Here is a 487,587-nt window from a genome sequence, read left to right on the forward strand (position 1 = left end):
GGGAGGCTCGGAACGGGAGAGCGCGATTCAGCCACTCTCACAGGTTTGGCCTTGTTTTTTTCACACAGCAGAAACTGCTTCGTCAGCTCCTCTGTGCAATCACTGGTGGAGGAGCCCTGCCCCAGGCCTCTCCCTCCCCCTCTGCCCTCTGTCCTGATGCAGGAACACAGACCTGCCTGCTCCCAGCACAGGCTTGGGACCCGGCCCTCAGCCTGTCCTCTCCCAGCTGGGCCATCCAGGTGCACTGGGCAGCCAGCGCAGACCCCAGAGCCCCCCGGGCCCAGGCCCAGCCACCGGGAGGGGGCAGGGAGAACACACAGCCTGCCCCTGGGGAAACAGTGGGGCTGGGGAGTCAGGAGTCCCAGGCTGTAGTCCTAGCTCTGGGTCTCAGTTCCCTAAACTCTGCAGTGAGGAGCTGAACTCGATAATATCCAAGGACACTCCCAGCTTCGAAAGTTCTAGGATCAACAGGAAGAGACACTCCCTTCCTTCACTGTGCCCACAAGGGGACCAAACCCAACCCAGGGGCTGCCTCCAGGCCCGGGCTCTGCCTCCACTATGCCTCTAACCCCTCTGTTGAACCCACTTGCCAAAGGGTCCTGGCAGAGGGGCTGTTGCAAGAGTCAAATGAGATAATGCTTGAAAACTGCTCTGGGAACAGTCAGTGCTCTCATCTTTCATCTCCAGAGAGAAATTCCAAGATGGTACGTCCAACACACACAGGATGAGCGGCATGGGAAGATACAACACACACCGCCCCTAGGGCTGGGGAGAGCATGGCCAGGGCTAGGCTGGGGGCTTTCGGGGAAGGTCAGCTCCTCAAGGGAGGCGCTGGTTGAGAGCTGAAGATGGAGAGCATTACAGACCAGAGACAGGTCTAAAGAAGGGCTGCCTGCTTCCTCCGGCTATCTTCACCAGACCCCCCTGCTGGAAGTAAACAGGCTGAGCCAGGCTGCCTCACCTGGAGAACTGGCCAGAACTGCCCTGGAACCTCAGCATCCTTGGGACAGAGAAGGGTCACCCAGTGAAGGCTCCTGGCCTTGGGGAAGGGGGCCAGGCCTGGGTGGGTGTAGTCTTGGCTTGTTAAGTGTCTGTAAGTGAAGGGACATTCCATGGGGCTGAAGATCCTCAGGGAAATTCACAGCCCCTAGCCCACCACTCTAAAAGTGAGGACGAGGAAACTGAGGCTTGGGAAGGAGGGGCCACTTAGCCAGGGTCACACAGCTGACTCTCTGAGTCCCGACTGCCTCGTCTGCCTCCCAGGTGGGGCAGGCCAGGCCTCCCCAGCAGCAGGTCTCGGGCAGGAGCCAGGGTCTCCCTGGGGGCTGGGGAGCATTGTAGGGTTCAGGGCCGGACTGGGGTATCACTGACACCAGCTTCTTCCTGAGAAGGGTGGGGAGGCCTGGAGGCAGGGAGGTAGCCTGGCCTCCACCTGGCAGACAGCATTTGTTACCTTATAAGGTGCTTTCTCTTCTCCCTCAAACAGCTTCTGACAGAACCAGGTAGGGCTGTGGGTGGAGGGGTGGAGCCACACCTACCCACTCGCTCAAGTGCACTCTCTGAGCCTCGGGGTCCAAAGCAGCCCCCTGGCCTGTCAGAGAAAGGCGACCAACATGCAGGCCTGTCTGAGGCCCCAAGCCTGGCCTGGGAACCAGGACCCCCGAGCTCCCACCCTCATCACCTGCCCTTAACCTGCACTGCTTCCCCCACAGCCCTGGTTTACAGCCAATCTGGCTCTCCTGCCCCTCACACCCGGACATGCACACAGCAGAGCCTGGGGGTCAGAGGCGGTGGGACAGGGGAGCACAGTGTTGGCAGCGGGGAGGCTGGTTCGTGTAGAGACTGCACTTTCTGTCCCTTCCTGGGGACAGTGAGGCCTGGTTCCCCAAGGGGGGAGCTGCCTCTCACGGTCTCAGGGCCTCCTGCCTCTTGCCCAGAGAAAGCAGTCTGGGCACTGCCCACGAGCCCGGCAGGGCTGTGTCTGTCTCCGTCCTCGGAGGCATGGAGGGGCCTAGGACCCAGGCCTAGTGGCTGGGAGAGGCAACAGGGCTGCTCACTCACCACCCGCCGCTGTGGGACCCCTGCCTGACTCTGAGTGAGGAGTGGAGTCCAAGGGGCCCCAGTGAAGGGCAGCACTGACGCTCAGGGTGGGGCCAGGCCACCATCACTGATGCCCCCCACACCTCACACGGGGCAGGCACGGTGATCATCCGATGAGGGGCTTTAAGGCCCGCTGGCCGCCCTCTAGCTGTGTGACTTTGGGCAGCTGTGAGCCTCCCTCAGCCCTGGTTTCCTCTCTGTAAACTGGGAGTGATAGTTTCTTCCTCCTGAGGTTGTTTCCACTGGCTGACAGTTTGGATATGCTCTTGCTAAGTCGCTTCAGTCGTGTCCAACTCTTTGCAACCCCGTGGACTGTAGCCCACCAGGCTTCTCTATCCATGGGATTCTCCAGGCAAATACTTGAGTGGGTTGCCATGCCTTCCTCCCACGTCTTGTTGCACATAATAGCCTGCAAACAGGTTTTATTGGGCAGCTGGGGAAGGGTTAGGGTGCTCCCCAGGATTTCTGGCTGTGCTATGGGCGCTAAACCCCATTTCAGCTCCTCCAGGCCCTAACTGGAGGGAGTGCAGAAGCACAGGGCCCTTGGTCACTGAGGAACATCAAGGGAGGGGCTCACAGCACCACCAAGGCAAAGGCACTGAGGCAAGCCCCATGCTGGGCAGGCCCCTTTGCCCCCAGGTCGCCCGTGTCCGGGCCCCAGTGCCATCTGCGCACAAAGCTGTGTGTGTGTGTCTCCAAAGTGCCACCTGGCCCACTGGGCCACACCCTGGTGACTCAGGGCTACGGCATGTACCCTGCCAGCCAGTAGAACAAAGCCACCAACTCAGGGCCTCGGCATCCAGGCTGAGTCACAGGCAAACACACCCAGGCAGGTGCCCCTCTGCCTCCCAGGCCTGTCCCACCCCAAGGGATCTGCCGTGGAGAGCAGGGGAGCCCCTCACACTGACAAGGCGGGGAGGGGGTGAGGGTTAGGGGTTGCTTTCACTGCAAGGAGGAGCCCCAAACCCCAGGCCAGCCCAGTGTGACATGGAGCCCCTGCTTTAGCTGATACCCAGGCCCCAGAAAGCCTGAGGCTCAGCTGCAGAATGCCACCACCTTGGGTCCCCACCTGGGTGCAGACGTTGGAGGGGCCCTGCCTGAGGACCCTGTCTCCAGCCAAGGTCTCAGCTGAGAGCAAGCCACCAGGAAGGAGAGGACAGACCCAGGGGGACACCACAGGGCAGAAAACCAGATCCCCCAAACCCTCAACCAGTTGCAACCATACCTGCCCCTAACATGGAAACTCTGATCCCCAATCCAATCCAACCTAACCCCAAACTGTGCATAACACTAACCTGGGCCTGTCCTCCGACCTTAGACCCAAGGCCGGATCTGACACTACACAAACCCGAACCCTAAGTCCAAGTCTGAACCATACCCCAACTCTACCCTGAATCAACTTCACTCCAAACCTGGGTGCTTCTCTATGCCCAAACCTACCCCATCCTCAAAACCCAGCCCTAAAGCCATCCCATCTGCAGCCGCAGCTCTGACCTGCACCCACTCTCAGACTTTTGCCCGAAATGCCAACGTCAGCCCAATTGCTGCTCCAAATCCATAACATTCCTCCAAACTCTGCCTTCCCAGGCTCTCCCCTAACCCCAAACCCTATTCCACATCTCAGCAGCACCCCACACCCTGTGTCTACTCTTACCCCCAGCTCCCCAAGCTCCCCAAGTCACAAGCTCCCCCAAAACCCACGTCTAACCCAACTGCTCCCATTGAGCCCACTCTGTGTCCACTGTCTGACAATCAGAGACCTCTGCTGGGAATGGGGGCATCAGGAGGGGCATAGATCCACAGTGGTGGGTCAGAGCCCATTTGCTGAAGCTTGGAGGTGAGGTAAGAGGGCAGGGGCCGGAGACAGGATGCGCCCCCAGTTAAGAACAGCAAGCCCTCTGCCAGCACCGTGAGTCCCTGCACCCAGTGGCCCCATGTTAGAACTTGCATGGGGATGGGGGATCATTCAGACTCTGGGCCAGCCCTTGCCTGCCTGTCCTCCCATCTAGGGTGGTGGTTGGCCCACCCAGCTCAGGAACCCACTGTAGTACAGCCCCCAGACCACTACTCTACCCCAGATTGTGGGGTACCCGGACCTCAGAGGAGGGAGTCAAACCCAGGGCCCTGGGGCCTGTGCCAATGCCCCCTAGAGAGCCCAAACACCCGCTCCCACCTTCTACGCCCTGTCCATGGTCTACATGCCCAGTAGGCCAAGTTTGAGGCCCTCCCTCTGCAGTCTGCGGCGGATGGAGCAAGGCTGGCCGGCTGGTATCAGCCCCCACCGCCTTCCCCCAGGCCCAGGCTGCATTCCCAGCACGCCAGGACCTGCCTCTTGGGTAAACAAGCCGAGATCAGCACCCTCCTCAGCACCCTCCTCCGCTGTCCTCCCAGACTCCCGGGTGGCTGCTGTGGTTTGAGAAGGTCTCTCCCTCAGCTCTAGCCTCAAGGCCTCATGCTGCAGACTCCCGAGGACCCCTCTGAGGCAGGCCTGCACCCCAAAGGCTCTGCACCCACCGCAGCCAAACGATCCTGAATGTGTCCTTTCCTTAACCTGCCTCTCCCTGTCTGAAGACCCGGCCCCTACAGGGACTGTCAGGAGCTGCGGCCCCACGCCTCCCCCCACCACAGTGTGCAGAGGAGACCCTGAGAGGTCGTTAACTCATCACATACCGCCTAATAGGGTTAGGGCTGAAATGGCCTTGCCCCATCTCAGACCTCAGCCAGTCCAGGGCTATCCCAGAAACCTGGATAAGCATATGGGGCATGTGGAGGCAATGGGGACCAGGAGAGGTGGGGCAGGGTTCAGGTACGGGTAAGGGAGGACCAGGCCTCTAGGCCAGGGCTCCCCCAGACGTCTGCCCTGGAAATTCTCGCAGTCACCCTACCTGATACCCTTCAACGCCATCCAAGGGGAGAAGGAGCTTTTTCTCCTTTCCATCTCACCCTGATGCTGGGCAAGATCGAGGGCAGGAGGAGAAGGTGGCAACAGGATGAGATGGTTGGATGGCATCACAGACTTAATGGATCTAAGACTGAGCAAACTCCAGGAGATAGTGAAGGACAGGGAAGCCTGGAGTGCTGCAAGTCCGTGGGATCGCAGTGTCGGACACGACCTGAACAGCTGAACACCAGCAACAATCCCTCCAGGAGCCAGCCAGGTCCCCACCCAGGCACCTCTACCCTACTCCTGCTGCTCTCCCGGGTTCTGAGCCCACCCTCGCCTCCAGGGGTCCGAGCTGCCCAGAGTCTTCCCAAAGCTCCCCTGCTGGCTGTGGAATTCACAGCCAGACTCCCACAAAGTGCCAACCCACCCACCCCAACAACTGGACGCCTGCTGCACTCCACCTGCCCTTCCTTGGGCCACGCTGGCCCCTGATGCCCTGCAGTTTCAGCCTCCTGGCTTTGCCCTCCCCTCCACTTCCAGTCTAGAAGCAAATCCTATCTATCTCCCTCAGGCATGGGTACAACAGGAGCCCCCACTCCTCCAAAGCAGTCCCCTGCTCAGAAGCCCAGACCGTGGTGCCTTCTGATGGCAGGCCCACCTCCTGACCGGCAGTTTAGTGATGGGCCTTTACCACCCTCCACCTTCAGCTTGCTGAGAGCACAGACTATCTGACACAACTTTCCATCCCTGGGGCTCAGGGTGGTCTTGTCTGACACCTCCCCACCTCCCCAGCCAGGCCACCAGGCAGCGGCAGTGGGGAGCTAGTGTTTCCCACCTGGAGCTCCAGTTCTCACCACAGTCTGTGAAGCGGGTGTTCTCGTCCCCATTTTACTAACTGGGCTGCCTGAGGGTGATTGCCCAAGTGGCAGAGCGCGTCAAAGTCAAAGTGAAGTCGCTCAGTCGTGTCCAGCTCTTTGCGACCCTATGGACTGTAGCCTACCAGGCTCCTCTGTCCATGGGATTTTCCAGGCAAGAATACTGGAGTGGGTTGCCATTTTCTTCTCCAGGGGATCTTCCCAACCCAGGGATTGAACCCAGGTCTCCCGCAATGCAAGCAGACGCTTTACCCTCTGAGCCAGGCAGAGCGCATATTAAATCTCAAAGCCCAGCCTCCAAAAAACAGAAATTGCCAAGTGGCTGTGGATGTGGACATGGAGACCCCTGGGGAATGGTCAGGAGAGTGGCAGGGCCAAGACCAGACTTTCACCTAAGTCCTTGAAACCCTACAGCAAGGTCCCGGGGACTGGGGGAGCAGCCAGTACGCCCGGGCACCTCCACAGCCAACCAAGCCCTGCGATCAGACCGCACCTCACAGACATTCCAAGTGCGTGTGCAAACCCAGCACCGCAGCCCCTCCGCCGCAGAACGCACCGACGCGCCTCACACCCACCCCCACTTCCGCCCCCGCCGTCCACACCCAGACCAGCCAGACCGGCTGGGCCGGCCAGGCAGCTGAGCGAGGCTCCAGAGGCTCCCCGCCCCCACTGTGAGCCTGAGTGAAGGGATTCCGTGGCGCAGGAGCGCCCCCAGCTGACCAGTGTGGGACCGGCAGGGCACAAGGACCCATCCAGACCCCAGGCCAGAAAGAGGAGTCCTGCGAGGCTCCCCTATTCCATGACCTTCTTGAGTGTCCAGGACCAAGTCAGAGCGGCTGAGTCAGGAGCAGAGGAGAGGAAAAGGGCAGGTCTGGGGGCCACATTAGCACAAACATGGAGGGGAAGAACAGCAGAGCCGGAGGCCAATGGGTGGCTGGAGCGTGTGTTCCCGCCTTGAACTTGGTGATGGAGCAGGCCCTGGCTGGAGTAAGGAAAACTGAAGGTCCGCTCAGATTTCTGCCACCGGCTGGATGAAGATCAGAGCTACAGGTCTGGGACAGCGACAAAAGGACTTGTCTTGGTCGTGCAGGCCTTGAGGGACCCGAGCAACTTCCAGCAGAGACCAGCAGGAGGTGGTCTGGAGAGTCCATGAGCATGGCAGGGAGGCAGGGACAGCATTACAGCGTGGGTCCCCCCTCACTGGCTTCTGACTCATCCCTGGGCAAGTCTCTTCTCACAATGGGATTAGTGTGAGTTAGCTTCTCCTAGGGTCCCTTCCTGCCCTTGTACTTTTCATTAGCCACCCCGCCTCCCTGTGTCGGGCCTCAGACCCCTGCAGAGCCCTCCTAAGAATACACTGAGGGCACAGAGCTAACTCCCATTTATTGAGCACATACTAAGCACCAGACACTGGGCTGGTGGCCTTACCAGCCGGCGGCGGGGGGGTGGGGGGGGGTGGGGGGAGACTGGCCACTTCGACATCAGTGCCAAGTCACAGGGGCTCTTGGGCCCCACCTGTGTGGCTCCCAAGGTACTTCCAGGGTCTCCCAGGGATACTGCCTTGCCAGACAGGAGCACATAAAGACGCCCTACCTCAGTGGCCAGCGTCATCCATGAGCTCTCTGCCCACGGCCTACTGAGCCTTCCCGGGTCCACGGCAGGGTCTTGAGGGGGTGGAATTGGGGTGGCGTAGAGCAGCGCTTCCCTCTCTAACCACCATCTTCCCAGTCCTCGAGGTCACACTGCTTTGGCCCAGAATCTCAGCGGTTTTCAAAACCCAAGCCTCCTTCATCCCCTGGTGCTGCGCCTCTGAATGTCTCTCTCTGCAGGGCCTCACGGCAGCCCTCCAGGTGGGGGATGGGCACCAAGTCTGCTCCATCCACTCTGGCATCCCCCCTCTCTCCCCAGACACCTTGTGCACAGACCAGCCCCCGTCCTCCTGCCAGCCCGGACACCAAATACACCCTATACCATCACTGTTTGTGTGTGCTCCATCATGTCCAACTCTTTGCGACCCCATGGACTGCAGCCCACCAGGCTCCTCTGTCCATGGAACTTTCCAGGCAAGAGTACTGGAGTGAGTTGCCATTTCCTTCTCCAGGGGATCTTCCCAACCCGGGGATCAAACCCGAGTCTCCTTGGCAGGCAGATTCTTTACCACTGAGCCCCCAGGGAAGCCCCTACTATGTTCTATTCACTACAGCACCACCGTGGTCAAGCCTGAGCCTTCCCGTCATGGAGGTTACATTTCATTTGGGGGGAAAGGACAGTAAACAAATATGTACAGCATTATTGGGGGCCACTTCATGGGTGTGACACCCACGCAGTTGCCCAGGGCCCTGCAGTTGGTTTAACACACCACTGTCACTAACTTGGAATTCTCAATCATTTTTTTAACAAGGTGCCCACATGTTCATGCTGCATTGAGCCTGCAAATAACGTAGCCAGTCCTAAACATAGTATGTTAGATGGTCGTTGCCGTGGAGAAAAATGAAACAGGAAAAGGGAATGGGGGCGGCAAGGAGGGGAGATGATAAATTTAAATAAGGCTTCATCCATGGGCGATGTTAGTGAAGACTGAATGAAGCGAGGGAGCCAGTCCAGCGGCTGTCTGGCTGAAGACAAGGTGAGTGCAGAGAGGAGATATGGCTGATTTGTGAGGAGAGGCAGGGCGCCAGGGTGGCCAGAGAGGGGTGATAGAGAGAAGGAGGTGAGGCTCAAGAGGCCCGTGGGACAGTCACTCAGGACTTGGCTTTACCGTGAGACAGGAAGATACGGAGACTGGAGACCAGAGCGCTGACATGATCTGACTCGAGGACGTGCCAAGAGCCTCCTCCCGCCGCACTGAGGAAAGCCTGCAGGGCCACAGCAGAAGCGGGGAGCCCACCTGACGCTGGGTGGGGCTCCCCACACTTTTCTGTCTCCCCAGTAGACCTGGTGGGCTGAGGGTTGGGAGGGACGGTAGAGGCCACAGGAGTGAGGCCCACGCGTCTGGTCTGGGCAACCAGGTGGGCAGAGGAGCCATCCCACAAACCGAGACAGGGACCATCACAAGAGGGCAGAGCGGGTAGGGAAAAGAGGGGCCATGGACGCAGGCCGAGTCAGGCCAGGGGCCCACCCACAGATACCCCACCCCACCCACCCTCGAGCTTGTCCATTCCTAGACGCTGCTGCACGAGCTTCAAGGCCTGCCCTTCCCCTCCTCTCCCTGCTCCCTGACCCTTCCCACCCTCAACGAGGGAGCTTCTCCTGCACCCCTCAAACCTCCCCAGCCCTTCTCACAACCGCAGGACGGCAAAGGCTCTAGCAATGGTTAAGCTGCTTTTCACTTAGAAACACGACCCCCAGGCAGGGCCACCCAGTCCAGCCGTCAGCCAGGGTCCCCTCTGCAGCCTTCTGTGCACCTCCGGGACCCAGGAGCCCAATCTCTCACCAGGAAGCCCTCCAGCCTATGCTTGGACTGCTCAACCAGCCACCTCAACCTTGGTCCCAGCCTGGTCTTCTCTGAAGCCACATGGTAGACAGCAGCTCCTTCCTCCGTGAGACGGGAGCAGGTGAAGACAGAATGAGCTAACTGATCACCCACCTGGCACTTGGGATGCAGAGGTGAGAAGCAAGCTGGGGTCCCTGCCCTCAGGGCCTATGACAAATTGAAAAGGAAAAGAACAGCGAGTTTCATCGAGCATTTACTGTGTCAGACACTGTGTCTGAACACACTTTATGTGTAATAAAATCATTTTGTTATCCCCAAAGTCCTCAAAACTGGGCTCTGTTCTTATCTCCACCTATGCATTGGCCCAAAGTCCTGCATGCACTACGGTCAACCAGAGTTCATGCTGAGAAGAGCAAGCTGCGGGAGTTAGCAACTCGCTGCCTGTTTTAAGTGTCGGCTAGTGTTTCGCTCCTCAGTTGTGAAAGTGTTCTCTGGTTTCTGTCTTCAGTCATCTCCCCCAAACGGTTCGCACAGGTGGGAAGGGGTACGGTCCTGTGGCGCCATCTAGGGGCAGAAATATGCACTTCAGCGGTTTAAGCATACGCACTCCGCCCCACCCCGCCCCCCACCCCACCTCCCACCCTCCTCACCCCCAACCCCCACCCCCGCCGCCTTGTAGGGATTCAGAGGGATGGCACCCCACTCCAGTACTCTTGCCTGGAAAATCCTATGGACGGAGGAGCCTGGTAGGCTGCAATCCATGGGGTCGCTAAGAGTCGGATACGACTGAGCGACTTCACTTTCACTTTTCACTTTCATGCATTGGAGAAGGAAATGGCAACCCACTCCAGTGTTCTTGCCTGGAGAATCCCAGGGACGGGGGAGCCTGGCGGGCTTCCGTCCATGGGGACGCACAGAGTCGGACACGAATGAAGCGACTTAGCAGCAGCAGCAGCCTATTAGAATGTCAAGCGTCAAGCACGAACCACCTCCCACCACGCAGGTGTCACTCAGTACTGCAGTATGACTGCACACCTTCATCTAGTTGCCAACCAGAACACGTCTCCCTGTAGAACTGTGTCCCTAAAATGTTGTTGCTTCTTCTTTATGTGAACACAGGTGACTTTAAGAGTTTTGAAATCTGATGCTCCGCCAGACAGCTTCATACAGTCCCTGAACACTGTTGAATTGTCCCTACCGCTGGAGTTCGGTAGCCTTGAAACAGACCTTGTTGAGGGATGCACGGAAGGGTGGATCACTCACAATATCGGCAACATTCTTTTCCTTAGGATGGCCATAGGGACGTGGCTGTTCAATTTATTCTCTGTTAAACTTTGTATATAATTTTTATAGATATGAAATATTTTCTTTAAAATATATTACTTCTTTTTGACAAACTTCACAATGTTTGAGACCTACTCTGTCAGCACTCAGGTGTACCCACAAGGAACCACCAACAGCCTGGATACAGGCCCACAGGGAAATCTAGGTTTGAGGCCACACACCAGCCACCCAGAGAATAGAACTAAGCCCCAAGGTCAAGAAGCTGCAGGCAGTTCTGTCCTGAAAACTCTGGCCATTGAATTACCAAAGTTTAATGTGAAAATCTACAATGGATATTTCCCACATTTGGAAAATAGTAAGAGGGCTTCCTGGTGGCTCAGTAGTAAAGAATCTGCCTGCAATGCAGGAGACGCAGGTTTGATTCCTGGGTCGGGAAAAATCTCCTGGAGGATGAAATGGCAACCCGCTCCAGTATTCTTGTCTGGAAAATCCCATTGTCAGAGGAGCCTGGAAGGATACATTCCACGGGGTCACAAAAGAGCCCACCCTGACTTTGAGACTAAACAGCAACAAAAGCACTTACTACTCGCTCAGCGCTGTGTGGGCGCTGGGGATCCAAAAGTGAGGCGTGGCTCCTTCCAGCAGAGAGGGGACTCTGTGGGGAATGAGTCCTGACAGTAAACAACAAGACAAGAAGGAGAGTGGGAGGTGTCACAAGAGGGAAGGAAGGAGACAAAGTGATTGCTTCTATCTTGGAAAAGCTGGGAAAGTGGCCAGGAGGCAGAGGCATAGAGCTGGGCCTTTAAGAGCGCTAGAGGTTGACTGCTAGAAGGAAGAGACTCATTCCAGGAGGAGGGAGCAGGGTCAGGAAAAGCACAGAGGCTTGGGGAACAGCAAGAATGAGATGAAATTTTACAAAGGAATCCTGGGGGCTTCCCTGGTGGCTCGGTGGTAAAGAAACCTCCTGTCAATGCAGGAGACGCAAGTTCGATCCCTGAGTCCGAAAGATCCCCTGGAGGAGGAAATGGCAACCCACTCCAGTATTCTTGCCTGGAAAATCCCATGGACAGAGGAGCCTGGCAATCCATAGGGGCTGAAAAAGAGTCGGTCATGACTAAGAGAATGAACAAAAAGGAATCCTGGATTCTCAGGCTGGACAAGTAGCTTGGTCCACCATGGTGGCAGGCCTGGAGTGGGTTTAGATTTGACTCAGGAGGAGCCAGGGCAGATGTTTGAGCAGGAGATTGCCCCATCAAAGTGGTCGCTGTGTGCTAGGTGCTAGGAACAGGGAGAGCACTGAGGTTGGCCAGTGAGTCGGCCGCATAGGCCTGTGCTGGGAGGGGTGAGGAGAGGGAGAAAGGAGTGCCCCTTGAGTTTGTCTCTGCTGTGAGTCATGTGGCCAACCCTCCCCTTGCCAAAGGAGGTGGGAGTTAATCAGTCCAGAGTGGTGTGTACAGAGCACCCCCTGGGCCCTGAGGGGCCACAAGAGACCCAGGACAAGAAGCCCAATCTCCACCCATAGGAGCTTGTATCTCCACACGCCGGCAGCGGCTCCATGGAAAGCTACCTCGACGAGGTGGAGGTTTTAGGAGCCCACTCCTCCCACCAGAAGAAAACCCCCACACATCTCCTGTCTAAGGACTGGTCTCACCCTAAGAGATGCATTGCTCAGATCCAAACTTTAGTCCTTGTAGTGGATTGAATGGTAGCCCCCAAAAGGTATGCCCACATCCCAGAATCTATGAATCTGACCATATTTGGCTAAAGTGTCTCTGCACATACAATTACGTTAAAGATCGTAAAGTTGAGATCATCCTGGATTATCTAGGTGGACCCTAAATTTAACGACAAGTGTCCTGACCAGATACAGAAGAGGAGGCACGGACGTATAGAAAAGGAGAGGGTAACGTGAAGAAGGCAGAAGCAGAGATCAAAGCGATGAAACCAGAAGCCATTGTTATTACTATACCGATGCACAGAGAAGTTAAGTGATTCACTCAGGGTCACACAGCTGCTGCGTGATGGAGCTGAGATCAGTGGCCACGCCCGGAATCGTTGCAGGGGCCGCTGAGGGCTCCCTGCTTTGCCTCTCTCCCAACCCTGCTGTTTCCTTCTTTCTGAGGACGGCCTGGTAACCACCCCTTTTCTGTCCCAGCTGCTGGGAAACTGGCGTCAACACCGACTCTCAGGCACAGCGATAGGACTAGCCTTCCGAACCACCAGTTTTATTTTCTTCCCAATTAAGGGGCCCTAGCGTTCTGTTTCATCACTAATGAGAGCCTGCTTCTTTCTAGAGAGAATGTGGGAGGCAACAAGCACTAAAGACGAAACAGTAAGACCAACACAGAGAACTAAAATGCTGGGCCCACAGGAAAGAGAGATTGTACAAGGCTAACTGAGTGGCCACAGATGCTGTGATTAAGCCTCGGGGCAGCCAGGGCGGAAGGGGAAGTCTGATGTGTTACCATCTGCAGGAAGCAGGCTCTTTTCTCAGTGGGAACCGTTTTCCTTTATAATGAACTCTAGTGAAAGTTGCTCACATGGTCCTTGGTATTGGGAACACTGAGTGATGTGGTTCACTGACTATGTCCTGAAAAACTGTTTTTGCAGAAAAGGAAAGTATTTTATGCAATTGTTGGTCAGGGTCAAGGGCACCGCACTGAGCCACACTCAGGGAGGGAGCATGCTCCAGGGGAGAGACCAGCGTGTTTCAGGAACAGACTGGCCAGAACTCAGAGACCCAGGCCTGGATGGACAACAGAGCCCTTCAAAGCCGTGCCCTAAACATCCTCCACCAGCTTCGGTTTGTGAAAAACCGTGTTCCCTGAAGCAGGGTCTAGTCTTTTTGTATCTACAACGCTGCTCCTGGCTCAAAGCCCTCAACAGCCGAGTTGGTTGGAAAGCTGGTTAGAAGGATGGCTGGGGCCGGGCCCTGTGCCCCCATGCCCAGTACAGTAGACACTTTCTTTGTTCCGCCCTCATGCCTGCTCTCCTCTTCTGTAGAAGCAGTGGAGCCCTGATCTGTCGCTGGGCACATGGGTGCCCTTGTGCTTCCTGCACCCCAGGCACCCGGCTATTGCCACGTGCCTGAGTACAGCCAACAGGAGGTGAGTGGAGGTCGTGAGTCCGGCCTCCATGTTGGGGGACACCCTCTCTCCACCACGTCCCCTTCCGCTGGCTGGAAGCCAGACATGGAAGTCAGGATGGATGGCTCTTGCCAGAGGCTGTGGAGCAACAGGAAAAGCCTGAGACCCAGTTCTGTGTAGCTGCTCCACCAGTCCTGGAATGTTCCTGCCAGACGATATAGGACAGAAAATCACATTTCATCTGTTTAAGTCACTGTTATTTTGATTCTCTGATGCATGGCGAATGGATAACCCGACTAATACCCCAGGGAACCCAGGAACTCGGGGGAAAAGCCATTGCCTTTTGTCCCTGGGCACCGGGTTCAACCAAGCGGTCTCCCCTGAGGCTAGTTCCCACGCAGAAGGATGGCTGTTCCCACCGCAGCTTTCACACATTACCTCACCCTCACAGCCACTCCGCAAGGGACCACACAATTGACAGATGGGGAAACTGAGGCTTGGAGACGTGGCCAAATCTGCACAAGGGCTCAGAGGCAGCAGAGACGGAGCCAGTCTCAAATCCAGGTCTGCCTGCTCCTCCTACAAAAATGAGAATTACTCACCACTGACCCCAATGCAGACAAGCTGTTCCCTTGGTGGGAGAGACCCCGTCTGCAGGAAATGTCTTGATAAGTCTGCCAGGAGTCCGAGCCCAGATGCCCCAGGTCAGAGTGACGGGTTGTGACAATCTTCAGGGCTCACAAAGTGCAGTTGAACTTTGTGATTCTATCGAGGCCTGGTTCCCCAACAGCCCACCGAGTGTGGGACATGGAGGGGGTCCCCACAGAAGAAGGGCATTTATGAGGGCAGTGACCCCAGGCTGCAGGCAGCTGCCACACATTTCCAACACCTTCCAGGTCAGTAGCATAAGCATCTTCTGGTTTATTGTATTCAGAGAATCTGTGGGTCAGGGGGTTGGGACAGGGCGTGTGGCGAGGTGGAAGCTGGGGCTCGGATGGATGGCTGGGGCTGGAGTCATCATCACTCCAGCTTCTTTCCTCATGTGTCTGGACCAGATGATTCAAAAGCGGAACTGGGCTGGCCCCCTCAACTGGAGGATCTTCTCAAGCCTCTCCAGGTGGCTGCTTACAGATGACAACTGGGTCCCAAGAGGAAGCATCCACAGAGAGATGGCAGAAAAGCAGTGTTCCCAGAGATCTAGCTAGTGCTACCTGAACTTTATGACCTAACCTTAAAGATCACAAGGGCTCAGGTGGTGAAGAATCCATCTGCAATGCAGGAGACCCAGGTTCGATCCCTGGGTCAGGAAGATCCCCTGCAGAAGGGAATGGCTACCCACTCCAGTATTCTTGCCTGGAGAAGTCCATGGACAGAGGAGCAGGCAGGCTACATGGGGCTACAAAGAGTCAGACACAACTGAGCGACTAACACTTTACAGGTCACATGGTATTGTGTCCACCGTGTCTATTGGTGAAGTGGTCTCAAGCCCATCCAGTTTTAAGGAGGGAACGAACGTAAATCCCATTTCAACGGGAAGAGTGTCAAAGAATTGGAGGCCATATCTTTAGCTGTCAAGCCCCATAATACCTGAGGGTATCTCTTCAGTTGACTTATCTCTGATTCCAGAGTGTTTGAATGTCAAAAAACAACTCCCCTTCCAATACAGATGCCCAAATTTCCCTGAAGAGCTTTAGTCTTTGATCTTTCTATTTTTTAAGATTTTTTTTTGACATGGACCATTCTTAACGTCTTTATTGAATTTGCTACAATATTGTTTCTGTTTTATGTTTTGGATTTTTGGGCCATGAGGCATGTAGAATCTTAGTTCCCCGAATGGGGATCAAACCCACACCCCCTGCGTTGGAAGGCAAAATCCCAACCAGTGGGCAGCCAGAGAAGTTCCAGGTCTTTAACCTTGAAGAGACTTTATTCTAAAACAGGCCCCCCTGGCCCCAGCTGCCCTCCAAACTGTGCTGTTGGCCTGACCCTTCTTATACCCTGGTGTCAGCAGGTGAGCCCACCAGATCTTTCCAGAGAGCAGCAGTGGCTGAGAAGCAGAGGGAATGCCTGGACAGTGACAGTGAGTTTTGGTTTCACCAAAACTCCATCCTGACTGGATGCCCAGAAAGAGGAAGGGGAGTAAAGAAGGCGGGCATCTGAGGTCCAGGGGTAAACTTGGCAAGGTCACCATTTGGCTGTCCTCTCCCAAGCTTCTGCCTCACCTACACCTGTATCCACTAACCCCTCATCCCCCTGGGCTCAGAGAAACAGGACTCCTGTCCAACCCTGTCCCTCTGAGGGTCCCCCACCTCCTCTCCTCCAATCTAGTGTGTCCCTCTCTCTCTCAGACCCAAAGATCTCTGTTAGAAACAGATTCAGCACTCTGTTTTCCATTCAAACCAGCTTCTTCTGTATACTTACTGTACCAGCAGAATAGGAAACAAGCCAATCTAGGTCTTAAAAAGGAGGAGTGGGATTCAGGGAATTAGGTGCTTATAAAATCCTGGGTGGAGGCAGCAGCTAGCAGGTGGACAAGTAGGGAGCTGGAGGCTTCTGATGGAACTGTTGAGTTCAAGGACACACACATACCATCGCGTCTCCATCCACAGATCAGGAATTGCTGCAGCAACGGGCTCACTGCACTTTCAAATCCTGTACAAGTGCATCTGATTGGCCACACCTGATGCACTCTGTGGGCTTCCCAGGTGGCTCAGTGGTAAAGAATCCAAATGCAATGCAGGAAACACAGGAGATAGGCTTTGATCCCTGGGTTGTCAGAAAGATCCCCTGGAGGAGAAAACAGCAACCCACTCCAGTATTCTTGCCTGGAAAATCCCATGGACAGAGGAGCCTAGCGGGCTACAGTTCATGGGGTCGCTAAGAGTCAGACACGAACGACTAAGCCTGTGTGTGTGTGAGCACGTGGGCGCCCACACACACAGTACACTCTAGCTGCAAGGAAGTCTGAGGAGGGTGATTTCTGGCTTTCTGGCCTCAGCAGTGCAAAGGGCATGTTGAAGGAGGAGGGAGAAGATGTTGAGATTCAGGGCACCAGACCCAGCATTGATGAAAAGGCAGGCGTTTGCTGGAGGCATCCCCTTCTCTCAGGGAACCATCAGAAGGTGGGGTCTCTCATCTCCCCAACACATATCCTCTGGCTTATTTTTCCTGCTATCGCTGTGTCATCTTTGGAGCCATCATCACCCTGGGGACTTCCTGGAAGGAGAGGAGGTGACACCAGCTCCCTTTGCCACCATGTTCCTTAAATCTCTCCCAAAGGCACATTTACTCCATATGCAAATTTCTTTTTTGAAGTGTTTGCGTAAAAGGGAATTAACTTCTCTGAGACAAAACCGTTAACTCTCCAACCGACTTGGACTTTCCCTTGTGGATCACTAAGGAATGCACCTAACAACCCGGCCTTTCCAAGGAAGGGACTTCCCCAAAGAGTTCCCCCTCCCACTGCCCCCTCCCTCTCCTTTCGTCCCCTTCCTCTTCCTCCCTGTCCTTCCCTCTCCTTAAGGGTATCCACTCCTTCCCTCAGGATCCTCCCTACACACTCACCCCACTACCCCTGTGCCTTCCTTCCTAGGGCCTCAGGTCTGGGTTCTGCAGCCCTGAAAAGCGCCCTCAGCTTCAGTGGGGGCAGGGAGAGGAGGCAATGCAAGGCTGCCCTTGGGGAGGGAGCTGGAGGAGCTGGGGCACCGTCCCACCTGATGGCGACAGCAATCCTCTCATTCCGTTCCTTTTCAGAACCCCCACTAGAGGGAGCTAGACATCTACTAATGCCGTCGCTAGTGGTTCCAGCCCAGAAGAATTGAAGCCGCTCCCTGGGACAAGTTTACACAAATGAAATTCAGAGGAAGAGCACGTCCACATTTGCCAAGTTTGGGGGCTTAGACGGGGGAGATCAAGCTGAGACAGATGGCCCTCCCTCTCTTCCACCACTGCATGCGTAAAGGGGGCACGGGGGTCGGGGGAACATGGTAAGGGGAACGTGGGACGAGGACACTTGTGCCGGGCTCCTTGGAAAGTGGCTTCCTCGCCCTTCTAGGAAAGCCTCCCAAACCATCCTCTCTCTCGCATGACCTGGATGTGGAAGCCACAGCCTAGGAGGAGGCTGTTGTGCCCTCTTAGGCCACCCCGGGGCGCCAGCCTCAGGTGGATGCTGCACCACGTCTGCCTGGAGAGAGACTGACTCCCCAGGTCTTGACAAGCTGAACCTGCATCAAACCAGCCCTGGGGCACATCCTTCCTCCACACTGACCAGTTGGTTGAGCTGATAATCCCTCTTTATTGCTTATCCCACTGAGAGTAAGGTGTGTCCTTGCAGGCAAAGCCTCCTGTTAATTCCAGGTGCTTCTCAGGATGGTGTTCCCCCGTCTCTTCTGATCCCACCCCTAATCACCACTCCTGAGCTAGACACGGCAGTGCTGACAGGAAGGAAGCACAGCCGGACTCACAAAGAGACAGACAAACGGTGATGCAGGCAGGTGTGGGGCCCTGGGGTGGGCGATACAAACAGGAGTGGGGTTTGTGCTGAACCCGGGTTTACGCATGTAAACAAGGGGCTCCAGGCTGCAGGACCAAAGGTGGCCAGGCATGAAGGCTGGGGTGTCCACACAGTGTGGCTCCACAGGAAGGGAGAAGATTGAGAGTCAGGGAGCACCAGTTAAGTGGCTATGGAAGTGGTCCAGGTGAGAGAGGGTAAGCACCCAAAGACAGTGGCAAGGAAATGGAGAGGAGGGTACAGATGCTAGAGATGGATGTTAAGAGGCTTCCCAGGGTGACCTGGGTGATGGGAGGCTTACTGTATCATCAGTGAGCTCAGGGACCCAGGAAGAAGAGGCATGGAGGAGATGACAAGGTCAACTTTGGACGATGGGAAACTGAGATGCCTTGGGACATCCAGGCGTACGGACATGTGTTAGGCAGTTCTGTATGTGGCTGCAGCGCTCAGGAAAGAATTAGCGCTGGGGACAGAGATTTGTCAGTCACCACTGGTCACTGACTGGTAGCCCACAGGCCAGCTTAGACCACAGGTGGAAGTGGGATTGATTCACACCACTTCTTTAATGGAACCTCCATTTTAAAATCAGTAGAATTTATAGAAAAAGCTGGATTTCAGACTTCCCTGGCAGTCCAGCAGTTAAGACTCCACACTTCCAATGCAGGGGGCATGGGTTTGCTCACTGGTCAGGAAAGATGCCACATGGCACAGCCAAAAAATACCCCCAAAATCTGGATTTCCATCTCCTCTTGAACAATCGGAAGATCTGACACCATCAGGCCTGAATTCCTCATGCAACAGTCATCTCAGGTCACTTGGAGGGGCACCCTAGTTTTCCTGCCTAGCCCTCTTGGTATTATATTTGATCCCCCAATAGTATATTTGGTAGTTACAATAGATTGTTTCAAAAGAAACTCACAACAATCCTGCGATCCCACAGGCTCCTTTACAACCTGACTTTGCCACACCTTTCATTCAGAATCTCTTCACTTCCATTATTTTAGCCCAGCCACAGAGCCAACATGACAACCGCCAGACATAACCACAGCAGCCAGAGTTACAACTCAGAAATTTATGTTCAGAACGTATAACATGGTGAAAAGATGTAGCCGGGTAAGCTCAGATTCATCCCACGAAACATTACCAATCTCTCAACCAGGGCAGCCAACTTCCCCCATGGAACCTGCCCATCAGGCCTTCAAAGCTCCTGAGCCTTGCCCTCCACCCCTGCATCCCCAATCCTCAGACAACAGCCCAGGCCGCTGACCCCAGTCTCTGAGTCAATCTGTTTTAGGCAACAAGGTAGCTGACCAGCAGGACAGAATGATCAAACCAAAGCAGACAAAGCAGCTCTTCAAGGAATGGTCTTCCTTCATGACAATCATGTTGAAGGGAAACCAGCCAAGATCTATCATGTCACAAGAACCACAAAGCATGGTGAATTTTGGGTAAAATAGCTGCGGCAAATTGAAATTCCGACATCACATTTTCATCCTGTACAAAATTCTTGTACATATTTGGCCATTGCTCCATGCAGAGATTTGTTTCACATAAGTAGTAGTTCCGAAATGTTTTTTAAAACTCTCTTTGGAAAAAAAAATGTGAATTTAAATTTAGTAATGTGGCATTACAGTCCTTGGAAATAAAATTAATTTTATACTGTTGTTCTGACAAAGTAAGAGAAATGCACGATCCAAAGTGGCATGATCTACAGTTTTTTCCAAAGTTTTTCCTTTCTTCCAAAAGGAAGGTTTTCAGTGTTTCCCTGGAGCTTTGTTGGCTGGAATGGTGATCTCATGGGAGGCTTCTTCAAAAAAAAAAAAAAAGAGGAGGAGGGGGAAAAATCAATTCTTTGGTCAAATCTGCTGGGAAGTGCTCTGCGCTTCTCTTACATTCATCATAATATTGGCATAGCAATGCCTCTTACGAGAACTGCAATAAAGAACTCTCTTTAATTTGCCTAACACAATAATCCCCAAATTTATTAGACCACAGAACCCTGTTTTCAAGCAACACCAATTAAAGTCCCTTGCAGCTGGAAAACCATGGCACCCACTTTAAGACACACCGCCTTAGCCACTGGGGGGAAGGGAACTGGGGCGTCAGTCCCCGGTTCCCACCAAATGGTTTTGAAATATTCATAATTTCTCTCGAATGACAAAAGGATAAACTATTGTTTCTACTTTTAATTCATTTCTCCTACAATTCTTGTAACATTTGGTGCTTGATCAAGACATTTTAAACGAAAAGATACTTTCAGATTTGGGACCTGACTGGCAGCATGATGTTCCTATTCATTGCCACCTGTGCCTTTGAAATGGTGGGTTCTGCTCCCGCTGTATCCACAGCCTCTGGACCGAGCTTCCAGGTACTGGAACATGCTGCTCCCATCTTCAACCAGTCACACAGCCCTGCCTTCTCCAGCCTGCTTGCACACAGGGGAAGAAACGCTCTTCTCTCTCTCTCTCTTTTTTTTTTTTGCAAACCCACAAACAGTGAAGTCTAAAGAACAAACAGCATTGAAAGCATTTTGGAGTTATTGGATTTCCTCACAAAACCTCACTGCTGCTAAATCCAAAAGATGAACATGACAATAGCTGAAAGTCTGCCCACTATCCCCCTTAAACTTTGCTGTCATTTCTCTAAAGCTCCTGTACGTGCCAGAAGCACATCACAGGATCCAGCTCCCAGGTGCCTCAGCTGAGTTCTAGCACATTGCTGGGAACTAACACATCTTCCACTTGAGAAAACTAAGGGGCCAGGATCCATTTATAGTTTTTCCCTCCTCCCCACCCCGTGATCAAAGAAAAAATTTAAGGACGATGCCTTTCGTTCAAACTCTATTTCCTCGTAGCCTTCTGTGTGCAGTGAACGAAACAGCAAAAATCCCTATGCTACTGGAGCTGACATTTGAGCAGATGGCTCGGGCAGAGAACTTTCCGGCGGAGAGGGTGGCTCTTGTCATGAAAGCCAGTCCAGGAAGGAGGTAAATCTACCTTTAGCTAGGTTGTTGCTTGGCAAGGAAGAGGTTCAAAGCCATGAAAATAGGAGGGTTCACATGGGCTGTTAACTGTGGGTGAAGAGCCTCTGTCTTAGGGTTGAGGGTTCCAGGTTGCTGAGGAGAAAGACGCTAGCACAGCCTTGGGGTCTCCCCCGCCCCCTGTGGAGGCTACAGAGGCCCGGGCTGCAAACACCTCCATGACAGCGCCCTGGAGCCAGAGGAGCAGATCTGCAGAAGACGAGGTGATTGGAGAAGAACGCAGAGGGCACACAGTGAGGCAAGAACATCAGGGACCCTCATGCTGTAGCGTTGAGGGAGTTACGTTACCCCCTCAGCTTGGAACCCTAATGGCATGCTTTGCTAAAAGATATCTTCAAGGGCTTCCCTGGTGGCTCAGTGGTAAAGAATCCACCTGCCAATGCAGGAGACATGGGTTCGATCCCTGATCAGGGAAGATCCCACATGCCACGAAGCAACTAAACCCGTGCACCGCAACTACTGAGCCTGCGCTCTAGAGCCGGGGAGCCACAGCTGCTGAAGCCTGCTTGCCCTTGAGCCCACGCTCTGCAACAAAAGAAGCCACCACAAGGAGAAGCCCGTGCCCCACAGCTAGAGAGTAGCCCCCGCTTGGCGCAACTAGAGAAAAGCCCACGCAGCAACAAATACACAGCACAGCCATAAATAAATAAAATTATAAAAAATAGAGGTATCTTCGGCCTCCAGCAAAGTTCAGTGTGATCTGGGCCAGGGGAGGGTGGCAGCCAGGGACACGGACAGTATTCCAGAAGAGGCTGTGTGACTTGCTGGCCATCTCGGATGAGAAGAGCATCAGTCAACAGATGCTTGGGCCTGAGAGCTCAGGAGCCCAGTCCCCCAGGCATCCCTGTCTCCCTGAACACCGCTGGGGGGACTCTCCTTCCTTCACCCCTGCATTATCATTTTCCGGTTGCTCTCTGGTTGAGTAGGGCATGTTCTTTGGGGATTTCCTGAGAAAGCGTCCTAGGTCTCTGTGGAAGGCCTGGCCAGCCTGTCACTCACCCCCACCTCGTCTAGCCCTGACCTCGGTCCTCACCACGGCCCTGCTCCCTGGGCCTCCCCGCTGTCTGTTCCTCAGCCACTCAGGGCCGGGGGTGGGGGGCTCCTTCCTCAGGCTGCCAGCTCCTGCTACTCTGCCGCCCAGAGGCCTTTCCCCACTTAGCTCTATCGCTCTTTCTCACTCCGGTCTTCTTCGTTCAAACGTCACCTTCCCCATGACCTCACTGATTATTTCCACCCTGCCCCCACCCTCTCCGTGCACCCTCCCTGCTTCGTTATTACCACTTGTTATAAACCGTATCCCCCCCAAAAAGAGATGTGCTGAAGTCCTAAGCCACAGTACCTGGATCGTGACCCAATTTACACTGCAGAGGTAATTTGTCAAATTAAAGTGAGACCACACTGGACTAGGGAGGGCCCCTATTCCAATGTGACTGGTGTCTTTCTAAGAAGAAGGACACTTGGAGCCAGACACACAGGTGTCCCGTGGCAAACGGCACAAGACACTGAAGACAGAAGTTGGGGTTATGTGGGTACCAGCCAAGAAATACCAAAGGGTGCCAGAAAGCCACGTGAGCTCGGTAGAGTCAAGGGAAGGTTCCTGGAAAATCACGGAGGGAGTAGGGCCCTCCAACACCTCAGTTTTGGATGCCTGGCCTGTAGACCTGAGCAACTTGGTTATGGAAGCTCTAGGAACCAATACACATCCAGGATTCTATTTTATGTCTATTTGATATTACATGTAGTGTTCATCATCTGCCTCGCTTCACAAGAAGGCCAGCAGCAAGGAGCAGGGACTTTTGTCTGCTTTGCTCACTGCTGCGTGCTCAGGGTCTAGAGCAGTGCCTGGCATGGGGTAAGTCCTTAGAGCAGCAGCCCCCTACCTTTTTGACACCAAGGATGGGTTTCATGAAAGACAATTCTTCCACGAGCTAGGTGGGGAGGACGCTGGCTTCAGGATGACTCTCATAAGGAACACGCAACCTAGATCTCTCGCAGGCGCAATTCGCAGTAGGATTCGAGCTCCCATGAGAAACCAATGTTGCTGCTGATCTGACAGGAGGCAGGACTCAGGCAGTAATGCTAGCAGTGGGGAACGGCTGTACATACAGATGAGGCTTCCCTCACTCGCCTGCCACTCACCTCCTACTGTGTGATCCAGTTCCTAACAGGCCACGGGACTGGTCACCAGCCCACAGCCCAGGGGTTGGGGATCACTGCTTTATGACCTTAGTGGAATGAACGAGTTAATGGCTGAATGAAACCTTTGGTTTCTGTACCCACTGAAGACTGGGTGGGTGGCTGCCTCTCCCTCTCCACCCCTGGGTACCTTCTGTGAAGCATGGATGAGCCTCCAACACACTTTCCTTTAATGAAACTCCAGTCACCTGCCATGCACCCTACCCGAGCAACCTGAGCCCACCCTGGAACTTTGTATCACCTGGAATTGCCCCATCTGGGTCAGCATCGGGGCTAGACCCAGGGTCTGGCTGTCTCGGGTGCAGACGACTCCCAGAGAAGCTACTGTAATCTGAGAAGTGAGAACGAATGAGTTAAGAAGGAGCCCAGGCCTGGGGCAGGGGAGCAGCCTCCTTCACCTGCAGGTCAAAGGGCCAAGCGGGTGGAATAGAACAGGAGCAGGCAGGGAATCGGAGCTGGAGGGGGTCGGGGCCGACGGCTAAGACAGAGGCGGAGAGAATGTCAGGTGGGCAGGGCTCACGCTGCTGGGTGAGGCTGAGGTGCCTGTGTGGGTGCACGGGTGGGTAGGCAGCTTCGAGGGCTGGATGGGCCAGGGAGAAGCCCCATCCTCTCCTCCCACGGCCTCTCTGTAGAACTCAACCTTTCATTCATTCGACACATATTGACTGAGCACCTACTATGTGCCAAGCACCACAACTGCACTGGAAAGGCAGCAGGGAATGAATAGTCAGGCTTTTTCTTGCAGCGCTTACCTGACAAGGGGACACGGGACGTGTAACTGAACACTTGGGGGAAGACTATCAGGGGTGAGCCTGGAGCTGTGGGACTGCTGGACAGGAAGCCCCGGGCCTGAAGGAGGGGAAGGGGCCAGCTGGGCAATGGGAGGAAGGTGGTCAGAGGCCCAGAGGACACGATGGAATGTGAACAGAGACAATGAGGAGAGGGGGTAGAGACTCAAGAGGGCAACAGCTTGCGGACCACATTTTGGACTCCAGCCTGGCAGGCAATAGCTTGACAGGCTACCCTTTATAAAAGAACCACTCTGGTGCCTGTGGACAAGGGGGAGCCACGAAGGACCGATGGACATGGGGGCTGGGTGAGAGGTAAGGCCAGCAACCAGAGACGGAGCAAAGCTTTCTAAGGGGTAGAATGGACCACATTTGTGGTTGGGCTGTGCAGAGGAAGGAGGGGGGTGGTTTGAGGACACCTGCTGGGGAGGAGGTGGTCCCAAGCCAGGAGTCAGGCCAGGAGCAAGGATGGTACACCCAGAGCACAGGCCTTCTTCCCCGACTGCTTCATTAAGCTCCCACCACACCAGCCTCCTTTCGGTCCCTCAGACAGGCCCATCTCATTCCCACAGCAGGACTCTTTGACCCATGGTCCCTTTGGCATGAACACTGGGCCCCAGCCCTTGGCCTGGCTGCATCCTCCTCCTGGCCAGGTCTTGACCCAGATGCCACCTCCTTGGAGAGGCTTGCCCTGACCATCTGCACCTAAAGTCAGCACACAGGTCTCCTCCCCATTGCCCTGTTGTATTACCATCTGCAGTGACCTCATGCATGTATTTGCTCACAGGTCCATCAAACATCCCCTCCCACCAGAATGTAGGCTCTGTGGCAGGGGCCCCTCTGTCTCATTTACGACATGTTCTCCAGGGGCTGCCAGAGTTAGCTACTGAGGAAATCACTGCAGAATGGATCAAGGCATTAATGCGACTTTCAGCACCCAGGTTCAGCTGGGGCTGCTGCTTTCAGAGCCGTTTATATATGGCAATTTAAGTGCCAGGAAAGGGTATGGAGCACCCAGAGCAAGAGGGCAGGGAAAGAGGAAGCTCTCAGACCATTCTGAAACACTCAGCATGCATGCCTTGGGCAAAGAGAGAGGAGGTGCTGGCACAGGACCACCAGAGAGAGCTGAGGCAGGGACAGGGCCAAGCGAGACCTCCCTAAAGGCATGCAGCTGGGAGCTGGGGAGCCTGGATTCAACCCAGAAAGGTGCTCCAGGGCCCTGGGCCCACCCTCTGAAATCTACTTCATCTCAGGAGTTTCCAAAAGTGAGTGTTATCCACTTCACTGACGAGGGACAGGGTTTCAGTTACCCAGTGAGTGGCAGACCCAGGGTGTGGACCCAGTTTTGTCCTGGAGCCCACCGTCTCAGCCTCTCCTCTGCACGTCACCAAGCTTCTCTCTGAGCTTCTTCCAGAGCTGTCAGAGAAGCCACCGGAACGCTGCGAGGAGGAGGGAGCAGTCAGCAGCAGGATGAATGACCAGGAGAGCAGCTGAGAAAAGAACGGACAAGCAGGCTCAAGCAACCATCCAGGGGTTGCTCTTGACCAGGCAGCGCCAGTATAGACTAAGCCAGGTGGGAGAGGGTTAAAGGAGGCAGGGGGAGGGAAGCGGGTACAGCCAGTGTGGATAACTTTGGAGAAGGTTGGCTATAAATATGAAGCAAGACACGGGGTAGTTACTGGAGGTGCACACACCAGGCGCAGAGAAGGGCTATTTTAAGGTGGAAGAAACCTGAGTGTTTTGAAGCTGGAGCCAGCAAGGAAGGAGGGGATAAAGGAGCATTAAAGAAACTAAAGTGAAGGGGGTGCGGTGCAGAGGTGGAGACAGCATCCAGTGTGTGTGTGGTATGGTGGGTTGGGAGGGTGGTCCTCTCCTGGCGACACATGGAAAGCCCCTGGCTCCAGAGGAGGTCTGGGGACAGAGAGGAGGGAGTCATGTCTGAAGGCACCTCCTTTTTGTGAGCAGCAAGAGGTGAGGGCATCTGAGCAGAGTATGGGAGATGGGAGGCAGGGCGTGGAGACAGAGTTGAAAGTGGTTGTGGCTTGCGGTTAGTAGCAGTTAGTACGTGAGGAGAGAGAGAGCAACCAGACAAAGAAAAGGGTCCTGTGGGGTCTGGTAAACAGAGGAACCATGGGCATGGAGGACGTGGCTGCAAACTCTGCCTGCCCAGCAGGATGCAGCAAGTGCAGAAGTCCCTGCACTTGGAAGGGAGTCACAGGAGCCGTGGAGTCGGATGAGCTCATTTGTGTAGGCTTTGTGTTGTTTTGTTTGGCCTAGGTGAGCCGTGTGTGCGTGTGTGTGTGTGTGTGTGTGTGTGTGTGTGTGTGTTAGAGCATTCACACATACAGAGCAGTAAACTAAAGAAAAGAAACCCACCTCTCTCCCTACAGTGGGTCTGCCAGCCCAGAGGGACCATGTTCCCACTTTCTTCTCTATGGGGGCTCCTCCCACCCCTCCCCATCACCCAGGTTTAAGGCAGTGGGAGTTGGGGTGGGTAGCTCAGGGAAGCCAGGTGGTCCAGAAAGAAGCCTTCTGACTCCAGAATTGTGGGGAGCGTGGACACTCCCCAGTTCCGAAATCCTTTGTTCCCTGACTCCCAAGAGAACTGGCTCCCCGTGCTCCCACCTGCCTCTCGGGACCCTGCCCCACCTCTGAGTGGTGGTCTGCTCGCCTCCTCTCTTCTCAGCCCTACCTGGGCCCTTCCCACAGCTCCATTTTCTGCCTCTAGCAACACCCTGGCCTGGAAGTCTCTCTGGTGAGCCCCAGACCCATACACTAATTGTACACCTTGGATGACCTTGCTGCCGTGCTTCAGACTCAACACACCCAAACTGGACTCATCCGCCACCCCTCTGCCCACGGCCCCCCATGAGCCAGTTTACAGACACCCAGCCTCTGTTCACCCCAGAACTAAAACAGGCTTAGATCTGGTGAGGAGACATCCTTATCCTTTGGGCCCTGTGGTCTGGGATGTCTGAGCAGAGCATGTGACCTAGGCCTAGAACATTCTATACTAGCAACACAGGACCCCAGGGTTAGCACACAGTCACAACTGCTGCAGGGTTTGGCCTGAGAGACCTGGGAGATGACCTGTCCTTCCCTGATTTGAACTTGAGATGCCTCCTGCCTCAGGTGGAGGCTGAGGCTGATAACAGGCACTCTTACTGGGCCAGGCTCTCTACATGTACGCCCTGCTTCTCACTCTAAAGAGGAGAGATTTGAACTGCAAGGGATTAAGCACCTTGCCCAGGTCACATAGCCAGAAAATGTGGGGCCAGCTTTCAAGTCCAGCCATGAGATTTCAAGCCCTTGCCCCAACCACTAGACCACCCTGCCAGAGGCTGACAGAGGCTGCAGACCAAGGCATGGAAGGCAGAGAGGCCAGGGCTGCTTTCACAGTCAGACCTGAGTCACAGCCGGCCTGAGGCCAGAACTGCCCCTGGGCTCTGCAGTTATGTGGGCCAATTAATTACTCTCTGCTCAAGCCAAATATCTTTAGGGTTTCCTGTAAACTCAGACCAAAAATATCCTAACCGATAACATAGCCCCTCGATCGTCACCACCCCCTGCGTAATTAATTCCAGGAGCTGGGGCTTCGTCCTCCACCCCACTTCATTCCACACCCAGCTAGTGACCAAAGCCTGAATCCCAAACATCACTTGGATCTGTCCCCTTTTCTTTCCACTTTAGTCCAGGCCATCATCATTTTTGCCAGGTTGTGGCCACAGCCTCCTCGCTGTCTCTCTACGTCCAGCCTGCTCCCACCCACAGACTTACCCCAATTCCCTAAGATCTAGATCTTACCATGTCATTTCCAGCTTAAAACCCTCTAGGCCCCTCCAGACCCCTCGCTGCCTCCAAGATAAACTCTCTCATCCAGGCTGCCACCCCTCTGGTCTCATGCCCCTTCACATCCTACTCTACCTACCTGCCTCTAGGCCACCTCCAGTCCTACGCCCCTCTGTGTCTCTGCCCAGAATTTTCTTCCTCCCCTTCTTTGCCAGGTGAATGTTCAGTCAGTACCCCTTCCTCTAAGAGCCGAGCCAGTCACTCTCTGCTCTTGGCTTTGTCCACACTCGACACTTCCTACTGTCTACTTCAGTCTTGTGAGCAGTGCTCTTACTGGACTGCGTGCTCCTTGAAGGCAGGGCCTCTGTCTCATTCATCTCGTCCCCAGCCCCAGAGCAGGCCTGGCACAGAGCAGTCATTCAATAAACACTCATGCGACTACCTTGTCAATTACCAGGGAACCTGGAGACACACTTTAGCCAGGGGCCCTGTTTTCAAGAAACACCAGTTTGGTATTTGGTGGAACATGTTAACATTGAGCCTGCAATGTAACTGCTTATTAAAAAAAAAAAAGCCAAAAAGAGGAAAATATAAATAAATAAACACTCATGGCCTCAGCCATACATATACATGTATCCATTCTTCCTCAAATTCCCCTCCCATCCAGGCTGCCACATAACATTGAGCAAAGTTCCCTGTGCTATACAGTAGGTCCTTGTTGGTTTTCCATTTTAAATATAGCAGTGTGTACATACCCATCCCAAACTCCCGGACTATCCCTTCCCCCATCCCTTCCCCCAGCAACCATAAGTTCATTCTCTAAGTCTGTGAGTCTCTTTCTGTTTTGTAAGTAAGTTCATCTGTATCATTTCTTTTTAGTTTGTACATATAAGTGATGTTATAGATAGTGATGTCATATATCTTCTTCTCTGTCTTCACTGTTCACCTGAAACTATCAGAACACTGTTAATCAGCTATACCTGAATACAAAATAAAAAGTTAAAAAAAAAAAAACACTCATGGGAAAGACAAATGACATGTTCCCAGAAACAGGGTGGGTGGCTCTACACCTTCTCTCTGGAGATGGTCAGGTTTGGAGAAAAAAACAACATCACACGATAATCACAGTGTAGAAAGCCTTTTATCTACGGACAAGCACACTATATAATTGATCCTTGTGACATTGTTGCCTCCATTTTAGGGATGAAGAGATTGAGATTCACGAAGGTTTATAATACAGAATTCCATGCATATGCTCACAAAATTCACTCTCACGTTGAGGCACAAGCTCTGGCCAAACTGTGATCAGACCCCTAACTGTTGTTGTTCAGTCACTCAGTCATGCCTGACTCTTTGCAACCTGATGGAGTGCAGCACACCAGGCTTCCCTGTCCTTCACTAATTCCCAGAGTTTGCTCAAACTCATGTCCATTGAATCAGTGATGCCATCCAACCATCTCATCCTGTGTCATCCCCTTCTCCACCTGCCTTCAGTCTTTCCCAGCATCAGGGTCTTTTCAAAGAGCTGGCTCTTCGCCTCAGGTGGCCAAAGGACTGGAGCTTCAGCTTTAGCATCAGTCCTTCCAATGAATAGTCAGGTTTGAGTTCCTTTAGACTCTCAAGAGTCTACTCCAGCACCACAGTTCAAAAGCATTAATGCTTTGGTGCTCAGCCTTCTTTCTGGTCCAAATCTCACATCCATACATGACTACTGGAAAAACCATAGCTTTGACTAGACAGACCTTTGTTGGCAAAGTAATGTCTCTGTTTTTTAGTACACTGTCCAGATTGGTCACTGCTTTTCTTTCAAGGAGCAAGCGACTTTTAATTTCATGGCTGCAGTCATCATCCGCAGTGATTTTGGAGCCCAAGAAAATAATGTCTGTAACTGTTTCCATTGTTTCCCCATCTATTTGCCATGAAGCAATGGGACCAAAAGCCATGATCTTAGTTTTTTGAAAGTTGAGTTTTAAGCGAGCTTTTTCACTCTCCTCTTTCACCTTATCAAGAGGCTCTTTAGTTCCTCTTCACTTTTTGCCGTTAGGGTTGCTGATATTTCTCCCGGCAATCTTGCCCACACTGACCACAGGGAGGCAGAAGAGTGTCGGTGTGAGAGTCACTGCCCTGCCTCCTACCTACCAGGAGATGTGGATCTGGGTGTGGAGAGGGAAAAGCTAGCTGAGAAGAGACCAAGGGAGAGGGGCTGTGACTGGGGTTGCTATTTCAGGATCTGCCTGCCAGAAACAGTCCAAACTGGAGCAGACCCAACATGCTGCGTGCTAAGTCGCTTCAGTCACGTCCAACACTTTGCAACTGTATGGAGTCCACCAGACTTCTCTGTCCATGGGATTCTCCAGGCAAGAACACTGGAATGGGTTGCCATGTCCTCCTCCAGGGGATCTTTCCGACCCAGAGATCCAACCTGCATCTCTTATATCTCCTGCACTGGCAGGCAGGTTCTTTACCACTGGCCCAGGGTTACCACTAATTCCAAGAGCCAGGAGCTGGAAACACTGACTGTATATGCCAACTTTACATTACCAGCATATTTAATAACAAGCCACAGGAAGTGATGGGGCAGTGATGAGGCATTGCTGGGGCACCCAAGACCTTCACATTTGGGACACTGGCCTACCGCCCTCAGCAAGGACAAGTCACTAGCCTGTCAGACCACAGCCACCCAGCACCAGAGATGGGACCAGGCCCAGCAGGCACGAGTCTGTCAGCGTCTGCAGCACTGAGCATCCTGAGGGTGTGGCCACTTCAGTGCCCAGGACGCAACACAGTTGCCAGGAGGCCCATTCTTTCCTGGGGGGCTGACCACCCAGGCCCACATCATGAGCACTTCAGGAGGTTGGATGGAGCAGGTCAGAGGAAGCAGCTGTGTGCAGGAATCCCAGGTTGAGGTCTCACCACAGTCCAGGTTTTTCCCAGGCTGTCATCTGTACTGTATGCGGATCAAAGGTTCCTTGTGTGGCCGGTAGGACTGGAGGAAAGTGCTCTGGGAGACACACCATGCGAGGTTCGGGAATCTGTAATAGATAGCCGCCCCCGTCCTTGCTGGAAAGGGAGCCAAGGAATGACAGTCCTTTCCACCTCAGGGTGAGACTCGGGGTTTAGAGGAAGAGTAAGCCAACCACGCATGTGTGGACCCAGCCTTTCCATCAAGGACAGCACAGGCTAATGGAGCTTGTTGGGATCCAAATGCCTGGCCTCACTCCATGGCACACCAACCTGCAGTCATCATCCCTGCCACTCCCAAGCCGAGCCTGACAGATGGCGTGACAACAACACCCATTTCCCAATTTTCTGAATTCTTTCCCTCCCCATTCAGTCTGACAGCCTTGACCAGGGTCAGAGTTTCTTAGCAAACGTCTCAGGCTCTTCCTCCAGGAACACTGAGGTCCTCCACAGCACACACCATGGGCCAGCTTCCCAGGCACTGAGCTGAAGGGACAGCGAAGACAGGAAGTTGGATGAAGAAAGTCTTTGCCTACCCCCTCTTCTTCACCCCACTGCACCGTCCCCAGCCCTGCCTGGGTGTGAGCTGATACCACGACGCTGGGGGACACAGCCTTTCCTGCCATCAAATCTTCCTACACCCCTAACACCACCCAGACTTGAACCCAAAGGCCAATCCAAGTCATCATCTTGACCTCTGGCCCCTCTGCCCTGTCCACTTGGATTTCCTTAGATGTATATTCCAGCTGACCCTCTGAGCTCATCCCACCCTCATGCTCAGGCCAGAAAAGCTGAGCCCAGCTACCTGGGAGTTGTTGTGGCACCTGGGTGGCCATTCGCAGCACCAAGAAGGTATCCAGCAAGGCTGCGGGGGAGCAGGGATGGGAGAGAGGACACCAAGGCGGGGGGCGGAGTTGGGGTGCCAGTCCCAGAAACCATATGCCATATGTGTGGTGTGAAGGTTCATTCTTTTGGGGAGAGAGGCCATATTTTGCATCAGCATCTCAAAGAGTGGTGAGAAATCAGGGCAAGAGAGAACAGAGCAAAAGGGGCAACCCAAAGCTCAGGGATACCACTCCCCGCCAGAGCTCAAAATCAATCAGGAGCCCCAGGGTCCAGTTTGAGCTCTGGCATTCACTCGAGCAGGTCACTTTCTTCCCTCTGAGCTTTCCCATTTGTAAAATGAAGGCCTCACAGCAGACATGGAGACTCTGGCCCAGCTGGAGAAGGAGGAAAGTGCACAGGCTGGAGATGGGAGACAGGACGGAAATACGCAGAATGTTGTGAGCAAGGGGGCAGGTAAACTGGATACCGTAAAGAGAAGGAGTTCCAGCCCCTCCCCCAGGACACAGCAAAGGGCAGTGGGGAATGTCCCTGCGCCCAGCCCCGCTGCCCTTGGGCCAGGAGCAGTCACACACACCCCTCACTGCCCTGGCCAGCCGTCTCTCCAAGGGGGTGGGGGCGGTGTGCCTGAGGTGAGAAGTCCACAGCTCAGCAAGTCCAGTGCAGCACAGCTGCCCGGGATTAACACCAAATCCTGGGCTCCTCTGCAGAGGGATCACACGTCGTCGCCTTCACAGCTGCTTAGCTGCACGTTGCCCACTCAGGCCCCTCACCCCCACCGGCCCCTCCTCACACACCCAGCCCTCCCCTCTCAGGGGCCAGCCAGGACCCTGCCTCTGCCTTGGCAGACAGGAGCGGGGCTCTACAGTGGAAGGGGCAAGAAAGATCAGAGGTACCTCCAGTGAACAGGCACACCCACAAAAACCTCCCAGGAACCCCTAGGTGCGATGCTAAATAGAGAAGGGCAGAAAAGGGTTCCCTCACTGGCCCCTGTGGCTCGGCCTGAGACAGCCTTGGCCTAGAATTACCTTGTCTTTAGGCCACCCAGGCCCTTCCCTCCAGATGGTTCCTGTCCTTGGGGAGAGAGAGGCAGGAGGGCCAGATGGAGCCCCTGCAGCTGGGAACCCTCAGCTCCAGCCTCCTGGAGCAACATGCTTCTGAGGCCTCCCAGCTGTTAGGAACCTTGACACCTACCCCCACAAGCACACCCCAAAGCTGCTTGCTCTGGGCCACGTGCATTCACCCCAACCTGAGGGGGAGGGGGCAGCACACCTCTCCATCCCCCAGGGTCATCCAGGCCCCTGGTTCTGCCCTAAAACTCAACCCACACCCCCATCCCTGCCTCGAGAGGGAGGCCACAGTGAGGAATCTTACTCGAATCGCCTCTCGGGGGGGAAAGGCTTCCGGAAGGAGAGGAGGGGAGAAAGAAGAAGCCAGGGGCCTGGGATGGCTGCGTCTCTGTCACCTGTGCGCACTCTCACCTGTGCGAGCGCACCAGCATCGCGGCAGGGTTCCCCACTGCAGACTTCGGGTGCTGGGGGGCCGCTCCCTCAAAGTCTGGCATGGAGTCCACGGACCGCCGGGAGGTCGCGACCCCCGAACGCAGCCGGGCGCCTAGGAGTCGTCGTCATCGACGCTGGCGCCACCGGGCTCGCCCTCCCGGGACGAGCGCAGCTCTCGGGCCAACAGCGCTGTTAAACCCTGGGCGCGGAGCAGGAGGCCGGCGCCCAGGAAGAGGACCCCGCAGAGCACGAGCAGCGACAGCACGCCCAGCACCGCCGCCTGCACGGCGCGCGGCCCCTCGGGGGGCTCCGGCGGCACCCCCGACTGGTTGCAGCAGGAGCTCTGCCAGGCGCCCCGGGCTGTGGCGCCCGCCTGCGAGCTGTTCATGCTTCGGCGCCGGCTGCCCAGATGCGCTGAGAACCGCCAGATGTGCGGGAGCCCAAGGCCGGCGGGTGGGCGGTGGCTGCGTCGGGGAGGGGCCCAAGGGGCGGATCCCAGGCGCCGTGCGCCCTCACCCCTCGCGGCGAGCGAGGAGCCTCTTTCTAGACAAGGGGCTGGTAGCTACCGCCCAGAATCCCGGGGAGGCCGGTGTACTTCTCAACCCAAAGGCCCACACAGCCACTCATGTGAACCGGCCCATGCACCCAACCAGACAAAGCCAGGAGTCCTGTCCTCAGGGCTTACCCTCCCCCTTAGAAAAGGTCAGGAGATAGCCCTCTCAGAACCCTTAAACCATTCTAGACCACATTCCAGGTGCTGGCCACGGTGCTGCCCCCACTGAGCAAGACACAGGACAAGCAAGGGCCATCCCTGCTCCTAGGCTTTCTGTCCCTGGGCCAAAGTTAAATGCTGCTTGGGCTTCCCTGGTGGCTCAGTGGAAAAGAATTTGTCTACCAGTGCAGGAGATGTGGGTTTGATCCCTAGGTCAGAAGATCCCCCGGAAAAGGAACTGGCTACCCACTGCAATATTCTTGCCTGGGAAATCCCATGGACAGAGGAACCTGGCGGGCTACAGTCCATGGGGTCACAAGAGTCAGATACAACTTAGCTACTAAAAACAACCTAGGTGCCACTGGGACAGGAGGCAAATGTGCAGTATCTAGAACCTTAGTGATACATAGCCTTCATCATCCCCTTGGGAGCCTCCTGGGTCTGGCTAAGTGGGCCAGCACCCCCCTGGTCCCAGGTGTGATGGAGGGGAGGAGGAATTTAAGGCCTGCCCCCATTCCTCTGCTCAGGCCTGAGGTCAAGGAGAGTTACAGATCAAGAGGAAAGATCTGAGTCACCAGGGCTCCTGTCCTGACCTTGAATAAACCAGTCCCCTACCCCTAGGAAGTCACAGTGCCAAAGTGGATAGAGATGCTATTGAACGGCCCACTAAAGGGAGCCTGCTGCCAACTGGGTGTTCCACATCCAAGCCAGGGTGAAAGTCTGGAGCAGAGCCTGGCTGCAGAAAAGCATGAAGTCTGGGGAAGCTGGGATGGAGGAAAGACCCTCCTGCCCAGGTCTCCTGAGAACTCCTGTAGCAAACAAAGTCACTGTTAGTGAACAGCTGAATCAGCCAACTCCTCAGAGGAAATGAGCTGGTCTAAGGGATGGGGGAGCCTGGTGGGCTGCCGTCTATGGGGTTGCACAGAGTCGGACACGACTGAAGCGACTTAGCAGCAGTAGCAGCAGCAAGGAGAAAAAGGCCACCCAGACTGCAGCAAGCCAGGTAGGATCACATCTCATTAAGGACTTGCTGACAATGGGCCTTCCCCATCTCCAAACCCCTGAAAACCTCCTGAGTTCTCCAATTCACCAGGGCCCCAGAGGCCAAGGGTATGACATCACAAAACTCCTCATGAAATAACACATGGCCAAAAAGTGGCCTGAAATGAGAGAAATGTGCAAACACTTCCTGGCCATCCTGGCACCTATCTGCTCCAGGACCATGGACAAGACCCCAGACCCTGGCCATTTCTCCTTTAGCACTGCTGCTTGCTTACACACTGTTCATTTAGTTTGGTTAGAGCTTGCCCCCGTGTAACAAAAAGCATTGTAAAATATGGAAGAATAAATCAATGAAAAGCACACTGATCTTGACAATGTTTCCCTAGAAATGGATGTGAGATACCAAAGTGAAACTGTTGGTTGCTCTGTCATGTCTGACTCTTTTCGACTCCATGGACTGTAGCCCACCAGGCTCCTCTGTCCATGGACTTCTCCAGGCAAGAATGCTGGAATGGGTTGCCATTCCTTCTCCAGGGGATCTTCCCAACCCAGGGATTGAACCCAGGTCTCCTGCATTGCAGGCTGATTTTTTACTGTCTGAGCCACCACAGAAGCCCATGTCAGCCCAAACCAGAAGTGTCACGGGACACCAGTCTCAAGGTGGCCAATCTCTCTCCAGAGGGAGAAGACACCAAGTCAAATGAGCTTTCTGTGCAAGTTGGGGCCTGTGTGTGCTCTATGGAGACAGAGGAGATATTCTTTGGGGTCATCTGATAATATAAAAGGCAGGTCATGGCTTCCTTAGGAAGGGAGGAGAAATAGCACAGCCATATCCAAAAGCAGCAGATCCTGATCTGTGTCATCATTTATGGGACTGACCGTGGTCACACCTGCTTATGTGAATGTCCAACAAAGTACAAGATTGATCTTTAATCTATCTTCAATCCCATCATGCACCCCCATCTTGGAATAATGCCTTCAACATATTCATGTGTTCCTCGAAGTTCTGCCAGAAAGTGCTAAAATGTTTCAGGGCGTAACACCAGTCAAGGGAGAGACAGCTCAACCCAAACTCACATTCTCAGCTTTATTCACCATCCTAGTGATGGGTCCTCTGTACAGTGTAGGAAAGGGGAACCCCGCCCGCCCCGAAACCAGGAGTATGGAGAGACAGTGCAGGCCAGACTTGACCGTCAGTAAAGGTGACAAGGATGACCAGAGACTGGCAACCACACCACGAGGAAGCCAGGGCGGCCCTTCCAAGTCTCATCAAGGACCGGGAGCGGGTTCCAGAGCCCCAGGGGCCTAACAGTACGATCCCCAGAAGCCAAGGTCCGTAAGCCATCAAGGAGCACCGAGGCCCTGGAGAGACCTAGAGGGCCAGGGTGTCTTTGATGAGCCTGCGCATGGTGGTGGTGACGGAGGAGCCCAGGGCATCGGTGATCTGGAAGGAAATCTTATAGAGGTAGGGCTGCACGTCCCGCAAGCCCGTGTCAAATACGTTGTCCACCTCTGACTGCGTGGGCATCTTGGGCAGGTACTCGTGCCGGTTCATCACCTCCACGATGTTGATGATCTTCTCGCAGAGCTTCTCCCCCACCTTCTCCCGGCAGATCTGCCGCTCCTGCTCCGTGGCCAGGGCCACCACATGCACCTTGACCGTCCACACTTCCCAGGGGATGCACTCGTCGGAGAACGGCCAGCGAGACTTCTTCTTCTGGTAGAACTCCAGGGACATCTGCCCCAGCCCGTCGCCCCCGGAGTTGCGCAGAGCATCCTGGGGAAGGAGGAGCAAGAGTGAGCAGGCCAAGGCCTCCACTGGGTTCTCACCTGCGAGGGCCAGCTTCCTATGCCCCAGAGAATCGCTCTCTTTATCAGACCTCCAGGGAGGGCAGGGAACGAGACCCAGACAGTAAAGGATTTGTGTAAAGTGACACAAATGGCTCCTCTTAAGCAGAATCCTCCTTCATTCCCTCGAAGACAACCTAAACTCAGTTTCTCAAGAAAAGCCCGGTGATCCTTGAATAGAGAGACAGAAGCGAATGGGGCCACCTGGTCTAATAAATCTGCCTGTCCCCCCATGGGGTGCGATGGCCCACTCTTCCTCCCAGTGTAGCCAAGACCCCAAAGCCCCTTTCTACCTTTCTCTCTGAGTTAGGGTCAACCCAAAGATAAGGATGCCTCCCTCAACTCCTTAACAGCTCATCAGGAAGTGAGTCTCTCGTTTATTGACAAACCAAGCTCCCATTCCCTCTGCTGACAGTAACAACAGCTACCGCTTCTACAGTGTCTCCTGCGTGACGGCTCTCCAGCACTTGACATATTTGACTCCCTTAATCCTCGTGGTGCATACACCCTATGAGATGGGTACAGCTTTCATTCCAAATTTACATATAGTGAAACTGCAGTCCAGAGGAGCAGAGTCACTTGCCAAGATCACACACTTGTGGGTGGTAGAGTCCATGCCCTTAAGAGTCCACTGTGTTTCGTGTGCCTCTCATAGGCATCTGGAGGACAGGAGTCTGAACACCCCTGCCTCCCCCGAAGGGGGACAGAGAAACTCATGAACGTGCCCTTTCTAGGCTTGGAGCGATGGGAGGGTGGGGAGTACCCTGTGGCTGGTAGAGTCTACCCCCTATGAGGATCACACGTGTATGGAATGGAAGCCAGACAGACAACCCTCCTCCTCCAATCTCAGGAAGGGCACCTTAAGAGAAATTCCCTTGGTTACTTTAAATTGTAAAAATATGCACTCGCTGAAAGAGTGAAACACTGCAACCCTGAATGAAGACACAATTAAAAATCACACCTCCATTCCCACCCCGAGATGACCAACGTGAGCAGCCTGGTGTGTCCCTTCCACCTTTCTCCTAGCCCCTACAGGCCCACACAGACATCTGCCATACCGCCCACAGGACCCTTCTCTGGGACAGCCACTGCCTGAGCCCAGCAGCCCTCCCTCTCAGGGAATCTCATATGAGAAAGGCCCGAAGCAGAAGCAGAGAGGTGTCAGTAGAGAGGCCAAGAGTGCAGAGGCGATGCTCAGCCAAGGGTCCTGGGCCGCCAGTGCTCCAAGGGCTTCCGGCTCTCCTTGCTGGTATTTTCACAAGGCCCCCTCATCTACCCCCCTACCAAGCACTCCCCACCCAGAGGAGCTCTGAACACGCCTGTTCCTGAGAACCTGAAAGAACCTGAAATGCACACCTAGGAAGGGTGAGCTGGTCCAACAGCAAGCAGGTGACGACACTCAGCAGCCACCTGCTGCCCACTGCGCCCCACCTTACCCTGAACTCCCCGACGACCTTGCGCAGAGCGCGGTCCAGCTCCTCCGAGGAGACACGCACATAGGTGAAGTCGATGAAGTCGCAGTCCACGTCCTGGGTGCCCACGGTGCCGATGGAGTAGGTGCCCTCCTTCTTGTAGTGGAACTTGCCAGTGCTGCGGTGCAGGAGCACCGTGTGCAGCACGGCCAGCATGGCCTCCTCCACCTGCCGCCCCTCAACCGACACCTCCAGCACCTCCGATCGACAGTTCATCTTGCAGTCGGTGGCCCACGCTGAGGTCAGGACCAGAGGAAAGATGGTGGAGCTTCACCCCACCCAGGGGCCACCCTGCAAGAGGAGCCAGGTCAGAATGTGGACACATTCTGCTGATTGGCGTGTCACCTGTTCACATCCTTCGGGGCCCAGCCCTGTCCCCTGCCATCACGGCCCTTCTCTGCTCTGTAGCCGCACGTGCTGGCAGAGGACCACAGACTCTTGGGATGGGAGACGGGGAGAGCCTCAAAGCTACCAATCCAAACACCCAGCTCCAGCCTGAATTCCGTGACGGCATCCAGTGTGGTTTACAGCACATGCTCACTGTAAACCCCTGCCAGCCCCAGCCCTGGAGAAGCTGCCAGGATGGAGGACAGACAGGCAGGTAAACTTCACCAGAGTACTGAGACGCCATGATGGGAGTGAGAAGAAAAGGAAGACTGGAATCTGATCTCCTGGGACCCTGAATGACCAGGCATCTGGACTCTGTCCCGAGGGCGGTGAAGAGTCCACGCATCACTGTCCAACACTGAATCTGCGCATCAGAAAGTTAGCTCCAGCCAACAGATGAAGAATGGCTCGTCACTATTTGAGGGGTCACAGACTGCTCTGAGAAGTCAGTGAAAGCTAAGAAGACTGAACTTGAAAACCTGACTGACACATACACACCAAATCTCACAGACTGCGGTAAAAACTTGCCAATTTAAGGGACTCTCCTGGTGGTCCAGTGGCTAAGACTCTGAGCCCCCAGTGCAGGGGGTCCGGGTTGGATCCCTGGTCAAGGAACTAGATTCCATATGCCCCAGCAAAGATCGAAGAACCTGCATGCCACAACCAAGACCCGGTGCAGCCAAATAAATAAACATCAAAAAAAAAAGCTTGTCAATTTAAGGCAGAAAGGGTTGGGCAAGGAGTCCAGTTAGAGGCCACCACAGTCGTGCCATTTCCAGACAGTGCAATGGGATGCGGCAGCGTGATGTGCAGAGTGTGGGGTTTCCACATCCAATGGCCCAGGGTCCGAATCCCAGGTCTCCAGTAACTTGCTCTCTGACCTTAAGCCAATCACTCAACCTCTGAGTCTACTTTCTTATCTGTAAATATGGAATAAAATAACACATGTAAAACACAGCAGGCTGGTGGTTAAGAGCAGGGACTCTAAAGCCAGACTGCCTGGGCTGGAACCCCAGCTGTCTCATCAGCTCACTGTGTGATCAAGGGCATGTTGCCTCACCCCTAAGTGCCTCAGGTTCCCCAATCCATAAAAAAGGGATATTCACAATAGCTACCTTGAAGGTGTCCTCTCCAGAATAGGGTGAGTGAGCATCTGTGAAGCACTTGAAGCAGTTCCTGGCAAGCACTAAACACTCAGTATGACCTGCTCTAATTACTACGTTATTATTGCTGAGAGATGACGAAAGGCTAGGACAGGACTGGTGGAGGGCGTGGGAAGGGAAGAACAGGCTCGAGGACCAGAACTTCATCAGTATGATGAGCTGAGAATATGAGCTGAGAAGGAGAGGGAACAGTCAACTTTCTTAGCTGAGAAGGTTCAGCTTACACACCTCCCCTGACAGGGAATTCACCACCTCTCCCAGCAGGTCATTCCAGTCTTTTCAAAGTTCTACTCAGAGACTCCCTCTATGGAAGGACTTTGTCTCTTAGTGCCTTAAACTGCTAATCTTAATTCTGATATCAAGAGTCACACACAGAATAAGTCCCACCCCTTTCCCACAAAGGAGCCTTTCAGATATTCAAAGGCAACTCTGCCATCACCCCCTTACTCCTTCTACAGGTTAAAGGTCTCCAGTCCCCATAAACATTCCAGCTTCACATCACATCTTAATTCCTCAGGGGCGGGCAACTCTCTTCAAAGTGTACTGGTTTGTCTCTTTGCCCCTGAAGTCAGGGAGGCAGTCCACAGACCACTCGGAGATCAAGCTGGCTCTGCCTCTCACTGGCAATCAGCCCAAGACTGCCTGCTGCTGCTGCTGCTGCTACGTCGCTTCAGTCGTGTCCGACTCTGTGCGACCCCATAGACGGCAGCCCACCAGGTCCCACCGTCCCTGGGATTCTCTAGGCAAGAACACTGGAGTGGGTTGCCATTTCCTCCTCCAATGCATGAAAGTGTAAAGTGAAAGTGAAGTCACCCAGTCGTGTCCGACTCTTAGCGACCCCATGGACTGCAGCCTACCGGGCTCCTCCATCCATGGGATTTTCCAGGCAAGAGTACTGGAGTGGGTTGCCATTGCCTTCTCCGAAGACTACCTGTATCTTATCTTTTCACAGGTGTTAATCTTGTCTGGTCTCTCCTACTAGCAGACGATTCCTTAATGGCAGGGGCTGTATCCTATTCATCAGTGGAATCTCAGTATACCTGGTTCCGAGTACACAGCAACTGCTCAATTCATCCTGAAAGGACTGCTGGACTGATTTATCCCATATATACTCTTAGGATGAGCAGGGCTTCTTGCTCATTTCTGCCCTCTAGTCTAATTCCATCCAGCAGTTTCCCATCGGAAAACTCCCAGCTCTGGTCCAACTCTCTTTTCTTCCACAAACCCCTTTTGGTATCCCCCACAAACTGTCAAATAGGCCACCCCTCTTTTCACTTTTGCCCCAAATCCAGGTTCTTCCCTCATTCTCAGTGCTATTCAAGATTCCACTTCTTCAGGAAGTCAACACGAACCAACCCCAGCCTCCTTCCCAACGCGGCCACCTTTGCTCTGCGATGGGCTTGTCTGCTCCCTCACCCTCGACCCCCCGTGAGCAGGGGACTTTGCCAGGGCAGTGCCTGGGAAGTCTCGTCGCTTCGGTTCCCCCAAGGCCCAGGTCTGCAGAGTACCGGGGCAGACGCTGATCGATGCCTCCTCTGGGTCAGGCCGGAGCACAGGGTTTCCCCCAGCCTCACCTTACGCGGAGAGGCTGGCACGCGGGTCACTCAGGATGGATCTTGCCCTTTCTCCTCCTCACGCACAGGTACGTACGTCCTCCGCAGGTACGATCTCCGCAGGTACGCCGAAACCTCCCCGCGCGCCACGAGCCGCAAGAGACAGGCTGAACGCAAAAACACAAAGTTATTCGGCTCCGCATCGAGAGACCCTGTCGGACGCAGGAAGGACTTCCCGTCCGGGTTAAGTTTCTCCCGCCGCCAATGCCGGCGAACCTCCACGGTCCAGGGACGCGGGAGGAGCGGAGCCCCGCGCCCAGCCTGGCCAGGCCCGGGAGTTCGAGGCGCGCCCGCGCTCGCACAGAACAAGGGCCACACGGCTAGAACTGTCTCCCACCTCCCAGAACCCCGTCTGGGACCCGCGGGGCAAGAAGCGGCCCTCCCGGAGGAGACCAGATCACCTCGGCAAGAGGCGGTGCCGGCGCCGGAAAGGCCCGCCCCTGCGAGCCCGGCCGGTCCCACCTGCTCCATCGGCCTCCGGCGGGGGCGCGAGCACAGCTGGCCGAGCCCTGACACCAGTGCAGCTGCCCGGACCGTTCCACCTCCACACCGGCGGACAAAGACCACCTCATGGTGCTCTATATTTTGAATATTGCTTTCTTCTGGATTATGTCTCGGATTTTAAAATTTGATGGTAAGAAGTATCCCCCTCGTTTGGACGAGTCCATTTAACCCCACCACCGAGGATGTTGTTGTGTTTCGGCTGGAACAACTCACTTCCGCCATAGAGATGAGAGGGAAGGAGGGACCTGACGAGCTCTGTGCTGCCTCCCTAGACGGAGAAGAGTCATCGGCAGAGGCCACCCCTGGGACCGAGACGTGGTCCCCAATTCTGGTCTCAGAGGACTGGAAGAGGTACCAATCCCCTAAGATGAGGGACATGGCATTTGGAGAGGTGCCCTGGAGATGAACTTGGGCCAGTGTTCTGAGTGGGAAAACTTTAGTTGGTTCAGTGTGCATAATGGAAGATACCAGGCAAAGGGGGCTTAACCTTACTCGGTTATCTTCACACAGGAGCACTTCTTGGTGCTCTGCCATGACCAGTCTGGTGACTGTTCTTGTAAAGCTTGTAATTCTGCCATTGCCTCTGTATGGGCCTCTTGATGTCATTCATCCTTTCTGATTTCCTCCTTTATAAACGGGGCCTGGGGAAGGAGAAAGTAGCCGGCCTGACAGGCCAACATCCTCCTCTAGAGCCTGGACTTAACCGGAAGGGAATCAGGATGAACTACTGAGAGGGGAGGATCTGTGAGAAGGCAAAGGAGGGACAAACAGGGCAATTAGAACCAGCCCTGGGGAGGGGGAAGAAAGAGCCTAGGGACTTCTCTGGTGGTCCAGTGGTAGAGACTCCGCTCTTCTGCTGCAGGGGACGCTGATTCGATCCCTGGTCAGGGAACTAAGATCCCATATGCTATGCGGCATGGCCAGGAAAATAGAAAAACAGCCTAACTTCCACCGACTGCCGGAGACTGTGGGGAGTGACTGGAGGCACTCTGTGCCCTGACACACTCATCTCAGGAGCTTTCACTGCCACTGTCCTGACATCACCATCGTCAGAATTACCTGTCACTGAGCTTTACAAGGAGAAGGCAATGGCACCCCACTCCAGTACTCTTGCCTGGAAAATCCCATGGACGGAGGAGCCTGGTAGGCTGCAGTCCATGGGGTCGCTAAGAGTCGGACACGACTGGGTGACTTCACTTTCACTTTTCACGTTCAAGGACATGGCAACCCATTCCAGTGTTCTTGCCTGGAGAATCCCAGGGACGGGGAAGCCTGGTGAGCTGCCGTCTATGGGGTCGCACAGAGTCGGACACGACTGAAGCAACTTAGCAGCAGCAGAGCTTTACAAGGCACCACACTAGCACTTCACATGCACTAGTGTGTTGATTTCTCCAACTGCCTTGGAAATTAAGTACAATTTCTCCCCAGTTTACAGATAATGAAACTGAGGCCCAGTGATACAGAGTGACAAGCTATGATGGGATATTTTATGCGTCAACTTGACTGTGCCACAGAGTGCCCAGACATCTGGTTAAATATTATTCTGAGTGTGTTCATGAGGGTGTTTCTGGAAGAAAAACATTTGAATCACAGACAGTGTGGCTTCCCTGGTGGCTCAGTGGTAAAAAATCTGCCTACCAATGCAGGAGATGCAAGAGGCATGGGTTCAGTTCCTGGGTGGAGAAGATCCCCTAGAGAAGGAAATGACAACCCGCTCCAGGATTCTTGCCTGGGAAATCTCGTGGACAGAGGAGCCTAGCAGACTATAATCCATGGGGTCACAAAAGAGTTGGACACAACTTAGGGACCAAACAACAACAAAGCAGATTGCCTTCCCTACTGAGGGTAATAGTGTTAGCAGCTCGGTCGTGTCTGACTCTTTGCGACCCCATGGACTGTGGCCCACCAGGCTCCTCTGTCTGTGGAATTCTCCAGGCAAGAATACTGGAGTGGGTTGCCATTTCTTTCTCCAGGGAATCTTCCTGACCCAGGGATTGAACCTGGGTTTCCTGCATTGCAGGCAGATTCTTTACAGTCGGAGCCACCAGGGAAGACTCTATGTGTGGATGGGCCCCAACCAGTCAGTTGAAGCCCTGAATGGAATAAAAGGTTCTCACCCTCCCCGATTACTTTCAAGTTGGGACATCAGTTTTTTTTCCCCCTACCTTCAGACTTGAACCAAACTATCAGCTCCTCTTGGGTCTCGAGCCTGCCAACATTCAGAATCACACCATCAGCTCTCCTGGATCTCCAGCTTGCTGACTGCAAATCTTGGGACCTGTCAGCTTCCATAATCACATGAGCCAATTCCTCATAATAAATCTCTTTCTATATATACACATCCTATTGGTTCTGTTTCTCTGGAGAATCCTGACTAATACATTTGCCAAGGCCACACAGCTACTCTTTCCTCATTCTGCCAGTCTTTTTTCTTTTTCTTTTTATCTTTTGGCTATGTCACACAGCATGTGGGATCTTAGTTCCCGACCAGAGACTGAACCTGTGCCCCCTACACTGGAAGTGTGGAGTCCTAACTACTGAACCACCAGAGAAGCCCCCTGCCTGTCTTTTTTCCCACTCTCCTCCCTCCACACCTCACCCCGTCCGTCCCTGGAGCCTTTCCTGCCTGAGGATGAGGTTGAGACATCTCACCTCTCCTGTCTCAGGCCCAGATCCTGGCCAATCCTTGCCTCCTCATACTTCCCTGAATCCTTAAAGGGCTATTCTTACTGTAACTCTGATCCTGAGTCCTACACCCATCTGGGTGGTCCTGTCAGGAACATGGGGGGTGGGGTCTCAGCCCCTCAAAATGAGGCTGTGTGGAATGAATTCTCCCATCCTCTGCCAGCACTCCTGCTGACCCAGATGGAATCATGCAATCATGCTGCACCTGTGAAACTTTCCCCATGCCAGGCCCGTGCGCTGCCTACCAAGGGGGACGAGTTGCAATCCTGGCCCTCCGGGAAGGCCTCAGAGTCTCACAGAGGAGATGGACCAGGAGTTGCACCTGGGTGGGAAGACACAGCAAAGGGTATGAAAAAATGACAGCAGGTTCTGCAGGGGCCAGAGGGGGCCAGAATTGAAGCCACTGCTGTAATCCCAGAAAGATGCCTGTGGCCTGGAATAGAAAGTGACACAGTCAGAGTGAAAAGGAGTCCCAGGCCCTGCTCTCAGCAAGCTGGGAGGTGACTGGGCACCAGCAGAAAACCAGGACAACAGCAACCAGAGGAGATGGACAAGAAGGGGGGTTGGCAATTCCGGGAAGAAGTGGGGCCACATGGAATTATGCTGGGGAGGCTTCCTGAAGAAAGAGAAAGAAAAGAGCTAGAGGGAGAGGTCTCAGCGAGGCTGGAAACCGAGCATTCTGAGGCAGGACGGGCCAGCACAGGGGGAGCTGACTTCTCAGTCAGAGTCACGGCCAGCCGGGCAGACAGGCGACTGGCGAAGGCCCTCTGAGGCACGTCTGCGGCGAAAGCTTGCGGAGGGACCTTGAAGGCCAACCCAAGACCTTGGGAGTAGGCAGCTGGCTTCGCAAGGCGACTGTGGCCTCAGATGGCCCCACCCCATCCCAGTGCACCCAGGGGAGAGCTAAGCCCTGAAGCCACCCCCAGCCGCTCCAGAGCTGACCCCCGTGCGTCACAGGGAGTGACTCAAGCCTCAGCAGCAACAATGAGTGGGACTGACGTCAGGCTGGGGGCTCCTGACAGTGGCCAGCTTGGCTGGGCAGCCGGCACCCTGCCTCCCGACCCTCTAGTCCGAGCCAGGACGCGGGGGCGATGAGGACCAGCTGTCCACTTCTGACATCTGCCCCCTGGGATCCTGGGCAGGGGCTACTCCACTTCCCACTCTTTCTGGGCTGTCACTCCCAGCCCCCACCCCTTAAGGCAAAGGAAATGGCTGGGCGGACGAGAGAGTGACAGAGAGCGTGAGAAAGAGGGGCCTCCCAGCCCAGCCTCGTCAGGAGCCTCAAGACCTGGGCAGGGCAGGAGGTGGCACTGGCTGCCCTTTGCCCCGGGATGCGTGGGGCTCTGGCCTTTGGTGTTGGGGAAGACTGGTGTGTCTCTGTCTCGCAGAAGATCTTTGTGTTTATCTCTCTGGCCAACTGGGGTGGGGCTTTGTTTCTGCGTCTGTCCCCCAGAGGGAAGGGGTCAAGCTATCCTTCCTGCAAAGTCTGTGCCTCTGTTCCTCTGGGAGGTGTGTGCATGACTGTTGTTCTTTGGGGCAGAGGATTCTGTGAGACTATCCATGCAAGAAAAGAGGCCTGTTTACCCACCCTTCGTAAGGGAGTGTCTCCATCTACTCCTGGGGGGGCTGCTTTTCTCTCCCAGGTTTCCTGTTGGGCTGTATCTGTCCTCAAGGTACCCCAGTTACCTGGGATAGGTCCAGGTCTTCCGCTTGGGCAACCCTGATGCTAGACTCCCTGGATGGGGGCCCTGTTTCTCTGCTGTGCCTGGATGAGGGCAGCAACAGTCAGCACCCGCCTGCCTAGCTCGCAGCTGGGCACTGCTCCCTGCTAACGCAGCATGTACCAAGAAGGGCCCCCCCGCGCTCCCCTCCCAGCCCAGCTGCCACCCCCAGCCCTCACAGCCGTGCCGGCATGATTTATGGTCCTGAGCCAGCACCTGTGTGAGACCTTGAGGAGACCTCAAGTGGCCCCCCCCTGGTCTGGCAGGGTCAGGGCCCAGCAGGAAACAAAGGGGAGCAGGGGTGGTGGGCAGGATGGTCAGAACATGGGCCTAGGGGTGGGGGGCAGGAGACAGATGCCAAGGCCCCAGGGCCTTCAGGCAGCTCTGAGTCCAGCTGGGGACCCTGAAATGTGCCCCCTGCCCTCAGAATGTTCCCAGCTGTGTGGCAAAGGAGATATTGAGGGGGTGGAAAGGGGTTTCTTCAGTCTTGTGCTCCTTCCTGCCCTTCCCACAGCAGACTGGAAGCTTCGAAGTCCCACTGGATGGCCTAGGCCTTACCCAACAGCCCCCAGCCTGGGACCAGGGCAGGGCTGGCAGCGGCCTGAGCCTGAAGCAGGGAGGAGAAGAGGTTTGGGGCTCCAGGTAACACAGAGCAGCTGCTGGCTGAGCTGTAGGGCTTTAAGACCGGGCCTGGACAGGGCCGCAAGCAGATGGACAGAGGCTCACCCCTTTAGCCTCATGTTCTGAGAAGGCCCAGCAGCCCTGGGGTCACTGCTAAAGTCAGGGGCTTAGTGAAGCTGGGGCTCATCTAGATTTAAGCTAAAACACCCTGGGAATCCCCAGGCCCAGCTCTTACCTGAGGCAACCCAGCACTGCCCTCAACCAGAACAGGCCCAACATAGTTCCTCATTAGCCATGGAAGGCATCACTAGACCTGCAGACTGTCCCCAGCTGCCTACCTCTGAGAAATTCTCATACGCTTCTCTCCTCAGCCACAGGGCCATCTACCATCCAGCCCAGCGCCCTGGACATTCAGAGCAACCGTGAGGTACCCTACAGCTCAAGTACCAAGTGGTTGCCTGTGAGGGTCAGAAGCTTCTGTGCCTCCTTGAGGCCGAGCCTCGTCACCTCCCTCCATAACCACGGCAGCTTCTTCCATCCCAGGCCCTAGTGAAGGGCTGTCTCCCCCTACTCACTCAGACCTTAGACCTCAGAACCATAGCCCCTTCACTGTGGCACCTCCGGACTGGGGGCCTCTGGGCTCGGGGCCCAGCGTGGGTGAGGCTGGGGACAGAGGGAGGCAGGCTTCCTGGGTCTCCTGTGAGGACAAACAGAAAGCTTTGAGGCCTCGGAAAATCCCGCCTGGGATTCCAGGCCCTGCCGGCGTCACTGCCTTTTGACTATTGTCCCCAACGGAAATGACCCAGCCCCCAGGCTGCAGGGACAGAGCGGCCATTGTGAGGCCCCACCAGGCTCAATGCCCCCTTGTTCGTCCTCCCAGCCCCTAGCAAGACTCCGAGGCCAGTTCTTCCAGTTGCTAGTTGGAAAGAAAGGGCCTGCCTTCAGGCACCAGGCCTTGGGTGGGGCAGGGCGGGGCTGGAGAAATCAGCCCCCCTACCCTGTACCCCTATCGCCCAAGTCCTGGAAACAGCCACTGTCCATGGTGTTTCTGCAACTCACACGGCCCTGTACAGGGAGACCTAGTGATTAAGTACAGTAGTTAGACCCACCCAGCTCAGCCACTTAGAAGTCAAGTGACCTTGGGAAAGTCATTTCCTTTTCTCTGAAATGAATTCTCTTCTTTGGCGAAAACAATAGCTATTATTTATTGGTGCTTGCTAAATGGCAGGCACTGCTGGAAACAACTTTGTATACATTCACCTTGTAATCATTATAGCAACTTTGTGAAATAGATACTATTTTCCCCACTTATAGATGCTCAAGCTAAAGCTCCAATCTTTTGACCACGGATATGAAAAGCTAACTCATTGGAAAAGACCTTGATGCTGGGAAAGGTTGAAGGCAAAAGGAGAAAGGGGCAGAGGAGATGGTTAGATAGCATCACGAACTCAATGGACATGAATTTGAGCAAACTCTTGGAAAAGGCAATGACAACCCACTCTAGTACTCTTGCCTGGAGAATCCCATGGACGGAGGAGGCTGGTGGGCTGCAGTCCATGGGGTCACGAAGAGTCGGACACGACTGAGCGACTTCACTTTCACTTTTCACTTTCACTTTTCACTTTCATGCATTGGAGAAGGAAATGGCAACCCACTCCAGTATTCTTGCCTGGAGACTCCCAAGGACGGGGAAGCCTGGTGGGCTGCCGTCTATGGGGTCCCACAGAGTCAGATACGACTGAGGCAACTTAGCAGCAGCTGCAGCAGCAGCAGCAGCTGGGAGATAGGGGAAGACAGAGGAGCCTGGAGTGCTGCAGTCCAGGAGGTCACCAAGAGTCAGACACAAATTAGCGACTGAACGACAACATAGACGAAAACACTGAGAAGTGACTTGCCCCAAATTCCACAGCTAGGAAAAGACTTTTTAGAAAGCCAGGTAGTCCGGTTCTGGAGTCCTTGCTCTCTTCACTTTCCTCTGTTGCAGGCTTTCCTCATAGGGTGGTGTCGAGGACTAGAAATAGCAAATATATGAACTCAGTGGATGATGAAGCAGGTGTGGTAGCTGCTGTCCTCACCGTGGTGCCTAGATACCTGTAGGGACCAAAACTCTCCACTGCCCTGCCTGCTTCCTGACCCTGGGAAGCATCTTCTCAAGCACCTTTGCTTTCCCCGGGGGCCTGCCGTGTGCTCTACATCTGTCTGTGCCAAAGGGTGACCCAAAGGGAGAGAAACTCAATCCAGCTACAGCTGGTGGGAGATTTCCCAGCAAACTCTGCTCCTAACCAGAGTACTGCCACCAGACTCACCTCCACACGGAACAGACAGGAAACCAAGGCTCAGTGAGGGAGCGGGGCTTCTCAGAAAGCAGCATGGAGTTGGAGCCAGGGCTGAGAAACGAGGCAGATCTCCTGACCACCCCACCCCCTTCCCCTGCCTCACCAGGGCTGTGACAACTCAGGGGCTCTGGCGGGGCAGCCAAGGACATGTGCTTGGATGCTCACACACTGTGGGGGGTGGCGGTCATCATGCACAGGGCCCAGGACTCCCCAGCCTACCCCCACGTGGACCCTTCAGAAGACCTGGGGCTCAGCCATCATCCCAAAACCTGAGTGAGGGCAGGTGGTGGGGGACTCTCTGGGGAACCTGTAGGTGGGGGCTGGAGCACCAGGGAAGGCCCTTGATTCTGTTCTATTGAAGAGCAGAGCCCTATTTTGTCGAGCTTCCATCAGGCAGGGGCTGCCCTCATCCAGCCAGTTCCTAGGGGTTGTGGGCGTGGAGGTTCAGGGGTCCTGGGTCAAGGGTCCTCCTGCACAAAGCACAGGGTAGGGGGCCGGGCCCTGTGTGGCAGCCAGCTACCTTGGACTTTGGTATAGGGTCAGTTCTACATTTGTGTTTCTCCAGAGTGGCTCCCAGACCTCTAGCCTCACAGGCACCTGGGTGCTGGGTGAAAGTTGAGCTCCATGGGCCCCGCCCCTCGTCAAATCCCAGTCTCTGGGGTAGAGCCAAGGAATTTGCATTTTAAGCCAGCTAAGCATCTGATGGGCTTGGGAGTTGGAGAACCTATTTGGGGCATTTGGGCACAAGCAGGGAACTCAGAACAGTCTTCCTGCCAAGAAGGTCAGAGTTACCATAACCTGGGTTCTGCTGCTGGTGCACTAGGCTTGTGGGAGGGATACTCAAAGTGGGGACGGGGAAAGACTTCTACTGAGGAAGGACAGTGGCTACCACCATCCTGGGCTGCCCTGGACCCAGCCCTACACTGAGCACCCCACCCAAACTCCCAGGGGACATGTGAGCTGGGGTTCAGGTTAGGAACTTCCAGACAAAGCTGATGGACGAATTGGCCCCCAGCACAAGCCCCATCCACAAGCCTGGCCTGTTCACCAGAGGCTTTCTCCATGCCAGAAACTAGTCTGAGTGCTTTGCCTAACAACCCCGTGAAGCAGGTGTCGTTACTTTCACCTTTTATAAATGAGTAAACTGAGGCCTGTTAGCCAAGTTGGTAACATGCAAGATTTATGGGAGCTAGGGACTTACTTCGCTGGTGGTGCAGTGGTTAGGACTCTGCACTTCCACTACAGGTGGTGTGGATTCGATTCCTGGTTGGGGAACTAAGCTCCCATATGCCACCTGGCATGGGTTGCCCAAAAATAAATAAAGACTTACAGGAGCCACCTGTGTCTCTATTATGCCATTTTGGGGGTGGGTGGTATGGGTAGAGGGTGCCAGAGATAAGATCTCAGCTTCAGCTACATGTCTATTTTTTATTCAATATATTAAATATATTAATCAGAAAAGTCACATACTATAAATCCAGGAAAATACACAAATATAAATGTCAGAATCTGTCATTTGTCTTCCTCCTAGAGTGAGTCTATGTACACGTGGAAGGAGGGCAGGAAGAGAGCAAGTAGGAGGCGGCTGCTGGGGGCCCATTCCTCCCTCCCAACCCCACTCCCACCTCAACCTCTTCCTTCCTGTATTTACAGCAGCATTCGGCTTATTTACAGCATGGCGGTGTGTGTGTGTTAAAAACGGTTTATCTTACAAAAACATGACGACTAGGGCTGGGCTGGGGGGGTAAGACAAATAGTAAGGGTCACCCCTGTGAATGCATCCCTCTCCCCCAGGCCATGAGCTCCCTGCTGACCTCCCACAGAACAGGGGGAGGGGCAGCCAGTCTGCAGCTCAGGCCCAGGCCGGGGTGATGCTCTGGGGGTCCGTGGGCCATAGGCTAAAGGCACGTGGGGTGGCATTATGAGCGTGCACACCAAGTGCACGCATGTTCCCGGGCCAGGGTCAGAAGGGCAGTGTGTCCATAAAGATCTTGTCGACGATGGGTGGAGGGGGCACCAAGTCCTCCAGCTTGAGGTAGAAGATGCGCTGCAAGCCCTGGGTGCACAGGGTCCGCAGCTCGGGCAGCTTGCCCAGCAGGCGCGACAGGCAGCTGGCCGGCTGGGGCTCACCCGCCTCGGCCGAGACGTGCTCCTTCAGGCAGCTGGCAATGCGGTTCTGCAGCTCCTCTACCCGGCGAGGCTCCTGCAGCCCATGTCGGTCTGCGGTGGAGGGGGGACAAGGTGTGGGATTAGACGCACTGCCCAGAACCAGACACCCCTCTCCCCTGCAGAGTTGGCTGCCCCCAGGTCTCTGGAGCTACTGCTACTGACCATCTCCCATGCCCCCCTGCACTCCACACAAGCACTGGAGCCCCACCAGAAGCCCAGCAAGGCAGCAATGCTCGTCATCCTCATCTTCCAAGGGACAAAGTGAGGCCCATAGAGGTCCCAAGACTTGCCTAAGGTCACAAAAAGGAAATAAAACCTTAAGCAGGTTTCTGACTAGCCCAGTATTGTTTTTTTGGTTTCTGGTTGTCCCCACCCCAGATGGTAAAGAATCTGCCTGCAATGCAGGAGACCGAAGTTTGATCCCTGTGTCAGGAAGATCCCCTGGAGAAGGGAATGGCTACCCATTCTAGAATTCTTGCCTGTAGAAGTCCATGGACAGAGGAGCTTGGCAGGCTACAGTCCATGGGGTTGCAAAGAGCTGGACATGACTGAGCAACTAACACCCCAGACTATTGTGAGAAACCTTGGCTTTGTGTAGCAGCATTACAGATGTCACCTCCAGAGAAAGCAGGCCTCAAAACCTAGTGCTCTCTCTGCAGCCAAAAGTACCTTGGATTCTGTCCTACAGTTTTTTTGGTACTACGTAGCCTTGTGAAACTTAAAAAATTAACTGAAAAGGGGCAGGGGAAGTCCCCTACCAGGGACTTAAGTGGTGCAGTGGTTAAGAATCCGCCTTGCAACACAGGGGACAGGGGTTTGCTCCCTGGTGGGGGAACCAAGATCCCACATGCCTCAACTATCAAGGCCCATGTGCTCTGTGGCTCACGTACCATAACTAGAGAGTCCTTGCGCCACGACAAAAGATCCCGTGTGCCACAACTAAGACCTTACGCAGTCAAATAAATGAGTAAATATTTTTTTAAAAGAGAGAGAGAGATGGGGCAGATTCTGGTGCTTTAACAAATAAAGACCTGAAAACCTCCACATTTAATGCCAAAAACTCGTATCTTGCACAATTACGTTTACATATTTACATGAAGTACACAACCAGCAAAGCTAATCAGTGCTATAAGCAGTCAAGGTGGCAGCTACCCTTCAGGCAACTAATGACTAAAAAGCGGGCACAAGGAAGGGTTCTGGGGTACTGGTCATGGCTATTTCTTTTTTAAAGTATAATTTTAGTTATTTATTTATATTTGGCTGTGCTGGGTCTCTGTTGCTCCGTGGGCTTTCTCCAGTTGCAACAAGCAGGGGCTATTCTCTAGTTACGGTGCACAGGTTTCTCATTGTAGGGCTTGTCGTATTGCGGAGTACAGGCTCTGGAGCAGGAGAGTTTCAACAGCTGCAGCTCATGGGCTTCAATAGTTGTGATTCCTGGGCTCTAAAGCACAGGCTCAGTAGTTAAGGCACACGCGCTTAGGTGCTCCACAGCATGAGGGACTCTCCCAGATCAGGGATTGAACCTGTGTCTCCTGCGTTGGCAGGCGGATTCTCTACCACTGAGGCACCAGGGAAGCCCTGTGTCTGTTTCTTGATCTATTTGTTGTTTATGTGCATACACTTTGTGAAAATTTCCATGCAACATGATTCAGTAAGATTAAAAAAAAAAAAACCCAAACTTTAGGCCACACATGACACCTACACAGTTAGGATCTTGAGTAGTCTGGGCTACGTCAGGGGCTGAGGGTTTGCCGTCAGCCACAGCTAGGCCTGAAACCCGGCCCTGCCAACCACCAACTGCATTGCCCTGAGCCACACCTGCCCTCTCTGCACCTCGTCACCCTCACCCCACAATGCAGGAGGCCCAGGAAACACCAGATGCTGGTACATCCAGAGCCAGGCCCTCAGGCCTTCCCCATCTCCCTGGGTCTGGGGACCGGCCTCCCACCTGTGATGAGGACAAGCGCGGAGAGGCAGGCGAAGGCAGGGATGTCGACCACCAAGCTGTGCAGGGAGCGAGAGAAGGCCAAGATGCTGTCGATCCAGTCCCCGAAGCCACGGGCACATTGCAGGCGGTGCAGCACCAGGCCTGAGCAGAAGATGAGCTTCCCCTCGGCTGGTTTAGACCTGGCAGGTGGGGTGCAGACAGCTGTTAGGGGGGCTGGAGGGCAGGGCGCCAGCTGAGGGCTGAGCACACAGTGGGACGCTCACCGGTAGGCCAGACGGAGGATAAAGAGCTCCAGAAAGGCGGACTCCAGCAGCAGGTCCTGGTCTCCGGGAGACAGTTCAGCAAAGCCGGGGATCTTCTCGGCCCACTTGCGAATCACCTCCAGGGAACCCGAGAGCAGGTCGTAGAACTGCTGCACGTCCCCAGCATCCTCTTTCCCGAAGTGGGGCAGCGCCAGCTCCTGGAACTGGCAGGTGGCCCAACGAGGTCAGACCCCAGAAAGAGCCCCACACCTAGGCGGCCGTGTACAACTGTGTCATACCCTGGGATGCCAGATCCCAAGGGTGAGAATGGAGCCGAGATCCCGCCCACGCTTGCTTGCCAACTCTCGCCTATTAACCCAGAGCCGAGGCTGCTGGAAGGAGCGCATTTTTTTTTTTTTTTTAATTGGCCACCGCCCAGAGGGGTACATTTTTCCATCTGGTCAGCCTAGAGGGGCCAACCCTCTTTTCGATCTGTGGAACTAGGGGCTGGCGGGTGGCTTTTCTCATGTGTAGGAAGTGCCAAATGTGGGCTGGGCAGGGCCTCACCTTGGAGTAGTCCAGTTTAGAAGTGCTGGGCCCCGAGTCCAGGTGCGCCCGGACCAGGGAGGTGAGTAGGTGGGCTGGGGAGGTTTCTGGGGGCTGCTTGGGCTTTGAAGGGAGCCGACCCCGCCGTCCTTTCAGGCTGTCTGTCCGGACAACTGCAGAGAAAAGGGCTGGAGTGAGGCAGGGAGAAAGGGGCCCAGGGAAAGGACTCCCAGCCCAAGCTGTGCACCCCGGTACTAAAAGCATGCCGAAGTATGAGGAGCTAGAGCCCCCGAGAACCCAGGGGACCCTACAGCGATCTCCACTCCCACAAGGCAGGCAGGTGGACTGGAGGCAGGGGAGGACAGAAGGCCCAGGCACGCCCTCCCTTGCGGCCCACCAGGACAGATGTCCGGGGGGGGCGGTCTGCGGGCCCCACCCCACTCCAGCCCATCTCTGTCCCTCGGGGCTTGTCCCAACCACCCACCTTCCTTCACCATGCCCACGGCCAGGCACTTCTGGAAGCGGCAGAACTGGCAGCGGTTTCGCCGCCTCTTGTCCACAGGGCAGTCCTTGTTAGCCAGGCAGATGTACTTGGCATTTTTCTGCACTGTGCGCTGGAGGGGGCCAACACGGAACAGGCTGTCAGAGTGTGGGGTGGGGGTGGGGGAGAGCCAGGGGAGGGGACTGTCCAGATCCTACTGCCATTGCAGACAAAAGCGCTCTCTGTTCACAACTATTTTTCTAACATTTGGGTGGCAGGGGAGGATAAGATGGATGGGTTGGGGGAGGAAGAAAAAAAGTCTTGGGGACACTGGGGGAGGGTTTGGCCTTACCCTCAGGACGCAGGATGAGGGGCGAAGGGCTCCCCAGCAGCCCAGACACTGACACTTCTTAACGTGCCTGTGTCCGCCTGCCCCTTCCCTGAGGCAGACACGAGAGGCTGAGGAGGGGCCAGGGCTGGGGCCGGGCAGGGAGGCAGGCACCCAGCGCTGGGACAAACACGCAGCCTGTTCCCAAGTCCACCCCCAGCCCTCCAGCACCAAGCCCTCTCCTCGCATCCTTTCATCTCATGCCAAGAACACGAGTGCCTGGGCCCCCCCTTCCCACCAGGACCTTGAGTAGGGGGAGGCCAGACAGAGGAAAACCAGAGGCTGGCCACAGAAACTCCCCCTCCAGGGTAACCCCACAGCCTCACCCTCTGCCCCACTGTCGCCCCTCCCTCCATCTCTCCACCACCCCAGGGTCAGCATGAAAGGTCCCAGGTCCCTGTTCCTAGGATGGCAGCCCACCGGGCCAAGCCTGCCCTCTTCCTAAAGAGCAGACTTGTTGGAAGGAGAGCCCAAGCGAAGCCACCACAAAGCCTGCTGGGGTGAGAGACCAGCCTGCCCCACTTCTCATAAAAAGCTACACCCAGGGCAGCCCAGTACCTTGAAGAAGCCTTTGCAGCCCTCACAGGTGCGGACCCCATAATGCTGGCAGGAAGCATTGTCCCCACACACAGCACAGCGGCCCTCGCTTCCACCCGGAGCCCCACTCCGGGCCTTGGCAGAGGTCACAGGCGCGTCCAGCCTCCCTGAGCCATCAAGGTGGGGAGAAGTGGGCACCAGGCCTGGGAACGCTGTTTGCATGGAATAGCTCTCTCCCTCCCCCAGCTGGTGGGCGGCCTGCGAGGGGAACAGCTTCAGGGGGCTTGGGGCCAGGCTGGGACTGGGGCCGGGGGGAGGGCTGAAGGAAAAGAAGGCCGGCGGCTGGGGGGGCCCAGAAGCCTTGGGCAGCTGCTCTGTCCATGCCCGCAGGCCTTCGTAAGTCTGGCTGGGCGAGAAGGGGCCAAAGGAGCCATCCCAGGGAGAGAGCTGAGGAGGCTGGAAGCTGGGCGTGGATGGTGACGGTGCAGAGCAGGGACTGCCATAGTAGTCAGAGCCGCTGGAGGACAGGGTCTCGTCCAGAGGGCCACTCAGCGTGCCAGGGTAGCAGCCGTACACCTGGAAGTCCTCGAACTTGAAGGAAGCAGAGGCTGGGGAGGTGGCTGACGATGAGGACGTGGAGGAGGCCGAGGAGGAGGCAGAGGAGCACGGCTGGGCTGTGCCTGACAGTTGGTAGAGGAAGGTGTCAAACTCCCCTGTGTAGCCGTCCATGAAGGTGCTGAAGCTGGGCAAGGCGGTAGGGACAGCGGGGGCTGCCTCGGGGCTGGCCAGGTCCATGGTGGGCTTGCTGAGCTCAGGGGTCAGGAGGTCGCCTGCCAGGTGGTCACGGGGTCCTGGGCTTGGTGCTGGTGTCCCATACTGGGCTTGGATACAGGGCATCTCTGGAGAGGGAAGAGACCAAAGTGGGGGGAGAGGGAAGTCAGTAAGAGAGGCCTGAAGCCTGACCTCTAAGTATAGGTCCTTGAGCGGCCAGGAGGCAGGACTCCCAGCCAGACATGGGACACTGAGGCGTTAAGGCCATGGCCCACCACAGAACCCAGGAATCCTTGGTACCTGGTCAGAGCACCACCTCAATGTCCATGTCACAAAGCCCCTAGGCAAGGTCCCAGCAAGGGTGGGCTCAAGTCGGAAGGCCAACCACACCCCGGGCAGCCTGGGAACCCTAGGGAGGGCATGTAGCCAGCATTTCTCTGCTGGAACAGGGGAAAGCTGTGTTCGTCCAGCCCCCTGCCTCTCCCTAACTGGGTAAGGCACGGGTGGGGGCTGGGAGAAGGGTGGGTGGGAGAGGCAGCCAGGCAAAGCCAGAGCCCAGTCCTGGGAGCAGATACGCCGTTCCTCCAACCTGGCACTTCTGGGAATATTCCCAGGCATGGCTCAGCCTCTGCAAAACCCCCTCCTGTCCTCCCCCAACAGTGCCTGAGCTGAAGAACAACATCCTGCAAATGGAAGAGGAGCTGAGAGTGAAGGCCCAGTTGCCTATGAAAGCAGCCAAGACAGCAATTAGCCTCTCCCTACCCCCATCCCCAACCCCACCCTCACCCTACATACTGAGCAAAGGCTGTAGATCCCACGCGCACCCCGGTCCTGCCATCTGGGGATGGGCACCCACTCTACATTGCCTGGGATGCTCTCAGAAGGAAAGAGCAAAGGAGCCCGACCTCCTTCCCCAGTACCCCAAGGGATCAGGTAACTGGGATCCAGACCTTTAAAAGGCCATATGCTGGAGGGCGGAGTGTGGCGGGGAGAGCAGCCCCTGGACTTCGAGTCCTGAAAAGGAACTTCTCTGCTTTCCCGCAGCATCTCCCCCTATTATTTTTACGAGAGCACTGAGTCCAGCAGACTGAGGTGGCTGTGTAGGGCAGAGGAGAAGTCTGCTGGGGGTGATGGAAGTCTGGGTCCCTCCACTAAGCAGTTCTGTGCCCTGAAGAACCCAGGAGCTCAGACAAAGGGGGCTTACACCCCCTCAAATCTGGAGGAATCTGAAGGAGCAGAGAGAATCATTCAGGGGGGATCTTTAAGTTCACAGACAAGTCAAAAGCTAACACAGAGAGGAGGTTCTCATCCTACCTCCTTGCCTTGTCTCCGTGACTCTAGCCTCATCAGTCAGGGAGGGAGGCTGGGGAAGAAAGCAAGCTGAAACAGGGCGTGCCATGACCAAGGGGGACAGCAGGAGGGGGCAAAAGCTGGCATTACCTCCTGGCCAAGAGCCTGGGGAGTTCTCCCGTAATAGGCTTTCTCCTGCCTCCTTGGGCCCTGGACAGGGCAGCTCCACCCCCGTCCTGACACTCCCACAACCAATCCAGACAACAGAGCCCCTAGAAACTTTGGCCCCACCAACCAGTGGCGCCCATCCATAGGCATAAAGTACCTGCAAGCGATAAGGCTGGCCCCGTCTGTCTGCGCTAAGACAGCCTGGCAGGGAAGGCTTTGGGGTGGAGTAAAAGAGGCAGCAGCTACGCAGGACTGGGCTGGGCATTCCAGCCTTATTCAAATCCCGTTTCTCCACTTGGAAGTCCCACATCCGGATCAACCCCCACCAAACTACCCCCACTCCTGCCTTCATGCAGGTACTTAATGACACAAGATATGGACCTCCATCCAGCCTCTGGGAGGGACACACGGAGAAGGAAGAGGCGGGGTTGAAGGAAGGAGCAAGGAGAATCCGGCTACAGGCAGGTCTTGGCAACAATGTGGTTTGCACCTGTTGTGCTAAACAAGCCTCAGGCTGCACCCTACCTGTCTGATCCGACAGAGACTGGGGAAGGGGATTCTCTAGGTGGTACCCCACCAGAAACTCCATCAGCAACTTCAATCAAGGATCCCCAAGGACGAAGCTTTCCACCTCTCTCTCTCTCTCTCACACACACACAGATTCAAGCTACATTAAAAAACAATCTTCCCTACGCTTCCAGAGACTGTGCTCTGCCCTAAGAAGCCTCTTTTATTCCAACACGCACCAGCACCCCCTCCACAGTTCAGTCACCAATGTTAAGCCATTTGCTCGGACAATCCAGACCTCTCCTAAGATAGTTCAGGCAGAAACTTCCAACTGGGGAACCCTAGAAACTAACCCACAGCATTAAGAATGAGTGTTAAGAAAACAACTAGGGGTATAGGAGTGAGCTGACAAGCTGAGGAGGAGACCCTTTTGGAAATCCAATCCTGGAAGGAGTCGGATCCCAGCAGCCCAAAACTCTGTGCACCTTTCCCCGCACTGCACTGAGACCCCCATCAGCAACTAACTCCTGGGAGCCCTGTGCCAACTAAGGGAGCCTGGGAGACTGAACTCTAGACAGCCTCCTACTGAACAAGTCCCCACTGCAGGCGCCAACTGAACTCTGTGGCTTCCACCTTGCACAGACCCCCGCCTCCCCAACACACACACACAACACCCAGCAGACTCCAGTCCCATCTGGGTCTTCATCCCGTTCCAACCCCTAACCCCCCAGCCAGAGTTGCAGCCTATACTCGCCCTCCTTCATGCTAACCCCAAAACATTCTTTCGGTCCTCGCAAACACTTATCTCCTTCATGCAACACCCCCCGCCCCTCCCTGCCACAAAACCAAAACGGAGAGCCCCGCTGAGATGCACGCTTTCCAGGGGGCACCTACCCGGCTGGCTTCTGCTCCCCCTGCCCGGGACCGGCGCCCCAAGTCGCAGCCTGGTCCCGCGTACGCTCCCGCTGTCTTGCACACTCCCCCAACTTTCGCAGCCTCCACCACTGGGACTCCCGGCCGCGCCGGACCCTGCTCTTAAGCGCTCCGTGACGCACGGGGAGGGGCGGAGGCGCCACTGACGCACGCGGCCCGGCGAGCTTTGGCCATACAAGGGCGCGGGGGGCGGCGCGGTTCCGGCGGGAGGCGGCCAGGGGGAGGCGCGGGGCCGGGGAGCCCGAGGGGGCGGGGCGAGAGGGGGGGCCTGGAATGTCTGCGCGCGTGACGCACGCGGGGTTCCATTGACGCAGGGAGCGCGGATTGTTTGATCTATAAATAGTCCCCTCGCGCCCGCCGCGCCAGCTAAAAATAGCAGCTCGCAGACTCGCAAGGCTCCGCTGGCCGGACCCAGGAACACAGGCCCCCGGGGCAGAAAACAGGCCCGAGGGCCAGAACCCGAGAAGAGGGCGCTCTAGCTCCGAGGCCGCGGGGCTTCCCCGGACGAGGATCTCCTCACCCTCCGGGTGCTCCTGGGAGCCACGACTGCGCCTGGCTCCGCCTCTGCACCTTCCCCAGCCTTCCCTGCTGGCTTGGGGTGCCACTGCCCGGCTGGGCGGCGCGGGCAGGCCTTGGGCTGGGCAACTCAGGGACGCGTCCCGGGGAACCAGCGGGGTCTCGAGTTGAGAGGTTGGCCAGGGACGTCAGACACCACAGTACCCACCACACAGACACACACTTACTCCCTACTTCCTCTCCCCAATTTCTTATGCAAAGTACCTTCTAGAGGGTAGGGATTCGCCAGGCCAGAGACAGGCCAATGCTGTGCTTCACAGCTGAACTAGATTTCTCACCACTATCCTCCCCGGTCCCTGACAGGGTGAGAGCACTCTAATTGGGAAATTACCGAATTTCAGAACCGGGTGGAGCCTGAGAAATCTTATCGAATTTGTGCCGACTCTTCCCCATTTTATAAATAAACGGGCTCAGAGAAATAATGACACTTGCTCAAGGTCACAGAGCAAGGTGGTGGCACACTGGGGTGGAACCTGACTACATCTCTAGGGGATCCCTTCACCCCCCCCCCCCCCCCGCCCTCCGCTGCCCACGATCCCTCCCTCCCACCTCACTTCCAGCACCTGCAGGCAGTTGTCTTTCACGTGCACGAGGGCACAGGCCAGGCTGCAGCCACCTGCAGCCTTTCCTAGATAGGGCTGTCACCCCTTGCCTCCCTAGGGTGCCCCAAGTCTGGAAAGCCAACACCTTTGATAAGACAGGAAGGAAAAAAGGCTAATATTTAAGAGAAGAGAGCCCCTCCCCTCCCCCTGTCCACACTGAGCCTGTGACCAAGGACGCCACTCTCGCTTCCCCTGGTCACCCAACAGCACTTCCCTCTACCCTGGAGGCACTTCCTGCTCCTCACTTCCATTCTCACCTCCCTCTCAGGTTTCCCACACTCTGCTCTCCAGCCCTCAGTTCTGCCCACTCAAAGGTCCCACCAGCACTTCCAACATCACCCATTCTCCACCATCTGCTGTCTCTGCACTCCTTGCCCACCACCAATCTCTGCTTTTGAAGCCTCACACGCTACTTTTCACTTTCTTCTGAAATCATACTTTGATACTGCAGCCATGGCCCGTGCCTCACTGGCACCCGAAGGCAGCAGAGCATCTGAGTGAAGCCAGTGACTTGCCCTTTTCCCTGCCCACACCCACTAAGAAACTGCCCGTTCACCAATTGTCTCCTCTTCACACCCTACAGTCCACGACGGACGGAGCAGGCTCCGTGTAGTAACATCAGTATCTTTCAGTCAGAACCTAGCATAGCGCCCCCATCGCAGCATACGCTCTCAACACAGACCAGTGTTTGGAGAGCTCTGGCCTTTGTTAAACCGTCTTCCAAAGACCCTTCAAGGCCACCTTCATGAAGGTGAAGTGTGGATAGGATGATCTTTAACCAAAGTTTTGTTTTTCTTTGTCTTAGGCTTTTGCATTGAGATATTACTTGGGAAAAACACAAATTCCACAGCTTAAACCTGCTTTGAAACCACTAATATAATTCATGTCTTCCCATTTTGCAGATTAGGACCCAAGGGCACCCAGAAGAGCTGCACCTTGCTCAGAAGCACAGGCAAGTCTGGGCTGGTAAAACTAATCCAGTCACGTCACAGGCTGGTTTCCCCACCTAGCCCCCCTCCCCACCCACCCCAGCAGAGCCTTCCTCAGAAAAGAAAACAATTCTAGTATGGTAGCAAAAGTTGATTATTCAGGTCAATGTTCTTCCCTCCAAACCTCACCACCAAAACACAAAACAAAAACAGGTGTATTAGCTGCAGCCTTAACGGCTCTTTGAAAGCTGAATCAGCAGCCTTGAGCCCTAGCACCTCCTATATACCCCACCACTTTCCATTTGTAAAAAGCAACACAGACATTCCCTACTTTGTCTACCCAGAAGCCTCATGGAACTCAAGTGTGGTAAGGAGCAGTCCAGGTTCCCAGCCTACATCTCCACATCTAAGCATCTAGCCTCCAGAGCTGTGCTGGCAGCCCAGGGCCCACCTGGGCGGGAGATGGCAGGTTTGGAGGCAGTAGTCTTGCTGTCCCAAAGGCAGAGGGTGGGAGAGGCAAGAGCAGCTGCCACCTGGCCATACTTGTGGAGGTGGGGGATGCTAGGGTCTCAGAACACATTACGCTCTGAAAATAAGTAAGGAGAAAAGGGCAGAGTCCTATGGGAACATAGCCAGGAGCACCTAGCCTAAGACAGAAGGGAGAGGGACTGGGGGTCCTTAAGCTTCATCCCTGCCAGCCAGATGCCCTCCAGGGAGGGCGGCCTTGGGCTCCAAATCCAGAGAATCTTAGTAGAATCCAACTAAGGTGGAACTCTTGAAAACGCATAACAGATGCAAACTTTGGGAGGCCTAGAGCATAAACTGGTCCAAGGGCAGATGGAGACTCCAAGGGACCTCACTAAGTCCAACCCTTAAGATAAGCAAGGTCAGAGTGAACAGCTCATTGTAGGGGAGATAAGGGGTGGAAAGTGACAGGTAATAACCATGGGAGGAGAGGTATCCAAAACTTTTGAGGTGAGGACCAGAATGTAAGGCAGGGCCAGGATAACTTGGGAAGGGCAGGGGAAGATGTCATGCTGGAGACAAGAGAGAGCTGCCCAAGGTCAGGCTCCCACAGCACGGCACAAGTGCTGTGCCAGCAGCACCGGGCTCCCCACTGTCCCAGTACAAAGAACTTGGGCTTCAACCTTCCCACCACCCACTGGGCACATTGTTCCTCTTCCTTCTACTCTAATCCCACTCACCTTCTAAGACTTCAGCTCATGCCACCCTCCTGGACCAGCCTGACTTGTAATAATAAGTACCTTCTCACCAGAAGATTTGGGGGTGTGAGGAGTAGGGAATACCAGTGAAGGATCAGACCTCGGCTTAGGACACTGCATGGATTCTTCCATTTCACCCTCTCCCTAATCTTCTAGGAATTACCACCTGCATTTTATAAATGAGGAGATGGAGGCTTAGGGGCCAGGAATCAGAACCCCCCACCCCCACCCCTGCTAACTCCCAGCTCTATGCTGGACCCACTGCCCTCAACTCTGAACTCCAGAGCTCTGGCTTCTGACCCCGTGAGCTATGAGTCTCATAAGTATAACCACAGAGCCAAGTACACACATGTCCTGCAAACTGAAAACAGCAGTGCCTACGAGGAGGTCTCTGCGGGAACTGGAAGCATCCCAGTTCCTAGTCTGAATGATGGTCACCTGGGTGACCTATGAAAAAGTCATCAAACTATACACTCTCAAGATTTCACATCTATGGTTTGTATGCTTTTTTGAATGTATGTTATACTCTCAGAAATAAAATGTTTATTTACAAAATGTGCTCAGTCGTGTCTGACTCTTTGTGACCCCATGGACTGTAGCCTGCCAAGCTCCTCTGTCCATAGAATTCTCCAGGCAAGAATACTGGAGTGGGTTGCCATGCCCTCCTCCACGGGATCTTCCCAACCTAGGGATGGAACCCAGGTCTCCTATGTTGCAGGCATATTCTTTACCGTCTGATCCACCAGGGAAGCCCAAATAATCATGTCTAAATGGGAGAGAGACATCAATTCAAATGGATGCAGATGCCGCTGGCATTTACTGAAATCAGAAACGGAGGTTGTTTCTCACGTATTTGTTCTATCAACACAGATTCAGCATAGCTACGGTTAGGAGAGCCCGCAGTATCTACACGAGAAAGGTCTCCTCTCCCAGTGTTTTCTGAATCGCTCAGCTAGGCCCTGGTCCCTGCCTGTCAAATCCTTTGCGGCCCACAGACTTATGTCCTCAGACCATCCCTCCCAGCAACCAATGTGTGAACGTGAAAGCAAGGCCCTGTCTCCCCTACCTTGGCAGGAGGCATCCTCAAACAGTACGTAGCCCAGGGCAGCCCCCAAATGGGCAGCCAGAGTGCACCATCATCCCCCAGGCAAGACGGTGGGTGAATAGGAGATGGAGGAAGTGGAACTGCACTGCCCCTTTCCCACACTGCCCCCACCCCCACCCCACAGTCAGGCTGGCCCCCGCCCCTGCTGAGCAAAGGGCAGGAACTTGCCCTACTTTCACCAAGACCATCCCCACCCATGGGCCTCCACACCCTTCCCGGGGGGTGGGCAGAGGGACTGAGCTCTGCCTCCTCCCCTACCGCCCCCCGGAGCTTCCCCTCCTGAGCCCCAGGACCCACCACCAGGCCTGACCGGCCACTTCCTCTTCCTGCCCCGGCATCGCATTGAGCAGGGGGATTTGCGCTGTGGGCAGGGAAGCGCTGCCTACTGCCCCAAGGGGCTGCCACATAAGGCTTTGGGAACTGGGGATGTGGGGTCAGGCCCAGGCCTGATCTCCTGGCCCTGGCCCAGGCCCTGCCATGACCAGGCGTGTTGTTCCCTCTGGGAAAACTGGCTCCCAAGGACACACAGGTCAGCCACTGCTATCCACGTCTCGCCCAGCCCCCAACAGGGCAAAAGATACAGGAACTCTCAGATGCATCTTTGACCAGGAGCCAGCAAGCCTGGTGTGTGACCCGGGCCAGTCCCTTGCCCTCTCCCAGAGCGTTTCCTCATCTGCCCAATGCTGACAACATCACAAGTCCCTGTGCTGTGAGAATTCCCTGACAGAAGGCAGAGGCTCCACAGTGAAACGGGAGCATTGTCTGGGGACCTGGGCTCTAGAGCAGGATCCTGTGGCAAGCACAGAAAGGAGACACCAGGGCCGTCAGCTCGACTAGGGGGCCCCACACCCTCCTCCTCCAAGAATCGGGAGACAAATAGTACCCCTGCCCCGCCTCTCCCCTCCAGGGCTGAGTAAAAGGAAATGAGAGTGTGTCCAGAGATGGGGCTCCACCCAGCACCAGGAAAATTCCAGACTGCACGCAGCAAGTACTCAATTGATACTCTGAAGATGGCTGGTTGATTAAGGAGATCAGACCTCTCGCCACAGAGGTCATTTTCAGTCGAGTAATTTCTCCACCCCCAGCCCCGTCTCGGGCCAGAAGGAATCAACATACAGCATTAAAGAACAAGACCAGCCTTCAGGAAGAACATCCAGACAGAACTGAAAAGCACAGACAAGATCACGGAGTTCCTGGGGAAAAGCTGGCCCACGCCTCATTTGCACCCTCCGCAGCTCTCCTTCCGTCCCCCCAGGTTGCTCAGATCCTGGCCAGCTCCTCTCTCCCCCACCCTTGGAGGGTCTCCCACCATCTTGCGGAACATCAACAACCCACCAAGTTCTCCTGCCTCTGCCCAAGGTCTCCACCCAGCCTCCTTGGGCAAAATTTCAAATTCCAAAATAAAAACCCTCTGATAACGAGTCCCAGCCGGAAAGACTGATGCATTTTCCTATTGTTAAAGTATTTTTAGTCACAGCCTCTGGATTCGTTTAGAGACTCACGTTCAGAAAGGGAAAAAAAAATTTTTTTTTTTTTCGAGAACCAAGGAGGAGAACACGGAGCCTCCCACGTAAGAAGCTCCGCTTGTTCCACGCCGGCCCAGGCTCCTGGCCTGGCTCCCGGGGAGCGTGTTTGTGGCAAGCTGGTTGGCGGCTCCTCCAAGCCTCGCTCCGGCCCTGCTTCTCAGGCACCCAAGCAGCCGGGAAGCCAGGCTAGGAGGGCAGGGCAAGGGCCGAGGGCTCAGAGACATCAGTCTATGGGTTCAGATCCCAAGTCCCAACCAGCGAGGGGCCCGGGGGCCTTACCCAGGGGCCAGTGCTGAGGGACCTGCCTGATAACCAGCTCTCCTCAGCGTCCCTCCCCAGCCTGAGCAGACCAGTGCCTTATCCAGGCCGGGCCAACAGGAGAGGAGGATTGAAGAGCCTGTTGCAGATCTCTGAGGAAGGAGACTTCCACGTCTCCTGGTTCTCAACCACAATGTGGTCCAAGTCCCACCATCCCAGGGCTGTCAAGCTTTCACTCTCATTCCTTGAGAGGATTGACCACCCTTGTTTCCCCCTCCATCCCTCCTCTTGAGGCCGAAGAAACCACAACTCAGACAGTCATGACGAAAAGAGATCCAAATGGCCCAGCCCCAGTGCCTTGGTTTCGCCATTCCTAAGACTCACCAGCTTCCTCCACACGACCTGCTTTGATTCTCAGAGGTCCTGGACAGCTGCACCAAGGGAGACTCCCAGGGCTGGTCGGGGCCTCTTCCTGGTGGCCTTGAGGAGCCCTGCGGGAAGAGACGTGACCGCCCAGTCAGCCTGTCCTGCCGGCCGCGGCTGTGCACCAGCTGAGTGGGCTCAGGACGCGAAGCGGCCTCCACAGCAGCGTGTCCTCCTCTGTTTATATAGCTGAAACCAGAGCCGGCCTCTGGGGACGGGGGAGCTGCCTTGGAGCCCTCTTGGCTGAGGCCTGACTTTGGCCTGGGTCAGCGAGAGCCCAAAATAGTCAGCTGACGGGAGCCCCGGCGTGAGCATGACCCTGGGCCCATGCCCGGGCCTGGCAGACAGGTGCCCACGTCACAAGACCAGCAGCTCTAGCGCTCATGGGGCCCCCTTGGCAGCCCCTCAGGGTGCCCCTGGCGGCATATCTGGCATGGGAATTCCACCCAATCACCTCCCTCATCCAGACAACAGACTGAATGCGAGGAATTCTGCCCACAGGAGCCACTGTGTACCCAGAGGGAAGGCCCGGCACTCAGGAGGCCGAGTCAGAGCTGAGAGCGGAGGTAGGGGCTGAGCAGAGGGAAAGTCACCCAGCCCGCTGCTGTCATCTTCACTCACGTGCTTCCTGCATCCAGACCTCCGGCTGACCAGGAACACCTGCCTCATCCACTTACAGTAACTCCTCTCCCCGCCCCGGTCCGCCCAAGTTGATGGCCCAGCGCCTGCTGCTATCAGGAGGCCAGGTGCATGCCCAGCCCAGCCCCCAGCACAGGAGGCCCTGCTTCCCAGGGCTGTCCCTCCTTCTCTGCAGGATTGGGGGGCTAGACACCCTGTCCTCTGCACCCCAGCCACCTTTCTGGACTCTCTGGCCCCTGAACACCAACGCCACATGAGGCAACAGTGTTTGGGGTTCCGGCGGGGATACTGAGCCAGCTCCCACTTCACCTGGTGGGGGGGTCTCTCAGAGATGGCTGAGAGGGGGCTGCTGCTTAGAGATGGCCCTCAGTTCTGGGGAAGGAAAAAGAATCACAGGGTCCCTGTCCAGGACACCAAGCTGAACTCCAGCTCTCTTGGGTAAAGATGTAATCAGGACTCTGGTACCCTTAGCCTCACCCCATCAACTTCCTGGAACCAGGCACATGCTGCCCTGGCAGCCATCACTCCCCACAACCCCATGACACCCAGGCCCAGAGGCCCCCCAAGCCTGTCCTGCTAAGAAAGTCAGGCTTCCCCCTTCCCCACCCCCGTACCACCCCCACTACCAAAGAAATCAGATCTCCCCGTGCCTAGCAGCGCCGCCTGCTACTTCTGCAGGGCTTCCCCCTCCATCCCCCAAACCACATCCGCTTCAAGCAGCTCCCACACCCACCTTGGCCCCCAACCACCTACTCAGGAGGCCCCAGGGGCATACAAAGGGCAACAGCAGGGCACTTACCAGTCTGGGTGGACCGACAGACTTTAGACAACAGTTGACCATCCCTAGGACCTTCGGGGCCTGGCAGAAGGAACCAACACCGGGGAGGAGCTGGGGCTGGCCTCTGTCCATGGTGGAGGCCTACAGAGGGAGTTGTGTGAGAGAGGAGAAATCAGCCGGCACGGCCATTCCCTGGAGACAGTACAGCCAGAAACAGACATGGGAACAGAGGCAGGACCCAGGCCATGACGGGGGACAGGCCAGCCCAAGGTGCCCCCTGAGCTGGGCATCAGAGGTTGGGGCCCACACCCCAAGCGAACAGCACTTGGGAACGTGGAGTGTGGCCAGGAGCTGCAACAGTGTCTGGAGCATCTCCAGGCCCTGGAGACACAGCCCCTCAACCTTATACCCTACTCCTGGGTGCAGTGACAGGTGGTACCTCAACCCAGCTTTCAGCTCCTTGATGTACACAAAAGGACAGCTGGAGGTAGAGAAAAGGGAGCCACCACGAGGACAGAGCAGAACACCCCTCTCTCCTTATTGGGCTCCAACTTGGTCCCCAAAGCCTCACAGGCCCCCACAAGGCAAGAGGTCCATGCTTCTAGCTCTAGGAGGCCCAGCCTTCTCATCTGAGCAATGGGGACTCTCAGGAAATCTTCTGTGAGGGGATTCTAGTCACAAAATAGGAAGATCCAGCTTGGGGAAGAGTGGTGAAGAGCACGGATGCCAGATCTCTGTTGCCTGGGTTCAAATCCTGGCTCCTTCACTTGTAAACTTGGGTGAGTTACATAACTTCTCTGCTCCTCATCTGTGAAAATGACTATCTGTAATTGATGTTTCTAAAATTAACAACCATAAGGTAATCAGCAGGTTTACAATGATTTCGCATGCAAAGGACTTAGTGCTGGACACACATAGGTGCTACTGTTATTAGGAGGAACTGAATGAAAACACATAAAAGCCAACTCCAGACCCTGGTCCCTATTCCAAGCCCCTTGTGTGCACCTGGGCTCTACTTCCAACACCGCATGTGAGTGCCATCCCTCCAAATTCTTCAAGTTCTTCCCTGATCCTGCTGGTGCCAGAGCCTTCAGCCAGGGCAACCCAGACCCCACTTCTCACCTACCCTTTTCCTCCCTTTACCCAGCCCTCTCCTTTCCTGACTGGGCCCCAAGGTGAGGGCAGGACCAGTCAAGGTGGGATCTTCCCTAGTTATCAGGTTGCCCTTCAGGCTGAGATGAGGTCTAGGAAAAGAGAAGTAGATGCTCCCAGGGTAGGTGGTAGAGGGAATGAGGAGGAAGTCCCAGAGGGTAAGTGACGGGCCCCTTCACTCTTCTAACTTCTGTCCCAGGGTCCACAGGCTAAGGGGCATTCCTCTGGCCCAAAGCACCCAGACTCTCCTCTTACAGAGCTACCAGCACTTCCAATGACCCTAGGCATACAATGGGGAGCAGGGCATGAAGAAGGGGAAGGCAGTTTGAATGAGTCAGAGGGCTTCCAACCCCAAACAGAAGGCAAAGTTCAGTTCAGTTCAGTCACTCAGCTGTGTCCGACTCTTTGCAACCCCATGAACTGCACCACGCCAGGCCTCCCAGTCCATCGCCAACTCCTGCAGTTTACTCAAACTCATGTCTGTTGAGTCAGTGATGGCATCCAACCATCTCATCCTCTGTTGTCCCCTTCTCCTCCTGCCTTCAATCTTGCCCAGCATCAGGGTCTTTTCCAATGAGTCAGTTCCTTGCATCAGGTGGCCAAAGTATTGGAGTTTCAGCTTCAACATCAGTCCTTCCAATGAATATTCAGGACTGATTTCCTTTAGGATGGACTGGTTGGATATCCTTGCAGTCCAAGGGACTCTCAAGAGTCTTCTCCAACACCACAGTTCAAAAGCATCAATTCTTCAGTGCTCGGCTTTCTTTATAGTCCAACTCTCATATCCATACATGACTACTGGAAAAACCATAGCCTTGACTAGAGGGACCTTTGTTGGCAAAGTAATGTCTCTGCTTTTTAATATGCTATCTAGGTTGGTCATAATTCTTCTTCCAGGGAATAAGCGTCTTTTAATTTCATGGCTGCAATCACCACCTTCAGTGATTTTGGAGCCCAAAAAATAGTCTGTCACTATTTCTACTGTTTCCCCATCTATTTGCCATGAAGTGATGGGACCAGATGCCATGATCTTAGTCTTCTGAATGTTAAGCTTTAAGCCAACTTTTTCACTCTCCACTTTCACTTTCATCAAGAGGCTCTTTAGTTCCTCTTCACTTTCTGCCATAAGGGTGGTGCATCTGCATATCTGAGGTTATTGATATTTCTCCTGGCAATCTTGATTCCAGCTTGTGCTTCATCCAGCCCAGCGTTTCTCACGATGTACTCTGTCTGCATATAAGTTAAATAAGCAGGGTGACAATATACAACCCTGACGTACTCCTTTTCCTATTTGGAACCAATCTGTTGTTTCATGTCCAGTTCTAACTGTTGCTTCCTGACCTGCATACAGATTTCTCAAGAGGCAGGTCAAGTGGTCTGATATTCCCATCTCTTTCAGAATTTTCCACAGTTTATTGTGATCCACACAGTCAAAGGCTTTGGCATAGTCAATAAAGCAGAAATAAATGTTTTTCTGAAACTTTCTTGCTTTTTAGATGATCCAACAGATGTTGGCAATTTGATCTCTGGTTCCTCCACCTTTTCTAAAACCAGCTTGAACATCTGGAAGTTCATGGTTCGTGTACTATTGAAGCCTGGCTTGAAGAATTTTGAGCATTTCTTTGCTAGAGTGTGAGATGAGTGCAATTGTGTGGTAGTGTGAACATTCTTTGGCATTGCCTTTCTTTGGGATTGGGATGAAAACTGACCTTTTCCAGTCTTGTGGCCACTGCGGAGTTTTCCAAATTTGCTGGCATATTGAGTACAACACTTTCACAGCATCATCTTTTAGGATTTGAAATAACTCAACTGGAATTCCATCACCTCCACTAGCTTTGTTCGTAGTGATGCTTCCTAAGACCCACTTGACTTCGCATTCCAGGATGTCTGGCTCTAGGTGAGTGATCACACCATTGTGATTATCTGGGTCATGAAGATTTTTTTGTATAGTTCTTCTGTGTATTCTTGCCACCTCTTCTTAATATCTTCTGCTTCTGTTAGGTCCATACCATATCTGTCCTTTATTGAGCCCATCTTTGCATGAAATGTTCCCTTGGTATCTCTAATTTTCTTGAAGAGATCTCTAGTCTTTCCCGTTCTATTGTTTTCCTCTATTTCTTTGCACTGATCACTGAGGAAGGCTTTCTTATCTCTCCTTGGAATTCTGCATTCAAATGGGTATATCTTTCCTTTTCTCCTTTGCTTTTAGCTTCTCTTCTTTTCACAGCTATTTGTAAGGCCTCCTCAGACAGCCATTTTGCTTTTTTGCATTTCTTTTTCTTGGGGATGGTCTTGATCCCTGTCTCCTGTACAATGTCACGAACCTCCGTCCATAGTTCATCAGGCACTCTGTCTATCAGATCTAATCCCTTGAGTCTATTTCTCACTTCCACTGTATAATCATAAGGGCAAAAGCAAAAGAGAAGGCAAAAGCAGGCTGCAAACCTGGCCCAGCCAGGTGTAGGAAGCCTACACCTGCCTCCCAGAGTGACACTGTCATCTTCCCACGCACCAGAAACAGTCTGCGGTCAGGCCCTAGCCCCCTGGCTCCCACCAACTTTCCCTTTTCTCCCTTCCAGCCCACTGCTGAGGAGTAAAGGAGGCCAAACACCTTCTATCACAGTCAGGCCCAACCTGAGTGCCAGGGTCTTCCCCACTTGTATCTGAGAACAGGGGCCAGAGTCAGGGATCCAGTTGGTGCCCCAGAAAGTGATTCAAAACATCTTAGAGCAGGTATCTGATCTCATCTCCAGTCCCACATTCGCAGTCCCTCCACAAGCATTTACTGAGGGCCTACTGTGAACGAGATAGTGAACCACGAACACTGGGAGACCCAAGGAGCAAACTGAGATCTGTGGGCCCCAGGAGGTTACAGTGGGGGAATGAATCAAGGTCAGTCACAATCAGCACAGTGCAGAGGACAAACTGGGGGCTGAGTGGGCTTAGAAGAGGAAAAAGTGACTCCGTCCCAAGAGAAATGCGACCATCAGCCCGGACTTCAGTCCCCAGTTCCAGCTCCCCCTCCTCCCTGTGCTCCAGCCTCATGGGCTCTTTCCCCACTCAGAGCCTCTGAACTGGCTGTTTCCTCTGCCAGGAAAGTCACTGCCTATGATGTCTGTATGGCCAGTTCCTTCTCATCAATCAGGTTGGCGAACCCATTTCACCTCCACTCCCACCCTGCAGCGTTAATCTGTTTTTATCATCTCCATAGGACTAACAGGTGCTCAGTAAGTACTGGTGGAATGTGGGAGAGGGGGACTCAATACATGCCTGCAACAGAACTGGGCTGGGAGGAAGGTTGACACTGCAGTTAAGGAGGTGTCCCTTCTATCTGGGGGCATACTCAAAGTCTGAGGGTTTTTCCTTATGTTGAGTCACAGTTAAGTCCAACCCCCAGTCCTGGATCCCAGTCCTGCATAGCTATGCCCATCTGGTAACTCCTCCTCCCTCCTATGGCATATTTGAGACTTTTCTTATCTAAACTCCTTGCAACAGGACATGAATGACAGATCCTTTGCAGCCCTGGTGGCTTCCTGATAGCATAAACTCTGCATTGGCTAATGTCCCCACCCAGAAGTGGGTATATTATACTTATCAACAATAACAACAGCAGCTCATATTTGTTGAACACCAAGAAACTTCCCTGGTGGCTCAGACAGTAAAGAATCTGCCTGCAATGCAGGAGACCGCGGTTAATCCCAGGATCAGGAAGATCCCCTGGAGAAGGGAATGGCAACTCACTCCAGTATTCTTGCTTTGAGAATTTCATGGACAAAGAAGTCTGGTGGGCTTCCATGGGATTGCAAAGAGTCGGAGGCACTGAGCATTAGTTGCTTTCACTTTCACTTTTTTTGATGTGCTAAACACATCACTAAGCACTTTACACCCATGTACTCTTTTAACCTCACAACACTATGAGGAAGCGATTATTATTATAAACATTTTAACAAGGAAGAAACTAAGGCACAGAAATGTTAAGCAACCTGCCCAAGGTCACACAGCTGGTTAAGTGACAAAGCCAGAATTAGAATCTGGGCATCCCCCTTCCCTCCTTGGACCTGTTTGGTGGGCACAGAGCAGTTTGATAGCCAACACCAGAGAGCAAGTGGGAAGCTCTGGGGCCTGGGTTGCTAGGCTAAACTTCTCAGCTAATTTTCTAAACTCCAGCACAGGCCTCAAAATTAACAATCAGTCACATTCATCCTGTTGGGCTTGATCCATCCCCACTTGTATCTGAGAACTGGGGCCTGTCTCTAACCCTGTCTGCCATCGCTTGGAATCTTGGCTTTATTGTACTATACACTTGTCATTGTTCCACTCAGCTCTCGGTCAATACAAAGAGTTGGCTCGCTTCCCTTTCAAGTCTTCATCCAAGTCACTTGGAGCAAGAGGGTCTAGGACCATGTATGAAGCCACCACTGAAACCTCCCACCAGGCTCTTATCAACCCCCTACTCCACCAGCACCCTTTGGGCATAAATGTTGTGAACCCACCTACCTCTTCCTTCCCAGCCTTCCTTTTCCCAGCACACCCCCCAACCCAAATTTATACTTCCTTGGAAACCACCGTAAATGCCACTTCTGCAGCATTTCTAATCCCAGGTCCGCTCCTGACTCCACGAGACCCTCACCAGGCTGTTCCTCTGTTGTGGCCCACAATGGGTTGCAGTGGGGAACTCGGGTCCCTCCCGGCTCGGCGTCCTGGCAGCCGAGCTCTCGGACTGAACTCCTGGAACCCGTTCCCTGAAGCCAACGGGTAAATGGAAGGAATTTCTCCGGCCTGGCCACCTCCAGCACCCCTCGCGGGCCAAACCCCACCCTTGGCGGGCTGGTGTGAGAAAGCGCTGGCCGCCTCAATCGGGGGCTGACTCGGAGCTAGCTGGTTCCTCCGGGAATCCAGTCCCTGACCCCCACCACCCCCATCATCCTGGTCTCCAAGCGGGACTCCCGGCGCGGCCCCGGCCACCCGACGCGCACCCTTGCAGACCCATCTCTTCCCGGGCCTCTCCCGGGACCCCCGTGCCCCCTCCCCGGCCCCCTCACCTGGCCCGGCTCGCCCGGCTGGCCTCTCCACCCCGCCTTCCGGGGTCGCGCCCCCACCAGCGGGGAGCGGCTCAGCAGCGCGGGGGCGCCCATGGCCCGGGCGGCAGGGGGTCGCGGGCACGGCGCGCGGGCCCCCACGGTGCCGCCGCCGCCTAGCGCTCCTGCCGCCGCGCCGCCGCGGCCCAGTGCCCCCAGCCCTCGGGCAGCCCCCCGCCCCGCAGTTCCGGCCGCAGCCGCGCCCCCCGCCCCCGCAGCCCGCGGCCGCCCGCGCCGCCGTCCCAGCCCTGGGCGCGCCTCCCCCGACGGGCGGGCAGGCGGGGGACCGTGACGCGCGCCCATTGACGTCTCCGGAATCCCGGCGGCGCGGCCGACGCAGCCTCATCAATGGGGCTAAAAATAGCGGCGCCCGGAATAGCCGCGAGCGCCCCGCCCCGCGGGCCCCCCTCCCCAACCCTCGCTGCACACCCCGTTACATAATCCGCCCGGCTGTGGCCGGGGTTGGGGAGCTGTTTTTCAGGTGAAGCGTCTGTGGCCTTGCTAACACCTTCCGACCGAGGCTGCAAACCTAGAGCTGACTTCTAAGTAAATTTACCCGGGGCTTCCCCAAGGAAGAGGTGGAAAAAATGAGGCCCAGAGAGGCTCGGCAGTGGTCCAAAGTCACACAGCAATTAGACTACTTCGAGAGGACAGGACCCCGGCCCTCTGAACCGCGGACACCCCCCTCAGCCTTGCTTGGCCTACATGCCACCACAAGGGCAAGGGGCCCGGCCAGCAAGGTGTCCAGCATTCACACAAGAAGGCGGCTTACAGAAAGAGCACTTGCTGGAAAAGTGAGATTTCTGAGAGAAGCATTTCCGGAGGCAGTTCCTCCCATACTGCTGTGTGACCTAGGGCAAGTTACTTCATCTCTCAGCCTGTTTCTTTACCTATAAAATGAGGATGATGCTATAATCATCCTCTTCTGGGTATCAGGAGTCAGGAGGACTGAACAACTGTGGAACTGTCTTGTACACAGCAGGTTCTCATAGTGACTTTCTCCTTGCTTTCCTCTAGGAACTTGACTTTCCCATTCCACAGAATTGCTTAGTGCAAGAGGTGCTTAGCGCAAGAGATACCTATGCAGAGGCCCCTGCACTGGCCAGGAGGCCCTGAGTGGCCCACTCTCTTCTGCCCAGTAAGACCCTTCCTGGGGATGAGAGTCTTGGAAGGTTTCTCTTTCCCACGAGACTGGTACACTCTTTGGAAATGGGAGAACTATACTTGTGTTGAGCAAATCAATCCTTGTCTCCCAACAGCAGCACACTTCAGAGGGGCTGGTTCAGGGAGACAGGCCAAGGCCAATGCAGTGGGGCTGGGGTTATGGTGTCTGCTCCAGTTCTGCTAGGCAGGCAAGGCACTCATAAGGCAGAACCAGTCCTGTGCTGTGGTCACAGCCACCAGCCCGTACTCATGTTTGGAGCCAACTTAAATTATCAGCATGCTAATCAACCCAGCATCCAGGCCGGCCCCACGCAGCAAAGAATCTCTTCTGCATTCAAAACTCTTCAGAAGAGGCCCCACGCGCACCCCCCTCCCCAGCCCTCATTCCGGGGCCACATTCCTCTCCCCACCTCCTGCCCACCCCCAGAAATCCTTTCCTGGACCTGTCCTAAACTCCTGCTGCAATTCACAAGTCTCTTTCTCTCCTTTTGAAAATGATCCCAAGGATCTCTGGTTTGTCGCAAAATCACTTTCTCAGAACCTCTATATTTCTTTCCCAGATTCAAATATTAGGCCAAGATGGAGATAAAGAAACCAATTCTTCAAAAATGCAAGGTGGGGGTGAGGGGGCTATCAGTCTGTTTTTTTCCTTCCCCCTTCCACCCTCCTCTCCTTCCTACCCCAGGAGTTCCTTCCAAATGGGCTTTTTAAAGAAGCCACTACCCCCCCACCTCCTCTTTTTCTTTTTCCAGAATTCTAACTTTTGAAATACATTTTAAAAATATTTGCCTGTGTAGGAGAAATACATTTATTTGGACAGGAAGAATAAAATTTTTTAAAAGTCTGAGTTACCACTTTTTCCATGAAGAATTCCAGCCCACAGAGGTCTCTCCCTTCTATAAATACTTTAGCACAACTTGGCTTTATTATATACTCTCCTGTTTTATAATGAAATAAAAATATATTAAAATATGTAATGCTAAAACACACATGCCCATGTCGCTTGTGGTGGCTGACTGAGGTGGCCAAAGGAACATAGTTTCGAGAGGCCTGGGACTGACTCTGGTCTCCACTATTACCAACTATGTGACTTCAGGGCAATTATTTACCTTCTCTGGCCTTCAGTTTCTTCATTGGAAACACACGGATGACAACATACCGATCTCACAGAGTTGTCATGAAGAGTGCATCTTTAATAGTACAGATAGAAGAGTGCAGCAACAAGTCTGGGACTCAGTAGCAAACCTGCCATTTCCACACAAAAGGACTTGGGTTAAGGCAGGGCTGGGGACTTCATCTTCAAGCTGCACATCCAAAGTACTCACCCTGGCTTTTCCAGATAGTATGTTTATCTGGAGGCTTGAGCTGCACAGATGAGGGTGATGTCACCTCATGATGTCATGACAGATGTCCAGCAAATTTCAATCCTCTTGTCTCGACCCAGTTAGTCAGTGGCCAAGCCAGGGCGACAGCCCCCATTTTCCGTCTCCCACACCAGTACTCGAATTTGTATGCACCATCTTGTTCCTTTTCTTCGTAACTTAGCCTCTCCTCTCTCTACACAAGGTTCGGCAACTACCACAGAGCACACACTGCAGACGGGAAAACTGAGGGGAGAGAAGGGCAACTCCTTGCACGGCTCAGGAGATAGGACTAGAGGGGAAAACAGACCCCATTCAGCGCTATCCCACATTCTGGGAAATTCCTAAGGGAGAAGGACAAGCTCTTGCCACAGAAAGCTGGGGAGGCAGGACACAAGACACCTCCCTGCAAGAAGAGAATATGGGCACAGCGTGAAGGGATAGACAGGACCAGGTAAGGCAGAAGGAAGAGTATTCCACGGAGGACAAAGATTGACCTCAAAGTTCACAGATATGGGGTGGGGATAGGGTAGAGATACTGGGGACACAAAGCCCCAGGACTCAGGACAGTCAAACCCTTAGTGGTGTTCCCCATTCGCCCTTCCATCTCAAAGTAGCAGAACCTGGTAACCCAACTCCACCCAGTCAGGGAGACACCATTCCACCTTACCTCCACCCTAACCCACTGGGGGCAGGGGTAAAAGGATGTCCAGGGGGTGCCCCAGACAATTTGGGCCCTGAAGGGGCTCCCCTGTCCAGGTCCCAGCCCTCAATGAGGAGAGGGGCTGTGGAGGGGATTCCCTTCGTGGTTCCCTTCCTCACTCTGAGGATGGAGAAATACCAGGCTGGGGTCCCCCCACCCCTTCCCCAGGTTTAGGAGCAATTAAAGGGCAAAAAATGGGGGCACAAAGACCAGGCCTTTCAGGGGCTGTCCCAGGGATCATGGCTTTCCACGGGTGACCTAGATGGGAGTACATGCTCTGAATGGCATAAGGAGGAGGAGGAGGTGCCCTGCTGGGTGCTTTTAAAAGTGTCTCCACATTTGCTGTTCCCTAGTTGCCATGGAAGGCCGTCAGGGCCAACAGGAAACAGTGGCCAAATTCACCAGGCTGGAAGTGACAGAGCTGGAATTAATACCAAGATTTCCCCTAAATCCAAGCCAGCCTCTTTATTATTAAAAACAAACAGAAATCCTCTGTAACTTATTTTTTAAATTACAAAATCAAACAAGCTCGTTGTAAACAAATGCAAAACGTTACAGAACTGCGTGATGATTTACTAAGTGAGAGACCGGTAATCTATTCCCAGAGGAGTCGAGTTTGGTAATCCTCTGCTGTCTGCTTCCAGATTTCTCTCCACGTTGCCAGAGATCAGATCTGGCCCAGCGGGCCCTCCCAGAGGGGCCGGGACCGGAACGCCGGGCCCGGACCGGAACGCCAGGCCGGAAGGAATAGGGCCGGGCCCCGCTGCAGCGCTGCGGCCTCGTCTGTGCCCCACGCCGTGTTCCCGGGGGTGGCCGTAATGCCCCCGCGCCAGGCCGGGTTGGGTCGGGTGGGGCCCGGGGAAGCCGCTACGTCACCAAGCGGACCGGAGGGAGTCCACGCCGGGTCCAGCCAGGCTTCCATTACATCACCCGGCGGCGCGGACCCGCCGCTGGGTAAACACCGCTGCAAACCATTGGCTACCGTGCCGCCCTTCCAACCAATAGCACGAGCCCATGCAAATCAGCCATTGGGCGTTCACTGCCTTTGGGTCTGATGTATGCAAATAGACTTCTTTGCCAGGATTGCGCGGGGCGGCGGAGAGGAGGGGTGCCTCCAGGCTGAGAAAAGAGAGTGGCCCCGAAATCTGAAATCCGTAGCGGAACCGGTTGGGGACTTTCCATCTCAAATATGGTCCGGCCATTCCTGTGGGGACTAGAGAGTAATTAAGGATAAACCCCTATAATTCTTGAGCTATCTTTCCAGTTAGTCCGTGCTTCTTGGAGATCAGTGAACCTAAGAAATGATGCAAATATTAGTTAGGTCAAGTTGGAAAGAGAGGGAAGAAATAAATACAGAGGTACACAGAAAGCTGAACCGTTCTTTGGAGAACATCGGGGACAACTCTCCCGCTGGGGACACAAAGCAAAGAACAAAACAGATACATTCCCTGTCTCTGTGCCTTCTTACAACCCAGACTGCCATTAAAGCATCTTGCAAATAAGTAATAAGCGCCCTAAAGAGAAAACGAGTTGCAGGATGTCAATGACACATTTAATGAAGAGCTGCAATTTAGAAGTGGGATGGTGGATAAGGAAAGTAATTTTTCTCCTTCCTCAGGAAGTTAAGTTTTCAGCTGAGGAATATTTATGAGGTGGAGAGTCAGGGGAAGGGCCAAGAGTTCCAGGGAGAGGAAACAGTAAGTGGTAAAGCTCGGAGGTGAGCAAAAGCATTGTGGAGGGCCACGTGCCAGACACTGTGCCAAGCACTTTCCTTGTTTTGTCTCTTCCTGCCGTTCAACAGCACTCTTAGGTGGGTCCTGTTTAGTATTGCGGGAACTGAGGCTCCAGGAAGCTAAATAACGTGCCTAACGGCACACAGCTGAGAAATCACAGAGCATGGTTTGTATCCAGGTTGGTGTGGCCTCAGGTTTCTGCAGTGAACAGCTGGTTGTGGCCTCCTGGTTTAGACTCTGAAAATTCAGGGAGGTGAAGTGATTTGCTCTGCACTTCATGGCTGGCAACACAGCTAGGATCCCCAGGGAGGTCTGCAGATTTTTCACTGTGCTGTGAAGGAAGATGGGGTTCCAGAATGAGGAGTTGGGTGGGAAGGAGGGAGGGTGGGTAGAGAAGGGTCTTCCCTGCCCAGACCTTGGCCTAGAACTTGGGGTTGCTGAAGTGGAAATAGGTAGAAGTTTTAAAGCATCTTCCCCTGCAGGGGAGGGGAACAGGGTCTGCTGCTAGCCAGCAGGCAGCTGCCCTGGAGATGGAGGGGCTTGCCAGAGCAGCCCAGATTAGCTGGATCTTGTGTGCTCTCCAGGTTGCCAAGCGACGCTGCTCCTCCAGCTCTCACCAGATGATCCAGCTCTGGTTACCAGTGACAACTCCCGGGGGAGGGCCTGGAGACACAGGGAGGCCACAGAACAGTGGAGGCCAAGCCTTCCCTACACAGGTTTACCTGGCAGTGGGGTGGGTGTCCCTTAGCTCTCTGGTGGTCTTTGGGCCTGTCTCCCATATTCCTCTGCCATGAGCTCAGAGATCCAGGCACACAGGAGGGGAGCAGAGGCAGGGGCAGTGCCTCGGTACAGCAGGCCCTTCTATAGCGTGCTGACATAGGAGTTTGGGGAGGGGGTCCTGGCCCCACGCCTGAGCACTGAGAAGAGCAGTTCTGTGTGTGTGTGTGTGTGTGTGTGTGTGTGTGTCTGATCACTGAGCAGGGAATCTGTCATCAAGAAGGTAAAGCAACTCACCAGCCCTCCATTGCTCTTTTGTAAAATTTCCCACCCTTCTCCAGTCGGAGGGTTCCTATCCGTCAGAAGGGCTTCTCTGGTGGCTCAGAAGGTAAAGAATCTGCCTGTAATGCAGGAGACCGGGGTTTGATCCCTGGGTTGGGAAGATCCCCTGGAGAAGGGAATGGCTACCCACCCCAGTATTCTTGCCTGGAGAGTTCCATAGAGAGAGGAGCCTGGTGGGCTTACAGTCCATGGGGTCGCACTAACACTTTCACTTTTCATTCTCTGTCAGGAAGTTCTGAGATCATGGAATAAAGAAGTCCTAATTCCCTAAGAGTGCCTGTTCCACTGAAGGATTTGGGTGGGGGGGAGAATAATTAGGTGATTTAACTGTTAGGTAATTTAAAGCATCCTATCTTTAGGGAGAGGATTTTGTTTTTAGAGGAGTGGGTGTCTTAAAGGCACAGAATTGGAATAGCCACATAAATAAGTCTTACCCCATGATCACCCTTCCCTGGGAGAACACCCTGGGGGATCTTCAAAATTCTACCCAAGGTGCTCTGAGGAGTAGGAGCGTATGTGCCTTGTCTCTGGAGGGGGCATGTGACTCTGTCCTTTCTCTCGGGCACCAGAGTGTATGGACATCTCCTTGGGCCCAGGGGCCATGAGTGTGGTGACAGAGTGAGCTGTGACATAGAGGTGTGGGGATGGGAGTGAAGCAAAGCCCTGGAACAATGGAGCCTGCAGCCACAGCATCCTCTTTCCCACCTCCAATTTCTCTGACTCCTCTTGCTCTCCTCTCGGGGCCCTGAGCGGAGGACCCCGAGGGGCAGAGATCCCAGCCCTCCTTGCAGTTGGCGGCAGAGATCCCCAAACACTTTCTCAGGGCGAGGCTCTGGCCCCCAACACCCAGGGAGGCCCCAGTGGGCGCGGTGTAGCTGTGAGCTGCCTCAGCCACTCAGGCTTCAGAGTGGGAAGATCCCTCAGACGCACCATAAATGTCCAGACACGGAGTCACGGAGGACAGGCAGGGCCTCCTCTAGGGAGGGCTGGGTAACCTGAGCCACCCACAGTCCCTCAGGTCACTTCAGGAGAGGTCAGCTGATGTTCCTGAAGACCATTCATCATGCCCCCAGCCCAGCCTGGGCCCTGCCATGGCTATTTCCAGCCCCTGGGTATGTAGCAGCTTATGTAACAGGTTGGAAGCCAGGGGCTGGGCTGGGGGCACTTGTGGCAAGGGGTGGGGCTGCTCCCTCCTCCCACAGCCGGGCCAGCCCCTCAGAGCCCCTGTTCCCTGTGTGGATGTGTGTGGCGAGGCTCACAGGCCCGGGTGGAATCGCTGTGGATAGCCTGATGGCTTCTAGCACACTTTCACTTCCTCCCAACCTGGCCCAGAAACTGACCCAGCCTCCTTCCTCCCATGGACTTGAGGCCACTGAGCTGCCTCTCCTCCAGCTCTCTGCCCTGCACAACCTCTGTTCTCTGACCCTCCCTGATGCTCAGAGCAAGAGCCAGGTGTGTCTGCTGCTGGCCCCTCTAACAGAAGTCTGTACCCATCCCTGAAGCCCCTTCCCTGACTCCGGTGGGGACTGGGAAATATCCATTGGAGGTTAAGCAGGGTTCAAATACACGTATTCACATCATGACTTTGGGCAGGCTCTGTCAGCTTTCTGAGCCTCAGCTTCCTGTATGGGCAATGCAACGATCTTATCTCCTTTTCCGTTTGGTTGGGACCATGAGGATTTAAGAACCCATTCTGCCAGGAGGCAGATTGTTCAGGTTTGAATCCTACTTTGTCTGTGTGACCTTGGGCAGTTTACTTAAGCTCTCCATGCCTCCGTGTCCTCTTGTAGAGTGTGACACGACCCAGCTCCCTGAATTGTAAAGATCTCAGGAGTTTCTACGCATAAAGCATTTAGTGCCTGGCACAGGGTAGCCCTATCTAAGTGTTGGCTATAATTAGACAATGTTTGGAGATCACTTTCCTAAGACTTGGCTCCTAATAAGCTCTTGGTGAAAGGTAGTTGTTATTTTTAACTTCTTTCTCCTTCACTATTTTAATCCCCTTCATAAACCCACCTTCACTTAGCCTTGCAAGTGCCCTCTAATCTCTCCTCTTTTGTTGCTAATTTGCTGCCACTACCAATAAAGGCGTGTGTAAATTACATTCCCCTGGTGTTTACATTCACAAAACATTTCACACACATTCCTGTCTGGTCTTCACAGCAAAGCCAGGAGCCAGCCGCCCAACTCCTGTCATTGCCCTCATTTTGCAGAGCTTGGGACAGGGTGTGATCTGTCCCGAAGCCTCAGCTGCTAAGAGGTGTGTCCAGGACAGCGGTCAAGTCAGGGTATTCCGACCTCGGGCACCGGAGCCCGCCGGATGAAGCGGCCAGTGCATGCCAGCTCCCCGCTGCCAGGGTAGATTAGCACAGGGGGCCCTCCTGCTTCCGGTTCCAGCCCGACTGAGCGGCCCACAGAGTGGGAGGAGAGAGACTTTGAGGCTTTATAAATATCTCCATTCCTAGCACCAACTCCTAGAGACCCCAAAATACTATGTAGTGGTGCCCTCTACTGGACAGAAGTGGCTTCTACTGGATTGCTGCCTCCGAAGGGAAGGCAAGTGGTAGATTTATTCATATTCACACAAATCTGTCCAGGGCCTACTATGTGCCAGACAGTTTCCTAGGAGCCACAGAGGTGGAGGAAAAGCTCAAAAAGTCCCTATGTTCCAAGGAGATACATTGAGTGGGGAGATACAGATAAAATACATACGCAAACTTACAAGCTTTTACACAGCAGCTGCTGCTGCTGCTGCTAAGTCACTTCAATCGTGTCCGACTCTGTGCGACCCCATAGATGGCAGCCCACCAGGCTCCCCCGTCCCTGGGATTCTCCAGGCAAGAACACTGGAATGGGTCGCCATTTCCTTCTCCAATACATGAAAGTGAAAAGTGAAAGTGAAGTCACTCAGAGGAAACCATAAACAAAACAAAAAGAAAACCTACAGAATGGGGGGGGGGGGGAATATTTGCAAATGATACAACCAACAAGGGGTTAATTTCCAAAAGTATACAAACATCTCATATAACTCAATAGCAAAAAAGCAAACAACCCATTTGAAAAATGGGCAGAAGACATAAACAGACATTTCTCCAAAGAAGACCTACCGAGGGACAACAGACACATGGAAAGATGCTCAACATCAGTAATTATTAGAGAAACTCAAATTAAAGCTACAGTGAGGGACCACCTCACACCAGTCGGAATGGCCATCATGAAGAAGTCTACAAATAGAGCAATTATCCTTCAATTAAAAATAAAAAATTTTTTTTCCAAGTCTACAAATAACAAATGCTGGAAAGGCTGTGGAGAGAAGGGACCGTTACTACACAGTTGGTGGGAATGTAAATTGGTTCAGCCATTATGAAGGACAGTATGGAGGTTCCTTAAAAAGCTAAAAATAGAGTTTCCATATAATCCAGCACTTCTAGGAATATATCCAGGCAAAAGTATAATTCAAAAAGATACATGAACTCCTATGTTCATGGCAGCACTATTCACAATAGCCAAGATGTGAAAGCAACCTTAATGTCCATCAACAGACGAGTGGATAAAGAAGATGTGATGGATACATACGACGGGATACTACTCAGCCATAAAAATGAAGTATTGCCATTTGCAGCAACATGGATGGACCTAGAGATTATCATACTAAGTGAAGGAGATCAAAAAGAGAAAGACAAACACTGCATGACATCACTTATACATGGAATCTAAATTATGACGCAAGTGAACTTATCTATGAAACAGACTCACATACACAGGGATCAGACTTATGGTTGCCAGGGAGAGGAGATGTGGAGGGATGCAATGGGAGTTTGGCATTAGCAGATGCTATTACTAAGCTTCTCCTCCAGATGCTATTATATGTAGAATGGATAAACAACAATAGAATGGGAAAGACTAGAGATCTCTTCAAGAAAATTAGAGATACCAAGGGAACATTTTAGGCAAAGATGGGCTCAATAAAGGACAGAAATGGTAAGGACCTAATAGAAGCAGAAGATATTAAGAAGAGGTGGCAAGAATACACAGAACTGTACAAAAAAAGATCTTCACGACCCAGATAGTCACGATGCTGTGATCACTCACGTAGAGCCAGACATCCTGGAATGTGAAGTCAAGTGGGCCTTAGGAAGCATCACTACGAACAAAGCTAGTGGAATTCCAGTTGAGCTCTTTCAAATCCTGAAAGATGATGCTGTGAAAGTTCTGCACTCAATATGCCAGCAAATTTGGAAAACTCACCAGTGGCCACAGGACTGGAAAAGGTCAGTTTTCATCCCAATCCCAAAGAAAGGCAATGCCAAAGAATGCTCAAACTACCTCACAATTGCACTCATTTCACACCTTAGTAAAGTAATGCTCAAAATTCTCCAAGCCACGCTTCAGCAATACGTGAATCGTGAACTTCCAGATGTTCAAGCTGGTTTTAGAAAAGGCAGAGGAACCAGAGATCAAATTGCCAACATCCGCTGGATCATTGAGAAAACAAGAGAGTTTCAGAAAAACATCTATTTCTGCTTTATTGACTATGCCAAAGCCTTTGACTGTGTGGATCACAATAAACTGTGGAGAATTCTGAAAGAGATGGGAATACCAGACCACCTGACCCGCCTCTTGAGAAACCTATATGCAGGTCAGGAAGCAACAGTTAGAACTGGACATGGAACAACAGACTGGTTCCAAATAGGAAAAGGAGTACGTCAAGGCTGTATATTGTCACCCTGCTTATTTAACTTATATGCAGAGTACATCATGAGAAACGCTGGACTGGATGAAGCACAAGCTGGAATCAAGATTGCTGGGAGAAATATCAATAACCTCAGATATGCAGTTGACACCACCCTTACAACAGAAAATGAAGAACTAAAGAGCCTCTTGATGAAAGTGAAAGAGGAGGGTGAAAAAGTTGGCTTAAAGCTCAACATTCAGAAAACTAAGATTGTAGCATCCACTCCCATCACTTCAAGGCAAATAAATGGGGAAACAGTGGCTGACTTTATTTTTCTGGGCTCCAAAATCACAACAGATGGTGATTGCAGCCATGAAATTAAGAGACGCTTACTCCTTGGAAGGAAAGTTATGACCAACCTGGATAGCATATTCAAAAGCAGAGACATTACTTTGCCGACAAAGGTCCGTCTAGTCAAGGCTATGGTTTTTCCAGTGGTCATGTATGGATGTGAGATTTGGACTGTGAAGAAAGCTGAGCACCGAAGAATTGATGGTTTTGAACTGTGGTGTTGGAGAAGACTCTTGAGAATCCCTTGGACTGCAAGGATATCCAACCAGTCCATCCTAAAGGAGATCAGTCCTGGGTGTTCATTGGAAGGACTGATGTTGAAGCTGAAACTCCAATACTTTGGCCACCTGATGCGAAGAGCTGACTCATTGGAAAAGACCCTGATGCTGGGAAAGATTGAGGGCAGGAGAAGAAGGGAATGACAGGGGATGAGATGGTTGGATGTCATCACTGACTCAATGGACATGGGTTTGGGTGAACTCTGGGAGTTGGTGATGGACAGGGAGGCCTGGTGCGCTGTGGTTCATGGGGTCGCAGAGTTGGACATGACTGAGCGACTGAACTGAACTGATATAGCACAGGAAACAATATTCAATATTCTGTGATAAATCATAATGGAAAAGAACATGAAAAATAATGTATATATATGTATATATATATACATGAATATATATATACATGTATATATATATATGTATAACTTAATTCCTTTCCTGTATAGCAGAAATCAGTTATGTATACATTCTTTTTCATGTATGGGCTTCCATACAGGGGCTTCCCTGATAGCTCAGTTGGTAAAGAATCTGCCTGCAATGAAGGAAACCCCGGTTCCATTCCTGGGTCAGGAAGATCCCCGGGAGAAGGGAAAGGCTACCCACTCCAATATTCTGGCCTAGAGAATTCCATGGACTGTATAGTCCATGGGGTTGCAAAGAGGCAGACACGACTGAGCGACTTTCACTTTCATGGCAAAAACTAACCCAGCACTGAAACTCAACTATACTTAAATAAATTTTAAAAAATAAATCATGTCCAACTCTTTGTGACCCCATAGAGAGTAGCCTGCCAGGCTCCTCTGTCCATGGGATTTTTCAGGCAAGAATACTGGAGTGGGTTGCCATGCCTTCCTCCAGGGGATCTTCCCCACTTCCCCACCCAGTGATTGAACCCACATCTCCTGCATCTCCTGCATTGCAGGCAGATTCCTTACCACTGAGCCACTGGGGAAACCCATATAACATAATGTCATGTAATAAGTGCTATGAAGAAAAATAGAGCAGGTACGTAGTTAGAGAATGACTGAGGTGGTGATGAAGAAACAGATAGGCTTCTCTGAGGAAGCAGCAAGGTAGCCGGAACCCTAGGGAAGTGAGGGTGGAGCCCTTTCCTGGAGAAAAAGCTAACAAGGCCGAGGATGACTTGGAGGGCACTAGAAGGAGCATTTCTGGAAAAATAATAAGACCCATGTGGCCAAGAGTGGTGTTGGGGTTCAGCAAGTTCACAGATGGAGAGTTCTCCTTTTCTTAGGGTTATGCCACATGTACAAGGGAGACATCAGACCTGTGCTCCAAGAATCAGACCGTTGGGGAAGAGTCCTTCGCAAAACACAGTAACACCAGCTAACAAGTTCTGAGCTCTCTGTGACCAGGGCTTTACCTCAAGCCTGTGAAGTGGATATTCCCGACATTATCACCATTTTGCATAGGAGGAAAATGAGGCTGAGAAAAAATAAAGGTTATGTGGTTTGCCTGAGGATGGAAATACAAAGTCACTGAGAAAGGACATGAATCAGGTTTGTCTGACTCCAGAAGCCAGGCTTTTACAATGATTTGTGCACTTGGGGAGAAGAAGGTGGGACATAAAACAGTGTGCAGAGTATGGCTACACTTGCATTGCACTCATCTCACACGCTAGTAAAGTGATGCTCAAAATGCTCCAAGCCAGGCTTCAGCAATACGTGAACCATGAACTTCCAGATGTTCAAGCTGGTTTTAGAAAAGGCAGAGGAACCAGAGATCAAATTGCCAACATCCACTGGATCATTGAAAAAGCAAGAGAGTTCCAGAAAAACATCTATTTCTGCTTTATTGACTATGCCAAAGCCTTTGACTGTGTGGATCACAATAAACTGTGGAAAATTCTGAAAGAGATGGGAATACCAGACCACCTGACCCGCCTCTTGAGAAACCTATATGCAGGTCAGGAAGCAACAGTTAGAACTGGACATGGAACAACAGACTGGTTCCAAATAGGAAAAGGAGTACGTCAAGGCTGTATATTGTCACCCTACTTATTTAACTTATATGCAGAGTACATCATGAGAAATGCTGGGCTGGATGAAGCACAAGCTGGAATCAAGATTGCCAGGAGAAATATCAATTACTTCAGATATGCAGATGACATCACCTTTATGGCAGAAAGTGAAGAGGAACTAAAAAGCCTCTTGATGAAAGTGAAAGAGGAGAGTGAAAAAGTTGGCTTAAAGCTCAATATACAGAAAACTAAGATCATGGCATCTGGTCCCATCACTTCATGGGAAATAGATGGGGAAACAGTGGAAACAGTGTCAGACTTTATTTTTAGGGGCTCCAAAATCACTGCAGATGGTGATTGCAGCCATGAAATTAAAAGACGCTTACTCCTTGGAAGAAAAGTTATGACCAACCTAGATTGCATATTGAAAAGCAGAGACATTACTTTGCCAACAAAGGTCCGTCTAGTCAAGGCTATGGTTTTTCCTGTCGTTATGTATGGATATGAGAGTTGGACTGTGAAGAAAGCTGAGGATAGAAGAATTGATGCTTTTGAACTGTGATGTTGGAGAAGACTCTTGAGAGTCCCTTGGACTGCAAGGAGCTCCAACCAGTCCATCCTAAAGGAGATCAGTCCTGGGTGTTCATTGGATGGACTGATGTTGAAGCTGAAACTCCAATACTTTGGCCACCTCATGCGAAGAGTTGACTCATTGGAAAAGACTCTGATGCTGGGAGGGATTGGAGGCAGGAGGAGAAGGGGACGACAGAGGATGAGATGGGTGGATTGCATTGCCAACTCGATGGACATGAGTTTGGGTAAACTCCGGGAGTTGGTGATGGACAGAGAGGCCTGGCGTGCTGCGATTCATGTGGTCGCAAAGAGTCGGACACGACTGAGTGACTGAACTGAACTGAACTGAACTGATATGTTTATTATATAAATATACAGTATGCGTGCATGCATGCTAAGTCACTTCAGTCATGTTTGACTCTTTGTGACCCTATGGACTGCAGCCCTCCAGGCTCCTCTGTCCATGGAATTTTCCAGGCAAGAATACTGGAGTGGGTTGCCATGACTTGCTCCAGGGAATCTTCCCCACCCAGAGATCCAACCTGCATCTCCTGTGGGTACTTCATTGCAGACGGATTCTTTCCCCCTGAGCCACCAGGGAAGCCCAAAATATACTATATATAATAAATATATTTAATGCAAATGTGACCATATATATATATCATTTTTTAAAAAGACTGAAAAGCAATGCATCAAAATGTGGTGATCCCAAGGGATGAACTAAGCCCCTCCTTCCAGAAGGCGGGAGAGGACGGCCTTAGCTTTAACAACAACCACACTTCATCTTCAGATGCTCGCTTTCAGTTTACAAAGTGTCTTCTTTCACAGTCCCACGTTTGGACTTCATGACTGCTATTTCACAGGGAAGGAAGCCAAGTCCCAGGGAGGCTATGACTCTGCCTCGGACAAAATGTAACAGAGCTGGATCCAGGACCGACATCTGCATAGTCGGAGTCCTGCAAGGGTCAGGTCAAGGAAAGGAGAGAGATGGCAGAGAAGTCAAGGAAGGTCCAAAAACAGGTGGGATAACGGGCAGTGGAAGGACGCGGCGACAGAGGCGAAGCAATTCCCGGATCTGCCCAGCAGAGGGCAACGCCGCCCCCAACTCCGCAAACCTGCCGGGCCACGCCCCACTCCCGGACAGCCCCTCCCCAGATCCAGAGAGCCCGGAGGTGCGCATGGGGCGCCTTCCCTCGATTCTAAAGGGTCTGTGGGCCTTAGGGTTGGAGAGGCAGCGGGTGCCAGTGGGGCAAGGAATATGGGGAGGACACGCAGGAGAGGTTGTCGGGGAGAGGGCGATGGTGTGGGCGTCCGCGATGAGGTCAAAGGTGCTGGGGAGCCACGCGCCGCGGCGGAGCGAGGGTGGGCGTGGGCGGGGGACAGGGTGCAGCACGTCTGTGGGACTTCCTGAGGCGGCAAGATTTGCTGCTCCGGGGAGGCGGTTACTCACTCGGGCTGTGCCACCTGCTTCCCTCTCAGCTCCCAGCCAAACGCAAACCAGAATCCCCATCTCCACCCCCATTTCAGCTAATGGCGGCTGCACCCCCAAGGCTGGGACCTGCTTCCGCAACTCAGCCCTCAGCCTCTCAGCTTCAGGGTGGAAGTGCCCAACTGACTCCAGTTCGTCACCAAAAGTGGCACTCCAGCCCTCACCCATTGCAACCAAGCCCAGAACTTGAAGGTCGGCTTCCGACAGCTCATGGGGCTGTTCTCCCCAGCACCGCCACTTCTCACCTCCCGCTCCTGACCCCGAATTCTGGTCTAGACATGAACCCCAGCTCGGTCCCCCATCTCCTGTCCGCTCCCCTCCCCCCTGAGCGTTGGCTACACCCAGTCAGCCAGCAGGTCCTGGATACCTGTGTTGTGTCCCTATGCCCCACTCCAGCCAAGGTGGGGACATAGATGTGTCCAGTGGGTTCCCCTTGCTCTCCAAGCGCTTCCAGTTTGTGGGGAGCAGCTACCTTACGCCCCCAAACTTACACCATGAAGTGGAAGGTGGGAGGCCCAGGTCCTCAGCTCCCGGAGGATGACACAGATGACAGGACCTCAGGGGGGCCTGGAGTGCCCTGCAGAGAGGGTAAATTGGTTGAAATCAGTGGAGTTGGATGACTTATAGATTCTGAATTCACCGTTCATTCGTTCAGACCTGCCTGCCTCCAGTGTTGTTTGAATGCCTGCTCAGTGCCAGGCCCAGCAAGGGTGTCGAAGAGCTTCAGATGGTTTGTGAGGTTCAAAGAGGGTCCACTTTGTAAGAGCATGAGAGCAGGCCTGAGCAGGTGGGCTCTAAGGTGGAGAGCTGCCTTCAGGGCATCTTGACTGTGGGGAGAACCCTACCTCTGCCCCATTGCCTTTGGGGAGTTCTGGGCTGAGAGGTGCAGTGTTCTGAGATCACCACCAGGGGTCAGGCACACCTGCTCTGTTCTCCAGCATCTGTTTCATCTATTTTATTCTAGGAGGAACCTTCCTGGCCCCTTTCTTTTCTTTCTCACTTCTCTCGATCCATCACTCCCTCCTTTAGGTCATCCCCTCCAGCCTTCAGTGCAGGATCAGGCAGCCTCCCAGCGTGACAGCCTGACATTTTTCCTGACACTCGAAGAGTCCCACAACCTTTCTCACTTCCCCAGGTTCATGAGTGAGTAATGAACTGGTGAGAAGTGTCATCTACTGTCTCACCTTTCCCCTCCTGCTCAAGTTCAGCTCAAGTTCTCTGGTTTTGTCTCCAGAGAAAACAGGAGTGTTTATGGGTGCCCTCCTTCTGACAATTTTTCTTATGTCTGTCCACAAAACTCTACTCTAAGCCCCAGTTCCTTTTGTGACTCCTAGAACCCAGTCCCTAGAGCCCCTCTGCCCCCCTTACTCTAGGACAGCACCCAAATCCATGGAACCTTGATCCCTGGTCCTGATGTCCTCCTCCCTTTGCTGTCTGGCACACCTCAGCTCCTGCTCTCTCAGATTCCACCTTTCATTTACCCTCCATGCTCCCACCTTGCTCCCCATAAGTGAATCCCACAGCTCTGGAGGTTCAATTCCTCAAAAGGGTTCCTTGCCACCTTGACCCCGTCCTCACACTCCTTCCTCCAGAAAACATCCCTCTCCCCAGTCTAGGCTCAAGAGATAGATGGATCTGAGAGAATGCAGGCTCAGGCAGGTACCAGCTGGGCTACGTTATCCTCTCTAATCCTCAGTTTTCTTTATCTGGAGAATGGGCTGTCACATATGCTGTGAGGCCTGAGTAAGGTGATGGATGTGGACATGCTTAGCACAATGCTGGTTCCTAGGTGATGCTCTGGGAGACAGACTCCTGTCCTTTCCTTCAGGACTGCTGACACCCTCACTGTCCCCCAGCTGCAGCCTTGTAGGGCAGGGACCTGCCCTTGTCTCTATGCGCTGGATGCTTCTGCCCCCCCTACCACCCCTGGGCAGAGCTCTGGCCTGGGAAGAGGGGGATGAACCAGGGGACTCGGGGGCACACAGCCCCCATACTGAGGGGATCGGGCAGATGAGAGCTCTGTGAGGACCTCAGATCTGAACTCCATCTGCAAGGCTGTGTCCTCAGGCTACCATCCAGGAGGCCTGGAGTGGCATCCACTCCCTTCCTCCTTGGAATTATTAGGGGCCCCTCCTGGCCTGGGGAGGAGGGGCTCCTGCAGAGTCCCCTGAGGCTTTGAGAGGACCAGAAGGCTGGTGGGAGGTAAAGGAGGGGAGGCAGGGCAGGGGGGATACCGGCCACACAGTATTCCTAGCCTCTTCTTTCCCATCCACCCCCACCCCTCCACCAAACACGATCCCTGGGTTAATTTTTAGCATTGCAGCTCGCACATTAGTCACTCCCTGTCACCCACCTACACGGCAGGAGGCTGCTGTGCTGGCGCCGTCATGCCATCAGCTGAGAGGTGGGATCCAGCCCCGCCCTGGGCACCTCCTCAGCCTCCTCGGGGTGCACACAGCCAGCCAGGAGCCCCCTTCGGCCTGGGTGAGGGGGACTGACATCACTGCCAACGCTAGCTGCCGAGGGGGAGCAGGCTGGTAGGAGAGGGGCTGGGAATCTGTTCTGGGAGGAGAAAGTCAGGGAGGCCCTGGCAGCCCCCCAACACCAGGAAGGTGCTAGGCGATGCCCAGGCAGCTGGGCTCCTGGCAGCCTGGGGCTCTGGGAACAAAGGTGTGAGAGGGCCCCTCCCCTAGACCTGAGCCCTGGGAGCGGCTGTTTGTCATCACAGCAGAGCAGCTGTTCAAACAGGGAGCTTGGGGAAGCTCCATTTTCTTAATCAAATGTCCTCCCTCCCCAGGACCAGGGAGGGCAGGGTGGCCAGGAGCAGGTGCCCCTGGCTGGAGCCAACACCCAGCCCCAAAGGGATTTGGTGAAAGGGGTCCAGAGATGCCAGCTACAGATGGAGCAGGGGAGGGGCCTCCCCACCCCACTCTCCAGGACTGAAAGGTGCGGAGGTGGTGGTCACCCCTGTGCAGGGTTGGTCCCGAGGGGACGTTCTCGTGTATTGAGCAGCTGCTGTGTGCCAGGCTGTGTTAGACCCTGAAGGTACAGTGTAACAGTTGAGTTTTCCTGCCTTAAAAAGGCAAAAGGCAGATACAATGGATGTCAGTATAATTACCAATTGAGAGTAAGTGCTATAAAGAAAAAAAAAATAGAGGTCTCAAGATAAATAATAATGGGGACAGGGAACTACTTTCAATCAGATCAGGGAAATCTCTTCTCCTCAAGGAGGTGATATTTAAGAGATCTGAGGTTGGAGGCATCAATCTTGCAAAGACTCTTCCAGGCAGAGGGAACAGTATGGGCAAAGGCCAGAGGCAGGAAAGAGCTTGGCATATTTGAGAATAGAACCAGAAAGAGCAGTGTGGCTTAAATATGATAAGTGACATAGAGGGAGAAACAATTTGAGCTTGAAAAGGACCCAGTTCCAAGACAGCCTCATGCAGGGCATCCCAGTACAGTTGCAGAGGTTGTGCACTGCACAGAGGCTCACAGTTGCCAAACTGTTGGCCTGTGTGGCTGCTGTCAACCCACAGGAAGGGATGCCTTTTCCTAATTTGTCTTCCCAGAGGGACAACATGTTATGGAGTTTGAGTTTTGGACAACATGATAAAGAGTTTGGATTTTTTTTTTTTTTAACTCCAGGGAAAGCCCTAATGGGTTTTAAGCAGAGAAGGGTTGTGACCCAATTTCCTTTTTGGAAAGATCGCCCCAACTGCTGTGTAAAGGGATGGTCCAAGGGTAAGAGAGGAAGCAGGGAGCGCCTTCAGGAAGCAAGTGCCACGGGGCGGGAAGGAGAGTACAGGAGGTGGCCTGCCTGGGGGAGGGTGCTACTTAGACCTCTCAAGGGCACCCCTGTATGACGGTTACTGCCAGGGAGGAACACTAGCACAGGAGCCTCGAGCCTTGGGCCCTACTCTGCCACTTACTTGTGACCCTAGACAGCTCACTTGCCCTGGGTCACCTCAAAGAAGATGGTGATCACCTCTTGTAGACGCTTTGAGCACACACTGTGTTTATTGAGGTTCTATTATGTGTTCATGTTGGGCATGAAATAAAGCAGTGAATAAGACAGGAGAGGCCCGAGTCTGCTCTCAAAGAGTGTTCATCCTGTGGGGAAGGGAGCCAGGCAAAAACCCAAACCCATCCAAGTCAAGACAGTTTCAGATGGGGATGAGTAATATGATGCAAATAAAACAAGGCTCGGCCATATTTTAGACCAAATGGGAGGGCCCTGGGGAGGCCATGCTGAATACCAAAGGAGCCAACTGTGGACAGAGCAAGTGCAGAGACACTGAGGGCGGGACGCCTGAAGTGCCACATGGGCAAGGTGGCCAGAGCAGGGAGCGAGAGGGGAGGAAGAAGACGAGGCAGGCAGGGGTCAGATGCGCCTGCGTAGGGATTAGACTCTTATCCTGGGAGTGACGGGACACCTTTGAGGAGTTGTAGAACGAGTGACCCGTGATTTGGCCTGTCACAGGCTGGGGGGATGATGGCTAGGGACTCCTATGCAGGAGGCCCCAGATTCCTAGGAGAGAGCACGCCAAACAGCTGTTTACGCAAGGCTAGGTTTAGAGGAACCTCTACTCCAGCTGCTGTGGTATTTGGGGAGGGGGGGTTCTAGATGCATTAAACAAGAGGCCCAAGTTCTGAAGCAGTGTGGGGCCTCTAGTTCAGGCCCATACATGTAAGTCAGAATCCCCTAGTCTATTTCCCTGGCTGCAGGCTCCAAGCAAATAAGATGTAAAATATAGTGTGCGTGTCTGTGTGTGTGTTGAAGGGCGGAGTGGTGGAGTCAGAGCTTGCCGGAGCCCAATCCTCCCCCTCAGGCAGTTACCACACTGACACAGATGCAAAAAACCGTCCATTTTATACAGTTTGTGGTTCAGAAGCAACAATATGCAAATGGTGGAACAGTCTGTACTGCCCTCACCCACCCGGATGTGCCCATTCCTATCTCCCAAGGGCAGAGGACCCAGGACCCCTGCCCAGTAGGACCCCACTTAGTTACAGGCCCCTAGGGGGGCCAAGCCCTTAAGGGTCAAGGCTGAGAGGGAGGGAGACCAGCACCTTGGGCCCCCTCAAGTGCCCACTGGATAACTGGAACTGTGTCTGTGTGGGGTGGGTAGGGGAACGACCGGGCGGAGGCCATTTCTCCCCGTGGCCAAGGGTGGGGAGCAAGTAAAGCTGAGGAGAGGGCTTCGTGGGACAGGGTCCCCCTACCTGGAGGAGGAGTTTTCCTGGACACCCCACAAGGCACTACTGACCCAGATGTAGGATGGCACGTCCCATTTTTGGCCCCCGAACCTCTCCCAACCCCGAACTCTCTGGTTCTCCTGTGCCCACCTCCCACTGTAGTTTGGGGGAGGACAACTAAAGAGGCCTGGGGCTGGGTTCACCACTCTGCAGAGACTTGCCAGGACCAGCTGGGGTTGCCAAGGACCCTCTCCGGCTACTCTGGGCTCTTGGAGTCCCCGTGGCGGCCAAACGACCGCCCCCGCCCCCTTTTTGCACTGGCTGGAAAGAATAAATAAATAAATACGTTCCCCCGCCCGCCCCCGCCCCTACAGCTGGCTCTCCTCCTCCTCCAGGGAGCGATTGAGTCCGGGGATGAACTTGAGCAGCCGCCGGCGGAAGCTGCGGTACTTGGTTTTGCGCAGGCCGGGGCCACACAGGGCCTGCTCGCGAGCCTCAGTCCAGAGCGCGCTGGGCGCGCCGCCGCCGCCGCCCCCGGGGCCCGCGCACCGCACGCTGGCGCTGCGGCTCAGCATCGCCCGGGACCCCGGGGCCGAAGCGTCCGCCGCGCCCGGTCCCGGCAGGCGCGCGAGGGGCGGCGGCGGCGGCGGGGGGGGCGCAGGCGGCTCAGCGCCCCCGAAGAAGCACGTGTGATAGACTGCATCGTCTGAGTCGCCCCCGGTCCGCCGCGCTCCCCCGCGGGAGCCTCCCGGGGCGGCCAGCAGAGGCCCGAAGGGCAGCGAGCCCGGGAGCAGGCCCGCGCCGTACAGGCAGGAGCGCACCGACTCCAGCGTGTCATAGATGCTCGGGTCCTTCACCACGAGACCTGGGGGCAGAAGACACGGGGCGGGGGGGGGGCGGGGGGCAGACGTCAGAGGACACGGGTAGGGGACCTTCACCCCTTCCTGATGACCATCAGTGTGGCCCTTGGGCAAGTCAAAACTTTGAACCCTACTTCCCCGGTCTGTAAAACACGAATTATACACTCAGATCCTTATGAGGGTCGCGTGCTGCAATTCATGGGGTCGCAAAGAGTTGGACACGACTGAGCGACTGAACGGAACTGAACTGTGACACAAGAGTCAGGAAAGGGGCCTGAAACAAGCTTTTGGAGCCTTGGTGTTCCCACCTGTAAAATGGAGATGGTTCTGTGTAGTAATTTCCTTCTGGGCACTATTGTGAGAATGAAAATATGTGGGCATCAGCCCAGGGCAGCATTGTACCCAGAGTAGTAGTTCAGCAAAACTTGGAAGGGGAAGTAACGGACTAGTTCCTAGGGGGAAGCAGGTATGGGGGTAGAGATGGGGGCACAAGTGACCCTTCCCAACACTGATCTACTCACCATGCACCAGCCGCTGCTCCTGCACCATCAGGGACCTGTATTCTCCCCACTTCTCATACAGGGTTTGCTGCAAGAGACACACCCACCTGTCAGGAGTCAGCAAGAAACTAACCAGGGTGGCTACAGACTGAGGGATCGGGGAGTACAGAAGAAACCTTAAGGTTAAAAGGAGGTCAGGCAGATAAACGACCCCCCAAAAAGAGTAGGAGGATTCCTCTGGTGGTTCAGTGATTAAGACTCTGTGTTCCCAGAGAGGGAACTAAGCCTCCCATGCCATAACTAAAGATCCTGCGTGCCACAGTGAATATCCCACATGCCACAACTAAGACCCAGCACAACCAGGAAAAAAAAAAAAACAAACAGTGGGGCCTGCAGGGGCAGGGGCTTGGGAAGAGGAACCTGGCGGCTGGATGGTTTCCAGGCTGCTTTACCTTCAGGTACTGCAGACGAGCCTCCAGTTCCGCCTTCCTAATTGATGTCCCGTACAGAGTTTCCAGTCTGAGGAGACAGGGGAATCAAAGGATGAGTGGGCCCACAGGGTGGGGAAGAAAGGCTGCGCTCAGGAATCCCCTAGAGACCACAACACCTGGATGTACCTGAGAACGTTGCCAGATGCCTTAATGATGTCGACAATCTCCCGATGTCGGATGCCTTCCACATTCAGGCCGTTGACGCTGGCAATGGTATCCCCTGCCAAGCAGAGAGGGGATCAGCATTTGCTCCACGGGGCGTGTGGAAGAATTTCAGTCCCCTATCTTCACCACAAAGGGTAGGGGTAATAACCCCACAGAACTCTCCTGAGCTTCCTACCCCCACTCATGGTTCTGGGGCGATCTTGTGCAGACCTGGCACCCTAGCATAGGGGCCAGGACCCTCAAACATCCACATCCTCATCCTCATCTCACTCTCAGGAAGCTCTGTCCCCAAAGGCTGAGCCCTCCCAGCAAGCCTGGGCTTCCCCCAGAGCTGGTTATTTCGGTCCAGCCCACAGGCTGTCACCAGAGAAACCCAGCTGAGACAGGAAGGCAGGAGGGTGAGGAGCACCACGCCGGGAACGTTAACACTGGCTCCCAAGCTTGAGGCCTCAACCTCTGACACCCTAGGCTGCTGCAGAGCCTCCCGACCTCCAGCAGAGCAGACCACCCTCTCTTAGGACCCACTGCCCAATTGGAAAAGGAGGGGTGGACCCCTGTGGTGGCTACCAAGGGGATGAGAAACCATCTTGCAAAGCTGCAGTATACCACTTAGCTACCAGAGGCTGCTGGTGAATGGGCAAGGAGATGAAGGCTTCCAGAAAGAAAATGGGTATAGAATTGGAGGGGGGGTGGCGAGGGTGCTCAGTTCGTGCAGTCTCAGGCTGCCCCTTCCGGGACTTGGGGCTCTAGATTTGGCCAGTCCCAAAGGTCTCCTACTGGCAGCACCATGTCCTTGTTAGAGGAAGTATCATAAGTACCCCAGTACTGGGCCAGGTTGGAAACACGATGGACTTGCTCTCTCGATGACTCCTGCCCATGCTGGGTTGCCAGATCGCCAGGAGGAGGCAGAATAGCTGTGGCAATATCTGCCATTTCCCAGGCAGGCCCTGGCTTTGTGCCCAGGAAAGCCCCTCACCACACTGATATGAGGACATGTTACTGCCTCCAGTGTTGGGAATATTCAAGATCATACAGTAAATGGTAAATCTACCAACTCATTCTTCTTTCTGGCCTTCTCGAAATAGGAGGAGGAAGGAGAACTGATTGGATTTCTTGCCCCATCTGCTTGGGAATAAGGTCATACTCCCTTCCCAGAGCCCCGTGTCCTGGGCTCAGGCCCCACCTGGTGTGAGCCCTGCCAGCTGGGCAGGGCTGGACTCATGAACCCGGCAGACAAAGGTCACCATCTCCACACGCTGCTCCTCTCGATGGTGAAGGCCATACGTCTGTAACAGGCAAGGGGACCCTCAGCCCAGGGGTGGAGCAGGATCCACCCGTCCCTCAGACTGCCTCCCAACCCTTCCCTCCCTCTGCACCCAGCTTCTCTCCCACCTGGATCTCAAAGCCAAAGGTCTGGTTCTCCTCCTTCTCCAAAGTCAGCACTTTCCTGCAGGAGACACAGGGGCCATCTCATCAAGTCTGTCAGGATTAAAGAGGAGCCTGGCAGGCCAATAGTGTGGCCCTCCCCTGATGCCAGAGTCTGCTCTGGAACATCAAGGCAGGGCTTACTGTCTCCAGTGACAAGCCACACTCATCCCCAGCTGTTGGAATGTCCTTCCCCATACTGAAATCAGCTTCATCGAGCCACACAAAATCAATCCCCTCGAGTGGGGGACACACTGCAATGGCTAGCCCCCAGAGCCAGTTGAACTAGTTGAGTTTTTCGGCCACACTCCCAGCTTCCTAGTGAGCCCCAGAATACTACTGACTGACTAGCTGAGGCCCCCAATTCGGCCCCAGCCTGGAGCGCTGTCTGCTCCAGAGCCTTGGGGAGAGGGCTGGCCCCACCCCCAGAGGCCGGTCACGAGGCTCAGCCCGGACCCCAGCTGCCCCTCCCAGCTGCGGTGAGGCCAGCCCACCAGATGTGAGGGCTGGGGGGAGGGGAGACTCGAGGCCGCCCCTTCCCGCACTGAAGGCCTGCCCACTGGACACAATGGTCTGGAGCTGCTCCAGATCTTCGTCTGCTGGGGGAGCCCAGAGTTTCCTCTGCCCACTCCCACCCCCTTCCTTCCCGCCCCGCCAGAAGCCGAGCTGAAGCAGCCTCCAAAGTCTCCTTCAAGGCTCTCGGCCTCAGCAAGGCCCTGGAGACCCAGGCCTCTCAGTGCCCAGCCTGACCCACATACCCGCCCCCCAAAAGCTGATCGGCAACTCCCTACCCCAGCGCGAGCTCCTCCCTGCATTGCAGGCAGGCCTTTTCCTCTCTGTGTGTATTTGGGCCGGGGTGGGGGTGGGGGCAGGGTGACTGTGTCTACTCCAGTGCTCCCTGGTTTTCTAAAAGGGTTGGCAAAGTTTTCCTGCAAAGGGTCAGACGGTAAATATTTCAGCTTTTCTTTTCGAGACCTGAATTATTTGACAGCCTCTGTCTTATATTGTTCTTTGTCTTTATTTTTACAACCCTTGAGAAATATCAAAACAACTCTCAGCTCAAGGCCAATCTGGCCAGCAGGCCACAGTCTGCTGATCCATTTTAGAAACCAGGCTCACATCAGGATGGGACACAGGCAGAGTAGGGCTAGTCCTTCTGCCCTCACCCCAGGCCCTTCCTTAGAGGCCACCACCGATGGGACTAGCAGAGCACTGAGGTTTTGGGTGCAGGGCTAGACAGTCGAGCAGCTGGATGCAGCTTGCCATGGTGTGGGCCTTCAGGGTTTGTTGGGCTGGGAAGGCCCAGGGGAGCCCCCCAAACTCCTCCTGCTTCCCTCTTCCCAGATCCAGATTTCTCCAGGGAGGGGTGACTGGCAGGGACTGGGGGTGGTTTAAGGAGCACCTGATGACTCAAAAGTCCCTCCCTCCTTCCTCTGCCACCCCCTTCACACAGCCCACACCCCCACCTGCCCCTCATTCCTGGTGAGGGCACCGTGCTGAAAGGGTGGGAGCACGACTCCCCCTGGGTGGGCTGAGATGCTGTGTCGTGCTGCCCCCTCCCCAGCACTTCATCCTTTGGACCAGGGCAGAGGTGGGGGTACTGGTGACTCACCGCTGCTGTTCAGGACTCTGGCTGAGGTTCTTCCAGCGGAATCCTGAGCCCTGGGTGGGAAGGAGAGTCAGGAAGAAGCAGGTGAGAGGGAGGTGTCCTGGAGCAGATGCTGAGAGCCCTCCTTTGTGGGGTTCCTCGCCTGGGCTCAAGTCCTAGACCCAGCATCTCACTTCCTGTTGCCTATCTGTCCTGTTCCAGCTCCACACCTGCTCTTCTGATGCTGGAGTAACTAACCCTAGAGTGCCACCATCAATATCACTCCACAGCTTTCTCCCTAAGCTTTATCCCCACAACTGGGACCTCGGGAACACAACAATCTCCTGGGCTCCAGATGCATGAACCTCTAAGTCCTGTCCTGGTTCCTAGTCTGGAAGGGGTGGGGGTTTTCATGACTCTAGGTAGAATAGCCTCTGCCCCCAGGGTGCATGTCTGCAGGGGCTCGGCACCCTAGACCCCAAAAGGTGAAGCAGGGGCTCTTCCTAGATATTATTCAGAGAAGGGCAGGGGCCCCTGGGCTTGCCTATCAAGACATTTCAGAGCCACCAAGGCCAGTCAGATCTCTTCTAATTTCTCAGTCACAGAGAGTGGCTTGCAGGAGCTGGGGTCAGGGGCCCTGGTCTAGAGGGCTGGAATCTCAGCTTAAGCATGGTAAGGCAGGGGATAGAGGGGCCAAGCCCCCTCCCTCAAACTATGGAGTCCAGCTGCAGGTGGCCAGCTGTGCCCAGCTCCACCTGGGTCCCTCAGCATTGTGATACATGTTGTTGCTTTCTGGGACAAAACAAAAACTTTGATCTCAGACTTGTTAAGTCTCACTACACTCAAGGAGAGAGATGGGAAGGTTTTGTTATTGTTGTTTGGTTGGTTTCATTTGCTTTTTGGTAGGAGGGACGACAGAGCTGAGGGACTCCCTACCTCTTTTGGGTCCTTGAGAAACTAAAGCAGTGTCTTTCCCTCCCTAAATGACTGATGCTTGGAAGAAGCTCGGTTCCAGATCAGCCCTTGCCCCGCGAGCCCCAAACAATCCAGGAGCTTCCTGGTCAGTGCGCTAGTTAACTCTCCCCCCAGGCTACCCCGAGGCCAGGAAGAGAAGGAAGCCCTCCTTCTCTAGAACCTTACAGACGGGCCTCAAGGGTGGGGACAGTTCCCAAACGGGCCAGGGAGGAAGGACTGGGCAGCATAGAGAGACCCCTTTGTCTTTCCACCCGATTTTCATAAAATGCAAATTCTCAACAAGCTGTTCATTGTGTTGGGGGGGGAGCCAGGGGCCAGAGGAAGAGGAGGGGGGGCTGAGCTGGGAAAGGCCACCAGTCCCCTCTCCTTAACCTGGGTCTTGAGTTTCCTTTCTGAGCGCTCGGGTCCCCGTCGGGCCAGAGGAAAAGCCCGGCGGAGGGGGAGACTTCGAGGGCGGGCGCGGCCCGCATCCTTCCTGCCCAGCGGGCGCCCTGCGAACCCTCCCACCGCGTCCGGTCGCCGCTGACGTCCAGGGAGCCGTGGCCTCGCGCCCCGCACCTCAGACGCAGGGTGAGGCGGCCGAGCCCAGGAATTCCGGCGCCCCCTCGGAAGGGTGAGCTTTCGGAGTCGGCGGCCCCGCAGGCACTTCCTTGGCGAGAGTCCCACCCCGGGCCCGCCGACTCTCAACTTGAATCGACTAGCGGCCGGACCCCAGCTCGAGGCCTCTTGCTCCCACGGGAGAAGCCGGGGCGGGGGGATCCTGGGGACCTCAATACTCCTGGACGCGGGGAGGCGGGGCTGGGGCGGGGTGGCGATGGCCGGTTGGGGCGAGGGGAAGGCAACTTGAGGAAGCAGCAGGAAGGAGAGCAGCGAGACGGGGCAGCGGCGCGTGGGGAGTGGAGAGCCGCCCAGCTCGCGAGCGGCGTGGAGCCGGGGATGGGGGAGTTTGCGCCTTCTGAGCAGAGGGGTCGAGGGGACCCAGCAGGATCTGAAGGTGTCCGTGGGGATCAGAGGCCGGGGGAGGAACTGGGGGACTCGGGGACCCCAGGAGTATGGTGTGGGTGGGGATCCTCAGGCGTCCATGGGGACCGGGGGCCGAGGGGGTCCGCGGGAGTTGGGGAGGTACGCACCTTTCGGCGGGGCAGGGTGCCCCCGGACACCGCGAGCGCGCGATACAGCTCGGCGGGGTGGTAGTCCTCCAGCGCTGCGTACAGCTCGTCCCCGGGGGTCCCAGGGCCGGCGGCTGCAGCAGGGGGGCCCGAGGCCGGGGTCGGGGTCGGAGCGGCGGGAGCGGCTTCCGAGTCAGGAGCCCGAGCGGAGGGGTCTGGGGCGGCCGCCGCCTCCTCTTTCTGCTGCAGCTTCCTGAGTCGGCGAAGGGTCATGGCTCCGGCGCCCCTCTCTGGTGGCGCTTTCTCCGCGCGGCGGGGCTGGCGGTGGCTCTAGGATGCCAGCCTGGAGAGTGGTGGGTCGCCTCCCTTTATAGGCTCGGGGAGCGGGGCGGGCTGAAGGGGCGGGCGGGGAGCGGCCTCACGGGGCCTCGCCCCCTACGCGGTTGGCTCCGCCTTCGGGGCGGAGCCCGCTGCTCCGGAGCCCCGCCCACTACTCCTGAGCCTTGCCTAGACCAGGGAAACCCTTGGGGACCTCGAGCTCCCGGCCCTAGGGGGAAAAGCTAGCAGCTGAAAGGAGCGGGGGCGGGGCGGGGGGCGTTGCAGGGCATCCCGGGGCGGACTATGGGTCTCTATGATACCTGAGAGACGGGGAGCCTGTGAAGCGGCTTGTGCACGAGATTTGGCAGTGGAGTGACAGTAAGGAGTCTTTAGAAGGAGGTTTGGAGGCCCAGAGTAAGATTTGAGGAGACCCAGGGGGCTGCAGGAGACTTTAGGCTAGGAGAAGGAGGGGTGAGGTCTCTGGTGGGGAGGAAAAAGATGGCCCTGAAGTAACTGTGTGGAAGCCACTGGGGGATGTAAGGGTCGAGGGTCTCCTCTTTACATAGCTCCCAGAACAGTTGAAAAGAGCTGCCTCTCCTCCCCAGGTCAAGGGAAAAGGAAAGAGAGGGAAACCCAGAGAGTAGTGGACTTAATTCTGGCTCGTCAGCCTCACCTCCTGATGTTGGGGCTCAGGTAATGTTTCTCCAGCAGACAGATGCTTACTGTGGGGCTGACTCATGGCAGGGCATAAGGTGCGCTGAGGGGGTGCTCAGGATTGGGGGTTGGTGCTCAACAATTCTCTGACCCTTCTTGGGGACTACCGCCCCCCCACCCTCGGCTGTGTTGTCTGTGGCGGCCAGCCTACGAGAGTGGTGGGAATAGCCCAGCCGAAGTCTCTGTCGTCAGTGGTACCTGAATCAGAAGTGAGAGGAGGAAGTGGTAGGTCAGGCCTGGCGTCTGAAGAGTGGCCAGCCACCACAGGGCGTCAGCACCGCGAGCTGAGGGCTCCACATCTCGTCTGCCACTAAATAGAAGCCAGGAATGCACTGTCCTCATCTGTCCCCTCCTCCAGTGTTCCCGAGTCTGTGTTATGCCTTTATATTAATAGCTGACATTTATGAGGCATTTACCATGTGCTCTGCACACTGTTCTGTGTGTTACATCCATGAATGAACTTGTTTGGTCTTCATAACAACCCTATGAAACAGATACCATTATCATCTCTTACGGAGAAGAAACTGAGGCCCGGAGAGGTTAAGTAACTTGCTCTAGGCCACTCTGTGGCAGAGCTGATTCAAACCTGGGCAGCCTGCAGAGCCTGCAATCTACCCACTGTGTGATGCAGTCTTCTGCTGTTCTTCATTCACCTTGGGTTGAAGCCCTGCTCCGGGCCAGGCTACAGAGGCTCTTGGTCAGGTAGGGAGTCATGCACCCGCCAGTGCTGTGTTAGATGCATGGCATGCGGAGCACAGAGGGGCTAGGGACCCAGCAACCCGGGAAGGTTAGGAAAGGCTTCTGTCTCCTGTGTCTCTCAGTCCATGGGTCTGTCTCTGTCTTCTTGCTTCCTAGTCTCCTGACTCCGTCTGTCTCCCCCACCCCCAGGCCCCTGGGGCCCCAGCCCCTATAGGAGGTGTGGGTGGGAGGGGGTGTTTCTCCACCCTGCAGTGATTACACAAGTCCAGATGGCAGGATGCTTGTTGGGTGGGGGGCAGGGGTGTATTGGGGACGGCTAGGAGCCAAGTACCAGCTCCCTTAGAGCCTTCCTCTGCCTCCTCCCGCCTTCCCCCTTGGCACCACCAAGTGGCCATCAGCTGAGGGGCCGAGGGGGCGTTGGTGGGGAAACACGGGACTCTATTGTGAAGCAGTAGCACAGATGGACCCCTGGCCCGTCTGCTGCCTCTCCTGACAGACAGCATCTGTGGTGGGGGTGGGGATGGGGAGGCGAGCGAAGGCAGGAGAGGCAATGGTTTCTATTCTCTGCACTCCTTGCCTATCCCTGAAGGGACTCTCAAAAGGGCGTCTTATGAGTGCTTCTGTACTACCACCCCACCTACCCCACAGTGGTACCTAAGGGACACTTCCTTGCCTAAAACCTGGGGGAGCAGATGCCATGGGTGTCACAGCATCGGTGTCTGCAAGCCCTGTTGAGACAGTCCTTCTTCAGACTGACGTGGAGACAGAGCCTTCCCGTCAGCATCCAGGCCAGTTTGCCTCTCCGCGTCCAAGCGAGAGAACAGCCCCGGAGAAGTGAAACTCAAGTTTCTGCCTCTTTCCAGGCAGGGCACTCTGGAGAATCCCAGAGTAAAGGTGGGCCCAGAAGATGCAATTTCTGTCACATTCATTGCATGATTTCCTCAAATCCCAGAAGTTCAGAGCCAAAAAGGGTCTTGTGGTCCTGAGTGGACACCAAGTGAACCAAGCCCTCGTTCAATGGAGGTGGCAAACTGAAGCAGGGAGGGAAAGATGGTGGCAGAACAAGCATTAGAACTCACAAGAGCCCAGCCTCCCTGGCTCTGGAGACTGTTTAATTCAGCTGCTGGTAGCTCCGCCTGAGAGTTCAGAGATCCATGCCTGCTTCCTCCTCCCAATATTCCCAGTTCCTCCAGGGAGGCAATGGGGAGCCCCGGGATGCATACTGTGGGGTAGAGGTGCCCTCTGCTGGCCATGAATCTCTTGGAAAATCTTCAAATCAATCTGGGAAGGGCTGTCCGGCAGGCGCTAGAGCCCCACTTTAAGGACCCCGGCCCAGAGCTCCTCTTCCACCTGAGAAGGACTGTGTTCAGCTGAGACGCCAAGCTCTGCTTTGGTCACCAAGTTCTGGAGTTTCACACCTGTTAGGAAGCTGTATTTGTTATCTAAGCCTGGCTGCAGGTGACATTCCTCAGGGAGAAGGCAGACAGCCGGTGGGCTGCTTCTGTGCAGGAACCTGCACGCGCCAGACAGTACACCGGGCGCACAAAACTTTGCCTTTTCCAATCCTCCACCACTTCCTCCTGAGCCTGAGTCTCTAGTGTAGCATCTGCTCCCCTCATCCCATCTTCGGCGGCTCCTTAAGGCTGGGGATGGGGGTGGGGGACACGCTGCATTCTGTCTGCAGCCTCATACTACGACACCTCCCCACCCCATTCTCCTCCCCAAGGAAGCCTCCTGGTAAAAGCAAAGCCCTGTTGCTCTGGCTCCGCAGACATCTGCACTCAATCTGTACCTTATTCCTGAGCAAGTCCCAGGCTTTCAGAAGAATTTCCCAGGCTTTGCATCCTTTCGGTCCAGCTGTCCTGGCTCCTAGCTCTCAGGGTACACAGGGCTTGGTCTGTGGTGGGGGAGCACAGATGTGGGGGCTTGGCCAATGGACGAGGCCTAGGTGAGACCCCTTCTTTGAGGCAAGCCCTTTCCCAGACACCTAACCGTCAACGGTCCCGAGTCCTGTCCTCACCCACCTGCTCAAGCTCTTGGCTGCCATCAAGAGATCCAGGTACTCAGGGCAAAAGCTGCAGAAGCCCAGGCCCCTCTGGTGTCCGAGTCAATGTCAGGGCTCTCCCATGGTCATTTCATCCCAGGACTGGGGCCCCTTTCTGGGTGTTGCCACTGCTTCTGAGTGGGAGGTGGGAGGGCGAGGGCTGGGGACTCAGCTGGCTGTCTGGGAAGGAATGGGGCTGGGCCCCGGGTGCAGGACGCTGAGGGAGGCCTGGGCAGCTGGTGGGCAGCTGACTGGGCAGGGAGCGGTTGTTTTCCTTAATGGCTCCTATTTCCCAACTGTTTCCACAGGCTAGTGTCTGTGTGTGGCACTGGGGTCCAGGGAGGCCCAGCAGCAGGGGCGGGGGGTGAGGGGCAGGTCTGCGAACTGGAGCAAGGCGGATATGGCAGTTTGTTTGTGTTGGATACAGTGGCCTCTGAGTCTAGTCCCAGTCAGAGGCCAGGGACTATCTTGCCTCCTAGGTGGGATGGCAAGATATTAGTATCTCAGGCTTGGACAGGTTAGACTGGCAGAAAAGAGAAAGGGTCAGCTCTCTAGTTTTCCTTACAGCATCCACTTACCACTTTTAGGACAGAGGGCATGTATTATTTTATCCCGCCTCATTTCAGACAGGTACAGATAGCTAGGAAAGAAAACGACACCTTTCAGGGCCCCGGACTTCCCACATCTCCTCCCTCTTGGCAAACACAGCTGCTCTGGTGGTCCACCCCGGCTCCTCCCAGGACAGCTCTGTGCACAAGGCTAAGATTCTCCTGTAGACTCGAACCGAAGTTGGCTCCTCCTCGCTGTCCGCGTCTGACCATGCTTCCAGCCCGTGCGTCCTACCCACTGTCTCTCCCTGTCCTCCAGTGTTTCTTGCTCTACCACTCCAGTAACTGCCTTCTCAAGTCAGTGCTGTGTTCTTCCGCAAACACATCACGTGACTCCGCTGCTCAGAACCCACCGAGGGCTTGGTCCTACATGCGGAACGACAAAGAGGTGTTCACTTATGGGACAACTCCACATAAACATGCTACTGAGAAGAATTTGGAGACCCTGTCGGGACTCAGGAGGGAAAGTGATGGAGATTAGCAGTCTGAGGTGGCTGTCACAGGGAGGTGGTGGCATTGGTGGCCCTAGGGATGCAGTCCTGACTTCTTAGCATATGACAGCTCTAAGAGATTTCCTCTTTGCAGCCTGGCTCCCTTGCTCTAGGATTTTGAACATTTATGGGTGTTTTTTTTTTTTTTTTTAATTAATTACTTTTGGCTGGCTGGGTCTTCCTTGCTGTGCCTGGGCTTTCTCTAGTTGCAGCCAGCAGGGGTTACTCTTGCTTGTGTGCGGGCTTCTCTTAGTGGGCTTTGCTGCAGAGCACAGGTGCTAGGGCAGGGGTTCAGTAGTTGTGGCACACAGGCTCAGGTGCCCCATGGCATGTGGAATCTTCTTGGACTAGGGATCGAACCTGTGTCCCCTGGACTGGCAGGCGGATTCTTAACCACTGGACCAGGGAGGTCCCACCTATAGTTCTTGAATAGCGACACACTCTTTTTGACCAAATCTCCTGTCCCCAGTCAGTAGGCCAATGCCAAACCCCAAACAGACGAGACATCACCTCTCTTGACCCCATCTTCCTGTGTTCCCAGAGTATTATGTGTCTTCCCTTATCATAGCACTTACTTCGCTCCATTGTAATTACCTATTAACTAGTCCATTCCATCTGGTGGGGAGCCCCTGGAGAGCTGGCTTTCGTAGGCACCTCACCTGTGCTCATGACACGCTACACATGGCTCTGTAGTGGGACTTGCTAAAACCTGCCCTCCTGTTCTCTGTATAGATTCTCTCCATCTCGAAGGGCAGGGGCCACAGATTGTTCATCCTTCTGTTCTGCCTACTGCTTTACACACTAAGGTTGTTGAACAAATGCTTCTTACTTAATAATAATGAATTTAGAGCCCAGTCCATCCTGTTGTTCCTTAAACTTTCCTATCCCATTATCCTCCATCCTTGACCTCCAAGGACCATTCCCAGGCGGATCCAGAGCTATCTGCCTTATTCCTTAAATCTGATCCTATCTGGCCGTGGGATGCCCAACTCCTCTTGGGATGTGGTGCCAGGAGTTTGGTCAAAGACCAGTCTGGATGTTACCAAGAAGTTATGTTCTTAGGTGTGATTAACATTTAAGTCAATAGACTTGCAGTAAAGCAGGTAACCCTGCATAGGGTGGATGGGCTTCACCTAATCAGTTGAAGGGCTTAAAAGATTGCAGTCCCTTGACGAAGAAATTTTGCCTCCAGACTGTCTTCTTTCCTGGCTCTCTAGCCTGTCACCCTGCCCTGTAGATTTCAGACTTGCCAGCCCCACAGTTGTGTGAATCAATTCCTTTAAGTATCTATCCATCTATGCTATTAGTTTCATTTCTTGGTGAACCCTAATAAACCATTCCTGTCTTGATCCAAAGCTTTCCCCAGGCCCTCATTACATGTCCCTCCCATGTCCCTGTGTGTCTCTTAAACTTCTGCTATTCTACATCTCATCTTGTTTTGGTTGTATTTAGCAAGCATTTTCTTCAGACTCTAGATCAGAAGACATGGTCTGGTGGGAGGATGGCAGGGACAGACATTTTAAATGTGGACAACAAAACCCCGAGTCGTATACCATTCAAATGAATTCAGGTCTCCTGTGTCGTGGGCCTTACAAAGGTGAAATGTTAGTGACCTTCAAGGGCACATAAGAGGTCCCAGTGTGGTTGCCTTTCTGATTTTCAAAATGATGGAAGTTGAACCTGCAGTTCTTAGCCTAGTGGATTTGGGGTCCACAGTTGGCAAGATGACTCACTACTAATTAGGTTTTGAACTGGGATGAGGTCCACTACAAGCCACTTCACCTTTCCTCTCGACAAACACAAGAATACCTTGCTATTTCTGCAAGGTGCTTGTGCCTTTGCTGTTATTTTGTCCATTAAAGAATTCTGGCCAGGATGCAAGGGAGACTTAATTAGCGGCTAATTTGGGACGTACGCCAAACTTAAAAGCCAACTTCTAGGGGAAAGTTGCTTGATTTTCTCCAGCCCCACGGTCTCAGATGACAGGACAATAGAAAACTCTGGGTAACAAGTCAGAATTTTAAAATATTGAGAGGCTGGAGCTATGGGCAAGTTCTATGGTAAAATTTATGGGGTGTACACATAACATCCTGCACTTGAGTTCAAAAATACCGATTTCTTACATACAGGATGGAGGAAGGGGGCTGGATTTTACTCAACCCACGACATGAGGTGCAGTCCTGGCACGTGACCTGAAGGTGTCAGGCAGTCTGGGATTCTCGTCCTAGTCTGTGCTGTCACGTCAATGTCCGGGTGGAGCGCTACGTGCCCTCCGCGGCCCCAGGCTCCAGCCAGGTCCTCGGCGAGCAGCCAGCGTGGGGGAAGGACATGGCGTCACGGAGACAGGATGCGCTGAGGCCGAGGGGCTACAGCCTCTGGCCAGACACCGTGGACCCAAGGTCTTCTCCACCCCCGTGAGCTACGTACGTGGGCAATTTGTCTTCTCTAACCGTCAGTTTCCGAATCCACAGAGGATAATAATGGCCACCTCATGTTGTCTTGAGGATGAAAGCAGTTCATGTATGTATGGCCCATTTTGGCACACTGCCTAGCACACAGTAACTTTTAAATACGTATTTGCTAAATATTAATGGGAGAAGCGCTAAGCTCTGCAAGATTCATGATAACATAACAGCTGCCTTCCAGTATTTTAAGGGACCTTAAATGGAAAAGAGAATTAGTGCTCTGAACCATATGTGGAGAGAACTCACAGGGAGGCTGCCCAGTCCTATGTAAGGAAGAGCTGTCCACTGAGCAGATGGCCGGCAGGTGGAGGCTGTGGTCCTGAGTGTCACGGCATGAGGCTATGGCCACTTGGCGGGGATGCTGTGGGGGAGTCAAGCACGTGATGGGTGGCGGACCTCTGGAGTCCCGTCTAAACTTGAGATTCTATGATTCTAGACTTTTTCTCTTGGGTTCCTTGGCCTAGAGATTTTTAAAGACATTCACAGCCACCCACCCACTGAATATCCCAGAGTAACCACTGTACACTCCCATTTCAAAGTTCCCTAACCCATCCCCAAATTCAGATTTCTATTCCAAGTCACGAGTGGGGAAGCGAAAACTGAGGGCCTAGGCTGCTGTTGAGACTAGGTGGCTGGTGACTTACCAGGATCAAGACCCTCTTTTATATAAACAGAAAACTGCTAAAAGACAAATACAGACAAAGCCCAAGAGAAGGTGTTGAGTTTGTCCTCCACTCCCTCTCCAGGCCAGGCCCTTCCTCTATGAAATGCAGAGGAACAGCCTCAGGAAGACCCCCTGATGCTCCAATCAGGTCCTCTTCAGACGTGAGCTGCTGTAGCAGATGTTAATGAACATCATACCCTGGCAAGTGGGAGGGGAAAGACACTGCCTGAGAGCATCTGCCCAACTCCCCTGACAAAGGCTGGGCAGCCAGTTGGTCTACAGCTGTAAAACAGATGGCACCAGAGAGGCTCTGTGAATAAAACTTTAATAATGTACAGCAGAAATTGGACAGGCTCATTCTTATATTAAAACAAAAGATTTCCTATATTACAACTTATTTACATTTGCATACTGAAGAGGTAAAGTGTCTAAGTGGCTATTTTACAGTCCATTCTAATAAAATGTACAAAAACAAACAGAAGTACCGAGAATGCCGTTCGGGGGCCTTGATGGCGACGTAAGAACGGGCTTGGACTTGGTCTGTGAATCCAAAATCCAGAGGTGCAGGTAGCCCTATGGATCAGGGTTAGCCTCAGGGAGCCAAAACCACAGCTTTAGTTTCTCCCCAACTCTCTAACTCCTAACTCTTGGGTTAAGAGTGGCGGCAGTGGGGCTGGGAGCGTCCCCCCAAAACTGCTCAGTCTTCCCCGGAGGTGGAGGAGGAGTGTGTGGTGAGGACAGCTGGGCCACCTGGGGAGTGGGCTAGTGGCTTGGTAGTCCCTGGGTCGAGGAGTGTCGGCAGATCCCAGAGGCTGGTTGAGGCAGGGAGTGAGGAGTCTGAGTTCCATCAGCTCCCATAACCCGCCAAGCTCTGCCAGAGGGCAGACAACAAGGGGGAAGTGCGTCAGCAGGGGTAGGGAGAGAAGACCCCCTAATGACACAATTGGTATTTAAGGGAAATTAGTCAGTAGCCAGTAAATTGGCCCAAAGGGTGAGGGGAAGATCTCCTTTAACGCAAGGAAAGCACTACACTGGGAAAATAAATAGGAAGGCCAGGGCACTGGGGAGACGGATGGAAGTGGGGGGAGGGCTCCCCCCCTCCTCCACAAGCTTTGGCAGAGAATCGCTGGGCTAGAGGCAGGGATGCGCTGAGGCTGCACACACACTGTGCCTCCCCTGGGGGGCAGGAAGGGGGCTCTGGATGAACGCAGTGATGGGAGGTTTCACTGCCTACCACCGGCCTCTTTGGTGGGGGACAGGGGGACATCCTCGCCTCCTTAGTGGTCTTGTATAAGAGCAATCGCTCCAGGCTCAAAAGGCTCAGATCCAACTATGAAAACTTCTGGTCTCAAGATAGGCACCCCCTGACTTGACTGAGTCCCACTGTCAGTGCTCCAAGAGCAGGACCCAAGCCTATCTTGTTCACAGATGCATTTCCCAGCACCCAGCATGGGGCCTGACACCCAGCTGGCACTCAGCGAGTGTTTGCTGAGTGAGTGCCTGGATGAGAAGGTGCAACTTGTGGGTGACGCACAAAAAGCTAGGGCCCCAGTGCAAAACCCACTTTGGGTGGGACTGGGCAGGGAGGCAGGACGCCAGTGAGACCAACCCCCAGGGCAGAGGAACTCTCACAGCTGAGTCGGGGGGCGGGGGGGAGCAGGCTCAGGTACAAGGACAGATATTTCCAGTGTGATTGAGCTGTGTGCGTCTGATTGAAGCATTTTTTGTGTGTGTGGTTGTTTTTATAGGGATTTCCTTAAAAACAAATGGATTGAGAGGTAATTATCACATAGAGATGGTTTTCCTTTTATAAAAACTTAACAGTATTTAAAAAAAGTTAAAATCCAGACCCTCCCAATAAAATTAAAAAAAAAAAAAAAGAAAAAAAAGAAAGAAAACCAAACCACTCCAGTTAAGTTATGGCTTCAAAGTTATTATATACCTAAGATACGCTGACCGAACCACCACCCACAACCGTGCTTCTAGACGTCGTTAAATACTACACTCAGGTTAAATAACAGGTTCAGCTCAGGCTGTTCCCTTTAGTAAAGCCCCTGAAGTGGATGCAAGTCTCACATCTTCCCTCCACCGTGATCGGATAACCCAGTAAAAGACCCATGCAGATGCCTCCCCCCACCCCAGCCTCCCTCCCCAGTCCTCCTCCCCGCTTCCCTTCCCCGCCCTAAACCCACCACCACCGAAAACACACACTGCTGTCTCCAGAATCTGGGATATGAAAGACAGATGTGACATTCCAGTCTGAGTCTCCCCAGGTCTGGGCTGCAAATTCCTCGGCCCCTCCTTGACGCCGCGGAGGATGATGCCCTTAGGCTGGCTCATTTCCCACGGTGGCCGCTGACCACAACACCCCAGGTTTCCGCCGAGATTCTTGCCCTGCCCATCCCACCCTCTTCCCTCACATTTGGACCCAAAAGCCTCGCCTGCCACGGACAACTGGGCCAGCTTTGGTTCCACAGTCTGAAGTGGAGAAGGAGGGCCAGGCGGCATAGCCTGCTGGGGAGGGGGTACCACTGTGGAGTGGGGGCTCTGGAAGGAGGGGTGGGGAAGGAGCCCACCGGGAGGGGCACCAGGGAAACGAGACGCGGCTCACTACTGAACAGAGGCACCGGCACGCAGACACGGCATGACGACCACAGCCCCGACCTGCACATGCACGAGAAGCTCAAGCAGGAAAGTGCGCACCCACAGACACACACGTACACACACACGTGTAAGGGCGTGGCACAGACCAGGCACAACAGGGGACGCACCTCGGCACATGCACACACGGCGGGACAGACAGGCACCAGCAGTCCCTCCAGGGGGCCTCGCGGGCGGAGAGGAGCCGGAGACCTGGAGCTGCCAGGAGGGGCCATCCTTCTGGTTCCCGGGGCCGCTCGCTGCACTGGGGTTGGTCCCGGGGTAAAGCCCTCAGTGCTGCTCCGCACAGGCCACACTCAGCTCCTCCCGGGCCGCTTGTCGCCACACCAGGCTCCTCGCCGGGGGCACCGGGCTTTGTGGGACATCCCACGACAGCCGGTCCGGGTCACGGCATTGAGTTCTCCATGCCATTCGCTCTCAGAGGCTCCATGCCACTAGGAGGTAAATATCAAAGGTGTCTGTGTCTCAAACCCATCGTGGGAGTGAGCGAGTCTCCCGGGCTCTGTCCCTCTGTGGGCCAAACTCCTGGCCACAGAGGGCTGGGCAGAAACGAGAGGTAGGCCTCCATCTGATGCTCAACACGGCCGCTCGGCTGTAGGTCCCGCGGCCTGGCGGCTGTGGGAGGGGCAGCTAGATCTTCACGTCCTCCTGCACACTGAGCTGGGAGAGGGTCTTCTTGATGCGCAGCGCAGTCAGGCGGGCTGCGCCGTTGGCGTACCAGCACTCCCGCATCATCTTCCCCATCACCCGCAGCGCCTGCACAGAAACGGTGTCACTGGAGCCTGCCCCGCTGTTGCCTGCCTGATCCCCCACCTGCCCTCCTTCTGACCCTGGGGAAATGCCCGCAAGCCCCACTCCCCCTAGGGCTCACCAGTCCTTAAGGGACAGTCTGGGGAGGGGCCTTTTCCGCAAGCACGGTCTGCCATTCTCCCAAGTCTGGGTGATCTTGCGGGCAAGACCTGCCACAGCCTGTGATCTGAAAACCACTTCTGGAAAGTCCGAGCATCCACACTTATGACTGTTTACTGATGGCTTTCTCAAAGTAGCAAGTGAACCAGGCACAGCAGGGACACCCCCAGCAGGCGCACGCACGCAGCGGTGACCCCACGATCACCCACAGAGACACAGCAGAGGAGGAAGGGGAGGAGGCAGCCCCCAAAAGAAGGTCTTGACTGTCAGAGGCAGCAGTTTGCAGCCAGGGCCTGGATAACACAGGCGGCCACGCGGACAGGCGAGTGGTGGATCTGGAGAGTCACCGGTGGAGGCTACAGAGCTCCCTGACTGCTGCCCCAGGCCAGTGTTTTCGATTCCTTTCAGCAGTGGGACCTGTTTTGCCAAGCGGAGTCCCAACCCACGAAGAGTCCTGACTGAAGACGGAGTGTGGGGGGCAGCTAGAGACTGGCTCTCTGCTTCCCTCACCCTCTGAAGTAAACAGGCCCTGAGGTTCCAAGGAATACTTTGGAAAATGCTGCTCTGTCATGCTCGTCCTTAATGCAGAGCTGCCCTCTAGTGGTGACACGCCTTAAAGCAGAGCCACCAGTGAAAAGAGGGCCCAGGAGCACTAGCTAAGCAAATCCCACGCCCCCAAAGACTCTAGACCCCACAACTCCAGGTTTATTAGGAATCTAGATCATAAATTTGTCCTCGCATCTATTATTTCCACTGAATGTCGTCCCCTTCCCACTTCATCCACCACTAACCCCAAATCCAAACCCTCTGCACCCTCCTCGCTTTCAAGTTTTCAGAAAGCCACCTCCCTCAGACCTGTTTTCTCACTGGGTCCACCTCTCATTTGCTGACCCTCTGTGGATGATGCTTCTGAACTCTTCCATAGAGCTCAGCTCACCCACTATGGCTCCAAAACCATTTTTCTAGTTGGACAGGTCTAACAGCCCCACTCAAGACTTTTTGTCTCTGATCTGTGTCTTGGGACCAAGGCTTTCTTCTTCTAGGTTCCAAAGAGGACCCTACAGTGTCCAAGACAATGGCTTAGTATATAAAGCATGTAATAGTAATATAATAACTTATTACACAGGTAGTAGCCCTGGGGTTGGCCCCAATTTTGGGAAACCCTTCTCTAAGGTAGAGAAATAGGGCAGATAGAAAAGCACAGGAGACAGGGCAGCTTCCTACCTCGTAACTCTGCCACCAGTTGGGGATGTTGGGACGGAGCTTCTGGTCACATACAACCTTCCGCATCTCCTCGATGGAAGGGTCAGAGGGCACTAGGTCATAATATGGCAGCTGATATTCTTCATGGACCCCTAGGAGAAAAGAAAATATCCACCAGAGTTATCAAAAGAAGGAAGGGATTACTCAAAAGCCAGTGACAATACTCATGTCATGATCAGTAAACCCGGCCTCCCACTAAGAGGAACTGGGAACCCTTGGAGAGCTTGGTCAGTGCTAGGTATGGGACAAAAGATACACAGGATTAGCCAGGAACATCTTTTCCATAACAAAAAGCAAGGAAACTATCAAAGACTACTAAGGTCATGTCAGAAAGTACCACCTTGAAAAGCTCCCAACTGGCCAAAGGTGAGAAGATTTAAGCAATAGGAAGACTTATAACATCAATGGAAACAAATATTTTAGATCATCAGTTCATGATGACACTAAGAAGAAACAAACCAAAACTTCAGTCACCTTTGTAGGATGATAGAGAATAAACTCATTATTTTGAAAAATGGTAAATAAATGGAAAGAATCAAGTGTTTTTCCTGCCTTTCCTTTTCAAATTAAACATCTCTGTAACCAAAGAGACAATAAGGGGAAGTTTCTCCTTAATTAAAAATGTAGCTAATATGAGAAGTTTGACAGAATTGTAATGCTGGCACTTTTCAACCTCTGATAAATCTGAATTTGGACAATGATCAACGATGGCTGTTATCACAAAAAGAGAAATAACCACCATTATATGTGCCTTTAACGGAAGGATTTTTGGGGAAAAATGATTCTAGTCTTTAGATGTAATTCCCATAGGAAATTCACAGAAATGGCAGAATGTATAAACTCCATAAAGAAGCAATCAGGAAAATCTACATAGGAAAATCTTACAGGACAAAGGACCTGGATTCTCCAACTTTAAAAACTGCAGAAGAAAAAAAAAAATGGAGTGGTAAGCTGTACATCATAAGAGACTTAAGAGGTATACCAATCAACTGCAGTGGATAGACATTTATCAAGCTGCTTTTAAAAAAATTAGGAGACAACTGAGGAAATCTCAATACTAACTAATGTTAAATGATATTAAGAACAACTGGGACCTCCCCTGTGGTCCAGTGGTTAAGAATCTGTCCTGCAATGTAGGGGACTTGGGTTCGATCCCTGGTGGGGGAACTAAGATCCCAGATGCCTCGAAGTAACTAAGCGTGTGAGCCACAATTAGAGCCTGAGCACTGCAAGGAAAGATCCCACATGACACAGTGAAGACCCTGGGTGCCACGACTAAGACCTGACACAGCCCAATTAACTAACTAACTAAAAGAGAAACAGCCAGTAAACGCACCAAAATAGCTAAACAATTTAAAAAAAAGAATTACTGTTGGTTTTTACAGTGTAATAACAGTTTTGAAGTCTTTTACCTTCTACAGCTACAAATGGAAATATTTTCCATAATAAAAAGTTATTAGTATTTAAAAAAATCAAATGTAACTTTCTCATGCCTTTTTTCCAGAAAAATTCTACTGTCCTGAGCTGATGGGACAGATTTTTAAATGGAGTCTGACTTGGTAATTAGCTAAGATGCAGTTAGCGTCATCTCTGGCCTCAGTCTGCAAGGTCTGGATCCTAGTTTATTAGCAGTGTGACTCTGGACAAATCACCTAACCTGTGACTCATCTTCTTCATCTACAAAATGGTGACAATGAACAGTACCCACTTCATAGGTTTGCAGTAAAGATTAAGTGAGTTTATACATAGCAAGTGGTGAATAAATCTTAGTACAATTATTATATACTTAACCCCAATTTCTGGATGGTATGGAAAAAGAAAAATTTAACTTGTTCACAGTTTAAAATCTGTGTGGCTAGATATATCTTGATCTGTTTTATTTGTATAGCATGATCAAAATTTAAGATGTACAATACCTAGATGCCTCCCTATGATTCGGACCTTACCAAACATGTCATAGAAGGAAAAAGGCAGTACAACACAGAAAGGGCTCTGCTGGCACACCCACCAGTTCTTTTTCATTAATTTAATTCACTTCCACTGATCTGGAATCTCTTACATCAAAGATAAATGGCTGAGGACAGGGTTCTACTGACTCTTGAACTTGATCTTGTGACAGAATACTTGGAACTCACTGTAAAATTCTAATGTACTAAGCTGATAATAAACAGTGTTTTCTGCCAAATCCGATACTGCTTTTCACTGGGTTCTGACATGGTTAGGCAGTTGCAAATGCCAAAGATTTAAGAAAATATTACAGAAGAAAATTTCTATGTGCTAGTAAGCTTTCTCCTATGAATTGAGAAATCACCATTGTCAATAAAACCCCACGTTCCCCAGGTACGTGGCTTGAGAGCCAGTGTGTCAGAATGCCCTGCCTTCTGTGTGAAGGAGAGCCCTGCATTAGTCCTGTGCTATTCCTGCCCAGGGCTTTCCCAACCTCAACAGACCACTAAAGACAGTGTGTTTAAAAAAAAAAAAAAGCCAAATGAGCCTCTGGAATGGTCACCACAACATAAAACAAGAGTAAACACACTCTTAGCAACTGCTGCTCCTAGGTCCCCTCCCTCCTCTTGGATGAGAATCCTACATGTGACGCGTGCTAGCATGAGGCATCTGACAAGCTGTGTAAAGAAAGGAGGCTGCAGTCAAAACCCAGGCTCTCAGGTGGCCTGGCACTCTGGACTGGGAGGAAGGAGCAGGGAAGGCAGGAAGAAAGGTACCTCCAGAGTTGCATCTTCGAGCAATCTCCCAGTACACAAGACCGAGGGCATAGATATCAGCACATTTAAAGGAGTCGAAGTGCTTCATGTTGATGGTTTCATCGAGCACTTCGGGGGCCATGTATCTGCAACAGCAAAGGAAATGTGGTCATGGGTGGAAAACAATGACTTCTCTCCTGACTCAAAGCACTGGTTCAAGGGCCCCCTGAATGTGGGAAAGCCGTCACCAAAGACTGCCCCTTCGGGGGGAGGAAGTGACGGATTCTTCTCACTGCGAACTCCCATGTTTTGCATTCATTCATTTCTTTTTTTAAATTTTTTGCCAAGCCACACAGCATGTGGGGTCTTAGTTCCCCGATCAGCGATCAAACCTGTGCCACCTGCAATGAAGGGCAGATTCCTAATCACTGGACCAGTAGGGGAGTCCCTGTCCCTTAGTTCTTTTCCTAAGTATTTAGTTACTTATTAGGCTATGCCGGGTCTTGCTGAGGTGCACAGGATCTCTGATCTTTGTGTGGCACGCGCTCTTAGTTGCAGCATGTGGGATCTAGCTCCCCGACCAGGGATCAAACCTGGGCCCCCTGCATGGAACGTGGAGTCTTAGCCCGGGACCACCAGGGAAGTCCTGGTCCCTTATTTCTTACTTTCCTTTTCCATGAAGCAGGAGGGAGGCCCCACAGTCCTGAAGGGGGCCCCTTACTTTCTACACTGGAGCACCTCTGCTCTTGCTAGGTGAAACTGCTCTCTACACCCCAAGCAAAACATGCGCTCTGCCTCCTCCGGGGTCCTGCACAGGCCACCCCTTCAGACTGCACTCTCCCTTCCCGCTAGCCAAGCCTGGCGCCCGTTCCCCTTCCAAACCTTGCTCCAAGCTCCCTTTCTCTGCTGCCTCACCTGCCCAATGCGCCTGTGCCTGTGGGCATACGGGGCTATGGAGGTATGCTGCTGGCACTTGGATCTGCTCCATGCAACCATGTGGCTCTCCAGTGTGGGGGCAGGACTTCAGTGCAACCACCAGCTGTCTGAGACCACACTCCTCCCGCGCACACGGACAAGGGCACACATGGGCTACTCAGTACAAGTGTCGGGCAAGGGCACAGGCCCTGGGCCTTCCTACCGTTTAGTTCCCACCCTCTGGTTAGGGGCAATGTCAATGGTGTCTGTGACCGCATCGTGACGGACAGCCAAACCCAGGTCTGCGATGGCGCACATGCCATTTTTCTTCACCAGGATGTTCTTTGACTTTAAGTCTCGATGAGCAATTCCAGGTTTCCCTGGTGAAGGAGAAAAACAGGGATCTTTAGAGAAAGACAGCATAAGCGTTTAAAGCATAGTCTCTGCAGCCGGATATGTGGGTTTCAGTTCTGGTTTTGCCCCCCACTAACCCAGTAACCCTGTAAATGCAACTTAATCTGTCTATACATTGGCCACCTCATCCATAAAATCAGAGTAAACACCAGTGTGTGCGTGCGTGCCGAGTGGCTTCAGTCGCGTCCGACTCTTTGGGACACTACGGACTGCAGCCCACCAGGCTCCTCTGTCCCTGGGGTTCTCCAGGCGAGCATTCTGGAGTGGGCTGCCACGCCTTCCTCCAGGGGATCCTGCCGACCCGGGGACTGAACCCACGTCTCTGATGTCTCCTGCGTTGGCAGGCAGGCTCTTTACCACGAGCACCACCGGGGAAGCCCAAACACCAGTACTTGATGGGAATGCTGTGAAAGTTACACATATTAATGTAGGTGAGCCAAGCGCTTAGAAAGGCATGCGGATTAGCTACTATTACTTTATGAATGCTATTCCTGTTCACCTTCCCTGAACTCATATACTCCTGTACAGCATAGTCGAGGACTTGAGAAAAAGCTGCTGCACTGGCTAGGTTCTCAGAACCAAACAGGGGAGGTAAGAACCACCACTTTCTCTGCAGAGTCTAGGGATAGTGTCAAACTCTCATGGCTGGTTTTTGATCACACACAGAAAGAGCTCCTGCCCCACTGACCATGCACCAGGAAGCAACGTACCACCTGCCAAGACCTGGGAGCTCGAGAAAGGCTGAGTCAGTCAACAAGCAGGGACTCCCGAGGGAGTGTTCCTCCAGGAGAACCCTGCCAGATAGTAGACCCAGTGTCTAACCATCCAGGTGACCCAACGATGAGTGCGTGTGCTCACTAAACTGAATCTCGGCACAGTGGTTCAATCCATCTTCTCAGTCCCTTCATTTTCCTGTGAACTGTGGGCATCTGAGACGATCTCTCAGTTAACACCAGCTTCCCAACCACCAACCACGCCAGGACATGGGGAACAAACAATCAACATTTCCCACAGAAGTCCCTCAGTTCAGTTCAGTTCAGTTCAGTCGCTCAGTCGTGTCCGACTCTTTGTGACCCCATGAATCACTCTAAAGGCAGAGGCACCTCTCGTTCTTGCTCAAGTGAAGCTCAAACCCCTCTCCCTTAGACCAGACCCCCATTCCTAAGGCCCAGCTCCGGCTCGCTCAGTGCACAGGAGCTCCTCGACGGGGACAGGACGCTTGCTCAGCAGCCCCACTCACCTTGGGTGCCCACGATCTCCATGTGCAGGTGTGCTAGCCCGCTGGCGGCAGACAAGGCCAGCTTGATCATCCCCTCGATGGTCACCGTGTACCGGTTCAGATAGTCAAACAGGGAGCCGTGCTCGTGATAGTCCGACACGAGCCACAGCTGTGTCCAGGTGCCGTTATCTGCGGAGGACCACAGAGGAGTTCCCGAAAAGGCACAACTACCATCATAAAGGGCAAGGTCAGCGAGGAAGAGTGTATGTGCCACGCAAACCCCCGTGACCCCCGAGTCCCTGCGCCTCGCCCCACACCTCCTGTGGCCCCTCGGTGTCCTTGTCATCTATGGCCGTCCACAGCTTTGGGCTCCAGGAAGATAAGAAGAACAGCTTGTCTTGGTTAGACCTGCTCCCTTCCGGCAGGGGGCTGTAGGATTCTGAACCATGCCTCCCCTATTCCAAATGTGAAATGTGAGGCCTTCAGAAGAGGGAGCACGTGCTCAGGGGAAGTAACAGGGGCATCTGTTTCTTTTGCTTCTGATCCTGACAAGACCTGCTCATCAAAACCGTGACTGGCTGTGTCCTCCCCATCAAGGAGGAAGGCTTCGCAGGCCCTCCTCTGTGCTCCAAGACCCTTCGAGCACAGCCCAATCCCAGCACCAGGCCCATCTGTAGCGCTTCTCTGAAGTCCACTGCTCTTACCAGGCTATGAGCTCTCCGTGAGAGGAGGAAAGAGTTCCTTTGTGCATTACTGTGTTCCGGGCCAAAAATGCTTTTCGATACATGAAGAGGACACTTTCCAAGGATTCCAGAGAGGAATCTTATCTTATCATCTTAGCCTCGGAAGAGCAATGGGAGGCAGTGAGCACACACTTTCATCCAAGGGGCGGGGGGTGTGCAGTGTACAGGGGGAAGGAGGGAGGGAGGGAGAGAAAGGAAAACCAAAGCTGGTAATCTAATGAGCTTGTGCTACTGTCAATATGAAGACTGGAAATTGGATTGAGATCTCCCAAATTCCAGGCTGGCCCTAGTTCTAGGGCCCTACACTATACATATCATGCTAAAAAGACAAGAACAAAGGAGTCTGCTCTTTCTCCTCCCCTGGCCCTGATGTGGGTTTCAACAGCCAGATCCTACTCACACAAGCTGCCAAAATCAATACAGGGAGTGGTTCCTGGGAAAGCACCAACCTTTGCTTCTTTGATTACGAGCAAGGGGTCCATCAAACACACCCCTGAGGTCCAGAGGACCCTGCGTGTAAGTTAAAAGGGAAGATGTCTTTTTGAGCCTTTAAAATACATGTCAGATTTAAACTAATCATCAAAAGGTAAATCTGTTTTAAAAAGCACCAAGCTTACTCAGAAGGAGCAAGGAATTCTCTCCTCCCTTGCGTGAGAGGTCAAGGCTCTCCAGTCTGGGGGCAGCTGAGGCTTCTACAACCCCCACAGCAATGTGAGAAACAAGCAGCCTGCTGATTCAGGATAGAAAAACAAACACTTAGCATCTTCCGTAGCCTCTGCCAGCAGTGACTTCTAAAAGTGCTGGACCACGGAGCGAACTGTGTCCTGACTGCCAGAGACACTCTTCTAAAATGCAAATAGCACCACCCATGGTCTTTCTGTCTTAAGTGCGCTGCCTGCCCAGGTGCCGGCTGTCCTCCCCTCCTAGGCACAGGCAGGAACTGTGCCTTGGTCTTATGTGTGATGACCCCAGGACCAGACAGTAGCCAATGAATATTACTGAATCGACGAATGAAATGTCAATTACTACCCACTCTCTAAAATAAAATACAATCCCCTCAAAATGGCTCCCCATAACCTGGCCTCCGCCACCTTTCCACCCATGTCTTTGGCTGGAATGTTCTGAGTCACCTGCAGCTTCCCAAAGACATTACCCCTCTGCACATGTTTGGACTTCTCTTTTCATTGGTTTTTCTTTCTGACCAGCTCCCTGCCACCTGTGTCTCACCCAAGCCCAGGTATGATCTCCGTGACCCCCATCTCACCCCCATTTTGCGCTCACCAGAATACCTGTTGTTTGATTACTTCCTATAATCAAACATTATTTTACTTTTCTCTTTTGCTAGTCAGTGAGGCTCTTAAAAATGAGTACATGCCTGGGCACATGAGAGAGACTCAAAAAACTAGAGCAAACCCAGCGGAGGAGAGAGGAGGCAACAAGGACCCTCAGATATAAGTGGATCAAAAGCTGAGCTTGAAGGCCGCGGCGGGGCAGCGGGGGAGGCAGGCTGTGGCTCTGGTGCACCCGCTCCACCGCTGCTGTGCCAAGGGGTGTGCGCCACAGGCCTTCCTGGGGCTGTTCTTTCCTTGCAGGGGTTGAAGCTTCCCTTCTTCCTTCCAGTTGTTTTCAACATAAGTTTACTGAAGCTCCTCTAGGGACTACCCTGGAGGTGGGTTTGGGGTATCACAGAAGGGAGAGTGAGCAGGTAGCATGAGGGCTTATTTACCTGTTTAATAACTGCTTGTTTACTTGCTTAATAACCTGGATTTCAGTACAAGCTTTTCGTAGAGGCAAAGTTTGAAAACCACTGCCTTACTCTTGCTCTCGTTCTACGGGGAGCAACTGAGAAGGCAACACAACCGTGCCGTCTCGTGGCTGTTCGGGCCTGGCCGTCCCTCCAGCGAGCCTGGGGTGGGCTCCGGGATGCCTTGTCTGTGAGCCCAGCCCTTTACCTTTATTGTCAGCGGCGATGAACCCGAGGATGTTCTCATGGCGAAGCATGACTGTCTGGTATATCTCTGCTTCCCGGAACCAAGACCGTTCCTCCCGAGAAGAGAATATTTTCACAGCCACATCACCGCCCCGCCAGCGGCCGCGCCACACTTCTCCAAACCGGCCCTTGCCAATAATTTCCTGTAGAACGATGGTCCGGGCCACTGTGCGCTGGACAAAAAGGGGTAACCCTGGGGACCAAAGAAGGGAAAGAAAGCCGACATTGTATACATTTGCTGAACTTTGCAACTCCCACTCTCACGGCCACACTGGAGAAGCCTTTCCTTCCCACAGTGCCTCCATGCTACGGTGGTCCACTGACCACAGAGAGCTCGGGAGCCCAGACGGGGAAATGCATGTGATTAGCTGCTCCTCATCTACGCGGGTTCTCTTTCCAGCTAGTATGGACGACAGATCTGAATATAACTGTCTAACCGGATTTACTAACTCTTCAGCCAGCCTCCCGTGGGCCAAGCCACCCACAGCCGCTTTATGTGGAAGAGCAAAGTCAAGGGGTTGAGTGAGCGGAGCGCCTCTGGCTGCTCTGCTCAGTGGCCACTAGAGGGCAGTGCTGCGTGACCCATGAAAGCCAACCCGAGCTCAGGGCACACCAAGTTCCCACCGCTCTCCAAAGGGATCACGGTTCTGCTCACAAGAGCTCCAGATGCAGCAGGACTGGGGGTGGGGGGACGACTGTCCAGGCTGGTTCTCAGATTAATTTCACTGTCTTTATAGGACTCATTTATCACCTCATTTGATCCATGCAAGGAGTGTCTCCCTCCCTCTCCAGTCAGCTCCACCATCGTGACTGACTTACTCTCTCCCTCTCCTCGACTGAACAAATCAGTGTTATCAACCCCCAAGCTGTTTACTGCATGTTTACTATGCATGAGGCACTTGCATAAATGACCTCATTTCCTCACAACCACCCATAAGGTAGGTATTATTATTGTGCCCATTTTACAAATGAGAAAACTAAGCCTCAAAGGGGAAGGTTAAGTTATTTACTGGAATTCACACAAGCTGTAAATGGCAAAGCACGTAAGACTGACTCCAAAGTCTATGCCTGTAACTCCCACAGCACAGAGCCGCCAAATGCTTCTCAATCTGGCCCCCTCCTCTCCCGGCCTTCCTGACCTGTTCTGACCGCCTCTGGAAGACTTCCATGGGTCTCTCTGCCTCCCCTCTGACATGGCTTGCCCCACACTCCCCGCATAGCCAGCCTCACCCTGCCCTCCCTAACAGGGGGCTGCAAGATGGATGAATTCACCCTCCACACCACTGCCAGAGTTCTTTCCGCAGGAAAACATGAGCACACACTTTCTCACACGACAGCCTTCGGTGGCTGCCTCTCCCCTCACCAGACAAAGCACAGCCCAAGCGTTTTCCCACCAGGGCCTGGACAACAAGCCGGCCTCTGGATCATTCCCTGAACACTCAGTAAACATTTGTGTCTTTTTGTCCTCTCGCTTGAGGGTTTTCCAGTGGCCTGGAACGTGTCCTGCCCTCTTCCCACTCTCAAAACTTCCAACGCAGGACCCCTTCAAACACAACCTCCTCTGTGAGATCCTTCCCCACAATCTCTTCTGTCCAGTCCCGGCTCGGCCTCTTGCTCATCTTGTTTACCCTGTATCACCCACAGGATGCTCAACACACACTTGTTAGTGTGAACTGAAAGTTACACCAGCAGCAAGGACGTATTACTTTAAGGCCACAGGATTAAAACCCCAGCACCTTGGGAGCTTTGCATATTCTGAATTAAGAGTGGACTAAACCAACCCGAGAGAAACAGTTACTCATCATTTCACTGCAGATGACAGAGTAACCACCCCGGACCTGCCCTAGACTTGGCTAATCCCGATCTTAAAAAAAGACTCCAGAAAACCTGAGCGACCCTCCTCCAGCAGCAAATCAAGTCACAGAGCCAGTCAGTCCTAACCACTGCCCTACCCTCTTTCAGCAAAGAACAAGCCATATATTTTCTCTCTTCCTAAAAATATGCAGCTTTTAAATATATCCATCATCTTGGCACTTTCTACTGCAGAGCTTAATAAAGGCAAAACCACGGAAATTCAGAACATGTCAGAGCTCAAAGTATTCCTGTGCTCAAGAAGGGATGTCTGGCCATGACTGATGGCGTAATTTCCCCACAGAAGAGTCTGTCATGGGCTGAAAAAACATATACCAACACACGTGGGACTCTCACGGACGCGAGCCTGTAAGTCTGAGTTAGAATGGCAACAGCGGCCTTTGTATCCACATTCTCCCCCATAGGGACAGAATACCACTGTCACTAAAATAATTATTTATCTTCCTAAAAAGACTGCTATGTACTCACAGCCACATCTACTAGCTAGCTCAGCTCTACCCTGAGACCGGAACCACCCAACGGCCCTTACCCTAAGTTCTAGCCTCACGTCGAGGTCCACCTAAGAAAGGCTCGGTCACCGACAGGCAGCTCCGGAAGTGGTGCTGACGCCACGCTGGAAGCCCTGGCTGCTTTTCTTTCAACTGCCACATAAACCCTTGGGCAACTGGTACGAGTCAATGATTTACCCAACTCCAGCTCTCTGGCCTTACTCGGTGTCCTCAAACTCCCCTTGCGGTTGCTCACAGATCAATGATTAGCTGCCACCACCTCACAGGAACCCGGCACACTCCAGTTTCTCCAAAGGGGCCCTGACATTGAGCACTCGGCTGCTCAGGTGGAACTAGGTGAATTTTAATAGCTGCATGGTTACAAGACTTGAAGAGAGGCAGGGACTCTGGAAGGGAGAGTTTTGCAGCTCATCCCTGGAATTTCAGAGAATGAGAGATTTTCTGGGAACCCCATCATCTTATTACGTGTCAAGACTCCCAAAGAAAGGGGATTCTGAAAGCACATGGCCAGCCTTCTTCCTGAATGTTCCATCGTGCTGGGAGGCAGCAAGGAAGGCTAACGGCCGGTACGAGGCCTGAAGAGGCGGTACCTGAGCCAGACCCTGACGTGGAGAGGTCATAGACCAGGTCCTGGAGCGTCTTGTCCTTGGAGAGACACATCTCACACGAGGGGTCCTCCATGTCCAGCCTCTGGCGGTTGTGATAGACACGCTGATGATAGTTAATGACGAGGAAAACAATGATGATGATGAGAAAGAGGAGGAACACTGGGCCGGCAATAATGCCCACCAGCTCCACAGGCCCCCACATGGAGGGGTGCTCAGGCTCCTTGAGGTGACCTGGGGCAGGTGAGAGAGGAGAGGGCAAGAAGAGAGTGAGAACGTGGGACCGCCAAGGCTGCCCTCTCCCGGCTCCTCCATCCAGGTGGAGATGCCCCCTTCCTCTCCCCGCTCTTTAGCCTCACTGGGCTGGTGGATCTGTCTGGACGCTCTCACATGCCAGCCTCTCTAGTTATGGTACCCGCTGCAGCCTGCTTGGTCATTTCACAGCGTTTCATGGTGTCTTCCCACCCCCATGCCCCAGGCACACACCAGGTTCTGCTCCTCCATTGTGACATCCTCTTAAAGCTCAACTCGGTCTCTCCCCGCCTCCTCAGATCTCCCCAGTCACACCTCTTTAAGTGGCGGACCCGTGAAGGCTGGTGTCTACCACTCCCCAGCTTAGAGCGCCATCCTTCCCGCCTCGAGTCCCTCTCCCCATTTTGCCATCACCATCACATGGCTTATGGGCTGCCTCCTCCAGGATCACCCCAGACCCTCCCATGGGGATCTCTGGCTGGCTCTCCCACTCCCCACCAGCTGCTAATGGCTCCTCAGCCAGGACCTAAAACGTGGCTTTCCCCTCTGTGGCACACTCGACAAGTCTCTCCCCCTTTCCTGGGATCTACAGACCAGAATTGGGAGGAACGCCCTCCCACGTCACCTCAGGGAGCATCCAAAAGGCGCCTTCACCTAGCCTCCAACAAAGGGGCAGGGGCATAGTAGAGAAGGGTGAAATGACAGGGGTGCCCTACCTCCACGACGAGCCAATAGTCCAACAAGGGTGTCCACTCACCGCTGGGCACCCTCAGGTCGATCTTGTTGCAGAAGTCAGTGTAGCAGCAGTGTGTGTTGCGCAAGTCCTCGGAGCTCAGGCAGTAGAAGGGCTTCCCGGCCGGGACCAGCTCCACTTTGGGGATGCAGGTGCGCACGTGGTGCTCCATCCCGTCCAGGTTGAAAATGGAGACCATGCAGGCCCCATCCGTCTCACACGTGTAGTTGGCTTGGAGGCAGCTGGTGCACGCACACAACAGAGCTGTGGGGGATTTGGAAGTGGACACTGACGTCAGTGTGAGGTCTTAGCCTAGGTCCTCCTCTGGAGTTAGAATACAATCCCCTAGCACACTCGTGGTTCCAAAACAAGGTGCTTTTTACAGGGATGGGGCCAGAGATGACGTCGTCAGGGGAAGCCCAACCTTTTCACCTGTCTATGCAGATCACAGACAAGGCTTTTTGCTCCGCCACACCCCATCCCCCCCGTTTTCCTCTAATTTCTCTAGTTTATGTCTTCAAGAAACAAAGAAACTACCTTTTTGACTCTGCTTTAGACTGTTGTATGTTGTTGTTGTTTAGTAGCTAGGTTGTGTCTGACTTTGTGACCCCATGGACTGTAGTCTGCCAGACTCCTCTCTCTGGGATTTCCCAGGCAAGAATACTGGAGTGGGTTGCCATTTCCTTCTCCAGGGAATCTTCCTGACCCAGGGATTGAACCCGTGTCTCTTTCATCGTCAGGTGGATTCTTTACCATTGACCACTGGGAGGAGGAGGGCTGCTTTAGACTTAGACTTACTTTAAAAAACTGTCTTGTGGCTAGGAAAAGGGTTTTCCTTTGAATTTCGATGCCTAAAGATAAGAGCAAAGCATGGTCCCCTGGGAGACAAGAGGGCCCCTCCCCCACACACTCCTTCCAGCACCACCGCTTCCTCGAGCCATCTTCAACCCCATCTCCCTGCTCTGCACCAGAAACGCCTACAGCTTCCTGAATGCAGTGTGCGTGCTCTCTCACACAGGGTTTTGCTGCAATCGTTTCTTCCTGGCTAATTCTTACAAGTTCTTTAAAATTCAGCTTAAACGTCACTTCCTTTGATAAGCTTCCCCTGACTGGTCCAACAACCTCCTCCTCCCTTTCGTTCCCAGCAGGTACCCCTTTCAAGAGGGGCAAAAAGAACACCCTCCAAAGAGGGTAATATTAGTGCCTACTTCACACAGTCACTGTGAGGATTAAATAAGGTAATGCACAGAATGGATGCATGCTATGTCACTTTAGCAGTGTGTGACTCTTTGCAACCCTGTGGACTGTAGCCCGCCAGGCTCCCCTGTCCATGGGATTTCTCAGGCAAGAATACTGGAGTGGGTTGCCATGCCCTTTTCCAGATCTTCCCAATCCAGGGACTGAACCCGCATTTCTTATGTCTCCTGTGCTGGCAAGCAGGTTCTTTACCACTAGTGCCACCTGGGAAGCCAACGTATACAAAGTACTCAATAAATCTAACCCACTCTGAAAGGGCCTTGGGTATCATCACTTAAAAAGTGATATATATATATATATATGTATCCCCCCCCCCCCCAAATAGATAGTATACGCAATCACCTCTGGGACTAACAAGTTTGGCTGGGTGTGTATTATCCCTAAGTGTGCACTGTTGACAGGAAACTACTGTAAATGAATTTGGTGCCTCTGAAAGTCAGTTCAGCAGTCCTGGAATCTGAAATCCTTTATTTATCCATCTAACAGGAATAGCACAGACAGCAGCAGCTGGTTCTCCCCAGCACTGCCTCCCAGGAGCCTAACCCAGCCCTGACCTCTGGGGATGGATAGAAGAGTGGCTCGACCCACCAGGGTCCCGAGGCTGGGGCTCACGGGGCTGCACACAGCACTCACCCATCAGGGATGCAAGTGGAAGGGGGACCCGAGTCCCGGGCTGGACACTACACGCATACTATCTGGATACCAAGAGGGAACATATTCAAACCCTGGAGAAGAGTCATTTATGACCAGTCCCGTGAAAAACTATCCTGTTGTAACTCACCCCTTTCGGCTGTAAACAGTCTATCTTTGTCTCTTCTTCTAAAACACTGAAAGGCATCTCCTGGCCTTTCAAATCCAAAGACAGAATAGAAATATCTCTGGGTCCAACTCCCCACTCCCGCAGGCTTTCTGTAAACGACACGCTCCTCACCATCCCCACCAAGGAAATAAAGGAGAGCAACCTCGGACAGGTTCTCGGACAGCGTGGATCTTCACCTCACGGCCTGCGGGATTTTTTTTCCCCCCACAGCGTTTGATCAGAGCCCTTTCTTCTGGGAGAAATTCCAAGACACGCAGCTCTCTGCTGAAGGGCTTGGGGAGTGTTGTATTTTAAAGGCAGGAAGTTTAAAGCAGGTACCCTTTAGACTAGGATCCCAAACACAAAAGGAATTTTAAAAGTAAATTCCTTCTAAATGTCATTCTTCTTGCTGACTGAAATTTACTTCTGCAACTCTCAGAACACTCAGCCCAAACCCCTTTGACTCACGCTGGAGTCCTGCCTACTCATCAGCGAGCGCGAACGCCCATTCCTCTCTCTGTCAATGGGGACATTCAGGCACAAAAGGGGTCCCCATGGCATGCACACCTCTCAACACACGCGCCCCAACGGCCGGCTGGGGATGAGCACAGTCTCGGGGCTATTTTCGGAAGCCAGAAGGGAAAGTGAACGACTCCCAGAGGGCTATTCTGAGCACAGTGGGACACGCAGGCCAGACCCGCGGCCGCCTCTGGAAAAGCAGCTCCCTTCGGAATCTGTCAATTAGCAGCCGGGGAAGCAGAGCCCCTGCTCCCAGACATGCGCTCCCCTTTCCCTGGTTCACGGCCTCTTTCACAGTGATTCATCCTGGAGGACGAGCACACCCACACGTGGCTCATTATTTTTGGGAAGTACTTAAACAATCTTGGTGTAAGACAGGAAAGAACAAAAGTGGTGAAATCTATGCTAGACGGGACGAAGAACGGAACTGGGAGCGGGGCCATGCGGCTTTGTGATAAGGGATTGGGCAAGTCCCTGACTCTATCTGGGCCTCGGCAACCCAGCCAGAAAATACCATATATGTGACAGAGACGGTTTGAAGATCAGCCCACATCTGCCGAGTGCTGTTGGTCCTCTGAGAAGGCTGCCTACATCTGTGTACAGGTCTACTTTATACCAAGGGAGTGAGAAGTCTGAAAAGGGTATTTTTGAGATAGCCATCACCACTGCCCACGCCCCTGTGAGGTTTCTGTTACTCTCTCCAGAGCCACAGCAGGGGAACATGGCAGGAGCAGGTCACACAGACCCAGGGCTTAAACACCAGCTCTATCAGTCACATGACCTTGAACGAGTCAGTAACCTTTCTGCACCCCAGCTGCCTAATCTGAAAAGTGGGGCTGTTAATTACCTCACAGGACTATGTAAGAATTACATGAAATAAGAGATTTACGAGCCAACTCAGTGGAAAAGATCCTGAGGCTGGGAAAGATTGAGTGCAGGAGGAGAAGGGGGTGACAGAGGATGAGATGGTTGGATGGCTTCACCGACTCAATGGACATGAGTGTGAGCAAACTTTGGGAGATGGTGAAGGACAGGGATGCTGCAGTTCACGGGGGTTGCAAAGAGTAGGACATAGCAACTGAACAATAATGAGACTTAAAAAATGCGAAGCAAATAGATATTCAATAAATTTTAATCACTCCCTTCAGTGTAAAACTCAAGTAAACACATTCATGTACGACATGTCTCTCTAACCACTAATTAGGAAGTGCCAGGTTACAGCAAGACCACAGCAAGGAACTGCTGTTTGAGTCTCAGCTCTGCCAGTAACTAGTTGCGTGGTTTTGGGCAACTCATTTTAACCTTCCTGAACATCATTTTCCTCATCACTAACCAGAAAGAAGGGGCTGAACCAGATAAGCTCCAAAATCCTCCAGCTGAAATCTGAATCTAGTTTGTTTTTAAATTCACATTGCTTGGATCACTGATTCAACACTGGGAAGTTCTGCTTTAATCCCACATACCTTTTCCTGAACTTTAAAGAAAGACTAGTCTTAACCATTTTTTTTAACATTTTTTTATTTACTGGTGGGCTTAGTTGCCCCGTGGCATGTGCCATCTTAGTTCCCCAACCAGGGATCGAACCCACATCCCCTGTATTGCAAGGCAGACTCTTAACCACTGGACCATCAGGGAAGACCCAAGAAAGACTGGTCTCTAAATCGTCTTCTGTTAATATTCATTTTTCATTGAAACGAAGTGATCATAAAAGTATAAAAACATCTGAATTATGAGATTCTCTGGCAATCCAGTGGCTAGGACTCTGCACTTCACTGCCATGGGCCCAGGTTTAATCCCTGGTCAGGGAACTAAGCTCCAGCAAGCCACGTGGCATGGCCAAAAAAAAAAAAATCTGAATTTACTAAAACTTTTCTAGTACACTAAATCACAAATTTAGCTTTTGATTTCTTTGAAAAACTCAATCTGGACTACTGATAACAGCCATTTATAATGTTTCACAGTGACTCATCAGGTGAAATCAGCCTACACACATGTACACAAACAGCACATACCTAACACACTCCGTGTTCCTGACCAAAGCGTCAGAAATAACACAATTAGGAAACCCAGTCACAGAGGAGGCACAAAAGCAGGTGAAAAGTGGTCAGAGTGAAACTCTCACTAGCATAGCATTTTGATATGAACAAGCTAGTCAAACCTGAACGAAAGACATTATGGCAGGATTTGAACATGTTTTCAAAGTATGATGAGAAGGTGGTCTGTGGTAGAATATCAAAGCAAATTTAATTTGGGAGCAAGGCTGTGTTTGGAGGAAGGCTGACAAGTCCTGACTTGGGCAGACTCTGTCTCACTGCATATTATGGAGCCACTAAAACGCTGGGTCTGAGCAAAGACAGCCCCACGCAGAACCCTCTCTCCTGCCCATGGCATACTCTGGAGGACACTCAGTCAAGGCTGTTGTCCCAACAACTAGAAATTCCCAAGAACCAAGTGGCTAAACTCACTGCCCTTCAGCCCACATCACCAGCAGAGAGGGTGTAGGGGGGCAAGGTGGAGGCACCAAGCTCAGAAGGTAAGAGGCAGCCACAGAACACCCACATTCGTCCTGGTACATGAAGGTTCGTGATATTTTAAAGCTACAGCATCTATGATTTTTGGCTTATACGTGTGTGTGTGTGTGTGTGTACACACATACACATATACTCCTTGGGGATGGTAAGTTTCATCAGTTTAGGGTGGCACATTGTCCTGTTTAGGGATACTAAACCTGCCTCTTCCAAACTTCACTGGGCAACCTTCTAGTTTCACAAGAGTTAAGATTTGGTGCCCAAATCAGCCTGTGCCCCCTCCCCCCTTACTCTTCATGACTTCACAACTTGATCGTAGCTGCGTCTGAGCCCTCCTCTTTCCAGATGACAGCATCCATCACACAGCCCAAACTGATGAGAACAGCCTATTACAACCTGTGATCTTTTTAATTATTCTTCCTTGGACCATATCCAAACTCCCTACAGCTTTCTTGGGATAGAACAAAGACCACAATTCTACACAACTCTGTGACCCTGAAAAGCCAAGATGATCTTGGGAGAGGGAAAACAAAGAGAACAAAGTTGAAGGACTCACACTACCTAATTCAAACTTACTACAAAGCTACAGCTATCAAAACAGTATGAAACTGGCCTAAGTGCAGACTATAAATCAATGAAACAGAAATGAGAGTCCAGAAACAGATCTATATATCATCAACTGATTTTCCACAAGACTGTCTAAAACATTTTGGGGGTGGGAAGACTAGTCTTCAACAAACAGAAATCCACATGCAAAAGAATGAAGTCAGACCCTTCACACCACACACCAAGATTAATTAATATAAGTTATTACATAATGTAAGTAATGTAATTAATTCAATGGAAGTCAAAGACCAAAATATAAGAGCTAAAGTTTATATTCCAAAATTTTTTAAATGAAAGTAAGGGTAAATCTTCATGACCTTGGATTTGGCAATGGGCTCCTAGATATGACAGCTAAAACACAAGCAACAAAAGAAAAACAGATGAACTGGCCTTCACCAAATTAAAAAACTTTTGTGTCTCAAAGGATAATATCAAGACAGTGTGAAGAGAACCTACAGAATGAGAGAAAATATTCAAAAATCATGCATCTAATAATGGTCTTGTATCCAGAATGTGTAAAGAACTCACTCTTAAAACTTGATGACAAAAAATAATTTTAAAATGAGCAAATGATTTGAATGGACGTTTCTCCAAAAAAGATATACAAATGACCAAAATGTACATGAAAAGATGGTCAACATGATATCAAATGCAAATGAATGTCAAATCCAAATGTAAACTAAAACCACATATAACCAAATGTGGTATTTTAGTGACTTTCTGATAAGGTACAGTTTTTTGGTGAATTTATATTTCTTTCTATATTTTTAGGACCAATCTCATTTTTAATAAGGTAAAAAAAGAGGGGGGGAAAAAAACTAGAGAAAAAGCTTCTGTTTTTGCCATGTGATGTCCCAAGAGTGCATCTGTAGAAAAGTGCTTGTCAGCTAAATAAAAATCACATTTGATAGAAAAACAAAAACAAACAGAAACCAAACCACAATGAGATACCACTTTACACCCACTAGGAAGGCCATAAGAAAATGCTGGTGCAGATTCAGAGGGAACTGGAGCTCTACACACTGATAGTGGCATCGCATACGGGTACAGCTCCTGTATGGGGAAAACAGCCTGGGGGCTCCTCAGTAGGTTAAACACTGAATCACCATACAACCTGGCAATTCCACGCCCAGTGCAATATATCCACAAGAATGAAAGCAAGCGTTTACACAAAAACTTATACACAAATGTTCCTAACAGCACCATTCACAACCATCAAAAGGTGGAAACCCAAATGTCCACTGAACAAAGAGTGGATAAACAAAATGTGGTACCCTCATCAGATGGAGTATTAGTCAGCTATAAAAAGGAATAAACTACTGATATTTACTACAGCGTGGATGAACTTTGAAAACATTATGTTAATTGAAAGAAGCCACATATTGTACGAGTCCATTTATATTAAACATCCAGAAAGCATATTAGTGGTTATTAGGGGCTGCAGAGGGGAGAAGATGGGGAATGCTGGCTTTATGGGTTACTAGGTTGGTTTCCTTCAAGGTAAAGAAAAAGTTCCGGAACTAGAGAGGTGATGGTTTGCCTAACATCATGAAGGTACTTCATTGACTTATACACTTTAAAATGCTTAAAAATTGTTATATGTGTTTTACCACAGCTTTAAAAATACCATAAATCTCTAAAAAGCAGTATGTATAATACACTCTCAACTACAGAACAAAACCAACAAAAACCCAACACATGCGGACCCCCCAAAACGAAGGTACAGTGTTGTTCTGTGTCCTTCCCAAGTCTGTAGGCTCTCACATGTCCCAGGAACCCGTGAACTCCTAGAGCGGGGAACCAGAGTCCTTCTTGTCTTCATTTTCTCCCTGGTATCCAGCACAGTGCCCACACACAGCACTGTGCTTAATAATCTCATTCAGCAGCTCTCAGCCTAGCCATCTTAGAGGGCAGGGGGCTCTGCCAGAGAGGACATGCTTTTATCTGTTTTATATGTGTTTCCACATTTTCATTTTTGAAAGGTTTTTACTGCTTTAAGAAGACAGAAAAAAGAAAAAGTTTTTCAGTAACTACTGATCTAGACAACTGTCAAAATGTTTACGAAAATCCTGAATTGGGCTTAAAAATGGAGGTGTCTGGCACTACACTATACAAAGTAGAGGTAATGTCTGTTTCTCCAGAAAGGCTGGGGAGCCGACAACAGCACCAGGAAGGAAAGCCCTGCTACACTGAAATAAAGTAATTGGGTGCTATTGGTAACAGAGATTCGAGGTGCATTTTCAGTTTTCACAATCATCAAAATTAGACTGTAAAAATACACTAAAATAAAACAAAAACTCTCAAGTACCAAAGAGCCATACTAAAGTCCAATTTTACATGTGTAGCTGGTGGTACCCAAAGAGTGTACTGGTAAAAAGCACTTCCAGCTGACTTAATAAAGGAAGCTATTTGTATGAAAGGAAAAAAAAAAAGCACAGATTTAACAATAAGACATTTGATAAGCTTGGTATTTAATTTCAATCTGGGAAAAGGTCTCAGAGTGGGGTTTGCATAAGAGAAAGGTGTTTGAAAAGCCAGCTCCACACTGTATCTATTCTACAAACTGCCTTTCTGACATTCTACTTGGAGACAAACCCAACCCCAGAGAGCTGTTTAAACAAGTTCACCCTTAAGCCTCAGGTCTAGAGAATGAAAGCTTTGTTCTCACTCAAAAGAGACGTTTGATGTTTATGCTAAGGAGACCTGTCATTGCGACTTAATTTATGGCTGGCTGTAAATGCCTGAGCATCCAGCAAGGGCCCACCTGCTGCCCAAGGGAATGTCAAGGTAAAGCTGGAAGGAGAGGCATCACTATGGCAGAGCATGTCCCGTGTTCCTGGGACCTAAGTGTACAAACGCAGCCATCACATTCACTGTCTGCTAGCCACTTGGTATTTCTCCTCTACCCACAAGTTTATGTTGACATGTACAACCTTCTGTTTTCTTTCTTTGTTGTACTTAAACAGACACACTCCTGGCTCATTAGAGCAGGGGAGAGTATTTATCAGTGGTGTTTTGTATTTGCTTCCTGACCTACTTACTACACTATGATGTGTGGAGAGGTGACAGTGCACGTCAGTTCTGAGAAGAGGGATAGGAATGGTTGTTTCAGACAACTAGGACAATGAAGGGAAAAAAATCAGCAAGGATGGAGAATAAAACTAACGAGGTTGAGGACTTCCCTGGTGGTCTGGTGGTCAAGATGCCACGCTTCCAGTGCCTCTACTGCAGGGGGCACGGGTTTGATCCCTGGCTGGGGAACTAAAATCCCACGTGCTGCGCGTGGCACAGCTGAAAGAAAAAAAAAAAAAAAACACCAAAAACACCAAAAAACACCTAATGAGGTTGAGATCAAATTTATCTCAAGTAAAATGGGCAGGCAGTGGATTCAACAGAGATGAAGAGGTGAGGTAGAGATTATGACGTTCCCAGTAACGCACAAATGTCTGGCACTTTTGAGCGACTAGGATGAAAACTGTATATATAGGAGATAGTGAAATTACAGCAGGACAGAACTGGAATCATTTACCTAGGATTTTGCTGAGAGGATGGAAAAAAATGAATGAATTCAATTCAATTATTAAGTACCTAAAACACACAAGGCTCTGTGATAGAACAAAGACATATAAAGAAAATCTAAGACAGTTCCTAGGATCAACTTTCAGGGCGTAGAGGGTGGGAGAGTGGGAGAAGCAGAAAACTCTAAGCCAGTGTGAACCTGTGTTACTGAACACGGACCAAAAGGAAAGGCAGAGAGGATGGAGTTACTGGCTGGGGGACAGGACGAAGACAGAGCGGGTCCCACACTTGGAGGACGCTGGATTTGGCTGAGAAGGCCAAGACCAAGAAAAGCACAAGGCGTGTGAGGTCTAAAGTAAATGGGCAACAGGATGACAATGCCAGGGTTCTAGCCAGAGATAAGGGCAATGAGTGAGACTAGACCAGACTGCATGGATCGTGATGGCGGGCGAAGAGGTCTGGAGTCAATCCTGGAGGCTGCATGAAGGTGACAGAGGCCGCGCTCTTTCCATGGCTGAATCCAGTGGCAGGATGGAAAGGTGGGGACGGGTGGAAAGCTACTTTAATAGTCACCACAGCACACAGCAGAGTGCAGGATTTTGAGCACAGGCTGTGGAGTCAGACTTTAGGCCCGCTGCTTAACCTCCATGCCCCCGTTTTCTCACCTGTAAAATGGGGATGAGAGTGGCTCACAGAAGGGCTGTACAGAGTAAGCAATGCAGCACAAATGCCCAGTATTACCCTTGAGTAGATGGTACACACTCAGGAAATCTGATGGTTTTATTATTGCTGTCATCCTAGTGAATGAGAAGGGGCTGTGCTCTGGGTGGTTTTATGGTTGCTCTAACAAGCGTAAGTCAATCTGTATGCAAACTTCTTAATGGCAAGGACAGACAGATTCTTTCCTCGGTATCCCCCTCAACACTGAGCTTGAGGAGCTGGAGAAGTGCTCCCTAACACCTAGGGAGATGTTAAGAAAGAATACTGATTGAATCTGAATTTATCTACTGCAAGTGTAGAAAGTAATGTGCAAATGTACACCAAGACAATACATGACGATCTGGGGACAGAGGCGCTCAACACAAAGAATACTTTTTTAAAAAATAAAAATCCCTCAAATCACAAATTCCTCAACATATCAAAATCATTTAAAGCATCCACAATCTTCTCTCTTCTCCAAACCTCACAATGTCTAGGAAAAGGTTAACAGGCAGCAGCTGAAAGCCACATGTGGTCTCAGGACTTCTTTCCACATGTAAGTCCATCCACGGGATGGCAGGGTGACCCAGTCTCAAGGAGCCTCAAGCCTATCTCGGGGAGTGCACTTATCCCTCAATCCTGTTTTCCTTCTCCTCATATAACCATCTGACTCACCCCACATGCATTTTAAAAACAATACCTATTTACTATTTCAGTTTCTGTAGGTCAGAAGTCCAGGCATAGAATGACTGATATTGGCTGGGGCTTTCTCATCTAGGGCTGGGACCTCTTTCAATCTCACTCATTGCTGGCAAACTTCAATGACCTGTGGATGAAGGACTATAAGGGCCCCCCAACTGCCCTACTTGCTGATGGCCAGGGACCACTCCGATCCTAAAGCTGGCCTGCAATTCCTGGTCACGTGGCTCCCATGGGCAGTTCACACTTGAATGTTTACTTTCTCCCAAGCTAGCTGGGGCATCACTGCCTTCCTCTTCTGCAATCAGCTAGAAAATGCTCTGCATTCAAAGGGCCAGCTTGATTAGGTCAGGTCCACCATAACAGCGTGCCCATCTGAAGGTCAACTGATTTAAACCCTTCACAATACAGCTGACCCTTGAACAACTCAGGGGTTAGGGGAACTGACCGCTACAGAGTCAAAAACCCACGGATAACTCAACAATCACCCCACTAGATCTGCAGTTCCGCATTCGTGAATTCTGCCAACCGTGTACTGCATAGTACTGCACTCTAGTATTTACTGAAAAAAAAAAAAAAACAAACCCACCCATGTGTAAGTGGACCCATACAGTTCAAACCGCGTTGCTCAAGGGTCAACTGTACCACCTTCATTCATGTCTGAGTAACTGAGAACCAGTGTGTGTATACCTAAGGCTGGAAATCATGGGCAGAAGGGAGCAGTGGGGAGGACTGTGGTGGACATAATCAGCTCGTACTTTGTTTCTTTATTATCTATTTCACCTGCCAGAAGGTGAGCTTCATGAGGGTAAGCATTTCGTCTCATTTTGCTTACTGGTGTATCTCTGCACCTACAACAGCGCCCGTGTTACAGGAACCTTTAGATCACCACAGCAGTTCTCAATATATGTATATATATACCTGTTTATTCACAGGCTAGAAACAGGACTTATAACTGTATACATTACACTGGTACAGTGAAACCATCTAGGAGTCCTGGGAATTCCACAGGAATGATTCTCTCTGCCACAATCATCGCACTGCTTGAACAAAATACAGTCAATTTTCATTATTCATGGATCCGTATTTGTGAATCTGTCCACTTGCTAAAATTTATTTGTAACCCCAAAATCAATACACTCAGTGTTCATGGTCACTCACAGGTGAGCACAGAGGGGTGACAAATTTGAGTCACCCAACACACACGTTCCCACAGAGGTTGAGTAAGAACGCTCTGGCTTGTTTCAGCCCTCATACTGTTAACACGCGTTCTTCTCATGGTATGTTCAGTGCCAAGCTTTCTGTCTTTCTGTGGTTTATGCTGGTGGCCCCAAGAGCAGTGTGGAGACGCTGTCTAGTGTCCCCAGGTTCGAGAAGACAGTGACACACCTTAGAGAAAATCCATACACTGAACAAGCTTCATTCAGGCAGGCATTATAGTGCTGTTGGCCCTGAGCTCAACTTTAATGAATCAACCATATATATTAAATAATTTGTCTTTAAACAGAAACACAAACAACGTAAGGTGATGTGCTGACCAGCTGATGAAAGCACAGCAACCAGCAGCAGCAGCGGTCCAGGATTTGCTAACCCAGTGTTCAACTGGGCTTCACAGAACAGTTACCAAAAATAAGGCCACCTGACTGCGTTAGCCCCATTTTACAGATCGAACAATGACGTGGACAGGGCTGTGCCGTGGCAGCCCCTGGCGCACTCCGGCACACCATCCTGTTTTATTTCCTTCACAGCACTCATGACTGATAACCGTGTTTACTCATTTATTTTCAGTCTGAGCCTCTGCAATCATAAGTTCCATGAGGAGTTAGGGATTTTTGTCCCTCTTGTTCCCTGTGGCCTCCTCGTGCCAAGAAGCATTCCAGGCACACACCCAACTAAATGAATAAAGAAACCTCCTATATGTAATTGTGTAAATATTAGAGTGATTGATACTTTAAAGGGAAAGGCAGTTACTTTCATTATGTTAAATTCAAAATATTTAGCAAGACAAATGAGGCTTCAGACTAAATGCAGAGAGAAAAAAGCCAAAAAGAACACCACAGCTGCCTGAGGTGGCACCGTGTGAGATGCCCTACAAGCAGGTAAGACTGCCAGGGAGGCTGGTGGACCAAGACTACAGAGGAAGAAGAAAGCTACGCTAGGAATGGTATTTACCCACAATGGAGAAGCTGGAGGGCAGAGAGAACAGGCGAGACCAGAGATGCTGCCTCCAGGCCCAGCTGCAGGCTGAACCATGCATGTATGAGGCAGAGAAGCTGAGGAGAGCAAACCCAAGAGGCGGGACAGGGGACTCCAGCGGGCCATGAGGCCCCCTGCAGAGTGACAGCCTGCAGGGGACTGCCTGCTCGGATCTTTCAAAGGTCTGGGCACTCCCAGGCCAGGTGGAACTGATGGGCTCCAGAGGCCCTCAGCACTTCCAGCATCGGAGGGGGCTGATGAGCAAGAGGACTCCAGGATTTTCTCCTCGTGAACACACAGAGGAAAATGAGGTAAGACCCTCTTACATCAACTCCTGCTGTAACAGACAAATAGCACAAGGGCTCGAGACAAAGAGGCGGGATTCCAGAATTAATGTTCACCGCGGCTCTGAGCAAAGACTGAACCGTAAACAATACGGATTTCAAAATTAAAACAAAAGAGCCACTTCAGTATTCTAATTTAACCTTCAAAAATAAAGACGATTTCAAGCACCGCGGCCTGAGAATTCCATTCCACCTCAACACCCTGTGCTCCTGAGTTATTATGAGAACAGGCTGAGGCTGCAACGCAATTCAACTCCTGTTCCAAAATGCAACAAGCAGCTTCAACAGGCCACGCTGGAAGAAGCAGCGCGCCTCCTCGTCTCCTTGTCTCCTGATTCATATTTTGGTAGCAAGGTTACAATTAGCTCACCGGTGGCGAATAAACCTATTTATAACACAGCAGTCCACCTGAAAGACACAATCATCTCAAAAGGTTTTTAGAGGAAAACCAAGTGCAGCTTCTTCTTTTACTGACTGCAGATTTCCAAGGTCCTTTCGGATGAAGTCCTCAGTCTAACCTTCCTGTGTTCACAGGCACCATTCCGGCCACCTCTCTGCCTCCATGTTCTTATGTAACACTTACATGGTGCCATAAACATACCCAGAGTTGCGTAAGAATGAAAACGTTGCCAAACCAATAAAGCCTAAAGCAGGTCACTCCCTCCAGACTGTCTTTGATTAGCACAGGTATGCTGCCAGGTCTAGGATGTGAGGGCTTGTCAAGAGACAGAAATTAACTTGAGGAAATCTGAAAGGGGTCCACAAAAAAATGCAACAGAGAACAAATTAACCACAGTGTGACATGTGTTGCTTCTCTCAATCCCAGGAGCTACTCTCTGCCCCATAAGATAAAAAGTAACCCAACATTGCCTGTTCACTGAAGTCAGAAACTGTGTCTAAAAATACCACCCAGCCAACTGGCTGTCAGTAAGACAGTCTCACAAATGTCCCAATAAGAGAGACACAGACCAGTTCCTGACTTCATGGAGGCAAAACTGAGGCAGTCACAGAAAGGTGAAGTGCCTTACTCAAGGACAACCTGTCAGGGAGCAAAGTTCTGGGGCTGGAGAGCGGCCTCCTCCCCCCACCTGGCTCTAACCTTTAACCAGAGTAGCCATTTTATTGTGTTAATCACATCTGTTCCAGGAGCTCTTAACAAAACTCATCCGAGATTCTCTTTTTCTCTACAAGAGTTCACTTCTGCTGTATTTCAAACTCATGTCCACTCAACAAAAGTATAAGACTTGGCCTGAGATTAAATTTTGGGTTAATCACAGAAATTCAAAATATTCCCATCAGAACCTCAAATGTCTCCCTTGCAGCTTTTGTCTTAAGAAAATGAATGTCATGTTCTCCTGCTACTAATTCAGCTTTACATTTTTAAATACTGAAGTGACAATGCCAAAGGTAGGCCTTAGAATGTGGTCCACCTATTAAATGGATGCAGTTTATAACCTGGAACTCGCGCTCTGTACCACTGGCCTTTTACTAAGTCGCTGCTAGTTCACTATTTAACACAGACACCTATCCCTTCCTGTCCTCACATCCTGTCTTCACAGGCATCAGGGTTGCCTGGCCCTGCTGCTCCTCCCGGCCCACCTAGGGGAGCACGACAGAGGAAGCGTGGGGAGGACAGCAATCAACTTCTAGTTATCTCACAGCCTCTATGTTCCCAGAACTGATGCTTCACTTTAAGCCTTTTGCAACAGTGGTCTCTGTAGCATGCACTATTGGCAACGAGATGTGTCCCGGAAAAAACCGTAGTGTCTGGCCAAGTCTGAAGGCCTTCGAGAATGTTTGCTGGATACACAACCTAATTTCCAATTAACCAAAAAAAGAAACCAACTCCCTACTATGCCCACCCATCCTCACCCCAACAAACATCCATTTCAGGAAGGTTACAAAAAAAAAATGAACCTGCCCCATTCAGAACCAGTTGGATCATCAATTAAACATTCTTAACTAGCTCATGACAACAAGAAATATCCCACCAGACATTACACCAAACCAACAGGGAAATGGCTGTTAAGAATCTCAGATATATTAGCAACAGGATAAAAATTCCTAAGGAAGGAATTTACAGATTTAGTCATACACATGTAAAATGACAAACCTGAAGGCTGAATCTCCTTATTTGCTACCCTTCTAGAGAAATAACATCATGATACACACTCCAAAAACATGGCCCCAAAATAAGGCCCAGCATACATTATTCATGAAAACCATTAACTTACCACGAATGTCAGGCTGTGTTCACATACCTTCACCACATCTATCAGACCCCACAGCGCGTTACCTCTGCCACAGAGCAGTGAGATCCAGGAACACACACGACAGCCTTAGCAGAAGCATTACCCAGTGAACAAAGACCCCACCACACAGGCTGCACCACTGGAAACAAACATCAAGGCTGGAGGGGATGAACTTGTTTGTGAGACGCCAAAGTGGGATCATGTCTTTGGTTGATTGTCTCATTTCTAAAAGAAGCCTGAACCCACCTGAGAACCATTATTTTTTGGTGGAGAGAAGAGAGCCACAGAACACAACTTGATCTCCCACTGCTAGAAGGTTAGGGGCTGCCGAGAAGTCAGAGCAGCAGGCTTTGTACATCGGGAGCAAACACAGTCCTGACGGTCTCTCCCGTATCCAACTGTGGGTCAATAATCACTCCAATATAAAGGCCAAATATAACCTTCATCTGCTACCCCAATGCCAGCACAGGGTTGAGACGACTCCCTTAAATATTTTAGGGTTTCATCTGCATTCCTCAAGCCCGTAAAGCCTCACAAACGAGACACCCAACTGAATGTCCCACAGAAAGGTACCACTTTGGGAGTGAGAAGGATGGAGGTGCTACCAGGGAGCAGAAGGCTGTGGGAGTTGGAAGGTGAGGGGTGTGCAAGGGTGGGGGAGGACGTAGGGGGAAGGGCTGGGAAGAGGGCTGTGTGGGAAGGTAAATAAATCCTGACCAAGGGCCAAGAGCTGGTCTGGTGGTGGGGTCTTTAAATACTCTTGGGGGTGGGAGGCACGTTCAAGGATGTCACCTGAAAGGCATCCACAAAGTGACCAACAGAATGGACCCCCTGAGGTGGGGTGGGAGTGGCGAGGGAGAAAGCAAATACACCTAGATGCAGGTTAACCGTTCTGGAACTAGGTTTCCCAGCGTTAGAGAGATTCCAAAGCCAAGCTCCAGATAGGGGCCTGTTCGTCCCATTTCCTCCACCGAGCTTCCCCGGGGCATGTGGACTGGAGGTGGGGGTTTGGCCCCACTGAACTCAAGGGACTGCCCGAGGGGGAAATGTGACTCGCTTTCCCAGAACGAAAGGGAGGAAGGAGAGGGAGGGGAAGACGCACCCCAACTGCAGGAGGGAGCAGAAGGAAAGGCTGAAAACCCCCTTCCCCTTTTATCTATGGTGCGCAAGGGCTCTCAACGTCAGGATACCTCGGAGAAGCAAAGACCCCATTGCCGAAGCCCCATAATCTTGGCGGGAGAAAAGGCGCCCCCCCTCCACACTCCCCGCTGGAGCATCTGGAGGGAAGGAATGAAGACCCCCGCCCCTGGACATGCTGAGCGGCAGAAACGTGGATCTCCAAACCTCGGGGAAGGAAGCCTGCACTCCCTTCTATGGAACATGGGGGTGAAGGGAGTGCGACCCTCGAGAGCTCCCCGAATCCAGTCCCTCCTGGGAAAGGGCTCGGGTCCCCAGGGGCCCGGCGTGAGCCCGGTCCCGGCGGGGTGGCCGCGCCTCGGGGATCGGGGTAAGCCGACCCAGGTTGGGGGTCACCGCGACTCCCCCGCGCCCCCCGCCCGGCCATATTGTGCGCGTGGGGAGGGGGCGCGCTGTAGCCAGGGGCCGCGGCGCGAGGCCTCGCCCTCGCCTGGCCCGCTCCATCCCGGCCCCCGCCCCCGCCCCGGGACTCACCCTGGATCCCCCGGGGCCCGGACCCGCCGCTGCCGGCAAGCAGGAGGACAACAAGGGGGAAGAAGGAGGAGGCTCCGGCCGACTCCGCCATAGTAACCGCCGCCGCCGCCGCCGCCGCCGCCGCCGCAGCCCAGCAGCGCCCAGCGCGCGCGCGCGCGCCCCCGGCGCCTCCCCTCCTCCCGCGGCCCGGCTCCCGCCTCCCTCTCCTCCACCCGGCGCCGGCACGTGCGCTCCCGGCGGAGCCGGCGCCGCGGCCGCCGCGCGCGCCCCCGAAGGGCGGGGCCGGGCGCGCGCGGGCGCCCGCCTTAAAGGGGAGTGTCCCCGTTAAAGGGGTGGGAGGGGCTCGCGCCTCGGCCAACCTCACCCGTGAGTGCCAAGCACGGCGTGGAGGCCGAGCCCCACACTCGCGGCCTCCGCCCAGTTCTGCACCCCCCGCAGCGCGGCGTGATCTTATCAGCACCGACCGCCATCCCTTGCATAGAACGTTCTACGAGTCCCATGCGCTTGTTCCCTTTTCCTTCATGCCTACTGCTTAGCCTCAAGCACCCATCACATCCCACTGGGATCGTCGCAACTATCTCCTAATTAGTCTCCCAGCCCCAGTGGCCCCCTGCGATCCGCAGGACGCACAGCCACCTGTGTGATCGAATCATGGATGCCCCCTTCTTAGAACGTACAGGGCTTTTTAACGACAGTATTCAGTCTTGGTGAGGGTGCTGCGTGAAGCACTCGCACGCTGTTGGTAGGTAGAAACCTTTTGGTAAACAACTTGGCATTATGTATCAAATGTCTTAAAATGTTCATACCCCAGCCTCCCATCTTCAAGCAATAATAGAGATGAGGACAGGTATTTGTGAGAAATCTTAACTATGGCTTGTTTATCCCTGTAAAAGCTGGAAAAACATAGTATAGAAAACAAATTATGCCCCGTCCATACGATGAAACATTATTTACTAATTAAAAATTATGTTTGTAAAAATCATGACATGAGGAGATGTTCATGAGATAATGCTAAATGAGAAAGCAAAATACAAAACTACTTATAGTATTGTTCTGATTTTGTTGATACTATATAACTGCAAGGAAAAAAGACTGATAGGAACTTAGTCAATATTATCTGTAGTTATCACCAGAATAATTTTTTTTTACTTTTTCTTTAAACATTTCAGTATTTTCTAAATATTTTGCAAATAAGCTACTGTTACTTTCAAATTTAGGGGAAAATGCTTATTAACAGTAAACTGAGTTGCTCCTATCTTTTTGAAAATATTCACTTTTCTTATCTTGAAAAAGAGCTTGAAATCATGAAAAGGACAGGGTTTTAGACCCAGAGTTCTGGATTTGAATTCTCATTTTCTTACTAACTAGCATGAAAACTTGGGCAGACTTTTTAACCCCCATAAGCAGAGTCTCATCAAATGAGATTTAGAGGTGGAGAGGATGACCAAAGGTGGGAGTGGGAGGGTGGAGCTTCTCAAATGGAATCCTCATCTTCAAAGCTGTTACCAACCTGAAGAATACCCCTCCTAATATAAAGAAAAAACTAGACTGCAGACACCCCAGACACCACTCACACACAAACACACACATGTGAAGTTTTACAGAGGCGCTGTCTACACATTGGTCAGTAACTGAATGATCAAACACCTTTTCATAGTGCTCTGCCTCTATGTATTCTTATAAGTGCTCATCCCCCAAAATGAGCATCCTCTCCCCTCTATTTTGTCTCACTGATCTCCCAAACTCTGTTCCACCTGCCCTTTAGGATTCCCAGCTGTGGTGGGCACAGTGTACCATGCTCACATGCTCGCATGCTCATCACCCAGTCATGTGGGACTCTTTGCAAACCCATGGACTGCAGTCCACCAGCCTCCTGTGTCCATGGAATTTTCCAGGCAAGAATATTGGGGAAGTTTTCCATTTCCTCCTGCAGAGGATCTTCCCAATCCAGGAATTGAACCTGCATCTCCTGCATTGGCAGGTGGATTCTTTACCACTATGCTACCTGGGAAGCCCTAGAGTGTAAGGTTAGTTTCTAGGACTGTCTCAAAGTATTATACCATGAACTGAGTGGCTTAAAGAACAGAAACTTATTCTTTCAGTACTGGAAGCTTGACATCTGAAACCAAGGTGTCAGAACCCTATCCTCTCTCTGAAGGCTCTAGAAAAAAGTCCGTTCTTGTCTCTAATTTCTGGTAGTTCCCTGAATTCTTAGTGTTCCCTGGATTGGGGAAGCGTAGCTTCAATCTCTGCTTCCATCTTCACATAGCTGTCTTCCCTCTGGGTCTGCATCTGTGTCCAAATTTCTCTCTTATAAAGACACCAGTTAATCCAGTATGAGTTAAGATCATTGTAACTTGATTGCATCTGCGAAAGTTCCTATTTTCAAATAAGATCACATTCACGGGTTCTGAGTAGACATGAAACATGGGGACACACTACACCACAGGACATTCACCAACCCTTGTGGTTGGGAAGGAAAAGCTGACCCCCTCAGGAGCACATCACCAGGCCAAGGGGGGAGGAACTGTCCTCCCCTATACCTTGCTAAGTGCTGTCTTGTGGCTGCAAGACCAGGAGTCCCAGAGGGGACCTGTGGTTGCTTTACCCTGGTTTACAAGGATGGTCCACAGCTGAAGGCACAGCCCAGGGAATCATAAGACTGGGTCCACGGACCAAATGCTAGCTCACTTGAGAGAATTTAACTTGAGCAAGATATTTTACCTCCCTAAACCTTGATTCCCTCATCTGTAAAATGGAGCTGGAGAATCCCAGGGATGGAGGAGCCTGGTGGGCTGCCGTCTGTGGGGTCGCACAGAGTCGGACACGACTGAAGCGACTTAGCAGCAGCAGCAGCAGCATAGAGATATTGTGAGGATAGATGAAGATACTATCTATAAGCACTTGGCACAGTCTCTGACACATAGGAAATGATATAAAAAGAACAGGTATTGTGATGATGGTGATTTGACCTTGACTATAATCCTGTGAAGTGGTTGAGGCATGTCAGGGTGTGTGCAATTTACCAGTGAAGCAACTGAGACCTAGGGAAGGTAAGCCACTTGCCCAGGCTCACGTCTAATTAAGTGTTGAACTCTAGCTTACTGATCCTGTGCTTCTTCAACATCACAGCATCTCATGCTTTTCCAGGGACTAGTCTTGATGGGAAATTAGACTTGATGAGGATGGGGAGCAGTGAGTGATAATCTTCACACCCTATTCTTGAAAGTTTGCAGCATCTCAAGTCAAAACTTTACCGGAAGATGCATATACTTTCCCTTTTACATCCCAGGCTGTATAGAGACAGACCGCCAATTCTCCCCATGCTCCCTCCCACAGCTTGGTTCTGCTCCCATCCCTGAAGGCCTCAGCAAAGTGTCCATTTCTGTAAGCCTCCTGAATCCTAGGACTGGACCCACATCACATTCTGTGAACTACTCATCTGCCTTGCTCTGTCCCTTTGTCATGGAATTCCCCAGCGCTCCCAGGATTTACTTCTCTAGAAAAAAGTCTTACTCCCCAGGCTCCACTGATTAGACCACCCAGTGTCACAGCTGCTGACTTGGTCACGGCACACCAAGACGCTCCACCTCCTAGGGGATTCAGCACAGTTTGCCTTGGTGAGCAGCAGGGTCATTCATTCCAAGAAGGCAATAGCTCATCTTCAACCATTCTGCAAATGCGTATTGAGCACCTACCGTATATTTGACCTAACTTATAAACATGGATAAGTTATAGTCCTTGTCCTCATGAACTTTACAGTCTAATAAAAGATGAGCATGAGGGAAAAGGTACAACGTGCTATATGTGCTGCTGTACCACACACACGTGAAGGTTCAGCAGGGGTGCTCCAGAGGGCTTGAATGGTGCAGCTCTGCAGGGTTAAGGAGGTGGGAAAGATCTCACAAAGAGACCATGCTCCAGCTCACCCCTAGAAGATCTAAGGGTGTTCCTTGGCTAGTCAGGCCTATGTGGGGCAGAGGGAGGCAGAAATTATCCCTGGCAGAGGAAGCAGTATGAGTAAGACACCGAGGTGAAATTGCTTGATATTTAGGCACGGCAGCACACCAGAGGGTGCAGGGTGAAGGGGGGCTGGTGGTGGAGCTGAAAGGTAGTGTGGGAGAGAGAGACAGATGTAGAAGTCCACTTGGAAGTGTCCCCCTTTCTCTGGTACTCCTGGAAGGGTTCTAAGCAGGGGTGGGGTAAATCGATCATATGTGTGTTATAGGAAGACCACTTTGTTGAAGTAGATGAACTTAAACTTTGTGCAGATGATTGGAGGAAGGCAAGACTGGAGGTGAGGAAACCAAAGAGGAGGCGATTCCAGTAGCTCAGACAGGAAGAGGAGGAGGACCTAACCCTAGGCAGCGGCAATGGAGATGGGGAAGAAATAAATTCAAGACATTTTAAAGAGGTAGAAGCTACAAGATTGATTGGATGTGAGAAGTGGGGAAGAAATGGAGGTGCCCATCATGTTTCCAGCATAATCTGACTTGGGTGACGGGCTACTTGGTGAGTTCATTCAGCAGATTAGCAAGAGCAAGCTTGGAAGAAAGATAATGAATTCATCGTTGGACACACTGAGTTTGCTTTCTGTTTATTTATGTGGCTGTGTCAGGTCTTGGTTTGGGTCTTAGCTGCAGCACTTGTGATCTTTTGTTGCAGCGCATGGACTCTCTAGCTGCGGTTTGCAGGCTTAGTTGCTCCAAGGCATGTGGGATCTTAGTTCCCTGACCAGGAATCGAGCCAGTGTTCCTTGCATTGCAAGGTGGATTCTTAACCCACTGGACCACCAGGCAAGTCCCTGGCCCTGAGCTTGAAGGGCCTCCTATAGGTAGGAGCAATGGCGACATGGATTAGAAATCAGCAGAATGTCATAGTTGTTCAAACAGCTCAAGGGTATGCAATAATTCTGAAAGTACAGCAACACAGACAGGAAAGAGGAGACAGAAAAGTAAGAGTCAGAGAAATGGGAAAAGATGTGGGGAAAAAGCAGGATCATGGAAACCAAGGCAGGAGAGGGTTTCAAGAGTCAGTAGTTTCCAGTGTTGAGAAGGAATCAATTGACTTGAGGACCAAAGAATATCTAGGATTTGATAACTTGAAGTCCTGCTGTGCCGTTTACTTGAACAGGTTCAGTGGAAGGTGGAGTGAAGGCCTAACTTCAGGAGGCTACAGGTGACCGGGCAGTGAAAGCTTAGAAAGACCGAGTGTCATCTGTTTTTTAAAATAACTTGGCAGTTATGGAAGAAAGAGATTTGAATTTCCTTCAGAATTATAGACCAGGTTCCCTAAGCAAAACTTCTGCTAAAGAAACAACTCAAAATGCTCAGTAAACTAGCAAGAAAGTGAAACATAAAGCGGAAAACTAAGGAACAAAGTGAGGAAAGCAGAGAACCAAAGCTGGCTTTCACCTTGAGAGAACTGGTATGCTAGGTGAATTCGAATTTTCGTGTTCTGAAGGTGAGCAGGATTCAGGAGACAGAAAACATAGCCCAGGCCTGCCCAAGGTGGAAGAGTCTAACAAATCGCCCTCTGCTTAAATCTGAGACACACAGGGATAATAACACACTTGGTCAAGGAATAAACTAGATATTATTCACTCCCCTAGAAGGCTGCCAGGAAAATTGCCTGACTTGAACCTTGGCTCTGAATGAGAAAGGGGACAAATTTTTCCTGGGAATTCAGAACCACAGGTTGGCCTGAATGATTTAATTTCATTCCAAATTAACCCTACCTGGGTGGTCTGAAAAACTATACACTGTTTAGATTCCAGTGGGGCTGGGCTGGTAGGAACCCTTGGTAGTACCTGGAAGAAAAAAGAGCAAATAATCTCTAGAGGAATCCATATTTAACTCAGGTTGCAAGGAATTCTCACAGACAAAATTCCAAGAAATATAATCTATGTAGTAAAAAATCAAAAAATAACTAAATAGGGTCGAGGGAAAAATAACAACCTAGAATTACATACTCATAGAAAATATCAAAAAAAAAAAAAAGAAAATATCTTCCAAAAATGAGGGTTAAATTTTTTAAATGTGTGAGTTATATATGAATTCATGCCTACTTTGTTAATTGTCAGACGTTCACTAATAGAAAAGAAACAGACGATATAACTTCCAGGTTAAGAGAAGGAAAAAAACAGAATAAAAAAGTATAAGCAATCCAAAAGGAGACAAGAAAAGGGCGGGGAGGAGGGTTAGTATTAAGGTGAGATAAATAGAAAACACAAAATAAGATGGTGAAAGTAAATTCAAATACATCTGTGATTATAATAAATATGAATGGGCTAAATAATCCAAACTAAAAATACAGATTTCTGGACTAGAGAAGAGAAGGAGAGAAAAAGGAATTTCCAGAGGATATACGAGGTCAAGGAGTGTTTGCTGTCTGTCTTGCTGCTTTAGGAAGAAGGGAGAGATTGCAACTTAGAGTACAATAATGGAGCCAGGAAGAGTTCAAAGATACAGGAAGAAGAAAAAGTGATGTAGCTGGAAGTTGGAGGAAGGGTGTGAAACAAAGTTAATAGGCCTGAGAAGGTCACCTAGATGTCCTCAGTCAATGTGACAGGAGGCAGGACAGCATACGATGGACGACATGCTTGAAAAGCGTAGTAAGAATTTGCAAAGATTTTGCAAAATTCCCCACTAACTGTGGGGAATAGGATGGTGTCCAGACACATAGACAGCAGAAGATAATCGCCAGAGGAGCAGTGGGGCCCAGCAAGAGCTGCCAAACATCATGCTGAGGCCATAACGAGCCTCTGTGATGCTACAGTTTCCTCTAGAAATGCTCAGCATCCTAGGATGGAAGCCAGAGTGGGAATGTTGGGAGGCTGAAGGGGTGGAGGGAGCGATATAGGGTCTAGTGGGAGAATGGGTTGGCCAGGGAGTTGAGGGAAGCAGAGGAAGGGCAGCTAAGGCAGTGGAAGGCACTTGAGTGTGATGTGGCTGACATCTGAGGATGAGAGGCTGGCTAGAGGCACTGCTGTGGGCCTGAGGATTCCGAAGGTCCCAGTTAGTGTTTAGGACCTGATAGAGCCAGTGGCTGCAGTCTGTGCTCAGGGGGCCCCCATGGGATGCGGCTGAACTCCGCTGTTCTTGAAGAAAACCCTCCCAGGATTTCCCCCCTCAATTTCTGCTCCAGAGGCATTGCATGATTGTAGATTACTATAAGCCTCACATTGATCTCGTTCCACCCCAGTGCCTCCTGGGTAAACAGGCCCAGGGCCCTCGGCCTTGATGACTCATACTTCGGTTCTATCTGGGCATGCCCAGTGGGCAAGCAGGATGGCTCTCCCGGTCATTCCTTTGCCGCGGACCTCTGAGCCTTTGTCTATTTGAGCCCTCTTCTCCATGCCCCAATTAAGGCCCATGCAGAGCTTCATATCACACACTCTGCTACTCCTGTAGCCTCCCCGCCTCCTGGTCACCCTTCCTGCAGTCACCAGGCATCCCGTGCAAACCTGTGTTCCCTCTCACTTTGCATGTGCCTTACCGAGAACACATAGGCTCCCTATTGTCCATAACACCAAGCCAAAACCATGGCATGCTAGATCTGGAGGGAATTTTTAGAAATTATTTAGTGTGACCCCCATTGTTGTACAGATGGAAAAACTGAGGTCCATTTATCTCAATGACTTGTCCAGGACAAAACCAGAACTGGCAGTCAAGACCTCTACATGCCAAGCACTTAATATTCATCCAGACTTACTTCCCCTACACAGAAAAAGAGTTTACGGAGACTGACCATGTACTCTCCTAAGACCTCTTTGTGAATTATTTATCATCACAAACTCAGTGGACGTGGTGCTACTGTTTACCCTATTGCAGAGATAGGAAACTGAGGTACAGAGAGATCAGATAATTTGCCCAAGATCACCCAGTTCTGACAGCTCCCCTCTCATCCTGGCTCCTGCCCCTCCTCAATCCCCCCCCCCCCCCCCCCCCGCTTACACACTTTCAGGCACACCTGCCAAGTCCTAACTCATTGTCCTCCCGCTGCTCACACAGCCCCTGCCCTCTTTTTCTCCACCTGGATCTCAAGGGTGTATCACTCTCACCTGCCTACACCACCGTCTCCTGGATGAGTACACGGTCTGCTGTCTGGCCACCGATGATTGCATCAGTGTTGGACATCTGAACCAAGAGAAAGTGGTAAATAGACTGGCTGAGCTGTTTAGCTGTTCTTTCCTGAGCATTTGAACCAAGGAGGCATAGAGACTGAGTTACTTGGATGGTGGCAGAAGCTGCAGAGTAGTACTTAGAAGCCGTGTGGTATCAAGATGTACTGGGAGGAGAGTGGAGTGGAGCCGAGGCAGGGAGAAGGAGGGGGTGGTCAGCAAGGTGTGCTCGTGCGCAGCCACTCCCAATAGTCAAGCTGTCCTCCGCACATACTCAGTCACATCCCATGAGATCTGGCCATATTTCCCATTCCAGTTTCTCTGAGATTCCCACGTATCTTTCCAGGAAATCCTCTTTTCTCACTTCCACTGGTTTGAGTGTGTTGGTTCTCTTAGCCTAGGAGCCCTGGCTAGAACACCAGCTCAAGGAATTCTACCCATCCTTCAGACAGAGCTCAAAGCCCTCCTCCTCCAGGAAGCCTTTCCCCTTCCTGGGTGTGCTGTCCCTGCTTCCCCAGACAGACCATAAACCCTGCCTCTTCCACTGCCCTCCTCATGTTCAGAATGTACTAACTTTGGGACACCCAGCTCTGATTTTGCCATCTGAAGCTGGATTATCTTTATTCCTATCATTTTATATTCTGGCAAATCCATGGGTCCAGCCATCATTTATTCATCCTGGAACATATTTTGAATGTGTTTGTGCCAGGAACCAGGCTAGACTTTGGGAATGGTTCAGATGCAGTTCTTAGTTCTTTGCCCAACCAGAGTTCAAAGGCCAGGAGGGAAGTCCATGTTCTCCTTGCCAAACTAGTCACACCAACACTGCCTCCGGTTTCATGATTCCAGACACACACACACACACACACACATTCCCCAAACAAGACTATGAGACTGTCAGGTTGTCACACACAAACCCAGACCTGGGCTCTGTCTTGTGTTCTCCCTCTGGTTCATCCATTCCCTTCCTCAGGCCGAGTGCCCACCCTTCCAGGGCCTGAGCTCACACTTGCCATGCTCTCTGCTCAGGAAGATGCCCTGGAGTTTCCACTCCTCTCTCCCCCAATTTTGATCACTCTGTGGTATGGGAATTGACACTATAGTCTGAGTGTGTGTGTGCCTTCCTGCTATTTTAAGACCCCAGCACTTTTCAGAAACCTGGTGGAGATTATAGCCAAAGCTAGAGGTGGGGGAGGGGAGGATAAGCAACCTGAGCCCCAGGCGGCTGGGTGTCTGTGAGCCCGGTTAGCCTGGAGCCAGCTGCAGAGGCTCCGCTGTGGACTGCTGGCTGCCTGGCCCGATCTGGCCCAGCCCGACCCGTCCTCCACCTTCTCTTTGTTATGTCGAGTCCTCATCCATCCCCAGGAGTTGCTTTGGAGTTTGCACACCAGGCAGCATGTAAAATTGTTTGTGCTTCTGGAAACACACTCACACACACACACACAGGCACGCACGCGCAGAGAAGCCTTGAAATTCTTCTTGGAACAATTCCAGGGATTTATTTATGAAATTCCCAGGGGGTGGGAGAGACAGAAGTCTGGACTTTGCAGACTGAGTGCTGTGCCTGTCATCTCATCAACATAACCAGCGGCTCTGGTGTGCTCTTACTAAGAGCCCGCTGCGAGCCTGGGCCAGGCTGGGTGGGGGCAGGGAGCATGCACAGGTGCCCTGTTCTCAAGGCAGCAGGGATGCCCTGCCCACCATTCCCTCAAGAGGGAAAAACAAGCATGATATTGACATATTTTGGCCGTGGTCCCTGCCTCTGCTCTCTCTTCCACCACCCCGTTTCCTCACTTTCTGGCTCTCTTTCTCCCTGAGCCTGCAGCTTCTCTCCCACTTGTGCACTTCCCTATGGAGTCCCTCTGCCCTGTGGTTGGATATCTGAGTCCTCTAAAGACAGGCTTCGTGGCTGGTTTCTCCACAGGTGAGAAGCTGGGAGCTGCCTGTCGAGTGTTCCCATCCCCACATCATTCTTCTCTGATCCCTGGCAGTTTGGCAGGGTCTAGGCACAGGCATGGCAGGGTCTGCCAGCTTCTGGAGAAAACTGGGGTGTCCAGGCCTCCTAGGATGGCTTCCAAGTTGTTCCCCCTGGACATGCCATGGGAGTTTCAGAGAGAAACTGGATGGAGGCAGATGGTCAGGCTGATAAGAGTTGGGGAGAGAGCCTTAATTCTGCTTCTAGTAGAAAAGGCTGTAGAAGCTTCCTGCTCCAGACAGGCTTCAGTAGGTCTTCCAGCCCCAGTCAAACCTTCTGATGACTGAAGCCCCAGTCAGTATTATAGCTGCAATCTCATGAAAAACCCTGGGCTGGAACCACCAGTAAGCCACTCCCAAATTCTAGAGCCACAGACATTATGTGAGATATGTGTTTATTACTGTTGAAAGCTGCTACAGTGTGGGGTAAACAGCAATTGATAACTAGTATATGACTTACAAGTTTGCATGATATATACCCCTCCTTTGACCCTTAGACCACATCTGCTACAACTCTCTCCCTTGTTCATTCAGCGCCAGCCACAATTTTTACCTAGTTGGTTTTACCAAGTGATCTCTAAAATCACTTATAAGCCTGAGGGTTTAGAATACAGATGATAGAGAATAAACTAAGAAAAGAAATCATCTGTGTTTAAGAAATAGACTCACAGACAAAGAAAACAAACTTAAGGTATAGTTTGTTTGTATCATATATATTAAAACACTGTACAGTGCAGGGAGCTATATTTAATATCCTGTAATAAGTCATGAAATTAAAAGACGCTTACTCCTTGGAAGGAAAGTTATGACCAACCTAGATAGCATATTCAAAAGCAGAGACATTACTTTGTCAACAAAGGTCCGTCTAGTCAAGGCTATGGTTTTTCCAGTGGTCATGTATGGATGTGAGAGTTGGACTGTGAAGAAAGCTGAACGCCGAAGAATTGATGCTTTTAAACTGTGGTGTTGGAGAAGACTCTTGAGAGTCCCTTGGACTGCAAGGAGATTCAACCAGTCCATTCTGAAGAAGATCAGCCCTGGGATTTCTTTGGAAGGAATGATGCTAAAGCTGAAACTCCAATACTTTGGCCACCTCATGCGAAGAGTTGACTCATTGGAAAAGACTGATGCTGGAAGGGATTGGGGGCAGGAGGAGAAGGGGACGACAGAGGATGAGATGGCTGGATGGCATCACTGACTCGATGGACGTGAGTCTGTGTGAACTCCGGGAGTTGGTGATGGACAGGGAGGCCTGGCGTGCTGCGATTCATGGGGTTGCAAAGAGTCAGACATGACTGAGCGACTGAACTGAACTGACCTGAATAACTTTTAATGGAAAAGAACCTGAAAAGGAAAATGTATAATTGAATCACTTTGCCATACACCTGAAACATAAATCAATGATACTTCAATTTTAAATGTTTTTCTAATAATAAAAAAAGATAGGTTTGAAGTCTCTGCCATTCGGCTGGCCCACCACCTGAGAGGAACCTGACAGAGTGTGATGTTCTCTTGCCACCCACCCTTAACTCTGTAGAGGTGGGAACAGGTGGGTCTAAATGTGTCTTTAGTTTTTGGTGCAAACTCTGCCTTTCGGGGGAAAGTTATAGGATCAATATCTGTGCAATGACTGATCTAATGCAAATGTTGTGGTTTTACTTCAAGACCTTAAAGGTAATCTCCCAGGTAAAACTATGGGATGGTCTGACAGAGATGAGACAGAAGGACACACAGAAGGCCACCACACTTACTGCAGGGATTGCAGGACTTTTAAAAATCAAAGACCACTACCCAGAAAATAATTAAATGAGGGGAGAAATAATTAAATATATTAAGTAAAAAAGGGACACCGGAAGAACAACAGGAATGATGTCCTTTAGGAATAACAGAACCTCCCCTTCTTTAAGGAGCCCAGACTCCGAGCTCTGAAGTTTAGGCTCCCCACTCTCTTTAAGAGAAAAAAAAAAATCCCCAAAAGTCCCAGCAGCCTCACAGACTTCCGGAAGTTTCTCCCTCCATTGGGAAGTCCCAGCCTGGTTATGCAGCATGAGCTGGGGTGGAGAGACGTGCCTTCCAGCAGCCTCTCCCAGCTGAGGCAAGCAGGTGTGGGCAGGCTCACTCCTGGGAAGACTCTTGTGAGTGGGCGGGCCCACTCCTGGCTGGGAGGAGGGCAGCGTCATCAGCCTGCCAGGGCCTGTGTGCCTGTGTGTATATGTGTGTATGCGTGTGTGTGTTGACACAGTGCTAAAGGCACAGAAACACACCCCCCACGCATGCCAACCACACACACCCCTAAAGCTATAGTAAGCAACCATAACCTGTCTCTCCAGGCTTATGGACAAATGGACCCAGGTGAAGATGTGAAGGTCCAGATTGATTTCCTTAAAAGTAAAAAGGGCCATGGGCTCTGGGTTCAGACAGATCTGAGTTCAAATCCCAGCTCTGCTATTTACTAGATGTGTGATTTGGGGCCCATCATTTAACCTCTCTGACCTTTGGGTTCCTCATCTGTATTATGGGAATAATGAGTTTTATCTTAAAAATTTTGGTGAGGATAGAATGAAGCCATCCTTTATCACCTGCCAAAGGCTGAAGACAGGAGAGTTATGACTTCCAAGAGGTCTTTGATGCAGACACTGAAGTCAGACTGCCAGTTTTTAAACCTCACCATGCTAGTCTCTTAAAAGACGGGCTTGTTCCTTGGAAGAAAAGCTACGACAAACCTAGACAGCATATTAAAAAGCAGAGACATTACTTTGCCATTTGCCAACAAAGGTCTGTCTACTCAAAGCTATGGTCTTTCTAGTAATGTACGAATTTGAGAGTTGGACCAGAAAGGAGGCTGAGTACCAAAGAACTGATGCTTTTGAAATGTGGTGTTGGAGAAGACTCTTGAGAGCCCCTTGGACTGCAAGGAGATCAAACCAGTCAATCCTAAAGGAAATCAACCCTGAATATTCATTGGAAGGACTGATGCTGAAGCTGAAGCTCCAATACTTTGGCCACCTGATGTGAAGAACCAACTCATTAGAAAAGACCCTGATATTGGGAAAGATTGAAGGCAGGAGGAGAAGGGGACAACAGAGGATGAGATGGTTGGATAGCATCACCAACTCAATGGACATGAGTTTGAGCAAGCTCTGGGAGATAATGGAGGGCAGGGAAGCCTGGCGTGCTGCAGTTCATGAGGTTGCAAAGAGTCAGACACGACTGAGTGACTGAACAACAACAATGCTGGTCTCCTCACCTGTAAAACAGGTAAAAGAAGGGCCCTACCCTGCAGGTTTGTCCTGAGGATCAGACAGGTCAATACATATACAGCAGCACATTTAATGGTGTCCAGCCACGAGAAGTCCTCCATACATGTCAGATATTGTTCCATAGATTGCCTAGCACTGAACCTGTGCTCACACCTCACCACAGAGCCCCTGTCCCAGCTTGCCTTGCCTGTGGCTTCTGATCAGTTTTTCTTACAGTAAAATCTGGTTTTTCCTCAAACTGGTCCTTCCCAGGCGTGCCGTTGTCATGGGAACCTACAGGGGCCGCCTGGGTTTGGGGGAGGAAAGGGTTGTGGATGAAAGCCAAAGAATCCCACCGCTGCTGTTGCAGCCACTACAGCAGTAGGCTGGCCACCATTCTAGCCCCCCAAAAAAGATCCTGACAGTGCCAGAGGGTAAGGTTTATAGGGGCTTACTTCCGCCCTGACTTGCCACAGGTCACATGGGTGAAATCCCATGATTCAACATGCTCCACCATCACATCTCCATCCCATTGTCCGGAGTGGATTCTGATACTAAACACAAGTGTTTCTTTCTGAGGCTGAACAAAGGCACAGCTTAGAATAGGGATTTATAATTGATATATTACTACTCCGCCTTCAAGACAAACTACAGGACTCCAGAGTAGGTATAATTAACATCTGTAGATCTGTAGATCTTGGAGCTTCTGTAGATCTGTAATTACTTTACAGATGGGATAACTGGTGAGTCCTCAGAACACCTAAGTAATTTGCCTGAATCATTTAGCCAGTAAAAATTTGGAACTCGCACCTGGAACCCAAGTCTTTTGAGCTTTGCTGTTGCCCAGAAGTGACTGGGACTGGAGGGGAGTTTGCCCCAGAGAGCAGGGGAGGAGGGAGGAGGACCAAGAGCTGGTCCCACAGCCCAGTGCTTGCCGCCTGCCTCTCCTCTGGGAGGTGATTCAGAGAGGACAAAAACCCTCTCTCCTATCCCACTAAAATTCCACTCAACAATTAAGACAGCCTTTTTTTTTTTTTTGTCCTAAGAATTTCTATATTTGGACCTCATAATTCCACTCCTGGGAATTATCCCAAGCATATCCATATATTTCTTGACCCTACAATTCCATTTGTAGGAATTTATCCTAAAGAAATATTGTATTCAGATACCTGCATAATGATTTGAAAATTAGGAATGTCATCACAGCTTCAGCTGAAATAGTAAAATATTGGTAACAAATGAAAGCTATGACAAACCCAGATAGCTCATCAATAAGCATGGCTTTGCCAACAAAGGACCCTATAGTCAGAGCTATGGTTTTTCCAGCAGTCATGTACAGATGTAAGAGTTGGGCCATAAAGAAGGCTGAGTGCTGAAAAATTAATGCTTTCAAACTGTAGTGCTGGAGAAGATGCTTGAGAGTCCCTTGGACTGCAAGAAGATCAAACCAGTCAATCCTAAAGGAAATCAACCCTGAATATTCATTGGAAGGACTGTTTTTGAAGCTGAAGCTCCAATACTTTGGCCACCTGATGTAAAGAGCTGACTCATTGGAAAAGACCCTGAGGCTGGGAAAGACTGAGGGCAAAAGGAGAAGACGGGAGTGGAAGATGAGATAGTTAGATAGCATCACCTACTCAATGGACATGAATTTGAGCAAACTTCAGGAGATAGTGGATGACAAAGGAGCCTGGCGTGCTACAATCTATGAGGTTGCAAAGAGTCAGACATGACTTAGTGACTGAACAGCAACAATAATAAATGTTCAAAAAGAATTGTTTGTGTAAGGTACATCTGTATAAAGGATTGCAGAAAATTTAAAGATGTTTATGATCTACAGTTAAAATGGGGAAAAGAAGGTTATAAAATATGCAGTATAGTATAATCTAATATTACTTTTTAATTATTATAAAAAAGATCTGGAACGATATTTAGCAAAATGTTTACAAGAGTTATCTCTGGGTGGTTAAAATACAAATATTTTCCTCTTGACTATACTATCAACACGTTCAAAGATGACTATATATTATTTTTATAACTAAAACAATCATTTTATAACTTTAAATGGAATAAAACCTATAAAAATATCAAATCACTATGTTGTACACCTAAAATTAGTATAACATGGTAAATCAATTATGCTTCAACTAAAAAAAATCAATGTAAGCTGATGTGAAGTAGCAGTTCCACAAAGATACATATTGCAGCATGATTTGCGACAGAAAAAAACAGGAAATATATATATTTTTGGAATGCCTTAATAACTACATTATTTTGGAATGGCTTAATAAATTAATGGCTTAATAAATTACTTAAGACCATCACTGTTCTTATAGAAATAACTTACTTAATAAAGTAGCATTTCCACAAAGATACATATTGCAGCATGATTTACGACAGACAAAAACAGAAAATATATATATTTTTGGAATTAAAATGATTATGAATTCTATATAGAATTATTTAAATGTTTACGATAAAAGTAAATAATACTGGCCACAAAATAGAATATGCCTCACGATTATAATCATTTAAAGTATGTATGCAAATATTTGCTTCAGTTTGGTAGGATGAGATAAAGTGTAATTTTTTTCCTTTCTTTCAGGAATACAAAAATACGATACTTTGCCTTTTCAATTAAAAAGAAAATACCCATGGGATGATATGGTGCTAAGCACTAGGCCCTATTTCTGAGACTGTTCTAGAGAAATGGTTGCAGAGAGTTCTGACATCCCTTCCTCAGTCATTTATCCTTTGAATGTAAAAATAATATTATCATCATTATTTCTTGATTACCTACCATATGTGTACATACCTCATTTCTAACTTTCACAATAACTCTGTAAGATAGATATATTACTTCGGACTTCGTTGATTCTAAATAATAGAAATTCAAGCTATTTAAGAAAAAAGAATTTTTTTCCTTTAGTTTCTCCCAGACTCAGTGCAGCTGGCCTCAAGCTGTGCCTGGAAGCAGGAGTCAAATGGACAAGACTCTCCATTTCCACCCTCTTCCCCTCCCTCTTTTGCTTCATCTGTGCCTGTGGTTCCATCTTCCTTGATGTAGACCACCGTTCTTTGTGTCCCATTCACAAGGAACATATGACTTCAAGAGAAGTCATCAGGTCTATATTCTCAGGGGAGATTCTGGTATGATGCTGTATGGGTCCCAACGCCTCATTCAGGAGGTAGGGACTGATGATCCAGGTTGGGTCAGGTGTCAACCTCTGGTCCAAAAATCTGTGGGGAGGGGATTTGGTCATGTTGTACAAACCTGGCTGCAAGGGACGACCACTGTTCTTATAGAAATGGGGAAGAAAGTGTGGTACCTGAAAAAGTGGGTGAGGAGAGGTGGAGTGAGCCAGGTAGTTGAAAAGAAAAATCTGTATATGCTAGGTATCCTTCTTCTTTATACAGATGAGGACACATAGGCTCAGAGAGGTTAGTTGACATGCTCAAGGTCATACATAAAGATTGAAAACAACAGAGCTGGAATTTGAAACCCAGGTCTGCCTCTCTCTGCAGTCCACTTCATCACACCACCATACCCATTTGCTGACAAATGCAAGTAGTCAGACCAAGAGTGTCTTAGACGGAGGGGAGAGCATGTGCAAAGGCCCACAGACAAAGGAAACTATGGGTCTAAGGAGTTGAAGTCCAGTGTTACTGGAAGGTGAAGTTGGAGGAAAGCTATGGAAAGAGACATGGCCAGAATTGTGTGCTGGGTCAGATCGAGCAATAGGGGCCTGTTAATAAGGAGCTTAGACTTTAACCTGAGGGCAGCGACATTCAGCAGAGAGCATTATGGAGTGTCCATTTGTATTTTAGAGAAAGTTCTCCAGTTTCGGTGTAAAGTATGAGCTGGAGGGGCTAGATGGATGCAGGAGAGCAGGTGGATGACCCATTAAACTAGAGGAGAAAAGGGGACAGAAAGAGGTGGATGGAATTGGTAAGATAATTGGGAGGTAGGATGGACAAGAATTTGTGTTTCATTGATGGGAAGGGTGGTAGGGAGATGATGGTGGTGATGGGAGAAGGTGGTCATGAGTGAATCTGTTTGCTTGGATTGTAATACCATTTTCTGAACATTAGGGGCAGAGCAGGTTTGGGGTGACAGATAAGGAGTTATGTTTTGAACATGATGAATTTGAGACGTCTGGGAGACATCCAAGGAGCTGTTCGAAAACAGCTGGATCTTGAGGTCTAGAGCACAGGGTGGAGGTGGGGGCTGGAGACACAGATTTGAAAGTCATCACTGGAGAGCCTTAGAGGTGTCATGAGCTCATACAGGGGGCATGTGTTCACGAAGAAGAGGATCTCAGACAGAATGCCGGGAACACCAGCATTTCCAAGAGAGATAAAGAGACGTCTTCAAAGACATCTGAAAAGGAGCCACCAGAGAAGCTGGAGAGAGATCAGCAACTTGTGGCAGGAAAAGCCAAGAGGTGGGAGCAGTCAGTGGTCAAATGTTGCTGAGAGGTCGAGTTAAAAAAGGAAAGACTGATAAGGGTGCACTGGATTTTGCAACAAGGAGGCCAGTGGTGACCTCCAGGAGCAGAGCCAGAAGGTGGTGGGCTGAGGAATGAGTGGGAGCTGTGGAAGCAGAGACTTCACCTACAAATGTGACCATGAAGGGAAGGGAGAGAGATTGGGGTGGTTGGAAGGGAGGTGAAGGTGAGAGTACTTTATTTGCAGCAAGTTCACACCCCGGTGGGAAGGACTCCATAGAGAAGGGCAAGTCAAGGATTCATTTTGAAAAGTAAGGGTGAGGACCTGAGAGGGGACCTAAGGAGGGAGATATTCGGATGCAACAAGTTTATGGGTTTGGTGTCTGCAGTTGAGAGCATCCTGGTGCTTCCATTTTCTATGAAAGAAAAGGCAAAATCGATGGAGATCTGAGAGTTGCAACCCTCTCATTTACACAACTGTGATATGTCCATTTTTGTGTTTTCACCTCAATACCATGGAATCAAATTCTCAAATTAAAAAAAAAATCAAAATTTTATTGAAATGGGAGGAAAGTGCAAATCCAGTAGAATTGTGGAAAGGCCAGTTTGAATGAGTGAATATTGGCTTAAAAAAAAAGAAAGAATTTTATTCATTTCAGGTACATACAGTAACACAAAATATTGCCTAGTAGTTGGGAAAGAATCATTTGCAATTAGCATAGAAATTGTTTGGAATGTAAATTAGTTTTTCTGAAGTACTTGACTGTGCTTAAAAACAGTACTTTAGTATTTTAAGAATTCCCCTTGTGGGGTGAAACCACTTTATATCTATTTTAAAACCTTGTTAAGTCTGCTTAAATGTAGTTAATTTTTTTTTCTGGAAAAGATACCAGCTACATCGGAAAACAGTTTCTGGCAAAGGTAAGATTGTGCAACTGTGCACCGCACAGCACTTTCCAAAGGCCATTTCCACCAGAGAGCAGATCTGATTGCCGGAGATTGTTACTAAGGGAACGGTGGGCGTGAATATAAATTTCATTTCACAAAAGACCTAACCAAAGTATTGATCCAAAAGGAGCAGCCAGTAAGTACAGGATGAAGAATCTTTTTCTCATTGAAATAAGTACACATAAATATCCACACACATGTACCTATATATGTATATGGCTTATACATGTGTACACATATATCTGCAATCACATTTCAAATCTCCCTGGAAATCTCTCCTCTTAAGCTGTTTCCCACATGAGGAGGCTGGGGAGATTTGAGAGCCCGCCAGGGCCTGGGGAGAGGGACTGCCTTTGATCTTAGTTCTCTGACTAGGGATTGATCCCATGCCCCCTGCAATGGAAGCAAGGAGTCCTAACCACTGGACCACCAGGGGAGTCCCAGCAAGAGGTATTGACCCCAAGCTAGCCTGTAGCTCTGCAGAGCCAAAGCTGTGAACACTGCTGGTAAGGGCAGAGCACTCTCAATGCTATTATTATTAATTATTGAACAGCAGTTTTGGCCAGGCCCCTTATCCAACATGATCACGATTCCTCAAGAGTATTTCCATTTCAAGATGAGGAAACCTAGTATTATGTGCTGTTTCATGTCCAAGTCACGAACTCCTGAACTGCTGAGTCAAGACTCAGACTCTGTGGTTTTGTCTTCTCCCCGTGTATGTGTGGGCCTCAGGTTAATCACACAGTAGCTTGTTATTATCACTGGCCTGTGCAAGGCAGCAAGTCTTCTCTCAGATTGTATCTTCCACCTCTTTTTCCAATCCCCTTTTCAATCTCTGTCCACCTTGCTCCCTCTCCGCACAAGCATTCTAGTGAGCTTGTGTCCTTAAGTACATGCATATCCTTGTTAAGAACGCAGTACTGTTTTGAATATGTATGAATTCTATTATTATTGTGTGTGTGTGTTAAGAACACTTGACATAAGCTCTCCCCTCTGAGTGTATTTTTAAGATTACAATACTGTATTGTTAACCAGAGGCTCTCTGCTGTACAGTAGATCTCTAGGTCTTGTTCTTTTTGCGTAAATGAAACGTACCCTTCTAATGACTGCCACCCCATTTCTACCTCAGCCATTCTACATGCCTATTTTGTTTTCATTTTGCTGCGCTGGGTCTTAGTTGCGGCATGTGGGATCTTTAGTTGTGACATGTGGGATCTAGTTCCCTAACCAGGAATTGAACCCTGGCCCCCTGCATAGGGAGCCCAGAGTCTTAGCCACTGGACCACCAGGGAAGTCCTGAGTCTAACTATTTTAGGGCCCTCATATAAGCGGTGTTCTGTAGTATTTGTCCTTCTGTGTCTGGCTTATTTCACTTAGCATGCGGTCCTCTGTGTTCACCTACATTGTTGCACATGGCAGGATTTCCTTCTTTTTAAATATTAATATTAAAATGAATTAATGGCTGGATAATATTCCTTTGTATGTATATACTACGTTTTCTTTGTTCATTTATCTGTCAACGGACATTTAGTTTGCTTCATGCCTTGGCTATTGTGAGTAATGCTGCAATGAACACGGAAGTGCAGAGGTCTCTTTGGAATTCTGATTTCAATTCCTTTGGATACATACCTAGAAGTGAGATTGCAGGATCACAGGATAGTTCTATTATGCATTCTAAATTTATATAAAAGGCACTGTGATTTGGCCCTCATTGTCTTCCGCCAATCAGTTCTATATTTTAAAGATCTATCCATATTGCTGTATGTTATGTATATCTGGTTCCATCTGATGAATGACATAATACCCTGAACTATTTGATCCCTGCATCGGGAAGATCCCCTGGAGGAGCGCATGACAACCCACTCCAGTATTCTTGCCTGGAGAATCCCATGGACAGAGGAGCCTGGCGGGCTACAGTCCATAGGGTTGCACAGAGTTGGACACGACTGAAGCGACTTAGCATGCACGCATTCATCCACAACATTTTACTTATCTGTTCCTCCAAGAATGGACACCGAGGTTGGCTCCAGCTCCCCGCTATCATAAGCACCACAGTGTTAAACATCCTTGTGCATGTCCCCTGTGGGCTTGTATGAGAATTTCTCTGAGATATGGACCCAAAGATGGTATCTCGAGATCAAATCACATGGACACACCCACTTTCATTAAGCAATGCTGAAAAGGCTACACCAGTTTAGACTTCTCCAAGAAGTGAATAAGAATTCTTATTTCCCCATCTCCTTGCTAATACTTGACATTACTCACTTTTCTAATTTTGCCATTTTGGTAGATATTAATTTTATGTCATTTGAATATGCATTTCTCTGACCACTAGTGAGTTTTAGCATATTTTTTTTAATTTTGGGTTTCCTTTTCTGTGAATAAACTCTCCATGTATTTTGCCCATTTTTTAAATTGACTTTTGTTGATTTGCAGGAGTTTCTCATATACTGTAGATATCATTCTCATATCTTGTAGAGTTTTTCAAGTAAATATCTCTTTTGGTCTGCCATTTATTTATTAGTTCTATTAATTCACTGATGTTAAATTGATGGTGTATCTCTGAAAATGTACTGATGTCATCGTATCTGTATAGTTCTTCATTTTGTAGTTTGTCTTTTAAGAGTCTTGTTTAAATCTTTCCCCATACCTGGGTCACAGGGATGTCCTCTTACATTTTCTTTTATTAGCCTCATGGTTTTGCCTTTCACATTTGGCCCTTAATCCATTTGGAGTCCATCTTTGTCTTCACTAATATTTCAACAGCTTTATTGAGATATAACTCATATACCATACAATTCACCCATTTAAAGTGGCTTTTAGTATATTCACAGAATTGCGTAACAGTTATCATAATTAATTTAGAAGATTTTCATCACTCCCCCTGGGAAAAAACCCAGTATACCCTTTAGTTATCATCTTCACCAAATTTTGATGACATCTTTATCACATATCAGTTCTCAAGTGTATATGGATCTTTTCTGAGCCCTTAATTATGTTCCACTTGTCCATTTGTCTGTGTCTGTCCATCGTCTGGTACTATACTATTTCTATTACTATGGCTTGTCATGTTTTATTTTCTGCTACGGCAAGTCTCCACTCTTCACACTATTTTAAAACTGGCTTGGCCAAATTCATATATTGTTTGACCTAGGCACTTCACTTTTTAGAATTTATCCTATGGGTATGTTTGAATGAAGCAAAATGATACACAAACAAATTTAGTCATTGCGGCTTTGTTTGCTGTAGCCCTAAACTGGAAACAACCAAAACTTCCAATATGGGGGACTGGTTTAATTATGGCACATTCAAACAGCAGAATACTATGCTGTTTTTAAAAACCAGAAGATGAAGGAGAAGAGGAAAAAGAAGGAGAAGAAGGAGAAAAATGAAGAAAGAATCTTAAAGCTCTCTGCTGGATATGGAAAGATCTCCAAGGCATATTATTAAGTGAAAAAAAAACAAGGCGTTGCATAGTGTATATAATGTTACTTTTGTATAAAGATGGGAAAGGACAAGGATCCATATTCAAATTCACTTAAATCCATATAAAGAAACTTTGGAGAGACAGAAGCATAAGAAACTAAAACCAGTCATTTCTTTGGGGTTCAAGGAACTTGGGCAGATGGGCAACAAGGATGAGAAGGAGACACTTCACTGTCTGCCTTTTGACACTTTTGTTTCCTAACAATGTGAATATATAACCTATGCAAAAAGTAACCTAAAATAAGGGGATACTGACTTAGCTCTTCATGAGTTTATATTCTTCCATATACAATTTAGAATACATTTATTGAATTACTAAAAAAAAAAATTCCAACTAGAATCTGGACTTGGATAAAACCCTTGGCACCACACTGCTCCTCCCCTCACGGGTCAGAATTATACTGACAGCTTTCAGGGCCTGAAGCCAAGAGAAAGCCCTGGTCAGGTGTAAGCAGGACTGGAAACAATTCCGAATTCAGGAGAAAGACCTCAAGTTGTAGATGGCTGTTGGTTTTCTTTTAAACACTGGCCATTTAGAGATATATTTCACCCCTTTACTTTGGCCTAACTGTTGTATCAATAAATGCTCTCTCTAGGGGAAAAGGAAGAAGTATGGAGTACAAATCTTTAAAACACCCTTGTCTGTGATCCATGACTACTTGCGTTAGTGAGGACAAAGCCTCATCAACCGCCTGGTGGCAGGTCATCTTAACTGCAGGCTGAGCACTTGAGAAAAGGGCCTTTGTTGAGCTGAGCTTACAAAGCCAAGCCCAGGAAGGGCAGTCGGACCCACTTTGCAAACTTGTTTGTTTTTTTTTCTAAACATCAGTCCAGCTTCTTGTCCCGAAGGATCATAGATTCCAAATTAGTAGAGTCAAAATTAATGAGATTTTCCAGTAATGAGCCCGAGACTAAAATGATGGAAAATCCACTAATTATAGACTAAGCGGCCACCTAAGCACGACTTGGATCCAGGCCTCTGGGGGGAGGAGGAGAAGGGAAGAGTGAAGGTCGTAGATGCAACCTGATCCTGACAGTCCTTCCTTCCTGCTGCCACTGCCCTTTCCCCTGGACTTGGGGGCCTTGCAGCACCCAGAGCTTCCTGCCTCTGAGCTCCTACCGCCTCCCCGCAATCCACGCCCCCCAGGTCAAACGAGGCCCTGCTTCTAAGGGCTCTGTGAGGCGAAATTCCTGGAAACTGCAAATCAGGGCCCATAGTGGAGGTGGGGGGCCTGTTTTCGCCTCAGTTCTGGGAAGCAGTGGGGGAGGAGTGCTGGAAGAAGGAGGAAGGGTAGAAAAGGCAGACAAAAATGCCCATTATACCCAGGCCCTGTCAATTTCCTTTTCTCATCTCTTTATCAGTGTTTGTTGACTGAGCTTCTTATCAACAGGAAACGCCTGCCTAAGGGGACGAGGCAGGTCCAGGGGGACTGGGCGCCAGGGGTCAGGAACTCTGGGTGGTATGGTGTTGCTGTCCAGCCTGCCTGACGGAGCGACCTCATGACTCCCAGGACCCAGCAAGTCTCCCAGGCTCCTTGCCTTGGCATCTGGTGAATCCTTAGGTGTCCACAGTAAGACAGTACAGCAGACAGGCCCTGATCACAGCCTAGGTGGGGCTTCAGCCCTAGCCCTCTGTGACATGAGAATTGCCCTTGTACTTAAAACCCACCAACCCCCCTCTTTCCTAGCTGAGAGGCCAAGGGACCTGCCAAGGTCAATAGTCAAGGTCTTAGTAAGTCACCCCAACTGGCCCTTCTATTCTGTTTGCCTTGCGCCTGTTCTGGGCATCTAGGCCCGGGACAATTAGGTGCTTGGCAGAGACTTCTAGAGGAAGGAGAGGAAGGGGGACTCTGGCACTGAGTGACCTCCTACTACGTGCCAGATGTTTTATAAACACTGATCATCAGACTAGCTTACTGGTCTCCCAGATGGGGTTCCCAGGAGAGGGACAGAAAGAGGGTCAGATTTCACAGGAGGCTAAGATCAAACCTTACTGCTGAAAATAAATGCCCAAGAGGGATAGCTGGGCCAAGCCAAGCTTTATGGTGGCTGAGAGGAACAGGTTTACCTAGATGTCTTCCTTCAAACTGGCAGAAGACTAAATCGAGGGTATGGGAACTGGCTGTTCTGGTAGAAGAGGCGGGAGCAGTTTGTGCAGAACAGAGCATGAGCCAGCCACCTTGCTTCCCGTTCCTTGCCTCTGCCTGTCGGCTGCCCTTGAACAGCTCCACATTGCTTTGGGTGGTGGTGGTAACAAAGGAAATGCCAGTGTGCCTTTTGCCCTGCCCCCGTGTCTCCCCGGACAACCCCAGTCTGCCCCCCACCCTGCCGCTGGCTCCTGCAGTTGGGGATCTAGGTCAGTAAGAGTGGGTGGGTGAGAAAGAACAGAGAAGAGACTCATCCAGACGTGACACCCCGCAGGGCAGCAGTGACAACACTTTAACCTGAAAGCTGCCTGAAAATAGACTGTGTGTCTATGACATTATGCAAATCGTATGCAAAGTCAAGAAGCCCTCTGTCTCTATTTCTAGCAAACTGAATGTGGTCCTGGTGGAAGCAGCTCGTTCCAAGAGTCGCCCACCCACAGTGACGACTGCATAGTCAGCATCCGTCCCCTCTCTGGACCTGCACCCCTCCACGCCACCCCCAGGGCTGAATAGACATGGAGATTTGCTACCTCTTGGTCTGTTAATCTTGATGTGAGTGAAGCTCTGGAGGAAGACGAGCCAGCCTCTGTGAGGGCAGATGTAGGCAGGGCTGAGGGAGAATGGGGACTTCGAGAGTAGGGAGAACTGGGTACCACAAGGGCTTGGCAAAGGAAGTCGTGGTCATCAAAGCACATGCTCCAGGAAACAAGCAAGCTTCACTCTCATTTGGGCATGTGATAGACACTCATCACCCCTGAGGGAGCATCCTTACCACTTAGATGATCCCATCTCTCTTTATATAGGTAAGGAAATTAGAGCCTGGGGTTCCCCCAGGAAAGCAAGACAAAACAGAAAAAGTTGATGGATTTTCTTCTTTCAAAGGCAGGCAGATTCCCTGAGGCTCTACATGGAGGCAGTGGCTTGGATGCCATGACCTTCTAACCCTGGAGGGCAATGGGCCAGTTCTTCTTTCCCAGATCGCAGCCTGTCTTGTGATTTCTTTTCCGCAGTGTACTCACTGCATTTCTGCCCATAGTCAACGTTATGCGGACATCACGTGGGATGTAAGGATCAGGGTCTGGCAGAGACAGGAGGGGAAAAGAACACTCATTTTCTCCTTTTCCCAAAGCTGGTTTAAAAGGTCCTCTGGGAAAGAGGGCACTGTCTTTTGTGGGGGGTCCATGGACAAAGGCTTCTGGAGTCAGTAGCAGGCTCCAGGCATGAGCCACCTTGCAGGCTGCTAGGAGGAGGGGAAGTCCTCCGTGGTAAAAGGGAGGTCATCCTTGGTAAGGGTACCCCAGTTCTGTGATTCCCTAAGGGAGCCTCTACTGCAAAGGCACAGATTTCCTAGGATGGGCAGTCAAATGTAAGAGTCACCTCTTGGCTTCTTCCAGTACCTGCCTCCCCTATGGCATGTCCCCACCCTCAATTTCGGGGGTGGGGGTAGGTGCTGTCTGAAGCCTCCCTGGACGCCAAGGTAGGTCCGGAGGATGGCGGTCACTTTCCCATCCTGGGGATGAGGAGTGACTCCTGGCAAGGTAGGGGTGGGCATTTAAAGAGGGAATTGAGAACAACGGATTCAGGCGGGCGTGTCCAAGCTGCCTCTGAGTGAGGACGCAGCTCCTTTCTAGATGTGGCTTTCGGGGGACAGTCCCTACAGAACAGAAGCATGGGTAAGCGCACGCACACTGCCGCCTGGGAGCGGCCTAAGAAGATCCCAGGCAGGGAAGGGCTCGCGGCGCTAAGCGCGGGGTGGGGCGGGAGGCGGCTGCTGGGTCGCCCTTTGGCCAGCAGAGGGCGTGCGGAGGCGCCGCGAGAGGGCTTCTCCCAGCCGGCGGTGGGAATTGAGATTTGGGCGGCAGCTTGACGTCCAAGCAGCCTCCTCCACCAACTGTGACTTCTCTCTGAAGGGCAGAGCCCACGCAGGATACTCTGGGACCATCTCCTTCTGCATCCCCTGTTGTTCCCTCGGCGAACCAGAGGGAACCAGAGGCACCGACCTGGGAAGACTTAGCCAGAGCTCTGGACTCAACCATGCTTTATTGAGGACCTACTATGTGCTAAGCGGCTTCCCTGATAGCTCACTTGGTAAAGAATCTGCCTCCAATGCAGGAGACCCCAGTTCGGTTCCTGGGTCGGGAAGATCTGCTGGAGAAGGGACAGGCTACCCACTCCAGTATTCTTGGGCTTCTTGGGCTGGTAAAGAATCCGCCTGCAATGCGGGAGACCTGGTTCCTTTCCTGGGATGGTAAAATCTTCCTGGAGAAGGGAATGGCTACCCACTCCAGTATTCTGGCCTGGAGAATTCCATGGACTGCAGAGTCCATGGGGTCGCAAACAGTAGGACATGACTGAGTGACTTTCACTCACTCATGTGCTAAGCAGGAGTTAAGCACTCCCACAAACAGTACCTCCAGGCTAAGAGACCAATATTGGGCCTGGAACACCATCCTGAACTCAGCAGCCTTATGCAGACTTCTTTCACCAATGTCTCCTACTCTGGCCATAGCTGTTCTCCCAACTCTGGCCCCTTCTCTCAACCCTCCCCCATCACTTGGCCTCCTGCCTCAGACTTTCTCTTCTTAGGGATTTTCCACCCTTTGGGGAGCTGCTGCCTTCAGTCTCTGGCTTGGAGCCTAAGGAGACTTTTTGCCCCCCAAATCCAGTACAGATAAAATCCTTCAGGGGGATTCCTGGTCTAGGTGGGTTCCAGTGACCCAGAAGACATGACTCTGCCAGGAAGCAAAGTATCCTGCGATGTTGTGGGAACCTGGCAGGTTCATGCAGCTTTCTGTTTCACCCAGTTTCACTTCCTGCTTCTCCTCTGGGCCTTGCACAATGCTGGGAGGCAGCCTGGGAAAGTGCTGCTCTGATGGTGGAAGGAACGCTCGAGAAGCTGACCAGGGAGGCTGTGCTGGGGCATTTCCAGTAGGAGGGGAGGAGGCTGTTTCCTTCACCTCCTGTAGAGAACTGAGGGTCCTTCTCCATGCCATCCCAGGGCCGAGGGATGCAAGACCAGGTCTTTCCAAGTTTGGGGCTGTCGTGTTCCCTAACCTGAGCCCCGCGCCTCACCTCCCAACCCTTAGGCCCTACCTCCAACCCAACTGCCCTCCAGCCCATCCACCCACTGAGGGCTCGGGTAACCTCCTCAGCGCATGGACATACGCCCTGGAACATCAAAAATTTGATATTTCCAAATGGTGAACTTTCCATGTGTTTCTCTACAGCCATCAGGTTCTTCCTAGACACATATACTCTGGGGTCTGGCCAAACATGTGGGACTAGGAAGGCCACACAGGGGCCCGTGGGGGAAGAATCTGGGTGCTGGAGGCTTGTTGGTTAGAGCCAGATTTCTTCTGAGCCTTGGACGCCCTGCAGGAAGCTCCCTCGGACCCTCTCAGCCCTGGGGAGAGAAGGTGAAGCCACAGTGCAGGTGAGTGGCTGATTCGCCTGCCAGACGACCCAGGGTTGTCTGAGCCCAAGGATGGCCAGAGGCATCGGTTAAGACAGGAACTGGAGCTTGCAGAATTAGACTAGGAAACATTTCAGATACTCTTGGCCTCAAATAAAGTTATTTTCAAATTTCCATCTTGCAAATTGCCAGGGGCTGGGGCATAAGGAGTACAAGACACTGATGAACAGAGTTCTGACACAGGCTGAAATTTCAAAGAACTTTAGAGCTGAAAAAACTTCTAAGGACATCAGGACAAAACCTTTCGATATAGAGATGAAGAAACAAAGGTCCTGGTTCAGGGAGGGCCTCCTTTTTGTCGCATAGAGCAAGCACCCGGACCAGACTCTGGGTCTTCTGACTCCCAGATGGGCCTTTCCCCAGCCATGCTTGGCCCCAACATCCTCTCGTTTATTCTGGAAGTCCTGGGCCTTGCCCATCTGCCCTGCCACTTCTCCACTGGCCACACCCACAGCAAGACTCCTTGGGTTTCATGTCACAATAAGTCAGCTAGGAAGGGGTGGGGGAGGGGCTGAGGATCAGGCTCCACCTCTGCGGGGCGGAGGCTGCGGGGGCTGGGGGGGTGGGTCATGTCTAGAAGACAGGGGCCCAAGGTGGCCTAGAGCTGAAATACAAACCCACAAAGAAAAGCTGATGGGCCCTGGGTGTCTGGGGCTTGGGCCAGAGGCTGAAGCCTGGCAGGGCAGGGTGTCTGCTGAAGGCTGGACAGGGCTCTGAGCCACGCTGGCAGCTCCAGTGGGGCAGTGGGGTTGATGGAGGGCAGGGGGTAAAGTGCAGGTCCAGGCTCTGGGCCCAGGAGGGTTCCCTGGATTGACCACTGTGGCTCTGGGATCTCTTGCATCCTGTCCTGAGGGTGGTAGGGGGTGCGTCCAGGGCATGTCAGGTAGGGAGGGAGCCAGGCGGCAGAGAGCCTGCTGCCTGGAGCAGGCCAGACGGTGGGGGATCGGGTTTCAGCCCAGCTGTATTTTTGGCTGGATGGGCTGGGGGCCGAGTCGGACAGGCACAGCTGCCCATAGAGGGGCACCCCCCTCCCCAGCATACACACTCACAGAACGGCTACCCAGGCAGGCTGCCATCCACCAGCCACCCCACAAACACTGCAGGCAGAGGGGAGTCAGGCTTCAGCCCCATGGCTAGGGAATAACTTTGGGCTTCTGGAGACCATTGCTGAGTTTCTGTAGTGTCTTCTTGATCCGCAGCGCAGTGAGGCGGGCAGAGGGGTTGGGGTACCAGCACTCCCGCATCATCTGAGCCAGGCCTGAGAGGACCTGGGTGGGGGGAGAGTGAAGGAGAGGAGAGGAAGCAGAGACATGGGTCAGGGACCGTGGAAAGGAAGAGACAAGGAGGATGCCCAAGTGAACAGAAAAGTCGAGAAGAGGGAAACGAGAGTGTCGAAAAGGAGAGGAGAGACAGCAGTGGTGAAAGGGAGATAGTGGGAACAGGGCAAGGATGAGAAAAGAAAGACAAAAATGGAAGAGAAAGGGAGTGGAGTGAGAAGGGGATAGAGAAAGGTAGGCAGGACGGAAAGAGAGATGTAACTCAGGCTGTCACGGACACCCTCTGGTGAGTACCCCCACCCTCGCTCCACCAAGACTCAAGAGAGGGGAGAGCTCAGGCCTTGGGACTCTCACATCCCCACTCTGAGGCCAGACCTCACTGCAGAAGGCAGTGGCTCCCAGCACCTCCACCAACCCTGGCCTGCTCCGGTGGACACTGGGAGATTGGGTGGTGGGTGCTGCCCTCAAAATGCCTGTGTCCAGGAAGCTCAGTGGTCGCAGAGTGAGCCAGCCTCACCTCTGCCTTGGAACTCAAGCCAGTTCCTGGCAGGGACTGTATGTGTGTGTGCATAGGAGTGGCTTTTTGTGGCTCTGTAATGTTGTGCAGAAATGTACATGGCTCTGTGTATATATACATGTATACACATATCAGTGTTCAGTCATTCATTCCATAAACATTGCTTGAGTACCTAGTGCGTGCCAGGCACTGTGACAGGGAACAAGGAGAAAAGTGCCAAGAGAGACAAAAGGTCTTTTTCTCTGTCATCATGGGGCCAACATGCACGTGTGTGTACTTGTGAGTGTGTGCATGTGTGTGTACCTGTGAGTGTGTGCATGTGCGTGTACCTATGAGTGTGTGCATGTGCGTGTACCTATGAGCGTGTGCGTGTGTGTGCATGTGCGTGTCCCTGTATGTACATGTGTGTGTGTTTGTACAGAAGTGTGTATATGCCTATATTTGCCTATATATACGTATGTGTGCATTCTATATAAAGTATGTGGAGTGCTTTGAGAAAAAAGAACAACAACAGTAACTTCACAGCAAAAAATAGCAGAGAACCTCTGTCTTTGCAGGCAAGGTGAAATGTTCTAAAAAAATCCCAGAATAACCAGAGGGTCTCTGGAGGTCCACAGGCAAGAATGTGGGAGGGAGTACCCAGAGAGGTCCCCTGGGATCTGTCCCCTAGAGCCTACCCAGGGGAAGCAGAGGCCAGACACGAGTTCCTCAGCCCAGAAACCCCAGTGCTGAGCCACCACCGCACACCATCCCAGCACCCCCAGGGGCCTCACCGGGTCTGCAGCCAGCCGGTTGGGGATGGTGGGGGTCTGCTGGTCAACACACACCACCTTCTTCATGTCCTCAAAGCTGGGGTCATTGGGCACCACATCATAGAAGGGTGGCCGGTAGTCCTCCACAATGCCTGGGGATGAAGGACAACGGGACAGTCACTTGGGACCGCAAACAGGTCCCATACCACCCAGAAGTGAGCTTTGCCTACACTCAGTCCCAGGGTCCAGGAAGCCAGCTGCCTGCCCATGCTACCTCTGAGAGGGACACCATAATATAATAAATATATTTATAAACAATAATTACTGCCATTTATCTTACACTTACCAAATATGCCAGGCATTGTGCTATAAACACTTTACATGCATTATCCTGTTAGTCTTCACAGCAACCCGACGACCCATTTTACAGATGAAGAAACTGATGCTCAGAGAAGTTAAGCCCAAGGTTACACAGCTTGTAATGGCAGAGTTGAGAATTAAACACATTGCATTCGTAGGACAGACCTTGTTCCAGTCTTTCCACAGCTGCCTCTAACCCAGGGTCTGGGTACTGCTTCCAGGCCCCAACTATCAGAGATGCCCCAAAATATCTAATGTTTACCAAGCAATTACTATGTGGCAGGCACTGTCCTAACCGCATGGCATTAGATCCTCACAAAACAACCCTATCAGATGAGGAAGACTATTAGCTCCACTTTATAAGCAATGAAGGGGCTCCCAAGTCACACTAGTGGTAAAGAACACATCTGCCAATGCAGGAGACATTAAGAGACTTGGGTTCGATCCCTGGGTCAGGATGATCTCCTGGAGAAGGGCACGGCAACCCATTCCAGTATTCTTGCCTGGAGAATCCCATGGACAGAGGAGCCTGGCGGGCTACAGTCCATGGAGTTGCAAAGAGTCGGACAGGACTGAAGCGACTTAGCACACACACACACAATGAAATTCAGGCCAGATTCAGGCCCGAGAGGTTAAGAAGCTTGTCTAAAATCACACAGATAGTAAGTGACAGAGCTAGGAGTTAAGCCTAGGAAGTCTTACCAAAGCCCATGCTCTTGACCTCCAAGCTACACTTAAGGGAGGGAGGCAGACTGCTGGGTGAGGATGTAGAATGAGGAGAAGGGGAAGAAAACACATCTTCTAAGGGAAGGAGATTTACCCAGGTCCAGATCACATCCACCCAGTCTCAGGGGTGGCACAGGCCTCTGCTGACCCTCCCAGCCAGCAGCACCCCTCCCCTCATCATCCCAAGTGTGCCATCCTGAGCAGGATCTTTCTGAAGATGATGCTGGTGGAGCGGCAGTCACTGGGCCAGAAGAGGCCAGACCCCAGAAAAGCACCTTAGGCCCCACCCTTCTTCCAGCCCGAGGCTGGGGGCTGCAGCCGCACAGAACAGCCACAGCCTCGGGAGAGCCCGAGCCAGCTGTGCTCCCCGTGGCGGGCGTCCAGGCCGGCCCCTGTGCTGCTTGAGCCCTAATCAGTGCTGCACAGAGGCCTGAGCGTGTCTAATGGGCCTTTAATCAGCGCCGGGGCTGACACCAGATTACAGTGTTTATAATGCGCCGCGAATCTGTGTGGAGCTGACAGAGCTTCCCTCCTCCCCAGGAGTCTGCAATCAGCCTCCTCTTCAGCCCAGGCTGCTCCAGCCTTCCTTTCCTGCCTGTGGCTGGCTCCAAGGGGCCTCAGTTGCTTCCAGGTGCCCCCTTTACCAGCCCCAACCTCTGGAGTTTGTGTCTGAAGCTGAGCCCAGCAAGAGGGTGGTCCCCAACCTGTCAAGACTCCTGGCAGCCCCTCTCCGTGGACAGCCTCCACAAAGACTGACCAGCCTCCCTACCTGGTCCCATCCACCCCAGGACTGGGAGGGCACCAGCCACAGGGCAGGCCCTCTATATGGGACCATGAAGAATGAGGTCCCTGTGCCTGCTCCCCTCCAAATTTCAGTTCTCTGTAGCACCCATGGTAATAATGAGGCAATAGGGACTTCCTTGGCGGTCCAATGGTTAAGACTCCACTCCCAGGGCAGGGGGCACTGGTTTGATCTCTGGTCAGGGAACTAAGATACTGCATGCCGCACAGTACAGCCAATAATAATAATAGCAGTAAGGCATCAATAAGCAGGAAGTGCAGGCACTATCACATCCCTCATTTCTGTGGAAACAAGGACCAACGGGTGGAAGTAGCACAGTAATAAAGAGCACTGGTCCTGAGAGTCAAATTGCCTGGTTTCAGACCCCCATGCTGCCTCTAGCCAGTTGTAATTCTGTGCCTCAATCCCCTCATCTGTAAAATGGGGGTGTTGCTGTGTCAAGTATTTGTCATTACAACAACAATTGCCACCAATATTTACTGAACTCCACAACAGTTCCAGATACTGCCCTGATTACCTTATTTGGATTATCTCAACAACTGGAAATTATTTTTCTTCTCATTTTACAAATGAGGAAACTGAGGCACAGAAAAGTAAAGTACTCTGCACATGGCAAAAATCAGGAACTGAGTCTGATTTCCCACCCTTGCTCTTAACCACTAAAGCATACCACCTCCCTGCCCACACAGGACAATTCAATAAGATAATACATGTATACAGCATGGCATCTGGCACGTACTGAAACTCAATAAACGTTAGCTGCTATTAATACTTCTGTTATTATCAATTACCCAAGATTTCACAGCCAGAATCAGACTCAGATGAACCTGAAAAGGTCACTCAGCTGAACCAGCTGGTGAGTGACAGTAAAGGGAATTTGGAAGGTCTGACCACAAGCCCCTCAGGCCACGGGCACCAGCTGGTGGCAGGAAGCCCCGTCTCCCACCTGTCTGCCTGGGTATCCACCTGCCCTGTTCCCCTGCTCCACCCTGTGCAGTGGGGTGCCGGAGGCTCACCATTGACAATGGTCCGGCGGGTGATCTCCCACAGCACCAGGCCAAAGGCCCAGATGTCCGTCCACTTGTAGGATTCGAAGCAGTCGGTTCGGATCTGCTCTTCCAGCACCTCAGGGGCCATGTACCGCTTGGTGCCCACTCGCGGGTTGTTGCCAATGTCCAGGTAATCGCTACTCTGAGAGTGCATCACAGCCAGGCCTGTGGGCACCAGGCCTGTCACTGCTGCTGCTCACCCAGGCCCACAGATAGGGCGGCCCTGGGGAGGCTGGAATCCCAGCGTGAGGTGAGAGGGCGACAGACGGCAGGACACAGAGGGGCTGGCACATGGAGCCCGCCCTGAGCTGGGCTGGGAGCCAGCAGCCACGGGAGAATAACTGTCCCTGTCATACTTGGCCTGCGTGGTGCTCTCTAGGCGTAGGAATCCGGTGAGATGCGAGTAGGCAAGGCAGGCATATATTTCAGAACTGAACCCCAACGCACGGTGACAGCGAGCGCTGTGGTCAGCAAAGCCGGGATGAGAACCGAGGTTGCTGGCTCCCTGCCCCTTTCTCCCCACACCTGGAGCCTGGCTGAAGTGGTGGAAGGAGTCTGGGCTTGAAAATAGTGTTCAAGCCGCTGGTGGGGTGTGGGGTTCTTGTGGAGGTGAGACGAGAACACACACACACACGTCTGCAAGTTTTAAAATGCCAATCAGTGTACACACACACACACACACACACACACACAGGAGGTGAGATGAGAACATACACACGTCTGTAAGTTTTAAAGCGCCAGTGTGTAGACACACCCCCCCACACCTCCACACACACCCACCCACACCCCTGTGAGTTTTAACGCGCCAATCAGGCCACTGAAGCCAGGCATCCAAACAGGCGAAGGCAGAACCGCGTGGAGAGGAAGGGCGCACGGACTCCACCCCCTGCCAAGGGCTCGCCCCTCCGCGCTCACCCAGGTCGGCGATGCAGCACTGCAGGTTGCTCTTGACCAGCACGTTGCGGCTCTTGAGGTCGCGGTGGGCGATGGCCGGTTTGCCCTGCGTGCCGAAGATCTCCACGTGCAGGTGCGCCAGGCCGCAGGCCGCGGACACGGCTAGCTTCAGGGCCAGCTGAGGCTCCAGCGTCTGCCTCTGCAGAAAGTCGTAGAGCGAGCCGTGCTCGTGGTAGTGCGTGATGAGCCACAGCTGCGTGCTCGAGTTGCGGGAAGTCATGTCCGAGGCGATAAAGCCTGTGGGCGGAGGATCAGGTGGCTCACCGCCGGGCTAGGGATGAAGGAGGCTGGACCAGTCAGGGTCGGGGCTGGGGAGACAGGCTGGAGAGGTCAGGGCAAAGCTGGGAATGGGGTGGAGGCTGGTCTGGCTTAGGGCAGAGAGGAAGCTGGAGTCAGAAGCTGGGGCCGAGCCCCGCTGGGAGCCCTTCAAGGTTAGGTCAGTGTTCAGAGGCGGGGTCGTGGGGCAAGGCGATGAGAACCCCGGGTCTGGCCCAGCGCTCCCTGCCCCATCCCCGCTTGCCTAGGATGTTGTCGTGTCTGAGCAGCACTGTGTTGTAGATCTCAGTCTCCCGGAACCAGGACTGTTCATCTCTGGAGGAGAAGATCTTGACGGCTACGCTCTCACCATGCCACAGGCCCCGCCACACCTCACCATAGCGGCCCTTTCCTGATCCAGCAACCAGGGAGGAGGGAGGGGGGATCACATACTGGACACACAGAGCCCTTGGGCACAGTCACCCTCAGAAGAGGCCCCCCTCACATTGCTGCCCTGGCTCCGACTGCAGAACCTCTGAAGATTCTGTTTAACTGAATTCTGACCCACACACCTCTGGCAGGCCACCTCCATTTGCCTCTTGCTCCACCCCAGCTCCTGGCCAAGGATCAGGCACTGCCTCATCTCCAACCCCCTCCCTGACTGGCAGAATTCCTGTTCTGACCCAGGCCTGGCCCCACCTGTGACTCCCTCACCCCTCTAAGCTCACTGGGAGCACTTGGTCCCCATCCCCTGAGCTCACCCACTGCTCACCCACACACTCCACCAGGGCGACCTGTCGAGCCACTGTCCTCTGCACCAGGAACGGGAGCCCTGAGCCACTGCCCGTGGTACAGTCACTGTCCAGGAGGTCCTGGGAGTACCGAGAGGCCGCTGAGGGGCAGCCCCCACCCACCAAACCCGTTTCTCCCTCCTCAACCTGGGCCCCACTGCCTCATCTCACCACACTTCTCACTCACAAACCCCTCCCGCCCAGTGCCCCGCCAAATCTCTGAGTGCCCGCCACGTGCCTTTCTCAGCCACCTGCCACTCTGTGCCCCCTCTGACTCTGTGGCTCCTGTCTACCCCCCACCACCCGGTGTCCCAGGTCCCCCAGGCCCGCACCCCCAACATGCTGTCCCCCTGCTCAGATGGCTTCAGGATGAGGCTGGACTCGCCCAGCTCACTGTTCGCGCCCCGCTGCTTCTCCTTCCTCCGCCGGACATGCCACAGGCCCAGGGCACCCAGGGCCACAAGCACTAGAAAGGCCAGCACGGGGCCCAGGATCAAAGGCAGCTGGCCATCTCCTTGAGGCTGCTCCGGAGCAGTCTGGGTGGCTGGCGGAAGAGGGATACTGAGGCCCAGCTTCCACCAGGCCAGATGCCCCCCACCTTGCTGCTCTGCCAGTCAGACCCCGGGGGCCCTGCCTCCCCCACCCTCCAGACCAGAGCATGAGAGGCAAGCAGGGCAGGGAGGGCAGAGTCAGAGAAGCCGGGGAGGGGTTTCCGGGGCAGCCAGACATACCTTCTAGCGTCAGGGACACGTTGTGGTTGCATAGGGGGCTGTAGCAGCAGTAGTGGTTGACGAACTCCGTGGGGCGCGCCCTACAGACCTCTGGGTGCATGTTCCCGCAGCCCCGGTATTCCCGGAGGTGTCCATCCTCCCACACCAGCACGACTGTACACCAGGACCCCTGGCAGGTAGGCCCCTTGCAGTGTGGGTTCTCACACGTGCAGGTCACCAGCGGGCCCCGAGAGGGTTTCAAGGGGTCACCTGAGGGACACACTGGAAGCTCAGCCACTCTGGGCCCAGCTCTCCAAGAGGAGCCTAACCCCAAAGTCTGCCCAACCGCCCCCTCCCTTCTGAGCTCTCAAACCAGCCCTTTGAGGTCCCAGTCCTTTAGTTCCATCCTCAGCCTTCCCTCCAGTGACTTATCTCCACCAGGGGCAGCTGCGACCTTGAGAACCAGGCTTCTCTCCCCTCCCTGATCCTTGGACCTCCCCTCCCAGTTCCAGGCCCAGCAGGGCCCCCAGCCCCAGTGCTAAGAGCTCTCCCAGGCCTCCTCTGCCAACAGCCCCACTGTCTGAATCCCCATACACATGTTCCCACCCTGGAGTCTGAAAGAGCTCCAGCCTGTTGGTTTGGATCAAGAGGCTAGTACAAGAGGGTTGGCGTAGCTGAGAGCTCAGTCTCACTGAGCCCTGTCTCCCCAGTCCCTCTCCTCCCAGCTCCTCAGACTCAGCCCAACAAGAGCTGAGCCCAGACAACCCTTTCTTTATCCCCTCAGGCCTCTGTTTCCTACCTGCTTCCCCAGTACTCACCCTGGGTCAGGCCCAAGGCTATCAGTAGCATCAGAAGCCTTCTCCTGGGAAGGTTCAAGGTCATGATCCCTGGAGAGGAGAAGGGGTGCAATAACATCTATGAAATGTGATTCCCCTCAGTGTTTTCAGCCACTGACTGTGGGTCCCTCCCACCCAGAGGAAATTGCTGGGAGTTTTTTTTTTTTTTTGTAGGGGGGGAGGCAGGGAGGCCTCCTCCCTGCGTCTGGCTTTGGGGCGGGGCCTGCAGGGGAAGTCCTGGTTCACTTCCCCATGGAAACCATCCTGTTAGGGGTAAAGGGTGGGGAGCCATGTTTAAGTGACCGAGAGCTTGGGGGACTCCCAGCTGTCCTGCCGCTGAGTGCAGACTGGAGGGCGCAGAGGGCATGGGGCTGGGGTAGAAGGAGCATCTCTTCAGCAGTCCCCCACCCCTGTCTGTCCCTGTCCCTTGCCCACCCCTTCCCAGCCTCCACCCCTGTCCACCCCTTTCCCAGTGCCCCCCCGACTCAGGCCTGGCTGCCTCAAACATAAACAGGCTCCTGTCTTCACTTCCTGCCATTCAGGGTCCCGCCAAGCTGGGAACAGGAATCAAGATTGTTTAGATTGGGGTCTGGATAGAACAGGCAGGAGTCACGCACATCAGGGAGCTCAGGACATGGTCTCAGGGCAGGCTGGAGTCGCTACAGGGTCTGCAGGAGCCACCTGGGGCTGGAACACCCCCGTGACGGAATCCTCGTACACCCTGTGAATCACAGAGCCCAGTTCCTTATTTCAGAGAAGATGGGGATCAAGGCTCAGCCAGGAGAGCAGGCTTGTCCAAGGTCAAATGGGGTTCAGTGGCAGTGCTAGGAGTACAACCCAGGTGTCCAGACTCCCAGTCCAGTGCTGCTTCTACTCCATATCCCAATCTGGGGTGACAGCCCATGTCTGAGCTTGTGGGGTTCTATCAGCCATACCAAGCCTGGACAGTGCCAGGCCGCACTGTCTCTAAGGAACCTCCCTGCACCCTCATTAGACTATAAGATGTCCTCTCTGAGCCACTCCCCTGCTTCTCTCTGTCCTTGAGGTCCTGGGAAAGAGTGGGGGTAGGGCCAGTGATGTGGAAGGGAAGTGAAACATACTTAGACATTGAATGTTTGACCTTCTGTGGTTGGTTAAGATTGAATTTTTTCAAAAGTTTGGTGGGGATTATTAGGGGAGTAATTCTGGTCTATGATAGTCCCATCTCAAGTCCCAGACCAGCTAGTGCTTCAGAAGTGACCCCCATCTTCATCTCTCAAAGGCTTAGAATGAAAAGATTAGGGCTGAGGCTGCAGAAAGAAGGACCGAGGTCAGACAGCAAGAAGAACTTTCTGAATGGTGGCAAGTAGCAGGTGTGTGCCTGGGGAATGCCCAGGTAGGGGCAGCAGACATGAGGGAAGAGAACTGTCTTCTGGCGTAACATGGTAAGGCTGGAGGGCTGGGCATAGGGCCATATAGGCTGCAGAAGGCCCCTAGTCTAAGAATGATGCCAAATGAAGATCCATGATGCTGAGACTCTGAGGGCAGGATGACTGGGGGGTGGGGGGTGCCTCATGGGCCTCACTGACTGGTGGCAGCTCTGGTCTTCCTGCCTGGGCTTCCTCTGCCCCAGAGGCCCAGGGCTGGGGGAGGAAACGGAGCCCTGGTCTGCTGCAGCTGTGTCCCCAGCCTCTGCCTGACCTCCTGTCTCATGCCCCTCCCGCAATACAGTGGGGACTCTGGCAAGCACTCTGCAGTGGGGCTGGTGGCTGGAGAAGGAACCCCAGACAAGCTGGCTTTGCCCACTGGGGTAAGGGCGGGAATCCATCCTTGGCAGTCTTTGCTCAGAAAGCAGCTAAAGGAGAGGGGATGAAGCAAGAAGGAAAACGTGGGTAACAATAAGGATGATAGCCAGCATCCTTCTAGAATCCTCTCCCCATGCTTTCCCTTCTCTGTGCTCCGGTGCACCCTCTCACTACACTATTAAGCAGCAGAATCATCTCAAGTGCTTCATTAGAAATGCACTCTCTTTGGTCTCACTCCTGCTCCAGATTCTGGTTCAGTCCATTGGGACCAGTAAGAAATATGCATTTAAAAAAATTTCCCCAGGGAATTCAGATCAGTTTGTGTGGGTACCACACTTTGAACTGGGTCCTATTCAACTCCATGCTGGAGTGGAGTACAGAGGGCAGGGATTCTAATTCCCATTCAGGGACCTCTCCCCCACCTGCTTCTACTGGGGAAGGGACAGAAAAGGCTAAACGCTGGAGCCGAGGACTTGGAGATGCTGCAGAGAGAGGGTGAGGTATAGGCTTTGTTCAGGCCATCTCCAGCCTCTGGGGCCCAAGAACAGTGCAGGGAAGGCTTGGCAGCATTTGCAGAATCTGCCTCTGGTCTAAAACTGGGAATGCAGTGAAGGAAAGCTGTGACTGTCCAATTTTTTACTGGGCTCAGAGTAAGATTCAGTACAGGAGGATGCTGATCATCAGTCCCAACTCAGAGCTGACCCGGCATAATGCGCCCTGACACCTGACTCCAGAACAGACAGACTCCTGGGGGCTGGAAGACTCCTTTCCCACCTAACAAAACTTCTTGAATGATCTCCTGCTGACAGAAGCATCACAGTCTTTAGCCAGAAATCACAAATGCTAGACTAATTTAAAACATTAACTTAACCACTGTGAAATTCTTAGTAATGAGTTAGCCTTCTCTGAGTACTGCTTATGTGCTAAGTACTGAACTTTGACGGATGATCTCATTTAATCCTCACGACAATCTAATAGGGAAACGGAAGCTGGGGGATGTTAGGTTTCTTGCCCAGAATCACCATGTGCGTCTTGATCAACTTAAATTGCTGGTAATACATCCTCACTTGGTCATTTAATTTCTGCAGTTGTTTGGTGTTAGATAGGTCCCTCAAGGAGGAAAAAGAGCAAGTGGGGGTTGCATTAACCGACTGCAGTTGTCATCACCTGGCACCCAATATGCGTTTGTCTAGAAATCATCTATGTGCTATAGCCTTAGTCTTAGGTGGGGAGAACCAGAGTAGGGGTGTGCTCAGAAAGTGGAGGTCAGTTTCCTTCTCCCCAGCACACCCGGGGGATTGATTTAATGAGCTCCCATGAGTAGCAGTTTCTCAGCACAGCAGTACTGTCCTGGGGCTGCAAGTGCCTTGCTCTGTGTACATCAACAGGTCTTATCCACACAGCAGAGACCAGACTGAACTGCTCATTCTGGGTGGCCCCTTACCATCACAAAGCACTTTCCTCTGCATCACTTCATTAACCCTTCACAGTACTGGACTGGGATGTAGCATCAAGTAGGGAGTTTAGGATCTCAGACAGAATGCAACGGCAACACAGTGTAGCACAGGGGTCAGGTTGTCGTCTCTGGATCATATAGACCCAGGTTCAAATCCTGCTTCTACCACTTAGGGCTATGAGAGTGAGGGCAAGTTCCTTAACCTTTCCGAAGCTTCAGATCCCCTAGAAAATATGAGAATAATAACAGTGCTCATTTCAAGACTTTCCTGGTGGTCCGGCGGCTAAGGATCTGCCTTGCAATGGAGGGGACACAGATTCAATCCCTGGTCCGGGAACTAAGATCCCACACGCCTCTGAACAACTAAGTCCACTCACCACAACTACTGGGCCCACGGGCTCTAGAGCCCACCACAACGAGTTCACGTGCCTCAACGAAAAGATCCCATGTGCCACAATTAAGACCCAACATAGGCAAATAAATAATAAAAAATTATAATAGTGCTCATTTCATAGGTATAAGTGTACTAAGTGGTACGCCATGAGCACTTAACAAAAGTTACTAAAAACCCAACCATCCACGGAGCTTTGGACAAATGACTCACATCTGAATCTCTTTCCTCTTCTATAGGATGGACATAATAACACCTCTTGTTCTAGGTTGCGGCCAGGATTACTTGACAAAAATGTATTATACCTAAGTGTCCACATAGTAAGTACTCAATAAATAGAGGCTGTTTTTTAACTACCTGATGGGATGAAAAGACAAATAAACAGTCAGGGGTCAGGAATGTCAGACAGACGCTGACTTAGCCAGAAGCTGCCCGTATAGAGAGGGTGAGAGCTATTGTCCACTATCTCCCTGTCCTTAGAAAAGAAAAGAGAGGGTGGGTGACCAGTTCAGAGATGGTCATAACAGCACTGGCCTCCAGGGCAGACTGAGAATCTGGGGTCCCAGACTGGAGGAAGAGTGGGATCACCTTTGACCTGGATCCTGAAAGAAGTCCATGGCATGGGGGCTATGCGACCATACAGGGTTGGAGCTGAGGTTTGGGGGAAGGGGCCAGAGTGTCAGATTCCTGTAGCAAGACCTGCAAGGGCTGCTCTGGGAAAGATGGGCTTCAAGGAGAGGCTCAACAGCGCTGGAAGTGGACACCCACCCCCAGGTCAAGCCAGGAGCCTGGAAGGACATGTGACCCCCTTCTCCCTAAGTGAAGCAGGGTGGGTATCTTTCTGCCCATTTTATGGATGAGGATAGGAAAACAGCGAAGCTAAGTGGCCCCAGGAACAAAGTTTTCTGAATCCCAGTTCAGGTTCGATCCAATCCGCTGCAGTCTTAGGTGGGGTGATGGGCAGATGTTCGCGGAGGGCGAGGGGCAGCTAGCCCTACGAGGAGCTGGGCCTGACCCTACGGCCACCTCTCTGAGGGTCTCTCTGGGATCTGCCGTGGCAAAGGGCCCATTGGGGTAGGGGTCAGCTGCCCCCCTCACTGGACTTCGACTCACCTCTGGGCCTGCCTTGCGGTCGGCGGGGCGCGGACGTGCAGCGGGCGGCCTCCTCCCCTCCCCGGCGGCGGCCGCGGTCACACGACGGGCGCTGGACAGCGGGCCGGGGTCCGAGGTCCGGGCGCGGCCCCAGGCGGGGCTGGGGCCGGGGAGGGGCTCGCTCCGCGCGGCTGGCGCTGCGGCCTCCGGGGACTGGGAAAGGGGCCGGAGCAAAAATGTTTCTTATTCCAGCGTCTTCCTGCCTGGCCCGGCTCCACCACTCCCTCCTAATAAACCGTTTCCTATTGCCCAGCTAGCCGACGGCCGCCGGCTCGCCCCTATCCAGGGCTCAGGGCCGGACCCTCCCTTGCGCGCAGCGGCAGACCCCCTAGGGCGGCCTCCCCCTCGGCTGCCCCTGCCCCAGGATCAAGGCCGCGCCCCCGCCTCCAGCCTCCCACATCCGCCTCCCCGAGGGGGCGGGCCTTGGCCTTGGGCTGCAGGGGGTCTCGTGGGGTCCAGGCCCAGAGCCATCGGGGCCACAGCCGGGATGCGAGGCACCCTCCGTCGACCGGCCGGGGGAGGGGTGGAGGTGGAGGCTCCTCTCCCACCCGGAGCCGCTGAGGGATGCCGGGGAACCCCTGACGAGAAGCGGGCACCGAGGGAAGGACATGCGGGGTGGGCAGATGGAGAGAAGTTACCTGTCTTCCCACCCACAACTCCGGATCCTCCGCCTGCCTACGAGGCTCAGCAGCAAGGGCAGACGTTGGGGCTAGCAGCCTGAAATATTTTGGCTCCGCCCTCTGCCCCCCTCCCTCTGAGATTCCCTACATCGTCCAACTCCTTCAGCCTCCTCCCGGGGGCCCCTTCACCCCCTCTTGTTCCCTCCCCTCTTCCGCAGCCTCTATCTGCGCAGCGCTCAGTGCAGGGCAAACAGGCCCAGAAGCAGCAGCTGTGGGTCAGTGGTGACGGGTCTGAGTCCTTTTGGCAGCGCAGCTCAGTGACAGGGCCGCTTCTTCCCACCATGGGCGGCCAGAATGGAGTGAGAGGCCTTGGACTGCCCCCTTCGAGGCTGGCCCTTCACCCCACCAAATGGACCTCTAGATGTGGGGAGCCCCAGCTCCCTGGGGACATTGCTGGGACAAGGTGGAAAAGATGCGTTGGGGAGGGGAGTAGAATGGTTTCTCCCAGAGAGAGAAGCAAACCCTTCCTCCTAATGGCCTTCCCAGGGATCAGAGCAGTGACACTGTTGTCTTGCTTTGCTCCAACCACTGTGAGCACCTTGAAGGCAGCACTCCGCTTTAGCCCTGTGCTATGCTTAGTTGCTCAGTCATGTCTGATTCTTTGCCACCCCCTAGACTGCAGCCCACCAGCCTCCTCTGTCCATGGGGATTCTCCAGGCAAAGAATAATGGAGTGGGCTGCATGCCCTCCTCCAGGGAATCTTCCCAACCCAGGGATGGAACCCAGGTCTCCAGTATTGCCGGCAGATTTTTTAGTGTCTGAGCTACCAGGGAAGCCCACTTTATCCCTAGCCTCTAGATTATCCACAAAGACTCTGAAATCTGAATCCGGACTAGTTGTGTAACCCTAGACAAGTGACACCTCTCCTAATTCTAACCCTCAGTCTCCCATCTGCTAAATGGGCATAATAAACAGTTCTGGTCTCATAGGGTGGCTGGGAGAATGAAGGGACATGATGCTTATCTTGGCTCATAGCAAAGACACTAGCTGACTGAGACTGACACAGGCTGGCTAAGCCCTCCATCAGAGAGTATAATTAAGATAATGAATGAAAAGGCTGGGGAGAAGATGGCCTCAGAGCTAGGTGGAAAGACATGGGTGTTAGAAGCAGAACAGACTTCTAAGGTGTCTTGCTCTAATATGGGGATTCTGTAAGATGGGCCAGGACATCTCCTCCAGCCACCCCCTCCACACACACACCCTTTGACAGGAATAGAGGCTGGGGGAGACAATGACTAAAGGCTCAGACAGGCATCAATTGTTGACTGACCTCACTTCCTCTGCTGAAACCCTCCCCAGCCCCCACCCACAGCAGCTTCACAGCTTGTGAGCATTGTGAATTCCAGAACCAAGGCACACCCAGACTTCAGTGTCAGGGCAGAACTGTGTCCTGCAGCCAATAGGAAGTACTATGGGATTACAGTATCTACTCTTTCAGATTATAGTAGCTGCTTCGGCACTCTATTAGCTAGAGAACTGGGAGTGTGGCTGGTGTCCATCCTTCATACCCACTCTCACCCATGCCTTGCTATGGCTTCTGGTAAACCCTTTTCAATCCCAACCCAGAGATATCTGTCCTGGGAGATAGAAGTGGGGGCTCCCCCAAGGAAAACATTCAGTCTGAAACACACACTGAGAACAGAAACATGGAGATGAACAAGAACTGAGCACCGCTGGGGAGAGTCGGGGGGGTGGGGCGCTTTATCTAGGAAGAGCTCATGAGACAGATAAAAGGAGAGTAGGGTTTGGAGGAGGAAGTCAGGGTCCGATGGGGGGTGGGGGGAATGGCTGTTCCTCAGTGCTGGAGTCTCCCTGCCTCTTCAGAGCATGGAGCCTTCTGGACTTTGTGTTCTGTGGGGCTTCTGGGGGACTCTGTGCTTCCCCTCCCTGGGGAATACATCAGAGGAGGGATGCAGAGTTGGAAAAAGCGCTGGAGACTCAACCCAATGAGGAAAGGGAAAAGGAATTACAGACTGTGTCCAAGTCTACAAGAATTAATTACTCAAAAGGACCAGCTGTTCCTTATATTCAGTGAGGACAGAACAAAAGGAAACAGGCCTGAAGGGCTAAGACTTATATTTAGACATTTAGAAGGATTTCCCAGCAGTGTGTAAAGCTGAGGCCCGGAGATCCTAGGAAGGGTAGGTGGGGGTGACCTCTCAAGGAGATTCTCACCTATGGAAGGCAGGAGATGTGGGCCTGGCATGAAGGCAGGGGATTGAACAGCCTGAACTTTCAGGATCAGCTGAGTACTGAGTTCAAGCATTGCTTCTGACACTAGGGCAGGGCCAACTTTGTGGGTGTCTAACCTTTGCATCAAAGATGGGCTCAATAAAGGACAGAAATGGTAGGGACCTAATAGAAGCAGAAGATATTAAGAAGAGGTGGCAGGAATACACAGAAGAACTATACAAAAAAGATCTTCACAACCCAGATAATCACAATGGTGTGATCACTCACCTAGAGCCAGACATCCTGGAATGTGAAGTCAAGTGGGCCTTAGGAAGCATCACTACGAACAAAGCTAGTGGAGGTGATGGAATTCCAGCTGAGCTATTTCAAATCCTGAAAGATGATGCTGTGAAAGTGCTGCACTCAATATGCCAGCAAATTTGGAAAACTCAGCAGTGGCCACAGGACTGGAAAAGGTCAGTTTTCATTCCAATCCCAAAGAAAGGCAATGCCAAAGAAGGCTCAAACTACCGCACAATTGCACTCATCTCCCATGCTAGTAAAGTAATGCTCAAAATTCTCCAAGCCAGGCTTCAGCAATACATGAACCGTGAACTTCCAGATGTTCAAGCTGGTTTTAGAAAAGGCAGAGGAACCAGAGACCAAATTGCCAACATCCACTGGATCATCAAAAAAGCAAGAGAGTTCCAGAAAAACATCTATTTCTGCTTTATTGACTATGCCAAAGCCTTTGACTGTGGATCACAATAAACTGTGGAAAATTCTGAAAGAGATGGGAATACCAGGCCACCTGACCTGCCTCTTGAGAAATCTGTATGCAGGTCAGGAAGCAACAGTTAGAACTGGACATGGAACAACAGACTGGTTCCAAATAGGAAAAGGAGTATGTCAAGGCTGCATATTGTCACCCTATTTATTTAACTTCTATGCAGAGTACATCATGAGAAACGCTGGGCTGGAAGAAACACAAGCTGGAAACAAGATTGCCGGGAGAAATATCAATAACCTCAGATATGCAGATGACACCACCCTTATGGCAGAAAGTGAAGAGGAACTAAAAAGCCTCTTGATGAAAGTGAAAGAGGAGAGTGAAAAAGTTGGCTTAAAGCTCAACATTCAGAAAACGAAGATCATGGCATCTGGTCCCATCACTTCATGGGAAATAGATGGGGAAACAGTGGAAAGAGTGTCAGACTTTATTTTTGGGGGCTCCAAAATCACTGCAGATGGTGACTGCAGCCATGAAATGAAAAGATGCTTACTCCTTGGAAGAAAAGTTATGACCAACCTAGATAGCATATTCAAAAGCAGAGACATTACTTTGCCAACTAAGGTCCGTCTAGTCAAGGCTATGGTTTTTCCTGTGGTCATGTATGGATGTGAGAGTTGGACTGTGATGAAGGCTGAGTGCTGAAGAATTGATGCTTTTGAACTGTGGTGTTGGAGAAGACTCCTGAGAGTCCCTTGGACTGCAAGGAGATTCAACCAGTCTATTCTGGAGATCAGCCCTGGGATTTCTTTGGAAGGAATGATGCTAAAGCTGAAACTCCAGTACTTTGGCCACCTCATGCGAAGAGTTGACTCATTGGAAGACACTCTGATGCTGGGAGGGATTGGGGGCAGGAGGAGAAGGGGACGACAGAGGATGAGATGGCTGGATGGCATCACTGACTCGATGGACGTGAGTCTATGTGAACTCCGGGAGTTGGTGATGGACAGGGAGGCCTGGCATGCTGCGATTCACAGAGTCGCAGAGTCGGACACGACTGAGCGACTGAACTGAACTGAACTGAACCTGTGCAGACCCACAGCGCCCTACACTGGGTTTAATGCGCTGCTGTTGCCATCTTAGAATTCTTACTCATGTTTGAATAGAAAGCCTAGAATTTTCATTTTGTACTGGGCCCTACAAAGTATGTAGCCAGTTCTGCACCAGGATGAGTAGGAAAGAAAAGCCAGGCGTAGGAGGTAGGGGTGGGTGGGTGAGTGGGGGGTTAGCAAAGGGTAAGGTGGGTTTGGTTTCATTTTAATTGTAGAGTGGGAAATTAAAGTCAGACAACCTAAGGATTTTTCAAATGTGAGAGACATGGAAACATTAGAACAGGGTACCAGAGAAGGAAGAACTGTGGGTCTCTTCACAGAAGTGGGGTGATCCCTGTGGATTCCATTTATCCACCTGCTCAGCACATAGGAGAGAGTCTCAGCTCTGTGGGCTTCAGGGAGAGGATGTTCCTCTTTGGGTCTCCTCCGCTGAGGCCAGAGGCACCATGGAGTCCTGGCAAGAGCGGTAACCCTGGGGGAGTGGGGCCTCAGTGCCAGCCTGACTTGGACTGGATACCCCCAAAGGCTTTTCCCAGCTGTGTGCTGTTTTCTTTGATTCTAAGTTTCAGAAAACCGCCCGCTCCCGGGATCTGACACCACAGCTCAGGTGAAAAGGCAGTTTGGCCAGTGCTAAGTTTGATGAGGGTGGGGCGGCCAGAGCTCTGCCCAGCACCTCAGGAAGAGGCTGGCAGACAGGGACCACAGTTTGTCACTGAGTCACCTTCCTCTTCCTCTCCAGCTCCTCCAGGATGTCCTCAGGATGGCTTTGTCCACCCATTGCCCACCCAGAGCCAGAACCCGAAAGATGACTCATCTCAGGAGAGAATCTCTTAAGAAACGAGAGCACATCAGGGCAGGAGTTTGTGACAAGATGGTGCCCGCACAATGCTAGAGGGACTGGGCTCTGTTAAGAGGCTGCCCCCGCACCATCTCTTGACAGTCCAGCCACCTGTGGATTGCCCCTTCCCATGAGCCTCCTTGAGGATGACTCTCCTCCACCCAACTGCCCATGTTGGAGGACAGCATCCAGCCTCAGAGTTGGAGGCCCTGTGTGTGAGCCTCAGGTTCCATATCTGTATGAAGGGGATGCAAACTTTGTCTCTACCACATTCTCCAAATAAAAGCAAAAGACCCAGGACTTCCCTGGTGGTCCAGTGGCTAAGACTCCATTCTCCCAATGAAAGAGGCCTAGGTTCAATCCTTGGTCAGGGAACTAGATCCCACGTGGTGCAACTAAGATCCAGGGCAGGCAAATTAATTAATTAAAAAAAAAAAAAAAAGGCCTGTAAGCTTCATTTTCCAGATGTAAAACCCTCACAGACACCTAGTTTTGAGAGAGAGGAGCTGAGCTGTGGGGCAAGATAAACAGCATGAACAGAGAATCAGGAGGGTGGAGGCTTGGCTGTGTGGCGGGGAGGTGAATTTCCTTACCTGTTCAAATACCAGGGCTAAAAGTTGCCTCTTCTATGAATAGCACTCTGAGGAGTTGTTGTATAGATGAGTGTAGAGCCACTGCACAGGACTTTGAGGGATGAGGCAGCCATTCTGAAAGTAACTCAGGAAATCCCAAATAAGCACCAAGTAAATATGTTTTCTTTTTTAATTCTGCAGAAGAGTTTACCATGAGAAGCGACTCTCATCCCCAGGCTCTCCTGCTGGGGCCAAACCCTTCCCAAAGCTGTGTAGTTCTCTGACATTTACTTCGATCACTCTAAATAATATGCATACACTTTGTATCTCTAGATTTTTTTTCAAGTTTATTGAGGTATAACTGACAAATACAGTTGTAAGATATTTAAAGTATAAACACTGTAAATCAACTATACTTCAATGTTTTAAAAGATGCAAGATTTTTTAAAAGATATTTAAAGTGTACATCATGATGATTTGATATACATACTCATTGTGAAAGGATTCTTCCCATCTATTTAATCAACACATCCATCACCTCACATATTTATCTTTTATTTATTTCTTTTTTTGGTGAGAAGTTTTTTAGGTAAGTAAAATTTAAGTTCTATTCTCTCGGCTAATTTCAATTATCCAACACAGTATTAGGAACTACAGTTGTCACTGAGGGAAGGGTTCCTGTGCCCACTGTGCAGAAAACCCAACTCTGACAGTGGGAGTTTGCAGAAAAGTAAGGAATTATTGCAAGGCACCAAGCGAGGGACTGGAAGACAAGCCTCCCACTTGGTCTTTGAGTTAGGGGTTTTTTAAGGGGAAGAACAAAGAGGCTGGGATTAATCATCGTCTTGTGCCAGTTCTGTGACATTTCTTAATCGTAGTATTGAGATTCAGCATATCTCTGGTTTATGATTCTCTGGCCAGGTGGTTCATGGCTTTGGGGTTTGTTAGTTCATCTTGCCCTGTAGAAACAACCTGAGTTTGTACATTAATGATGGTATTTATATTAGCAGTTTTAGTCATGAACGATGTTATCAGCAACAGCAATTTTAGTCATCTGACTGGTTGATTGGTGTTCAGTTATCACAGGATTGTGGTCAGAGGGGACAAGAAAGGGAGCATTTTGGATAAAGAGATTGATCATAAACTTGGTAAGGGAACTCTGTTTTAGGGGGCCTTGGTGTCACAGTTGCCATGTTATACATTAGATCCTCAGACCTTATTCACCTTAGAGCTGAAAGTATGTATCCTTTATCAACCTCTCTCCATTTCTCCGCCCCTCCACTCTCAGTTTTTATGAGTTTGACTTGCTTTTAGATTCCACATGTAAGGCATCCCATGCAGTATTTGTCTCTCTGCTATCTCTAGATTTTAAAGCTTCAGAATTAGGTCACTTAGGTTCTCTTCCTTCTAATTATTGATAATATGTTATTCTTTTTGTAAATTTAACAATATACCTTTGTGCTTGGTCGCTCAGTCCTGTCTGACTCTTTGCAACCCCATGGACTGCAGCTCACCAGACTCCTCTGTCCATGGAGATTCTCCAGGCAAGAATACTGAGAGGTTGCCATGCCCTCCTCCAGGGATCAAACCTAAGTCTCCCACATTAGAGGTGGATTTTTTACCATCTGAGCCACAAGGGAAGCCCAATATACCTTTAGTTCCTGTTCTATTTGTATCACACAGTGTCTCTTGACTCTTCAATACGTCAGGAGAGTGAAGCTACAATTTTGCCACAATAAAGGAAGATGTGGGGACTTCTCTGGTGGTCCAATGGTTAAGACTCCGTGCTTCCATCGCAGAGGATGTGGTATAGATCCCTAGTCGGTGATCTCACATGCTTCATGGCGTGGCAAAGAAAAAAAGGGGAAGATGGGTCCACTGATTTTGGTTTGGGAGGATGTTCCATCGAAACTCAGGACATGAAGATACCCCGTAGGTCTGGTTGAGCGTTTTGTATGCCACAGGAGTTCCCAGATCATCGAGGCTTTTGCCCACTCTAAACAGAAGCAGGGCCTGAGTTTGCTGGAGTGAGGGTGGGCAGAGTTGCCCAGCAAGGGGAAATGGGCCTGCCAGGCTCTTGAGTGGTATTAAGAGGATCCTTGCTGCCAGAAGAGAGAGTCTGAGGGGCTAAGGGAACCATTCCCAATGGGGAGGGCTTGGTATTTGTACAAGGAGGGGGGTCTCTAGGAGAAGGGGGAGTCCTCTTTGTACAAGGAGGCTGGGAGAGAGATTGTTTGAAAGAGACGCCGAGTGGCTGGGTGAGGCCAGAGGCCAGCGGGACTTCCTTCAGCTCCCGCCACTCGGGTGGGTGGGACCGGATTGTTGGAGCGGGACACAGGAATCTGCCTTTGTTTCCAGCTGGAGGGGAAATGCCACAAATCCTGCCCCTTTCCTACCCCTTCCAGCATCCGTGCCCAGACGCTGCCCTTCCCAGCGCCAGGGAGCCTGGCACTGAGGGTTCCCAGCGACCTCTTGTCTCCAGGACTCCCTCATCTGCAGGTTCTGCCCCTTGTTCCCCAGGGCAGATCCCAGATGTAGGACGAAAGGGAGGGGCGTAGCCAAGACTGGTGTGGAGGAAATAACCATACAGCTGGATTTAGGCTTCATCTGCCCACCTCTCTCCTTCCCCTGAGAGGACCATGGATTTCACAGTTGAGGAAGGTACCCAGGTCTGTGGGGAGGACTTGAGGGTCAGGCTGGGACCTTCCTCGACCCCCCAACTCCCGCTCCCCACGGTTAGACAGACTCTGCAGCCTCCACCACAGTCACACAGGCCAAGTGTGGAGCCAGGTGGCTGGGGGACCACAAAGCGTTGGGGAGCAGTGGGGATCAGAAGGGGAGGGGTGGGCCAGGAACCTCAGGGAGTAGGGGGACCCTGCCTTTATTTTTTCCTTTGCCAGTGAGCAGATGTGTTTGTGCAGCTGTGTGATGGGGTGTTTATGTGTGCTTGTGTGGGTGGCTTCTCGGGTGTGACTAGGAGGTTGTGGACCAATGGGCCTGTGTATATTTCCATGCCTGTGTGCCCACAGGCCCCCGTGGGCCCCGGGTGACTGTGTGTCCACATGCGACATTGCCTGTGTGACTTCGAGTGATGCAGAGTCTATCCAGCCCCATGCCTTGCATGCAAATATTCCCTTCAGGTGTGGTGTCTTCCTTAAACTTGGGAAGCCATGGGCCCTCTGAGGCAGAGAGAGCATGACTGGCTGGTGACTGGTGGGGTGGATGATACATAGAAGATGTTTTCAACCATTTGGAAAATAGGACAGCTGGAGAGGAGGGAATCCTGTCCAGGTGCCCCAGGTGGGGAAAAGCGGGACAGAAACCAATGAGCCCCAACTGGTCTCTCTGTCCTCCCCACATATATGCACTCCCTTGCCTTCTCTTGACCTAACAGGGGTCTCCTAGGCCGTTTTCTGAAATAACCAGGGACACTGCCACTCCTGGAACCAGGGCAGCCCCTGAAAAAAAGAGGGAGATGATAACGGCCCCTCTGAGCATCCCAGAGAAGGGTCAGATACAACTTAGCAACAGAACAAGCATCCCAGGCCTTGGTGGAACCTATACACATTCATTGAACCTGTATGGGTCAGGCCAGGGGTGAGGAAGACAGATTGGTTTCTGCCTTTGCAGGACTGAGGGGAGGGTTTCCCAGGAGTCCCCACAAGCCTGGCTGACATCCCAGTGAGGACAGTCAACCTGAAGTCCTCTCTGGAGGAGCCAGTCTGCCAGGCTGGTGGGCCATGCCTGCTGCAGTGTTGGGAATGGGCTTAGGCTGCAGAGCTGCCTGTGGGAGAGCAGGTCTGAGAAGGTCATCTAGGAGAAGTGTGTGTTCTCATTCAAGGGCCACCAGAATAGTATCCAAGACTCGCAGGGGAGGCCATGGGGTTCCAAGGACACATCCACTGGCCCCCTCCACGGAACTGCCCCCTCGGCCACTTCCTTACCCATTGCCGCCCAGCGCAGTAACAAAAGCTGCTGTTTACCAGGTGCTGACTGTGAGCCAGGCCATGCTCTAAGCCTGGCGTGCCTCCCGCTGTTTAGGCTGCACAGCAACCCTGGGAAGTAGCGATTGGATATTATCACCACTGGATGTTACAAAGGAGGAGACCAAGGCTGGAGAGGACCTGGTCACAGAGATAAGAGGCCGGGCCAGGAGTCAAACCCAGGTCTGCGGGTCGCAGCAGGGCAGCTCTGATGTGGCCTGTGTTCTTTATCGCCAGGGGCCTTGTCCTGGGCTCCTTGGCCTCTGCTGGCGGGGACTCAGTTGGGAAGCGTCAGGAGCCCGGCTAAGGTGTGGAGAAGCTGGGATGCTAGTGGAGGGGTTGACTCAGGGCGGCACAGGTAGAGTGGCCCACTAGGCTTCTTTTCTCGCTGGTGACCTGAAGGGCTGTCAGGAGCTGCTAGAGGATTAGAGAGAAATGGCTTGACCTGGGACTCTGGCTTTCTAAGGCCCACTGGACTTCACATTCCAGGATGTCTGGCTCTAGGTCAGTGATCACACCATCGTGATTATCTGCGTCGTGAAGATCTTTTTTGTACAGTTCTTCTGTGTATTCTTGCCACCTCTTCTTAATATCTTCTGCTTCTGTTAGGTCCATACCATTTCTGTCCTTTATCGAGCCCATCTTTGCATGAAATGTTCCCTTGGTATCTCTAATTTTCTTGAAGAGATCTCTAGTCTTTCCCATTCTGTTGTTTTCCTCTATTTCTTTGCATTGATCACTGAGGAAGGCTTTCTTATCTCTTCTTACTATTCTTTGGAACTCTGCATTCAGATGCTTATATCTTTCCTTTTCTCCTTTGCTTTTCGCTTCTCTTCTTTTCACAGCTATTTGTAAGGTGGAGATAGTGGAGGTGATGGAATTCCAGTTGAGCTATTTCAAATCCTGAAAGATGATGCTGTGAAAGTGCTGCACTCAATATGCCAGCAAATTTGGAAAACTCAGCAGTGGCCACAGGACTGGAAAAGGTCAGTTTTCATTCCAATCCCAAAGAAAGGCAATGCCAAAGAAGGCTCAAACTACCGCACAATTGCACTCATTTCACACACTAGTAAAGTAATGCTCAAAATTCTCCAAGCCAGGCTTCAGCAATACGTGAACCGTGAACTTCCAGATGTTCAAGCTGGTTTTAGAAAAGGCAGAGGAACCAGAGATCAAATTGCCAACATCCACTGGATCATGGAAAAAGCAAGAGAGTTCCAGAAAAACATCTATTTCTGCTTTATTGATATGCCAAAGCCTTTGAGTGTGTGGATCACAATAAACTGTGGAAAATTCTGAAAAAGATGAGAATACCAGACCACCCGACCTGCCTCTTGAGAAATCTGTATGCAGGTCAGGAAGCAACAGTTAGAACTGGACATGGAACAACAGACTGGTTCCAAATAGGAAAAGGAATATGTCAAGGCTGTATATTGTCCCCTGCTTGTTTAACTTCTACGTAGAGTACATCATGAGAAACGCTGGGCTGGAAGAAACACAAGCTGGAATCAAGATTGCCAGGAGAAATATCAATAACCTCAGATATGTAGATGACACCACCCTTATGGCAGAAAGTGAAGAGGAACTAAAAAGCCTCTTGATGAAAGTGAAAGAGGAGAGTGAAAAAGTTGGTCTAAAGCTCAACATTCAGAAAATGAAGATCATGGCATCTGGTCCCATCACTTCATGGGAAATAGATGGGGAAACAGTGGAAAGAGTGTCAGACTTTATTTTGGGGGGCTCCAAAATCACAGCAGATGGTGACTGCAGCCATGAAATTAAAAGACACTTACTCCTTGGAAGGAAAGTTATGACCAACCTAGATAGCATATTCAAAAGCAGAGACATTACTTTGCCAACTAAGGTCCGTCTAGTCAAGGCTATGGTTTTTCCTGTGGTCATGTATGGATGTGAGAGTTGGTCTGTGAAGAAGGCTGAACACCGAAGAATTGATGCTTTTGAACTGTGGTGTTGGAGAAGACTCTTGAGAGTCCCTTGGACTGCAAGGAGATCCAACCAATCCATTCTGAAGGAGATCAGCCCTGCGATTTCTTTGGAAGGAATGATGCTAAAGCTGAAACTCCAGTACTTTGGCCACCTCCTGGGAAGAGATGACTCACTGCAAAAGACTCTGATGCTGGGAGGGATTGGGGGCAGGAGGAGAAGGGGATGACAGAGGATGAGATGGCTGGATGGCATCACTGACTCGATGGACATGAGTCTGAGTGAACTCTGGGAGTTGGTAATGGACAGGGGGGCTTGGCATGCTGCAATTCATGGGGTCGCAAAGAGTCGGACACGACTGAACGACTGAACTGAACTGAACTGGGACTCTGGCTGCCCTGGAGATGGCCAGGGATGGAGAGGTGGGTATTCTTCAAGGTGGAAAGGCTCCCTCTGCTGGAAAATGTTATATGACCTGTGGCCCAGGTATGACTGCCTGCCCATGGAACCTCCCAGCCCAGATCTACCCCAGGCCAGCCAGCTGGGAGCAAGAGCCACGGTGGGTAGTTCTCTGGCCCCGAGGATGCCACGGTCATCCCTGCACATTCGTAAAACTCAAGCCAGTTAGAAGTGGGAGGGAGAGTCTCAAGAGAGCCAGGGAGCCTGGGCTGTGGGTGGGGGTGTGTGCTGCAGTGGAAGGGACATGGGATCCAGAGCCCACAGACTTGAACTCCAAGTACCACTTAGCCACTTACCAGCTGGTGACCTTGGGCAGGAGCTTAACCTTCACATTGCCTCCATTTTCTCAGCTGTGAAAGAGGAAGGTTGCAAGAATTAGGCCAGGCACAGGCTTTCCAGGTTGCACTAGTGGTAAAGAACCTACCTGCCAATGCAGGTGCCATAAGAGACTCCTGGGTGAGGAAGATCCCCAGAAGAGAAAATTTTGCAACCTACTCCAGTGTTCTTGCCTTGAGAATCCTGTGGACAGAGGAGCCTGGTGGGCTGCAGTTCATGGGGTTGCAAAGCATCAGACACGACTAAAGCAACTTGGCACATGGTACAGACAGCTGCGTTTGCTCATCGAATTCTCACAACAGCCCCACATGCTAATGTTACCTCCACTCTACATATGAGAGTCTTGAGGCCTAGAAAGCTCCTATAACTTAGCAGAGCCCAAAGGCGAGCTCCTAGGCTGAAGCATGTAACCCCCATGCTGTCCCAAGCCTGTCATATGGTTCTTTTCCTGGCTGCAATGTCCAGTGCCAGGGACGGCTTCTTGGGCTTTGATTTCAGCAGTGGCTGAGGAGGAAAGAACTCTAGCTCCATTCTGGAGGTTTGGAAGCAACTCAATCAAACTCGGTTCTCCAAGACCCTTCCATAGCACTTCAGCTCTTGGCAGCACTTTACAGTATACAGATCCTCTTTACCTTTATTAGCTAATGCATCTTTCTAATAATCCTGTTTGCCCCCAATTAACAGATGAGAAAAAGAGGGGTAAGAGAAACTTAAGTGTCTTATTCAGGATCACACAGGTAGGAAATGGCAAAATTAGCCTCGAATCCACTCTGGTCCACCACAGTTTCTAGGAGAAATCACAATCTAACCCTAATAGTTGCTGTCACCTCAGCATGGGTGTGTGTTTTCCTCTGTTTAAAGAACAAATTTGTTTTATTTGTTTTAAATTGAGGTATTCACATGTACACCCATGGCTGATTTATGTCAATGTATGGCAAAAACCACTACAATATTTATAAAGTAATTAGCCTCCAATTAAAATTAATTAAAAAAAATAAATTGAGGTATAACTGACTACAATATTATATAAATTTCAGTTGTATAAATAGTGATTTACGATTTTAAAGGTTATATTCCATTTATAGTTATTATAAAGTATTGGCTATATTCCCTGTGCTATACAGTGTTTCCTTGTAGTTTTATTTGATACATGGTAGTTTGTACCTCGGAGAAGGCAATGGAACCCTACTCCAGTGTTCTTGCCTGGAGAATCCCAGGGATGGGAAGCCTGATGGGCTGCCGTCTATGGGGTCGCACAGAGTCGGACACGACTGAAGCGACTTAGCAGCAGCAGCAGTTTGTACCTCTTAATTGCCTAACCTCATCTTTCCCCTCCCACTTGCCTCTTCCCTTGGGTTACCACCAGTTTATCCTCTTTATCTGTGAGTCTATTTCTTATTTGTTATGCTCACTAATTTATGTTTTATTTTTTTATTTTTCACGCAGCATTTGTCTTTCTCTGACTTATTTCACTTAGCATAATGCCCTCCAAGTCCATTCATGTTGTTGCAAATGCCAAAATTTTATTCTTTTTTATAGTGGTGCTCCCTTGTGTGCGTATGTATATATGCATAACATAGTTTTATTCATTCATCTTTTGATGGACACAAGAGCAGATTCATTTTTAAGTCTTGCAAAATTTGGTAATACATGACTAAAAAATCAAAACATTTTGTGCAGAAGAATTGCAAATAATTTATGTAGATATTCCACCCCCAAGAGAAGGGAGTATAATTCTCCACTCCTTAAGTGTGGGCTTCCGATAATGACAGTATAATATAGAAAGGCGGGCAGAGTAACAGCACAGTGGAGAAACCTGAAACAGCGCCTCAGCCAGGTGGTCAAGTCATGTTTATAATAGGATATGTACCCTGGACGTATGTAAAGAGAATGGCACATAACCTCTGTGGTCTTCTTCCCAAAAACCCACAACCCGGTCTATTCAGAAAAACATCAGACAAATCCCAGTTAAGGGACCACCTACAAAATACTGACCTCAAAACTGTCATTATCGGAAACAAGGAAAATCTGAGAACTGTCACAGTCTTTGGCTAAATGGAAGGAATCCTAGACAGACAAAGGATGTTAGGAAAAAACTAAGGAAACCTGAATTAAGAATTCAATTTAGTTCAGTTCAGTAGCTCAGTCGTGTCTGACTCTTTGCGACCCCATGAATCGCAGCACACCAGGCCTCCCTGTCCATCACCAACTCCCGGAGTTCACTCAAACCCACATCCATTGAGTCGGTGATGCCATCCAGCCATCTCATCCTCTGTCATCCCCTTCTCCTCCTGCCCCCAATCCCTCCCAGCATCAGACTCTTTTCCAATGAGTCAACTCTTCGCATGAGGTGGCCAAAGTACTGGAGTTTCAGCTTTAGCATCATTCCTTCCAAAGAAATCCCAGGGCTGATCTCCTTCAGAATGGATTGGTTGGATCTCCTTGCAGTCCAAGGGACTCTCAAGAGTCTTCTCCAACACCACAGTTCAAAAGCATCAATTCTTCGGTGCTCAGCCTTCTTCACAGACCAACTCTCACATCCATACATGACCACAGGAAAAACCATAGCCTTGACTAGAAGGATCTTTGTTGGCAAAGTAATGTCTCTGCTTTTGGATATGCTATCTAGTTTGGTCATAACTTTCCTTCCAAGGAGTAAGTGTCTTTTAATTTCATGGCTGCAGTCACCATCTGCAGTGATTTTGGAGCCCCCAAAAATAAAGTCTGACACTCTTTCCACTGTTTCCCCATCTATTTCCCATGAAGTGATGGGACCAGATGCCATAATCTTAGTTTTCTGAATGTTGAGCTTTAAAACAACTTTTTCACTCTCCTCTTTCAAGAGGCTTTTTAGTTCCTCTTCACTTTCTGCCATAAGGGTGGTGTTATCTGCATAATGGACTTTACTAATAGTAATGTATTAATATTCACCCATTAATTAACAAATATACTATACTTGTGTCAATAAAAAAAGATACTGGGTGTGAGGTATATGGAAACCTTCTGGACAATCTTCACAATTTTTCTGTAAATCTAAAACTGCTAGAAAAAAATTAACTTTACTTTTTAAAGAAGCTTGAAGTTTCAAAAAAAAAAATACTCAGTGAAAAGTCTCCCTTCTACCCTTGATCATCTGCTCAGTTTTCTTCCCCTCCAAACCACCATGCCTCCTTCCAGGAGGGTTCCAGTGAGGCAGCATGGTTTGGTGTTAAGAGTCTGGCCCCCACAACTGGAATAACTGGCCCTCAGTCTTGATCTATGTTGGTTTCTAGCTGTGTGACCCTGGCAGTTCCTTACCCTCTCTGTGCCTTGTGCCCTCAAAGCTAAAATCCTCATAAAATTATTGGGAGTGTTAAATGTATTAATGTATATAATAAGCATGTTATAAGTGTTTGCTTTTATTATTGCATATAAGTAAGCAAATATATTTATGCAACAAATATGCTAATAAAAATATCTAAAACTTGCAAATAAGTCACATCAAAAAGAACTAAGTGCCCTTTCAGAGTTATTTGAGATCACTGGCTAATAACCCCACCTATGGGTCAGCCGGGGAAAGTAACTGCTATATGATTTGCTATTGATTGATTAGTGTTCAGACTCTATAAAGAGGTTAACTTGTAGAAGATTGATGAATAGCAATTTTTTTTGCCTGGTAGGAAAAGAAAAAGTTATGGTTTTATTGCCAAGTAGGAATTAATTTCTTTGTATCTAACTTTGCAATCTTATTCAAGTTCTTTTTCCTCCTGAATGTCAATAATAATTTTTCATTTCTTCCTTTTTTCTAAATTTATTTTTGTAGTATTATTTGTTTGGCTGTCCCAGCACCTGGAATCTTGTTCCCTGACCAGGGATCAAACCTGGGCCTCTTATGTTGGGAATGTAGATTCTTAACCACTGGACCACAAGGGAAGTCCTCATTTCTTCCTTTGATCCATCCTGCTGGTTTACTCATTAAGTAGTTAAATAAATCTTGGTTCTCACTACATATCTGCATTAGTCAAGTTTACCCTGGTGCAAATTTTGCTTTGACAAATAGTACCATGCCATATACACGGTCCTACCCTTTGGTTTTTTTCACTTAATACATCTTGAAGGTAGTTTCACATCAGAATATAAAGAGCTTCCTTCTCCTGTTTTGCCACTGTATAGAATACATTATATGGTTATGCAGTATTTATACTCAGAATCAATTTAGCCAGCCTCCTATTGATGAACATTTAGGTTTTTTCCACTCTTTTATTGTTGCAAACAATGCTGTATGAATAACCCTGTACACAGCCAGAGATAGTCAGAAGTGGATGGGAAGGCTGAAGGGCCTCTAGAGGGCAAAGGAGCCTAAGGGAGGGGCCTGGTTACCTGCTCCCAGCCCAGCCTAGCCGGTCTTCCCCTGGCTCTGTGTCAATCCGGCCTCCTCCTGTCTCTTCCTCTCCATCCTGAGCTCCTGGTATCTCCAGACAGGAAGGGACAGCCTTCGGTTCCCTGAAGACCTGAGCTCTGGCTTCCACTGAAAGCCAGCGGAGGGTGCCTTGGAGAGGAGGATCTTGGGGGCTCGGGGCCTGGGGCTGGTACTATCCCTGGGCTGGAGCCACTGAGGGCACATGCTCAACACACCCTGAGGGCTCTGGTAGGGGATGAAGACCCGGGGGCCGGGAACTTCCTGAGGGGGCTGGGGGGCTGGGGGAGGGGGCGGGGCAGTGCCTAGCAGCTCTGGAACAGACTTCCTTCGGGTTCCCAGTGCAGGGGGGTGGTCAGGGCACAGGGTATGGCAGGCGGTGGTGAGGAAAGGACTGGCCAGGCTGGTCGTGATGGTCACAAGTTGGTCCAGGACACCCCCTTCCTGAGGAGACTGGACAAAGGGGAGGGTCAAGGTGGCCTGCAGTCGCTCTAGGAGAGACGGGGCGGCCTGAGCCTGGGCCACGAGCCCGGGCAAGGCTGGCCACTCAGGCTGATAATGCTGGCTGAGCTGCTCCACTTGGGGCCGCCGCAGCAGCTGCCGGATCCTCTGCACCGTGTCGAAGCTGTCTGTCAGAAATGCCCACTCCAGGGCGGTCTTTCCCCTGACGGGATCCACTGCTGTCAAGTCAGCACCTGGGGGGTGGGGGGCACAGGAGTGTCATGCGGTGGGACAGGGAATTGCTGACTTGCAGAAGGACAGATTCTTCAGTGGTAGGACTGATTTGGGTTAGATGCAAAACCATAGTGTCTCATGCTGTTGCAGCTGGAAGCTGAGGATCCTCAGTGGCTACAGCCCAGGGTCAGTACCAGCCCCAGATTCAACTTCTGGTTTAGGACTGATGAAGAAATTGGAGTCCAGCGAGGGGAAAAGATTTCAGAGAGACCTACTGGGGGGATCTCCAAACCTGGTGTAGAACAGAGACCCCCTGAGCTAAGGCACTGACCAGAGGGATGGTGTACAGGTTGCCCAGAATGGGGGGGGTCAAGCTGCACCCCCTGGAGCAGGTAGGGGGGATCCTGCTAGTTCCCACTCCTGGTTCCTCCCTTCACCACCACACGCCCCTAATCCTGGGAAGCAGGGAGTGGCTGTCACTTTGAAACAAAGGAGGGGGTGCAGACCTTCTCAGCCCAAACCCAGTCTGATGCAACGGGGAAGGGAAAAGCTGGAGGCTGGGGATCCCCAGAGTGAACAACAGAGGGTAGACCCACCTCATGGAGTAATGAGGGTCTGAGACTCCACAGACCATGTGGACTTCACCCCAGAACAACTCTACACTGCCCCTACGTCTCAACTGCCCATCACTGCATCCCTGGAACCCTGGCTCCTCAGAGCTGGAAACCCAAAGAAGGCCATAGTTCTCGTTACACTGGGTAGGCTCACAGAGGAAAGCTGTTTGCCCACAGTCACTCAGCTGGTGGCAGAGCCGGGATGAGAACTCGAGAATCTGGTTCCAGACTCCAGCTTTTTTTTTGGTATTAGGTTATCTAGCTGGTCCAGTTATCCTCCCAAGCTTTCTTTTCTGGGACCATCATTCACAGTGTAAACAGAGCTCTCAATAGCTAGACGCTTTGTCAGAAGCCCCAGCACACTCCCCCCAACTCCAGGAGGTCAGCCTGGATTGACCTTCTTTCCCCATCTCTCTCATTGCAACTATGACAGCACGCAGTGCTGGTGGGGAGGGATGGGGGAGGGACTCGAGGCCACTGATCCTGATCCAGACCCCATGCACCTGCCATGAGGAGGGCAGCAACACATTCCGAGCGATCCCGCATGGCGGCCTTCATCAGCGCGGTCAGTCCCCGCTGGTCCCGGCGCTCCAGGTCAAGGCCTGCATAGTAGTTGATCAGGTGACTCACCAGAGACACGTGGCCTACAAGGCACCAAGGGCTGAGCTTAGCTACTCAAGAAAGAGATGACAAAGCCCCAAACCCACCCTCCACCCAACAAGGCAGAGTCTGTGGTGGGAGTACGTCATTGCAGACAGTGTGGGGCTATGGTCGGGTCTGGAGCAGGGGTACTGATTAAGGATGGGGTTAGCAGCCTCTCACCTGCTTGGGCAGCCAGCATGAGGGCTGTGTCCCCTTCTTTGTCCTGCTGGTTCACATCCAGGAAAGGACAGCGGCTGAGCAGGGCCACCACACTTTGGAAACCATGGTAGCAGGCGACCATGAGACCTGTCTGGAGGAGGGGCAGCTCAGCCCCTGTGGTTTCCTCCAGGAGCCCCTTGGGGGCCCTGTGTCCTCTAACTCACAACTGTCTCAGAGATGTCCTAGGCCCTGGGGAGACCCACTCTTACCCACTCCCTCCTGAGGACCCAGGCGATGGGTGCTGACCCTGAAGCTCACAGCGCCCTCACTGCCCTGCAAAGCCCTCTGGGGTGGCTCACCCTCCCGTTGCCATCCACCTGGGTGGCTTCCTCTGGGGAGACCCCATCATCCAGCATGGCTTGCAGCTGGGCAGGGTCATTGCGGACACAGGCCCAGTACAGGGCCCCCAGTGTGCAGCTTGGGGTAGAGGCCTCACTGTCCAGGCAGGATGGGGCCTCAGACGCGTCCAGCCCTCCCTTCTGCCAGGTCGGCTCCTGGTCTTCCATCTTGGAGCCAAGAAGGTGATTGGCTCCTTCTCACACAGTTTGCATCTATAACACAGGATGAGGGGTACAGTGTCTCCCTGGACCCCAGGAGGGATCCCAGCAGTTGTGACTGCCCAACTGGCCCTGGGGAGAGCTTTTCCTTGCTGGAGTCTTCCATCCCATCCATCTAGGAGAGAGGACAAACCCCTGGCAGAGAGTTGCAAGAGTCTTAAGAGGACAGAAGTCCTTCACTATTAAATGAGGATCCTAGTGAGATTCAAGGAGAGGGGCGGTCTTCTCTTTCCCATGGGACCTTACCTGGGTTCGCAGGGTCCCTAGCAGGCAGTCACTGCTGGGGCCCAGCCTGGCGCCCACAGCATCCCCCAGACTCCTGGGAGCACACTCACCGAGTCTCTGGAGTGTCTCGAGGTGGACTATCCGCCCCAGGAAGCAATGCTGGTAACAGATGGCTCGACTTAACGGGAAAAGCTGCCTTAAACACCTCGGAGCTGAGCTGGATCAAGCCGGGTTAGTTGAGGGGAGGCGGGGCGGGGGAGGGGGCGGGCGGGGCCGGCGCTCTCCTGTCCAAGATGACAGAGGCCCGCCCCCAAAGCCTGCCCAGAGTGGGCGGGGCCCGAGTCAGGGCAGCTCCGCCCCCGCGGAGGCGATTCTGGGAGTAAGCACCCCATCTCCTCCGACGCACTCAACTTGCGCCTTCATGGGAGACTGGCTGTCTCAGAAACCGATCCTTCGATGGTGGAAGGGCTACGACGTCCCCAAACTCACTCTCAAAAGCTGAAGTCCCTTTTTCCTTGGTGGAGCGGGGTCTTGGTGAGGGGGTGGTGTTGGAAGAGGGTGATAGTGATGACATCTCACTAAACAGGGGCTGGAGCAGAGATGGGGGTTCCAGGGGTCACTCGGATCTATTTTTTGAGGTTCTGGAGAAATTAAAGTATAAAGAACTGCTAATTAAGGGTACAAAAATTATGATATAGAAAGTTTACTGGATTAGTTTGTTATGGTAAATTAAATATGAAATGTTTAAATTGTGTTGATATCTAAATGAATTCATTTGATTATGTAAGCCGTTTATTTATAGTTATTTATTAAATTAATAATGAAGTATTGTTAAACCATTCTTTAAGTTAAATTACTATTAAATATCAAGTTTAATGAATTGGTTTGGGGCCTCGGGTGTAGAAAATGGAGCAAGTCATATTCCTCTGCTTATATCAGTCCAATTATAAGACTGTATAAGATCTCTCTCTTGTTTTACTTTACTTTGGTTTATGTCTTTCATCCCTGATCCCCAGAACCCATTCTCCTTTCCTTCACCAATTGACACAAATACCCTTGAAAATGTACATTTCATTGAAAGGTAGTGTTGATTTGTGTACGTTTTAACTAACACCTTGCTTCCCTTGTGGCTCAGCTGGTAAAGAATCTGCCTGCAATGCAGGAGACCTGGGTTCGAGCCCTGGGTTGGGAAGATCCCCTGGAGAAGGGACAGGCTACCCACTCCAATATTCTGGCCTGGAGAATTCCATGGACTGTATAGTCCATGGGGTCGCAAAGTGTCCGTCCGACAGGGCTGAGCGACTTTCACTTTCACTTTAACTGACACTTTGGATTGTGCTAAGCTCATTGTGTTTCTTCTCTTCACTCAGCGCTCTGTTTTCAGATTCTGTCCTTGTTGCAGTCCTTGCAGTGTATCGGTCAGGAGTGCCTTTGGTTGTAAGTAATCAAAAACTAACCTCAGCAGTGTGGTGGCTGCCACAGACTGATTGTTCAACATCCATCCAAAACTACAGATGCTGGAAAGCTAAAATGACACCCCCCAGATTCTTGTGAGCTAGCAATCTATGATTTATGTTCTGCTCTTGTGTGAGACATAAATTTGGAATACAGCTAAGTAGCATGGGACATCCGTTTTGCTGTCACAGATCATGATAGATGCTCGGGGATTCTGGTGAGTAGCTTCCTGATTCATCAGCTTCCTGTAGTAATGACTGTTGTTTTCCCCATCACAGGCAGAGGTCATGTGCCTCTCGAAGCTGGGAGTTGTTCCTGGACCTAAAGCCTGCTTCTCCATTTAAACTAGCCAGATTTATTTCTATTGTCTGTAATTGAACAGACACTCTGACACATGTGGCTTAAACAAATAGAGATTTATTCTTCATACGAGATAAAAAGTTCAGGGATAAGAAACTGTTGGTGTTGATTTAGTAACTTAAGATGTCAAGGTCTGGGATTCCCTGGTAGCTCAGTGGTAAAGAATACACCTACCAGTGCAGGAGACACAGGTTCGACCCCTGATCCAGGAGGATCCCACATGCTGAGGTGTGCCGAAACTATTGAGCCTATGCTTTACAGCCTTGGAACTCCAACTACTGAACCCATGTACCTAGAGCCTGTGCTCTGCAACAAGAGATTGTACCGCAATGAGAAGCCTGCAAACCACAACTAGAGAGTAGCCTCTGCTTGCCGCAACTGGAGACAAAGTCTGTGTAGTAACAAAGACCCAGCACAGCCAACAGATAAATAAAGAAAATTATATATATTTATATAAAGATGTCAAGGTCTTCTCTAGGAGTCTCTTGACTTTCCCTCATGGTCACAAGATGGCTGCTGTACCTATAGCCATCACAGAAAAATGTGGTGAATGCACAATATGGATTTTGTGGAGCAGCTGCAAGAAATCTAGTAGATTATTTGTTAGACATCACTGATAGATAATACAGTTCCTATCCATAACCCCCCATTCTCTCTAGTCACCTTTTAGTTAGGTAAGGCAAAGTAACACAATTTTGGCTAATGAAATGCAAGCAGCACTCTGATGGGTGAGGATCCTGGAAAAATCTTTGTTCTCTTGATAAAATATGTGCGGTGTACCTTTTAACCTTTCTTTCTTCCCTCATATTCCTGCTGCATAGAATTCTGTAGAGTGCCTCCATTACATTTTACTTATCTACTCTTCCAGTGTTGGATACATATGTTGCCTCCAACTTCATGCCACTGCAAATAATGCTGCCGTGAGCATCCTTGTACATCTCTAGCTGTAGACCTGAAAAAGAGCTTCTCTGAGACTGCTAGATCATAGGACATACACATACTTATTGACCAGGTCCTGTCAGATTGCCCCCTATTTTGCAGTGTACCCACCAACAGTGCATTGAAGTATCCCAAATCTTTACCGACCCTTGTACTTATTTGGCCTTCTAATTTAAATATATATATATATTTATTAATTTGGCTGCACCGGGTCTTAGTTGTGGCACACGGGATCTTTAGTTGCGGCATGCAAACTCTTAGTTGCCACATGTTGCCCGCCCAGGGATCAAACCCAGGCCCCTTTTATTGGGAGCACAGAGTCTTAGCCATTGGACCACCAGGGAAGTCCCCTTCGACTTCTCATTTTTGTCAGTCTGGTAGTACAGAACTATAAAGGGGTATGGCTACTGTACGTTGGATTTTTCTGATTATTAACAAGTTGAGCGTCTCTCTATATACCTGGTGGTCATTCTTGTTTCCCCTCCTGGGAATCACCTGTTGATAGTGTTGGTCCGGTGTTCTGTTGGATTTTCCTGTCTTTTTCTTATTGAATTTTTAAGAATTCCTTTTAATATTCCAGATAATAAACCCATTGTTAGATGGGTTTTGGGTGTGGCAACTGTATATAAAGCTTTCTGTTAGCTTTATCTGTTGTGAACTTTATTGATAGAAATCCTAAATTTTGATGTGGTTAAATTCATAAAAATTTCTCCTTATGCTTGGTGCTTTCGAGTCTTGCTTGAGAGTAATTTCCCATTCCAAGATCACAAGGATCTTCATTTCTTTGATTAATCTTTCAGTTTTTTTATTATTTAGTCTTTAATCCATCTGGGATTTACTTTTGTATATGGTATGAGGAAGACTGTTATGAACTGAATTGGGTCCCCCTAAAATTCGTATGTTGAAGCCTTGACCCCTTACTGTGACTATATTTGGAGATAGGGACATAATGGAGGTAATTAAGACTAAATGAGGTCATAGGGTAAGGCCCCCATCCAATAGGGGCCTGCTGTCCTTTTATTTTTTTAATTAAAAAAAATGTTTGGCTGTGCTGGGTCTTCGTTGTGGTGCACGGGGTTTCTCTAGTTCCGGCGCCTGTGGCCTCTGTTGCAGCACAGGGGTTTCTCCTCGCTGTGCGCAGGGCTAGTTGCCCTGTGGCACGTGCAATCTTAGCTCCCTGACCAAGGATCAAATCCACGTTCCCTGCATTGTAAGGCGGGTTCTCAACCACTGGCCCACCAGGGAAGCCCTGGGACTGCTATCCTTTTAAGAAAAGGAAGAAAAAAGAAAAGGAGGAAAGGAAGAGACATCAGAGCACATCCCCTCTTTCTTTGTCTCCTTCTTCCTCCCCCTGCCATGCCAGCCCCTGTGTAAGGACAGTGGAAAGGCCATGAGAAGATCCAGTGAGAAGACAGCCATCTACAAGCTGTCTACAAGAGAGACCTCTTACAGGAGACCAACCCTGCTGACATCTTGATCTTGGACTTCCAGCCTCCAGAACTGTGAGAAAATTCATTTCTATGGTTTAAGCCTCCTATTCTGTGGTCCTTTGTCATGGCAGCTCAAACAGACTAATATAAAATCCGGCCTTTTCTCCAACTACTGAATAACCCCATCTCTTAAGCAATTCTCTTCCCCTGATTTGTAGCATCATCTTTACCATCTATAAACTTTGAGTTCTCTTTAATGTTTCATGTTGTGTTTAAGTTCTCTTTTATCATTTTATTAGAGCCTTCCTCTGCTCATGCAACACTGATTTTCCTACATCAGTTTTGCAGTGTGTTTGACTACCTAACGGGGTGAGCTCTCCATCTTGCATTTCTTTTTCAAAATTGATTTTTATCTTTTCGTATAAAATTACAAATCAGTTTGCTGAATTCTTTAGAAAAGAATTTGCCAGCATTTTGATAGGAATTGCGTTGAATTTATAGATTAATTTGAAGACAGTTGACTGCTTCACAATGTTAAATTTTCTCCTCCACAGAACATAGTATATTTATTCATTTTCCAGGTTTTCCTTTATGTCCTCCAATAGTGTTAACTTTTTTTCTTCTCCAGCACAGTCTTATACATTCACTGTTAGGTGGATTCCTAGATTCTTTCTAGTTTTTCTTGCTATCATAATTAAAGTCTCATGTTTTTGTTTTGCTTATTGTTGATGTAGATGCAACTTTTTCTTAGGCCTCAAGTATGCTGAATCAGATTAAGCACAACCCCCAGTTAATGACATATTCTCCCTATTGATGCCTGTATAGTCTGCTTTTATTTTATTCAGTTCAGTTCAGTTCAGTCTCTCAGTCATGTCCGACTCTTTGCAATCCCTTGAATCGCAGCACGCCAGGCCTCCCTGTCCATCACCAACTCCCAGAGTTCACTCAAACTCATGTCCATCGAGTCGGTGATGCCATCCAGCCGTCTCATCCTCTGTTGTCCCCTTCTCCTCCTGCCGCCAGTCCCTCCCAGCATCAGGGTCTTTTCCAATGAGTCAACTCTTCGCATGAGGTGGCCAAAGTATTGGAGCTTCAGCTTTAGCATCATTCCTTCCAAAGAACACCCAGAACTGATCTCCTTTAGAATGGACTGGTTGGATCTCCTTGCAGTCCAAGGGACTCTCAAGAGTCTTCTCCAACACCACAGTTAGTTAATTATTTTTAATAAAGCAATAAGCACACAGAATAACATCTCCAAGCAAAAGCTAGAACTTGACATCACACAACATGATTTCCTCAATTACCCTCTGCCTCTCCCCACTCAAGGCAGCTATAATCCTGAATTTCATATCAATTATTTTGTTGCTTTCCTTGATATATTGTTTTATTGCATCTTTAGATATTCCTTCAGAGTATATACATTGCGTATATTACACATGTATAATTCTAGTATTTTAGTTTACAGGATGTAAATGCTGTGGTAGTCATTTGCTGTCTGCTTTTATCATTGAATAACATCTGCTAAGACTCACTCATACTGTTGCGTGGTGCTACAGTCCATTCATCTTGGTTGCTATGTAATACTCTACTGTCTGAATATACCACAGCTAGCTATCCTACTGCCTTATCAATGGATATTGGGGGTGTTTCCAAGTTTCTGCTACTAAAAATTGTGCTTGAGTTTGCCTAACTTAACAACTGTCCTCAGACTAAAGTACATTCCTTGCTCTGTTTCCCTAAGTTTCTACCTTCTCTTAGATTTCAACCTAATAAATTCTTGCTCTCTGGCCAATTCTTCTGGCTTTTAAATAATTTGCACTTGTATTTTAACTAGCATTTTTACTGTTTTACTCAGAAAGATTAGCCCCGAGTCCAGCCAGTCATATTATTGGAAATAGAATTTCCTCTAATCCTAATTAAAAAATCAGTCTAATAGGAAAATCGGAAAAAGACATGGTAATTAATTCATAGAAGAAATACAAATGGCCAAAATAAATATATGAAAAGATGCTTCATTTCACAAGTAAGCAGGAAAAGGCAAATTAAAACAATAATGAAATATTACTTTGGACCATCATTTCAGCAAAAATTAAACGTTAATAATATTAAATGCTTACACTGCTGGAAGAATGTAAATTAGCATAGTATTTTTGGAAAGTATTATGACAGTGTCTGTCAAAATAACAAATGTACGTACACATTAACCCAGCACTTTGGGAAAGTGCCTTCCCAAAACAGCACTTGCATATGTGAACAAAGATACATGGGATATACTTTGCAGCATTATTTCTATTGAAAATGTCACTCAGTCATGTCCAACTCTTTGTGACCCCATGAACTGAAGCTTGCCAGGTTCTTCTGTCCATGGGGTTTCCCAGGAAAGAAAACTGGAGTGGGTAGCCATTCCCTTCTCCAGATCTTCCTGACCCAGGGATTGAACCGGGTCTCTTGCATTGCAGGCAGATTATTCATATTAATTTTTAAAAATTTAGAAACAACTTTTAAATGTTCATCAGTAGAAGAAGGGCTTGAAAAAATATGCACATGCAAATTTTGCCTTCATTAAAAAATAATAGGATACATCCATATGGACTGCTGTGAAAATATCTCTTAGATGTGTTAATTAAGAAGAAAAAGCCAAGGTAATATGTATGTGGTATGTGTGTGCATGCACATCACAGTTGGCTGCTTACATGTATGTAAAGGCCTGAAACAGTAATTCTCAACATTGGCTGCACAGTGTAATTACTTGGGGACTTTTAAAAATAGTGATACCTGGAACCACCCCAGAGATTCTGAAGTAATTGGTCTGGGGCACAGCTTGGACAATGGGATTTAAAAAATCTCCCCATGTGATCCTAGTGTGCAGCCAAAGTTGAGAACTGCTGTAAAGAATGGAGCTCATTAAAACGTTGGTGGTAAGGAACATCCCTGGTGGTCCAGTGGTTAAGACTCCACGCTTCCAGTGTAGGGAGGGTGGGTTTGATCCCTGGTCAAGGAACATGCCACACAACCAAAAAAAAAAAAAAAATGCTGGCAATAATTAAGGAGGGGGATAGAAATGAAGTGAAAGGGGACCTTCATATTTTGTTTTTTAATGTTTGAATCTTCCACCAGGATAATTATTTCTTGATAACAAAAAGGGGAAAGAAAAGAAGCAGAAGTATTTCCTCCTCTTCTTCCCCAGCCTCTCCTGTATAGAGTTCATCATTCCTCAGTGCTCTGTTCTTCATGCACTCATGCATTCATTCATTCGGTAACTATTCACTGGAGCCTGCTTTGTGTCAGGCACACACTAGTTATCACACTAGTTATCGTTAATCTTGTACTTGGCTGTTTCCTGCACCTGGGTCCCCTCTGTCTCCTGCATGTGGCACAGTGTCTACCACTCCGAAAATTCATTCACCACATTCATGTGAATTTCCTGAGTCTCTCCTTTGATCTGAAGCCCTCAGCACCCCTCAGGAGTGACTGTAGAGGGCCAGGAGCCTTTAACCTGTTTTGAGAGTCCCATAGCTAAAACATCTAGCTAGGTGAAAGGGGCTTTCACATTTTGCTTTTTCAATTCTCTTCCTTCCTAGAGAAAGTCTTAGCAGTCCAGTACACTCCACCCCTAGCCTCTTCAAAGGTCCTGTTTCTGCAAGGCCACTCTCAGCCAACAGGTGGCAGCCCTGTGCAGGAATTGGGAGAGCACACCCACCCCAAAAGAATGGAGGCTATAGCAGAGGGTTCTGGGGTCAGGCACAGGGGCAGGTCTTGGCAGGACAGGTGCACAGAGGGAGAGGGGTGGGGTTCCATTTTTGGCACAAAGTTCAAAGGACAAGAGAATTATTTTTGTAGGTCAACATTAACCAACTGTTCTGGGTACCCAGGTTTGTGAGGTTTCTTTCCCCTTCCATCTGCAGCAGTGCCCCGTTTGGAGGTGTCCTCTCCAGGCTTTGTCCTCAGGAGGACTCTCTGTCCCTCCCCAACCCCTGCTCAGCACCCCAGCCTGGGTCTTGACTCTTCCTGCCTGTATATGTCTTTGCTAATAGAGATGATTATGGCGGTTGGAGAATGGAGGTTGCTGGTTAATGTGTAAAATAAGGGTAAACACCCTGGGTGATACAGGGACCCTCTGTCAGGTACATTTCCTTCTGGAGTCTTCATGTGGCGGACTTAAGGATTAACAGTGAAGGAACTGTCCAGGTTATCCTGCTATTATCTCTGAGCTGCTGAGGTCTGACAAGAGTTTGCCAGAATGCTCTTTTCTTGCCACTCCGGTTTCTCTTTAGCCTGGCTCTCTTCACTGCCTTCTGTCTGTCTGTCTTCTGTCTGGCTTCACTTTTTATCCATCCTTTCAGCTTTTGATCTTTCTCATCTTATTGTCTGAGTCCTTCTTTTTATCTTTCTAACTCTCTCTCTTAAGTCCTGATAATATACATTGTTTAGAACACAAGCTTGATTCTCTATCTCGCTCTCTGACTGTCATGCCATATCTCCAGCCATCTAATCCTCTGAGCTGGGGTTTTCAGGAGTCTTGACTTGTGGAATTCAATCAGGAAAAAAAAAAAAAAAAAATGGGGGAGGTTTAGGGAGAGTGCAGTCGCAAATTTGCAGAGAAAGAGCTCTGCAAACTCTTGGGTCCGGTCTGGAACACAGATCAGTCACCTGTTGGGAGTCAAATGTCTTGTCAGCTCCTCCTCTTCCTTTTTTCCAGAATCTTTCTCCAGCACGAGCCCCTCTACTCCCACCCTACATGCCTAGTGGCAGGTACAGCTAGGGCCAGAGGTCAGTAGGGAAATGGGCCAACCCCGCTTAAGGACTAGACATGGAATGGGACTCAGCAGGCTGGGGCGGAGAATGGAGGAGGTGGCCTCTGACCCCAGCTCTGGCCCCTTCTGGGGGTCCTGTGTGACCTGCCATAGGTCATGGCCCCTCCTCCCCAACCACAATCTACATCACAAAACCCACAGCTCATAACTCACTGCCAACCAGGGAAGTCTGGGATTGATTTAGGGCCCCCCTCTGATCAGTTCACCCTCACTAGACTGTGGCCCCTGGGGTGGGGGTGGGGATGAGGGTCATGGGTGAAGTTCAGGCAGGGGTATCCTGGCCCAGGACTACATCATACCTGTTGCACTGTTAGTGGATTTGTTGGGGGAGGGATCCAGGCACAGGAATTCAAGTTTCTCACCCACCAGCCCATCCTCGCTGGCTCAGCCCAGGGCGATACTGAGGGAGCAGTGTCCATGGCTTATTAGGTTTGCAGGGTTGGCGTCCTCAGGATTCAGGTCCCTGGCATCTTACAAAGCAAAGAGAGCATCCTCACCCACCAAGGGATTAGTTAGCTGAGTCCTAAATAAGCCCCTCCACCCATCACCACAAAGTTCATGTATACTGCTGGGCTCAGGGCAAATCTTCCCAGTGTAGGGTTCCACAGTTCACCATCAATTACATGTATGTTTCACCTGGCCTGGGCATTTCATGTTGTTAATTTCCATCCATCCACAATACATTTCTGGAGATAATCACTAAAGAATCTCCTCCACTTGGAATGTTGCCAACTTTTTTGACCATCATCCACAGTAAACATGGGCTTCCCTGGTGACTCAGATGGTAAAAAATCTGCCTGCCAATGCAGGAGACCTGGATCAGGAAGATCCCCTGGAGAAGGAAATGGCAACCCACTCCAGTATTCTTGCTTGGAGAATCCCATGGACAAGAGCTTGGTGAGCTACAGTCTATGGGGTTGCAAAGAGACACGACTGAGCAAACAACACACAGTAAATACATCTACCTCTGGCCCTAGGACACATGAATATGCATACAGCTAAAAGCAAAGTGTGGGACTTCCCTGGTGGTCCAGTGGTTAGGTCCAGGCAGCTGCCAAAGCAGTGGACCCGAGTTCAATCCCTGGTCTAAAAAAATCCCCCATGCTGTGGAGCAACTAAGTCTGTGAGCCACAGCTCCTGAAGTCTGTGTGCTCTAGAGCCCATGTGCTGCGATGACTGAAGCCCATGCACCTACAGCCCACGTTCCGCAACAAGAGAAACCACCGAGAGGAGAAGCCTGTTCACTGCGACGAAGAGGAGCCCCCCACTCTTTGAAAACTAAAGCAAGCCTGTGCGCAGCAATGATGACCCAGTGCACCCATCAATACATAAACAATTAAATAAATAAAAGCAAAGTGTAATAAACCGTGTGCTGCACTGTGATGTTTTCTACTCCATTTTATTTTGCTGTAAGAAACATTAAAAAAAATACTTTTATGAACCACTAAGGGGCTGACAGTTTACAAGTAACTTCTTACGTTTTTTACACCTTTGCAAGCTGTAACGCCCATTTTACAAACAGGAAGATCTGAATCATCTTCATAAAAGCCGGTGAGGTCGTCAGGCAGGGTTCTCTCATTGACCCATTTTATAGGTGAAGAAACACAGACTCTGAGAGGTTCATGGACCTGCTTGAGATCACCCAGCTGGTGAGTGACAGAGATGGCCTTCCAAGACAGGTCTTCCCTGGGCAGGGTGGGTTTGTGGTCCCCCACACACTGTGGCATCCCTCTGCAACCCTCCCCGTTGATATCTTTGTCTCTTTCCAGTTTGAAGGCCATCTCTTCCAAGGGGAAGGTGGAGGGACAGAACAGCTGAGTAATTCTGTTTTCCATGTCATCTGTTAACCCTGCACCATCTGCCAAATCTACTCTCAGCCCCGACCCGCTCTCTCTGACTGGCTGGAGTGGGGGAGGAGGCGTTTTCCTGGGGTCTGGACTGAGAATACCCACAGAAAACTCATTTTTCTGCTCAGAACCAACAGCAGTGGCCTAGAATTACAGGGCGTGTCAGGGAGTGGAGCGAGAGGGGAGAAAGGATTTTCTGACATCAGAGGGATACAATAGCAGTCCCCTGCCCCCTACTCTCAGCGACTTGTCTTCACGCCCCTCACACCTTCACCTTGGTGAGGCTCTGGATCTGTGGGGAGGGTGGTTGACCACAGCAACCAGAGCCCTGCCAGACGCTCTCGGGGTGAAGGCAAAGTAAGTCCATCTTACAGGGAGCTGAGGCAGATTTATGAGGCCTCGGGTGTGGCCGGCTGTTACTCAGCCTCTGACTTTTTAATTCCCCAGCCTCCTCACCCACCCCGCCTCCTCCCCAAGAAGGCCTTTGTGCAGGACAATGAGGAATCTATAAATTCCGGGGGACAGGGACGTGGGGGAGGGGAGCACCGGTCACTTCGGCTCAGTGTAGACAGTAAACGGGGGGCCTTCACGGACCTGCCGCGTCTCAACTGTTCCACACAGGCCCAGAGAGAACCGTGGGGCCAAGCCTTACCACTGCCTTTGACAGACAACAAGCTGAGCCTCCCAGGCGGAGGATGTCTCTAGTCCCTGCTTCGTTCACTCCGTCTTTGGGTTTGGGTGTCAATACATCACTGAATTTATTTATTCTCCCTCTCTTCCTCATCCCCTAGTCATTCCCTCGCCCAGGCATTATTCACTCAACACTCGCTGAGTACTCAGTGTCCAGGTCAAGGATGGGGGGCACAACGGGCAGACCCTGGCTGGCCTGGAGGAGCACACAGCAGAGAGCTGTGGCTCAGAGGCCAAAGTGGAGCTCTAACCTTTTCAGGCTGGCAACCCTCACCCTCCTCTCTTTCTTCGGCAGGTCCTCTGCAGTGATGTACTTCCATCGGCATTTTTTTTTTTTTAATAGAAGCATAGTTGATTTACAATGTTGTGTTAGTTTCAGGTATACAGCAAAGCAATTCAGTTACATATGTATCTTTATTTTTTTTCAGATTCTTTTCCCTTATAGGTTAGAGCATTTTTAATGTAATCCTGCCAAGGGCTCTGGGAGTTAGGGATTATTTAAGTGTCCCAGGATACTTTGCTAATGTGGCCCTGAGAAGGTAAGTGGTTGCCCTCTGGCAGGGAACAGCACACCAGGACCCAGGCCCTTACGTCCGCATCACAGCTGCACCTCTGGGTGCTGTCGGGACCCAGAGCAAGGGCATGGGCTGTGGCCTAAATGTCCTCTTCTACTCGCCCAAACTAGCCCTGGGCCACCATACTGCCCCTTCTTCGGTTTTCTGTTCTGTTCTGTTCCACCTTCATGCAGTAGTTACTAAATGCCCCAGGCTCAACCGTGTATTTACTCACCTCACCCATCCATTGTATGATAATAATTAATGAATCCAATGCTTATGACGCATGTGTATGTTTGTTGAACAATCACACATCCTGTGTGTCCTGTTGTGTGTCTACTTGTAAACTGGGGCTATTTGTATGTACTTTGTTATACAAGTTAATCAAGCTGTGTGAAGCACTTAATGCCTAGCACATAGTAAGTGTTCAGTAAATGTGGTTGCTAAGATTTCTGTTACTGGAAACCACAGGCTGGCCCACATGAATGAGGCATTTGGGTGAACACAGGGGTTTGCAGCAGGTCCCTCTCAAAGAGTAGCCCCTGAGAGGTAAGCAGATGGCCCAGAGTCCAGTTCATTTCCCAGGGACTCCCGCATTCCTGAAATTAATGGAGATGTTGCCCACTTTCTAGGTTTGTGCTGGGTGTCAGGCTAGCAGACAAGAAGAAACATCCCCAAATTCATGGAGCTGGCCTTCTGGTAGATGAAACAGACCACAAACCAAGTGAATGAAGAAGACAGTCACAGAAAGTGCTAAGTCCTGTGGAAGATACAGATAAGGTCAAGTGACACAGTACATCGGCAGATGGCGCGTAGGGCTGCTTCAGGATTGAGGTCAGGGCTGATGCGGAAGTGACATCCCTGTGAAGAACCTGGGCAGAGCGTTCAGGGCAAAGGGATCCTCAGGGCCAAGGCCAGAGATGGGGGAAAAGCTTGTCAAGTTCAAGGAGCAGAAAGGCAGCCAGTGGGAGCAGAGCCCAGGCAAAACAGGGAATGATGGAGGAGGAGAGGTCAGCACAGGCAGGGGCCAGGGTGAGAAGTTGGGGCTCTCTTCCAAGGGAAGCCATGGAGGTTGTTTAGCAGGAGTGACATGCTCTAATTTGTTGTCTGGTTTGTATTTCTAATGGGCCCCTGGCAGCTGGGTGAGCTGACTGTTGAGGAGCCAAGAGAGCAGACAGGAGCTTGCTTCTGCAGTTGTGCAAGGAAGTAGGAGTAATAGGGGCTTGCACTCTGGAGAGAGTGGCAAGCGGGGGCTGATCCAAGATACATCTTAGAGAGAATTCCCTGCTGGTCCAGTGGTTGGGGCTCTGTGCTCTCACTGCCAACGGCCAGGTTCAGTTCCTGCTTGGAGAACTAAAATCCCACAAACCCAGCAGTGTGGCAAGATACTATCTTGGAGGTAGAAAAAAATTGCTAGTGGACTGGACAAGGGAAGGACGGGAGAGAAATTCGGGGAGGAGACAAAGAGCTAGAGAAGCCGGGTTTGCAAACCTGTCTGGGCCCTGGATCTTGAGAGCCCTTCTGCTCTCTCTGGCTCTGCCCCACAGAGGTCGTTTGCACTCCTTCACACAGTCGTCTGCCCTAAAGCAGGGGCAGTCCACACTCGCTAGCTCTTTCCATCTCTCGGTGAGAAAAATGCCCCATACCTTCCTCCAGAGTCAACACCTGCCAAAGTGAAGCTTGGATTTCAGACCATTCACTCCTGGCCATTGTTGAGACCACAACCCGCACAAGCGCACAGCTCCCCTCTCCCCAGCCTGGACCACTGGCCCGGCCTGAAACATCCTCTGATCTCAGACCTACAGGCGACGGGCTTGTAAGGACACCGGCCTTAGACGACTCAGGGCAGGAGCGGGAAGGGAGGGCTTGGTCTTTCCTAAGGGAATCTCCCGGCCCCGCTCCCGGGGGAAGGAAGTCCCCTCCTGGACCTGCGCCCCCGACTCCGCTCCCCGCCGCGGAGGCCGCTGCCCCTCCCGCCTGCGAAAGCTCGAGAAGCCGATCTTCCGGCCTCGGGCTACGGGCGGGGGAGGGCCGAGCGGTAATTGCTGCCATCTGCTCCCTCCTCCCCTCCCCTGCCCCCAGCCTGGGGGAGGGGCTGAGGCGTGCCAAACACCCCCTCTTACGCGCACACCCAGCAGCCGGGAGTTCAGGGGTGACCCGCGAACGCGCCTTCGGGCGAATGCAGGGGGGCCACGAGAGCGCCCCCACCCTCCTTTCTGGCAGCGGACGAGGGATGCCCTCCTGGAATCATCCACTGTTCAGGTTCTGTTCCTCTGGGATAGGGACTTAGGAAGCAGCCTGGGAGCTGTCCTACCTCAACTCACTATCGCAGGCTCTGGTCCGTGGTTGAGGCTTGTTTTGGATACTGACTCGTCCATCTCTCAACTGCAGGGCTGTGACTGGTGTTGGGGGGAGGGGAGGGTGTGGAACTCTAGGCTGGTTCTGGAAGCAAGGCGGCTGGAGACCGAACTTGGCTCTCAGACTCCTCCTTCCGGCTGGGCTCAAATTCTCGAAGGGGTGCTCCTCAAGGGTGGCTCATCCTGAATAGGTTCCTCCTGTGTGAAATGAGGATACCTCAGTATCTACTTGGGTGATTCCACCCAGGGCAACTTGCTAGACCAGGAGCGTCAGGCCTGCCCCTGGGCATGGCGAGGCCCTTGGCAGGGGAGTGATGACAGGGGAAGCTGTGTGACCCTGTGGAAGGTGCTGTGACCCTGAGGAGGGGACCCTGGGGAGGTGCTGGGGACCCTGAGGAGGTAGGGACTCTGCTGAGGAAGAGGGAGGGTGGGCTAGGGACTGGAGGCTGGGGAACAGCTTATGGGAGCAGCCTTACTGGTTTCACACCCATCTCCTGGGGTCTCTGCAACTTCAGGTCATTTAGCTATTGTTCACCTGACCTCTATCCCTGTACTGATGACAGCTCTGAGCACTGGGGATGCTCACAGGGCACAGTACCTCCACTGCCCTGGCACAGGGAGCCACTGCCCAAATGCTTATACATCTTCACACCCACCCTCAGGGTCTAAACAACCACACAGGTGCAGAAGCACATGTAATGGTCCTGAGTGAGATTTGTTCAGTCAGTAAGTCATGTCTGATGCTTTGAGACCCCATGGACTGCAGCACACCAGGTTTCCCTGTTCTTCATTATCTCCTGGAGTTTGCTCAATCTCATGTCTGTTAAGTCAGTGATGCCATCCAGTCATCTCATCCTCTGTCATCCCCTTCGCCTCCTGCCTTCAGTCTTTCCCAGCATCAGGGCCTTTTCAAATGAGTCAGTTCTTCACATCAGGTGGCCAAAGTGTTGGAGTTTCAGCTTCAGCATCAGTGCTTCCAATGAATATTCAGGGTTGATTTCCTTTAGGATTGACTGGGTTGATTTCCTTGCTGACCAAGTTACTGTCAAGAGTCTTCTCCAGTTCAGTTCAGTTCAGTTCAGTTCAGTTGCTCAGTCGTGTCCAACTCTTTGCAACCCCATTAATTGCAGCACGCCAGGCCTCCCTGTCCATCACCAACTCCCGGAGTTCACCCAAACTCATGTCCATCCAGTCGGTGATGCCATCCAGCCATCTCATCCTCTGTCGTCCCCTTCTCCTCCTGCCCCCAATCCCTCCCAGCATCAGGGTCTTTTCCAATGAGTCAACTCTTCACATGAGGTGGCCAAAGTACTGGAGTTTCAGCTTTAGCATCATTCCTTCCAAAGAACACCCAGGGCTGATCTCCTTTAGAATGGACTGGTTGGATCTCCTTGCAGTCCAAGGGACTCTCAAGAGTCTTCTCCAACACCACAGTTCAAAAGCATCAATTCTTCGGCGCTCAGCTTTCTTCACAACCATACATGACTACTGGAAAAACCATAGCCTTGACTAGACGGACCTTTGTTGGCAAAGTAATGTCTCTGCTTTTCAATGCTATCTAGTTTGGTCATAACTTTCCTTCCAAGGAATAAGCGTCTTTTAATTTCATGGCTGCAATCACCATCTGCAGTGATTTTGGAGCCCCCAAAAATAAAGTCTGACACTGTTTCCAGTGTTTCCCCATCTATTTCCCATGAAGTGATGGGACCAGATGCCATGATCTTAGTTTTCTGAATGTTGAGCTTTAAGCCAACTTTTTCACTCTCCTCTTTCACTTTCATCAAGAGGCTTTTTATAGTTCCTCTTCACTTTCTGCCATAAGGGTGGTGTCATCTGTATATCTGAAGTTATTGATATTTCTCCTGACAGTCTTGATTCCAGTTTGTGCTTCTTCCAGCCCAGCGTTTCTCATGGTGTACTCTGCATATAAGTTAAATAAGCAGGGTGACAATATACAGCCTGGACGTACTCCTTTTCCTATTTGGAACCAGTCTGTTGTTCCATGTCCAGTTCTAACTGTTGCTTCCTGACCTGCATATAGGTTTCTCAAGAGGCAGGTCAGGTGGTCTGGTATTCCCATCTCTTTCAGAATTTTCCACAGTTTATTGTGATCCACACAGTCAAAGGCTTTGGCATAATCAATAAAGCAGAAATAGATGTTTTTCTGGGACTCTCTTGCTTTTCCATGATCCAGCGGATGTTGGCAATTTGGTCTCTGGTTCCTCTGCATTTTTTAAAACCAGCTTGAACATCTGGAAGTTCACAGTTCACATATTGCTGAAGCCTGGCTTGGAGAATTTTGAGCATTACTTTACTAGTGTGTGAGATGAGTGCAATTGTGCGGTAGTTTGAGCATTCTTTGGCATTGCCTTTCTTTGGGATTGGAATGAAAACTGACCTTTTCCAGTCCTGTGGCCACTGCTGAGTTTTCCAGATTTGCTGGCATATTGAGTGCAGCACTTTCACAGCATCATCTTTCAGGATTTGAAATAGCTCCACTGGAATTCCGTCACCTCCACTAGCTTTGTTCGTAGTGATGCTTCCTAAGGCCCACTTGACTTCACATTTCAGGATGTCTGGCTCTAGGTCAGTGATCACACCATTGTGTGATCGTCTTCTCCAGCACCACAGTTCAAAGCATCAGTTCTTCAGTGCTCAGCCTTTTTTATAGTCCAACTCTCACATCTGTACATGACCACTGGAAAAACCGTAGCTTTGACTAGACGGACCTTTGTTGGTAAAGTAATGTCTCTGCTTTTTAATACACTAAGTTTGTCATAGCTTTTCTTCTAAGGAGCAAAAGTCTTTTAATTTCATGGCTGCGGTCACCGTCCACAGTGATTTTGGAGCCCAAGAAAAAAAATCTGTCACTGTTTCCATTTTTTCCCTATCTGTTTGCCCTAAAATGATGAGACCAGATGACATGATCTTAGTTTTTTGAATGTTGAGTTTTAAGCTAGCTTTTTCACTCTCCTCTTTCGCCTTCATCAAGAAACTCTTTAGTCCCTCTTCATTTTCTACCATTAGAGTGGTATTATCTGCATATCTGAGGTTGTTGATATTTCTCCCAGCAATCTTGATTCTAGTTTGTGATTCAGCCTGGCATTTCATATGATGTACTGTGCGTAGAAGTTGAATAAGCGGGGTGACCATATACAGCCTTGACATACTCCTTTCCCAATTTTGAACCAGTGTGTTATTTCATGTCCAGTTCTAACTGTTGCTTCTTGACGTGCATATAGGTTTCTCAGGAGGCAGGTAAGGTGATCTGGTATTTCCATTTCTTAAAGAATTTTCACAGTTTGTTGTGATCCCCACAGTCAAAGCCTTTCGTGTAGTCAATGAAGCAGAGGTAGCTGCTTTTCTGACATTCTCTTGCTTTTTCTATGGACCCAACAGATGTTGGCAATTTGATCTCTGGTTCTTCTGCCTCCTAAACCCAGCTTGTACATCTGGAAGTTCTCGGTTCATATACTGATGAAGCCTAGCTTGAAGGATTTTGAGCATTACCTAGCTAGTATGTGAAATGAGCACAACTGTAGGGTAGTTTAAACATTCTTTGGTATTGCCTTTCTTTGGGAATGGGATGAAAACCGACTGTTTCCAGTCCTGTGGCCACTGCTGAGTTTTCCGAATTTGCTGGTGTATTGAATGGAGCACTTTAACAGCATCATCTTTTAGAATTTGAAATAGCTCAGTTGGAATTCCATCCCTTCCACTAGCTCCGTTCGTAGTAAGGCCCACTTGACTTGGCACTCCAGGATGTCTGGCTCTAGGTGAGTGACCACACCATGGTGGTTATCCAGGTCATTGAGCCATTTTTTGTGTAGTTCTTCTGTGTATTCTTGCCACCTCTTCTTAATCTTTTCTGCTTCTGTTGGGTCCATACCGTTTCTGTCCTTTATGTGCCCATCTTTGCATGAAATGTTCCCTTGGTATCTCTGATTTTCTTGAAGAGATCTCTAGTCTTTCCCATTCTATTGTTTCCCTCTATTTATTTGCATTGTTCACTTAGGAAGGCTTTCTTATCTCTCCTTACTATTCTCTGGAACTCTGCATTCAGTTGGGTATATCTTTCCATTTCCCCTTTGCCTTTCGCTTCTCTTCTTTTCTCAACTATTTGTAAGACTTCCTCAGACAACCATTTTGCCTTCTTGCATTTTTTTTTCTTTGGGATGGTTTTGGTGAGATTAGGCTCCTAGTTACACCAAGCCCATACCCACCTACTCTTGTCAAGGTCCCCAGGTGGCACAGGTATCCTTCCTGCTGAGAACCCAGGACCTCACTGTGGAGTCCTATCCTTGTACCAAGGCCACAGACATGGAGCCCAGGACCAAGGTCACCTCCAGAATTGACTGAGCCCCTTTGTAACCATTACCAAAAGCCCCCCAATCATCACCAGCAAGCTTCCTGACTCCATATTAGACAAAAATGGTCACCTTGGTATCCACCCTATAGCACGCTAAGTGAAGTCACTCAGTCATGCCCAACTCTTTGTGACCCCATGGATAGTAGCCTGCACCAAGCTCCTCCGGCCATGGGATTTTCAAGGCAAGAGTATTGGAGTGGGTTGCCATTTCCTTTTCCAGGGAATCTTCCCAACCCAGGGATCGAACCCAGGTCTCTCACATTGTAGACAGACGCTTTACTGTCTGAGCCACCAGGGAAGTAGATTAGGATAGCACCCTAATCACCCTCCTAATGCCACCCTTCCAGCAGGAATTTTTTTGTCTTGAGGCTAAACAAATTGGCTACTAACTCATGAGAAGTGTTGCCTCTCCCTTGAGCTGGCCCACTGTTCTAGGAGTGTCCAGTCGGCTTTCTCTCTTCTGTCGGGAGATCAGCCTGCTGTGCTTTCCATGCCCACATCATCTCTACTCTTTGTTCTTAATAAACTCACTCCTTTCTGAAATGCTCTGTGTTTGGAAATTGTTTTTCATCCCGTGCTCAGACTGCATGACACACAAATTCAGCACAGAATCCCTGCCACCTCCCCTCCTGCAACCTTGCCATGTCCAACAAACTTGTGTTTGCCACTGAGGCCAGCTCTACAGGGGTGGAGTTGCAACTTCCTCCTCCCAACCATCTCTACCTCTGGCCTGATGGCCTGATTCCTCAACACAGGTGAGTCCTGGGGATGCCCAGCAGGCCTGCTCCTAGCCCTCAAGAGGCTCTCACCGCAGAGTGGGGATGCAGTGTGAGTTGTTCCAGCATCCTCAGGAGCATTGGACAACCCGACGGTCCTGCCTGCTAGAGGTGTTAGGAGGATGACTTCTGGGTTGGGGCTGGAAGGAAAAAGAAAATTTCTTGGGGCAGGAAGAACAGCACGTGCTAAGACACGGGAGTATGGAGGTAGTGATGTAGCAGGAGTGTTGGAGGGGAGGAACTGACAGGGATAAGGAGCAGAGAGGTATGTGAAAGGAGGCTGAAGAGGTATATACCTTAGACTTGGGTTTGTTGTAGCAATTTCACGTGTCAGCACAGGGAGGGACAGACAGGAACATAAGATGCTAGAAGAAGTGAAACTGACAGTAAGATTAAAAGGTGGGCTTGCTGGTGGCTCATACGGTAAAGAATCTGCCTGCAATGCAGGAGACCTGGGTTTGATCCCTGGGTCAGGAAGATCCTCTGGAGAAGGGAATGTCTACCAACTCCAGTATTCTTGCCTGAAGAATTCCATGGACAGAGGAGCCTGGAGGTCTACAGTCCACGGGGTCACAAAGAGTCAGACAGGACTGAGTGACTAACACTTTCACTTTTTTTCAAGATTAAAAGGTGGGTACTAACCCAGTGATTAAAAAGGCCATTCATTCATCTGGGCCTCAGACCTAGAAGACAATAAGGACTGGTGGGACTGTGGCTCTCATGTGAGCCCCAGGGATTCCCTTCTGAAGACCATAGTTGCTACTCACCTCTGGCCAGTTGTTGCCATGCCGGCTTCTGAGCTTAGTGTTGTCAGCTATTTTCAAGAAAAATTAGAAATGTAGAGTTTTACAGGTTACTTCCTGGTTTATAAATATTGACAACTCTTTTAAAACTTTAAAATGGTGTGTGTGTCTAAAACACATGTAGCACAGATATATCTGAGGATGCAAACAGTGACAGCTACGGAGATGCTGGAGAGCTGTTGGAAGTTTTATAAAAGGGAAATGATCTTTATAACAGGCCTGAGTTTTAGGCCCACTCAGGGGCATTATGGAGGAAAGTCCTAGCCAATGGGGCAGTTGCAAGTGTTAGAACCAGAAGACCTGAGGCCTGAACACAAGCAGCTGACCTGGAAAGGAGGGAAGGCGCTGGGAACACCATATGGGTCTTCAGGAATTAGCCTCCCCTTTAAGACATTGCAAAAACATCATATAGTGGGTGGGGAGGCCTCTCTGGAGTGGGATGCCCCAGAAAATCCCCAAGGTTGCACTTGGGTAGGCAGGCCACTTGGAAGAACTGGGTAAGACATTCCAAACAGCCCCATGAGGGAGGGGCTGTGTTGGGGGAGGGGCTCAGGAATCCGCCTGGCCTTCAGGAAGACCCCAGCCACTCCTAATGGGAACCACACGTGGGGTGAGCTGAAATCCTGGATTGCCTGTGACGTCTGGCTTTGGAATCGGACACTTGGCTCAGGTCACTCCTGACCCGCTCAAGTCTGAGGCCTCCCTGGCTCCCTTCCTAATCGCTGCCAGACACATTCTGCCCTGCACCCAGCTCTGGGGCCTGCCTGGGTCCTGGAGAGGAGGTGCTTCCCAGTACCGCCTCCTTCCCCAACTTCCTGCTGGGAGAGAACCTAAGCTCTGGAGAAGTATGGATTCTCAGATCAGAATCCTAGGTTTCCTGCTGGGCCAAGGGTTGATGCTCTTAGAATATCAGAATCAGAAGTCCTTTCCATTGTCCCCCAAAACAATGTGTCCCGAACTTCACACCCCTCCTGGAGCCCTGAGCTGCTACTGGCCTTGTAGAAACTGGTGCCCTCGACCTTCATCTTGCCCCTGTAGCATCTATGAGGCTCTCTGGCTCCCACAGGGATAATTTCCTGCAGGACCTCACACACCCGGGGCAGGGAGCAGTCCAAAGGGCAGGGCAAGAGCCTTGTGAGCAAGTGGTTTGCTCCTGAGGATTCCCTGTAAAAGCAGGTTAGGGGAACAGGTGTCTCCTAGCATACTTCCTTATGCTCTCTCGTCCCCCTAACTCAAACACCTCCTGGCCCAGGGACTGGAACTGTGTCACAAGATGTCTTAACACAACATAACAGGTGTAGGAAAACTCCAAGTCCTTATTCGAGTGGGTCGCTCCAGCCTTTTGGCCATGGCTGTCATCATACCCGCTAAACCCTCTTCATAACCCTCTACCAATGGTGTGTATGTGTGTGGGGGTGGGGGTGAGGGGTTCACTTCCTGCTCAACTGCAGGACCCTCTCAGTGGTCCCCTACAGGCCCAGCCCCCTTCCTCCTGGGTCTCCTCCTTGAGAAGTTCCAGGCAGCCTGCTCAGGATCAGGCCAGGGGCCCAGGAGCTTGGACAGGCTGCATTCCTGGGGGAAGGGGAGAGGAGAGCAGGATTGCACAGAACCCCCTCCTCCCTTCCAACACAGACCCCAGGCTGCCCAGCCTGGAGCTCTCTTCTCCAGCCTGCTGAAGATGGCCAGAGCAGTGCCAGAAAAGCTCCTGGCAAAGGCAGCAATGCCAGGAACCTAGGAGCTTCTCCTGGGCTCTGCTGAGGAGGAAGACATCTGTACTTGCAGCTATTCCACCCCTGAGGGAACCTAAGGTTTTCCAGCATTATAATGACCCACAGCGGGCACTGGTAAGAGGCCCATGGGGCGAGACGGAGGGAATGCAGGGCAGAGGGATACGGCAACTCTTTGGCATAACTTAGCACCACACTCCTGCAAGGCAGTTCCATCTCCAGGGCGCAAGAACTTAGGGACTTGCAGAGAGAAATCAGGCCCAGCAGAATGGTAATCAGACAGCAGTTGTAGGAGATGATAAAGAGTGCTGGGGAGGAACAAGGAACCTCCTCCGGAACTGTATAGGTTCGGGTAGTCCCTCCAACCCAATCCACCCCCATCCCCCAGCCAGGTTTCGGGAAGCTCTCCCAATGAATATTTAATAGCTCAGCGCTGGGCCTGATTGAATTTTAATGCTGGCGACCCCGAGAGCTCCAGCCGAGTTCAGGCAATTAGTCAGGAGCCATTAACTGCTGACGGAGCTGATTTATGGGCGGGACTGGTGGTGGGTGGTGGGGGAGCCCAATCTGCGAGGAGGTCCTGGATTGGGCGGACAAAATCTCTGGGGTCAGCCAATCCTTACGGCTGTCTTGGCTTGGTTTGCATCTCATTTGCATAGCACTCCCACTAGGCAAACCTGTGAGGAAACCCAAGGGTAGGGGCCTCTGTCTGAGAGCTGGACCCAGGCTTGGCCCTTTTCCTGAGGCCTCACTGGCATTTATGTCAAGGAAAACCACGTTGTGTTTTGCACGTGGAATTTCATTATTCAAAGGATCTCTCCCCCACACACCCATATCTTGGTAAGGCCCAGTTCTGGGGGAAAATTCCAAAGGAGGAGCAGAGGGGTAGAGAGCAGGGCTGACCTGGGCACTCTGGGCAAAGCTGAGGGGCCTGGGGACCTAACAAAGAACTCTGGGTTAAAACAGACAGGAGTCCTGTGACTCTATGCGTTCCATGGCTCTCCCACCTCCCTGAGCCACCGCCCCTGCCAGTTCCGGGTACCCGCTTTGCTTCTCAGAAGGAGGTTCTGCACTGATGCAGATGAGAGTTGTGGGTTTTCATAGGACTGAATTATGCCTCCGAGGCCTGGGAATGAATTCAAGGGGCTCTTGGAGGAGATGACCCTCCTCCCCTCGCTACTCCTCATCCCCCTGACCTATGTGAATGAGCTGGGACTCAGCCTGGAGTGCTCTATTGAACTATGCCCGACCCCTTAAATCGCAGGTCAAGGATTTAGCTGGCCTGTCGGCTGCCACTCTGGCAGGTGGCCTCCTCCTCACCAGCCCCCACCCCTGTCTGAGCCTTCAACCACTGAGGATGTGGTGGAGAGTGGAATCCTTCTCCTGGGGTCCAGGCCTTATCTGAGCTGGAGTGATCTATACTGAGGGACGGGCAATGGAAGGGAATGGAAAGAGCTCTGGGCTGAGAAGCCAGTCCCTACAGGGCGGCTTGTAGAGAAGCTGGCAGGGAGATGGGGGGTCATTAGTCAAGGATGGCTTCCTGGAAGAGGGAGGGCAGAGTAGTGCCTGGGAGGAAGGGAGGGACGGGTCAAAGAAAGAGAAAAGGAGAGGAAATCTACTGCAGGGGAACACCCTGTTGGAATCAGGAGAAGGTGAAATGTAAGCTCAAAACTGTCCATCCCCGTCAGCAGTAGCTCAGTAGGAGCCTGCCTGCCTAGGCAGGTGAGGCTGAGTGTGAAGAGAAAATGAAAATTCCTATCACTACAGTGTGCCAGGCACTGTGCTGAGCACTTTAAATATATTGTTTCATCCAATCTTTATAGCATTCTCAGTAGGAGGGTGAAAAAACTGGCTTGAAACTCAACCTTTAAAAAAAAACTAAGATTATGGCATCCAATCCCATCACTTTAGGGCAAATAGAAGGGGGGAAAGTGGAAGCAGTGACAGACTTTATTTTCTTGGGCTCCAAAATTACTGTGGACAGCCATGAAATTAAAAGACACTCCTCGGAAGGAAAGCTATGACAAACCTAGACAGTGTGTTAAAAAGCAGACATCATGTTGCTGACAAAGGTCTGTCTAGTCAAAGCTATGTTTTTTCCAGGAGTTGTGTGCAGATAGGAGAGTTGGACCATAAAGAAGGCTGAGTGCCCAAGAACTGATGCTTTCCAATTGTGGGGAGTGGTGCTGCAGAAGACTCTTGAGAGTCCCTTGGACTGCAAGATCATACCAGTAAGGCCTAAAGGGAATCAATCCTGAATACTCATTGGAAGGACTGATGCTGAAGCTGAAGTTCCAATACTTTGGTCACCTGATGTGAAGAGCCAACGCACTGGAAAAGACCCTGATGCTGGGAAAGATTGAAGGCAAAAGGAGAAAGGGGTGGCAGAGGATGAGATGGTTAGATAGCGTCACCGATTTAATGGACATGAATTTGAGCAAACTCCAGGAGATAGTGGAGGACAGAGGAGCCTGTCTCACTGCAGTCATTGGTGTCCCAAAGAGTCAGACACGACTTAACGACTGAACAAGTTTTCTTAGAACTCCCAATTTACACATGAGGACTCTGAAGCTCCAAGAGAAGGGGTAACTTGCCCATGATCACATAGCTACTTGTTGGCAGAGTCTTTGCTCTTGTCCACCACTGCATTCTGCTTAGAGGCATCTCAAAGTCAACTTAGAACTCTTTTTTATACTCTTCAAATCTACTTCTTATCCCATTTTTTTTTTTTTTTTTGCTGTGCTGCACAAGATCCTAGTTCCCTGACAATGGATAGAACCCGGGCCCCCTGCAGTGGAAGTACAGACTGTTAAACATTGGACTGCCAGGGAAGTCCCCTCCCATGTTCCTTAACTTCCCTCTACCAGCTTCCCTCTAACTGGTGAACAGATACTGCAGGTAATCTTTGCCAAAATCCTGAGAAAGAATCCCATCTACACTGTCACCCAAGCCTGAGTCCTTGGTGTAATCAATGATTTACAATTCTGGGAACTACTTCCTAAAGATTTCTGAATTCCGTTCCCACCTCTTCCCCTTGGTTCAGGCCCAGGTAATTCTCAGGCCAGGTGAGGTAAGACAGGAGCCCTTATTGAGCCCTTACTATGTGCCAGGCCCCGTGCTAAGAGCATTCCTGCATTTTCTCTTAATTAATCCTCACCAGAAGTCTGAGAGTGGGTCCTTTGATTGCTAGATCACCATGTTACAACGAGGTGAAGAAAGTCAGGAAATGGTCCAAAGAAACCCCCAGTTGTACTGGGCTCACTAGGATGTTGGGGTGGGGAGGAAACCCCACCAGATGACACAGAGCTCCAAAATCTCTTGCCCTTTTCAGCTGTTCATAGAAGTTCACAGTTTCCTAGACTGGCTCTGTGTCCTGACCTCAGGGTGCTTCTCCCTGCTTTGACAGAGGAGTTGGGCTTCAAGTGACAGAAGACCCAACTTAAATATGCCCTAACCAGTAGGATGCTTGTTTATTTTGTTGCAAAGCAAGACTTAATATATGGGGCTGTTGGCTAATTCAGTGACACAGCAATGTTGTCAAGGAGCTACATTTCCTTCCTTCCTTGTTTGTTTCTTTTTTCATTCTTTACTTCTTTTATTAACTCTACTGAAATTACATGCAGTAGAATGCACATGGCAACCCACTCCAGTGTTCTTGCCTGGAGAATCCCAGGGACACACAGTCGTACACGACTGAAGCGACTTAGCAGCAGCAGCAGCAGAATGCACATTGTAAAAATACAGTTTGATGAGTTTTGACAAATATACACCTGGTAGCCACCATTCCAATCAAGATATAGAACACTGATATCATGCCAGAAAGTTCTCTTGTGTCTACCTGTAGTCCCTTCCTCCCTTATCCTCATAGGTAACCCTTGATCTGATTTCTACCTTCATAGATCAGTCTGATATGTTCTAGACCTTCCTATGAAGGGAATCATATTATATATACTCTTCTGTGTCTGACCCTTTTGCTTCCGACAGTGTTTTGGAGATTCATCCATTGGGTTGTATGTGTCACAGTTTATTTTTATTGCTGAGCAGGATTCCATTCTCTGAATACTGTATTGCATTCTTTTTTCTCTGCCATTTTCATCATGTTGGTTTACGTCCTTGTACCCTAACTTTTCTTAAAATCACAAGATGGCTCTGCAATACTAGATACCACGTACAGACAACAATATTCAGAGTACAAGAAAAGCTGTTTCTCCTTTGGCTTCTGAGAAGTCTTTCCAGAATTCTCCCAAAGAACATCATCCTCTCATACATCATAGGCCAAAATCATGTAAGTCATAGTACGTGTCCAGCCTTGTTAAAAATTAATTAATTTGTTTGGCTGCCTTGGGTCTTAATTGCAGCACATGGGATCTTTCATTGTGGTGCAAGGGTAACTTAGTTGCCCCAGGGAATGTGCAATCTAGTTCCTCAACCAAGGATTGAACGCATGTCCCCTGCATTGGAAGGTGGATTCCTTTTTTATTTTTATTTATTTATGTATTTTGGCTGTGCTGGGTCTTTGATGCTGCATGGGCTTTTCTCTAGCGGTGGTGAGTGGGGGCTACTCTCTAGGTGCAGTGCTCAGGCTTCTAACTGCTGTAGCTTCTCTTGTTATGGAGCACAGGCTTGAGGCACACAGGCTAGTAGTTTTGGTACACAGGCTTGGTTGCTCTCTGGCATCTTCCTCGACCCAGGATTGAACCTGTGTCTCCTGCATTAGCAGGCAGATTCTTACCACTGAGCCAGCAGGGAAGCCCAGAAGGTGGATTCTTAACCATTAAATCACCAGGGAATTCCTTACATGTCCGTTCTTAAACCAAACACTGGCAGAGAATAGAATTCCCACAGGTGTCTCAGACTAATCCAGACTCACCCCTGGGGCTGGGGAGGGGCTTGGCCTCCCTAAAGAACCTGGCAGCCCGGTCCCTGAGAAAATACCAAGGCTCTGTTAGCAAGAAATGGGGGGCAATGTTTGTTGGTCAATGATCAGTAGTCTCTGCTTTATCTGATTCTTCAATGTTAACAATTCAGGTTTTGTTCAGGGATCCACCTCTGAAGAATGTAACCCATTTCCAACAAAGGAGTAAACCCAGATGGAGTAAATCCTGATATGTCTGTGTCAGTCCTAGTAATCCTGCCCACCCCCACCCCGCGCGCCAACCCAGCCAGAGATTGGTTTAAGTATGAGAACCGTGGAAGACACTGATTGTAGCCACCTAACATCCATTCTTCTGTCTTATTCCTCAATAATAAAGAGCTGCATTTTATTTAGGGTGACACAGTGCTCTGCTGAAAAAATGTTTTTAGTTTTTCTTGTAGCTACATACGGCGTGTGACCAAGTTCTGACCAATACGATGTAAATAGAAATGCTGGTGGAACATCTGAGAAGGTTGCTTACGAGAGCTGATTCTGCTGAGGAACAACCTCTGGTCCTTCATTTTTGCTACTTTTGGTCTACAACATGGATCCAACATGGCCTACAACATGGAACTCCAGCAGCTATTTTGGAACATGAAGTGGATTTGAGAATGAAATCATATGAGATATACTGGGCCTCAGTGATACTGAAACTATAGAGCCAGAACACCAGCACCGTCTATTTTCAGACTTTTTCAATTTATTTATTTTAGGTAGAAGTGGATGTATTCAGATTCAGAGAGAAGCACACTCACAGACAGAGCATGGGCCATCGTAGGGTGAGTGCAGCCAGACTTCTTTTATATGAGAAAGAATAAACTTCAATATTGTTTGAATCACTCTGAATTTTGCCAACATCTACAACTGATGAACATAGGCAATAACGATTTCTGGTTAAAGAGACGAGAGGGAAAATCCTCTGGATGTCTCTGGGAGAAGTTTCTTTGTTCTCAAAAGGAGGTACCTGAGAGGAATAGTTGAGCCCATGAGGGATGATTAGAACTACATTCGGGCATTTTGTGACTTGAGGGGAGCCATCTGGGGACACAACAGAGATGGTGAGGGTGTTGGATATGAAGATGGAAGGAACCTGGGTCCCTGAAGAAGGTGCTGAGTCTCTGAATTAATCAACTCTGGAGTTACCATTTCTCATTCTTATGTAAAATATTGTGTTTGATCAATTCAGAAATGCACATTTGGTCACATTGTGACATTTCTGAAATCAGTATGCACCCTACTATCAGCACCGCCTTAACCCGCTGCCAGCCAGGTAGCAGTTGTGCTTTACAGCTGGACACGTGTCCTAGCTGCACACATACACATTTTGGTGACTTTCCTGCTGTCGTGATTGGACAATCGCAACCCAATGATGTTTCAGTCCATAAACCATATAAGGACTCTCTGGGTTCTGACTGATATCTAGAAATTTTTATCAACTATCTGTCAAGATCATCTGCCAGCATCAAGACTTCCAGAATGAATATTGATGGCTTAAAAGGAAGCCTCAAGGTTAACAGCGGATATGGTAGATAACCTGCAAAACAGTCCCCAATGGTCATCACCTCCTGCTAGTCACACCCCTGTGTAGCTCCTTCCCACAACGTTCTGGTTTGGTCTTTGTGACCGGTTAGCGTAGGGCAGAAATCAGGACACTATGTCACTTTCGATGCTTCTGAACTGTGGTGTTGGAGAAGACTCCTGAGAGTCCCTTGGACTGCAAGGAGATCCAACCAGTCCATTCTGAAGGAGATCAGCCCTGGGATTTCTTTGGAAGGAATGATGCTAAAGCTGAAACTCCAGTACTTTGGCCATCTCATGCAAAGAGTTGACTCATTGGAAAAGACTCTGATGCTGGGAGGGATTGGGGGCAGGAGGAAGAGGGGACGACAGAGGATGAGATGGCTGGATGGCATTACTGACTCGATGGACGTGAGTTTGAGTGAACTCTGGGAGATGGTGATGGACAGGGAGGCCTGGCGTGCTGCAATTCATGGGGTCGCAAAGAGTCGGACACGACGGAGTGACTGAACTGAACTGAATTGATGTCACTTTCAGTATTAGGATATAAAAAGGCTGTGGCTTCTGTCTTGGGTGACTGACTGAGCAGGAAGTAGATTCTGCTGCCCACAGCTTGAGGGCTAGCTTGTAAGACTCTGCCCCAGAAACATCCAGCTAAACCACTCCCAGATTCCTGACCAATAAAAATAACATAATAAATGTTTGTCTCTTTTAACTGCTGAGATTTGGGGTGATTTTTTTTTTTTTTACAGAGCAATGAACAATTAATTCAGTGGAGCAGTCTTTTAAGAAATATTGTCTCACCAGTCCTTTAATCTACCCTGATGAGGAGTCCATGTGGAAAAACACTGGCAGCTCAGAGTTGAAAAGTGATTCCAAGAATCAGACTCTGGATGTAATAAACTGAAAGAAATTCATAAGTAATTTATTTCACCCATGTTTTCCTTGTTCAATAGGTGAAAAAGTAATTTATGTTTAAAAGTAGGGACTTCCCTGGTGGTCCAGTGATTAAGAATGTGCCTTCCAATGTAGGGGAAGCAGGTTTGATCCCTGGTCAGGGAACTAAGATCCCACACGTCACGGGACAGGCCCGAGCATCACATCTAGAGAAATCCCATGCACAGCAGCAAAGAATAAAAAAAAGTCAAAAGGAAAAAAAAAAGTGTATTTCCACGTAAGTTCAAAAGGACATTTTAAGTAAATGTAAAATAAAAATTCTAAGTGATAAGAAATCATAGTGTGTGAGTATGTGTGTGTCAGTCATTCAGTCGTGTCCGACTCTTTGCGACCCCATGGACGATAGCTCCCCAGGCTCCTCTGTCCATCCATGGAATTCTCCAGGCAAGAATACTGGAGTGGGTAGCCAGTCCCCTCCTCAGAACATCTTCCTGTCTCAGGGATTGAACCTGCGTCTCCCACACCACAGGCAGATTGTTTACTGTCTGAGCAACCTGGGAGTGAAAGTGGCTCAGTCGTGTCTGACTCTGCGACTCCATGGACTACACAGTCCATGGAATTCTCCAGGCCAGAGTATCGGAGTGGGTAGCCTTTCCCTTCTCTAGGGGATCGAACCCAGGTCTCCCACATTGCAGGCGGAGGATTCTTTACCAGCTGAGCTGCTAGGGAGCAACCCGGGAAGCCCTAAGAAATCATTATGTCAGTTTAATTGGCAGTGCTTTTTCTTTCTAATGGTACATAAAGTAACAGTGCTTCTTAATATCAGTGGCATCTAAATTGGATGAAATATGATCACGTGTTTTGCTTACTGTACAAGCCATTGTGAGGCCAGTTTTCTGGGACTTGCCATTGAGGATTCTAACTCAGCTGTGTAGGACAGGGTTGAGGAGGAAGTGAGTGAGGAGCAGGAGAGAACAGTGTGTGAGGGAGACTAGGAGGAGGCTGGGCAGGGGTCTGTGGTCAACAGCTCTAAAGTATTTACGAGAAACCCATGTTGCTCACTGTTTTAAGTCCTAAGCCTCCAGTGCGTTATTAAGGTCCTAGCAATTGCTGGCTACGTTGGAAATACTTGCATTTCCCAAACAAAAGTAAAGACATGTGACCAGACACAGGAATTTTCCTATATTTAAAATTTTTTAACCCACCGGTACCCCCCCTCCCCCACCCAAAGCCATGCTTTTAGTTTTACAGCTTTAGGGCTCATACAAGGGCAAGTGGAAACATGCCAGACAGAGGCTTCCCTGGGACATAGGTTGCCCCTCATCTCCCAGAGCAGCGGCCAGTTGTTGGGAAAATGTCCAGGGGCCAGAATCTCAACTAGGCAAGAGAGGGGACTGGGGCTAGGAATCCAGATAGCTTTAGAGTTAGGTGTGAATCGCGATTCCTACATCCTTGACGACTCAATCGTTTGTTTCATAAACATCTCACCCTTCCTTGGGAAAGTCGCGTGAGGACTGGGCATCTATCATCAACCCACTTTACAGATTGGAAAGCTGAGGGGAGAGGGTTAGTTTACAGGGTGAAGGACAAACCAAGATTTGAATTCAGGCAGTCTAGCTCCAGAGCCTGTGCCTGTCTCAGTCACTGCCTTAGGGCACTTTAGATCTGCGGGAAATTTAGCAATCGCTGATCCAAACCCTTGATTTTACAGTTGAGGAAGCAGCGGTTTCACAGGGGGTGCAAGCCTTGCCCAAGATCCACCATGAAGCGTGGCTGGGCGAGACCCGGGCTGGGGCGCTCTGGATTAGAGCTGGTAAAAGAAGGGGGCGAAGGAGGGGGCTGTAGGCACCCGGCAGCACTGCCCCTCCCCACCTCGCCTCCAGTGCAAAGCACCCCATCTTTCCATTTTGGGAACGGGTTTTACTTGGTGGGAGGAGAGGTGGGGGTGGCCTCGGAAAGCCACTCGGCCTCCTTCATTCTCGGGATTCCCTGAGGGAGCCATTGTCCGGGAGGAATGTTCGGCCGGCAGCCCCGAGGGGGGCGGGGCCTCTCTGCGTGCCCCAGACAAGCCTGCTTTGTGCTCTCCACGCAGGGCCCCTTCTGGCCTTCCAGGTATTTTTCAGGGCTTCCAGGCCAGGTCGATAAAGGAGGAAGCTATTGGAAAATGCCTGGGCCTTGGGAGAGGCACTGGGCCCTAAAAAGCCAGTCTAGGAGGGCTGCCTGGAGGAGATGTGAGGGCATCACCCAGAGACCTGGGGGTAGTGGCTCCTCAAAGCTGAAAATTTGCATTCCCAGCATCTTATTACTAGAATTTGATCCTAATCGGACACACGCACAAAGGTGAGTGTTACAAGTCAGTTCATCACGCTTTTATTTCCGGGGGAGAAAAAAATCGACAACAGATGAAATTGTTAAATTAATTCTTGCATGTCCAGATGATGGAATATTAAACTGTCATTAAAATTATGTGATATAAACAACAAGGATTAATCATATAGCACAGGGAACTATATTCAGTATCTTGTAATAAACTATAATGGAAGAGAATCAGAAACAATAATATAGATATATACATATATATGTATTGCAGAGTCACTTTGCTGTACACCTGAAACTATCACAATATTGTACATCAACCATACTTCAATAAAAAATTATGTGATATAAATATATGTACAGACAGGAAAAAATACTCAAAATACTTGTTATTGAGAAAAGCAGTTTATAAAATAGTGTCAATCTCTCTATATATATACATATCTAGAAAAATAATCTGCCTTATTCCAAAATCTTACTAGTGGTTTTCTCTGAGTGGTAGGATTAAAGAGTGTTTGATTTTGAAAACAAATTTTTGTTTTGTGCTTCTCTGTATTTTCTAATTCTAAAAGATACTGTAAAAAGATGTTTTGTGTAACTAAAGTAGTGTGTGTATGTTTGTGTGTGTGTGTGATAACTGCCTGCTGCTTAGGCTGGGTTCCCCCCACCGGAGAAGTTTCTCCAGTTCTCAAGGGTAGGCAGGGACAGCTGTTCAAGCGTCAGAAAAAATGAACAGTGAGCATCAGACAGGCAATGTGTCTGAGCCCAGTAATAATAGCAGCAACTTGCTTAGCACTTCACACAGTGCTTCCACATGCACGATCTTATTTGAATGCTACCACAGCCCTCTCAGGACACATCCTTCACCTTTTACAGGTGAGGAGCCAGGCTCCAGCCGCTGAGAGCACCTCCTCAAGTGGGGGAGCTAGGATTGAATCCAGGGTCTCAGATCTCCAGTCACCACATCCCACTGCCTCCCCATGCATGTCCACTTCAGCATCTGCATTTGTTCCTCCACCTGTCCCTCTCCTTCTCTGACTGTGAGTTTCTCTGGTGCACTTAAGAGTGTTATTCAAGTCTCTGTTCCCAGGACTTAATACATGGTAGGCATCAGTACATGCTATGGAATGAACAAATGAATGAACAAACAAACATTCAAACCTGGAGCCCTGGTGAAGTAAGTCTTAGTAGTTCCCAAACCAGTTCTTTGTAGCCTGTGTCTCTTTATACTTGCTGTTCCGTATTTATTTCCTTTTTGTTCTTTAATACTTGCAAAGCCTTTTGGAAAATGGCTGACAGGGAGTGTGTGGGAACAGCTCTTCGTCTGGATCTGAACCAAAGCTTTAAAAAGGCTCCCACTACCCACTACGCAACAGTAACTGGAGGCAGCCACCCTAGAGGCCAAGGGCACAGAGGAGAAGCCCTGGGTGAGCTCTCCTCCCTGCCTGGGGGGAGGGTTTCTATCCAGGACCAGTGCTTGGAAGGGATGGGGCTCCTCTCTTTGAGTACAGACCCTTCCAGACCCCAGACCCAGAGTGGTGGACGTTCCTTCGTTGGAGAGAGGGCTGTGGTTACAGAGGCTGGGCCAATCAGGGAAGGCATCCTGGAGGAGAGACCTGGGAGGCTGGTTTAGTAAGGGGAGAGGCCAGGGCAGAGGGGAGAAAAGCAGGGAACATGCCTGAGCAGTTGGGCGCTGGATGATTTAAGTACAACCAGATGTGCTGGGAATCTCCTGTCAGGCCCAGCCCCAGTGAGGGCAGTGTGGGGGTGGGGGAGATCTCTGGGCCACTTGGATTTCCAGTTCCCCATTCTGCCCTGGATCTGTAAGCTTTAAGGAAGGGAGAAGCCAGTGGAGTTCCAGAGGAGCTGGCATGTGAGAGAGTGAGCCAGGCAGGCTTGGGTGGAGTCTTATGCCTTTGGATAAGGTATAGGAAGGGAAGGGTTCTTCCAGGAAGCAGGATATTTATTGGGCTCAATCCCTGGAACCTAGAAAAAAGGATTAGGAGAGCCCTGGGGTAGGAGTTACCAACTCTGCTGGGAGTAGGGGATAGCTAGGGAAACTTTACAGAAGAGGACATATATAAGTTGGGGTTCTGCAGGATGAATAGGAGTTGCCCAAGCAGAATAGGTGAAATGATACTCCAAGGAGGAAGACTGTGGTTTTAAAATGGTGTGGGTGCTTAGCGAGAGGTTCTGTGGGGGTATATCATAGGGGTAACGTGGTGGGATGACAGTTCAGTTTGGGGTGCTGGCCCAAAGGCCAGGATGGGGGTGGGATGGGTACGCTATTGCTCACAGACCAAATGGCAAAGCCAGAGGAGGTATGAGGATTTTGGAAGTGGGTCCCTGGGTCCCAGGCCTCTGGAGGAAAGGAGGGGACTGATAGCCAGCGCCAGCTCCTCCCCCGTCTTAAGTGGTCTGGCACAGAGCTGTGTCTGCTCAGAGGAAAGGGTGCTTTTTCTTATTCTCATGGAAGCTCTTAAGAGCCCTTGGCTAGCTGTGAGGTGGGGATTGGACCCAGACACAGACTGTAGCTCACTAGGAAGGCAAAGTTGGTATAAGCACACAAAGAGTAAGTGAGGGCATGAGCAGGGTTGGGGAGGCACTGGGAACTGGGCCTTGAAGTCTGAACAGCCAGAAAGAGAAGGGTTACGGCTCCACTTGTAGGGGAGTAGCCTGAGCCTAGGGTGAGTGGGGGGTGTGGTAGCTAGCGGGTGTGGTATGCTCTGGGCACACACCCTAGTCCCCCAGCCTGGACACATTTCCTTCCTTTCTTGCTTCTTAGTGACTCCTGAGTGGCCGATCCAGAGGACTACAAAGAGAGGTCTCTCCGCCCTGCCCTTTCCTCTTCCTCTCTTCCATTTCTTTCTCCCTTCCTCCCCCTACCCCCATCCTTCCCCAGGCTCTTTTCTTTCCTTCCTTCTCACCCCACCTGCTCCTCCCTCCCTCTCTGGCTTCTGCATCTTCCCTAACTTTCTTTTCTCCCTTCAAAACCCTTCATGCTGATTCTCCCTGGGCCAGCAGGGGTTGTTTTCCTTGATGTTTTCGGAAAGGCCTTGCAAGTCTCTGGGCCAGGAAGATCACATAGACACACCTCTGCACACATACCCATGTCCCACACCCACACGCACAAGTGCACCCACACGCACACGTGCACAGGCACTCGGCAGCACGCCCAAGCATAGTATCTGCCTCCTCCTTGGATGTCACATGAGCAAAAGAGCTGGGAAAGAATGGAGGGCTCTCTGCAGAGGCCAAGCAGAGCATTACCGTCAACACTACCACTATCATTATCCAATCCATCGCCAGGCACTTGACCTACCCAGGGATGATCACAAGACCAGCCAGAACTCTGTCCTCAGCAGGGGGCTCTTAGGGCACAGATCCCTCGACCTCGACTGGGGACAGTCAGGAGTCCTCAGAGAACAGACCCTCCCCCAAGGCCCCGCCCAGGAGGGCAGACATGATGAAGGGCCATTTGCCAGGATTGAGTATTTGTCAGCCCAGGAGGCTGGATGATGTATTAACAGGACTTTAATGAGCTTGGGGAGGAGGAGCCACACTTCACTGCCTGAGCCTGGTGCGCAGAGGAGTGACCAGATCAACCTCACCCCCATCTACTAACATAAGTCAACCTATGCCTGTTTGCCCATCAGAAACAATTCAGCGCCTCCAAGTTGCAGCCCTTTCCCCCGTCAAGTCTGGTAAAGGCCTCTCGGTATGCTATCTTACTGGGAAGGCCTTCCTGAGGTCTAACCTCATTTTTCATACCAGCTCTGGAGGAATGGGGGAGGGGTGTATGTGAAGGAGAACCCCTTCCCTGCTCCAGGGGAGCACCTTATCAACTCCTTCCTCCACCCTCACTCCTGTCATCCACCCCACCCTGGAGCCTGGAGGAGCATGGCCTCCACTGCCCTAGCAATGCCAGGCTTGGCCTCCCGGTACCAGTGCTGCTGGCACAGCTCATGTGGACATTCCCCTTATGTCAGGGAACATTCCTGCCCCTGACCCTTGGGGACCCTGACAGATAGGGTGGAAAGAGTACAGTTGATTCTAGATCCAACTTTGCTGTGTGACCCCAAGCATGTCTCTTCTCTCTGGTCCTCAGATACCCCATCAGTAAAGAAATTCTCAACAAATTCCTTCTCCCTCTGTTGTCTCGGGATTGTCCCTTCAACTTGGGGTTCAGTTTTCCTACAGCAGCTATGGCTGCATTTCTTCTGCCTTTCCGATTTTGAAGCCAGAGTTTTCAAATGCCCCACCATTCTGACCCTGTGCCAAGGTGTGGTCCTAGGGATGTAGAATAGAGAGGAAGAGAGAGTTCTGGGGTCCGAGAAGATCCTGATTTTGATGAATTCCAGAAACTGCCTGGGTTCTAGTCTTGCTTTCTTCTGTGGGTTGGGAAAAATATAGGAGCCTCCTGGTTTCCCTTAAGGGTACTTAACTCTGGGAGATCAAAACCCAGAGCTACCAGAGAGGGCTGGTGAGACCCCAGAGGAACCACCACTAGCAGAAGGGAAGGGGAGAGTTTAGAATTCTACAAAACACTGAAGACAGAGCACTACCGGGCAGCTGACCTTGTCCAGCTAGTGCTCAGTCAGAGAGGGTGAGCAGTGCCGGAAAGAAACAAAAACATCTCAGAAGACACGACCCGCAGCACTGCCCTTGCGTGGGAGCACAGGCGATCTTGGGACCCGAGGTGCTCAGCATCTCCTAAAGGAGGAAATGTATCTGGAATTTCCAACCTAAGCTTGGATCTCTCTCCTAGAACCTCCTGGGGCAAAGTGGGTTCTGCGGGCTGCTGGGTCTGCAGGTTTCCTTTCCTGTCTGGATCGCTGCTGAAGCCTGGAATCACTGTGTCTGCCAGAATTCTATCCTTGGAGCTGCTGCCCCGGGAGAAGGATGTGCCAGTGGGACGCTAGGTGTTGCCGGCACAGAGTGGACGCTCGCAATGTTTGAATGAATGCACTCATCAATGAACGCCTTTGGACAACTCTTAAGCAGATCACAGGTGCGGGATTCATCCTGCTTGGCTCAGTGTGGCTGCCGTCTTCTGGGGAAAGCCCTCCAGTGAAGCTCACAGTTTAGACATCACATCCCACCCTCCATTGCCCACCTCCTGGGCTCTCGGTCTTCCCCCCGAACCCACCCCACTTGGAGTCCGCGCAGAGCAGTGGACTTGCTGAGCTGCGTGTATGCCACCCACTCTGTGCATCCGGGCTGGCAAAGCCAACAGTTCACCTGGGGCAGGTAGGAGGGTGGGAATGAAAGAGTGAGTCCACCAGGCTTTGGCCGAGAGGCCGAGGCAGTCCAGGCAGTGGGGGTCGAAGGCAGCTAGCGGACGGGGCGGGCCGGGCCTGCTGTTTTCCCCTTTGCCCTTCGACCCAGGAAGCCGCTCACACCCGGCGGACACGCTCGGCCGCCCTACTGCTCTGTCCCGGCCTCCCCCTTCGGGGACCGCTCCCCACCCGGCCCGGCCTCCACCCCACCCCAACTTCCCGCTCCAGCGGCCCAGGAGAGGCGGGGGCGGGCCTGAGAGTGGCGCAAGGACACTCCACACCAAGGGTCATTTGCTCTTTTTTCCCCCTCTGTGGCTAATTTATTTTAGAGCTAGGGGAGGAGAGGGGCGGGGCCAGGCCGGGCTGGTGGAGGGGAGGGGCCCGGCGAGCTTAGGGGAGATGGGGGCGGGGCGGGGGCGAGGAGGGGAGGGCGGGGAAGTGGCCGGGGGTGGAGAGGGCCGGGGAAGGGGCGGGAGTTGGGGGAAGGGAGGGGCACTAGGGGAGGGGAGGAGCAGGGAAAGGGGAGGGGAGCAAAGGCCTGCGAGGGAGGGCGCTGGGGGCGGGCGAGGGGAGGAGGGGGTGGGGGTGGGGGTCCTGCCTGCGGGGGGAGCCGGGGCGGCCCCTTGTCCGGCCACCCCCACTGCCCAGTCCTGCTCCTGCCCGCGGCGGCCGCAGCAGCCGCAGCAGTAGCGGCTCCAGGATGGTGAGCGCCGCTGCCCCCCAGCCCCGGCCTGTCGCCCCCGGCCCGCGCCCCGGCCCCGGGGCCGGACGCCCCCTCAGGCCGCGCACACTCACCTAGGACCCGGCCGGGATGCCGAGGTACGAGGCCGCGGGCCTGGCGGGGGCAGGCACGGGAGCGCGCGGGCGGGCCGAGGTCAGGGGGTGGTGACCGTTCGGTCGGGGTGTCCGGAGCTTTGTCCGCGGGCGCGGGGCAGTGCGAGGGCCGGAGAGGGCGGGGGCTGCGGGTCGCGGGGTTCGACGAGGCGGGGGTCGAAGGGCAAGGCCAGCGAGAGACCCGGGCGGGTGCGTGGGATCTGAGGGTCACTTCCCGGGGGGAGGGGGCGGACAGGGAAGGGGCACTCCTCTCAGCCGCCGACGGGCACCCTCTTCGCCGCCCCCTTTGGTGCGGAGGCTGCAGCAGTAGCGAGCGGCAGGCTCTGGGGGGAGCCTGCGGGATTGAGGGGTGGGGACCCAGAATTTGCGGGTTCGGGTCCCAGAAGGATCCAGTGTCCGGAGCCCGAAGGCCGGCCCGAGGCCCCTCCCACTCCGTCAGGTCTTTGTCCAGCGGCCCCTGTGTGTGAGGGAGGGGGGTGGGGACTGGGTTCCAGGCCCGGAGATTCCCCAGCATCGTGACGGGGCAGTGACAGGAGACTGAGGCCACTTGGGGCCCTGCGTCTCTCACGCCCACCCGCTGCCTTTCTTCTCTTCTGGCCCGGGAGAGCAAAGCCCCCATCTCCGAGTCAGGGAAGCCGCACTTACCTTTACCCCTGGGCTACAGGCTGCTAGGGAGACCCTCTAAGCTCCCGGCTCTCTCTCTAGAGCCCTTTAAACTTCCCCACTCCGAGAGCCCTCTCTTGATCTAAACAGAGATTCCCTTACTAAGGACCCCGCTCTGTAGAAGGTCCTCCGCTAGGGTTGGGCACACAGTAGGTGCGCAGGAAATGTAGGCCTCCTCCTTGGGCCCCTCCCGTCCCGGTGGCCTCTTGGGCGGAGAAGGCCTGGGAAGGGGTCTGCGCGGGGGCGAGTGTAAGCGGCCTGGAGCCTGCGCCCAGCGGCAGCCAGGAGCCCGGAGCGGAGGGGTGGGTGGGCTGTTAAAGGGACGGTCACTAAATCAGGATTAGGCCGTGAGGCTGTCAGGCTGCTAGGCCCTGTCTCCATGGATACCTAATTTGGAGGAGAATAGAGGACGGAAGAATGTTTGCGTTGTCGTCCGCCAGGGCTGCAGAGGCTAAGCGGACTCCAGCCCTCGGTTTGGCAGCAAGGAATGGGGAGCCAGTTCGAACCCCACTCTGGGCTGCGGCGGGGCGGGAGAACTTTTCGGTCTGGGGGCCCAGAGCCTTCCCTGAGGAGTTGCTGGAGTGGGCCAGGTGGTGCGGTGGTCCAGTGAACTCTGACCGTGCACAGGGAGCCCCAGACCCTCCCCGAGTCCAACCTGAACCCCGGTGCATCCTCCTGGGAACGGCCGGGCTGGGGTTCCTCAGAGCCCCCCTCCCGGAGCTCCTAGCCGGGTGCAAACACCGTCCTCCGCTGCTCCGTAGGCGGGGAGGACTGACGCGCTGGGCGGCTCGAGGTTGAGCGCGGCGGCACCTAGGCGCGCGCGGGTACCCGGCGGCTGCCCGAGCCGCGGGGCAGGGGGCGGGGCGGACTTCCTGGGGTGGGCGAGAAAGGGGCGGGGCTTGCCTGCAGGCCTCGCTCCGCCGGGTGACAGGCCTCGTAAATCCCCCTCTCCCATGTTTAACGCCATTTCATTTATTTCCACTCGATTCCTTGGGAGTCCGCAGCAACCACGGCTGTACGGAGCGACCCTTGTGCCCTCCCAGTAATGTCTTCTTGAGGAAAGTTATCTTGGGCCAAAGGGAATTAGCTCTGTGGGGACAGTGGAGTGGCTCCTGGGGGAGGCCCAGTGACCTCCACTTTTCAGGGGGACCCCCATCTCCTCAGGGGATGAGGAGGTCTGAGAGACACATGGATGAGTTTGGTCTCCGAGGGCCTGCGGGGTGTAGGCCCTTTTCTGGCCATGGTGTAAGGGTGGGGTGGGCTGAGAATGAGGTGAGTGGACAAGTCCAGTGCTCCGCCTGGAACGGGGCAGGAGAGGGCCCCGATCCGAGTGTAGTGTTCTCAGAGCCTTGCTCTCGGTCATCCATGGCCGCAGCTTTTTATGGAGCAAAAATCCCCTCCCCTCCCCTGCCTGGGCTGCCGCTTTATTGCAGAGACCTCAGACTCTCCACGCAATTTCACGCCTCTCTGCCTTTGCTCTTGCTGTTCCCTCAGCCAAATGCCTTCCCATTGTCCCTGTCTCTCCACAGCCTCCTCATTCTTCAAGGCCCGACTCGGATGCCACACTTCCCCCATGTAGCCTCCCCCAGAGCCCGCAGCTCTAGGCACTCACTCCTCCCTGCATGTTCTCCTAGCCCTGCACCTGTGCCTCCCTTCAGCCTCGGAGGCTGTGTTGGCACTAGGCTTTGCCTCCAGGAGGCCAGGGGTGGGGCGTATACTTCCCTGCACCCCATCCCCACTGGGCTTGGCACTTTGTAGGTGCTCCATAAATATTTGTTGGTTGAATAAAAGGATTTTCGCCAGGGCAGCCTGCAAACCATGGCCTTCCAGGCAAATAGCTCTGTGCTCCTGGGTGGGTGGAGGTCCCTGGGTGGGTCTCTTCCTCCTCCTCCTGGCTAACCCTCCCCCACCCCCCAAGTCCGGGAGGACTTTGCCCCTTGCTTTCCCCACAGACCAGCATTCTTTCTCTGCCATTATCATCCTGTTAAACAGAGAGGCCAGTCAGGATCCATATGGATCACATTAACAATTGCTTATTATCTGGGCCAGAACTGCCCCCACTCTCCACCCCCGGCTCCTACTGCTGCAGTTGCTGGACCCTTAGGAACCCAGCTTCCCCCTCCCCCGCCATTGGTCAGCCAGGGATTGCAGGGGACAAGCTGATCTCCCTTATCCTCCCTGTGCATTCTATTTAATTTACTTCTTCTTGACTTGGCTGGCTCCTCTACCCGATTTAATGAAAACTAGTTTCCCCATGGGAGCATGGCTCAGTGAAGTTCCAGGGTTGCTGAGGAGAGGGGTGGACCTGAGTTCAGATACACCTGTGGTCCAGAACACCAAGAGCTTCTGCTTTCCAGTGAACAGAGGCTGTGGGCTCAGTAGGCCCCACAGGACTGACCATGGGGTATGCTGGTGTGTTCTGCCATCTCGCCCTGGGCTGGCCCTGCTCCCTTTTGGGAGCTGGCAGGCTAGCAAGGAAGATGAAGGCAGGAGAGACCCTGCCAGACTGTGTGGGTCCCCACCTTGTGTTTCAGTCGAAGAATCAAGAAATTCAAGAGTGGCTGCTGAGTTAGCCTTGAAAGAGGAGTGGAGTTTCTGTTTAAATGCATATAGCCCAAGAAGGAATGGAAGGGATCTTCAAGATTACCAGGCCCCACCCCAACCAGGCCTGGGTTCACAACTTTTTTTGATTTACAGACCCCCTTAGAAGGACCAACAAAAGCCATCCCCAGAAAAATCCACTTTTATCAATTGACACCAGACTTTGCATTCTGCTTTAAAGGCTCTTGGACCCCCTGAGCCCCTTGGGGTCTGTGCCTCAAGAACCCCTTGCCCTAGTCCAGACGCCCCTGAAGGGCTGAGAGCAGAGTGAGGCCTAGAGCCCAGCATTCTTGCTCTTCACTCTGTGCTTTCTCCATGGCAGGAGGACAGGATGAGCCAAGAGACCAGGGGTATCGGATAGAACTGTTGGGCCCACCTTTGAGTGGAAAAGGTTCACCCTGCCTGGGTCAGGCTATGGGCCAGTCATCTCATCTCTGAGTGTGTCACCTGGAGTGAGGAGGTCCAGGGGTTATTTTGTTTCAGAACCCACTCATCCCAAGGATGAGTGACAGGAGAGTCTAGCTCTTCTCTGAGCATTCTCTTAAGTGTCTTGATGAATCATAGCTAACACATAGAACTTATGTGTATATCTCTTATTCTATATCTCATCTGTGAATTGCAACTAATTATGGCACCCTCCTCATAAGCATTTTTGTGACAGTTAAATGAGGCAGGAGCTATGGGCCTGTGAGGGTCTGGTCAGAAATGCAGTGCTCAGGGTTATACAGATCTTCCTTGACTTATGATAGGGTTATGTCCTGATAAATGCATCGTAAGTTGAAAATATTTTTAGGTCAAAAACACATTTAATACACCTAACCTACTGAACAGGCTTCCCTGGTAGCTCAGATGGTAAAGAATCCACCTGCAACATGGGAGACCTGGATTCAGTCCCTGGGTTTGGAAGATCCCTTGGAGGAGGGCATGACAACCCTCCTTGCCTGGAGAATCCCATGGACAGAGGAGCTTAGTGGGCTACAGTCCATGATGTCTCGAAGAGTTGGACACGACTGAGCGACAGCACAGCACAACCTACTGAACATCATGGCTTAGCCTCGCCTACCTTACAGGTGATCAGGAATACTTACGTTAGCCTAAAGTTGGGCAAAATCATCTAACACAAAACGTATTTTATTATAGTGTTCAGTATCTCATGTTAGTTATTGAAGACTGTACTGAAAGTGAAAAACAGAATGGCTTAATGGGTGCAAAATGGTTGTGAGTGTATCACTTGTTTACACTTGAGATGGCATGAATGACTGGGAGCTGCACCTCATTGCCATTGTCTGGCATCACAGGAGAGGATCCTACTGTGTATTACTAATCTGGGAAAATATCAACATCCACAATTCAAAGTATAGTTTCTACTGGATGAATATCACAGCATTGTAAAGTCAAAAAGTTTTAAGTCAAACCATCATGGGTTGGGACTGTCTTTGATTACTACTGATGTTGACATTTTCCTGCTTGAGCCAGTCAAGAAGGGACTGCAATGGAGCCACCCAGGTGCCTTGCTCTCTTTTCCTTTAGTACTGAGGAGGCATGGGCAGTCAGCCTTTGCAGTTCACCTTGGGGACTGGTGGTGGGGTGGACAGTTCTCAGTGAATGGGCACATTAGTCAGTGGCTTCAATCCAGCCTCCATAGGCTCCATCCCCAATTTCTGATGATCATTCTTGCCTCCCACCCAAGAACCCAACCCCTGGGCTGCAGTGATCCTGCCAGTCGTGTCCAACTCTTTGCGACCCCATGGGCTGCGGCACGCCAGGCTTCCCCGTCCATCACCGGCTCCCAGAGCTTGCTCAAACTCATGTCCATCAAGTCAGTGATGCCATCCAACTATCTCATCCTCTGTCGTCCCCTTCTCCTCCTGCCTTCAGTCTTTGCCAGCATCAGGGTCTTTCCCAATGAGTCAGTTCTTCGGGTGACCAGAGTATTGAAGTTTGAGCTTCAGCATCAGTCCTTCCAGTGAATATTCAGGACTGATTTCCCTTAGGATTGACTGGTTTGATCTCCTTGCTGTCCAAAGGACTCTCAAGAGTCTTCTCCAACAGCACAGTTCAAAAGCATCAATTCTTCGGTGCTCAGCCTTCTTTATGGCCCAAGTCTCACATTCATACGTGGCTATTGGCAAAACTATAGCTTTGACCAAACCCTGCCACTAAACAGGTCTAATTGCCTGGACAAGTCACATACTCTGTGTCTCAACATCTTCATTTGCAGAAGGGGAATAAGAACACTGGTGAGTGAGTTTGTAGGTAATAGAGGCCTTGGTTTCACATAGTGTGCTCTTTGCCTCTGAAGTACATGCTTACCTCTGGTGACCTTTTCAGTGACTCGGAACCCATGCAGGGAAACTCCTCCCAGCGTAGGAGGAAGGAGAAAGAGAGGACATGTATGTGAAAGTTCTGGCCCAGGGCAGGGCTTGCCCTGGCCATCTTTGAAGTTCTCTCCAAAGCTGAGTCCAGGCAGTAGGGGGCTCAGGAGTGGGTGAGAGGAGAAGCAGCTTGGCTGCTACCTCTGGAGTCCCTTCAGCTCCCCTCACTGTCTGGGAGACCCAGGCCACCTGACCCCAGCCCGGTGCTGGGATTAATCAATCGCAGATGGAAGGGAAGATATGACAAAGAGACTACATTTTACTTTAACAAACCTGTGTCAAACACCTGCTGGGTCCTGGCACTGTGCCAGGTCCTGGGTGTGTATCAGCCAGGCTCCCAAGGGTGCCCAGCCAGGGCCAGGATTCCTGGGCCCCTGAGACTCCACACACACTCGCCGTGCACCTGAGTGGGGCTATCATGCCTCAAATCTCCCAGAGCTCTCCTCCGCTTCCTGTGTGGCCTGGGAGGAGCAGAGCACGTCTGCAGGCAGCCCTGACCCTGTTCGCTTTGCTGCAGGCCTCTGCATGAAGCCCGGCCACACTCACCATACACTCTGCAGGGCCCTGAGCCAGGCCTGAATACTTTATCTGGGTAGCCATTCATCCAAGACTTCTCTGGTGGCTCAGACGGTAAAGAATCTGCCTGCAATGTGGGAGACTCATGTTTGATCCCTGGGTCAGGAAGATCCCCTGGAGAAGGGAATGTTAACCCACTCCAGTATTCTTGCCTGGAGAATTCCACGGACAGAGGAGCCTGGTGGGCTACGGTCGGTCTATGGGGTTGCAAAGAGTTGGACACGACTGAGTGACTGTCACTCACTCACTCAGTCTTTCCTCCAGTGAGCTCTATTTTTAACGTGATCCCACTTTCAAGGAGGTGACAAGACAGTCAGGGACCAGTGGACAGGCCAAAGGACAGGCTGAGCTTTGAGAGCCATGCTCCTGGTTTTCCCCGCATAGAAGGGAGCGTGGTTGAGCTGGGAGCGGTGGATGGGCCTCAGGATGGGCTGAGGGGAGACTTGGGCAAGAGACCAGTTCCTTCACGGCAGGGCCTTGCATCATCAGCAGACTCCCAGAGAGACTTCTTTTCTCCAGGGGGGCCTTTCATAGGTGACAGAGGTACTAATTTAGTGAGAATTAAAATGGCAACCCATTCCAGTGTTCTTGCCTGGAGAATCCCAGGGATGGTGGAGGCTGGTGGGCTGCCGTCTATGGGGTTGCACAGACTCGGATACAGCTGAAGTGACTTAGCAGCAGCAGCAGCAAGAAACTGGGAGAGTCCACCTGCTGCTGGCTGGCCTACTGGGCTCTTGGATGCTTGAGAGTCTGAGGTGTTTGTTGTTCTTTCAGGCCAGCAGGGGAAAGAAACTAGTGAGATTTGGGTTATACTGAAAAATGACACCTCCCCACCTCATCATGTTCTTCCACACCAACCCGGTCTGCCCAAAGGTTTCTGTCAGGGCAGAGGGGCTCCAGGGAACTCTGGCCATCAGGGGTATCACCCCTCCCATCCATCTCCTCAGAGGGACAATAGCCATTGGTGGCCAATGACACTCATCCCTCTAGGAAGGGGCTCCTTCTCGAAGTGGACTTTGTCTTATGTGTGATGGCCGTTCTCCCATCTCTGTCTTCCACACTGTAGCCCTCTTCAGGCCAGAGTCTCGGGGCCTGAACCCCTTGTTGGGAGAGTAGAAACTGTCTTATAGGGGTAGGGTGGCCAGGAGTTCAGTTTTTGGACTTGCTAGGTTTGCAGTGTCTATTAGACATCTAAGTGGGGATGACCCAGAAAAACTGCAAAGGAGCCCATCAACCTGCCCGGAAGTGCCCCTCCCAATAGACAATCTCTCATGTTGAATGCCTCTACTGATGGTGAGCTCATCACTTTTAGAGAATCCACATGTTATCAGACAGCTAACATTAAGCCCCAAATCTTTCATGGCAAATTCAACTCATTTGAGGATGGTGGGAAGGGGGACAGGAGGGGAGGGGCTGCACAGAGCTGCCACCCAGAGGTGGCTTAGGTATTCAGAAATATTTGATCCCCAGAAGTCTCTCTCCCTCCAAGTAAACACTCCCCATTCCCTAGTCATGGTCTGCTGCAGCTCGCTGCCTACTTCTCTGATCCCTCTCCTTAGGGCTGTAACCAGGGTCTGGGGTTTCAGACCTGCAAGGACTTATTGGTGCCAAAGTAAAGTATGGATAAAGTGTGGGTTTGTGGCTGAATCTGGGGGGGCGATCAAGGGAAGAGGGGCTAAAGAGGGGCAGGGGAGGCTGATGAGGGTGGTGGGAATCAACATACTGTTTCCATAGCTGTTAGATGAGAATAACATCGGCTGCTCAAGTGAGAGGCAGAGCAGCCTCTGCAGATAGACTGCCCTGGAAAGTGGCACCAAGTCCTAGCTTGGTGACCTTGACAAATTAACTGTGCCTCAGTTTCCTCCTCTGGGAATTGTTGTGAGGATTACAGCAGCTAGTGTGCTTCCAGCAGTGCTTGGCTCTTGTCTTGGGATCTCAAACGCACAGACAGGAGTTGCCGTGGTTGTCTGGTCTTTGCCTAGCACCATTCCCCCCACCCCAACTCTTCTTTCTCTCTCTGTTCCTGTGGCCCTGCAGGTGTCGGGGCCACCCCCTTGAGGACAGCCCTGCCCACTCACACCCAGGTAGACCGGCCAGGCTGCATAGCTGGAGTTACTCAGCTTGGCTCCCCCAGGGCTGGGAAGGGAGAAGGAGCAGGCAGAGGCAGCCACTGGGGAATCCAGGGTGGGCTGCCTGGGCCTGCCCCCTTACCACTGCTGGCCAGGCGGTGGGGGCATCTGCTCTCACCGACCCCTATGCAGGAGTGGAGAGGCTATATATGGGGCCCCCAAAGGTGGGGGTCACCCAGACTTTAAACTTAAGCTTTTTGGAGGTCACGTGCCACCCAAACTGACTCAAGTCAACTTTGGATCCTAAACCAGGCTGTGGGGAGGAGGTGGGGTTTGACAGGGGGGCCTTTGTCTGCTGGGCTGAGACCCGTGGTCCACGATCCTTGAGAAGTTCATAAATGGAGCTGTATTCTAATGTTATTAGTTCCCTTTGTAGTTCCATGTTTTTAAAATTTCTACCCCCTACAGCTTTATTACGGTATAGTAGACAAAGTAGTCCCATGTATCATTTTTTAAAAATTGAGGTGTAATCGACATAGATCACTGTATTAGTTTCAAGTATACAGCATAATGATTTGATGTGTGTGTATATGAAGAAATGGTCACCACAGTAAGTCTAGCTAACATATGTCACCATACGTAGTTAAACCTTTTTTTCTCTGTGTATTTTTATCTTATGCATTGACAAGTAATTTTGAGAATAGGTCATGGGTTTACTAGGCTGCACAAGGGGCCTATGACTGAAAACTGGTCAAGAGGCCTGCCTAGGGACAAGAAAAGTATGGCTCAGGATGAAGTTGGGTCTGGCATGGAGGGCTCTCAAGAGGGACCTGAAGGGGCATGTGGCTTATCTAGGCAGTTTCTAAGTAGCACAAAGGGCAGAAGAGACAGCAGGGCCTTTGGGCTCCCCTCTTTATTGGCAGAGGAGGAGCAGGTGAGAGGTGCCCCAGGACACAGGGCAGCAGGGCCAGGGGTGAGGCTAGGACATCCAGGGAAGCTCTGGTCTGGGACTCAGTCCCCCGCCCCCACAGTCACACCGAGAGTGGGGAGCCAGGGGCCTCACACCGCAGGGCTGTAGCCGCGCCCCCGGTGAGGGGCCCAGCTGGGAGGCTGCACTTCTCTCCAAGGGGCCCCTTGTTCCACTCCTTTTGCTGCCAGAGGTCCTCCCCAACCCCGCCTTTTCCAGGTGGAAGTACTTGGCCAGCCCCCTTGGGATCCAAGTCCGAGGAGCGCCTGCTGTGTCGCCCCCATCCCTGGCCCTCTTCCAGGTGGTCTTGGAAGCACAACTCTTCTTCCATTGCCTTCACACCGGCCTGGGTCATGCTGGGACATGCTGGGTCCTCTGTTTCACAGTGGAGGAAACAGAGGTTTAGACCCCTACCCCCCATCTCAGAGGCTGACCCACTCCCCCCATCATCTGAGCCCCGAAGGAGGTGAGACTGTGACTTACAGATGGACTCCTGGGCTCAGAGACCTCCCCTAGTCCCAGGTCACTCCAGATACCTGAATAACTCAAGTCACTAGTGAGACCAGGATGCATTTGAGGGTCCCTGGAAGCAGCCAGTGACGGTGAGAAAAGGAGAAGGAAGGGAAGGAGTGTGTTCTGCTGTCCAGGGGGCTTGCACCATAATCCCCTCCTAGCAGTCTGTTGGGGGTACTCAATGACATCATGAAGACCAAGACCATGGCCCAGGATGCAATGACCTCTGGAAGATAACAGCCTGACCCTCCAGCCCTGGAAAACACATACATAGGGTGGGCCCTCCTTCCCTTTCTGTCCTGCCCCAGGGCCCAGGAGTTGAAGTCCACCTTAACCTGCTCCAGAGCATCTCAAGTAGTGAGAAGGGCATGTGGTGGGGTGGACTGTGCTGTCCTTAAAGCAGTTAACAGCCCCAAAGATTCGCTTTCTTTGGCCTCCATGAAAACTCTATTTGCTCAATACGGTGCCTCACACAGACCTGGGAAGAAGCCCATCGGCTTTGCTGACCTTCACTGAGGGGCGAGCAACTGATACCCTGGAACCTCCCAGAGCTGTAGGTGGTTTAAAAGAGGATGCCTATTAACCAGAACGATTTTCTGTTGCTGAAGTTTCAGGCAGCCTAAGTGAAGCAAACAAAATTGAGGCAGGTAGAGACACTCTGGGTTTTCTTTAGAGGAAGGGGCAAGGGTGATAACTGGGCCAGTTCTCCCTACCTGGTGTCTCCAGGGAGATGAACTGGGGACAGGAAACCAGTGTCCCCTGCCCCATGTTTCTGGATATCTCCCAGCCCGGGGAAGGGGTGAGATTTTGTGGCTGGAAGGAAAGGGCTCTGAGCATCTCCCGGCAGCTCCAGCCGTCAGGAGGGTAAGAGAAAACATGATGGAGGCGCTGTCGCAAAGAAAGGGGCGGGCAGCAGAGTAGAGCTGGAAAAGCGATCAGCAGCTCTGTGATGAGGCTGAAATCAGCCCCAGTGGCCCCGGGGCTGCTCAGGAGAGAAAAAGAGCTGTCATTCATGGAGGGCAGACCTGAGGAGCTCCCCCAAAGGCAGCCAGATCCCAGGGAGTACAGGGTGGTCCCCAAGCCCTGGGGACAGATGCCCTTCATTGGAGCTGGGAGTAGGACTCAGTCTGCTACTCAGATAAAGCACTGGCTGCCCCCGTGTCTCTGGTCCTGCACCCCAGGACCTTCTGCAGGAGTGAGGCAAGCCTGGGAGCCATGCCCAACCTTCTAGGGGAGTAGATGGGCTGTTTGATCAGTGAGTGTGTAAATTGGGATTTTATGGATCGCTTATTCACTGCTGGAGCTGGGGCCCCCAAATTCCTCTGTGCCCCAGAATGCTTAATTTAGTCCTGAGCTTTCCCCTGGGAGAGGACGGAGGACAGCTCCCCACAGGCCCCATCCCCTCCTGCTGTGTCTCCTCCCAAAGCCCCAGGCTTTGTCATTGCAGGTTGAGCGGTTCAAATGTGCTAATACACTCTCTGGGGGTCGCTGGACAGTGGGACTTACCCTTCAGTGCCGTGATTGGCCAGAGAGACCATGGGAGGGAGGTTCATGGCAGCAGCTGGGAATGTGTGTATGTGTGTGTGTGTGCGTGTGTGTGCACTCACACATGCTTGCTGTGCGCCTGTTTGAGGGGAGGGGTTTGAGGGGTGTCCATCCTGCTCAGACCACTGGGCAGAGACAAAGGATCTTCATCTAACCTGCAACAAGGATTAAGTCCAGAACAAGCCACATGCCTACCTGGTCAAGCTGGTTAGGGAGCCCACCTGTCTGTCTTTACATCCTCTTATTACATCTTGACGTGGTGGGACTTACTCAGTGTGCACTGAGTGGGTGGATGGATGAGTGACCACAAGATGGACTGCGTTTTTAACGGGTTGTGTGTGCTCAAATAATTAGCATCTACAGATTCCTAAATCTCCCCCTAGGATTCCTAAGTATCCCCCCTTCCCCTCACTGCTGACACAAGCCGGGCCTGAAGGACTAACCAGGCCTTGGGGGACACAGCTGTGACCCCCCGACTCTGTTGCCACTGGAGAGTGCTTTCCCTGTGGTCAGGTTTTCCCCTGCCAGCCCCCATCTGTCCATGGCATTTGATGAGGATGAGGATGGTGGGGGAGGGGGATGGGTGTCGAGCCGCTGATGGGGGAGGGAAGGAGGCACAGCCCGAAGGGCCAGATGACAGACTGCCCTGTCCTTCCGTCCTCTCCTCCTCCTCAGCCCGCCCCTCCTCTCCCGGTGGCAGGCGGGACAGGCTGGGCTGGCGAGGAGTGCTTGGTCTGGTCAGTTGTCTGCCCTTCCTCCCTGGCTCCTGGGGAGGCTGGAGTCCTGAGCAACAGAGTCCCAAGTCCTAGGGATGTCTTACCTGGAGACCCTAAGAAATGAGACTCCATTCAAGTTCAAGAGAAGCCGGCGGAGGCTCCAGCTATCGCGGGAAGCCCCCCAGCTGCAGAACCGATCCTGGCTGGGATGAAAGCAGTGCTGTCCCGAGGAACTTTCTGGACGCTCGCGGGTACCACCACCCCATGTGACTAGTGAGTGCTTGGGGTGTGGTGAGCACTATTGAGGAACTGAATTTTTAATTGCATTTCATTTTAATAATATATTTTAATTTTTAAATAATAGTAAGAATAAATGATTTCATTTAATTAATATATTTTAATGAATTTACATTTAAATAGTTCCCCATGGCTAACGGCTGTGATGTGGACTGCACAGGATTAGAGGCTGTGTTCAGAGATGGAAGCCAGGCTCCTGGGTGCAGAGCCCTTCCTGCCTGTGTGGACCTTAGGCAGGGTTCTTCCCAGTGTGCAGTGCCCTCTCCCCAGTCTGTCAGAGATCTCAACCCCAGGGCGGATCATGTGCTCCTGTGGGTAGCTGAATGACCCTTAGGAGGTCCTGGCCAATGAGAGGGCCCAGTACCCAGGGATAGACCAACAGCCCAGAAATAGAAAGGAGTGGCTTCTAGAGCTCTAGACTTTGAGGCATCTTAGAACTTCCTTGGGGGTGTCAGTCCTAGAAGGCTTCCTGGAAGAGGGAGTGGGGAGCAGGCTGGGGGTTGTGCCTCAGAGCCTAGCCATGTGTTTGGTGCCCAGACACCTTGGCCAAGGCTGGGAGAGGAAGGGGCTGGCAGTATGGGCTGAGAGTCCCAGCTTCCCTGCTTACTAGTTGTTGTGACCTTGGAGAATCACTCCCCCTTCTCTGAGCCTTCATTTTGTCCTCTGTAAAATGGGGAGAATGCGCCTATCTAGCAGGGAAGCTGTGAGGATAAAACTGAATGGCAGTTATTAAAAATTCTTTGCAAACACTAAAAGGCTGGTAGAGAGGGAAGGTTTACCCTCAAGGGTGCTGGGCCCCTGGCCTGGCCTCTCAAGATCACAACAGATGGTCATAGCTTGTCTGTGGCCCTGACCGCGGACACAGGCAGGGATTTCTGCACTCTCCCCTCCCCCCAGCGCATGTGCACACACACAACCCAGATGGGGGCCACTTGGCTGGCCTCCTGCTGTTTGGCATTTGACATATGAGGAGTCCAGGGCCAGAGCACACCCCCCCCACCCCAGCCAGCCCCATCCCAGAGAGGAGCCAGACTGGCGGGGAGGCCTTACTACCTCAAGGAAGCAGGATCCCAAGGGCCCTGATCTCTTTACCATGTGTCCGGTGGCCTTTGATGGGAATTCCATTGCCCCTTTTGTCCCCTCTCAGAGGCCTGGCTGGGGAAAGAGAGAAGGAGGAAGATTTTTTTGGGGGGGGGGAAAGCCAGGTGGGGTCCCTGGGGGCTGGGCTGAGTGCCCTTCAGCTCCAGTCAGATCAGGGCTGGGTATTTTCTCTGGTTTTCACAGACACAAATTCCCCTGTCTGCTCCTGAATAAGTTCCCTGGCTTTGCCTCTTGCTACTCTGAATAGCTGGTGTGAGCTCAAATTTAGTCACCTGGATTTTTTTTCTTTATTTGGACACAGAGGTACTTTTAAGCCTCTTTGGTCATTTATCCATCCATCCATTCATTTATCCATCCATCCATCCATCTACCCATCCATCCATCTATTCATCCAGGCATCCATTCATTCATTTATCTAGGCATTTATCCATCCAGGCATCCGTTCATCCACTATACAGAGTCTATTAAGAACTTACTGTGTGCTTGGCAGTGACCTAGGTTCTTGGGAAATGAAGTGAACAAAGCCAAGTACCTGCTTTCATGCAACTTTCCAGTGGGTAAAAGACGATAAAGCAACAAGTAGGTCAGATTATGATGAGTACTACAGAGAACATCAAGTTGGGGGGTCTGGGTCTGCTGTGATGACAGCTAAGCAGAGGCCTGGAGTGAGGGAGGGTGAGTCGTGTGGATATCTGGGGAAATAGTATCGAGAGCACCAAGCGCAGCAAGGCCAGGGCCTCTGAGTATGAGCAAAGCCAGTGTGGAGGGAGCAGTGAGGAAGCCACTGTGTTTGGAGGGGAGGCCCCAGGGACAGTGGCAGGAGGGGAGGACTGGAGGTGAAGGGAAGAGGATGGGAAGGATGAGGTTGGCCACTGGAAGGACTCTGACTTTTACTCTCTGTGACGTAGGAGACTCTGGAAGTTTCCAGGTGGAAGAATGACATGCTCAGACATGTTTTCAAAGGTCCTGTGGCTGCGTGTTGAGACTGGAGAGTGGGGGACAAGGGTGGGCGTGGGAGGGGAGATGGCAGGCTGCTGCCATCCTCTGGGTGAGAGGTAGTTGTGGTTTGGAGAGATTTGGAAGCCAGGGCCAGTCTGATCTGCTGGTCTGAGGTGTGAAAGAGAGGGGTTAGAGACAGCCCCACAGTTTCTGACCTGAGCACTTAGAAACGATGAGGCTGCCATTTCCTGAGATGGGGAAGACTTGGGGTGAGGGAGTGAGAAACTCAGAAGTTTGATTGGGACATATCAGTTGTGCCCATTTAAGTGGGAGGGTCAGAGAGAAGTTTGACTATGCCAGTAGGGTGTGTGTGAGGGAAAACTAGGCTGGAGCCAGTGGTCAAGGCCATGAGCCTGGATGGGGTCTCCAAGAAATTAATGTGGAGAGAAGGATCCAAGACAACCTTGGGCTCAGCAAGGCTCAAAAGGGAGGGGGTGAAAGGAGGGCATGAAAGAAATAAAGGAGGAGACGGGGTGGGGCACCCAGTGAAGAAACTTCAGGAAGGAAGGGTGATCAGCTAAGTCCAGTGCCGCTGAGCTGAGGACTGGCCCTCAGACTGTCAGATTTAACAACACGCATGCAGGCAGCTGGAGTGCTGGGTATGAAAACTGGTTGGAAGGGGTTCAAGTAAGAATGGGAAGGGAGGAATCAGAAATTGTAGTATAGGTATCTTTTAAATTGTTTTTTATTTTGGTAGAAAGCAAGCAGAGAGCAATAGGATGTAGTTGGAAGAGGATCAAGTGATTCTTTTGAGCTCCCTTGACCCCGAGATGGGAGAAGGAGCAGCCTGTTTGTGGGCTGAAGAGGGTGAGCGGTAAAGGGGGAGATTGATCACGCAGAAGAGGGGAGACTGGAGGGAACCCAGTCCAAGCTTTGAAAAGGGATGGGATCCAGGAGCAAGAGGAAGAACAATCTCTGTTCTTGTTGCCAGGAGGGACTTTCTCTGGCTCCCCCAAAAGGCAAGGGGTCAGTTAGGACTGGAGTGGCCAAGGAGGATGCATCAAAGAGGAAGGGACTGCCGTAGGCCCTGAAAGATGGAAAAGTGATGGTTGGCAGAGGGAGGCTTTCCAGTGGGTGGCCTTGGGTAAGCAAGGCAATGTAGGCCAGAATGAGCAAGCAGGGCTGTTTTCCAGGTTTCTTTTGGCTCCAACCATTGCGACCTCCTGGCATGCATCCCCTTCCTCATCTCCCTAGGCCGTCCTGTCTCCCTTTCCCAGCTTCAAGTTCTCCACCATTCTCCAGCCAAGAAGCAAATTTGGGGACTGGGAAGAGAGTGTTCAAATCTGCTGACTGGACTCCCGCTCCCCTGGGATCTGCTCCTCAACTGATATCCTTGCCTTCCCACAGCCTGTGGGGGTAGAAACCAATGGCCAGAAGGAGGAGGCCCTCTTTCTGAGTTTGGGCAAGTGGGACCAAACCCTGGGACTCAGTTTTATATTTTCTTGGGTGGGGTGTTGGGCTTCCCTGGCGGCTCGGCCTACAGTGTGGGAGACCTGGGTTTGATGCCTGGGTTGGGAAGATCCCCTGGAGGAGGGCATGGCTACCCACTCCAGTGTTCTTGGCCTGGAGAATCCCATGGACAGAGGACCCTGGGGGGCTACAGTCCATGCGGTTACAAAGAGTTGGACACGACTGAGCGACAGCACAGTGGGTGGGGTGTTTGCGGCAAGCGATGACAGGGACGTGCTGGCACTCCCTGCTCAGCCCAGCGGCCGAGGACACACCCCAGTGCTCTCTGCCTGCAGAGACCCATTTTAGGTGCTGCTGATCCCCTGCCACCGCCAAAAATAGGCTCCACTGCTTCCAGAATTGATTCTTTTCTTTCTTGCTTTTCCCTCTCTTTCTTTTTAAGGTTTTTTTTTGTTTTTTTTTTTTTTGGTATGTGAACTGCTTTTAAAGTCTTTACTGAATTTGTTACAGTATTGTTTCTGTTTTATGTTTTGGTTTTTTGACCCTGGGGCATGTGGGATCTTAGTTCCCCAAAAGGGATGGAACGCACACCCGCTGCATTGAAAGCGGAGTCTTAACTACTGGGAAATCCCTCCCCTTCTTTCTTTCTCTTCCTTCCCTTCTTTCCTTCTTCCTTTTCCTTTCTCTTCATCCATCTTTCTTTCCTTCTTCCTTTTCTTTTCTCTTCCTTTCTATGGACATGATCATGCTCACCTTATCTTCCCTGTTAGATGATAGAATCACGAGGAAGGGTCACAGTCCGATCCATTTTGCCCCTCTGACAGCTGCTGCTCAGTGGCCAGCACTCTGAGGGTATTAATATGTGGAGGTGTTTTCTGGCTGGATGCGAGCAAGACAGTGAACCTGCAGAAAACGGGCTCCAGCCCCTGGGCCGCAGAGTTCTGTAGCTGCCTTTCAGGCCTCCTTTGGTTCATCCCCTAAGCACTTCTTGAGCCCTACCTTGTGTCCAAGGCAGGGTGCTGGGGGCCCAGCTGTGCTGAGGCTGCACTCTGACCAGACTTGGGGAACAGCTTCCTGAGGTGGGCACAAGAGCCGAGGCAGGCAACCCGTCCTGTCCTCCAGAGTCCCCTGCGTGTCCTCCCTGTCCTCTCCTCTTGCAGTAACGGGGTTGGCACAAGGTGGGTCAGGGCCCAGTGGATGGGGAAACAGTCCCTTTCAAGCTCTGCCGGCAGCTAGAGAACCATTACACCCCCCTCACCCCCCCAACCACCACCACCCAGGGCACCAGTTGTGAGCAGGAGACAAAAAGCCAGGACAAAAGGCCTGTGGGAGCCGTGGCGAGTAGATTAATGAGATTTCCATACGAGGCCCAACAATAGGATTCTCCACTCCAGCCCCTTTGTCCCAGGCTGAGGTAATGGAGCACGAGGAGCTGGCCCAGGAAGGCGACATCCACACAGGCCCTTGTCCTCACACGCCTGGAGCCCCAGCACAGCTGCCCCTCCTTCCGGCCCTGCCCCCAGCCCCGTGGCTGAGGGAACTCTGAACCGAAGAGAAGGGGTGTTACAGGTCTTCTGAGGGAGCTGGAGGGGTGTATTGGCGTCCCTTCCATCTCAGCCTGTATAAAAGTTCCTGGCGAGAGAAAGTTTGCTGTCTACCATCTATACGGTCTCACTTGACAGCTGAAGAAAAGTGAGGCTTGGCGAGGTTAGGTGTCTTGCCAGTGGTCACACAGGGGCCGCTCAGGGTATCTGCTGCCTCTTGAGGCCACAGTGGGGGCGGAGGAGCGTTTGAGGCCTGTGTGAGGGAGAAACACACTCCTCCTGCAGGTGCCCCTTTCTCTTACACACCTCTACCTTGGTGCTCCCCTTCTGACACCAGATGTGAGGGTTTTCCACACACCAGCCCGTTCTGGGACAGCAGCAGGGTGTCCCACACATTTAACTCAGTCCTGACACAACTGGCCTTGTGGTAGCGGCAGATCCCAAGGGGTAAGGGGGGCCCCACAAAACTGCCCCCTTCAGGCGCCAGTCACACATCCAGACTGTTACCTGTGCTTCTGACTGATGGGCATAAATCAGAGGTTCCTATGACCCTCTTCTCGGATTGATGAATTTGCTAGAATGGCTCACAGATCTCATGAAACCAGTTTACTTACTAGATTATCAGCTTAAGTCAGAAGCAGCCAGATGGAAGAGATGTACAGGGCGGGCATGTGGGAAGATGCCCAGAGCCTCTATGCCCTCTCCCAGCGGCCACCCAACCACTCCTCCCCAGAAGTTCTCCCAACCCCATCTAGTGACTAAACCATTGGCCACTGGTGATTGAGCTCAACCTCCAGCCCCTCTCCTTTTCCCAGGAGGTGGGGGGGTAGTGTGTCTGTGTTGGGGGCTGAAGGGTCCAACCCTCTAATCATGGCTAGTTCCTCTTGCCATCAGCCTTCATCCTTAGGTTTCCTAGGAGCTTTCCAAAAACCCTCATTAATATAAACTCAAGTGTGGTTGAAGGGGGCTTTTATAAATAACAAGACACTCATTTCATTTTTATTGCTCTGAAGCTATTTCAGGAACTGAGGACAAGAGACCAAATATTATTATGAAGGATGCTCCTGTCACGCTTATGCTTAGGAAATTCCAAGGGTTTGGAGAGCTGTGAGCCAGGAGGAGTGGATGAAGACTAAATATATATTTCTTTTCAAAAAGTATTTATTTTTGGCTCTGCTGGGTCTTTACTGTTGCATGGGCTGTTCTCTAGTCCAGTGAGCAGGGGCCGCCTTCCAGCTGCAATGCACAGGCCTCTCACTGTGGAGGCTTCTCTTGTTGCAGAGCACAGGCCCTAGAGCTTGCAGGTTTCAGTTGCTGCAGCACGCAAGCTCAGTAGTTGTGGCTCGAGGGTTCCAGAGCACAGGCCCAATAGTTGCGACAAGCAGGCCTCGGTGCTGTGCGGCATGTGGGACCCCCCGGATCAGGGACTGAACCCGTGTCAATCCCTGATTGGCAGGTGGATTCTTTACCACTGAGCCACCAGGGAAACCCTAAATATGTATTTCTTATTGTAAATCACACTACCACAACCTGTGTCAGGCCTGATGCAGTGTCCTTGGCCTGGTCCAAAGGGATGGGAGAGGCCCATGAGGGCTGAGATCAGTGCACTGAGTGCCTTGGCCATTTGTAAAGGCCCAGACACTCCCTCTTTGATCCTGGAAGACTTCTTGCAAATGAGGGGAGGGTTTATAGAATTCTTTCCTCCTCTTTCATCCAGCAATCCTTTCTGTTACTATTTATTGGTCACCTATGTCTGGGGAGGCCTTACAAATAGCTGTGAAAAGAAGAGAAGCGAAAAGCAAAGGAGAAAAGGAAAGATATAAGCATCTGAATGCAGAGTTCCAAAGAATATCAAGAAGAGATAAGAAAGCCTTCCTCAGTGATCAATGGAAAGAAGTAGAGGAAAATAACAGAATGGGAAAGACTAGAGATTTCTTCAAGAAAATTAGAGATACCAAGGAAACATTTCATGCAAAGATGGGCTCGATAAAGGACAGAAACGGTATGGACCTAACAGAAGCAGAAGATATTAAGAAGAGGTGGCAAGAATACACAGAAGAACTGTACAAAAAAGATCTTCATGACGCAGATAATCACGATGGTGTGATCACTCTCCTAGAGCCAGACATTCTAGAATGTGAAGTGGGCCTTAGAAAGCATCACTATGAGCAAAGCTAGTGGAGGTGATGGAATTCTAGTTGAGCTATTTCAAATCCTGAAAGATGATGCTGTGAAAGTGCTGCACTCAATATGCCAGCAAATCTGGAAAACTCAGCAGTGGCCACAGGACTGAAAAAGGTCAGTTTTCATTCCAATCCCAAAGAAAGGCAATGCCAAAGAATGCTCAAACTACCGCACAATTGCACTCATCTCACACGCTAGTAAAGTAATGCTCAAAATTCTCCAAGCCAGGCTTCAGCAATACGTGAACCGTGAACTTCCACATGTTCAAGCTGGTTTTAGAAAAGGCAGAGGAACCAGAGTTCAAATTGCCAACATCCACTGGATCATTGAAAAAGCAAGAGAGTTCCAGAAAAACATCTATTTCTGCTTTATTGATATGCCAAAGCCTTTGACTGTGTGGATCACAATAAACTGTGGAAAATTCTGAAAGAGATGGGAATACCAGACCACCTGACCTGCCTTTTGAGAAACCTGTATGCAGGTCAGGAAGCAACAGTTAGAACTGGACATGGAACAACAGACTGGTTCCAAATAGGAAAAGGAGTACATCAAGGCTGTATATTGTCACCCTGCTTATTTAACTTATATGCAGAGTACATGAGAAACGCTGAGCTGGAAGGAGCACAAGCTGGAATCAAGATTGCCGGGAGAAATATCAATAACCTCAGATATGCAGATGACACCACCCTTATGGCAGAAAGTGAAGAGGAACTAAAAAGCCTCTTGATGAAAGTGAAAGAGGAGAGTGAAAAAGTTGGCTTAAAGCTCAACATTCAGAAAACAAAGATCATGGCATTCGGTCCCATCACTTCATGGGAAATAGATGGGGAAACAGTGGAAACAGTGTCAGACTTTATTTTTTTGGGCCCCAAAATCACTGCAGATAGTGACTGAAGCCATGAAATTAAAAGACGCTTACTCCTTGGAAGATAAGTTATGACCAGCCTAGATAGCATATTGAAAAGCAGAGACATTACTTTGCCAACAAAGGTCTGTCTAGTCAAGGCTATGGTTTTTCCTGTGGTCATGTATGGATGTGAGAGTTAGACTGTGAAGAAGGCTGAGTGCTAAAGAATTGATGCTTTTGAACTGTGGTGTTGGAGAAGACTCTTGAGAGTCCCTTGGACTGCAAGGAGATCCAACCAGTCCATTCTGAAGGAGATCAGCCCTGGGATTTCTTTGGAGGCAATGATGCTGAAGCTGAAACTCCAGTACTTTGGCCACCTCATGCAACGAGTTGACTCCTTGGAAAAGACTCTGATGCTGGGAGGGACTGGGGGCAGGAGAAGGGGACGACAGACGATGAGATGGCTGGATGGCATCACTGACTTGATGGACATGAGTTTGAGTGAACTCTGGGAGTTTGTGATGGACAGGGAGGCCTGGCGTGCTGCGATTCATGGGGTTGCAAAGTTAGACACAACTGAGTGACTGAACTGAACTGATGAGTTAGGACTGGACTCTGTGTGGAGTCGCGCAGAATTTCAGCCTTCAAGGGTCCACAGACAAAAAGTTGAAGTGACATTTTCTCCACAGAGCCCCAGCCACCCCCAGTGAAGGCAGAAGACTCAAATAAGGAACTGTCTGCACAGCCTAGGGGTGTGGATGCTTATCAGATGACGAGTGTGCTGGGAAAGGACAGCTCTCCTTGGGCTGCTTTGCAGTGAGAGGATGCACATTCTCCTGCCTGTGGGGGCACTGGTGACTGGGGCTCCCCCAGGAGAAGATTGCAGGTTTGAAGTGTAAACATGCAGCTCTTTGAGGTGTAGCCACATTTCCGGGCAAACACAGAAATGTTTCCATAGGGCCAAGGTAATGGGCCTTGGAGGCTGGGCCGTGTCACGGCCTCAGGCTCTTCTTTGGCTGTGAGTACCAAGGACTGGACCAGGGAGCCAGTGCAACCAAGAAGTACGGGCCTGGGGTCTGTACTTACACTGCTGGGGTCTGAATCCTGCTCCCCTTGGTACAAGCTGGGTGACCTTAGGATGTATCAGTCTCTCTGTACCTCAGTCGCTTCACCTGCCAAATGGGGATTGAGACAATAGTATTTCTCATGAGGCTCTTATGAGGGCTATGCCAGATAGTGCATAAAGCAGAGTGGGGGCTGGCTCTCCCCCAGTGGGGAAGCAGCATAAGGACCAGTCTGTATATTAGAGCTGGAAGGAACCTCCCTCACAGAGCATTCTCCACATTCCCCCAACCTCAAGGGGAAGTGACTTGTTCAGATTCACTCAGCAAGGTTGGGCCACTGCTCAGGTTTCTAACTGTAATATTTATCATACTACTTTGTACCTGACTCAGGATTCTGTATTTATTTGGCCACGTCAGATCTGGGCTCTCCAGCTGTGGTGGTTGGGCTCAGTAGTTGCACTGTGTGGGCTTAGTTGCCCCAAGGGATGTGGGATCTTAGTTCCCTGACCAGGGATCGAACCCTTGTCCCCTGCATTGCTAGGCAGATTCTTTAATCACTGGCCCATCAGAGAAATCCATATTTATCTTTTTAAATCCTCATAGTCACTGTGCAGGGCAAATGTTATGCTGTTTTTTAACAGATGGAGAAATTGAGCTTCAGTGACATCCGGCAGTCGGCCCAGCCTAACGCTGTAAGGGTCAGAGCCTCATTTCAAATCCAGTTCTCTGATTTGAAACCCACATTTTCCCTCAAGTCCCTGGGGCGTGTCTTAATGTCTAGCTCAGCTGATACAGGGACTGGAGTATGCCCTATGAACCTGGGGAGGAGGTGGGGTGCCTCTTCAGGGAAGATCCCTCCTGCTCCCGTGGGAAGCAGACAACAGAAAGGCCCCCGCATCTCTGTGAGGAGAGGGCTGTAATTGGCCTGAGGGCTGGGACAGGGAGACAGCATGCTCTGGCTGCTCTCACTGCAGATAGTATCATGCAGGTAGATGGTGATGCTTCAGGGAAGAATGGAGGAGGAGGACAAGAGAGATGGGCTGGTAGTCAGTGGAGGGCTTAGGGTCAAGGAAGTTTTTTTGAAGCTGGGAAAAAGTTAAGCTTGCTGTGGGGGCAGAGCCAGGGCATGGTAGTGGGGAAGGACAGTTAATTAATGGAGCAAGGTCCCAGCCTAGGCTGGAGAGGTTGAGCTGAGCTTGAAAGACCTCTCAGGCCTCCTAGTCTCTAAAATGGATGCAGATATAGATAAATGTGAAAACAGAAGGCCCGAGGTGATGGAGACGTGCCCCCAGCTACAATGGAAGGGAACTGCCTGGGAGCAGGCCTGTGTCTGAGCAGATTGAGGGTAGAGATCAAGTGGGTAGGATGAGCTGCAGGGGCTGGGAAACCTCAGAACGGGCTGAGTGCAGAGCAGATGAGATAGACCGGTGTGGAACTGGCAGGACAGGTTTAGAGGGCCAGAGGTAGTGGGTTTCTGGAGTCCACAAGGGCTGAGGTGGGAGAGATTCAGTGTAGACCACGGTCTGGAGAGTGCAGACCTGAGTGAAGACCACTGCCAGCCAGGGCAGGAGCTGGTGAGAGGGGCTGGGAAGATACCCCATGATGCCAGTGAGGAGGAGCAGCAGATCTGGCAGGTGGTGAAGGAAATGCATGTGAACAAGCCCAGACCCAGAATCTTCTTTGCTGTGTCTGTGTCTGTCCTGGGAGGGACCACCTCTCCTTCCAGCATGCCCAGTTAACAAGTTCAGGGAGAGTGCTCTCTCTTTTCTCTATGTTAAGGAGCCAAAGCATACATGATAATGAACAAAACAACAACAACAACAACATAAAACAGGTTCTGGGCCCATGTCGTAGCACAATCTGTACAATTCTGATGTCACCACATATGACCCTGCAACAGGAACCGCTTGAAATTTCTGATGTCCCAGGAAATTATCTCCTTTGACATCAGGTAAAGCCTCCATTCTCTGGAGGCCCCTCAGCAGGAGCTGCGCACATGCCTTCCTAACACCTCCCCTCAGTTCTGCTGTCTCTGCTCGCTCTCTTGCCACTGGTGGCCAGGAGCACCTCTCAGATGGAGGTGAAACAACTCTTAAGAATTCCCCTTTTGGGACATCCCTGGTGGTCCAGTGGTTAAGACTGGGCGCTTCCATTGCAAGGGATGTGGGCTGGATCCCTGATTGGGGAACTAAGATCCCACATGCTGTGCAGTGCAGCCAAAACAAAAAACCTCTTTTAAAGCTCTACTATCTATGGCTCACGCCTTCCCTAGGGCATGGGGATGAGGGTAAACGGTTTTATTTTCAAAGATTGACGTCAGGTCAGTCGTAAGAGGTGGTGCAGTCAAGCTACTACAAGTAAGGGCAATTGCCTGAGAAGCAATCTGATAATTTTCAAACTCTTCTTGTACCACCGCCCCCACATATACCCACTGCCAGGGTTCTGGTGACCCAGCAGTTCTTGGTACTCCCCGGAGGCTTGCAGTGTATGGTTATATAGGTTATGCCCTGCACGTAAGTCCTACTTCTCAAGGGGCACAGGTATCATCACAGACACAGATTTGTTTTGACTATCACAGTTTCTCAGACGGTGGCAGTAAGGCATCTTGAGGTGGGGAAGAGGACATATGAGCTATTCTAGCCCTAGCTTCCTCAATGCACTGTGCTCCGAGTCTTTGAATTGCTGGAATCCTCTAGCCTGTCAGGTCAACTTGGCCTCTCACCCTTTAAGTTCCAGTAAAGACATCCCTCCCTGGCGAGGCCATCTCGACTAGGCACAATACATTCCCCCGAGCCCTAGAACTCTGGACACACACCTCTGGTTTTCCACCTCATAAAGGATGTCATCTCTTCTGGCTGAAACATCATATTCACTTTTCAATCTGCTCTCATGCCTAGCACAGCTTTTAGTATGTGCTCAGTAAAATTCTGTTGAAGCAAGAATATTGACCTGTAAGCTTATCAAAATCTTAGGACTGAGAAATAATCATTAGCAAAAACTGTCTGGAATGTCGTGTGCCCATTTAGTCTTTGAGCTGTTGTTCTCAGATCAAGCAAACGAACTGGAGCCATACAGCTGGAGAGTGCCATTCCCCAGGCCTTGAATACCTTTTACCAGTTTGGCCCATACCTGGACTGGTGCTGAGGGACAGTGTATGAAATAAATACTTCTGCAGTATTTATATCATGACCACCTAAGAGGCCATTTCCTGAGGTCCATGAAAAAAAGTTCTATGATCTCTATGCCAGGAATATTTTGCTTGTTTTGAGTATGATAGTGTGTTTTACTTTGCAGAATTATTTGGTTCCTGGGAAGTGCAGATAAACTTGTGACCAACTTTGTTTTGTAATATTCACTTTTATTTATTTGGCTGTGCTGGGTCTTAGTTGTGACACACAGGATCTTCATTGCCACAAATGGGATCTTTTGTTGAAGCATGCGATCTCTTAGGTGGGATATGTGAGACTTAGTTCCCTGACCAGGGACTGAACTCGGACCCCCTGCATTGCGAGTCTTAGCCACTGTACCAGTAGGGAAATCCCATTTCTACGATGGGCACTAACTTTGTCCCATCTTCTCCAGAAGACATTTATGTTTATTCGAAACAACCTTTTTGTATTGTGCTGAAACATTCTGGGAACGAGGCAGGTGGCAGCACCTGCTCTGGGTATGCAACCATCACGAGCAGAGTTGGGTCTGGAACCCAGGTGCTCTGACTCCATCAGGTAGATACAAGAAACCACGTGGAAAGGAAGTGATGCTTCTGGGTCAGCCTCTGGGGTTTCCCAGGGACAGTGAGACTCTGCCACAGACACCATCCTTCACTACAGTAGGTCTGAGAGGACCGTGTGTCCTCGAGTGCATGGCTGGAGGCACCAGGACAAAACAATAGTCATTGCCTAGGTGAGGTTGCTGCTGCTAAGTCGCTTCAGTCGTGTCGGACTCTGTGCGACCCCATAGACGGCAGCCCACCGGCTCCCCCATCCCTGGGATTCTCCAGGCAAGTACACTGGAATGGGTTGCCATTTCCTTCTCCACTAGGTGAGGTTAGGACCCAAAAAACCATCATTTTCAGATGCATCTTGGTTCTGAGGGAAGTATTTTCAGACAACTTTAATTGTGGGACAAGACAAATACGGTGATTTTGGTGCCTGAAGATGGCCCGGGTAGGGTGGAAAGCTGTGGGTAGATGCGGGAAAACCAGCCTGTCCCAAGCTATGGTTTAAGAAGGTCCGCCTGCGGCTGGCAGTCGGTGGGTCCTTAGAGGCTCTTCAGGATCTCACTAGCCGCTTCTCTTGCCTGCAGCTCTGTCGAAGATGCACTGGACACCGGAACACGCCCAGCCCCTCAACCAGTGGCCAGAGCAGCACCTGGACGTCTCCTCCACCACCCCGTCGCCGGCCCACAAGTTGGAGTTGCCCCCTGGGGGTCGCCAGCGCTGCCACTATGCTTGGGCACACGACGACATCTCTGCCCTCACGGCCTCCAACCTCCTCAAGCGCTACGCCGAGAAGTACTCGGGGGTCCTGGACTCGCCCTACGAGCGCCCCACCCTGGGCGGCTACGGCGACGCCGCCTTCCTCAACGGCGCCAAGGGGGACCCCGAACCCTGGCCGGGACCAGAGACTCCTTACCCCTTGGCCTCGCTCCACGAGGGCCTCCCGGGAACCAAGTCGGGCGGTGGGGGCGGCTCCGGGGGTCTCGGCGGTTCCCCGGTTTTAGCCGGAAACCTGCCTGAACCCCTCTACGCCGGCAACGCGTGCGGGGGCCCGTCGGCGGCGCCGGAGTACGCGGCGGGCTACGGAGCAGGGTACCTGGCGCCGGGTTACTGCGCGCAGACAGGCGCCGCGCTGCCCCCGCCGCCCCCGGCCGCGCTCCTGCAGCCCCCGCCCCCGCCGGGCTACGGCCCCTCTGGGTCTCTGTACAACTACCCCGCAGGGGGCTACGCCGCGCAGCCGGGTTACGGGGCCCTCCCGCCGCCGCCCGCTCCGCCCCCGGCCCCCTACCTGACCTCCGGTCTGGCGGCGCCCACGCCTCTGCCCACGCCCGCCCCACCCCGGCCGTCACCCGCCTCCTACGGTTTCCAGGGGGTAACGGAGGCCGGGGTGTCGCTGAAGCGCAAGGCTACAGACGAGGGAGCCGAAGGCCGCTACCGCAAGTACGCCTTCGAGCCCGCCAAAGCCCCGGCGGCCGACGGCACCTCCTACCCCGCCGCGGACAACGGCGAGTGTCGGGGCAATGGGTTCCGGGTGAAGCCGCCAGGAGCGGCGGAGGAGGCGTCAGGCAAGTACGCTGGTGGCGTCCCTCTCAAAGTCCTGGGCTCCCCCGTCTACGGCCCGCAGCTTGAGCCCTTTGAGAAGTTTTCAGAGCGGGCCCCGGCGCCGGCTCCCCGCGGGGGCTTCGCGGTGCCGTCAGGAGAGCCTCCTAAAGGTGTGGACCAGGGAGCTCTGGAGCTAGCGACCAGCAAGATGGTGGACTGCGGACCGCCGGTGCAGTGGGCGGACGTGGCGGGCCAGGGCGCGCTCAAGGCGGCGCTGGAGGAGGAGCTGGTGTGGCCATTGCTGAGGCCGCCCACCTACCCCGGCAGCCCGCGTCCGCCGCGGACCGTGCTGCTCTTCGGACCGCGGGGCGCTGGCAAAGCGCTGCTGGGCCGCTGCCTGGCGACGCAACTGGGCGCCACACTACTGCGCCTGCGCGGAGGTACGCTGGTCGCGCCGGGCGCTGCCGAAGGCGCGCGCCTCCTTCAGGCCGCCTTCGCGGCTGCGCGCTGCCGCCCGCCCGCGGTACTCCTCATCAGCGAGCTGGACGCGCTGCTGTCAGTCCGGGACGACGGCACGGCCGCCGCAGGCGCGCTGCAGGCGCCGCTCCTGGCCTGTCTGGACGGCGGCTGCGGTGCGGGAGCCGACGGCGTGCTGGTCGTGGGCACCACTTCGCGGCCCGCGGCTCTGGACGAGGCAACCCGCCGGCGCTTCGCTCTCCGCTTCTACGTGACGCTGCCCGACGGCCCGGCCCGCGGGCAGATCCTGCAGCGGGCGCTGGCCCAGCAGGGCTGCGCGCTGAGCGAGCGGGAGCTGGCCGCCTTGGTGCAGGGCACCCAGGGCTTCTCTGGGGGCGAGCTGGGGCAGCTGTGCCAGCAGGCGGCGGCCGGGGCAGGCCTGCCGGGTTTGCAGCGCCCCATCTCCTATAAGGACATGGAGGCAGCGCTGGCCAAGGTGGGCCCTAGGGCCTCACCCAAGGACCTGGACTCGTTCGTGGAGTGGGACAAAATGTACGGTTTCGGACATTGATGGCACACCAGGAGGCCCAGGGAGCTGCCGCCCACTCCCGGCCCCTCTGTTTGTGAAGGGTCTTCTTTAACCCCACCGGGCTGGGGCGTGCCGGAGTGAGGGGTGTGGGGTGGGGGAGTGGAGGGGGCTGCCGGTGGTTTTTGTTTTTTTTTTTCCCGTGGGAAGGAAAATGCTTGTGCTGGGCAGAGAGATGCCATATGCGCTGTGTACTCAGGTTTTTTCCTATTTATTGTGGACGGGAAGCTCGCCATCTCTGCCCCGCGGAAGACTGGCCCCGGGGCCTAAGGAACTCCTGCTCTCTCGCCACAATCCTTTTGTCTCCTCGCTGTCTGAATGGCTCCCTCTCCTTTCCCCTCGTCTCCCTTTCTCTGCTTCTGGTAGTTTTCTTTCTCCGTCGCTTTGTCACTAACCATACACCCTTCTCGCTCCCCGCCCTGTCTCTCCATCACCTTCAGTGCTTCCGTTTCTGTCCCTTGCTCTCTAGCCTCTCTGTGTCTTGGTCCCTCTCCCTGCCTTCTGTCTCACATTCAAAGACTGCAGTGTCCCTTTGCGGAAGATCCGGAGGTTAAGGGGCTGAGGAGGAGGGGGTTCCCTTCACCCCTTATCCCTCATCCAGCTGAAACCTTCGGTCTGTGGGAGTCAAGCAAAAAAGAAAAACACCCAAAGAAGGGGGTTTTGTTGTTGTTTTTGAGGAGGAAAATTCCAGAAATGTAGCTTGTTTAATATTTTAGGCCTCTTATTTTTTTAAGATGTGTAGAATTTGCTGTTTTTCTTTTGACAACTCAGGAAGAAACTGACCTCAGAAAGAATGTTAGATTTTGGCTGCTTTCCTGTGTGTGTTCCCCCCACCCCCAGCCCTTCAACCCCTTCAGCCCTAGGGAAGCAGATTCTCAGAAGACTCAGAAAGTGAGACCTGAGGGGAAGGGGAGAGGAAGACCGAGAGGCCACACTCCAACCCCTGCGCTTCTTGGGACAGAAGCAGAATGTATTGCAGGGGCCGCCTCCTCAGGGCCAAGGTTGTAGGCAGAGGTGATGAGGACTGAGTTGCGGCATTTGGAAGGAGGCAGGTCTTGCTCCCTTCCTGCTGCTCTTCCTGTAGGCCCCACCCCTCAGCTGAGTGGGGTGTTTTGTGTGCGGGGTTGGTTACCCAGAGTTGGGATGCCCTTGCCCACCGCCTGCCCCAGACCTAGCGGGTAGGCTGAGAGGGCCCAAATGGGAACGTGAGCCGGGTGGAAATTCCCCAGAGAGGTCATCCCACCTGGTCCCTGTCTAGGCAGAGGTCTCCTGTAACTTATGCTAAGAAGATTTCCTCCAGAGGGAAGGTAGTCTGGCCATAGGTCTGATTGGGCACAGAGTTCACTGCAGACTCAGCCTCCATGGTCTGCTGGGAGGCTCTGAGGAGGGGTGAGTGAGTGTGTGTCCATTGCAGGAGAAGGTTCTTAGGGGACTCTTACCTCTCCTGTTCTCTTAGGGTCCTAGGTCTAGAACTCCAGGGGCTATGAGAGGGTGAAGGAGATGGGCAGCTGTGTTCCCCTGAATAAAAATTGGACTTTTATTCTCAGTCCCACCCAAACTCTCCACCAGAGGCCCAGGCTTAGGCACCCTTCCTTGTGAGAACTGTATTCTTTTCCCACCAGCTTTCCTGTGATGGGGCTTTGGGGTATTTTGCCCCCCCCCCCAACTCTGTTGAGGAGCCCATTTAACAACTCTGACCTTTGGTCCAGAGGTGGGGAAACAAGCCACCACCCCACTTCTCTCTCCCACTACCCTAGCCTCCCTTGTTTCTCACCACCTTGACAGCTCCTCCAGTGTCTCCCACCTCCCACTCCCAGCTGGAAGGAAGTCCAAGGGGATGTTTCAGGTGCCAAGGTGCTGAGGGTCTGTGCTGGCCTAGGAGTGCTAACAGGAAAGCAGCTCTGTTTTCTCTTCTCCCTCCCCGCCTTGGTCCCTGACCTTCCTTCTGCTCCTTGGAGCTGGCTGGCTGAAGGGCTACGGTGCCTCAAAAGCAGTGGGTGCAGGGTCTTGGCTGTGAAAAGCCCATGGGGGGAGCAGCGAGTGAGCAGGTTCTCTCAGGTGTGTGTATGTATAAGGGGGGTGGGTGGGTGGAGGGCACTGGGGAGGGGGTTTGGGATCTCAGCCATCCCTTCAAGAGGTAGACAGCTCTTGGGGTTGGGGGGGGAGCTCACTGACTGAGGCCCACGGCCCCCACCGCCTCCTCTACTGGCCTTGGGGAGCTTTGCACAGGGAGACAGCCCCCAGTCTACTAGCACTACCTCAGGGCACTGGGGCGAGTGGGAGAAGGGCAGGTCCAGCTCTGGCAATGTGGGGGGGGCATACCAAAGAATCCAGGGGCAGGGATGGGGGGAGGGCAGGCTGGCTCTCTTCTTCCTTTACCCACGTTGGGGTTGGGGTCCTCCCCTCCAGCTGTAACCATTTCTACCTCATGTTGATGCGTGTTGTACATGGATGTATTTATCTCCTGTTTGATGACGCTCTGCAGTTCGGTCTGTCTACCTCAGAAGAGACTGTATTTTAAAAGAAAGTATGACACAGTATTAAAGCGATGACACGTGGTTTCCAGAGGATTTCTTGGGGGCAGCAGGATGTGGGGAGCCCTCTGGGAAATGCTTGAGCTTCCAGGTCTGCTGGTGCCACAGATGTGGCTCTGTGGGTGTGTTGGTTTCTTCAGCAAAACATGACCATTCCTGTTACTGTGAGTGCCTAGCACACAAGTGAGGCCACCGGGGGAGAAACCTCTTGATCGGGAAGGTCTGCCTGCAATTCTGAGCTCCTAGAGGCTCAGTGTTGGGGCTGACTTAACAGCCTCTGAAGCATGAGTGATGAAGAAGGGCTTATGTGTTTGCTAAGTGAGTGAGTGAGTGGGTGAATGAATAGATGAGTGCTGAAGAGGAAGTTTCACTTAGAAGCTGGCCAGCAGCCCTTGGCCAGAGCTAGGATCATATTCGTACTCCATCCTTGGATGGAGGGAAAGGGGACAGAGGGCAGCGTGGGGACACAGTGTGATCTAGTCTTTCAGGTCACGGGATCCTTCGTCCACCACCATCTGCCAATCCCCAGACTCTGACAAGTCAGCATAAACTGGGACACGAAAAACTGGCGAGGAACATCTTGTTAAAAAGGCTGTATGGAAATGCCCATGTGAGGTTTGGACCCACAACTTCTGAGGACTTGAATGTGCTCAGCAAAATGATCAAAAATGCAGAAGGGACAGGGAAGCAGGCCCCCTGGCTTCCACTGGCCCAGGCTTAGAGCCTATCCAGGGCTTTCAGGAGCCAAAGCCTGCCCATGGCCAGATTGTATGAAGCAGTTTCTGCTTGGAGAGAAACAACTGGTGTTCCTGTGTGTGAGGGCTCCAGCGCAATGAACTACGGGTCAGCGACCCCAACCCTCTTGGCCCTTGGAGGTCCAGACCCCCCTCACCCTCTAGGTGGTTTATTGCACACCTACTCTGTGTAGACAGCACTCAGGATACAGAAGTGGTTAAGTACAGCCTCAGTTCTGGAGAGCCCACATTACCGGATGGGAAAAGCTCAACAATGGATCATTTGAAAATACAGCTGGATAAAGCTGCTCGAGGAGGGACCTTATCAAAATTTTTATATTCTCACATCTGGCACAGTGTTTGGTGCACATAGAAGACACTGAATAAATGTTGACTAAATCCTCGAATTCATTTCCAGGAAGTGTCCTGATGGAGGATGCACAGGTTATTTCGAGAATGCCCAGAAAAGACCCTAACTCGTGGTGGTGGTGGTACTGGCGCTGGGTCAGAACAACTTCCTGGACGGGTTTGGGTGGGTTCAGCTTGACAAAGCTATGGAAGCTGGCAACTGTACCATACCTGTGACTATAGTTACAAGAGCATAAAGTGAGGGCAAGAGTGAGGGGAAGGGAGGGGAACAATGGGACCACAAGGCTGCACCAGGAGGCTCTTCCATGCCCCTGAAGAGCTGAGGCTCCTCCATGAAGCCTGTGGGGGGTGGGTGAGGAGGGGGGTTAGTTGCTGGTGGACAAGGACTGATTTGCAAGTGAAGAGTTCACACACCAATTCAACAAATCTTTACCTGAGCACCTGTTATGCACTAGTTGCTACAGGGACAACAGGTAGCCCTTACAGTCAGATGGGGCCGCTTCCCAGGCACAGCGATAAAGAGTCCACCTGCCAATGCAGGGGACGCAAGACAGGTGGGTTCGATTTGTGGGTCAGGACGATCCTGTGGAGGAGGAAATGTCAAGCCACTCCAGTATTTCCTGGAGGATCCCATGGACAGAGAAGTCTGGTGGGCTACAGTCCACGGGGTCACAAGGAGTTGGACATGACTCAGCACACACACAGTCAAATGGGGGAGACAGTATGAAGGCAGAGCTATAGGGTGCTGTGGGAGCAGATGGGGGTGCCTAGAGAAGACACAGGGCCAAGGGTGTGGGTGGGAGGCAGGGAGGGCATCCCAGAGAGGACTTGTCAGCTGAGCAGTGACTAAGGCAGAGCGGAGAGTGCAGTCCAAGATCTAAAGAAGCACCTGAGCTGAGCTTGCTTGGGGAAAGGAAGCGAGTTCAGTCCCTGTGTGTGGAGGCGGAGTGGGGACTTGAGGATCACTTACTGTGTCCAAACAGAGCATGAGGGTTTGGATGCACTGCGGGAGGACAGGAAAGGGTAGAGTCTCTACATATTTAGTAGGTAATAAGGCTTCCCATGTTGGCTAGTGGTAAAGAACCCGCCGGTCAAAGTAGATGTAAGAGACTTGGGTTCGACCCCTGGGTTTTGAAGATGTCCTGGAGGAGGGCAGGACAACCACTCCAGTACTTTTGCTTGGAGAATCCCATGGACAGAGAAGCCTGGTGGGTAACAGTCCATGGAGTTGCAAAGAGTCAGACACCACTGAAGCAACAGCATGCAGGTAATGAGAAAATTTGGGGATTGATTGGATATAGGAAATAAGAGTAAGGGGTCTAAGGCTTCTGGTGGAGGGTGAGGGGCGGTAAATGGGATACAAGAGATGTTGGAGACCTACTAAGTTTGACAGAAATGGGCCAGCCAGGAGGCCTCCAGCGGGCATTTCAATATAAGGGGCCGGGATCCTAGCCTCCAGTCCCCCTACTGATCCCTGGGTATTGAAAACTCACTTCAGCCCCCGGGGTTTTGTGAGATCTTCCCCTCGAAACTCCTGTTTCTGGGTGTTAGGAGATCTTCCTTCTACAAGTTGTGTTGGAGGACCCCTTTCTCATCCCTGGATGTGGGAACCTCGTTCCTCCCACCCATCCCTGGATGTTGGCGCCCCTCCCCCACCCGCGGGCATTCGGAGCTCCTCCCCCCACAGTCGCTGGATCGCAGTCACCGCCCGATGATGGCGGCACGGGCTCCGGCGGGGGCCCTGGCGCTGGCGCTCTGGGTCTGGGCTTTGGCTCCGGCGGGGGCAGTGGACGCCATGGGCCCTCACGCGGCCGTCCGCCTGGCCCAGCTGCTAACCCCGGAGGAGTGCGGCCACTTCCAATCGCTGCTGAAGGCGCCGGAGCCGGACGTCGAGGCTGAGCTGGCCAGGCTTTCGGAGGACCAGCTGGCGCAGCCCGAGCCTGTGCCCACGTCGGCGATGCCAGGCCGACGGCGGCGGAGGCGCGAGGCAGCGGGGAAGCCGGCGGCCGAGCCTGCCGACATGTCCGACGGCTGCCGGGAGGGGCTGGCGGCCTGGCTGGCTGCCGAGGCCCCGTCCTTGTCGTGGGACCGCGTGGCCCGGGCCTTGCGGCGCAGCGGCCGCCCAGACGTGGCCCGGGAGCTGGGCAAGAACCTCCACCAGCAGGCAACACTACAGCTGCGCAAGTTCGGGCAGCGCTACATACCCACCGCCGACGCCCCCGCTGCCCCCGTCCCAGCCCCGGCCCTGCGTTCCCGCCGCTCCTCGGTCCCCGAGCCCAACTGGGACGAGCTGGAGCTGATCGTGGAGCGACTGCCCCAGGGGCCGTATCAGCGGAGCCCCGCGGGCTGGGCCGGGCCGCTGGCTCTGGGCTTCCTCACCGGCTTCGGGGGGGCGCTGGGCGCCGGGGCGCTGCTCATCCTACTCATTCCGTGGATCACCGGCGGCGATGGCGACTGGGTGCGGCTGGGCAGCCCCCGGCCGCCCACCCCGCCCCTGCTTCGGTCCGCCAGGGCTCCTGGCTGTGGGGAAGCGGAGCCACTCTTGACTGCAGAGCCGCTGGCGTCCCCGGCGGCCTGGGCTGCAGGCGGGCCCCATACTTCCTTGCCTCTGTGACTCCAGCTGTGAAATGGGAGCACAGACCTGGTGGCGTGCCGCTTTTGACATATAAAAGTTACAAAACACGTAAAGGTGGGAACGATCAGTTTATCTGTTGGTTGGAAATGACTGCATAGCCAGTGGGGCTGCCAGTGGAAGAGGAGGGGCTCAGGTGCCAGTCTGCGGGCTAGGGTAGGGGAGGCGGGCCCTCCCAATTCGCGTCAGCTTTAGTTCCTTCATCTTGCACTTACTCTTCCGCTAAGAGCTACCATTTATTGAGCACTGTGTGCCAGGCCCTAGGCTAAGCAGTTACATACATTATTTGTTAGCCTCTTTAGAAACCCAAGAAGGAAGGTGTTATCTACATTACACATAAGGAAATGGTCACAACTATTAAGTGGCACAGTCAGGTGTTTGAATGCAGAGCTGCTTTGAACCAAAAGTTTGAGCTCAGAGGGAAGGATCTGTGAGCAGCAATGGAGCTGGGGCAAAAGCACACAACGAGATGCAGAGCTTGTTTACTCTGAGGCCCTGCTGGAGCTGCGCCCACTTCCAGGGGTTGCTGTGCCCACTTCCAGGGGTTGCTGTCTCCAAGCTGCTTTCTCCACTCAGGCAAGGCCTCCTGAAGCTCTCCCTGGAGTCCCAAACTCTCCCTACCCACCTGAGTGGGTGGGGCACTGCCAGCCCCACTGAGGGAGCTGAGCCTGGGTGAGCCCCCACACCAACTTCACTCAGACTGTGCTCCCACCACGGAGAAGGACAGCAGATGCCTTGGGGTCCTGCTGGGTGGGCACCCCTGGGCCAAGGGGCTCCGGTGTGCGAGTAATGACAGAATGACAGGCCAGTCCAAGAGGAGAGTTGAAAACAAGATTGACGTAACCCTTTATTGCAAATTCTAAAGTAAAAAGATGTACAGTACAAAGTAAAATTGAAATTTCAGACTATAAACTTCCAATCCACTTATACATTCTCATTTCTCAAGCACTTCTGCCATTTCCGCATAAACGGAACAGGGAACAAGTCGAGTGGGTGAGGGAAGGAGATACAGCAAGGGTAAAAGAATTGTGTCTAGAACAATCACAAACCCCAGAAGCAAGTGAAAGGAAAGACATTTTCTCGACCTGCTGTCCTGGTGATGAGAAGCGGGGGTGGTTGGAGCAGTGCAGTTTAAAATGGCTCTCAGAATAGCAGCATTTATGGTACCATTTCATCTTCCGGAAGTCCAAATAAATACTTTGCCCTTCCCTAGTGCCTTTGCCTCTGTATCTCAAAAAACACTTTACAAAACATTTAGTTAAAGCCTCACAACACCCCTGTGAGGTAGGTCAGTATTATTATCCCCATTTTACAGACGGGGAAACTGAGGCACAGAGAGGTTAAGTGACTTGCCCAAGGCCACACAGCGAGTCAGTGGTTGAGCTAGGGATGGAACACAGGAGTTCTGTCCCTTCTCTGGAACCACTGGACCGCGCTCCCCTTTACCTATATACATTCTTCACACACACACACACCACACGTGCACACCCGCCCACCCCACCCCACTTAGCCTCTATGTACAGCAAACAGCAGTGGGGGGCAGGGGCAGGGGGTGCCTCAGGAGCGTTTTGACAGGAAATCTTGGTGCTCTTGGAAGGGGAATCCAAGAAAGCACAATGCTGAGCCACAGCCCAGATGGCAAAACTTGGGCCCCTCCCCACCCAGACTCCCTCTTCTCTCCTGATGTCCCCCCTGGCTGGCTAGCTGCAGCCAATTCTTTAGGGGGTGGGGGTACCTGAAAATGAACGAAGCTTTTTGCAAAACTTTGGGCAACATCTGAGAAAAGAAAGAGGCATCATTACAGAAGATGCCCAGGACTCAGTCACTAAGTCACAACCGTGGCCATCTAACCTCCACAGCAGGCCTGGAGGCTGGGGGCCGAGAGGGGAGGATGGGGACTGACCTACCAGCCATCTCTCTCCAGAGCGGAGCTCCTGGAGCGGACTAGAGTGGGCACTTCAAAATCCTCCTGAGTGTTCCTGGACTGGGAGACGTGGCCTAGAGAGGGGTGTCCCCAAAGCGGGGCGGGGTGGTGCCAATGAGACCAGCCGAGTCTGCTGGTTTGTGGGTGGGGGAGATGGAGGGCAGGGCCCAGCAGTAGCTAGCAGAGTGGAGGCTGTTGGGCATTGTGCTCGCCCGAGCTATGGGGCGTTGGAATGGTCTTCTTAAAATACTGGTGAAAAAGGCAGGAGTAAGGCCAGTCCAGCTGGGTTGGCTGGCATCATCTCTGGGGGCTCTGCCGGGGGTGAGGAACAGGTATCAATGGGCCTGGAAGCAGCGGCCCAGCAGGGGGAGGAAAGCCACACGCAGTGGGTGAGTGGGGACCTGGGGAGATCAGGACTTTGCTTTTCTCTCCAATCTTGGCTTTTTAGCCAGAACTTTGCAAGAAATCCCCATTTCTCTCCCTTTCGTTCCCCTCCTTTCCCCAGATGTGCTAAAGTCCCACTTCCCAGGTATTAAAAATATTGGGAGAGTCAAGCAACAAACGCACACCAAGACAGGCTTCCCTTGTACAGTAAAAAGGGTCATTTTTATTTTGTTTCCTTTTGGCTTATAGAAGTGATGTACTTTTCATCACGTCTTGGTTAGAGCAGTGCTGGCCTCCATGCATTCACTAATACACTAGTCTTTACTATTGGTCTTTTACAAGCTTACGTTGGTTGCAGCAAAAAATGAGAGAACTCTGGGCATCGCTGTTCCAGGGGCTTTGACTGGGAGTTTCTGTTAATCTCTCCTCAGTCAACTTCTGATGCCAAGAGTGGCTCATTCAGAGGGGTGGGTCCAAGGCAGCTGACTTGGGAAGTGTCTCCTGCTCTCGCCCTCGGCTTTAAATGACGGAGTCTCCTCATCCTAAGCAACAAGGAGGTTAAAGAAAAGAAGAGGGGAAAGTGTTTTTCACACACAAACCAGCAACCATGTCAGCTGCTGCTCGGTGGCTTTGGCTCTGCGTTTTAAATTAACAGCATCACACATGTCTTTTTGCTTTTTGTCCTTTTTTTAAAGGTGGATTCTGGAGTATAAATACTGCACCAAGGACCTGGCTACAAAAAATAAATATTTATATCATATTTATATATCTATATATATATATGTGCAGTGATACTGTGGCTGCTGCTGCTTTTTGATTGGCTTTGTTAATATTTGGCAAAGCGTTGCCACTTATCCACTGGGTGAAGACGTGCGAGAACGCCTTCATGACTCTTTCAGTTCAATGCCTGTTAACTGCGGGTGTAAACTGCTGGTGATGGTGTCACTTACTACCAAAGAAGTGTGGAGCAGGGCGGGTGAGTGCGAGAGTGCATGAACGAGTGGGTGGGTGGAGGGCCATCAGGTGGGGAGAAAGAAGGTGGGAAAAGTTTTTAGAAACAAACAACAAAAAAAGTGAAACTTCAAATAGAGTGGAGGTGGCTTCTTCCCTATGAAGCTGGCTGATGGGTGTCAGATACCAAGGCCTGTGTGTGTCACTGAGGAGACAGCCTGCTGGGTGGGGAGAGCAGGGCCTGGGGGAGGAAAAAAGGTCAGAGCTCAAAAAATCTCATTAATATGCTCTAGTAGCTTAATGACATCACTAGCACGAGCACTTGGAGGACGGAGCGGGATCTTATAGCTCTGTGGCCCATCTCAAGACCTAAGAACAAGAACAATTATGAAGTTTAGCCAAATCTTGCATAGAAGTGGTTAGAATTTATTGCACATTGGAACAAAAATATATATATTTTTTTGTTGTTTTGGAAAAGACCATTAGCAATAAAAAATTTTTTGTCTGTCTGTCTGGTTTGGGGATGTACATTGGCTGACAGCATCTAAATTCTAAGAAGAAAGAAAAGTATAAAAAATAAAAATAAACATGACAATGGCATAAGCCAGAAGCCATTTCCTATTTAATAAGTTAATACTTTGTATTTACAAAAAGGCATGCCAATAAAATAAAATGATATATTACAGTATTTATAATTCTCTTAAAAAGAATAACCACACGTCAGCTTCTGTTTTGTGCTGTTTACGATGTAGCCTGTACATGTTACTATACATTCATCCTAGCAGTTAGCAGGGTCACTGAAGAGAATGCCTTCCCAACCTGGAATCGGGTGTAGTACAAAAAGTTCTACGGATGACGTCGCAGAAGCAGGCTTCTGAGAACTGGACAGAGTTTCTAACGGTCCAGCAAGACAGGAAGCTCTGCTTACTGACTGGCTGTGGTTTGTTCTATGCAAAACTAGTCAGGTGGACTGTGAAATTACATCCAAAGTGCTCCTACTGCAAGGCCGATTGGTGTGTCTGACTATGGGTTGTTTTTTCCCCTCTACCGTATGGTTCAGGAAGAATTCATTTTGATTTGGTTTGCATGCTGAAGTCTCTCCTCATTCTTTGAATCGACTTCCTGACACATTCACCTGCAGCATCTTAGCTCTGAAATCTAGTCATCGGATGAGAAACCCCTGGACTAAGAACTCTCTTCCTGAAAGTGGGAGATAGAACAGAAGCTATGACGCTCCCCGCCAAAGCCACCCTCCAATGACAATGTGCAGGTCGCTAAGCAGATGGCGAAACTGGCTGAAAGGGAATGTGCTGGGGAAGCTGGAAGTTCTTAAGGATTCATATTAAATCGCTTTCTCATGAGAACCAGTGCAATAAAGAAATCAAGTGGGCTGGGTTCAGAGGCGGCTCCATCTCTCCTGAGGTCCCACCAGTGATCATCGATTCTAATAAGAAATGAAAGAAACCACAGCCATAGCTCAGCGCTGCTGCCCTCACTCACCTCTGTGGGTAAAGGAAGCCCTGCATGGTGCAAGAATGTGATGCGGGCAAGAGGAACTGTGCAGCAACTGAGCTTGTGACAACCACTCCATAGAAGAGAGAGGCCCGTTCGGAATATCTAAACCCCCTCCATGTGGACCCCAGCCCGGAGAAAGCCACAATGCAGAGGACATGATACAGATGAAGTGAGCACCCCTTTACCCCCAACGAAAGGTTGTTTTAAGTTCCCCAAATGACCTTCTAGAGATAACATGCTACTCTGAATAGCACTTTTATCTCTACCCCCCAAAAGTGTCAGTTCTCCAGTATGAAGGCTAAACAATCATCATAAATATTGCAAGATATAAATGAAAAAAATTTTTTTGATTTTTGTTTTTAGCCCTAAGATTTGGTTTTACAGTGACATTAATACAAGCCATTCGAGATCAAAGTTTCCCCACGTATGGGACACAGAGCAGCATTAAAGAGTTCATCTTTCAAAATGTGCAACAATGGCTGTATGTTAGAGATGTCTGTTAAACATACACACACAACGGATCCATCTGCTTGTTGGACTGGGTTTGTTTTTTTTTGTTGTTGGTGGTGGTGGTGGTCAATTGGTTGGTTATGTTTCCCTACCCAGAAGGTGTATGAAAGACTTCTAAGAATTCAGAAAGAATTGCAGCGGGCATGGAATGCTTACCATTTTTTCTCCAAATACAGTGAACGGTGCAGGGCTGGGTCCTGTCCAAAGGCTGACCCAGTGCAGGGGAGAGGGTTAGTAGTGTCCTGTGGTGTATGGTTCTCATGCATGACTCCTGATCACGGCATGCCATCATGCAAATCATTTCTACGCATTGAACGAACACAATGTTTGGAATCGGCCTGAGCAAGTCCTCCTCAGCCTGAAGAAACCTGATTGTTTTCCCCCACCCATCTCCAAACCACGTGAAGCCCATGTGGAGAAGATGCGGCATTATGTCAAAGAAACTGACAAGTAAATGACATGGGCTAAATGTGAGTGTGTGTGTTTTTCCTTTTTGCTGCTTAGCTTAACTAATGTAAGAATGCAAATAGAGTTTGCATGAACAAACAAACTTTTAAAGTGATGCTTTCTGCTTCTGAGAATCAACAAAATAAAAAACAAACAAAAAAAATCCATCTGGCTGCAACGGAAATACACTGGTCCCGGCAGCCTGACCTCTGTTTTATGTATCCTGTTAGTTTTGTCCTAAGTTGCATTGACTGATGTGGAACATGCAGTAACCACCTGCCCAAGCATTAGAAAATCTGTGAGTCCAGGGAGCAGGGTCCTTTGCCCTTGGCAGGTCACTGCTCAAGATGCAACCGTGGTACGTGGTAAGCAGACTACGTTTGGTATAGATCTTCGGGATAAAGTGTCTCCACAGCTGTTCTGCATTGATAATATTCAGAAGTTTGTAAACAATCTTTCACTTGCAAGTTTTAAGTCTGTACAATGTTGAATTTTTGCTTTCCTCTAACACTTGGATTCTCTGACCTCTTTTTGTCTTTTGGCTCTTTCCCTTCGTCCTTCCTCCGCCCGTTGCTGTTTCTCTTTCTCGGGTTTAGTCACACTGTCATAGGAGGGGAGGGAGGCTGTGGATGGGGTGCTCTCTTTTTTCTCCCGGTGTGTGCCTCCATTCTCCAGCTTATTGGAAGTTGTCTTTTTGCAGATGAAGCCCCGCCTGGCTAAATGTCCCCGGTAGGCACGCTGCAGGACCACTGCTGATACCTCCTCCTGCTTGCGCCGCAGCGTGGTCGTGATTGGCTCATAAGACACTTTGGAAGGATTGGATGCCACGAACCTCTCCTCCATCTGTTGCCGAAGGATGTCCAACTCCCCACTATCTCCTAGGACCCGCTTGGTGAAGGCAAAAAGGATGTCCAAGCAGTGGATGCGATCCCCGCTGACCATTGGCAGATCCATGGCGATGAGCTCAATGGTGTTGGGCTTGGGCACGCGGAGGGGATGCTCCAGGGCATCTGCAAAGTCTGCCAGCTTACAGTACTCGATGAACTGGGTGGCATCGGGGTCGAACTTCTCCCAGATCTCATAGAAGGTCTCAAAGTCGTCCTCGCTCAGAGGGTCTGCGCTTTCCTCTGTGGCTACGCTGAAGTTTTCCAAGATGATGGCAATGTACATGTTCACCACAATCAGGAAGGAGATGATGATGTAGCTCACAAAGAAGAAGATGCCCACTGAAGGGTTCCCGCAGTCTCCTTTAAAGCCACTCCCTGGGTGTTCCTTATCCAAATTGCAGTCAGGGGGGCGGTTTAGGATGGGCAGCAGGAGGCCGTCCCAACCAGCCGACGTGGTGATCTGAAAGAGGCAGATCATGCTGTTGCCGAAGGTCTCAAAGTTGAACATGTCATCAATGCCAGCCTCGTGCTTCACGTATGCAAAATTAGACATCCCAAAGATGGAGAAGATGAACATGACCAGGAAGAGCAGAAGGCCGATGTTGAACAGAGCAGGCAAGGACATCATTAAGGCAAAGAGCAGGGTACGAATTCCCTTTGCGCCTTTGATCAGACGCAGGATGCGCCCAATACGGGCCAATCGGATGACTCGGAACAGGGTTGGGGAGACAAAGTATTTCTCAATGATATCAGCCAGGAACATTCCTAAGAAGGGGAACGGGAGATAGGTTACTGAGATTGGAAATGCCCTTTCTCTTTACTTATGTCATCTGGCACTATGGAACCCTTAACTTCAAAGGACTTTATAGAGTGAGTGCCTTACTAGTCAATCTGAACTCTCATAATAAAAAAAATTTTCTCAAAAGAAAATCACATGTTTCAAACATATAGAAAAGCAGAGAAAACAACAGCACCCAGAGACCACATCTGCTTCCACTCATCACCTCCAGAAGCACCCACTATCCTGTAGATGGCATGCATCATCTCAGTGTCTTCATAATTTTGCTATGTATGAAAAATATAGGTAGCAGCCTACAAGGTTTAAGGAATTATACTGTATCTATCTTTCTAGATCTCTAATTTCCCTTAAATTTTTTTTTCTTCTAGATCTCTAATTTGCTTTTGAAACCTAATATTATGTTTCTGAGATTGATCTTTGGTATTAAATTTGGGTTTTGTTTTTTTTTTTCAGATTTGTCTGTGCATAACTTCCTGAGATGTTATGGATTCTTCTCCAAAATGCTGTCAAATTGCCACATTCACAAACAGTGAATGAGAAGTCCTGGCTCCACCCTGTGGTTGCAAAATCTTAGTCTGCTAAGGTCACCAATTCTCAGGGCATTTTCTTCCTGGCTCTAGAAAGACATTTTTGGTTTCTCATGGCCCCATGTCCCTATCCCACCAAACTAGCCTGCAAACTAAAGGGACTTCTCAGGAGTGGTTTTTAACGCACAGCTTCTAGATTTTGTGTTTAAAGTCATAAATCAGAAACCAGTATCAGCAGATAAAAATGTCAAGGCATTAATAGGATATGAAAGTAGGGGGCAAAACACACATATCAAAGGGCCTGTTTCTGTTCACATTCCTCCAGGGGCCCACCTCCACCAGACCACTTGCCTTTAAAACTACAAAGCGAAAATGGGAGGGTCGTGGAAGGAAGAGGCAATGAAACGGCTGGGAAGTGACAAAGAAGGGCGGCAGTGACACCATGTGCTCTTCCTCCAGTGTCCTCTCCTGCTTTAGAGCCCCCCCATGGGATAGTGTGAGCTTCATTTAAAGAAAGAAATATCCCCCAATCCTGGGGACTCATAAACACGGGGGCAGGGAACTGCAGAAGAGTTAGTTGAAGGTTTTATGCTAGGAAAGAGTCTTAACTCTCAGAAGGGACAAGGTGCTGGAAGTGCAGACTAGGCAGACAACGTGCTGGGGTCTTGTCTGGAGCTAGAATCTCGGGAGGCATTTGAACTTTCAAGAAAATCTACCTCAGCTGGCACCCAAGAGGACTTTCTCAGCTCTCCTCTGTTTACCTCTCAATTAAGTCATAACCAGCATAATGCAGGTGATGTCTGTGTTCCATATATGATGGAGAGGAGGCTTCAGAGAGAAGACGATGCCTGAGTAAGGTTTTGTAGGACCAATGTTTTATTGTGCCAGAGAAAAGTGGGGAGAGATAGGCAGGCAGCTATCGAGGCAGTGGAGTCAACTTTTAAGAGGTTCTCTAGGAGGTGCCTACAAGACCCAGTGCTGGGCTTCCCTGGTGGATCAGACGGTAAAGAGTCTGCCTGCAACACAGGAGACCTGGTTCAATCCCTGGGTCGGGAAGATCCCCTGGAGAACGGGATGGCTACCCACTCCAGTATTCCTGCCTGGAGAATCCCATGGACAGAGGAGCCTGGTAGGCTACAATGGGTCGCAAAGAGTCGGACACAATTGAGTGACTAAAACTTTCATTTTTCACTTTCTAGGGGGTGCCAGGGTAAGTTTTACCCCAACGCCTCTTAATTTAAAAAGATTTTTTCCTACACTTTTGTTTCTGAACAAATTAATGATATTAAAAAAAAATCCCAAGCATCAAGAGAAATACTTCTTCCTACTTCTTTTCAAGTACCATCTGAAAATAGGGGGCATGGTTTGATCTGTGGGTTTTCCATCCCACTCAGTGATGGGCGGGCAGAAAAAGTTCAAGAACAGTGGTCAAGGGCAGCATCATCCAAAGTGTGTTTGGTGGGAGGTTTCGGGTGTGGAGCTGAGGCCAGGGCCGGGCTTGCTTGCTCATCAGCTGCGTGTCTCAGTAACTGCTCTGTGCCTTGGCTCCTTAGGATATTTACAGGGCTGTTTGATGACTGCATGAATTAAAACATGTAAAGCGCTTAGAATGATGACTGGCACAGAGTATATTCCATTGAAGTCTGAGAAACATTATTATTACTTGAAAACAGGGTGTTGTGATTGGATAAAGGTGGGATGGCGTTTTAAATAGAATTCTTTACCCCAAGACTTCCAAGCGCCTCCTGTGGGCTAATGTGCCCTGTGACCCTCTGAAGGGAAATGCAACGTACAGTGTTGCCCAAAGTAGTTTCATTATGGGATTCTTTGCTTAAGGAGAAATACATGAGATTACACAACACATTTTTGGACATGGTGCTCTGGAGGACAGGACTAGACAGTGGGAGGACAGTTGCCTTCTGGTGGCCACAGTCACCACCTCAGCTCTGGGACCGGTTCCCTGTCTCGGGCACTCTGGCTCGAGTTACACCCACCTGGGACCAAGGCAGTGTGGCATCATTTGAGAAGCCTGTGAGGAAGGCAGGGAAATTTTGAGGAGGGTGGTCAATAGGACAGCATTTCCACTGCCTGCCAGGACACCAGCCCTTCCAGGCCCTTTGTTGGTTAAAACAAATGCCACAAAGTCACTGTTAAAAACCAACTTTTGAATTCTGTCTCTGCCACCTCTGAGTTGAGTGACTCTGGACATCTTCACAGCAAAGATAATAAAATACCTTGATTCCTGGGCTGTCATAATGAGATAACACAAGTGAAGAAACTCTCAAACTACTCAGCACCATAAAATTGTAGTAAATGAGTGTTGGCAACAGCCGAAGTGTTGACACAGCCACCATCACCAGAATTCTCATTAACATCCAATGTAACAATCTCTTACCAGGGCTTTTTTCACGTTACACTGCTACTGATAGATTTTAAAATACAATTTTTTTTTTCCCTGTTAGAATGTAAACTCTTTGAAAGCAAGAACCAAATCTAATCGTTTCCCCCTCTTCAACCACAGAATTTGGAATCCAAGACTACCGTGAACATTCACAGACACTCGCTGATCCATGTCAGCGCTGTGGGCAGCCCCACAAGATGACTGAGGGCACCGTGGGGGTAACCCTGCGGGCCCCTCGGCCGCATGTCATTCGCTGCACTCCCAGGAATCCCATCCTCAGGGTCAGCCGGGTCCCCTCCCCTGCCCCTCCTGCCCCACTCACCCACAATGGAGAGGATGACCACCACGAAGTCGAAGATGTTCCAGCCAATGGTGAAGTAGTAGTGCCGCAAGGCAAACATTTTGAGCACACACTCACAGGTGAAGAAGATGACGAAGACCAGGTTGATCCAGTAGAGGATGTTCTCCATCTGCTTGCTCTGAGTATCTGTCTCCACCATCATCGTCACCATGTTAAGGCAAATGAGCATCATGATAACAATGTCGAAGGCTTGTTGAGTGACAAAATCAAAGACGATCCCTTGGATTTTGTTCTGGGTGGGGAGGGAGGAAAGACAGAAAAGGCTTCTTGAAAACCTTCCCCAGCAGACTGTGGGAGCTGCCTCCCTGTGAATCCAAGTTCTCTCTGTTTTCTCGGTTGCAGTGCTGGCTGGCAGCAGGAAATGGACAAAGACTACTGTCAACGTTCCCTCATCAAGAGCTCTTTGAAATCACCACTCTTTTCTTTATGCCATCACATGCTTCCGTGTGCCTTCCTGCGTCTCCAGCTGTCCCTTTTTGGTCTCATTTGCCGGCCATTTCTGCTCTCCCTTCATCTCTTCTTCCTTCCCTGGAGAGCTCACGTGCCATCTTTTCCTACTGCTCACACATTACCTCTACACTTAGTTTCCCAAGCGTTTTCTCGTCCAGCTTGTAGCTTTCCTCCGAACTCCTGGGCTGTTTGCTTGGCACTGCATAAGCATCTTGAGCTCAACAAGTCCTTTCTCCCACCATCCCCCAACCTGCTCCTTTCTCACTGCGATTATTCATCCAGTATCTAAGCCAGAAATCTAAGGGTCATTCTTGCTCTTCCCTTTCCCTCATCCCTCATTCAATGCACTGCAGACCCTGTTGATTCTTCCTTGAATTCACCCACTTCATTCCATTCCTGTTGCCCTACTCTAGCCTAAGCCACCACAGTCTTCCCTCTGGACCTCTAGAAGGGTCTCCTGATTGGTCTTCCCGCTTATTCTCTTGCCCTTATCCAACACAGTCTCCACGCAGTGGCAAGTGTCGATTACTTAAAAACAGAAATGGATCACATCACTCTCCTACTTAAAACCTCTCACCGGTTTCCCATCAGGCTTGCAACAAAATTCCTCTGGTTAACCTGGTTTAAAAGTGCCTACCACAGTCTGGTCTTGCTCACCTCACACCCCCCACCTCTAGTTCATCACCACCTGGCCACACTAATATTTCCCACTTTTAAGGCCTCATTTGCTTTTCCAGGATCTTGTTCCCTGGGATTCTGACTCCTTTTCATCCGCTCAAATAGACCCAACTCTGTTGGAAGAGATCCTCCACGCCAGGCTTCCATTATTTTCTATCATGGTCCTTCAGTGCATTTTTTTTTTCTCACAACATTCCACATTTTATAATTACTGTTGGTTACTTATTTATTATCTGTAGCCCCACTATACTGTAAGCTCCATGATGGTGGTGTCTAAATTTGATCACTTTTTGCATAGTGCTTGGTACACAGTAGGAGATGTGTAACTATTTGTGGAATAACTATTAACACTTCCTACCACACTGAGCATTTCTGTTAGTGGGGGAGAAAACACACGCAGGCTCCCATGTACAAAGTACTGAACAGAGCTTTAGAAATGTCAGCCCTCTTCCATTCCCTTTGGCCACACTTCTATCACACTGTGGAAACTAACATCAAAGAAATAATAGAAAACGTTCTCTTTCTTAAGAGCTCCCTGATTTTTTGGGGCACCTAGGCACTTAAGCATATGCTTCTTCTTAGGATTACTTAACTTGGTGGTTTTCAAACTGTTCTGCAGTGAGGAAGGGCTTTCCTCGCCCTCAGAAATTGGGGAGAGGAGGTCGCCAGGAATAGGGTGGGGCTAAGTCAGGAAAAGGCTCTCAGACATCCATTCTTGTTTTTTGCTCTTCTCAGAAGACTGGCCCAAAACTGGGACTCCCCTTCTTGACTCAAACAAAATAGCCCCACTTTTATTTTTACAAATTAGGTTGTCAGGTACGCTTTTAAGAGTTCTGCTGTAGGTTTTTAAATTTTTATTTTAAATAAAAAGTTACTTTAAATAAAAGTTACAGAAGATGGAACTTTGAGCCTGGCTTTTGGGGGTCACATCCCACCTAGCAGGGTGTACGGCTTCAGGAACATAGCATCTCCTACTTTGAAGCAAGAGGACAATCCCCAACACAAGAGCCATGCAGAATCCCTGTCCCCAAGTCTGTTTTACAAAAGGCTCCGTTCAAGGGAGGAAATCAGGCCATCTGACTTCCCTAGTTTCACCTTCTCCTGCTCTCACAAATTATTTTCACTTTCAGGCACATCCCTGCAAAGACTTACTTGTTAAGGAGAGCATGGAGAAAATAATGACCAAATCCTATCTTGTACTTATAGGAAAGAGATCAGCTTTCACTGCACATTCTGCTGTTAATTTTTAGGTGGTCTCTTAAAACAAACATCTCTCTACCAAGGCAAGAGCCAATGTGGTCAACGTGTCGATTCTCTGTTGCCACCCAAGGAAGGCTCCGAGAAAAGGCTGGGTGCAAATGCAAAGGTCACCCCATACCATAACCCATCCTCCCTTCTTCCTCAGATCTTTTCGTTTTTGGCCACTCCACATGACAGGGTCTTAGTTTCCTGACCAGGGACTGAACCCGTGCCCTTGAAGGTGAAAGCACAGAGTCCTAACTACTGGACCGCCAGGAAATTCCCTTCCTTAGATCCTGTGGATGGACAGCGAGGGGCGGACTAGAGGGCACAGGCCGCCCCTCATTTGCCCCCTCCCTTCTCTGCAGTAACTCCGCCGTGTCTTTCTTCATACGGAGTCTCACCTGCCCTGGGCCGGTACAGTGAACTCACCAGAGGGCGGGGGATGGGCTTCTGTGGTTTCTTTGAGCCCAGCTTTTTCATGGCATTGTAGTACTTCTTCTGTTCTTCGGTCATGAAGATGTCCTGACCTCCAAAGTAAAGGAGGGAAAAAGAGGATGCGCAATTACAACTGGCTCTTACATGCTGTAGGTGCAGCCCTGGGAACCCAGAAGGCCTTACGCCCTTCACTGTAAACCAGGGGTCACCCTCTTAAGCCAGAGGTCAGTTTAGCTAACGGCTGTCCCAGAGTGAGGAAGACCTGACAACTATTCTAATTCAAAAATATACCTGTCTTTGTTTTCAGGTTGGGATTTCTGAGACCTGCTAGGAGATGGGAAGGAAGGAAGGAAGAGAATAGACTGACAGACCCTCAGGGAAGGGTAAATTTGAGAGCTATGATTCTAAACGCATCTTCATAAATTTTGGGGGGCCTGCTTCCTAATACAATTCTTAAAAAAGACATTTTAAAATGAAAGGAAAAAAAATAAATAAAATGAAAGGATTTTCAAGTTCTAGCTAGTGGCCCATTTCCGACAATATTAAAAATTTAGAAATCTTGGTGGGAGCAATTTGAGAAGTTCCTTGGAGTCTGTTGGGACAGACTTGATTTAGAAAATGAATGACAAGAGTAATCTTTTCAATTTGCTTTAGAAAAAGTAACCATCTGGGACAAGTGAGGAAGGAGCTTTCCAAGGTTGATCTCTCAAATCCCAAAGTGCTGGTGGTCCAGGGAGGAACAAAGATAATGCCAAAACGAGACAGTTTCTACTTCTAACTTAAGCTGTTCATCTGCTGCTTTCCTTCTCAGCTGTTGCTAGACCCTCTGGGACCCAACCTCCCTCTGGTGGGAGGTCAAACCCAGTAAAGAGCCTCAAGAACTGCTAGTAAATTTGGTACCAGTAAATTGCTGGTTTGGTCTAATAAGTGTGGAAAACCTCACACTGCAAAATCCAGCAGAAGACAACGAGCTGGCTGGGCCTACAGTACTGTGAGGCTGTGCCACAGTGACGTCGTGATGTGGATTCTAAAGAAAGAGAGGCCTTTTTCTCCAGACAGAGGGACAGAAGTGCCTCTCGTCTGGGTTGACCTCTGGCCACTGGCAATGCGGGGAGGAGACCTATCTTTTTCTTTTGTTGATTGAAGTTATCAATGATGACACCAATGAACAGGTTCAGGGTGAAGAAGGAGCCGAAGATGATGAAGATGACAAAGTAGATGTACATGTAGATGTTGTCCTCATACTTAGGCTGCTCATCAGGCTGTCAAAGGACAGGAGAGAAAAGAGAGTCAGCTCCTAGCTTGGGGGATCAGATAGATTTTGACACGCCAAGGCCATCAGCTACATCAACCACTTGAGCCGCTGAGCAAGCTGGGTGGCAGCCCTAGATTCTGTCTGCTTTTCCACACTGGCAGGTCCTGCCCTGAGAAGGTGTTATTCCTGCCAGGACATAGGTGGAAAATATGCAAACTGGGAGGGGAAGGAGAAGGGAGGGCTGTCTGCTCGGAGCCACACCTAGTTCAAATCAGCACTGAAGAGGAGACAGCTCCATGAGGGTCAGGTGAAAGCCAACAGCCTAACCATCTGGAGCCACTGGAAGAGAGTGATTGATAACTCACTGAGAGGGGGAAAGTGATCTATAATCAATAAGACAAGCAGTAACTGTTCTAACCCTTTCTCTCTCTCTTGACTGAGCTTCACCATGCCATGAGCTTTCTAATCATTTAAGAAGGCTGTGATCTCACCAGGTATATCCTTACCTTTCGGGAATCTACGGCTGCATACATGATGTCCATCCAGCCTTTGAAGGTTGCCTGGCAAACAGAGTCAGTCATTAGACTGTGCCTGTTAGCGGGTGGGTGGGTGGGAGTCTAGGTAGGGTCGAAAAGGCAGGCTTAGGTTCTGTGAGAACACAAGTTGGGGAGTTTGGGTGCAGCCTCAAGTGGACGCAGAAATTTTCTGTTTGTTAATACAGATCCCATGGGAGCTTTGTCTAAGTCCCTGAGTATAACATCAAAGTCTGGCAAAGGAACATGTTGACAATGGTAGTTGAGCCAACACTTTTACAAAAGGTCTTCAGAATGAGTCTAAGAAGGTTGCCTAAAGCAAGGGCAAACTCGTATTTATGAATGGCAGGGATCTACTGATGTTACTTAGAACTTACCCCTCTTTTATGAAGGAGTCATTTTTAAAACCGTGTGAAACAAGTAATGGGGGTTTGAAAAATTCATAGTTTCACTAAGAAAAAACCTCAATTAGAACTTTTCCCTCTTCAGTAACACACATTTACCCTACTGTAGTGGCAATACCGGCTTTATCCTAGGCAGCCCCTACTCAATTCTCCCATTGTGCCTAACCTGATTTTGGAAACTAATACGGGTAACCAATTTAACAGCCTCCGTGTTTACCATTTAAGTAACTCAACCAGATTCTAAGTTTTCTCAGGGCCTGGGCAGTTCTTTATTCATCTGATGGCCCTGGTAATGCCCAAGCACAGTGCCTAGCATATGGTGGGGACTCAATACAACATTTGGCCAGCTAATGGGCACTGGTTTCTTGAAGCTGCTCCAATTCTGGTTCAATCTGTGGGTCCAATTTTTTGAACCGGGACAGAACAACTAAAGAGCTGTGGAATGGGATAAACCCCTGCTCATCCCATTAACTCCGCCTCCTTCTAGCTAATAGTTAAGACTGTACTACACTCAAGGCTGAGTTGAGTGCTTCACCTGCACTATCACATTTAATCCTCCCAGAAACTATATGATGTAAAAACAGTTGTAATAGTAACAAAGAAACGGAAGAGCAAACACTATTAATGAAGCACATGCCTGCTGTGTGCCAGGCATTGTTAGGGAATGTTAATAAATCACCATGAATCCTCTTAACTACCATGCAAGGTATTACTATTCAAATTTAAGAGATGAAGAAAAAGACTCAGGGAGGTTGAGTAATTTGTCCAAGGTTACATATCCAATAAATGTCAGAGTGTGGCTCAAACCTACATCTGATTTCAAAGCCCAGGAGTTTTCATTGCATCATACTATCCTGTCAAACACTCCAGAAAATTGGCCAGAGAGAGAGAGAAAACTAGACATGATGAAATGCTTCATTTCTTGCTGTGATACATGGAGACCCTTCTCTGCAGTTGAGATGACATAGTGGCAGCATCATAGCACCACCATATTGTCATATTCTTCAGTTAACTCTGGCATAGCAGTTAATGTGGGATTGTTCTGCTCCATCAAAATTGCCCTTTTTTTCTTTTTGGTCTGTGACTTACCTATTTTCTCTTTAACTACATACTTCTGTCCTGGAGAAAGAAGGTGATCTCTCTGCAACCTTACTGTGTTGCAGAAATCCTTATTTGCTAAGCAGAACTCAACTTCTGAGCACAATGACAGATTCCCTTGACTGAGGTCTCAGAGACCTCACAGTACTCAGGAGAGGTGTCTCCCTGGATCTGCTTTGGGAAATGACAGTGACCCCTTACTTAAGAGCAACCCTGATTCTGGACATAGGGTTGAAAAAGAACGAAAGGAGATTTCTGCTAGCTGTCCAATTCTCACAGGACTGAAAACAATCTTACCACTTGAAGAAGCGCCAGATATCCTGCCCCAACATTGTCAAAGTTGATCTTCACGTTCTTCCATCTGATTTCTGTGTTGTTCCCCTCCATGAGCTTTTCGCACTCTGTTTTATTGTTGACATCTTCAATTTCAAATCGGATCTCAGAAGACTCATTAAAGCAATAGTGGTACTTTCCCGCAAACAGGTTAACTCCCATGATGCTGAAAATCAGCCAGAAGATGAGACACACCAGCAGCACATTCATGATGGAGGGGATGGCGCCCACCAAGGCATTCACCACCACCTGCGTTGGAAGGGGGAGGTCGCTGAGTGTCGGCAAGAAGTACAGGCACGCGCACTCTTTTGATTTCCAGGGGGGGAATGACACTGTATGGCTTGTTATGACTATGGAAACATTATGTTCCCTTTGGAATTAGGGTAGTCAGACAGATCCATAAACAGGACCAAAATTTTGTATTTCTCTGAAATATACTTTGGGGAATTCTAAAAATTACTTCTTTAGGGAACACAAATTCCCCTGCCCAAGTTGACCTAGGTCTTTCTCCTAGGCACCAATCTGGGACTGAAAAAATCATTTCATTGTCTAGTCTTCCTTCTTACCAACTCATGAAATATGGCCCTCACAGGACAATCTGAGTGATTTCAAGCTCGCCAGCTGCCTTTCCAGAGACATTCCCCCTCTGCAAATCAAGGTGAGATTGCTCAAAACCACAGAGAACTACCCTGAAGGGTTAGCAGTGAATCACTTGACAGTACATAAAGTCTCTTTTATGACTATGCAAGGCCAGTTATCTTACTTCAGGCAAGAGCTGAGCATGCATCATTTTGCAGGCTCAAGAAAAAAAAAAAAAAAAAAAAAGCTATATTCCCTCTACCAAACAGTATAAAACAAAATCTGAACAGTTGTGTTTTTCACGCAAGGTTCATTATTCTTCTTCAGTCTTTTTATCTTTCTGACTTTGCAGGCTTCTCAGTCTGAGTCGGCCCCTGCTTGGCTAATGCTGATATCTCTCTGGTCAATCCCGGGTTTGACTTGACTCTTCACAATGTACTACTGGAAAAAGGGTTTTTTGGAGAGTTTTGGGTTAGATCATCGCTCTTGAAACCCCCCAAACTGGCTTATTGTTAAAAATCACTGACTACAGTAGACTCAGGAATGAAAAAAAAAGGAAAAGAAGTCCCATTAGGAATCTAAGTTTCTGGGTTGTTTTTAACTTTGTGTCATAACTTAGATGAGAAGAGCTAGACAGTACTTCCACTGTTGTAGCAGTTTTCACTAGAGGAGTTCAAAGTGCTTACAAAAATAGCATTCAGGTAGCGGGACAGAAAACAATGCTGGCGATCATTCCTGCCCTGATTCTTACTTGCTGTTGTCTTAAGCCAGGACTGCTAAGGCCCAGAAAGGTGACCCTGAAATGGGAAGCCTGTTTTTCTTTTCTAGCATCCTTGGAGGATAAGTGGAGTTAAAATAGAGATCCTGTATATAAACAAACTCTTCTCATGTTTTGTTAGAAGAAGGTGACAAGTATCACCACACTCCTGCACCCGTTTTTCGGTGTAGGGAAGAAGATAGGGTCCGCTGCCAACCAGCACAGGACCAAAAGGGCTTAAAGGGCTGTGCTGTACAAGGAACACCAGGGGGCAGCTCTGGGCTCTAGTTTGAGCCTGAGCGGGATCCGATTTTCCTCATCTCTGTTGCGCCTTAGATTGTAATGCCACTCATTGGCACATGTGGCTGAGAAGAGCTGTCTCTTCTGTCCTCTATCAGAAAGGCAATGATACTCTGCTAAGGAGTCACTCTCCCTTAAATTAAAATATTAGTTTTGTGCTTCTCCAATTCATGTTAAGAAGGCCTTTAGACTGAGAGGCAGTTATTTCTTAATTCTTAGACCAAGAAATCTCTTTTAGATCTAACAGTTTTGTCCTTAGAATAAAATAATTATACTTGCATTCTTCATCACTTTGAACAAGGAGAGCCAGGATATCTGAAATCTGGAAACTCCCCAAGGTTATTTTTGAGAATGATACTCATATTTTGCTTATGTTACCAAATTTGTCAGGTGATCAGACTTGAATTTAACCTCTTTCTATAGCTGTTCACCCTTTGATGGGAGCACTATGAGGCAATGAAATGTGCAAAAGAACAGGCAAAAGGAGGATGACCTACAAATGAAATAATTATTTCTCAAAAGTAAGAGAGTAGGTTATGTAAAGTTTCAAAAGCTCCAGTCTGTGTGACAGCATTTTGCAGCAGAGCTTGGATGAGAGATAATGACCTTCTATTAGACCATCACAGGTCTGCAATATGGAAGTTGGTCCCCAAAGATCTGAAACCTAGAAATCTTGCTTTTTATATCAAGTCAGAATATACCTCCTCCAGGAACTCTTCTGGCTACCTTAACCCAGTCTAACCTGTCCTGCATGGTGTCTGTGTCTTACAGTCAAGTATGGGGTAATATTTACAGCAGGGAAGAATAATCAGCTACTTTCACTGTTATACTCACAGATCTGCACATAGGAATCAATATACAAAAGTATTTACTGGGTGTTCTGTGATACACAGGACATAGAAATCCCATAAAGTCCAATGTGTACTTAAAGATGTAAATGTGCTTTCACTTATAATGAAATGTACTTTCATTATAATCAAAGAAGAACTTAGCTTCATTTCATGAACAGAACAGTAGAGAGTTGATGACATTTCTAATAATTCTTCCTTGTGAACATTAGCTTAATATTCTCAGCAACCAAAGAACAAGAAAATATGCTTTCTTATTTTAACTCTTATACTACAGGTATCTATGTATAAAAGTGACAACTTAAGTTTCCAAGGATAGTTACATAATTGGATCTCCTCTTCTGCCCTCTAATAGCTCAAATTACTCTATATTGTTTTTAATTATGATGAAATTATTTTTAAAGATCAGGTATACAAATATTACTTAAAGCTAGGATCTAGCAATCTATAAAGCTACTTTTTTCAATAGAAGTTTATATTTAGCAATTGATACAAATCTCATTGATGAAAAATTCCCATGTGTACTAATTCTTTCAGCATTTTTGTCTTCTCTATAATGCCTGGAACATTAAATACTATAAATACTCATTAAATACCATAAAATCTGTCAAATAGCTTTTAACACATGGCAGAGGGAACATGGCTTTAATGGACAACTAGGTACTGACAATCAACAGAAATGCATGCATGTTTCATAGCATTACTATTGTGTGCCCTCAAAAATCTAATAGCACAGCACAGTCCTTAAATGAAGATTACTATGGAGGAGAGAAAAGCAAAGAACTACATTAAGTATTCCTTTGCCAACAGCATGAGTATTTCAGTGTTCTGGTCTTTGGTTTGAGGAAGAGTCTGAGGTCAGGGTCCCAGGACAAGCTAGGGCCTTATGTTCCCTCGCAAGTGAAGGTCTGAGCCTCTCACTGGAGCAGCACAGTGACAGTTGAGTCCATCTGCGTTGATGTATTTAGTTCTTGTTTAACATTTTCTAAGGGTAGTCTCTCAAGTGGTGGCACACCCAAGGACCCAAACCAAGAAGTAGAAAACACATCCCTGTGGAAGGGCAACGTTCAAACGCAACGTCAATCCCTGACCCTGCTTATTACTGGGGGACTTACAATAAGCTCAGGCAAATTCACTCTTCCCTTCTTGCAGGTCTTGCACAAAAGGGCTGGGGGACTGCTGCCCAGGAACGGGTCATAAGCCCTCACCTCCGGCCCAACCAGAAATGGCCATGCTGTTGATGACTGGAGTCAACCAAAGGTGGGGTCATCCGTTACCAGAACTTTCCTTACTGAATGTCTACTGTTTCAAAGCCTGATTTTGGGTTCAAACTTGCACCTGCCCTAATTATCTCATCTCAAAAAAACCTCTGTTAATGCTTTTCAAATAAAACTTTCTATTCAAAGGTCACCCATTCCAGATCTCTGCATTGCTAAACAACTTGAAAGTTGACAAGTTTTGAAGGAATGAAACTGGGAGTCCAGGAAAGGAGAGGAAAGGGGGAGGAGCTAAAGGGAAGAGGTGTGGCCACCAGAAGGGCCCTGGTGTTCAGACTATTCACACAAGGTCCTTGTGAGTCAACTGGCCACAGCTGGTCAATGAGGGCTACCTCTGCCACTGGGTGGGACTGGCAGTAATGGGCTCCCAGATGGAGAAAGATTGTAGCAAGTGTCAACTGGGCATCTCTTTTTCAGGCTTTCTTTGGGTATCACTGGTTTCACTTTAGGAGATCTGGGACCCATCCTGGGGCATGGTGGAGGATCACAGGCTACTGAGTTGAGGCACAATGTTGCAATTATTGCCTTCAGTCAACAAAATGGATGATCAGCTCTATAACAAAACTATTGCTAAGTCACTTCAGTCGTGTCCGACTCTGTGTGACCCCATAGATGGCAGCCCACCAGGCTCCCCTGTCCCTGGGATTCTCCAGGAAAGAACACTGGAGTGGGTTGCCATTTCCTTCTCCAATGCATGAAAGTGAAAAGTGAAAGTGAAGTCGCTCAGTCGTGTCTGACCCTCAGCGACCCCATGGACTGCAGCCTTCCAGGCTCTTCCATCCATGGGATTTTCCAGGCAAGAGTACTGGAGTGGTGTGCCATTGCCTTCTCCTAACAAAACTAGTACAACTTATTTAAAATATTTAACTAACCTCTTCTGAAAATAGTAGGAAGGTTGGGGAGGAGGGAAGAGCATTTTAACCCTATCTTCAATGACACCAGAGCCCCCTAAAATGCTAAGCCCTCTTCAATAGACTCTCTCCCTACTTATATTTAGCCTAAGCATAACAATGACCTAATTGCACACATTCTAAAATCTTTTATCTGTGGGAGAAAGACTTAGAATCCCAACTTTTTTTCCTTAATTCAAATAAATGTATGCTGCTGTGGAATGGACCTTCCTGCAGATGGTTTCAGGTGGGCTGCAGAAAGGTTCTATTGAGTAAACCAAACTGTGACTGTGCTACAGCAGAAATGCAAACGTCTTACAGAAAGCATTTGTCTGCATAAACTAAAATAATAAAACCCCCAAGGCCAAGGGAGATGTTCATCCTCCTGGGCAGATGCGGGTGGCTTCATGGAACAGTGGCCAGGAACCCACAGATGAGAACGGAGTGACGCAGTACTGCTCTGGTACCTAGTTTCCCTGAGCAGTCTTGCTCTGTGTGGGTCATTCCAACAGTTTAATATTTGATCTCTGCATATTTAAAAAATATCCTCTGGTTTGCTCTCCTGCATGTATTCAACATCTGAATTAAAGTGAGTTTTCTTGGTCTCGTTAAGTATAACAGACCTCTCTGATTACCACCGGACAACTATTACCATCAACAGCCAGTTGTCTATTTGATTTTAGGAAACTGACTATGTGTGTGCTCATGCACATACATGTGCCCACACACAAAAATTTTTTAAACCAAGAGAGACAGCAAAAAGGCACCAAAAGAGGAAGGCTTATTTCTCAGTTGGCAGGGTGACAGCACCTTGCACTGTTTGGATTTGGGTGGAGTATTGCCCAAGCAGGTAACAGCAGGGGTTGAGAAATTTCAGATGAATTAGCTGATAGTCATCTATCATTGTACCTGGTTGTTATTTTAGCAGTGTTACAACAGGGGACCAGAGAGCATGGGCAGAGGGGTAGGGGATGAGGAGGAAAGCTTTGCTATCAGACAGAGGCTGCCAGTCCTTATGGGACTGGGCTGAGAACAACAAGGTGCAATAAGAGGAATCAGAATAGAAAGAAAAGCATTTCTTTTCCCAGGGTCATGCCAAATTCTGTTCCGTCCCCATTTCCAGGCCTACCGTCCCAGTTTCCAGCCCCTTCTCAGCTGCTTTCTCAGCGACTCCAAGGCCACGGTCCCCACCTGGCCCACACCCCTATCCAGCACTCTCCCTGTCTGTGGCCTCTGCTTTTCAGTGAGTCTGTGGGTGACAATTCCCCTTCTTTGCACCTGGTGATTCTCCCTATTAAATCAACAGCCCAGAAAGCCGCCCCAAGTGCTACAGGTAAGCCAGGCCAAATGAGAATAGCCAATGTTAACATGGTCTGCGATGGCATGTTGTTGGGGGTGGGGCCAGTATTAATATGATGAGGCAGCTTAATGTGAGTCCCCTTCGCACAGGGCACGTGCGGGGGAGAGAGAGTGGAGGATCAAGACAGCAGCTGCATCACAGAATTCGTGTTTGAATGATCTTCCCACCGTGTGATCAGTTCTAGCATGCTTCAACAGTTTCCACTGGCATGCAGAAGGATCAGCTGCTCTTAGTATCTTACCCTCATCCCTTCAAATCGTGATAAGGCTCTTAAGGGTCTCAAAGCTCTTAGGGTCCTAAGGGACTTTATGGCACCTAGTTCCGAGTAGCCCAGGGCATTAGCTATAAGGCTGACTAAAGAGACCTACACGGAAACAGAAGAGAAAAACAAAAACAAAACAAAGGAAACAAAAGATAAAACAGCAACAACAACAAAAAAGAAACAGAGGATCCAGAGTGTTAGAATAAAACCCCTAGCCCTGATTACACAGACTGGGCCCCGCCCCCCCGGAAGAGGAAGTGCGTTACACCAGCTGCCTACTTCAACTTGGACTCAAACGACCTGGAAGGAAAGGTGGTTGAGGCAGAAGAAAAAAACACAAAGGGAAGAGAACGTCGAGAGAGGGCAGAAGAACAAACATACAAACTGGCAAAGGGAAGAGGCTGACGGGATAGGGGGAATGAGGAAGTTCCATTGGAAGGAGAGGAGCCTGAACAGATGACAAAAACCTTACCCTCGCCCTTTACAGTCTCTGCAGGTCCCAGAAGTTCCCATTAAATTAAGCCAGACAAATTTAATGGTACCTATGGAAAAGAATACAGATAAATACACACACTCCACACAGGCTGCCCCCGCCTCAGCTCATTCACCACGGACTTCCAACAAGGACAAGCTCTCTGACTCCTGGTTGACAAGAAACCATTTGTTTGAGAACTGGATCAGTTACTACATCAACAAGGAAACGGATTCAATGAGTACCATAGTAGGCTTTGCAGTTCCCAACAAGAAAAGGACCAAATGAAGAAACTTCTTGACAGAACTTTGGCTCCATGGGAACTCAAGTGACTCTCTCACTTTTAACTGCAACAATCCTTCCATCTTTTTAACTAGAATCACAGCTCTTTCATGGTCATGAGAACTTGGGTAGGTCTGGACAACTGAATCCATATTTTCCCTTATAATTCCCATACTTTCTCTCCACAAAGCCCCAAAAGAACTGGCCTCAGGTCTAACCTTTCTAGGAAAATCTTCTCTTATTCTTATCATCAGGATAATGGCTGGAAGCCTTCTTGGATGAATTTTTTATTTACAGATAAGGAAACTGAGACCCACACACAAGAATTTGCCCAGTATCAACACTGGGAGTTCTGCAGCCAGGACTAAAGGCCCAAACTCCTGATTCCCAGGCAGAACTCTTTCTTCCACAGACAGGCCAACACCCCCACTGGCTGGGTGACAAAAACCCCAATAAAGGATTATGGTATCTGCACAATTTGGAGCTGCGTATATTGCCACACTGGGGAGAAGTAGTCTGGTGTCTAGGCCTGGAGTCACAGTCAAATGCTTTCCTGCTTTTACAGAGGCAAACCCACCTTATTCTACCAGAGCTCGCAGAGTGGCTATCCCACAGATCCCTTAACTACACGGAGGGCTGCCTGGGCCTAACCTGAGAGACACAGAGCTCTTCAGGGGGAAGACGACCGGAAATATCTTTAGTTAGACTGTTTGGGCTCTGGGTTTCTTAGAGAAGTATTTCCCTTATACTGCACCACAAGTCTGGGATAGGTTAAGATGCTCTCATCAACAATTCTTAAATTTCCTGTACTGGGAAGTAATGATTATAGGTTGGCTTAGCCTAAACTGATGATATTTTAAAGCAAATTTAGAGTCAAAAAAAGAGAAACAATCCACAATTTGGTTCTTGGTTACATTTGATGCTTTTAAACTCTAGCTGAGGGAATTACTTCTCAAGATTCTGTATCTCTGAACTGTACAAAAAGTTTTTTCTTTTTAAAAACAAAGATATTTATAATTAAGCAGCAGGCTGGCAGGGGTAGAAGTAGCAGGTCAATGGCCTAGTGAGGGTCAGGGATGAGTAGGCTCAGAGGTTTCAGAGTTTAAAGCAGTGTGAACCTTTGGCTATGCCTGTCCTAATAATCCATGAATGGAGACCTCTTCCCTGGAGGCCCAGGCAGTAGCCAAAGCAAGTCTGGAATGAACTGCTGCTCTATTCGGCTACTCAGGTTCTTTGAAGGGTAGATGGCTCAGAGTGTAATTTCTGTGCAAAACAACAGCCTCAAAAGCTTTATCTAGAACACAGCAGTACCAGCCAATCATTTTCCCTCCATCCATCATTGACAGTAAGAATCCACATGGAGTTGTCTTTTGTCTACGACTGCCAGGCGCGTCCAACTCTCAACCCTGAAGCATCTAACACTGTCTCATATTCTTAAGTGAGACCTGAATGGGTACATCTGAAGGTAAGCTACTTTAACCAAATACTCGAGGTCAAAATACCCAAATCAATTCTGCATAACTATGCCAGGTAAAGATTACAGAAAACTAAGCTTCATATAAGGCTTTTTTCTGATGATAAATAGGCCCAAAGTGGGGAAAAGGGTGGAGGAGGTATAGATGCCAATTCAGAGGCTGGCTGTAAATGCTGCTGAGATGGTCTGCTATTCAACTGACCAATCTAACCAAGATCTCCTCCCAAAACAGCATCGGCAAGCGTCCTATCTGAGTCGTTAGTGGTAATTTTATAATCTGCTGAGTCTCCATGTTAAACACTCACTGGACATAATCAGAACATTGCTTAAAAGAATTAAGGAAAGAATAAAACCTGAAAAAGAAAAGGAACTGAGGGCAAGTAAAAATCCAGGCTATCTGTGGCTGCAGGCATAGAAGAAAAGGGAGACACTGCGTGACTTTTTTAAAATGACATGAACATTTCCAAATGCAGAGTGTTTTCAGTAGTGAATTCAGGATGAGGTGAATCGTCTCTGTAAGTTCTCATCCCTGGAACAGATATGCTGGCTAATCTCTGGATCTGCTGGGGGTAAATTTCCCTGGGAAAAGATGATGAAATTCTCTTCCAGGACACAATCTCCAGGGCAGCCAAGGACCTGGGCAGAAGAAAATGTTGTCTCCGGGAACTCATGTGGCTTATAAACAAAGAAAGTTAATCTTGGAAGTTGTCTAGATCATCTCCATGATTCTAAAAAGTACTCTTAGAGGCTCCAAGAGGCAATGAGGAAGACTGAAAATCCATTAGAGGAACAAACAAGGTGATGGATAACAGGTTCCGGCATCGAGTCGCTGGTGGATGAGACGGGAGGGAAGAGAGTCTCTCAGGGAGGCTGCTAAATGAGGGCCGAAAATTCACACCTGCTGGATGTTCTAAACGCCAAAGGGCCCAGACTTTTTATGTAAAAGGACAGCAAAGCCTCTGATGGTTCCAGCTGTCCAGGTGTCAGTCTAAGCCTTATTCTCCACCCATAACTCGCACAGTGCAGCCAGGGCACAGACTGGAGCTACCACCCCTGCCCCGACTCTGGCATACTCTGCTTCCCCACACCTGGCAGGAGGTTTTGTGCTGTGGGTGTTGAATAAACATTTGATACATGAAGAATAAAGGCACTGCTCTGTCTGAGAGAAAACTGAGCGAGACCTGTTCCCAGAATGCTGGATTTCCACAAGCCTGGAATGAGACAAGAGTGGCCTGGACAGCTAAGGTGAGCTTCCCAAGGGCCAGGGCCATCCCTCCCTGTCCCCTGTGACTCCCTATGGCTCCTGGGACAATTCTACATGGAGAATGGTATTTTGTTGATTTCTGTTTATTAGTTACTGGTCCAGAAGTGTTTCAGGAGCCAGAGTCAGGTCTCATGGCAATGGAAGAATCCAGCAACTCCCCAAAGTTAGGGGGATTTAAGGATTATTGTCAGCGGGCTCCATGTCTTTCTCATGTCTTTCGCTTCCCTGTCACTTAGTATAAAGAGTGCTGAAAGTATTTGCTAAATACATAGAGACCTGCAGAATGGTTACTTCTTCTATAATAGCAGCGGAATGTGGGGTACTTGATTGCCCACCCAGAGGGAAGAGGAGGGGAGTGGCACAGGTTAGGGTGAACAGGAGGCAGGTCAAGGTGGGGAAGGTCTGTGCTGAATCGCAGCTTCCCTAGGGCTGCTGGAAGTGTGGGAGTGGATGTAACCATCTTGAGTTTCTGGAACATCTAGAAGACAAGGGGCCCCTAGGTCTCCCGCGAGGGTCCACCTGACTCTAAGCGGTCCTGAGGAGTCACAGTGAAATAAGGCCCCAGGGAACTTCCACTGTCCTGTAGGAAGAAAACTGGCCCGTGTCACCTCAGGTCTCTGGGTTTAATCCCAAACCCATTCCTCACCTCCTAGAACTCATGCTTCCCATCTGTGGGAGGAGGCAGAGGCCCTTCCGTCACAAGGGGCTGCCACCTCTGGCTAGAGGCGCTCATGCCGGCCACCCTGGGGCAAGACCTCCCTCTTCACTCTAAGGGCAGTGACCTCCTCACCCCACTGGAGCACAGTGACAGCTCTCGGAAGGAGTAGAGGATGCTGTGTTGGGAAAGGAGTGCATTAACCCAGCAGAGATCACCCTGGTGCGGAGTGCCTGGTGCCTCTGACTTCTGTGCTGCTTCGTGCCAGCCCAGAGGGGCTCCGTAGGCAGTTCACCAATGAAACCTATTTTAAAAGGACCAACCCAGCCGCCAAACACTCCCCTTCTCCACCCTCAGAAGGAAGTGAAGCCACCTTTGTCCCTGCTCCTGAAATTCCCATTCATTCTCATTCAAATGCTGATTTGACTAGAAGAAAAAAGCTTCAGTGATCAGACAGAAGAAGAAGCACTCATCATAGTTAGAAAGCCCAATAAGGAACAGTTCCTGGTGGAGTGAGAAATAGTTATAGGTGACGTGGCTTCAGCCTGAAAAATAACACAGCAGGTAAAGACCACTGAGCCATGGAGATGGTCTTGAAACCTGGAGAAAAAAAGGATTTTTTAAGTTTGATCACCACTGTGGAAATAGCCATGTGTGGGAAGGAGTGGGAGTCGGGGGAGGGTTTCTTTTGGGTTCTTTCCTCTCCTTGGCAGATTTGTTCGGATGAGTCTGGTATGAAGACTTGAGATGGATGGGAGTGTACCTGGGCATGGTCAGCAGGAGAGTCTACTTAGATCCCACCCAGCCCGCCCCGTCCTCTCAGCCCTCTCCTGGCAGCAGCAGGACAACACTGCTGGTCTGGGGCCAGAACCTTTCTGTTCCCAGTCTAATAACAAAGCTTGGACACCAGTGATTCCTCTTCCCATTCCTAATCTCAGAAACTTCTAGGTGAAACCACTAATGAACTGGTGACTTAGGCCCTGGAGCAAATGCGGGGACTTCAGCGTCGCTTCCCAAGTCACCATCTGAGTGCTCTGAAGGGAACTTTACCCAAACCTCCTATCGGCCTACCCACTGGGCCCCAGGCAACACTAGCCAGTAGAGGAAGGACAGTCCCTGTCTTTGTTTTCCTGCTGGCAGCGGAGGGAAGGAGAAAGCAGGACACGTACAGCCACGATGAGGAAGTCCAGCCAGCACCAGGCATTGGTGAAGAACTTGACGAAGCCGTAGGCTGTCCACTTGAGCAACATCTCCAGGATGAAGATGTAGGTGAAGACTTTATCAGCATACTCCAGGATGGTACGGATGGTCTTCCTCTGCTCGATGTAGATGTCCTCGAAGGCCTGGAAGAGAGGCAGCAGCTGCCTATAGCGCCTACAGGGAAATGAGCAACACGGAAGTACCACCCCCACCCCCGCAACCCCCCGCAGCCTTCCCACCTGTGCTGGCGGGTCATCAGCTCCCCGTCTCCCTTCACTGTCCCTTGCTACACATGGCTTTTCTTTGTAAAAAACTTTTCTTGAGATGTAATTTTCATACCTCATAATTCAGCTACTTAAAGTTTACAGCGCAATAGCTCTTAATGCATTCAGAGTCATATATTCATCACCTCAGTCGAATTTAGAATATTTTCATTACCCTCCAAAGAAACCCCACACCCTCCAGCTGTCACCCTCTAGTCTCCCGATCTCCTCCTAGTCCTGGCAACCACCAATCTGCTTTCTGTCTCCAGAGACCAGCTCCTTCTGGACATTTTGTATAAACTGAATCATATAACATGTGGTCCTTTGTGAATCAGGGGTTTAGGGAAGTAAGGGAAGTTGCTTTGAATGAGGCAAGCTAAGCAGTGAAGATACTTGGTCATTCGTATTCTTATCCTGATGAAAAGGGGGCCTTGGGCTCAAGTGGGATCATGCTGAGGTCTAGGATGAAGATACAGACAAGTGTGAATTCTAATCCCCAGGACTCAAAACACCAGCCCGAAGCACCGGAGTAGATCGTTACTCTTGGTCTTCAGCCAGGCTGTGTTGTTTGAGAAACTGGGCTCAGGCCACCCAGTCTTTCCTGCTGGTCCCTATACCCCTGCCCAGTCAATCCCCCAGCAGATTCTCCCCAGACCTCACCAGGGCACCACTGCTGAGTAGAATCATGAAGATGATGAAGGTCTCGAACCAGTTGTGCTCCACGATGAGGAAGCAGGTTTTCCGCAGGATCCACCAAGACTTGCCCAGTCCCTCCTCAATGTTGACCTGGCAGCACTTAAATCTCTGGACACAACCTGGCACCGGCGGGAGAGGCAGATCAGACTGTGGGACGTGCCCCGCCCAGAGCGCCCGGGCCCCCCAGGTGCTGCCCCACCACACAGCACAACGGGAGTTCAGCGGCTGACTCAGAATCTTTGACTCAGAAGTGGAGAGGGTGGTGGGGCTGAAGCTATGCTGCCAGGCAGCCAGGGCAAGGCCCTCTGGTGATGGGAAGATATCCTATAAAGAAGCAGTGAGCGGGAGGAGAAGAGGGTAGTCAGGAGGCAGACACAGTGGAAGTCTTGGGGCTGATGTTGAGAAAAATGGACAAAGAAAAGTTTGAGAATAAAAACTTGTTACAGCTGAGCATCCAATGGGGAAAATGGTATCAGCCTCCCTGAAACTGATGAGGCAGGGAACAAAGTTCCTGCAGATACCCACAGAGCCCCCTTCTCCCCGGCCAACCACGGACCCTAGCATAAACGTTGTCTGCAAGCCATGCAAGTGCTACATGCCATCCGCTCTCCTGGCCCCCTTTCACCTTCCGTGAAGCAGGCATCTGGATCCAAGTATTCCTCAGGCTGCTCCACAGGGACTTCTTCTACTTCTGGTTTGATGTCAATGGTGCTTCCTTCAGAGGAGCTGGTGTCGTCCAGTTTCTAGATACATAAGGAGAAAGGAGAGAAGCATTGCTATAGCAGCACGTCTGCTCTATGCTGACTACACTGCCTTTGGTACTGATGACGCAGCAGCTACAATTCAGGCTAGAAACTCATCATCATGCAATTCACCATGGGCTGACAATTATCACAGGGCCCGCAGAACCTGTCAGGAGGGCGTACAACATCATAGCCTGCTCGCAGATGACGGGGGTCCACCCTAAGTAGAAGGTGCCTATAGCTGGTCTCAGTGGTACAGCTCAGACAGATTGATGGCAGGGAAGTACTCGAGGGTTTCCTCCAGCCCCTGATCCAGATGACTCAGAAGCAAGAGGGACCATCTCAGGAATCTAGCTCGTCTGGGGGTGGGTAGAATTGGTTCTCAAAGTTGAAAGTAAAGTGAAAGTCCCTCAGTTTTGTCCAACTCTTTGTGTCCCCATGGACTGTAGCCTGCCAGGCTCCTCTGTCCACAGAATTCTCCAGGCCAGAATACTGGAGTGGGTGGCCATTCCCTTCTCCAGGGGATCTTCCTAACCCAGGGATTGAATCCAGTTCTCCTGCACTGCAGGCGGATTCTTTACTGAGTCGTCAGGGAAGCCCAAAAGTTCGAAGTTGAGAGTTGGCTATTCCAAAATCTCTCTGCCAGGCCCATGGCTGGACCAGTCCCAAGGCTGATCATTTGTTCCTACACAGGATCAAGACAGGTTTCTCGGCTGGGACCTTACATCTTTGCTGCCTTCAGGATCCGACTCGCTGCTGACATCCTCGGTGTTTAGGTTCTCAAAATCGGACTCGCCGACGGCGATGGGCACTCGCACAGTCAGGTTGGGATTGTTGATGAAGGACATGTGGTCCTCGTCGATGATGTACTTCTCCACGCTGCTGCCGATGCCGCTGGTGGTGCCATTGCCATTCTTCTGGAAGTCACCGTTCCGGTGGATGTCGGCGCCGGTGTGGTTGGCGATGCAGTTGGCTTTCTTCTCGTACAGCTCGTCCAGAGGTTTCACTTCGTCGGCCTCGCGCTGCTTGAAATGGGCCTGCATGAAGGCGTGCACTTTCAGTTTGATCCACGCCACGCCCTTCTTGATCCGGATCACGGAGATTTGCAGGTTGTTCATTTCTCCATCATCGTCTGTGGCTGCCAGGTTGTCAGCACTGAAGGAGCTCAGAAGCAAGGCCAGAAACAGGTTCAGTACCTGCACCAGGAGCATTAGGAAAATGGCGAGTGAATGGAGAATGGTGTTGGGTACAGTTATCCACTCAACTAGGGCTGTAAACTGCAAGCTCACAGGCTTACGTAAAAGACTCCAGAGTTTCTACTGTGTTCTGTTTGACTCACATAGTGTTTTAAGTGCTCGTGTCACTATGTGGACATTTTGTTTGGTTTTGGTTGTAATACAAGGAGTTTAGTACTCCTTTTTTTGGTTCTTTTATAGTGCTATTCACATATATATGTACTTCAAAACATATTGCTTTTCTTATAATCAGAACAAGCAAAGGTTGTACCCATTTTGGGAGAAAATTCTCCAAAAATACAAACAAATACAAAAATACAAAAAATACAAAAAGGTGGGCATGGATTATTGAGAAGGATCAAAGAATGCCTAGACGCCACGTGTTCTTCAGCAGCAGGTGTCCTGGAGGACCCAGGTTAGAAAAAAACTAGGCTTGGAGAACCAGACTTTCATGTAACAAATCTCGAAGGTGGAACTGAAATATATTCCATGTTATCCTATTTTAAGAATTGATTTTCTTTGTTTTCCTAACATTTATCAAAATTAAGTAGCTCTAGCAAGAGGGTGATGGTGACTTTGGGGTTCTATATCTAAGTGTCAGGCCATTAGAAACAAGTTCATTTATTTTTCTTTTCTTAACCACACTGGGCATTAAGATTAATTTATTTTTATTAAGACTTACTTTTGAAAAGTGGGAGAGATGTTCACTTCTTGATTTACACTTGGCCCTTACTTTGTCATACTTCTGAAGAAGAGTAAGGCTTACATTTTAGGTGGAAATAATCATATGTACAAGGTGGGGGAAACAGAAACAATATATGAACTCTACGTATCTGGGTTACCTTGGCCATTTTCAGCATTACAGAGGAATACAGTCAGTTAAGCGGGGGTCAGCTGATGAGGGCTTTGAAGGCCAGGCTGAAATATTTGAATGTTAATTGGATCCACTATTGGTCCTTGAGTAAAGGAGTCACAGATGATGACAGAGACTTGAGAAAGTCATTCCTTCTAGGTACACATGTGGTAGGCTGGGAGGAGGGGTTGGGAGTTAGGAAGCTGTTCCTTGCATGAGTTGATAAGGGTCTGGATCAGGCTATAGGAACCTCAAACCTTAGCAAGCAGAAGAATCTCCTGGAGTGGGATGCTTGTTAAAAACGAGCATCTCCTTGGTCTCACCAGAAAGATTCTGATTCAGTAGGTCTGGTGTAGGTCCTGGGACTTGGCCTTTTTTAATGAGTGAAACTCAAGGTGACTGTAACGAAGATGGTCTTCCTTGGACTTTTAGAAATACCAGATGGGTTGTAGAAATGGAAAGGAAGGGGCAGATCTCAGAAATACTACAAAGAAAGATGCATATATAGAAATGCTAAGAAGAAAGATATGAGAGACATCAGATATTTACCTGGAATGGAGAGAAAAGTCAGAAGAGACTGACAGATTCCTAGAGATGACATGGGCAGAAGGACTGAGCCAAGGGGGAACTGGGAACAGTGTCATCACAGGCAGAAATAATAGTGGATTTTGTTATGTGCTCAGGTGTCTGTAGCCAGTCATGGGAAGATGTCCCTGAGACTACCGAGGACAGGAGACTAGAGCAATGGGAGGTCAGGGCTGGTGATGTTGACTCTACAATGGATAGGAGCTGCAGGCAGCAGCTGTCTCCACTGAAGGAGTGGGAAGACTGGAGGGATCAGGACTGAGGGGAGATGGCTGGGAGTGGAGAATGGGAGTGACTAAGAAACATTACATTGCCTGTTTTTATAGGTCCAATGAGAGACTAGGGTGGGCAAGGCTGGTTCAGAGGTTGATGAGTAGGAATGCCCTACTGGCATATGCTTCTCTATGGCAGAAAAAGGAAGAAAACCACTCTCGGTGAGCTTATAAGGGGTCATCTGAGTGTGTCTTCTTCCAACCCTCCTTCTTGTACACTTGCAGGCGGGCTCTGGCCTGATTTGAAAGATGAGTGCTTCTCAAACTATAATGTGTATGTGGATCACCTGGGAATCATGTTAAAAATGCAGATACTAAAAAAAAAAAAAAAAAATTGCAGGTACTGATTGTGGGGAGTGGCCTAGGATTCTGACTCTCTAGTACACCCTTGAACGTTCTCACTGCTGCTAGTTCTCGGATGACACTTTGAGAAACAAGGTGTTAATTTCTGTTGGTGAACATTCTATTTCCAGAGGCAAGTGACAGCAGGTGGACAGAGTGAAGTAAGGAAGTGATTTGAAATTTATAAACATCAGATAAAATCCTAGGATGGCTTAGATCCATGGTTCTCAAAGAAGGGCAATTTTGCCCCCTGAGGACAGTCGGTAATGTCTGGAGACATCTTTGGTTTTTACAACTTGGGCTGGGGGTCACTACTGGCCAGTAAAGAGCAGATGCCAGGGATACTGCAAACACCTTACAATACACAGGACAGTTCCACAACAAACAATTATCCAGCCCAAAAGATCAGGCTGAGAAGTTCTGAGGTTTTTTTAATAGTAGAAAGACCACAGACTTTGAAGTCAAGGATCTAATACAAGCCCTGACGTTTATTAGCTGCGGGACTTTGGAAAAGTGCCTTAACTGCTGAATTTTGTTTCCACAGTTATGAAAAGGTTGACAGGTTGTGAGGCTCATGACCCACTAGGCCTCTGAAAACAGCAGTCTCTTTTCCTTTGTACCTTAGGGTTCTTGGGCCAAGAAAGAATAAAGACCAACAGAGACATGGAAGGACTAAGTAGACTGGGCTTCTGGGTCAAGGGTCAAATGCTCAGAGCACAGAACAAAAAGATGTACAAGTTAGTACTAACCACCAAGTTGCCAATAACCATGACCATCATGAAGACAATGAGGCACATAGCCTGGCCAGCCACCTCCATGCAGTCCCACATGGTCTCGATCCATTCCCCGCACAACACTCGAAAGACAATGAGGAAAGAATGGAAAAAGTCATGCATGTGCCAGCGAGGGAGTTCACAGTCCTGGTTGATCTTGCAGACACATTCTTTGTAGCTCTTTCCAAAGAGCTGCATCCCCACCACAGCAAAGATGAAGACAATAATGGCCAGCACAAGGGTCAGGTTGCCCAGGGCACCCACTGAATTTCCAATAATCTTGATCAGCATGTTCAGGGTGGGCCAGGATTTGGCCAATTTGAAGACTCGGAGCTACGGAAAAGAAACCCAAACAAAACCCAAATGAAATTCAATTAATTTATTCTTATCACATGGCTACAATAAAAACATACAAAATTAGTAAGATCATTACATTTACTGAGCACCCTTGGGAAATTCTCAGGGTTTTCTAACAGTATCTTAAAACTGAGAGAAACTGAGGAACAGATAAAGGAAAACTAATTAACTGCAAAATAAGTGAAAGACTTAGAACTAAGAACCAAGAATACTGCTTCTAGTCCCTAAATTAGTCTCTAGGTCAATCCACCTTTTAAAAATCCATACATGAACATATCCTTTTCCTACTGATTCTCCCTTGACTTCTCAGCAGTCATATTAAGGAAAATGTGATTTGTAGTGAACCGAAAGATCAGCTTGTTAAGGACAGTGAGAATAAATCATCTGTCTCTTTAAAAAAGCAAGCATTTAAAAATTCCACATATCTCTCTTTTTGCCTGCCAATAAATAGGTAATGGTTGATATGAAACTTTGTGACATGCTTAGACTAACTAGGAGGAAAAGCAGTTTCGAAGGGGCAGTTCTAATATAGCAAAAGCCTTATGAAAAGGGACTACACTGATATTAATTCAGAGGGCAGAACTTTTGGTATCTGTTAATCAGAAAATTTCTGTATTCTGTGATGAATGATTATAAGGTCTTGGCTAGCCAGCTGAGAATTATAATAAAGCCCATGAACAGAGATCACCATCGTATGTCTTAAGTTAATAACTACACACGTAGTAGTATGTGTAACAGGATGTTAACAGGAATTCTCGTAGAAGGCAACCATGCTGATTTGGACATTTTTTTTCCCCTACTGAAAATCTGAGTTTTGTCTGAGAGTTCAAGATTTACCAGGTGATGCTCTGTACGTAATCTGGGTCTCTCACAGTTTTCCACCATTCTCACTGGCTGTTAATTTATTCAGAGTATTAGTGATAATGCTTCTATCACTTAATTCTTCATATCTTCTAAATAACAAGAACTACTCTCAAAAAGTCTACTGTTGGCTGGATCCTAACCAAAGACCAGTAAGCAGAGGTTCCAGAAATGTGACAGATGTTATTTGTGACTTGGATTGAATGAGATTTCTGTTTTATAAACAGTTTCATTCTAATCCAATTCTCTTTCTTAGATAAGCTGAATATCCTTAAATCCTTTCAGTTGTCAGTGCTTAGGTATTTTCCCAATAAGAGAAACAAATCTAAGCCATCTCTGATGCTCTGTCTGACTGGGATACCCTCAAGGTAACTCAGCTTCTCAAGGGACTCAATCAGGACATCACTCATGCCTATGCTTCATAGGAAGCTATTCTGAGGATATTGTTAACTATTAATACATTCAGAGGCATTTTAGTAATTTGAACACTAATTTCTTCAAATACATTAAAAAAATCCTTCTGAGCTAAAGATCTGTGTTCAACAACTAATTTCAATATAACTTAAAAAAACATTATTTTATTCTCATTTTCTGGAAGGGGTCACCATGATAGAAGAAATGAGCCATCTTTGGAAAAGGGAGAAATATTTGCCATTTCAGGGAGATGTTCAGATAAAGAAATGGGCTCACGAGCAAATTCAAATCAGACCTCAGAATAGCTCTTGTGAATCCTTCTTCATCTTTTAGATTAACCATTATTTTCTGAGGAACTTCATAAAATTGATTTATGTTTGTTGACTGATTAAAAAAAAACCTACTTTCTAGATTAGGTAACCAGCAGAAAAGTTTTTCAATATTTTAGTTGATAAACCAATAAACAGTCAACTGAAACTGGGAGCAGGATACAGCTAAGAATTTTGTAAAATCATCAGATTAACTTATACAAAATTCTTCCTACTAGCTACAAGACAGGAAATGTAAAAAAGAAATTGGAGAAATATGGAATACCAATCGGAAAGATCGCAGCACCGAAAGCCCCTCCACGTCTGCTAGACTCAGTTCCATTAAACTGAGGGAGACAATAAATCCATCAAAAATGTTCCAACCTTCTTGGAAATAATAGTAGGGATCCATGGCTATGAGCTTCAGGAACATTTCCGCTGTGAAAATTCCAGTGAAAACCTAAAGAGGGGGAAGGCAGGGGTAAGAAAAAGAAATAATAGAAAGAAAACACCTCTATCATTATCTTTGAATATGGCAAGTCCAAGAAGCCACAAGCATCAGCCTTCACTAAATTCTGCTTCTGAGGACATCAATACCTGGATGTCCCCTAACAACTCTACCTGATGCAGGAAAGTCTTATTTTCCTCTTGAATGAAGAGGAAACGTTCCCATCTGTGTTGCTGGAACTACCCAATTCATATTGTTCAAGAGGACAGTTAAAAAATTATTCTAAGCAATCAGGAATATCACACAAGTGATTCGTCAAGGGTCAGCAGTCACTTGAATGTGTATGCCACATTTGGGTACTGACCAAAAAAAAAATCACTCACTGTGTTCTAATTATATTAGAAAAATACAGCATTCTTCCTGATTTAACATTATGTGTCTCCTTGACTGTAGACATATACTACAGAGCTTCTTTTAAATGGTAAAAGCAACAGAAGAACATTGCTTAAAGTGTGCAAAATATTAGAGAAATAGTCTCACTGCCTTGCATACAATTATTATTTTAATGTACTCCTTTTTTTTCAAATGCATAAAAATATTTTGTCAGAGTTTAAAACCACAGACTACATAATATCTTGGCTTTTCACTTATCTTGATTTATCATGACTCATTTCACTTGACACACTTTTTTCACTATCATGACCCATTCATGTTGCAACACAGTCTTCCTAGCTCCCACTTTCATTGCTTGTATAATATTCTATTGGTTAAATACATCCTCAAAGAATTTTCTCATTGTTGGAGACTCTGTTGGTGCTTCCTTTGGCTTTTTTCAATATGATATTCAAGGATGTAATCATTGTTCTAGATTTGGAGCTTACTGGGTACGAGAATGATTTCTTCTCTCTGCTGCCTGACTCACTCCCACCTTTCTGCCTTTCAGAGCACCGTGTTTCCCCAGTGCCTTCTGTATCCTGAGGGCCTTAGTAGCATAACATGTAGGCAGAAAGCAAAATCCCATGACCACCAGTTTTGACAAGATCAATACTCTCATTCTAGGCTAACCACGTAATATCTATTACTGAATATCCTGTTTTTAGAGGAGAGGACTTTATATGCATCAGATTTAAAATTCATAATAAGTTAATAATTGTAACCACGTGGCTACCAAGTTTACATATGAAGGGGCTTGAGAAAATCTTCAGAGATATGGTCTGAGGTCAGAATTTAAAATAGTGAAAAATACTTAGATTATACTTGTGGTTTGGAAATACACTGAATTAATGTACACCAAAAACAAAACAGAGTGACTTGATGAAAATAAAACAAAATGGATAAGTGGTTTGGAAATTTTTGGTTTCCATATACATTTCTAAGCTTTCCCTATCCTGGGTTGGAAAGATCCGCTAGAGAAGGGACAGGCTAGCCACTCCAGTATTCTTGGGCTCCCCTTATGGCTCAGCTGGTAAAAAATCCACCTGCAATGCGGGAGACTTGGGTTTGATCCCTGGGTTGGGAAGATCTCCTGCAGAAGGGAAAGGCTACACACTCCAGTATTTTGGCCTAGAGAATTCCATGGACTGTACAGTCCATGGGGTGGCAAAGAGTCAGACATGACTGAGTGACTTTCACTTCCCAGGTGGCTCAGTGGTAAAGAACCTGCCCGTCAATGCAAGAGACGCAGGTTTGATCCCTGGGTTGCGAAAATCCCCTGGAGAAGAAAATGGCAACCCATTCCAGTATTCTTGCCTGGAGAATCCCATGGACAGAGGAGCCTGGTGGGCTACAGTCCACAGGGCTGCAAAGAGTTGAACACAGTTGAACGACTGAGCACACTCGCATGCACTTTTTTAAACTGGCTTGCATCGGCTCTGACAGCCACACCAAGCTGCCCTCCTGCACAGATGCCCTGGCTTGGGCCCTGGCACCTGACACCAAAGCCCCTCCATGTGGATGGGGCTTTCGAACCGGATCTTTTGAGGGGAAGGAGTATGGAAGGAAGTGCAAAAGGTTCACCTGACACCTAAGTTTAATTTCTGAGATTCTGACCAAAAAAGGAAAAACAAGTTGTTTTTTCCTCCTTCACCAAATACACGTGAATGTTATGGTTTCTTAACTGCAGCTTAAACTTAAGTTTTCAGCTGAAAGGAATCCTTTTCATATTGTCATTTTTCTTTCTCTGTGTCCCTGTAGTCTCTTATGTATACCTCCTTTTAAAGGGAGAGAGGACTCCATGCCCCTTGAAAGGGTCTTAGGGACCCCAGGGATCCCTGGCTATATCGATAGCAGCTACACTAGAACATAAATTCTGAGGTGAATATTGGATGACATTCACAAAAGTGACGTTTATATACAGTTGTTGATGGCATCAAAGGGATAACCTTGAATTTGCTTTTCTCCATTTTTCAAAACAGCTAACAGCTACAAATTTATATTTACCCAAACTCCAAACAAGGGCAGCCCACTGTGTAGGCTGAAGGCATGAAGCAACATGCCTCTGTCACAGGCATTTCTTTTTTTGTCTTTTTTAATATTTATTTATTTATTTATTTGGCTGTGCCAGGTCTTAGTTGCAGCATCAGGGTATCTTTTTTTCTTTTTTGTAGTTGTGGCATGCAGAATCTAGTTCACTGCCTGACCAAAGGATTGTACCAGGACTCCCTGCATTGGGAGTGTGAAGTCTTTGCCACAGAACCACCAGGGAAGTCCCTATCACAGGTGTTTCTACCAGGCCTCTGGAGGCCCAGCCTCCCGTTAAAAGGCAGCACCACAGAACTGCATCTTCTCTCAGGAACCAGCATTCCCACAGGATAGCTGTTCTGAGGTTCATCACCCTGTGCTGTTACTGAGCACTTTCTGTGCATTCACCAAGAACCAAGGGGACAGCAGATTCAGTTCCCACTTAGTGTGCATTAAGTGGGTTAATGTTTCTATGTAGAGAAACCTCTGATGGGCTGACGCTAAGGGCAGCACAGACCAGACAGTCAGCGCCTGAGCAGGGTCAGGAATGGTGCCCCAGCATGGGGTGTCCAAGCCCAAGCAGGATGTAGACAGCTTCTGGGTGGGGAAGCCTGGGATGGGGTGAGGAGGAGTCCTTGCAGGGGAAGGCCCACTCTGAGGTGTCTGAGTTCAAGTGGCAGGAGAAATAAGGCTGTATGGGGGCCACCTGGCCAGGGAGGATGGGGCCTGAGAAGTGTGAGGAGGGGTCCAAGCAGAGGACACGGGGACTCAGGGTCTGACCAGGGGGAGGGGACCCCCATGTTGTAAGAGGTAACAGTGGCTTTTTCTTTTTTTTAATGAAATAATATACTAAGGATAGTGGTAACCAGGTTTCTTTTTGTTGGAGAAGGAATTATAAACATAGAAAGAAGAAAAACAGAATGAGTCCTGTAATGCTAGGTTAAAGTAAGTGGTGAGCCCTGTACAGAGAGGGCCCAGCTGTGCGTATTGCTCCAACAGATGCTGACTTGTAAATGTCAATTTCCAATAAAACAATCAAGAGTTGCTTGAAAAATGGCAGACTCCAGGCCTGAGACAGGAAAAAAAATACAAAAGTTAGCCTGGAATATTTCTGAAAAAACAAGAAGGCAATGAGGACATGTTGAGAGGACATGTTGAAAGGACATGAACGCTACCTTGCAGGGACTCCCACTGCCAAATCAGGAATGGTTTGCACATCTACGCACAGGATAATAATGGGTTAAAACCCATTGAATAAAATGGAAAACCGGGAGTCCACACAGATATAATAAAGGAACAAATCAAAAGTTTAATGAAAAGCAGGAAATTTAGATAGTTTCAAAGTGTCTTTCTCATAAACACTTATTAATTATAAACAGAATAAGAGTAACTGTACACGGCAGAACCTCAATCAAGTGACCAAGGGACCAAGGGCAGAAATGGGACACGTGGAAATCACGTGCCACCTGGTAGACGCAATGAGAAAACAACAGCCTCACCTGGGCGACAGTCTTGCCAAATGCATGGCCTGAGTCTAATCAGGAGGAGGCATCAGACAAAGCCAGATCGAGGGAATTCTACAAAATAACTGGACAGCCATCTTCACAGGTATCAAGATCATAGAAGTTAAAGAAAGACTGAGGAGCTCTCTCAGGATGAAGAAGGTTAAAGAGATATGATAGCTAAACTCAAGAGTAACTCTGGAATGTCATTTGTTTGGGTATAAAGACATTATTGGGCTTATAAGCAAAATTTGAATGGGCCTGAGAATTTGATGGTAATGTACATGGTGATTTCCTGATGTTGGCAGTTATATCCTGGTTCTGTAGGAGAATGTACTTGTCTATAAAAGTACACTACAGGGACTTCCCCAGTAGGCCAGTGGCTGAGACTCTGTGCTCCCAGTGCAGGGGGCCCAGGTCTGACCCCTGGTCAGGGAACTAGACCCCTCAACTGAAGAAACAAAAAAAAAGATCCTGCATGCTGCAACACAGACTGACGATCTTAGGCGCTGCAACTAAGATCTGGCCCAGCCAAATACACAATAGATAAATAAATAAAAATAAATAAATAATTTTAAAAAACCACACATTACAGTATTCAGGGGTGACAGGCTTCATCAGCAACTTACTCTCAAGATAGTTTTTTACACTGCACTTGAAACTTTTCTGGAAGACTGAGACTGTTTAAAAAACTACCTATAAACTCACTATTGTGTTCAAATGGTTACCAAAACAACAACAAAATGGCAGGAAAAGAATGATTACATTTACCTACTAAACAATACAAAAGTCACGTAGCCTCCCTGGGTTCAATTCCCTCCATAAACATGGGGGCTGGATGGAACTATCTTTATGCTTCCTCCTACTACGAAAAGTTTTTCTTAGGGAGAGGCTGGAAGAGACAGGGATTGCTAATTTATAGAATGCTGTTCTTATCTTCCCTCAAAAACATCCAAGGACACACACAACAGTGTACATCTGTGTACAAACACAGCCCAATTCACCGTCCCAGCTGTGGGAAGAGCCTCTCTGTCCAACCACCAGAGAAGGCCCTAGTCTGCCTCACAAGCTAGCTCATCCATCTTTTCTCGTTGTTCTCTTACTCTCAGGTTCAGGCAAAGGCTGTATCCACGTCTCCACATCTTTGAAAACTCTCCTACTGAACTACATGTACACAATTCCTAGGTATGGAGAGTACTTTTCACTATTTCCAAAACTTCTGTATGGGTTCTCGTTTTACCCTCTCAAATACTGATGACATGGTATTACTCTCAGTTTATAGATGCAAAACATTTCTGGACAGCAATCAATGGCTTATTCACAGCTAATATGTCCACACTAGTAAAGTAAGGCTCAAAATTCTCCAAGCCAGGCTTCAGCAATACGTGAACCGTGAACTTCCAGATGTTCAAGCTGGTTTTAGAAAAGGCAGAGGAACCAGAGATCAAATTGGCAACATCTGCTGGATCATGGAAAAAGCAAGAGAGTTCCAGAAAAACATCTACTTCTGCTTTATTGACTATGCCAAAGCCTTTGACTGTGCGGATCACAATAAACTGGAAAATTCTGAAAGATATGGAAATACCAGACCACCTGACCTGCCTCTTGAGAAACCTGTATGCAGGTCAGGAAGCAACAGTTAGAACTGGACATGGAACAACAGACGGGTTCCAAATAGGAAAAGGACTATGTCAAGGCTGTATATTGTCACCCTGCTTATTTAACTTATATGCAGAGTACATCATGAGAAACGCTGGGCTGGAAGAAGTACAAGCTGGAATCAAGACTTTCGGGAGAAATATCAATAACCTCAGATATGCAGATGACACCACCCTTATGGCAGAAAGTGAAGAAGAACTAAAGAGCCTCTTGATGAAAGTGAAAAAGGAGAGTGAAAAAGTTGGCTTAAAGCTTAACAGTCAGAAAACTAAGATCATGGCATCCGGACGGTCCCATCACTTCACGGCAGATAGATGGGGAAACAGTGGCTGACCTTATTTTTGGGGGCTCCAAAATCACTGCAGATGGTGACTGCAGCCGTGAAATTAAAAGACGCTTACTCCTTGGAAGGAAAGTTATGAGCAACCTAGACAGCATATTAAAAAGCAGAGATATTACTTTGTCATCAAAGGTGTGTCTAGTCAAGGCTATGGTTTTTCCAGTAGTCATGTATGGATGTGAGAGATGGACTATAAAGAAAGCTGAGCACCAAAGAATTGATGCTTTTGAACTGTGGTGTTGGAGAAGACTCGAGATCCAACCAGTCCATCCTAAAGGAGATCAGTCCTGGGTGTTCACTGGAAGGACTGATGTTGAAGCTGAAACTCCAGTACTCTGGCCACCTGATGTTGGGAAAGATTGACGGCAGGAGAAGAAGAGTACGACAGAGGATGAGATGGTTGGATGGCATCACTGACACAATGGACATGAGTTTGGGTAGACTCCGGGAGTTGGTGATGGACAGGGAGGCCTGGCGTGCTGCAGTTCATAGGGTCCCAAGGAGTTAGACATGACTGAGCGACTGAACTGACTAAATACGTCCAAACCAGAGCTCCTGATTTTAAACTCCACCCTGTTCCTTGTTCAGTCATCCCCATTTCCCCCTTTGTTACCCAATGCCCTCAGTCTAGATACCCTTCCTGATATCTCTCCCTTCCTCTGAGTCCAAAGTATCCTGGACCATTCATTGCTCTCCGCCTCCACTGCTCCTCATACATCACTTCTCCCTTGAAGACTCTGCCCCTGGAGTGCTCTCCCATTTTAGAGCTTGGACTGGTTAGCTTGGCTCCCTGAACATCAGCTGTTGACCTTCTCCTTTCTCCCTTTCCTTCATTGATGATTCTGAGCAAAGTTGTCTGAATGCTCACAACTCTAATTTCGGTGTGACCCTAAATCTCTAGGTTTTCAAGAAGGAAAAAATGATGTTATTTTCTGGCCCAGTCTGAGGCAATTCTGTTGGTAGTAAGTGAAAAGGCCTCTCAAAATCCCTTGAAAATCAAGGACCAATTCTGCCAAAAGCAAGTAAAAGCAAAGACTTTAGAAAAAAAAAAAACTATAGAAAATACCCCACCACTATCAATAACAAAGTTGATCAAGTAATATCTCTCATTACATAACCATTGGGCAATAACATAAAGAGTGTATCTATATGATGCTGTTGATTGGCTCCAAAATGCTGCTTGATGGCCAAGCCCCAGAAGTCAGTCAATCACACAGTGAGCTGACCCTCGGGCACCTTTCAGAGCAGGTTAACAGATGTCCTGGGTAGTCTATAGGGGTGTCCTGCTTCAAGACTACAGGTATTTCACTGAACTGCCCATCACAGTGGTGGGCTGGACGTGCATCACTGACTCAGTCACGGACATCAGAAAGATTACAGCAGCATCCTGGATATGTACTAGGGAATACAATCAGCTGTGACAACTAACCAGATAAGGGATCCCTTTTGCCATGTATGTATTCTAGAATTAGAAGTCAAAATGATATCACTATTATAATGCACTGATAGAGTATTAAGACTTAAGGTAGAAACTTTGTGTGTGTATGAGAGAAAGAGAGAGAGGGAGAGAGAGAAACAATTACCAAGCAGTGATCATGCACAAATTACATGGTAACAACTAGAATGGTATGCCTATGGTGCAATTTCTAAGGAATAGTGAGGCCAGATGACCTAGAGGATTCTTTCCAATTAATTTTTTACTATCAAAATTTAATCAACTTCTGATTTTTATACTAAAGAAGATAATCCCCAAATCACAACTACTTGACTTCTGAATACACTGTATAATCTATTTTTTTTAAAAACTGCATACTTATCGTCTAAATAATATAAATTAAATTTATGACTTGTGCCAACATTAAAATAAATTTGGCACAGATCAACTAATGGTTAGAAACTGGCTGATAGCTCAGAAGTTGGACTGGGTGGGGAGACCAGCGTAGAATTTAAAATTTCCTGTAGATAGTCCCCATATGAATAATGAAGACATGACAGTGTGGGAAAATTTATCATTACATGTAACATACTAAAAGACCTCCCCTATTTGGTGGTTGTTACTGAAGGTGAAAGGGGTAGTGATTTGCTGGAGTCATACAGAATTAAAGTGAGAAGCAGAGAGAGAAAGACATCCGCAAGTCCTTGGCTGAGGTTGCTGAAACCAACCCACTGCACCATGCCTCCCATTCTGTCACCGGGGTTGGATGCCTGCCAAGAGCTCCTAAATGACGTCTTCAAAGTTCTGCAGAAAGAGAAAACAGCCAAGGGATCACAACAGCTAGCAGAAGCGGCTGGGGCTGCGGCATATGTGGGAGCATTTGTCTTCCAATTAACTATTACTTTCTTTTTGACTAAACTCCAGTTCTCAGTATCAGAAAAAAAATATTACCCACAGGCAAAACCTGTTCAGATGGTGAAATCCGGAGGCTGTGCTCCATCTTACCAGATTTCCTACAGCCAAGACGTGTTCAAACTGTGGCGTCATAGGATGGTGCTCCATTGCCATAAAGAGGGTGTTCAGGACGATGCAGATGGTGATGGCCAGGTCCACGAAAGGGTCCATAACAATCAAGTTCACGATCTCCTTCAGCTTTATCCAGTAGGGGTGACACTCCCAGATGAGGAAAGTGTTGGCAAATTTATACCAGCATGGCGGGCACTTCCTCTGAGACTCTTCCAGCTCTGTAGTGAGTCAAGAACAAAGGGAGCCCCTCAGTCTTGGGAAGGAAACGAAAGGGTTAGGCTTGGCTGGTCTCACTGTTATCGACACGAGAAGGAAGGTGGCTGGGGAGTGCTAACTCTCCTGAGAGCTTCCCTCAGTTTTCCTTCTCTTGAAGGCAAAAAGAAGGCTGATCAGCCCCAGGTCACGTCCCTGTACAATGATCTAGTTATAAACAAAACTCAACACACCCGTTTCGGGAGCGTGGCAGCCCTGGTTCAGCTGGCTTTAACATGCACAACTGTACGATCTCAGGCAAGGTAGTGCTGACTTCTCTAAGCCCCTGTTGCGTCATCTGAAAGGGCACTGACTTCTAAGCTACAGGACTAAAGGAGTCCTTAATTCTCCTCCATCACTTACGCACTAAGCGGTTGACAACAGACAGCACACGGCCTGGCATAAGGTAACTCCTCAATAAACGGTGGATACACATTGTATCATTAAACTATTATCAGAGAAGCAGAATACTCTGAAGCCAGACATATGTGGGTGCAATCAGCTCAGACAATTGCTAACTGTGGGCCTTGAGTAAATTACTTCAATTTTCTGTGGGAATTAAATGAGCTAAAATACATATAAAGTGCCTCAGAACACCCTAGTGTGTAGCAAGTGGTGCTATGGAAGTATTTGCTACTGTTACACACTTTCTTTACAGCAGAACCTGCATTAATCAAGCCACCATGTGGGCTCTCTTCTGCTCTTGAGGCTGCGGGAGTTCGCAGTGCTGTCAGGAGCAGAAACCGTGTCCGTTCCTCTCTGCTCCTTCCCTCCTCTTTGTCATCTCTCCTCCCTCTCTCCTTCTCTTGCTCTTTTACCCATTTCCACTCTCGCCCTTCCCTTCTCTATCTTCTTCCTCTTCCCTTCCCTTGACCTCTTTCTTTTTTCCTTTTTCTTATTCTCTGGTCTTCTCTTCTCTGTCTCTTTAGTCTGTTACTCTTTTAAAAGCAGAACCCGTTGTTTCCAAACAAGTTCTTATTTGACCTCCAATACATAAAACAGACAAACCAGGAGCTGCTCTAGCTGAGGCAGGAAGAGGAGCTTGGAGTCCAGTGTAATCCAAATCTTCCCCCCTGAGGTGCTGCCTCAGGTTCCTACGACTCTGATAAAACCAGACTGAGAATCACTGGATGCAATGAGCTTGAAGGCAGTTTTACAATGCGAAGATGGGAAAGGATGATCAAACACAGAGAGCCATTCTGCTACAACAATCTAGGTTTGCTGCTGCTGCTGCTGCTGCTAAGTCACTTCAGTCGTGTCCGACTCTGTGCGACCCCATAGACGGCAGCCCACCAGGCTCCCCTGTCCCTGGGATTCTCCAGGCAAGAACACTGGAGTGGGTTGCCATTTCCTTCTCCAATGCATGAAAGTGAAAAGTGAAAGTGAAGTCAGTCAGTCGTGTCTGACTCCTAGCGACCACATGGACTACAGCCTACCAGGCTCCTCCATCCATGGGATTTTCCAGGCAAGAGTACTGGAGTGGGGTGCCATTGCCTTCTCCAAATCTAGGTGTGAGATCCTTTCAAATTAAACACAAAATATAATAGATAGCATTACTAAAGTTCAAGAACCTTGATCTGGAAGGATGTTCTTTAAGAGGTATAACTCTGAAAACTCGGCAGCATGATAGTCCTTAGAGGCCAGGTCTTGGTTTTGTGGGGTTGGATACAACTGTGTCTCCTACTGCCCTAGACCTACTCAAATCCACTAATGAAATCAAATCATTTGGGGAACAGAAAAAAATTTCCCAACATTTCACCAAGAACAAGATGGCTGCTTTGTATCAGTCTACTTCCCCCATTTCCAACCAGCTGGAAGGTGCCCATGGTGATGGCTTTATTTTAGATGGGGTGCTTTGGTTGGGCTTCTGATTGGCTCCCTGGTTGCTAAGAAAATAGGTTGCCTTGGTTTTTCAGATTTAAGGGCCACAGTAAGCGCCACGTGGGAGTCTGCGTGGGAAAGGAAGTCTGTGAAGAAAATTTGCTTTGGCTTCTTCCTCACAGAACTCCCTCCCTTCCCAAGGTAAATTTAGTTTTATCCCAAAAAAGAAAATTGAAAAGGTTCTCTTATTTCCATAAATTCTTATAGTACATATTTGGAAATTTGGTTCCGTTCCTTTTTTAATCTCCTCCTTTCTCCAAGTGTCTGCTGTTTACCGCAGGTGGAGGTTGAAGCGGTGACTGTTCACGTTTCTAACAGTTGATACAGTTGTAATGTTTTACAATGAACTAGGCTCCAAGTCCTCCCCAGACAGCAAAGGGCGGGGTGGGTTTCCCTACCCTATAGGGCACCAGAAAGGGATACTAGGCATCTCCTCCTCCCATTTACAGAGACCAGAAGATCGCTGGGATAATCTTTTCTGTTTCACAGAGACTAAGTAAAGCTGTGGAGCTCTAGGAGCTAGAAAAGATCGACTAGGGGAATAAGGAGGTTTAGGAAGTGCCTTGCAACTCTGCAAACTGTTATTGGCCCCACATGCCTGGAACAGTGGAAGACTGTGGTCTGGAGAAATGTGTTAACCTATGGAGAGAGATGTCCAAAAGTTTGTGGAGCTTCTTTTAGTTTGTTCCTGAACATTTTCAGAGAGGTGACTGTAATCTTCCCAACCTTGAGGGCACTGGGGACTGTTTGCAGAGAGAGGCCTCAGGATTCCTCCAAGATGGCAGCCTCAGCAGACCAGGAGGTTTCTGGAGGCAAGGGCCTTTCCCAGCTCACTTCAACAATGGGCCAGACACTGGGAATACATCTGGTGAACAAGAGTCGCCACCCTCACAGAGCTGACAGCCACGGTTGGAAAGGAAGATACCTGGTAAGCAATTGCACTGACACTTTTGAAGCTGCTTAACCTGAGAATCAATAATGCTAAGCACCATCACTTCCTCATTTTTACTTCAACTCCCTCCCGCAGCTACTGTTTGAGAAGTAAGACTGCATCACTCTCTGCCAATATCCCATGCCTTGTCTGAAATATCCCCCAAAGTTATGGCTCTGCTGACAGTGAATTCCACTGAGTTTACTGGATCCTGGTGAGCATGTTTGCAATAGGATGGGGGGGGGGTGGTCAGAGCAGGCAGGATTACCCCATTATTTACAGTATTCTGGAATTCTCCACTGTGGTTTCTAAACCATTATTTAAGAAGTCTGCTTTTTTGGACTAAAATGATGTCAGTTTCCTAACTGAAGGTCTGAAAAGAAGAAACGATTATTCATTCAATGCTGGCTTTCCTTGTTGCAGCAATCATTAAATACAGAGGGAGCAGTGGTTAAATAGGAATAGATCTTTCTTAACGTCCATTAATTCTTTCTCATATCATTCAGCTCCAGCCAACCACTGTTCTTTGCTTACAGCAGCTCTGTCTCATCAGCTTTAGCAAAGAAAATCAAATATTAGGAGAGGGAATTGGAGGGAAAGGCGGCACAGGCGCTAAGGCCCCCAAAAGGACTCCTGCAGCCCCAGTGCTCCTCCCCAGCTTCAAGCACAACAAAATTCAGCTCAGTACACATCTTTTGAGCATCCGCTTTTGCCACGCCCTGTGCCAGGCCCCTGAGGTAATCAATAGATCACTGTTGTACTGCATGGATAGTTCTCCTGCTCTGATGTTTTCACCAGGAATAAAATACGCCTGGTGGAGGTTGTTAGCTTTTCTTTCTCAACTGCCATAGATAGTCAGAGAAACCTTGTCTTGCTCTCCAAATGAAGAACAAAATTAGCCAAGGTTCTTAAGCTATTTAATAATATATCTTATCTTGGAATTCTTATGATTTGCAATTATTTACCTGTTATCTCAAAGTATAAAGTTTAAAGATGTTCTATCAGACGATGACCTCAATGAGAATTAAAGAAATCAGGAGCTGAAAGCAGTTAATTCAGTGTTCCTTTTACTTGATACACTCTCAAGACCAGCCTAGGTTTAGTCTAACTCCTTGCCTATGTGTGCAGATGTGACCAGTCCAGGGGAGCTTGAGGTTCGTTTCTAGGGATTCTCCCTGCACCACAGATGCCTGCCCAACACACCCACACCCACACATATACCCTCCCCCAAACACGCACAGACCAGAAGTGGTATTTCGCTTAAATGACTCAAAAAAAATAAAAAAATTGTTCCAGGAACACCAGAATAATATGAGTCTCCTTATCTCAGGGACTCTAAATATTATGGGGTAGCCTGGGAGTGTGGACTCTAAAGAACTGCAGTCAGGAACAGTGTGGGTCTATCAAGTGACAAATCAGCTAAAATAACATGAATCAAACGAAGAAGCAGCATTTGGAGTCAACCAGAATCCTGTGAGAAAAAAAATCTAGTCACTGAATCTACCATCAAAGAAATCCAGAAGAGCCTGGCATACAGACCATGACTGGACCGAAAGTGGACCTGTGCTGGGGGACTTCGGGGTAATAGGAAATGCTTAGTTGCCTCTCAGCAAGTCAGGCTTCGGTGTGGAGGAGCCCCTGACATGAAGTCCAGGCTCTGACAGCCACGCTGCTGCAGACACGCTATGGTTCAACAGTGGCCGCTCTTCCCTGGGGCACCAAGTGCCAACGTAAGGGGGGTTTTGGCTTACTTGTTCACATGCCCAGTGTATTTATGGATATGTGGGGGTGTTTAAAGAGAGGCAGAATTAGGTATAATCAAAATGCACAGTGCATTTGTCCTTAAGGAAAAAAGCTTTGTAAGTAGCTACAAAGGAAACAGGGAAGGCGCGTCTGGTGGTCGGGGGCACGAGGGGCTTCCGTCATTTCATGTCATGACAGTTCTTCAGTGTACGCTCCTCTCTGTTTCACATCAGCTCATCTGTTCCTCACCTGTGACAATTACAGAGCCTTCCCAACATCCTCTGGCTCACTCTTACGTTGTTCCTTTGTACTTCTTACCTATCTGTGCACAGTGCTGGCAGCAGCTTTGAAGTCCTTACTGGATTCTCTGCATGCAGATTTGGGATGCTAGTTTCTATAACCAACAGACTCTATTCCTAAAGCTCAGAGACAGTTTTTCCAACCAAAACTCAGACCAAGGGACTATATTCATATTACACACACTACATATTTATATCCCAGCAGCTTGGACCAACATCACAGGGCACATACCTTCCACCAGTGTATTTGTAACAACACTCAATATACTGTTGATCCTGTCCTTTCGTCCATAGGAAGCCAGTTGGTCCATAGAAACTAAGAGAGATCCAGGGCCTTTCTTCTTAATTTCCACCTCAGTTGTAGCCTTAAAAAAAAAGAAAACAAACAGGAAGTTGGGTGAGTGAAGACTTGTAAATGTTAAGGATATACCTTACTGGACATAGTCCAGAGGAACAAGAACATACGCTCTTCATTAGAGCTTTTTATTCTAATCCTACAGTCCTATTTACTTCAAGAGGTAGAATGACACAAATTGGCCAGGGGTCATCCTTCGTTCCAGAGAGGACAAGACCAAGTTGTTTAGGTGTGTATAAAATCTACGATGAACGCAAGAGCCTGGCTGGGACCCACATACTTCACCTGCTCAATCTAAGCACGGAGTAGAAAGACCAGATTCCCTGGGGCAATGCCATCAGAAGTAGACCCTGAGGTTTTCCTGTCCTCGTCTATTCTCTACAGCATTTGGATAGAATTGGACCATATGATGAAAAAAGTCAAATTCACCTGTACTTGAAATTTCATGAAGGGCCAAGTCCCTGAGCACACTGAATATTACAGATACTGTCTCCTCCGTGTATAGGAACACCGTCACTCTACCAGACTGTCACTTTCAAATGTCAAACCTGGGCCTCATTGAACATTAGCAAGTGGAAGGTCTACCCCAGATATCCTCCAAGCCACTAGAAACAAGTATGGTAGGTTTTGCTATCTTAATGAAAGACATTGCCTCATATAGGTGTACCTTGCCTTTTTACATTTTTATTTTATGAGCTAATCTGCAATGTTCAAATTCCCAACCAATAAAAAGGGCAGAAAATACCATCAGATTGTTAAAGTATTTTCCACACACTCCACCCTCGGCAATGCTGGTACGGCAGATTACAGGAAAGGGTTTCTTAACGTCTCTCGATTGTGTTCTTTGTGCCAACCTGAATATTCTACACCATATTAGACTTAATAGGGTGGCTTACTGCTACTGCTAAGTCACTTTAGTCGTGTCCGACTCTGTGTGACCCCATAGACGGCAGCCACCAGACTCCCCCGTCCCTGGGATTCTCCAGGCAAGAACACTGGAGTGGGTTGCCATTTCCTTCTCCAATAGGGTGGCTTAAAACCCAGCTTTCTAGTAACCATGTTGTCCACTGTAACACGTCATCCATAATAAACTTGGGGGCTCCTTCCATGTGAAGGGAAGAGGGCAGAGACAGTCACCGTCCCTCATAGGGAAGACATATGTTTGTACGAAGCTAGAGAATTATTTGTCTAATTAGTGCCAGAGTGTTCTGAAAACAAAACAAGTGTCTTTGGAGAGCTACATCAGAAAGTCTTTTTATTCTTATATATATTTAGATTTTAAGAACCATACTGAAGAAAGCTCCTGGCAGACTGTATCTTTATCCCATTGTAGTATTTTATCAGACAGTTTCAGATTCAGAGATTTGGTTCACCTTAGGGTTTTATTTGTTCTATTTTGTTTGTTTGGCTGAGCCACAGAAGAAATGGAAAAGAAAAAGAACCGGTTTCCTTGGGAATTCCTATATGCAATACTATACAAACATCTGCATTTTTAAGAATGACTTGTTAACTATTACCTCAGTTCATGATAATGTATATTTCTTTGAGAAATCACTTTTTGCTACAATTCCCAGCCTGATATTCATGACACTTTAAATGAGATTAAACTACTACAGTTTAAGAGTGATAATCATCTAAAAATGAACACAGAAAGTCCCAATACAGTGGACATTCTTATTTCTAACACCTATTGACTCTATATTTTTACTGAACTGTCCTTGTGCAAATCTACAGTAGCCAGATTTCATAATGCTGACCTCCAAGGCACTGTAAAACCTAGTGGACTGGCTGGTTCATCAAAGATGATGAAACTGCATTTAATATGGCTTTGGTACTAATGCAGCTTACTGTTTTCTGGGCACGCTGGATATAAGAATACATAAATTCTTCAGACTTTAATAACATCAACTCTAAAAAACAAACTTAGTGAAAACGGTATCTAAAAAGACCTGGTCAAATTATCAGGTTATCATTTGTTGATACCTATTCAAAAGAAAACAATTTTTAGCTTGGGTTAAAAATATCCACAAAAATTAAAGAAAAATTAACCTCCAAACTTAATATTAAGATGGGACAGGTATTATTTATATCTTTCTATGTAAAACAAAAGTAAACTACAGCAGGACTATGTGAAGACAACTTTGAAATATTAAAATTTGTCCCATAATCCATAATGTGTTGTAGAACTATAATACACACTGTACATCACTTAAGTTCAAAAAAGAAACAAATGAAAGAAGATGCCAAGAAATGAATATCTCAAAGCCCATATTTAGGGAACTTTAGAGGGTCAAAAGAGAAATTCATTAATTATTTTTTTACAAAGGCAAGATCAGATCAGATCAGTCGCTCAGTCGTGTCCGACTCTTTGCGACCCCGTGAATCGCAGCACGCCAGGCCTCCCTGTCCATCACCAACTCCCGGAGTTCACTCAGACTCATGTCCATTGAGTCAGTATTTAGCATAGATCCAAACAAATGGCTCCACCAAAAATCTTGGTAACAATAAGATATCCAGAAAATTCCAACATATTTGCAAATTAAACAATAGTCTTCTAAAGATCCATGAATCAAAAAGATGATCACAGGGAAACTAAAAAAATATTTTAACTGATGATAATGAAAACATAATACATCAAGATTTATGGGATAAAACTAATGAAACTGTTAAGAGAAAAGTTTTCAGCTTTAAATGTTTATATTAAAAAATAAAAAAGATATAAAATCAATGCTCTAAGCTTCCACCTAAAGAAACTAGTAAAAGAAGATCAAATTAAACCCTAGGTAAGTAGGGTTTCATCTTATTTACCTTTCATCTAGGTTAGTAGATGAAAGGAAATAGCAGTAAGAATGGAAATCTATGAATTAGTAAATGGCCAAACAACATACAATTAAAAAAAAAGGTCAAATATTGGTTCTTTAAAAAGATTAGGGGTGGGGGAAGAAAAAAAAAAAAGATTAATAAAACTGATAATTCCCCTGGCAAGACTGATCAAGGAAAAAATAGAGAAAATGCAAATTATAATTTTTAGGAATGAAAAAAGCAGATATTACTATAAATCCTATAGTAATTATTAAAATAAAAAGGACACATTATGAACAATTTTATGCTGTTTCATCTTAAATGAAATGGACAAACATATCCAAACACAACTTATAAAAACTGACATAAGAAGAAATAAAAAATCTAAATAGCCCATATTAATTTACAAAATAATAAAAAAAAATCTTATCACTAAGAGAACTCTAGACCCAGACAGGCCTCCACAAGTGAATTCCACCAAATGTTACGGATGGAAGAAATAATACCAATTTTACACAAATTCTTTCAGAAAACAAAGGTTAAGAGAAGGCTTGTCACCTTGTTTTATACGGCTAACATAACCCTGATACTAAATCTGACAAGAATATTACAAGAAAATTAGAGACCAAAATCTCCCATAAACAGAAATGTGAAATTCTTAACAAATATGAATAAATAGAATCCAACAATATACACAAAGGATACTATATAATGACCATCAGGGCTTATTCAGGAAAGCAAAGTTAATTTAATACTAGGGAAAAAGTCAGTGTTATTCATCATATTAACAGAATAAAGGAGAAAAACCATATAATCATCTTACTGATGCAGAAAAAAGAACACTTAACAAAATTCAACACTTCTGCATAAAAATAAAATTTCTTAGCAAGCCATGAATAACAATGTAGCAGTTCCAATCTGACAAAGAACATTTATGAGATCTATAGCCAACATTATACTTCTCAGTGAAACATAAAATCCTTTTCCTCTAATACTGGAGACAAGGTAGGATGTATGCTTTTATCAATTCTATCCAATTTTGTATCTAAAGTCTTAGCTAGTGTAATAAAGCAAGAAAAATAAATTAAAAACATAAAGACTGCAGTTGCTGCTATTCACAGAAAATATTGTACATGTAGGAAAAACTATGGAATTTAACAAACAAACAAACCCCAAAATCAAAACCCTAAAACAAAAAACCCTCCAAAGCTAACAGAATCAATACACTAATTTATCAAGGTCATGAGCTATAAGGTCAATATGCAAAAATCAATTGTATTTCTATATTCTGGAAACAAATAATTGAAAATAAAAATTTTAATTATACCTTTTACAATAGTAATTTGAAATTAATTAATTTGAGTTGAATCAAAGACCTAAATGTAAAACTCAGAACGATAAATCTTATACAAGAAAAACATCTTCATGTTCTTGGGGATCAGCAAAGATTTCTTGGATAGGATGCAAAAAAAACATCGTGGAAGAAAACTAACTGATACATTGTACTTCATTAAAATTAAAAATTGACCTACCTAATAAAGGACTTGCATCCCCAACATACAAAAAACTAAAAAAATCCACAAAAGATAAACAGTGCAACTGAAAATGGGCAAAAGATGTGAATAAACAATTAACAAGAAAAGAGTAATGTGAAGCCAATAAGCATATGAAGAGATAACTGCATCATTTTCATCAAAGAAATGTAAATTAAAATCATAATAAATAAATAAACACATTTTTAAAAAGGGACTTCCCCGGTGGTCCAGTGATTAAGAATCTGCCTACTAATGCAGGGAACACGGGTTCGATCCCTGGTCCGGGAAGATCCCACGTGCTGCAGAACAGCTAAGCCTATGAGCTGCAACCACTGAGCCCGTGTGACACAATTACCGAGTGGGCGCCCAGAGCCCACGCGCTGCAATGAGAAGCCACCACTCGTCACAACTAGAGAAAGCCTGCGCGCAGCAACAAAGACCCGGCACAGCCAAAAAGAAATAAATAATTTTAAAAATCTTAACAACATTTTATATCCACTAAAATTCTAAAATCAACATTAATTATGGGCTAGGAATACGGAGCAACTGGAACTCTAACACATTGTTGGTGGGAGTACAAAAAATGGTGTAACTATCTTGGAACACTTGTTTGGTAGTTTCTTATATAAACAAAGTTAAACATATATTTACGATATGACCCAGGAATTTCATTCTGAGGTATTTATTCAATATAGACAAAGACACTTATTTACAAAGACAGCTGTACAAAAATGCTCTCAGCAAGCCATACTACCACAGCTGGAAATAATGTGAATGTCCAACAACAGGAACACGGATAAACAAACTGGGGTATATTTATACAATAAAATACCACTCATCAGTAACAAAGAAGGAACTACTGATACACAAAACAACATGTACATCCAAACATTCTGTTGAGTGAAACAAGCCAAATAAAAGCTACACCCAATCCCAAAGAAAGGCAATGCCAAAGAATGCTCAAACTAGTGCACAATTGCACTCATCTCACACGCTAGTAAAGTAATGCTCAAAATTCTCCAAGCCAGGCTTCAGCAATATGTGAACTGTGAACTTCCTGATGTTCAAGCTGGTTTTAGAAAAGGCAGAGGAACCAGAGATCAAATTGCCAACATCCACTGGATCATGGAAAAAGCAAGAGAGTTCCAGAAAAACATCTATTTCTGCTTTATTGACTATGCCAAAGCCTTTGACTGTGTGGATCACAATAAACTGTGGAAAATTCTGAAAGAGATGGGAATACCAGACCACCTGATCTGCCTCTTGAGAAATCTGTATGCAGGTCAGGAAGCAACAGTTAGAACTGGACATGGAACAACAGACTGGTTCCAAATAGGAAAAGGAGTTCGTCAAGGCTGTATATTGTCACCCTGTTTATTTAACTTCTATGCAGAGTACATCATGAGAAACGCTGGACTGGGAGAAACACAAGTTGGAATCAAGACTGCCGGGAGAAACATCAATAACCTCAGATATGCAGATGACACCACCCTTATGGCAGAAAGTGAAGAGGAACTCAAAAGCCTCTTGATGAAAGTGAAAGTGGAGAGTGAAAAAGTTGGCTTAAAGCTCAACATTCAGAAAACAAAGATCATGGCATCTGGTCCCACCACTTCATGGGAAATAGATGGGGAAACAGTGGAAAGAGTGTCAGACTTTATTTTTCTGGGCTCCAAAATCACTGCAGATGGTGACTGCAGCCATGAAATTAAAAGATGCTTACTCCTTGGAAGGAAAGTTATGACCAACCTAGACAGCATATTCAAAAGCAGACACATTACTTTGCCAACAAAGGTTCGTCTAGTCAAGGCTATGGTTTTTCCTGTGGTCATGTATGGATGTGAGAGTTGGACTGTGAAGAAAGCTGAGCGCCGAAGAATTGATGCGTTTGAACTGTGGTGTTGGAGAAGACTCTTGAGAGTCCCTTGGACTGCAAGGAGATCCAACCAGTCCATTCTAAAGGAGATCAGCCCTGGGTGTTCTTTGGAAGGAATGATGCTAAAGCTGAAACTCCAGTACTTTGGCCACCTCATGCGAAGAGTTGACTCATTGGAAAAGACCCTGATGCTGGGAGGTATTGGGGGCAGGAGGAGAAGGGGACAACAGAGGATGAGATGGCTGGATGGCATCACTGACTCGATGGACATGAGTCTGAGTGAACTCCGGGAGTAGGTGATGGACAGGGAGGCCTGGCGTGCTGCAATTCATGGGGTCGCAAAGAGTCAGACACGACTGAGCGACTGATCTGATCTGATCTGATTTTATTTGCATATGGGCCTGCAAAAATGCAAGAAAACTAACCTATGATGATACAAATCAGAAATGGTGGTTTGGGGGAAGAGAGCTTGCCTAGAATGAGGTATGAGGGTACTTTTTGGGAAATCTTATAGTAAAGAGGAGTTTCTGGAACAATTCTCAACTGATCAGAGAGTGCCTCCTCCATCTCCTTTTTACCTACATCTTTGGTAATTCTTGGGTGCCAATTACCAAGTGTGCTACAGAAATACTGATTATGCAGTGGAGTTCCTTTGAGAAGGAAGATGGAATGCAGACTGCATAAATTTGTATAAGATGTTATCTGTATTGAGGAAATAAAGATCAACTAAATAAGAAAATCAAAGGTTATTTATTCTGAGTTTGATGTAGTGAGGGAGTTAGGTCACATCATGCATGTTATGGCAGAAATTCAAAGGCAGGCAGAGGAGTAGTAAAGTCTTGAATAGGAGTAGGAAAAAACCAAAAGGCTTTAGGTGTGCCTGATTCAAGGCTGCTGGTGGGAGGCTGCAGGCAAGCTAAGCAGCAGCAGGGCAGCCTACGTGATTGGCTAGGGGTGCCTATTTGGCTTTCTCTGGGCAGTCCTAAATTGGAAACAGGGACAAAAATTATGGAAGTTGTCAGTTATTAATCTAGTAATCAAGCCCTGGCTGCTTTGGGCTGATTGTTACAGAAGTTACTGTTTAGCTCCCTGGACCGTCACTAGAGATAGCAATCTGGCTTTCTGAAAGTTTGGTTTATAGCAGGCTGGTTTCTTCATTATTTATTGTATGTGTTGTGTTATTATTGTGTGTGTCGTGTATGCCTCTTTGAGACTTCGTGGACTGCAGCCCTCCAATTCCTTTGTCCATGGAACTCTCCAGGCAAGAATACTTGAGTGGGTTGCCATTTCCTCCTCCAGGGGATCTTCCCCACCCAGGGATCCTACCGGTGTCTCCTGCATCCCCTGCATTGGCAGGCAGATTCTTTACCACTGTGCCACCTGGGAAGCCCTTGTTTATTGCAGACAAATTGATTAATTATTGTAGGTAAATAGACCTTGGGCAGGCTGCAGGTGAAAATTCTATTTTTATATATAGTCTGTTCATTGTCCATTTGTGTATGCATTTCTTAGTACTCAGCAGATCACACTGATTAATGGAGACAGAGCAAACATATTCATCACTGTTAACAGCCCAAAATGATATAATGTAAAAAAGCCTATGAGGAACACTACCTAAGAGTGCTAAGCACCAGTTGGGAGCGAAGATAGTATCCACAGAAAAATGCATCTCTACTACTAAGACAATTTAATCCACTGAGATCAGGGTACATAGGATATACCAAGATGGGCGGGTCCCTGTGGCAGTCCCTGCTCCCCAGGTGAGGGTGTGAAAGCTGGGACTGAAAGTCCAGATACTGGGCCAGTGTTTCTGTTTGTTTTTTTCCAATTAGAAAAACTTAAGATAAAATGTATATAACATAAAACTCACCATTTGAAGCATTATAAAGTAAATGACTCAGTAGCTTTTAGTATATTTACAATGCAGATGGGCTTCCCAGGTGGTGCTAGGGTAAAGAATCCACCTGCCAATGCAGGAGACATAAGAGATATGGGTTTAATCCCTGAGTTGGGAAGATTCCCTGGAGGAGGGCATGGCAACTCACTCCAGTATTATTGCCTGGAGAACCTCATGGACAGGGGAGCCTGGTGGGCTACAGTTCACAGGGTCTCAAAGAGTCGAACACTACTGAGGAGACTCAGCACACACGGGTGGACTCACAAGGCTGTCACCACTATTTAATGCCAGGACGTTTTCATCATACCAAACACCACCACCTGTCTGCAGTCAATCCCAACCCCTGCCTCTACCCAGCCTCTAGGAACCAACAATCTGCTTTGTTGTATGGATCTGCCTTTTCCAGACATTTCACATAAATGCAATAATATGGTATGTGCCTAGCTCCTCTCACCTAGCATAATTTTTCAAGGTTTATTCATACTGTAGAATGTATCAATTCATGTTGGCTGAATGAGATGCCATTATAGGGATTCCATTGTATCACATTTTGTTTCTCCATTCATCAGCTAGTAGGTACTTGAATTGTTTCTACTTTTTGGCTATTATGAATAAAGATTTTAAGAATACTTATGTATAAATTTTTGTGTGAACACATGTTTGAAATTTTCCTGGGTATATACCTAGGAGTAGAATTCCTGGGTCATGTGGTAACTCTATGTCTACCTTTTGGAGGAGCCGCCAAACTGTCTAAGCATCTGCACCATTTTACTTTCCTAACAGTAATGCTGGCTGTCGCTTCTTGTGTCAGACCACGGCCAACTGAAGGGAAGAAAACCTGGAGCAGACTTTTCCCCAGGTACAGCAGCTTCATCGTCACCTTCCATCTAGAATCTGCTTAGGATTCGGTGAGGTATGTCTCTGCTATTGGCTCAGCTGCCCAATTCTCATCACCTTGGACGTGCAGCGAAGGTGTCTTCCTCCAAGCATGCTGAGACCCAGGGACCAGAGGAAAGATCACATACTCATTTTCTCCCCTGCCTGATTTGTTTTAGGTCATTTTGGGGCGGGAGGGGGGTGGGCAGATGAAGGTGTGTATTTTTGTTTCATTTTGTTGGGGAGAGAGGAGGAAAACTAACAACTTTTAAAAGTCAGGAGCCTCTGCCTTTTAAAAATTCAGCCCCTAAAGAGTAACAGAGGAAGCAATTGAGAACCTTAATTACTTTAAACCCAGTACAAATTTTTTCCATTTCTCTTAATTCAAATGCAAAGTTTATTAAGCATTTAGCCACTGACTTCCAACCTCCTAAATTGTAGCTGCCCTTCTCAAAGAGATATTCTACCATATCTGCCGATGTCTGGTTTTGACCACATTTCCACAGATCTACCCAAGGAATCTCAACTTGTTATTGATTCTAAACTGATTTCACATGGAAATATGTAACTGGAAATTTATCAGCCAGTCACCTTTCTTGGGACTAAAATTTACAGTATTTTAGAAGGGGCCTTAGAACCTAGTCATTTATCTCCAGTTCAAGCCTTGCTAAAATTTTTGTGGTATGTATTCTGCTTCAAAACAACTGTACAAAAATTTCTCCTTCTCAAAAGATCTTTAGAATCTTAGAAGAAATCTGACTCTCTCCAAGTCAAGCAATTCAGCAGAAATCAAACTGTCTACTTTTCCGGTTAAAAAGACCAAAAATGCACATGTAAAGGAATAGAAATTTAATTTCTGAATACCAAGAATGGGCCAAGTAATATGCTTCAGATTTTATAAATGTTATTTAATGTTCAAATAGCTGTCTAACAAAGGTCCTTTTATCTCACTTTTTTTTTTTTTTTACAGATAAGGTTTAGAGATGCTAATTTTTCAGGATCATGAAGAACCCAGGCTTCATAGTTAGCATAGTATAATAGTTAGTGGCTAACGCCGTGCAGTTAGATTGTCTGGATTCCAATCCTAACTATACTGCTTACTATGCAACCTTGGACAAGTGACTTTATTTCTCTAAGCCTTGGTTTCCTCCTAGTAAAATGCACACAGTAGTAGGATCTAACTCAGAGGGCAGGTGCTGTGAGCATGAAATGAGATAATACTTCTACATCTGCAGCATGGCTTCTGAGTCATGTGTGTTTTGGACAGTCAGGAGCACCCACTTCTTTACAAGGGAAGAGCAATGATTTTCCAGCTCAGAGCTGAAGACATGGGAAAAGTCCCCTTATCCTGCGTTTCAGCAAAAAGCAAAAGCAAAAATTCTCATAAAACTATCAAGAAATCATCACCACTCAACCACAACTGAATAATGAATGAAGATGTGAAATATTTTTGATGAGATTCTAATGAGGTGACGTCTGGGTGTCTTTTTTCATTAAGAATATTGTATTTCTTCATTTGAGCCTAAATAAAAACTACATATGTGGCACAGCTCAAGCGTTCATGCTGTGTGAGACCAACTGTGGACCATCCACGGCTCCTATACCAGTCCATAAAGCATGAGTACGTAACTGGAAGCATTCTGATGGTTCAGGCGAAGACAAGTTAATCCGTAGCTGCAGACGCATCCAAAATGTTTTGACAGTGAGAATCACTATCTTCTAGCCCAAAGGGGTATAATAATTGCTCATTTGGCCCAGGCTGGGTGTAACATCATGAATATATTAATTCCTTCTAAGATAAATGACTGTTTTCCTACTTCCAAAATAAGCAGTCAGGAAGTTCTCTTGGATCAGAAAGACCTTGGTACCATTTCCACAAGTTTCCCAATCTCTGTTAACTGGATAAAACCACCTACTAAATGAGGAGGCTAAATGAGAACATATGTATAAACTGCTGAGCATAGTGTAGTTAGAACCCAATATATGGTAGCTATAAGGATGAGGTCCACTGTAGCAAACTAAAAAGAACAACAAAGTGCAAGAAAGGAAAAAACCCACTAGTAATTTCCCCTCCCAATACTGTTAACTTGTAGTCAGTCACCCTTTTCCCTATGCAGTCTGTCTTTACAGAGATGACATACCACACAAATGATACGCATTCTGCTTTTGTTTTGGTTTGTCTTTTTGGCTTATTCGTGTAACTTAGGTATTTTTCCACACCACTAACTACTAGGAGGTGCTTCCTTACGGCTTCCAACGAAACAGTTTTTCCTAGTTATGAAGCCCTTGAGAATAATATAGTCCTGCCTTCCTCATCTTCCTGCCACTTTGGGATCTGATCTCCTGACCTTGGGAATGCTCAAGTCTGTCAGCATCATCACTCAGGACCACTGCAAAGAAATCTCCTAAGTGCTTATAGGGTGCTGAGTGTGCAGGACCCCCCAAAATCCCAAAAGCAGTGTTCCATCGGCCGCAGGGTAAGGCAATGCAGACAGCCGTACTCGCCACAGCCATCTGCTCAACTGCCTCTCACATTTTTCTCCCACACAATATAACAGAAGCTGCTAAAAAAACAAAAACAAAACCTGCAAACCTGCTTATCTGCCTTTAAGCTGAAGTTCAAGCTCCTTCTTCCTGGACACCTTTTCTAATACTTTCTCTTCAAAGAAAAAGCAAGATATATTATTTGACTTAAATATTTTTTAAAACTGGTAGGATATCAGATTTTACTGTGGTTCTCATTATTTGAACTGTCCCAACTGTACTGTCCACGCTGATCTACCTGTCATTCTCCAGTGATTTCGTCTCTTATTTTTTCAGAGAAAATCATTTTCTATCTAATTGTGGAGCCCAAAATTTATATCTAGACATAGAATTAGTGAAAATCAAAAGTTATATTTAAAGTAAAGATAGTCATTCATAACATATATTTTGGCCAACTATCTGGTTTAGCGGGGGACTTTGGACCTACTATGTTATTATTATTGTTCTTATTACACCTGATCTGAAACAAACAGTTCTCAAGAAGAGCAATGGTCATGTGCCTAGGTAGAGACGACATTAAAATTAACTGAGAAATCGAAGACTCAGGTTTCTGAAAGGTTTTTCAGTGATGAGTTGTGTAACCCCAAGGAATACACTTTCACTGAGCCTGTTTCCCCATCTCAAAAACAGCTCCACTTTATCAGCCTTATGGAATTTTTTTTTTTTTTTAGCCTTATGGAATTTTTACTTAGAACAAATAAGGCATGTAAAAGTAAATTGTAGCTTGTAAAGAACCATCTAAATGTAAGGGGGAAAATATTTTGCTTTTAAATAAAAGAGTAGGAAGAGAAAGGACAACATCAAACATCCTGTCTTTTGAATTTAGGACAGTCAACAGCTGTCCTAGGATAGTCAAACAACTGTCCCAAAGTGCTAAATAACAGGTCATTCTGAATAATTCCATCCTTGATCGCCCAGTTTTCCTCCACACATGCATCATGCTAATTAAAGGGTTGGCTATCTTCATGCGGTGTTAGAGGAAACTGAAGTGTTAGAACAAAACAGACCAACATGCTATCTTAAGCTCAGACCAGCTAAGGAGGGACTGAAGAAAGCTAAGGAGTCAGAGGTAGAAAGGATCAGGATCATTAAGGTTATAAGAATTTAAAGCTAGAAAAAAGGTATAAACAGCTTAGAATCTAAAGAAATGTTAAGACATGGCTTTTCCCAAAGAGGGGTGCCATTATCCTAACCCCTAGCCAAGTGATTTTGTGAAGTGAAGCTATTATATGTCACTTCTCCAGAGCCTGACATTTGATTACATTTAAAATTCATCTTTCAATTCCCTGTTCCTTCCTCCCCCATGTACCATGTGTTCTTGCCCCAACCACCTACCTTCCCCTCTGATTTACCTCAGTCCCCTTAGTAAATGTCCAGCTCCCCACCAGTTTCCTTCACCTCTTTGCCTGGCTCTCCCAGTGCCCACTTCCTACCCTCAGCATCACACATGCACATGCCTCTTTGGAAAAATCACATCTCATTCTTGTAGAGGAGACTAAGAAAACTGTTCAAAGATATATTTGAACTTTTTTTTTTTTAATAGAAATAAAAGAGCTTTAAATTCCAAGCTGTTTCCCTATGAGGAGGCAGGACGTAGTGGGGGGAGAAGCAATGGTAGTTTCAAACCCGCTTAGACTTGGTCATTGGTGGTGGCAGAGGCCCTTCTCATTCCATCTGGGCAGGATCCGCTGGCCAGAGGCATTCAGTCAAAGCAGGTGGGGGTGGGATGGGAAGAGAGGCAGACAGAGAAGTGCAAAGATGGAGAGAAAGAAACTTCGATAAAATAAAGGGCTGATGGGGGAAGGGCAAGAGTCAGAAACAAGAAAGGAAGATGGGGGTGGGGATGGGGAATGGAGCAAGGAATAAAGTACAAGGGAAAAGAGGGTGAGTGAAGGAGGAGGGCTGAAGAAAGAAACAAATCTTGAGGGAGAAAACAGAAGCGGTAGGCGGTAGAGACGCGAGTCCAGACGGGAGCTGGAGAGCAAGTGGGACCGAGTGGGATGGGCGGAGCAAAGGAGAGAAGAGAGGGAGCGGGAGAGACTGCCATGCCTAGCCGCGGTCTACCGGTTTTACTTCCTTACACTGTCATCAGTAGCTGCCTTATCTATTTTCACCTCTGGCAGGAGACGCCCGCTGATGTGGGAGCCGGGGCCGCCGATGAGGGACACCACGCCATTGCAGTCCACTGTGCTGTTGCGCTTGACGCTGCGCCGCAGGCTGGGGAAGATGCGCGAAGAGCGGCTGCCCTGGCTGTAGCCGCTGTAGCCACTGTAGCTGCTGCGGCGCTCGCGCGCCCGGATGGGGATGAAGAGCGAGTCCCGGCGGCCCTCGCTCTCCTCCACCGTGCTGTGCTCGTCGTCTGCAAACTCATTCTCCGAGCCCGGGTCCCGGAACCGCCCGGGCCCCCTGAAGCTGAAGATGCTGCTCTTGCTGTTGTGGCGGGAGAGGAATGGGGAGCCTGGAATGCTGAGCAGTGACTGTAAGGGCAGGAGGAGAGAGAGAGAGAGACAAGAGAGGCAGGCATGAGACAGGAAGGGACCCCATAGAAGCTGAACAAAGGCTGTTAGCTTCCCCAGTCTGGCCCCATCCTTGCATTCCTGTTAATCAGAACACAGGTGTTTCCAGAAAGCACTTTCGGATGTTGAATTTCTACTGCCCTTCAACACCCATCACCACTCACTTCTTGCCCCATAACCTTGAGATACACCTGTCTTTGACCTGTTAACCATTCATAAGTTCCATGCGCTGTTCACCTACGCACTGAAACGATGTTTTATCTCATGCTTTGTGTAGCAAATCCACTGGGAAATAGACACTGGGCGTCTATTTTTCATTACTATGACCTCACGTGGAGTGTGCTTTTAATCTACCAGGTTAGCTTCTATGCCACACTTGGCAAAAGGAGACATTTGGAAGTGGCCACTTACTACTCTTTCAATGCAGGTTAAGAACTATGCCAATAGTGGTTTTCCAGTTCTGCTGAAAATGGTATCTGTCCCCTTCTACTCCATTTTTTTTGCAATTCTTTTTTCATCAGAAGTTTAACTATTTGTAAGTTCCCAGAATTGACATTTTCAAGTCAAACTCATATTTATCACTTAGAAAATTTTCATTTTTCTCTTTCAGCTCATACTGCCATTCCATGTTCCCTAGAGAATTTTGTGCTAATGTGTATCTTTATGCTTTAATGCATTGTATTGACCCCCTTTCAATACTTTTCTGCAACAAGAAAGTATAACCTATACTTAAAACCAATTTCCCGTGACCATGAGCCTCTAAGAAATTAAAAAAATTCTCCTGGATTGTGCTTTTATTACAATTCTCATTAATACAACTGATCACAAATATTCTCTGTTTTATAAGTAATTACTAAGTTTAAAATTTTATTAAAATGTATCTCAATGAGATGAATGAGCTATTCTTTCCCCCAACTGGTGTTTTGGTGTTTAAATATTTGTAGATAGTATAACTTATTATTAGAATCATACATGGCTCAACAGAAGCCCCCCTCCCCTTTCTAAGAGTAGATTTTAAGTGCTGAGAAACTTTATTCATATAAATGGTATCTTGGAACAGAAGAACACTGTTACAGTAATGTCACTCAATTCTTTGAACTCCTTCCAAGTTATATGCCAAAATTACATAGTAAGCTATCAGCAAAATTTATTTTAATCATCTATCAGCTGACAATTAAATCAAGTCCTCTTTCAATATTGTTGAAAGCAAAGAACTAAAAAACCACCCAACCTGCCAAAGGACTTGTTACCCACTTGTTAGAATATTCCATTTCCTGATTTCTGATGGTATCAAAAAGGCTTTAATTATTATTTACTAATAATCATATCAGTACCTCTTACAGGGGTTATTCTTTTAAAGGAACTTTACTTGACCTAACAGAAAAGGTTGGAGTAATCAAAGCATTGTCAATTTCTATACATCAATGCCAACATTAATCTTTTAATAAAATGATCTTACCACATGCTTTAGAGATGTTTTCATTAAATCTTTAAAGCCACAGATTTAGTTCATTTAATTTAAAAAATGCCCATCATATGATCTAATTAGCAAAACCAGTCCCCACTATCAAAACAATTGGCCAAATCAGACTTATTTTCATTGGTAAAAGTATGACTTCATTTTTCATTTTAAATAAATGTATGACTATGTATCCCAGTGACATCCATCCTGCTCCTGAACTTAAAACATCTGAATGCCCCTGATTATAATTCTATATTTCACTCTTATTAGAAGTATGTAAGAGAAGTAAATTCAGAAAGCCTTACAATGGATTTAAGTTTCCCAGATTAAAGAAATGCCAAAGAACGTTCAAACTACCACGCAAGTGCGCTTATTTCACATGCTAGCAAGGTTATGCACAAAATCCTTCAAGCTAGACTTCAACAGTATGTGAGCCAAGAACTTCCAGATGTACAAGCTGGGTTTAGAAAAGGCAGAGGAACCAGAGATCAAATTGCCAACATTTGTTGGATCATAGAGAAAGCAAGAGAATTCCAGAAAACATCTACTTCTGCTTTACTAAGAGACTATGCTAAAGCTTTTGACTGTGTGGAGTACAACAAACTGTGGAAAATTCTTAAAGAGATGGGAATCAGACCACCTTACCTGTCTCCTGAAAAATCTGTACGCAGGTCAAGAAGCAACTGTTGGAACCGGACATGGAACAACGGACTACTTCAAAATTGGGAAAGGAGTATACTGTCAAGGCTGTATACTGACATGGATGTATATTGTCACTGCAGAGCAGACACTCTGGAACAAGTTTAAAATTGGACAGTTTGAATAATTTCAGACAGGCTTTGGGCTATAGAAATGGTCCTCTAAGTCCTGGCTCTGGAGTGATTTCAGTTCAGTTGCTCAGTCATGTCCAACTCCTTGCAACCCCATGGACTGCAGCAAGCCAGGCCTCCCTGTCCATCACCAACTCCCCGAGCTTACTCAAACTCATGTCCATCAAGTTGGTGATGCCATCCAACTATCTTATCCTCTGTAGTCCCCTTCTCCTCCTGCCTTCAATCTTTTCTAGCATTAGGGTCTTTCTCAATGAGTCAGTTCTTCAGGTGGCCAAAGTACGGGAGTTTCAGCTTCAGCATCAGTCCTTCCAATGAATATTCAGAGTTGATTTCCTTTAGGATGGATTGGTTGGATCTCCTTGCAGTCCAAGGGTCTCTCAAGAGTCTTCTCCAATATCCACAGTTCAAAAGCATCAATTCTTCGGTGCTCAGCTTTCTTTATAGTTCAAATCTCACATCCATCCATGACTACTGGAAAAACCATAGCTTTGACTAGACAGACTTTTGGTGGCAAAATAATGTCTCTGCTTTTTAATATGCTGTCTAGGTTGGTCACAGCTTTTCTTCCAAGGAGCAAGTGTCTTTTAATTTCATGGCTGTGGTCACCACCTGCAGTGATTTTGGAGCCCCCAAAAATAAAGTCTCTCACTGTTTCCATTGTTTCCCCATCTATTTGCCATAAAGTGATGGGACCAGATGCCATGATCTTAGTTTTCTGAATGTCTAGTTTTAAGCCAACTTTTTCACTCTGCTTTCACTTTCATCAAGAGGCTCTTTAGTTCTTCTTCACTTTCTGCCATAAGGGTGGTGTCATCTGCATATCTGAGGTTATTGATATTTCTCCCAGCAATCTTGATTCCAGCTTGTGCTTCATCCAGCCTGGCATTTTGCATGATGTACTCTGCATAGAAGTTAAATAAGCAGGGTGACAATATGCAGCCTTGAGGTACTCCTTTTCCTAACTGGAACCAGTCTGTTGTTCCATGTCCAGTTCTACTTGTTGCTTCTTGACTTGCATACAGATTTCTCAGGAGGCAGGTCAGGTGGTCTGGTATTCCCATCTCTTTAAGAATTTTCCATAGTTTGTTGTGATCCACACAGTGGATTTAGGGCTGGGGAAATATTGGCTGGTGTGTGAATTAGATGAAAGGAGGCTGGGGATAAAGGTCTTGGATTGGCTGATCTGCACATGAAAGAGCAAGTTGTTCGCTATCTCCAGGAATTAAACTAGTACTGGGAGGGGCAGCTCTCTGCAGCCAGCAAGGCTCCTAGCATGTCAAAGCATCATAAAATACAGAAAATAAAATCTGCCTCCCTTCTCACAGCAAGCTTCCGTGGACTGGATCCATGATTTTTATTAGCAAAATATTAGGTGTTGACACTGCCTAGTATATTAGGTCTACATATTAGGAAAGAGGTCTGATTTTTATTTGACAAAAGATCACCAAATACTTGTTGTGTGCTAAGTGATATGGATACAATGGTGAACAAGACATATGACATGGTCCCTGCCCTCTCAAAAGCTACAGCCTAGTAGAAAATACTATGGACTGCATGAGGAAATATTATATACTATATTAGACCTCATATAGTATATAATAATACCTGACTATTCTTAACTGATAGGAAAGTGATAAGAAGTGATGGAAAGATAATGACAAATTCCGACACCCAGGGACACTCAGGAATCAGGATCCTGAAAAAAATACAAACTAAAAAGTAAACAGTATATCTATTATTCTTTAATTCTTTGTTCCACTCTTGGCAAAAGAGTCCACTGCAATCAACACAGAAGGGAAAAGATGAACCTGTCCCATTTCGCCTTGTACCTCTGGTATCTAGCCCTGATCTGGCCAATTCCCTAAGGAGACATCCTGAGAGTAGCCACCCTGGCTCTTCCCCAGTCTTAATTTTCCTGGATTGAAGGGTTTCATTGATGCATCAGGACCTGTGGCTCTACTATCTCCAGGGATTCAGCTAGGTTATGAGATGGGTCCTGTTTTCAAAATGTTTCCTATCAACAAACCAGGAAGAAGCTTCTGGTCCTTTTCAGGCAGTCACATCACAGCTAACTAAAAATACTACTTTAGATCTAGGTGTCTGCTTGGGAGAACAGCTCTGGGATGTTTTTGATTTGAGGGCATGGCCTCAGATTACACAGAAAAATTAACTAGGAATTTCAGGGCATACATGTCAGCTGTCTACTGGAATGAAGCTTAACAATGACTAGGATGTTTGGAATGTAAGAAATTGATGATTTAAATGTCTTATTTCCATGCCATAGTTCATCTTTTCTTCACTTCACTTTTTCTTTCCAATACAACAGTGGTTCTTAAAATGTGGTCTGGGAATTCCTGGGTCCTTGTGCCCTTTTTACGGGGGGTGGGTCACAAGATTAAACTACTTCATAATAATATTAAGAAGATGTCTGCCTTTCTCACTCTCATTTCTCAGAGGTACAGACTGCAAGCCTGACAGTTTCCCAGAATTTACAGACTTTTCTTAAGAGCTTGAGCGAGAACGTACGTGATTTTTTAATATTCTGTGTTAGTACTTGGAAGAGCTGCTTAATTCAGTGAAGCAGTATTTCCCAAATGATCAATGTAGGATGCTACAAATCATTCAAGAATTAAATATCTATGGTGTAAAATACAACAAAGGATTTTAATGTAACAGTACCAAGTTACTGATACAGTTTCAGCTTCCACATTGCAACTAACCATTTAAAAACCTACTCTTATCCAATTTTGGAACAGCATCAAAGAAGAATATTCACAATTATCTGAAAAGGTTATTAAAATATTCCTTTTCCAACTATATCTGTATGAAAACAGATTTTCTTTAAATACTTCAACCAAAAGGAATATTGCAACAGACTGAATGAAGGTATGCTATTCCAGCCATCTCCCATTAAACCACAGATTAAAGAGATTTGCAAAGATGTAAACAGGACCATTTTTTTCTATTAAATTTTTTTGATCTGGAAAACAGTTAATTTTTTCAAAAACATGTATGATTTGTGTTAAACACAGTAGGTCTATCATTACCATTTTTTCCAATAAATCAGTAAATGAACATTATAAAGTTTCTTAATTATTATTTCTAATACAATAAATTAAAAAATCTCTTTGGGGTCCCCAATAATTTTTTAAAGATATGAAGACCAAAATGTCTGAGAACTGCTGCAGCAGAATAATTAAAATACTTTGCAAAAGGGACTTTATAAACTCACCTAAAGCCTAAAAACATAGCAATAATTTTATGTTTCAAGAGGATCTCAAACTAACACTGGAAATCAACTGTATTCCAACAAAATTAATTAAAAAAAAAAAAATAGCAGCTCTCAGCGATCTGCAGTACAGGCCACTGATGTTCACTTGAACTGTGTGGTGGGAAAACCAAAGTCACCTTCACTGTTAAGCCAACCTAACAGATGACCACGTATGTGTGGAGGTGAGTGGGGAAGGGATGGCTAGAGACTGTAGTACAAAGCTTATAGTCAGAATGACCTGGTTCAAATCTCGACTCCAACACCTACTAGCTATATAACCTTAGATAAAAGAGTTAATCTCTCTAGGCCTCAACCATTTTTCCAGATAAATCAGAGAAACTGCAGGAGAGTCCTAGGACAAAGAATATCACTGCCGTGCAGTTTCTAAGGAAGTCTTGGCAGTCAGCCGTGGCCTCAAGGAATCCACAATTTTTTCCGATGGGGAAATGAGAAGAAGTGACTATTTTCATGCAAAGCAGGACATCTCAGAAGCCCAGCTTTATTTTTTGAGCTAGGGAGCAATCAGTGCAACTCTGTGCTGAAGCCTATAGATTAATCAGAGCCCATTCAATAGCGAAGTGTTAACGGCACTAAGGTATTTATTAACAAGCTTAGGATGGCTCTCAAGGCAAGGGTTGCATTACAACAAAGCTACAATCACACTTTGCCTCAAAAGAGGCTGAATTAGGGGAAAGGTGAGGTGAAGGTGAGACAGAGATGGTTCCAGGTCATAAAGAAGTTCCAGAAGGGGTTAAATCAGTTTTACAAAAGTACTTCATTCATTTTTCCAACAAATCTCTGAAGGTACACAGAAGTAGGCCTTAATTTTAGGACTTTATGTGAGAGAGGACAGGATATGAAGATGAGTAAATATAAAACCCCACATAGAGTAAACAGCAACACACAAAGAGGGACATATAAAACACAATGGAAAGATGAAATGGTAATTTCTAACTGGGGGTAGGATGGGGGCAGGTCAGGGACGGTTTCTTGGGAGAAGGATGTGAACAGTAAGTATAATGTGGACATTCACAAATGGAAAAAACAGGGCTTCTTAGAGAGGCTGTTTCTGGAGCAAAACAGAGGGTAGAAAAGAAGCATCATGTATGAGAAACATCTAATAGTTCTCTCTGGTGTGAGTACAGAGTGCTTGACGGGGCACAGGGACTGGAGACCATAAAAGGGAAGCCGAGTCCCGGGAAGCAGAGTGCTGTGAATTCAGTGCTGAAGGGCTGGGGCTTCTTTAGTAAACAGGCTGAACCTGATTAGGGGGAATTCCCTCTCCCAATCTTCTTAATAACTGTTTTAAGCTGTCACTATTTTCTTCACCCTCCTGACTCAACCTCTCATTCCCTTCAATAAGATTTTAAATTTCAATCATTATTGAACATGAGACTGTCAGGGGTCATCTTTCTCCATTTCTTACTCCCCATCCACAAACTTATCCACACACACACATATTGCCGTATGTATTTTTTTTGGGGGGAGGACAAGGTGCCCCTTTCCTGTTCAAGGCTACACCTATTCTCACATCTCCCAAGACTGTTCTATTTTCTTTTCTATTCTACTGTACTCCATTCTACTTCCGTCTCCCCTTCTTCTGGGTCTCCCCCCCATAACAGATTATAAAAATGCTTATTTTCACCCACATTCTTTACAAAAGTTTGAATAGAAAGTCTCTTCCCATTCAATATGGCATCCACCCTTACCCTGGACTGAAATCTGTCTTTTGAGCTCTCAAGGACTTCTGGTGCCAAATCTAACAGACATTTGCAGTTCTGATCTCATGATGCATCTCTGTTAAGCTTCGATCCACTGGTCGCCCCCCTCCCTCTCCTACCCTGTGCTCTCCAGTCCTCACTGCACTCTTGGTTCTCTTAGCAGCCCTCGTGACCCACATCCACTTGTTTTCCTCTGTGAGGTCCATCTCCGAAGCCCGTGAACACCGGTGTCACATTGCATGTCACTGTCCTTCCGCCTGACACAATCTCTCCAAGTCGTCTCAGCCAGTCTCTTGGTTTCAACCACTGTCTCTCAGCTCAGGACATCTTCCCTGAGCTATCATTTGACTATCCATGTGTCCAAATTGGTTTCCCAACAAATAATTAATATTTGGGATGTCCAAACTGGAACCTACTTTTCTTCCAAACCTGGAATGTTCTTTCTTCTGTCTTCCTGCTCCCTCACCACCACACAACGTTCATTACCTGACTAACCCCTGTTTATCCTTTATTGACTTTCCCCAGAAAATCTTTGCTGAAGCTCCAGGCTGGGATAGATCTGTGCCTTCTAAAACACGTCTGTGTATTTCAACTATGGAACAATACCATCAGTCCTATCACGAAAATAGTTTTTTTGGTGTATCTGGCTACCCTACTATACTGTAAGCTCCCTAGGGCAGACATGGTGTTCTAACCACCTTTCAATCTCTAGGACCTAGCACAATCCTTGACACATGGCAGGCACTCTATAAATGCTTGGTAATGAATAACCAGAGATATGTTTTAGAAAATGATTGGCTGACAATATAGAAAACATGAAAGAGAGAGAGAGAGAGAGAGACAGACCAGAGGGAAAGAAGCTGTACTGGATAACTGCAGTAGAACAAAGTAATATAAAGTCTGAACTAAAGTAGGGTTAATAGGAACAAAAAGAAGAGGGTGGACATGAGAGATTTTGCTGTGATAAACCAACTGGACTAGCAGAGGACTGAACCGGGATATGAGGGAGGTAAGGGAGAGGCACCATGAATCATCTCTGAGAAACAAGAAAAGACTCTGGCTGCACTGCCATAATCAGGAACTGCAATCTCTTCTATACCTTACAAACTTTCTTTAAAATGGGGCATTAAGTAGCTTAAGAATTGGATTTTGGTGGTGTTCTTTGAAGTCCAAAAATATATATCATATCATGAAATGTATAGTAATACAATGCTCAATAATTATCCATAAGTCCTCTCCCCTCTCTCTCTCTTAGCTTCCCAATTTAACAAAGTTGGGTAAAACTAGAGGCTTTTAATCTACCATAGGCTAATTTATCAGCATGACATTATAAATCTAGAATAATTAATTACCAGAACTTGCCACACTCAAATAAGGTGACCTAAAGAGTTTCATGACTTTTTTTTAACCTAAAATTACATACAACTCTTAAACAAAGGTATTTTATCTGAATTCTGAAGTTCAGATGCTAAGAAAAGTTCTTCATGATGTTTTAGAGCGGTGGTCTCCAACCTTTTGGCACCAGGGACCAGTTTCATGCAAGACACTTTCCCACAGATCGGGGTAGGCGTGGGTTTGAGGATGATTCAAGCATTTCACATTTGTTGTGTACTTCACATCAGCTCCACCTCAGATCGTCAGGCATTAGGTCCCAGAGGTTGGGGACCTGTGCTTTGGAATACAAGGCCTGCTGGAGTGACACAGACTTTCCTGCTGCAGTAAGTTTGCCAAAGGTGACCAGGTTGTCCTGGGTGAGATTTAGAGCAGAGAAGGCAGCCTTTATACCCAAGTAGCACTTCTTCCTAGAGGAAAACAAAGTGGGGTGTGGAAGTGGCCTGAGGATGCAGGGATGGGACTGGAAAATGTAAACCCAGTGGGGAATATGAGAATCAAGTAAAATTAGGAAACCTAGAATTTCTTAGGCTTCTGTGACCCAGCACCAACAGTTTACCTGATTCATGATGGAAAACTTCCTCCCTATTCTGTTGTCTGGGAGCCGAAAGCCCTTCCTCCTCATACCATCTTCTGATTCTGACTTGAACACCTTCTCAGGATCCCCCTTCTCCTCTCCTTCAGAGAGCTCCTTTTGCTTCCTCTTTTTTCTCCGGTTCCGTCTCTCCTTGGCACTCTTGGAACTCAGTTTAGAGATTTCAGATGAGCTCCGGGGAGAGCCTGCCCCGTCTTCACCTTCTTCCTCTATGGCATCTTCTGAGACAGTTCCTGCTGAAGTGGCCATCGCTGCCGCCTAGGAAAGTAAAATTTCACAGCAACAGACCAGATCGGAAGCAATTAACTAGAGCCACACAAAGCTAAGCAAGTGGTGGAGATCACTTCCTTCCTTTCCCAAAGACAGGGAAAAAAGGAGGAAGGAAAACAAGTCTGTCAGAGGACACTGTGGTGGCGGCCTGGTATCTCCATTTCCTAGCTAAATTTGTATGGTGGCACACAGCCCTGCATAATCAGAGCGGAACTTCATGGTGAGAGCTTTGGGACTTACTCTGTTTAGTATATAAGACAAGAACTTGGCTGCCACCTTGATACCAAATCATCTTTTTTTGGGCAACTCTGAAAATCAATACTATATATTATGGCCCCAACAATGTAAAAAATACATGTATAATTGGATAAAAATTAAAAAGTAAAGTGTTATCAGTGATAAGAAAACAGACTCTGTATGATTTCAATACCTTTATACCACGAAATTTTTGCACTTTGTTTTATGACCCAGGATACAGTCCCATGTCTCCCAGTTTATAGTCCATGGGAACGTGAATAGAATTTGCATCCTGTTGTTGAGTGAAAATTATATAAACCTTAATTATGTTGAATTAGTTCATAGTGCTTTCCAGGTCTACTGTATCTTTCTACTTTCCTATCTGTTTGTTCTATTAATTTTTGAAAGTTTGATATTGAAACTCTAACTAAAAATCTTAATTTATCTATTTAAAAATAATTGTAATGTACAGTGGAACTATATGTAATTTTGTTCGGTATTTTCCAAGTCTCCTGTAAATATCACCATACTTTCATAATTTTTTCTTAAAAAAGTAAGATGTTAGGGTATTAGTAGAATCACAAGTTTCTTTTTTAAATTTTACTTCAATATTTTACTTGTATCTTCTTTTCAGGACTCGTTATGAACACAGACAATCTCTGAAGGAGATCCTAATGTTTCCCCCAACAAAAACACCTATGCTTACATGATGTATTATATAAACTGCTCTGGTCATTTTTTTTTCCCTCTCTCCAGCTATCACAGGAGTTGTGCACTGAACGGTCGAGAGATTCAACAGAAGATCACATTCACAAACAATTTGGCCATTAAGACAAATGTAACAATTGGACTGACCATCTGCAGTTGTTATTTGGGTTATTTCAATCAGATCAATGACTTCTGTTAGACAGTGTGCCTAAAAAGATCAACTGGAGTGGCAATCAGATGGGGCCTTAGTCACCATGATCTGGCAGGAAGGACTACGGCAAAGAGTTGATCACCAACCTGTGCTTCTTCCTGTTGCTTCTTAAGTTGCTCTAACATTGCTTTGAATTCAGCCTCTTTCTGCTCTGCTTCCTCCAGTGTTGCCTGATTCTGCTCTTCATAAGCCATGGCCACCACAGCCAGGATCAAGTTCACCAGATAGAAAGAACCCACAAAGATGACCAAGACGAAGAAGATCATGTACGTTTTCCCAGCTGCTCGTAAGGTCTGTAAAGACAAAAACCACTTCTTAAGTTGCTTGCATCAAACGAATCAGGCTGAAAACAACTCATGGGCTGATGTTCCTCTGCAGAGGCAGTACTGCACGTTGAACAGGACCAGACTTTCTTGTGTGGAACTTCTTCACACTGCAGACACTCAGCATCCCTAGCTGCCAAATGGCCTCCCCTACCCCAGACTCACAGGAAATGTCAGTAGTACCTCCTATTCACTGTGGCAAAAAAAAAAAAAAAATCCTCTTCCATTCCAAATACTCCTAATACACTCCTTCCATAGAAAAATGCTTACTTTTTTAAAAGGAAAAATTGCTCTGAGCTAAGAATTACATTTGACTTTGTCAGCTGGTTTTAAAACAAGTGTGAGGAAATGAAAACAAAGACCTCAGGTCACTTATATACTGGTCTTCAAAGAGCATTTACAGAAATCTCATCTTTGGAATCAGGTCCAACTCATAAAAAGTCCCTATCTTAAGTGACATCCTTCCTTAGCCTTTTGCAATAGGATGAGTTTTTAAAGAGGGATATAATGTAAAGGATGTGGGGGTGGGGTAGGGGAGAAAAAGGAAAGAGGATCCTAAGATTATTCCTTTCACTAGCACCAAAAGACATCAAAGAACAACTGGGTTTTAGGTTATATGCATATACACAGGACCCATTATCACTTAGTTTTCATTTTTATTCTTCTCAACCACAAATATTTCATGGAACTTAGCATCAGTTACAAATATTTCGTGGGAATACTAGGCTGTACAACAGAAAGGAAGGATTTCAGGAACTCCTAATAAGAAACTTTCATTGGAAAAAAAAAAGTTGGTTCACTTAAAGGGTTTCCTTCATGCCTGAGGGGTTCACAATTCTTATTATCAAACTAACTAGCATTATCAAAGGCCTAGAGTCAAATGTAAAACAATGCGTTATCGGAGAATTTCTAAGTTGAAAGACCCTCAGCAGTCATCTAGACTAACTTCTCCATCACACCCAGCAAAATTAAATGACTTGTCCAGAGTCACCAAAGCAGGCCGACAGAATGGCAGTGACCGTTAAAAAAAAAAAAAAATTTGTCACAGTGTTCTTGAACAAATACAACTGTGTTATAAATCTCAAAATGTTGACATATTTAGGCTCCAAGATCCTTGTGGATAAAATCTCTTCTTTATAATGTCTACCAAAGTGCCTTACACAACATGTTTAAAGAAGCCCTAAGCCCAAACATCCAAAAGGAGAAATACTGAAGATGGTCTGCTGAAATAGGAAGGACAGAGACAGCAGATTCCCAGGCCAGGCAAGAGGCTCCCAAGTCTGTGAGCGTCTACAGCTATACATGATGAGCATTAAAGAAACTGGGCCAAGAGCTGGGAGAATTCATTTAATTTTGTAAACCAGCTGACTCTGAGAAATATCACCCAAAGATTCTGTATGTCTTCACCAAAGGTCTCTTACACAGAATGTCCCCAAACCCCACATATTGTTATGTAAATTCCATCACCAAAAAACATGGTATTACTTACTAATTGATACAAGTTTTCCCAGTAGTCCTGGGTCATAAGGCGAAATAATGCCAAGAAGGCCCAGCTGAAAGTGTCAAAGCTCGTGTAACCATAGTTGGGGTTCCTTCCTGCCTTCATACACTGGTATCCCTCTGGACATTGCCTGAGGAAAGAAAAGGAAGCACCGGGCTTTTCAGCGTAATCCTACCCGGTCATCAGCTGGAAGTCATCTCTATGACCTTGCAGATGATAAACAGCCATCCATAGAGACTATGCCAACAAACAGGAATTTTTTAAAAAGAAGAGGAAAGAAACAAAGTAGCCAGGTGAATTTTTCAAAAATGATGTCCTGGGGACAGTCTAGGATCAGAATCACCTTAAAAATGCGGATACCTATGTCCTAGACAAGACTTAGGAATAAAAACTCTGCATATGGGATCCATGAATTGGCATTTTTAAGGGGCATGTCAGATGATTCTTACGCATGCCAAAATTTGAGAATCGCTGTCCTAGACTCATATCAATGTGCAATTCAACCAAATTTAACTTAGCTACTAACCTAAATGACAAAAGCCTAGACCTTCCTCTTAATCATCTCTATTCTCTTAACACTCACTGTGACAAACTGTATCACACTAGGATTTCAGTGATCTCGGTTATAATAGTTCTTCTGCTTTAAGACTCACCTGATGTTTATTCCAATGTAATTTCTAGTATCTATCAATACTTCAGTATAGAAAGTAAATGGACTTCTAGTTAATATCACTGCACTGTATATGTAAAAATGGTTAAGAGACCAAATTTTATGTTATGTGTATTTTGCCACAATGAAAAAAAGGCGGGGGCGGGGGGGATAATACATTGCAACTCTTTTCCCTCCCACATGCTGTCAGGCCTGGCATATTTGGGGTCAACCTTGGGTGCTAATCTATCATGAAAACAGTGCCCTTACTTGATAACTTTTGCATTAAGACAGAATGAGGGGAGTCTACAAGAGACAGGCAAGATACCTGGTGTTACAGATCCTACCCTTAGCCTTTTATAACTTTGATCTTGGCTTAAGTCTAATAGCCACCTTCACCTACTAGTGAAATGTCAACTTTGGATGGGCAAATATAAAACAGAAAGAAAATCTGAGTCAACCAATTTATTGGACCCACTACATGAGCACAAAGAAAGTGAAAATATTGTTCATTTTTGTGTGACACATTATTTCATGGGAGGAGAATAAAATTAAGTGAGCTACTTACCCAGCATCAGAACTGTTCCCACAGAGCAAAGGTTCCAGCATACCAGGAACTATGTAGAAATTTGCTAGAAAAGTTTGAAGAGGCAGGAAATGAATAAGGCAGATTTAAGTGAATGAGAGAATAAGGTTACACTGTTCCTAACTACCCCAGCAGAAACAGTTATTGATTTTAGCTCATATAAATCTTTTCTGACAGCAGTGAAACCTGATAAGAATTCCTTCCCATTAACTATTTTCCTATATGTATTTAACAATGAAAAGTGCTGCCACATGGGCTTTAATGCAATGTTCTTTTCAGACACCCGATTTCTACTTGTATTAATACTTCAGATCTATATGCCACGTTCCAGTACTTGAAACAAAGGGTCTAAAAGAGAGGTTTCTGAGTTCTTTACCCCTTTATACAACTCTACCCTTCTATCCTTATAACTTCTCTTTACCAAAGATAAACTGATCACTAGTAACCATGTCCTATTTTAAATTAGAAGACATGCTTCCCCTTCCTGTTTGTGTCCCTGAAATCCCCTTTGAACACTTTCTTGTGGATACTTACCGGCCTTTATTTCCTCAAGAGTGACTAAGAGTGGTCCTGCTAACTTTCCTCCCTAGTTTCATACAAGTACAGGCAGCGCTAGTGGTAAAGAACCCCCTGCCAATGCGTCTTTAGAGACGCAGGTTCTATCCCTGGGTCAGAAAGACCCCCTGGAGGAGGGTGTGGCAATCCGCTCCATTACTCTTGCCTGGAGAATCCCATGGACAGAGGAGCCTGGTGGGCTATGGCCTATAGCGTCACAAAGAGTCAGACGTCACTGAAGCGACTTTGCACACATGTACACTACTACACCAAATATTCCTAAGAGTAACACCCAAATGCTCTGGTTCCTGAAATGAACTTGTTAAAACTCCTAAACTGTGATAGGATCAAACAGTTATTTGGAGATTACTCGACTCCCTAGACCAGACTGATTGCTAAGGTCTTAGTAATTTTAAGAAACCTAAGTGAACAGTGAAAGTGAAAGTCGCTCTGTCGTGTCCTACTCTTTGTGACCCTATGGACTGTACCCCATTAGGCTCCTCTGTCCATGGAATTCTCCAGGAAGAATACTGGAGTGGGAGCCTTTCCCTTCTCCAGGGGATCTTCCCAACCCTGGGGTCAATCCCAGGTCTCCAGCACTGTAGGTGGATTCTTTGCCATCTGAGCTACCAGGGAAGCCCAGGTATACTCTAAATGTTTAAATATCTCAGAGGAAAAAAAGGATTTTTCATCAAGTTTCTAAGCTCGATTTTCCAAAGCAAAAGTTCAGGGGTACGTGTGAGCAAAATATAAAGTTTCACTTATCCTTTTAAAGGGAGAGAAAAGAGAGAAGGGGTGAGAGGGCTGATATTTGCCAGCTTCTCAAGATAATCTGACCTCAAGGAACGGGAGAAAGTTCACAAAGCTCCTCCCAGCAGTCCTGGCCTTTCTTTCTGGCCCAGGCACTTTTGTACAGCCCAGGGGTAGCTCCGTCATTCGCACTGGAGACAGACTTTCTCCCCACTCTTGCAGAGAAAGGGCTACCTACTTTTATTGTTGATGTACTCTTCCCAATCAAAGCCCTTGGTGCCGTTTTCAAGATAGCTCTCGTTGAAGTTGATGGGCCACACCACACACTTGTTTCGCAGGTTTCCCATGAAGAGCTGCAGTCCGATCAAGGCAAAGACACTCAGGCAGAACACTGTCAGGATCATCACGTCTGACAGCTTCTTCACGGACTGAATCAGGGCGCCCACGATGGTCTTCAGGCCTGAGGGGAGAGAACCCCCAGAGTGAGAGTCGCCCCACAGCCCTCCCCACCTCCCCCAACCTGCCCCTCAGCCATGGCTCCTACTCCTCCCCCCAGCACCACCCCTGAAACATGGCCACTTCATCTTTTATACCACGGGAATAACAATGGGTCAGCAATATTATCAATTTTCCCAGGAGCATCAATTTTTAAGTCAATACTTCTGGAAAAGAAAGTCCCTTCTCCAGTATGTGGCTCTTTTATTCCTGGAAGTGCTTTCTTGTCTCTGACTGCTTCTCAGCGACTCAAATGAGTCAAGCTCTTACTTGCCCGGGTGTCTCCACAATTGCTGTTCCCTTTGCCTGGAATGCTTCCTCCATTCTCTTGTCCCTCCTGCCCGCATCCTATTCATCCTCCACTCTCAGCTAAATAGCAATTCCCCCAGAAAGCCTTCTCTGTCTTCACAACTCTTCTCCCTCTTCTACTATTACTATTTTAATAGCACCTATTAGTTTCCTCTGTAGCATTTATCATGGTCATAATTAATTATATCTGTCTTGTTCACAGCTGTATTTGTATGGCTTAGCCCACAGCAGGTACTCAGTAAATATTAGCTGAACAAACAAATGGAAAATCAGGAATAGAGGAGGCATCCAGGTTGGAAAGAGAACTACGGGGAAGTTTCAAAGCCAACAATAAGTGAGAAGGTCCAATAATATTTTCCCAAGAGCTTTGGAAATGCCAATGTATTGAAAAGGTTAATTATTATCAATTCAGTATTTGTGGTTTGTCTTTTCACTAAAAATTACACGTTTTCTGCATCACATATATGTCCTGTTCTCTATAACTGACCTTTTTTCTGTCCTAGATTTTTAAAAAACATATAACCCACTTGAATTGGTGGCTTAAAGGCAAGCCACTGTTTCAAACGTAAATCTGCAGGCAGATTTCTTAACTGCACAGGGAGAGATCAGTGACAGGAGACAAAGTAAAGTATGGTTGTGGGTTCACGACGTTTGGATCAAGACTGAGTCTACACGCGGTTCTCCTGGGCATGCCCACACATCAGCGACCTGTAAGACATGGCCAAGGGAGCACTGAGGACTCCCGGGGGGCCGAAACACCAGGACGGACAGAGGCAGACACAGAGCCTTGACACACAGGTCTCAAGAGGGGGCTTATCCCTAAGTTACTTCTGAAAGCAAGAATATCCAATGAAATTCTACAGAAATCCTAATCCTGGCTCTAAAGTATGAGTCTGGGTAGATAATTACTAATCTTAATCAAACTATACCACTTACTTGTGTGGCCTGAGCAATATACCTAACCTCTTGGGATGTGTATTTTCATCCCTAAAATGGGATGTGAAAGTGAAAGTGAAGTCACCCAGTCGTGTCCGACTCTTAGCGACCCCATGGACTGCAGCCCACCAGGCTCCTCCATCCATGGGATTTTCCAGGCAAGGGTACTAGAGTGGGGTGCCATTGCCTTCTCTGAAAATGGGGAGACTTATAGTTAAATATCATAGGCTGTTGTGAGGGTTAATTAAGCATAACTAATATAAACCCTTAGCACACAGTAAATAACTCAAATGTTAACCACTTTTGTCTGAACCTCAGTTTACTTATCTGTAAAAAGATATTGACAATACCAATCTCGTTGGCTTGTTATGAGGTTTAAATAAGGTAATGAATATTAAATACCAAGTACACTGCCAGGTACTTATATCTTGTTAGCTATCACTGTTATCCACATGTTGCCCTCCTCCAAGAGATATGACTGGGATAATATCACTGAGAGGCTAACCTTGTACGATGGTGATCTAATGGGAGATGTGGACATGACTCTTCTTTTGCTGTATTTTGCAAGTAACCACCTAGAATTTTCAAAGCTAAGCCTGAGAGTGGTAATGGATGAGTGCTTAGCACAAGACCTGGCACAAAGCAGGCACTTACTATGCGTGTGTGTGTGTGTGTGTGTGTGTGCATTTAATTGGAGGATAATCACTTTACAATGTTGTGGTGGTCTTGGCCATACAACTAATATATTTTAAAGTTCTTTATTGAAAGAGTAAATGAATATGAAATTTTCTTTTCTCTTACACAGATATCCTGAAAGACGTGGAAGAGAAATTAAAGTAAAAAGAGCCAAGAGTTAGACTGTGGGGACCTGACAGTGTGCAAAGGCCTGTGCTTTCTCACAGAGTGGGCCTTTCCTGGAGGCTGTGGCCACCAAAGGGATTAGGAAGAGCTTGCCTGGGCTCCAGCACATAAGGCATTTCAAGCCTGATTCCTTCTGCTCACAGGACTGAGCAGAAAGAGCACAAGGTAGGAATCAGAAAGCGGGAATTCTGGTCCTGGCTCAGCCTCTGTTTAAGATGCGCTGTGTTTCGGAACAAACTTAAGGTCACCTCCCAGTCTCATTTTCTCACACACCAGACATGGGTAAGCCTAAGAACACCTGGCAGTGGGCAGTGGGCAGTGGGCAGTGGGCAGAGGAGAAGCTAAAAGCCTTTAAAAGTAGGGTAGAGATATTTGTTAGCGATTAAGTGGTTGGAGTTTCAATCTTTTATTCCTAAAGTTCTGGGAAACTGTGTATCATTATCATGCAGTTAGGTAAGAAGGTATTGGTGGTATAAAATAAAAGGCAGCTATAGAGAAGGAAAAATTGTCCCCGTGTTATGGAACTTATTTCAGTAAGTTGCTAAGGAACAGAGAAGTCCTTTGCTACATTTGGTTGGGTTGAAGCAGGTGTATATTCGGTCAATAACTCAGTTCTAGGTCCCTAAAATGACACAGTTACGTTTTCAAAAAGAGTAATTTTTTTTTAAAAGAGTAGTTGATAAATCAGAATGGAAAAGAATATAAAAAGAATGTATATATATGTATACCTGAGTCACTTATGCTTTACATCAGTAATTAACACAATGTTGTAATTCAACTCTACATCAATAAAAAATAAATTAAAAAAAAAAGAGTAGTTGATAGGTCACTGAAGAATGGCTGTAAAGTTTCTTTTCTTGGACTTCTTTATGAAGAACTCATACAGCAATCTCTCTTGAATGGCTCAGACAATCACCTATCTGAACACTTGATGACAGTTTCAAGCCACTTTTTACTTCTATTTTCATGAACTGAGTTGTTAGCTGTTATCTGTATCAGTAACAAGAGGATAAAACTTTAAAACAGTCAAACCAATGCATTTGTGACATTAATTCATTTTTAAAAACATATAATTTGAGCATAAGTCGAATCTGATTTTCCTTGGCTGGGAACTTTTTGGATAGTTCCAAGCCCCATACAACAGGAAATTCTAGGCAATGAGCTCAAACCATCTTCTATTCCATAAGGCCAGGCTCCCAGCAGCCTTGTTTGTCAGAAGCGACCTTCCCTTAGTAATTAGATGTCAGGGTGGACATCTGACCTAAATCTAGATCCTGAATTCCAGGAATTTGGAATGGGGCAAGAGAGAGAAATGGTATGGACCTAACAGAAGCAGAAGATATTAAGAAGAGGTGGCAAGAATACACAGAAGAACTGTACAAAAAATATCTTCACGACCCAGATAATCATGATGGTATGATCACTCACCTAGAGCCTGACATCCTGGAATGTGAAGTCAAGTGGGCCTTAGGAAGCATCACTACGAACAAAGCTAGTGGAGGTGATGGAATTCCAGTGGAGCTATTCCAAATCCTGAAAGATGATGCTGTGAAAGTGCTGCACTCAATATGCCAGCAAAATTGGAAAACTCAGCAGTGCCCACAGGACTGGAAAAGGTCAGTTTTCATTCCAATCCCAAAGAAAGGCAATGCCAAAGAAGGCTCAAACTACCGCACAATTGCACTCAACTCACACACTAGTAAAGTAATGCTCAAAATTCTCCAAGCCAGGCTTCAGCAATACGTGAACCATGATCTTCCAGATGTTCAAGCTGGTTTTAGAAAAAGCAGAGGAACCAGAGATCAAATTGCCAACATCCGATGGATCATCAAAAAAAGCAAGAAAGTTCCAGAAAAACATCTATTTCTGTTTTATTAACTATGCCAAAGCCTTTGACTATGTGGATCACAATAAAATGTGGAAAATTCTGAAAGAGATGGAATACCAGACCACCTGACCTGCCTCTTGAGAAACCTGTATGCAGGTCAGGAAGCAACAGTTAGAACTGGACATGGAACAACAGACTGGTTCCAAATAGGAAAAGGAGTACGTCAAGGCTGTATATTGTCACTCTGCTTATTTAACTTCTATGCAGAGTACATCATGAGAAACGCTGGGCTGGAAGAAGCACAAGCTGGAATCAAGATTGCCGGGAGAAACATCAATAACCTCAGATATGCATCAGATGACATCACCCTTATGGCAGAAAGTGAAGAGGAACTAAAAAGCCTCTTGATGAAAGTGAAAGAGGAGAGTGAAAAAGCTGGCCTAAAGCTCAACATTCAGAAAACGAAGATCATGGCATCTGGTCCCATCACTTCATGGGAAATAGATGGGGAAACAGTGTCAGACTTTATTTTTCTGGGCTCCAAAATCACTACAGATGGTGACTGCAGCCATGAAATTAAAAGATGCTTACTCCTTGGAAGATTAGTTATGACCAACCTAGATAGCATATTGAAAAGCAGAGACATTACTTTGCCAACAAAGGTCCATCTAGTCAAGGCTATGGTTTTTCCAGTGGTCATGTATGGATGTGAGAGTTGGACTGTGAAGAAGGCTGAGTGCCGAAGAACTGATTGTTTTGAACTGTGGTGTTGGAGAAGACTCTTGAGAGTCCCTTGGACTGCAAGGAGATCCAAGCAGTCCATCCTAAAGGAGATCAGTCCTGGGTGTTCATTGGAAGGACTGATGCTAAAGCTGAAACTCCAATACTTTGGCCAAGAGCTGACTCATTGGAAAAGACCCTGATGCTGGGAAAGACTGAGGGCAGGAGAAGAAGGGGACGACAGAGGATGAGATGGCTGGATGGCATCACCGACTCGATGGACGTGAGTTTGAGTGAACTCCGGGAGTTGGTGATGGACAGGGAGGCCTGGCATGCTGCGATTCATGGGGTTGCAAACTGTCAGACACGACTGAGAGACTGAACTGAACGGAACTGAAAGAGAGAGTCCAGTAGCCTTTCAAGTGGTGGGAATGATAATAAATAAATGTGGGAGCTAGGTCGTAGCCATATTCTATCGTTATATTAGGATATGTCTAAGAAGGAAAGGCAGTATGCCTAGACACAGAAAAAGGAAACAGATGCAAGGAGAAGAGAAATATGAAGACAAAGTAGCCCTTGGTGTCTGGGGCTTGCTGGCTCTGTGTTCTGGTTTCACTGGCTTCCAGAAGCCCCAAAACATTCCAGCCTTCAATGTCCTTGAAGGATGTTTGTATCTTTCTACTTGCAACCAGAGATGTTCAACTAAGACACCAACCCTGCATGGAACTCCTCGTTTTTCTGGGGATGGACCTGAACACTCACAATCAGCTGGTTCAACATCTGTTCTCCATAAACCAGAGGCCACTGCTGACGAAATCCATAAACATGAGTCCAGAGGGGTAAAAAATATTTTTCATGTTCTGCTTTGAGGTCTGATCAACAACTTGGTGAAGTTCTTTCAGCTTTCAAGAAGTTTAAAATAGAAGCTTAAGTTGGAAATGGTATTCATAGGGCTACAAAGGAACAAATCTTAAACAAAACTGATCACTAAATAACAGAATGGCCATCCAAAAAGTTTACTCTCTAAGATTCTCATCCAGATTGTTAGGAGAAAATCAGAGGGAGGCAGAGGAAGAAGAAAGGTGATTAGCTTGATGTCTGTGGTAAAGGTAAGCACACAGTGACTCAGCAACATTCAATGCAAACAGTCACTGCATTCACTCAGGCATCAGCCAAGACTCTTCTTCCTTCCATAGGAGTTGATAATTGCAAACGACCATATCTGCAGACATCAATGCCAATTTAAGGAGATGACGCCCTCAGTGCTTTTCTTAAGCTTAACCTTCATAGTCTGGCTAGCAGTGGCTGCCACATACTAGTTAATGCAGCCAAGCAAAAGTGCTCCCCCTGCAACCAGCAACACAGGCCAAAAAAAGTAAGAAATTGCTGGCAGAATTCTTGACCCAATGCATGCAGGACTGGAGAATACCACTGCTCTGGCTGTAGGGATAAGCTGTCTACTTCCTCTGCTGGTTCACAATACCACATACCAGAACAAGCAAGAAAACCGACTATCCAAAACAGAGCAGAATGCTCCTTCATATGACTCCTACACAACAGAGTGTGCAACAGAAGCCACGTGGGGGCAAGTTGGACAGTGAGAACTCTTGGAAAAGGCTAACATTAACTAGCACTGGGATGTGTCTGAGCAGAAGCAGTTAATATATTTACTACAGAACAAGGAAAGGCAGCTGGACCTAATGTACAGAAAGGTCAGCTACCAGACAGGAAGTGGGACACTTAAAGAACTCTGAGAAGCAAGTGAAGCTGCTCCCACAGAATTTTATGTCCAAAGGCACCTCTGAACCTCCTGTCTCATTTCCTGATGCCCAGCGATCCTTTGAATAAATGAACAAAGCCCACTTACGTGCTGAATCCAGAGAAATCAGCTGTGCATACTGGGAACAAGATTTTCCACCAGGCTGATGCCAGATTATAAATAGTCAATTTATCTTTCCTGGTTTGTGACTCAGGTTGAGAAACGGGTTTGAAGCCACACGAGCTATTCCTGCTACAAAATGAACATCGGAACAGGCCTCAACAGCCGTTAACACGCAGCCCTCACAATAGTGAAGGAATGGCTCCTCAGTCCCACAGTCTGGCTCGTCCAGGCAAGTCCTGGGGTACAGTGGCACCCAGTCACCTTCTCTGCTGCAGATTCAGTCCTCGCAATGATAGCTATTAGAAGTTCATAAGATCAAGAGTAACGTGCGAGAGACTTGGGGGCCCTTGATTTCTTTACTCAAGACCAGATAGATTCGTATCACAAAGTCTGACCACAATGAAACTAGCTCCCAGTGGTGGGGCAGGGAGATCCCACGATCCACTCAGGACCATGGTGGTACACTTCAGCTGTCTACCTGGAGGAACAATGTGGAAAAAGGAGAAATACAAAAGCTACTGGATTAATAACCAGAGTATTTTAAAAGAAACGATGAGTCTGAATACAGTCTTAAAATGCATTCTATCCCCCTTTACTATGCAGTAGAAATTGCTACATTCATAATGGGGACATTTTAAAAAAATGCTTTCTTTGTAAATACTAGGCTGAGAGGGAGAAGGACCTCTCATTTTCCCTGCTTTGTATCTGATGCCACAGGTAAAGAGACAGAGAAGATAACAGAAATGAAAGAAGAGAAATATCAAACCCAAGAGAAAAATAATCAAGAAATTACAGCTCTAAAGAGAGCCAAATGGCGAACGGAGTGCTTTCAGAGGCCGTTTCAATGATGATGGAAATGAAAATGGACCAACAGCAAGGCCCTCCCAATCAGTTTTATTTATACCAGTAAGTGCTACTCTCTAAGGAAACTCTGAGACACCTGCTTTAAGATGTCTACCCTATCTTGGGGGCATGTCAGTCCTGTGGCACGTGGCCAAAGCACACAGAGGATGAAACTTCTGACAGTCACTCAGAAGTTCCTTTTTGTACCCAGATACATACAAAGTAAAAACAAAGTTTTAAGACATACAACTTTCTATACAGAGTACTTCAATGTCAAGTTGAATCTGGCAAGTTCCAGACCGAAACACATTTTTACAGGGTCTTTTCCTGTAATTGATCCCTTTAGCACAGTTCGCGCGGCACTGTTCTTCAAGTCGAGTCAAAGCAAAGGGACATTGTGAATGATAGGTATCCAAGTCTTGAGTTAGCAAATAAAGAGGATCAGAATATGAGTTCACTCTTTTCTAAGCCACAAAAGCGAAAGTGAAAGTGAAGTCGCTCAGTCATGTCTGACTCTCTGCAACCCTGTGGACTGTAGCCCACCAGGCTCCTCCGTCCATGGGATTCTCCAGGCAAGAATACTAGAGTGGGTTGCCATTTCCTTCTCCAGGGGATCTTCCCAACCCAGGGATCGAACTTAGGTCTCCTGCATTGCAGGCAGACGCTTTAACCTCTGAGCCACCAGGGAAGCCCACAAGAAGGGTCTAAATTGAAGCATCCTGTATAAAAGGCTGGAGCTAACTGATACACTGTACTCTCCAATCTTCAGGAAGTCCTGGCTGCTCTGACACATCCAGACTATCTACCAAAGATGCTAAAAGGGAGGACAACATCAGCCCAGGTGAGCAGGACAAGTGCTCTAGGAAAGGAAAAACTCTCAAAAGGGAGTTGAGAACTCCGTGAGATCTTACAAGTCCCTTGTCAGTTCTGTGGTAGGTCTCCCTTCTGTTTTTGGCAGCTTTGGCAAAAGCTTATAGTCAAAGTGGGCGCAGGAGAAGGCAAAGAAAGTAACAATTCCACTGAAGTGGCCTATGAGAAAACCTGGTACGCAAAGCAATGGCTTTTATTCAGAGGGGGCTATGGCCCCGCTCTGTGACAGCGGAGTCAAAATGACTCAGATTTCCAATCAAGACGTGGCTCAGGTCCACTGACTCAGACTGGTATTCCCACCACGGAAGGAGACCTGGGTAACAGGCAGGTAGGCACAGGGCAACAGCTCTCCGCAAGTAGAATCAAGAGCAAAAGAACTTGGGATAAAAAGTCACACTTTAAGAACTGACCATATCTTTGACTTTATTATCCCTTAAAGTTATTGTCAAAAATCTCCCAAAGCCAGCTCAACTAGGAGGTGCTTCTAGAAATAGGAATCCAATAATTTATTTTAAACTGTGAAGTTGGTGTCTAAATCTTCACACAAACTTTCCTTGGGTTTAGGTTTCTTCTTTATAATTGCTACTGCTAAAATCATTTATAGAGGGCTCTTACAGGCCAGGCACTGTGTTTATAGATATATATTTATAATACAGAATGTAAAACTAGACATTAATATATACCTATAAAACTAGAACATTAAGGATAAATAACGTGACATCAGTCAGAGCTATCTTGCAGAAATGCTGTGGTCAGAAGTTAATCATACAGCAGAGACAGAGACAGAGGCTAAGAGCTGGAGCAGAGATAGCATCTGCTGCCCTAGTTAGTGAGGAGAGCAGAGCTTTCCAATTTAGTTCTGGAAGAGAAGTTTTGAGATCACAAGAACATAAAGGGACAGATGCCTTGCGGAGTACACTGGGGGAAGTGAGCAGAAAACACGGCATCATATTTAAAAGAGGCCAGAGGAGGAAAGAGACCAAAGGAAAAATGACAGTAAAGACTTGGTGGTATCGATGTCTTACAAAAAGAAAAAAAAAAAGACAAGGCCTGCTTAAGGGGTAGGCTGCCATCAACAAGCTTCAGAAAGGTACCTAGAGAATGAGCTGGATTTTCTGTCAAATGGATTTATTAATAAAATGGCTAAGAACTAAACTTTGATAAGTCACAGTTATAGTTTTTTGCCAATAAGAATATACTCTAGGGGACTTCCCTGATGATCCAGTGGTTGGGCCTTTGCCTTCCTGTATGTGGGGTGTGAGTTCGATCCCTGGTCGAGGAGCTAAGATCCTACATGCCTGGCTGCCAAAAAAAAATCAACCCATAAAACAGAGGCAATATGGTAACAAACACAATAAAGACCTTGAAGATGGCTCATATGAAAAAAAAAATCTTAAAAAAAAAAAGAATATACTCCACTGACCTCTAGCCTCTGGTTGACAAGAAGTAAGCTACCACTGCTAAAAATAAAGTCATTCATTCTCAATAGGGCCATAATTTATGGGCCCACTTCATGGCCCAAGTTTGTAAATGCAGAAACTGAGGTTTACCGCCCTGAGGTTCTCAAGTAAGCAGAATTCTACCTCTGTACTTCCCTCTCTCTGCATGTGATACCTAGATAACGTTGAAAAGGAGAAAAGAGGAGTATTTTTGGTGCAGCCACAAGAAGAGCCATGCGATGCCTGGAATAGGATGCCTCTGTCCTTCATGTTCCTGTTTCCACAAAACTGCAGTGGAAAGCCTGGCCTCTTGGGAGTCTTCCTTCCCTAAAAACTCCTGAATGCAACCAAAGTCCAACCAGCGACAACACAGTCTAGACTTCTGCCATGTTTCTGCCATGTTAGTTAGTCTACTAACTAAAATATCTTTCCTTCCAGATTTCAAGACTGGTCTTCCGAAAAATAGTTATTACCGGGCAGCAAGGATTTGAATTAAATTAATAGATCTCAACCTCGGGGGGCCATCGATGGGCTTTGCTGGGAAGGTGGTGCCTGTGAAATTTCACCTGGTTCTCAAAAGGATACAAAACCTTCAAAAGGTTAAGAACCATTCTCAATCAGAATCAAGAAAAAGTGGCAAAAAATGTAAAGACTGTCAATCAACTACCTCTCAACTAGCCCCTGATTACGTTTTTTTTTCCTTGTAAAGTTTCTGTACTTTTCTGTTTGCCCATGTGCTTAGATGTATCTTATCTTACCTTTAACTTTTTTTTTTAATGGCACCCACATAAGCTTTCATTGGGATTTATGTCTGAGAATGGTCTCCGAATATATATGTCATAGATATCTACTGGTTCTTATTCTAGTGAATTAGACAGCAACAGTATGTGATATACAGTGATTATTAAAGTTCAGGTCACTAACACCAAGCCTCTTAAATTTGTCTGGAACACTGGACTAGTCAATGGGGTAAGGGCTCTTCTGTGATTAAATAATTCCATTAACACAGTAACAGTAGAAGTGCAATTCTTCGAATAACATCCCATCAGCAAACCATGCGACAGGAAGCCTAGAAATCACAAGCAATGGAATGATGGCGAATGTTAAAATTACTGTAATTCCACGAGGCTAGGAAGCAAATGATTCATATTCAAACAGACAGCTAGCTCCGTGACAATTTTTTCAGGTATCTTAAGATCCAAGTGACTCTTAAGCACGTGCTTTTTCAGAGCATGGATGGAATGGGGGTTGCATGCCTTGCAAGCACTGTCAGAGCAACTTTGGCTTAAGGACCAAAGAGCCATTCCAGAGAACATCTCCTGGGAAAAACATGCGAAATGCAAGGCCATCTCAGCTGTGCTGACGCTGCTTCAGGATGTGGTGGACAGAGCAAATGGAGGACATAAGAGGAGATGAGGCAAAGTCAGTCTGGTGTTTAAATTTTCTCACCTGGAATTACAGAGATAGTTTTCAAAGCTCGGAGAACCCTGAATGTTCTCAGCGCTGAGACATTGCCCAGGTCCACAAACTCTGTCACATATCTGTAGTAAGGGAGGTCACGCACAGACACAAATGACAAACACGGACACAAACACAAACACCAAAGGAAAAAAACGAAACCACAACAAAACAAAAAGTACAATACGTCACGTCAGGGCCCTAACCCAACACCTAACACCAACCCCGGGCCATCTTACCTGGGATTACCGAAATAGTTTTCAAAGCCCTCAGAACCCTGAAAGTGCGTAGAGCTGAAACATTGCCTAGGTTTACAAACTCTGTTATATACCTGCAGAATCAAACCAAAGTTAACTTGTAATGGTACCACTGGGCGAGGGTTTGAGAATAGGGGTAAGAAAGGGTCTTATAGGTAAGATATGATTTCATTTTTTTCCTTGAAAAAGAAAAGTTTCAAATACAAGCATTTAAGGAACACATTTTATTTTTTTCAGTTGGGCAAGGAGAAATCCAAAGTGTATTTGAAAGAAGCGATACCACCAGAAGGCTCCTGGGGCTTTCTCACGCAGCATCATGATGTGCAGATCCCAATCAGAATGACTACTCTTAGTCCATTCTCTTTTTCCAGTTAAAAAGAAGGCCAGGAGGTATTCAAAGGCTTATGTCTCCAAGTTTTGTGAACAATTTCTTAGGAAAAGGAGACAGATTTCTGCAGCAGGAGCCCCATGTAAACAAATCTACATTAAAATAACTTCCTCGCTGACAATGGAAAAAATGCCTACATGTCTGCATATATGACTTATCCAAGAGCTGTCTGCGTATCACTGCAGTCATGCCTACATATGAAGTTTTAGCTTGTGACATACAGGAAAAACCAGATCATGGGATCAGAGCCAATATTCTGTTAAGTGTTCATTTAATCACCAGCTCCGTGCCTAGCGAGGACACTTACATTTTAAATGAACACCAGTGTGTATTCATAACTCTGGAAAGCTAGAAATTTTCTTAATATAACAGAAAGTCAAAGTTCCAGTTTCAAATGTTCAGTGTATATCATTCATTCAGACTTTATAGTTGAAATACATCTTTGTATCAGATGCTCAGACCCAAACATACACAAATGCACTCAATCTCTTACATATCTGCTGTGTGCACACACACAAACACACACACAATCTACACTACACCTTTACCCCCTACCAACCCACGAAACACTTTCCCCAACATGAAAATACAAATAAAGTCTGCTACACCTTTTCTATCACCATCTAAGTTTCCTGAAGAGATACATTTTCGTTGTTAAAACAACACTAATTACATAGAGCGGCTAGCATGCCAGTGTGGGGTTACACTGCTCCCAAGTAATAATAGTTTGAAGCTCTGGTCAGCAATTCTTTAGGAAGTGAGCAGATTGGATACTTGGCTTATGTTTTGACTCCAAAACGTGCTCTGAATTCTGCAACATCTGGACAGCCTCAAGAAATTACATGTAACATAATATACCTAGGAAACTGAGTTCCAGCCTAAGGTTTACACCTAAAAAATAGGAAGTCTTCACCAAGGCCTCCTAGTGGTAACTGTGTGTACCCTGGTCAATGTTATAGGGGGAAACAAAATATAAGGGAGTTGCAATAGAAAATCACTTCCTACTTTTGCTCCCATCTGCTCATCCTCTCCCATATGCACACACTGCCACTGCCTGAACCCCCAGAGGCCTTCATAAGAAAGAATCAGACATATGTCCATACCACTTTACATGGTTATCCTTTAATTCCTCACACAACTAAGCCCATAAACTCACACTTACACTGTCAAACAGACACACCCAAGAGTACAACCACACACACCCCGAACACCAATAAAGTAAGCAGAGAACTTACGCCATCATGATGACACTGAAATCCAACCAGTTCCATGGATCCCGTAAAAAGGTAAAGCCATCTATGCAGAAACCTCTTGCAATGATTTTCACTAGTGATTCAAATGTATAAATCCCTGTGAACGTGTACCTGTTGAAGAAATGGATAGCTTGAGGCAATTTCTTAACAGAAAGGAACTTTAAATGAACCTTCTAAGAGAACACTTGCAGACATGCAGCCTCACTTACAGAGACAAAACAGGAAGGACACAACTGATGCAGCAGAAAGGCAGTGAGGAAGAGAAAGGGATGCATCTTATGAAAATGACTGAAATGCACAAACCAAGAAAGTTGGAATGTGGCACTGGGTCCTGAAGGGCATCACAAAGGAATAGATCTGTACGGCCACCCAGCAGGAGGCCCCAGAGCTCATTTTCACTTGAAACAAGTCAACAAGAAAAGGAAAGCTAAAGCTGGAGAAAAAGGCAGTATCATCAGGAATTGAGGGTAGAAGATGGTGATGGGCCGGTCAAAGCTTTGGCTAACACAGGCTACCACAGCAAAGGGCAGAGGTGGTGAGTCGTCACTTCCACGGCAGCCTTTCTCTTTCTAGAGTTGATTTCTAAGGATATTTCTTCAATTTCACATGTATCCTCACTCATGAAATAAAACGTGGGCAATACTCCAGAAACAATAATTTCCAGAGTTGATTTCTAAGGATACTTATTTCCTAAATTGCAGATGTATTCTCACCCACTCAGTGAAATAAAAAATGGGTAATAACCTAGAAATAATAATTTCCAGAGTTGATGTCTAAGGATATTTCCTAAATTCCACATGTATCCTCATCCATCTCTGTCACATGAAAAGTGGGCAAATGATTTTCTTCCTTGGTGGATAAGCTGTGCAGTGCAAGATGCAGTAACTAGAAATATTTAAAACAAGTGAGCAGAAAAATAAATACATGAGCTACTTACTCCACATTCTTCGACCAGTCAGGAGGGTTACTAAAAGTCATGAATACACAGTTGGTCAAAATAGTGCACATAATGATCATGCTAAATACTGTAGAAAAGAGTCAAGGGAGAATACACAAACTCTGGCCTGCTTTTATCCTCAGGAAGCAAATACATTTCACATTAAGTATCATGATAATTAAAATCAGTAACCTGAAAGGAGACAAAGCACAGAGGAGGAAAAGGCAAGGTGATAATGAAAACTGTGGCCACCACCATGAACCATATGAGCGCCACCATATGTATCCACACCCGGCCAGAGAATGTGAGTGGACATGGCAGGGTGGCCGCTCTTTTTTTCAAAAGGGTTGTCACCGTTCTCCTTTTGGATAAACATTTTTCCTTCTTACCATTTATGCCTCTAAACACCTTTCTGCCCAATAACCAGAAATCTTGCAGTCTGTCAGATGCCAAAGTCATCAGATGAGAAAAACAAATTAAATCTTATCTATGTTATTGAGAAGTCATTTATTGTTAATTATCTTGTATTACCAATTATTGGAAATGTTCATGTATTTAACACTTTACTTTTTTTCCATAGCCCTTCAAAGGGCTGTGTCCTTGCAGGGCAAGGCAACAGTTAATGTCTGCTGAATCTGTCAAATTTGAGAAACCAGTTGTGGTAAGGACTGAGTAAGGATTTTAAGGACATCTGTACCACCGTACTCCTAAGAATTAGGTAACAAGGCAAATCCATCTGATCTTTCTGAGAGTGTCCAGGAATGTTTATGCGTAGCAAATCATTTTGCTGCCATTTCATTTCTATCCAAGATCTCGCTCAGCCCTTCTTGTTCTTGTCTGGCTTAGTCATTAAGTTGTGTCTGACTCTTGCGACCCCATGGACTGTAGCCCGCCAGGCTCCTCTGTCCATGGGATTTTCCAGGCAACCCACTGGAGTGGGTTGCCATTTCCTTCTCCATGTTCTTGTCTACTGAGAAGAATTAAACTGCTTTAATCAATACGAGTTACTTAAAACTGCACAGAAGTCACATCTCATTTGTTACTAATTCACTCTCTCTTGCTAGTGACATTCACTACCTTCATTCTATTAGTGGAGTTTTAAAAAGGAAGAACACTTCTTACAGCTGGATTTTTTTCTTCCTACAGCTGGATTTTTCTTCAGGGAATAATCACATGTTCTGGTTAGAATAGAAAAAAACATCATCCTCTGATCCAACAAGAAAGGAAAGAGTCCATTGTGAATTATTTATTTTCTTATAAACCTTTAGGTTTCAGAACTATGTTGCTTGCAAAACTCACAAATTCCAGATCAGGCTGCTAAATTCTTAACAAAAATAAAAGGTACAAAAGCTTAACAAACCTGTTTATGAAGCAGCAACTGCTGGTTTCTTCATCCTACTTGGAGGATACAAAACTCTGAAGCATGGGACTAAGTACTGTCCAATTAAATACCAACCATGAAGGTTTAAAGTTACTAAGTGAAGTTGCTAAACCCATCACGTAATTTTTCATCTGTCATATGCTCTCCTATATTAATGAGATACAAAGTCAAGCTGCAGGAGTAAATTGGCATTTTCTTTTAAGGGGAGAAAAAATATATATAAAAAATTCATATCAATCCTGCAATCTAGATCTAAACCTGTGCTCCAAAGAGGCCATTTAATCTGAGAGATTATCTTACTTTCTAAACTTGTGGTTAAGAAATCAAAGAAGATCTCTAAAACACTCGCTCAATTATTTATAGTAGCATTTCAAAAATTCTAATTGGGCTTTAATATGTAAAAAAGCTGAATAATATAACTTGTTATGAAATTACTAAAGCCTGAGTGCTCTAAAAATTAAGACGTCAGTAAAGCTACCATCTTGGCGGATGGCACCCCACTCCAGTACTCTTGCCTGGAAAATCCCATGGACGGAGGAGCCTGGTAGACTGCAGTCCATGGGGTCGCGAAGAGTCGGACATGACTGAGCGACTTCACTTCCACGAATTGGAGAAGGAAATGGCAACCCACTCCAGTGTTCTTGCCTGGAGAATCCCAGGGACGGGGGAGCCTGGTAGGCTGCCGTCTATGGGGTTGCACAGAGTCGGACACGACTAAAGTAACTTAGCAGCAGCAGCAAAGCTACCATCTTAACTTGTCCCTCTTAATGATACCCACAAAATTCCAGATTCCCGTGATATCATCCTAAGAAAAAAGAATCTGCTGAAGCTCAGCTAAGGCTTTAGCAGAAGTTCTGACTGGAGGAATAGTCAGCTACACCACTGATAAAATAGTTAATATACAATTAGGTGGTGGACATTCAGAAACATACCAGGGACCACAGGACGGCTGCACTCACTCCACATTTGCAGAAAAGGATATGAATGTATCAAAATTTTAATAGCTATTCTTCTTATCAGGTTAAAAGGACTTAAAATGTACAAGGCAGGCGTGGCACTAAATCTGAAGAGAGTTTTCCCTCTGTTTAATACTACAAAGGTCTGTGGAGAAAGAAAGAGAGAAATTATTAAAGCACAGGAATTAATCACCACATGAAATAACATTTTTCTAGGCAAGAAATTAACTCAAAAGGACCCATGTTTTACTTCCCAATTTGGTGTCTAAGGCAAGAAACCTTTAGGCAATATACTAAGGAAAGAGAAACCACTTTCCCTCACCTCCCTACTGCTCCAGATTACATTACAAACAGACGACACTATCTTGGCAGTTTTAAAGATCAGACTTTTCTTTCAGAAATAAGCCATGTTACCTATACCTAAGCTATCTGTGCCTGCTCTGGACAAGATTCTGAAGTTTATTAATTTAGGATTCATTCACTCAACAAATAATCACTGAGTGCCAACGATGTGCCAGGCAATGTTCCAGGTGCTTGGGAAGGATTGGTGAACAAGGCCACCCTAGTGAGAGGAGCTTATGTTGTAAGATGGGAGACAGACAATAAATAAAAAACCTAATGAGTAAGTAAATTATATCAAATGTGATAAGTGCTGTGGGAAAAGGAGGAAGATTAGCGAAAGGCAACTCGAGAGTGCAGGGGTCAGAGGATGGGTGAATGTTTCGTTTTTTAATTGAAGTGTTATGCCAATCTCTGCTGTACCAGCAAGGTGACTCAATTATATACATATATACATTCTTTTCCATTACGGTTTATCCCAGGAGATGCAGTGCTGTCCCCTGTGCTACACATTAGGACCTTGTTGTTCATCCATTCTAAATGTAATAGTTTGCATCTACCAACCCAACCTCTCGATCCTTCCCTCTCAGGTGATCAGGGTAAGCCTACTGAGGAGAGAGATTTGAACAAAGACTCAAGGAGGTGAGAGGAGTTATTCACCTTGTCGATATTTACCTACAGAGTCTAGTCTATTTACCTTTTAAGAACCTCCATTATCAGCCTTGCCAAATTAATTCAACTACATTCCTAGCATGAATCCTCCTGTCGTGCAAAACCAGAACAGGTTATAGTAATTCAAACTTTGGCCTTGGCTCTCATTGCCCATCCTACTCAGATGCCTCTTCCTGTTGCATGAATTTAATTCAAATATTTTGGAGCATCTGCTTTGTGCCAAGCATTGTGCTAAGCTTCTTGGATACGAGATTGAATAAAGTTGTACTTTTAGGGAAGACATATACATGAACTAGTAATAATAAACATAAAATTCAATAACAAAAATATATGTAATGTATGAGAGGCAGCAGAAGAGAGAGATTTTTACTTTCCCATTGGATGGGCAATTCAAGGGAGGGGAGTGAACTGGGAGGTGTTCACAAAGGCAGGTTACTAAACATTTGGAAGGGGTTTTAAAGGATAAGTGCCAATTAGGAGAGATTAATTGGGCAGATAAAGGGGGAAGGGTTAGCAAGGAAAGGGAACAGCATAGGATTACAAAGACACAGTAGCACAGAACTGGGGGTGTTTCCAGGGAATTGATATGTAATTCAGTGTTGCTGGAGGTTTAGAGAGAGGGCGAGCAGCAAACTGTGGAGCTGGAGATGCAAGGTCTGCTAGACTGAGGTCCTGCGGACACAGGCCAGCGGCCAGCACACAGGCCTAGCATCCAACCGTGCAGGTGAAAAGGCACATGGTCAAATGCCGGCCCTTTTAAGTAGGCTTTTGTTTTCACTTTGTTTTTTAATTTAAAGTAGTACACGTTCATAATCATAAAAAAAGGAACAGAAGACAAGTTCCATCTCATTACTCAATGATAACCTTTGCTTGTGTATCATCTTTTCTTATGTATCTTTTCAAAAATTTTCTGTATTAATATAAGCACACAGATAGAGCCTTAAAAAAGACTCTTCTCTCCCTCCCTTACCCTCCCCTCAACTATACTATAAATACTCTTCTGCACCCTGCATTAAAAAAAATGAACCCCCACAAAGAAAAACCCAGGGCCAGATGGCTTCTCTGATGAGTTCCACCAAACGTTTAAAGAATTAATATCAGTCCTTCATAAATTCTTCCAAAAAATAGGAGAAAAGGGCACACTTTCCAACTCATTCTGTAAGGCCAGTATTGCCTTGATACAAAACCAGACAGAGACATTTAAAGAAAAGAAACCTATGGACTAATATCCCTTATGAATATAGACACAAAAACCTCAACAAAATACCAGCAAACAGTATCTGGCAGCATATAGAAAAAGGATTACATACCACCAAATGGGATTTATCCCAGAAATACAAAGATAATTTAACATACGAAAGCCAATCAATGTAATACAACATATTAATAAAATAAAGGACAATTACTGCATGATCATCACAAAAGATGCATAAAAAGCACTTGACAAAATCCAAAATTCTTTCATAATAAAATACACAGCAAACTAGTAATAGAACAGAATGTCCTTAACCTGATAAAGGGCATCTATGAAAAATCCACAGCTAACGTCATATTTAATGTTAAAAGACTAAAAACTTTCTCCTTAAGACCAGGAATAAGACAAGGATTCCACTCTCATCACTTTCATTCAACATTGTACTAGATGTTCTAGACAAGGCAATTAAGCAAGTAAAACTATTTCTAATTGCAGATGAAATAAGTTCTTATATGGAAAACCCTAAGGAAGATATAAACAATAAACAGAGCTCATTAACAAGTTCAGCAAGGTTCTAAGACATAAAAGCAACATATAAATATCAGTTACATTTCTATACACCAGCAGAAAACAATCTGAAAATGAAATTAATACAATGCCATTTATAAGAGCATCCAAAAAATAAAACACATAGGAATAAATTTAACAGAAGTATAAGAGTTATACACTGAAAACTATAAAACATCAGTAAAAGAAACAGGGAAAAAAGTAAACAAATGGAAAGACATCTGATGCTCATGGACTGCAAGGCTTAATATTGCTATGGTTCAGTGCAATCTCTCAAAATTTCAACTGCCTTTTTGGGCAGAAATTAGCAAGGTGATCCTAAGATCTGTATAGAAATTTAAGGGAACCAAATTACAATCTTGAAAAATAGGAACAAAGTTGAGGACTCACACTTCTGCATTTTAAATCTTACAACAAAGCTATAATAATCAAACCTGGAACTAACATAAGACTAGCAAACACAACAATAGGATAGAATTGAGAGTCCAGAAATAAACCCACACATCTACAGTCAACTGATTTTTGACAAGCATGCCAAGACAATCCAAAGGGGAAAGAACAGTCTTCAATTAATGGTGGTGGGACAAACAGATGCAAAAGAACGAATCTGAACCTCTATCTCACACCTGATGTGAAAATTAACTCAAAATGGATAAAAAACCTAAATGTAAAGGTTAAAACTATAAAACTCAGTGAAGAAAACAGGTGCAAATCTTTTAACCTTTGGATTAGGCAACAGTGTCATAGACAGGACACCGAAAGCACAAGCAACCAAGGAAAATACAGATTAAATTGAACTTCATCAAAATTGAAAACTTCTGTGCCAAAAATGACACTATTAAGAAAGTGAAAAGACAACCCAAAGAATGGGTGAAAATATTTGCAAATTGTGTATCTAATAAGGGTTTTGCAGCCAGACTACATTACAAAAATACCTACAACTCAGTAAAGAGACAAACAATCCAAGTTAAAAATGGGCAAGGATCTGAACAGACATTTCTACAACGGAGATATGCAAACAGCTAATAACCACATGAAAAGACACTCAATATTATTAGTCATTAGAGAAATGCAAATAAAACCACAATGAGATACCACTTTACACCCATTAGAATGGTAATAATTTTTAAGAACACAGAAAATAACAAATGTTGGCAAGAATATAAAGAAACTGGAACTCTCGTATATTATTGGTAGGAATGGAAAATGGTTCAGCCACTTTGGAAAACAGCTGACAGCTCCTCAAAAGTTAAACACTGAGATACCATACGACCTAGCAATTCCACTCCTAGCTATACACCCAGGAGAACTGAAAACAGGTTCAAACAAAAATGTATACATGGATGTTCACAAAAGCATCAAAATACTGCAAAAGTGGAAACAACCCATCAACTGACAAAAAATGTAAACAAAATGTGGTATATATCCATATGATGGGGTAGTATCCAGTCTTTAAAGGGCTGAAATTCTGACATATGCTAAACATGGACGAACCTAGAAGGCATCAGGCTAAGTGAAATAAGCCAGACACAAAAGGACAACTATTATATGATTCCGCTTATATGAGGTACCTAGAATTAGCAAATACATAGAGACAGAAAGTAGAAGAGAGTTTATAGGGGCTTTGCTATGCTATTCTAAGTCGCTTCAGTCGTGTCTGACTCTGTGCGACCCTAGAGACGGCAGCCCACCAGGCTCCCCGTCCCTGGGATCCTCCAGGCAAGAACCCTGGAGTGGGTTGCCATTTCCTTCTCCAATGCATGAAAGTGAAAAGTGAAAGTGAAGTCGCTCAGTCGTGTCCGACTCTTAGTGACCCCCATGGACTGCAGCCTACCAGCCTCCTCCATCCATGGGATTTTCCAGGCAAGAATACTGGAGTGGGGTGCCATTGCCTTCTCCGATAAGGGGCTTTAGGCAGGACGAATGGAGAGTTATTTTTTAATGGGTGTAAGTTTCTGTTTGAGATGAAAAAGTGGAAATGGATGGTGGTGAAGGTTATACAACATGGTGGATATATTTAATACCATTGAATTGTGCCCTTAAGAAAGGTTAACACGGCAAATTTTGTGTTATATATAGTTTACCACAATAAAAAATATATACAGTTGACCCTTGAACAACATGGGTTTGAATGGCGCAGGTCCACCTGCACATGGATTTTTTTTCAACAGGAAATCCTGCAGTACTACATGATCCAGTCAGTGGAATCTGCCGCTGCAGAAGCGCAGATACAAATGACTCACAAGCTCTATGGGACCGAGGCGTGAGGGCACCACGCATGCAGAGGGCTGCCTATAGTTACAGGTGGATCTTCGACTGGGCCCTTCATGCCTGTGTCGTTCAAGGGTCAAATGTATATTATTACCTGAAAAGTGACCAGTAATGTGTTATGGATAAATTTTTAAAAATCAGTTTTATTCCAAACCAAATAATAGAATTAAGAATAGCAGTAGCTAAAAGTGTTTCCTAACCTGTTTGGAACTTCAGAAAGATTTAAGGACCTTTTTGAAAAAATAAAGACATCTGGGCCAAGAAAAAAAGAAAGGAAGAGAAGGTACGTATTTATACATGCTACAACATGAGTGAAACTTGAAAAACCTTGAGAAGAGTTCAAACACCAAAGGCCACATACTGTAGGGTTCCATTTACATGGAATGTCTAGAATAGGCAAATCCTGATAGAAAGCTGGTCAGCCTAGGATTGGATGGAGAGGGGATTAGGAACTCCTTGCCAATGGGTCTCTTTGTTGTGGCTGTTTAGTAGACAAGTCACGTCCAACTTGTTGTGACCCTATGGACTGTATAGCCCACCAGCTCCTCTTGTCCATGAGATTCTCCAGGCAAGAATACTGGAGTGGGTTGCCATTTCCTTCTCCAAGGGATCTTGTGACTCAGGATCAAACTCATGTCACCTGCATTGGCAGGTGGGTTCTTACCACTGAGCCACCAGGGAAGCCAGTGGATCTCTTTAGGTGATGAAAATGTTCTGAAATTAGAAAGTGATGATGGCTTCATAAACTAGTGAATAAAAAGCCAAAGAATTGTACACGTTAAAATGGTGGATTTTCTAGCATGTGAACTGTATCTCAATGAAAACACCACAAAAATGAACCATATGAGAGGCATAAGACATATTAAAAAGTCTACAGAATGGTACCACAAATATCTCTATATCCATCAGTTAGCCTTGGAAATAACACTTTATTAATACTTAAGGTTTCTTTCCGCAGCCCTTTCCAACTCCATCCCCTTCCTTCCCACAGAGGTCAGTGTTAACTTTGAATTTGGTACCAAGGTCCCACTTAAAAAAAAAAAAAAGATTTGTTTGTTTATTTTTGGCTGCGCTGGGTCTTCTTTGCTGCACACAGGTGCTCTCCAGTCGTGGCGAGTAGGGGCTACTTTTCATTGTGGTGTGCAGGCTTCTCACTGCTCATTGCAGAGCATGGACTCTACAGCACGCAGGCTTCAGTAACTGCCGCTCACAGGCTCAGTGCTTGTGGCACACGGGCTTAACCCCTCTGCTGCATGTGGGATCTTCCCAGACCAGGGATCCAGCCGTATCCCTTGCACTGGCAGGCAGATACTTAATCACTAGACCACCAGGGAAGCCCAAGGTCCCACATTTTTATGATAAATTTGCAATCACTCTGCCCTCCCCCTTTCCTGAACTCTTATTACACTCATAGTTTGTGTCTTTCCTTATTCTCCAAGTTCTTTTTGTACCCTCCCCTCCACTCTCCACCCCTACTAGGTTTCAAGCTCTTGGAGAGCAGGAAACAACTTCACACTTCCTCCCACAGTTTCAATATAATGCTCAACCCAAGTACTCCCAATACACAGTGGCTGGCAGATTTCTTTAAAGTTCCTGTCCTCTCCTCTTCTCTTCTTTCCGTTCCTGGCAGTCACGCCATGTTCTCCACAATAGAAAAGCAGTGCTGGTGTCGAGCCATATGCATTCTGGAAATACTCGATGAAGTGGCCCCAGTGGAGAGACTGCACTGAGATCATATCCTTCCTGTACTAGAAGGCACTGCCCCAGGCGGTGGTGGGGGGCGGGGCGGGGGGCGGGGGGGGGGGGGTTGATAACTGCAGGGAAAACAATCCTAAAAGCAAGAGGCTTGGGGTTAGGCTGAAAGAGGCCAAGGGCCGAGCTCTGGCTCTCCCATATTGTGGCCTCTCAAAGGAACAAAGAGCCCTGCTTGAAACTTCTAATCCAATTCTGAGAATATAAATAAATACTATGTTGTAAAACACACATACACACACAAAATTAACAAGTGATACAGCATTATTAACAATAGTACAAATTTTGTTCTAATTTCACAAAATTTTATGCTAATGTCTGTTATTTGTTTTCATACCTATTGAAGACTCCACGTGTTTAACTGCATTAAGCAGCTTCAGCAGCATACAACAAATTCTGGTAAATTCTCTTTTCATTTTTATTCTATTACAATTTTTCCCCTAATTTTCCTTATTATGGCTTCTTAGATACACCATCATTTAAAAATGGACATTTAATTTCCAAATACATGGGATTTTGTTTAAAGTATCTTTAATATTAATTTCTCATTTGGATACTAATTTCTCATTTAAATGAGAAATTTAAATTTGCTTCCTTCTCTGCAATCACTCTGTGTTTTTTTCAGTTAACTTTATTGAGACTTTTGATGGCTAAGTCGAAGCTCTCTCTTGGTAAATGTCACACTGCACTTGAAAATATGTGGGTTATTTTCAAATTTCTTTTGATATTGATTTCTAACATAATCTACAATGATAAGAGAACAGTCTCTGTATGATTTCAATACCTTTAGACCATGAAGTTTTTGCACCTTATTTTATGTCCCTGAATATATTCCAGTGTCTCCTAGTTTACAGTCTATGGGAGCTTGAATAGAATTTGTATCTTCCTGTTAAGTGAAAACTGTATAAATCTTAATTATGTTGAATTGGTTCACAGTGCTTTTCAAGTCTACTATATCTTTCTACTTCTCTGTATATTCATTCTGTTAATTTTTGAGAGTTTGATATTGAAACTCCAACTTAAAATCTTAATTTACCTACTTAAAAAATAATCGTAATATATAGTGGAATTATATGTAACTTTGTTCTGTATTTTCCAAGTCTCCTGTAAATGTGTTATCATACTTCATAATTCAAAAAAAATAAAAACTAAAGAGCCCTGAACTTTCCTGAAATCTCTTCTCTGAAGTACTTGTATTCCTCTGCGTTTCTATAGCAACCCCCTCCAAGAAAATGTCAAACCTTTTAAATAACCTCCTCATTCAACCTCATAATATTTCCATGAAGTATGTGTGAAGGAGGGATTATTATCCTCTGTGCATTTCACAAAAGCTCAGGAGAGGGACACCACCTATCAAAGGTTAGGCTGCAAGGAGCAACATATGATGCCAGGTTTAGAGTCTCTCTGCAGCTTCTATTTGCCAGATGGAGAAGTAGTTCAGTGACAGTAACACAGGGAATGAACCTGGTGAGGGGACGGAGTCTCTGGTGGATGAGAAACCTGAGCCCCTGAGGTACACCGCATGAAAGCCTCAGCAACGACGAAAGAAGTGCTGGCCCGTGTCCCAGGATCCAAAACCACCAGGCCGGGCCTGGATAAAACCTCTTACCTGCCTTAGAAGGAGATAAGCATCAGAGTTTTTTAAAGTAACAAACTCTGCACCTCCCCAGTTTCTCATCTTTTAGCCTGGCCACGATGGAAAGACAGGTCTAGAGGAACCGCGGAGGGTATCTTCCTATCTCAGGATCAGAGCCTGCACGGCAGCACAGAACAGGTGCTCAATAAATGCTACTCGAGGACTGAACAAATGCTTGCATGGCTGAGGTGAGGGAAAAGAAAAGCAAGGCATTAGGAAAGTCGCGTTGTCAGGCCTTGGTTGAAGAAAAACCAGGAGGGAGCTCGGATTCTAAATGAGTACAGTGATGCGTTGGCAAGGGTGATGCTGATGTTCCTGAGGAAAACTGGATTTCTACAGTGAATTTTTAAAAGACGGTTTTACAGGAATAAAGGTTTCCTTAAGGACATTTTATGTGTGAAGTAGAAATTTCATAATTAATTTGGATACTGAATACTGCATATAGAATAGTTTAACCATCGCTCCTTTCTAAGTATTTATATCCTCTATCAAGTATAAAAACAGGAGATCTTTTTTTGGCTCAAAGAGAAATAACCTCTAGTTTACACTAAATGTCCAGAAATGAAGGTGAATCCTCCATACTTCAAAGTAGCAAGCTGTATTACAATGAAGCATACTTTATTGTTAAATAATTAGATTTACACATGCTTAACTTATATGCAGTTTTTCAAATATCATCGTTTGCAAAAGGCAAGATGGTGTTTGGGCCAACACACGGTCTCAAAGCTTAAGAATCTCCTCTTACACTGGGACTTGGAGTGCTTATCTGAGAGAATAATATATATCAGGGGTCAGCAAACCTTTTTTATAAAGGGTCAGAGAGCAAATACTACAGGCTCTATGGACCACACAGTCCCTGGTACAGCAACTCAACGCTGCCACTGCAGTTGCAAAAGTAACCACAGACAATATGTAAACAAGTAAGAGGGACTATGCTCAATAAAACTTTATTTACAGGCAAGGGAATTTTAATTTCCTAGAATTTTCATACGTCACAGAATATTGTTATTTTTTTTTTTTTTTTTACTTTTCCCCAATTACTTAAAGGGCTTCCCTGGTGGCTCAGATGGTAAAGAATCTGCCTGCAATGTGGGAGACCTGGGTTCGATCTCTGGGTTAGGAAGATCCCCTGGAGAAGGGAATGGCAACCCACTCCATTATTCATGCCTGGAGAGTCCCCGTGGACAGAGGAGCCTGACAGGCTATAGTCCCTGGGGTCACAAAGAGTAGGACACCACTGAGAGACTAAGCACAGACTAAGCACAATCACTTAAAAATGTGAAAAGCCTTCTCTGTTATTTTTTGGCTGTGCCATGCTTCTTGCGGGATCTTAGTTCCCCAACCAGGGATTGAACCTGCGCCTCCTGCAGTGGAAATGCAGAGTCCTAACCTCCTAACCACTGGACCACTCTGCAAGTCCTGTGAAAACCCATCTTAACTCATGGGCCATACAAAAGCAAATGGCAGAGCTGATCTGGGCCAGGGGTCAAAGCTGGTAAATCCCTGTTTTGTAAGAATACCAGTTCTGACTTAAGACAGACTGGTTGCTTAAGAATAATCTGATCATCTTAAACAAACAAACAAACCCACAGGTTCACAAGTCCCACCTCAGAGATTCTGATAAACAAGCTGCAGAGGAACCTGTGCTCACCAGGACTTGAGAAGAGCCACATCACCTCTCAGGTATTAAAACACACAGGTTGTCCTTCACCTGTCTTTACCTGGCAGTACGACCTGGGGAAGCCCCTACAGCTCTCTGGATCTCATTTTCCTCAGCTCTAACTTAAGAGAGGGCGCTGCCTGATGGGTGTGCCCAGGTCCTTTCCAGCTCTGACATCTATATGCCTATGATTTAGAAAATATAGAGAACATCCAATATTGTAAAAGGGCTTCCCTAGTAGCTCAGTTGGTAAATAATCCACCTGCAATGCAGGAGACCCTGGTTCCATTCCTGGGTCGGGAAGATCCCCCAGAGAAGGGATAGGCTACCCACTCCAGTATTCCTGGGCTTCCCTTGTGGCTTAGCTGATAAAGAATCCGCCTGCAATGCGGGAGATCCCTGGGTTCTATCCCTGGGTTGGGAAGATCCCCTGCAGAAGGGAAAGGCTACCCACTCCATTATTCTGGCCTGGAGAATTCCAGGGACTATATATAGTCCATGAGGTCACAAAGAGTCAGACATGACTGAGCGATTTTCACATCCCAAAACAAAGGGCAAACCATAGTTTTGAGGAGAAAGCCTACTATTCTATTCATTCCTTCACATTCCATCTTGGTGGACTCTCCTGAGTTAGTTATTTTGCTCTTTTGAGTGAAACTGTCAAGGCCGGGGTCAACAGTGCTTAATACTATCCTGACAATTGTACTTATGTGAGAAGTGGGCAGCATGGGGCAGTCCCATGGCAGTATCGTACCATGGGATGCTTTTTCCCACTCTAGATCCTCTACTTTTATTACCTTTTCTGGGCAGAACAGTGACTATGTAAAAGAGAATGAATGAGGAGGATTGGTGATGGGCTGAATTTAAAATATATATATACACGAAAGCATTTTAAAGTCATATGCATGGTTGATTTAAATCTCAGTAGGGGATGACAGAGGATGAGCTGGTTGGATGGCATCACCGACTCAATGGACATGAGTTTGAGTGGACTCCAGGAGTTGATAGACAGGGAGGCCTGGTGTGCTGCAGTACATGGGGTCCCAAAGAGTCGGACATGACTGAGCGACTGAACTGAACTGAACTGAATCATTGTTAAACTGCTGGTAAGAACCCAGAAAAGGGGAGTCACCCTTTGTTAAATCCTGTGCTCCAACACCAGATCCTTTAAAGCCCCAGGAGGAGAGCGAAGGACAGCTAGCTTTGGATTCTTATGAGAATATTTCTTAAGCAACGGTCACTTGGTACCCATGAAGTCCAATATTTTACCTAATCTGCCTTAAATTAGATCTTTGTGAAGTAAATGAGTTAAAAGGGAAATTGATATTGAATTGTGGTTTATGGCCCAGGGGAAAATATCAGTTTATAACAACAGCCACTGAATGAGTGTGAGTACAAGGCCCATTAGCAGCGGTAGAACAGCTCTTAACGAGTTATGGCATGGAGTATTAATAAATGTGTCATGCCGGCATAAGATGAGCCTTCTGAAAAGCAGAGGCTTTTCATTTCTAATTAGCCATGTGGGGCTTGAAGCACACGTTGGAGGAGCCTTGCCACTGCTAACGCCAGGTAAGAGGCATTCCCTTCAGGGTCTACATAAGGAACAGCGACATTGTGCAAGGCCAAGTACGAGCTCATTCATATTCATGCCAGACAAATCCTAGCACACGGCAAACACAATGCAATAAACGCACACAGTTACCAAAGCACTGCATGCAGCCAACTCGTGAGCAGTCCCCCACCCTCACCCTGGGACTGGGTTCACTTTTTTAGCCATTCATTAAAATAATAAAGGGTGCATAAATTGGAAAGGACATTACAGAGAACTCAGTGTATGGGTGCAGTACATCACAAACAGAAAGCTTCTTAGAAGTTTATTACCCAGTCCCGGGTTTGCTGTGGGTCACAAGACCCAGGAGAGCAGTTCCCCACCCAACCAGATTCTTCCTCCCCTGAGAGGTCATCATTTCCACCGGGCAAAGGGGACCTGCAGGCACCTGAGGGCCTTCTGAGTCTAATGAACACCTAGGGGCTCAGTGATTGAGCGAATCTATAGAGGGGGAGGTGGGAATCAATACCCTTTGGCTCCATCTGCTATAATTGTTATCCACACTGCTTTATGACAGTCTGCCAGAGTTTGGACCCTCGATCCTAACTGTTTTGACTTCTGGAGCTGCCTAATCCTCTCATCTTTAAATGACTTCTCTAGGCTTAAATTCTTGCCTGCTAACCTAATATATATATACACCTTATTCTCCCAGATCTTTGTACCTCTTCTGAACCAGGTAACTAGCTAATTAGACTTTTAGTAGTTGTTAGTTCTTTCCTGCCTAAGTATACATTTTTTATTCTGGTAACTTCTAATGGCAAATCCTCTCTGCCTAATGGTTTCAGAGTGTGCACTCACAGAGAGGTACTCTTCCACCAATAATACAAATACAGCTGATTGGAAAAACAGCTGTAACAGTGGTAAGAGCTGTAGTGAGCAGTAGTAGCCAACTGTCCACTGCTGCTGCTGCTGCTGCTGCTAAGTCGCTTCAGTCGTGTCCGACTCTGTGCGACCCCACAGATGGCAGCCCACCAAGCTCCCCTGTCCCTGGAATTCTCTAGGCAAGAACACTGGAGTGGGTTGCCATTTCCTTCTCCAATGCATGAAAGTGAAAAGTGAAAGTGAAGTCGCTCAGTCGTGTCTGACTCCTAGTGACCCCATGGACTGCAGCCCACCAGGCTCCTCCATCCATGGGATTTTCCAGGCAAGAGTAATGGAGCGGGTTGCCATTGCCTTCTCCAATTGTCCACTAATCAACAGCTATTTGGCATTCGCTTCTGAGTAATTACACAGCCAATATAGCAGGCAACAAATAAATGTCCTTTCAAAATTTCCCTGTTTTAATAAAGAAAAGCATGATGCTAAATCTAAACAGATTCTACCTCAGACTAGGAAGCTGTTCAGACATAAATGACCTGTACTGTCACAATGACTACACCATGTCACAGGGAGTCCTGATGTCTTTTATTTACTTATATATTTATTATATTTTGGAAATTTTTTTTGGCCACACCACATGGCCTATGTGATCTAGTTCCCTGACCAGGAATCGAACCCATGCCCCCTGCAGTGGAAGCATGGAGTTATAACCACTGGACTGCCAGGAAGTCCCAAATTATACACTGTACTGTTTTGGGGGTGGGGGTGGGCTGCACCACATGGCTTGCAGAATCTAAGTTGCTCAACCACTGACTGAACCAAGGCTTCCACAGTTAAAGCACCCAGTCCTAACCACTAGGCCACCAGAGAACTCCCCTGATGCCTTTCTTAATGCTAATCTGCTCAGTGGGTCCCTCAAGTAAAATGACGATTATAGTCCCAACATGTCCTAGGAAAGGCTCCAGCAATGGCGCAAGTGGCCTGAATTTACAGAGCGCCTGAGCCCTGGCACCCAGCTTAGAAACACTGAACCGAAAAGCAGGACATTAGGGCACAGGCATTTTTTTTCCTTTAGGCTTATACTTCAGTTTGAACTACATGAATATTTGTAGCCCTCCTCTTCCAAGGCTCTATTTCACTATATTGAGAACAGAGTGAGAGGCCTTTAAATCCCATGTTTATATTTTAACTTCCCTTACTTATTAATAACTGCACCTGTGTGTCTATTTGAAGAAATAACATTTAGCATGTATTAAGCATTTACTATGCAGAAGGAACCCTACTGAGATGCCTTTTACAATACCTGTCTCATAGCAACCACTTGATAAAGAAGGTATATTTTACTAATAATGAAATTGCAACAAAAAGGTCAACTTGCCCAAGACCACAAAACTTAGAACTGAACCAAGGCAATCTAACGCCACAGCCTATTCTCTTTAATTATCACGTCATACTGCAATTTTTTAAAAACTTCAAAACTACTTATCAACTCTGACTCCTCACTTTATAGACAAGAAGCCAAGCACAAGGATTTTCGTGGTGGTCCAGTGGCTAAGAACCCACCTCCCAATGTGGGAGACACCAGTTCTACCCCTGGTCTGGGAAGGTCCCACAGGCTGTGGAGCAACTAAGCCCGTGAGCTACAACCACTGAGCTCGTGTGTCTAGAAGCCATGCTCCGAGACAAGAGGAGCCACCGCAATGAGAAGCCCTTGCACTTGAGAGAGCCTGAGTGCAGCAACGAAGACCCAGCATAGCCAAAAATAAATTTTAAAAAAATTAAAAATTAAAAAAAAAGAAGAAATCAAACACAGTGTGCTCTGCTCAAGCTGAGTCATCTGATCCAACCCTCAGACCAATGAAGAAATCATTTTTACTAAATACTTTTTAACTCTGACAAAAAAGAAAGCCCCCTGCGTATGCCAGAGACATCACAGCAGCTGTGTATGGTATTTTCCCAAGTTAAGCTCAATGAAGATGATGCCAGCATCCCGTCTCTCTGTGGCTTTGCTGGTTCCCAGTGCTTCTGCACGTACTTTCTCATTTGCTTTGACCTTGTGACCCCCATGTCCTCCAGCCCACATCTGGAGCAGGTGACACCGATTCCTGCCTACATCCTGATCACAGGAAGACACACTGGCAGAACAGCAGCTGCTTCAGCACTGAGCCAGCATGTTCCTGCTCCCCAAGGCAGGGCGGCTCGGAACCTCCTACCTGGCCTCCCTTCCTCACCATCCTTCAGTCAAATTTGCCGTTGATCTCCTTCTCCCTTATGCTCTTGGGGTCCCCAGCCTGCAGCTGCTCTAGGCTAAAGAGGAAGGTGGATTTAGTATGTAAAGCATACTAACGCCTCTCTTCATTGCACTGTGCTCGTACCCTAGAATTTCTTCTCACTCTCCTCTCTTTTAGAAAGCTGCAGAGTAGAATGGTGAGGAGGCTTTGAGGCCACCTGGATTCAAGATCCAGCTCTGTTACTTATTAGTTGTTACGATTTTAGGCAACTAACTCAGTTGCCAAGGCTCCATTTTCTTATGGATGAAATACGGATAATGACTGACAGTAACCTATTTTATCAGATTATGAGGGTTAAATGAAAATTCACAAAAAGTCCTGACTACAGTGCCTGGCCCAGAATAGGGACTCAGAACAAATGGAATTACGATGATGCTTTTGCGGTCATACAGACCATTGCTGCTCCCTCTGTTCCTTGGCAGGGTGGCAGGAGGAGACTCTCGGAGCTAATATTCAACATATTTAGCATTCACACACGTGGCACAGGCCAGTAGGACCCTTGTGCATAAGCCAGACCAAGAGTCTACAGTCACTAGGGCCAAAGTCACAGGACACCGCACTGGTTCCAAATGGGCCCCAGGTTATCTCACACTGAGAACTCCGGAAGCAGAAGAAAATAAAAACTGCTGAGTATGTACACAGTGGGGCCCAACCTGCCTCTCTCCGTTATCTCCTGCTCACCAGACCACACCCATGCTCCAGTCACGGTGAACTCATGGTTCTAAACACTTTAATGTTGTTCACGCCTCTCTGTCTTTTCATGCACTGTTCTTTAGACCCAAACTACTCTTTCTTCTCTTCTCCAACAAGTGAAATGTTTATTAAACATACTTTAATACTTCAAGGTACAGTTCAAATATCACCTTTTCAACATTTAACTTTCTCACACAGAATTACCCTTCCTGCTGGTGTGTTCCCACTACACTTTGTACTTCTGTTATAGCACTTAATATAGTATTGTCATTTTGTTTACACACTGATCTCCCTCATTGGACCCCGAGATCCTTACAGGCTGTTAAAGTGCTGTACTCAGTATGCCAGCAAATATGGAAAACTCAGCAGTGGTCACAGGATTGGAAAAGGTCAGTTTTTATTCCAATCCCAAAGAAAGGCAATGCCAAAGAATGTTCAAACTATGCAAAACTATACTCATTTCACATGCCAGCATAGTAATGCTCAAAATTCTCCAAGCGAGGCTTCAACAGTACGTGAACCGAGAACTTCCAGATGTTCAAGCTGGACTTTAAAAAGGTAGACAAAAAAAAAAAAAGGTAGACAAACCAGAGATCAAATTGCCAACATCCGCTGGATCACAGAAAAAGCAAGGGAATTCCAGAAAAACATCTACTTCTGTTTCATTGACTGCACTAAAGCCTTTGACTGTATGGATCACAACAAACTGGAAAATTCTTAAAGAGATGGGAATACCAGACCACCTTACCTGCCTCCTGAGAAATCTGCATGCAGGTCAAGAAGCAATAGTTAGAACCAAACATGGAACAACAGACTGGTTCCAAACTGGGAAAGGAGTACATCAAGGCTATAGATTGTCACCCTGCTTATTTAACTTCTATGCAGATTACATCATGTGAAATGCCAGGCTGAACCACAAACTGGAATCAAGATTGCTGGGAGAAATATCAACAACCTCAGATATGCAGATGATACCACCCTTATGGCAGAAAGCGAAGAACAACATAAAATGCCTCTTGATGAAGGTCAAAGGGGAGACTGAAAAAGCTGGCTTAAAACTCAACATTCAAAAAAATGAAGATCATGGCATCCGGTTGCATCACTTCATGGCAAACAGATGGGAAAACAATGGAAACAGTGAGAGACTTTATTTTCTTGGGCTCCAAAATCACTGCAGATGGTGGCTGCAGCCACAAAATTAAAAGACGCCTGCTCCTTGGAAGAAAAGCTATAACAAACCTAGACAGCATATTAAAAAGCAGAAACATTACTTAGCTGACAAAGGTCTGTCTAGTCAAAGCTATGGTTTTGCCAGTAGTCATGTATGCATGTGATAGTTGGACCATAAAGAAGGCTGAGTGCCAAAGAATTGATGCTTTTTAGCTGTGGTGTCGAAGACTCTTGAGAGTCCCTTGGACTGCAAGGAGATCAAACCAGTCAATCCTAAAGGAAATCAATCCTGAATATTCATTAGAAGGACTGATGCTAAAGCTGAAGCTCCAATAGTTTGGCCACCTGATGAGAAGAGCCAACTCGTTAGAAAAGACTGATGCTGGGAAAGACTGAAGGCGGGAGAACAAGGGGACGACAGAGGACGAGATGGTTGGAGGGCATCACTGACTCAACGGACATGAGTTTGAGCAAGCTCCAGGAGATGGTGAAGGACAGGGAAGCCTGGCATACTGCATTCCATGAGGTCACAAAGAGTCGGACACGACTAAGCGACTGAGCAACAACTGTGACTTTCTTGGCTTAGCAAGCAGATGTCATATAATACCTGTCTGGGACAAGGTAGACAGTTCATACATATTTGCTGACTGAATGAATGAACCTCTTAGTCATGAGGAGATGATGTAGCTAAAATCAACTAACTTATTACTATATCCAACTTTATGCAAGGTGTCTAATTGACGTTTTCCACGCTATAGCTCATCCACTCATAAAAATTCATTCATTTTAGTTTGAAAAGTTTTCTTATGTTTTCTATATCTTAGATTGAGGCAGAGCAAGGCCTCATAGGCAGGGCCTCATACTGAGGCAATGCAAAATTATCTAAAAATGACAGAAATTATCTAAAAATGACAACAGAAAACAAAACCTGCAATACACTCTCTAGAGACAGCATGGCATGGTAGAAAGACGAGTACTAAATTCACAGATCCCAGGAACTGAAACCTGGGTGATTCCACATACTAGGTGAGGGAATTTCAGCCGTAAATTAACGTTTCTGAGCCAAAATTTTTTCTCACTTGTAAAAATGTGCAACATTCTACTGACAGTTCCCTAATATTGGTGATCCTCAGGAATACAGAAAACTGGAGAGGCATTAATAATACCTGGAATTTGGGTGGTATCATCAACTGAAACAGCAGATGAAATAAGATAAGTAGGTTTGAGGGAAGAAAATTAGTTCAATTTTGAATACACTGAGTTGCCTACGGGAAGTCCAGATAGAGCTGCCTGGCAAGACACTGAATATTTAAGGAGTGTTCCAGGCTGGAGATATAGACTCAAGAGTAGTGAGAGAATGGATGAGATCAGTCAGGAAGTGTGCCAAGTGAGAGGAACACAGGCCAAGGACTGAACCCACGGGAATGTCAACACTTAAGGGAAAGGTGGAAGAAATGAAGGAGAAAGAAGAGAAAGAATAGTCCAAGGTGTAAGATGAATTAGGCCAAGGAAGTAAAGAGCTGCAAGAATCAGGGAGTCATGAATAGTGCTAAATACAGCAAAGAGGTTCAGTGAGATAAGAACTGAAAAAAATATCGATTAGATTTGGCAATTTGAGATCACGGAGGATCTTATACTGAGAATGCAGTCAAGAGGGGAGGATGAGAGTCAGGCTGCAAGGATGGAGGGGTGGGTGGGAGATGCGTGGGTGGTGAGGGCAAGTCAAAGGTGACTCTTTAAAAGCTTCAGTGGCGTGGAAAGACAGATTACGCCTCCTGGGGGCATGGGGTCAAGCGTGGATTGATGAAGATGGGAAGGCTTTGAGTACGTTTATAGGCTGAGGGGAAGAACCACTCTGAAAGGGGAAGACTGAAAGTACAGAAAAGAGAGGGGATGACTGAGAGTCAAGTGCCAGAGAAGGTTGACAGGCAGGGTCAAAGGCACAAGGAGCAGGACTGACCTTGAGAAGCAGATGGGTTGGGCACCTTATCCTCTGAAATTGGGGGACTCTTTTATTCAAACTTAATTCCACAGGCCAAAGTGTATAGATTCACAGTGTCTGGAATATGACTGCGTCTTCAGAGCAGATATCAAACATATTGCTAGAGTCAGAGTTGACTCTAGAAATTTCATTTCATGGGGAAATCTTAATCTTGAATTCTGTCAAACAGAGTTATACACAAAGAATTTACAGCTCATGTAAATTTGGAATCGATCAGTAAGAGAAGCATCCCTCTGTACAATGATGTCACAGTCTTACTCTCCTTGACTTAGAAGGGATTTAAACTCTGGTAAATTATAAATCTAATAAATTAGAGAAGATGATCAATATCACTATAATCTTGAGACATCCTTCAGCATTTAAATGGTCATTATTAAATACCCCATTCAACAGGTTAATTCTTATTAGAATAAAATTATTTCATGACCTATGCTCTGTAGGAACTATCAGAGACCAATTCCTAAAATTACCAGTCAGTGGGATTTTACGGTTCAGGAGATTTGCTAATAAAAATAATACACATCCAAGAATTCAGGTAAAAGCTGTTACACCACAAGGTGGCTCAGAACTTTGGAGCTGCAACTCAGAACTTGTACAAGGTCCAGAGAAGACCTGAGGTTCTTTTCTGGGGAAAATGCTAGGTTTATCTATATGTGCCCCTATAGCTCACATGAATGCTGAAACCTACTGAACTCCCACCTATGTAAAAATCTGAGATTCACAAACTCAACGGGGTGACAATACTGGCTTTTACACAACTCAGAATATCTGCAGTATGGGTCCTTTCAAAGATTATAATTTGACTTCCCTGGTGGCTCAGATGGTATAGGTCCTTTCAAAGATTAAAGTTTAGTACTTGCTAAAAGTCTATTTAAGACAGCACTGTAGCCCTTGATTCTTCTGGATTCTCCAAGTTTAGGTCTCTGTACCAAGGTTAGAGTACCACAATCTTTAAAGTACCTGGACTCTATTAACTTTATTAATGTACCTATCACTACCTGCAATAATTTTTATTTCTTTAACAGTTTATTATCTGTCTCCCCAACAAAAACTAACTTCCAAGCAGAGTATATAGAACTTGCCTGCTTTGTTCCCAAGGGCATGGAACAGAACCTAGGTATGTAGAAATTGCTCAGTTACAATTTATCAAGTTGTCAGATAAAGGACTGAATGTCCTTAAGCCTCTACAATCAATCACAAAGTCCTTTCAGTTTATACTCACTTTTGATGTCACCGAGTCCCCTCACTTTTCACTTCCACCCCGATCATTTGTTTAGACCCTCACCATCACTACTTCATAGCCGGCCGCTCTGTCCAAGCTCTCTTTCCCTCTGGTCCATACCACACATCACTGTCACACTCACCTCCTGAAGGCACAACTTTAATCACATATCCTTACTCCCATTCAAAACTCTTCAGCAGTTCTCTATTACTTAACAAGTGAAGACCAGACTTCTCAGTCTAACATTACAAGCTCTCATGACTTGGCTCCAGCACTCCCTTCCCAGAGTCACTGCCCACTCTCCAAATTCCAATCAAATGAGACGAGTCCACTTTCTCTTACACTGTCCTATGCCCTGGTTTCTGAGTCTTTGTTCATATTCTTCTCTCTGCCTATAATGTTACAGTCTATCTCTCATTTCTAAAATCCAAACCCTAATCCAAACATTACTCCTACTATGAAGTAAATAAGGCCTGTTCTGAGGCCCCCTATCAAAAGTGATATCACACTACACACTATTATGTTATAAGCTACAGAAGGGTAAAAACCGACTTTATTAATCTTTGTTTCCCACAAGCAAACCCAATACCCCCAAGGCCTCACACAGAGGAAGTACTCAAGAAGTAATGACTGAATAAACAGATCATATTTTATATGAGACAACCCAAACTAATATATATTCCACGTCAGTTTCTCTCATTTCCGTTAGAGTCAGTTAATACTGGGAGGGTAGCACAACTCCCACGGCCAAGAAAGCAGCCAAACAATAAAAGAAGACGGGACAGAACAACTTAGAATATTCAGGAAATTACATCCTTTGTATAATAAAGACTTGAGACCAATAAATCAAGAAGAGCACTAGGTGGAGGCCATCACCTAGTGGTCTCTTGATGACATCGCTCCTCATTCTAAGGCTCTACAAGAGGAAAGGTCAGACTGGTGGCATGTAACAGTAGTTCAGCCCTCCAAAATCTCTAAAATATCAGGAAACCTATTTCCTGATCTACTTGTTCAGCCCCTAAAGGAAACTAATTCTTCAGGAAAGGAAAAGATACGCTGGTAATCGGTCTTTTCCCCCGGAGAGTTCCATTTAGTTTGGTAGATGGGAAAACTTTTCATTTGGGGAAAAAAAAAAACCCATGATGTACCCTTTCATGGTCAAAGCACTTAGAAAAGTACATTGTGTTTTCATATGCATTACCTCATAAGACTAACTCATTCCTTTAACAGATACGGGTTGAACACTTACTACAGGGCATGAACACACTGCTCTGGCTAATGAGCTTACAAGAGGATGAACAAACAAATATATCGTATGCTAGGTATATAATGGAGAAAAATGAAGCAGGGCTGGTACAATAGGCTGTTTTGTTTTGTACTGGGTAGGCAAGAAATATTCTTCACAACAGCACTGTAGGATACCTGGGAGCTTAGTTATTAGCATAATTTTAATCTTCCAGATTAGGGAAACTGAGATGCTGAATGGTTAAGTGACATGCCGGAGATTCTCCAGAATCAAGTGGAAATGGGATTAGAAACAAGGTTTCCCAACTTCTGGTCTATTACTAAAGCTATAAAAGAGGAATGTGATTTAAGAATGCTTAAGTTCCTTTCCATCTAGATAATCATACTCATAGAATAGAAAAGAACTCTGTATATGAATGTCATTAACCCATCACCCTTATAATGGCCTTCCAGCCACTGGCTCACAAGCATTTGCCTCAATTTGATTTGGTGAATAAAATAATGGAAACATTTTGTTTTTTTATATTGTTGCAAAACAGTTTTTTAAAACAAAGTTTTAAAACATCTAATTTTTATTTAAAACGGAAAGCAGCATCTAGGCTTATTATTGGAGTAGACAATGGCACCCCACTCCAGTACTCTTGCCTGGAAAACCCCACGGACGGAGGAGCCTGGTAGGCTGAAGTCCATGGGATCGCTGGGAGTCGGACAGGACTGAGCGACTTCACTTTCACTTTTCACTTTCATGCATTGGAGAAGGAAATGGCAACCCACTCCAGTGTTCTTGCCTGGAGAATCCCAGGGATGGGGGAGCCTGTTGGGCTGCCGTTTATGGGATCACACAGAGTCGGACACAACTGAAGCGACTTAGCAGCAGCAGCAGGCTTATTATGCAAAAACAGGCAATGTTAATATCATATTAGCAATATTTCAAATCACACGTAATGAACATACTCTCCTTTAACCGTCTCTGCTCTGCACACCTGTTGAAAGTGTGTGAAACTAGATTCAGCAAGGATTTTCTGCCAGGAGCTCATGGGTCTGTGTGTGTGAGAGCCTTAACAGTTCTTCATTTGAGGAAGCTGATGGCACTAATACTAGTGAGGTAAGGAGAAAACTGTCAACGTTGCTGGGAACGGAGGCCCTGCCATACCTAACCTGTTGTTCAGTCGCTCAGTCATGTCTGACTCTTTGAGACCCCATGGACTACAGCACACCAGGCTTCCCTGTCCTTCACTATCTCCCAGAGTTTGCTCAAACTCATGTCCATTGAGTCAGTGATACCATCCAACCATCTCATCCTCTGTTGTCCCCTTTGCCTCCTGCCCTCAATCTTTCCCAGCATCAGGGTCTTTTTCAGTGAGTTGGCTCTTTGCATCAGGTGGCCAAAGTACTGGAAGTTAAACCTAAAAACCACTTCTTATCAAACACAGGGCTGAGATCTTAATGTGTCAGGAGGAGAAATCAGTTTCAATGTAAAGAATCAAGTTAGGCTATTAGGAAGAAGAGGCTTCAGGGCTAGGCCTGGATGAATCGGGAGAGTGTCACGAGGTGAAGTTAAAGGACAGAGTATATTCCAAGAGGAGGGAATGAAGACCAGAAGGCAGGGAGGACACTAGGGAAACACAATAGCTTGCTACAGTAAACATATATGATAGGCATACATGTAAAATGGATGTCTAGTTGCCCACTCTTACCTTGCAGATATTACAGACAAGGAAACTGAAGCCCAGAGAATTTAAGTGATTTGGCCAAGGGCAGACAAGGGGCAAAGGCAGAACTAAAATGAAGGTTTTTATATTCCCAGTAGGTACTCTTTTCACTGCACCATTCTGCTGGTAAGCTCGGGGATTGATAATTGAAAGGAAAGATAATTTTCCTTTGAAAGTAAAAAAATGTGAAGACGTAGGTTAAGTAAAAGTGTCGTATGTTAGTCGCTCAGTCTTGTCTGACTCTACGGACTGTAGCCTGCCAGGCTCCTCTGTCCAGGGAGTTCTCCAGGCATGAATATAGGAGTGGGTAGCTATTCCCTTCTCCAGGGGATCTTCCTGACCCAGGGATTGAACCTGAGTCTCCTGCATTGCAGGCAGATTCTTTATGGTCTGAGCCACCAGGGAAGCTCTGGTTAAATAAATTCCCTCCAAATTACAGGTATAGCTGAACAGTGGTAGCAATACTGATACTGAGCCCAAGTCTCTTGAACAAATTGTCCAGGGCTACCAGACTACTTAGAGCTCCTTCACTTGAGAAGGTAAAACAATGGAGCTAACACACAGACCTCCTTTCCCTGAGAAGCATGGCCTTCTTAGGGCCCATGCTAAGAAGGGCTATTACACCACAGGAATCATCAGGGATGTGAGTGAAAAAGCAGGTCCCCCAGCCCATCTCCATATGTGCACGTCCAGTTTCAGAAGAACCGAACCAACTGAGACAGAAGGTCAATTAATGAAAAATTAGAAAAGTGGAAAACTAGAAACACATTGTAACAAACTGACAGGAGGCACTGGCTTTTGACAAAGTTATTTTACATTATTAAACTTATAAAATGAGGAGGCTGAACTAGATGATGTCTAAGGCCACCATATTCTAATTTTCTATGATTCTAGGTTGACTCCAATTTGCAAGAAAAGACAGACATGAAAACTTGAAGGTAAAGTGAACTTTAGGAGACCATATGTACTTTTTTAATGCAATAGGTATGTACCCTATTTAAAAGCACATAATCAATCCTATAATTTGGATTTTTGTTTATAGGACTTTCTTACAAGACAGCATATCCACTGAACAAAAAGGATACACATAACAGTCACTGGTTTTCAGGAACAGGAGAAAGAGTAGAAGCTAACTCTGAAGGCCTTCTTTCAACTTAATCCATAGATTTTCTTGCTGCCAACTTAAGACAGCTCTTAGAAATATACAAGGCCGTTTAAAATTCAACAAATTGCTATAAGCAAACATGGCCCATTCTTTTTAACTTTGCATAATATTTCATAAAACAAAAAAATCAAGAGTCATTTAACCACTCACTATACAGAAAATAAATAATTTTTAAAAATTCAACAAGTTATTATTAAGAATTGGAGAGTATAGTTTGTAGTGAAGACAGAAAGACTAGGAGCAACAGAGAAAAAGTCCTTGGTTTGATTCACTAAAGAAAGTGTGGAAGGGGAGAAATGAACTGAAAATTTACCCTGTTAAAACTTAAGATTCTACAGTATGAAAGAAGGGAAAACAAATAACAAAATTAAGACTTTAATTGACTTTAAAAAATAACAGAAAGAAAACCAAGAACAAAGGCATTCACGTCAGTTCAAGTTCCTAAAAATAACTTGTTTGTTTTTGCTTGTACATATACTGTTATAAATAGCTTCCCTCATAGCTCAGTCAGTAAAGAACCTGCCTGCAATGCAGGAGACCTGGGTTCAATTCCTGGGTCAGTAAGATCCCCTGGAGAAGGAAATGGCTACCCATTCCAGGATTCTTGCCTGGAGAATTCCATGGACAGAGGAGCCTAGCAGGCTACATACAGTCCATGGGGTCACAAGAGTTGGACACGATTTAGTGACTAAACCACCACCACCATACTGTGTAAAGAAACTCTGGAAGATACTACTAACAGTGCTTACCTGTTCAGGGAGGCAGGACATGCACAGATGAGAGATGGGTATAAACGGGAGACTTTTTACTGAGGTCTTCTTTAGTGAATAGCTTTTACTGAACTTTTAACCATGGAAACATATTACCTATTTTATTTTTATTTTTTGGCTACAGCACACGGCTTATGGGATCTCAGTTTCCCAGCCAAGGATCAAACCCGCACCCCCTGCAGTGGGAGCATGAAGTCTTAACCACTGGATCACCAGGAAAGTCCTTATATTACCTATTTTTAATATTAAATACATTTAAAAGTTTAAATGTCCTTTAAATTCAATTATTTGCAGGTAACACTTGAAAAACAAGAAAGTCAAAGAACGGAGACATCCAAACAAAGTACCAAGAAGTGAAGAATATGTTGTAGCACCGGGAGGTCTGAGACAATTCAAGGAAAGGGTGATCTGGATTGTGGAGGACCATCTGGGGAAGTCAGGTGAAAAGTTCCATGAATACCACTGTTCAGGGCCCCACGTAACTCACGACAGCTCACACCAGGGCCAGCTTGTACAACAGTACCTTGAAAATGGGAAACACATATCTCATGGCCCTGTGTCCCTGGACACTGTAAAGTCTACAATGGATGAAACCAGAACTTTACTAATAGGGAACTAGTTTTCCTTCATCCTCTAAAATAAAGAGAGAAGGAAATGAGAAACCAGTTTCCATGAGTCCCAAAAATGATCAATGAGGTAGAAAACGAGAACCAAAAAGAAAAAATTTAAGAAATCCATTTGTAGCATTAAGCAAAGAAAAGAGATTTTACTTTGCAAGAATTACTTAAGGCAGCCCTTGAGAAACAAACAGAAAGAATGTCCTTACTTAAGGTCATTTCTCCTCTCAGGATGTTTTGGTTTGTGGGTTGATTCCCAGTGTGCTTCCTCATAGGGGAGACCTTGCTAATCCAGCCCAGTGAAAGGCCTATTTAGTAAGAAGTATTAGTAATGCTGGTGAAGATATGCAAGTGAATTTAAACAAGCCTATTTCTTTAATCAACTGAAAAAGTCCTTATTTAAAAATAAAATTAATACCTCTGAAGTGCTACTAATGCTCTCTCTTGTCATGGGTGTTTATTTGCTTTATAATAATCATAAACTAAGCATTTATATTTTATATATATATAAAAGCATTTATATTTTAAGAATTTTTCTGCATGGTGGTGTATTTCAGTTTTGTTTTTTTTTAAAGAATTTTAAAAACACAATTAAAGTTATCCTTTCCATAAACTATTTACCCTGTGGTGAGGCCAAAGGCCAAAATCAGATTTCCTATCATGAAGAGTCAGTCCCCTACTGGACTGCCATTAACATCTGGCCTACCCAAAACGGGGTAGCCATTAGGGCCAGAGACCCACTGTCTTTGGGTCCTCACTTCCAAGTTAGCACCACTGAAGTCTAAGGCATTGGGAATGAAAAGAGGTTGTCTACAGGGCAGGAACCAGGGGAAAAGGCATGCCAAGGAAAACTAGGTTCTGACAATGAACCTAGCTCTCTAGTTTTAAGAAGACGAAATTTAATTTGTATTTGAGTTGGAAAAACAAATAGTTCAAATAAAAGTAAAGAGGTTTTAGCCACCTGAAAGGCCAGGGTCCAAAGGGCCTTACCTATCAGTTTATTGCCATAAGGCTTCTCTGGTGGCTCAGAGGGTAAAGCGTCTGCCTGCAATGCGGGAGACCCAGGTTCAATCCCTGGGTCGGCAAGATCCCCTGGAGAAGGAAATGGCAACCCACTCCAGTACTCTTGCCTGGAAAATCCCGGTCAGGGGAGTCTGGGAGTCTACAGTCCATGGGGTTGCAAAGAGTTGGACTTTCACTTTATTGCCATAGGAGTATTTTCTGAAAAAGTTCTACTATGACTATGGATGCAAGAGCAGGAAAGAGGAGGGAAATATATCTTAAAATATTTCAAAATTTTACAATCAACAAAATATTCTTCTGAAAACAGCCTAAGATTCCATGTTTCCTTATTCACTAACCCAGATATTTAAACCTTGTCTCCTTCCTCACCCACCTACCCCTATTCAGCAAAGGCCAGATTAAAACTTTAGATTTTAAAAGAGGGAGAAGTAAACAAGGAAATCAAAGACACTTTATGAAAACTTAGCCCCAGAATTTGACACTTGACCAAGTCCTTAGAGGTCTTATTCAACCTCTCAGTTTCTACCACGTCTATGAGACATTTAGGCAGAGTGGTGAAGTGACTTGCTAAAGGACATGAACTAGTTTTGAGAAGATTTTTTCTTTATTTACTACTTACCCCCACCATGAACTATTTGTGGCAGCTTAAAAAACACACATACTAAAAAGATAACTATAAATAATAAACATGGTGAATTATGATAGAGCAAGGATTTCTTCTAATCTAGTACATTTTTATATCATATGATGTTTTGTTCCTTAAACTTTCTAAATTTCCCAGTAGAAGTTATAGGCTACCAATTCTGCTTTATTCCCAGTAGATAGCTGTTCTGAGCTGCAAGAGAAGTGAGCAGGTGAAGGGTCATTTTGTGTAGACAATTACTCAACTGTTTTTGCCACTCGGAACTAAGATGCCTCCACAACTATAGCTTAATCAAGAGATCTGTTCACCTCGAGTCTTACTTCTGGCCAGTTGTTAAGACAAAGAAACAGAAATTTCTTCCCAAACTGAGACTGAAAGGCAATTTTAGTTAAGGTCAGTTTAGAAGGCAGTTTGGTTAATAAAGGCAGTTAAGCTTTATATTTGTAAATATATAATTACACAAAGTCCTTTTCCCCTTCATCTGGAAACACCTATGGATTTAATTCTTTCAATGACACCTGTCAAATGAGGGATCTCTAACATGCTATCTGATGTCAGGCTTTAGCATTTATGGCTAACTACTTGGCTTTTGGATTAACTGGGGGCTTTGCTTCTTCACTTGTTGCTTAGTTTCAAAAGATAATCATGAGAAAGAAACCCCCCCCCCAAAAAAAAAGAAACCCAAAGTTTGGTCAAATATGTTAGGGAAATTTGTAACTCTTGGCCAAATGAAGATCAGTATTTCTTTCACTCACATTCCCTGCTAGCAGGAATAACAGAACTGATTCTCATGTTAAGAATCAGTGCTGGTGGAACTCAGACAACGTGTAACAAGACCAAAGACATGGCCTTCTCACTGGCCCAGTTTGGTTTACTCTATTCTATTCCTGTCCCCGGTGGTTATGATCTAATGTCACAAAGGAGGCGAGGTTAGAGTACAAATTCATCTCTATTACATTAACAATAGGCTCTGTCGATACTGCAATATCATTTTTATATTTAAAGATAGGATTCTGAATGTGTGTGTGAGCAAGATTCTACAGGGCTGTACCATCTCTCAGTATGCCAATTTTTCTTGACTATATCAAACAGTCCCCATTTCATTTATGTAACCCCCCTTTTTTTTTAAATAAATCTTTTTCTGATTTGACATGGAGCCAAAAACAGAAGTCTTATTAACAGACTGAGAAGTGCCAAGACCCACAAATGACTCTTGGTAGCAATTAAAACAAAAAAGAACCCCCATAAACCGGAACTGAAACAAAAGTTTAACTACTTATCCAAACTCTGGCAAAGAGACACAACTCTTTCTCCCCATCTCCCCTAAGCCTGTTAGGAAAAGGGGATCTGAAGCTGCTGCTCCTTCTCCTCCAACTCACTTTCTGCGTCAAATAGTATGGGTCAAAGTCCTCCAGGGGAACCGCGACCAAGCCTTGTGGGATGTCCCCATAGATGAAAGGCAAACTCTTCCCTGCCTCCAGGTCACTGTTTGGCTTGGGCTTGCTGTCCTCATCGTCCTCCCGATGACTGCCATCGGCCTTGGGTGGCTTCTTGAGCTTGCTCTCGGCGATGCGCCTCTCGATGTTTGCCAGTGACTCAGGGGTGAAAGGCTTGAAACTATCAGGGCCTGGTGGTGCGAGCAGCCGCGCTGCCATCTTCTCATCCTGCAGCAGCTTCGTTAGTTATGCTGCGTCCAGGACAGGTCAGCTCTGGAAGAAACAGCAACACAGACCGCATTAATCAATCACTACTCTAAAAGGAGGCCAGACCAAACCACCTCACGCTCAACCTCTATTCACAGTCTTCGCAACATGTAGTTTCTTCTATGACACGGTTATTTTTCTCTTCAGAAAATCTGTGGCACGAACGGACAAGGCAATGTTCATAACCACCCCCCAGGGGAATGAGCAGCCAAGGAGATCAAAACATGGGGGTCTTCTGGATTGCTAGTTTTTATCACTGACTTAGATACTACTCCCCTGGTGGCTCAGACGGTAAAGAGTCTGTCTACAGTCGGGAGACCTGGGTTCGATCCCTGGGTCAGAAAGTTCCCTGGAGAAGGAAAAGGCAACCCACTCCAGTACTCTTGCCTAGAAAATCCCATGGACGGAGGAGCCTGGGGTCCATGGGGTCGCAAAGAGTCTGAGCAACTTCACTTTCACTTTCGACACAACTCACCATCAGGGACCAACTCCAAAGATACATTCCATACCCTCTATGTTTAAGTGAAGAAAGTCAGGCAAATACAAATACTATATGCTATCACTGTATGTGGGATCTAAAAATGACAACAGACTAGAGAATATAACAAAAAAGAAGCAGACTCACAGATATAGAGAAGAAATCACTGGTTCGTTGTTTAGTTGCTAATTCGTGTCCAACTCTTTTGCGACCTCACGGAATGTAGCCTGCCAGGCACCTCTGTCCATGGGATTTCCCAGGCAAGAATATTGGAGTGGGTTGTCATTTCCTTCTCCAGGGAACCTTCCCGACCCATGGATTGAACCCATGCCTCCTGTATTGGCAAGTGGATTCTTTACCACTGAGCCACCAGGGAAGCCCAAACTAGTGGTTACCAGTGAGGAAAGGGGAGGAAAGGGGGGTAATATAGGGATGGAGAGGTACAAACTATTAAGTATAAAGTAAGCTACAAGGATATAAAGGACAACACAGGGAATGTAGCCAATATTTTATAATAACTATAAATGGAATATAACCTTTAAAAATTGTGAATCACAAAATTATATACCTGTAACTTATATAATATTGTACAGCAACTATACTTTAATAAAAAACGTAAAAGATTTTCTTATAGACAACATTTTAAAAAAAGGTATATTCCATACTCTCAAGGAACGTCTATTCTAAGTAAATGAGGATATTTAACATGACCCAGAGGTGCACATCTATGCTCAAGTCGTCTTCTTCCAAGGACCACACAAGGGCAAACTGTCACTCTTTTCACATTTCAGCTTCTGAAAACACTAAACCCTTCAAAACTTTGGAGGCACAACAAATAGCATAAAAGCACTTCCATGGGCTTCGGCTCTTTTGTTTCAAGTTCTTTTTCAATTCACAAAGTTTTGTAAAAATCGGTCTGGGATAAAAGTCCAGACCAAGCTGATGACCAAGCTCATGCCAGAGAAAATCACAAAGCAATTTTCTTCAAGGAGAGGGCAGACATTGCTCCACGTACCTCCCACTCAGTAATAGGAAAGCAAGTGGAGGCGGAATCTTAGACACTTTCCTCTGAGGCAATATAGCCTTGCAGGGTGAACGACAGCAGAAAGGCCCCTGAGCTGGGCTCACGCCAGAAGGGCAGGAAGTGAGAACTGAATCACAGTTCAAATTCCCTTCTCAACAGAGAACCTGAAGGAGTGCCATACCAGAGCCAATGATTTCTGAGCAAGGTATCTGAAAAACCCATTTTCATGTATGTTTATACAGAGCCCTAGGTTACTGAAATACACATCTGGGAACAAGGGGCTCCCTAATGTCAAAGCCACAGTGTTATAAAGGCCACAGCAAGTGGGTCTCCCTGTGAAAGCTCTAGTAGTGCGGTGTTGCTGCTTCTCCCCTTCATTGTGTGAGCTCTACAGACTATCCAGGAAATTGTCTTAAAAGGCCAAAGACTGTTCCTTTCCTCCCACTTAGCCCTTAGGGTCCTCTTCAAGGCAAGTATCCATAAAACTTGAGGCTCCTCAAGAGAACAGTAGTAGAGTTATCTCTAAATAATTTGGCAGTGAAATACCCAAGGGCTCTTTCCATATTACAAATACACCTGCAGAGAGCCCCAATTCTCCAATGGTGGCAAGGTGGTGGTGGCATTTTCCAAAGGCAGTGCATGGTATCCATGCGGGCTGATCGCTCACTGGGCTACAGACTGGCACCAGGGAGGCCAGAACCACAAGCTCGCTCCCACTGCACGCACACAAGACGCCGTCCCACAGATGGCAGGATCAAAGAAATCATTTCACATATGAGGCATGGGATTTTAGAGCTGCGAGGGATTTTATATATCCAGACCATTTCAAGAATTAGGAAACTTGCAGTCAAAAGAGATGAAACTTGCCCAAAGTCACAGGCCAAGGGAAAAAAAAATCACAAAGAACTCTGACTCCTCCTGCTCATACTTCTTTTATTATGACAAGTATCAGTTGCCCATCTTCTGATCCTACTCCGACTCCCACTACTCCTCAAAAGGAAAAATCTGGTTTGAGCAAATCACAGGCTAATGCCAATGGTTCTACTGATCTAAGACTTTACTCATACTGTTTTCCCCAAACCTAAAATTCCTTTCCTCTTATCAGTCTCTGAATTGCCTCCAATAAAACCTTACTCCTCCAGAGAACCTTCCCATCAGCTCTAGCCTTTACTAATTTTTTTCCATGCGTGAACTCCTACAGCTTTGTCATGATCACAGTTAACATTCATCACATGTTTGCTATGTTCAGGTATTGTTCCAAGCACCTTGCTTGTATTAAGTCGTTTAATCTCCAGAAAAAAATCAAAAGCAGATATTATTATTGTCCCCATTTAACAGATGAGGAAAAAGAGGCAGAGACTAATTAACACAGCTTGTCCAAAGCTACACAGATGAAAAACAACAAAGTCAGGATTCAAGACATCCTATTCACGTTTGTTTTGGCTCTCTGTTATTAATTACTTGCACTGTGTAAATCCTGAGGGCTTGAGGGGTATCTTAAACTTCTTTTGTATCCTTTTCAGAGAGAATAAGATTATGCCTGGAACCCATAATTGGTCCAATACCTGGGACTCCTTGGTTTCCGTAGCCGCACTCATTCTCAACCCTGGGTCACCCTCGGTTTCTCTTAGAGGGCAAGGAATACTGCAAAAGGAAGTCACTGCAGATGCTGACAAATTCCTGTGACCTGAGTCCACACACCTGGGCTCTTCACAGGCAATGCCATCCTACAAGATGTCCTCTGCCTTTGCCTTTGTTTACCCCTGCCTTCTCCAAGACCAGGTTCCCTCAATGATCCCTGCTCTCCATCACATTCTCAATCTTTACTTTTCCTCTCCTACTTCTGTATGTTCTCCCTTTATATCGTCACATCCCCCACCCCCCGCCCCGCCAACCACCTTCATTTGGCTTACATGATCCTGGTTCTCTTCTGATACCCTGGTTCTATCCATAATTGCAGTCTCTTCTTCCTCTACCACATTTTGCTTCTCTAAGGGCTGGCTGGCTTTCTACAATCTCTCTGCATCTCTCCTTCTTTTAGGGATCTCATCTACTCAAAATAATCTCTTTTCAGATTTCTGAGTGAAATCTGCTTTTCAGATTTCTGTCACCAGCCCTGACGGCTCTTCTGGGCCCCACAACTGCCTGTCACCACTTCACAATTAAAGCATTTGAAACCACTCATCCTTTTAGTTCCAAAACAGATTCCTGCACCTGGCTTTCTTAATTCTGTTTCTGGACCATCGTTTCTCCAGCCGTCTCGTGTGGAGCCTCAGTCCTCTTTGCCCCATCATCCTTATTGTCCTTGACCAATCAGTCATCAGCCTCACTAAGTCTTCCTCCTTCAGAGTTTCCATTTACAACCTAATTCAGGTCCTACTGCAATACCTTCCCACCTGTGGACCGGTCCTCAGCCCACTAGGCACATCTCCAAAGACCTGTTTCCCTAAAACTCAGCTTCCATTATGTCATTGCCCTCCCTTGAATCTAGTGGAGTTACAAAACGGAATCCAAACTCCTGCCATCTCACTGCCATTCCAGGTTTCTACAAACTTACACTTCTCAAATATTCACCTACAACGTTATACCTCTCAAACATCCTTTTATACTGCTTCCCTACTCTGGTGACTCATTTTTGTTTTAATTTTCTAGCTTTTTTTTTTAAGGCAGGACAATAAAGTGTACAAATCTTAAGTGCACAGATTGGGTATTTTGTAACATGTATATTATGTATTAATATGTATACACCACATAATAATATAATATCTGTGTAACTACCACTCAGATCAAGATACAGAAGATTTATTCCCAGCTCCCTAAATGGCTCTCTTGTGCTCCCCTATCAATAACCACTGTGACCATCCCTGCCCAGCAGAAGCTATTCTGACATCTATCATCATAGATTAGTTTGACTTCAGTAGAATATAATATACTCTTCAAACTCAGGTTTCTTTCATTCAACACTGTTTCTGTGAAATTTACCTTTATTGTGGTGTAGCAGTGTTCATTCTTTTTATTGCTCTATAGTATTCCACCTAAGAATACAGCACAATTTATTCATCTATTCTACTCTGGTAGACATTTAGGTTGCTTACAGTTTTAGTCTATCATAAGTAAAAACTGCTCAGAACCTTTCTGGGCATGCCTCTTGGTGGCCACATGTGCTCCTCTCTTTCCAGCATATAGGCTGGAGTGGAATACTGGGCTGAGAAGAGGGCATGTGTTTATTTAGCTTTAGTGACACTTCAATCAGCAAGATATGAGGGTTCCAGCTACTTCAACCAGCAAGACAAGAGGGTTCCAGTTGCTCCACATCCTCACCAACACTAAGAAATGATAGTCCCCTTAATTTTATCCAGTTCTAGTGAACATATATATAATGATACCTCACAGTTTAAAAACAAAACTTAACGAGGTGAAATTAACTGTTTTAAAGGGAACAACTCAGTGGCAATTACTTCATGCACAATATAGCGCAACCACCACCTCTGCGTGCATGCTAAGCCACTTTGGTCGTGTCCGACTCTTTGTGACCTTACGGACTGTAGCCCACCAGGCTTCTCTGTCCAGGGGATTCTCCAGGCAAGAGTACTGGAGTGGGTTGCCATGCCCTTCTCCAAGGGATCTTCCTGACCCAGGGATCAAACCTACGTCTCTTATGTCTCCTGCATTAGCAGGCGGGTTCTCTTTTTTCCAATTATTTTAATTGAAGGATAATTACTTTACAACATTGTTATGGTTTTTGCCATACATCGACATGAACCAGCTACAGGTGCACATATGTCCCCCCATCCTGAACCCTCCACCCATCTCCCTCCCCACCCCATCCCTCTGGGTTGTCCCAAAGCACCAGCTTTGAGTGCCCTGCTTCATGCACTGAATTTGCACTGGTCATCTATTTACATAGAGTAATACACGTTTCAATGCTATTCTCTCAAATCATCCCACCCTCGCTTTCTCCCACGTGGTCCAAAAGTCTGTTCTTTACATCTGTGTCTCTCTCTTTTTTTAAAAAATTTTTATTGAAGGATAACTGCTTTACAGAATTTTGTTGTTTTCTGTCAAACCTCAACATGAATCAGCCATAGGTATACACATATCCCCTCCCTTTTGAACCTCCTTCCCATCTCCCTCCCCATCCACCCCTCCAGGTTGATACAGAGCCCCTGTTTGAGTTTCCTGAGTCATACAGCAAATTCCCATTGCTGATCTACTTTACACATGGTAATGTAAGTTCCCATGTTACTCTTTCCATACATCTCACCCTCTCCTCCCCTCTCCCCATGTCCATGAGTCTATTCTGTATGTCTATTGCTGCCTTGTAAATAAATTCTTCAGTACCATTTTTATAGATTCCATACATGTGCATTAGAACACAGTATTTATCTTTCTCGTTCTGACTCACTTCACTCTGTATAATAGGTTCTAGGTTCATCCACCTCATTAGAACTGACTCAAATGTGTTCCTTTTTATGGCTGAGTAACATTCCATTGTATACATGTACCACAACTTCCTTATCCATTCATCTGTCGATGGACATCTAGGTTGCTTCCATGTTCTAGCTGTTGTAAATACTGCTGCAGTGAACAATGGGATACATGTGTCTTTTTCAATTTTGGTTTCCTCAGGGTATATGCCTAGGAGTGGGATTGCTGGGTCATATGGTGGTTTTATTCCTAGTTTTATAAGGAATCTCCATACCATCTTCCATAGTGGCTGTATCAATTTACATTCCCACCAACAGTGCAAGAGCGTTCCCTTTTCTCCACACCCTCTCCACCATTTACTGTTTGTAGACTTTTTGATGATGGACATTCTGATCAGTGCGAGGTGATATCTCATTGTGGTTTTGATTTGCATTTCTCTAATAATGAGCGATGTTGTGCATCTTTTCATTGTTTGTTAGCTATATGTATGTCTTCTTTGGAGAAATGTCTGTTTAGGTCTTTCCCCCACTTTTTGATTAGGTTGTTTGTTTTTCTGGCATTGAGTTGTATGAGCTGCTTGTATATTTTGGAAATTAATCCTTTGTCAGTTGTTTCATTTGCTATTATTTTCTCCCATTCTGAGGGTTGTCTTACCTTGCTTATAATTTCCTTTGCTGTGCAAAAGCTTTTAAGCTTAATCAGATCCCACTTATTTACTTTTGTTTTTATTTCTGTTACTCTAGGAGATGGGTCACAGAGGATCTTGCTTTGATTTATGTCATCAAGTGTTCTGCCTATGTTTTCCTCTAAGAGTTTTATAGTTTCTGGTCTTACATTTAGGGCTTTAATTAATTTTGAGTTTATCTTTGTGTATGGTGTGAGGAAGTGTTCTAACTTCATGCTTTCACATATAGCTGTCATGTTTTCCCAGCACCATTTATTCAAGAGGCTGTCTTTGCCCCATTGTATATTCTTGCCTCCTTTGTCAAAAATAAGGTACCCCTAGGTACATGGGTTTATTTCTGGGTTTTCTATCTTGTTCCATTGGTCTATATTTCTGTTTTTGTGCCAGTACCATACTGTCCTATGACTGTAGCTTTGTAGTATAATCTGAAGTCAGGAAGGTTGATTCCTCCAGCTCCATTCTTCTTTCTCAAGACATCTGTGTCTCTTTTGCTGCCTTGTATATAGGGTCATCATTACTGTCCTTCTAAATGCCATATATATGCATTAATATACAGTGTTGGTGTTTCTCTGACTTACTTCACTCTGTACAATAGGCTCCAGTTTCATCCACCTCATTAGAACTGACTCAAATGCGTTCCTTTTAATAGCTGAGTAATATTCCATTGTGTATATGTGTCACCACTTCCTTATCTATTGGTCTGCTGATGGACATTTAGGTTGCTTCCATGTCCTAGCTATCGCAAACAGGCTGCCAACAAACATTGGGGTACACGTGTCTCTTTTAATTCTGGTTTCCTCGGTGTGTATGCCCAGCAGTAGGATTGCTGGGTTGTATGGCAGTTCTATTTTCAGTTTTTTTAGGAATCTCCACACTGTTCTCCATAGTGGCTGTACCAGTTTGCATTCCCACCAACAGTGTAAGAGGGTTCCCTTTTCTCCACACTCTCTCCAGCATTTATTGTTTGTAGACTTTTTGATGGTGGCCATTCAGACTAGCGTTGAGTTAATACCTCATTGTGGTTCTGATTTGCATTTCTCTAATAATGAGTGATGTTGAGCATCTTTTCGTTTATTAGCCATCTGCATGTCTTCTTTGGAGAAATGTCTGTTTAGTTCTTTTGCCCACTTTTTGATTGGGTTGTTCGTTTTTCTAGTATTGAGCTATATGAAGTGCTTATATATTTTGAAGATTAATTCTTTGTCAGTTGTTTCATTTGTTATTATTTTCTCCCACTCTGAAGGCTGCCTGTTCACCTTGCTTATAGTTTCCTTCATTGTGCAAAAGCTTTTAAGTTTAATTAGGTCCTATTTGTTTATTTTTGTTTTAATTTTCATTACTCTGGGACATGGGTCATAGAGGATCTTGCTATGACTTATGTCAGAGAGTGTTCTCCCTATGTTTTCCTCTAAGAGTTTTATAGTCTCTGGTCTTACATTTAGATCTTTAATCCATTTTGAATTTATTTTTGTGTATGGTGTTAGAAAGTGTTCTAGTTTCATTCTTTCATACGTGGTTGACCAGTTTTCCCAGCACCACTGGCAGGTGGGTTCTTTACCACTAGCACCACCTGGGAACCCCCAAGTACCACCTCTATGTAGTTCTAAAACATTTCCATCACTTCAAAGTAAAACCCTTTATCCGTTAATCAATTTTCCTCCATCGCTCTTCCCTATACCCACCCAACCCCACCCTCCTCAGCTTCTGGCAACCATGGTGTTTGGTCTCTATAATCTACTGATTGATCTATTCTGGAAATTCATATAAATGGAATCATACAATATGCAACCTTTCGTGTCTGGCTTCTTTCATTCACACTTAGCATGTATCAGTACTTCACTCCTTTCTATGGATGAATAATGTTTCATTACATGTATGTATCATAATTTATTTATTCATCCATCCACTGAGGAACAACCGGGCGGGGTTCTTTCCACTTCTTGATTATTGTGAATAGTACATGCACATATACTTATTTTAGGCCCTGTTTTTAGTTCTTTTAAGTATATACTTAGGAGTAGAAGTGCAGGGTCATATGGTAACTCTGTATTTTACTTTTTGAGGAAATACCAAACCGTTTTTCCACAGAGGTGAAACCATTCTGCTTCTAACCCAGCAAGGTTCCAATTTCTTTACATCTTAGCCAACACATATTTTCCTTTTCTTTTTTTTTTTAACAGCCATCTTAGTGGATATGAAGTGGTAGCTCATTGTGGTTTTGATTTGCGTTTTCCTAATGACTAATGATGTTGAGCAGTTTTTCATGTGTTTGTTAGCTCACTGGAGTTTTAACTTGCTTTTCTATGATGATACTGAACACCTTTTCACGTGTTTATTAACCATTTAGATATCCTCCTTTGTGGAATAACAGTTTAAGTCTTTGCCCATTTTCTTCTACTGAGTCATCTGCATTTTTCTATTTATTTCATTTTTCTATTTATTTGTGGGAGTTCTCTGTACATCCTGCATACAGGTCTCTTGTCAGATATATTTCAAATATTTTTCTTGTTTTTACTTTCTTAATGGTGTCTTTTGATAAAAAGTAGTTCTTAATTTTACTGAAATTCAATCTATCAATCTTCCCTTTCATGTGTGTGTGTTTTTGATGCTATTGTTGTTATAAGAAATCTTTTTTTTAATCCCAAGGTCATGCAGCAACAAGCTTAAAACTTCTTCTAGAAGCTTTATTGTTTTACCTTCTTATTCAGACTTCATATAATTTGGAATTGATTTTTGTATATTGTGTGAGATAAAGGTCAAGGTTCATTTTTTTTTTCCTACATGAATCTCCAATTGACTCAGCATCACTTAATTGCCTGATTACTGTTGTTTTCATTGACTCCTAAACACACTTTCATTTTCTTATTTTAAATCTCCTGAAATCTTTCTTTCCTTCTCATCTAAATTCTGTTCATCTATAAAACCAGCTTAAATTCCTCCTCCTTCTGAGGAATAAAAATAAAAATGAACTTTTTAGATTTAGAAGGAAATTGGAGACCATTTAGCCCAACTTTCCTTAACTTCACAGATAAAAAAAATTATGCAACTGCTAATCAATTGGTGACAGGTGCAGAGCTAGGGCACAGGTCTGGCCTCCAGTATAAGGCTCTTTTCACTATGCCACACTGTCTCTGAGGCAATGCACCTCACTCATCATAAAAATAAGTGCAATTTTTAGCCCCGAAAGCTCTGAAAGAGACTGAACCAGACTCAAAGTTGGTAGAGATCGATGATTAGGGCTCCCTTCTGTTGGTCATCCAGGAGAATGAAGACCTTAAAACATCAGTTGTAGCCTGAACACACACAAATAAAGATGACTCTGAAGAAAAGGGGATAGAAAAGGGAAAAAAAACTGGCACTGGAGTTAGGCTATGACATAGATGAAGGAAGAGAAGTCACCGAGGAGGAGTTGCTAAGGGAAAAACTACAGGCATGGGTACACAACAAGGATCAAATAGCAAGTAGTATGAAAACTTGTCTCAGGGCTTCCTGGTGGTGTAGCAGTCAAGCATCTGCCTGCCAACCCAGGGGACGTGGGTTCGATCCCTGGTCAGGGAAGATCCCACATGCAGCGGGGCAACTAAGCCCATTTGCCGCAACTGCTGAAGCCCACGTGCCTAGAGCCTGTGCTCCCCACCAAGAGAAGCCAACGCAGTGAGAAGCCTGCCCACCCCCTCACCCTGCAGCAACTAGAGAGAGCCCAGGTGGAGCAACGAAGACAGAACAGCCAAAAAAAAAAAATCTTAAAAAACTTTCTCAGACTTAAAAAAGAACAAATCGGAGGGCTTGTACTTTATGGTATCAAAAATTATTACAAAGTTACAGAACCAAAGCAGTGTGGTGCTGGCATAAAGATAGACAGATAAACCAGTGTAATACATTAGAGAGCCTAGAAGCATATCCTCACACATATGGTCAAACGATGTTCAAAAAGAGTGTCAAGACCATTCAATGGGGGAAAGGACAGTCAACAAATGGTGCTGGGAAAATCCAATACCCAATGCAAAAGAATAAAGTTGGACTCTCACCTTATTATACCATATACAAAAATTAACTCAAAATGCATCAAATATCAAAATGTAAGAGCTAAAAATATAAAACTCTTTAGAAGAAAACACAGGGGGAAAGCTTCATAAAGTTGAATTTGTCAATGATTTCTTGCATATGACACCAAAAGCAGAGCAACAAAAGAAAAAATGAATTTATTGTGTATCATCAAAATTAAAAACCCTTCTGCATCAAAGGACACAATTAAGAGTGAAAAGGCAACACAAGGAATGAGAGAAAATATCTGCAAATCATGTATTTCATAAGGGATTAATACTCAGGATATGTAAAGAGTTCCTATAACTCAAAAACAATGAAAAACCAAACTAATTAAAAAATGGGGACAGATGACTCGAATAAACATTTCTCCAAAAAAGATATACAAATGGACAAAACCACATGCAAAGATGCTCAACATCACTAACCATTAGGGAAATGCAAATCAAAACCCCAATGAGATACCACTTCAAACTCATTAAGATGGATATTACAAAAGGCAACAAAACAGCAAATAACAAGCATTGGAAAATGTGGAGAAACTGTAACCCTTGTGCTGTTATGGAAACAGTATGGTGCATCCTCAAAAAACTAAACACAGAATTGCCATAAGAGTCAGCAATCCCACTTTTAGGTACATATCCAATCCAAAAGAACTGGAAGCAGGGATTCAAACAAATATTTACAGGTTCACTTAACAGCAGCAGTATTCACAATAGCCAAAAGGTGGAATCAACACAAATATCAACAGGCAGATGAATGGATAAACAAAATGGGCTATAGACATACAATGGCATGTTATTCAGCCTTAAAAAGGAAGGAAATTCTGACATATGCCACAGCAAGAATGAACCTTGACGTCAGTATGCTAAGTAAAATAAACTAGACACGAAAGGACAAATATTGTATGATTCCACTTAATATTCGGTACCTATAATCAAACGCATAGAGACAAAAAGCAGAACAGTGGTTACGAGGAGCTAGTGGGAGGAAGCAAGGGGGTTATTGTTTAATGAGTAGAGAGTTTCAGGTTGGGATGACAAAAAAGTTCTGAAGATGGATAGAAGTGATAGTTGCACAACAAAGTGAATAAACTCAAGTCTACTGAATTGTACGCTTAAATGGTTAAAAAGGAAAGTTTCATATTTTGTATATTTTACCATTTTTAAAGAGAAAAAACCTGAAACATTTACTATACCCCTATTATATGCCAGAAACTATACTGCCGATCAATATAGCTCCTTGTCTTCAGGGACCTTTAAAGTCTTCAGAGGCAGAAGACAAGTAAACAGCAAAGTAGAATAAGATAAATCCAACAGGCTTCCATAGACATACACAAGCAAGACAGCTAATCTAGTTCAGAGAGATCAGGGAAGGTTTCCTGCAATGAGTGACATCTTAGCTAAAGCCCAAAGCTGGTCAAGTAGAAGATGGCAGGAAAATGGTTACAGCTTTGTAGGAAGAAAAATAGCATATACAGACCACAGACAAGGGAGATCAGGTCCCTTAGGTACTGCCTAAGAGTTCAGTGTAACTGGACTTTAGAAAACTAACAACAGGTAAATGGGTGTCTATCGGGGAGGCAAAATCATGATCATGTGAAATGGTTTTGATTTTATCCCAAACGCAATATGAAGATTCTGAGGTTAAATGACTTGATCAAAGTTACACTTTAGGAAGATTATTCCAGCTACAGTGCAAAGAATGAGGCAGGCAGCGGGGAGAAGAGGTGGAGGCGGGGCAAGATCAGAGTGAAGACGACCAGGTAGAAGAATGCTGAAGCAGCTCAGCTGAGAGAAAACGAAGGCCTGAACCAGGCAGCAGCAATAGGGGTTATGCACAGAATGGAAGGTCACCTAACCGAAGTGGGAGGTAAGGCAGAAGGAAAATTAAGAGGTCCAGGTTTTTGCCAAGGGCAATGGATGCAAGGTAGTAAAATTCAGAGACAGGGAATAAGACGTGATGCACAGCTCTGGGCTTAAGATTATGACTTCACTTTTCAACATGGGGAGTTTCAGTTGCTTTGGTACATCCACATGGAGGCTCTGAAGAGCCAGTAGATATGTGGTTCTGAAGTTCAAGGGAAAGACTTAGGGACGAGAGCTGAAAGGAGAGAAGCAGCTTGGGACAGAACTATAGCTAGACTCTGAGGACTGCCAGCCAGTCTTTGCAAGTTGATATATAGCTCACTTGGAATGAGCCAGAGGAGCAGCTCTGCACTGGGAGGAAGGTGGGCGACTCTTATCACAGGAGAAGAGAGAAAAGCGCCAGATGGACAGAGTTTACACTGTCCCCACTCCCTGGACCCCCCCTTCCTCCAATGGCAACTAGATGCTAGGCGGCCAATTTTCTCCTTTGTCACTTACAGATTTCATTTTGGAAAATCCTATAACAATTCTAGACATTGAAATAAAAGCAATTTTGTCAAATCTTTATTTTACTCATTTGAAACAGAAAACATTGCAGTCCTAAGCCTTTCTTGATAACATAAAAATCTGGCTTTCCCTCCTAAAATGTCTTCTGACCCATCCCCACCCCCGGTGAACGTCGGCACCCATGCTAACTGACAGCTGCCCTGTGCATTCTTCTGTCTCACAGGTTTTCTACCTTGTGAAGCCACTTCAAAGTTTGTTCTTCTTAAGCCTCACACCCACCCAACTTTCCCAAAGCTGAGCTATTTGACTATGATTCTCAATAAGTGGTCTCTCCTAATCCTCGTAGGAGAGTCACTCTTGGCTGATTTACATCTGTCTTCCCTCAGACACCCAAGATCTTGTTTATAGAATATTTTGAAAGAGGCCTAATATGGATATAAACTTAAGATTAACCGCCATAAGTAAGTAACTCTATCAGGAGGTACATGTGAAACACTTAGACTTTGAGTACTTGAATATTTTGATCTAAAAATGCTTTTAAATGAAGTCAAAACCCATGATTATAACGATTTTAAATGGAACCAAAAGTTCCTCTGAGCAGGTCCCATCAGCCCAAAATGAAGTCAGACTTCCTCCTTGTCTATGTAGCCATACAACTATCAAGCCTAGCCTTCCATCTGCTTCTCAATAAATAGCCCAAGCAAGAGGTCATTAGACTTCCATCTCCCTGGCTCTGCTGACACTGCAGGTCACATTTTCCCTCAATTTTATCACCTGGTCCCCAACACCAGCTTTCTTTTTCTCAAATTTAACTGTCCTTCCCTGTTCCTCTAGTTCATTCCACAAGGTACCGGAGCCGTAGCCTTCCCATCCCTTTGTAGACTGTGGTTGTCGCCCTCTCGTCTATTGCCATCCTCTTCACAAGTCTCCTGATGCAAGTTATTTGAGGCAAACAATTTTTCTTGCCTATTGCTTTGTAACCAAAAAAGCATTTGGTGATCTGGGCTTCTCTACTTCTTTTTGCCTCAATTCCAACATGCACTAGATTTTGCCCTCAGTATCCTATGAATTTTTTTCGCACTAATATTGAGACTCCCCTCTCAACTAGTGGTCCCTATCTCCCATCACCACGCAGTTGTGTAAAGAGAGCAGATGTTGTCTTATTTTCCACTAGATTGTCTCCACGTATTCCAGAGAACTAAACTACTGACATATGCTTAACAATGAGGAAAGAAATCTCAGTTAACAGGCGTTCCTACTCCAAGGGAAGACCAAAGTGTTTAAGCAGCCATATTTTATCTCAAGTATCTAAGGCAGGCTTCTCAGTACAACTCCAGAGCTTGGATGAGAAATGTTCACTTTATACCATCTCCCATAAAGATCTACCGGGCATGGTGGGAACAGGAAAACCCCTCCATATGAAGGAACCTGGTTGGAGCAGGTTGGAGTGGAGCAAGGAAGTAGCCGTACACACACAAACATTATAAAATTCCTAATTATAACTGAGGAAATCAACAAATCTCACGTGTGCGCTCAGTCACTCAGTCGTGTCCAACTCTTTGTGACCCTATGGACTGTAGCCTGCCAGGCTCCTCTGTCCACCAGATTCTCCAGGCAAGAACACTGGAGTGGGATGCCATGCCCTTCTCTAGGGGATCCTCCCAACCCAGGGATTGAACCTACATCTCTTACACCTCCTGCATTGGTGGGCAGGTTCTTTACCACTAGCACCACCTGGGAAGCCCACAAATCTCATACTTAATGTTGCTTTTTCCCTTTACTATTATTAATAAATACAGTTAATCAGCTTAAGTCCACTGAATACATGATTTGGGGTAGAGATTCACTGCTTCTGACCGAAAATCCAACAGTTTTAAACTCTGCCTCTACTACATAATGACTATGAGACCTACTACTGTGACAAAGAAAACACAGGGGTTAATACAGTGTCTAACACGTAGAATGGGTAAAGTAAATATTAGCTCTCGATATGATCTGTATCATCAGTTTAATTTTTTCCATTCCACACAAGCTTCATAAAATAAGTAAAAATTCAAAACAGTTTTAGCAAATCATTGCATAAATCCTGCTGAACCAAGATGCCATCATTGTAGATATTCATTTTTGGTGGGTAATCTGTGATATGAAACCTAACCTAAAAATGTTCACTTTTCAGTTGATACAAAAAAATCCAAATGTGCTGTGCACAATTTAGGCAAGCTGTACATACTCTCTACTACATCACAGACCACAAACAGCCAGGGGCAGGTTTGCCAAGTTTAAGTGAGGAATGAAGATGGTTTCACTCTTACCAGAGGAGGAGATGGTGGAAACGCTTACTGGACTTACCTTTCACAAATGAGGATTAAGATATGGACTATGATAACAAAACATCACAGGGTTACATTACTTTCATCGGCATATACCTTTTTTCATTGCATTCAGAATTCAGAAATTAAGTCATGAGATTTTATAGCTAGCTTTGACTTTTCCATCTTCAAAATACAGCATTTGACTATAATGATTATTATGAGGTTTCTGTTTTCTACTGGTAAGACCCTCACCCATATGCTTCTGTAAAACCTGATGATTTGCAGTCAAAACCATAGTTGTGGGCATGGTTATGTCAGCTAGACAGCTGACATCAACACTGCCATACAGTTTTTTTTTAATTAAGACATCAGATCAAGATCTCTACTACACCGCAACGGAGATAGAATTTGAGGCCAAGCTTAAGAAACTGATATTATAATTCAGACATTGTCACTGACCGGCCGTATGGCCTTTAATAAATCAATCCAATCTTTGGTCTTATTTATAAAAGAACGGAAATGTGTGAAATGATTTCTAGAGCTGGCTCTGCAATTTGCCAGCTAATTGACCTTGGGAAAATTACACAATATTATGGAGCCTTCATTTCCTCATTTGAGGGTTAAATGAGATGATAAATGTGAAGTAGGTCTCAATAAATAAATGATAATCATAATATTACCAATAATAATAGTTAATATGGAGTATTTACTACATGCTCTAGGCACAGCTCTAAGAGCTTTTATAATAATTCTTTTGATTATTCCTATAATCCTGTGAGGTAGTATTATTACTATCCCATATTACTGAAGCACAGAGATTAAGTAATTTGCCCAAGATCACAGAATGGTTTTCAAACCCAAGCTGTCTGGCGTCAGGGTCTGTGTTCTTAATCATTTCACTATACTACTTCTTGTTACCAGCACTTTGTCCCCTTCTCTGCACCTCTTCTGAGATCCCTTTCAGCTCCGCTTTCATAAAAATAGACTAATTAGCTACCCTGGACTCTGACAGGCTAAGCAAAGTTGGCTTCTCTGAGAGAATTACGAAAATTCTAAATGTACAGAGGCTTAAATCAGAAAGAACTGTGTCCTGATTCAATATCTATCATCAAATAATTATGTGTTGAATAAAGGAATGAACACAGAGGCTAAAAAGAGGTCAAGAACTATTTAGCTGATCCTTACCATAACCATTCATTCATTCAATAAGCACTTCTTGGGTATCTACTATATGGCAAGCACTGGAAAGCTTACAGCTTAGAAAACTGACATCAGAACACATTCTCCTAAGTCATTATCTGGCAGCCATATTGCAAAGTAAATTTCCACACTGGATGGGAGAAAGTTGGATGAAAACTTTAAAGCATGTTTGTTTTCAGGCAGTAGAGGTCTTTCTCAAGTGAAATCTTAGATGAAATGTCAATATATAATACAGACAAAAGCATCTCTGTTCTGATTGAAGAATGCAGTGAGCCTGGAGCCCACCCTCGCTCCACCCACGTCACCTTAAAGACATTTCTGCAGAGTGTCAAGATGGCTCTAAAGCTATTAACCAAAACAATGATTGAGTCTCTATCAACTCCAGAATTCAATGGACATCTCTAACAGCAATGGACAGTGACTGTTTACTAATAAAGTTCATTTGATACGGACACGCAGAAATATACGAATGTGGTTATATGCCTGTATGCAAGATTGGTGCAATGTCTATAGAGATTACTATAACATTGTCAGGCATTTTATAAACATTACGTGTAATTCTCACAACACCAAATTAAGCAGGTATTGACAGTTTCATTTCACAAGTGAAGAAAGTAAGACTTATATAAAAAATATGAATTCCCAAGGTCATATGGGAAGAGCCCCCTTCCAAAGCCCACAGGGTTTCCCCTGTAGACTAAGGTCAAGTACTTGCCTACTCCAAAGAAGTTCTACAAACAGGAGGAAGACTTCTAATGGCAACACAAGAACAGACAGCTACGCAGGCAACTCACATGTTGCTTCACTGGTCAAAAAAAGGTTAACACCTCAACTGGGTCAGACCTAGGGCATCCAAGTAACACTGAACACCAAAGCCTTGCTCAGAGGTTGGAACATGGGCACCACCTATGGTTTTTGCTCTTCACTTGCAGAATCAATCACTAACATACACATTACCACATGTGAACTAGAAAGCCAGTGGGAGCTTGCTGCACGACGTAGGGAACCCAAAGCCGGTCCTCTTGACAACCTAGAGGGGTGGGAGGAGGAGGAGGTGGGAGAGAGGTTCAAGAGGGAGGGGACATTTGTATGCTGATGGCCAATTCATGTTAATATATGGAAAAAAACCATCACAATATTGTAATTATCCTAGACTTAAAAATAAAACATAAATTTAAAAAAAAATCAATAATACCCAGGCAGACCCATTACACGGTTACTAGATCACCTACTTACCAAACCCAGAAGCAAGGCTCACACTTCCGTGAGGTTCTACAGGGGAAGGGAAGACAGGTCACCCAAGTAGCTGCTGTGGCTCTCAGACACGGTGACTACAAGCAGGGAGACACACACACAACAGAAGGGTCTGAGACACAGCTTCAACCATGGGGTAACGAAACCCACCTCACAGGGTTACCATGAAGAGAAGATGGGAGGGTATCTGCCCAGAGCTCCAGAAGTCCTGTTATACAAATGTCAATACCCCAATACACAGTCGCCTGCCTGTGAACTGCTAAATCATTGTAGCTAACAATCCAGAGTGGTCAGCCACAATTAAAACCAGGATAGACTTTCCTGAACAAGATTTTAGACTTGTCAAGAATCCTAGGAGACTGAGCTGACAGAGGGACAATCTCTGCAAACAGTTGTGGAGGCTACAAATTAATGCAACCTCATATTTGTATGGGCTATAACATTTACAGAGCATTTTCTTTCCTTTACCTCATCTCAGTCTCACTAGTGAGGTTAAAGGAGCAAATATTGCTAGATCAAATTTCACAGAAAAGGTATTTGAGGTCAGAAAGACCAACTGACTTGACTGGATTCAAACTGCCAGTGTCACAGGGAGAAGGTATTAAAGAATCTGCTTGCCAATGCAGGAGATGGAAGAGATGCAGATTCGATCCCTGGGATGAGAAGGTCCTCTGGAGTAGGAAATGGCAACCCACTCCGTATTCTTGCTTGGAAAATTCCATGAACAGAGAAGACTGTTGGGCTATAGTCCATGGGGGTCACAAAAGAGGCAGACACGACAGCACACACGCGTGCACATACACACACTTATCCATTTCAAAAGAGGGAGAATTCCTTATCTGTTAAAACTAGCTATCTTCTGTATGCCAAAGAGAACAATGGGTAAGAAGGGAAAGGGGAAAACTCTTTAAATAATAATGATGATGATGGTGATGATAAAGAGGTCACGAAGGAAAACCCTGAGAACGTGGCTGCTACTGGAGAGAAAGCAACAGTTAGAACTGGACATGGAACAACAGACTGGTTCCAAATAGGTAAAGGAGTACGTCAAGGCTGTATATTGTCACCCTGCTTATTTAACTTCTATGCAGAGTACATCATGAGAAACACTGGGCTGGAGGAAGCACACGTTGGAATCAAGATTGCCGAGAGAACTATCAATAACCTCAGATATGCAGATGACACCACCCTTATGGCAGACAGTGAAGAAGAACTAAAGAGCCTCTTGATGAAAGTGAAAGAGGAGTGAAAAAGTTGGCTTAAAGCTCAACATTCAGAAAACTAAGATCATGGCATCCAGTCCCATCACTTCATGGCAGATAGATGGTGAAACAGTGGAAACATGGCTGACTTTATTTTTCTGGGCTCCAAAATCACTGCAGATGGTGACTGCAGCCATGAAATTAAAAGACGCTTGCTTCTTGGAAGGAAAGTTATGACCAACCTAGATAGCATATTGAAAAGCGGAGACATCACTTTGTTAACAAAGGTCTGTCTAGTCAAGGCTATGGTTTTTCCAGTAGTCATGCATGGATGTGAGAGTTGGACTATAAAGAAAGCTGAGCACAGAAGAATTGATGCTTTTGAACTGTGGTGCTGGTGAAGACTCTTGAGAGTCCCTTGGACTGCAAGGAGATTCAACCAGTCCCTCCTAAAGGAGATCAGTCCTGGGTGTTCATTGGAAGGACTGATGTTGAAGCTGAAACTCCAATACTTTGGCCACCTGATGTGAAGAGTGGACTCATTGGAAAAGACCCTGATGCTGGGAAAGATTGAGGGCAGGAGGAGAAGGGGATGACAGAGGATAAGATGGTCGGATGGCATCAGCGACTCAATGGGCATGGGTTTGGGTGGACTCCGGGAGTTGGTGATGGACAGGGAGGCCTGGCGTGCTGCGGTTCATGGGGTCACAAAGAGTCGGACACGACTGAGCGACTGAACTGAACTGGAGACAGCTGTCAGTGCAGACGGGAAGTTTGGGGACAGAAAAAAAAGAGGAGATAGGACTTACTATATTGAGTGGCTAAAGAATACTCTTTAGGAAGTCTAGCAGTTTAATGGCCAACACACACTTTGATAACCTCTTTAAGAAGCATGCAGTGAAGACGTACATTACTCATTTAAGTCTTTTGGAGTTAAGTGTGTTTTGTTCTTGCAGGCTTTGCTGCTGTTCTGTTTTGTTTTGATGGTGCCTTAAGACAAAAGCAGGGTAGCTTACAAAAGCAGTTACACCTGAATTACAAGTGGCAGGGTGTGGGCTGGGACTCCGCGCTTCTGCTTTCTACCCCAGCGCTTCTCTATGACAACACACTGCTTTAAGCACTGTGGACTTGATGTGGACAGTCTTTTCAGAAGTATTTGTAAATATCATCACCAAATATATAGCACAGGAACATGTATCTCAATACTGTTAGTAATGCTTTCGTAATGCTATTTTTTCAAATGAAATCCTACAACTACACCCCAAGATGGGCTCATAGAAGTTAAATGATGCCTTCAGGGTCACAAAGAGAGCAGGGAGCAGAGCCAGGACTTAACTCAACATTCAGTGTGCTTTTCTGTAGGTTGATGCTTCTCGTTCAGGAAAAGAACATTATAATGGGACAAGCACAGTGATAACAAGATAAGAACTGTTATTTCTAATCTCATTTGTAATGCACTAACAAAAATTAATTTTATGCTTTTCCCCAAGATGTTCAAAGTTCTCTCTCTTATCTACGCAGAGATGATGAGATTAGCAAAAATCCTGTAGGAAAATTAAAGTAGAAAATTGTTCATGGCTGTTACAGTGCCTTAAGCCTTGTTAACCACCTCACTGAGGATAAATGAATCTGACTAACCCTTAAAGCACGACCCATACAACCTCTGGACAGTATGGTAATTCTAAACTGGTAGATATACTCTCAAACTGGTATGACGTTTAGGTTTTATGGTCTTCTGCTCAGAAACCTTCAGATTCTCATTCTCCACTGCTTTTCAGACTCTCCACTGATTTTGATTAAAATTTCAAATCCTTAAATGAGCACTCAGGGCCCTTTATAGCCTATTAATAGACATTCTCTGCTTGCATCCCATGCTTCATAAACCACTCCTCACTCCTGTATTTTTCCATTCCCATACCTGTGGCTGTGCCACTCCTTTTGCTGGGCATATTCCCTCTAGTCAAAAACAGTCCCACTCTCCCCTCAGCATATCACTCCTAAAGTACAATTTTAAGTTTTATGTTTCTGTTTCTTTTCCCCTACCTAATCATAAGCGCCTCAAGCGCAAAGATTACACTTACTAATCATTGCATCCTCCAAACACTTTGCCTTGTGCTTGGCCCATGAAGAGGAATACAATAGGACATCAGATAATTATGGCATTTATGAGAGAATAACCTCCAGGTTTTTGTCTTAGACAACAGCCATACTGAGAAGCAAATTGATTCTAATACCTTTAAAATAATGCATCCATATGTCTTGAGATTGTCAATATTCAAGAGAACTAGGGCTCAAACCAACTATATAACTAATTTTTCATTAACTATCTTTCCACATACCCATAGTCCAAGAGTTCTGTGATAAAAGGAAGTGACGGTTTGGGAATGTGGCACTTGTTGTTAATGAAATGAAGCATCGCCTTTGGGCTGAAGTGGCCTTCATTCAGACTACAAGGTGGGCGATGGTAACAGCTTTGAATCATTGAGCCCGACAGGCTGACTGACTCCTGACAGTAATGGAAATATGATAGGCTGAGGCAGTCTATAGAAACTGTATTAGTAAAGAGATGAATACTCAGGACAGCAGCTGCACTGTGGAAAGGCGGAGGCGGGCGGAGACTTCAGTTTCACAGGCATGTTCGCTGAAAACTTATCAAGTATGTAGTCATGGTTTCTGCCGTTTTCTATACACATGCTATATTGCAATAAGAAGTTTTTATAAAACGAATGATGACTAAAGAACTAAAGCATACTGCTTATAGCGAGGTCTGAAAATAACATTTAAAATCAGATAAGATGAAGGAGGAATGAATTAAAACTTTAAAAACTCATTTATTTATTTCAATCCCAGGTATACGTTCTTCATTTCAGTACTTCCTCATTCATTAATTCAAGTAAGGCACCAGCATTTGAAACTCTAGCTTTTCATTTCTCCACTTAAAAGTTCCAGAGAAAATTCTGGAATTGTTATTACTCAATCTAATGACTTCTCTTGTACCTATGAGCAGAAAATATAGTTTATCAAATGGTTCAGTTTCCAGAATGTTCCCTTCAGCTGTGACCTTTGCATTAATTGGTTCATTCAGTTTACTCTTTAATTCAAGCATTACCAGTGCTTTCTATGAGCTGGACATTGTGCTAGATACCAGGGATTAATTGAACAATGAACAAAATATCTGTATCCTATCCTTATGGAGTATAAATTTCAGTAGAGACAGATTATCAGCCAATTACAGTGCAGTGACAACAGTCTTAAGGATAAGGTACTAGGGATCCACCTAACCCAGAATGAGGGGCAGATGGGTGTGGGTGGGGTAGACGCAGGATTTCCTATAAAAGTAATATCTAAGTTGAGAAGAAAAGGAAGTTTGTTCTATGAATGTGAAATATGAAGTCCTAGGGGCAAGACAAAGAGAAAAGAAGAATAAAAAATTAAAATTAAGTTTATTTCTCTGTAGTCTGATCCAGACCATCTTCAATCCCATGAGAATTTCTTCTAACTAGGAAGTAATCAATTTGTTAATTATGCTGTCAGTCTTTGAAAATCATTATTTGCCTTAACATGATTTTACATAATATTAAATAGCATCCTTTGTCTTTAAAAATCCGTTTTTTTCCTGTAAACTTAATTTTTATTTTAAAGAAAAACATAAAGCAAAGAGAACAGTAAAGCACTCGTCAAATTAAAGTGTTTGAAAATTACAGCTAGTTAAGGTAACTGAAAAATACTCTCAGTCGACTGGAGAAAAGACTGTGAGTGGCTGTCAATACTACCTTACTGTCTTATTTTGATATTCTGTGATCTCATAAATAAATATTAAATAAATAGTATTTATTATCACTTTTCCCGCTGGAAAACTTGAAAAGTACAGAAAAATATTAAAAATGAAAATCATCTAGATATGAATGACTGTTAAATCCTTAAATGTTCTTTCCTTTGTCCATAATTTTACAAAGTTGGGGGTCATATTCTATATACATTTCTATAGAATATTTGTGTTCTCCAAAAATTTGTATGTTGAATTACAAAAGATAAGAGTCCCTTATAAAAGAAACCCCAGAGAGCTCCCTTGCCCTTCCTGCCATGTGAAGTCACAGTGAAAAAGACAACCTTCTGTGAACCAGGAAGCAAGGTCAGACTTGAATCTGCGAGCAACTTGACCTTGTACTTCCTAGACTCCAGAACTGAGAAGTAAGTATTGGTTGTTTACAAATCACCTAGACAATGATATTTTTGTTACAGCAACCTAAACAAACTAAGATGTACATTTTGAATTCTTATTACAGTTGACTCATTTCAGGTATTGAAAAAAAAACAGATATGGACTTCCCTGATGTACAGCGGTTAAGAACTCTTGAGACACAGGTTCGGTCCCTGGTCCAGGAAGATTCCACATGCCGCAGGGCAGCTAAGCCCATGTGCCGCAACCACTGAGCCCATACTCTATAGAGTTCATGCTCTGCAACAAGAAGTCACCACCAGGAAGGAGCAGGCCACACACCACAACTAGAGAGAAGCCCCTGGTCACTGCAACTAAAGCAAGCCCTCATGCAGCAACAAAGACACAGCACAGCCATAAAAAATAAGTAAATATTTTTTAAAAAACCACACAGATAGTAACAGAACTTTACAGATACAACAGAAGCGCCATGTGTGATTTTTCCTATATAATTCCTCTCTTTCCTTCTCAAAGGCAACCACTATCTTGAATTAGGTGTTTCTCAAATTCTTGCACTTTATTTTATATTATTACCACATAAACAATGTACCCATTACAAAGGACTGTTCTGCACTGTTCTAAAATTTATTATTTTATATTATTTTTGTACTATTACCATAAAGTATCCAATGTAACATATATCCAATATAACATAAAGGATTATTGTGTATGTTCTAAAACTTTGTATAAATCCAAAATATTGACCATAACCTGAAACTTGCATTATCCCATTTCCTATTAAGGCTGACATTTATTCCTTCTGACATTGTTGCTTACTTGCTAAGTCATGTCTGAGTCTTTTGCAACCCCATGGACTATAGTCAGCCAGGCTCCTCTGTCCATGGGATTTTCCAGGCAAGAATACTGGAATGGGTTGCCATTTCCTTCCTCAGGGGATCTTCCCGACCAAAGGAAAGAACCTGCTTCTCCTACATTGCAGGTGGATTCTTTACCACTGAGCCACTAGGGAAGCCCTACCTTTGACATATTTTCCTCTAATTCATGCATATTCTCAGTTTCATAGTAGTGGTCCATTGTTGACTATACCACAATTTATCTACTCTTCTATTGATGAAACTTTGTTTCCAAAAATGTCATACTATTATCAACAACCATAAACATTCTTGTCCTGGCTGCCATGCATTCATATGAAAAAGTCTCTTGGGTATATATACTTAGGAGTTCAAATACTAGGTTCTAGAGTATAAGCATTTTTAATTTCTACACTTGAACATTAAATATTTTAAATAATAAAACTGAATAGTTCTTCAAAGCAATTATAAGGAATATCTTCATCCAAATATCCCTTCTCTAGTTTGGGTCAGGGTTCAGTTCAGTTCAGTCGCTCAGTCGTGTCCGACTCTTTTCGACCCCATGAATCGCAGCACACGAGGCCTCCCTGTCCATCACCATCTCCCGGAGTTCACTCAAACTCACGTCCATCGAGTCGGTGATGCCATCCAGCCATCTCATCCTCTGTCGTCCCCTTCTCCTCCTGCCCCCAATCCCTCCCAGCATCAGAGTCTTTTCCAATGAGTCAACTCTTTGCATGAGGTGGCCAAAGTATTAGAGTTTCAGCTTTAGCATCAGTCCTTCCAAAGAACACCCAGGACTGATCTCCTTTAGGATGGACTGGTTGGATCTCCTGGTCAAGGTACCATAATTAAAATCAAATGAGTAAACATGGAAGGCTAAGAGACAATGAGCACCAACCAGGATCTACACAGAGAAATCTACACAGTGTTACAGAAATGATTAAACAGTAATTACACCTGACTATCTTCAGATAATGTGCTATCACACATTATCAACAGCTGCTGCTGCTGCTGTTGCTTGCTAGGTCTCTTCAGTCGTGTCCGACTCTGTGCGACCCCACAGACAGCAGCCCACCAGGCTCCCTCGTCTCTGGGATTCTCCAGGCAAAAACACTGGAGTGGGTTGCCATTTCCTTCTCCAATAAGGAACTGCTGAGGCATCCTTAACTTTTACCAGAACTCTCTTCAGACTACATTCAGCAGGAGATAGAAAAAAACAAAGGAGAGAAGAATGTATTCTGGGGTCATAAAGAATCAGTAACAGAAATTTTCCAAAGCATATTGGTAAAAGCAAACCTCCTTAGCCAAACAGTTGATGAAGATTCTTATTGAAAATATGATTTTTAAGCAAAGAGAGACTAAGAAATTGATTTTCTTAAACAGACATTCCATGGCAAAGCAACAGGTTAGAAAATAGCTGAGAACCTTGAAAATGATAGGGAATATAGAGATGATTTCCCCTTGGCCTGTACCTTCAATGTATTTCTAACTATTATCTATGTATATGTATATATGTATGTAAACACATCCAAGGGTAAGGTAGATAGGTTACAGTTTGAAAAAGCCCCTGGGGATTCTGATACACCATTTCCTTTGGCATCTCCCTTCCCACAGCTCCCTCACGCACAGCCTTGGAAAACACTGCTGTGGGTTCTCTATAATGATGACTGGTGCAACACGTAACACGGAGCTGTACAAACTACTTCCACATATATTACTGCATTTGATTCTCAAAATAACTTGGCAAAGGTAGGTGCTGCTGTTATTCTCATTTTACCGAAGAGAAAGATAAAGCTCAGAGAGGTAAAGCAATTTGCCCAAGGTCACAGCAAGGAATGGGGAGCGAGCTGTGAAAGCACTTGAGGAAACAGAATAATGAATACAGGTCGTGGAAGGCAAGCCCGCAGGGAGGACGCACTCTGCAAAGCCTGTTCAAAAGAGTTGGGGGCTGCACACAGTGCTTCTGGGCTTCAAATGAACCCACGATTTCTTACATTCAAAAAAAGACGTAAAGCAAATATTAAATTATTTTCTATGTTTTTCTGTATTCTTAAACAATTTCATATTAAAAACACAAGAATTCTGTGGGCAAAGTTTAGAGATACTATTATATCGAGGTTAGGATGACAAGGAGTACATAGTACCTAAGGCCGAGGTAGAAAAGGTTTTACTTTTCCAGGGATCAGAAGAGGCGAAAGGTATAAGTCGAGGACTGAGACTGACATAAGAGGACACAAGCTAGAGAGAATCGTTATGCAAACAGTAGACCTAGAGGGGAACGAGGGGTCTCCAAAGAAGCCAGTTCAAGGTGATTTCAGTAGCCTGACCCCACACACCTAGGACGAACTTACTCCGGAAACGCTTCTGAATTTCCCCCACTTAACAGAAACAATTGTTTGTGCCTTTTAAAACAGCTGAATGCACCGAAGCACAATCCAGTGAGTCCTGTGGGAAAGAAGCATGACCAGTGGAAAAAGAACAGAGACTAAGAATGCTAGGGTTTATCTTGGAGGAGAAATTCCTCCTTATCTTAAAAGTGGAGGCTATGGTAAATAACTTGAGCAAAGCCTGGTGAACCAGGAGTCACGGGGCAGGGGGCCATACGGCCTCATCATCTTGCTGGGAAAACCATTTTATATTAAAAAAAAGGCTTCCACTTTATCTGTCTTGCTGGTTTTACCTATTTCTCTGATCTTCCCACATTGACACAGTGGGGTGGGGGTGGGGACAGGGCTGTCTCTTGCTGAAGGTGCACAGCTGAGCCAAGAATAGAACCCTAGCATCCTGTCTCTCGGTTCACTTCTGGACCATGCTACCTCAGGAAGGAACATTTGAAAATAGTAGTTCTCTCCCACCTTGCAACCAAGCTGTGCATAAGCACATGATCAATGAATGAAGTTGGCTAAGTGACTCAGCACTGGGCTGGCTCTCCCGTGAGTCAGGCCCAGAATCCTGAGTGGTTGGAAGCACACACTCTTTAAATAAGACTTTAAAACTAAGGTCTTTACCAACCCAGGAGCACTGGAAGATTTCAGGGGTATTTTATTTTGGTTGAACACGGATCAGGATGTCACCTCTTACATTTAAGGTGTGAAGTCAGTTTAATTATACTGTCCACAATTTTCATGGATGTACTTTCTCTGTACTCTGTAGGTTGACTCAGAAAGCAGTCTTAGAACTCAGGACCAGTTGAGTGGAGAGAGGCAGGAGCATAAAAGAGGACAGTGGATAAGCAGCTGGACTATAGGAATTAACTAACAATTTAGGATCATATTTGCCTTTCTTACTCTTTAAGGCAAAAAACACCCCAAAGTAAGGCCTTCTCGTATTCCTCTGACGATAACAACTATACACACAGCTTTGAGGGCACACCGGTAAGCTGCTCCAACCCGACCCCGTCAATAGCCATTGGTTTTGACCACCTGCTCCCAGCAGGGAAGAAGCGAGCCTCTGAGCAATGACCCTTGTGACAGATGGCATAGTACAGACACAAAAGGGCCAGCCAAAAATATTTCTTCCCACACAGGGAGGGAGCCTGGGTGTTTAAAGAAAGGAGTCAAAGAACAAAGCAATGAAATTCACCAAGTGTATCTGACACTCACCCTCAGGCTATCAGTAGTCTTTTGAATGACAAATGAATCAAAACCTTTGATGAAGGGACCTCAGGACTCTGGGTACAACAAGCTGCCACTAGCAAGGTTTTAGAACAAATTATCTTGGGGAAAAAATGTGACAATGAGCTTAGTGAAGGACTCTCAGAGCCATTTAAGAGAACCTGAGCACTTAAGGCAACCTCAAAATCAACTTCAATTTTCAGAGACTGACTAGTCTTGAAATAACACAAAGAGTTCAGAGGACAGTGATTGCAGATGTCAGTCTTGCAAGGGACTTTAACTTGCAGGAAAAAAAAATCCATTAGCCCCTGCTTCGGCTGGATTACCAGTATTAGGAGGGAAACCTAAAAGAAGCAAAAGTAGAGAAGCTGGCATAGAAATAGGTGAAAAAAAGGAAGTGTCACTTATCATGTGCCAATGCCCAGCACTCCACAAGGAGCCTTTACACACAGTACGAAAGAAGCATTATTTGTTGCCATTTTTAAATGGAAAAAAAAAAAAGGCATCATTATTCACAGCAGCAGAAAAGTGGAAGCAACCTAAACCTCTACTGACAGATGAATGGATAAAGAAAACGTGGCATACACATACAATGGAATATTGTTAAGCCTTAAAATGGAAAATCTGACACAAGCTACAGCATGGAGGAAGCTTGAAAATATGCCGAGTGAAATAAGCTCAGCACAAAAGGACAAATACTGTGTGATTTCCCTTATACAAGGTACCAAGAGTAGTCAAGCTCACAGACAGAAACCAGAATGGGGGTTACCAGGGGATAAGGGGGAGGGGAAAAGAGGAGTTATTTTTTAATGGGTAGAGTTTCAGTCCTGCCAGATGAAAAAGTTCTGGAGGTGAATGGTGGTGATGGCTGTACAACAATGTGAATGCACTTAATGCCACCGAACTGTACACTTAAAAACAGCTAAAATGGCAACTTAAGTGTCCAACAATAGATGAATGAATAATACGAATGAATGAAGATGCGGCACATATATACAATGGAATATCATTCAGTCATTAAAAACAATGAACTCTTTCCATTTGCAATAAGACAGATGCACCTACGGCTGTTGCCCCAAATGAAATAAACCAGACAGAGAACGACAAATTTGTATGACTTCACTTAAATGTGGAATCTAAAAAACACAAAAAAGAATGAACATAATAAAAAAAAAAAGACAGTCACAGAACACAGTTTATTGCCAGAGGGGTGGAGGTCGAGGAGGAGAGACATCAGTGAGGGAGATTAAGAAGTACAAATTTCCAGTTGCAAAATATAGGGGTCATGGATATGAAACGTACAACGTGGGGAATAGAGTCGGTAACCGTGTGATATCTTTGTATGGTGAATGACGGATATCTTTGTATGGTGAATGACGGATATCTTTGTATGGTGAATGACTGATATCTTTGTATGGTGACATATCACAACCAGACTTCTCACAGTGATCATTTTGAAATGTATAGAGATACTGAATCACTGTGTTGTGTAACAAGAACTAACCTAGAGTTGCAGGTCAATTATACTTCAAAAACAGACAAACTCATAGAAAGAGATCAGATCTGCGGTTATCACAGGTCAAAGGGTGGGAGGAGGGGGAAGCTGGATGAAGGCCGTCAGAAAGTTCAAACTCCCAGCTATGAGATAAATAAGTAGCAGGGGGAAAATTGGTTAAAGTGGTAAACCTTATGTTATACATATTTTACCATAATTTTTAAAAAATGAAATAAACATGTAATAGGAAACAAAGTTAAGAAACATGTCAGATCAAAACTAGTAAATGGGGGAACCAAGATTCAAGCTTGTTAAGTTGCATGGGCATGCCTTCCTCCTCCACCACAGAACAGTCCAGGCTCTCAGAGGGAAGGAAAAGGGTCAGGAAGAGAACCTTGCTTGACCACAGCTGACCAAGCTGTAATGGCTAATCGACATCCGCTCCCTTCCCACTCGCTGGTCTCTCATTCAGGTGTCTTTACTACAACCTTGTCTAATCTTCTCCTTTCATCTCATAGCCTTCTCCCAGGAGTATACCCTGGTTAGGGAACATCCTGTATATTCCAAGCTCACCATCACCACCCAGCAGATTCTGACAACCTTCCAACCCAAAAAGACTCCCTGAATTGGAAAGTAACTGAATATCACAACTCCAGGTATGTAGGTCCTCTAACCAGTTCTTACTTGCTGAAAAAATTATGCTGCAGAATTCACTTGCAAAGCAAAACAAAGTTTAAACTCCTAGAGTTCTGAAGCACCTTAACTTGTTTACCTGACCCAGAGGTTCTACACTGGGGAGGTTTTGCCTTTCACAGAAATTTTGGCATTGTCTAGAGACATTTTGGGAGGCTTCCCTGTGGCTCAGTGGTAAAGAATCTGCCTGCAATGCAATAGACCCGGGTTGCATCCCTGAGTCGGGATGATTCCCCTGGAGAAGGGAATGGCTACACACTCTAGTACTCTTGCCTGGAAAATCCCACGGACAGTTGGGCTACAGTCTGTGGGGTTGCAAAGAGTCAGACACAACTGAGCAACTAAGCGTGCACACACACACACACACACATTCTTGAGTGCCACAACTGGGGGCGAAGTGGGTGCTACTGGCATCTAGTGGTAGGCTGGGGTTGCAGCTAACCATCCTACAGTACACAGAATAGCCCACCACTACAACAGAGAATTCTCCCAATTTTCCCAATGAAAGTGCCAAGGTGGAGATGCGCCGATGGCCCAGCCAGTCCATGCCACATGCACTGCCTTTACAAACTGCCAAGAGACAAAAAACAGCTCTGCTGTTCAGAGGAACAGAGTTTTGACCTGAGGCAGTCCATCTGTGAACAAATAAGCACGTTCCACACATTCCATCAGAATTCGCCCCTGCCAGCTTTTACCTATCAACCTTAACGCTAATTCTTGAGTAGTCAGGTCTCTGATTTACACAACAGTCCTTCAAAGTCAGAAGACAGTTACCACATCTTATAAACACAGTCGATGGACATTTATATAATTGTCAATGGTACCCCACTCCAGTACTCTTGCCTGGAAAATCCCACGGATGGAGAAGCCTGGTGGGCTGCAGTCCATGGGGTCACTAAGAGTCGGACGCAACTGAGCGACTTCCCTTTCACTTTTCACTTTCATGCATTGGAGAGGGAAATGGCAACCCACTCCAGCGTTCTTGCCTGGAGAATCCCAGGGAAGGGGGAGCCTGGTGGGCTTCCGTCTATGGGGTCGCACAGAGTCGGACACTACTGAAGCAACTTAGCAGCAGCAGCAGCAGCAGACCCACTTTTATGCTTAGTTAGGTATAAGAGTCCTGCACTGAAATTCTCCAGAGCAGGTAACATACCTGCATTGTGTTGCCCAGCTTGCCAATAAGAATATCCAGACCAGTACTTAATAGTATATAACTAGTACTCACTAACTAAACATGAAGGTTTAGTAAACATGGTAAACAGGAAGGAAACATGCCAGCCAGATATAATTCCTGGATCGGACATGCTGCGTGCTAAATTACTTCAGTCGTGTCTGACTCTTTGCGACCCTATGGACTGTAGCTCACCAGGCTCCTCTGTCCATGGGATTCTCCAGGCAAGATTACTGGAGTAGGTTGCCATTTCCTTCTCCAGGAGATCTTTCCAACCCAGGGATCGAACCTGAGTCTATGGCATCTCCTGCATTGGCAGGTGGGTTCTTTACCACTAGCGCCACCTGGGAAGCCCTCTGGATCAGACAGGTACCCTATTTTAGGGGAGACATGCCATTACTAGAACAGGCCTATTGATACCAATACCTGACTCCTCTTTCCACTTTAAACAGTCTCTACCATTCAGGCCAGCAAGACACACACACACACATCCCCCAGCCCGTGAGAATCCCGACACAGCAGGAATCCTCTTCATCCTCCAGAAGGAAAGTAAACCAAACATCTCCATAAAAAGCTGCTAATTCCTGGCCTATCTGTTTAGCTGAGCTACAAAACTGCTAAAAACCTCTGACACTCTACATGGATTATATTATTAATGACATCAGCAGTCTAAGAGATTGGCTCTGCAGAAGCAAGAGGCTTCGTAAGCATTAAGTCTCAACCTTGAAGAGCTACTCTATACAATGACAAGGACTCACCTCTGAACAAAGTTTGAAGGTTGCTTGTTTGACTGAGACAGAGGTATAGCTACACTGAATAACTGCAATTTTAAAATGACTCTTAAAATCTCAACAACTTGGCCTTTATGACTGTCCTACCAGGGCATGCACCGACTAGTACACCATTCTCATTCTGACCTCTAACCTCCATCAGGTAAGCCCTTCTTTTGTTTCCCAAATTAAACCTACAATGTCTTTAAGTTCATCAGGATCTCCCTCAGACCTTGTACCAAGTTTGTTTCTTTAGATTGTTTCTATGATGATGCCTCCCAGGCTGTACAGCAACTTGTCCCTCATGTGCATATATTCTGCTTTAGAATTAGTCCCCAAAGGGTTTATTTATAATAGATACCCTAAACACTGAACCAGTATCAATGAATCAACAAATATTTATTAAGTACCTATAATGTACTTTTCACTCTAGGTTCCATAGGAGATAGGAAATATATACAAATACTCTTTATGTACTCTCATTAAAGTGCCAAAACTCACTCAAAACAATCACTAAATATAAGAAAGAACATAATTACTAAATTACAGCTATAGATGATAAATACTACTGAAGTTCAGAAAATAAGATCAAGGTCGCTCAGTTCTCATTCCTTGGAGTTGACGTCAGAAACAAAAGGAAAAAGAAATATGTTCATTCATTCCCTCAATATTTTCTGAGGCTTTTTATGTATACTGCTGCTAAGTCGCTTTAGTCATGTCTGACTCTATGCGACCCCATAGACGGCAGCCCACCAGGCTCCCCCGTCCCTGGGATTCTCCAGGCAAGAACGCTGGAGTGGGTTGCCATTGCCTTCTACAATGCATGAAAGAGAAAAGTGAAAGGGAAGTCACTCAGTCGTGTCCGACTCTTAGCGACCCCATGGACTGCAGCCCACCAGGCTCCTCTGTCCATGGGATTTTCCAGGCAAGAGTACTGGAGTGGGGTGCCATTGCCTTTCCGTTTTATGTATAAGACATTATAATATACCTAACATTTATACTGTACTTCAAGTCTTATACTTATTATCTCATGTCATCCTTAACAAGAACATAAAATAGGTAGACAAAGTGGTGATCATCAACCCCACTCTGTAAATGAGGAAATGAGGCTTAGAAAGAGGAAGACGCCTGCCCCCAGTGCTCAGGTTAACAACAAAACCAACAGCGGAACAAGTCTCCCAAACCCTAGTCCTCACAGTCCCAACAGCACCCCACAGCCCCTCCTCCCCTGATCCAGTCACACACATATGACCGTACTCCTTCCCCCACCACTGCTTTTTAGATGCAATGGTAAAAAGACAACTACCTAAACATAGCTTTGAGTTTTTTAAATATCTGCTCCAGATCCTTAAAAGAAAATCTGTCAGTCATATGCCTTTCCTTTTAGTTGTCAAGAAAGTGAAAACTCAAATCCATAAAATAAGCTCCTCTAAAGGATATTCAGAAAACAAGTGGAGTATGGGGGGTAGTGAAAGGGGTTTGGAGACATAGAGCAAAATGAGAGGATGTATTTTTGTATGAGATATTAATGTTGATAAGGAGAGAAATGCACTCCATCTGGTTATGAGTTTTCCATCTCTTAGGTTAAGCCCTGTGTCTTCAGAGACCAGCAAGTGCCTGGCACATGGCAGTGTGACTGAATGCATCTGTTTTTCTTGACATATCATGAGCTCCTTGTGGGCAAAGACTTCATCTCATACACTGCTGTATTCCTGTTTCAAAGTCATCAGTCAGCAACGCACTGAATTAGATTATTCGACTGGTGAGAGAGAGCACCATGTAGGAAGGCTGTGTTAGTACTGTGATCTCTTAGAGCTTGTATTTGTCTATTTGGCATTCATTACTCACAGGGCCAGACTAACAGCCAGCACTGTTTACGCCTCCCCTGCCAGCAAGACCCCGTGTTCTAGACTGTCTCCTTTAATTCTCACACACAAGGCTAGTATTTCCCAGGCACTAAATCGACAGATGACAGACGTCTGTACCAGACCACAAGGAACAGTCCCTGCACCCTAAGACTCAAGCAGTTATTCAAACTAGCCAATCCTAAGCCGGTTCCCCTGCCCTGCCTTGCCTTTCCCAGAGTAGAGCAAAGGAAAACCATAAAGGCTCTGGGCCATGCTTCCTCCCTGTTCTACTCTCCTGACCAAACCTGGTGCTTCCCCCTGGGGCCCCATGTGATGAGGGCATGTCCCCTTCTCTTGGGAAATGTAAATGATAAATTCTTTTAATGGCATTGACCTCTCCATGCCTTTATAAAGACTTTACTAAGACTTAGGCACTAATCAGTTGAATACTATTATTACCATCCCACCAGACACAACAAACCAGAACCTAACCCAGATTATACCTATAGGCCGGCTCACAAAAATCTTACCTTCTCTGCTGCTGCTGCTGCTGCTAAGTCACTTCAGTCGTGTCTGACTCTGTGCGACCCCATAGACGGCAGCCCACCAGGCTCCCCCGTCCCTGGGATTCTCCAGGCAAGAACACTGGAGTGGGTTGCCATTTCCTTCTCCAATGCATGAAAGTGAAAACTGAAAGTGAAGTCGCTCGGTCGTGTCTAACTCTTAGTGACCACATGGACTGCAGCCCACCAGGCTGCTCCGTCCATGGGAGTTTCCAGGCAAGAGTACTGGAGTGGGGTGCATTACCTTCTCTAGTAGACGGCAAACTCCTTTTAAACAAGATTGTCTCTTATATCACATACTCACCAAATTTAACACTATAGACACAGCAGCCACATTGTAAGGTGAAACAAAGATAAGTCAATAATTAGTTGACTTTTTGCAGCCCAAATCTTTATCAATTATTAATGATCCCCTCTGATCTCAAATGCGTGACCATTCTCTAATGCTGCACAGCATGGCAATTTCCTTAAGTGTTTACAGCAGCTTTATCTATAAAGGTCCAGTGACTTGAAATTGGAAGCAACCAAGATGTCTTTCAACAGGTGAATGGATAAACCAATTCTGATGTACCTACAGAATGGAGTATTATTCAGTGACAAAAAGGAACAAGCTACTGATCATGAAACAATATGGATGAACCTTAAATGCATTTTGGCTAAGTGAACAACTACAAATTTTAAGATTCCATTCATGTGACATTCTGGAAAAGGCAAAACTCCAGGTGTAGAAAACAGATAAGTGGCATTAAACAGGTTAACCAACGTGACGGGAGGTGACTGACTAGAAGGGAAGGCGCATGGAAATTTTTAGGGAGATGGAACTGTTCTACATGGTACAAGGGTGGTAAATATATGACTTCTGTATTTGACAAAACCCAAAAAACTGTATCTTGTGTGTGTTAGTTGCTCAGTTGTGCCCGACTCTTTGTGACCCCATGGACTGTAGCCCACCAGGCTCCTCTATCCATAGAATTCTCCAGGCAAGAATACTGGAGTGCGTTGCCATTCCCTTCTCCAGGGGATCCTCCTGACCCAGGAATTGAACCCAGGTCTCCTGAATTGCAGGCAGATTCTTTACCATCTGAACATACCTTACAAAGAGTGAACCTTAATATACATAATTTTTTCAAAAATCAAAAAGGATGTCAAGGGATCCCAAGATACAGTACAGACTGTCACAAATGAACTTAATATAAATGTTTGACATAAACTCACTGAAGGAAGTGAGGTGAAACCAAAGTAATCTTGGAAAATGTTGCTAAAGACAAAAGGAACTATACATAAACACTGCACCCTGGTTAGTAAATCTGTTGCTCAGAGAAATATGGGTTAACAATTCTGAACCTGTTTCACATGTATACAGAATTAAATAAATAAGGAAACTAACCATCTATTATGGTGGATGGTGACAGGCAGGTTTCTTGCTGTCAGAGAAGGAACTGCAGATAAGTAAGGGGGGAAAGCTAGAATAAACTCTGTGGTACTGCATTAGAGTCAGAGACAAGAGCGTGGATCCATGTTTACTTCAATGTGTATGCAGATGGATATACAGGAATAATTTTACATATGTACATACACGTGGGTTAGTCCACATATGTGTGTATTTCCTAGCTCTCTCTGCTGAGGGCTTACTAGCAATGTATACACCCAATGCTCAGATCTTGGTTTCTCCAAGGAAAAAAACCAAGGCCCCTGAAGAAAATGCTGATTCAAGAGCAAGGGCAGGGAAAATACAAGACGAGCTTGGAACATCTCCTAGTTTCAGAAAGTAAGGAAGTGCTCAAGTGGCAGAATGACATGGACATGTCAAAGGGATAGAGAACCCAACCTGGAATAGTTCCCAGTAGCTAAAACTGGAACAATTTGAGCAATAAATAAATAGCATGGTACTGAATGATAACCTAAAGTATACGAGTTCATATTGATATAAACTAATGACAATTAATAAACATTCAGGTAAAAAGAGTAAGTTTTCCTTTACAGAAAAATTTCAAATAATATATGCAGATACTACCTCCTCTAGGAGGTGGAGCTTAATCTTCACTCCTCCTCCCCCAGGAGTGGGCTGGACTTAACTGACTCATTTCCAAAGAATACGGTAAGGAAACAGGAAAACAGTCACTTTATGGTGGAGAAACCTGGCAAATACCACCTTAACCAAGCGATCAAGGTTAACACCACCAGCGACAGGTCTTGTTAGTGTCATACCCCCAGACAGGATATGCTGAAGAGGGCATTTCATCTCTAAAGCATTCTTCCTCAAAAACCACAACCCGAGTCTAATCCTGAGAAAGACTTCAGACAAACCCCAATTGAGACGCAGTCTACAAAATTACTCACCAGTGCTCCTCAAAATCGCCAATCATAAAAAATGTGGAAAGTCTGAGAACCTGTCACAGACCAGAGGAGCCTAAGGACAGAGACACGATGACTAAATGCAATGAGGTACACTGAACTGAGCCTTGGACTAGAAAAAGAACATTAGTGAAAAATCGGGTAAAATCCAAACAAAGTGTTGAATTTAACAGTAAATGCACCGATTTTGGTTTCTTAGTTTTGACAAATACATGACAGTAATGTTAGACGTGAACACTGGGGGAAACGTGAGTGACGCATTCAAGAACTCTCTGAATTATCTTTGCAGCTTTTCTGTAAATCCAAAGTTATTCCAAAATTAAAAGTAGATTTCTAAAAATAATCTAATAGGGCTTCCCTAGTAGCTCAGTGGTAAAGAATCTGCTGCCAATGCAGAAGACTTGGGTTCAATCCTTGGGTTGGGAAGATCTCCTTGAGAAAGAAATGCCGACCCATTTCAGTATTCTTGCCTGGGAAATCCCAAAAACAGAGAAGCCTGGCAGCTACAGCCCATGGGGTCGCAAAGAGTCAGGCGTGACTGAGCGACTAAACAACAGCAGCAGTGCTAATGTAGGGTCAAGTTAGTGAGGAAAACTTCCTAATTAAATTTTTATTTGCAAGGTCTCTATATAACAGAAATACAGGGTCACATTATTGGGCGTATCTTTTTAGAGAGGGGAAATGAAGTGCCCCTGACATGTTATCTTATAAACTGCATCTACCGTAATGATACTCCTGTTAATGAAGAAAATGCATTCCCATAGCACATTCACGGTTTGGTGCTTCTCTACCAGAGGTAGAAATAATCCTCCTGGTATAGGACTACATGAGCTTCCCTGGTGGCTCAGTCGGTAAAGAATCCGCCAGCAAAGCAGGAGACCTGGGTTCAATCCCTGGGTTGGGGAGATCCTTTGGAAGAGGGCATGGCAACTCCCTCCAGTATTCTTTTGCCGGAGAATCCCCATAGACAGAGGAGTCTGGCAGGATACAGTGCATGGGGTCACAAAGAGTCGGGCATGACTGAGCAACTAAGCACAGCACACCCAGGACTACGAGTTCTAGCTCTGATTAAGAACGCCTTCCTTCTCTCCCATACCTCCGATGAGAGTAAGTAGGTTTCCCTGGCCATCTCTGCCCATGTAGCAGAACTCTGGCCTCTTTGGGGACTCTTACTTTTCTGGTCTGGACCCCGGCCTGCTATAAAAGGCCTAGAGTTGTGACTAAGACTCTGCCCCTTCCTTCTTATTCACTATTGCCTCTGACACAGAACTAAAGAAAGCTGAACTATCCCAGTTTCTCTGTGTCCAGATTAAATTATTCCCAGAAGCATCACTGTACATAAACTGACAGTAGCAATGTCCTAGTCTGCAGTCAAATAACTGCATAGGTTCTGCATAAAGTATCTGAACTGATGAGCAACACCTGACATCCATCCTTACTATCACAATTTTGAGAGCTCACTATCTACCCGGTCATCATTACAATGCATCTTGCATTCCTAAGTGAACAAGACCGGGAGCTGAGTATGGCTCGGATCATGAACTTCTTATTGCCAAATTCAGACTGAAATTGAAGAAAGTGGGGAAAACCACTAGACCATTCAGGTATGACCTAAATCAAATCCCTCATGACTATACAGTGGAAGTGAGAAATAGATTTAAGGGACTAGATCTGATAGACAGAGTGCCTGATGAACTATGGATGCAGGTTCGTGACACTGTACAGGAGACAGGAATCAAGACCATCCCTAAGAAAAAGAAATGCAAAACAGCAAAATGGCTGTCTGAGGAGGCCTTACAAACAGCTGTGAAAAGAAGGGAAGTGAAAAGCAAAGGAGAAAAGTAAGGATGTACCCATTTGAATGCAGAGTTCCAAAGAATATCAAGGATAAAAAAGCCTTCCTCAGTGATCAATGCAAAGAAATAGAGGAAAACAACAGAATGGGAAAGACTAGAGCTCTCTTCAAGAAAATTAGAGACACCAAGGGAACATTTCATGCAAAGATGGGCTCAATAAAGGACAGAAATGGTATGGACCTAACAGAAGCAGAAGATATTAAGAGGTGGCAAGAATACACAGAAGACTGTACAAAAAAGATCTTCAAGACCCAGATAATCACAATGGTGTGATCACTCACCTAGAGCCAGACATCCTGGAATGTTAAGTCAAGTGGGCCTTAGGAAGCATCACTATGAACAAAGCTAGTGGAGGTGATGGAATTCCGGCTGAGCTCTTTCAAATCCTGAAAGATGATGCTGTGAAAGTGCTGCACTCAATATGCCAGCAAATTTGGAAAACTCAGCAGTGGCCACAGGACTGGTAAAGGTCAATTTTCACTCCAATCCTAAAGAAAATCAATGCCAAAGAATGCTCAAACTACCGCACAATTGCACTCATCTCACACGCTAGTAAAGTAATGCTTAAAATTCTCCAAGCCAGGCTTCAGCAATATGTGAACTGTGAACTTCCAGATGTTCAAGCTGGTTTTAGAAAAGGCAGAGGAACCAGAGATCAAATTGCCAACATCCACTGGATCATTGAAAAAGCAAGAGAGTTCCAGAAAAACATCTATTTCTGCTTTATTGACTATGCCAAAGACTTTGACTGTGTGGATCACAATAAACTGGAAAATTCTGAAAGATATGGGGGCATACCAGACCACCTGACTTGCCTCTTGAGAAACCTACATGCAGGTCAGGAAGCAACAGTTAGAACTAGACATGGAACAACAGACTGGTTCCAAATAGGAAAAGGAGTATGTCAAGGCTGTATATTGTCACCCTGCTTATTTAACTTCTTTGCAGAGTACATCATGAGAAATGCTGGGCTGGAAGAAGCACAAGCTGGAATCAAGATTGCTGGGAGAAATATTAATAACCTCAGATATGCAGATGACACCACCCTTATGGCAGAAAGTGAAGAAGAACTAAAGAGCCTCTTAATGAAAGTGAAAGAGGAGAGTGAAAAAGTGGGCTTAAAGCTCAACATTCAGAAAACTAAGATCATGGCATCCAGTCCCATCACTTCATGGCAGATAGATGGGGAAACAGTGGCTGACTTTATTTTTCTGGGCTCCAAAATCACTGCAGATGGTGAGTGCAGCCATGAAATTAAAAGACGCTTACTCCTTGGAAGGAAAGTTATGACCAACCTAGATAGCAGATATTCAAAAGCAGAGACATTACTTTGCCAACAAAGGTCCGTCTAGTCAAGGCTATGGTTTTTCCAGTAGTCATGTATGGATGTGAGAGTTGGACTATAAAGAAGGCTGAGTGCAGAAGAATTGATGCTTTTGAACTGTGGTGTTGAAGAAGACTCTTGAGAGTCCCTTGGACTGCAAGGAGATCCAACCAGTCCATCCTAAAGGAGATCAGTCCTGGGTGTTCACTGGAAGGACTGATGCTGAAGCTGAAACTCCAATACTTTGGCCACCTGATGCGAAGAGCTGACCCACTGGAAAAGACCCTGATGCTGGGAAAGATTGAGGGCAGGAGGAGAAGGGGATGACAGAGGATGAGATGGTCAGATGGCATCATCGACTTGATGGTCATGGGTTTGGGTGGACTCCAGGAGTTGGTGATGGACAGGGAGGCCTGGTGTGCTGCATTTCACGGGGTTGCAAAGAGTCAGACATGACTGAGCGACAATGGCACCCCACTCCAGTACTCTTGCTTGGAAAATCCCATGGATGGAGGAGCCTGGTAGGCTACAGTCCATGGGGTCACTGAGGGTCAGACACGGCTGAGCGACTTCACTTTCACTTTTCACTTTCATGCATTGGAGAAGGAAATGGCAACCCACTCCAGTGTTCTTGCCTGGAGAATCCCAGGGACGGGGGAGCCTGGTGGGCTGTCATCTATGGGGTCGCACAGAGTCGGACACGACTGAAGTGACTTAGCAGCAGCAGCAGGGTAATGATTTAAATCCAGAGAATGCATAGGCTGCCTTCTCAGAAAGATGCATACTGACTCTGATCTCTAAATCCAAATTTGTTAATGTTCAAAACAGAATTTCTAGACCCAAACAGACATGGTAAGTTTGTGATAAGCACTCTTGATAAACTTGCTTCATATGATAAGCAGAGAAGGTCACAAAACTTTATGATGATAAAAAGTAAAAGATAAAGCATTTAAACAATCAAAAGTTTCTTGAGTCTTTCCTCTACTGCATTTTCTAGAAAGCCACAATCTGAGGAAAGACCAAGGATATGCCACGAGCCATCCTCAGCACCTTCCAGTAAGCCTGCTCTACTCGAGTCATTGTAAGAACTGTCACACTTTACTTTCCCAGTTTGCCGCACAGTGGTATCTGATTCGACAGCCAACCCCTCCTTTTTTTTTTTTTTTTTTGGACTGATGTAGAATAGGTTTGAAGGGCATTTCAAACAAGAAATGCCAATAATGTTTTCTGTAACAACTGTTTCACTGTATTAAACACACAGCCTTCCAAGATAGCTGTTTTCCTTTGTTTTCTACTATATTATATTTCTTTTAAAAAGTTTTATATGCCCATCCAAAAATTTCAAACAATATAGGGTTAAAGGTATAAAAATTAAAAACAAGATGTCTATCTGAAGAGCCACCCAAACCAGTTTTATCACTTGATAATCTACCCAATTAGAATTCTCACTTGGAAAGCCACACATCATTCACTTTAAAAATAGTCTTTTCAAGTCCCTATCCAGATGCCAAAACAAAAAAAAAACCCAAAAAGATTTTTTTAAAGTCTTTTTTTTTCCAAATCAATTTTATAGCTAATTTTATTTTATTTATTAAAATTAATTGAAGCAGATAATGACACAGTCAAAGCCAAGTAATTATGAAGATTTTTGAGCACCTCACTGATCTGATTTCTAGTCTCAGGTGTCATGTTAAAAGGATCAAAAGGAAGGTTACTAGCAAAACGCTCCATCATAGTGGAAAATTTGACATACAGATTTTCCAATAAAGCCTTGCTTTGAAATAAACACCATAAACCATCAAAAAAACCTGAAGTGACAACTCTTTGGTATCTACATTAAATATGTCTCCAAGACTTCCACACATTCAAATTTTTCACATCAAATGTGGTGATCCAGGGGTCAGAAAAAAATCATTATATTTGTAAGGCCTCTGTTTCACCGTCAGTACAGTGAATAACAGCTTTCTCCTGAACTCTCTTCCTACCTATACAGGCATGGTTATATACGTAAGCACACGTGATGGACAAAATGTTCCTCAGAAGAAAGGCTTTAACGCAAACCAACATCTGAGGATTTGGAACTGATTGTCCCATCAGTTGGTCATTCACATCCTCTTGATTGTCACAGCCTTCCTTTTGGATATTTCCTATTTAGTAATTTTACAATATATTTTTTTCCCACAGCTTGTTGGCATGTCTCTTACTAGAGTAACAAGGGACAAGAAAGAAGAAAAATGCCAATTCACACATTTTCCTTTTCTTCCACATCACGTTGGTAAAAAACCAGGCACAATCAGAGTTAGATATCAGCCAGAGATAGAGAAAGACTTCAGATCATATGAAGGTTTCTATTACGTCATCTAATAGTCCTCTCCTTACCAAGGTTTAAAAAACTGACAGATTATCTGCAGTTGTATGAAATAAGATATCAATATGCTATTAACAACTTGGTAACTCTCAGTGAACACACATCCTTTCCTGCCCAGCAATGTCACTCCCAGGTATTTATTCTATAGATACTGCCCCACATATGTCAGATAGGTACACAAGGATACTCAATGCAACTTTCCTGTTATAACAAAGGACGGAATAAACATTTATTGGTGGAATAAAGTCTATCAATAAAGGACTCATTAAATGAATCATAACATATTCTTTAAATGGCATTCTTCACAGCTGCTAAGAAGAATGAGGCCTTCTGTGGACATTGCTATGAAAGTCTCCAGGACATATTAAGTGAGAAAGCAAAGCATAGAGCAGTGTGCATAGCACACGACTGTTTTGGTTACTATATGCACACTTATTCCCATTTTATATATGGTATTGTGTGGAATGTCTCTGTAAGGACACACAAGAAACTGGTACATGGGTGTCTCCAGGGGGAGGAACTGGGTGGCCAGTGGGTAAGTAAGTAGAGTACCCCTCTAACTTTGTTCCCTTTATAACTTCCAGATTATGTACTGAGTACAAATACAATCTCTTTTTAAATTTTAATTTAAATTCAAAAATTAAAAAGAAGGAAGAAAGAGCACCCTGAACCAAAAACACTGGAGTCCTTCCTTGGGGTGTCTTCTCCATTAGGGACCCTAAGGCCTGTTAGTCCAGTCACAGATCTTTCAGGACTGATAACCTGCCTTGAAGCCACGGCCTTTTTTGCCCCTGTCTATCTTGGTTCTCTCTTAAAATGTGTCTAATAAATAGCCAAAGTTTCTGGTTCCAATTAAGATGGAGTAAGTACATTCCACAGTGTTTCTCCTAGGGAATTCAGCTAAACTCCAGGAATAGAGCTGCTCCACGCATTATCTAAAGACTAAAAAGTAATCGATAACTGGTGGACAGAGAAAACAAACCATGGCTCAAAATATCATGACATCTACAGAGTTTCCCTTTTTGCTTCTTCTAGTATCTCCTGGGCTCCAAAATCACTGCGGATGGTGATTGCAGCCATGAAATTAAAAGATGCTTGCTCCTTGGAAGGAAAGTTATGACCAACCTAGACAGCATATTCAAAAGCAGAGACATTACTTTGCCAACAAAGGTCCGTCTAGTCAAGGCTATGGTTTTTCCAGTAGTCATGTATGGATGTGAGAGTTGGACTATAAAGAAGGCTGAGTGCAGGAGAATTGATGCTTTTGAACTGTGGTGTTGAAGAAGACTCTTGAGAGTCCCTTGGACTGCAAGGAGATCCAACCAGTCCATCCTAAGGGAGATCAGTCCTAGCTGCTCATTGGAGGGACTGATGTTGAAGCTGAAACTCCAGTACTTTGGCCACCTGATTCGGAGAGCTGACTCATTGGAAAAGACCCTGATGCTGGGAAAGACTGAGGGCAGGAGGGTGCGGGGAGCGAGCTCCGCCCCTGGCAAAGGTCATGAGAAAGGAGGCTTAGCATACGCAAAGGCGGGATCAAGCCTCAGGAGTCTCCCTGGAAATTCTCGAGCAATCTACCCCCAAAACCAGAGTCTGCCTACTTTCTGCTTTGTGCTTTCACCTACACCTCTGACTTTACGGGGGGCTGTCCCCCACTACCTCTCTGAAAAAAGAGTTAGCTTACAGCTCCAGTTAATAATTCCTGGGTGTGACAGTGTTCAACCTACAAACTCCCTTGGAAGTCCTCTAGCCTGCCTGAATAGGTTTTTCCGGCCACATGTGATTGCTCAGAGCCTCCAAACTGTGAGAGGCATGAAATGTTCTAAACTGTCTAAATACAGATTCCTTTGAGCAGTTAAAAGATTGATTAGAAATTGTATTGGTGACGGGATTTTCACTTGTTGGGCCAATGTTTGCTGCTAAGTCTCCATATCCCTTACCTGCTGTGTCCCTGGCAGTGTATTGATTAATATAATTGGTGTAAATAGTAGCTTTAATGTTTGTAACCTGGGACCCTTGAGTTAATTCTTTTTCTTGTTATAGCCCACCACACCTTTGCTCTGTAGGAATGCAACTTTATCTAATGCTTTTGGAGGGTGGCTCCTGACCAATCACCTTTAGAGAAAAATAAGTTTTCTGAAGAAAAGGTCTTAAAATGTTAACAGGCCTCCAGGCCAGAAGATGATGCAAATCACCTAAGCTTTTGCATATGATAAGAAAGCCTGGCTTGCTGCCTGACTCTACCCCTTCCCCCATTATCCTCTATGCATAACTTAAGGTATAAAAACTACTTTGGAAAATAAAGTGCGGGCCTTGTTCACCGAAACTTGGTCTCACCATGTCGTTCTTTCTCTTACCTTCTGGCTGAATTCTTCAGCCTCTTTTCTCCACTGAATTTCCTCACTGAGCTATCCTTATTTCAGCCTCTTTTCTTCACTGAATTTTACTGAGCTATCCTCATTCTATTACTCTTTATATCCTTAATTAACATTTAATTAAGCAATTGTTTCCTGATCTTCGCCTACGCCGTCTCTCCTTCGAATACCCTGGATCAGCCGGGGCTGGTCCCCGGCAGGAGGGGAAGGGGACAACCGAGGATGAGATGGTTGGATGGCATCACTGACTCAATAGACATGGGTTTGGGTGGACTCCAGGAGTTGGTGATGGACAGGGAGGCCTGGAGTGCTGCGGTTCATGGGGTCGCAAAGAGTCGGACGTGACTAAACTGAACTGAACTGAACTGAGTATCTCCTGGCCTGGACTCAAAGGCAGCCCAAACTCAGAACTGTGCACCAGGTACAGAAAGAAAAAGTTCCAAGAAGACCTCCATTTTTGGCCCAAGAAACAGTAAAGGGATTCCTTAAAGGTCAAAGGGAGTAGAGGCAACCCCCCGATTTTGTCTGTTTCCCTTCTGTCCTCTCACCCTACGTTCAAGGCAACTAGGCAGCAGTTGCAATGACAACAGCAGTCAGAAAGGAAAACCTTTTCTCTGACCAGAGGAACTGTGATCCCAGGAGCCTTGAAGGAAACTCCATTGCTTTGTTTTCTTTCCCGAGCCTCCTGTCACTTGGTTCTCAAGGGAAAGGTAATCACAGATGTGCAAGGAGAGGAGAGAAATTCAAGTCTCAGCTTTCTAGCAAGTGAAGCAAGAAGGAGAATCCTTTGGACTGGAAAGTCTGGGTTAACAACAGAAAGAAGAGGGAGCTCAATGACGCTGTATGTGAACTCCAGGAATCACCCCCAGGCTGCACATCAAAGTATCTGACCCTCAACAACACTCTGAAGATTCTGACAATTGATCTATGAGGTACACCACTGCCCAAGTTGGAGACTAGCCACTGGCTGGTATGTACATGGAACAGATACAAATAACACAGCAAATAGCACTTTGAAAACTAAACTGATACTGAACTCCAGCCCAAAGAAGGCAGATAGGTATTTGAAGCCTGAACCCAACTAGACTGACTGCCTGATCACATAAACAAACAAATCTATAGGATTTGAACAAGATCCAAAGTCTCATATAATTTTTTAAATGTCAGAATATAAATCCAAACTGATATACAGATGACTCTTTAACATGCTTCCCTTGTGGCTCAGATGGTAAAAATCTGCCTGCAGTGCAGGAGATCCAGGTTCCATCCCTGGGTTAGAAAGACCCCTAGAGAAGGGAATGGCAGCCCACTCCACTATTCTTGCTTGGACAAGTCCATGGCCAGGGGAGCCTGGCAGGCTACAGTCCATGGGGTCACAAAGAGTCAGACATGACCAAGAGACTTTCACTTCTTCACTTAAACAACATGGGTTTGAACTGCGTGGATCCACTTATACACAAATTGTTTTCAATAACACTACACAATCTCCAGCTAGCTGAACCCACAGATATGGAACTGCTGATATGGAGGGCCAATGACAAAGTTAAATGTGGATTTTTGACTGCATGGGGGTTGGTTTCCATAACCTCCACACTGTTCAAGAGTCAACCTGTACAAAAAGACTTGAAAATTTCAACATCTCACAAGGGAAAAGATAATCAACAAATACCAACTTCAAGATGTTAGAATTATATAACCTCAGATGACAGCACTCTTATGGCAGAAAGCGAAGAGGAACTGAACAGCCTCTTGATGAACGTGAAAGAAGAGAGTGGAAAAAAGCTGGCTTAAAACTCAACATTCAAAAAACTAAGGTCATGGCATATGCTCCCATCACTTCATGACAAATAGATGGGGAAACAATGGAAATAATTATTTTGGGGGGCTCCAAAATCACTGCAGATGGTGACTGCAGCCATGAAATTAAAAGATGCTTGCTCCTTGGAAGAAAAGCTATGACAAACCTAGACAGCATATTAAAACACAGAGACATGATGTTGCCAACAAAGGTCCGTCTAGTCAAAGCTATGGTTTTTCCAGCAGTCATGTATGGATGTGACAGTTGGAGTATAAAGAAAGTTGAGTGCCAAAGAATTGATGTTTCTGAACTGTGATGTTGGAGAAGACTCTTGAGAGTTCCCTGCACAGCAAGGAGATCCAACCAGTCCATAGGACTGACACTGAAGCTGAAACTCTAATCCTTTGGCCAACTGATGCAAAGAACTGACTCATTTGAAAAGACCCTGATGTTGGGAAAGACTGAAAGCTGGAGGAGAAGGGGACGACAGAGGATGAGATGGGTGGATGGCATCACCGACTCAATGGACATGAGTTTAAATAAACTCCGGGAGTTGGTGATGGACAGGGAGGCCTGGTGTGCCGCAGTCCATGGGGTCACAAAGCGTCAGACACAACTGAGAGACTGAACTGAACTGAACCAAAGTGGATTGCAAGGAGATCAAACCAGTCAATCCTAACAGAAATCAGTCCTGAATATTCATTGGAAAAAGTGCTATTAAAGCTGAAGCTCCAATACTTTGGCCGCCTGATGTGAAGAACTGACTCACTAGAAAAGGCCCTGATGCTGGGAAAGATTGAAGGCAGGAGAAGAAGGGGACAAAAGAGGATGAGACGGTTGGATGGCATCACTGACTCAATAGACATGAATTTGAGCAAGCTCCGGGAGTTGGTGATGGATAGGGAACTCTGGCGTGCTGTAGTCCATGGGATCTCAAAGAATAGGACACGACTCAGCAACTGAACTGACCTAAAAGCACATATTATAATCATGCTCAAAGAAATAAAGACAAATCATCTTGAAGTAAAAGGATAAGTAGACAGTCTTGACAAAGAATAGATGAAGAAGAAGGAGAAGAAGAACCAAATGAAAAAATCTAAACTAGAAATATGACAGAAATTTTTAAATTCACTAGGTGGGCTCTACGGTGTAACTGAAATGACAGGTCAGTGAACTTGAAAATGGATCAACAGAATTATCTAACTGAACAACTAAGAAAAAAGACTGGAAAACAAAAATGAACAGAGCCTTGAGGACCCATTGGACAATATCAAAAGGCCTAACATTTGTATCATCAAAGGCCAATTATAAAGGAGAAAGAGTGGTACAGAAATATTTGAGGGAATTCCCTGGTAGTTCAGTGGTCAGGACTTGACACTTTCACTGCCATGAGCCCAGGTTCAATCCCTGGTCGGGGAACTAAGATCCCAAAAGATGTGTGCTGTGGTCAAAAAGAAAAATATTTCAAGAAATAATAACTCAATACTTCCCAACTGTAGTAAAAGACATAAACGTATAGATTCAAGAAACTCAGTGAATATCAATCAGGATAATCTCAAAGAAATTCCTGCCCAGTAAAATCTAAAGCAAAGGAAAAAAAAAATCTTGAAAGCAGTCAGAGACAAATAATGCATTACATATAGGGGAAAAAATAATTCAAATGACCGTGAACGTCTTATCAGAAACCATAGAGAACAGATGACAGTGGAAAAAGAATTTCAAGAGCTGGAAAACAATGGCCAAACCCAGAATTCTACATAGCCAGTGAAACAGCTTTCAAAAATGATGAAATAAATTCTCAAAGAAAACCAAGAGAGGTCATCACTAGCAGACTTGCCAAAGATGCTAAAGAAAATTCTTCGGATGGAAGGAAATGAACATGGAAACAGAATTTCAGGAAAGAAGGAACACTAGAAATGGTAAATATCTGAGTAAATGAAACACCCTATTTTACTTCTAAGTTCTTTAAAACATTAAAGATGATTGAAAGCAAAAATTATAACAATGTCTGATGGGGTTTTCAATGAATATAGATGCATACGACCACTACAAGACAAAAAGGAAGAGGGCAAACCAATCTTTATGGTACTAAAGTTTCTATATTCTACTTGAAGTGATACATATTAATTTTAAGTAGAATACTTGAATATGTGTACTGTAATTCCTAGTCAACACTAAAATAACTATACAAATGAAAAAGCAGTAAAAATTCAGTGTGTGTGTGTGTGTGTGTGTGTGTGTGTGTGTGTGTCAGCCGCTCAGTTATGTCTGATTCTTTGTGATCCCGTGAACTGTAGCCCATCAGGCTCCTCTGTCCATGGAATTCTCCAGGCAAGAATACTGGATTGCCATTCCCTTCTCCAGGGGATCTTCCCGACCCAGGAATCAAACCCAGGTATCCCACATTGCAGGCAGATTCTTTACAATCTGAGCCACCAGGGAAACTCCAAAAACTCAATAGAGAAATCTAAGTAGAATACTAAAATAGTTCAAATAATCCAAAAGAAGGATGTAAAGGGAAACAAAGAAAACACAAAATAGAAAGAACAGAAAAATACAATAAAATGACAGACCTAAATCTAAAATATCAGTAATTAGATTAAATGTAAATGGTCTAAACACATCACTTAAAAGAGACATTATCAGGATGGATTTACAAAAAAAGATACATTGTATGTAGTCTACCAGAAACCTGCTAAGCACAATGATATACATAGGTTAAAAAATGAAAGGGTACTAAATGTTATTATGGCTGCCTGGACTGAATTATAGAAAAGGAATAAAAAAAACATTAGTAGACAAACTGGTGAAATCTATGAAATTCTGTAGCTTACTTAATAGAGTAATATACCAATGTTAATTTCTTAGTTTTGATAAATGTACTATGGTTTTATGTAATAGGTTAACATTAGGGAAAGCTAAGTAAAGGGCATATAGGAACTCTATGTACTATTTTTGCAACTCATTTATAAATATGAAATTATTATAAAAAATGTAAGTAAAAGGAGGAGGTAAGAATATACTATGAAAATGAGAGTTATCACAACTATAGTAACTGTATGTTAATAGGCTATATTAATATCAGACAAAGCAGACTTCAAAACAAGGAAAATTATCAGGGGTAAAAAGGATAGTAAGTAACAATTAAAGGGTCAATTCACTAAAATAAAAACAATCTTAAATGTGTATGCACCTAAGAAAAGAGCTTCAAAATATATGAAGCAACAATTGATGGAACTAAGGGAAGAAACGGACAAATCTACAATTTTAGAGACTTCAGTCCTCCTTTCTCAGTCCTCAATAGAACAAGTGAACGGAAAATTATCAAGGATATAAAAACATGTACATGTTAAATATATATAATTCCTATTTGTCAATAATATCTCACTAAGTCTGAAAAAATAAAGAAGAGGTAGGATGTAATGTTGCAATTGAATAATAAATAAATCACATTTTAATTTTTCTAAGAAGGAGAAAGAAAAAAATCAAGGCTATAGGAGAGTGAGGGGAGGAAAGGAAGAAGTAAAAGAGATTAAGAAGTACAAACTTTCAGTTGCTATATAAATGAGTTATGGGTATGAAATGTATATGTGGGGAATACAGTCAATAACTATGTAATATCTTTGTATGGTGACATATTGTAACTAGACTTCCATGACCATCCTTTTGAAACGTACAGAAGTATATCACTATGTTGTGTAACAGAAACATAGTGTTGTAGGTCAATTATTCTTCAAAAACAAACACACACAGAGAAAGATACAATTTGTGGTTATCAGAGGCAGTAAGTAGAAGGAGGGGAAACTAGATGAAGGCAATCAAAAGGAAGAAACTTCCAGTTATAAAAGAACTAAGTATTTGAGATAGAATGTACAACATGATAAATATAATGAACACTGCTATATATTATATATGAAAGTGTTACGAAAGTAAATCCTAAGAGTTCTCATTACAACAAAAACATTTTTTTCTATTTCTTTAATCTTATACCTACATAAGATGATAGATGCTCACTAAAGTTTTTGCAATAATCATTTCATGATGTATATAAGTCAAATTATTATGCTATACACCTTAAACTTAGGCAGTGTTCCACATCAATTATATCTGAGTAAAACTGGGAGGAAAAAAAAAATCAAGGATACCAAGGAACCAATAGCCTATCATGGACATTTACAGAACATCCCACCTAACTGTAGAATATGCATTCCTCTCAAGTGCCCCTAGGACACTCAGCAAGAGAGACCACATCCTGGGTTATAACACCCACTTCAACACATTTAAACATGTTGAAATGTTTATGTTCTTCGACCATAATGGAATTAAACTAGAAATCAATAAAATAAAAGACTTTGGAAAATCTCCCAATACTCCAAACACTCAAAGCAACACCCTTCTAAAGAATTCATTGGTCAAAGAAGAAATTTCAACATAGCAAAATTTGTACAAATGCAACCACAGCAGTGCTTATAGGGAAATTTATAGTACTAAAAGCTTGTATTTAAAAAGAGGAAAGGCTTCAAATTAATGATCTAAAAAAACATAAGTTTTTCACCTTAAAAAAAGAGTAAATTAATTCAAAGTAAGCAGAAGGGAAAAAATAAAAAGAGTAGAAATCAATTATATTGAAAACAGAAAAAAATAGAGGAAAAATCAATAAAATCAGAAATAGGTTCTTTGAAAAGATGAATAAAATTGATAAACTTCTAGCCAAACAAAAAAAAAAGAATGAATATACAAATTATCTATATTAAGAATGAAAGGATATTAATATAGACCCAGACACTAAAAGGCGGAGAAGGCAATGGCACCCCGCTCCAGTACTCTTGCCTGGAAAATCCCATGGACGGAGGAGCCTGGTAGGCTGGAGTCCATGGGGTCGCTGAGGGTTGGACATGACTGAGCGACTTCACTTTCACTTTTCACTTTCATGCATTGGAGAAGGAAATGGCAACCCACTCCAGTGTTCTTGCCTGGAGAATCCCAAGGACGGGGGAGCCTGGTGGGCTGCCATCTATGGGGTCCCACAGAGTTGGACATGACTGAAGTGACTTAGCAGCAGCAGAGCAGCAGCAGACACTAAAAGGATACTAAGAAAATACCTGAATGAATCTTTGTACATAAAGTTGAAAACTTAGATGAATGCACCAACTCCTTAAAAGCCACAAAGTACCAGAACTTACCCAAAAAGTATTAGACAACTTGTATTGTTCTGTATCTATTAAAGAAGTTTAATTTGTAGTTAAAAACTCCCACACAAAGAAAACTCTAGGCACAGTTCATTGAAGAATTCTACCAAATATTTTAAAAAGGAATTCTACATTTTCTCTTCCCCAAAATGAACACTTATAAACTTATTTTATAAGACCAGCATTATCCTGATACCAAAACTTGATGACAAGAAAAAAATAACAGAACTACAGACTAATATCTTCATGAACACGGATGCAAAACTCAACAAATATTAGCAAATCATATCCAACAAAATAGAAGAACACATCACAACCAGTTGGTGTTTACCCCAAGAATGTAAGGGTAGGTCAATATTTGAAAATCAATCGGTATAATTCATTATATTAACAGATTAAATAATTTGAAAAAAATCACATAATTATATCAACTAATACATAAAAGCATCTGACAAAATTCAACATCCATTCCTGAAAAAACTCTCAATAAATTGGGAACAGAAGGGAATTTATTCAACCTGAGAAAGAGTATCTACAAAAACTAACAGCTACCATCATACTTAATGGTGAGAAACTAAATGCTTTTTCCCTAAGAATGTCCACTTTCACCACTTTCATGTCTTACTAGAAGGCTATACTAACAGTAGAGGAGGTAAAGAAATAAAAAGGACAAAGACTAGAAAGAAAGATATAAAACTCATTTTTTACAGATGACATAACTATCCATATAGAAAACCCAGGGACTTCCCTGGCGGTCCTGTGGTTAAGACTCCATGCTTCCACTACAGGGGGCACAGGATTAACCCTGGTTGGGGAGTTTGAAATCCCACATACCAAACATCACAGTAAAAAAACAAAAAAAAACCAACCCCCAAAACTATAATAAAGCTCCTAGAATTAAACAGTTTAATAAGGCTGTAAGACACAACTTCAACACGAAAAAATCCATCCAATGAAGTAGAAACTGAAACTTAATTTTAAAAATTTACAATAGCTTAAAAATAGGTATAAATCTAACAATATATGAAAATCTATATGCTGAAAACTATAAAATGATTGTTGTTGTTCTGTCACTGCTGCTGCTGCTGCTAAGTCACTTCAGTCGTGTCCGACTCTGTGTGACCCCATAGACGGCAGCCCACCAGGCTCCCCCATCCCTGGGATTCTCCAGGCAAGAACACTGGAGTGGGCTGCCATTTCCTTCCCCAATGCATGAAAGTGAAAAGTGAAAATGAAGTTGCTCAGTTGTGTCCAACTCTTAGTGACGCCACGGACTGCAGCCCACCAGGTTCCTCCATGCATGGGATTTTCCAGGCAAGAGTACTGGAGTGGGGTGTCATCACCTTCTGTTCTGTCGCTAAGTCACGTCCAATCATCAGTTCTTCAGCATTCAGCCTTCTTTATGGTCCAACTCTCACATCTGTACACAACTAATGGAAAAACCATATAAGGTGATAAAAGAAATAAAATACTACCTAAATAAATGATGAAGACATTTATCATATTTATTGACTGGAAGACACAATTATCAATTCTCAAAGTGATCTCCAGATTTAATGCAGTCCCAAGCAAAACAGGGCTTTACAGGAGGCTCAGTGGTAAAGAATCTGCCTGCCAATGCAGGAGACAAAAGAGACATACTTTTGATCCCTGAGTCAGGAAGATCCCCTGGAATAGGAAATGGCATCCCACTCAAGTAGTCTTGCCTGGGAAATTCCATGGACAGAGGAACCTGGTGGGCTACAGTCCATGGGGCTGCAGAGAGTCAGACACGACTGAGAGACAAAGCACACACACAAGCAAAATGCTAGTGGGAGTTCTGCAGACATAGGCAAGCTATGAAATTCAGTGGAAAGACAAAAGAACTATAATGCTGTTCCGCTGCTAAGTCGTATCTGACTCTTTGCAACCCCATGGACTACACCACACCAGGCTACCGTGTCCTTCACTATCTCCCAGGGTTTGCTCAAATTCATATCCATTGAGTCGGTGATGCTATCTCATCCTCTACCACCCTCTTCTTTTACCTTCAATCTTTCCCAGCATCAGAGTTTTTTCCAATGAGTCGGCCCTTCACATCAGGAGGCCAAAGTACTGGAGCTTCAGCTTCAGCATCAGTCCTTCCAATGAATAGTCAGGGTTGATTTTCTCTAGGATGGACTGGTTTGATCTCATTGCAGTACAAGGGACTCTCAAGAGTCTTCTCCTCACCACAGTTCAAAAGCATCAATTCTTTGGCACTCAGCCTTCTTTATGGTCCAACTCTCACATCTGTCTGTACATGACTACTGGAAAACCCATAACTTTGACTATACAGACCTTTGTCAGCAAGCTGATGTCTTTGCTTTTTAATACACTGTCTAGGTTTGTTATAGCTTTCCTTCCAAGGAGTATGCATCTTTTAATTTCATGGCTGCAGCCACCATCCACAGTGATTTTGGAGCCCAAGAAAATAAAATCTGTCACTGATTCCATTTTTTCCCCTTCTAATTGCCATGAAGTGATGGGACTGGATGCCATGATCTTAGATTTTTTCAATACTGAGTTTTAAGCAGTTTTTTCACTCTCCTCTTTCACTTTCATCAAGAGGCTCTTTAGTTCCTCTTCACTGTGTCATTAGAGTGGTATTATCTGCATATCTGAAGTTGATATTTCTCCCTGCAATCTTGATTCCAGCTTGTGATTCATCCAGCCCAGCATTTCACATAATGTACCCTACACAGAACTTAAATAAACAGGGTGACAATATACAGCCTTGTTGTACTCCTTTCCCAACTGGGAACCAGTCAGTTGTTCCATGTAAGGTTCTGTTGCTTCTAGACCCCCACACAGGTCTCTCAGGAGACACATAAGGTGATCTGGTATCTCTTTAAGAATTTTCCAGTTTGTTGTGATCCACACAAAGGATTTCGCGTAGTTAATGAAGGAAAAGAAGAGGTTTTTCTGGGATTCCCTTCTTTCTCTAAGTTCCAATGAATGTTGGCAATTTGATCTCTGGTTCCTTTGCCTTTTCTAAACCCAGCTTGTACATATGCAAGTTTTCAGTTCATGTACTGATGAAGCCTAACTTGAAGGATTTTGAGTATAACCTTACTAACATACGAACATGCTAAATGAGCACAACTGTATAGTAGTTTGAACATTCTATGGCACTGCCCTTCTTTGAGATTGGAATGAAAACTGATCTTTTCCAGTCCTGTGGTCACAGCTGGGTTTTCCAAATTTCCTGCTCACATTGGGTGCCATGCTTTAACAGCACCATTTTTTAGGATTTGAAATAACTCAGCTGGAATTCCATCACCTCTACTAGTTTTATTTGTAGTAATGCTTCCTAAGGCCCATTTGACTTCACACTCCAGGATGTCTGGCTCTAGGTGAGTGACCACACCATCGTGGTTATACTGGTCATTAAGACCTTTTCTGTGTAGTTCTTCTGTGTATTCTCACCACCTCTTCTTAATTTCTTCTGCCTCTGTTAGGTCCTTATTGTTTCTGTCCTCTATCATACTCATCCTTGCATGAAATGTTCCCTTGGTATCTCTAGTCTTTCCCATTCTGTTGTTTCCCTCTACTTCTCTGCAATGTTCCTTGAAGAAGGCCTTCTTATCTCTCCTTGCTATTCTCTGGAACTCTGCATTCAGTTGGGTATATTGTTCCCTTTCTCCCTTGCTTTTCATTTCTCTTCTTTCTCAGCTATTTGTAAAGCCTACTCAGACAACTATTTTGCCTTCTTGTATTTATTTTTCTTGGGATAGTTTTGGTCACTGCCTCCTGTACAATGTTACGAACTTCCATCCATAGTTCCTCAGGCACTCACTCTATCAGATCTAATCCCTTGAATTTAATCATCACCTCCACTGTGATAATCATACAGAATTTGATTTAGGTCATACCTGAATGGCCTAGTAGTTTTCCCTACTTTATTCAATTTAAGCCTGAATTTTTTAATAAGGAGCTGATGATCTGAGCCACAGTCAGCTCCAGGTCTTGTTTTTGCTGACTGTATAGTTTCTCCATCTTTGGTCACAAACAACAGAATCAATCTGATTTCTGTATTGACCGTTTGGTGATGTCTATGTGTAGAGTCATCCCTTGTGTTGCTGGAAAAGGGTATTTGGTAGGACCAATGTGTTCTCTTGACAAAACTCTGTTAGCCTTTGCCCTGCTTCATCCTGTACTCCAAGGCCAAACTTGTTTGTTACTCCAGGTGTCTCTTGACTTCCTCCTTTTGCATTCCAATCCCCTATGATGAAAAGGACATCTTTTTTTAGTGTTAGTTCTAGAAGGTCTTGTAGGTCTTCATAGAACTATTCAACTTCAGCTTCTTCAGCATCAGTGGAAGGGGTATAACTTGAATTACTGTGATGTTGAATGGTTTGCCTTGGAAATGAACCAAGATTATTCTGTCTTTTTTGAGACTGTACCCAAGTACTGCATTTTGGACTCTTCAGTTGACTACGAGGGCTACTCCATTTCTTCCAAGGGATTCCTGCCCACAGTAGTAGATATAATGGTCATCTGAATTAAATTTGCCCGTTCTGGTCCATTTTAGTTCACCGATTCCTAAGACGCAATGTTCACTTTTGCCATCTCCTGCTGGACCACATCCACTTTACCTTGATTCATGAACCTAAGATTCAAGATTCCTATGCAATACTGTTCTTTACAGAGTCAGACTTTATTTTCACCACCAGACACATTCACAACTGAGTTTCATTTCTGCTTTGGCCTAACCACTTCATTCTTTCTGAAGCTATTAGTAACTGTCCTCTGCTCTTCAGCAGGAGCATACTGGACACCTTGTAACCTGGACAGCTCATCTTGTGGTGTCATAGCTTTTATACTGTTTATGGAGTTCTTGCGGCAAGAACACAAGAGTGGTTTACCACTACTTCCTCCAGTGTTTTTTGCAGACATAGACAAGCTGACTATGAAATTCAATGGAGAAGCAAAAGAACTATTAATAGCCAAACAATTTTGAAATAAGAAAATAAAGTTGGAAGACTCACACTACATAATTTTAAGCCTTACTGTAAAGTTACATATCTATAATCAGATCAGTGTGGTACTGGTGACAGGACAGATATATATGACAATGAAATAGAATAATCTAGAAAAAGGCCAAAACAAATATTGCCAATTGAGTTTTGACAAGAGTGCAAAGTCAATTCAAGGGGAAAAGGATAGTCTTTTTAATAGTAATGGTGCTAAAACAATCACACATCTATCTGCAAAATAAACATATAAAAATGAACTTTTACCTAAATTTCATATCCAATGAATTATATACATCTACATGTAAAATGCAAAACCATAAAACTCTTAGAGGAGAGCAAAGAACATATTTGCAAGCTTGGATTATATAAAGAATTCCTATTTACATCAAAAACATGACCCATCAAAGAAAGAAACTGACAAATTAAACTTACTTAAAATTTAAGCATTAGCTCGATAAAGGACACTGTAAAGAGAAGAAAAAGAAAAGCTACACACCAAGGCAAAACATGTTCATGTAATTTACTTCATGACTGATATCCAGGATACATGTTTTTTTAAAAAGGCTCTCAAAACTCACAGTAATAAAACAAATAACTCAGTTTAAAACATGGGCAAAAGACCTGAATAAAAGATTCGGTTAAGACATTTAACCAAAGACATATGGATGACAATATATATGTGAAAAATGCTCAAGATCATTAGTTCTTGGGGAAAAGCAAATTGAAACCACAATGAGATACCACTACATGCCTGTAAAAATTGCCAAAATAAAAAATCTGAGTGCTCAATATCACTAACCATCAAGAGAATGTGACATCAAAACTGCGTAAGAACACACAGCTGGTACGAAGCTGCTGTATAGCACAGGGAACACAGCTTGCTGCTCTGTGATGACCCAGGGGGGTGGGAGGGGACGGGAGGGAGGGAGGTGCGAGAGGAAGGGGCTATGTGTATACTTTTAGCTGACTCACACTGCTGCACAGCAGAAACTAAGACAGGGCTGTAAAGCAATTACCTTCCAATGGAATATTAAATTAAAAAAAAAACCACAGTTAGCAATCACCTCACAGCCATCAGACAGTGTTATCAAAAAAATAAATAAATAAAAAAAAGGTAACACGTGTTAGAAAGGATGCAGAGAAACTGGAGCCCCTGGCACACTGTTGGTAGGAATGCAAAACAGTGCAGCTGCTACGGAAGACAGTATGGAAATTCTTCAAAAAATGAAAACTAGACCTACCATACAATCCAGCAATCTCACTTCTGGGTAGTTCTCCAAAAGAATTAAAACCAGGATCTTGAAGAAATATTAGCTATACCATGTTCATTGCAGCACCGTTCAATAGTTACCAAGATAGGGAGGCAACCTAAATGTCCATCTATAGATGAACACACAAAGAAGATGCGGTACACACAGACACAGGAATACTGTTCAGCTTGTTTTAAAAAGAAAGAAATTCTGACATATTCTATAACATGGATGAACCTTGAGGACAACATACTAAGTGTAATAAGCCAGTCATGGAAAGAGAAATACTGCATAATTACACTTACACGAGATATACAAAATCGCCACATTCATAGAATCCAAGTAGAATGATGTTTGCCAGGGCTGGGGGAAGAGGGAAATAGGAAGTTTCTTATCGCTGGACAGAAAGTTTCAATTAAGCAAGATGAATAAGCTCTAGAAATCCACTGTAAAACATTGGACCTATAGTCAATAACAATGTACACTTAAAATTTTGTTAAGAGGAAAGATCTCTGTGGTGTTCTTACCACAATAAAACTAAAAACAAACAAAAATTTTGACAATATCAAGTGCAAATGAAGATATTAATGACAACTCTCATACACTATTGATGGAAAAGCAAAATGGTATAATCACTCTGAAAAAAATGGTTTAGTAGTTTCTTACAAAGGTAAACATATACTTAATTACTCAGCAATTCACCCTTACAGATATCTTTGAATAATGTAAATTCAGATTCATACCAAAACCTATACATTTATAGCAGCAGTATTCATAATCACTTGAAACTGGACATATCTCAAATATCCTTCAACAAATGAATGGATAAACAAACTGATATGTAACCACACAATGGGATACTACTACGCAAAAAAAAGAACAAACTATTGATAAAGATAACAATATAGATAAATCTCCAAGGTACCATGCTGAGTGAAAGAAGGCAATTTCAAAAGATTCTATTCTATAGCATGATTCTATTTAAATGACATTATAAAAAAGCAAAACCACAGAACAGAGAGCCATTTGGGAGTTGGCAGAGATCACACATTAGAGTTTGACTACAAATGGGCAGCAGAGGGCTTTTTGAGGGGATGGATCTGTTTCGTATCCTGACTGTAGTCCTGGTTACATAAATATATATATGTATTAAAACTCATAGAACTCCAGTCCAAAATTTTTTTCAACTGTCCTCTTGTAAATTTTTAAAACAACAATAAAAAATAACCAAAGCTGTTAAAAGTGTTAAAAAGGAAAAAATATATATCTGCCAAACATAAGCTAGAACTTCAAAAGCGTTTCAAATATTAGTAATATTGAACTTATTCTTGTGAAGGAAGTGGTCCTCTGTTTGGGTACAGTACCCGAATAGGAGTAAATTTCCAAATAGGAAAAGGACCCCGTGTGTCCCAGAGGCACTGCGTCTTGGCCCAAGGCTGCAAGCAGATTGCAGGAGTTACGATGCCTCAGTTTCCACCAAAAGAACATCTAATACTCCCCTGCTTAAAATACAGGCTAGCATCCATACTTCGAACTCTACAGACTAGATTTTTATAACATCTGCAAAAGTCAGCATTCAGTTCTCACAACTCTCACAAGAGTTCTCAACTAGGTTCTGAGATTAAACCATGGAAGGAAAAAACAACTGGTAAACCCTTAACAACTCAACATCTATAAGCAGTGTCTATAAGGAGCTAATGGTTCTGGAAACCTGGCTAGAAAAGTGGCATTGCTTCCTAGGAGGATTCTTTTCTCCTTCAGATTTTGCAATAGATTGCACCAAGTGATAAATGCGTTGCTCTTTAAAAAACCTTTCCCTGAGCACTAGCCTGGGCCTTTAAAGGCAGGTCTGCAGAGCAGAGCCCAAGCAGGACACAGGAGTCACACACCCCTGGGTGATGGTGGCTTACCTCAGCCCTGGGAACCTGGGCAGCCTGCTGAGGAGAGGGAAGTGGAAAATGCCCACCTCCTACAAGCTGCAAGGGACAATACAGACCAGAGACTTCCTAATGGTCAGGAAGGAGCGTGTGGCTAGGAACATAGCACACTAGCCCCAAGGGTCGAGCTGCATATAAGCTTATCAAAATGAAAGATAGAAAACATCTGGATCTAATTAACAACAAGTCTTTGATATCCACTCATGACACAAACGGACTACTTTCTTTGACCCATAAAGCTTTGGAGCAATTTCTAATGCAAAGAATCTACATTAAGATCCCAAAATAAAAAAACTTTTACCCCTTCGGCACTTATGGCTTAAGTTTTCCTGTGTGAGTCAGAGAAAAAAAAATAAAAGCCTTGTGAGGTGAGTGAAGTACTCATCAGATCAGATCAGATCAGTGGCTCAGTCGTGTCCGACTCTTTGCGACCCCATGAATCGCAGCACGCCAGGCCTCCCTGTCCATCACCAGTACTCATAGGCTCATTCTATTTTGTTTCTCCACTCCACTTAATCACTCAATTCATCACTCAATTTGTGCCTTGCACCACTCCCTTTTCTAGAGACAAGGAAGAAGAATATTACAAAAAGGAAAGTGAAAAAATAAAAACCTACCAAAAAAGATGTCCCTTTCATCAGAGGAGATTGGAATGCAAAAGTAGGAAGTCAAGACATACCTGGAGTAACAGGCAAGTTTGGCCTTGGGAGTACAAAACTGAAGCGGGGCAAAGGCTAACAGAATTTTGCAAAGAAAACGCACTGGTCACAGTACACACCCTCTTCCAACAACACAAGAGACAACTCTACACATGGACATCACCAGATGGTCAACACCAAAATCAGACTGGTTATATTCTTTGCAACCAAAGATGGAGAAGCTCTATACAGTCAGCAAAAACAAGACCTGGAGCTGACAGTGGCTCAGGTCATGAACTCCTTATTGCAAAATTCAGACTTAAATTGAAGAAAGTAGGGGAAACCACTAGGCCATTCAGGTAGGACCTAAATCAAATCCTTTACAGTTATACACTAGAAATGACAAATAGATTCAAGGGATTAGATCTGATAGAGTGCCTGAAGAACTATGAACAGAGGTTCATAACATTGTACAGGAGGCAGTGATCAAGACCATCCCTAAGAAAAAGAAATGCAAAAAGGCAAGATGGTTGGCTGAGAAAAGAGAAGCAAAAGGCAAAGGAGAAAAGGAAAGATATACCTGTCCGAAGGCAGTTCCAAAGAATAGCATGGAGAAATAAAAAAGCCTTCCTAAGTGAACAATGCAAAGAAATAGAGGAAAACAATAGAATGGGAAACAGAGATCTCTTCAAGAAAATTAGAGATACCAAAGGAACATTTCATGCAAAGATGGAAAAAATAAAGGACAGAAATGGTATGGAATTAACAGAAGCAGAAGATATTAAGAAGAGGTGGCAACAATACACTGAAGAACTATACAAAAATATATTAATGACCAAGATAACCATAATGGTGTTATGGCTCTACCTAGAGCCAGACATCCTAGAATGCAAAGTCAACTGGGCCTTAGGAAGCATCACTACGAACAAAGCTAATGGAGGTGATGGAACTACAGCTGAGCTACTTCAAATCCTAAAAGATGATGCTGTGAAAGTGCTGCACTCAATATGCCAGCAAATTTGGAAAGCTCAGCAGTGGCCACAGGACTGGAAAAGGTCAGTTTTCATTCCGATCCCAAAGAAAGGCAATGCCAAAGAATGCTCAAACTACTGCACAACTGCACTCATCTCACACGCTAGCAAAGTAATGCTCAAAATTCTCCAAGCTAGGCTTCAGCAGTACCCGAACTGAGAACTTTCAGATGTTCAAGCTGGATTTAGAAAAGGCAAAGGAATCAGAGATCAAATAGCCAACATTCACTGGATCATATAGAAAGCAAGAGAATTCCAGAAAAACACCTACTTCTGATTCATTGACTATGCAAAAGCCTGTGACTATGTGGATCACAACAAACTGTGGAAAATTCTTCAAGAGCTAGGAATACCAGACTACCTTACCTGCCTCCTGAGAAACCTTTATGCAGGTCAAGAAGCAACAATTAGAACTGGACATGGAACAATGGACTGGTTCCAAATTGGGAAAAGAGTACATGAAGGCTGTATATTGTCAACCTACTTATTTAACTTTTATGCAGAGTACATTATGTGAAATGCTGGACTCGATGAAGCACTAGCTGGAATCAAGATTACAGGGAGAAATATCAACAACCTCAGATATGTAGATGACACCACCCTTATGGCAGAAAGCGAAGAGGAACTAAACAGCCTCTTGATGAAGATGAAAGAGGAGAGTGAAAAAGTGGCTTACAACTCAACATTCAAAAAACAAAGATCATCGCATCCGATCCCATTACTTCATGGCAAATAGATGGGGAAACAATGGAAACAGTGACAGACTTTATTTTCCTGGGCTCCAAAATCACTGCAGATGGTGACTGTAGTCATGAAATTAAAAGACACCTGCTCCTTGGAAGAAGAGCTATGACAAACCTAGACAGCATATTAAAAAGCAGAGACATTACTTTGCCAACAAAGGTCCATACAGTCAAAGCTATGGTTTTTCCATTAGTCATGTATGGATATGAGAGTTGGACCATAAAGAAAGCTGAGCACCAAAGAATTGATGCTTTTGAACTGTGGTGTTGGAGAAGACTCTTGAGAGTCCCTGGGATAGCAAGGAGATCCAACCAGTCCATCCTAAAGGAAATAAGTCCTGAATATTCACTGGAAGGACTGATGCTGAAGCTGAAATTCCAATACTTTGGCCACCCGATGCAAAGAACTGACTCACTGGAAAAGACTCTGATGCTGGGAAAGATTGAAGGCAGGAGGAAAGGAGACGACAGAGGATGGGATGGTTGGATGGCATCACCGACTCAATGGACATGAGTTTGAGCAAGGTCCAGGAGATGGGGAAGGACAGGGAAGCCTGGCGTGCTGCAGTCCATGGGGTCACAAAGAGCCAGAAGCAACTGAGCGACTGAACAACAACAACATACACCTACTAAAATATTACTTGTATTAGGACATCAAGATTAATAAAACAGATTGCCATCATTTAGCTAAGTGGTCTTTATGGACTTTCCTCAACCCAAACTATTTTAAGAATGGCTTCCCAAGAGGTTGCTGTTTAACCACTATTACTTTAAGCATTCAAACTAGGAAACAGGTACAAACTTACAATATCATTGCACAGAGAACCTCCTGATGGGATTACTGTAAAGATGCTTTATAGTCGACACACTTTAAACGAAACATGCTCAGTACCACTGTGCTGCGTGGGAAGTCCTTTATGTCCCTAAACAGAGTGCTAAATTCACCAACGTCTTGGACATGAACTCTGCCCGGTCCACTGGTTCCACACAAACCATGGAGATGTCTTGCCAACAGTCTGAGTGCAAACTGCACCAAAAGTTAATTGAATTTGCAAGAACTCAGTAACTTTGGAGGGGAGAAGGAAAATTAAATGAAAAAATTCAACCAATTAAATTGCTTTTCTCTGCTGTCTGTTATTTTGCATGTGTGTGTTCTGATGTTCTGATCATCCTTTATTTTTTCTTATTCAAAGATCTTTACCTACTGCAAAATGCTAGAAGCCCACATCCTTGAGCTCACCCTTCACTCTGAACTGTCACTGTGTACTGAAGTGACACAGCAGGGCCCACTCACCACTGTCTGTGCCCTAGCTACACCAGGGAGGTTTACGCAAGTCAAGTCTGACATTTTGTATGGACAGTCCAAGATCAATACCAGAAATGACAAGCAACATTACTGGCTCATAAAGCCTAACATTTTCCCCCTGCTTTCACCTATTTAAATCCTCTCAGTTGCTACCTTTAATTCAGCCTGCAATTTCACTTACTTACTACTATGGCTTCCAAAAAGCACAGAGAATATAAGCAAATGATCAAAGAGAGAAAGTCACTGAGTTTCAGTAAGGACAAAACAGTCCTTATGAAAACAAAACAGTCCTATGAAAAGGCACATCATTCTTGTTTCTTTATACACTAAACCAAAGGTTAGTTGAGAGTGTCAAGGAAAAAGTTGTGAGAATCAAGGGAGCTAAGTGTCTATATACGGACAGAATGAAAGACCACAAAATAAGTAAAGGATAGAAACCCACAAAGATTAAGTAATCTTTATCAGTGAGAGAACACACAGAATAAAAAAGTTGCAAGACTTAGATTTTCCTTAAAGAAAGCATGAGAAGCTCAGGGGAAAAACCCTCTGCAGAGAAAAGATCAAAAATTAGCAATCAGTAGCCTGCTAACCAAGATGCTCTGGACTAGACTGCCAACGTATATTACAGAACTTATTTCCTCAGATTTTCTAAAGAGAAGATTCTCTGTCTCTCAACTTTAGAAGAGCAAAATAATCTTTTAACTCCTCCTCCTTCCTTCCCCTCAAGTAAAGTTATTTACCAAGTTCTACTGGGCTTTCTTAGAGACTACTTCTTACATTAAAAAATGTTGCTTAAACACACACATCCATGTGACACACATGTAAAAATTATATTCATGTTCTTTCCTTGCCGTCTTCACCACTACTATCCAGGTCCAAGGCTTTGTCACCACACAACTCGGCCAAATCAAACAGCCAATTAACTGGAAGTCCATTCCTGTTCTAGTTCACCCTACTATACATTCGCTGCTGCCCAATCCTCCTAAAATATTATAAACTTTGATGACGTATCATTCTGTATGCCTTAGAACAACAACCACCTTCTATGTTCTCCATTGTCTCCAAGGATAACTGCAACGTTGACAAATTCATAATGTTTAGCTAACTCTCCCCCATCTTTGCAGGCTTATCTGCCACTGGGGTATCCTACCCTAGTCCTACTGATTTGTTCTTGGTGAAATTTCTATTCTAATTTGAATATACTAATTATACTCTAATTATATTCAAATCCCCAAATTTATAACCCAGAATGGAAGAGATACCTTCAACAGTGCCTTTTGAGAAAATGTGTTTATATTAAATGACTTAATATCCTTTAAAAAAAAAAAAAAAGGAAATTTAAAAAAAGTACATTTAAGAATGTCACTAAATTTTTTTGCTAAGGGGGGATTAATTGATCTAAAATGACCTAGACTGAGAATTCAAATCCTCAAACTATTTTAACAGTCTTCCTCAAAAGACAATGGATATAATTGTGTGGGGGACAAGGAAGAGAAAGTGTTTACAAGCATATCATGTAGAAAGGATACAAAGAAACTGGTAACAGTAGTTATCTTTACAGAATGCACACGGAGTGAAGGTGACAGGATAAGAAGACTTAACTTTGAAGCTTCTGACTTTTTAAACCCTTTGCCTCTGTTAACTATTCAAACAAATAAATGTTAAAGATGAATTTTATGTATAGAATGGAGAGATACCTGCAACAGTGCCTTTTGAGAAAACGTTTTTATAGTAAGTGACTTAAAATCCTTTTTAAAAAAAAAAAAAAAGTTAATTAAAAACACATTTAAGAATATTACCATTTTTTGTTTGTTTGTTTTATTACAAAGCAAGAAAGTATTCTCCATCTTTTCCAAAGCAGAGATCAGGAAAAGTAAGCAATCTGCAGCAAAGTTCTAGCAGAGGAAGGGGTAAAATAACATTTAAAACACAAAACATCCTCCTAAAGGTCTGTGCTAGATCCAGAAGTTCAGGATCACTCTAGCTCAGGGAATAGAACAGAGACATGTATCCAAAGGAGTCTGCAGAGGAGAGAGAACTCTCCCCAAGTTCATATCCAAATTCCCTTGTCCCTTTTCACTACAGTCATTCTTTTTTTTTTAATTGAAGGATACTTGCTTTACAGAATTTTGTTGCTTTCTGTCAAACGTCAACATGAATCAGCCATAGATGTACATATACTGCAGTCATTCTTTTCACTTTCTCTCACTCTCCACTTTGACAATTTCTCACACTCCCAATGATTTCTTCCTTATCACAGTATAAATCTATTTTAAATGCTTTATTTTCTTCAAGGTATCATTCCTAGAAACAAGACATTTCTCCTTTTAATTTTCACCAAAATCTCTGGCTATCCAATTGGGAATTCTGTGGCAAATGAGATTTTTGGGTATTCTGACCTCCAAGAAAGCGCTATCAGTCTTTTTTGAAACCCGCTCAATCCTTCTCTGCAATTTAATAATAATGCATCAATTTGCTTTCAGTTAAAAGCATTTTTATTCAGCTGCTTGCTAAAACAAAAAGATACTACTGAATGTGAAGCAAAAGCCTGCTGCAATTTATCCTTAGTTGAAGAAAAATTCCTTGTGAAATAAGAAACTAACCATGTAATAAATTAAAACCTATTTATTTACAGGGCTGTCACTCAGTAAAATGAAGGAAAAATGCCATTTCATACTGGCTTCTGGTGAACATTAAACTTTTGGAGGCTCAGCTTTCAACTGTCTGTACTTTAAAATAAGGAGAGAGTAAGAATAGATGAAAAACGAGCTACTTTTTTTTACTGATTTCTTTATCAATCACTATCTAAAAATTTACAGTAACATTTTAATTTTGACCTTTTCTCCTTTTCCAAGTTCACTCTGATGGAAATGCTAATAATCAGTTAAATACTCAAAATGTAGAAAAAGGGAGGAAAATAAATGGCACGTATAATTTATAGCCTAGATAACCCATCCCTGGATAAATAAGCATTCACTGTATTTCTCTGATGTTCTTATTCCCAGGAACTCAAAAGATTTTACAGCATAAAAAATCACACTAATCAACTGAACATGAAAGGAGCAGGATAATGAAGGAACTTCCGTGCTTTCCATTTCCAGATCCTGGAACAAGCCCGGTGAACACAGGAAGCCTCTCACCACCACCAACAGTGAATATAAAACCTCTCCAGACAACATTTTAGTTATCCTAACCCAATCAACTCCTTCCAGGATCAAGAGCGCTTCAGTTCCGAACTAAGAGCACATCTCAGACCCTCAGAGTCGCAGCTTTTCTTCTGTTCTGCTCTGCTCAGTACAACACATCTGCATATACCTAAGGGATCAGAACTGTTATCTGCTTTCACCTTTGTTCTTTTAGACTAAGAGCCTCCCAGAACTTTTTCTACTTCAACTAGGTTACCCTCACCCACCAGGAGCAATTTTTCTCTGACTCCGACACCAATTTCAGCCTTGCATAAGCAAAAAAAAGTCCAGGTGATGGTGGCCGTAATTCCCCTATGGTCCTGGTTATAACTTATGTTGGCAATGTGGGAGCATTTGTGAGGAGCCAAACATGTGTTTATGTGCAAGAGAAATTAAGAAAGACAGGCAAACCCCAAGACATGACGACTTCTTAAAAAAAGTAGCTAGGATAGCTGCAGAAACAAAACAAGCATGTTACTTCCATGCCTCCTCTTTTTATCTATACTCTATTTATTGATAAGATACATCTTCTGCTCATTTTCCCTCATCCTTCCTGCTTCCAGAATGCTCTCCTTCAAAGGTACTCTGGCCTTCCCTCTGCCTATCCCAGAATCTTTCATTATGCCCACTCACTAAGATATGTTTAGCTACCTAGGATAATGATAATTTCCTAAAATAAAGCCAAAATTGTTCACATCACTTGGTTATATGAATATCAGAATATAACACCATTTAATACAAAAAAAAATCTTTTAAGCATGAATTAACCAACCTGGGTCCCTGTCTCCACTCCATCATTTAACGGTCCCATAGCTCTGGACAACTCAAGCTAGGATACTCAATTTCCTCAGATTGAAAATGGGTAGAATAATATCTGTCTTACCTAACTCAATCAACTCATCAAAAGATTTTTAAAGTTTTTATAAACATAAGAGTAATAATTAGGTAGATGGTCAGCCATGAGACCTAAATGTAAGACACTCACTCAAAGAAAGCCGTTAGAAGACTATATAATTGAGGACTTCCCTGGTGGTCCAGTGGTTAAGACTCCACACTCCCAATGCAGGGCCATGGGTTTGATCCCTGGCCGGGGAATTAAGAGCCCACATGCTGCACTCCCCACCCACCCCCTCCCCACAAAAAAGACTATACAATGGGAAAATCTAAAAGAGTGCTAAAGACAAAAGCAGCTCCAAACCCGCATAATCACTTAGCACAGTTAAGACATCCAACTCGAGAATACAGGGGAGCCTCAGCCTTTGAGTCCATTCCACCTTCAGATCTCAAGCCATGGCTAAAACCAGCTCAGCTGCCTGCCAACTGGTGAGGGCCAGAGCATTCCTGTTTGGTAAAAAGTCCTATTCTAGAATAGTTTGGGAATGAACGCAGAAAGAATTGCTTTAGTAACTGCGGTTGCATGGCGGAGGGGTTGGGCGGGGGGGGAGTGGCGGTCAGCACTGCAACTGTACAGTAAAACTTTTCTCCTTTTACATTAGCAATGTCCATCCAAAGTCAGGATACCTCTCGACTCTATCCTCTGCCAGACTGAAGATAAAGCAACTGTCTGCTTTTCAGACTACTGAAATTTAATATAGTACACATATACTATATCAAATACACATATAAATACACACTAAGCTGCTAAATCCCGAGAGGAAAAGGAGCTAATATACACTGAGCTCTATGTGTCAGAAACCATAAGGAAACAGAGATTTCATTTAATCCCCACAAACACCATGCCACGTAGGTATTATTATTCCTATTTTTACAGATGAGAACACCAAAGCTCAGATAGATTAAATAACCTATCCAAGGTGACAAAGCTAGTAGTAGAAGAGCGGAGACTTGAACTTTAGTGTTGCCTATCCCCAAAGCCCACACTGCTTCTGACTTTTTCCTCTCGATGGTGTAACCAGGACAGCCTTCTTGGGTCTTCATTTCACCCTAATTCCTGATACGTACTTAACTGCAAGTCCTGGTTGTGTATCCATAACTTCACAAAGGGACAAATAAAATTTTTTCAAATTTCTTCTTTGCCTTTTCTTTACACACATTTACTTCATGTTTCTGCACAAAATTATTCTTTTTAGGTTGAATCACCGGGCTAGATCTAATATGCTACCATTCAATATTTCAGCAATTAATATACATGGAGGGTGAAAGTTCTGTTCCCTTCTTTTAACACTTTAATAGTCACAGTTTTTGAGCATGTTATCATTTTCTAAGCTGGTTCTTGCCATTTAAAGAGTGTTAGTGCTTAGTACAAGGCTTCACACACAGTAGGTGCAGAGGGAGAATATTTATTGAGTCCCTGATTGAGAGAAGTTTTTTTATTCTTCTAGTTAACTGGCTACATTTGAGCCCAATTCTAAGAATGAATTCTTTTACATTAAAGATAATTTCTTGAAATTTAAAAAAAATGATTCCAAAAAAAAGGAAACTGAAATCTAACAGTCTAGCAGTTACATCTCTAAATGACTAGTAGACTGTTTACTTAAGAGTTTAAAAGGCTTGGTTTTAAAATACTTATTTTTATTATTCTGAATAACTTTTGCAAATGCTTCTTTCCCTCTTCACAGAAAAACAAAACAAAACTGAAATAACCATAAAACAACTGTTTCACTAACGATGACTTTTTCCCCCATTTTGCACATTGTAATAAGTATACTTTATTTTTATAATTACGGAAACTCATCTCTGAATAAACTGGCTTTTTTTTTTTTTTGCCAATTGCAGGAACCACCTACAGCCCAGAGCACTCTATTCAGACATTACTGTTTATGCAGTTAGACATTGCTTGAGCTATCCAAGTTTCCCTGTGTTTGGTCCCAGGTCACTCTATGTAGAGTTGTCCCCAGACTGCCAGGAGCTGGGACACTGCTAGGAGAAGGCAAGACCCAGAGTGGAAAGAATGGTACCCCTGAGGAGCTGCAGAGGAGGCAGTGGGCTTTAAGAGAGCCCTTAAGGTGAGCAGAGAGGTCAGGAGTGTAGGCTTAAGCCAGGGCCCAGGGGCAACATTCCCTGAGACAAGTCAAGCCCCAGTCCTCTCTGAGGTTTCCAGAACAAAGGCTAGGTGTGGAGAGAGCAGGTGGTGTTACCTCCAGGCGCTGCTGAAGCTAGGGGAGCATGGCAGAGAGGCTTGCATGATGGGCACATAATCTGTGGCAACTGGGCCTTCCCACGACACTGGGCGATGAGTATCTGTTATGGGGGAACCTTGCACCATGGCTGGGCTGGAGCACCCAGCACTCGGCCTGGGGGCCATGGGTCTGCTGGGGTGAGCCAGCTGCTGCCCACACCCTACTTTAAGCAACTGCTGAATAAACTGCATTTTTAACACTTTCTAAACAGTGTGGTTTTATTTTCCTTCGCAGATATAATCTATAGGAATTAAGTATTCATTAGTTCATGCATGTGGCTCTAGAACAACTTGTTATATACTATCAGCCCATTAAAGATAATTATTTTTGCTTCCATTCAAGAATGTTTTCCTTTCTTTGGGTGGATATGTCTCTATCTCTGTATTCTTTTCAAGCAGGTGCAGGTTTCTTGTATAATCCCTATAGAACACTGAATGTCAGTCTTTTCTTAGTAAGAAGCACAAGAATGACATCTGCCCCTGATCATACCCAATTTATATGTCTTTTAACTTTATGTTACTTTTTCAATGACACAGAAGTGCTTCAGTCACAGTGGAACCCCAGTGGAATGAGCTGCTTTATGAGAAGTCTCATATAAGGGGATCCCTGTGCTAGGTGGGAGATCCATACAGGCTGAATTTTATGGCCGTCTTCACTATTTTAGGATTTTAAAATATTTTTTTGACAAATTACTTTGGCGAAACAATGAACTACATACCAGCCTCTGCTGTGTCAAGTCCTTTTCCCAGCTCACTGTTCAAACCAACCCAAATAAGATGCCCTTCTGATCCAGCTTAACTTAGCAAGCCAGGTGATTAGTTTGGGAGACCAAAATCTCATAACATTAATAGTTTCTTGCTATTTGAAATTATCAAAATGTGCTGAAATAATGCAGTCAGCAAAATGTCACTGTGTGACTTACATATGGATCTGTTGCAGCCTGCAAAAACACTGTCTCCATGAGGGACAGCCAAAATGAAGAGTTATGTGGGAGTAATAAAATATGATAACTAGGTCTGCAACTTCAAGTATAAACCAAGCTGCGCATGCACACATCTACAGGAGAGCCTGCTGATCTAAAAGCAAGAAAAACCCAAACCCTGTCCAGCATGTATGCACTCCACTAGCAGGCCTGCCAGGGAACTGTCCTTTCAGCACCACAGCAAGAAACCCTGGCGTAAACCTCCATACAGGCAACCAAAGCTGGGCAAGCTGGGCCCTGAGAAACGTTTGTTAGAGACCCTGCAAAGAAAGCAACAACCAATTGTATCGTTGTTTATTTTTAAGTATACTATCTGCCATTTCATAATCCTTTATTAATTTAAAATAAAATCCTTCCATATTTTGATAAAACTTGACAAAACCCCAAAAGAAAACTGAAGATGTATTAAGTCAGCCTTTCAGACTGAACCCAGAAGACCAGTAACTGGCCTGCACTCTCAAGAACTGCGCTGCAGTACCCACCAGCAGCACTAATAAGAACCACAACACATTTACACATATCCTGTATCAGATGTCCACAGAACACATAACATGCTTAGAGCCCTCTCCAGGGACAGCCTCAATTTCTAGGACAGACAATGTTCGCTGAGTGTCAAGCCATCACTACCACCCCCCTTCCAAGCAATCAAATTCTCTTTCAGGGAGAACTGAAGGCCTTGTGTGTCATGAGCTCCAAAGAAAAAATGCTGCAGTATTTCAAGAACCAGGTTAAAGGCAATGTATTACAAAGCTTTCAGCATTTTAAGTCTGATTCCCCCAAGATTTCTACCAGGATGGTACTGGATGGTAATGTCACCCAGCCATTTGCATTACACATCAAAAATAAAAATTTTTTTCTTAAGAAAAAAAAAAAGTCCCCCAACCACCATTATCTTCTAATGCACGTGGAGAAAAGAGAAGTACAGAAAGACTGTGAAACAGGGAAAACCTACCACACCCGAAATCTCCCTTGGAAAACTAAAACACCCCCAGCCTTAGCACACCCCTACCTCTCTGAAGGCTCTCCAGGTTCAAACTTGAGAAACAGTTACAAAAAGTGCCTTCCCCGTTGGCTCCCAGAGCCCTCACCTACACTTCCTGCCTCCATCCCGACTTCTCTGGTGCCCACTGTGCATGCATTAAAAGCAATTTTCCCTGTTTGGTAGCTCTCGCTCCATGTTAATTATTTCTCCCTCCCCCTGAATTAGCCAGATGCAATGCAAAGTTTCTTCTCCAACTCTCCCCCCCCCACCCCAAACAGACGACATCCTTTTATTATGGATACTGATACTGAACCTTGGAGTCTCCGGATGTAAAATGTATTCCCCCATGTTTCAAAAACTGCAGTGTAAGTGAGGAAGAGGGCACAGGGTGGGGTACCTGGAAGGAATGCCTGGTTTGAAAAATCATATTTATCAGACTGAAAAATGATTCCTACTCCATACCACTTCGAAACTGGGACCCTTGAAGGGGTCTGAAAGCCCTGGCTAAGCCCCCCGAAAGTTAACTGCCAAGTCTCCACTGGTGGTTGCTGCTGGCACAGAGAGGATGGAGCTGAGCTCTCAGGAAAAATGCAGAGGCTTTGCAGTCCCCCGAGTACCAAGAGAGAACTACAGAGCTGGGGTCCAAGCCCGTGCAGCTGGGCAGGCCTGTAAGCCGAAAGCTAGCAGAAGCCCAGGGTGCTCGCTGCCGGTGGCACGGTGGGGGAGGGCAAGAGAGAGGAGGAGAGGAGCAGGCTCTGCATCGGGTGGCGTAGGGGTGGGGGTGGGGGAAGGGGATATTCTCAAAGTGATGTACTCCCTAATGCAGGAATCCTAGCCTGCCGAGGAAGGTCCCGGGGGCCCCCAACACAGCCCCAGAGCACCCTATCGGAAGGGGGACGGACGCATCCGAGTAAAGGACAGGGGAGTCCCGGCTACCCTAAGAACCCACGAGCCCCTGGCTTCTGCAGTTGGTAACAATCTGGAGCTGGATGGGGGAGAAGGATGCAGTAAGACATGGGGGAGGGGGTAGAGCTAAGGAGCTGCTCTGGAAGATCCGGACAGCGCTGCCCTTCCAGTGCAACCGGGCAAGGGGCCCCGACTCTGCCCTGGCTCTGGGATACAGGAAGGAGGGGGTGCTGCACCACGGAAGGGGCGCCGAGGGCAGCCAGAGTCCCCCTGTGCAGCCAAGAGCGGAGGAGAGAGAGGGTGTATGGGGGTGGGGGGCAATGGTCCTCAGTTCTCCTCAGGGATCCCCAATAAAGACATTAGAAGGAAGCAAGACTTCCAAGCACCTGTACAAAACCGGGAGGGCAGAAACCCCGCTCCATGGCCCCTAGAGCCCCGCCGCGCACTCTGCGGCAAAGCCCCTGGCTGGAGATGGGCGAGCCCCGCTCCAGGGTCCCGAGGCGAGAAAGGGAACCCGGTAGACGAGGAGCGGCGCCGGGGCAGGGGCTCTGGGGCGACTTACGGCAGCGGCGGCGAGGGAGGCAGCGGCGGCCCTAGCGCGGGGCCCGGGAGGCGCGGCCGGACTGCAGAGGCGCCGAGGATGCGGCGGGCGGGACTGCGGTGGGCGCCATCTTGGAGCGCTCCCCGCGCCCGCCCCCCGCGCCGCCCGAGTCCTTGCATAATTGATGACTCGCGCCCGCCGCGCGCCGCCGCGCGCGCCCCCGCCGCCGGGCCCCCCGCCCACCCCGCCCCCTCGTCGACCCCCGGCGCGCGCCCCCCGCCCGTCCCCGGCCCCCGCCCGCGCACGCCTCCCCCGCCCGCCCTCCTGCCTGCGTCCCGAGGCCCACCTACCCCTGCAGGGCGCGCCGGTTCGCTCGCGGCGCTCCGCGCCGTTCGCCGGTCCGCTCGCTGGCTGTCAGGCCGGCGTCCCCGCGCCGCCCGGACCGGATCCGGGGCGAGGGAGCAGGGCGCCGGTAGGGGGCGCCGCGCCGGAGCGCCTCGCAAGCGTCCCCGGGCCCGCCTCCCCGACGCCCCCACCAAGCCGCGCGGGAGGGGCAGCCGGGCAGAGCGCCGGGACGCGGCCGCCTAACACGCTGGCGGGCTGTCAGCCAGCACGCGGGCGTTGAAACCCGAAAGGTGCTATGTGGACTCCAGGGCCCCGTGATCCTTGTAAATGCCAAGTCTTACCTTTTTCCTGAACGGCAGTCGCAGAAGAAATGTCCAGCAATATTGCAGTGCTCAGTTTTTGGAATTTCTGACATCTGTAAACACGAGGAACTCAATTTATCCGATCTTTGGCCATCGGAGGAAAAAAAAAAAATCGCAGAAGTCTATCAACAGCAGTTGGAGCCTTGTGGTTCAGTGGACAGGGAGCCCTGGTAGGAGGAGGGAGACATCCCTTCCCCCAGACCTGAAACTAAGTCACCTTAATCTTTTTGAACCTCAGTTTGTCCATCTGTAAAGTAGGCACAATCATTTGAATTGCTTACTCCACACTCTCTTCAGTTCAGTTCAGTTCAGTTGCTCAGTCGTGTCCGACTCTTTGCGACCCCATGAATTGCAGCACGCCAGGCCTCCCTGTCCATCACCAACTCCTGGAGTTCACTCAACCTCACGTCCATCGAGTCAGTGAGGTCATTCAGCCATCTCATCCTCTGTCGTCCCTTTCTCCTCCTGCCCCCAATCCCTCCCGGCATCAGAGTCTTTTCCAATGAGTAGTTATTAACCAATTAGTTCCCAAGATACCTGGGACTTCCCTGGTGACTCAGATGGTACAGCGTCTGCCTGCAATGCTGGAGACCCAGGTTCGATCTCTGGGTCAGGAAAAGCCCCTGGAAAAGGAAATGGCAAACCACCCCAGTACTCCAGCCTGGGAAATCCCATGGACAGAGGAGCCTGGTAGGCCACAGTTCATGGGGTTGCAAAGAGTCAGACACGACTGAGCGACTACTTTACTTTAAGCACCTTATAAACAACATAAATTTATTTCTCACAGTTCTGGAAGCTGGACTCTGAGTTAAGGGTGCCAATATTATAAGGTGAGAGCCTTCTTCCAGGTTGCAGACTTCTCACTGTATATTCAGATGGTGGAAGGGGCTAGAGAGCTCTATGGAATCTCTTTTGTAAAAGTATTAATCCCAGACATGAGGGCTCCACTCTCATGACCTAATCACCTCTCAAAGGTCCCACCTTATAACAATATTACATTGGGCAATAAGTTTTGGCTGTGAATTTTGAAAAGACACAAACATTCAGAACATAGCAACTGCTATTTAGATCAAGGTTCTAATACTTAAAGGTGCTGATACCTCAATTCAGCAATACATTCAAGGAACTATAAACAAGCAAGATTTTTTTAAAGAATGTGTCCCCCTTTTGGAGAAGGCAATAGCACCCCACTCCAGTACTCTTGCCTAGAAAATCCCATGGACAGAGGAGCCTGGTAGGCTGCAGTCCATGGGGTCGCTAAGAGTCGGACACGACTTGGCGAATTCACTTTCACTTTTCACTTTCATGCATTGGAGAAGGAAATGGCAACCCACTCCAGTGTTCTTGCCTGGAGAATCCCAGGGACGGCGGAGCCTGATGGGCTGCCGTCTATGGGGTCGCACAGAGTCGGACACTACTGAAGCGACTTAGCATCCCCCTTTTGCCTCACTCTGTGCTAAGTTGCTTCAGTCATGTCTGGCTTTTTGCAACCCCATGGACTGTAGACCACCGGGCTCCTCTGCCCATGGGATTCCCCAGGCAAGAACATTGGGTGGGTTGCCATGCCCTCCTCCAGGGGATGTTCACAATCCGGAGATCAAACCTGGGTTTGATCAAACCACCCAGGGTGGTGTGGTTTCTAAGTCATCTCTGACTCTTGAATCAGAGGTGATCAAATAGTCTCTCAAGACTGGATGTGAAAAAATGATGTAGTTTGAAGGCCAAATATCTTGTTAAAGAAAATTATGGTGATGACCTTTATGATAATCTATTCAATAATATATAATCACAGCTATAGTACAAATCCTTCTCTAATGTGACAACACACTCTCTTAGGAGGATCTAGATAATGAATGTGTGGACTCTTAGCACTTTATTGTGCCTCTCATAGATATTTCTTTCTACTGCAAGTTCACAGTTAAGAGTGAGAGTGTGGTCAGGCTGCCACTTACTAACTGGGTAGCCTTGGACGTGAACAACTCTGAGCTTCAGTGTCATCTGTAAAAGGGTACAATCATAGCACCAGCCTGTAGGTTTGTTGTGATAATTAAAGAGGAGATCGCATTTTACACACTTAAAACACTTACCTGGCACACATAGTGTGCCCACTGTATACATTTTAAAATAGCTTTTAAAATAGCTTTATGGAAGCATATTTGATATAGAATAAACTATGCATGTCTAGAGTGAACAGTTTTGATATATGTATACATGGAACTATCAACAATCATCAAGGTAATGAACATACCCATCCCCTCCAAAAGTTTCCCCAGGCCTCTGTGTAATCCCTCCATACATCACTCTCCTACACTCACTCCCTCTCCAGGCAACCACAGTCTTCTATTACTGTATATTAGTTTGCATTTTCCAGAATTTTAAACAAATGGGATTGTATGTACTTTCTTTGTATGGTTTCTTCTACTCAGCATAATAATTTTGAAATTACTCTGTTGTTGATTATTCAGTCGTCTACAATAGTTCTTTTTTCCCTATTATTGCTGAGTAGTATTCATTATAGAGATATGCCACAATTTGTCTATCTAATCATGTGGTGATGACATATAGGTTATTTCCAGTTTTGTCCCATTATAAATAAAGCTGTCATGAATATCTGTGTGCACATCCTTCTATGAACATGTGCTTTTATTTCTCTTGGGTATAAATTTCTAAGAATGGGACAACTGAATCCTATTGTACATGTATATTAAGCATATTAAGAAAGGGCCAAACTACTTTTCAAAGGTGTGTCATTTTCCATTCTTACTAGTGGTAAATGAGAATTTCAGTTGCTCTCCATCCTTGACAATATTAGGTATGGTCAGTCTTTTTCATTTTCGCCCTTCTGACAGTTGAGAAGTGTTACCTTATTGCAGTTTTGACTGGCATTTCCTTAATGACTAAAGATACTGAGCATCTTTTCATGGGCTTACTTGTCATCAGTAAGTGCTCTTGGGTGAAGTTTCGATTCAAGTCTCTTGCCTATTTTTTTCAGTTGGAGTGTTTGTTTCTCATTAATGGGTTTTGAGAGGTGTTTATATACTCTGGATACAAGTCTTTTATGAGATATGGGATTTGTACATATTGTCTCCCAATCTAGGCATACCTTTTAATTCTAAAGTTTTTCAAAGTGCAAAAATTCTTGATTTTTATGAAGTCTAACTTATTTTCTCCTCATTTATGGATCCTGCTTTTGGAGTCATATATAAGTTTTTTTTTTATCTTTGACATGGATATCTAGTTTGTCCTGCACTGATTACCCATACACATTTGTCAAAAATCAGTTAATCAAGTATGTTAAGGGTCTAATTCTGGCCTCTCTATTTTATTTCATTGATCTTTTTGTCTATCTTGATTCTAAGACCACACTGCCTTGATTGCTTTAGCTTTTTAATAAATCTTGAAGTCAGATAATATAAGCTCTCTGACTTTGCTTTTCTTTTTTAATATTGATTTTGCTATTCTAGTTCCTTTGCATTTCTATATGGATTTTAGAATCAGCTTGTCAAATTCTGCAAAACAGGCCCTTGGGATTTTGATCAAGATTGCATTGAATCTACAGATCTATTTGGGGAGAATTGACATTATTACAACAGCATGATGTATCATTCCATGTATTTCAGTTCTCTTTAATTTCTTTCAACAATGGTCTATAGTTTTCAGGATACAGGTCTTGTTCACCTTTCTGGGATTTATTCCTAAATACTTCATATTTTTGATGCTATTAAATAGCGTTTTTGTTTTTTAGCCACTCCACATAGCATGTGGGATCCTAGTTCCCCAACCAGGGATCGAACCTGTGCCCCCTGCAGTGGAAGCTCAAAATCCCAACTACTGGCCCATCAGGGAAGTCCCAGTGTTTTTATATTTTAACTTCTGATTATTCATTGGTAGTATATAAAGTACAATTAACTTTTATATATTGATCTTATGTCCTGCAACTTTGCTAAATTCACTTACTAGCTCTACTGGATTTTTTGTAGATTCTATCGGATTTTCTACAGAGATGATTGTGTCACTGGCAAATAAACACAGTTTTGTTTCTTCCTTTCCAACCTGAATGCCTTTTATTCCTTTTTCTTACCTTATTGCACTAGCTAGAACCTCTAGTACGATATTGAATAGAAGTGGTAAGAGCAAAAAGTCTTCCTCATCTTGGGGGGAATACATTTAGTCTTTTACCACTAAATATAATGTTAATTGTAGGCTTTTCCTAGATACTCTATCATGTTGAGAGGCATGTCTCCTCTTTTTCTGCTTTCCTGAGAGTTTTTTAAATCAGGAATGAATATTGAACCTTCTCAATCCTTTTTCTGCATATGGTTTTTCTTTTTAGTTTGTTAATACGGTGAATTACACTGACTGATTTTCAAATGTTAAACCAACCTAGGGTAGTGAACTGGTCATGGTGTATTATCCTTTTCATATGTTGTTGGATTTGATTTACTAACATTTTGTTAAAAATTGTTGCATCTGTGTTCATGAGGTGTTTTGGTCTACAATTTTCTTATAATGCCGTGTTTCTGGTATTAGAGTAATCCTGACCTCATAGAATAGGTTAGGAGGTAGTCCTTCCAGTTTTCTGGAAGAGTTTGTGTAGAATTTATATTATTTCTTCCTTAAATGGTTGATAGAATTGCCCAGATGAAATCATTTGGCCCAGAGTTTTCTTTGAAGGAAAGTTTTCACTACAAATTAAATGTCTTTAATAGATTAGGGCCATTCAGGTTTTTTATTTCTTCTTGAGTGAACTTTGATAGTTGTGTCTTTCAAGGAACTTCCATTTTATCTAAGTCGTTGGATTTATAGCCATAGTGTTGTTCATAATAATACCATATTTTTCATTTACTACCTATAGAATCAGTAGTGATGCCAACTCTCTCATTCCTGAGATTGGTAATTTATGACTTTTCTCTCTCTCTTTTTTTTCTGATTAATTTGGCTAAAAGTTTATAATTTTTACTGACTTCCCCAAAGAACCACTTTTTGGTTTCATTGGTTTTTCTCTACCGATTTTCTTTGTTTTCTGTTATTGATTTCCACTCTGATCATTATTATTTCGTTTATTCTGCTTACTTTGTTTCATTTGTTCTTTTTCCTCCTAGATTCTTAAAGTAGAAACTGAGGTCATTGATTTGAGACCTTCTCCTTTTCCAAAACAGGCATTTATTGTTATACATTTCTCTCTAAGTACTGCTTTAACAGCAAACCGCAAACTGATATGTTAGGTTTTCATTTTAATTAAGTTAAAAAAACTTTCTAATCTCCCTTTTGATTTTTTCATTGCTTCATGGATTATTTAAAAGTATATTATCTAATTTTCAAATATTTAAGGATTTTCCAGCTATTTTTCTGTTATCAATTTCTAATTTTATCGCACTTTGGTCAGAGAACATGAATTGTATGACTTGACCCCTTTAAAAATTTTTGAGACTTTTTTTTAATAGCCCAGAATATGACTTATCTTGGTAAATATTCCATGTGCAATTGAGAAGGGTGTGTTCTCTGCTGTTCTATAAACATTAATTAGGTCAAGTTGATTAATAGTAGTGTTCAAGTGTACTATATTGTTCTATATCTTTACTGATTTTCTTTCTACTTTTTTATCAGTTATTGAGAGAAGGATGTTGAAATCTCTGAATATAATTGTAGATTAGTGCAATTCTATCAATGTTTGCCTCATATATTTTTGAAATTCTGTTATTAGGCACATTAGTGTTTAGGATTGTTATGGCAAGAGTGAATGTCGACATTCTAGGAATCAGCGAACTGAAATGGACTGGAATGGATGAATTTAACTCAGATGACCATTATATCTACTACTGCGGGCAGGAACCCCTCAGAAGAAATGGAGTGGCCATCATGGTCAACAAAACAGTTGAAATGCAGTACTTGGATGCTATCTCAAAAACGACAGAATGATCTCTGTTTGTTTCCAAGGCAAACCATTCAATATCACAGTAATCCAAGTCTATGCCCCAACCAGTAACGCTGAAGAAGCTGAAGTTGAACGGTTCTCTGAAGACCTCCAAGATCTTTTAGAACTAACACCCAAAAAAGATGTCCTTTTCATTATAGGGGACTGGAATGCAAAAGTAGGAAGTCAAGAAACACCTGGAGTAACAGGCAAATTTGGCCTTGGAATACGGAATGAAGCAGGGCAAAGACTAATAGAGTTTTGCCAAGAAAATGCACTGGTCATAACAAACACCCTCTTGCAACAACACAAGAGAAGACTCTATACATGGACATCACCAGATGGTCAACACCGAAATCAGATTGATTATATTCTTTGCAACCAAAGATGGAGAAGCTCTATACAGTCAGCAAAAACAAGACCAGGAGCTGACTGTGGCTCAGACCATGAACTCCTTATTGCCAAATTCAGACTTAAATTGAAGAAAGTGGGGAAAACCACTAGACCATTCAGGTATGACCTAAATCAAATCCCTTATGATTATGCAGTGGAAGTGAGAAATAGATTTAAGGGCCTAGATCTGATAGATAGAGTGCCTGATGAACTATGGAATGAGGTTCGTGACATTGTACAGGAGACAGGGATCAAGACCATTCCCATAGAAAAGAAATGCAAAAAAGCAAAATGGCTGTCTGGGGAGGCCTTACAAATAGCTGTGAAAAGAAGAGAAGCGAAAAGCAGAGGAGAAAAGGAAAGATATAAACATCTGAATGCAGAGTTCCAGGGAATAGCAAGAAGAGATAAGAAAGCCTTCTTCAGCGATCAATGCAAAAAATAGAGGAAAACAACAGAATGGGAAAGACTAGGGATCTCTTCAAGAAAATCAGAGATACCAAAGGAACATTTCATGCAAAGATGAGCTCGATAAAGGACAGAAATGGTATGGACCTAACAGAGGCAGAAGATATTAAGAAGAGATGGCAAGAATACACAGAAGAACTGTACAAAAAAGATCTTCACGACCCAGATAATCACAATGGTGTGATCACTGACCTAGAGCCAGACATCCTGGAATGTGAAGTCAAGTGGGCCTTAGAAAGCATCACTACGAACAAAGCTAGTGGAGATGATGGAATTGCAGTTGAGCTATTCCAAATCCTGAAAGATGATGCTGTGAAAGTGCTGCACTCAATATGCCAGCAAATTTGGAAAACTCAGCAGTGGCCACAGGACTGGAAAAGAGCAGTTTTCATTCCAATCCCAAAGAAAGGCAATGCCAAAGAATGCTCAAACTATCGCACAATTGCACTCATCTCACACACTAGTAAAGTAATGCTCAAAATTCTCCAAGCCAGGCTTCAGCAATATGTGAACCGTGAATTTCCTGATGTTCAAGCTGGTTTTAGAAAAGGCAGAGGAACCAGAGATCAAATTGCCAACATCTGCTGGATCATCGAAAAAGCAAGAGAGTTCCAGAAAAACATCTATTTCTGCTTTATTGACTATGCCAAAGTCTTTGACTGTGTGGATCACAATAAACTGTGGAATATTCTTCAAGAGATGGGAATACCAGAACACCTGATCTGCCTCTTGAGAAATTTGTATGCAGGTCAGGAAGCAACAGTTAGAACTGGACATGGAACAACAGACTGGTTCCAAATAGGAAAAGGAGTACGTCAAGACTGTATATTGTCACCCTGTTTATTTAACTTCTATGCAGAGTACATCATGAGAAACGCTGGACTGGAAGAAACACAAGCTGGAATCAAGATATCCGGCAGAAATATCAATCACCTCAGATATGCAGATGACACCACCCTTATGGCAGAAAGTGAAGAGGAACTCAAAAGCCTCTTGATGAAAGTGAAAGTGGAGAGTGAAAAAGTTGGCTTAAAGCTCAACATTCAGAAAACGAAGATCATGGCCTCTGGTCTCATCACTTCATGGGAAATAGATGGGGAACCAGTGGAAACAGTGTCAGACTTTATTTTTCTGGGCTCCAAAATCACTGCAGATGGTGACTGCAGCCATGAAATTAAAAGACGCTTACTCCTTGGAAGAAAAGTTATGACCAACCTAGATAGCATACTGAAAAGCAGAGATATTACTTTGCCAACAAAGGTCCGTCTAGTCAAGGCTATGGTTTTTCCTGTGGTCATGTATGGATGTGAGAGTTGGACCGTGAAGAAAGCTGAGCACCAAAGAATTGATGCGTTTGAACTGTGGTGTTGGAGAAGACTCTTGAGAGTCCCTTGGACTTCGAGGAGATCCAACCAGTCCATTCTGAAGGAGATCAGCCCTGGGATTTCTTTGGAAGGAATGATGCTAAAGCTGAAACTCCAATCCTTTGGCCACCTCATGTGAAGAGTTGACTCATTGGAAAAGACTCTGATGCTGGGAGGGATTGGGGGCAGGAGGAGAAGGGGACGACAGAGGATGAGATGGCTGGATGGCATCACTGACTCGATGGACGTGAGTCTGAGTGAACTCCGGGAGTTGGTGATGGACAGGGAGGCCTGGCGTGCTGCAATTCATGGGGTCGCAAAGAGTCGGACATGACTGAGTGACTGAACTGAACTTAACTGAATATATCAAATACTGGCATGGTATTTCTTTTCATATTTTAAAAATGTTAACCTATTTATATCTTTATTTTTAAAATGGGTTTCTTTGGGGCAACATCTGGTTGAGCCTCGTTCCCCAGTCCCCCACTCCTGCCATCTAACAAGTTATGTTTTTCAATTGGGTGGTTAGACAATTTACAGTTCATGTGGTTATTAATATGGTTGGGGTTAAATCTAACATTGTGCCGTTTGTTTCCTATTTATCTTTCTATTCTTTATTTGTCCTCTTTTTATGCCTTATATTGATTAATGGATATTTATTTTATGAGGTAATTATAAAGAGAAGGAATGGAAATGAAATCCACAAAAATGGTTAAGCAGAATTACTAAAAGCTTCATGTAGTATAATTTATAAGAAAACCAGTGTGTAAATAAGTTAGAATTTTGAGGTTATAGATTTTTTAAAAATTCAATCTCATGACATGGAGAAACTCTTTCGTCTTCCTTGCCTTTGTTAATAGTTTTTATTTTGCATTTTTGAAACTCTATGATTGTTATACTAAGGATGTGTGTCTTACAAACCAGACCCTTTGGAGCTATCATTAGACAGTATTTGCCAAAGAGTGAGAGAGAACAGAGTTCTATATCCTTTCTCCAATATTTTAACAAACTTGGAAAGTCAGCCTCATGGGATTACATGGGGTTCATGTAATAGAATTTGTTACTTTTAAGCTCCATACAAGCTTTTCAAAATTTAAGAATTTTTGCTGACTTCATGAGAATCTTTGAAGGCATCAAAAATGTCAAGGATTTCCTTTAACAGCTAAGCTCATGTCAGAAAAAATTTCAGTACACCTAGAAATGAGTTTACATTTAGAAAGATGAACGAGGGATTAGACTTACCCAGGGTTGCTCTGGGGGCAAAACTAAGACCAGAGTTGGGAGTTCCTAGAAGATAAGTGCCAGCTCAGTATGAGGAAGGATGTTCTAATAGAGCTGATCAGCAACAAATCAGCCCACTCCGAGGAAAAGAGCCAAAAGCATTTGTTCAAGGAGAAACTGTTGGATCAGTCGTTGGACCCATTCAAAAATCTGATGAAAAGCTATGACCTTCTCTTTCTTCCCAGATAATTCACAGGTCCATGCACACACATGCACATATACTAACACACGGCTTTACATTCTCTTGTGAGACTCATCCTTGACCCCAGGTTAATGATGACTGATGTACACGGAGGTTTAAAGTGTGAAGTGGGACATGCCCCTTCCCACCCTGAGAGCCCGTGACCCTCTTATTCTGTCTCCACCCGCACCACTGCTTTTAGAGGTCACCTAGGGTTTAATGGAAATCCAGCAGAAGCACTTTCCCTCTGTGGATGTTCTGCCTGGCTTTTCCTCTCTACCTTTTGACCCAATAATAATTTACTTAATCTTCTATCCCTCATTCCAGACATTACTGCTTCCTCTAAATTTACTGTTCCCTTCAATGGTAACAGGATTTAATACCTTAGCTTTCTGTGATGCCACCAGACTGCAGTCTGGAGATTTTATCTCTGAGATTACTCCTAATCTCCCACACAGAAATATTGGTGATGTGGAGGACATTATTCACTCTAGTCTTCCTTTTCTCTGCAACCAGTGTGAAATCCCCCACAATAATATACACTATGTGCTAGAAGGCTTGTGGACTTTTGGACTATCCTACTTTTGGTTTAACTTACTTTTGGCTTCTTGTTGTTGCCTGTTGTTTAGTCGCTAAGTCATGTACGATTCTTTGAGACCCCATGGGCTATAGCCCACCAGGCTCCTCTGTCCATGGGATTTCCCAGGAAAGAATACTGGAGTGGGTTGCCATTTCTTTCTCCAGGGATCTTCATGACCCAGGGATCGAACCCACATCTCCTGCATTGGCAGGCAGATTCTTTACCACTGAGCCACCAGGGAAGCGCCCTCCCAGGATTGGCCCTTGCTAGGCCAGCTGTCTCTGACTTCATCTCCTATCTGCACCCATCTACACTCACTGGCCTCCCTCATTACTCAGAGACACCAGGGCTTTTGCACTTGCTGATCCTTCTGCCTGGATCATCCTTCTTCTCTCTTCCTCCAGACAGTCACAGGGTGTCCCCTTATTCCCTTTAGGTATAAACAGATATCTCTTTCTCAGTGATGCCTTCCCTGGTCATCCTATCCAAAATTTCAATTCTACCCCCAACGTTTCCAATTCCCCTTCCCTGCTTTATTTTTCTCCTTAGCAAATATCATTATTTATCATACTATCTATTTTATTTATTTGTCTTGTCTATTGTCTGACTCTCCCACTAGAACATAAACTCTGGTAGGGCAGGGATTTTAAGTCTGCTTTACTCACTGCTTTATCCTCAGTACCTAGAAGAAGATCTATCAAGCACTCAAAATATATTGAATAAATTACAGAAGAAAACTAAAATGGAAAAAAAAAAAGGTGTTAGCACAGGGTTAGATGAACAGATCCATGGAACTGAATGGAAATCCCAGAAACAGACCCCCCACATATATAAATCCTTGATGTTTGGCCATAGTTGATATTGCAGACCAATGGGGAAGTGACAGACTTTTCAATAAATGGTGCTGAAATTGGATAGCCACATGGAAAATAATGAAATTAGACTAGTTCCATGTGAAATAAAAATCTAAATGTGAAAGACAGAACTATAAGCTTTGACTCTAATACTGAAGAATAACTACATGGCCTCAGGGAAAAGAAGGATTTCTTAAAGAAGACACAAAAAGCACTATCTGTAAAGGAGAAGATAAATCCAGTCCTGATCAAATTGAATCTTTATTTTCCAAAAGATACCATAAAGAAAGTGGAAAGATAAGGTGTAGGATAGGGAAGATATCTGAAACACATATAACTGGCCCAAGGCTAAGATTAAGAGCTCTTGCAG

At 47.4% G+C, this 487,587-nt stretch overlaps 11 protein-coding genes, 1 long non-coding RNA gene and 1 other non-coding gene across 34 annotated transcripts; 5 read left to right on the plus strand and 8 right to left on the minus strand.

Annotated features, from left to right (window-relative positions):
* Positions 1–9,532: 9,532 nt before the first annotated feature.
* On the minus strand, positions 9,533–35,990 carry SMIM41 (small integral membrane protein 41). Of its 3 annotated transcripts, none has more exons than XR_003034708.2 (2): positions 11,160–33,259; positions 9,533–9,856 (listed from the first exon to the last, which is right to left on the minus strand). XR_003034708.2 is itself a non-coding variant. In XM_059886889.1 (2 exons), exon 1 carries the CDS (start codon positions 33,677–33,679, stop codon positions 33,404–33,406), a length of 276 nt encoding a protein of 91 aa, XP_059742872.1. In that variant the 5' UTR covers positions 33,680–35,990; the 3' UTR covers positions 9,533–9,856; positions 33,271–33,403. The 3 variants fall into 3 exon arrangements, 2 of the variants coding, with proteins under 2 accessions (XP_059742872.1, XP_059742871.1); XM_059886889.1 differs by lacking the exon at positions 11,160–33,259 and adding an exon at positions 33,271–35,990; XM_059886888.1 differs by lacking the exon at positions 9,533–9,856 and adding an exon at positions 33,271–35,990 and having other exon boundaries at positions 29,108–31,432.
* An 88-nt stretch (positions 35,991–36,078) lies between these two features.
* On the minus strand, positions 36,079–41,895 carry ATG101 (autophagy related 101). 2 transcript variants are annotated; one of them, XM_005206210.5, is made up of 4 exons: positions 41,826–41,895; positions 41,450–41,595; positions 38,290–38,616; positions 36,079–36,782 (listed from the first exon to the last, which is right to left on the minus strand). In XM_005206210.5, exons 3-4 carry the CDS (start codon positions 38,539–38,541, stop codon positions 36,378–36,380), a joined length of 657 nt encoding a protein of 218 aa, XP_005206267.1. In that variant the 5' UTR covers positions 38,542–38,616; positions 41,450–41,595; positions 41,826–41,895; the 3' UTR covers positions 36,079–36,377. The 2 variants fall into 2 exon arrangements, with proteins under 2 accessions (XP_005206267.1, NP_001039599.1); NM_001046134.1 differs by having other exon boundaries at positions 41,450–41,884.
* Positions 40,362–44,331, plus strand: LOC104972390 (uncharacterized). 2 transcript variants are annotated; one of them, XM_059886885.1, is made up of 2 exons: positions 40,362–42,343; positions 44,164–44,331. In XM_059886885.1, the coding sequence occupies exon 1, from the start codon at positions 40,872–40,874 to the stop codon at positions 42,075–42,077; it is 1,206 nt and encodes a 401-aa protein (XP_059742868.1). In that variant the 5' UTR covers positions 40,362–40,871; the 3' UTR covers positions 42,078–42,343; positions 44,164–44,331. The 2 variants fall into 2 exon arrangements, with proteins under 2 accessions (XP_059742868.1, XP_059742869.1); XM_059886886.1 differs by lacking the exon at positions 44,164–44,331 and adding an exon at positions 42,855–44,157.
* Positions 44,332–50,763: 6,432 nt separating this feature from the next.
* NR4A1 (nuclear receptor subfamily 4 group A member 1) lies at positions 50,764–67,523 on the minus strand. 5 transcript variants are annotated; one of them, XM_005206220.5, is made up of 8 exons: positions 67,416–67,523; positions 65,939–66,045; positions 55,688–56,565; positions 54,745–54,874; positions 54,282–54,433; positions 53,736–53,938; positions 53,473–53,651; positions 50,764–51,575 (listed from the first exon to the last, which is right to left on the minus strand). In XM_005206220.5, the coding sequence occupies exons 3-8, from the start codon at positions 56,561–56,563 to the stop codon at positions 51,319–51,321; spliced, it is 1,797 nt and encodes a 598-aa protein (XP_005206277.1). In that variant the 5' UTR covers positions 56,564–56,565; positions 65,939–66,045; positions 67,416–67,523; the 3' UTR covers positions 50,764–51,318. The 5 variants fall into 5 exon arrangements, with proteins under 5 accessions (XP_005206277.1, XP_010803210.1, XP_005206278.1 ...); XM_010804908.4 differs by lacking the exons at positions 65,939–66,045; positions 67,416–67,523 and adding exons at positions 57,752–57,800; positions 59,297–59,416; NM_001075911.1 differs by lacking the exon at positions 67,416–67,523 and adding an exon at positions 66,599–66,705 and having other exon boundaries at positions 50,771–51,575.
* LOC132345260 (uncharacterized) lies at positions 56,515–58,597 on the plus strand. The gene is made up of 2 exons (XR_009494488.1): positions 56,515–56,929; positions 57,098–58,597. It is a non-coding gene; the product is annotated as an uncharacterized lncRNA (long non-coding RNA).
* A 26,311-nt stretch (positions 67,524–93,834) lies between the features above and the next one.
* Positions 93,835–101,638, minus strand: TAMALIN (trafficking regulator and scaffold protein tamalin). The gene is made up of 8 exons (NM_001192141.1): positions 101,316–101,638; positions 99,235–99,284; positions 97,590–97,644; positions 97,381–97,483; positions 96,159–96,252; positions 95,994–96,060; positions 95,563–95,629; positions 93,835–95,046 (listed from the first exon to the last, which is right to left on the minus strand). Exons 1-8 carry the CDS (start codon positions 101,565–101,567, stop codon positions 94,550–94,552), a joined length of 1,185 nt encoding a protein of 394 aa, NP_001179070.1. The 5' UTR covers positions 101,568–101,638; the 3' UTR covers positions 93,835–94,549.
* A 7,968-nt stretch (positions 101,639–109,606) lies between these two features.
* On the minus strand, positions 109,607–143,444 carry ACVR1B (activin A receptor type 1B). Of its 3 annotated transcripts, none has more exons than XM_024992431.2 (9): positions 143,174–143,444; positions 126,109–126,348; positions 125,085–125,333; positions 122,076–122,306; positions 119,402–119,569; positions 117,971–118,127; positions 116,854–116,978; positions 114,092–114,222; positions 109,607–112,714 (listed from the first exon to the last, which is right to left on the minus strand). In XM_024992431.2, exons 1-9 carry the CDS (start codon positions 143,262–143,264, stop codon positions 112,589–112,591), a joined length of 1,518 nt encoding a protein of 505 aa, XP_024848199.1. In that variant the 5' UTR covers positions 143,265–143,444; the 3' UTR covers positions 109,607–112,588. The 3 variants fall into 3 exon arrangements, with proteins under 3 accessions (XP_024848199.1, XP_059742852.1, XP_059742853.1); XM_059886869.1 differs by lacking the exon at positions 143,174–143,444 and adding an exon at positions 126,622–126,850; XM_059886870.1 differs by lacking the exon at positions 143,174–143,444 and having other exon boundaries at positions 126,068–126,155.
* A 27,750-nt stretch (positions 143,445–171,194) lies between these two features.
* ACVRL1 (activin A receptor like type 1) lies at positions 171,195–184,979 on the minus strand. 3 transcript variants are annotated; one of them, XM_059886550.1, is made up of 11 exons: positions 184,783–184,979; positions 180,656–180,759; positions 180,021–180,089; positions 179,224–179,472; positions 178,825–179,036; positions 178,474–178,573; positions 177,967–178,113; positions 177,408–177,683; positions 176,460–176,657; positions 173,577–173,707; positions 171,195–172,277 (listed from the first exon to the last, which is right to left on the minus strand). In XM_059886550.1, the coding sequence occupies exons 3-11, from the start codon at positions 180,082–180,084 to the stop codon at positions 172,143–172,145; spliced, it is 1,512 nt and encodes a 503-aa protein (XP_059742533.1). In that variant the 5' UTR covers positions 180,085–180,089; positions 180,656–180,759; positions 184,783–184,979; the 3' UTR covers positions 171,195–172,142.
* Positions 184,980–201,856: 16,877 nt separating this feature from the next.
* Positions 201,857–205,230, minus strand: ANKRD33 (ankyrin repeat domain 33). Of its 4 annotated transcripts, XM_005206253.3 has the most exons (5): positions 205,086–205,230; positions 204,493–204,744; positions 204,155–204,284; positions 203,836–203,976; positions 201,857–202,738 (listed from the first exon to the last, which is right to left on the minus strand). In XM_005206253.3, the coding sequence occupies exons 2-5, from the start codon at positions 204,697–204,699 to the stop codon at positions 202,023–202,025; spliced, it is 1,194 nt and encodes a 397-aa protein (XP_005206310.1). In that variant the 5' UTR covers positions 204,700–204,744; positions 205,086–205,230; the 3' UTR covers positions 201,857–202,022. The 4 variants fall into 4 exon arrangements, with proteins under 4 accessions (XP_005206310.1, XP_010803230.1, XP_010803228.1 ...); XM_010804928.2 differs by lacking the exon at positions 204,493–204,744 and having other exon boundaries at positions 204,155–204,280; XM_010804926.2 differs by lacking the exon at positions 204,493–204,744.
* Positions 205,231–242,755: 37,525 nt separating this feature from the next.
* Positions 242,756–270,720, plus strand: FIGNL2 (fidgetin like 2). Of its 4 annotated transcripts, none has more exons than XM_005206213.5 (2): positions 242,756–242,840; positions 268,632–270,720. In XM_005206213.5, exon 2 carries the CDS (start codon positions 268,643–268,645, stop codon positions 270,611–270,613), a length of 1,971 nt encoding a protein of 656 aa, XP_005206270.1. In that variant the 5' UTR covers positions 242,756–242,840; positions 268,632–268,642; the 3' UTR covers positions 270,614–270,720. The 4 variants fall into 4 exon arrangements, with proteins under 4 accessions (XP_005206270.1, XP_005206269.1, XP_005206271.1 ...); XM_005206212.5 differs by lacking the exon at positions 242,756–242,840 and adding an exon at positions 244,413–247,189; XM_005206214.5 differs by lacking the exon at positions 242,756–242,840 and adding an exon at positions 247,199–255,153.
* Positions 270,721–275,964: 5,244 nt separating this feature from the next.
* TMDD1 (transmembrane and death domain 1) lies at positions 275,965–277,726 on the plus strand. Its single transcript, XM_024992351.2, has one exon. It carries the CDS (start codon positions 275,977–275,979, stop codon positions 276,877–276,879), a length of 903 nt encoding a protein of 300 aa, XP_024848119.2. The 5' UTR covers positions 275,965–275,976; the 3' UTR covers positions 276,880–277,726.
* Positions 277,715–475,715, minus strand: SCN8A (sodium voltage-gated channel alpha subunit 8). Of its 4 annotated transcripts, XM_059886569.1 has the most exons (27): positions 475,497–475,715; positions 402,060–402,389; positions 373,634–373,752; positions 371,271–371,360; positions 370,316–370,444; positions 368,427–368,518; positions 357,033–357,254; positions 355,472–355,535; positions 354,243–354,384; positions 352,517–352,723; positions 350,969–351,262; positions 341,296–341,691; positions 327,562–327,694; positions 322,203–322,441; positions 313,640–313,813; positions 311,390–311,746; positions 308,079–308,549; positions 307,236–307,353; positions 306,575–306,729; positions 305,621–305,794; positions 300,284–300,406; positions 293,996–294,280; positions 292,170–292,223; positions 291,533–291,670; positions 290,403–290,507; positions 287,565–287,835; positions 277,715–284,280 (listed from the first exon to the last, which is right to left on the minus strand). In XM_059886569.1, exons 2-27 carry the CDS (start codon positions 402,333–402,335, stop codon positions 283,133–283,135), a joined length of 5,976 nt encoding a protein of 1,991 aa, XP_059742552.1. In that variant the 5' UTR covers positions 402,336–402,389; positions 475,497–475,715; the 3' UTR covers positions 277,715–283,132. The 4 variants fall into 4 exon arrangements, with proteins under 4 accessions (XP_059742552.1, XP_024847715.2, XP_059742551.1 ...); NM_001193102.1 differs by lacking the exons at positions 368,427–368,518; positions 475,497–475,715 and adding an exon at positions 368,675–368,766 and having other exon boundaries at positions 282,575–284,280; positions 341,329–341,691; positions 402,060–402,335; XM_024991947.2 differs by lacking the exons at positions 373,634–373,752; positions 402,060–402,389; positions 475,497–475,715 and having other exon boundaries at positions 341,329–341,691; positions 371,271–371,453.
* TRNAE-UUC (transfer RNA glutamic acid (anticodon UUC)) lies at positions 449,995–450,067 on the plus strand. Its single transcript has one exon. It is a non-coding gene; the product is annotated as a tRNA-Glu (tRNA).
* Positions 475,716–487,587: the final 11,872 nt, after the last annotated feature.

The sequence above is a fragment of the Bos taurus genome, chromosome 5, assembly GCF_002263795.3.
Source record: "Bos taurus isolate L1 Dominette 01449 registration number 42190680 breed Hereford chromosome 5, ARS-UCD2.0, whole genome shotgun sequence".
NCBI lineage: Eukaryota > Metazoa > Chordata > Mammalia > Artiodactyla > Bovidae > Bos > Bos taurus.

Coding starts and splice junctions, on each gene's coding strand:
- SMIM41 (XM_059886889.1), bottom strand. CDS start 33,679: ATGAACAGCTCGCAGGCGGGCGCCACAGCCCGGGGCGCCTGGCAGAGC.
- ATG101 (XM_005206210.5), bottom strand. CDS start 38,541: ATGAACTGTCGATCGGAGGTGCTGGAGGTGTCGGTTGAGGGGCGGCAG. Junction 36,783..38,289: donor AGGTCGTCGGGGAGTTCAGG/GTAAGGTGGGGC, acceptor CTCCTTCCCCAG/GATGCTCTGCGCAACTCCGG.
- LOC104972390 (XM_059886885.1), top strand. CDS start 40,872: ATGGCAGGGGCTGTATCCTATTCATCAGTGGAATCTCAGTATACCTGG.
- NR4A1 (XM_005206220.5), bottom strand. CDS start 56,563: ATGCCCTGTATCCAAGCCCAGTATGGGACACCAGCACCAAGCCCAGGA. Junction 54,434..54,744: donor CGTGGGCATGGTGAAGGAAG/GTGGGTGGTTGG, acceptor TTTTCTCTGCAG/TTGTCCGGACAGACAGCCTG. Junction 53,939..54,281: donor CTAAACTGGACTACTCCAAG/GTGAGGCCCTGC, acceptor GCCACCTGCCAG/TTCCAGGAGCTGGCGCTGCC.
- TAMALIN (NM_001192141.1), bottom strand. CDS start 101,567: ATGACCCTTCGCCGACTCAGGAAGCTGCAGCAGAAAGAGGAGGCGGCG. Junction 96,253..97,380: donor GCTGGCAGGGCTCACACCAG/GTGGGGCCTGAG, acceptor TCTGCTTGGCAG/GGGATACCATTGCCAGCGTC. Junction 96,061..96,158: donor GCATCTGGCAACGTTCTCAG/GTACATCCAGGT, acceptor CTGTCTCCTCAG/ACTGGAAACTCTGTACGGGA.
- ACVR1B (XM_024992431.2), bottom strand. CDS start 143,264: ATGGCGGAGTCGGCCGGAGCCTCCTCCTTCTTCCCCCTTGTTGTCCTC. Junction 125,334..126,108: donor CGACCTGAGGGTGCCCAGCG/GTGAGTGGACAC, acceptor CACCTGCCCCAG/GTCACCTCAAGGAGCCTGAG. Junction 119,570..122,075: donor CATCGCCGCTGACAATAAAG/GTAAAGGGCTGG, acceptor GGTCCTCCGCAG/ATAACGGCACCTGGACACAG.
- ACVRL1 (XM_010804911.4), bottom strand. CDS start 180,084: ATGACCTTGAACCTTCCCAGGAGAAGGCTTCTGATGCTACTGATAGCC. Junction 179,037..179,223: donor CGTGTCCCTGACGCTAGAAG/GTATGTCTGGCT, acceptor CTCTTCCGCCAG/CCACCCAGACTGCTCCGGAG. Junction 172,278..173,576: donor ACCGGCTGGCTGCAGACCCG/GTGAGGCCCCTG, acceptor CCCCCCACCCAG/GTCCTCTCAGGCCTGGCTCA.
- ANKRD33 (XM_005206253.3), bottom strand. CDS start 204,699: ATGGAAGACCAGGAGCCGACCTGGCAGAAGGGAGGGCTGGACGCGTCT. Junction 203,977..204,154: donor CATGCTGGCTGCCCAAGCAG/GTGAGAGGCTGC, acceptor GGTGCCTTGTAG/GCCACGTGTCTCTGGTGAGT. Junction 202,739..203,835: donor TGCTGCCCTCCTCATGGCAG/GTGCATGGGGTC, acceptor CCCACCCCCCAG/GTGCTGACTTGACAGCAGTG.
- FIGNL2 (XM_005206213.5), top strand. CDS start 268,643: ATGCACTGGACACCGGAACACGCCCAGCCCCTCAACCAGTGGCCAGAG.
- TMDD1 (XM_024992351.2), top strand. CDS start 275,977: ATGATGGCGGCACGGGCTCCGGCGGGGGCCCTGGCGCTGGCGCTCTGG.
- SCN8A (XM_059886569.1), bottom strand. CDS start 402,335: ATGGCAGCGCGGCTGCTCGCACCACCAGGCCCTGATAGTTTCAAGCCT. Junction 290,508..291,532: donor TCAATCAACAAAAGAAAAAG/ATAGGTCTCCTC, acceptor TCCCTCCTTTAC/TTTGGAGGTCAGGACATCTT. Junction 284,281..287,564: donor GGTCATCCTCTCCATTGTGG/GTGAGTGGGGCA, acceptor TCCCCTTCTTAG/GAATGTTCCTGGCTGATATC.